The sequence below is a fragment of the Haematobia irritans genome, chromosome 1, assembly GCF_050003625.1.
Source record: "Haematobia irritans isolate KBUSLIRL chromosome 1, ASM5000362v1, whole genome shotgun sequence".
NCBI lineage: Eukaryota > Metazoa > Arthropoda > Insecta > Diptera > Muscidae > Haematobia > Haematobia irritans.
In genome coordinates, this window is record NC_134397.1 from 115,941,129 (window position 1) to 116,517,844 (window position 576,716).

General features: G+C 32.5%; 2 protein-coding genes and 1 long non-coding RNA gene across 5 annotated transcripts; 2 read left to right on the plus strand and 1 right to left on the minus strand.

The window, feature by feature from the left end:
* The first annotated feature begins 18,427 nt into the window (after positions 1-18,427).
* On the plus strand, positions 18,428-23,692 carry LOC142231190 (uncharacterized). The gene has a single exon (XM_075301812.1). It carries the CDS (start codon positions 18,428-18,430, stop codon positions 23,690-23,692), a length of 5,265 nt encoding a protein of 1,754 aa, XP_075157927.1.
* Positions 23,693-144,070: 120,378 nt separating this feature from the next.
* Ubx (Ultrabithorax) lies at positions 144,071-348,668 on the minus strand. Of its 3 annotated transcripts, XM_075291468.1 has the most exons (4): positions 345,519-348,668; positions 317,938-317,988; positions 272,979-273,029; positions 144,071-144,361 (listed from the first exon to the last, which is right to left on the minus strand). In XM_075291468.1, exons 1-4 carry the CDS (start codon positions 346,258-346,260, stop codon positions 144,072-144,074), a joined length of 1,134 nt encoding a protein of 377 aa, XP_075147583.1. In that variant the 5' UTR covers positions 346,261-348,668; the 3' UTR covers position 144,071. The 3 variants fall into 3 exon arrangements, with proteins under 3 accessions (XP_075147583.1, XP_075147584.1, XP_075147585.1); XM_075291469.1 differs by lacking the exon at positions 317,938-317,988; XM_075291470.1 differs by lacking the exons at positions 272,979-273,029; positions 317,938-317,988.
* Positions 348,669-349,596: 928 nt separating this feature from the next.
* Positions 349,597-381,726, plus strand: LOC142241550 (uncharacterized). The gene is made up of 2 exons (XR_012723684.1): positions 349,597-349,761; positions 381,408-381,726. It is a non-coding gene; the product is annotated as an uncharacterized LOC142241550 (long non-coding RNA).
* The last annotated feature ends 194,990 nt before the right edge of the window (positions 381,727-576,716 follow it).

A 576,716-nucleotide genomic window follows, 5' to 3' on the forward strand; every position in this document is an offset into this window, starting at 1 on the left:
GTAATTTTGTAAAAGTTATATAATTTGTAATTACTTACCTCTTTTAGATTCACTTAGAAACTTAATCCGCACTTAACAATTTCTTAAACTGAAATGACTTTTTAATCTCTTTCTTTGCCAAAAACAAACATGCCGGAACACCACCATAACAAATAAGCCGAAAAATATTCGTTATTATTTCGATACAACGAACGTTCGAAATTTTTCTATTAGCGAACTTTTCTCGATCAATGTGCGCGTTAATTTATTTCGACAAATTTTCGCTTTAGCGAACCTTCACCATTTCTCGGCACTTTGGTCGGGTGGGAAGCTATATGCCTCTAAAATTTGCTTACGCCTTACACAAAATGCAGGACGCTCACACAAGGGGGGTTTAAATGATTCCTTTTCCTCCGCATAATGACAGCTCATACAATAGTCATTATACTTCGCGCCGATAGTTTTTGCAAAATCGCTATCAAGCAGGAGTGACATCTGACGTCTTGAGAACACTAGCATATCTTGTGTCCGGTTTAAGTTTAAATAGGGCCATATTTGCTTGGTGTCGTTACAATCATAACAGCCTTCTCACCCAGTAAGAGCTTGCAGGTAGCCAGAGGCATACCAACAGATTCTAGTTCCCCTGGAATATGTAAGGTAGTCCCTAGCATTGCCAGCTCATCCGATTTGCAGTTCCCCGGTATGTTCCTATGGCCAGGCACCCATATTAGGTGAATATTGTGCTGCTCAGCCATCTCATTGAGAGATTTGCGGCAGTCGATGGCCGTTTTCGAGTGAAAGAACAGAGAGTCCAAGGATTTTATTGCAGGTTGACTGTTTGAGTATATAGTAATGCCCACATTTTTTGGAATATTACTTCTCAGCCAATTAGCCACCTCTCTTATTGCTAATATTTCAGCCTGAAAAACACTACAGTGATTAGGTAATCTTTGCGTTATTCGAAGTTCCAGATCATTAGAATATACTCCGAACCCCACTTGTCCATCCAATTTGGAGCCATCAGTGAAGAAATCTATATATACTTTATTCCGCGGGGCCTGTGTGCACTACGCCTCACTGCTGGGAATTAGAGTTTCAAACTTTTTGTCGAAAAGTGGTCTAGCCAAAGTGTAATCCACTACGTTAGGCGCTTCTGGCATTGTTTTGAGGACCGAACTGTGGCCGTACCCTTCTTTCGCCCACAGCGATAGCTCGCGCAACTCACAGCAGTTGTTGCAGCTGACTGTTTGGCCAAAATGTCTAAACGCAATAGATGCATCATGATATTAAGGGAATGTGTTCCCGTCTAACTGAATGCGCTTGAGATACACAAGCACGCCATACGCTGAACTTTGTTTAAACTTGTCGGCTGCTGAAGAGCCGGCCACCAGACTACAACACTATATAGCATTATAGGTCTAACCACTGCCGTGTATAGCCAATGCACAATTTTCGGTTTTAGTCCCAACTTTTTTCCTATTGCTTTTTGCACGAGTACAAAGCTACCGTGGATTGTCTCACCCTTTCTTCAATATTAAGCTTAAAGTTCAGCTTCCTTTCCAAAATAACGCCAAGGTATTTTGCACACTCACCAAAGGGGATTTCAATACCACCTAAGGATATGGGGTAAACCGTGGGAATTTTGCGATCTTTGCAGTACATGACTAGTTCTGTCTTTGCAGGATTTACCGCAAGACCATTCTCTTTCGCCCATTTCTCAGTCATCAGTCATCTGTATAATATCTCTCATTGTGGATGGTCTATCGATGACCAACTGACTTTTCTTGAGGAAAATATGGTTAAGCTTTACGATATAGCGGTGCCATTGAGGAGTAAGACTATATGCCCAAGAAATCGTCCTTGGTTTACGCATCAGGTTGCAAATGCCTTAAGAGTGAGGGATGTTGCCTACAGGAGGTGGAAGAGATATAGGACTCCTGAACTACGCGGTGAGTACTGTGATGCTAGGAGGAAGGCTCAGGATGAGATAAAGAAGGCTAAGTCTGAGTACTATATGTCCAAATTTGGTGATGCTGTTGGATCAAGGCGAATATGGGGTTTGGTACGCGAGCTTGATGTCGGTAGAAAGGATAGTTATGTGGATGATGAATCAATTGATGTTGACGATATTAACGCGAAGTTTTTGGACATTCCCATGCGGGACGCTGATTCCTCCTTCTATGATATGACAACCGTTGCTTTTGATGATCGTTTTGAGTTCATTGGAGTGGAGGAGATACATGTTCTGGAAAGTATCATGTCCATAAGATCGAACTCTATAGGTGCTGATGGTGTAGACCCTAGGTTTATCAGGATAATATTGCGTGAACTCCTCCCCTTTATTACCTTCATATTTAATAGAATAATAACCAATAGTTATTATCCAAGTAGGTGGAAGGTAGCACGGATAGTTCCTGTACCGAAGACAGGCGGAGATTACAGACCCGTAGCGATTCTGCCATTTCTATCAAAGGCACTTGAGCGTGTGTTGAGGGATCAAATGGATGAGTACTTGCGTACGAATGCCTTGTTAACGGACTCACAGTCTGGATTTCGACGGAAGAATAGTTGTATTACAGCCCTTGTTGACGTGTCGGAGGATATCAGGCGCTTTATGGATGAAAGGAAATATGTGTTGCTAGTGCTTTTAGATCATTCTAAAGCATTTGACACCGTAGACCACGATTTACTTTGTGCTAAATTACGCAATTTCTTTGGGTTTTCAAACACGTCGGCAAGATTAATTTCATCATACCTCTCGGATAGGTATCAATATGTCAGGATTGGGGACAGGCAATCACAGGTGCGGTTGGTAAACAGAGGTGTTCCGCAAGGTTCAATATTAGGACCCTTGCTCTTCTCCCTATACTCTAATGATCTACCTACGCAGGTGAGACATTGTCGGATGCGAATGTATGCTGATGATGTTCAGTTATATATAGGGTGCGAACCGTCATCAATTGGTAGTTGTGAGGCTCTATTGAATGAGGATCTTGGAAGGATATCAATGTGGGCACAGGCCAATGGTCTTACTATTAACCCAATGAAATCTAAGTGTTTGGTGATTAAAGGGCGAACAGTGAGGTCTAGAGTTAATGTTGACATAAGGATAGATAATCAGACGATTGGGATAGTGGAGCGTGCCAGAAATCTTGGGGTGATGTTCAACAGCACTCTGACGTGGTCTGACCATATTACCGCTATGTGTGGCCGTGTATATTCAATACTTCGGACATTATGGCAGTCACAACGTTGTACTCCGTTAAGAATAAGGGTTATCTTAGCCAAGTCATTCTTGATGTCCATTATGCTTTACGGATGTGAACTTTTTGCTAAGTGCGATGCCCTAAGTATGCAGAGAATGAATAGGACGTTCAATAGCATTACCCGCTACGTATATGGTATACGAAGATATGACAGTGTTTCGGCTTTCTCAGTATGCTTGTATGACATGACATTTCACAATCTACTTAAGTTAAGAGTCCTTATTTTCTTGCATAGGATTATTTATAGTGGTCACCCGGTGCATTTATTTCAACGCCTGCGTTTTTCAAGATTTAATAGAGGAAAAAGATTAATTTTGCTTCGTCATACCTGTTTGGTCTCTGAGTGACAATTTTTTATTAACTCCATCCGTCTGTGGAACTCACTTACTTATAATATCCAATGTATAAGTAATGCAGATGCCTTTAAGAAAAATGTTATCTCGTTTTTGAGTAATAATTAAACAAGATTCTTTATCATTTGTTTTATTTTACTCTAAACTGTTTGCTAGCTAGTTTTAATTCTTAAAATTTGTTTTCGTTTTCATGCAATATGTACCCTTATTTTTATGCAATATGTACTTTTATTTATAACTTTCTTTTATTTGTTATAAAATTTTCGTTCAATTTTTTGTTTTTGTTTCTCTTTTTCATATTTTCAATTTTAATATTCTTTATCCATTATCTGTAATTATAAATTTTATAAATCTTATTTTAATTGTTGTTATTTTTCTCCTCTTTTTACAATTGTCAAACTTAAATTCTAATAGTGTTTTTTTTTTCAGTCTGTAATCAGTTTTTCAATATAAAATATTAAGGTTATTTGCTTATAGATCTATTTTGATTAATTTTTTAAATTTAAAAAAAAAAAAATTTTTTTTTCATGAAACCTAATATTGTAATTATATTATATTTATTTAATTGTACATTATGATTTTAAACTTCTCATGCTGAAATATGAGACTCAAGTGGTCTTGTGCATGGGAAAGCAAATAAATAAAGAATAAAGAATAAAGAATAATGGGAATTTTCATTTGACTGCTAGCGCCACATCATCTGCGTATGTCACCACTTCTTTCCTTTCTTTTTCTAGGGAATCCAGAAGGTTGTTTATAGCAACATTCCAAAGAAGAGGTGATAGAACTCCTCCTTGGGGAGTGCCTTTGTTCACAAACCTTTGTATGTTTGCTTGCCCTAGTGTGGCTGAAATACGTCTCTTCATTAGAAGTTCGTTTAGCAGCCTAAGTATACTTGGATCAACATTCAGAGTTGCCAGTCCATTTAATATCGAGCTCGGATGGAAGTTATTGAATGCCCCTTCAATGTCTAGAAACGCCACGATCGTGTATTCATTGACAGATAGTGAGATGTGTGTCCAATAGTACTTCCAGCGTCTCCTCACTGGACGTTGTCCAATTGCCCTCCGATGTTTTAATGAAACCTGGAGCGGAGTTAGTGGATGCTAGTACCTTCCGTAGTCTGGAAGCCTCAGACGCATTCTCAATACTGCTGCAGTAATCATTCTAAGGGTTATGCTGAGCCTTTCTCAGTTCTCGCTTGTATCCTCTCAGATTCTTCTTGTACGTGTCCCAATCCTCAGGAACTCTGGTGGACTTTGCTTTGTTAAAGAGCTTCCTGCAGGATTTCTTCATATTACTTAATTTTTCCATCTAGGCTCCCTCTAGGGCATGCAGCTTTCACTGCGTGTTCGATATATTGCACAGTGCTCATATTTGTCTCTGGTATTTCCGGTATCATCATATTGAACGATTCCCTATACACTGAAAAAAACAGTGTATAGCAAAATGAACTAAACTGTTTTTTTTTTGTTTTTTTTTTTTGACAAACATTCTTTTCCTCTGTTGGTTAAGCTACACTTGTAGTTTAGTCAACGCATGGTTTTAAGATGAAATCAAAAAAACAACAACAATTATTAAAGAAAAAACCAACAATAACAAAACAAAACGTATGAAAAAAAGAGGAAGCACGTTCAAAATAAACCCAGCCAACTGCACTCAAATCGATGATTTGACGGTGGCAACGGAAAAGAGATATGTTTGTACGAATTTATTTCGGCATAAGCCGGCTATCATGTAAAACCTTTTTTCGGAAGGTTCAAGTGTGGTTTACTTTTGGGTTTAGTGAACTGCCTGAATTTATTCTGATATTATTATATTATTGGTTTATAGTTTTGCTGCAAGTAGCGGATGCTGATAAGGAATGTGGTAATTCCGAAACGTGCGTCCATCCAACCATCTTGCAGTCTATAGGGCTTTGCCCAAATAAATAAATTTGACGAATATTCTTTTCCTCTGTTGGTTAAACTACACTTGTAGTTTAGTCAACGCATGGTTTTAAGCTGAAATCAAAAAAAAAACAACAACAATTAACAACAATCACACTCAAAAAAATGTGAACTCTCTATTTCACTGAAGCCAATTTAACTTTATTTTAGTTAATGGAATAATTATGTTTGGAGAAATATTCCTTTACTCTACTAATTTTTACGTACGTTAGTTAAGTGAACGAAAAAACGGGGAAAAATTATACACACATGACGCATAAAGATATACTAAATTCATATTTCTAACAAAAAAGTTCAACACAAATGCATCCATCATGAACTTCGTATGTCACTAAAGACATTCTAGCAATTTTGACCTCCAATTTTTTCCTTCAAACTGCAAAATATTCTTTAACAAAGTGAAAAAAATATTAATGTCTAATAAACTTTCTTGAATTTGTCGAAAAATATTTACTTAATTTTGTGATATTGGCGTGATGCCAGCGTTTGTAATACTGCTTAGTTAAAATTTTCTAAAAATATTCAAATTTTCTAAAACCAACCAAAAGTTTTCTTCCTTATGTTTTTTCAGTGCAGGCTGAATCACAGTTTGCAACAGAAGTTCGGAACCATACAGTCGCTGCATACAAGACCTAGGGCGTGGCATAATTATGAAGTTTCATAATAAAAATTTGTTATAGTGTCATGTAATGTCGGAATCTTATGAACATTCTTGGAATATATGTAAAAAAAAAATTGGTGTTCGGTCGAAGCAGGAATTGAACCCACGACCCCTTGTATAAATTAATTTATTTTAAGTTATTTTTTATAAAAAAAAAATGTTTACTGGTGGCACATTAACGCTAATTATTTTTAAACCCGACGACAGTCAAAACCAAGACAAAACTAAACGCCAGCGTCAACAGTTTTGCATTATTCCCAAATTCCCAAGTTGGTGGGAATTGCAATATTAGGTGTTTCATTTTCCTGTTGACATGAATTAACTTATACAAGTCGGGCATGCTAACCACTGCTCCACGATGGACAACGAAATGTATGTTTCTCTTAAATAAAGTTTCTTTACATCGGCTCGTGGGCGTCCAAAACTATGCTATATAAATATAATTGCTTCACTTCGTCGCTTGTGCGTTGATGGCTATAGCCATAATGTCTGTTAATCAGAATAACAGCTACGTAGCCTAGTGCACGTGACATGAAATTGTCGTGAGTCACGCTGATAGCAACGGCGTGAGTGTGCGTGATTAACAAACCAAATGTCGTGCGTGAGCGTGAGTCACGAAAATAATATATTCGTGTGTGTGCGTGAGTAACGAATTTCGGAAAAATACGCTCACGCAAATAATTCCGTTCACGAACATGAATCGCTTACGAGGGGAATTCAGTTACAATTTTGGTGACACCTAGGATGTTAATAACGTTCTCAATTTTAATCACGTTCATGTTTTCAGACTCGTCCCTCATAAAATTATTCGTGAGTCACGACATTTTTCGTGAGTCACTGTAGTTTTTGTGAGTCTCGACATTTTCATGCGTACACTGAAAAAACAGTGAACCCACCAGGAAGAAAACTTTCGGTTAATTTTAGAAAATTTTGAATATTTATAGAAAATTTTAACTAAACAGTATTACAAACGTTTGCATCGCGCCGAGGTCATAAAAATAAGTAAATATTTTTCGACAAATTCAAGAAAATTTATTAGACATAACTAAGTTTTTTCACTTGTTAAAGAAAATTTTGTAGTTTGAAGGAAAAACTTGGTTTTCAAAATTGCAAGAATGTCTTTAGTGACATACGAAGTTCATGATGGATGCATTTTTGGTAAAATTTACAAATTTAAAGAAATTCTGAACTATTTTGTGGAAGGCACGAATTTAGTTAATCTTTATGCTTCATTTGAGTATATTTTTTTCCTCGGTTTTAGTTAATTTAACTAACGTACACAAAAAATTATTAGAGTAAAGGAAACTTTCTCAAACATAATAATTCCATGAACTAAAATAAAGTTAAATTGGCTTTAGTGAAATAGAGAGTTCACTTTTTTTTGAGTGTAAGTACAAATTTTGTTATCGTGAGCGTGCGTGAGCCCTACAAAACAATATCGTGCGTGAGAAGAATTTTTCCGCCGTGAGTGTGCGTAAGCGTGGGTAAAATAGTACTCACGTCCACACCTCTACCGTGTATAGTATATTGGATTACAAACTGTATGGTTAGCAGTTCGATTCTCCGTCCAGGACAAAGTTAAATTTAAAAAAAAAAATATATAAAATGGAATAATTTCTTCTACATTACAGAAAAAGGCGGTAAGAACTAAAAAACGTCGTATAAGTAAGAAAGATGTGTGGGAGGATGAAATTATCCAGTAACATCCTGTAAAATAATCAACGTTTATCACAAAAAGTATATACGTTTCTTCCAAACAAACTTTCTTCCAGCGAAAAACAAATGGAAAACGATATTTGTTTGTCTAAGAGATCACATAAAACAAATATATACATGCCTACACTCAAAAAAAATTGAACTCTCTATTTCACTAAAGCCAATTTAACTTTATTTTAGTTCATGAAGTTATTATGTTTGGAGAAAGTTTCCTTAAATTAACTAAAACCGAGAAAAAAAAACACAAATGAAGGATAAAGATTAACTAAATTCGCGCCTTCCACAAAATAGTTCAATATTTCTTTAAATTTGTAAATTTTACTACAAATGCGTCCATCATGAACTTCGTATATCACTAAAGACATTCTTGCAACTTTGAACTCCAATTTTTTCCTTCAAACTACAAAATTTTCTTTAACAAATGAAAAAACTTAATTATGCCTAATAAATTTTCTTGAATTTGTCGAAAAATATTTACTTATTTTTATGACATCGGAGTGATGCCAGCGTTTGTTATACTGTTTAGTTAAAATTTTCTAAAAATATTCAAAATTTTCTAAAATTAACCGAAATTTTTCTTCCTGGTGGGTTCACTGTTTTCAGTGTAAAAGCGCAGAACACTTAAAATAAAGTGACCCCTTCTTTAAGTTAAAATGAACTCATTGTGAAGAAAGTTGAACTTCGTATAGCGCCAAAAACTTTTTATTTATTTGAACGATGTAATTTTCGTAGACATTAGTTGGAACGCATTCCTTATATTAGTTAATATTTTCCTATATTTATGTACCACTATACTACAGAATGAAAAAAATTAACTGAATTGAATTCATATATGGAATGATTTTATTGAACTTTTTTCATTCATATGGACAAATCTTACATACACGCAGAGAAGAAACATGATTGTCACAATCATATTCGAAGAGCAAAATAATATGATAGGAGCTATTTTTGCGGCGACCATGTAATATTTTAACCTGCAACCATGTTGGCTCAGTGAACATGGTTCTAAGAAAAATATAATTGTCCTCATTTAAAATGTTATTATATTGATAAAAAGAATTTTGTTTGAATGAAAAAACAATGGTCACGATTTAAAATGTTATGGTATTCATTAAAAACGTTATTCTTCTAGTTAAAAGAACATGGTCACAACCTAAAATGTTTCTTTCTGATCTTTATGAAAAAACTTTTTTCATCGTCGAAAAAAGGACGCCACTTGAGAAAAGAAAACACAAAATTAACTTTATTTATTTGTTTTTATTTATTTATAAACTAATTCATTGTTTATTTGTATTTATAATGCCGTTCATGCAAACATCATATATTTTTACACACTCTGTTTTATTTCAATGTCAACAATAAGTAATTATTCCATATTTACATCGTGCCCATCAAATGTACAAACGCAGACTGTAACTGCAAATAAAAATAAATGATACCATATAGCAAAATGCAGAACAAAAAACAGGTACATTTTTTCATTTACACTTTCCTTTTTTGTGTTCACATAAACCCACGTGTCACTTCTGAATAAATAAATTAACACAAAACACAGTACATCCGTATTCTCCGTCCATTCCAAGAAACAATCAACACACGACTGACGCGCAAAATGAAAATCGTGTGTACCTGCTCAATGTTTTTATAAAATTCTTTTCACTGCAAAAAAATTAAAAAAGTAAATGGTCACGAAAACAATGTACATGGTCTTTATGGCCATGTAATGGTCCTAGACCTGTCTATACGTAACCTATACAAATACTTTTTTCCCTAAAAAAAAGTAAAAAAAAATTGAATGGTCAGGTACATGATTTTCCTGACCATGTAATGGTCTCAAATTCTATCATTTAAATGATAGAACATGTTTGCGGTATTTGAGAACCATTCAAATGCTTATTGCCACCATACTCATTGCCACCGCTCGAAAACTATTTTTACAAAGACAAAATACATGGTTTTCGCGACAATTACATGCTCTAGATAAGCATTAAATGAATGCGGCAACCATGTCCAAACATGGTTTTTCTGTGCGTGTATTTGTGGTAAACCTTTTACTTCAAAATTAGAACTGCTTACCTTCGTTTTTAAATACAGTTTTATTTATTTATATAGGCATTTTTTTTCTTCAATAAAAGACATGTTTTTTTAATATATTGAATAATTTATTAAGAATTAACATCATCGATTGGCCTTGAAATATTAGTTTATTATTCCACTATTTCCAATTTCCATGTAATGTTATCAACTTTAAACGCATTTTTCTTCTTCTTGTACCTTCCACTTTTAATAAGTTGCCGCCTAACTATTTTGTCCTCCTTTGACGATTTCAATACCTACAAATATACACTCAAAAAAAGTGAACTCTCTATTTCACTAAAGCCAATTTAACTTTATTATAGTTCATGTAATTATTATGTTTGGAGAAATTTTCCTTTACTCTAATAATTTTTTGTGTACGTTAGTTAAATTAACTAAAACCGAGGAAAAAAATATACTCAAATCAAACATAAAGATTATCTAAATTCGTGTCTTCCACAAAATAGTTCAGAATTTCTTTAAATTGGTAAATTTTACCAAAAATGCGTCCATTATGAACTTCGTATGTCACTAAAGACATTCTTGCAATTTTGAACTTCAAGTTTTTCCTTCAAACTACAAAATTTTCTTTAACAAGTGAAAAACTTAGTTATGTCTAATAAATTTTCTTGAATTTGTCGAAAAATATTTACTTATTTTTATGACATCGGCGTGATGCCAACGTTTGTAATAGTGTTTAGTTAAAATTTTCTAAAAATATTAAAAATTTTCTAAAAACAGTGATTCCTGGTGGGTTCACTGTTTTTTCAGTGTAAAAAATCATAAACTAATTTTTTCACAAAAGGTTAGCATAACTGAATGTTACCTGATAATTGAAGATTCCAAAATGAATACGAATGAGGGGATTGTTATTCTTCTGGTGTTTTCTTTCTTTATACACCATCACGAACATTCATGGACTTATTGTTTGTTGTTTATGTTTAATAATTTTCAAAAAAAAAAACGAAACATTTTCTCACTAATTTAATATAACAAATATCTTTTTTTCTCTTTTACTAAATTATTTTTTAACAATCTCTCCGTATACCATAACAACACGATTCCAACTAAAAAAACCCACGCGCAAACATATCGATTACAGGTAGATAAAAGAAAGTTTTGAAAGGATTGAATACTTCTTAGTACGAATGAACCAAAATATTTTTCTATGCCAAGTGTTATTCGTATGTATGATAAGCTTTCTATAATAAAGAAAGTCAGAATTATAAGAAATTTTACTACATTTGAGGAAACTTGGTTTTAGATCGGTTTTTGTTTATTTTTACGAATGCTTTGTTATCAGTGAATAAAATTTTCTTGTTCAGTAGTAAATTTTTATATCAAGCGAAGAAATAAAATTCCATGCCCTATTCTACCCAGCAAAAAAATTTGGAAGTTCGTCCAAAGGCACAACTTTAAAAGCACTTCCAGAAGATATATTCCCAATGATGTTCTTCATTTTAACAACAAGGAAGTTCTTTTAATTCAATTTCTTATAACATGTTTTTTTCATATTTTTAATGGGTAATTTTAATTTTTTTGTTTCAAATAGGTTAAAAACAGAGAAAGAATTCATAAAATGGTACAAATTATTAAAATTGTGTCGAAAAAATGCTAAGTCCAATCTTTGCAGACAAGCGTTAGAATCCATCAAAAATTATAAAAAAAAAATAAAAAAATATTTATTTGACCAAATATCACAGAATTTTTAAATTTACATCCAAAACATTGAATTCGGATCACACCTAAAGAAGTGATGCAAATTCAGTGCAACGGCTGTAGAAGTGGAGGATATCCGTCCTATGACAAGCCCATGTTAAATTCATCACTTCTGCGTCAATTTTGCACCACTTCCGGATCCAAAAAGAACATTTTCATTACTTTTTTGGCGACGCTTTTTTGCTGGGTAGTTAATGAACTATTCCTAACTGCTTTCAGTTTAGGATTTTTTTAATGAAACAAGTAAATTTTATTATTTCACACAAAAATTTAACTTAATCGAAATAAAATAGCTAAACTAAATTGATGAAAATTTTTTCCTTTAGTTTCGAAGGCACTTTTTTCTGGGTGTAGTGTATGAAGTGTTTAAAGAATTTTTTACTGAATCAAGTAATTTTATTTGGATCTTAATGGAAATAAAATGGGTACATTAAATTGGTGAAATTATTTCCCTTTAATTTCGAAGACATTTTTTATAGGTGTAGATCAGAAGCACAACTAGTTTATGTTATTATGATATTGAATGCAACTAAATGTTTTAAAATAATCGGTTAGGTACAAATACCTCGACACTTCTCCCTACATACCGATTGGAAGGAAGGATATCCGCTGAGTGACATATGGCTTCCCTCATTACTCTACATTTGAATCTTATACTCGCACAGGAATGCAAACGTTTGACTAATATGCCAGAGTATCTCTTACTAAGCTGAAATATTTAAATGCTTTCCTCTTCTTTGAGACTACAGAAAATACATAAATTAGTACGTTAAAGCAATCCATAGAAAGACTTCTATAAAGCAAAAGCCCAGGGTGTACCGGAATCATGATGCGAAGAGTGTAGATTTATTTTAGAATAGTTAACTTTTAGGCGCTCTAATTTAATTTTACCCTATATTTCACTAAAGCCGTTTTATTTCTATTTTAGTTCGTGGAATTATTACGTTTTAAGAAATGTTCCATGAATTTAATAATTGTTTGCGTACAATTTGCCTGAAATTGGAAATCTAGAGGTATTTTATGACCACAAAGAGGTGTGCCAAAAATGGTGAGTATCGGTCCATGTTTTGATATAGCCCCCATATAGACCAATCTCCCGATTATATTTCTAGGGCTTCTAGAATCGATAGTTTCTATCCAATTCGTCTAAGATTGAAAATCTAGAGGTATTTTTGCACCATAAAGAGGTGTGCCAAAAATGGTGACTATCGGTTGATGTTTAGGTATAGCCCCCATATAGACCGATTTCCCGATTTTACTTCTTGGGCTTCTAGAATCCGTAGTTATTATCCAACTTGAAATTTGAAATCTAGAGGTATTTTAGGACCATAAAGAGATTTGCTAAAAAAAGTGAGAATCGATCCAGGTTTTGGTATATCCCCCATATAGACCGATCTCCCGATATGGGGTCTTGGGCTTATAGAATCCGTAGTTTTTATCCAATTTGCCTGAAATTGGAAATCTAGAGGTATTTTAGAACAATAAAGAGGTGTGCCGAAAATGGTGAGTATCGGTCCATGTTTTGGTATAGCCCCCATATAGACCGATCTCCAGATATTATTCTTGGGCTTATAGAAACCGTAGTTTTTATCCAACTTGCCTCAAATTGGTAATCTAGAGGTATTTTAGGACTATAAAAAGGTACGCCGAAAATGGTGAGCATAGGTCCATGTTTTGATATAGCCATCAGATAGACCGAACTCCCGATATTACTTTTGGGCTTCTAGAAATCGTAATTGTTGTCCACTTTGCCTGAAATCGAAAATCTTTTTAGGAATATAAATAGGTGTACATGAAATGATTTTATGTTTTAGGCTTCTAGAATCCGTAGTTTTTATCTAATTTGCCTGAAATGAGAAATCTAGAGGTATTTTAGGACCTTAAATATGAGAGCCGAAAATGTTTTGGTTTATCTCCCAAATAGACCGATCTCCCGATTTTACTTCTTGGGCTTTTAGAAACCATAGTTTTTTTTTCAAATTTGCATGAATTTATCTTCAGGAAGTGTACTGGTTGAACTGATCTGCTTGTCATCAAATCCCCCTGAAATTTTCACAGGAAACTGTAATATTTGATTCATGGTGGTGAGTATTTAAGATTCGGCCCGGCCGAACTTACTGCTTTATATACTTGTTTTTTTTTTTCACTTGAAATTCATGATTGCAAGAATGTCTTAGTGCCATACGAATTTCAAAATGGGCGCATTTGTAGTAAAATTTACAAATTTGAAGAAATTATGTACTATTTTGTGAGATGTACGAATTTAATAAATCTTTGTGCTTGATTTGTTATAATTTGTTAGTTTATTTAACTAACCTACGTAAAAATTGTTAGAGTAAAGGGAACTCCAAATATTACAGTTCCTTGTACTAAAATAAAGTTAACTGGGCTTTAGTGAAGTGGAGGGTTCACTTTTTTTGAGTGTATCTTGTAGAACACCCGTCTTAGCAAGAGATAACATTTTTATTTAATTATAATATATTTTTTTATTTGGGTTATGGTATTTTACGGGAGCCACCGTGGTGCAATGGTTAGAATGCCCGCCTTGCATACACAAGGTCGTGGGTTCGATTCCTACTTCGACCGAACACCAAAAAGTTTTTCAGCGGTGGATTATCCCAGTAATGCTGGTGACATTTCTGAGTGTTTCAAAGTTTCTCTAAGTAGTTTCACTGCAATGTGGAACGCCGTTCGGACTCGGCTATAAAAAGGAGGTCCCTTGTCATTGAGCTTAACATGGAATCGGGTAGCACTCAGTGATAAGAGAGAAGTTCACCACTGTGGTATCACAATGGACTGAATAGTCTAAGTGAGCCTGATATATCGGGCTGCCACCTAACCTAACCTATGGTATTGTAAAGTTCTGTGTGTTTTGAAATGTTATATTTAATTTAATCTATTGAATTTAAATCGTAAAAGCAAGGCCAAATTATACTTCGATTTTTGAATATGGAAAATAATACCAAAAAGTATTACTAAATATATTAAACTAGCCGAGCCTGATCCTCTGCGTATTCCTATATTTTTTTTTAATGAGAGACTATTTCTTATAACATATCGCATTTTTATGGAACAATTTATATTAACTACACTGAAAAAAAAAGCATGTCCGATTCCAAAGATTTTGTCTTTACCTTAAAAATGTTGGTATTAATTCCGAGGCAAAGAAGCGGAGAATATAAGTAAGGATACTTTTAAGACACAATTCTCTTTTAAATTAGGGTTTTGTGTACTTGCTTCTAGGAAGTAAATTTTAATTTTTCGCTTTTTCACCTTTTTTTCTACATATGCTGTCAAAGCCCTTTAAAAACGAGTTAACGACAATTTTAGTTTCAAAATTAAGACTCGACTTCCAGTAGAAATTATGCTATGTTTCAAGTAAAAAACGTCTTTAAAATAAAGTGTTGAAAAACATGTCCTATATTTGAACGATTTTTTGCTTTGTAGTCAAGATGCAAAAAGACAAAAAATTTAAAGACAATTTCATTAAATTTAAAGAATTTTCTGAATTATTAAAGTCAAGTTGACCTTAGCACAAACATTCTTTCTTTAATGTTATGATACCCATTTTTAAGTGAAATCACTTAATTATAAGAATAATACGACTTCACTGAACAGTTTATCGACTTTTGGACAAGGAAACTAACTTTATATTTTAGAGACATAAAATCTTTGACCTCAAGACAATATTTTTTTCAATGTAAGCCAACCATGTTCATATATTTCGCAGGATAAGATAATAAATAATCTTTCTGAAAACATTGATAATTTCGAAATTCAAATGAATACAGATTTCAATTTATTGGTAAAATTGAGCACTGCTTGTTTAGGTTAAAGAAGAAGATAAACCCCTCGTAACATTGACGATCCCTTAGGATTTTGTTATTGATTCCGAGCCAAAGATGCGACTTATTTAAAATAAGTACATTTTTAGCGACATATCTGGCTTTAAATCAGCATCATTAAAATTAAAATTAGGATACAGATCTTATTTATTAAATTTTCATTCTCTACACACACAAAACAAAAAATATTTTTTGTCTTCAATTGGTTCAATAAATTTTTTAATTGAAATGTCTGCAATCACCGGGTTGATAGTATCAATTAAAAAATTAATCGTCAGTTAAAAAATTAATTGATACTATTAATTTTTGTGATTGGTTTTTGTTTCATTTAAAAATATGTTAAATTAATTAATTGAATATTTTTTAAAATTCAATTAATACTTTAATTGGAAACATTTTCGCGATTTTTTTCTGTGTATTTGAAGCGTTTTTATCTTAAGAAGATTCTTCAGCGAATTTAAGGGCGATTTTTTTAATCAAATATATGGTGTTTGCTTTAAGTAAAATTTGACTTAATTCAAAAACATGAGGCTTCAACGGTGGTACGCAAGTTTCCAAAATGTCTGTCCTAAATTTAACAAAATTAATTTTGAAGTGATGATTATAAATTTTATTTTGTTTAAAATTTCATCATTTTAAAGAAAGTTGTCCTTAATATTTTGTAGATTGCACATCCTAAAATTTAGTTCGCATATTTTTAATATTATGTAAATATTTTTTCAGTGTACAATGGTTCCGGCCGAACACAACATTTTTCATTGAGATGTGGCTTATTTCAACAACATTTGATAAACATTGTAATAAAATTTGATACAGTGTGAATTCTGAAATTTGAAGTATCATTGTTCCGACAATGCGTTACACAGTTTTTATCGCTGGATCACCTTCAATGAAAATTTCAAATATATTGACTCAAAAGATATTATTAACATGGAGTGTTTGTGTGCTCGCAGAGAAGAAACATGATTGTCACAATCATATTGGAAAAGCAAAATAATATGATAGGAGCTATTTTTGCGGCGACCATGTAACATTTTAACCTGCAACCATGTTGGCTCAGTGAACATGGATCTAAGAAAAATATAATTGTCCTCATCTAAAATGTTATTATATTGATAAAAAGAATTTTGTTTGAATGAAAAGACAATGGTCATGATTTGAAATGTTATGGTATTCATTAAAAATGTTTTTCTCCTACACTCAAGAAAAGTTTACTTGGATTCAAAGATTTTGACCTTCCCTTAAGGATTTTGGTATTGATTCCGAGCCAAAGATGCGGCTTCTTTAAAATAAAGAAACTTTTTAGCGACCTATCTGACTTTAAATCTAGGACCAATAAAATTAAAATTAGGATACAGATCTCATTTATCAAATTTTCATTCTCTTTTCGCGGTCTATTTATAAAGGTGCTCACGTACCAACAAATGCCAGTTTAAAAATCCAAATTATAACGGATACTTCAAAGTAAACAAATGTTTTCTTAATTCCCAAACAAAAAACTTTAAACCCAAGACGCTTAACATAAGTCTTAGCCTATATTTGAAGCGCTTTTATCTTAAATCTAAAGTTTCAATATTTCAGTTAATTTAAGGACAATTTCTTTAAATTAAAAATTGTGTTTTTTTACTTTAAGGAAAATTAGCCTTAGTTCAAAGACATGCGACTTTAACGGAGGGACGCAAATTTACAAAACTTGTGTTCTAAATTTAAAGAAAAAAATTTTGAAGCAAAGCTTATAAACTTTATTTTAATTAAAATTTTATTATTTTAAAGAAATTTGACCTTAACATTTTGTAAATTTCGCATACTAAAATGTAGGTTACGTAATCTTTAATATCATGTAAATATTTTTTTCAGTGTAGTTAAAAGAATATGGCCACAACCTAAAATGTTTTGATCATCATGAAAAAACTTTTTTCATTGTCGAAAAAAGGACGCCACTTGAGAAAAGAAAACACAAAATTAAATTCATTTGTTTGTTTTTATTTATTTATAAACTAATTCATTGTTTATTTGTATTTATAATGCCAATGAACTGCAAATAAAAATAAATGATCCATATAGCAAATGCAGAACAAAAAACAGGTACATTTTTTCAATTACACTTTCCTTTTTTGTGTTCACATAAAACCACGTGCCACTTCTGAATAAATAAATTAACACAAAACACAGTAAATCCGTATTCTCCGCCCATTTCAAGAAACAATCAACACACGACTGACGCGCAAAATGAAAATCGTGTGTACCTGCTCAATGTTTTTATAAAATTCTTTTCGCTGCAAAAAAGTTAAAACATTAAATGGTCACGAAAAAAATGTAAATGGTCTTTATGGCCATGTAATGGTTCTAGACATGTCTATACTTAAACTATAAAAATACTTGCTCCCTGTAAAAAAGTTAAAAAATTGAATGGTCAGGTACATGATTTTCCCGACCTTTTAATGGTCTCAAATTCTATCATTTAAATGATAGAAAATGTTTGCGGTATTTGAGAACCATTCAAATGCTTATTGCCACTGTTAATAATTGTTACTGGTGCATACCAGATTTTATATAAATCAAAATATCATTGAAATTTGTATAACTTTTCACATATTGTCAGTATACATAAAAATAATTTAATTGTTGAAAAACTTCTACCAAAAGATACCAAAATTTGAATAAACGGTTTCACAAGTTTAAATCAAGATTGGTTTTTTTCAACAATTATTTATTCAAATTTTGTTTTGAAAACGAGAATAGGATCTGTTTTTGTGAAGGATCACTGAAATAAAGATATTTGTTCATATTGGGAACAATCTGCTTCTAACGTAGAAGATTTATGAGAAAAAGTAGAAGACTACAGGGTCTTTCGCCAATAATGCCATTGACACGTTCACCATCCCGAGGGCTTCCGGAAAAGGATTCCCCTCATCAAGAACAAGTAAGTGGAAGACCAAACTCGCCAGCTAGAGAACACCAGGAAACAAATATCCCGTTGGTCGATTTACATCCTCCCTTACCATCGTCGTCACCTGCATCAATAACTTCGCCAAATATTGAATTGAACCAAGTAACTGCAATGTTTCAACAACAATTCGAGTCCATGAGGCTATTATTTTCGAGTCAAATATCATCTATTCAAGTCATGGTTGAAAACAACAATATTCAAATGCGGGAGTCACTAACCTCACTTCGCGCAGAAGTAAGAGATGAAATTTCTCGAGAACTAAATCAATCAGTAATTAGGGAACCAAACCAAAATGTAAGTACAATTTTATCTTTAAATAACCACGAACAAAATCAACAACCGCCAATGGCTCCCAACCGAACTGGACAGACAATTCAACCTGTCCTCGAATCGCAGCCTATTATACATCGAGCTAAGAAAATCTACCCCTTACCAAAGTTTTCCGGAATACCGGAAGACTGGCCTACCTTTAAAGAATCTTTCCTAACCACCACAGAAGAATTTCAATACTCTGACCTACACAATATAATGCGGTTAAGGGACTGCTTAGAAGGAAAAGCAAGAGAGACGGTAGAGTCATTACTAACATCTTCGAAAAATGTGAGCGACATAATAAAAACGCTGGAGGAGTCTTATGGCAGGCCAGAACAGCTAATAAGATCGCAGATAGAAAAAATACGATCTTTACCAAACGTGGAAGATTCGGACCTAGATGCCTTAATTGAATTCACCCACAAGGTGGGAACCATGACTGCATTCCTCAGCTCCGTAGGGGGATACCATCACCTTGCCAACCCATTACTGCTAAGTGAGCTGGTAGCAAAACTTCCGCCAAATAAAAGACTATCGTGGGCAGAAAAATCGCTTCAGCTTGGCCACATGCCTACTGTCAGAGAATTTGCAGAATGGTTATCAGAGCTCCGAAAAGTAATTAACATAGTCAAGGATTCTCTGCCTATGAACTCCAAGGAGGCTAAGAAAAAATTCGCTTGTGTTACAATTAACGACAGAAAATGTCCGATTTGTAAAGAAAATTGTAAGTCACTCTCTGTATGCCAAACATTTGCAAACCTTCCAGTTCAGGTTAAATGGAGAAAGGTAAAGAATTTGAAGCTATGCTTCTCGTGCTTAAAATTTGGACATCAGACAAAAAACTGTTTTTCAAAAAAACAGTGTGGAATCAATGGATGTTGTAGTATTCATAACGAAGTTTTACATAACAGCAAGGAGCAAGGTAAAACCGAAGTAGTTGAAACTCAAGCCCGAAGTTGTCTAGCAGAGGTAAACGCAAAATCAGTATTGTTTCAGATAATTCCGGTGCGTTTATATGGCTCAAACCGGACCGTTGAAATATATGCATTTATAGACGACGGAGCAAATGTTTCGATGATTGACGAGGAAGTAAAAAATCTGTTGGGATTGAAAGGTAGAAAAGACGTCTTAGAAATTCAATGGATTAATCGCCAGGTATCGCGGGAAAGTGTTGAAATCGTGGATATCACAATAAGTGGAAGAGGTCCAGATTGCGAGCGTTATAATATGAAAAATGTCTATTCTACAGATAAAATTGATTTGCCGCTGCAAAAATTTGATAACAAGATAACTAAAGTCGAATGTCCCTTTTCCAGCTATAATGACGTGAAGCCAAAGATGATTATCAGCCTTGCTCATGCCTTCCTAACCGTTCCGATTGAAACACCCAAGATGAGATCACCTTCTGAACCTATTGAAACTAAAACGAGACTTGGTTGGCTAGTATATGGACCAGTGGAAGAAAATATCAAGAAGGACTTTGTTTCTTGTCACTTACGGCCACTAAATACGTTCGACGAGCCTGATAAATTTGAAAAACTAGAAAGTCTAATGAAGGAATATTTTGGTATTGAAACTTTCGGTATACGCCATACAGAGCCGACTATATCCCCAAATGATAAAAGGGCTTTAGAGCTTCTTAGACAAACGGTAAAAAAAGAAGGGGATAGATTTGAGGCTGGACTCTTATGGAGAAATGAATTTGAAAGATTCCCAAACACGTATGCCATGGCCTTCAACCGCCTTAAACTCGTAGAAAAGAAAATGGGAAAAGACGCCCAATACGCTGAAGAATATAGGAACAAAATACAAGAATATATTGACAAAGGATACGCAAGAATTCTATCTGAAGAAGAAGCATCCACAAGAAACGGGAAATGTTTTTACTTGCCACATTTTGGCGTAAAAACTGAAACCAAAAAAAAGCTTCGACTTGTATTTGATGCCGCAGCAGAAGTAGACAAAATTTCATTGAATAAGGCTCTACTTCCAGGCCCTGATTTAAATCAGCCGTTGATTAAAGTATTATTTCAATTTCGACAAGCTCCAATTGCAGTGTGCGGCGATTTAAAAGAAATGTTCCATCAAGTGAAGATAGTAACCCCGGACCAAGATGCTCAGAGATTCCTGTGGAGAGACGGAGATCCTTCCAAGCCGCCAAAGACATACGTGATGCAGAGAATGATTTTTGGAGCTACATGCTCCCCATGTACTGCACAGTATGTTAAGAATACTAACGCGGCCGAGTTTTCTGAAATGTTCCCGCGAGCTTCGTATAGTGTTATAAATAATCACTATGTCGACGATTATGTTGACTGTTTTGAGACAAACGAAGAAGCCATTAGGGTTGTTCAAAATATAAAACATATTCACCAAGCGGGGGGGTTTACTATGCATAATCTCGTTACAAATTCGAAAACCGTAGCGCTAACCCTAGGTATATCAAACGATAACACTGTACATATTGGTAAAGATCACATTGAACGAATTCTGGGAATGAATTGGGACCCACGCTTGGACGTATTTCTTTTCAAACTTCAATTTCACAAAGTTCCAAAGGAAGTTTTAGAAATGAAAGTAATCCCTACAAAGAGACAACTTCTCAGTGCTTCAATGTCCGTTTTCGATCCCTTCGGATTTGTTGCCGATTATATGATATCGGTGAAAATTTTGATGCAACAGGCATGGCAATGTGGAGTCGAATGGGACGATAGTTTGCCTGAAGAAATAAATGAGAAATGGAAAAAATGGCTTCAAAATTTGGACAAAGTCGCTCAATATGCAATACCCAGGTATTATTTTTCAATTGACCCAGCAGTGAAAATCGAGCTACATATGTTCTGCGACGCAAGCGAAGACGCCATGGCAACTGTGGCCTATTGGAGAGTTCTTTACAAAGAAAAGACAGACGTCGTATTCGTAGCCGGGAAAACGAGTTGCGCTCCTATACGTTATCATTCGATACCGAAATTAGAGTTACAATCCGCTGTAATGGCAACAAGATTGAAGCAAACAATAACAACATGTCACGACCGTATAAAGGTTAACGAAGTTTTCTTTTGGAGTGATTCACACACAGTAATAAAGTGGATCAGATCAGACCATAGAAAGTATAAGCAGTATGTTGCAAATAGGGTTTCGGAAATCTTAGAGGATTCCGAAATCACAGACTGGCGTTGGTGCCCCACGGCCTTGAACCCAGCCGATACCGCTACAAGAGGATTTTCATACAATTACGAACCACAGGGACGTTGGAAAACTGGTCCAGACTTTCTAAAACAAGATGAAAAGCACTGGCCAAAAGACAATTTGATGTTGGACATAAAAGATAGAAGTGATGAATTCTTAAAGTCGAAATTTTCATTAATAATAATACAAAATGTCGAATTTGTTAATTCCATCATAAATCGGTCATCCAAATACACTAAAGTAATACGCGTCATGGGTTGGATTTTGAGATTCGCTTCTATTATAAGAAGAAATTCAACAAAAGGAAACGAATTGGATTCCGATGAAATACAACATGCAGAATTCTTTTTGGTAAGAGAGATTCAAAAAGAAAATTTCCAGGAGGAATATTCAAAGCTGCTAGAAGGAACGACAATTGATAAATCCAGTTCCATGGTGTCTCTTAGTCCATACATAGACGAGCAAAGACTAATAAGGGTCGGAGGAAGACTAGGTAATGCCGAAATACTGTCTGACTATGCTAAGAAACCTATTATTCTCCCGAAAGACCATAGATTTTCGTTTTTACTTGTTGAATACTATCACAAGAAAACATGCCATCAAAACACAGAGACTGTTATAGGAATGGTGAGACAAAAGTATTGGATACCTTCCCTTAGGGTATTAGTGAAAAGAATTGAAAATCAGTGCGTGCTTTGCAAAATAAGGAAGGCAAACGCAACTCAACCACAAATGGGGATACTACCAGCAGATAGGGTAACACCATTTATTCGTCCCTTTACATATGCAGGAGTAGATATATTTGGGCCATTTAATGTGTCTTTCCACCGCCGACACGAAAAACGATGGGTAGCATTACTTACGTGTCTCACAGTAAGGGCAATACACTTGGAAATTGTAACCGATTTGTCCACGGATGCCTTTCTAATTGCTTTAAGAAATTTTATAAACAGACGAGGTATTCCCACTCAAATAAGAAGCGATAATGGAAAAAATTTCGTTGGTATAAAAAAAGAGCTTCGAAATGAACTTGAATTTTTAGACTTTGACCAAATTAAAAGATCGTCATGTTTTTGGGGAATAAAATGGCTTTTCAATACGCCATTCGACCCAGCTTCAGGAGGAGCATGGGAACGACTAATACAGTCAGTTAAAAAAGCACTACATGTATTGATGAGAGATATGATCCCAAAATACGAAGTGTTTTACAGTCTCCTACTAGAAGCTGAAAATATAGTAAATTCAAGACCTCTTACGCATACTCCAGTAACTCCCCACGACCCGGAACCTTTAACACCAAACCACTTCCTGCTAGGAACTACAAACTCAAATCAAGTACCTGCAACTTACGATCCAAAACTCAATAGTTTGAGAAAACAATGGAGAGTGGCTCAAAACTTAAAAAATGGATTTTGGTCAAGATGGATAAGAGAATATCTCCCCGATCTCACTCGTCGCGTGAAATGGTGCCTACCAACTAAAGACATGAATGTGGGATGTTTGGTCCTCATATGTGATACGAACGCTCCTAGATCAAAATGGGGACTTGGTCGAATAGTCCATTTGTACAAAGGAAAAGACGGCATATCAAGATCAGCAGATGTTAGAACAAGTGTCGGCATCCTCAAACGACCTATATCTAAACTGGCCTTAATTGATGTCGAATCCACATAAATTTATGAAAATTTCCCAAGTCAATTTACGTGGGGGAGAATATGTTAATAATTGTTACTGGTGCATACCAGATTTTATATAAATCAAAATATCATTGAAATTTGTATAACTTTTCACATATTGTCAGTATACATAAAAATAATTTAATTGTTGAAAAACTTCTACCAAAAGATACCAAAATTTGAATAAACGGTTTCACAGCCACCATACATTTTTCTCCGCTCGAAAACTATTTTTACAAAGCCAAAATACATGGGTTTCGCCACAATTACATGCTCTAGATAAGCATTAAATGGATGCGGCAACCATGTCCAAACATGGGCTTTCTGTGCATGTGGCTAGAATTCCTGAAAAGAGTAGGGCCTGCTGAAGTCCCCTTGCTGGAACAAAAAACTACTGATATTAGGAAACAAATTCAAAAACTACTGATATTGGGAAACAAATTCAAATTTGTCGAATCACTTAACTATAAGGACAAAACGACTATGTTGAAATGATTATCGACTTTTGGACAAGGAAACAACTTTGTATCAAAGAAATGCGTCTTCTAAGAATACATTCGCATTCGTATTTTAAGGACATGATAAACATCCCAGCAAAAAAAAATTGGAAGTTCTTCCAAAGGCACAACTTTAAAAGCACCTCCAAAAGATGTACTCTCAAAGATGTTCTTTATTTTAACTACACAGGAAGATCTTTAAATTCAATTATTTATAATTGGCTTTTTTCTTATTTTTATTAGATAATTATTTTTTTTTTTTTTTCAAAAACAGAGTAAACATTAACCCCCATATGCAAAAAAGTTAAAGAAAACTTCAGGCCTACTTTTGCCATATAAATTCATTCGATAAACTGTCAATAAATTGTTTTGGATATAAAGGGTGATACGGTCAAAATTTGGTCAAGGGAAAACGCGTGTAAATCGGTGAAATCGTTTATTTAAAAAATCAAATTAAATTTATTTTTCAAATTCAATTAGTATAAAATTCAGGAAAAATATTCAGTTAGGCTTTCGCTTTTCCAAATCCGAATTGCCGGGCCTCACGCTTGACACCTGCCATCAGATTTTGTACAGCCACCTTGTCCACCTTCTTCGCCGCAGAAAGCCAGTTTGCCTTGAACTGCTGCTCGTCCTTAGCAGTTTTTTGGTCTTCTTTAGGTTCCGCTTGACAATAGCCCAGTATTTCTCAATTGGGCGGAGCTCTGGCGTGTTGGGAGGGTTCTTGTCCTTGGGAACCACCTGCACGTTGTTGGCGGCGTACCACTCCATGGTCTTTTTACCGTAATGGCAAGATGCCAAATCCGACCAAAACAGTACGGAACAACCGTGTTTCTTCAGGAAAGGCAGCAGACGTTTATTCAAACACTCTTTCACGTAAATTTCTTGGTTGACAGTCCCGGAAGCTATGAAAATGCTGCTTTTCAAGCCACAGGTAGAGATGGCTTGCCAAACCAGATATTTCTTTGCGAACTTTGACAGTTTTATGTGCTTGAAAATATCTGCTACCTTTCCCCTTCCTTTTGCCGTATAAAACTCCTGTCCCGGAAGCTGCTTGTAGTCGGCTTTGACGTAGGTTTCGTCGTCCATTACAACGCAGTCAAACTTCGTCAGCATCGTCGTGTACAGCCTCCGGGATCGCGCTTTGGCCGTCGTATTTTGTTTATCATCGCGATTTGGAGTCACTACCTTCTTGTAAGTCGATAGTCCGGCTCGTTTTTTGGTTCGATGCACGGTTGTAGACGATACACCCAGCTTATTTGCGGCATCTCGGAGAGAGAGGATAGGGTTTCGCTTGAAACTACCGGCAACTCTCTTTGTCGTCTCAGCGGCTTCCGATTTCCCCCCGATCCATACTTCCTGGCCGTCGACAAACGTTCCCCAAACACTTTAATTACATTTGTAACGGTTGATTTGGCAACCTTTAGCGGTATTGCCAGCTTTGCGTGCGAGTAGCTCGGATTTTCACGATGCGCGAGCAAAATTTTGATACGCTGCTCTTCTTGCTTTGACCGTATCACCCTTTAGGCATAAAAAATTGTGCAACTTATTGAAATTTTGTCGAAAAAAATCTAATTCCATTCAAGAAATATTTTGAATTTTTCAAAATATTTTAATTCAAACATTTCACACAAGCGTTAGAATGCATTAAAAATCATAAAAAATTATAAAAATTATTTATTTGTCAAAATATGACAAAACTTCCAAAACATTGAATTCGAACCACAGAGTAAAAAGTGATGCAAATTCAGAGCAACGGCCGTTAAATTCATCGCTTCTGCGCCAATTTTGAACTACTCCCGGATCCAAACAGAACATTTTCACTACTTTTTTGGCGACGCTTTTTTTACAAATTACATGGTCACTATGCAAAAATAACATCTTGAAACAAGTTTGAAGTGATCATATTCCTTACTTGTTAATATATACAAAACGAAAACTAAACATTCTATGAATGGGATATGTATCTTAATTTCGATTTTATAAATTTTTGAAGTTAGTTTGCTTCCTCAAAATATCTCCATTTTAATAAGATGCAATTAAAGTTTTTGAAGGTAATATTTTTTATAAAGATTAAATTTGTAACACCCCTAACCCTGTAGAAAGAAGTATAAAAATGAATAGATTGTGAGAGAATTGTTTGATTTCGGCTCCGCCTAGTGTACACCCGCAGAGGCAATGGCATTCACTCACATGCACTAACTCGTAAACAATTTCAAAATAATAATAAAAAATGTGTCAGTGATAAGAGATGTATTACCAAAAATCTCCTTTAACGTCCCTTTTGCCTGAGGACTTTTCCTTTTAATGCTCCACCACCCCTAAAGGAAGCATACACACACCAATGTCACTAAAGTGGTAGCTATGAACGGTAAGCGGAGAAGACAAAAGCAGTGATAAGACACCATGTGCCAGAGAAAGTGTTTTTTCTAATTTGGCCCAAATGTGAAAGATGGCCATTTATTACAGCCGAAAACAGGGAAAGACATTAAGGTGACTTTACGCGTGGTTGCTAAACCATGAATGGCTAAGGTTACAACTGGAGTAGGCGAACATCAACCATATCCCTTGATATACACAAAAACACATACAAATTCAATCGCATACAAACACCATCATAATACAAGAGCTATATTGGAAGTGGTATAAAATGGAGATGGATGGTTATCAACATAACCTTAGGATTTACAGGATGTGCTCTTAAGTGTACACACATGATCGCCCATGTGCTTGTGTGTGTGTGTGCTTCACCATGATTTCGTATAAGTATGTGAGAATGCTTTTGTTCTGTACTAAGAAATATTATGGCCGAAATAAAATAAAGGATAATAAGAGCATACTACTACCCTGTATCTTTTGTTGTGTCCTGTTTCATGCCTTTCTTTCAGAATCCACCCAAAAAACTCCTTTGTGTATTTTCTAAGACTGATGGATGTTCTTGCAGAAGTGGGCATATAAGATCTATGGATATGCTCGTATGTCAGTGAAAATGTGTTGGTGGAATACATCCATAAGTGTCATGTTCTTTTTGGCTTCGGCACAACAAACAATCCAATCTCTAAATAAACGCACGTATATTCGTTAAGTTTTCGGTTATTTGAGGCAACATTCAGTTATTCGTTTTTAGGGAATTTTTCGGCTTTTATAGTGAATAATGATATGGGTAAAAATCAACATTTTAGAGGCTTTCTAAATTAAAATCTATTTTTTCTTAAATATATTTTGACGAATCAAACTTGAAATCAAGGTTTTATAAAATTGAAGTTAGGATATACTTATCAAATTTTCCATTTTATTTTTGGGGATATAAGAATAAAGATATTAGTGAACATATAAATATCGGTTAAAATCCACATTCTAAGCGAGGACAGTTTTCGGTTTCAGTGTAAAGCTCTGGATAACTGTGCCTACACTGAAAGAAGTGATTTCTTTTCTGAGGGAAAAAATTTTAGACAAACTAAATCTTCATTAGACTTTAAAAATGTCCTTTAAAAGCTTATAAAAATATTAGAGATAATTATTTAAATAATAATAAATTTCATTATATCTGCTCTTAATGAAAATTTACTTTATAACAAAAGGGAATTTCTGAAGGAAAGTATTTAAAACTTTATGGGATGTATAAGCGTGAACAATTTCTCGCAAGAAAATAAATCATTCCTCCGGAATAAAATTTTATACCAGTGAAATTTTCCACATTCGTTTCCAACGAACTTTATTTGCCGGGAAGATGATTGTGATAAGTAATGGAAATATCATCAAATTTTAGAATCAATTTAAATTGGTTTACATAAAAAATATCTCCAAATTATTTCCAGGTCAAATTTTGATTGAATTTTCAAAAACAGCCAATTAACAACAACACATTTTTCTATGAAGAAAAAAATCACACAAAAAATATTAGTATCAATTAATTTTTAAATTAACTTTAGTAATTGATCAGAACTATCATTTCTGTGTTTGTAGATATTTGAATTAAAAATTAATTGAATCAGTTAATTTCGCAATTGAATCCAAAAATAGTTTTTTTCTGTGTTGACACAAATTATGGCCGACAAAACCATCATACGCTGCTCTCTTGAGATGATTAACACTTGGATATGTTTTAGTGCCAACCTTACAGGCTGTTTCTGTATGTTGATCGAGCTCTATCGATCGACTGAAATTTGGAATGGAGAAAACCAAATACGTTAGCTCGCCACTTTTGAGCAAGGAAATCAACTCCTCGGCTTATTCCAGTGAATCGGTGAGCTCTTGCCCTTTTTGGAACTGTAAAGGCTTTAGTCCAAGCACATTTTTATACCCTTCACCACTACTTTGGTACAGGGTATAATAAGTTTGTGAATTTGTATGTAACGCCAAAAAGGAGCAGTCTAAGACCCGTCGTTTAGTGTACCGATCGTCTTAGAACTAAATTTTGTGTTGATTTAGCAATGTCTGTCTGTCCGTCTGTTAACATATTCTGAAATTAGGCATGGACCCTCATCCTGGAATTTGGCATACAGGCTTAATTTTGCTCTAAGACCCTATCGATTTTGGAAAAAGTTGGTTCTGATTTAAATATAGCTGTCATTAAATTTATCACTGATCTGTTCATAATTGACGCATTTATGAACCGACCTCCTTCAAATTTCGTACGTTCTATGAGTTTTGAATGTTTTATAAGTTCCGTAAAACATGAAAATTTTCGTCTAAATTGCTTCAGATTTGAATATGCCCCCTGAGGCACAGTTTCATATTAATTTGCTTCAAATTTGGCAGATTACCTCCCATACATATCTTTCTTCCGATATGCACTTATATGGTAATAGAGGCCACAGTTTCACTTTTATTTGCTTCAAATTTTATACAAAGAAGGTATTTGATAGTGTTGTCAAGTGCAGGGCTGTGGAGTCGGAGCCGGAGTCTTGGAGTCGGAGTCCGAAGATTTTGCTGGAGTCGGAACCGGATTCGTAGAAATTTTGCTCGAATCCGACTCCGGCGAAACAAAATTTGAAAAATTCTTATATTTGTAACTAAAGAAATATTTGACAAATTAGATAGATTAGGGTTTTTATTCGAACAACGAAAAACGAAATGCTGGATTTCAGGCTATTCAAAGTGTATTTATATGCACGGATGAAAAAGGCTGTTTTTCATATGTTTGGCTATAAACATTATATGTTTGGAACACAAATTTTTAAACACAATATTTTTGAGTGCAAGCATATAATGTTCATAAACTAGCATAACATGTTTGGGACATATATGTTAATATGTTAGAACATATTATGTTTGGGACATAAAATGTTTGTAAATATAATATGCTTGGATGCAAACATATATTAATTTAGAAATAGCCTATAAACATCTATGTGTTTAGTAGCTTGGAGCGCTATTTAACAGGGAGCGATATTGAATTAAGTTGGCGGTTGTTGCTTGTTATTACAAAATTAACATTTTATTTTCCCTTGGGCAATTGATCAGCTACTTCTTTGATCCTTACAAACTGTGTGGTCCGCTGTTCGAATCCCCGTCCGGCAAAATGTAAAATTAAAATAAAAAAAATCATACAATTGAATAATTTCTTCTACAATGTTTAAATTACAGAAAAAGGTGCTAAGAACTAAAAAATCTCGTGGAAGTGAGAAAGATGTGGGGGAATATACAATTAGGCAGAAACAAAATTTTGAGCATTCAGGTCGAAAACCTATGTTCTTAGCACCTATATTACCTGTTTATTTTCATAATTCATTATTATTGTAAATATATAAATAAATAAATAAAATTTTGAGCACAATATTTTTTGGGAGAACTTTTTTTAAGCATATAATATTTTTGGGTGCAAAATGCTTCCAAACATATTATATGTTCACATAATAACATATTGTTTTTTGGAAGACAACATTATTGAATTTGGATGCAAAAATACAAAATGTTTGGAACTTAGACTACCCAAACATATATTGTTTAGACCAATATGCTTTCAAACATATTATATATTGGAAGAGATCAAACATATAAATGTTTGGGCAATAGCCAAAAATGTATATGCTTGAAGCAAAATATGTTTGGGAGTATATGTTACAGAAGCGATTTTTTGTGAGCGTGTGGATGAAATTTCACTGTGATATAAAAAGGTTTTACTAGAATGTGAACTGAATTGATCAATTGTATTGTCCATTTTTAACATATTAAAATGTCGATTTTTGACCCTATATGTACTCTTGATAAAGATACAATTTTAAGGCAATACAGCAGTAGAACCTAACGTTCTGATTTTTTGGCAGGCATGTTGAGTTCGAAGATGGGTCATAACGGACAATTTTGTGATATAGCACCTACATATAAACCTATCTTCCGATTTGTTTTAAGACATTTTTCCCAGTCTAAAATTTTCATTTGTCAGAAATTTTGAATTTAGAGAATTTTGAGATCCATAAATAAATACGGAAATTTACCGTCGGCCCAGATTTTGTGTATGGAGATAATTACTTGAGAAATATCCATATACACCCGATGTCCTTGGAGGCTGTAATTTTAAATTAAACCTCTGCCAACGTGCCATCTGAGCCGGTCTTTTGGAAGAAAGTTTGTTTATCAAAGCCACTCGAAATTCTTTACATTAAATTAATGGTATCTAATGTCCATAACTGGTGGACCATTTATAAATCGATGTTTCACCTTTTTACTTCTATATAAACAATATTCGTAACTGTCCACCTATTCCTGTCATTTGTTGTATGGTAGTGGTTATTTAAAATTCTACCCGTCCTATCTGATTAGCCCGGTATTTTGATTTTTGTGTATTTTTATTTTTTATATAGATTTATTTTTTATAAAATGCCTGTATAGATTAATACCAGGATTTTGCTTCTTAAACTTCTGGAAGCCTAATATTTTTTTTTTTTTAATTTTTTGTTTTTATAAGTACATATTCTGGAGATTGTTGTCATCCATATTTATGTTGTCTCTATATAGTCTTGTGTCGTACTTCTAATTTATTGGCCTGACATTAAAATGTAGAGTTCTTTACATCCCTAAAAGATTTGTCATCGAGTTGTATCAAAATTTAAAATTAGAGTTCTTTTGGACCAGAGAATGAAGCCGCTGAGTCGCGCCGCCGATTTTAGCCGTCGCCGACCCGTTTTTAGCAGTCGACGCCGCCGCCGAATATGTCGACTCATCTCGACTCAAATTTAGCCGCCAATTAATCTAAAATATTGATTTATATCAGAAAAATTTAATAATATTTGTTATAGTTTTTGCCAAAATTTTGAACTTTCCACTTACAATCAATTAGTATCAAGTTGCTATAATAGTTTTACAAAAATTTAGCTCAAAAAATTTGAATTAAATGTAAATTTGATTGTAAGATTGGTTGTACAACTAATCTCATTACAATTCGGAAAACTTCAAATTGATTTTATAATAGATAATTTTGCGCCGCCGAACAGACAATTTTTTATCGGCTTAGCCGTCAAGCCGCCGCCGCCGGAGGCCAAAATTTAGTGTTAGCCGCCGCCGACAAAAATGGGTCGGCTTCATTCTCTGTTTTGGACATATAAACACATACGGCAAAATAGAATATTTATATCGGTCTATTTTTGGAACACTATGTTACACCTTAAAATTACAATTGGAATACTGTTAAAATGATATTTAAGTATACCACTCGTAGTCGACTCCGGAGCAGAGAATGAAGCCGACCCATTTTTGTCGACGGCGGCTGACATTAAATTTTTGCATCCGGCGGCTTGACGGCTGAGCCGATATAAATAAGTCTCTTCGGCGGCGGACAATTATCCATTATAAAATCAATTTGAAGTTATTCGAATGGTAATGAGTTTAGTTGTACAACCAATCTTACAATCAAATTTTCTGAGGTAAATTTTTGCAAAATTATTATAACACTTTGAAATAGATTGATTGGGGGTGAAAGGGTCAACATTTTGACTAAAATTACTACAATTATTAATAAAGTTTTTTGATTTAAACTAATATTTTTGATTAATTGGCGGCTAAAATTGAGTCGAGATGAGCCGACATATTCGGCGGCGACTGGCAAAAAATGGCCGGCGGCGACTGAAATCGGCGGCGCGACTCGGCGGCTTCATTCTCTGCTCCGGAGTCGGAGTCAAGGCTAATAAGAAATGCTGGAGTCGGAGCCGGAGTCGAGCAAAATCTACTCGACTCTACAGCCCTGGTCAAGTGTGCCAAATTTGGTTGAAATCGGTTCAGATTTAGATATAACTCCCATGTATACCTTACGCCCAATTTAGATTCATATGACCACCGGAAGCCAAAGTTTCGTTCCGATGTACTTGCACTTAGGGTGTAATTAATATCTTTGCAATGTGTGCCATATTTGGTTCAATTTGGTTAAGAATAAGATATAGCTCCTATATATATATGTACATACTTACGATTTGGGCAAATATGGCCAGAATACCCAGATAATACACACAATTTCAATTAAGATTTACCCATATTGTTACCCATATTGTTGTTGTGTAGGAAATACATCGCGCTTGGCAAACATTTTAGTCTACAGAGTGGTGAATGATATAATATAGTCGGCCTCGACCGATTTTATACTTTCCTTACTTGTTAATTATGTGCTGCATCCGTTCTCGCATTATGTTCAGTGTGAAGTTCAAACAAATCTGGTCCCCCTTTTGCGGATAGTTTCTGGTGTTTTACGGTTTTTTTTTTCGTCCAATTTTGGACGCGATGCAACAATGTCAGTATCAGGGTAACGATACTGATTAGCAAAAGTTGTATTCACATTTAAATGCTGGGAGGTTCCAACGATAGCCACTTGTGGTTTTCCAGACATGTATAACGCAATCACACTCTCAGGGTAGGATTTAATCACGAAGAACTGTATTTCTGAATACAACAGGTCATAATGCTTTTGTAAGCGTGTAAACCAGAAAATAAACTTTCACTGGAATAAATCTGTCAAATGTCGTTTTAGAAATAAAAATAGCCTGAAGTTGGTTGCAATGCATATTAGCAATTTTGAGACTTGTTAGTCCTCCGTTCAATGGCATTTTCTTCCATGAAAAGATATCAATTTTAAAGGCGTATCAAGACCAAACCGCATTCATTGAAAAGTTTATCAACTTTCAAAGGGACAAAAATCTTTGTATCAGAAAAATCGTCTACGCTACAAAAAGATGATATTCGATTTTTGAGGGCATGAAAATAAAATTTCGGTAGTCAAAAATTTAGTTTCTGATTAAAAAATATTTTTTTATGTGTGTATAAGAGAGATTTATCCTAATCTCGGTTTTATAAAACTTAAATTTTAAGCTGGGTTACTTCGTTGAATAAATGTTTCCAACATCTTTGGCCAGTGAAACCAATACCAAAACTGTAGGTCAAAATCTTTGGATTTAAGAAATAGTTTTTTTTTTGTATGTACAAGCTTTTCTCGGCATATAACAATCACAGTTTTGAAGGCATCTTTGGAAGACTGCTAATAATATCTACCATTTTTTTTAACAAATACGAACCACTCTTGTGTTTAACGAAACATTTACATGAGTGGGTGTTTGGTCCTTACATATGATTGTTGTACAAGTATTAAATATATATACTCCTATACAATAAAATAAAACATACACATATACTCATATAAATACAACAACAAACTTGAAAACAAAAGGATCTCGGCGTATTTGTAATTCCTTTGGTGTGCGTGTGTGTGTGTTGGGGAAGTTTTGTACGTGTGAGTGAGTCAAATAAATTCCGCAGAGCTGGAAGCAAAAGATTTATTATCAAATTAAATTTCTGACAGAATTTATTGCTTTATCTCTCGCTGAGCATAGTTTTTCTCCATTTTTTTTGCAAGTATTTACTTACATATGATTGTAAGTGTGTGTGTTTGGGAAATGTAGTAACAAGCGAATGAGTATAGGAAATTCATTTTCCGCACTTCAACTCAAATTTGGAGAACATTTGTCTACATGTGTGAGTTTCTCACGTACGAGGTTGTTCGCGTTTTCATATCCGTTTTTTTAACATTTTTGTATTGGGTTTCAGATGTTTCTCTTGGTGGTTGATCATTGCTGTCATAGAAAAATAGAAATTCGCAAATTTAAACCTTGTCTCAGATCAACTTGCACTACTTTGACATATTCTGTTAGTTCTATATTCTCTTTGACAGGTTCTGAACAAAGCTCTTCATAATAACCATAACCCGAATTAAACCTGAATTAACGCCTTAAATTCTAACTCGACTTTATGCAGATTTTCACGGGGCTCGCGTAACATCCACATGCCAACATATATTTCTTTCGTCCCAAACGTAATTTTAGGCAAAATGGCAAACATTGTTTGCAATTATTTGCAAATATTAGCAACTCACCCACACAAAAATGCATTTTTCTCATATTTTTTCATATTAGCATGATTTGACATCGGCTTTGTTCACTCAATTGCTTATAACTTCTTTTTGGTAGTTTTTCTTCTAACTGGTCTTATTACTTACGTTAGATTATCATCTACACTCTTAGAAAAATATGTTTTTCATATGTTCCGATATAAACAAAATGTGTTTCGGGCACAATTTTAAAACACAATATATTTAAGTGCAAACATGTAATGTTCCTAAACTAACACTAAATGTTTGGGACATCTATGTTAATATGTTAGAATATATTATGTTTGGGGCATGAATGTTTCATAAAAATCATATGTGTGAATGCAAACATATATAAATTTACAAATTTCGACTAAACATACATATGTTGTGATATTTTATTCAAAGCGACAGAGAGAGTATAGAGAAAGAAATAGAGATGGAACCCGGGAGAGTTGACGAAAGATATCAACATAACACAGCGAAAGAATCAAAAAAGAACAATTTCTGTGAAACCGCTGGTATGTTGTTTCGGAAAACTGTTTTATGATAAGGCCAAAAATATGAGAATAGACATTTGAAAAAAGAGCATGTGTTTTCGCCTTGAGAGCAGCATTTTATGTATGTGTGGAGCCACCGTGGTGCAATGGTTAGCATGCCCGCCTTGCATACACAAGGTCGTGGGTTCGATTCCTGCTTCGACCGAACACCAAAAAGTTTTTCAGCGGTGGATTATCCCACCTCAGTAATGGTGGTGACATTCCTGAGGGCTTCAAAACTTCTCTAAGTGGTTTCACTGCAATGTGGATCGCCGTTCGGACTCGGCTATAAAAAGGAGGTCCCTTGTCATTGAGCTTAACATGGAATCGGGCAGCACTCAGTGATAAGAGAGAAGTTCACCAATGTGGTATCACAATGGACTGAATAGTCTAAGTGAGCCTGATACATCGGGCTGCCACCTAATCTAACCTAACCTAACCATGTATGTGTGGACATGTGTTTTGTTTATCATTTTGGCATTATGGGCACAATTTTTTTCTTGGTTCGTTAAAAGAAATCAGGGGTCTTCATAAAAATAACGAAAGGGCACTGTAATCTTTTTAGAGTTGGGACAGTAAAATGAAATAAGAAATAAGAGGAGTTGACGGACACCTTCAAATATAAAAGCGGGCATTAAGTTCAAGTTTTGCAGCTAAAACAATTTAAAAAGTTTATTGTCTTTAAAATGAATTATTAAAGAAAAATAAAAGGCATTTTAGAGCGATGGTGTTAAATGCTAGTAAAAAACTGTTCACGCCTAAATAAATTTATGTTTATATTATAAAATTATTTATGTATGTTTATACTCGACTCCACGTTCTTCTTTTGTTAGAGTTTTTGAATTCCTTCCAAATTTTAAAGTTTTGTACCAAAAACAGTTTTTTGTTACAAAATTGTTATTTTTGCAATAAAAATAAATAATATTTGATCCAAAAAAGAGTCAATTTCGTTTATATCAAGCACTGTTAATGACTATAAATCTTTAATAACCCACAATTCGAGTTTCATTATAAAAATTTAATATAGTATAAATATAAATGTGTAAATTAAAAAAAAGTGTTCGGTCGGAGCAGGGATTGAACCCACGACCCTTTGCATGCAAGGCAGACATGCTAACCACTGCTCCACGTGGCAAACAAATGTATGTTTCTGTATGTATGGTCCTCGGTTCGATACTCCGTGCAGGCGAAAGGTAAAATTTAAAAAATTTATAAAAGTGAATAATTTCTTCAACATTATTTGTATTACAGAAAAGGTGCCAAGAATTAAAATATTTCGTGGAAGTGAAAATACCGAGTATGTTAGGGAATGAGCACAATCGTCTTTGGGAAAAATTCTTCCAAGCATATAATATTTTTGGGCTCAAAATGCTTCCAAACATATAATATGTTCGCATAAAACAAACATATTAATGTTACGGCAGTATCCAATAATATATATGCTTCCTGCAAAATATGTTTGGAACATATTTTAAAGAAGTGATTTTTTTTTGAGGGTGTATACGATCTTAAGAGAAACCGGACGTTTTTTCAATGATTTTTACTTTTCCTGCGGAAAGGGTCACTGTAAAACAGATTTGTTTTTTTTTTTTTTTTGTTTTGAAAATTTGCTTTGTACATCGATATTTTTGTAACCACTTAACATCACAGATCCAATTATACACGATTATTCGTCATCTCAATACATTTCATTTAAGTATCAACAACGATATAATCGGACACTTCTAACTTGAGATATAATTTGTTTAGTGAAACAAGTATATACGGCCGTAAGTTCGGCCAGGCCGAAGCTTATGTACCCTCCATCATGGATTGCGTAGAAACTTCTTCTAAACACTGCCATCCACAATCGAATTACTTACGTTGCGGTAACGCTTGCCGATGGCAAGGTATCTTAAAACTTCCTAACACCATCTTCTAAAGAAAGAAAATTTTGACAAAAATTTCTACAGAAATAAAATTTTAACAAAATTTTCTCTAGAAATTACATTTTAACAAAATTTTCTATAGAAATAAAATTTTGGAAGATTATTTTTGGCTCTAGGGCAACCACACTGGTAGAAAAATGTTTCGTATTATTAACGAACGGGTTTCGTTGATTATTTTTCGTTAATATTACGAAATTTTTCGTTATAAGAACGAAAGTGATCGTTAATACAACGAAATCAATCGTTAAAAGATAATTTTGTGTTTTGGTTTTTCGTTATATTAATGAAACACGTTTCGTTAATATTACGAATATTAACTTTGTAATTTTTTCAAGAATTAGAATAAAAAAAATTTCCAAGATGAAATTATTATAATCATTTGCACATAGAGAGTAACTTTTGGAAACTTTTAAACTAAACAGTCGTTTTATATACTCTGAAACTGGAATTGAAAATTTCATTTATAAAACGAAATCGATCGTTAATATAATGATATGGCTCGTTAAAAAATAAATTTTAAATTGTTATATTTCGTCATATTAATGAAATATGTTCATTAATAATACGAATGGGAGTTTGAGTATTTCTGCCTCTCCTTACTCTCTCTCTCTCTCTCTAAAACGTCTCTTCATACTCTCTCTAGCGTGTATGTAATTGGTACATACACATCTTAGTATGGCAATAAGCACATGTGTGCGTGTGCGTCTTGAAAAACAAACGGTAAAAAGTTCAACAGAAAACTTGTCTGATGGGCAAACATTAACAACATTTACGTTCTTTTCGCTGAAGAGTGCACACGCTCATTACAGTTTCTTTGTGAATAATAAACATAGATGGCTGAGGTGAGTTAAATTGGTGTTTTTTGTATATTCGCAAGAAATTTAGTGTACATTTTTAATCTTTAGTGAAAATGCCCCGGGGAAGTGAACTTGGTTGCACAAAAATTGGATAAATGGACACGGTGATACGATTATCATTTTTTGATCTTAGAAATAAAAGACTTTTTTTCTTAAGTGAAAGTCACAATATATGTTTATTATATTACTTAATTTATCATTATATATTATTTCTTACTGTATATAAACCATATTTCAAAGATCTTAACAAAAAATAATACACTACCAATTACTACACTCAAATGCGCTAATTGGTTGGGTTTCATCAATATAACGTTTGTGTTCATTTATACAACGTTCGCCTTACATTCATACAATGAATAATTTTCATTCATACAACGTATAAGCTGCACCCATACAACGAATAAATTTCATTCATACAACGAATAATATTCGTTAATACAACGAAAACGCTACGTAATAGCAACGTAATTATTCGTTAATACTACGAAATGTATTCCATAAAGTGTTTCGTAAATATAACGTAAAATTACGTTGTTATAACGAAATGCTACGTTGGCTGACTTTTAATGAAGAATTTCGTTAATACAACGTAGAAATTCATCGTATTAACGAAACTTTTTCTACCAGTGCATGATTATGGATCGACATGGACCAATTTTTGTGTGATTGGACCAATTTTGGTATGGTTGTTAGCGACCATATACTAACACCACGTTCCTAATTTGAGCCGGATCGGATGAATTTTGCTCCTCCAAGAGGCTCCGGAGGTCAAATCTGGAGAACGTTTTATATGGGGGCTATATATAATTATGGACCGATATGGACCAATTTTTGCACGGTTGCTAGAGACCATATACCAATACCATGTACCAAATTTCAGCCGGATCGGATGAAATTTGCTTCTCTTAGAGGCTCCGCAACACAAGTCTGGGGATCGGTTTATATGTGCGCTATATATAATTATGGACCGATGTAGACCAATTTTTGCACGGTTGCTAGAGACCATATACCAATACCATGTACCAAATTTTAGCCCGATCGGATGCAATTTGCTTCTCTTTGAGGCTTCGCAAGCCAAATCTGGAGATCGGTTTATATGGGGGCTATATATAATTATGGACCGATGTGGACCAATTTTTGCATGATTGTTAGAGACCATATACCAACACCATGTACCAAATTTCAGCCGGATCGGGTGAAATATGCTTCTCTTAGAGGCTCCACAAGCCAAATCTGGGGATCGGTTTATATGGGGGCTATTTATAATTAAGGACCGATATGGACCAATTTTTGCATGGTTGTTAGAGACCATATACCAACACCATGTACCAAATTTCAGCCGGATCGGAGGAAATATGCTTCTCTTAGAGGCTCCACAAACCAAATCTGGGGATCGGTTTATATGGGGGCTATATATAATTATGGACCGATGTGGACCAATTTTTGCATGGTTGTTAGATACCATATACCAACATCATGTACCAAATTTCAGCCGGATCGGATGAAATTTGCTTCTCTTTGAGGCTCCGCAAGCCAAATCTGGGGATCGGTTTATATGGGGGCTATATATAATTATGGACCGATGTCGACCAATTTTTTCATGATTGTTAGAGACCATATACTAACACCATGTACCAAATTTCAGCCGGATCGGATTAAATATGCTTCTCTTAGAGGCTCCACAAGCCAAATCTGGGGATCGGTTTATATGGGGGCTATATATAATAATGAACCGATATGGACCAATTTTTGCATGGTTATTAGAGACCATATACCAACACCATGTACCAAATTTCAGCCGGATCGGATGAAATATGCTTCTGTTAGGGGCTCCACAAGCCAAATCTGAGGGTCCCTTTATATGGGGGCTATACGTAAAAGTGGACCGATATGGCGATGTAGGTCAATACCATCTGACCTACATCGATAACAACTACTTGTGCCAAGTTTCAAGTCGATAGCTTGTTTCGTTCGGAAGTTAGCGTGATTTCAACAGACGGACGGACGGACGGACGGACATGCTTAGATCGACTCAGAATTTCACCACGACCCAGAATATATATACTTTATGGGGTCTTAGAGCAATATTTCGATGTGTTACAAACGGAATGACAAAGTTAATATACCCCCATCCTATGATGGAGGGTATAAAAAGAGCGTAAAACTCTTCCATACAAATTTTTTTTTTTAATTTTTCGAATTCTACAGATCAAAATACATAAGAAAAGTTACATCTCATCAACATTCAGTGACGCTAACCTTTTGTGACAAAATTGGTTTATGATTTTTTATATTTGTAGGTATTGAAATTGTAAAAGGAGAATAAAATCGTTAGGCAGCAACCAATTAACTAAAAGGTACAAGAAGAAGAAAAATACGTTTTACAGTTGATAACCTTATATGGAAATTGGAAATAGAGGAATAATAAACTATTATTTCAAGGCCAGTCGATGATGTTAATTCTTAATAAATATATTTAATATATTAATAAAACATGTCTTTTATTGAAGAAAAATTGCCTATATAAATAAATAAAATCGTATTTAAAAACGATGGAAAGCAATTCTAATTTTGAAGTAATAGGTTTACCACAAATATGTAAGATTTGTCCAAATGAATGAAAAAAGTTCAAAAAATCATTCCATATAGTACAAGGGCGGTTCGGAGACTTCTTAGCATATCAATGAAAGAGAATAGTTAGTTTTTCAAAAAAAAATATTTCTCAATATAATCTCCTGAAACTTCAATACACTTAGTCCAACTCTTTTCTAGCAATTCTATCCCTTGATTAAAATAGTTTTCCTCAAGGTCTTCAAAATAGTGGTTTACAACTGTAATTGCATCCTCATTTGAGGCAAAACGCTTGCCAGCAAGGAATTTTTTTAGATTTGGGAACAAGTAAAAGTCACAAGGAGCTAAATCAGGAGAATAAGGTGGGTGGTCAAGCAACTCGTACGTTAATTCGTTGATTTTAGCCATTGTTAAAACACTCTTGTGCGCTGGTGCGTTGTCTTGATGAAAAATTATATTTTTTTTATGTTGTAAGCCAGGACGTTTTTCTCGAATTTGTACAGTTAATTGATCCAAAAGGTTGCAATAGTACTCTGAATTTATTGTTTCACCCTTTTGCAGATAGTCAATCAATAAAATACCTTTGAAGTCCCAAAAAACCGTTGTCATAACCTTACCAGCCGATTGAATTTTTTGGGGCACTTCCTCCAGCTTCAGTCCATTGTTTGGATTGTTCTTTTGTCTCTGGAGTATAGTGGTGGATCCGTGTCTCATCAACAGTTATGAAACGACGCTTAAAATCCATTTTATTTCGCTTAAAACGATCCAAACAAGCTTGAGAAATGTTCATTCTTATGCGTTTTTGATCGACTGTTAACAAATATGGCACCCATCTTGCAGAAAGCTTTTTCATTTGTAGTTATTCATGCAAAATTAAATGGACTCGATCATTTGAGATGCCCATGATATTAGCAATTTCACGCACTTTTATTCGTCGATCATTTAATACCATATCATGCACTTTGGCTACAATTTCTGTTGTTTTTGCTGTTTTTGGACGTCCCCTACGTGGTTCATCTTCAATGCTTGTACGACCACGTTTAAATTCAGCAACCCAATTTTTTTCAAAAAATCGCTTCTGTAAGATATACCCCAAACACATTTTGATTCAAGCATATATATATTTTCAGGATTGGTTCAAACAAAATATTGTTTGCATTGTTCACCTTAGGCATTTTTAAGGCGCCAATTGGTTACATCCATTCTTTTACTTGCAGCTTACTCGCTAGGTCTCTCTTTCTAAACACAAATATGTTTATAGGCTATTTCTAAATTATTATATACATGTATCCAAACATATTATATTTACAAAAATTGTATGTCCCAAACATAATATGTTCTAACATATTAACACACATGTCGCAAACATGTTATGCTAGTTTATGAACATTATATGCTTGAACTTAAAAATAATGTGTTAAAAAATTTGAGTTCCAAGCATATAATTTTTACACCCAAACATATGAAAAGCAGTTTTTTTCGTCCGTGTACGTTAAAAACACAGTAAAAACTAAAAAAGAGGTACAAATATTAATGTTTTGTAGAATAAAAAATGCAAAATTCCAGTGTTATATCTAGCGCCAGAATGTATTAAAAATCATAAAAATTATAATAATTATTTACTTGGTAAAATATCACAGATTTTTTAATTCACATCCAATACACTGAATTCACATCGCACCTTAAGAAGAGAGGCATATTCAGTGCAATGACTATTGAAATGGTGGACATCGCTTCTGTACCGATATTGCACCACTTTTTGTTGTAAAGTGGAATTTTATATCAGTTAATGGTGGATTTTTGTTTATAAAATTTGAAAAATATTTTATTTGAGTTTTCGTATTTTTTTATGCATAAAATTATCTGTTTTATTTTTATTAAATAAAATTAATGGCAAATCGAAGTAAAGAAGGATAATCTAGACTCTCGGCAATTAAGAGTATATGTGAATCTGTATATACATTGTTTGCCATATATATCAATTTGAAAATTTTACAAAATGCCATTTAATATCCTTACAAAATTTTTAGCTAGCTTTACTTTACGAAATTAGTCTAGTAAGTAGCATAAAAATGTAAAATAATATATAATATTAATTCAATGACCACATGCTGTTTGTACGAAGAGTCAGCCAGTTTGCCTGGGAATGCCATTTAGATGGATGTGCTGTTTTGTTTGATAGTACGTGTGATGGTATCTTTGGTGAGTATGGATAATTTCACATTAGCGCCGCCATAAAAATGCGAAGCTCCTTGCTGTGAGAGCCATAAAAATGATGCATTAACAAGTTTGAATTCATTTTTTATTACATTTATTTGCTACTTGTTGGATTTGATATTAATCACATGAATTGGGATGAATTGCGTGTGGGATGGTTTTGCGATGGATGATATGTAAGATATGCCATAAAACTACATATCCGTATTTTTCTATTCCACATCTATTATGTGACTTGGATAACAAATGAAAGAATATTTGTTTGTACATATGTAGAAATATACGCATAAATAAATAAGCAATTTTTCCTAGTATTTACCTTCCTGCAAGTTTTCAATTTTATGGAAACAAAAGTTACACCATTGGATAGGAGCATTGTGTTTGGCAATGATGAAAATAATTTTTTACTAGCTACTTGAGTAAATAAATAAATCAAAGCGGTAGGTTCTTTTTCAAAATAAATTAGGAAATTATATGAAAAATCTTAAACGACGTGAAAAAATGGGTTTCTTATTTTCTGACAGATAATAAACTTTAGTTTAGTTAATCGCTCTTTTTCCACTAAACAAATTATATATCGAGTTCGAAATGTCCGATTATATCGTTGTTGATACTAAAACGAAAGGTTTGAAATGACGAATAATCGTATGTAATTGGATCAGTGATTCAAATAATATCGATGAAAAAAGGCACATTTTCAAAAAAAAAAATCATGTTTTTAAAAATCATGGGTCACTGACCCATTGCCGCCGAAAAAGTACATAGATATAGATGATTCTCTAACGTAAGTCCAACTAGAAGAAAAACGACCGAAAAATGACAAAGTTATAAGCAATTGAGTAAACAAATCCGATGTCAAATCATCCAAATATGAGCAACTCACAGACACAAAAATGAAACTCGGCCACACAAAAATGTATTTTTGTGTGGGTGAGTTGCTCATATTTAGTATAAACTGTTTAGCTAAATAATGAAAACAGGGTGCTGATATGTAATGTAACCAAATAAAGTGCAATATTTTTAAATTTCGGAAATAATGTCAAATTTTGAAATCAGGTTAGATTTATTTTAATTGGCTACCTTTGGCATGAATTATGGCGGTATTTTTGTTAATTCACGGCGAAGCGTCGTCTTGATATGATCGACACTTTGGAATTTTTTAGTGACAACTTCACTCTCCAAAATTCTCCAGGAGCAAAAGTTCAATGAATGAAATTCGGAGATTTTGGTGGCCATTGTGCGGTAGAAATGAAGCGAGAAACCTCATCTATAATCATTTAATTGGAGCTGAACCTTGTTGGAATTTCCATGGCCTACGGTCGAAATGTTTGTCAACTCAGGGCTTTAATACTGTCTTTACGACTTCTTGTCGATAATATTCGACATTTATTTTGACCGCATAGTCGAAGAATACGAGCGGGAAATGGCCATACACGGACGAAAAAGACTGTTTTTCATATGTTTGGGTATAAACATTATATGTTTTGAACTCAAATTTTTAAACACAATATTTTTGAGTGCAAACATATAATGTTCATAAACTAGCATAGTATGTTTGGGACATATTGACATGTTAATATGTTAGAACATATTGTGTTTGGGACATAAAATGTTTGTAAATATAATATGCTTGGATGCAAACATATATTAATTTAGAAATAGCCCATAAACATATATGTGTTTACAAAGAGAGACAAAGTGTATGCTGGAAGTAAAATAATGAAAGTAACCAATTGGCGCATTACAAATATATATACACAAAGAAAATTTCATTAAATATAGGAAAAATACTATGTGTGAATATAAACAAGTATAAATTTACATATTATGAGTAAAAATATATATGTTGTGATATAAGACTTCGCCAAAAATTGTATATGCTTAAGTAAAATATTAAAATGAGTATTCGGAGAGAAAATTCATTCGCAACCAAGATAAAATATATTTGAAAAACATATGCACTAACTTATAATACCCTGTTCCACAGTGTGGCACAGGGTATAAAACGAGCATGAGTTTTGTTTATCATTTTCGCATTACGGGCACAGGGTATAAAACGAGCATGAGTTTTGTTTATCATTTTCGCATTACGGGCACAATTTTTTTGTTTCGTCAAAACAAATCGGAACGTAGGACGAGTAAGTCAAAATATTCAAACAAAGGTAATTAAAGGGACCTTCATAAAAACTAACGAAAGGGCACTATACCCTGAACAAAAAGCATGTCCGGTTCCAAAGATTGTGTCTCCACTTTAACAATTTTGATATTGGTTCCGAACCAAAGAAGCGGAGAATACAAGTAAGGATGCTTTTAAGACACAATTCTCTTTTAAATGGGGTTTTGTGTACTTGACTCTACGAATCACATTTCAATTTTTCGCTTTTTCAGCTTTTTTTCATATGCCATAAAATGTCCGTTAAAAACAAGACTTCCAGTAGAAATTATGCTATCTTTCAAGTAAAAAATGTCTTTAAAATAAAGTATTGAAAAACATATCCTATTTTTGAATGAATTTTGCCTTGTAGTCAAGATGCAAATATGCAACAAATTTAAAGAAAGTTTCATTAATTTTAAAGAATTTTTCTGAATTATTGAAGCCGAGTTGACCTTAGTCCAAAATTTGTTCTTTCATGTTATGATACCCATTTTTAAGTCAAATCACTTAATTATAACGACAACACGACTTCATTGAAAGTCTCGACCTTTGAAGATCTATAAAACAAAAATTAGTTCCTCTTTATTAATGAGTAGTCCAAGAGGAGTTGACGGATTTTTTCGAAAATAAAAGTGGGCATTGAGTTCGAGTTTTGCCGCTAAAATGATTTCTCAGTTTAGCGGCAAAACCAGAATAACATTACAACTCTTTCCGGTAAATTGTATTATAACATGGTGGGGAAAGATCCAAAGCAACAATTGAATAAGTTTATTTTCTTTAAAAGAAATTATTAAAGAAAAGTAAAAGGGTAAACATGGCCATTTTAACGTGATAATGCCAATTTATACCGGCCTTAAGAATTAAATTAAGTACAAAATTATTCGTTAATAAAAATTCATATTTATTTGTATTTCTAAATTAATGGTGTTACATGCTAGCAAACAATTGTTCACACCAAAATAAATTTATGTGCTGTTTTAAAATTACTGTTTAAAATTTAAATATAACGTTATCGTTAACCTTAGGATTCGATAGAAAAATATTTATATATACCCGACTTCACGTTCTTTTTTTGTAAGAGTTTTTGAATTTCTTCGAAAATTTTAAACTTGTATACAAAAACCTTTATTTGTTACACAATTTTTATTGTTGCAATAAAAAAATAATATTTGATTTGAACTCAGTCCATTTCGTTTATATCAAGCACTTTTCTTTTCTGACTTTAAGTCTTTTATAAAACACACTTTACAATTTCGTAGTAAAAATTTAATATAATAGTATGTAATGCTGAACATCTTTTCAGGAACTTCCGAACGTATCTGGAATATATGTTAAAAAATATATTTAAAAAAAAATGGTGTTGGTCGAAGCAGGGATCGAACCCAGGTCCCCTGCCACGCAAGGCGGACGACCAACCACTGCTCCACGCTGCCAACAAATGTATGTTTAACAATGTTATGTTGTTAAACAATGTTATGTTTGCATCGGCTCGTGGGCGCCGCAAGCTATGCTATATAAATATAACTTATAACGATAATTATCTCTTGATGACCATAACAGCTACGTAGGCCAGTGGTTAGTGTGCTGGCTTACAAACTGTGTGGTCCGCTGTTCGAATCCCCGTCCGGCAAAAGGTAAAATTAAAAAAAATATATAAAATATAATAATTTCTTCTAAAATGTTTGTATTACAGAAAAAGGTGCTAAACTCGTGGAAGTGAGAAAAATGTGAGGGAATATACAATTAGGCAGAAAAAAATTTGAGCACAATCTTCTTTGGGAGAAAATTCTTCTAAGCATATAATATTTTTGGGTTCAAAATGTTTCCAAACATATTACATGTTCACATAATAACATATAGTTTTTTGGAAGACAACATTATTGAATTTGGATGGAAATATACAAAATGTTTGGAACTTAGACTACCCAAACATATTATATTGTTTAGACCAATATGCTTTCAAACATATTATATATTGGAAGAAATCAAACATATAAATGTTTGGGCAATACCCAAAAATGTATATGCTTGAAGCAAAATATGTTTGGGAGTATATGTTACAGAAGTGATTTTTTGAGGGTGTAGGATGTTATATGTAAACGAAGCAACTCCTTGGCTTTTTCTAATCTGGCTTTTGTGCATCTGTGAAATCTTGGATTTAGTCCATCCTCATTTTGCAATATGTGTTGTAGCCATTCTCGGGATATGTTCAGCACACGAGCAAGTTTTCTACCACTGGCCTTCACTTTTCGAATCATTTCTGATGTTTTTACCTTTTTTCGTCCACTTTTTTCAAATAGTGTTGCAGTACATATCTCCCACGCTGTATCTCTATTCCGAGCAAAATCAAAAACTTTTAATTTATGTGTTTTACAGTCTTCTTCTCATCTTATGCAGTTTGATGAACTCTTTTGTCCTGTTTATGTGTTAAATGCTTTTACCAGTACTTAGAAAGTCGACGCAACTATTAATTAATTTTTTTAGTTTAAAGGGTGATACGGTCAAAATTTGGTCAAGGGAACACGCGTGTAAATCGGTGAATTCGTTTATTTAAAAAATCAAATTAAATTTCTTTTTCAAGTTCAATTAGTATAAAATTCAGGAAAAATATTCAGTTAGGCTTTCGCTTTTCCAAATCCGAATTGCCGCGCCTCACGCCTGACACCTGCCATCGGATTTTGTACAGCCACCTTGTCCACCTTCTTCGTCGCAGAAAGCCAGTTTGCCTTGAACTGCTGCTCGTCCTTAGCAGTTTTTTTTGTCTTCTTTAGGTTCCGCTTGACAATAGCCCAGTATTTCTCAATTGGGCGGAGCTCTGGCGTGTTGGGAGGGTTCTTGTCCTTGGGAACCACCCGCACGTTGTTGGCGGCGTACCACTCCATGGCCTCTTTACCGTAATGGCAAGGTGCCAAATCCGGCCAAAACAGTACGGAACAACCGTGTTTCTTCAGGAAAGGCAGCAGACGTTTATTCAAACACTCTTTCACGTAAATTTCTTGGTTTACAGTTCCGGAAGCTATGAAAATGCTGATTTTCAAGCCACAGGTACAGATGGCTTGCCAAACCAGATATTTCTTTGCGAACTTTGACAGTTTTATGTGCTTGAAAATATCTGCTACCTTTGCCCTTCCTTTTGCCGTATAAAACTCCTGTCCCGGAAGCTGCTTGTAGTCGGCTTTGACGTAGGTTTCGTCGTCCATTACCACGCAGTCAAACTTCGTCAGCGTCGTCGTGTACAGCCTCCGGGTCGCGCTTTGGCCGTCGTATTTTGTTTATCATCGCGATTTGGAGTCACTACCTTCTTGTAAGTCGATAGTCCGGCTCGTTTTTTGGCTCGATGCACGGTTGTAGACGATACACCCAGCTTATTTGCGGCATCTCGGAGAGAGAGGTTAGGGTTTCGCTTGAAACTACCGGCAACTCTCTTTGTCGTCTCAGCGGCTTCCTGTTTTCGATTTCCCCCCGATCCAGACTTCCTGGCTGTCGACAAACGTTCCCCAAACACTTTAATTACATTTGTAACCGTTGATTTGGCAACTTTTAGCGATTTTGCCAGCTTTGCGAGCGAGTAGCTCGGATTTTCGCGATGCGCGAGCAAAATTTTGATACGCTGCTCTTCTTGCTTGGACGGCATTTTGACAACTGAAGAGTGAATTCCAAAATCAAAATAGGAGCACCATTCTACACACACACACCTTCAAAATGAGGGGTGTTCAGGTTTTTTAAATGCAAAATGGAAAGAAATACGTCAAGTTTATATTGACCAAATTTTGACCGTATCACCCTTTAATTTAAATATGAGGTATAGTAAAAAATTCCACAGACTTGTCCAACATTTGAACCATTCGTTAAATAATAGTAAATTGTTCGTGCTCTTATCGGACAACCAACGTAGTTACGAGCTTGAAATGAAATAATGCATACGCATATTCTTTAGGACTTTCTTATGCACTCAGAGAAGAGTGAACCCATTAGCGAGTTATTTTTAACTAACCAGTGTTAATATTGAACTTCGTATGTCGCTAAAGAAGCATGTACCCAACATAAGTTCAACATTTTCCTATGGGTTAGTAATTTGTTTTAACTTTTGTCAAGTTCAAATTTAACTCTTCAGAAGTAAAAAATTAACTAAATAATACTTTTTTAAAAACGAAAAAAAATAATGTTGTGGATTTCCTAGACCACGTGGTGACTTGGAGCTAGGAGACCCCAAGGGGGAGGATTTGAGTTATTACATCCCCATTTCTACATGTCATATTATATTTAGTACAAACCACTTACTCTTCTGTAGTACAATTCCTTTAGAATCATTTATTCGATTTTATTTTTATCTTTTTATAAAATTTTACCCTTTGTACGGACGGAGGATCGAACAGCGTACCAACAGTTTTCTAACCAAACACACTATCCACTGGGCCACTTAGCTCTTATAATCATCAACAACCAAATGTGATTTTGTTTATTCTTTGGGAATTCTTAACCATTTTACTGGTAATGATCGTAAGTTAAATTTACTTCCAGTGAGTTCATTTTGTTCATCAATAGTTAAATTTAACTAACTGTGAATAAAATTTTGAACTACTCAATATTATGGAATTTACTTGTAGTTACGACGTTCACTTTTCTGAGTGTGGGTGTTTCCAATTATAATTGTAGTAGGACCTTCCTTTGAATTATCATAAAAACTATGAAACTATTATCTACTAACTAGACACTAAAAATAAATAAATAAAGGGTGATTTGTTAAGAGCTTGATAACTTTTTTTCAAAAAAAACGCATAAAATTTGCAAAATCTCATCGGTTCTTTATTTGAAACGTTAGATTGGTCCATGACATTTACTTTTTGAAGATAATTTCATTTAAATGTTGACCGCGGCTGCGTCTTAGGTGGTCCATTCGGAAAGTCCAATTTTGGGCAACTTTTTCGAGCATTTCGGCCGGAATAGCCCGAATTTCTTCGGAAATGTTGTCTTCCAAAGCTGGAATAGTTGCTGGCTTATTTCTGTAGACTTTAGACTTGACGTAGCCCCACAAAAAATAGTCTAAAGGCGTCAAATCGCATGATCTTGGTGGCCAACTTACCGGTCCATTTCTTGAGATGAATTGTTCTCCGAAGTTTTCCCTCAAAATGGTCATAGAATCGCGAGCTGTGTGGCATGTAGCGCCATCTTGTTGAAACCACATGTCAACCAAGTTCAGTTCTTCCATTTTTGGCAACAAAAAGTTTGTTAGCATCGAACGATAGCGATCGCCATTCACCGTAACGTTGCGTCCAACAGCATCTTTGAAAAAATACGGTCCAATGATTCCACCAGCGTACAAACCACACCAAACAGTGCATTTTTCGGGATGCATGGGCAGTTCTTGAACGGCTTCTGGTTGCTCTTCACTCCAAATGCGGCAATTTTGCTTATTTACGTAGCCATTCAACCAGAAATGAGCCTCATCGCTGAACAAAATTTGTCGATAAAAAAGCGGATTTTCTGCCAACTTTTCTAGGGCCCATTCACTGAAAATTCGACGTTGTGGCAGATCGTAAGTCTATTCATGATGAAATGTCAAAGCATACTGAGCATCTTTCTCTTTGACACCATGTCTGAAATCCCACGTGATCTGTCAAATACTAATGCATGAAAATCCTAACCTCAAAAGAATCACCCTTTATATAAATTTGTATGGTTATTACAATTTATGGATTCTTCTTCTTTCATAAAATCATGAGTCTTATTACATGAGAGTTATTTGACTTGGCAAAAGATTGATGTTCGTGTGTGTTACTTGCCAAACACTTTTCTCCCTCTTACTATAACGTAGTTGTGAACAGAGAACGACTCCGAACAATTTTCGTCGGCGGCGGCAAAATTTGTAAAATTTTTATAGCAGCTTGGTATTGGGTGGTAGGCAGCGTTACCGTTGAGAATTTTCAAAAAGTGGCACAAAAAGTGGCAAACGACGAAAAAAGGGGCACAATTGTTTTTGAAAAGTGGCACAAAAAGTGGCACATTCTTTTTATTAACTTATACAAAAAAAAACTTAAGAAATAAATACTGCTATGAGGTCAAGTTAAAATATATTTTGCGAATTCATACAAATTGGTGAACAAATCCTATTAAAAATAATTTTTTAAGCGTTATAAAATAATCAGGCCTTTCAATTATATCTTTAAATTTATTTACGATATCAAAATAATTTATATCATCATTGGTTTTTAAGTAATGCGGAACCCCCTTTTCTTCAGTTTTTTTCCATTTATGTCAATTCATGGTAAAATTTGTCCACAACTTTCGGATTGTGATGTCGTTTTGTGACCTATCTATATTGTTTTAATGTTTTTAATATACAAAGAATTTTTTAGTCGATATCTGCTAAATCACGTTTTTACAAAGTTTCTTACAAAATTTATGTATATTTGTAATAGAATATTTTTGTTAAATATAATTAATAAACAATTTAAGGTAAGCACTATGTTCGATTTTCGAGTTGAAATTTTCGCGGTTACTTTACTATATAACAGTTCAATATAAAGCAGATAAATTAACTCAATAACTCAATCATTTATAATTTTGATTATTTCAGGAAAAGTAATCGCGAAAATAAAGTGATTTTCAACTCGAAAACCGAACATAGTACTCACGTTTAGGAGGATTCGTTTCGGAATGTTTTGTTAACGGTATTCATACTTTTGATAATATAAACTAAAAATTTAAGATAAATCTTGGGAATTTGAAAGTGCATTTTGGATCTTTAACATATACTTTCTCTAATTTCTCAGGACACTTTTCTTCCAACTTTTCTCTAATGAGGTAATGCTTCAATACTGTCCACTGTTCCAGCATTCATTTTGAGGAATATAGTCGAATTGGAACAATCTGTCTCAAAGGGCGATTGCAATTTTTTCTAACTGGGTCCTTATGGGATCCATCATCAATTATTTCCTGCGGTCGCAATACAAACCTTAAACATTTTCATATTTATCCTGATATTTCATGTCACAATAAATTTGGCATATTCAAACAAAGTACGGTTTACCAAATAAGTTGAATTGTAACTGTTCACGTAATAAGAATTAATGAGCGAAGGGTGTTGGTGCACAATATTAAATTTTCTTAATAACACATCTATGGTGATAACTACCCATAATATTTAAACTTTTGAAAAAGTGGCACGAATTATTGGAAAAGTGGCACAAAATCGTAAAAAGTATCACATTTAGTGGCACAAACAAAAAGTGGCGCAAAAGTGGCACCGCCCAAGAAAAGTGGCAAATTTGCCACTAAAGTGGCACAACGGTAACGCTGGTGGTAGGTTCAACATTTTGGCAAAAAATAAAACATATATTAATACAATTTTCTGATTTAAATCAGTATTTTCGACAAATTGGCGGCTAAAATTGAGTCAAGATGAGTCGACATATTCGTTGGCGGCGTTGACTGGCAAGAACTGTTCGGCGGCGGTTGCCGTGAACCAGGTACACTCACGCGTGATAGGGCATTCTATTCACAATTCTGGCCACTACCTAGTAACGCCTCCTAACGAGCGCATTGTAAACCACTAATTCTATATACGGTTGTTGTCTGTGATAATTATTGTTGGGTGAACCCAGATAATCTACGGTTTAAGTAAGTTTGAGGTGAAACAGATTTCTCAACAAAATTGGGTTGCATAAAATCTGGCAAAAAGCTCCACGAGAATATAATTCTATTCTACCCAGAATCTTCAGCGAATTTATTAGAGGAAATGCACATTATGAGTAAATTAGTTGATAACAAGTAGCGACGCCATCTGACGGCGAACACAAGTTAATGTAACCCGTATATGGTGTTTGTCTTTGATAAATCATTGATTACTAAATAGGATAAATCATTCATTAATCGTGAGGTTTGTTTCAGTCAAGAGTGTTTGCAATGACTAATTTACGAACTCGTGGGGTACGGTCACACCGATATGAAGCAATTTTCGCACGGTAATTAGAAGGCCATATTCGACGCAACCGGAGAAAATTTGTTCCTCCTTACACTGAAAAAAAGCATACCCGGTTCCAAAGATTTTGTCTTTACTTTAAAAATTTTGGTATTGAATCCAAGCCAAAGAAGCGGAGAATACAAGTAAGGATACTTTTAAGACACAATTCTCTTTTAAATTCGGGTTTTGTGTACTTGCTTCTAGGAACAAATTTTAATTTTTCGCTTTTTCAGCTTTTTTTCTTCATATGCTATCAAAGTCCTTTAAAAACGAAATAACGACAACTTTATTTTCCAATTTCAGACTCGACTTCCATGCTATGTTTCAAGTAAAAAACGTCTTTAAAATAAAGTGTTGAAAAACATGTCCTATATTTGAACGATTTTTTGCTTTGTAGTCAATATGCAAAAAGACAACAAATTTAAAGACAATTTCATTAAATTTAAAGATTTTTTCTGAATTATTAAAGTCAAGTTGACCTTCGCCCAAACATTTTTTCTTTCATGTTATGATATCCATTTTTAAATCAAATCACTTTATTATAAAGACAATACGACTTCATTGAAAAGTTTATCGATTTTGGTCAAGGAAAAAAACTTTATACTAGAGAAATGCGTCTTCTATGCTAAGCAAAATTTGCACACTGAAAAAACAGTGAACCCACCAGGAAGAAAACTTACGGTTAATTTTAGAAAATTTTGAATATTTGTAGAAAATTTTAACTAAACAGTATTACAAACGTTGGCATCACGCCGATGTCATAAAAATAAGTAAATATTTTTCGACAAATTCAAGAAAATTTATTAGACATAACTAAGGTTTTTCACTTATTAAAGAAAATTTTGTAGTTTGAAGGAAAAACTTGGAGTTCAAAATTGCAAGAATGTCTTTAGTGATATACGAAGTTCATGATGGACGCATTTTTGGCAAAATTTACAAATTTAAAGAAATTTTGAACTATTTTGTGGAAGGTAAGAAGTTAGTTAATCATTATGCTTCATTTGAGTTCATTTTTTTCCTCGGTTTTAGTTAATTTAACTAACGTATACAAAAAATTATTAGAGTAAAGGAAACTTTCTCCAAAAATAATAATTCCATGAACTAAAATAAAGTTAAATTGGCTTTAGTGAAATAGAGAGTTCACTTTTTTTTGAGTGCATACGTATTTTAAAGACATGAAATCCTTGACCTCACGACAATATTTTTGTTCAGTGTAGGGGGTCATTTTATACTGCGGCTATATACAATTATGAACCAATATGGACCAACTTTTGCAATAATATTCAAAATTCAGTGGAAATTTGCGACTAATTTTTACATTGTTGTTAGAGGGCACATACAAACAGAGTAAACGAAATTCAACACTGGGGTTATATGGGGATTATATATAATTTTGGATCGATATGGAGCAATTTTTGTATAGTTGTTTGTAAATCACGCATTAAATTTTAGTCTTCCAAGTGGCTGCGGAGGCCAAATCCGGAGACAGTTCTTAGCGAGCATCTACTTACATCGCATGCCAAATTTCAACTGGATCGGATGGAATTTACTCCTCCAAGAGTCTCCCCAAACCAAATCTGAAGATTATATGGGGACTATATAATCCCCATATATCACAAATTCATGAATTGGTATACCAATTGCATATCCATTCTCCTTGCATATACATACGCCTTTCGAATGTTGGGACGAACTAAAAATCATGTGGATTTAGTTCCAGAGCCGCTGGTTACAAACAGATACGAGAAAAAAAATCAACCGGATGGGATGAAATTTGCTCCTCCGGGAGCCAAAAGAATTTAAATCTGGGGATTCATATAATCAAGAAACGATATGGATTAATTTTTGCATTGTTATTAGAAAACGATTACTAACAAAACGTGCCAAAATTGAATCTGATCGAATGAAATTTCCTCTTCAAGAAGCTCCGGGATTCAAATCATCCGACCTACGTCAATACTGAACCGATAGTTTTTTGGTTTAGAGCTTTGCGTAACGAAATCGCTATCTCGACTCAATATTTTAACGCGACTAAGAATAGATGTACTTTATGGTGTCTTAGACCAGTTAGTATACCCCCCATTCTGGTGGAGGGTATACAAATATCTTCATAATACACACAAAGAAAAACATCGTTGTATCGAAAACGTTGTTCATTTTTTTTTTGTTTTTTAATTTATACGAAAACTTCAAAAGTTGTATTTTTATGAAAGTGGCCAACTAATGGTATGTTTCTGTTAAATAAAGTTTCTTTACATCGGCTTGTGGACGGCCAAAATTATAAATATAACTGCTTGACTGGTTTGGTTGCTTGTCCGTTAATGGCTAAGCAACAATTGTCTGTTTATGACAAAAAGAGCTAGGTTAGGTTAGGTTAAAGTGGCAGCCCGATTAAGATTCAGGCTCACTTAGACTATTCAGTCCATTGTGATACCACATTAACTAAAAGTACCTATTACATATGGGCACTTCTAGTTTTAACCGCTGAACCTTCTTGATTATTTTTCTTTGTTGAACCAACCAGATTGTTCCAAAAACAGTAGCAGACTGCTTAAGTTAACGTTTTCCAGATCCGCCAGTAATCTGAAGCTATATGCTCCCAAAAGTCGCTTGCGCTTTACACAAAATGCAGGACACTCACACAAGAGGTGTTTAATTGATTCTTTTTCCTCCGCATCATGACAGCTCATACAATAGTCATTATACTTCGCGCCAATAGTTTTTGCAAAATCGCCTATCAGGCAGCGACCCGTTATAGCAGATATCAGGAGTGATATCTGACGTCTCGAGAACATTAGCATATCTAGTGTGCGGTTTAAGTTGAAATGGGGCCATATTTGCTTGGTGTCGTTACAACCCTTGCAATTCTCCCATCGAACATTTGCCATCATAACAGCCTTCCCACGCAGCATGAGCTTGCAGGTAGCTAGGGGCATACCAACAAATTCTAGTTCCCCTGGAATATGTAAGGTAGTCCCTAGCCTTGCCAACTCATCCGCTTCGCAGTTCCCCGGTATGTTCCTATGGCCAGGCACCCATATTAGGTGAATATTGTACTGCTCAGCCATCTCATTGAGAGATTTGCGGCAGTCGATGGCCGTTTTCGAGTTGAGGAACACAGAGTCCAAGGATTTTATTGCAGGTTGACTGTCTGAGTATATATTAATGCCCACATTTTTTGGAACATTACTTCTCAGCCAATTCGCCACCTCTCTTATTGCTAATATTTCAGCCTGAAAAACACTACAGTGATTAGGTAATCTTTTCGCTATTCGAAGTTCCAGATCATTAGAATATACTCCGAACCCCACTTGTCCATCCAATTTGGAGCCATCAGTGTAGAAATCTATATATTCTTTATTCCCCGGGGTCTGTGTGCACCACGCCTCACTGTTGGGGATTAGAGTCTCAAACTTTTTGTCGAAAAGTGGACTCGCCAAAGTGTAATCCACTACGTTAGGCACATCTGGCATTATTTTGAGGACAGAACTGTGACCGTAACCTTTTTCCGACCACAGCGATAGCTCGCGCAACCGCACAGCCGTTGTTGCAGCTGACTGTTTGGCCAAAATGTCTAAAGGCAATAGATGCAGCACGACATTAAGGGAATTTGTTCCTGTCTTGCTGAATGCGCCTGAAATACACAAACACGCCATACGCTGAACTTTATCTAAACAAGTCGGTTTCTGAAGTGCCGGCCACCAGACTACAACACCATATTTTTTTTTTTTTTTTTTTTTTTTTTATGTACTTTATTAATGCGATCTATCTTACATTGATATTTGACATTATTCGTGGTTTTTGCAAATTGTACTTCAATGGTGTCGACCCAGTGGTCAACCCATATTAAATATTAAATTTAAATTTTAAATTCATATGTGCGTCTACGCACACATATACCTATGTATAAATACATATATACATGTATGTATATTCACACATATATTATATAATGACTTAAACTAGTAAATCCTGCGGGGCTTTCCTTTTAAGTCTTTTAAACGTTTCTCGACTTGACATTAAGTTTGAAGCAAGCGGATTTGGGTGGTTGTCAATTCTTATTTTGTAGGATAAAAGTTGAGATACAATTTCTTCTTTTACTGTCTTTATATTCAATTCTTCATGGAGGCGTTGATTGGTTATGTATGTGGGAGCATTTGTTATTGTTCTCAATACTTTCGATTGAAACTGTTGTAGCACTTTTATATTTGTATTTGAAGCGGTTCCCCATAATTGAATGCCGTAAGTCCATACAGGTTTTATTATACATTTGTAGATAAGAATCTTATTTTCCAACGAAAGCTTAGATCGGTAACCAATTAGGTATTTCATTTTATTGAATTGGATATCAAGAGCTTTTCTTTTAGTCTCTATGTGTTTTCTCCATTTCAGTTTTTGGTCTAAGTATATTCCTAAATACAGTGCATCATTACGTTGAGGTATCTGTATTTGGTTCAGGTATACAGGTGGGCATATTTTGTGTTTCAAAGTAAATGTTACCTGGGTTGATTTAGATTCATTTGCTTTTATACGCCATTTGCTGAGCCATAAGGACAACGTATTTAAATAGTCCTGGAGAGTATTGCTTGCATTTATTTCATTTTTGTCCACAGCCAGTATCGCTGTGTCATCAGCAAATGTTCCAATAATAGCTTTCGAGGATTTCGGGAGGTCCGATGTGAATAAAAGATAGAGTAGGGGACCGAGTACACTGCCTTGAGGTACGCCGGCCCGAATATCTTTAATGGGACTCATTTCACCAGCTTCTTGAACATAAAAGTGTCGTTCTTGAATGTAGGATGATATAAACATATAATAATTTATTGGTAGTATTTTCTTGATCTTGTAAAGAAGACCTTCGTGCCAGACTTTATCAAATGCTTGGGATATGTCGAGGAAAGCAGCTGTACAAAAATTTTTAGACTCGAATGCATTGTTAATTGTCTCAACTAGTCTGTGAATTTGCTCAATTGTACCATGTTTCTTTCTAAATCCGAACTGATGGTTTGGAATTAGATTTAGTTGGGAGACGATTGGCATTAGTCGCTGTAGAAAGAGTATTTCGAGCACTTTAGAAAAAATTGGTAAAAGACTAATAGGACGGTACGATTTCACTTGGTCAGCGGGTTTACCAGGTTTCTGAATCATAGTTATTTGTGCAACTTTCCATTGCAAGGGTACAAAACAACGAGTTAAACAGGCATTGTAAATAAATGTTAAAAGATTTATTGCTTCTTTTGGAAGTTCTTTTAACACTTTTGGTGTGATTAAGTCATAGCCAGGTGCTTTATTTGTTTTAAGGTTACTGATGGCCTTGTTAACTTCAGTTTTTGTAAACTTTTTTATGGGTAGCTCGAGCTGATGTGGTTCACTGAGGAATTCATGAATATTTTCAGGTACAGTGTCGGTTGTATTTGGGGTAAAAACCTCACTCAAATAGTTTGCAAATGTGACTGCTTTTTCAAAATTATTTCTTGTCCAAGAGTTATTTGGTTTTCTAATAGGGTGATTTAGTTTAGGGTATCTTTGTAACGATTTTGTTACTTTCCAAAGAGAATAGTCCGTAGACTTATTTGGCCCCAAGTTCTGGATGTCTCTTTCAAAATTTTCATTTTGAATATTTTGTAAGAGGTTTCGAAGCTCTCTTGTTGCTTTATTTAATTTTTTCTTATCTTCAGGAGATTTCGTTCTATGCCATTCTTTTTTTGCTTTTCGTTTCTCTGCAAGCTTGATTTGAACTTTCCTAGGGGTGTTTGAATACATTTTGTAAACTATTTGAGGAGTTGCATTCCATGATGCCTCTTGTAAAAGCTTGACCAGATATTCCACTGCTTCCGATATTTCATTGTCTGTTTTCAATGAAATATTGGTGTTTATTTTATTACTTATGTAATAACGGAAGTAATGCCAATTTGTTTTCTTATTATGAAGTGAACACTTCTCTTCGCACACTTTATATTTTGAGTCCATTATCAAGAACACGGGTGAGTGGTCCGAAGAAAGTTCATTGCATGTTATACATCGAAGTGATTTTTCAGGTATACCCTTCGAGACACAAAAATCTATTAGGTCTGGGATTTTGTTTGAATCACTTGGCCAATATGTTGGGGTGCCAGAGGATATAACATTTAGGTTTAATTCTCTAATAGCATACAATAGTTGTCTTCCTTTGGGAGTTACGAGCCTAGATCCCCATAAAGGATGTTTAGCGTTGTAATCTCCACAAGCTATGAACTTTTGTCCAAGAGTGCTGAAGAAATTTACATATACTTCCTTTTTTATGTTATGCCTGGGAGGACAGTAAACAGAAGAAACCGTCAACGGCCCATGCCAATCCTCAACTATGATATTAGTAGCTTGAATTTCATGAGTACAATAAGGAATTCCTTGGAGATGTTTAATATTCTTCTTGATTAGTATAGCCGATCCACCTCTTGCTTTGCCGTCTGGGTGATTTACATGATATAAATCGTAATAAGGTATAGTAAAATATGTTTTCTGAGTGAAATGTGTTTCCGATACACATAGTATATCTACTTGATTTAATTTTAGAAATTGTGTCAGTTCTAAAGTATGTTTTGATAATCCATTTGCATTCCAGAAAACTATTTTTAATTGGCTCATTTTTGTAACTAGGAGAGTTGCGCAGTTATATTTAGAAGAAGGCTAGTCATTTGCTGCATTAGGACATTTAGGCTATTGAGCATGTCCTTGATGTTGGTGGTATTTTGTGTGGGGAAAGAAATTTGGCATGGTAATTGGGATGGGGGATGTTGGGGACGAGATTCGTTTTCGCTGGTCTGTGGTGGTTTTACAGCATTTTGGTTTTGAGAGTGGTGGCCGATCTTAGAGGTAGAAACAGCATTTGCATATGTGGTATTATTTCTGGAACTCATGGTAAGGGATCTTTGACTAGTGGAAGGTTGCTCTACATTTTGTTCGGTATCAATCGTTTCCTGTCTTTCGATATTAGTTCGCAAGGCGGGGTATTGTTTCTTGTACAGTTGCTTATAAATGTTGCAACCCTTATAGTTTGCTGGGTGATTTCCATTACATAGAGCGCATTTCACTTCATTAGCCCAATTTTTTCGAGGGCATGATTTAGAATGGTGATTTCCTGCACATTTTATACATATTGGTTTCTTCCGGCAATATGTTTTTGTGTGGCCGTATTGTTGACAGTTTGAGCATTGTGGTATTGTTTTCTTGGGACGAGGTGGCTCAAATTCAACAATACTACTCATTAGTTTATTTATGGTGTAAATATCCTTATTGTTTGTCTTAGTGGATAATACAATTTCGAACATTGGTAGAGGTTTCTTGGTAACACGATGTTTAATATTCCAAATATTAGTAACTTCATGTCCCATTTTAAATAGTTCATCCTTCAACTGTTCAATATCGACAGTTGGATGAATATTTTTGAGTATTACTTTAAACCCCCTTTCATTCTTGGGTTTATATGTATGGAATTCCGTATCCTTTTCTTTAAGTTCCTCGACGATTTTCTTGTAGGCATCATGATTTTTTGAGGTAATCTTTACTTGGTTGTTTCGAAGAGATCTTATTTCGTACTGATCTGGAACGCTTTGAGTCAAAAGCGACATTAATGGCTGAATATTTTCAACATTGTCCACAAAAATTGGTGGAGGCTTTGATCGTTCCTGTACAGTAATATTTTCTTCGGTAGTCTCGACATGGTTACTAAGTATTTCGAACTGATTTTCAGAAACCTGGTTTTCCTTGCTGAGCCAGTATTTGCTTGACGTTGCTTGTTTTTTAGCATCATTAACAGTTGTACGATTGGGACTTTCCCTATTCCTCTTGCCACCTTTTACCAATTGCCACTCCTCAGATGGATTTGGGGGTAAAGTACTGTTTTCATTTTGTGCCTGCATATCAAAACGGCCGACTTCATGGTGTAATTCCTCTTCGTCAGTTTCAAACGAATCAGAACGTTGGTGTTGATTTAATTGTAATTTAAGATTTTCTACATCCTGCTGAAGTTGATAGCACAGTCTTTCATACTTCTCATTTCTGGCTACACCATATAGCATTATAGGTCTAACCACTGCCGTGTATAGCCAATGCACAATTTTTGGTTTCAGTCCCCACTTTTTTCCTATTGCCTTTTTGCACGAGTACAAAGCTACAGTTGCCTTTCTCGCCCTTTCTTCAATATTAAGCTTAAAGTTCAGCTTCCTGTCCAAAATAACGCCAAGGTATTTTGCAAATTCACCAAAGGGAATTTCAATACCCCCTAAGGAAATAGGCCTAACCGTGGGAGTTTTGCGATCGTTGCAGTACATGACTAATTCTGTCTTTGCAGGATTTACCCCAAGACCATTGTCTTTCGCCCATTTCTCAGTCATCCGGAGGGCCCTCTGAATAATATCTCTGATTGTGGATGGGAATTTTCCCCTGACTGCCAGAGCCACATCATCTGCGTATGCCACCACTTTTATCCTTTCTTTTTCTAGAGTAACCAGAAGGCTATTTATAGCAACATTCCAAAGAAGAGGTGATAGGACTCCTCCTTGGGGAGTGCCTCTGTTCACATACCTTTGTATGTTTGCTTGTCCTAGTGTGGCTGAAATACGTCTCTTCATTAGCAGTTCGTCTAACAGCCTGAGTATACATGGATCAACATTCAGAGTTGTCAGTCCATTTAATATCGAGCTCGGATGGACATTATTGAACGCCCCTTCGATGTCTAGAAACGCCACGATTGTGTATTCTTTGACAGATAGTGAGCTTTCAATAAAGCTGACTAGTTCATGTAGTGCGGTCTCAGTAGACCTGCCCTTCGAGTATGCATGCTGTCCTTTCGAGAACAACCTTGAATCGATGCTAGTTCTAAGATAAATATCTATCATCCTCTCCAGAGTCTTAAGTAGGAATGAGGATAAGCTGATTGGTCGGAAATCCTTCGCCCTCGAGTGAGAGGCTTTTCCCGCTTTAGGTATGAAAACGACTTTTGTTTCCCTCCACTTTCCTGGGATATATGATAAGTTGATACATCCTTTATATATCACTGACAACCAGGGGATAATTTTGTCAGTTACAGCTTGTAACTCCGCCGGAGTAATTCCATCAGGTCCGGGGGATTTGAATGGTCCAAAGCTATTTAGCGCCCATCTTATTCTAGTTTCCGATACAATTTCCTCGACAGGAAACGACCGCTGAGCAACTGTGGCACCGCCAGTACATGGTTCAACCGTCTGATTTCCAGGAAAATGTGTGTCCAATAGTACCTCCAGCGTCTCCTCACTGGACGTTGTCCAATTTCCCTCCGATGTTTTAATGAAACCTGGAGCGGAGTTGGTGGATGCTAGAACCTTCCGTAGTCTGGAAGCCTCGGACGTATTCTCAATACTGCTGCAGTAGTCATTCCAAGAGTTATGCTGAGCCTTTCTCAGTTCTCGCTTGTATCCTCTCAGATTCCTCTTGTAAGCGTCCCAGTCCTCAGGGGCTCTGGTGGACTTTGCCTTGTTAAAGAGCTTCCTGCAGGATTTCCTCATATTACTTAATTCCGTAGACCACCATGGTGGTCGATGTTTCCCCCTTGGCTTTCCTCTAGGGCATGCAGCTTTCAGTGAGATGTTGAAGGCCTTAGTAATCCGCTCCACTGCGTGTTCGATATCTTGCACATTTCTCATATTTGTCTCTGTTATTTCCGGTATCATCATATTGAACGATTCCCTATACCTATTCCAGTCAGCTTTCCTAACATTTGGCGAAAATATGGTCTTGGTGATATGAACATCAAATTTGAAACTGATGTAGCGATGATCTGAGAAGCTGTGTTCACTTAAAACATGCCACTCAGATATCATTTCATTCAGTTCTTGCGAGGCCAAGGTGATGTCCAAAACCTCTTGCCTGTTTTTAGTGACAAAGGTTGGGGCATCTCCCTTGTTGCAAACTACCAGATTAGTACGCAAAATAAACTCTATTAGCGACTCTCCCCTTGCATTAGTATCACTACTTCCCCATATACTATGATGCGCATTCGCATCGCATCCCATAATGAGTTTCGTCTTTGTTTTCAGTGACTCCTCAACTAAGGTCTTAACGGCACATGGAGGCATCTCCCTGTCATGTCCCATATAGACCGAAGATACCCAATATTTGCATTTGGCTATTTCTAAATTGGCAACGACAGTGTCTGCATTGCACATTGAAGGAAGCAGAAACAAGTTAAGCTCGTTTTTAGCAATTATACAGGCTCGAATTACATCATTACCAGTATACTGCAATAGTTTGAACCCCGGAGTACTTAATTCACATATTTTGTTTCTATAAACATATGGTTCTTGAATAAGAACTATGTCTATGTCCCCTTTCATCAGGAGAACTTTTAAGGCAGCACATGCAGCCTTACAATGATGAAGATTTATCTGGAGGATCCGTAGGACCATCGAGATTTTCAACAACCGTCACATCAGCCGCTTCAATCGAGTCATCAAGAATGTCTTCTTCAGAGATATCGGTGACTCTCGCAATAACCATAGGTTCGACTTTGGTGAGTTCTGAGGCAATAGAAGCCTCCTCACGCATACGGTATCTATCCATGTCTTCAACTTTGGTATCTCCCTCGACTTCGCAAGAGGATCCGCTTACTTCTGATTCAGACAGAGGCTTGTCCATTTCTGAATCCTTTAGCTGATCGTTTTTATACACCTTCATTTGGATATAATGAAAGCCATAACATACACGGCCCTGGGACTTTGCCAGATGTGGCAAAGACTGAGTGTTCAATATAAACACTGCATGCCGTCTTGGTCCATCCACTTCATCCAAACGGCCAACCTTCCAATCAGCTGTTGGAAGATCTGGATTGCATCGTTTCAGTCTATTTAAAATAGATTCAGGGTCAGAAGGGTTTGCAGGTATCCAGGCATGTGCTCTAGGTCTAGCCGGTATGTCTTTCTTCTCGACTAACTCTAGAGCAGCTCCTTCCCAAACTTCACCAATTAGTATCAGAGCAGCTTTAAAACATTCTATAGACCTCTGGTCCTCAAATGCGACTAGCTTAAATCGTCCTTGATACCAACCAGCCTCTTGGTGTCGAGGATCTGGGCCGGGAAACTTTTCCAGCACCTGTGAGTAGACGACAGACAGAGCATTCTCAATTTCCCCCCATTTCTGCTTTGGAATCATACCGTCCAATGCTCCTTTATTAATGATAGCCATCACAAGGCTATCTTTAGCAACTGAGGCAAACGATCTTTGATCCCTTTTGGAGGATGGCAGCTCATCCGGCGATCGTTCCCTTTTTCCAGTCTCAAGAATTCCTTGAGCCCATTTTAAGGAATCGCTTTGTTTAGCCGACAGCGTGCTTGGGTCGACTGATCCTAACTTCTTTAGGATAAACAAAGCATTTCTGCGTTCCTTGAATCTCTTTCGTGAGGGATTACCTCCTTTTGATGTCGTTACCTTAGAAAAAGTTCGACTTGTCAGAGTGTCGCCACCTGTCGACCCGTCTACAGGTCGACTAATTGGGCCTAACTCTTGGTCATTGCCCAGATTTATAACTCCAGTCGATACCCGTCCACTGGGCCCTGAAGTTAGCAACCCAGTGGATGACTTGGAATTTCGCTGCATGGTGGCTTAATATCCCACCACACTTGAAATTCGTAGTAGGTACCTATTACGATGAGTTTATCCGCTATTGAAAAACACGTCCGTTCCGTTCGACGGTTGAATAGAAAAAGAGCTACGTAGCCCAGTGGATAGTGTGTCTTACATTGTTTGTATTACAGAAAAAGATGCTATAGGAAGTGAGAAATATGTGAGGGAAAACACAATTAGCCGGAAGATGCAAAAATAATATTTTTTGATTATTCTGAAATTTTCACATCCTCAAAAGAATCAACGTTTATCACAAATGTACATAATTTTCTTCCAAACAAAATTCCTTACAGCGAAAATCAAATGGGAAACGGTTTGTTTGTCAAAATTTTCGTTTGGAAAGAAAGAATTATTTTTTACGTGTGCCATCCAAACTATTGAACTTGCTGAACAGTAAATCCTTTAGTAGAAATCTATCAAGGGCAAGAAACTCGACATATTGCCTATATACTTATTTATAATCATTATTAATGTCACTGACCATTCCTTGAATGAATGATTTTGAACAATGGACCAAGACTAACCAGAATTTTTGGTTCACATATAAATATCCGGACATAATCAATTCAATTACACTCATACATGCAATAAACAAACGCACAACAATCTGTGTGTGTGTGAGTATTTGCTTATGAGTATATCGTCCTTGCTGAAGAAAAACAATATTTGCAAAAAAGGAGGCAGACGAGACATACGTATTCGTTCATTCGAAAAGGACCAAACGTACAATCATGGCCATAATTCTTAATATACGCATGGAAATGAACAGGAATTTCCCCAATAAAAGTTCAATGTCGTAAATTAACTTCAGGGCTGAAGGAAAAGAAAAATAACCACCGCAACGTATGTATCCAAGGATAAAAGATGAAAGTTAAATCCACCAACGAGTAACCAAGCCACAGGCAATAGCATCATCGACTAGCAGTTGGACTACTATTGGCTGTTTGGTGTATTCGGCATTTGCAGTTTGGTTTGGAAATTTTATTCAACAGCATCCGAAGATAGAAAAGATATTATTGAGCACATCCGGAGGAAGTTAGACGATCAGTTAATATGTTTCCGTTTTGTGTTGTTAATACATTTCCTGTTTACACACAAACGCACTTCTTTCCCCTTTCTGTTTCTCAACTGCCAACTTTTTTGGATGCAGATTTGTACGAGTATGGTGTATGGCCCCAGCATCATCTACATCATTGGTAGAATTTCTTCATTATGCTACGTAGTAGTATCGTAGGTCTGGCGAGTGCATGGAGTTCATTTTTATCGTTTACTGATGATGCCTAGAGGTGTGGGATAACCCCATGTTTGGTTTAATTGTAATAAATTGCCAACTTATTAAAGATACTTTCGTCAACTGCATTTTAAATTTGCATATAAAGTGTAAACTTAAAACATTAATCTCACATGTTGCATGATTGCACAACAAAAGATGGATGAAATGGTAGACCAGCATAATTTTTGGGAAGCAGAAACGGATTTTGATACGAATAGGGTTTACAATCACTTTGGAGCGCAAAATGAGTAAAACATCTTACAAGCATTAACGCTAAATTGAAAACATGAAAAATAAAAGTGTGGAAAACGGGGGGTAGCAAACGTTGTTCTTTTGTTACATCCTCCGAAAAGTTCAAACTTTTATTACCAAAAAATATATTTATTACAATTCATTTTCGTTTATAGCAAGCTCTGTTCTTTTCTGAAGAACGATTGGATTTAGACCGGAAAAATTATAATTCTTGATGTTTCTTGGTAAGAATTAATATAGTTCTATGTCATGTCCTAATCCTAAATTTACCTTTCGAACTTGTATGACAAGTTTTGAAATACTTATTTATTAAAAATTACATTATTTAAGTTGTTCAAGCCGAATATCGCTTACAAGAAATGGAGCATAAGAAGTTTGCAACCAATGATGTGTGTTTCCTTTAATCGAAGTTTCTGTAAATGCGCTTTGTTAGCGCACTTCGCACTTTTCTATTAATACATTTGCGATATTAGTATGTCGATGAGCTCATGGCCAAGTACACGCTCACAAAAAATCGCTTCTGTAACATATACTCCCAAACATATTTTGCTTCAAGGATATACATTTTTGGGTATTGCCCAAACATTTATATGTTTGATCTCTTCCAATATATAATATGTTTGAAAGCATATTAGTCTAAACAATATATGTTTGGGTAGTCTAAGTTTCAAACATTTTGTATATTTGCATCCAAATTCAATAATGTTGTCTTCCAAAAAACAATATGTTATTATGTGAACATATAATATGTTTGGAAGCATTTTGCACCCAAAAATATTATATGCTTAAAAAAATTCTCCCAAACAATATTGTGCTCAAAATTTTATTTATTTATTTATATATTTACAATCATAACGAATTATGAAAATAAACAGGTAATATAGGTGCTAACAACATAGGTTTTCGACCTGAATGCTCAAAATTTTGTTTCTGCCCAATTGTATATTCCCCAACATCTTTCTCACTTCCACGAGATTTTTTAGTTCTTAGCACCTTTTTCTGTAATACAAACATTGTAGAAGAAATTATTCAATTGTATGATTTTTTTTTAATTTTAATTTTACCTTTTGCCGGACGGGGATTCGAACAGCGGACCACACAGTTTGTAAGGATCAAAGAAGTAGCTGATCAATTGCCCAAGTAAAAATAAAATGTTAATTTTGTAATAACAAGCAACAACCACCAACTTAATTCAATATCGCTCCCTGTTAAATAGCGCTCCAAGCTGCTAAACACATATATGTTTATAGGCTATTTCTAAATTAATATATGTTTGCATCCAAACATTTTATATTTACAAACATTTTATGTCCCAAACATAATATGTTCTAACATATTAACATATATGTCCCAAACATGTTATGCTAGTTTATGAACATTATATGCTTGCACTCAAAAATATTGTGTTTAAAAATTTGTGTTCCAAACATATAATGTTTATAGCCAAACATATGAAAAACAGTCTTTTTCATCCGTGTAGATACCATAGAGCTCTGGCTTACACAGCGAAAGGTTTAAAATTAATTTATGAAACCTAATTTTTCTACTCTGAAAGAAGAACTGAGGAACGAAATTTTCGATAAACAAAGTTTTCTTTTGACGCTCAAAAATCGTCTTTTAATTCGAGTTTATTTGTTTTTAAAGAAACTATATTACAGCAGAGTGGATTTTTTGTTTCTGAAATTTCGTTGCGGGGGAAAGTATTTTTTCTTTGTATTTTCTATTTATCACAGAAGGGAAAGTGGCTAGATTTAAATCATTCATGGGGAAGTGAGAGATATGGAGAAAATAAAATTTAGCAGAATATTAAAAAATTGTTTGAGCAAGTACTTTTAATATAATTTTTCTTCCAACAATTTTTTCGAATGGCTATTTGTTATTAGCGAAATGTTTTGTATTAGACAGCAAATATACATTCCTTTCGACAATGAGAAAATAAGTAGCTCATATATGAATCTCATGTACTCCACCATGGATTGTGTACAAAGTTCTACTAAAGGCTGTCATCCATATTCGAATTATTTCTGTTGTGGTAACAGTAGAAGTGTGTGCGTGACTGAATTTTCATTCACACTCACGCACATTCACGAAGGAAAATGTTTATTCGCGCACACTCATGCACGATACGTGTGGTAGACAATCCCACTCACGCACATTCACGAAATGAAAACCAGTACTCACGCACGAGTTTCTTTAAAGACTCGCGTTCACGCACGATTCACGACAATTCACTCGATTCACGAGATTCACAATATTTTTTCCAAAAGGAAATCAGCAAAGGTAACAAAATTTAAAAATAGAATATAGTTCAAGAGCTAAATTAATTTCAGTTAACATACGAGTATGAAATAAATCTTGATTTTCTTCGTGAGCGTAATTTTGCATTCACGAACCGATTTCATTTGTCACGCACGACACATTTATTTTAGTCCCATTCACGCACATCCACGAGAGTTGCTTTGGATTTTGTTCACGACTCACGTGACTCACCTCTAGGTAACAGTTTCCGATGACAAGTTAGTCCATATGCCAATTTAGTTCTTGATTGATTTAGAGGAATCTATAAATTATAATGAACCGATATGAACAAATTTTAGGATGGTAATTTGAAGGTCACATTTCAACCGGATCGGATTAAATTTTCTCTTCCAAGAGGCTCCGGAAGTCAAATCTGGGGGTGGGTTTATATGGGTCTTACATCGCTCGACTTACATCTACAACAACGAATTTTGCCATGTTCCAAGTCGAAAGCTGGTTTCTTTCAAGGGGTATACGAACTTAGTTTGTAGCTGGAGAGACGGACGGACATCGCTAGATCGACGCAGGATATTATCCTTTATGGGATCTGAGAATATTTTTAAGTGTTACAAACGGAATGACAAAGTTAATATACCCCCATTATATGGTGCAGGGTACAAAAATGCTATATATTTTAACTAGCCGAACATGGTCCGCTTCGCTGCGCCTTCCTGATTTTTTAAAACTTAGAGACTTTCAAGGGGTATACGAACTTAGTTTGTAGCTGGAGAGACGGACGGACATCGCTAGATCGACGCAGGATATTATCCTTTATGGTATCTGAGAATATTTTTATGTGTTACAAACGGAATGACAAAGTTAATATACCCCCATCCGCTTCGCTGCGCCTTCCTGATTTTTTAAAACTTAGAGACTATTTGGTACAAATATCTCATCTTCACAGAATATTTCGAAGAAAATAAAAAATTCCAAGAGATTTGAAGTTTTTGTTTTTTAATTCACATAAATGAGGAGTTCAGTTGTTTGGTAGCTTGGCTTTTATAGGTTAAGGAATAAAATAAAGCCCGGGTAGCATCCGGGTGAACACAACATATTTCTTTCAGTTGTGATTTATTACTCTAGTATTCGTGTCACCCATGGCATTATTACTCGTTCAGCAGAATTGGCACTTAGTTTTAAGAGAGATTTCACTCATGGAAGAGTTTCAAGTATTGAGTATTTACATTTAATAATATTGATAACAATTTTAATAAAATTTGATAAAATGTAAATTCGAAATAAAATTGTTCCGACCCTCAATTTTGATTCTAACAGTAAAATAAATATAGAATTATTAACATTGATTGCTCGTCAAATTATCAAACCAAACAATAAACCGGAGAACTTTTAAGGAGTGGGGCTTGAGAACAACAAATGAAGTAAACCTTCTTCTTCCTCCTGTGTGGAATCCATGGGAAAGGGGAGATCTAACTCCCATTGCCACCGTGGTGCAATGGTTAGCATGCCCGCCTTGCATACACAAGGTCGTGGGTTCGATTCCTGCTTCGACCGAACACCAACAAGTTTTTCAGCGGTGGATTATCCCACCTCAGTAATGCTGGTGACATTTCTGAGGGTTTCAAAGCTTCTCTAAGTGGTTTCACTTCAATGTGGAACGCCGTTCGGACTCGGCTATCAAAAGGAGGTCCCTTGTAATTGAGCTTAACATGGAATCAGGCAGCACTCAGTGATAAGGGAGACGTTCACCAATGTGGTATCACAATGGACTGAATAATCTAAGTGAGCCTGATACATCGGGCTGCCACCTAACCTAACCTAACCTTCATTGAAAACAATCCTCATCCAGCCAAATAAATCATCCGCGAATAACAAATACACACACAAATCACTGAAAGAATAAAAACAACCCCACGCTCAGATATACACAACATACCCAGCACTCGCGACAATTTCTTATAATTGCATTCACTCTCAAACAAAATTTAAGTAACATTATCTTTACATTAATCACATTTCACTTTGCCAAGAAAGATCTCTGTACTACGCATTAGTACAATATTCGTAAAGGCACATCAGTTTAAGAACGATGAAAAGTTTAACAGAAAATTAACAAAACCTTCATGAAATGTTATCAACCCATTTTTGACAAAAATGCCTATAAATTTAATGTCATGTGAACTAAAAATATTACATTGAGAAATATTCTACCAACTGTTATTAACTATAGGAATTCCTAGTAAGAAATCTATCAGCTTTCAAGTTCATTTTTCGTAAAAAAATATTTTCTCATACCAAAAAATCTTATAGTAAATTGCACTTATTATTTAGAAAGTACTTTACATTTCACAAGTAGTTTTATAGTATGACAAAAGAATTTTAAACTACCAGCTAAGAAAATTTGTAAGGAAATTTCCATAGTATTTTGTAGGCCATGAACTAAACGAGAAGTTAATTTTCGTTGAAGGTACGAAAAATTAACTAAAAGTCTGGAAAATTCTTGTAATAAATTATTGTAAAAATCTTCTTAAATTTACGAGACATTTTTTTTCTGTGTAGCTCGGGAAATATAGAATAGTGAAAACAACACAACTCGCGAATTGTTTACGTTTATTTTTGACAATACAACATATCTCATCATATGTTGTAAAATAAAATCGAAATACTTGTATGATACTTTTGACAAAACAACATAAGTCCACATATGGCGTGTGTAATTGACCAATTTTTTTACAGAACATCATATTTCGAGTCATGGTGTTTTGTCGAAAAAAAAATAAACGCATATTTAACTTCAGTTGTGTTGTTTTTTAGTCAGAATATGATCACACTGAAAAAACAATGAACCCACCAGGAAGAATACTTTCGGTTAATTTTAGAAAATTTTGAATATTTGTAGAAAATTTTAACTAAACAGTATTACAAACATTGGCATCACGCCGATGTCATAACAATAAGTAAATATTTTTTGACAACTTCAAGAAAATTTATTAGACATAATTAAGTTTTTTCACTTGTTAAAGAAAATTTTGTAGTTTGAAGGAAAAAATTGGAGTTAAAAATTGCAAGAATGTCTTTATTGACATACGAAGTTCATGATGAACGCATTTGTAGTAAAATTTACAAATTTAAAGAACTATTGAACTATTTTGTAGAAGACATGAATTTAGTTAATCTTTATCCTTCATTTGTGCATATTTTTTTTCTCGGTTTTAGTTAATTTAACTAACGTACACAAAAAATTATTAGAGTAGAGGAAACTTTCTCCAAACATAATAATTCCATGAACTAAAATAAAGTTAAATTGGCTTTAGTGAAATAGAGAGTTCACTTTTTTTTGAGTGCAGGATTCAATGCGACAAAACCTTATAAATAGAGATTTGATGAATGACTACATGAATATTACAAAAAATTCAGCAAGTGTTTACGAATGCAAGTCCAAAGTCCATAAATTTATAAAAACGTTAAAATTTGGGTACAAATTCAAATTTTATTTTTTCATTTTTTTGGGATCGCTATAACATAGATATCTAGAACACTGAAAAAAAGCATACTCGGTTCCAAAGATTTGGTCTTTACTTTAAAAAATTTGGTATTGATTCCGAGCCAAAGAAGCGGAGAATACAAGTAAGGATACTTTTAAGACACAATTCTCTTTTAAATTTAACTTTTGTCTACTTGCTTCTAGGAAGCAAATTTTAATTTTTCGCTTTCTCAGCGTTTTTTCTTCATATGCTATCAAAGTCCTTTAAAAACGAGTTAACGGCAACTTTATTTTCCAAATTAGGATTCGACTTCCAGTATAAATTATGCTATGTTTGAAGTAAAAAACTTCTTTAAAATAAAGTTTTGAAAAACATGTCCTATATTTGAACGATTTTTTGCTTTGTAGTCAAGATACAAAAAGACAACAAATTTAAAGACAATTTCATTAAATTTAAAGAATTTTTCTGAATTATTAAAGTCAAGTTGACCTTAGCCTATAATTTTTTTCTTTCATGTTAAGATACCCATTTTAAGTTAAATCACTTAATTATAAGGACAATACGACTTCATTGAAAAGTTTATCGACTTTTGGACAAGGAAAATAACTTTATTTTAGATAAATGCGTCTTCAATGCTAAGCAAAATTTGTATTCGTATTTTAAAGACATGAAATCTTTGACCTCACGACAATATTTTTTTCAGTGTAGTACTTGTTCCAATATCCGTTCCATGATTCCGTAGAAAAATAAAAAGTCTCCAGTCACACTCTCTTTTATTTCATTGCAAATAGTTCGCTGGTATATCTATGTTTACTTTGGACAAGTGAAATTGCACAAAAGAGTATTTTATGCAAACAAAGTGTAACACTTTGATGTTTAGTTATAATTCTGAAATCTACCGCAATAGCATCCTTTGGCCCTCGGTGAATGCAACAACGCCTAGAGCTTTATTAAAACAACAGTTGGTGTCTTGCTTTTCCTTCATGTTCACGGTAATAGATTTATGACCAAAGTCCAGACAAAGTGTCTGTGGTGCAGACACTATTTTCTTACAGCAAACACCAACAAAGGATAAATGCATATTCAAACAACTCTCTTTTCGAAGAAATGCTGTATAATGCTAACCGCAACTTTTAACTTTCTTACTTAGCGAAAAGTTGGTGTGGTGGGTGCCAAAACTTTTTCAAATAAAGCATTTGTACGATAACATTTGATGGATTGAAAGTTTGAAAGTGGAGCAGGAACAGGGAATATAAGCAAATTAATTTTAAGTTGAAGCTTATTTAGTAGCTCTATTCCAGTGGGGTATACATAATTATTCCTTGAGCTTATGGAAGGCGATCTTTTATCCACTTTTCATGAAATGGGGGTTTAGTGTAGCTTAGTGTTATACTAACTTTGTCTTTGTATAAAACACATGTTTAGTGGTGTGGTTTTATCGGCGGCTATGGTTCAGAGTTGCTGATTCGATGATACGCCGTCGGTGAGGGCTTGGAGTGGACAATTGATTCGGATTCGTCGTTGAAAATTCGTTGATACGATTGTCGATGACGATTTGTTGATACGGTTGTCGCTGGCGATTCGATTTTATGGGGTCAGCGACTGTTCAGTGTTTTCATGACTCGGGATTGTCGCGGACGATTTGTTAATACGATTGAGAGTTTGTTTATTCGGGCCTACGATCAATGCCGAGGCTCATAGTAAAAAAACAATTGCTGTGAAAGCAAGCTAGTTGGCGAAGCTAATAGTGCGGAAGTAAGCTAAATACCGAGCTACACGCACAGAAAAACCATGTTTGGACATGGTTGCCGCATCCATTTAATGCTTATCTAGAGCATGTAATTGCCGCGAAAACCATGTATTTTGTCTTTGTAAAAATAGTTTTCGAGCGGAGAAAAATGTATGGTGGCAATAAGCATTTGAATGGTTATCAAATACCGCAAACATGTTCTATCATTTAAGTGATAGAATTTGAGACCATTAAATGATCGGGAAAATCATGTACCTGACCATTCAATTTTTTTACTTTTTTACAGGGAAAAAAGTATTTTTATAGGTTAAGTATAGATATGTCTAGAACCATTACATGACCATAAAGACCATTTACATTTTTTTCGTGACCATTTAATTTTTTAACTTTTTTGCAGCGAAAAGAATTTTATAAAAACATTTAGCAGGTACACACGATTTTCATTTTGCGCGTCAGTCGTGTGTTGATTGTTTCTTGGAATGGACGGAGAATACGGATTTACTGTGTTTTGTGTTAATTTATTTATTCAGAAGTGGCACGTGGTTTTATGTGAACACAAAAAAGGAAAGTGTAATTGAAAAAATGTACCTGTAAATATGGAATAATTACTTATTGTTGAAATTGAAAAAAAGGAATGTGTAAAAATATATGATGTTTGCTTGAACGGCATTATAAATACACATAAACAATGAATTAGTTTATAAATAAATAAAAACAAACAAATAAATGTAATTTTGTGTTTTCTTTTCTCAAGTGGCGTCCTTTTTTCGACGATGAAAAAGGGTTTTTCATAAAGATCAAAACATTCTAGGTTGTGACCATGTTCTTTTAACTAGAAGAAAAACATTTTGAATGAATACCATAACATTTTAAATCGTGACCATTGTCTTTTCATTCAAACAAAATTCTTTTTATCAATATAATAACATTTTAGATGAGGACAATTATATTTTTCTTAGAACCATGTTCACTGATCCAACATGGTTGCAGGTTAAAATGTTACATGGTCGCCGCAAAAATAGCTCCTATCATATTATTTTGCTCTTCGAATATGATTGTGACAATCATGTTTCTTCTCTGCGTGTAATTAGCGTGGAAGCAAGCTCGTTGCCCTTGGTACTAGTACGAAGCTAGCTATTTACCAATGTTTTAGGAACAATCTGTAAAGACCACACCGTTTGCGTTTGAAAACGAACAAAAATGTGCAACACTGATACAAAATCTAAATAAAAAACAAATGGTTTGTAAATAAAAGAAATTCGAGGAAATATTTTGATAGTTGCTAACAACTATTATTAAACACACGTTTGCTTTATTTTAGATATATTAATTTAGAATTTGTTGTTGTGGCACGAGTAATTGAAATGCATCTTCTTGGTAAATAAATCAGCTGTGGTAAAAAGCAACCACAATACAGGCGTCATACACTCTCTTTTGTATTTTCAACAACACTACTATTTAGGTCGAAGAATAAAAGCGTCTTCAATAGTTGTTTGAAAGTTTAACCATCTGCGCCGTAGACTAGCTACAGTGCAAAGTGGGTTAAGGAGTGAAGTATAATGATTACTGTATGAGCTGTCATGATGCGGAGGAAAAGGAATCGATTAAACACCTCTTGTGTGAGTGTCCTGCATTTAGATTACTGGCGGACCTAGAAAACGTTAAATTAAGCCGTCTAGTTCAGCCTTTTATTTCCATTAAGTTAAATTTTTGTGTGAAATAATACAATTTTCTTGTTTCAGTAAAAATATTCTAAACTGAAAGCAGTTAGGAATAGTTTATTAACTAGAGGCATAGAATTTTACTAATAGTGTTTTCTTCACTGAGTATAAGAATTTAGTTTTTCACTGATAACAAAGCTTTCGTAAAAATAAACACAACTTGAACCAAAATCAAGTTTCCTCAAATTCAGTAAAATTTCTTATAAAATGATAATTCTGACTTATATTATTATAGAAAGCTTATCATACATATAATAACACTTAGGCATAAAAAACAAGTAAGGAAAGTCTAAAGTCGGGCGGGACCGACTATATTATACCCTGCACCACTTTGTAGATCTAAATTTTCGTTACCATATCACATCCGTGTTGGGGGCTATATATAAAGGTTTGTCCCAAATACATACATTTAAATATCACTCGATCTGGACAGAATTTGATAGACTTCTACAAAATCTATAGACTCAAAATTTAAGTCGGCTAATGCACTAGGCTGGAACACAATGTTAGTAAAAACATATGGGAAACGTTTAAATCTGAAGCAATTTTAAGGAAACTTCAAAAAAGTTTATTTATGATTTATCGCTCGATATATACGTATTAGAAGTTTAGGAAAATTAGAGTAATTTGTACAACTTTTCGACTAAGCAGTGGCGATGTTACAAGGAAAATGTTGGTATTTTGACCATATTTGTCGAAATCAGAAAAACATATATATGGGGGCTATATCTAAATCTGAACCGATTTCAACCAAATTTGGCACGCATATCAACAATGCTAATTCTACTCCCTGTGCAAAATTTCAACGAAATCGGAGTTAAAAATTGGCCTCTGTGGTCATATGAGTGTAAATCGGGCGAAAGCTATATATGGGGGCTATATCTAAATCTGAACCGATTTCAACCAAATTTGGCACGCATAGCTACAATGCTAATTCTACTCCCTGTGCAAAATTTCAACTAAATCGGAGCAAAAAATTGGCCTCTGTGGTCTTATGAGTGTAAATCGGCCGAAAGATATATTTTGGAGCTATATCTAAATCTGAACCGATTTCAACCAAATTTGGCACGCATAGCTACAATGCTAATTCTACTTCCTGTGCAAAATTTCAACTAAATCGGAGCAAAAAATTGGCCTCTGTGGTCATATGAGTGTAAATCGGGCGAAAGCTATATATGGGAGCTATATCTAAATCTGAACCGATTTCAACCAAATTTGGCATGCATAGCTACAATGCTAATTCTACTCCCTGTGCAAAATTTCAACCAAATTGGGGTAAAACTCTGGCTTCTGGGACCGTATTAGTCCATATCTGGCGAAAGATATATATGGGAGCTATATCTAAATCTGAACCGATTTCAGTAAAATTTGGCACACTTGACTATAGTGCTAATTGTTCTTCTTGTGCAAAATTTTAGGCAAATTAGGGTAAAACTCTGGCTTCTGGGGCCATATAAGTCCATATCGGGCGAAATATATATGGGAGCTATATATAAATCTGAACCGATTCAAAATCAATAGGGATCTATTCTGAGCCAAAACACATACTTGTGCCAAATTTGAAGTCGATTGGACTAAAACTGCGACCTAGACTTTGATTACAAAAATGTGTTCACGGACAGACGGACATGGCTATATCGACTCAAGAGCCCACCCTGATCATTTTCGCCAAAGACACCATGTGTCTATCTCGTCTCCTTCACTCTTCAGTTGTCCAAATGCCGTCCAAGCAAGAAGAGCAGGGTATCAAAATTTTGCTCGCGCATCGCGAAAATCCGAGCTACTCGCACGCAATGCTGGCAAAATCGCTAAAAGTTGCCAAATCAACCGTTACAAATGTAATTAAAGTGTTTGGGGAACGTTTGTCGAAAGCCAGGAAGTCTGGATCGGGGGAAAATCGAAAACCGGAAGAAATATCTGGTTTGTCAAGCCATCTGTACCTGTGGCTTGAAAAGCAGCATTTTCATAGCTTCCGGGACTGTGAACCAAGAAATTTACGTGAAAGAGTGTTTGAATAAACGTTTACTGCCTTTCCTGAAGAAACACGGTTGTTCAGTACTGTTTTGGCCGGATTTGTCATCTTCCCATTACGGTAAAAAGGCCATGGATTGGTACGCCGCCAATAACGTGCAGGTGGTTCCCAAGGACAAGAACCCTGCCAACACGCCAGAGCTCCGCCCAATTGAGAAATACTGGGCTATTGTCAAGCGGAACCTAAAGAAGACCAAAAAAACTGCTAAGGACGAGCAGCAGTTCAAGGCAAACTGGCTTTCTGCGGCGAAGAAGATGGACAAGGTGGCTGTACAAAATCTGATGGCAGAGGTCAAGCGTGAGGCCCGGCAATTCGGATTTGGAAAAGCGAAAGCCTAACTGAATATTTTTCCTGAATTTTATACTAATTGAACTTGAAAAAGAAATTTAATTTGTTTTTTTTAAATAAACGATTTCACCGATTTACACGCGTTTTCCCTTGACCAAATTTTGACCGTATCACACTTTATTTCTTTTATCTGCCTGTCATCGGTGTAATCGATATGTTTGCGCGTGGGTTTTTTCTTTAGTTTGAATCGTGTTGTTATGGTATACGGAGAGATTGTTAAAAATTATACAGTAAAATAATATAAAAAATAACAAATAAAATGTATAAAATATTTGTTATTTTAAATTAGTGAGAACATTTTTCGTTTTTTTTTTTTTAAATTATTAAACATAAATAACAAACGATAAATCTATCAATGTTCGTGATGGTGTATAAAGAAAGAAAACACCATAACAGAATAACAACCCCTTCATTCGTCTTCATTTTGGAATCTTCAATTATCAGGTAATATTCAGTGACGCTATCCTTTTGTGAAAAAATTGGTTTATGTTTTTTTATATTTGTAGGTATTAAAATTGTAAAAGGAGGACAAAATCGTTACGCAGCATCTTATTAAAAGTGAAAGGAACAAGAAGAAGAAAAGCATTACGTTTTACAGTTGGTAACTTTACATGGAAATTGGAAATAGTAGAATAATAAACTGATATTTCAAGGCCAGTCGATGCTGTTAATCCTTAATAAATATATTTAATATATTAATAAAACATGCATTTTACTGAAGAAAAAATTGCCAATATAAATAAATAAAATTGTATTTAAAAACGTAGGTAAGCATTTCTAATTTTGAAGTGAAAGGATTACCACAAATATGTAAGATCGGTCCAAATGAATGAAAAAGTTCAATAAAATCATTCCATATATGAATTCAATTCAGTTCAATTTTTTCAGTCTGTAGTACAGTAGTTCATAAATATAGGAAAATGTTAACTAATATATGGAATGCATTCTACCTAATTTTTACGAAAATCACATCGTTCAAACAAATAAAAAAATGTCTTTGGCGCTATTCGAAGTTCAACTTTCTTCACAATGAGTTTATTTTAACTTAAAGAAGGGGTCACTTTTTTCTGTATGTATCACAAAATTTTTACTAGTAGTAAGTTTTTACGTAAACTGCAAAAGAGTTCAAAATAATTGGTCGGTCGTGTTTTTATTTCTATCCTACCAAGTGGTTTTAAATCAATTGTTTTTTCATATAACTAATCTTTATTATAGTGATTCAGAGTGTTAATTTAATCAAGTGAGTGATTACATCTTTGAATTGACTCGAGTTATTGTTTCCGATTGATTATTTTTGTGTGAATTATCGAGGGATTCCTTGGCGACTTGTTTGCAAAGAGTATAAATAAATAAAGAGGATCGAAATCAAAGACAATAAACTTTAAGAAGATAGGAAATTGGCTTGCGTCATAGAAAATGTTGCATTTACTATGTTAGTTCCACATATGTTTGTAATTTTTTTTTGTTGTTTTTCGTTATTTGTGTTTCGGTATTATTTATTTGAAAAACTTAATTTTCTTAAAGAAACAATGTTAAATTTTAGGCAACAACAAAAAAATTACATTTTCCCCTTTATGGAAATTTATTTCGTGCACTTAATTTCTTTTTATTTGCATTTTAATGTCGTATACGCGTTTGGTTCGATAAACGAATAGTATGAAACTAACACTGTAAATGGTTTGATCTCCTCAGTAGCCAATTTCCTATCTTCCTTTGTGTATTGTCTTTGGTCGAAATCGCTTACTTACGATATGCCTAACAGAGAACTGCAACCGGTGGCTTTTTTCGTATTGCAATCTTACCCATAAAATGTCGGTGTCAGTGAGTAAAACACCAATTACCATGCGATCTTTTACATTGATACAAATGCGAGAATAAAAACACCAATAGTATATAACAATGTTCGTATGCAGTGTCTTGCAATCTTAAACCAATTGACATCGTAACAACGCTTGGTAAACAAAAAAAAACGATTGTGGCACTAGAGTACTAAATAAGAGAAATACCAAACTGCTGAGATATGGGTAACCAACACTCATACTAACTAACACCGACAGTCGTCGGTTGCATTGAACAAAGATTATAAATTTGAGGAAGATGGGAGATGGGAGATTGGCTTGCGTCATACCAAATGTTGCATTTACCAGATTAGTTTAATACATGTTTGTAATCTTTTAGTTGTTTTTAGTTTTTATTTTTTAACCCTTCGTTGCATGATTTAATTTGAGCAAGGATAAAAATTATTTAGTATGTTAGAATTGTTGTATATGGAGTTATGATACCGTAAACCAATTTTCGTTCGATTCTGATCACTGAAGCAAAAGTTACGTAACATTGCATATATGCAATTTCATGCAGATAATCAATTTCTTTAGTCCACGTTGTTATATCTATATATCACAGGTAGAGGAGAAAAGTGATGAGATAAAAAATGTTTTAAGTGAAAAATTTTATTGCTGGATGGGGAAAATGGAACATTTTTACTAAAAAATAATTGTTTTCTCGCCAAACATAAAATGTTTACCAAAATCAGATAGCATGGTTGCGTCAAACATGTTACATGTTCCCCATCGAAAACTAACATTTTACTTCTGAAACATGTTTGAGGTGATCATATTCCTTCTCGGGGTGCAATATTAAAAGTCAAACTCTTGGGATTCTAAACAATTTCTGCCTTTTTTGATGCACAGAATTCCCCAGTTTTGCATTTAACACAAAGGGATGTGAACTTGGAGAACGCAATCCCATAGATGCGAGACCGTTTGCCGTTTACCATTGCACTGTTCCACGTAGAACAGTGCAATGGTCGGAGGGGCGACGAAAGTTGGAGCGTAACATGCTGAAAACTGTTTTTGGTATATACCAGCTTATATGATACACGGAAATCTGGACCTTCGTTTTTACTTAGGGTAGGTATAATGGCGACTTTTCAGTTAATTATGATACCACAATATTGACCTTCTGTTTATCACTGAGTGTAGTTCGATTCAATATTAAGCTCTATAGTTCCGAGTTCGAACGGCCTTCTACCATGAGGAAGCTTTTAAACACCTAAAATTGTCACCAACATATTGACAGGGGATAGACCACCGCAAAAAAGGTTGAACCCATTTAACCTATCTATCACGATGATATACGTGTAAGAATTACAACCCAGCAGCTTGTATGTTATATGATTCTCCAACGATGTAGGGCAAGGATCAACTCGAATCTTCTTCTACGACCTCGATTTATATCAAACTCGGTGTTTAAATCTCCATCATCAACAAACTACTCGTCTTTATATTCATATTCGTCGTTAAGTGTCCTAGTAGTAACAAAAATTGATTGAATGCATGACATTGCACATATGCAATTATATGGCATATATGCAATGACAGTTCATATCGGCTCAAACGCATGAAATTGCAGATATGATATCATTCATTGTAGAGCACTTGTAAATATAATTTGTATTATAAAACTATATACGTAGCGTTTAGAATAGATTAAACTTTTCATTTTATATTTACATTTAAAAAAATTTTAAGAAAGTTTCATAATATTAAAACAAATAAGTTAAATTTTTCGAGGTACTCAAAATGCTTATTTTAATTTCGCTTTATTTAAATGAAATTGTTACGATACTGGACAAAATCCGTATCAAATATAATCTACGGCTTCCAAAATGTGAATAACAAAAAAATTATGGTAAAATATGTAAAAGAATAGGAGCTAGACAGGCAAGAAACTAACATTGCATATATGCAATGTCATGCAACGAAGGGTTAAATGAAAAATGTAATTTTCTTAATGAAACAATGTTAAATTTTAGGCAACAACAAAAAAATTACATTTTCCCCTTTATAGAAATTTATTTCGTGCTCTTAATTTCTTTTTATTTGCATTTGAATGCTATGTCAATACTTGTCGTATACGCGTTTGGCTCGACTATTAAACTAATGTGGTAAATGGTTTGATGTGCTCAGTAGCCAATCTCCCTTCTTCCTCTTCTATAATCTTTGGCATTGGATATTGGTGGTTGAATTTTTTTACCAATTGGTGTTGTAAGATTGCAAATATTGGTGTTTACTAAATACACTAGTCGGTTGCGGTAGATCGCAGCAGTTCTCTGCAAAGATTATAGAAGAGGAAGATGAGAGATTGGCTACTGAGCACATCAAACCATTTACCACATTTGTTTAATTCTCGAACCAAACGCGTATACGACAAGTATTGGCATAGCATTAAAATGCAAATAAAAAGAAATTAAGAGCACGAAATAAATTTCTATAAAAGGGAAAATGTATTTTTTTTTTGTTGTTGCCTAAAATTTAACATTGTTTCATTAAGAAAATTAAATTTTTCATTTAAAAAATAAAAACTAAAAACTAAAAGATTACAAACATGTATTAAACTAATCTGGTAAATGCAACATTTGGTATGACGCAAGCCAATCTCCCATCTTAATGAAACAATGTTAAATTTTAGGCAACAACAAAACAAATAACATTTTCCCCTTTATGGAAATTTATTTCTTGCTCTTAATTTCTTTTTATTTGCATTTTAAAGCTATGTCAATTCTTGTCGAATACGCGTTTGGTTCGAGTATTAAACTAATGTGGTAAATGGTTTGATGTGCTCATTAGCCAATCTCCCATCTTCCTCTTCTATAAACTTTGGTAGTTAATTTCTTCGTTAAAAAAGAAAAATACAAAAAAGGACCAAAAAATACTTTTGTTTGCTAAATCTATGAATTCTATGTGCCAAAACATTCTTTTAGACAAATAATTAAAGATCGTTAAAAAAAAAATAAAATTTTATGACAGTATAACTTTTACATATTTACGGCCATTTTCATGTAGCTCCGTTAGGCTTTAACTGCCAGTTAACAGAAAGTAAATTGCAAATATTTTCTCTCCGATTAACTTTAACTGAAAAAATTTCGTCATTTAAGTTCCTACTGGCCTATGGAATATAAAGGCAAAATGACAGCTTCGTCTATAATACGGTTTAGAAGTTGGTTAGTTAACGGAACACTAACGGAGCTTTATGAAAATGGGGGTTAAGCAAGCATTTTTAAGGGCAACTGAATGGGTACATACATGAAATTTCGACTGGATACGAATACTAGGCCTAACGTAAAATACTCCAGAAAACTTTCACTTTCTCACTAGATTTTCGAGTGAAGTTGTTTTTAACATTTATAAAAATTATAAGAATTCACTTTTTATTATATATTAAAAAAAAATTTTGATTACAAAAAGAATAATTTGATTTTTAAAAATCGAATCGCAAGTCACCGAATCAAAACCATATGAAAAGCCGTAGATAACAAAAGGGAATACGAAGAAAATGTTGGTACCGTTCATAGATCTTATAATACATAGATGAGCCATGGGTGTCAAACTATGTTTAACAGTTCCGAAGATTAAGAATAAACGAAAAAAATAAGAGCACGCTTACAATCTCTTTCGTTTTCCTTTTTGTAGTTTGCCAATTTTACACAAAATTAGAACGTTTATGATGCAACAGAGGATTTATAAATAAATTAATATATTAAAAGTTCATATTTGAACAAAAAATTGTGACCAAAACCGCGAAAATACGAAATTTAATTTTGAGCAGCGTTGCTCTTTACGAGCAACACAAAAGCAAATTCGCGAAAATTAATCTTTGGGACTGACTCTTTACGAAAAAATCAAAACGAAATGTCAGAAAATTAATTTTTGGAACTGACACATTTTTTTTAAGAGAATAGCGGATCATCTATGTATTATAAGGTCTATGGTACCGTTTTGCAACATGTTCGACCCTAATCTATGGCATTTATACGATATTTAAAAAATGAGACATGTCCCTCTTTATACTGTTTGATATCGATCCTCTGTATTTATTTATACTCTTTGATTGCGGACTGCGTTCATTTTTCATATTGTAAACTTAGTAATTAATTGATTTTCCGGAGCATAGTTTTAGGCACTTGCTTAAAATAGAGCTGTGTTTTCTTGGCATTGTTTTGATTTATTTAGACATTCAGATTCCGAAGCATACTTCTAGGCGCAAGTGGAAATAATATCTGACATAGAGGTGTGAGCGTGACTTGAAATTGTCGTGACTCGTGTGATTCACGCGTGAATCACGAGAGTCGTGAATAAAATCTGAAGCAACTCTCGTGAATGGGACTAGACTAAATATGTCGTGCGTGAGTAATAAAATCGGTTCGTGAATATGCGTGAATAAAATTTCTGCTAAATCATGTCATGAGTTTCGTGAATTTGTCGTGAGTCGCGTGAATTGTCGTGAATCGTGCGTGAGCGTGAGTCTGTAAAAGTAGTTCGTGCGTGAGCGTGCGTGAATACTGCTTTTCATTTCGTGATTGTGCGTGAATTTGAGTGGCTACGACACTTATCGTGCGTGAATAAATATTTGGCTTCGTGAATGTGCGCGAGTGTCAGTGAAATTTCACTCACGGGCACACCTCTAATCTAAACCCTTAGTAGACTTCGTATGTTATATTATTTTTTATATTATTTTTTTACTGTCATTTTTTGTCTTCTCGAACATGGATTGTCTTTACGAGAAATGTGATGTCACAAATATTCATGTGCGCTCTATAACATGTTGGCTGTGTGAGGGTCACGCTGATTTAAAGTATGCTGGACTTAATGGTAGACATTTCGACAAGAGCGCTCAAATGGGCTCAGGTGGTCCTGTTTAAAGTGCAGACAATTGGTCATCGACTTTTATAAGTTTTTCATTGAGACCAAAAGAGGGTTTTCGGAATTTTGCAGTCTTTTGGAGAAATTTCGCAAATTTGAGCACATGTTTAAGAATTTTAAATTTGATAGTATCACATCTCCCAAACGTAAGAGACCTGCTCCCCAGAATATGGTCATAGCGGACAATGCACCTTTACTTAGTCTTCCTCCTACTCCGGACTTGAATGGTCTATTTACACCAATTGTTGAGGAATTGACGGTTCAGACTGAGGTGTTGAATCTCTCCCTGGATGGTGCTTTGTCAACTATGGTTGACTTGGCTCGCAAGGGACTGAATTGGCGCTTATGTAAAGCCTCTTTAGATCATAAATATATAGACTTGGAAAAATAGTTTTCCTTTTACTCTGCCATTTTAATTGATAAATTTGCCGCTCATTTCCTCCGTCGAATAAGTATCAAATTCTTTTATAGCTGATACGATGTTATTTTCAGGCTTCGTAGAAGTTTTATATTGTTCATCGAAGTGCTTCCAAAAGCACGGTATATTTCCTTCTGATTTCGAATTTGTTGCGCTGTCTTCGGTATAAGTGATTTTCATATCCATTTTTGGCAATCTAATGTGATAAATCTCAATTGCTTAATAGCCTTTTTGTAGGACACTTTTTGTATGAATGCCCTGCGTTTAAAACGCGGTTTCAATAAGGATCTTTAAGCATAATGGTCTTTTTTTCATCTTAACTATATTGGACTAGATCATTAGAAGAGAGTGTTGCCGAAATGGTTGGATCAGAAAATGCATACATCAGAAAACCAATACATAGATCCATACAGTCTTTAGATAAAAGGGTCTTAGAGTAGACAAAATCTCTTAGATTATGTCCCTTTCTTGATGGGTATTAATAAATCTGGTGGTGATAATGCGATGGTGTAATTATTACATATTTTCAGTTTCTGTAGCATCTCCTATATTTCAACAAGTTTCAACATCACACATCAATTTAAGGGATGTTTCCAAACCGGCTCTTTGGTTTTCATTTTTTAAGCACTTTAACTCGACACAATTTTCCAAACGTTATTAAAAATTGAATCAGTAGGTTTCAATGAGTATTTAACAACCAAATTTTAAATATGGGCCAAATATCAAATAAATCTCTGATATCCTGTACGTATTGGTGCGTTCATTTCATTTGTTAAAATGATTGCACTTAATCAACGTGCCGAATTCAATACAAATATCCTTAATACAAGGAGACATATTTCCTGAAGTGTGTTTTCTAAGCTGAGCTTTGTACTGATTTTCTTTCAACTTTTCCTCAACACACATAGGCGTAGGAAGGTGTCTGGGGAGGGGCTTAGACCCCCCCCCCCCTATTTACGATTTTCCATTGTTTTAATCAGGGCTGTGGAGTCGGAACCGGAGTCGGAGTCTGAAGATTTTGCTGGAGTCGGAGTTGGAGCCGGAGTCGTAGAAATTTTGCTCGACTCCGACTCCGGCGAAACAAAATTTGAAAAACACTTCATATGTTTGTAACTAAAGAAATATTACGACAAATTAGATTCGATTGGGGTTTTTAATCGAACAACGAAAAACGAAGTACTGGATTTCAGGCCATTCAAAGTGTATTTATATGGGTGAAATTTCACGGTGATACAAAAAGTAGGTTTTACTAGAATATGGGCTTAATTGATCTATTTTATTGTCAATTTTTAACATATTAAAATATAGATTTTTGACCCTGTATATACTTTTGATAAAGGTATAATTTTAAGGCAATATAGCAGTAGAACCTAAAATTCTTTTTTGGCAGGCATGTCGAGTTCGAAGATGGGTCATACCGGACAATTTTGTGATATAGCATCTACATATAAACCCAACTTCCGATTTGTTTTAAGAAATTTTTCCCAGTCTAAAATTTTCTTAAGATTTGTCAGAAATTTCGAATTTAGAGTTATTTGAGATCTATAAATAAATGCGGAAATTTTCCAGATTTTTGATAGCCCTGCATAATTACTTGAGAAATCTCCTTATACACCCGATGCCCTTGGAAGCTGTAATTTTAAATTAAATTGCCAACGTGCCATCTGAGCCGGTCTTTTGGGAGAAAGTTTGTTTCATCAAAGCCACTTGAAATTCTTTACATTAAATTAATGGCCTAATGCCCATAACCGATAGACCATTTATAAATCGATGTTTCACAATTTTACTTCTATAGAAACACTCGTAACTGTACAGCTATTGCTGTCATCAGTTGTATGGCAGTGGTTATTTGAAATTCCGCCCGTCCTAATTTTTGGCAGTCTAAATCTGTTTTATATATCCGACACGTTACATTTTTTAACATCCAAACATTCTATCTGATTAGCCCGACATTTTGATTATTGTGTATCTTTTTGTTAGTGTTTCTATTTTATACTAGCGTAACCCGGCCCGCTTCGCTGCGCCTTCCGAAGCGTATTTGGAGGAACATTTTGCGTTAACTTAGTCAACTATATCCTTCGTGCTGAAAACAAATTCGAAAAGATTTGAATTCTTTTAAACAAATCGGACTACTTGATTTTTCGTTTATAGGTACAAATACGGCGGGAGAGGGTGTACCTTCTTCTATATTTAAAGTGTGGTTTGTCAAGGAAAGGTATCCTTCTCCTCAACATATCTGAAAATTAAGCATTATATTATAATAACATACAAAGAATTACTGTTTCCCATCCAATAAATCGGAAAAGGCAAAAGTAGTAAAAAATTTTACCACATTAACATTTGCTAAAATCTTGGAAAATAATGCACCCTCTACGTTGGCTGCCAATTTCATGTAAATTTAAGTTATTTAAGAAGTCTAAAAAGAAGTTCTAAGTTCTAAAAAGAAGTCTGGCAGAAGCCTGTGCAAAAATCATAAAATTATGTACCGAGTTCCCATTTACGGACAACCCTCTACTTTAAATTTAAGAAAAAAAACGGACAAAAGGGAACCCTCCCCCCACCTTCGCTACACTCCGACCTGATATCGGACTATCACGTACCCTATATTAATTTCGCAACTACTCAATGGTCCCTATAAATTCTATCGAAGTAAATCGACAAAGTTTATTTCAATTTTCCCCTTCCCCAACCATATATCGAAAAATCATATATTAATTTAAAAATCATGTATAAATTTCATCACCTCCTCCCACGTTCCCTGTAAATTTCAAGTAGATCGGAGATGTTTAATTTTTGCTCTATTGTTTTAAAGGGACGTCACTTTCCCCGATACAATATCGACAAACACCGTAGTGAATAGCACCCCTAACCTTCCCTGAAAATTCTTGAAACTTTCCTTCAAGTGTGGGGCAATGAAGGTTGCTTCTTCATTTATAACCTTTTCCCCCGCTTCCTTTGTAAATTTCAAGAAAACTTAAATTTTTTATATTTCATGTTAGCCTGATACCGAAACAGGCAATTGACGTCCAAATGCATTATATCTAATTATACAATTATTTTTCGAGCTTTATGGACAGATATAGATTAAGGAACATGGTTAATAGAGCCATTTTTTTTGCAGTTTTAGAGGAGGACCTCCTCCCCGACCAAATGTCGAAAAGCGTATCTTTTGTAAACGTCCCAGAAAATGTCAAGCAAATTGTAAGCCTAAAGGGGCGGCCTCTCTTCCGTCCAAAAATCACAAAATCAGGTGTCAACTATTACGGTTGACAGAGGTTACGATCTCTCCCCAGTCCTCTGTAAATTTCAAGTAACTCGGTAAAGTTTAATTGTTTCTCTGTATGTACTTAAGAGAAGCGGATGTCTCCCTATGCCCTTTTATTTTTATTAAAAAATCAGGAACCTGATATAAATTTCATAACCTCACCCATTTTTCCGTGAAATTTCAGTCGGGGGAGTTTAGTTTTGTTTTCACTGTACTTTAAAAAAGTCTGGCAAAGGGGTGGCCCCCCCTCCCCGACCAAATATCGAAAAATAATGTAGCGGATTTTTGTCTAGATGCCAACCCCAACATTCAATGAAAATTTCATGCAAATTGCATAATTTTGTTCCAAGTTTCAAAAAGTATGGCAAGGGGGAGGTCCCCCTCCCCGACCGCATATGAAATCATCAGGTACCCCATATTAATTCCATAACCTCACCACATGTTCTCTTTAAATCTCAGATAATTTAGAGAATTTTAGTTTTTTCACTGTACTTTAAAAAAAGTCGAACAAAGGGGAGGTCCCCCTCCGCCACCAAATATCGAAATATAAAGTAGCGGATCTTTGTCTAGTTGCCAACCCCAACCTTCAATGAAAATTTCAAGCAAATCGGTCAACTTTGGCCCAATTTTCAAAAAGTCCGACAAAGGGGAGGTCCCCCTCCGCGACCAGGTGTCAAAAAATGAGGTACCCTATTTTCACCACATGAACGTCCCCTATGATCTCTGAAAGTTTCAAGTAAATCGGTTCAGCCGTTTCGGAGCCAACTCGGTTCATACAAACAAACAAACAAATAAACAAACATAGATTGAATTTTATATATATAGATAGATTTATTTTTTACAAAATGCCTACATAGACCAATACCAGGATTTTACTTCTTAAACTTCTGGAAGCATAATTATCTTTTGAAATTTTGTGGTATATGTTCTAGAGATTGTTGTTATACTCATATTTTGATGTGGTCTCTATATAGTCTTGTGTCGTATTTTAATTTATAGGCCTGAAATTAAAATGTAGAGTTCTTTCCCTAAAATGCTGAGGTTTGTCGTCGAAGCGTATCAAAATTTAAAATTAGAGTTCTTTTGGACTTATAAACACATATGGCAAAATATCTATTTTTGGAACACTACACCTTAAAATTACAATTGTAATACTGTTAAAGTGAGATTTAGGTATACCACCTGGAGTCGACTCCGGAGTCGGAGTCGAGGCTAATAAGAAATGCTGGAGTCGGAGTCGAGTAAAATTAACTCGACTCCACAGCCCCGGTTTTAATATAATATTAAACAAGTAACTAAAACCGCACAAAGTTCCGCTAAATACTTTCATGCACAATCGAATTATTTGGGTTGTGGTAGCAGTTGCCGATGGCAGTATATAGTTTTATTTCTTAATATTGTCTTCTAAATTGTTATTTAGTTTCTTTATAAAGGCCGGTACTCTGTTCGGTTTTCGCGTTGAAACTCCGTACAAAACCAAAACATGCGAAAAACTAGCGAAATTTTTTCCATTTGTGATACTTTGTTTTTTTTTTCGAGTTGAAAAACTGACGTAACTCGCGTAGTCAGTATTTTCATAACATGGCGCCATTTGCAATGTGAATTAAGAAATAATTTATTTATTAAACTGATTTTTGTGAATTTACAACACAAAAGTGGATCTGATTATTATTTAAAAATGTAATCTAATGATTGATAAAACAAAGTATAACATGGAGTTGTATTTCCATAATAAACTAGCAACAATATCTAGCCGCTCCCTACTATATGGTAGAATATAAATAATGTACATATATAACATGAAATTTAAACACAAATGTTAACAAAATAAAAGCTTTATTTGGTGAATTATATCGTTTCATTTGTACTGGGCATCGGGATAATAAACACAAAACATAATTTAAACAAAAGGAGGCACAGCCATAAATAACTAAGTAATAGATGACCCATCTGTGTCAAACGCAGTCTGACAGTTCCCAAAATGAGGAATAAACGAAGAAAATAGGGGGAATTACAAATTCTCTCTGAGATTCGTTTTTACAATTTTTCTATTTTATCCACAATTTGAACATGTTTGATACACCAGATGATTTATAATCAAGTTAAATATTCAAAAGTTCATATTTGAACAAAAAATTGCGACTAAAACCGCGAAAATACAAAATTTAATTTTTAGCAAATTTTCTCTTTACGAAAACACAAAACGAAATGTCAGAAAATTTATTTGGGCTGCTTCAACATTTTCTGGTCGGAGAGCGATGGGTCATCTATATTTTAAAGAGTCTATGGGCACAGCAATTGATGTTCCAAAACAAGCATTAGCACTTCAACCAACATGTATAGTACCGAGGTAGCAATGAATGGAATCACAAGAATTAATTGCTATGTTCCAAAAAATAAAATGCAGCACTGTAGAATTTATTTTTATAATTCCAAAGATATTTGTAAAATAACTTCTTTTCTTTCTTCTTCTTCTTTTTCAAATTATTTATTTTGTATGCGTGTGTGTGTAAATCGAGCCACTAGTTGCCTGTGTATATGTAATAATTTCGTGACATTTTGCGATGTTGTCAATACATTTCGATGAAATAAACGCGAAAAAGTTCCAAAATGGATGTTTTTTTCCTTCAAAATATATTGTCAACACTATCATTTTTCAACGCGAAACAATGATTGAATGGAACTTTTTTCGCACCAACAAACAGAGTACCGGCCTTAATAAGTGAATGTTTGAAGTCTGATATTTATGAAATAAAACTGTGGTTGAATTTATGATTTAATTTTCTATATTTATGTTTAGTCTAATTTTTTGTCGATTTAATTTTAAAAAAAGTAATTGATAATAAAACTATTCTTTCATAAATTAATATCTTAATAACTCGACTCCAAAAAAGTTGTGAAAATGTCCTTTTTGTGTCCGGAAGTGGTGACAAATTGGCGCAGAAACGATGAATTTAACATGGACATGTCATAGGACGGATGTACACCATACAGCCGTCGGACTGAATTTGCATAATTTCCTAAGCTGTGAATCGCATTCAGTGTTTTGAATATGAATTAAAAAAATTTGTGATATATTTCCAGATAAATAATTTTTAAATTTTTTTATGGTTTTCAATACTGTTACGTTTTTATATTTAGGCGTTTTTAATTACCCGACAATTAAAACACAGTTCTTTTAAATAACGACAATCTACAATTTATTTACTATGACTTCACACTTTACAATTCGTTCACACTGAAGTTATTCGTTTGACGCTTTAATTAAGACTGACTCGTTAGCAGCATGCGAGCGCTTTTATATATGACGGTGTGGCAATACGAGAACATTCTGGTAACACTACAATATTCTGGCAACGCCAGAATATTCTTAGACAATGCTAGAAGGATCTACGACCATTAAGTTATTCGTCTGGTGGCTGCCAAACACATACACACTCACATAGATATATGCTCGCATTACTACAACAACAATGACAATAGACAATGAGATGAAATGAGAATGCAGAATAACAAAGCAAAGGGGTTGCTATTCTATGAGAGAGTAAAATCTAACATTTCGGTAAGCAAACAAAAGAACATAAAAGAAATTCAGGAAAATACTAGAAAATGAATAGATGATTCCAACAAGTGATAGCGAAATTTTATCGTTACAATTTGAAATTTTAAATTAACGGAAACTAATTTAAATAAACTTATGTCTATAATTATCAAATTCGTAACACTGCCTCCCGCTTAAGCCTGTTCGTCCCGAACAGGCACAGAACCTGTTCCGTAAGGAGCCAATCGTTCCAGATGTACAACTTTCATCTTTGATCTAGGGCTGTCGTCCTTCTGAATCCGGTATACAACATCATTGATCTTCTTGATGACTTTGTATGGGCCTTCCCACTGTGTTTGCAGTTTAGGACACAATCCTTTCTTTCGTTGCGGGTTAAATAGCAGAACCAATTCTTCTTCTTGGAAGCCCTCAGTATTTACAGCACGATCATATCTCGCCTTCATTCTGTTGCTGACCATTTTTATTTTGTTGCGCACTGATTCGTGAACTTCACCGAAAGTGTTTGGGATGTCGTTTCTGTTTTCTTCCATGGCGAGCTCATTAGGTTTAGCGCCGAATATCAGATCTCCAGGCAACTTCAACTCAGTTCCGAATAGAACATTGGCCGGTGTTCGAGAGGTGGAACCATGAATGGCAGATCTATACGACAGCAAAAACTTTGGTATATGCTCGTCCCAGTCCCTCTGGCCGTTGTCCACTACTTTTCGAAGATGTTCCTCCAGAGTGCGATTAAACCTTTCTACCATGCCATCGGATTGTGGATGTAATGGCGTACTCCTCGTTTTCTTGATACCAAGGGATTCACACATCTCTTTGAATATGGCCGATTCAAAATTTCTTCCCTGGTCTGAATGAATCTCGGACGGCACACCGTAGCGACATATCCAGTTTTTGTTGACCACATCCACAATCGTTTTTGCCTCTTGGTTTGGAATTGCATACACCTCCGGCCATTTGCTGAAGTAGTCCATGACCACAAGGACATAACGGTTTCCAGAATCACTTACTGGGAAAGGGCCTGCCACGTCCATTGCTATTCTTTCAAACGGGGCTCCTGGTCTATATTCTTGCAGAGGACCTCGACTTTTCCTTGTTGGACCTTTCGCCTTCATGCACTTCTCGCAATTGGCTATCCATTCAGCAATTGATTTCTGGCATCCAACCCAGTAGAATCGTTGCTTCACTTTCTCGGCTGTTTTGGTTATTCCCAGATGACCTCCACTGGGACCATTATGGAACTCCGCCAAAACGTCTCTTATTTTGGAATCTGGAACGATGATCAAATTTCGGCTGCTCTTGCCATCTTCGCTTTCCCATTTACGTTGCAGGGATCCATTGACTAGAACTAAACTATCCCATTGAGCCCAGTACGCTTTCATAAGTGGACTTTCGGCTGCGATGTCTTTCTTGCTGGGTTTCTTATTTTCTTGTTTTGCCGAAATAATTTTTCTCAGAATGGGATCTTTACGTTGCTCTGTTGACCAGTCTGTGCCAGATTCGATGTGTAACTGCCTGACATTTACAACTGTCTCCTTTGGTTCAGCCTTCGAGTAGCGTCTGTTTTCTACATTGCAATGCCGTCGTGTCAAGGCTTGATCAATAACTTGTTTGCCACCTTTTCTATTATCCGCAAAATTTGAATCGCTTGGCTTTGTGGTCGCCTTCTTCTGATTATTGTTTAATGGAGATGGCGAGATTGACCCCGACGTTTTACGCCACGCTTTACATTCCCGGGAAAGATGTCCAGCCTTATCACAGTTATAGCATTTCATTCTAGATTTATTTGCTTGCTGCTTCATTTCTTGCATTATCTGCTTTAGAACCTCTTTTACCAATTCAATGACCGATTTCGATTCTTCACACTCGGTCTCTACTCTGCGTACTTTGTGAATTTGAGGCCGTGCCAGTACCCTCGCTGTCTCTTGTGTAAGGGCAAATGTTACAGTTTCCACAAATGTAGCTTTTTGTGACGCATATGTTGCACATTTTATGTCTGGGTCTCAATTTTGATGCGGTCCACAAGTGGGTGACTCTCTCCTGGGTATGCCAATAGCACCAACTGCTCAACTTCTGTTGCAAAATCTTGTAGAGTCTCATTTGATTTCTGGACTCTTCCTCTTAATTCCATTCTGAAGATGTCTTGCTTATGTTCTCCACCGTACTTGCGTTGTAGCGCAGCTATTACTTCCTTATAGTTATTTCTGGAAGAAGTTGGGATACTTTGTATTACATCGGCAGCATTACCCTTCAATGCCAACAGAAGTTCAATTGCTCTGTCGTTGTCATTCCACATGTTTCTGGATGCCACCGTCTCAAATTGGAATTTGAAAACATCAAATGAAGATGAGCCATCAAAAACAGGAGTTTTGATTTTTGGGCCCTCGATTACGCGCACTGGACCACCTTTCATTTCTAGTTCTGACATTTTTTTCTCAAGGTGTAGAAATTTTTCATCGTGAACCACAAATTTCTTATCCAATTCCACAATTTGACTTTCAATGTGGTCTACGCGTTTCTCCATACCTTCCGAAAGTTGTTGTAACTTTTCATTAAGAATTCTAGAATTTTCGTCAAATTTCTCCACCAAAAGAAGAGAATTTTCTTCTATCATTTTTCTAGAATATTCTTTCATTTTTAGAGCGTTTTCTTCCAGCAATTTTCTAGAATTTTCTTCCATTTTTAGAGAATTTGCTTCCAGTTTTCTAGAATTTTCTTCCATTTTTCTAGAATTCTCATCCATGATTTTTCTAGAGTTTTCCTCCATCATTTTACTCAAAACACTGAGCATTGATGTGTAATCTACAACACTCGAAGCCACAGACGGAGTTTCTACACTGCTGGTATTGACGAGTATTGATTCATCAATGTCTTCCTTATAATCAAACTCATGCGTCGCAATGTCCATATTACGCCGTTCAAACTCTTCCAGTAGACGCTTTTGAAGCTGGGCCTTATTGCCTGTTGTCGGCAGCTCCAGTTTGCTCAATTCCTTTTTTAAGTCTTCCACTCGAAGCTCATTAAACTTCATTGTAGATTTTTTTTTCGTTATTTCACTTCCGACACCAATTGTTACGTTTTTATATTTAGGCGTTTTTAATTACCCGACAATTAAAACACAGTTCTTTTAAATAACGACAATCTACAATTTATTTACTATGACTTCACACTTTACAATTCGTTCACACTGAAGTTATTCGTTTGACGCTTTAATTAAGACTGACTCGTTAGCAGCATGCGAGCGCTTTTATATATGACGGTGTGGCAATACGAGAACATTCTGGTAACACTACAATATTCTGGCAACGCCAGAACATTCTTAGACAATGCTAGAAGGATCTACGACCATTCAGTTATTCGTCTGGTGGCTGCCAAACACATACACACTCACATAGATATATGCTCGCATTACTACAACAACAATGACAATAGACAATGAGATGAAATGAGAATGCAGAATAACAAAGCAAAGGGGTTGCTATTCTATGAGAGAGTAAGAACTAACATTTCGGTAAGCAAACAAAAGAACATAAAAGAAATTCAGGAAAATACTAGAAAATGAATAGATGATTCCAACAAGTGATAGCGAAATTTTATCGTTACAATTTGAAATTTTAAATTAACGGAAACTAATTTAAATAAACTTATGTCTATAATTATCAAATTCGTAACAATACATTCTAGGTTAGGTTAGGTGGCAGCCCGATGTATCAGGCTCACTTAGACTATTCAGTCCATTGTGATACCACATTGGTGAACTTCTCTCTTATCACTGAGTGCTGCCCGATTCCATGTTAAGCTCAATGACAAGGGACCTCCTTTTTATAGCCGAGTCCGAACGGCGTTCCACATTGCAGTGAAACCACATAGAGAAGCTTTGAAACCCTCAGAAATGTCACCAGCATTACTGAGGTGGGATAATCCACCGCTGAAAAACTTTTTGGTGTTCGGTAGAAGCAGGAATCGAACCCACGACCTTGTGTATGCAAGGCGGGCATGCTAACCATTGCACCACGGTGGCTCCCTAATACATTCTAACGCTTTTTCCAAATATTTGACATCGAATATTTTCAAAAATTATGGATTTTTCTAGAATGGATTTAGCATTTTATTAATTCTTACTCTTTTTGACATATTTGAAAAACAAAAACAAATATTATCCATTAAAAATATGAAAAGTTCGAGTAAAAACCTTCGTGTGTAGTTAAAATAATTAACTTCTTTGTGAGGATATTTTTGGAAGTGCTTTTAAAGTTGTACCATTAGAACATCTCCCAAAGTTTTTTGCTGGGAAAAAGTGTGGAACTACTTTTAGTTGCTTCATTATAAATTAAGTGTCTATTTGGAGTCTGATTCATGTTTGTAAAATAAAACATTATTGAATCTATAACTTCAGTCTATTAATTTTTTGCTAGGGGGGCTATAGCCCCCCCCCCCCCCCTGGGAAAATTATCTAGCTACGCTAATGTCAACACAGTGTGTATATGTCAACGATTGCTTTTAATTTTAACTTTGAAAAAAGTCTTTGTACACCAAACAAAATTGTTTTACGGAAGCTTAATAAAAACACGTCCACTCACAACAGATTTTTTACCTACACTGAAAAAGCAGTGAACCCACCACGAAGAAAACGTTTGATTAATTTTAGAAAATTTTTAATAGTTTTAGAAATTTTTAATTAAACAGTATTACAAGCGCTGACATCACGCCGATATCACCAAAATAAGTAAATATTTTTCGACAAATTCAAGAAAATTTATTAGACATAAATAATTTTTTTCACTTTTTAAAGAAAATTTTGTAGTTTGAAGGAAAAAATTGGAGTTCAAAATTGCAAGAATGTCTTTAGTGACATACGAAGTTCATGATGGACGCTGTTGTAGTAAAATTTACAAATTTTAAGAAATAATGAACTATTTTGTGAGAAGTACGAATTTAGTATAACTTTTTACTTCATTTGCGTATAATTTTTTCCCGTCTTTTAGTTCATTTAACTAACGTACGCAAAAAATTATTAGAGTACATGAAACTTTCTCCAAATATAATAATTTCATGAACTAAAATATAGTTAAATTGGCTTTAGTGAAATAGTGAGTTCACTTTTTTTTGGGTGTATCATTAGTGATTTTTGAGAATATTGTGTTTAGTCTTTGCCATCTTCACATATGCTTTTGTACTTTTGGAAACCCAATTGGCTATAGCTCTAGTCCTCTGCAGTTCTTCCTCGTTGTCCAAGTCAATTATAGTAGAAGGTGGGTACTTTTCTGCTATTACTTCTTTAAGTGAATGTTTACTTAGGGATCAAACAAAGGTAAGAGAACTCTTGCAGTACTTGCATTTTGCATATTACGGAACGCTGGGGCGTGATTACAGACGGACATAGTTAGATACATACACTGCATGAGGTGTCTTGTGATGGATACCATTTATTGCTGCTAGGAATACTATATTCCCCCATCTCATTTGGAAGGTTAGAAAAAAGTCTCTAGCTATGATTGCCAATTAGATTTACTGACATTTGTCGCCACCCGCTCTCTAATATAACTTAACCTAACCTATGAGCCGATACAAACCACTTTCGGCACACCGATTAGCGGTCTTAAAATACCTCCAGATTTCAAGCAAATGGAACAAAAATTGCGGTGTCTAGATTTTATTATATGGGTTTATATAAATAAAGTCCATCTTAGAACTTTGCCAGCATGCCAACAAAAAAAGAATCTTAGCCAAATTTCAGAACGAAATTATTACGGAATGTTCTGGCGTGAGTACAAACGGACATTCTTAGATAAATACATTATTTTGGAAATCGATGTGTTGTAGAAAGATTGCTCCTAAAATGACATCCGTCAGAACTGAAGTCTATCATATCTCACTACCTATTGCGGGAAGAAAAGAATCTGCAACGTACCCATTGAAAAAGTTATTAGATAAAAATATAAACCAGGTCGACAATGCTGTGGCAAACTTTTAAAAATATTAAAATCCAAGGACATAAATGCACTTTCCGGTGGAATCCTCTGAGAATCTGGAAACAGTCAATTTAAAAATTGCGGATGATGCGATAAATATGTAAGTATTTTATAGTGATGTAAAATGTCATTTAGTCCTCTTTAAATGTTTCTTTTTTTCTATTTATTTACCATCATAGTGTTATCAATTAGAAATATCATATATATAATAATAATAATAATAATATCATACTGTATCGTCTATAACGTCAATATTTATAATAAAAACAATAAGTCATCCCGGTGGTCATATGTACCAGAATTTCGACAGTATGTTTACCAGAAATATGACCTACAATTACGATGGCATCAACAACAAAAGACCTTTTAAGGAGTTAAAGCATTAAATGGATATATGGTAATTTTTGTATTAGGTTGTATATTTAATGACTAAATTATTCTTTTATTTCAGATGCTGTCAAGAAGGAAGACTATACAGAGAAGGATTATCTAGCGAATATCAACCTAGCAAAAAATGGAGCACTATTTCAGCAGGATTGTAAGGGAGAGAGGCAGTACCAACTGCTTACGAAACAATCGAATCAGCGCTGATTTCTGTGGGCGATGTCCCGATTTAGAGCAGCTTGTACATACCGCTGATATAATTGCTCATTTTAATAGAAATATTGCTCAGAAGTGGTATATAATCTTGAGTATAGCATTGTTGGCGTAAAGGAAAACAGTACCACCTTTCATGCATCAATACTGCATGAATTGGTTGCAATACCGTGAACGAATGATCATAATCTAGTTTGATTACTCGTTTACGTTATTGCCACCGATTCATGCAGTGTGGATGCACTGCCTACTTTATTGTATACCAAAAAGCGCAACTAAACTCTTACTGCTGAAGTACTTTTTGCTGGGAAGGGTCCCCTTTTCCGCAAAGTTTGTTCAAATGTGGAGTGGTTGTCTCAAACAAAAAAATCGTTAGAATGTAATCGATTTGGCAATGTTTTCTGGGATAATATCTTTGAAATTAAAAACATTTTTTGTATAAAATTGAATGAAGTTCTATTTTATGTTGCGGTAAAAAAAAACTTTTCGCAAGAAATCCTTAGCCAAATACGAAATATATTCACAAACAAATACACCGGAGGGAAGACCACATTATTTTCAAACATGATGATGCTTCACTCTTATTTAAAGTGCAATGTGTGTACATTGCAAAACGGATACCGGAAATATTCCATCCACTATTCAATCTGGAATCCAAAAGATATGCAAACGGGTAAGGAACACATTGTACCAAACGAATGTAAGGACCAAGCAACACAATAAAGTGCTGAGAATAAGTTTTTTCTTTGCATCAACTGAACTAGCAAATAAAATGAAAAATAGAGTTTTTATTTAAATTTCGCCTCCAAGTGGAGAGGAAAAGAAAAGCAAACTCTAGGTATCCTTAAGCAAACACCATGAGAAATCTATTTCTGTAAACATCCTTTCGGTTGCTCTCCGCCACACCACCACCATAACATGAAGGAGAATATGTCGATGCGAAGAAAGTTTTTGTTGGCGAGCTTATTTTTCTTTCGAATTCTCACAGAAATGGTAATAAAGGCAGCAATATTTCGCATTGGCCAAATGCTGAATAGCGAATGAATAAATGCAACATTTCTCATCATGTTGTGTTACATACTGACTTGGTACTTCCGGCTGGAGGAAGATGAATGTTGTTATGCCGACACCATGATGACGCCAACAAATTCATAGAATCCCAGAAGTAAGGAGTGCATACTTACAGCAACTGCTCCGTAAGAAACTGTCCCGTCCTTAAAGTGTCTGTCTTTATGGAATTTTGTCAAATATTTTACAAATATTTGTTATTTTGACGGAAGCATTTTTTGCTGCATTTCTTGGGAAGGCATAAGCATTGCATGCCAGTTGGCATTATTGTATATGAGTAGTTATGCTCGTTTCTTTGATACTTCAATACTATTAACTCTTTTATAGTTAGACTTGCCAGATCCAATTTGTCAAAAAGCTTGACATTGACCAAAAAAAAACTTGATTTAGAAAAAAAGACATGACAAATTTTATTTTGTTTTTCATAAAAATTATTAGTATAAAAACAAATATATCATAAAAAGTAAACATAACAGAGACAATGTAAAAGAAACAAAAACAATATACTACACGCTGCACCACTTTGTAGATTCACATATCCGATACCATATCAAATCCGTCAAATGTGTTCCTGTACCGATTTGGGCAAAATATTTTAGACTTATTAGAAAATCTCTAGACTTCAAAAATAAATCGGCTAATGGCACAATGTTAGTAGAAAAGTATGGGAAATATTGAGATTTAAATCAATTTTATTCAATTTCGCAAAAGTATCTTTACGATTTATCGGTTGATAGATATTAGAGGTATAGGAAAATTTTACTCGTTTTTATTAATTTTAAATTTGGCATGCATAGTAAGAATGTTAATTCTACTCGCTGTGCAAAATTTTACGTAAGTCGGAGTAAAACTGTGGCCTCTGGGGTCATATAAATCGGGCGAAAGATATATATGGGAGCTATATCTAAATCTGAACCGATTTCTTCCAAAATCAATAGGGTTTTATTCTGACCCAAAACACATATTTATGCCAAACTTGCAGTCGATTGGACTAAAATTGCGACCTAGACTTTGATCACAAAAATGTGTTCACAGACAGATGGGTATGGCTTTATCGACTCAGGGACACACCCTGTGCAATATTGCCAAAGAAACCTTATGTCTATCTCGTCTCTTTCTGGGCGTTGCAAACATATACACTAACTTATAATACCTTGTTCCACAGCGTGGTGCAGAGTAAAACAATCAGTCTTTATATAGCATTTTCACTTCAAATGAAACCTTTTACATTTCAAATGAATCCTTTTTCAAATCAAATGAAACCTTCTTCAAATCAAATGAACCCTTTTTCGAATCAAATGAAACCTTTTTCAGTTCAATTGAAACGTTTTTCAAATCAAATAAATCTTTTTGTATTATTTTTACATTTTGAACCACTTTTTTAATCGAATTCATACTTTAAAACTGATTTAACATATGAACATTTGGAATACACAAACAATTGCTTATTTCGCCTCCAACGAAATTTAATATGCGATGCGATAATATGATATGCGATTTTCTTTTCGTCGTATTTTTTTAATAAAATTTAGAATTTTTAATTTTTTTGCGTGTGATGTGCGTACGATGTGTGATATCTATTTCTGCTAAAATAGAAAGTAAATGTAGGTGCATATACATCGCAATATTTTGACATATAATGCCCCAAACCCTTATTTTATAACTGACCTCAATGAAATTTGTTTTGTTTTTAAATTTCGGGAGAGAAAATACAATGGTTCAATAACCTATTGTGAGTTTCCAATTGGATGAAAGTTACTATAACAATATTAGACAATAATTTTTTTAATGATAGTGATATTAATTTAATTTAAGTTCCTAATAAATTTATGAATAACATTTAAGTATATTCAATTACAAAGAGGTTTTATTTAAGAAGAACTAAAACTTGTATAAGGCATAATTATGGCAGTGGTAAGCAATTAATGCATAACTGTTCAATGAAATTTTAAGCAAACATATATATGTTATATTTGCTTTTAGTAATATAGCAATTTATTCGAAAATAATTTTGTGGACTGATTAAAAATTCATTCATTGGAAAAAAAGTTTCATTTGATTTGAAAAAGGATTCACTTGATTTGGTAAAGGTTTCATTTGATTTGAAAAGGAATTAATTTGATTTGAAAAATGTTTCATTGAAGTGAAAATGCTATATTTTAAAGAAAACTTATTTTGCCACACATAATTAATTAATTCTCGACAATCGGGTGAAGAATTAATTATTGAATGCCTTTGCAATCCTTATTAAAATTTATTCTTACTAATAGTTCAACTTTTATTAGATCAGGTCATTTTATTCATATCTTATATAAATTATTTAGAACATTAAATGTTTTTCACAAAAACATAGAAAACACAAATGACATACATACCTAAAGATAACCATATTGTTAAATTATAGTCGTACAGGAAAAAAAATGTATCATATTAGTCCTTATAAATAAATTATATTTTTATTGATAGTACAAATATGCTCTTTTTATGTGTTTTGTTTTTAGAAATATAAACTTCCTTTTTTAAGTATTCTTACATATATAGCTAGAATAAATTAGAGAGACAAAATTAACTTACAAAAAACTTGACAAATCACTTTTTCACTTGATACTTGACACGCATCAAAAACCTTGACAATCAAGCCCGCCTGGCTAACCTATTTATAGTACATGCCAAATTAGGCAAAGACAAAGTTTTCAAAATTAAGTACTTTTATATGAAGAACAAAAATCTGTTAGATGGTGATCACATCAGTCGTTTATTCTGGAAGAAATTCTTCGTTAAACTGATGCCACATTTAATTTGTCTTTAAAAAAATGAATTGGATTTAGTTTAATTTTATGTTTGTTCGAAGTTTTCCAAAGGCTAATGCAATTTCCCTTATCCCAAATATGTCTTCAAAATTTTATGAACTTAACATAGGTATAAAATTCAATTACCGCACATGTAAATTCAATGTAAACTAAATCTGAAGGAAATTTTCGTAAGATTTCCAAAAATAGTAAGAATGGACTACAACGTGGTATATATGGTCATGATTTAGCGCCAATGATTTTTTCATCGCGTCTACGAGTATCTACTTGAACGTAGAGAAACGTCATGCATTTAAAAGACGATATGTGAGGAGCAAGCCTCATATAGCTTTAGATTACTGACGGACTTGGAAATGTTAATTTAAGCAGCCTGCAAATGTTAGGTTGGTTCAACAGAAGAAATTAATCGGGATCAATGGTAGAAGTGCCTATACGTTGTAGGTACTATTAGTTATCACAATGGACTAAATAGACTAAGTGAACCTGAAAAAATCGGGCTGCCACTTAAGCCTAATCAATCCGAGGGAGCCACCGTTGGGCAATGGTTAGCATGCCCGCCTTGCATACACAAGGTCGTGGGTTCGATTCCTGCTTCGTGGTTTCACTGCAATGTGGAACGCCGTTCGGACTCGGCTATAAAAAGGAGGTCCCTTGTCATTGAGCTTAACATGGAATCGGGCAGCACTCAGTGATAAGAGAGTAGTTCACCAATGTGGTATCTCAATGGACTGAATAGTCTAAGTGAGCCTGATACATCGGGCTGTCACCTAACCTAATCTATCCGAGACAGATCTGCCTATTTGATGTTTCTGGATTTTAGTTTATTTAAATTATTTTCCGTTATTTTGCATTGTAACGAAAACATTACATCATCATTCTATGTATTTTCTGGTATTTCCTGAATTTATTTTATGTTCGTTTTCTTTATCATTCTTTCACTGTAAACAAACCTGTGTTTTCTTGTCTTTGCTATCTGAACTCATCTTTTTGTAGTTGTGATTCGAGAATGTTGATATATATCTATGTAGTAGAGTATGCATTTAAGGGCTACAAAAATAATGCCTAGATTATCATTGAATCTTCGTGTGTTGCCAGCGACTAGTCCAGTTCGTCGCATTTTGAGGTATATAATTTGTAAATTTTATCAATCATGCGTCCATCTTAAACTTTGTATAGCACTAAAGACACTTTTTGGTATAGTCCCCATATAGACCAATATCCCGATTTGATTTCTTGGGCTTCTGGATACTGAATTTTGTTTATCCGATTTGCTTGAAATTGCAAATCTAGTGATATTTTAGGCTCATAAATAGGTATGAATGTGTATTTTGGTTCTGGTTTACAACATAAACTGCTTGCCGAAAACAGATACATAATTTTCGGTAAAACATTGTGGCAACAAACATGTTACATGCTCCGCATCCAAAAATAACATATTGCTTTTGAATCATGTTTGAAATTATCATATTTCTTCTCTAAAAATCTAAAGAACTTAGATTTCAAATTATCACAACGTTTATAATCCTTTAAAACTCTAACAACAATGGTTCTTATAAATATAAAATCTGATAGAGTCTCCATAATCGAAAGTCGCGACGACAAATGTTATCTTTTCAGTTATCATAAAAGTCGAAAGTCACCTTCTTCAAATATTAAAAACACTCGACTTTACCTAATTTTGAATAAGTCGAAATATTAAAACGAATACTTCGCCCGTTACTCTAAGCAAACTTAAACCTTGGTGTACGATTCTCTATGAACATACAAACTTTTTATTTTTATTTCAATCATGAAAATTATGGATTCAGTGATTTTTTTGATTACTTATCAATTTTTTGATCGAAAAACCAACACGATTTTCAATTAACCCATTAATTGAATCCGTTTCCAAATTTTATAAAGTGTTCAATTGGAAAAATTTCTTGCGTGTGATACTCCAAGGGACATTTTCTAATATCGAATTAAAGAAATCTTAATTAAAAATTTATCGGATTATCGTTATAATTAAAAATATATATATATATAGATATTTAGCTAAAAATGTAATTTTATATGACAACCGTAGTCAGCCTTTACTTGACCCTCAGATTACAAAATTTGAAAGAATACAAATGGTATGCCATGATCTTCTTTTTCTACATGACCACCATTCTATTCATAATGTTTCCCCCTTCCTTTGCCAATATGGACTTTTTTCAAATCATTGGTCACAACCATAACAACAAGTGTTACCAACAATTGAAGCATTGGCTACAACAAATGCAACAAAAAATCTAGCCTGACGGTGGTAAAGAAAAAACTGTAGAACCGGCAGGCTGGAACGCGTAAAATTAATAATTGCATAAATTTGCATGTGTGGCTTCATGAAATATAGCTCACAGAGCATAAATTGCAAATAATGTGTGCATTGGCCGTATGAATATTTATTGGTGCGATTGTAAATCATCAAACCATAAACGAACGCACTTTGTAACACACACCCTATGTTCTCTTACCCCACCAAAGGCTCACGGAACCATATGAACTACTCGCACTTTCACACTTGCATTGTTCATTGCAGAAAATTCTTGCCAATGAACGCGCATAAAATCACATTCGGGAGTCTATAAAACAAGTGAGCTCCATACCAGCAGGAGCATGAACTGTAATTTTGAAAGCTTCTGTTGCGTATTCAGTGACAAAAGTCATTACTTCACACATTCTTTTGCAGTCCCATCGTTCAATGGACTCTAAGGAAAAGGAGAAATGGAAACAAACTGATTGTAAGTAACCAAGCAAGTTGAATTTGGTTTATATCGACTAAATTGTTTGGTTACATTGATATCGATGGACGTATATACCAGTTTGTTGTAATATGTTGCTTGTTACGACCGGATGTACATGCCGAATCTTCGTTTGAATGTCAATAATAAAGTTCTTTCCTGTATTTCTTATGAGACCAAAACGTAAACAATCGATAACAACGGCTCACAAAATTTTCATAAATTTCTTGTGGCAAATTTCGTTAGAGGTATATGTGCCGGCCTTAACAATCGAAGCTGTGCGTTTTGTTAAGGGTAGCGGATATTCCGGTGGAGGTGAAGGCAACATCTTTTCAAATATTTTATATCTAACAAGCATCCTTAAAATATGCTCTAAACTTTATCGTTATATAGTGAGCCCCTCTAGGCACAGTTCATTCTTGCCTGTTACCATAGGTAAGAGTCGCGGCTAGAATCACTCTTTTGTATGAGCCTAAAAATATGCTACATAATTACTAGATTTGCACAATTCTGGCTTTGTAATTCATTCCTACCGGTTCACTTAAATCAAGTAAATAGTTTATATAAATATAAGACAGATATATCACTGTAGACATACAGTGGCATACGCAGATGATGTGGCTCCAGCGGTCAGAGGAAAATTCCCATCAACAATCAGAGATATTATTCAGAGGGCCCTCCGGATGACTGAGAAATGGGCGAAAGACAATGGTCTTGGGGTAAATCCTGAAAAGACAGAACTAGTCATGTACTGCAAAGATCGCAAAACTCCCACGGTTAGGCCCATTTCCTTAGGGGGTATTGAAGTTCCCTTTGGTGAGTGTGCAAAATACCTTGGCGTTATTTTGGACAGGAAGCTTAACTTTAAGCTTAATATTGAAGAAAGGGCGAGAAAAGCAACGGTAGCTTTGTACTCGTGCAAAAAGGCAATAGGAAAAACGTGGGGAATAAAACCAAAAATTGTGTATTGGCTATACACGGCAGTGGTTAGATCTATAAACCTAAAACCTAACCTAACCTTGTAGTCTGGTGGCCGGCACTTCACCAGCCAACAAGTTTAGACAAAGTTCAGCGTATGACGTGTTTGTGTATCTCAGGCGCATTCAGCAAGACGGGAACAAATTCCCTTAATGTCATGCTGCATCTATTGCCTTTAGACATTTTGGCCAAACAGTCAGCTGCAACAACGGCTGTGCGGTTGCGTGAGCTATCGCTGTGTTCGGAAAAAAGTTACGGTCACAAATCGGTCCTCAAAATAATGCCAGATGTGCCTAACGTAGTGGATTACACTTTGGCGAGTCCACTTTTCGACAAAAAGTTTGAGACAGTGAGGCGTGGTGCACACAGACCTCGGGGAATAAAGAATATATAGATTTCTACACCGATGACTTCAAATTGGATGGACAATTGGGTTTCGGAGTATATTCTAATGATCTGGGACTTCGAATAGCGAAAAGATTACCTAATCACTGTAGTGTTTTTCAGGCTGAAATATTAGCAATAAGAGAGGTGGAGAATTGGCTGAGAAGTAATGTTCCAAAAAATGTGGGCATTAATATATACTCAGACAGTCAACCTACAATAAAATCCTTGGACCCTGTGTTCTTCAACTCGAAAACGGCCATCGACTGTCGCAAATCTCTCAATGAGATGGCTGAGCAGTACAATATTCACCTAATGTGGGTGCCTGGAACATAGGAACGTACCTGGGAACTGCGAAGCGGATGAGTTGGCAAGGCTAGGGACTACCTTACATATTCCAGGGGTACTAGAATCTGTTGGTATGCCCCTGGCTACCTGCTGCGGGAGAAGGCTGTTATGATGGCAAATGTTCGATGGGAGAATTGCAAGGGTTGTAACGACACCAAGCAAATATGACCCCATTTAAACTTAAACCGCACACTAGATATGCTAGTGTTCTCGAGACGTCAGATAAAGGGTGATACGGTCAAAATTTGGTCAAGGGAAAACGCGTGTAAATCGGTGAAATCGTTTATTTAAAAAATCAAATTAAATTTCTTTTTCAAGTTCAATTAGTATAAAATTCAGGAAAAATATTCAGTTAGGCTTTCGCTTTTCCAAATCCGAATTGCCGGGCCTCACGCTTGACACCTGCTATCTGATTTTGTACAGCCACCTTGTCCACCTTCTTCGCCGCAGAAAGCCAGTTTGCCTTGAACTACTGCTCGTCCTTAGCAGTTTTTTTCTTTTGGTCTTCTTTAGGTTCCGCTTGACAATAGCCCAGTATTTCTCAATTGGGCGGAGCTCTGGCGTGTTGGGAGGGTTCTTGTCCTTGGGAACCACCTGCACGTTGTTGGCGGCGTACCACTCCATGGCCTTTTTACCGTAATGGCAAGATGCCAAATCCGGCCAAAACAGTACGGAACAACCGTGTTTCTTCAGGAAAGGTAGCAGACGTTTATTCAAACATTCACGTAAATTTCTTGGTTAACAGTCCCGGAAGCTATGAAAATGCTGCTTTTCAAGCCACAGGTACAGATGGCTTGCCAAACCAGATATTTCTTTGCGAACTTTGACAGTTTTATGTGCTTGAAAATATCTGCTACATTTCCCCTTCCTTTTGCCGTATAAAACTCCTGTCCCGGAAGCTGCTTGTAGTCGGCTTTGACGTAGGTTTCGTCGTCCATTATCACGCAGTCAAACTTCGTCAGCATCGTCGTGTACAGCCTCCGGGATCGCGCTTTGGCCGTCGTATTTTGTTTATCATCGCGATTTGGAGTCACTACCTTCTTGTAAATCGATAGTCCGGCTCGTTTTTTGGCTCGATGCACGGTTGTAGACGATACACCCAGCTTATTTGCGGCATCTCGGAGAGAGAGGTTAGGGTTTCGCTTGAAACTACCGGCAACTCTCTTTGTCGTCTCAGCGGCTTCCGGTTTTCGATTTCCCCCCGATCCAGACTTCCTGGCTGTTAGGTTAAGGTGGCAGCCTGATTAAGATTCAGGCTCACTTAGACTATTCAGTCCATTGTGTGGCTGTCGACAAACGTTCCCCAAACACTTTAATTACGGTTGATTTGGCAACTTTTAGCGATTTTGCCAGCTTTGCGTGCGAGTAGCTCGGATTTTCGCGATGCGGGAGCAAAATTTTGATACACTGCCCTTCTTGATTGGACGGCATTTTGACAACTGAAGAGTGAATTCCAAAATCAAAATAGCAGCAACATTCTACACATACACACCTTCAAAATGAGTGGTGTTCAATGCAAAATTGAAAGAAATACGTCAAGTTTATATTGACCAAATTTTGACCGTATCACCCTTTATCACTCCTGATATCTGCTATAACGGTCGCTGCCTGATAGACGATTTTGATAATGACTATTGTATGAGCTGTCATGATGCGTAGGAAAAGGAATCAATTAAACACCTCTTGTGTGAGTGTCCTGCATTTTGTGTAAAGCGCAAACAACTTTTTAGGAGCATATAGCCTCAGATTACTGGCGGATCTGGAAAACGTTAACTTAAGCAGTCTGCTAATGTTTTTGGAGCAATCTGGTTGGTTCAACAAAGAAAAATAATCAAGAAGGTTCAGCGGTTAAAATTAGAAGTGCCAATATGTAATAGGTACTTTTAGTTAAAGTGGTATCACAATGGACTAATAGTCTAAGTGAGCCTGAATCTTAATCGGGTTGCCACTTTAACCTAACCTGTCACTGTAGACGCTGGAGTCAAACCTGTAGAATAACTAATTCTCAAATAACCTGTTTCCACATGTGACTACCTTCCATTTAACCAGTTTATACAGCCGTAAGTTTGGCGGAGACTAATCTTAAATACCCACCACCATATAGAAGTTTTCTTGGTTTTTAAGAAATACTAACTCAAGATTGATTCACGTCAGATACTGGATTTATAAAAAACCTTAAATTTTAGAGGAATCTTAAACATTTCGTGTAAGCGATTGATTTGAAATCTAAATTCTGCAGAATTTCACCACAATTGTTCGAATGAGTACAAAAAGTTAATAGTGGAAATTGTATATTTAGTTTCTGGCAATTTGGATGAACAGTGGGACTTACATTCTCTCAAGAAGTGAAGTCGGGAGTCCGGTTTATAATGAGGCTTTACCCAAACATGGACCGATATAAACTAAATTCGACGCAGGTTTTTGTGGACCGAAAATACCTCTAGATTGCCAAATTCAAGCAAAACGGCTAAACATTGTGGTATATAGAAGCCCAAGAAGTCATATTGGGAAATCGGGCTATATGGAGTTTAAATATACCAAAACATGGACCGATATACACCATAGTGGGAACATCTACTTGTGGACCCAAAAACCTCGATATTCCAATTTCATGCTTATCGTATAAAAATTGAGGTTTCTACAAGCTTATACAGTTAAATCGGTAGATCGGGCTATAAGAGGGCTATACCAAAACATGGACGGATACACACCATATTAGGAACATCTACTTGTGGACCTAAATACCTTTAGATTTCCAATTTCGTGTCGGTCGAAGCAGGAATCGAACCCACGACTTTGCTAACCATTGCACCATGGCATGCTGACAATTGCACCACGGTGGCTCATCTTGCATATAATCGAATTTGTTGACTAGCTGACGTGACTGAAATCGTGTAAACCACATGCAATTAGCCAGATTAGCCTTATGTTAGGTATGGTCGTTTAGAGTCACGAAAATTATAAGAAATGTTTATTATTGATTAAAAAATTTAACCAATTTATCATTTAATTCAATTTAAATTAATTTTTTTAACTGAACCAATCACAAACCTAATTTTATTTTGTTAAAAAATTTAATAAATCAAAAAAAATCATATTGCAATATCTATTAATTGGCTTTTATTTTGGTTAAAAATCTAACAAATGAAATAATTTTTCACATTGTAATTTCTTTTTCTTTATTAACATTTTACCAAAACTAAAAAAAAATCTTTTTAAAGTTTTCCTTCTATTTCTAGAAAATGGAACTTTGTGCTTGCATGTACGATGAACTCTAGCGTATGTATGGTTTGCTTTTTAATTAAAAACAATAGGTTTTCTGTTATTATTTAATTTTATAACTTGTGTTCATTTCAGATTCAAACCATTTAATTTTCTTTGAGGGTGGGCTTGACATTTTGGTGTATATATCTAAAGTTAGTTTGAAGTTTTTTGTTTATTTGCTGGCAAAGTAATATGGAATTTACATATATGACAATCATGCAGATTGGGAACGAAGATGAGGGAATTCATAAATGGGACTCCAATGGAATTAGTTCACTTAAGGAACATTTTACTTGTTCATCGTGATTTTTTAAATCTACTAAATATATTTCCAATGAAGCTGCGCATACATTCTCTTAAAATACATTATCTTACCAAAAGATATATAACTTTCCTAAGCATTACCTGGATCAACTGTTTCTCTTATAATATTTCTGAATATTTGCTGCAACATCTTAGGACGTTTTCTAATATCGTCCTTAATTTTTTTGCAATCGGTTTTCAAATGCATATCCGGATCCCTCTGATGAATTGTGTCTTTTAGATGTAATAATCCGTGCACGTTATAAGAAACGCTATTGGGACCAAACAATGTAGGAAGCTTTTCTACAAAAATATTGTAAGTATGAATTCTTTTTTCCGGACAAGAAACCACCATAGAGAAAATTTGTTGATAGAAAAACTACACGCAAAAAAATAATTCTTTCCTCCCAAACGAAATTTTAGACAAACAAAGTTCGTTTCTCATTTGCTTTTCGCTGTAAGGAAGTGTATTTGGGAGAAAAGTATATACTTTTTGTGATAAACGTTTATTCTTTTCTAGGATGTAAAAACAATTTCATAAGGACAAAGTAAAAGAAAAAAAAAAAACATTGTTTTCTTGCTAATTACATTTTCCCTCACATCTTTCTCACATCCACGTTGTTTTTTTAGTTCTTAACACCTTTTCCTGTAATACCAACAATGTAGAAGAAATTATACGACTTTATAAATTTTTAAAATTGTTTTACCTTTCGCCTGGACGGAGAATCGAACCGCGGACCATGCACTTTGTAAGCCAACACACTAACCACTGAGCTATGTACCTGTTGTGGTCATCAATAGATAAATATCCATATAAGTTATATTTATATAGCATAGCTTGCGGCGCCCACGAACCGAATAAACGAAGTTTATTTAACAGAAACAAACATTTAGTTTGGCACGGTGGAGCAGTGGTTGCTACGTCCGACTTGCATGCCAAGGGTCGTGGGTTCGATCGCTGCTTCGACCAAAGTTTTTTTAGTTTTTTTTTACATATATTCCAGATATGTTCGGAAGATTCCGAAAAAATGTTCAACATTACATTGTAGTATATTAAATTTTGAACTGTAGAATGTGTCTTATTAAAGACCTAAAGTCAGAAAAGAACAGTGTTTGATATAAACGAAATGGATTGTGTTGTTGTTTCAAAAATAACTTTTTTTATTGAAAAAATAAAAATTTTGTAACAAACGAATTTTTTTGGTGATAAAAGTTTAAAATTTTCGAAGCAATTCAAAAAACTCTAACAAAAGAAAAACGTTTTCGATACACGTTATCCAAACGTGTTTTTTCTTTGCGTGTAGTTTCGAAAAATATATATTGGAAACCGTAGAAATAAACAGAATAAAAAAATAGAAAAAAAATTGTTCAATTTGACGAAAATGAAACTCTTCAAAATAAATTTGAAAAAACAATAATCTTGAAGAAAAGATTCAGTTTGAAAAGTAAATAAGCCCGGTGGCCAACATTTAGCTATATGAACGAAATGAGAGGCATAAAATAAAAATTGCCTAAATTCGGTAGCTTTCGAATTTGTTAACTAGTCTAAAGATCGTGGTTTTTAAACATATTTTTTAGGGAGAACAATCCCTATGTGGATTGTTATTCCTTTATCGTCAAATTCTATACCATATGCTCTGAAATAAATTATTGCAGAATTTAAGCAATGCTAGGCGGCTTTGTTTCACCGAGCAAAGTTTCCACTGGAAATACGAGATTGCCATGAATGTTATTAAACCGTGCAAGTATTGGCCATCATTTGGTCTTAGAACTTCTGAAAAGCGGTAAACCATTGATAACAATATCCATTTCTACACGCAAAGAAAAAACACGTTTGGAAAACGTGTACCGAAAACGTTTTTCTTTTGTTAGAGTTTTTTGAATTGCTTCGAAAATTTTAAACTTTTATCACCAAAAAAATTCGTTAGTTACAAAATTTTTATTTTTTCAATAAAAAAAAGTTATTTTTGAAACAACAACACAATCCATTTCGTTTATATCAAACACTGTTCTTTTCTGACTTTAGGTCTTTAATAAGACACATTTTACAGTTCAAAATTTAATATACTACAATGTAATGTTGAACATTTTTTCGGAATCTTCCGAACATATCTGGAATATATGTAAAAAAAAAAAAAAAATTTTGGTCGAAGCAGGGATCGAACCCACGACCCTTGGCATGCAAGTCGGACGTAGCAACCACTGCTCCACCGTGCCAAACTAAATGTTTGTTTCTGTTAAATAAACTTCGTTTATTCGGTTCGTGGGCGCCGCAAGCTATGCTATATAAATATAACTTATATGGATATTTATCTATTGATGACCACAACAGGTACATAGCTCAGTGGTTAGTGTGTTGGCTTACAAAGTGCATGGTCCGCGGTTCGATTCTCCGTCCAGGCGAAAGGTAAAAAAATTTTAAAAATTTATAAAATCGTATAATTTCTTCTACATTGTTGGTATTACAGGAATAAGTGTTAAGAACTAAAAAAACATCGTGGATGTGAGAAAGATGTGAGAGAAAATGTAATTATCAAGAAAACAATGTTTTTTTTTACTTTGTCCTTATGAAATTGTTTTTACATCATAGAAAAGAATAAACGTTTATCACAAAAAGTACACTGTTAGAAAAATATGTTTTTCATATGTTCCAATATAAACAAAATGTGTTTCGGGCACAATTTTTAAACACAATATATTTAAGTGCAAACATGTAATGTTCCTAAACTAACACTAAATGTTTGGGACATCTATGTTAATATGTTAGAATATATTATGTTTGTGGCATGAATGTTTCATAAAAATCATATGTGTGAATACAAACATATATAAATTTACAAATTTCGACTAAACATACATATGTTGTGATATTTTATTCAAAGCGACAGAGAGAGTATAGAGAGAAATAGAGATGGAAACCGGGAGAGTTGACGAAAGATATCAATATAACACAGCAAAAGAGTCAAAAGAGAACAATTTCTGTGAAACCGATTGTATGTTGTTTCGGAAAACTGTTTTATGATAAGGCCAAAAATTTGATATGTTTAAGTCTAAATATTATTTAATTTGAATAAAGAGAATAGACATTAGGAACCAAGAGAATAGACATTTGAAAAACAAACAGCATATGTTTTCGCCTTGAGAGCAGCATTTTATGTATGTGTGGACGTGCGTTGGGTTTATCATTTTGGCATTATGGGCACAATTTTTTTCTTGGTTCGTTAAAAGAAATCAGGGGTCTTCATAAAAATAACGAAAGGGCACTATACTCTTTTTAGAGTTGGGACAGTAAAATGACATAAGGAGGAAATAGTGAAAAATTACACAGTAAAATGTAAAAAAACCAACTTTAGTTCCTCTTTATTAAAAAGTAGTCCACGAGGAGTTGAAGGACACCATCAAATATAAAAGCGGGCATTAAGTTCGAGTTTTACAGCTAAAACAATTTAAAACGTTTATTTTCTTTAAAATGAATTATTAAAGAAAAATAAAAGGCATTTTAGAGCGATGGTGTTAAATGCTAGTAAAAAACTGTTCACTCCTAAATAAATTTATGTTTATATTATAAAATTATGTATGTATGTTTATACTCGACTCCACGTTCTTCTTTTGTTAGTTTTTGAAGTCCTTCCAAATTTTAAAGTTTTGTACAAAAACAGTTTTTTATTACAAGATTGTTATTTTTGCAATAAAAAATAATATTTTATCCAAAAATCAGTCAATTTCGTTTATATCAAGCACTGTTACTGACTATAAATCTTTAATAACCCACATTTCGAAGTTTCATTTAAAAAAAATTAATATAGTATAAATATAAATGTGTAAATTAAAAAAAAAAAAAAAAAAAAAAAAAAAAATGTTCGGTCGGAGCAGGGGTTGAACCCACGACCCTTTGTATGCAAGGCAGACATGCTAACCACTGATCCACGTGGCAAACAAATGTATGTTTCTGTTAAATAATGTTATGTTTGCATGGGCTCGTGGGCGCTGCAAACTATGCTATATAAATGTAACTTAAAACGATAATTATCTACTGGTGACTATAACAGCTACGTAGCCCAGTGGATAGTGTGTTGGCTTACAAACTGTATGGTCCTCGGTTCGATTCTCCGTGCAGGCGAAAGGTAAAATTTTAAAAATTTATAAAAGTGAATAATTTCTTCAACATTATTTGTATTACAGAAAAAGGTGCCAATAACTATAAAATTTCGTGGAAGTGAAAATTACGAGTATGTTAGGGAATGAGCACAATCGTGTTTGGGAAAAATTCTTCCAAGCATATAATATTTTTGGCTCAAAATGCTTCCAAACATATAATATGTTCACATAAAACAAACATATTAATGTTTCGGCAGTATGCAATAATATATGTGCTTCCTGCAAAATATGTTTGGAACATATGTTAAAGAAGCGATTTTTTTTGAGGGTGTATATACTTTTCTCCCAAATACACTTCCTTACAGCGAAAAGCAAATGAGAAACGAACTTTGTTTGTCTAAAATTTCGTTTGGGAGGAAAGAATTATTTTTTTGCGTGTATATTTTCAGGAAAAGCAACGCCTTTGGAAAGTTTTTTAATATTTTATTCCTATATGAATGTAATATCCACCAGCAACATCTTTAATGTTGTATTTCAAGTTTTTATTTTATTAATAATGGTACAGAAACTAGATTCCTAGTTTCAAGCACATCGGATAAAAACTACGGTTTCTACACGGATGAAAAAGACTGTTTTTCATATGTTTGGCTATAAACATTATATGTTTGGAACACAAATTTTTAAACACAATATTTTTGAGTGCAAGCATATAATGTTCATAAACTAGCATAACATGTTTGGGACATATATGTTAATATGTTAGAACATATTATGTTTGGGACATAAAATGTTTGTAAATATAATATGCTTGGATGCAAACATATATTCATTTAGAAATAGCCTATAAACATATATGTGTTTAGTAGCTTGGAGCGCTATTAAAAGGGAGCGATATTGAATTAAGTTGGTGGTTGTTGCTTGTTATTACAAAATTAACATTTTATTTTCCCTTGGGCAATTGATCAGCTACTTCTTTGATCCTTACAAACTGTGTGGTCCGCTGTTCGAATCCCCGTCCGGCAAAAGGTAAAATTAAAATAAAAAAAATCATACAATTGAATAATTTCTTCTACAATGTTTGTATTACAGAAAAAGGTGCTAAGAACTAAAAAATCTCGTGGAAGTGAGAAAGATGTGGGGGAATATACAATTGGGCAGAAACAAAATTTTGAGCATTCAGGTCAAAAACCTATGTTGTTAGCACCTATATTACCTATTTATTTTCATAATTCATTATGATTGTAAATATATAAATAAATAAATAAAATTTTGAGCACAATATTGTTTGGAAGAATTTTTTTTAAGAATATAATATGTTTGGGTGCAAAATGCTTCCAAACACATTATATGTTCACATAATAACATATTGTTTTTTGGAAGACAACATTATTGAATTTGGATGCAAAAATACAAAATGTTTGGAACTTAGACTACCCAAACATATATTGTTTAGACCAATATGCTTTCAAACATATTATATATTGGAAGAGATCAAACATATAAATGTTTGGACAATACCCAAAAATATATATGCTTGAAGCAAAATATGTTTGGGAGTATATGTTACAGAAGCGATTTTTTGTGAGCGTGTAGAAGACCAATACCCAAAATCGGGAGATCGGTCATTTAGGGGGGCTATACCAAAAGATGGGCTGATACACACCACATTCGGTCCTAAAATATATGTAGATTTCCAATTTAGGCAAGCTCGTTAAGTCAAATCGGAAGACCGGTTTATATGGGGGCTATACCAAAACATGGACCGATACACACCATATTGGACACACCTATTTGTGGATCTAAAACACCCTGAGATTTCGATGTATTACAAACGGAAAGGCAAACTTATTATACCCCACCATCATTCTATGGTGTGGGCATAAAAATAATTATCTTAAAACTTCAATAAACATATCCTCCAGAATGTTAGTGTCACAAAACTGACGAGATAATGAACACATTCATACAGAAATTGTTGATATGGATAAATGCATATCAAAAAAGTTTTTCCCAATTCTTTTGGTTGGACTTTGAAAGTTTTCTGGAAATTTTCTCTTGTCGATAAGTTACAATAATTTCTTCATCGGCCATTTTCTTAATGCTCCCAAGAATGTGGCATCGAAAGTTTTTAGTTTTCTGCATCTAGATATGAGTTTAGTGATATCCTTTGCATTTAATCTCAGTTTATTGCTACATTTTTGTATTTTTTTTTTTTCAATTGACCAGGAACTTCGTTGCACAAAGCTGTATTAAAAACACGTAATGCGTTGCATTTTGGCATATCTCCTAAAATATGCGTCCTAGAGCGGAAACGAATTTAATTCGTAACCATCCCCAAAAATCAAAATTCCTATGAAAATCCACGAAAAATTAAATTGTTGATATGAAAAGCTTATTTTTGGCATATCTCCTTAAATATGAGTCCAAGAGCGGAAAGGACGTTATTTCGTGACCATCTCCCAAAAAAAGAAAATCCTCGAAAAATTCACCAAAAGTCGACTTTTCCAAAAGCAAACGCATCATTTGAGATATAATTGAATTCAACCCAGTGTTAATGTTGCCTACATTTATCCTAAAAATATACATTGGAATTAATAGTTATTGACAACTAAGACCCAACAGATTAAACTGATCCCACATGAACATTCGGTGGGAGTCTGTACTACAACTAGTTTTTTCGCAGCCTTAAGATGTGCTAGAAATAATAATTTTTAGTCCGACAAGTACAGTATTATCGATTGTTCCTCAATCACAAATGCGCCTCTAGCGGGCATTTCGTTGACATTCCAATAATACTGTTTTAGCATATATTTATTAAACCCGATATTTTTTAGTGGATGGGGACAATATTTTTGAAATGGAGGCTTAATGCCCCAACATACGAAAAACAGTCTTTTTCGTCCGTGTACATACATTTGTATTTCTCAAACGAGTAAAAAATAAACCTTGCACATTGCAAGCACTAAACAATGCTCTGAAGTATGCGAATATAATCCTACTCCAATTCCATTCGTTTTATAATTTCCATTGCTATGTAGATGAAGTTATTTTGTTCTCTCAACTATAAGAGTATGCTACACACAAACACACTCCATTCCTACTTTGTTTGTTGTTGGCACATACAATAAAAAGCACAGACTCGCTCACAGCCTGCATTCACTGACTTCTGCCAATCAACTGATCGACGATTGTGTTTATTTTTCGGTTGATAGTTATTTTTCTTGTCGCATACGAAGTTTCGTATTCTGTCTTCACTAAAAATGTTTTGTTTTACACGTATCGTGACGATTACAACAGAACCAAAATATTGAAAAGAACTGTACAACGATTCCTTTTGAATGTGATGGCTCTGCAATGCTTGACACTGTAATCGCTTTACAGCGTTTCTGTTCTATTCATTAACCGAAGAATTCGAAGTATTCGTGGAGTGTATTGCCTTCACTAGAACATCGATTACTTCGAATAGGCTTGTGCAGGCCTTTGATATATACACGCAGAGAAGAAACATGATTGTCACAATCATATTCGAAGAGCAAAATAATATGATAGGAGCTATTTTTGCGGCGACCATGTAACATTTTAACCTGCAACCATGTTGGCTCAGTGAACATGGTTCTAAGAAAAATGTAATTGTCCTTATCTAAAATGTTATTATATTGATAAAAAGAATTTTGTTTGAATGAAAAGACAATGGTCACGATTTAAAATGTTATGGTATTCATTAAAAATTTTTTTCTCCTAGTTAAAAGAACATGGTCACAACCTAAAATGTTTTGATCTTTATGAAAAAACTTTTTTCATCGTCGAAAAAAGGACGCCACTTGAGAAAAGAAAACACAAAATTAACTTTATTTGTTTGTTTTTATTTATTTATAAACTAATTCATTGTTTATTTGTATTTATAATGCCGTTCAAGCAAACATCATATATTTTTACACACTCTATTTTATTTCAATTTCAACAATAAGTAATTATTCCATATTTACATCGTGCGCATCAAATGTACAAACGCAGACATCATGTAATTGCAAATAAAAATAAATGATACCATATAGCAAAATGCAGAACAAAAAACAGGTACATCTTATCAATTACACTTTCCTTTTTTGTGTTCACATAAAACCACGTGCCACTTCTGAATAAATAAATTAACACAAAACATAGTAAATCCGTATTCTCCGTCCATTCCAAGAAACAATCAACACACGACTGACGCGCAAAATGAAAATCGTGTGTACCTGCTCAATGTTTTTATAAAATTCTTTTCGCTGCAAACAAGTTAAAAAATGAAATGGTCACGAAAAAAATGCAAATGGTCTTTATGGCCATGTAATGGTTCTAGACATGTCTATACTTAACCTATAAAAATACTTTTTTCCCTGTAAAAAAGTAAAAAAATTGAATGGTCAGATACATGATTTTCCCGACCATTTAATGGTCTCAAATTCTATCATTTAAATGATAGAACATGTTTGCGGTATTTGAGAACCATTCAAATGCTTATTGCCACCATACATTTTTCTCCGCTCGAAAACTATTTTTACAAAGACAAAATACATGGTTTTCGCGGCAATTACATGCTCTAGATAATCATTAAATGGATGCGGCAACCATGTCCAAACATGGTTTTGCTGTGCGTGTATACAATACCAGCATATAATACGAGACAAAACACCAACCATAACGTTTTTGAAGGCAACACATGTCTTTACTGTGTTTGGTTTTTTTCAGTTCAGTTTGAGTCGCCGTCGAAACTCTAAGATTATTTATTGCTGCAAAAGGTTGACGACATAAAACAATTTTATTATTTTTTATGATAGCCTGATATCAATGCAGACTGGTTTAATGTCCATATCATTTAAACTACATATTACTACAATATTTATTCCAGGATATTGAACAATTAATTAACTGGAAGCGTATAAGTAATATTCAATATTACAAAATTATGTTCTTTACTAGAGGTCTGCACAATTCCATTAGTAAATGCAGAGTACACGTGTACTTGCTGCATGAGTACATCTATTTGAACACCAAAAGCCACGAGAAACTTCTTGTTGCTACTCTGATGTCTTAAGTACCAACAAACACATATTCCTCTTTCTCTCTTATTGAAGTGTACTCAGAGTGATCACGTCGAGTATGTTGCGAGAACAAAACTGCATAGAGTACTCCATGTACCATGTGCAGTTTCAGAAATACAAAAAAACAGTTACTCTCCATAATGTATGTTTTCGGTTTGTTATAAAGAACGGCAAACGTTAAGGTAAGTGTGTGGCATACATAAATATATGAAATATGTGACGTACATACATACACCCTCAAAAAAAATCGCTTCTTTAACATATGTTCCAAACATATTTTGCAGGAAGCACATATATTATTGGATACTGCCGAAACATTAATATGTTTGTTTTATGTGAACATATTATAGGTTTGGAAGCATTTTGAGCCCAAAAATATTATATGCTTGGAAGAATTTTTCCCAAAGAATATTGTGCTCATTTCCTAGCATATCCGTAATTTTCACTTCCACGAAATATTTTAGTTCTTGGCACCTTTTTCTGTAATACAAATAATGTTGAAGAAATTATTCACTTTTATACATTTTTTAAATTTTACCTTTCGCCTGCACGGAGAATCGAACAGAGGACCATACAGTTTGTAAGCCAACATACTATACACTGGGCTACGTAGCTGTTATAGTCACCAGTAGACAATTATCGTTATCAGTTACATTTATATAGCATAGTTTGCAGCGCCCACGAGCCCATGCAAACATAACATTATTTAACAGAAACATACATTTGTTTACCACGTGGAGCAGTGGTTATCATGTCTGCCTTGCATGCAAACGGTCGTGGGTTCAATCCCTGCTCCGACCGATCACTTTTTTTTTAATTTAACTTTAAAATTTGGAAGGAATTCAAAAACTCCAACAAAAGAAGAACGTGGAGTCGAGTATAAACATACATAAATAATTTTATAATATAAACATAAATTTATTTGAGCGTGAACAGTTTTTTACTTGCATTTAACACCATCGCTCTAAAATGCCTTTTATTTTTCTTTAATAATTCATTTTAAAGAAAATAAACTTTTTAAATTGTTTTAGCTGCAAAACTCGAACTTAGTGCTCGCTTTTATATTTGAAGGTGTCCGTCAACTCCTCGTGGACTACTTATTAATAAAGAGGAACTAAACTTTGTTTTTATACATTTTACTGCGTAATTTTTCACTATTTCCTCGTTATTTCATTTTACTGTCCCAACTCTAAAAAGAGTATAGTGCCCTTTCGTTATTTTTATGAAGACCCCTGATTTCGTTTAACGAACCAAGAAAAAATTGTGCCCATAATGCCAAAATGATAAACAAAACACATGTCCACACATACATAAAATGCTGCTCTCAAGGCGAAAACATATGCTATTTGTTTTTCAAATGCCTATTCTCTTGGTTCCGAATTATCCAAATTAAATAATATTTAGACTTAAGCATATGCAATTTTTGGCCTTATCATAAAACAGTTTTCCGAAATAACATACAAGCGGTTTCACAGAAATTGTTCTCTTTTGATACTTTCGCTGTGTTATGTTGATATCTCTCCCTGTCGCTTTGAATAAAATATCACAACATATGTATGTTTAGTCGAAATTTGTAAATTTATATATGTTTGCATTCACACATGTGATTTTTGTGAAACAGTCATGCCCCAAACATAATATATTCTAACATATTAACATAGATGTCCCAAACATTTAGTGTTAGTTTAGGAACAATACATGTTTGCACTTAAATATATTGTGTTTTAAAATTGTGTCCGAAAGACATTTTGTTTATATCGGAACATATGAAAAACATATTTTTCTAACAGTGTATCTATGATTAATAATAATGGAAAGTTTTGCTTCGCACATAACTGAACTTGTGGTACCACGTGAAGTGAAGAGAATCCATGTTGTACTTTTTCTCAAGTACTTACATTTTTATTTGTTCTTTTTTTTCGGATAAGTACTTGGTGTTATTTGACAAGCAAGTATTCTCTTCACTTCAGTACTTGCGCTCTGAGAGAAAGACAGGGTATGTACACTGGTAGAAAAATGGCGGTACGTGGCCATTACCGTGTGGTATTAACAAATTGATTCGCGTTACCTTTTAATTTTGATACCACATTGTATCAAATCATTTACATTCGGTATTATTATGGTATTAACAATCACATCGTCGTAAGATATGATAGGAAGTCTTTGCGACCAATTGTAATTGGTCGCATTGGTACTTTATTTTTTCATATGGGTTGTAAAGAACTATATTTTGGGATAACATGGCTACAGAAAAAAAATTTCTGTGAATATAGCGAAGTATAAGTAAGTATAATATTTTTTTAGCAATATTAATGTTTACTAATGCGAATGTTATTTAATTAGATGCGCAAGTGACATACCAAACCCATCCATATACCACAACAGACGACTTGTGGGATGCAGTGCTTGAGGTGTGACATGGAACTGAATTGGTAGAAAAACTTTGCATGGAGAAATGATAATGTGTATGTATGTATGTTATGTATTGTTATGTGATAGTTAATACCATAATAATACCGGATGTAAATGATTTTATAGAAAGTGGTATCAAAATTAGAAGGTAACGTGAACCAATCAATTAATACCAAACTGTAATGGCCACGTACCGCCTTTTTTCTACCAGTGTATTTGCATTAAAACCCAATATCGTTTTGGTATTATTTGGTAATACCGCACTGTTTATTGTTTATATTTATACCTCTACGGTAAAAATATTAATACCGCTTAGGTTTTGTGTTTAATACTTTTTTAATACCATATGGTACTTTCAAGTTTTGCGTACCGCCTGTAGCGTTTGGTATTGATATTGTACCATACGGGGTTGGCTCACTATCAATAACGTACCGTATCGATTTGAGCCCGTATGGTAATAATTTTTCTATGTGTGTACACATAGAACAGCGAATTGCATACATGTAGTGAAAAGTTATTCGAAGCAGACCCCTATTCTTTGCTTGCTGGACATTAATACGGTTTCAAATAAATTTCATACATTTTGACCAATTTTGTAGACATTAAGAATTAAGGGAAACCCCCAGAAGAAAAGTTACATTTAATGTTTAGGTTAGGTTAGGTGGCAGCCCGATGTATCAGGCTCACTTAGACTGTTCATCAGTCCATTGTGATACCACATTGGTGAACTTCTCTCTTATCACTGAGTGCTGTGCTGCCCGATTCCATGTTAAGCCCAATGACATTTAATGTATAACGTTTTAGTATATATTATGTAAAAGTACATATTTTCAATGTCGAAAAATATGTATACTTCATTTATAATATTAAAAATTTCATTAATATTATGTATACATTCGTAGTCAATGAAAACCTGTATTTATAAATTTATGATTTTTTCATACAATTTATGAATTCCGTGTTTGGAAAATTTTTTAACACTATTCATAAAATTAATGTATTATTTGTTTGTGTGTAGTCTTCATTGCTCTTGTTGTTATAGGATTCTTTAGTTTAGATCTTTTAATGTACATTTTTGATACTATGTAACTGTAATAACACTTCTCATGTCTACCGAAGCTATTTTTATGGATACACACACAACTTCTGCATTTGACCAAGGCAAAAAAGTACTTATAGCAAATTCAGCTAATAATATGGAAGGATTATAGCCTGAGGAGTCCTTGAACTCTACCACCTCTCACAAAATCATCATTATTAAACTAATTTAAAAAAATTATATTGTTTGACATTTACTGAAATTTAAGTTCGTCAATATTTGATAACCCAAAATGTTCCAATATATCAACAATGTATTTTTTGTACTAGTACATCGAGTTTTGTCAGCCGAAAACATTTTCTCCAATACTTAGCATTAATACGGCATTTGCAGTACGAAAGGCCTAATTTAAAATTTTCAGAGACATTTTTACACGTTTATTATTACGTTTTTGAAATTTTACTGATAGCACAAATGAAGTGGTAAATAATTTGTGTAATTGCTGCTTACAATCAGTGTCCAAAATCGAAACCCTTAATGTTAGCTTTTGAAAAGGGAAACTCAATATTTTTTATATATTATGAAATAGCAAAATTGAAATGAAAAATTGTTAGATTTCTAGCTAATAGCAATTATACACGTTTTCTTAACATAAATAATAGCTATGTTAAATCTAGCTATAAAATAGCTAAATTGACATCACTGCTTATCAGTGTTAATTCACCGAATTAATATATAGAATGATGAAGATGCTTCACTTGCATATTGATATTCCTACCAGTTTTACTAATTGAGTATTTATAAGTAAATTTATAAATACAGTTTGAGTTATTACTGACTTTCATAAAAACTTGTCAACAATGAATTGGGGATTTTTGTGAGGAATTTCAATTTGTAAGGAAGAAAGCCGGCTAATTTGGGATAAAAATCCAAAAATTACTGACTGTGTTTTCTTTAAGAAATACATGTGTTATTGACTGGCAAACGAAACTTCGTCTAGAGCTGTACCTAGGGCTCCATACTCATTTATCCGTCCAAATCGTGGCCAGAAGTGCATTTCCATACATCCTCTGCAGGAATTAATGTTCATTTTATTAGATCTGAATTGACAGACCTAGGGATTTTGTGCTGTAGTTTCCGCCCAATAATTTCATTTGGGTGTAAATAATAAAAATTTTTACAATGTATTACGGGAGAAAAATGTACAAAATTGATAGGAATATCTCACGGCATTAGAGAACGAAAATGAATAATTTCTTCTGGGTATCGAGGCCTATTATAAAGGGTATATTTAAACTCATACGAATTTCGGCAATAGATAATTAAGTGGGTATTTCTTCTATTAAATTTAATATAACCCAGCAATGCAATAATGAATAATGGTAACTCTATTCCTGTTTCATACATATTGTAACTATTGAGCGCTAGGTGGCGCAAGCATTACAAAAATTTATTCTGGCAATGCTGCCAGTGTTAAGGTTGGTGTATTCGCTAGTGGTTATGCGCATGCCTTAGAACACAATCCACAAACGTGTCCACTATCGTATTTGTGGATTGTGTTCACGCGGGAATTTGAGTGACATCTATTTTTCCCTCCTTTTAATATCTAAAATCAAAATTGATGCAATGCAAAAATTTAAAATGTTTATTTTCGGTGAAATGTATTTTTAAAGAAAAGTAACCGTGAAAAATGGCCAATTTAACGCGATAATGCCAACTTAATACTGGCCTTAATGTTTAAAAAAGCGTTAGAATATAAATAGATCTAACCATGTAATTCTGCATATACCAAGTCATAATAAAGCGGATGATAGTCGATTGGTCATCAGAGAGAAAATATCGAAAGGACCTGTTGTATATATGTGGATGCAAATCAAATGTGTTGTGTTGCTAGACTGAGGAAACCAAAGGCAATAGATTAAAGAAGATGGGAATTTGGCTCGCGTAATAGTTTTTAATTACAACTTTTTTGTCGAAAAACTCAAATTTTTAAATATAACAATATTGCATTTTAAAGAATAAGTAAAGAAATAAATTTTCCCGATTTTTCCATGCTGCCAATGGTATCAAGATCTCAGCTGCTTTCACACACTGCAAAAATAGTGAATCCACCAGGAAGAAAAATTTTGGTTAATTTTAGAAAATTTATATTATTTTTAGAAAATTTTAACTAAATAGTATTACAAACGCTGACATCAAGCCGATATCACAAAAATAAGTAAACCTTTTCCGACAAATTCATGAAAATTTATCAGACATAATTAATTTTTTTTTTTACTTGTTAAAGAAAATTTTGTAGTTTGAAGGAAAAAATTGGAGTTCAAAATTGCAAAAATGTCTTTAGTGCCATATGAAGTTGAAAATTGGCGCATTTGTAGTAAAATGTACAAATGTAAAGAAATAATGAATTATTTTTTGAGAAGTATGAATTTAGTAAATCTTTATGCTTGATTCCTGTATAGTTGTTTCCTTTGCTTGGTTAAATTAACTAACGTACGCAAAAAAGAAATATTAGAGTAAAGGAAACTTTCTCCAAACATAATAATTCCATGAACTGAGATAAAGTTAAATTGGCATTCGAGAAATATACGGCGCTCTTTATTTTGAGTGCATATTCTTCCTACTATTATCTTAGGATGAAACTACGAGAGGAGCCGATACACTCAAAAATAGTGAATACACCCTGAAGGTCAGTTTAGATTAATTTTAATTGAATTATATTACAAACGGCGACATCATAAATTTGAGAATGTTTATTAAGTTTTATTCATTTATTAAATAAAATTTTGTAGTTTAATGGAAATATTGTAGTTTAAAATTGCAAAAATGTCCTTAGGTTAGGTTAGGTGGCAGCCCGATACCACATTGGTGAACTTCTCTCTTATAACTGAGTGCTGCCCGATTCCATGTTAAGCTCAATGACAAGGGACCTCCTTTTTATAGCCGAGTCCGAACGGCGTTCCACATTGAAGTGCAACCACTTAGAGAAGCTTTGAAACCCTCAGAAATGTTACCGGCATTACTGAGGTGGGCATAAGCGTAGGAAGGCCTCTGGGGAGGGGGCTTAGACCCCTCCAGAAAAATTTTAGCCCCCCAGAATTTGAGAACCTATTTACGATTTTACATTTTTATAAAATTGAAACAAGTATATATTCGTACAACGCCCAAAGTTCCACTAAAGACTTTCGTGCGCAATCGAATTACTTGGGTTGTGGAAAAAAGAATTGAAAATGTTCTTTTTGGGTCTGGAAGTGGTACAAAATTGGCGGAGAAGCGATGAATGTAATATGAACTTGTCATAGAACGAATGTCCACGTTTCAACAACCGTTGCAATGAATTTGCATCACTTCTTAAGGTGTGATCCGAATTCAGTGTTTTGAATGTGAATTAAAAATTTTGTGATATTTTCCCAAATAAATAATTTTTATACTTTTTTATGATTTTTAATGCATTCTTGAAACGTTTTAACGCTTGTTTGAAACGTTTTTTCAAATTGTTGACAGCAAACAGGTCTAGCTAGCAATTTCCGCTGGACTTTGAATAAAGTAAGAAAAGTTTCGGCTTTAAAATTTATTGGCACAATTCGCACTTATATTAAAATTCCTACAAACAAGGTACGTTAAAATGACATACAATAAATAATTAAGGAGACAACATACTTTTTAGTGCAAAAACTGCTAACAATTCTTAAAATCTCGTGGTCTTCTAAAAACTGCACAATTAGGCAATTATATCTACTAAGCAAGGACTAAAAATGGCGCATTAAAAACCACGCTCTTTGACAAGATATACTGTTTCGTTAAAAATAGTTGACAATTAAAACAATCATTCTTTAAACATGCACAATTAATTTTTAACAAATAGAGATGCCAAAATAGACTAAATTCCTTATGGGGTCTCTGTATGTGGCGGCAACACAAATATTATCGATTTTTCTATAATGGATTTAGCATTTTTGTGGCAAAATTTGAACAATTTGTACCATTTTATTTATTCTTACTCTTTTTTTAAACTATTTAAAAAAGAAAACAATAAATTACGCATTAAAATATAAAAAAAAGTAAAAAACTTCCTGTGTAGTTAAAATAGTTAACTTCTTTGTGAAGACATTTTTGGAAGTGCTTTTAAAGTTGTGCCTTTAGAACAACTCCCAATTTTTTGCTGGGAAAACTGTGGAACTACCCTACGGGAAATGGATCAACCACAGAACTGGTACAGGACTAGTCCCTGGTGTGTATGGACCAGTCCCAGTTCTGATCAAAACGTATGGAAAGGACCGTCCACTTTAACATGGGTTTGTCATTGACGGAGTAAACTTACATTTTAGGACGCGTCTTGGACTCATCCCAAAGGACACGTCCTGGGACAATTTAGCAGGAGCAACCCATAAACAGGTCCTCAGGAACCAGTCTCGGATAAACTCTTAGAAATCTCTTTCAATTTGGGCTCCTAATCGAACCCGAAATGAAAACTTGAAATATGTCGAACAAAAGGTTATTCTGATAATTTTATTTCACTAAATGTGAAAATCGCACCTAACTGGAGCACAGGTACCAGTTCTGCGATAGGTCCGTCAGTGGCAATTTGCACCAATTTCCCGTAGGGTACTTTTAGTTGATTTATTATAAATTAATTCTCGAGCTATTTTGATGGCTATTTTTTTATTCAATTTTATGAAATAAAACATTAGTTGAACCTATAAGTTCAGTTTATAAAGTTTTAGCTAGGGGGGCTATAGCCCCCCTAGGAAAATTGTCTAGCTACGCTAATGGAGGTGGGATAATCCAACGCTGAAAAACTTTTTGGTGTTCGGTCGAAGCAGGAATCGAACCCACGACCTTGTGTATGCAAGGCGGGCATGCTAACCATTGCACCACCGTGGCTCCCGTGTCCTTAGGGCCTTACAAAGTTCAAAATACGCGCAAATGTTTTATAAATAATAAGAAATTTGAACTATGTGTGGAATATACGAATTTTGTAAAATGTGTCCCTTTTTTAATTCTATTAATTATATATATTGAAGAAATTATAATATCCATGAACCAGGGTGACTACACTGAAAAAAAAACATTTTCGTGAGGTCAAAGATTTCATGTCTTTAAAATACGAATGCAATTTTTTTTTGCATAGAAGACGCATTTCTCTAATATAAAGTTTTCTTCCTTGTCCAAAAGTCGATAAACTTTTCAATGAAGTCGTATTGTCCTTATAATTAAGTGATTTCACTTAAAAATGGGTATCATAACACGAAAGAAAAAATGTTTGGGCTAAGGTCGACTTGACTTTAAAATTCAGAAAAATTCTTTAAGTTTAATGAAATTGTCTTTAAATTTGTTGTCTTTTTGCATCTTGACTACAAAGCAAAAAATCGTTCAAATATAGGGCATGTTTTTCAACACTTTATTTTAAAGACTTTTTTACTTGAAACATAGCATAATTTCTACTGGAGGTCGAGTCTTAATTTGGAAAATAAAGTTGTCGTTAATTCGTTTTTAAAGGTCTTTGATAGCATATGAAAAAAAAATTAAAATTTGCTTCCTAGAAGCAAGTACACAAAACCCAAATTTAAAAGAGAATTGTGTCTTAAAAGTATCCTTACTTGTATTCTCCGCTTCTTTGGCTCGGAATCAATACTAAAATTTTTAAAGTAAAGACAAAATCTTTGGAACCGGGCATGCTTTTTTTCAGTGTAGGCTCGTTTTTAACAATTCAGCACATTATAATACTACATTAACCAAATGCACTTATACTTATAGAAATTTCCTTATCCATCATCAAAATTTGAAGATGAAAAAGTGTTTGATGTTCCAATTGAAATTATTTTAGAACATTTTGAAAAGTACAAATCGAAAGAAAATTTAAAACTTGGAAAATACCACCAAATAAAAAGATGATGGCACCTGGGTACGAAAAACCGAAGAGAAAGCAGAATTATTCGCAAATCACCTCTCAAACATATTCAAACCTTTGGATAGTAGATTTAACAATGAATATATTTGCCTAATAGAAAAAATAGACAATGTTACTATAAAACCAGCAACTCTTAAAGAACTAGAATACATTATTTCAAAGGATTTAAGTGCCAAAAAAGCTCCTGGATATGACCTGCTGACCGGAAAAAACTGCTTTATATAATGAAAATGCATTTTTTCGACTTATACACGTTCGACTCGAATTGAAAGTAGCTGAAATTGTTATCCACAATCCTGGCAAACTAGAAAATGAATTAACTTCCTATCGGCCGATATCCCTGCATCCAGTTATGTCAAAATTTTTTGAAAAACTTCTTCTAAAAAGACTGCGACCCATACTAAGCATTAACCTAAAGCATAACCTAACCATTAATTCCTGATCACCAATTTGGATTCAGAAACAATCACTCGACAATACAACAAGTACATCGCATAGTCGATGCAGCAGAAAGAGCTTTAGAAAATAAATGCATTTGTTCAGCCGCATTCCTGGATGTAGGGCAAGCATTTAATAAAGTTTGGCATCAAGGACTATTGGCTAAACTACAAAAAGATCTCCCAAAAGAATTTTATGAAATTCTGCAATCATATCTTCAAGACAGATTCTTCAGAGTAAAAATAGAAAGTAAATATTCAAAACTTTATCCAATAAAATCTGGTGTACCCCAAGGGAGTGTACTTGGCCTAGTATTGTATCTATTATACACAAGAGATATACCAAATGACCACGACGCACACTGTGTCCGCTGCGGCAATAAATCATTTTGGACCTGCTCTCCGATTTTGATGATTTTTGCACAGTTGGTTAAACTATATTACAAAGGTCATGTGTGTAAAATTTTATGCAAATATCTCCATTGGTTTTCTGTCCCGATCAGCGCAAAGTTGACATATGTGAACAAGTCTCAAATAGGTTAGTTTTCTATGTCATATTTAAAACATTGTTACTTATAAACTATACACCCAATGTACCTTTTCACTTTAAATAGGCATCAAGCATTATGTAAATTAAAAAAAAAAATAAAAATTGAAAAAACAAATTATTTTTTTTTATTTTGGGCCAAAAAAGATAAACATTTATGATTTTCCGTTAAACTTTTAGTTGTGTGCGAAGCAGTGCGAAACATGGAGTCCTATACCAAATTAAAGCTGAGGGTCTCAGCTAACAGATTCAAAAAAAAAAAAATTGTGCCCAAATTTGCCCGCGGCCAAAAAAACAATGGAAAACCAAAAAATTACAGTAAAAAATATGCGTTATGCGTTATTTTACGAGTGCATCAACAACTGCGCACACTTTCTTTCGTTACTGCTTGTTGTTGTTTTGCCTGTGTGCATGTCTATTACTATAAATAGTATATTTGTAAGATAATTGTGTATAAAGTGCTCGTACACTGAAATTCAAATCATATCAGTTATTATTTTTATACCCTCCACCATAGGATGGGGGTATATTAACTTTGTCATTCCGTTTGTAACACATCGAAATATTGCTCTAAGACCCCATAAAGTATATATATTCTGGGTCGTGGTGAAATTCTGAGTCGATCTAAGCATGTCCGTCCGTCTGTCCGTCTGTCCGTCTGTCCGGCTGTCCGTCCGTCTGTGGAAATCACGCTAACTTCCGAACGAAACTAGCTATCGACTTGAAACTTGGCACAAGTAGTTGTTATTGATGTAGGTCGGATGGTATTGAAAATGGGCCATATCGGCCCACGTTTACGTATAGCCCCATATAAACCGATCCCCAAATTTGGCTTGCGGAGCCTTCCGGAGCAGCAAAATTCATCCGATCCGGTTGAAATTTGGTACGTGGTCTAAGTATACGGTCTCCAACAACCATGCCAAAATTGGTCCATATCGGTTCATAATTATATATAGCCCCCATATAAACCGATCCCCAGATTTGACCTCCGGAGCCTCTTGGAGGGGCAAAATTCATCCGATCCGGTTGAAATTTGGTACCTGATGTTAGTATACGGTCTCTAACAACCATGCAAAAATTGGTCCATATCGGTCCATAAATATATATAGCTCCCATATAAACCGATCCCCAGATTTGACCTCCGGAGCCTCTTGGAGGAGCAAACTTCATTCTACCCGATTGAAATTTGGTACGTGGTGTTAGTATATGGTCTCTAACAACCATGCAAAAACTGGTCCATATCGGTCCATAATTATATATAGCTCCCATATAAACCGATCCCCAGATTTGACCTCCGGAGCCTCTTGGAGGGGTAAAATTCATCCGATCCGTTTGAAATTGGGTACCTGATGTTAGTATACGGTATCTAACAAGCATGCAAAAATTGGTCCATATCGGTCCGTAATTATATATAGCTCCCATATAAACCGATCCCCAGATTTGAACTCTGGAGCCTCTTGGATGAGCAAAATTCATCCGATCCAATTGAAATTTAGTACGTGGTGTTAGTATATGGTCTCTAACAACCATGCAAAAATTGGTCCATATCGGTCCATAATTATATATAGCTCCCATATAAACCGATCCCCAGATTTGACATCCGGAGCCTCTTGGAGGAGCAAAAGTTATCCGATGCGGTTGAAATTTGGTACATTTCGTTAGTATATGGCCTCTAACAGCCATGTAAAAATTGTCAAATTTTATTACTATAGAAAGTTTTGTCAAAATTTCATTTCTATAGAAAGTTTTGTAAAAAGTTTATTTCTATAGCAATGTTTGTCAACATTTTATTTCCATAGAAAATTTTGTCAAAATTTTATTTCTATAGAAAATTTTGTAAAAAATTTATTTCTGTAGAAAATTTTGTCAACATTTTATTTCTATAGACAATTTTGTCAACATTTTATTTCTATAGAACATTTTGTCAACATTTTATTTCTATAGAAAATTTTGGCAACATTTTATTTTTATAGAAAATTTTGTCAAAATTTTATTGCTATAGAAAATTTTGTCAACATTTTACTTCCATAGAAAATTTTGTCAACATTTTATTTCTATAGAAAATTTTGTCAAGTTTTTATTTCTATAGAAAATTTTGTCAAAATTTTATTTCTATAGAAAATTTTGTCAAACTGAATTATATACGTATTTAATCGGCCTTTTTTTTTGTTTAATATATACCCCTTATGGACTAACTTACAATTTAGAAGACAGTGTTAAAAAGTTTTATGATACCTTGCCATCGGCAAGTGTTATCGCAACCCAAGTAATTCTATTGTGGATGACAGCCTTTAGTAGAAGTTCCTACGCAATCCATGGTGGAGGGTACATAAGATTCGGCCTGGCCGAACTTACGGCCGTATATACTTGTTTTTAAATAAATTTTTACATACCATAATGAAAACTTGAGCATGAGTTGGGCTCGAACTCCAGATGTACGCACACCAGCCGCCAACTCTATCCACTGAGCTATTAAAGACGTTGGGATTGAATGAATAATAACGTCACTTATTATTACACGCAATGTGTAGAGTCTTTTAAAATTGTAGCAGTTCTTATAGTCATTCTAAAAATAGAACCTATGTTGATGTGCATTTTATTTTTGCAAAAAAATTTTAAATTTGGTATTTCACCTCTGCATGCGCGCATAAAATTTATGGAATGCATATTGCATATCGCTTACAATAAAAGCTTTGCAGCATGGCGAACAAATAAAGATACAAGACAAATTAAAGAAGAAGCCAAGGCCACAATTCAAAAAAACCTTAAATTAGTATTGGGAATAAATGTTGATGTGGTAAACAAGGAATGGGTTCCAGCAACGATGGGAATACAGCTCGACGATTTTTTGAAAACCCTGAAATTACAGCCGACATAACCGGAGTAAATGAACAACTGATTCATAGGTTAAAAATTATATTATCCACAATAAGTTTCAGTCAGGCAATAGACTCTGAGAAGTTCCATATATATTGTTTAGACACGGCAAAATTGTACATTGATTTGTATGGATGGTACTACATGCCTATCACAGTGCATAAAGTTTTGATACATGGTAGCAAAATTGTATCTGAGGCCATTCTACCTATAGGTAGGTTAAAGATACGATTTGTTTCATACATTTTGAATTAACATATGGTTTATTTTTCAAAGGAATGTTATCAGAAGAAGCGCAGGAAGCGCGGAATAAAGACTATAAACGTTATAGGCTATATAACTCGCGCAAGACTGGGCGCTGTTCTACTAACGAAGACGTAATGCATCATTTGTTGATATCCTCCGACCCATACATCAATTCATTAAGAACGAAATTGAAGCTTAAAAAATTAGATTATCACGAAGATGTGAAAATGTTGTTAATAAATTAAATAGAGTGAACTGTACAATTTTTTATGGGGGTTGTATGGGGGACGGGTGTTACAGTGGGCTGATTTTCTTCATATTTTCAAAACAGCATTTAATAGATGCTGTATGCATTTTTGCGAAAAATAAACATTGTAGTTATAAATTTACAGAAGATATGGCATTTTTGAAATATCATTTGTATGGGAGGTGGGCGATGGGCGTGGTCAATGTTGAAGAAATAATTTTTTTTTAAAAGGTGTTGCATAGATATGTTCTTCCAGCAATTTTCAGGAAATTTGTAGCAATAGTTAATTTTTAACAGCCAAAAATGATTTTAGTTTGTATGGGCGGTGGGCGATGGGCGTGGTCAATTTTGTCGATACTTTGAAATTTTCTTAATTCTATTATATTAGGAACTCGTGCCAAATTTCATTACTCTCGTACAACTTCTTCTATTTTTGGCCATCGAATGTATGGGAAGGACACACTGTGCGACGTAGTAATTGCAACATTTGCAGATGATACAACCGTAGTTACCACCACAGCAAATACAGAAGTAGAAGCTTCAAATAAGTTGCAAGTTATCCTAGAGTAAATCGGTGCATATGGTATTTACGAACAAGAAAATTACCCATACACCACTGTACTTAAACGGCACAGTAGTATACAGCAAAATATCTCGGTATGACTGTTGACACCAAATTAAAATGGAAAGAGCATGTAAAGAAAAAGAATAAGGAAATTAAAATAAAATACTCCGAGATCTATTGGATGTTAGTGGACCAAAGGGTATCTATCCACAATAAAATCTTGTTACATCAGATAATAAAACCAATATGGGCCTACGGAATCCAGCTCTGGGGCTGTGCTGCTAAAGAAGACTTAGAAAATATTCAAAAAACTCAAAACCAAATTCTCCGTACCATTACTCGTGCCCCTTGATACATACGAAACCAAGACCTTCACCGTGACCTGGGGATCCGAACTATTGGGGAAGAAATAACCCTCAACGCTCTAAATAAAACATGCATGATGTGCAACAATGTGGACTTAAATAATATTGTCCGAACTTATCAATCAAACAGAAGGTTGCAAAGGACAGTTCCCATAGACTTAGTTCTTTCAAATTTGAATTAAAATTCATAACTTGAGCTTAGTAATTGTACTGTACTCAAAAGTATTCTAGTAGATTACCACATATATGTTATCAAAAATTTACTAGATGAGTAACATAGGACTCAGTTGTAATAAATTCTAAAAAACAAAATGTGGGAAATATGAATTTATGAATCTCCATGCTTCAATTGTGTATAATTTTCCCCATTTGTAAGTTAACTTAACTAATGTACCCAAAAATAATTTTAAGAAAATTTACTCATATTTAAAAAATGTTAACTCAACCTTAATAATTTCTATGAACTAAAATAGAGTTAAATTGTCTTTAGTGGCCTCGAGGGTTCAATTTTTTAATCTAGTAGTCTTCCCTACATAGAAAAAAAATATAACAAATTATTTCCAATTAAAAAGTCGATTGAAGTTGAAAAAATGTTCAATTAATAAATTAATTGGTACAATTAACTTTTTAATCAAGATAGAAACATTAAGTTAATTATGTCAATGATTGAAAATTTTCAAATTTTTATAGATATAATTAACTTTTTAATAAAACTCGGAAGACCAATTTTTTAAATTTTAAATAATTTTTTTTTACAATCAATCAAATTAAAAACACAAAGTCAGTTAAGAGGATATTTGAAAATAGATACTTTTTTTAATGAATTGAGTTTTGCAAACAACATCACTTACATTTTTAATTGAATCAACTAAGAAATTAATTGAAACTTGCTAATGAAATCAATTAATTTTTACTCAAGTATTTTTTATGCCCAATTAAAACTGTGATTGATACTATCATTTTTGTTATTGAAGACATTTCAATTAAAAAATTAATCGGATCAATTAATTTCGTGATTGAATCTTTGTGTGTAAAGGTTCTAGTAAAAGCAGAACATAATTATATATTTTTGGCCCATTTTATTATAACTTGAAAGGGAAATGATCCCAAGTACCACTTTAAAATGTATATTTTCTGTAAAATGACATGTTAAGGAAAAGTAATTATGAAAAAAAATGTTCAATATTCACCCGATAATGCTAGCTAACGGCCTTAAATGGCAATTCCACTATTTGTAATATGATTTTAACAAAATGTTGATTACTTCTGGTTGATTACTTCATGATTACATGTTTGGACATGGTTGCCGCATCCATTTAATGCTTATCTAGAGTATGAAATTGTCGCGAAAACCATGTATTTTGTGTTCGTAAAAATAATTTTCGAGCGGAGAAAAATATATGTTGGCAATAAGCATTTAAATGGTTCTCAAATGCCAAAATGCAAACATGTTCTATTATTTAAATGATAGAATTTGAGACCATTACATGGTCGGGAAAATCATGTACCTGACCATCCAATTTTTTTTTACTTTTTTTCAGGGAAAAAGTATTTTTAAGGGTTACGTATAGACATGTCTAAAACCATTACATGGCCATAAAGACAATGTACATTTTTTTCGTGACCATTTAATTTTTTAACTTTTTTGCAGTGAAAATAATTTTATAAAAGCATTGACCAGGTACACACGATTTTCATTTTGCGCGTGAGTCGTGTCTTGATTGTTTCTTGGAATGGACGGAGAATACGGAATTACTGTGTTTTGTGTTAATTTATTTATTCAGGAGTGGTACGTGGTTTTATGTGAACACAAAAAAGTGAAGTGTAATTGAAAAAAATGTACCTGTTTTTAGTTCTGCTTTTTGATATATGGTATAATTTATTTTTATTTGCAGTTATACATGATGTCTGCGTTGGTACATTTGAGGGGCACCAAGTAAATATGGAATGATTACTTATTGTTGAAATTGAACCAAAATAGAGTGTTTAAAAAAATGTGATGTTTGCGTGCACGACATTATAAATACAAATAAATAATGAATTAGTTTATAAATAAATACAAACAAATAAATAAAGTTAATTTTGTGTTTTATTTTCTCAAGTGGCGTCCTTTTCTCAATGACGAAAAAAGTTTTTTCATAAAGATCAAAACATTTTAGGTTGTGACTATGTTCTTTTAACTGAAAGAAAAACATTTTTGACGAATACCATAACATTTTAGATCCTGACCATTGTCTTTTAATGAAAACAATTTTTTTTATCAATATAAAAACATTTTAGATGAGGACAATTTTATTTTTCTAAGAACCATGTTCACTGAGCCAACATGGTTGCAGGTGTTACATGGTCGCCGCTAAAATAGCTCCTATCATATTATTTTGCTCTTCGAATATGATTGTGACAACCATGTTTTTTCTCTGCGTGTATGCGATGCTATTATCAACCGATTTTTCTTAACAATTTTTTGAATTTATTATTTTGAATTCATTTATTAAACATATGAGCCAACTGGCCTTAAATTTTAGGTATAGACTTCGTTTAGACCGTTTAGTCAATGTTCAATTTGTGTCAAATGTTCAATCTAGAGCTCTTTTGCACACATAACTACGTAACTAATTTATATTGGTCCATTTTTAGTATCGTCCACCATAGAATTATAAATTAGTTTTATTAAATTTTTTCATGGGCAAAATCGGCTCGACTCCACTGCCCCATTCCATACTTACCTAAAATCCCTTACAACACTTAAAAATAAATTAATAAGAATTTGGATCGGTTTTATTTCATAAATTTTCCATTTATTTACCATTCAATTTTCTGCTTCGGGGTTTGTTGTTGTTTTGTTTTTTTTTTCTGCTTGAATATGGTATTTTGATCATATTGAAATTTATTTTTACGTGTACGTAATTGATTCCAATAATTCCATATAGGTAATATGTATAATTTACAACTTATGGTCTAAAGAAAAATTAAACTATTTATTGTTAGGAGTAGAGTTTTCATTTGTTTTAAATAAAGAAGATTTTTTTTTTTGGTTTTTTATTTTTTTTGTTAATTAGTTTTATAAATATGTTTAGGTTTCTTTGCAAGTTCTTTCTATTGTTATGCGGATCATTATTGGTTACTCTCTTGGGATAAAATTGATATTTTTTTTACATATACTGTAAATCAAAGGGCAAGATAGATAAAAGGGGGACAGATAAAGATAAAGTGAGCGAAAAGTAAAAAAATGTCTTATCGGTTTATATTTATGTAATAACATTTCGATTAAGAAATCTGAAAACTGTTAGAGGATGTAGTTAAAAATATGGGTTTTGTTTTTCTCTTAATTCTGAAATGTTGTTTATATTTTGTTCATCTAACTCTAGTTAAAAAGCCATAATTTACAGTAGTGGTAGTTGCTTTTCGTCTTGTGACACAACTAATAATTTGCAATAAATTACACTAAAAATAGCTTTCGTTTTTTTTGTATATATTAAAAATGTCAATTTTTCAATTAATTATAGTTTTACGTATATTTTTGTTGCATTTTCATCTCACAATAATTATTATTTCTCTGCTTTAGTTTTTTACTTTTACGTTAAATTTGGTTTTGGTTTATTTCTTAAACTTATAAAGTTTGTAAATATTTTACGTATGTATAGGTATTTCTTTATATTGAAATATTCTTTATTTAATTTTACTTTTAAAGTTTATCTTTTTGTATGTTTTTAATATAGAGTTTTTTTTTGTTTGTTTTTTAATAAAAATTTGTATTTTTATTGTTTTTGATTTGCCTTAAGCACTATTTACGTATACATTGTGTTTTATTATGCTTCCATTCTGTTTTTGTTAGAATTACTATTAACGTCTGGGGGTGTTTGTTCATAACTTTTGAAGACTTTCTAAAGTCTTTCTCTATACATAGGTTTTAATATACTAATTTACAAACAAGTACAGTAAATAATGGAAATTAATTTTGCTGAGATCAAACTAAAATATATGTTAATTAACTAAGATAGTGGCAATACACTGCAGTGATTTATTTGTCAATAAATTTAAGATAATTTGAAATTATATTTATGTATAAAGATGACATTTTTAATAGATAATAATCTAGTTTTTACGGCATTTTTATTTGTATCCATAACATAATAAACATATGAATAAGTCTATACATTACATATAAAGGGTGATTTTTTGGATATTATATTTTTGTCAACACTGTGTTAAACTGCTAAAAGCACGTTTTGTGTTATGGTCTAAAACATCTTCAGTTTGATTTATAATTTAACAACCATAAATCGTCTTACACACGATTCCAAATTATTCCAATTTATGGGGAATTTAAGCAGCTTCTCGGGCTATTGTGACTAAATTTCCCACCAAATTTACATTATTTGACATTAAAGTACCAATACCTTTACGAAATGCGAACTTAAGAATATAGCGCAGCTGTATCGGCCATTGAATAATTGAAGCCGAACGTCCTACCGCAACGTAGAATTTTTGGGTGAATGGGCTCTTGGAAAGTTGGCCTAAGATCCACTGTTTGTTATCGAAAATTGTGTTAAGAGCCCAATGGATGCGTAAATAGACATAATTGTCGACGTTGGAGTGAAGATCAGCCAGAAGCAAGCATCGTTACGTAACTCTAAATGGTGAGCGCTACCGTAAGATGATATCCAACTTTGTTTGTCCAAAATGCAAAAGCTTGACTTGGGTGCCACCGTGGTGCAATGGTTAGCATGTCCGCCTTGCATACACAAGGTCGTGGGTTCGATTCCTGCTTCGACCAAACACCAAAAAGTTTTTCAGCGGTGGATTATCCCACCTCAGTAATGCTGGTGACATTTCTGAGGGTTTCAAAGCTTCTCTAAGTGGTTTCACTGCAATGAGGAACGCCGTTCGGACTCGGCTATAAAAAGGAGGTCCCTTGTCATTGAGCTTAACATGGAATCGGGCAGCACTTAGTGATAAGAGAGAGGTTCACCAATGTGGTATCACAATGGAATGGATAGTCTAAGTGAGCCTGATACATCGGGCTGCCACCTAACCTAACCTAACTAACCTTGACTTGAACGACATGTAGTTTTAACAAGACGTTGCCATATGCCACACAACACGTGTAACAATGTAGTTATTATGAGACGTGTTAGGTGAACATTTTATTTTATGTTGAGGACCGGTTAATTGACCGCTTATATCTAGCGATTTAACGCCATTAGACTATTTTTGTGGGACTATATTAGAGTTCATGTCTATACAGAAAAACTCGCTTCAAACAATGAAATATTTATTGGAGAGATATCGGCCGAAATGTCACAAAGAGCATGATAAAATTGGACAAATCAGGTGGACCATTTGTGGCACAGTCGAGGTAAACAGTTGCATGCAATAATCTTCCAACGTTAAATTATATGGAGCAAATCATAGATTCAAATAAATATTTCACGCATTTTTCTGAAAAATTTTCTGATTTTTTTTTAATTTTTCCTACAGTTCATAAAATATGACCGTTTTAATTTTTGAAAACCGTTTACCTTCAAATTGCACGGCATAACTGCAAGCTATGGAAGTTATACAGTAACTGCAGTTCACAAAATTACATCCTCTCATAGAAGAAAAAAATAACTAAAAGTAAAAAAGAAAATCATTGGCGCCAAATCATGACCATTTTAACCATACAATTCTTACTATTTTTGAAAATCATACGAAAATCTTCTTTTGCTTTAGTCCATATTGAACTTATGTGTACGTTCATTGAACTTTAACGTGAGTATAGTTCATAAAATTTTTGAGACATACTTAAAAAAAGTAAGATTTCATTAAGCTGTGGAAAATGTCGATAATAATAATAAAATTTAACTACTAGCAAAAAAATTTTTTCCCATAAAAATACATTAAATTAGAGTTAGTTTAACTACGGAAATTTTTTTCTGTGTACACATTTTTTTCTTCTAAAATTCGTAGGGAATGCAGTTAAGAAGAAATATTACGGATCCATTCAAAAACGGAATTTCTAGGTTCAAAATATTAACTCCACTTTGTCAAAGTAATAAATTGTTGGACCGATATCTGCCGAACGGTAAAAGATAATTGCACACGTACGCGAACTTTTTTGTAGAACTTTACAAGTTTTATCTAGCAAAGAAAATCATCGAAATCGGTTCAAAATTGCGGTGTTAACAGTTTAAACAAAATTTCATACCCCCAAATTTCAACGCGTACAGGTCAGTCCGTGGACCCACAGGGGAAAAGACCTCATCTTTCACACAAAGAAAAAATTATGTTTATATACATATTTATCAATTCAAGAGTTGCAGAATTATTTCCAAAAAAAGCAATTTGGAACCACTGTGCACTTGGGCGTAAAATACTGGATTAAAAAATTAATTGATTTTATGAGCAAATTTCAATTAATTTGTTAATTGATTTAATTAAAAATGTTATTGACAAAACTCAATTTTTTAATTAAAAACATAACTATTTTCAATTTGTGTTTTTAGTTTTAGAGTTGTTCATTAATCATATCGTTTATGCAAGTTTTTAATTAAACGATCGTAGGATGACAGCATCAATGTGTTTTAATTATTAACGTTTTCCTCGGAAATATTTACATTCTTAATCAATTTGCGGCTACATTCTAATCGGTTGCAGCCGATGAAAACGGCGACTTCATTCTCTGATCGAAAGTTATTCAAGCTTGTTAAGCCCAATAATTAATAGACACGTTGTACAATTAATCTAAGATTTAGTTTGAACTTTAAAAAAAACATTTACGAGGTTTGTGCATAATTACAATTTGCCAGAAATTACGGCTACCTAAAAAGTGCTTTGTTCGTTTTCAATATATTCCCCATTAAAATCTATACAATTTTGTTGCATGCGTTTGAATAAATTATCGAAGCACTTTTGCCACTCTGAATATTTCCAAATACATATATATGTGAGAGCTCGCATTGTTGTAGTGAAGGGTGATCTGTTCGTTTGGTTTTCCCGATTTCTTGGAAGACAACTAGCACCAAATGGTTGTGTAGCACTCAGAATTGACTTACTGCATTGTTCTAGTGGTACGTTGCGAAATGTTCAGTTTTTGCGAAAAACAGCCGATCAACTTTTGTTATGTTTGGCTCATTTTGAAACACTTATACAGTCGACTGCTGCTTACTTTCGGACTCATACGCGCCTTTTTGTGCGTGATTGACAAATTGTGTGGAATCTAACGCGACGGTCAAACATTTTTTTAGTTCATGCAATACTTTTTAGTTCATGTATGCTGGTTTCACTATTGCCTAAGGTGGTCTCAATCTCACGATAGCTCACATGGCAATCTTCAATATTAGTTGGCGCACAGCTTCACTTATTTTCGGAACAACAACTGATTTTTGACAACCTTCACGTCTTGGAGTGAACTACCATCAATAAATACAGCTCTTTGAAGCTTCATCGCCAAAAATTGAATTAAGTTCATCGATGTACTGTTGTTAAGTTAATACACGACGAAAATTGTAAAAAATAATCGCACGCAAATGTTCATGATTTAATTTCATTTTGAAGGCGAGATGATTTTTTGAAGTTGCTGTAAAAATCACAAATAGCGATCGTATGTCAAAACGTCCTGAATACGTATAACCTCACAAATGTACAGCTCTACAATGGAGCTGTCAGTTGCAGATTGCAATTTTAGGGCAATAAAAGGCAACCCTTGATTTAAACGCGTTATCTTGGTTAGCTAGAGCCTTGGAATAAATCCCAGTTGCAAGCGAAGATCAAAAAGATTTTTCAGTGGTTGTTTATCCGCAGGGGTTATTACAGTATTATTGAGGAAATTAAGCAGCCTTGCAAATATATGAGAAACTACCTAAAACACATAACATATAGGTTAAGGAAAATAGCCGCAGCAGACATATCTTAATAGGTATGGTCGTCATATAAACCGAATTCCAGCCCAAACTACTTACAATAGTCTTTAGATAACAATAGGTCCAATATTCACGATCTTATCAATCCAAGTTCGGCAAGTGAAATCTTTGCCAACATCAATTACTTGAACCAAATAATATATTTTAATATAATCTCATAACTTTATATGTAATCGGCAATTGACTGATTGCAGTTACTTAAGAATGGAAAGGAGCATAAAATGAACCAATGTAAAATATGAAAGCAGTTTCCAGTACAGTGTCTTTGTCAAAACCAAACTTCGTTCAAATATCCCTATATATGTCGGATTAGATAGTTCCTGTTTAGGAGAAAAGTTTTAAGCATCATGTGTTTGTAAAACAAAACCATTCGGTGTGATTTTCCTCTAAACGAAGCCAACTCAATAAAATCATAAAAGAAATGTGTGCAAATAAAAAGTCATAATTTTTTAGGTTTTCAAATTTTTTTTTGTTTAAAAAAATTTTAATTTATTTAATTTAAACGATTCGTTTTTATGTGTTTGTGTTTTTTTTTTTTTTGTAATCTCAGCTTTTAATTAAAATTTATATACTAAAAATAATTAATTAATTATTTAAGTTTTTCATTAATTAGCGGCATTGTATTTATTTGTGTTTGTTTTTTGTTTGTTTGTATATTTAAAACTTACATACTAAAAGTATAGAAGACTCTAACTAAATAAAAGAAGAAGAAAAGAAAACAAAAAAGACAAAGAAAATGAAGTATAAAAAACACATTAAACAAGGATATCTTAACAAAATGATTTTCTTTTTTTTTGTTTTAAATTATAATAATAATAATTAAAACTAGAGAGGCGAGTAAGGTTTTTTTCTTTTGCTTGAGAAAGGAAAACAAAGGCAGAGAACAACATAGGGAGGGGGAGATTTGGGGGAAAAAACAATGTACAAAACTTAAAAATAGATTTAAATAATATAGCTTAATGTTTTGTATTCCTTTCACAAAATATTAATTTTATATATGTAATTTGTATTATTAATATTGTATATAATTAATTAAATTCTATTAAATATCAACAGTATACGCAAAGTATCATTTTGGGCGGGTAGGGCCTGTGTAAGTTTGGTTGAAAGGGGATAATTTGGCAAAGTTTATCGCCAAGGGGTTTTCGGGGGAAATTTAATTTAAAAAATTATTTATAACATTTATTAAAACGAAAAAAAAAATAATAATTCTTAAAATTAAACGAGAAAATAATAAAGTAAAAATAATTTGCACAGGGTTTTGTTTTTATGTTTATTATTATTCATAGTACTTTATTATATCAACTATTTATATGGGTTTATGTTGTTTATCTCATATATCGTTTTGTTGTTTTATACTTTTTGTAAAAAATAATAATAATAATAAATTAATTTAAAGCAAACAAAAATTGCAATGAAGATGGGTTTAGTTATAGTTGTTGTAATGTTTTTTTCTGTTTTTGTTTTTTTTTATAAACTTTCATTTTAAGTATACAATATATCATTTTGTTTCATTTTAAGATTAAACCTAAAGAGAAGATTTATTTGTATTTTATGTGTAGTTGTTTTTTTGTTTGCCTTCTTCGTTCTTTGTAAGATCAGTAGAAAAAATCAATGCATTGATGGTAGAATAGAAAAAGGTCCTTAGAACGAAAACAACAACAACATGAAATACTAATACAACAAAAGGAGGTCTCTCACGGGGGATCTCTAATTCAATTTAGGCTAGTCTTGGAAAGAAAATCATGATCATCAATATCATTTAGTTCAGTTTTTATGGCTGTTGTCGATGATGTTGCTGCTGCATAAGGATAATGTTGCATGGGATTAAATTGGATTGTGGCCGTGGTAGTTGTTGAAGGTGTAGAATTTGTTGAAGGACTGGATGAATTTGTAGCATCTCTCCAATCCTGATGATGTGGATGATGATGATAATTGAGGAAATGTTGACTACTATAGGGATGATAAGTATGCAAATGTTGATTACTTGGGGCTGGAAGATGGCAATGAGATTGCTGATGTGGAGGTTGCTGTTGCTGTTGTTGCTGATGATGATGGTAGAATGTATTATAGTTTATTGTTGGATTTGTATTATTATAAACATTATCATGATTTTCCAAAAAATTCGAGGCCCTTGGCATTAACCTTAATGGCGATGGAGTTCTGGTTGACCTTCTTGTTAATAATGCGGATGATGATGACTCCTTTAATTCCTCTGTTGTTTTTGTAGATGGATGATGTTGTTGCTTGGACATTCCTGTTGTTGTGACATCATTTGCATTGAGTTTAATGCAACCATTACTATTACATTTATTATCCTCTCTATTATTATTATCATTATCATGAGTACTATAATTATAATAATAATTTATAAATTTTTCCTAATTTTATTCGCCTAAATGTTGCGCTGCCACCGCCGCTGCTGCTGCCGCTTTTTGTGCTTGAGCCTGTTTCTCTTGTTCGTTGAGCTCTTTGATGGCTTGAATTTCTTTTTTCAATTTCATTCGACGATTCTGGAACCAGATTTTGATTTGTCGTTCTGTCAGGCAGAGGGCATGGGCCATTTCGATTCTTCGTCGGCGGGTTAGATAGTGATTGGTGTGGAATTCTTTCTCTAATTCAAGTGTTTGATAGCGGGTGTATGTTTGGCGACCACGTCTTCGGAGACCATTTGTACCTGGAAGAAAGCAAAAAAAAAAATTATTAAATTATTGAAATTTTATAAATAATTCCTATTAAAAGTCGAAAAAGGCAAATCCAAAGAACAAATCCATTGTATAAAAATTGTATATATATATTCGGCTTTCATATTATATTTATTTATATTAGACTGTTTTAAAAAATATATTTCTTTTAATATATTTTATAACTTTTGTATTGTGTATAATTTTTTTTTAATTTCTCCCATATTAACAACATTAATATTCAGAAAAATTAACAAGATTTTGCACATTTACGCATGTCAACATAAATTTCCCATTTAAATGTCATTATGCCAGGTGTAAAAGGAAAAACACAATGATTTTTTAAATCAAATATATGACCATAATATTTAACTTAACATTTGGTAATAGGAGATATGGATATGCCAAAAACTTTTATCAAACCTTACTTCAACAGTGTAGTAAATCAAAATTCATAGGATTGTGAAATAGGATGATTTTTTTATAACTGTTATTAAAGCCAAGCTTAAATTTCCTTAATTAGTTAATTTGCTAGTTAATATGTTAACCCTTTGTCCATCGATGTTTCCTCCAGAGTCCATTCAAAAACGACCCCAAACTCTAACACCCCACATAGTTATGATTTATATCTCTATGATGTTTTAAATTAGAGGATGTAATATAAATATTTTCCATATTGGTGCATTCCTGTGAATGCATTCTTATGAACTTCTTAAACAACTAACTAAAAATAGGCACTTTTGAGACAATTTTTTCGTGCTTTCTAGTAAATGGACATTGATACAAAAATGTCCATTTATTTATTTATTTATTTTTTTTTTTTGTATATTTTTGTCAAACTTCGACATATGTTATAAGCCAAATAGCGATTAGTTTCATAAGACCATTTGGTCACAATTCAAGAAAAAAAAATTTTCAGAACAAATTCATATAGCTTTTTAACCGATTGAGGCAGGTACTAAAAATTAGTCCAATTAAAAAAAACAGAAAAATTTAAGTTTGTGACATTAGGTTTAATTTGGTAGTGAAAGGTAAATCTCAAATGTTTAGTTATGTTCTTTGCAAAATAAATGAGTGATATAAAATTCCAAAAATTCCAAATGTCAGTTTACCTTGTTGACCATGTTATGTTTATTTCCTCTCGATATTTAAGAATATTTATGTTTTTATATGGCTATCTGAGTATTGTTTAAAATTTGTGAGGAGTTAAAAAGGATACAAAATATCATATAAATACATATATATAAAAATCCAAAAAAAAGAAATAAAAAAACCCAAATGCATTTTATATATCCTGATATCACACATATACAGATAAGTGTGTTGCTCTTTATGACTATAATATTTTTTGAAGGCAATGACGGTCGGTGAGATCGGGTAGTCAAATGCGGTTGATGCATGATTTTTACTTCCATTTACTCATATGCAAACATACTCGCACACACACGAAGAGAAATATTTCTACACATAACCCCCCAAACATTCATTTATGCACTGTGCATTGCTTTCCGAGTAGAACCGGAGACGGATATTGCATGTGTTATGGCCAATATTTTACGAGACGACATATGAATGTCGCAAACATTCACACTCACACATATACACACTGGTAAAACAGAGAAATATGTACATTACACATTTACATACACTTAGGGATATCTACTCTCATTCGTCCATTCACGAGGACTATACAAATGAGTTGTTAAGGTAAGTGTTATACTACATACAATGCATTGTGGGATTTTTCCATGAGAATGAGGCTGTGACAAAAAGAATGAAAGCGATAGGAAAATTTGCAAATATTTGAGTGTAATGGAAATTGTAATATAGAGAAATATCACTAAAATATTTTCAATTAAAAACTTAATTGAAATTTAAAACCTAATTAAGTTGAAAAATAAAGCCAGAAAATTAATGTCCTTTTATTAAAAATTAAAAATTAATTATCTCAATTAAGTTTTTAAATAATTTAAAATATATTTTTCAAATAAAAATTTAATTGAATTTTTTTTTCGAAAATAATTAGTTTAAAATTTTGGGTCAAATCCAAAAAATTTGATTATAAATCTCATCGGAAAATTCATAAAAACGCTAAATCGTATGAAAATTGCAAGGAAATTATTTCATCTTAATGTAAAATATTTTTTTTACTAAAATAATAGTACAATAAATAATTTATTGTCACATTAAAATAATAATAGAGTTTTAGCAGAAATTATTTAAAGTTTTTTGAACCAATAAAAAATTAATGGAAAGTGCCGAAAAAATCAATTAATTTTGTAATCAAGAATATTTTTAATTTCCAATTAATTCTGTGATTGCTACAACAATTTCAATTAAAAACTTAATTGCATCAACCATTACCATACCATGTTCGAAATTTTTGACATGGGACATGACTGGCCTCTGAAAAGTCCACACACAAAGAAAATTTCATTAAAATTGAGCCAACGAAAATTTTTCATTGATATAACGAAACATTTTCATTAAGACAATGAAAATGTTCGTTAATAGTACGAAACGTTTCGTTGAATAACATAAAATTCGTTATAATAACGAAAAATTTCGTTATATCAATGAATTTGTTTCATTGGCTCAATTTTAATGACACATTTCATTAATATAACGAAACTTTTTCTACCAGTGCAGTATGGGCACATGGATGTTTTTATAGAAATGTCGACTAGCACTTTCCCACATTCGTTATCACCTAATATACACTACTGATGTTGCATACATACTACTAGAGAGTGTGTGTGTGTGTCCATGCCACTTTTGTTTGTCTGTATGTGTTGGCATTATAAAATATGAGTTATTACACTTGAGGCAAATTAAACTTCATAAATATATTAAATCAGAGATTAACTGCCAAAGTGTTCACAAAAGATTTTATGAGCCATTAAAGTGTGAGATGTCATACATGCTCAAACTCAGGCAAATAACTATAAATTATAAAATCCATATATATCCTATAGAAATACAATAAACACATATAAAATTTAATTCACTCTATATATAATAATAATCATAATAATAAGAGTAGAAAACGCTGTATGGCAACATTAAATTTTTGCCACATAAAATATTTTGGCAATAATCTCAACACCTTAAGCTATGGTATTATTCAAAGAAAAGCTAAACAAATGGCCAAACAAACAGAGAGAGAGAGACGGACTACGGGACAAAATATAAGTTTAGATTAGTTAACCCATTTTTTTTTGCTTCTTGCTGGTGTTTGTTTTTTCTTTAAATGTTACATTTTCTTCTCTAACACCATTAATTTCCAACAACATTTTACACATTTGCCAAGATCTCTTACGAGTTTTACTGTTTGTTTGTTATAATGCCGGGTATTGTGATCAATTTAAAATAATGATCCTTGGTACTCTCGAAAATTTACCATCATCATCATCATCGTCAATGGCGGCAGCAGCATCACCACCACCACTACCATTCACATCATTTTAGCCTGAGCCTTCTTTGCTTTAGTTACTTAGCCATGATCGTTCGTTTAGACCAATACCTAACTTAAAAACAGCATTTATTTTGTTTGACCATAAAAATGAAATGTTTTGTTTGGTTTGTCTTGCTTTGATTTTTTTCTTCTTGATGATTCCTTCGTTTCTTTTTTGTGGCTTTCTTGAACATGTTTACTTAGTTTGTATATATGTACGATTTTTTGTTACTGTGATTTTATTTACCTGCTATTGTAACCATATACGAGAAGAGTCTTATCATCGTACAATTGCTAAACAGTTACAAGAGTCGCTGTTGGTGTTGTACCAGCACCGAAAAATTGCAACAACATGAGCTCCAATAACCGTCGTTTTTATGGTTGGGCATAAAAAGTATCAACAGCTTTTCGATCTTCCAAGATTTTTAAAACTTTCCGGACCGTAAGCAGGGAAATTATATACCAGTATATAAAATTGAAGAGCTAGTGTAAGGGCGGAACATTGATGGGAAAGTTGACCAAATTGACAGTTTCTTGGTAGTTACGATAATTGATAATTTCGACGACTGTGTTCATCAAGTACAAGGAATTGTGATGTTTTTTTTAGTTTCGAAAATATTGTTTTTATCAATTTAATTTTATTTGATTGCAAAATATATTTTCAGTATTATCTAGCATGTTAAAATACCTAAAAATATTGATGATACGTAGAAAATTTTCTCTGCACTTTCTGGTGCCCAAAAAAGATATTTTATCTCTTTTAATGGCTAGGCCAATTGGATACAATGCAAAATCTAATTGGATAAAATCTCAAGATTTTTTTCTGGCTCCCAACTCGCGTTCTAATACCCAAAAAATATTCCTATATTTTCTGGCGCCCAACGTTGTCATCTTATTATTATCTGTTAATTAAATGGTCTATTTTTGTATATAATTTCTTTGTACTGACTTATGAAATATATTTTTCCATTTTGGTGCTAGAATGCCTTCAAAACCATACATTTAATAGTGATATTTTATTGAACATCCCACAATGGGTTAATATTTCACCAGCCTACATACAAGTAAAGCTCATACTATTTTGCTTGATGTGCTGGTTCATGTTGCACCAAAGAGTGCGGTAACAAGACTTAACACACAAGAAAAAACTGATGATCATTTTAAGAAAAACGCTTATTTATGGCATTGCTTAAATTTACCACAACAACATAAGATCAGATCATGCTTGTATTTCCACAAACCAAAAAATCAAAAACATGCTTGATAAGGTTTCCTTTCAGAGAGTGTAGGTTGTTTTAGTTGGCCAACTATGTGAAAAGTGGATAGGGGAAAAATTCACGTACCCATGGAGTTTATAGTTTTTGTTTTATTAAGAATTATTTTCAATTTAAGTATAGAAATATTGTTTTCGTTTCTTTTTGTATTTAAAGAGAGACATAATTCATTATAGATTTTTTTCTTAAAAAATTTATGAGATCAAAATGGGAGGAGCAATAATGAAACTACAGCTTCCTTAAAATATAAGAATCTTTGGAAAATATCTTTAATCAAAATGTTTAAAATGTTGTTATCTTTGGAGGCTGAACTTGAGGTGACGATTGAAACCCTTGTGGGTTGCTTATAACATCTTGCCTCTTCATTTTCCAGAGAGTATTGTTCTTGGCCATTTACAGCGAATGACTAGAACGTGACTTTTATTTAAAAATTTAGATGCTAAAGATAAAAATTCTCCGTTTGTGACCATTTTGAAGAAAAAAGAACAATAAAACATAATATGATATAAAGAAAACTCCCTGCCAGAATGGTGAAATGAAAAACTTGTTTAAATCCACTAAATAATAAATTTTGAAGCAACCCCATGGAGGAAAAAATGAACAGGGCCTTGAATGCGGCAAGAGAGATACAGCCCAATACGGTGTCTGTTAAAACAAGTGGCACCCAATTAAGCTAAATTTATGCAACATGACATTCCTCAAGTTAATTGGCAAAAACGCCATTTTGTTATGTTTTTTCATCACTCATTGATGTTGTCTCTGTGTGGTGGTTCCCTATGTTTCAAATACAACAAATGACATTGAAGTCCATGAGAGGGGACCAGACCAAGTTTCATGACATATAACACCACCACAGCTAAAGAAAAGCTACCATTTTAAGCAAATCTAAAAAAGACCAACAGTTCCACATTAACAATTTAGTTATGCCTCTTTTTAATTCATTTGCTTTGTTGCTGGTCAATGTTGCTGGTTGGTGGTAATGTTCATTTGCTGCGACAAACATGACAATGTTGCTGTTAGGTATGCCGATTAGGATATAAATTGAAGAAAGGCTTTGAGAGGTATTCGGTATTGGTAGTGAGTAATTTGTGAAATTAGTTTTTTTTTTTAATTTATAATTCTGTCCAAATGAGATGCAAATGGATTCTTAATATTTTGGGGACATGTGGCAAATGTTCAAGTCCTGAAAGTAAATGTCAAAAGTGTTTGTTTACAAATACTTATCTAAACACATTTAAATTTTAGAATTGATTACAAAATTATAAATTTTAGAGAATTGTTTCCATTCCAACATAATTCTGTGAAAGATTGGTGAGTTGAAAATTTTTTAAAAATTTTTGTGTTAAATTTTGAGTTGAGGAGATATTTGAGAGCAAGACATATCTTCAAATTCGATGTCAACATAATTTAGTTGGTATTGCCCTTAATTCAAATCTATGTCGGCTTAAAATATTCTTCCGAAATTCGGGGACATGCATCGAAAGACATGTTCCCGAAGACTACGAGTATGTTTGTTTCACATATTTTCCGAACTTACGAAAATTTTTTGAAAATATGTATTTTTTTTTTTTCAATATTTCTCTAAAAAGATATAAAATTTATTATTCTTTCAAGGAAAATACAAAAATCCCCGAAGACATGTAGCAAAATGAATTATCCCCAAACTCTGTTGTTACGAATTATGTCCCCAAACATGGCCTCCCTAATTGTAGCGATAGTCAACCCCATCTTGTTGGTAGCAAACTTCATATAAAGACAGACTCAACAAATGCAGCTGGGAGAAAAAAAAACGTTTAAATATTTACGCAATAAAACAACCAGCTAACAGCTAAAAGAAACAAGTACCAACAACTAAGACAAACTACTTAGTTAACTGCAACAAAAAGTCACAAAGCAAAAAATTCTTCAAAACTTAACAACATCTACAAAACATCTGAGAAAAAATTTTAACAATCAGTTGTTGGTTCGTTTCGTTCATTTGGTGTTGTGTGTGTTTTTCAGTTGTTTCTTCTAAATACATCATTTTAACGTTTTTCTGGTATTTTCTGTTGGATTTTCCCCTTCTTTGTTTACTGGCTTGTTGATCTGTAAAGAGTTAAGAGTTGTTTTGTCGTTGTCATTGTTGGCGTTTTTTGTCATTTGGCAAATTTTATGCGAATTGAAATGTAAAAAATGTAAATTAATGCAAACATTTTTTGTATTCAATTTTTTCATTTTGGTTTGTTTGCATTTTGCCAATGTTTAGTTTGAGGGGAAAATATACCAGCCATCGAAAGGAGAAAAAAACTTTCAACCTTATTATTTATACAGTCAGTTTTTGAAAATGTCATTGAAATAAAGGAATCGCGACAAAAAACATACATACTTGAAAAACTACAATGACGATAAAAGGGGGATTTTATGACGTTTTATTTTCATTTAATTATGAATAAATACATATTTAATAAATAACCTCCATTGCAAAGAATTTTGTCTGACAGAATAAGGAAATTCATCATTTGCTGATGTTTAGAAAAAAAATGGCTTTCAAATAAAAATGGAGAATATTATTAAAAGAAACATGATATTAAGCACCACAGAGTAGTACTAGAAATGTATGTAAAGTATTATTTAATGCATTAAATTGTTAAAAATATATCAAAAAATATATATTGCTAGTACAGCGATTATTTATATATTAAATGTAAAAAACAAGTTTAATGAATGCCTTAAATTTTTGTATGTCCCCAAAATAAGTAAATATTAATTTTGGGACATATTTTATATAGAGATCGTTATTAAAGGAGAATAAATATATACAATGATTTTATTTCAAAAACAGAAATAAAAGGGAAAATTTGGGAACATATTGTACCTAAAGGTGGGTATTAAGTTCAAGTTTAGCCGCTAAAATCGTCATTTTTTCACGATTACATTTCTTTAATAATCCATTTTAAGGAATACAAACTTTGTGAAAATTTTCTTTGGGCTATTTCCTATCAAGTTATAATGAATTTTGCAACAAATATGTATAATGTTATGCCTTTATTACTGATTAAGTTTTCACCTTAGTGAAAAAATGACGATTTTAGCGACGAAACTCGAACTTAATACCCACCTTAAAGGAGAAATATTTGCATACAAAATTAAAAATGTACACTTAATACAAACAACAAAAATTAGAAAATGCCTTAATTTTTATATAAAGATGTTTTAGTGTTAAAAAGTGGTCGATTTCTCAGTATTTATTTGTGGAGGGAATGTCCCCAAACTTAAGCAATGTTAATTGAAATAAAATTTTTTGGTTTATAATATATTCTAATGCCAACAACAAAATTGATTTTTTTTGTTTTTTACTTCTATAGACATTCTTTTTTAATATTGATTTGTATGGATTTAGTTGAAGAAGAAATGTTCCCAAACTTAAGCATATTCGTTTATTGAAATAAGCATTTTAGTTTTCAATTATATTCGATTTAGCACAATATAATTAGTTTATCAATCTGTTTTTTATTCCTAAATAATACAGATTTAAGGATGTAGAAATTTATAAACGAAAAACCATGCTCTATTTTACGCTAAAAGTTTTCATTACAATTTATCAATTTATCTTACATTGCCCAAAAGTATGTTTTTTATTTCCACTTCATATTTGGTAGCACCCCAAAACTAAAACAAATGAACAAAATTCATCTAAAGCACGTACATCACGCTAAATTTACTTTTTGTCTTGTGTTGAATTATTTGTTCACCTTTTTAGATATGCTTACAAATTTAATTTTATTTATTTTACTTTAAATCCCCAGTACAATGGACAATGACATGGCGTTGTATTTATAGGAATTCTATTCCAAATATCTACTAGAGCCATAAAAACATTCAAAATTGTCTCCTACATTCCAAGTTTTCTAACAATGTACAAGTACGTGGAGTATTTTTCCTGATGCTGTTCAAGGATTTGATTTGATTCGTTGACTGCAGTAGTAGGGTGGTATTAGTCTATTTTTTTTGTTTCTTATGTCCTTAAATTGTAAATTTACCAATGGTATTTGTCACGCCCGTAGTTGGTTGGCGGTACTTCTGTATGCCAGATATTTTGGAGAAGAAAAACCAAAAGTAAAATAGACTAAGACCAAGAAGAATAATGATAAAAGTAACAACAATAGCTTGGCCGCCAAAAAGTTTAAGAAGATGAAGAAAATTATATCAGGCATGGTGTCGAGTTCTAATATACTGCCATAACTCCCTCTCTCTCTTCCCCACCACAACCCCCTCTTTATGCCCCTAGTAATATGCTACACTTTTTGTATGCAAAATACTTAGCTGTTTTCAGTTTTCTTTTTTCTTATCAAATGTGTGTGAGTGTGTCTCCTTTTTTCTGCTCTGTTTTATTTTATATCTCTCTGTATTACTTTACGTAGCAAAACTTAAAATTTATTAAGCGAAAAAGTGCGAAATTCATTTTGGCGCTTAAGCCTGGTTCATTGCTATCAAATATACTTTTTTTCGTTTGCTTAGACATTGTCTGTTGTTGGATGGTGATGTGTCTGCCTTGGTAGCTGGAATTGCTGCGTGCCTTCCAGCTAAAATGACACTACCCGATTTTTGTATAAATTTTCTTACGACTCACGGCTCCTGATTGTAGGTCTTTTTTTCCATGCAGCTCTGCTTTTGTACATTGCCGAATAAAAAGTACGAGTATATAATTTAAATTGTTGGAACAGGCCATAAACTTTAACATCCTCACAAAACGTACATACTTCTTACTCGTTGTCTTCTGCTTTTGCTTCGTTCAACCTGCTGGAGCCCGCTTCCAGCAAGGTTCAGCGGAATGCTTTGGTTGTTGTATGAGATTTTTGGCATTTTTTTCTTGTGTGTGATAATTTAAGGCAATAATGGAAGACAACATTAAAATAGGATTTTTCCTATTCTAACAAAGTTTAAAATATAGTTGAATATTGTAATATAGCAAACAAAAAAACTGTAAAAGAGGAATGGGGTCTGGGAAATATGTTCAAAAAGACACAGTGTTAAAGCTTAGTGAAATATAAGCAAATGATAAAAAAATAAACCAAAATTAGACAGAAGAAAACTTTTTAGTTTATTGATTGATAATTTTCACACAGGCTTGAAATGAAATAAAATATTATATTGACTTACTAAGTATTAAGAACAATTTATTTTAACCGATACTACTTTTTAGAATCTTGTAACGTCTCTGAAACTATAATTTTGAGAAGTTTTACAAAATGAAATTTTATTTATAGTTTGGGGACAAGTGGTATCTTCAAACTTACTTAATTAAATCTGTAATTGAGGATTCCAATAGCGCCATTAAAATTTGATTTAATGTTACTGTAAAATGACAATTGCAATGTTTTCAAAAGGTCTGAATGAAAAATTATATATCCAAGCAAAGTTTGGGGACAGTTGCAACATTTGAAAATGAATATTAATTTGAGTTACTTTGGGGACATGCGATGTTTAGTCGTACAGATATGGTATTTCTGCATAATGAAATGTTTAGATAATTCTTTGTAAGGTTTAAAGAGGTATTAATAAAACATTATATATCCAAGCACTGTTTGAGGACAATTGCAGTAGTATTGAAATTGAATATTAATTTGAAGACATGCGATGTTTAAACAGATTTGGTAGTAGAAAATATTGAAAATTAAAGTGGAATTTCAATTGATTTTTTAGCAAAGTCAATTTTTGTAATTACCGGTGAGAATATGATGTCGAGCTATGTTTGGGGACATGAATATTATTCGCATGCTGAATCATAGAGATGCTATACTACTATTACATCGGTATTCACAGTGTTAACATGTACAATTTGAAACACTGTGTATGCCTTGATTTTTCATACTCAAGTTTTTTTAATAGAGAGCGAAAAAAGTTTTTCCAAAATTTCCCACTTTCGTCGCAAGAGAATGTAGACGAAACACAGAAACCGAATATAAATAGTAAAAGTAGATTCAATGTGTTGGAGGATTTAAAAGCAAAATCGTACTTCTCTAACCTTAACTATATCAGAGACAGTTTTTTTGTGCGTTTGTAGTTAGATTCAGTCGTCTTCTTTGTTTTGTTTAGTTTATTAACACAGCTGTGACTTTTTTGATACTTCTGGGATTTCAAAGTTTTCCAAAGCATCAAATCGTTCACTTTGCTTGCTTTGTTGCATTTGTTGCTGGTGTAAGGGAGCGTGACACTTTAGTGGAATATAGAGTAGCTATCTAGGCAATCCTTGCCTTGGCTGTAGTATTGCCTTGTACTTTATGTTGGGGATTTTTGTTTTTTGTTTTTCACCCAGAATGTCTGTTTCGATTTGATGATAGAAAGTGGAAAAGTCTATCATTGATTGTTTATGCTGTAAATATGCCACCATATTACACACTATCTGTATTCCTATACATGTCTGTCCATCTAGCTGTATGACTGTCGGCCTCTCCGTCTGCCTGTCCTTACGTTATACATTTCCAAAGCCCTAACTAGGAAAATCTAAATATCACACCCTACTTTTAAAAGCAAATGTCGTCGGCGACAATGATAGCGTCATCGTCAGACCAAACAGCAACAATAAGAAGTGCATATTCCGTTTTCCATTTTTTTCCCTTTGTCATTTTATTTCTTGAATTGATACAATTTCATTGTAACATTTGTCTTTGGGCCCAATGCAATTGGAAATGGTAGGATGGTGAGGGGAGGAGGTGACTACCCTCTCTGATGGCTGGTTGGAAGGGAGGCAGCGTGCTTTGAGAACAACATTTACTACTGGTGGTGCCGTATGCGACATGGCTAATAAATCACAGGGCTTACACTATATTCATGTTGGTTTGGTATCATTCGTATGTTGTTCTTGTTGTTTCTACTGCTGCTGTGCTGCTATTCCTCATGTCGCATTGCTGATAAATCGAGTATTATATATAGACATATGTATGTATATGTATTTGTGTGTCCATATGTAAATGGATAGAAATGTTCTCTGTTACAACTAAAACAGTTTACTGATGTTATGCTATTATAATGTGATACATTTATACATGTACAACATCACCTATAAGTATGTAAATATGTTTTTATATACTATATAACGTGTTGAATGCATAGGTTAAAATGCAAAACATTAATAGTAAATAAATTCAAAAACTGTTAAAAATAAAAATTTAAAGGAAATAATATTGTAACAAACTTAAATAAAATCAAATAAAATTTTTTCATATTGATTTGACATGCTATCATATTTATTACAAAAGTCAGTTTGTTAATTTATTTTTATGTTTAGTATGTTTTTGTCCCATTATGTATTTTAGCTATTCACCATTTCTATATTTCTATGTGTTTGTAATCAGAGTTTTTACACTGAAAAAAATGCATGCCCGGTTACAAAGATTTTGTCTTTACTTTAAAAATTTTGGTATTGATTCCGAGCCAAAGAAACGGAGAATACAACTAAGGATACTTTTAAGACACAATTCTCTTTTAAATTTGAGTTTTGTGTACTTGATTCTAAGAAGCAAATTTTAATTATTCGTTTTTTTCAGCTTTTTTCTTCATGTGCCATCAAAGTCCTTTAAAAACGAGTTAACGACAATTTTATTTTCCAAATTCAGACTCGACTTCCAGTAGAATTTATGCTATGTTTCAAGTAAAAAACGTTTTTAAAATAAAGTGTTGAAAAACATGTCCTATTTTTTAATTTTTTTTTTTGGTTTGTAGTCAAGATGCAAAACGGCAACAAATTTAAAGACAATTTCATTAACTTTAAAGAATTTTTTTCTTAATTATTAAAGTCAAGTTGACCCAAAAAAAATTTTTCTTTCATATTTTGATACCCATTTTTAAGTCAAATCAATTATAAGTACAATACGACTTCATTGAAAAGTTTATCGACTTTTGAAGAAGGAAACAAACTTTATATTAGAAAAATGCGTCTTCAATGCTAAGCACGATAATATTTTTTCAGTGTAGTTTTATATGTATTTTTATTTTATTTCTATATTCAACATCTAAACTGATTTTATTTTCCATTTTTTTTTTACTTGCTAAGCCTATTGCTCGAATTGTCATGCTCATAAACCAATATTGCTTTGACTAAGGCCAATAATGTATGCGATTTACGAATTCATAGCTTTTTGATAGCGTTAAAAGTCATAGAGTGAGCTACAAAATTTATTGCAAAAACGATTGAAAAAGTAATAAAATAAAAGATTTCATAGCCTAATGTATGGAAATGCCTATAAATATATAAAGTATTTGGGAACATATAGATTTCTTTCGTTAACAGTTGCTGAATAGTTTGGAGAATATCTTATCAATGCAATTCTTTTATATATGGTTCTAATTATATCAAGTTTGGATTTTTTATTTACCAAAGTATGGGAACATATAATGAGTGATTCGATATAACAATGTTCATAGATTCAAATTCCCGAAATTTTCTGGGAACTTTTATTTCTAAGTTTTAGTTTGTATTTGAATTTTCTAGAAAGCTCAGCCTTAAAAATTTGTTTAGTTTAAAATTTGAAATCCGAACAAGTTTCCCGAAATTTAGGATGGGTTTGAATATTTTGAAATGTTTAACCTTAAAAATTACATATTTTTTAATTTATCTAAGGTTGGGGATATATAAATACAAATATCGCGATATTTCCAACAAATTTGGGCTTCAGAATCACATTATGAGCACAAGTCAACAGTTCCTGACATCAATATGTTTAATTGAAAATGTATAATAATTTCTCTCAATAGACCTATTATTTTCAAGCAAATCAAATGCAGGCATCTAAATTCAAGCATTTTTTTCTTTTTGCACATTTGGGGACATTTTGTAAGGATTTGGAATACGATTTTTGGGGACATATTCCTTTCTTAAAAGTTTTTGAAAACTTCTTTCGACATTTTTGTTCTTATACTGTTCCAATATATGGGAATCAATTTTGGAATTTGAGGATATTGTTTGCTTTTGTTTGGAGACATACAGCAATTAATTGCAATTGCAAATTTGCGAATTGCATTACTTAAAGGCTTGCTCAAGTTTGGGCACATATAGAAATTGATTACAAAACTATTTTTGGGACATAATTTAATTAAAAGTTCCTGAAATGTATCAATAAGATCTTTACAGCTAAAAGGTTTTGTCTAGATTTGACATTCTATGTGTGACGGTAATTTCTATTTTGCCTTTGTTGGGGAAGCATGTGACAGACTTTGAGGACATCTCAAGTTGTGTACATAATGTACAGCCAATTACAAATTCTACATATGTCATTCTAGATAATTATTTTCTTCATAAATTTCTATACACGAGAATTTTAAAACCGTTTTTAAAGCATGTGTTTTTTAAAATATTCATTAAACAATTACGAGTTAAGAAATTTTCTTAAAAATCTTTTCATTATCCCAAAACAAAACAAAAAAAAAAAAACAACCTGTTATAAAAGGCATCAAATCGATTTAAACTTTTTAAAAATTGCCAAAATCATATCATATTATTGCAAGCCATAAATCAAGATTATTGAAGTCAATTACTAATTGCATATAAATTTTATTATTTAAATTGTCCATTAAATGATTCTAATATTAAGGCTAAACTCTATTAGCATAACAGGTTGTTATTAAGTTAAATGCGAGAACAAAAATATCAACAAAATTCCGTATGGTATTATCGTTAGCCAATCGAAATGGTTTTTAAAATTGGAAATAACACCTTTTATGGTCTAGTGATCATAAAACATAAGTCCAACACATCGAGACTAAGTAGCAATTATATGCCATCAATAAAATCTACAAAAAAGAAGATGTTTCATTTGCGATGGAAGCGCAATTCATTTACAAAGCAATTGAGTAAACCTTTCATAAAATTAACCAAGAAAAAAAATTGCCATTGCAAATTGATTGAAAGCATCTCAATATACCAGTTTCCGAAACGTTCGAGGCTATATTGTGTTTCTTGTCATGTGACTTAATAATATGAGTTAACTTGTCCTTGCTGCAGCGGTATAGTTGCATTATAATTATCACGCAGACAACAAGAAGACAAAACATCATCCATATTAAAACCACAGAGGTAACAAAAATCTTGTTGGCCCCCATGGGTCAGTACGAAAGGAGCAAGATAGTCGTATTTTCCACTCCTCTCTGCATTTATGCCACAAGGCCTTGCAATTTGCCTTAGCCACATTCATATGCAGGCAACGTATCGGCCTATCGGTATAGAGAAGACTGGGTCCAGTCATTCAATGCGGTGTTGTTGAGTGAATGAGTGACTTGTTCTACATCTTGGAGATCTTTTCGTTTTGATGTCGTTGTAGGAATGTTGGTATAAAATGAAATCAAATTTTTAAGCTATAGGATGTTGCTACTCGCCTACTGCAGCTGGCCATAGGACTTGATCCCATTGTTGTTGTTGCTGTTGTTGGTAATGGTGCTCAGAATATGGCTTCTGTTTTCTGCTTTAATGCAATTTTGGTGTTCGTTCCCGTTTTGATTAAGAATATCGAAAAGTGTCTGGGTTTTAAGGGGGGAATAAATGCTTTTGTGTCTGTTTGCTTCTTTCATTCAAGGATAACATGCACGCCTTTAGACTTTACCGATATCTGCCATTGCTCCATACCATCGAAGAAAAAACCACACAAAAGTAATTAAAATGTGATTGCTTTCAGGGAAGACATCCGTGCATATATTGATGCCAAGCATACATTCACACATCTATGTTCAATCGTATGGAAGGGAAACACCTTATCTTGGCTTACAAAGGGTTCCAAAGTAAGGATCAAACAAAACTATGGTTGCGAAGAAAAGACGAAAATTTCTTTAGGAAAGACAAAATTTGATAATTTTGTTTCGAATTTTATTGAAATTTATTTGAAACCAATATCCATTAGATGTATTTTAGATTAAGCTAGTTACTTGCACTACTTTGGGGACATTTGTCTGAGTTGTTTATTTCGGGGACATTGTATGGAAGTGTTGTCGAATGTTTTGAATAGCCACGAAAAAGTGATTGAAGTGTCTATTTCAAGCATTTCTCTGAAGAGCATGTTATGAAAGTTAAACGATCACAAGTTTGGGGACATTAATACCACTTCTTAATTTCGGGGACAGTCAGAATAACTAAGAAAATGGATTGTAATCACTTTGACACACATTTCCCGAAAGTTTAACGATCACAAGTTTGGGGACATATGCTACATTATATTATATGCAAACGTTTATTTTTTCATTTGTAATATAACAAAAATTTACTCAAAAACTCTATAAGAGTCTAATAGGAAAGATTTGCATTTCATATGTAATAAATCCACCGATGGTTTTTTTGCATTTGGTGGGGACATTTGTGGTACATTGACTTTGGGGACATATCAGTTGTCAATTTATATTTTCGAGAAACCGAAGTCTAGTCAATTTAACTTATTAAAATGTTCTTATTTGATATTCTTCCATAAAACTCCAACCACTCACCTATGCTCCCTTACAAATTTTCTTTAATCATAGACTAAGAACATTAATCTAAACGTTACAATGGTAAACCAAATTGAAACTTTCTAGCTGAAATCTTTAATTTCAAACCAATCATACATTTACCACGAAGAGGAGGACTCCATACCAATTTAAAGACTTCCTAACGTATGCAACATCTACCGTATTTCCTTAATCCACCTCCTCGTCTCATTGCATATGTCCAGAAGTATGTGTAAATTACTCAATTTTTGCATTTCATGCTTCCAGCCCTATTTGTAAAGGAACATTTGTTACCAAGTTAGTTGGCTGGCAATCATTGGCAATTGTTAGCTTTGAAGTTGTTATGCCATAGAAAATCTGTGTGGATTATTGGCGTTACGAAGACATGAAGCGGTAGAAGAATCTGACTGGATAATACATAATTGGTGCCCGCATGTTTGATGTGGCTGAGAGTATTGGAATTATTTTTTCCTTTAGCTATGAATTCATTTGTAGCACGAGTTTATTACATTTGATTTTCCCATTTTTAACAATTGCGTTGGTTTGATTTGAACTATAAGGGGAGCAAGAAGCGGAGGATCTCAAAGCTGGCAACCATGCTGATGAAACGAACTAAAACCTGTGATTTAGTCTGCTTTCCATGCTGAGTTCTAAGAGCAAGAGATATAGGAAATGTAAACGCACTCCCTGCTGGCAATTTAATTGACAGATTTAGTGGTTTTCGATTGTCAGTGTTTTTCGTGTAAAAATTAGTTTACTTCAAGCAACCACCATGAGTAGAATTGCTTTCTGAGGCACTACCACCATCATCATTATTTTTCTCCAGCTCAGCTCTATCATGCGATGGTACTACCCAACCACTGCCGCCACCACCACCATTACAATAATCGCCACCTTTATTGCCATCGGTGTTTTTCCATTTGATTATAGGTATTGTTAAAAGTTTCAAGTGTTTCTAGAGATATTCCTTTACTTTGATGATTCGATTTTACTTAATTCCATTGGCAAACGACTGCCTGCCTTCTTGTTTTTCTCTATGGCTTCCAAACCCATGATGTAAAATTTCAACTAGGTATTGGCTATAACACAAAGTAATGTTACGCCTTTTTATCCACCCCATAAACTATGTGATACAATTGTAATTTAATTTGATTTTATTTCATTTTGAAATCTATTGCAAAACGTATTCTCATCTGAGAAATGAGGCTGTGTGTGAGAGATATTTGATTGCATTTGTTTGCACAGTTAATTATTTTGCAAGGACATTAAAAGATTTGAAATTTGAGAAGGAGCTGCGCAAAAACGGAAGATCATAAATCTTTCAAGAGAGAATAGGAATTTATTATCTTGGTTTGTTTTCTAAAGGGAGAGAAATAAAAACCACATTGATTTTAAACCCATTTTGACAAGATTTTAATATTAAAATTGCAAAATCAAATTTTTAAATCACATACTAAATAATTTATAAAGATATTTTACTTTAGAAAGCTACATAAGTTTAATAAATATAAAAAAGTATAGGATATCTTGAGGCGAAATACTTAATTTTGAGTGCATACTTTTAGGATATTTAGTGTGCTAAAACTAATTTAATTAATTCAATTATATTGTTTTTGTGTTTACTTGTACGCATTTCCAAAAATGAAACTAAATTATTTATTTTTAAACTGTAATTTTTTTCGTATAAAAGGAAACACTCTATTGGGAAGATTCCTCTTTTGAGATTTTTTTGTTTTGAAAATTGCTAGTTTGGGGACATGTTCGATTAACATACTCAATTGATTTACAGTTGTGTCAAATATTCTAAAATAATTCTCTAAAGGAAACATTCTTTTCGGATTACATATATAACTATACATTTAAGATTATATATAGAATACTTTTTATTTTTCCAAAGTACTAGTTTGGGGAAATGTTCGATTAACAACTTTGTGGACATTCACACTGGATGTAGAGTTGTGTCAAATATTCAAAAATTTTTCATATAATAATTAGTTTTTCTTTGATTTTCGTCGACGTTTTTGTACAATAATAAATTAATGTTTTTCAAGCAAGACAACGAGCTTGAAAAAACATAAATTATATTTTATTTTTGTTTTTATCGCTGTAAATATCATCACTTCTACCCACCACTGACATAATCTCTTTCTGAAGATTTTCTGTCAAACTTATGATTGTTATCAATTGATTGATGGAAGCCATAAACACTCCCAGCAAAAACTAGGTAACCACATCTCATTACAATTGACATTACCAGGAGTAAAGCTGTCATTACACGTTGCATTACATTGCGGCGAGTTATAATGACTAACTTGTAATGACAAAAATAAATACTTCTCGGTAATTTTCGAATTGTTATTCTCAAATTTTTAGGCAGTTGTAGTTAACATAAGTATTCACATAATCGAGCACAAAAGAATATGTAATGTAACGGTAATTCTGAAGATTTTTCCATTAAGATTTTTTTATCACAAATATTTCATAATACTTGTGTTTAATGACATTATCATATTATGTTTTAAATAAATGCTTTCTTATACCTCATTGACATTACACTTCCAAAATGCGCTTAAACTAAATTTCAAATGCCATTTGCCTTATAAAAAACAGACTTAAAATCCACTTTTAGTAGATTTCGAACCTTATGTGAATTGGCTATTGGATATATTATAACGTAATTCACGAATCCAACTCTCTTAAACAACCTACATTTATTTCTATTTTAAGTGTGACATTAAATTGAGTGTAATCGTATTTAGATTATTTATTAGATTTTTTGTTTATTTATACAATATTCTATTTCTATTCAAGTAGTTCTCCTATTACAGCACCACTCGCCATATTTTGATCCATTGTAATCGGCGATAGAAATCAATATTTTCGAGATTTGGTTGCCTGAGACAATAAGTGGCTATTTTGCAAGCTTTGGTGTATCTACGAATAAGTCATTACACATTAGGCGATTATATGCTTTAAATGCACTACTTATTTTGTGGCCGAAAGTATGCCTGGGGAGAAGTACTTTCCTCCTAGGACATGCGTATGTAAATGTAATCCGAAGCGATGCTAATTAATAAGTGGTTATTAATTTTTAAATAGGCTTATCTACAAGATTACCGGGTAATGAGAGTTTTTGCTGGGCTATAATACAACCCTAAAATTATGTTAAGAAAAAACATCAATGATAATGTCAATAAAATACAACATCTACTACGAAGCATTCTGCATTTCCAACCAATGACCATCTGGTGGTTTTCAGTATACGTAGAAAAGATATTAAGGAAATTGTTTTTGATTAGTTTAAAAATATATATTTTGAAAATTACACAAAGAGGTAATAACAAAATAGCTCATTAAGAAACGGTTACTGTTCCACATGCTTTAATTTATTTGTATAAAACTGTTTGGTCTTAAATATTTTGGCTACGGCAAATAGTTTTGCCTATTTTAAGGATTAGAGTCAAGTTTTTTTTTTTTAATGTCATCACTTCCTCCAAACACTAATATAATCATTTTCAAATGACTTCCTGTCAAACTTATGATCGTTATCAATTGATTTATATTAAAGGAAGCTATACAAAGTGTTACACAACCCTAAAAGTATGCTAGGAAATATGTAGAAATAAGTTTAATCGAAAACATTGATGATAAAGCCAATATGATAGGGCATTCAATGCTATGCATTTTGTATCCATCCAATGAATATCCTTTGGTTTTGTACTAGACAAAGACCAGATACTTATAAAAGATTTTTTTGCTTAGCTTGTTGACCATTAAATGAGCTTTGAAATTGAGAAATTATTATGAAAAGCCAAAAATCAGTTTGGGGAAATTTAAAAAAAAGCAACAGCAACCGGTCTTTTTTTTATTGTAAATAATTTAGATGTTTACTACAGAAATTGTTGTTATTGCCCAGGCTGTTGATGCTACGCTTCTACTACAACTGTCCGATGATAATGATGTCTATGTTGTGTCATTGTCAAGATAATCTTTGCCATCATGACTTAGCAAGCGCCATACCAAAGTCAGACATCATCATACACACTCGAACGGAAGGAAGGGGCCAGTCGAAATCATACAGACGCCATCATTATCGAAATTAAATGAAACGTAACGTTTGAATATAACTTTATTTTTAGTTTGTTTTTCGTCGTTTCTTTTCTATTCGCATTTGAAATGCAAACAAATGGGTATGGTCATATCAATGTTTTGCCCGAGGTGATGGGTAATGATGGTGCCTTTTGGTGGCATCACATGGGAATAGAGACATTGATTATCATAATGATGCAGAGGCGTTTCTATTTTGTGTTTTTTTTTCTGGTATTCATTTCCCCACATAAACTACTGGCGAATGTTCTTTTCTTGCTCTCTCCCTCCCTCTCTTGACCCCTTTCTATAGTCTACAAAACTAAGACAAACGATCGCGTGCTGTATGGAAATTAAAAACAAAAAAACCAAAACTAGAAGAAACCATATGCATAGAAAGACTCAGAAATACCACAATTATATTTATGGTGCTGGCTATGATGATGTTATTTTGCTTAATTCCCTGTATAAGGTTATAAATTGAAACAACAGAATTGGGTTCCCCGTCTATTATGAAGAACAAAAAAGGAGGTGCTAAGGGGGTTTGTCCACAAACAGGTCAAAAGATTTATTTTAGAAGAGGGCATAATTATAAACGATGTTTGATTAGAAGAACACTTTTTTGTGGTTCGCAGTGTGAATGACGGATGAGTAATGACGACGACGATGATGATGTCATTAAAATAAATTTATATTCAAATACATTTAATTTTGCTTGTATTTCCCTATACCCTCAAGACTTCATTTAGATGATACACGAGTTTATTAATTTAGAATATTTATTGCAAGTTATTTTTTTGTAGAAGCCACTGCCTGTGGATGTGTGAGATTAGCCTTTACGATTAATAAACCAAAAAAAGCATTATTTTAACTTATGGACCATTGTGGCCAATCATTATGCTACTGTTCCTTTTATGCGTTATAGTTTGTAGAAATTCTCAACAAAAAGCTATACTACATGGTTGTAAGTTCTTTGCCGGTAGAGTTTTTTTTGTTTTACCGACAGACAGAGAAGGCAACATGATGAGAAATATGGAGAAAAATAATAAAAAAATACAGACTATAAAACCTGTCTGACCCTACATTTGGGCCGATAGGAACAATTAATCATTAAAATCAGTGAAGTTAAATTGATCATATAAGAAGATAACTTAGTTATAATATAAAACATATGAGTATTTATAATAAATTCAAATCGTTCTTCAAATAATACTTCTAGACTTAATGTCATATACACGATTTATAGGATTATTTAGGTATTATGTATCTATAGAACTTCCCAAAACATATAAAAATTTCAAACAAAATTTTTGGGATGTTTAACAAAACTACTGTTTATTTCAGACATCAGTAATAGAATAAATTTTTATTTTATTTTTTCAAAATACATACACAAAATTAAATGATCTTCAAATGTGTATTGCTATTGATTGAGTTTTCCTCAAAAAATCCTCGGATGCCTAAAAATATGCCACATTTTTAAAAAATCTAAAACCAGAGTGGTTGCACCCAGAGAAGGAATATGATCATCTCAAATATGTTTCAAGGGCAAAATGTTATTTTTGAATGATGAATATATAACATGTTTGTCACAACCAAGTAATTTTCTCAAATATTATGTATCTGAGTTCGAAAACACATTTTTGCGGCAAAAATATTGCATGTTGCCCATTCAAAAATACAAATATTTGAGGTGACCATATTCTTTCTCTGAATATGTAAAAGGAATATTTATGCGTTCCTATTAAGGAGTTTACTAATACCAGTTGTTGAGCCAGTTTTTGTTTTGGGTTTTTAGTAAATTAATTTCAAAATATAAAATCGTCTACAAACAATACGTTGGAAGTTTTCCATCCAAGTTATGATTAGATTTTAGAAAAAAAAACAAAATTACCGTCTTCATGTATATTTTTGCACTTTTAGAGTTGTAGCCTTTAGAAGAACATTTTGCATTGATAATTGTCTTCTATCACCATATAGTTGAGGTAGGGTGTCCTGGAGCTGTGTCTTATGGTCTCAAGCAACTCGAGGGATTCTGCATGGAAAATGAAAAACTTCGAAAAACTATCAAGTGATTGTTAAAGTTCTCATTTTAAGTTGCTTCGTTAAATCCAGAATAGTCATGTTGATGTTTATGCAACAACCAGTTTATCTGCCTACTTTTTCTGGACATAAGACATAGTTGTTGCTGTTGTTGCTGTTATTGCCATTGTCGTTGTCATCGTCATCATCATCAGCATGGTTGTTGCCATCGATGTTGTTGTCCCAGCACAGCATCCTACCTCATCCAAGGCATATCTGCCTTTTAGGCTTCTATTTTTTGTTTGCTTTTTTTTGCCTCAATTCCAGCTTAGTATAGTGTCTGGTCTGGTTTCAACCTACCTTCCTACATAACAGCCATTCACCAACCTACCTGTTACCTGCTGTTGCAAAATGCGTTTTTTCATCAATAACATTATGCGAGTTATACAGTTCGTTTTTCTTTTTGGTCGCAATGCGTCTTCATGGTTGCACAAGCCTTTATCATATGGCCCATAATGAATTATCCTGATGACTGTTTTCGTTTACTTTTCGGAGTTATACGCATAGCAAAAACCGAACCAGCAACCAACCAGACTTGGTCATACCATAATCTAGACTTATTGTGTACATTCTTATAAACATATTGAAGAATTTATGTTCATCGTTTTATGATAATACACACACACACGATCATGCCCCTGTCGTTGATGATGATCAGATGAGGAATTGGAGGGTGAAAAACATTAAAGCCGTCATCTTCGTCACAGTGAGAAAGAAAATAAAGCATTTATATAAGACGATCTTCCTGTTTCTGTGTTTTTTTGTAAAATTTCCTGGCTTGCACTAAAGTTTAACCGCCTTAGCCATCACCAGGTTGCCATTTTTTTTGGAAAGCGGAGAAAACAAGTCCTAAGGGCTCTGTTTTATGATAATTTTATTGCTCTGGGTTAAGGCGATGTCAGATCATCAACTAAACCTTCAATCATGTGCCAGGTCATAACCAAAGGTCCCTTAAGGTTTAAGGAAGAAAGTTATATATAACTTTTTTTTTTTTTGGCAGAAAAGGTTATTGATCTTAGGCATGAGGAGCAAAAATTCAAAGTGAAATGCCTATTAAGACAATTATTCTATGTCTCAATCTAAGGTCAGTGGCCATTGTTTGGCATTTTTCTTTTGTGTTTGCTTTTTCCCAAAAGAAGAGAATCTCAAACCTGTTGGGAAAATGGACTGTATTGCAAATGCCAATAGCTAGAATGATTGAACTAGATTTGATCGTAGAAACAGTTTTTGTCTGGGAATTTCGCTAAATGTTTAATGCTCAAAAATGTCTTTTTGCCGGGAATCATAGAGTTTGTATGAAGGATTCTTCGTACACACAAAAAAAAAATTTCTGATTCAAGCACGAAATTAATTGATCCAATTAATTTTTAATTGAAATGTCTTCAATCACAGAAATGATAGTATCAATTAAAATATTAATTGAAGGTCAAATAAAAAGTTAATTGATCCAATTAAAAAATTAATTGATACTATTATTTTTGTGATTGATTTTTGTTTCAATTAAAAAAATTGTTGAATCAATTAAAATTTTAATTAGAAAAATTTTACGGATTTTTTTTTGTGTAAGGAGCATTAAGGTATTATTCTAAATCCTGTAGATCAAATAAGATCGAGAAAAAAATCTTAATATTATTGAACAGAGATATTGAGAATTCAACAAAAAATGTTTAAAGTTATGTTAGTTTAAATATAGGCTAGGCAGATTCCATTAACAATACTTTTTCTTATTTAAGAAAAGAAACAAGTATATACGGCCGTAAGTTCGGCCAGGCCGAAGCTTATGTACCCTCCATCATGGATTGCGTAGAAACTTCTTCTAAACACTGCCACCCACAATCGAATTACTTAAGTTGCGGTAACGCTTGCCGATGGCAAGGTATCTTAAAACCTCCTAACACCATCTTCTAAATTGTATGTAAGTTCATACGTGGTATATATTAAATCAAAAAAGATCGATCCAATACGTGTATAATTCAGTTTGACAAAGTAGACATAAAATTTTGACAAAATTTTCTACAGAAATAAAATTTTAACAAAATTTTCTATAGAAATAAAATTTTCACAAAATTTTCTATAGAAAGAAAATTTTGACAAAAATGTCTACAGAAATAAAATTTTAACAAAATTTTCTATAGAAATAAACTTTTGACAAAATTTGTTATAGAAATAAAATCTTGGTAGATTATTTTTGGCTCGATTTCTATAAAAGAAAATTTTGACAAAAATGTCTACAGAAATAAAATTTTAAAAACATTTTCTATAGAAATAAACTTTTGAACAAAATTTTCTATAGAAATAAAATTTTGACAATGATGAAAATTTTATTATGAACCGAATAAAATTTTAACAAAATTTTCTATAGAAATACAATTTTGACAAAATTTTCTATAGAAATAAAATTTTGGTAGATTATTTTTGGCTCTAGTGGCAACCATGATTATGAACCGATATGGACCAATTTTTGTGTGATTGGACCAATTTTGGTATGGTTGTTAGCGACCATATACTAACACCACGTTCCTAATTTGAACCGGATCGGATGAATTTTGCTCCTCCAAGAGGCTCCGGAGGTCAAATCTGGAGAACATTTTATATGGGGGCTATATATAATTATGGACCGATATGGACCAATTTTTGAACGGTTGCTAGAGACCATATACCAATACCATGTACCAAATTTCAGCCGGATCAGATGCAATTTGCTTCTCTTTGAGGCTTCGCAAGCCAAATCTGGAGATCGGTTTATATGGGGGCTATATATAATTATGGACCGATGTCGACCAATTTTTGCATGATTGTTAGAGACCATATACTAACACCATGTACCAAATTTCAGCCCGATCGGATTAAATATGCTTCTCTTAGAGGCTCCACAAGCCAAATCTGGGGATCGGTTTATATGGGGGCTATATATAATTATGGACCGATATGGACCAATTTTTGCATGGTTGTTAGAGACCATATACCAACACCATGTACCAAATTTAAGCCGGATCGGATGAAATATGCTTCTGTTAGAGGCTCCACAAGCCAAATCTGAGGGTCCCTTTATATGGGGGCTATACGTAAAAGTGGACCGATATGGCCCATTTTCAATACCATCCGACCTACATCGATAACAACTACTTGTGCCAAGTTTCAAGTCGATAGCGTGTTTCGTTCGGAAGTTAGCGTGATTTCAACAGACGGACGGACGGACGGACGGACATGCTTAGATCGACTCAGAATTTCACCACGACCCAGAATATATATACTTTATGGGGTCTTAGAGCAATATTTCGATGTGTTACAAACGGAATGACAAAGTTAATATACCCCCATCCTATGATGGAGGGTATAAAAATAATAGTGGTTAAGCTTAAAAAGAAATCCATTCCAAATCTAAATTTGCAAGAAATTTAAATATTTGCAGGTTTTATATTTAAATTCTTTAAGGTTCAGACATTAGAAGAATGAGATAACAAAACCTAAGTCAGATCGAAAATCTTCATTGTTAGTATTTTATCTGTATTTATATTCATAATTTATTATGATTTTAAATAAAGTACCACATAAATAAGAATTTCTTGTTGAAATTTCAATGCATCATTTACGAAAAAAGACTCAATAAATATAATTACAATAAAAATCCTCAAAATATGCAACGTTTTATTAAATATATAAATGTAATCTAACCTGAAAGCAGTTTTAGGAATAATAAATATATTTCTATTTTTCAGAATTGTTATTTAGATTGAGTTCTTAAAGTATGTTACATCTCGAACTACCTACATTTACTTTTAATTTAAGCTTAATATTTTATCCTTAAAGTAGGCAATCTTTTTTTCCAAATAAAAACCCTTGGCATAAATGCCATTTCTCTTATCGCCAATTAAATATATTACAATTATGACTATTATAGTTGTATGTTTTCAGGCAATTAAAATTATTTATTATCCTCCTCATTTTAAATATGGGGTAAAGATCCACAAGGACAAATATGACAAAAACTCTAGACATTTTGGAAGGAGAGGTAAAGAAAAGTTTTAATGTCATGAACCCACCATCATATAGACTTGTCTAATATAAAATAATCTACTATAAACAAATCATGAAAAGTATAAAAATTATGTCCTTTTATCTCTGGGAGAACATTCATGACAAATAAAAGCCATAAAATATAATTACTTTACATATTTTTCATAAGCTTAAATTCTAGGCAGCATCCGAGGGCTTCTTAAAGTTTGGTGCCGGGGGATAAGAAGAACTACAACAATTATGTTTCGCGCATGACTTAATACCGCACTTATAATTAACTTAAGATTTATGATGGAATTTTCTTACAGAAAAAAATTAGCAGAGCAAAATGAAAAATGAGGGAGAATATGCCATGATTTTTCTCACTCCCACTCCCTAATGTTGGCCGAAGACTCCGTTTATATAGAAAAGGCAAGCAAGTATGGAATATGCCTGCTTTATGTGAAAGTTTGTTAACTTACTGCTTCTAAGAATCCTTATTTGTATAGGCTAAAATACCAACACCAATGACGAGGGCAAGGACAATCTAAATGTAGACTAAACTTGCCCTTCCTGCTTTTTTTGGCAACAATGACTTCTCAAACAAAATAAGGCTAATTTATCAGTTAAGGTAACACACAGACAAGCCCAGCAGCCAGCATTATTGTAAAGGAGAACGCGTGGCTGTATTTTCATGCAAAGCGGAAGGCAGGCAGGCGGATCTGCTTTTGGGCATCAAACACCTAACGTTTCAAAAGTGTAGCAGCAGAGAAGATATTAAATGTTACTCAAGGGATACATTACGATGAAATATTTCTTAAAAAGTGTCTACCACATTTTTTGGAACAGAAAATGTGCGTGCAACATCTTTGGGTGCCACGTTCCATGGTGTTTTTGTTATTGTTTTGCTTTGCCTGGAGTTTCTTGGTTTTGTTCTTTTGGCGGAAAAAGGAAAAACTTTCTCTTTGAGCAAAACGTTTGTGTACGGGCAAAAGCGTTGGCGTTTTTTCAACAAAAACAAAAAATCTTTAAAAAACGAAAACCGAGCACATCGAGAAGTAGAAGTTTGAAAATTCGTTACACCAAGTACTCACAATGATGGTGGGCAGGAAGGAGAACATAAAACCACCCTTCATCATTGAAAACGACAAAGTAAACCAACATGTGCTGGCAAGCCTTAAGGCAGCAGGGTGTTACTGTTCGGAAATGTTCAGGGCTACAACTGCTGTAAATACCGTAGCAGTATCAGAAGCAGCGGCAGCAGCATCTCTTGTATGTTTTCCGAAGAATTATTACAAGCCAAATAAGCAATATATCTCGAGGGATGAATGTGCTTTGGTGCGTGTTTTATTTTATTTCGTTGAATTACAACATGGTATTTGGATGGTGTAAAATGTTGCCATTACCATTGCCAATACCACTGATGCTGCCTGTTCTGCCATAGCTACTGCCTCAGGCAATACAACAGCTCCTGTTTCGTTATAAGTTCATGCTACATTATTAGGGGGCGACTGTCTTTATGCAGTAAGCTCATATTTCACAAAGGCGACTGAGTGGGATTGTATTTGTATGTGTCTGTGTCTGTGTGCATGTAAGTGTATTGGTGTGCAAAGGCCTGTAAGGATGCCAATACCCATGTTTAGAAATACAAAACTCACACTTCCTTACTTACACCCTCACATACTTACAATACGGAAAATGTCGAATGTTAAATTAAGAAGAACACAAAAAAAACATGGCCGTAGAAAATATCAAAATACCTAACACAAAACAGTTCAAACAAATGGCACTTGGTAATACAGCACATCTTTGGTCATAAATCAAGGCCAAAAAGCCAAAAGGTTTAGAAACAAATAATGCGTAAGCTTTGTATCTCATATTTATTTGTTTGGCTAAAGTACGAGTACGAGTAACAGGAAACGGAAATAGTAATAAATATAATTACAGGTGTAAAGCAATAAATTTCATTTGTTCTCTTTCTTTCTCTCTCTCTCTTTTGCATCACTTGTTCTATTCATATACAAATTTATTGAAGGTCTACAAATAAAGTTGGCACAGGATTTTTAAACTTTTGTCATGGTTTGAGATGTGAGTATTTTATATGCCACATCATTAAAAGTTTATAAAGTTTATAGTCTATAATGGAGGAAAAAGAGGAAAAATAGTTTTCAAAGAATTAAAGAAAGAATTTTGGGTTATTTTAAATTTGAATGAATTTCCAAGTATTTCAAATCTGTAAACTACTATTGTTTGTAATAAATAACAAAAAACCATGACATTAAAATAGGCAATATTATTTTACAAGATATTCTTCGGGATAAAAAAGATTTTCCATTTTTTCGAGATTGTGTGGTATGAAGATTAGTCTTTTAAGTTTTTAAACAATTGTTTACTCCAAATTAGAAAATTACGGCAAGTGTCCAAATATATGATATATCTGCAGGACCAATTTTACACTTTATTAAATTTACCCTTAGCGATGCTAATGGTTTTAGAGGCAAAATACCTATATTCCATATTTTTTACCATTTCGTTGTATGATTTTTTTGCTGCACAAGACATAGTTTGTTTACGCAATATTTCTTTTGTATGTCTATCACATGCCTAAGTACACACAAAAAAATTTTCTGATTCAATCACGAAATTAATTGATCGAATTAAATTTTTAATTGAAACGTCTTCAATCACGAAAATAATAGTATCAATCACAGTTTTAATTGGGCATAGAAAAAATTCTTGATTAAAAAATTAATGGAATTCATTAGCAAATTTCAATTAATTTTTTAATTGATTCAATTAAAAATTTAATTGATGTTGATTGCAAAACTCAATTAATTTTTTAATTACAAAAGGTCAATATTTTCAATTACTTTCTGAACTGGCTTAGAGTTTTTATTTGGAATATGTTAACAAATGATTGTTTGAAATACATGTTTCATTATAAAATAAAAAAAAATGTTCATAACTTTTTTTAACTGACTTAGTCTTTCGAATTTGATTAAAAAGTTAATTGTATCAATTATTTTTTAATTAAACATTTTAAAATTTTCAATCATTTACTTAATTAACTTAATGTTTCTACCTTGATTGAAAAGTTAATTGTATCAATTAATTTATTAATTGAAAACATTTTCAACTTCAATTAACTTTTTAATTGGAAATATTTTGGTGATATTTTTTTCTGTGTATATGCAAGATTTCCTTGAAATAACTTCATTAATTAAATTTCAATTAAAAATGAAAACAATAAAAAAACAAATTATTTCTATACATTTTTCCATTCGGATTTTATCGTATAACGAATTCATTTAAAAAAGAAATTTAAAATTTTTAATAATATTAATTTTAAAAACTATTAAATAAAATTGAAATGGTATTAAAATATTTTAATATATATTTTTATACCAAATTAAAATGCCTATAAATAAATAATAAAGGTATGCAAAATTCTACGGTTTTATTGCATAATATTTTTTTTTAGAAAACAGCAAAAGTATAGTTTTTTTTTTATTTTTATATTCTATGTTATTTGGTCAGATAGACAAACAAATTAAATCTAAATAAAAATGTGTGGGTCGATTTTGGTCTTGCGTGTATGATACATTTTTAATTTAATAATCCTAAAAACTTTCATAAGTGACATGTTCTCGAAAAATTATTTCTATGTGACCTAAAAGTAGGCAATAATAAAACTTCAACAGAATTGACTGTGCTCTTATATTTTAATATTTTTTTTGCAAGAAATTAAAATGTTTGAATTTGTAATCGTCATAAATATCTAACGCATTGGGATATCCAATAGATCTGAAATTACTTTTATCGTTTGTAGTTATCCACTTGAACGGAAGAATAATATCTTCCAGTCCACGTTTTCTCATATTAATCGATACTATACTTCATACCAACAAAAAGAATTATATTAGAATAATTCAACCTTAAAATGAGAAAATCTGCATAAGGTTACTAGCATCTTAAGGAATCTACCATCTTTTACCTTAAAAAAACGATGCTGTATAATTTTTAAACGGAGGTGTCAAAGTTGCATATGAAGAGAACCTGCGATAGGTAAATAAGGATAGCATAGTTATGAAATCTTATATGCAATGTTTTAATGGGAAACTTAAAACATCCCTACTGCCATACACCATCCAGGATATGGATGACAATGAGTAAGCCAACAGAAACGTTAGGTTATCCCAAGTCAATGTGTTTCAAAGGCAAAATATATATTTTATCAGATACTAAAGAAGCAATACAAAGTATACCAGTAGCTGTTAAAGTATCATCATCAATAGTGGGTGTATGTGTACGAAGCCACTGTGAGCACGCGTGTGTATGTGTGGCACAAGCTAACAATGAAGCGTGTAATTACAATCTTTTGTGGCCCAAAGTTTGTAATTCATATACATCTACACACTCTTTCACTAGACACTCTCACATTCAGTTGGCAAGACACTGTGAAATGTTAAGAAATCCTTAAGCTTGAATTTCTCTAGAGGACCAACACAAGGTTATTATATATGAACGGGTAGATTTTAGAAAAAATTTGTGTGGAAATTGAAATGGGGTCTAAAATAAAAAGTTGGGTGTTCGTGGCAATTTGGGATTTCCCGCTAGATCTGGCCTTTTTAGAATCCTTTAGAGGAGAAAAATTCTTTTCATGATCTAACTCCTTCTACCAAAATAAGGGTTTCCACATATATCAAAGTTCAATTCAAATGTTAGCAATAATTTCCGATGTGAATTTTGGTACAAAAAATATTTAGAATTTGTCTGGCCTTATATAGTTTTTTTTTTTTTTTTGTCAATAAAGAGAGAAGATGTCTCCTAAAGAAATTTGCCTATCTTTAGGCTTCATATAAATTAAAGTTGTATGTTTTCGATTATTATATAGAAAAGATCATTAAAATTAAAGCATTCCTAAATTATCTTGTAGAAAGATAAGAATATCTCACCACCCTGTAGATTGAGATTAACCTCACCCAAAAAAATATATATTTAATTATTTAGCTTACATGGTGAATTTTCACAAATATGATATTATTAAAATTAATTTTCGTAATATTTATGAAATTCAACGCTTTCTCCCACTCTGCAATTTCTCTTCAGATAACCCTTTATTTAGCCTCTTACGAAAGAGCCTTATTGAAGAACTACCACGCCATTTTCTTTTCGTTGTCTTTGAGAATAAAGTGAAACATGTTGCCATTTGTCTAAGAGTTCAAAAGAAAGGAAAGACCTTAGAAATCCAAGCATTGGCTATGCTCTGCATTTCTACAGGCATTCAACATTCTCGCCTTCATAAAGCAGCACCAAATAAAACACCAAAAAAAGATATATAAGATTTCCCAAAAGCAAGAAGACAAACGGAAGGACGGACATACAACAAATACCTACTCATATAAACAAAGACAAACATAGATATTTTATATGCAACATACAATACATTTTTCTATAAATTATAACCAATGCCTCCGTTGCGTATGTATGGGTGTGTGTTTCTGTGTCGGTACGTGTGTATTGTGCTTGCCCATATAGATGTGGGTTTATTAAGGATAACAAAGCTTATGCCAAAGGGAGCGTGAGTGTGAAAGCGTGTGTGTAACATCAACAATTACACGTTTCATTCAACACATAAGCTTAAGAACCGAAAAAGGGTTATGTTGCCTCTTTGTCGCCCTGTAAAGATCCTTAGACGGCATATGCGTTCGTTCAAATCTTTGCAATGTTAGCAAGAAGTAATTTTTTTCCATGGGATGTTGGGTTAACAAGATACAAAATAACCCAAAAGAGACATTCGCTATCGGGCAAATATCTTCTAGAGATATTCGTAGTAGTAGAAGTAGTGGTAGTCAGTGCATAATTACTTTACAAGTTCATTATAAGGTAACATAAATCTATGGCATAAAGGAAAACAATACGACCCGCATACCGCATCTTCCTCAATGTAAAATGAGTCTATTGTGAAGTTTACCTTCATTAAGGTATTGTATAGGTTCATGTTTACGATATTTTCTTTTGTCGGTGTGTGTTGGCATTTTCTGCCAAAAAGTCAAGATATAATAGCAAGGAATTGTTTATCGTGGGAGGTATGATAGAAAAGGAGAGAGAATGTAGATGAAAAACTTTAGCAGAAGCAAACAAAAAAAATCAAACGGAAGTATGGTTATAAACTTTAACACTTGCTTCTTTTATATGCCCTCTCAAATGCTCTCTTGGCTCTCTTATACTCGCATTTCCGGTAAAACCAACACTTCTGTTGATAAAAGGAAACTCGAAAGTGGGAGAGGGACGATTTTGAAATGTTTCTTCTTAGAGGTTGCTTAGGATCAAATATACAAAAGATGAGATTTTTAAAGAATGGTTTCTAAGGTGGAAAGTAGAGAAATTTATAAATGTATTAAGAATGCGTTAAGAAAAAGCTTTATTTTAATGGTTTATCAAAATTTAAGAAAATTCGAAAGTATAGGAATTACATACGAAAATAAGTTTTTATACTTTAGATTTTATTAAACATATAAAGAAAATAGAACCAACGCATAGGATTTTATTCAATTACAAAATTAATTGATAAATTATTTTTTTTTTTAACTAACGCTTATAATCGACTACTCCAATTAATACATTAATTTGTTCAATATAAAATTTAATTAATTCAAATTTTTTCAGGTGGTTGATATTTGTTTTAGTTAAAATAACTAATTTTTTAAATGAAAACTTTTTCTCACTTAATCAAGACTTTAATTGTAAAAATATTGGATATACTTTTCTGTGCTTCTCAGATTGTGGATGCTACTCAGGAGATGTTGCCAATTAATTAAAACAAAATAAATAAAAAAATTCTTTGAAAAATAATCTCATTCTCACCGCTCGCTAACATTCAAGTTCATTGAGTGTTAAAATTTACACAAATTTATATTTCTCCTGAACATTTAACAATTATTATATTTTAAGTTGTTGATTTTTATTCGTGAGTATAATATTTTTGTGAGCTTGAATTAATTTAACGTAAATCGCTTTAATGTTATGTAAAAAATATTTAGCCTTTAAACAACGCCTTAGACAAAATAAAAAAATTAAAGTAAACGTTGAAACGATTTCCTCCAATCACATTATCCCAATTTCTAGAGGCGAAACTAAACTTTTCACAATTCTTAGATATTTATGAAACACAATCTCAAAATTAGTTATTAGCAAATAGTTTTCAAACTTCAATAAACAGAATTTATGAAGATAAAATGAGATGAGAAAATATGAAATCTACTAAACACTTTGGATGAAATTTTTATTTTTCCATGACATAAAAATAGACATGGGCTTTGGAAGGTTAATAAATAAACCTATTCATTGCATATATGAAGGGTTCGTACACCTACAAAATATATAACAAAAACAAACAATCAATTCCGCTAGTCGCTTGTCTTTAGTCATGACCAAACATTTTCCGATTTTTATGCTTTCTAAAAAAATTAATATTTTTTTATCTAAAACCATGTGTGTTGTCTTTTTTTGTAATTTATGAAAAATGGTCGAATTATATTCGGGAGCGCCAGAAGTGAAGACATAATAATATTTATGTTTTAATATAACTCAACACTTAGACCAACATTTTAACACCAGAGCATTTTTTGAACACCATATGGTGCATAAAAAATATATAAATTGTCTCAAAACGAGAAAACATGTGAATTTTTGTCGCAGTCCAGCAAACGAATTGGATGAGAAATAAAACCTCAATGCTACACACAACAAGAATAAAAAAAATACCATCATGATATTGAATATAGCTGGGCTGTTGTCTTCTTTCTCGGGTTTTTTGTTTTTTATGACTTTGGGATTTGATTTAAATTCGTTTGGTTAAGGCTTAAAAGGATATAAAACAGGATGTTGCCTCTGACTCTCTCTCTCTCTCCCCCTCTGCCAAGACGAACACACAATTTTTTATTTTGAGAATTTATTGAATTTAATTTCTTTATAATTTAAAAACGAAACGAACCATCCAAAAACAACTGTTGTTTGCTCATAATTTTATTAAGCTCTACCAAAGAAAAGGACTCCTTTGTCAGGCAAAAACAAAATAACACCATCGTAGTGTAAAACTGGAAGCAATCGAATATTGTTGTTTGCGTATGTTTGGAACAACAGCTGTTGCTCAGAGCAAAAAAATAATAACAAAATATATCTAACGGGTTAACAGAATTGCTATTCAATTTCAAATTGCCAAATTAAGTAGTAGGAGAGAGAGATGGAAATGGAAAGGACAAAACAAGTAACTACAATGGCCAAAAAAATACTTGTGCCTTTACCAAAATCTCTATTTGATGGCTTGCCAAGGGGTTTGTTGGGGAGGTGGCATATACTTCTTTATTTGGTGCAGAAAGCATGGCTACCCTGTAGCTAAAATGGAAGAAATATCTGTCCTTAATCCTTTTATTTATGGCCACGCATTTGAGACTTCATTTTCTTTTCTTTGGATTTTTCTTGTTCTTTTTTGCTAAGGCTAGAAGTTGGTGTTTCTGTGGCTTTTCTTTTGCTTTGCCTATTCTTGGCGAGACGAATGTCCTTTGGGATGTCTAGTATTTTGTAATATTATGTTTCTTAATCAAATCATTAGAGTTAAATTGAAAAATGAGAAAAACCAATAGAGTATAGAAAAATGTCGCCTTGATCAATTAAACTTTTAATTGAAATGAATGATGATACCAGTGTTCAGTTCTCTTATTTGATTTAAATTATATCGAGTTAAAATAATAATGAGGTCCGATTGTATAATCATCTTAATGACAAGAGCCAACTTTTTACTGCAGATCCCCGGCACCGTAATGTCTAATGGAAAGCTCCCTCTAAAAGTATGCAATTAAATCATATCATCATATTGATGGATTTCAAATATGTTAGAAAGGCATACACTTTTTTAACATATCTTTCACTTAACCATTGGTTACCCTTTATCGATTTCCATAGTAATTTTCCTCTTCAAGCCTTGGCAATTAACAATTTTAATTGCCTCTAAGAATTGAAAGGCAATTCTGTTGTTGTTTAAGGGCTTTCCGTAAAAAGGAAAACTCTTCCCGCCAAATGCTGCACGAAACATTTTGGTAAATGCGCCTTACTTTTCAAGTTAAGTTAGACAATCGCATAGACAACAACACCAAACTCTCAGTTTTCTGATGGTAGAAGCCAATTAAAATCATGACAATAAATCCTATTTGTATTTTTTGTATTGGGTGTTTCCGCCTTAAGGCCCACATTCCATTGTCAATGTATAAAAATAAAAAACTCCAATTTAAAGCAACCAACAAAAAAGCGTCTATGTCTCGAAAACACAACCAGCTGGGATTTACCTACAACAAATCTTTGGAGCAACAACAAAAAAAAAAACTAAAGACAACAATTGACTTTAAATTGTAAATTTTCAGAGTTTTCGAACGTTTTACGCTCGTCTCGAACTCGACAAAAAGCAATTAAAAACGCATTGCATAAAAAGATTTTTTACAGGCGATAACTAAAACGGAGGTTTACAGGCATTTGAGGTAAGTAAGCCTGCTGATGTTGCTGCACCACATGCCTCAGAGAGATAAAGAGAGCGAAAGGCAGTTGGAAGATATCAGCCAGAAGTAACAAAAACCTTAAATAAATGCACGTACTTACTTTCAAGTTGGAAATAAAATAATTGTGTGTACGTTAAAAAATACCAACAAGGCTACAGCATCCGTAAGACAAAAAAATGTTTTCCTCTATTTGTTCCTTGCCTCAAAAGAATGAGGAAAAAACGTAAAGAAAAACGGGCAAAAAAATTGCTTGCCATGAATGACAACAACACTGAGATTGTGGGCCTCTTTTGTCGAGTTACTTTAGACAACCAACAAAATAAAGAATAGTCATGGCGTTAAATGAGTAGGCGTGACGAATCCGTGCTTAAATAATTTATAACAATCTCAGAAACTGGTTATAGGTAGTGACTTTGCCTCCACCACCATTAACTTTTGCTTCTCTATGGCCAGTGAAATTGTAGTATTTTTTTTGTATGGTTTTCTTTCTTAGCTTCTGGAATCTTGCTGCAGTAATCCATGCTGTTACTACACCTCTTCTCAGTGTCGTATATTTAATTAATGCCATTAATTGGTTGAAAAGTATTTAGAATTTGAAATTTTCACGATAATATCTGAAGGAGTGATGCATGAACAATAGGCGTAATGGTAATAAATTTCAACTAACAGAAGCGTTTTGTAATGTAATTAAAGGAAACTTGAGAAATATGAGGTTTTCATCCAAATGTTTTGACCATGGTTGGTCAAAACAAGGAGAAACGTCATTTTAGCAAAAAATACACAAAAACATTAGTGGCATACTTAATTAAATTAAAGTATAAAATAAAATAAAATGACATGAAATAAAATTTAATTTAATTTAATTTTATATAACATTATAATATTAAATTAATTTTATTTTATTTTATATGCTACCTTATGCAAATTTCAGTTGTATAAAAGATTTTAATTTTCCGCCAGATAACCACAACTAAAAAAATTGTAGCTCAGTGTCCATGAATATTGCCAACACCATAAATCTGATGTTACCACTTTTAGATTGCTTTGAAAAAGAATTTTGTGCGATTATATAAAAGGCCGCAGGCTATTTTCTAAAGGACATAGGGTCTTACTCTATTTTGGCAGTATTAGATTTTGATATTTACGACCTTTGTCGAGTACTTTACTTCTTCTCTCCACTGCTTGTCTCCTCCTTACTCAACTGCCTGCATATTTTGTTTGGAAAATGCATATATCACATGATGATAGTGCCCGGTTTTGTATTACATTCGCATGTGAATGAGTGCGTGTACCTCAATCCCAGACTAAAATTCTGCCACCTCCATCTCCTTCAATTGCTTGTTTGGAGTACTATCTATGCCGCCGCCATCTATCCCCCCACACCACCCCATATAGGAACACAACTAACGAAAAATGAATTTGCTATTCTTTACTGAAGTACCCTCTATAGTCTATGGTAGTGGTATAAATGCTAGCTAAAGGTTAGTAGTACTAGTGTATGCTCCCCAAATAGTATACATGTGTCTGTGTGTGCCTACATCGTCCATGTGAATGTATTGCATATTAAGTTATTGTATATTAGGTGTTAAATCAGATAAATTTTCGCATAATACCGCATGCAGCACTTGGATTTTACAAAGATTAACAATGTGCAGCAGCAATATTCATTGGAGTTTGCCGACTCTTTTGCTTGCTTTTGTGTTGCTTGCTCTTATAAATGATCGTTTTGCCCGTTGTTGTTGATGTCGATGTTGTTGCAGTTGCCGGGTATTGCAATGTAACAAAAAAAAAAAGAATTGTCTGTCCGCCTTTCGGCATTGGATACCATCACCACCACTACTAGCAGCAATAGTAGTACACACTCTATGCTACAATGCAATGAATGTGCTCTCATACATTTTAGTCATAGAGAAGAGTACCACGTTAAACCATTCAACCAAAGGCACACAAACACACACTCGATCACACACAAGGGGGGATGTTACTGCTACACAATTTCATATGCCTCCCTTTTGGTCCATTTACATGCATGTTTAGAGTATTTGCTTTATATTCATCTATGTTCGTCGTATGCACTTGGTTGGATAGAGGTATGTTGTCTATAGATTGCTTGGCTTTTGTGCATGCTTGTTGGTCTACTCAAATCGACCAATATGGACTAACTCGAACTTGGCGCTGGTTTTCCTTTAGTTGTTGTTGGTATTTTAGAACCCTGAAGCTATAGTCGATGTTTGAATATTCAGCTGTAATGAAGTAGAAAAAGCTTCATTTTGGAGGGCATATTCGGAAAGGGATAATTTTTTGGGCGCACACACTTCATTTTTCAGATTCTTTCGCGCCTTTTTTGTTAGCCCTGGGTGATGGTATTTAACCTTTGTGTGGGCTCAGTGAGAATATTATGTGGTTTAGATAATTAAAGTATATATATGCAACAGTGCAAGTTTACGAAAATGGGATATACATTTTTTTTTTAACGATTATTAAAAAAAAATTAATATTTTTATTTATTTTTAATATATATATATATATATTTTTTTGTTTGAGAAATGGGAACTTTGTTTATTAATGAATGTATATTTCAAACTAAATCTGATTCAATTTTATTATTATTATTATTACTATTTTTTTATTGAAACAAGTCAAGTGAAATAAACACTATTTTATAAACAAAAGCACAAAAATTACTGAATATTAAGGAAATGTACAACTTAATAATTTTAGATTAAAGAAACTTTAGGGAGGATATAAAGTTGCAAAAATTAAATTACGCTCATGAGAGAACATTTCACAAGAATTTATCCTTCATTTGATCATGGTCTTTTCTCACGGAAAATTCATTTCACAGGAAGATATCTTTTTGTTTTGGTGTACATGTCCTTATATCATTGTTTCATAATAACCCACCTTTATGTCTGAGGGTTAACATGTCTCTTATCATCTTTATGCACACACTTTGTCCGAAACCTTACCTCATCTATGAATTTGTCTAGGCACGTTGGGCAATTTATGATTTAATGTTTAATACCCAGGAATATTCATTTCATTTGAAAGCTATAGTCCATATTGTAGAGGGCGATAGAACAAAACACAGGACTACTATCAAATAATTATGGATATCATGCTGTTCTATGAACCAGATACATTGAATGAGAATATTCAATGGAATTTGCAATACCAAAAATCAAAATATCAACAACGAATGAGAGGACAAAAAACAACAAACACATTCAGGGACTTTATAAAGGCTTTAGGTGGTATTAATTTCTACCGATTTATTGAAAACTGATAATTTATAGGACATTTACACAATGAATGCAAACTAAATGAAATTTTGAATAAATAGTGCAAAATTAAATACGAGTCATTTGTGTAGGCCAGGAAATTGCATTTTAATACATTTTACCAAACAAAAGCATAATGGTGATATATCATTGGAGATTTTAATCTTGGTCACTTCATTAAAATAAAATATTATATTGATGTAATTTTTTTGGGTTTGGAATTTTCCATTTTTTTTGTTTATTTGTCTTTCTCCATTTATTGTTGCATTAAATCGAAGTCATAAATTTACATAAATTTTCCTATTATTATATAAATATATATACACTGATTGTGTTCATATTATATATAAACAAAAGGCTGACTTTATGAAAACAACAACAACAAAAACTCATAAAAAGCAAAAAATGATATGGTATTGTTTGTTGTACAATGTATGCTGCACTATATATTCTCTGGGATACGTTAGTTGGATTTGTAGTTGTGTTTTTTCTTTTTTGGTCTGTAGGTCCATTTGATATTTATGGTAAAAAATAAGCTTATAAATGCTGACCATCGTTGGTAAAATTTATTATGACAAGTTGCTCTGGCACTTTTATCTACATGAACACAAATTCATTGTGTATAGTTTGTTTTTTTTGTTTGTTTGTTTGTTGTTGCCTCAAACAAACACCGTTTGCCGCCAACTCATAAAGTGAGATGGGGAAATGGAAAGTTCAGTGCGAAAAATGCCGAAAAAGTGTTAATTTGTTTGTGTGTGTAGACCTTATTTGTCGTTCATTGATATGAATGCAATATCCATTCATAGATTTTTCGTTTTTTTTTTTTTTGTTGCTTTACTATAAAGTAATACAATGTGAATTATAGTTTTAATAGACATCTAAACAATAGGATAAAATGTTGAGTTTTTCTTCGTAGAAAAAATATCATAATGACCGTAGTAAGCGGAAATTATTTTCAATACTAAAATCTAAACAATAGATAGAACTTTACTTAAGGGAATCCTAAACAATAGCTGACGCTTTCAAGCTTAAATTGAGGGGAATTAAATACTATGGAGATAGATTATTAAAAATCAGTTAATAACAAAATGAAATTTTAATTGGATTTCTATGCAATTAATGAATAAGGGTTGAAAATCAATAAAATTCCGGAACGGTTTACTACCAGAGATGCTATATAATTATAATTTTAGAATTATTTTATTTTTAATTTAATTATACTTGTTTGCTTTGCCTAGAACATTTTCTGGAGAATATAAATAGCCCCATTAATTTGACATTTAATAAATTGGATGTATATTAGGATGAATTAGACAAACCATCTGTGAATCAGGAGTCGATGTATTTCCGGTTAGGAATCCATTAGCATTTTGAAACAATGCGTCACTTAGAAACCAATCCTTACACTGAGAGTTTCATTTTAAATAGACATATTTTCTTTAAACTCTAAAGAATATATAAAAGTAAATAAAAAAATTAGAGCCAATCGTTACAAAACTTATTACAAATTCAGGGTTATTTGCTCTTGAAGAAAATTAAAGAAAGGAGAATTTTTCAGCTCAAGATAAAGAACCGCTTGTCTGTAATGTATTTTTGGAAAAAGAAGATTACTTGCTCATTTTTTTCTATTATTTTTGCTATGATCACATACACTCGCTTTCTTCATACGTTGTTGTGAAGCATTCAATCCGCCCACATAAGATTTTAACCTATATGTGTTTTCACTTCCCAAAATTTGTCAATAGCGTTTTTAAATACTTTTACAAAACAACGTTCAGTTATAAGGAAATTGAATTTCTGGTTTCAATTGACGAAAATCTGAATTTTCAGCAATTGTTTTTAGTAAGACTAAAAACTCATAAGGGAAAAACTATTTAAGCCTCAAGACATGCTTGATGCACTTTAATTTCTATTGGTTAGCATTAAATAATTTTGGATTAGAAAATTATCAGTAGGGAAATGTAAAACGCCATGTACTAATCTTCTGTAATTAATCTGAGCTGTTTAGCTCAGTAAACCCCTTTTTTAATTCCAGTACTATTTTTAAAATTCTTTGGCTAATCAAATATACCTGTAACTTTATTATAGGGTATGTTAAATAAAGGCTTAACAATAAACGATGATACTCTTCATGAGGTATGTTAACCCTTTCACTACCGATGTCCACCTGGGAGGACATGACTTTGAGCGTCGATTGTAAATTATCCTTGTATGCTTTATTTAAAATTTATGTTAGAGTATGTTAATTTACCAGTTTTATGGATGGTTACATATCAGATTGTGTATGATAATCACGCCTAAAGATATGGGGCTCAAGTATATGCTGAATAACATAGCAGAAAACATAAAATGTTTATTAAAATTAAAATTTGGGAAACATGGATAAAACTGGGTAAGCACTAGTGATTCTTTCAGTAATACCGGTAATCAAAAAGTTACTACTTGGAGTATTACCTGGGATTTAAAAATAATAACTTATCTGTGTAGGCAAAAAGTGATTCTTTCTATTAATACCGTTAGTCAAAATCATATCGTGAGGTCCGTGTGGGCACCGTTGATAGTAGCGATAAGTAATGCCAAATTACATTTCAGAAAAAAAAATTTGCCAATCAAATATACCTTTGTTTTCTAAAGTTGTAACATATAGTACATAATTTATATTACAAAATAACATCATTGAATAGATCCATGTCGTGGAGCGTGGTATAGTGTGTTGGCTTACAAAACAACAGGGGTGAGTACGCACTTTTTGGGTATCTTTATGGTAAAGATATTATTATTGGAGAGCTGGTATGCTTGCGAAGAAGTACTTATTTTTCGACTGCTGGTAGGCTTGCACGGAAGTACTTTCCTCCAATGTCATGCCCGTATAAAAGTATTACTACTGATATATGTACGAAGAAGTTGTTACCAATTTGGCGCAGACATACTTGTACTCATACCTGGTAATAGGAGTTTTTGCTGGGACCTAGGAGAACATTTTGCTATATCCATGTTTACATAATTTGCTCTTCCAAAAATTGTTGCCTTGTACTCTATGTCACTAGAATAAACTAGTTCTAAAGAAAAAATAATTTTCCAATGGCTACTTTTAATTCGGTAGTGAAAGGGTTAATATGTAAAACTACATTCACTATATGGGCAGGGTGTAACATAACCGGCAACAGCAGCAACAACAAAATATTAAAATATAAACGACGACAACAAATATTATACTCGAACTATAATTTGCTATTCTTGTTTTTTGTTGTAAAGTTGCTCTTGCTATTATTGCTGTTGTTAAGATTATTCGCATGTTGCATGCAATACAGCATATTCTTCGAAGAAAAAGAAAAAAATGAAAACAATGCACATGTTTTGATTTTTGCTCTTAGCACTCTTCTGTTCTGTTCATTCCTTGGATTTTCACCTTCTACAAATTTTCCCCTTAAGAGAACAACAATAATCAAGACTAGCCATTGACGTGAAGGAAGGCAGCCCCAATATTGGCGGGAGAAGAAGGTGTTTTGGCGTGTAGCAGACGAAAAGGAAAACTTGCCATCGTTTGTTGTATGCTTTACATGTATGTGGTATGTATAAATAAATTACTTTTGATTCGCCAATTTTGTCGGCGCTGTTAGGCCCTTCCGCTCTTAGCACTTGAGTTTACGCAGCAGCCCCAGTAATTCTAGGGGAAAAGCTTTATGTTTTTCAACATATTCTCATAATTTTATTTCTACCCTGGATTTATATGAAAGAAGAGTAAGTAAAGTTATCAGAGTTACCAATTTTCATTTAAATTCTAAGAAGAAATTTGCCCACACAAAAATGGCTTTAACAAGAAAAATGAACTTCTTTGATAGCGATTGACTAAACTAAAAAAAGATCATCACATAAAAGCATGTCCAATTTTTTCACACGTAGAAGGATGCACGTCGAAAATGAATATGATCACCTCAGACATGCTTCAAGAGCACAATGACATTTTTGAATGGGGACATGTTTGTTGTAACCATTTTATTATCTCGGAAATTATACCTACGAAGATTGCCCAAAACTAACATTGTGATTGTGAAACATGGTTGAGGTGATCATATACCTTCTCTGTGTGTGACTACTGTGATTTATTTTCAGTTTCCTTTTATATTTAGAATTTAAAAAAAAATATTCAAAGCACTTTAATTTTATATTACTTAACAGAAATAGTAAGTCGCTAAATTAAGCTAAGTATTGTGCAGAAATGTATCCCCAATGTCCCTGTTATAATTTTCACAATCTGGCAACCCTACGACCACCAATATGAGCCTAGTGAAAAATTGCTACAAAACTCCCCGTTTATATTGCCAAAGTAATGCGAATGCGCGCACACTTAAATTGTGGGTTATTAAGTAAATTGATTTTAAGTATGTTTTAAACTTATATCCTCCCTGCTAGTTTTGCTACACTTAATTCGTTTCTCCTTTTTTCTTTCGTTCTGCAAAGCCACTTCAACCGAAACAAAGGCGTCGTTAAAAAAAAAAACAACGCTCTTTTACACGAAAAGGTAAACAGTTTTGCCTCCATACAAACACGACAAACACAAACTCATACGACCACAACCAACACTCCTTGAAGTAAATTACAAACTTGTCGTTCTCCTTGCATTGGGATTACCTACAAAACAAGTGTGGTTAGTGTTTATTGTGTTTGTCAGAATATCGAATATGGTATGGCTTGTTAGGTGGTTTTGTGTTGCCGGAATAGCATGAATGTTTGTGTGGCCATTACGGGTAGATTGTAGTTATTCATAGTGGTGTTTTGGGTTAAATGTTATTTGCAATTTTCGTGTTTTATTATAAATTGCGAGTATTTGTTAAAACAAAAATAAAAAAGCTTTCAATCTAACCAGCCACCCAGTCGGTGAGACAAGCAACAGCTATCATTTTGAAAATAAGGTTGAAAGTTAATTGCCCTACAATCACTATGGCCATCGTGGAGAATCGAGAATTCACTTCCTATACATTTTGTAAAAAAAATAATTGAACAAGTATTTTTTTAAATATAAAAGAAATTCACCAGTATGAAGAACACTGAAAAATATATAAAAAAAAAAAAAAAATAATTATATGAGTAGAATTGTTCGCTTTTAAAATATAAATTTGAACAAAAAAATATCTTTAACAACAATATTTTTAAATCACAATAATTCGAAATTATTGTTCATATTTTCTATCCGCTCAAATTGAACAAATTATTCCTGTATAATAAAACGAAAATAACTTAAAATATATATCCTCCAAATTTCCGAACTTGGCCATAAAAAATAAATGGCGGGTAGAAACCACACAAAATAAATACAAATATGTTAAAACTATTGTGAATGAAAATAAAATTATATAATTTGTTTCTAAAATATTTATTTTCATTTACTTGAGTAAAATAATTTCACAATAATTTTAAATCATAATAACTCGGAATTATTACGAATGAAAATATTAATTGCCCTTTTGCGAAACACAAACTCGGCAGGATATGACGATTCATTCGTCTAGAATAAAATGAAACTAATTTAAAATATATTTGCTCCGAAATTCCGAACTTGGCCATAAAAAATAAATGGCGGGTATGTTTCTATTGCAAATCTAAATGAGACCAGTTTGTATAATGTGCTGTAAGGTGGGTACTACGTTCAGTTTTCGTATTGAAACCCTCTTTATTTTCGGCATTACTTGAAATAATCAACATTATAAATGAAATCAAACATATTCCTATAAAGTTTTTCCGAAATATAGGGAAACAAGAAACTGCTCACCATTTAAGTTAATTTACCTGTTTTATATTGAACTGTTTTAATAAAAGACCAGCGAAAATTTCAACGCGAAAAGCGAACATTGTACAGACCTTTAGACATGAAAAACAACTAGGAATTATAAAAATTTTTGGAATAGTTTTTTAGCTTTAGTTTATATAAATCTATTTTATTATTTTTATAAAAATATATGTATTTTTTTGCTATACAAAATAAAAATAAGGGCATAGATATACTCATTATCAATGTATTGGGAAAAACTTAAAATAATTTTCTATTGTGCATCTAACGAAGTCAGTTTACAAAATTCATTATATTAACTTCTGTATTGAAACATTTGTAGTATTAATTTTAATATTTTTATATTTATTATCATTTGGATTTTTAAATTTGTTTTCATATGTTTTTTTTTTTTGTTTGTTTAATTTTGTAACATTTTTTGTTGACTGTTTATATAGCAATAAATAACAAATTTAATTTGAGAACACACAAAATAATTTGTATGGTCACAGCCATTTCACATTCGAATGTATACACATAAATATATGCATAATTAATTGTATTCATTCAAAATATGATAGTTTAAAGCTATTTCATTTAATATGGCTCTATGATTATCCATACACAACACAGATGCAAAATTTGAAATTATACACAAACATTGTTTTTTTCCACACATTAACATAAAATTTAAATCTTCTTTTTCACATTGCAGTTGCCTTCTTCTGGTGTATGTAGAAAAGTTTGGGTATCTTAAGCGTAGTAATTAACAGTGGTGAAGGGCAACAACAAAACGCAAAAACCGGACCTCATTAAAGGGTGGAGACCACCCAAGATGTGATCCGATTTCTTTAACCAATGGTAGTTGATGATTTAAATATCTGTTATGTGTTTTAGTTAAAGCACCTCAATGATATGCATGTTTTGGAGTTGTTATAAACGTAACGATAATAATAAGATGATTTAGCAAAAAACAAACCAGATTCTTATGTGAAATGTGGCAATGCAACCATTAACCCTTGAGTTGAATGCATGTTATTCGCTATTCTCAAGCCCTGTGTTAATGTCTACAATTAGAGAGTATTAAGTGAAGTTCAACCATCTCTTGATGGCTAATTGAATGTAATTACGAACATTGAGAGCAGGCCAAGTGGTCAAATTGAAAATAAATGTGTTTTGCAAACAATTTTATTTATTGAAACAAAGATGGAAATATTAATAACAATACGAAAAAGATAAAATAAGCAAAAATAATAAAAAAAAAGAAAACTTGCCTATATGAAATTCACCTTTGATTCCTGGTTTGAATGGATAAAGTATATCCGTCATTTAAAGGAGGAAGAGGATTTCAAACAGAGGAAAGTATTTTGTATCGAATGTTAGCATAAATCCACTTTTTACTTTCGATTAAATTGAGGTCATTTTAATTAAAGTAAATTAATATGAATTTAATTAATTTTTTTATAAATTCCATTAATGTATTCTTGTATTGGTTTTTAAATGCATTATACATGAACTGAAGCATTTCACACCTCATATTCTATAGTCATATGATTATTGACAAAATAATAGTTTTAAACTTTAATTTAATCCCAGATTTTCTATAAAAAAAATATTAATATTTTTCCCACAAAATATATTTAATAATATTTTAACATTCCAATCCAGGACAATACAAAAGCACAATATTCCATTGCAATAACTTAGATAGTAGAGTTCTGTGATAATGGTTTTTATGTGTGATTTTACACGTTTTACATTAGATTATTGATTTATTTATATTTTAATTGTCGTGAAATAAGTGAAATAATTGGGATGTAAAGAACAAAAAATTGTAAGTCAAACTTAAAAAAAATTCAGAAAAAATTAAATTAAATATTTAAAGTTATTACTCCTTCAATAGATTTATCAATAAAAATCCTGTTGAAAAAGTCGGAAAAAAGCCGACGAAACGTCCAGGAAATGATGAAATAAAATTGTTTTATTTGCATCTTCAAACAAATTGAACGAAAATAGCCCATCACAAATAATTAAAAACTTAAATATTACATTAGTCATTAAAGAACAATAATTCTAATTAAGTTTGTATATTATTCACAAAAAAATGTTTTCCATTAATAAAAAAATATTTTTCACATAAATGCTGGTATAATTATGCTAACAACAACAACGTTCCTTCGCACAGATGCTTGTAATAAAGAGATTCGTTCAACAATATGATGTGGTAACAAGTCAAACTCCCCAGTTCCCATATACATACCCTTAAATAAGGCTCCGAAAAGAGATGTTTATCATCGCTTGGATTTGAAACGCACGCATTATAAACACTTTACCCAAGGCAAGTCCAGTTTGGCATTTTAACAAAATAATACCATTATATTTATTCAAAAATCCCCCTTTTGCTAAACACTTTTCACATGATACTCCTCCCCCAAAAAAATATGTAAGTTGAAGTATTTCTTAGTTCTGGTTGTTAGTTTCATATTCATTTTTTAGTTTATTACTTAATTTCTTCACATAATGATAAATTAATTTTTAATGCCACTTAATATAATCCTCACTGATGAGTGGAGTATATGTGCTAGGGGGAAATAAGAAAAAACAAAAACGAAATCCCCAAAGCAGCAAATACCCATACACATTGGCATTGTTGTTATAGTTGAGTTCTTGGCTTATCCATTCATCCATCCATCCGTGCGTGCGCTTATTCACAGACTCGGCGCGCATGCGTTTACCAAAAACAAACTGTAACCGGTTCAAAATAAAAGTAGCAGAAGTCAAGCTGCCATAATGTCTTATCTTAATGGAATGAAAATGATGGCAGGCAACCAAAACCTAAGAGAACCACCACCGCCATCGTCACTATCTATAACAACAACAACATCACAATTGAAAAGAGCAAAGCAAAAAAAACAAATCTGTATGGGTGTATGAGCCACAGTGCGTACGTGTGTGTGGATATGTTTGGATGTAGAGGAATGATGAATATGATGAGATGGTGGTGGTGGTGGTGGTGACTTTAATGGCTTCCGAAATGATCATAGTTTAAATTTTAATGGCAGTCTCTGGGCCACACGCACATACACCAACAAACACACTCATGTATTCCCCTTGATTTACCGAAAAATATTAGGGTGGAATTTATTTTGTTTGGAAAATTTAGCAAAATTGTTTTTAATTTAGCATTATTTGTTAAGATAATATGTTAAGATAATTTCAAGATAATTTGTTAAGATAATTTCAATGCAATTTTATTTATTATAATTAATCCTACACTGATAGCAAATATATAATCAACGAAATTTGTCATTAAAATTGAGTCAAGAAATTTTTTTATTATTATAGCGAAATTTCTGATAAACAGGGACACGTTTCGTAATATTAATGAAAAATTTCATTATTTTAACGAAAATGTTTCGTTGAATCAATTGCTCCATTTTAAAAAATTATTCTTTGTGTTCAATAACTGAGTTTTTATGAAGTTTAATTTAGAATAAATTAAAATAACTTTTATTTAGTTATTTATTATATTATAATTCATATAACAATAATGTATTTATTTTAATAAAAGTCTTTTACATTTCCTAACGTAGCCTAAACTACAGATAACTAAATTCCTTTAGTTTAATTTAATTTTATTGAAATAATTATAATAAATAATAAAAAAGCATAGGTTGTTTTAAATTAGTTTGCTTAATTTTTTTTGTTCAATAAATTTCTTCTAGTTTAAGTAAATTTAATTAAATTTGATTTAGTTTGATTAAATACAATTTATTATGATATACTTTTTATTCATTTGTTATTTTAACTTTTCATAATTTTATTAATAATATTTATTTGTATTTATAAAATTAAGTTTATAAATATAATAAAAAAAGTAGAGTATGCTTTTTAATATTTTTCTAAACTTAATTAAATTAAATTCAGATTAAATAATTTTAAATGAATTTAACAATCGAGTAAAAATTTAAGTTCACTTAACCCTGGAAAGTCATCCTTATTTTTAGCACACTAACGTCATCCTTCGTCATTTTGACTACGTCATATTTCAAGACGCTTTAATTTGCATCGTGAACAAAAATGAGAACTAAAATTGAGTTTATTTCCTTATTCAATTTGTTTTTAATTAGTATAAGGCAAAAATTCGTAAATTGGTTGTATTGGTATAACTTAAATTTGTCATTTCCCAATCGACCAAAATGCATTTTAAATCAAAAATGAAATTACGCGTCGTCATTTTGACGAAGGATGACTGTCCAGGGTTAATTTAATTTAATGTACTTTTAATTTATTTATTTTTATATAATTTAATTTACTGTAATTCTTTTTATTTCTTCTATATTCAATTATTTAAATTAAAATCATATTAATTTTAATTAATTTTTTTTAACTAAAATAAATGAATTTTTTTTATTAACCCACAAGAAACAATTTAAACCCACTTAATTTAATTTTTTATTGTTTTAGTGAGTTTAATATAATTTATTTTCATTTATTGTAATTCATCTCCGCATAAATTAAAATAATTTTGTTTAATGCCATTTAATTGCAAATAGCGTTACTTAGTATTATAAATAATTATTAACCTAATTTTAATTCAGTGTACTTTAATTTAATTTTATATTGTTTAACTTAATTTAGTTTAGTTCAATTTATTCATTTATTTATTTTAATGAAATTACTCTAATCAATTTAATTTTATTTATATATTTTACGTTAATTAAAATTATTATTTGGCAAAATCAAAAGTGTGTACAATCCATATTCACTACCAAATATCATCACATTCTCATTGCATTTTGTTTGCCCTTTGTTCCTCCAGCTTTGATTTTATTCTCTTTCACTAACATGTAATTTTCCATAACTAAAACAAAAATTATATTATTTTCATATTATATAAAACAAAAGGGAAATAATACATCACATATTTTTGCCTCAATAGCAAAACCATTAATCAAAGTAAAATGATTGGATAACAGAGTATCCGAAGAAAAATGAAAATATTGAAGTAAGGTTTAAAAAATTTGACCTTAAGAATATGCCTTAATAATGGTGCATCATTAGCCATATTTTTTTATTTTCGTGTTCTATTGATTGCTTTTCGATTTTCCCTTGTATGGCAAAATATCCAACAGTCTCTTGTGTTTGGTAATCTGGTCTTTGACCAGCCGCTTCAATGCACCAGGTTCAAGTGATGGTCCAATGCGTTTCATAGGAGACGGTTTGCGTCCATCCACAAAATTTGCCAGTTTTCGTTTTGTTTTCATACACCCAAGTAATTGAAAATACCCTTTAGGGGTTAGTATCAAAATCAAATGCTTAGTAGATTACTAGCAATTTGGTTTTTGCATTACAACAAAAATTGCTATAATTTTTAAACTTATAATTTCATATTCAAACATATAATTTTTTTTCAGGATACAATTTTTTTCATTTCCCCGACAATAAGAGTAAAAGGTACATTTTAATTTGCTGTTGCCATTATAATGTTATTTTATAATGTTAATTATTTTTTAAATAAAAATTTGTAGATATGATTTTTATGAAGTATATAAAAAAGTATAGAATAAATTTATATAATTTATTAATAATAGCTATAATAACATTTATTTTGCCAATTTTAGGGGGAAAATTAATAATTTCTGTGTGTGAGAAATAGCCTGGAAATTATTTGAATTAAATTAAATATTCTATTATTCATATAAAATATAGTATTTTTCATAATAATTGACGTATATTAAATATGGAGAACATGGAAACAATATTCTCATTGCTAGCACGTATGATTTTTGGACGAAATTTTATATTTTTCAGAAAAATTTAGGATTTTCTTAAAAGCGTTATTTCTGAGTGAACATCAACAAAGAGACAATATAAGAAGAGTCCCTACAATTGTTTTTTATAATAATCTAGTAAAGAATGACAAAATAATTTATCTTTTCAAATGTTCATTTTTAATATTGAAAATTTCTTTTGTTTGCTTTTATGTTTGCTTTTGACCTCACACCCGATATAAATCACTATAATCTCCTGAAGACATGTTTAAAGCCCATGTAGCTCGCTATATATCATCAATGTGTACGTATGTTCTTAACCAAAAGGTGTATGTTGAAATTTAATAATTTTTCTTCATTTTATATTATATTTTATTTTATGAGAGACATGGCATTTCATTGGTGGCTTTTAACCGCAATCCACCTAGATATATCTACGATTAAGAACATATAAAGCTTTTGTTGTTTACCATCAAATAATAAATTAAATTATTTACGCGTATAAATATTTCATGGCATACATCGTTGTCCTGCAAATATTTGCAAAAGAGGAGAAAGCTGGAACAAAAGTGAGGAAAACAGACTTAAGAGAAATGTGACTGCAGAAAAAGAAATTTCTTTCATACGCTGAGAGAAAAAACGAAATAATAGAATGTTTAAAACAAAATTATTTTAAACATGAACTGAGATCGATTTATGGACATTATCTAGCAAGCAGAGAACCTCTGATTAGAATATGTAATTTCGAAAACTATATTATTTTCAGTTAATCAGTTACTTTTTCTTTGTTAAAATAATATTTTTATTAAATAATAATATTTTGGTTGGAAGCATTTCATGTTTGGCGTTAAAATTGTTTCATGAGTTTTTGTGAAAACGTTGCATTTTTTCATATCAATCAATTATATTTATTTTGGAAATTCAATTTAAAACTCGTTGATTTAATTTATTATAACTTAGTTTGGCTAATATTAATTGAATTCACTGAAATTCACTTTAATCTTATTATGTTAGGTTAGGTTAGGTTAGGTTAGGTTATGTGGCAGCCCGATGTATCAGGCTCACTTAGACTATTCAGTCCATTGTGATATCACATTGGTGAACTTCTCTCTTAACACTGAGTACTGCCCGATTCCATGTTAAGCTCAAAGACAAGGGACCTCCTTTTTATAGCCGAGTCCGAACGGCGTTCCACATTGCAGTGAAACCACTTAGAAAAGCTTTGAAACCCTCAGAAACGTCACCAGCATCCCACCTCAGTGGATAATCCACCGCTGAAAAACTTTTTGGTGTTCGGTCGAAGCAGGAATCGAACCCACGACCTTGAGTATGCAAGGCGGGCATGCTAACCATTGGACCACGGTGGCTCCCATATCTTATTAACTTTGTTTAATCCAATTTGATTTGATTAAATTTAGTAAAATTAATTTAATGTAATTAGATTTTATTGAATTTAATTTTATTTATTTAATGGAAATTAATTTATAAAACCAAAATATATTTATTAAATTATAAATCTGATTTTGTCCATTTTTATTTTTTTAATTTTTCTCTAAGTCTACTATTTATATAGAACACAAACAGAAATGACATTTTTCATGAAAATGCTATTTTCATGGTATTTTATGTTTCTGATGTATGGGAAAATGGCACTCTCGAAGCCAGAAAACTTTGCCCCTTATGAACTCTTGTCTCTGCCACCCAGCTAGTGCCTTTATCCTGTCATTGCGCCCAAAGCCTGCTACTGTATGACGACACTGGTGATGCACCAGAGTTGATCTTATAACTGAAAAAGCATTAAAAATATTTCTCTTCTGTTTTCCTACTCGTTTTGAGAAATGTTCTTCGTTTATTTTTTCCCTATATATATCTGCTATATTTTATAAATATGATTCATGTATTTTTTATATACGCATACGTATAGGATATACTACATTCTGTGACTTTCTTTCATTTTATTTTCGATGGTTTTTCATTTTGTTGGCCATAAAATCGCAATAAAACACATTGGTCACGTAATTCCGTTTGTCTGTGGGATTTTATGGTCTGGTATATCTTTGTTGGTTGGTTGGGTGTAGATGTGCTCCATATATAGTATATATTGGGAATAAAATGAATACTTCTTCTGTTTGTTCGCTTTTCCTTGTGATCCTTATGCGCTTGATTTTCAATAGGCTTTTTTTTGGATTTTGGGGGGAGATTTTTTATGATGACATTGCGGTTGTTATGCATCATTTTTATGTGATTTCCTTTGAATGGTTTTATTGATTTACGAGGTGGAAAATTACTACTGCGGAAATATTTACTACTTGGTGTTTACATCAACTTAAAAGGCCATTAAGGATTAACCAATAAGCCTGGCATGTATAATTATGTCAGTAAGAATTTGGCGGGGTATAAAGCAGCCGAAGTCAATGGAGCCAAATAAATTTAATATTAAAATAAAATTTTATTTCTCAAGGAAACACAGTGGATGTACTGTGGATTAAATATCACCACAAAATAAAAATACAGTGCCTTACTTATATTGGTTTTATTTAATTTACTAACATTTATATGCAATTCAATTTAATTTATTTTTGATTGATTAATCTCAATTTAAATTAATATCATTTTATTTGTTTTAGTTTAGTTTAATTAAATTTAATTGCATTAATTGTGAATTATGTAGTATGTAAATTAGACTAAATTAATATTTTATAATTTAATTTAATTTACTAAATTGTGTTGAATGTAAATTAGGCTAAATTAATATTTTATAATTTTAGATTCAATTAATTTAGTTTGTCATATTGACAAAGGCTTAACTAAATTAAATGGAATTTAATACAATAAATATTACAAATTATTATATTATACTTTCGATGTAAATAATTTAGTTTCCTAGCATTAGTTTCCTGGCATTGTCTCTTTGTCGTTTTGAAACCCTCATCAATTATTACATTCTTGTCAAAATCATAATTTCTATTGCCCAAATAACCCGAGGTTTTGGTTTCCTAGCTAAATTATAAGAACATTAATTTACTTACTTCACAAGCAAACACATGTATTATGACAGCCAAAAAAGATATGCTAAACATGCAATGGCTGGGGAACCTTTTGATAGTCATTGGTATAAGGACTATGGCAACACACATATACAAAAGGGTAATTGGAGAGTGGTAATATGCAAATAAAAAGGTAATAAGTGGGTGTTTAAAGACCTAAAACAAGTGGATGATGCCAGCAATCAAACATTGACTATAGCCGACTAAGCACTAAGAGTAATGGGAACAGATTCCAAACATCAAATGTTCATAAATCGTCAACATTTGTAGGTGAGGTATAAAAGGTATGAGAAATCCCCAAAAGCTAACCCATAAAAAATAAGCAGCCACGTAGAGATTTAAGCAAAACAAAAAATATTGCCAACTTTATGTACAGAAGTGTAGTTAAATTGTATTCTATGCGATTTTCCAGTCGTTTAGGCCAAAAATGTACACTAACACATACATTCATAAACTCACAGGCGATCTCAGAATATGGTCTTAAAAAAGAAGGATGTTTAATTTGCGTGGCATTTGCAGCTGCCTGTGGCAAAAAAGATAACGATGCCACTGTTACTCTACTAACGACACAAACGGAAAAAAGAAACAGTACAAAATTTCACCACAGCAACACCAACAATATGACAAAAGTCAAACGAAAATATTCAGGGAAAGGAGCAGTATGAGATGCTATTACCTTGCTGTGACCATTTTTTGGCACACGTAATATTTTCTGTTTTTTTTTTTTTCGAGGGGTGCGCATTGTAGAGAAGGAAGTTTCTTTATGAAATATGGTCTTGGCTGTAGTTGATAATATTTATTTGTTAATAATTATGGATTTGTAAATAGAAGCTGAAGAATAAAGTGTATTTTAAATCGCATTAAGCTTTTGTAGAAGGCGGAAGGATATTTTACACAGCATTACAAAAATATTATGGCTATCAAGAAGATATCTATTAGAAGACAATGAAAGGCTCCAAGGGCTAGAATTAAATGAAAGTAGTTAAAGTCATACAGTTGACTTAGCGATTTTAATGTTATGGAAATTGAATTTCAAACATTTTCTGATTTCGTTATGGCGATTAACTTAGCAGTCCATTCTACACGCAGAGAAGGAATATGATCATCTTAAACATGTTTCAAGAGCAAAATGTTATTTTTGTATGGTGACCATGTAACATATTTGTCACTAAAATGTTATTTTCTCGTCAAATACATGGTTGCGAAAACCATGTTACATGGTCACTACCCAAAAATAACATTTTGCTCTTAAAACATGTTTGAGGTGATTATATTCCTTCTCTGGGTGTAACTTAAAAGTTTTATTTTAAAATAATGAAAAAAAAAAGATATTATAGAGGTGGTGCTTTACTAGGATAATAAAAGTTTGAAGGCATAATAAAACAATGATATGTCGATCCAACATGTATGCAAAATCTGAAATCGGGGGTTTAGAAACTTTTTGTTGGTTTCAAAATCATTTAATCGATTTTTTATAATTTTGGGAAATTTTTACTTCACTTTAAAAATCTGCAAATTCAACTAATCGATTTTTAACGATTTTACTAGATTTTGTTGTTTTCTTAACAATTGTCTAACATTATTGATTCATGACTATTGCCGCCGGCAAAAATTAAAAGTCTTCAAAGTGCAAAGGACTCTTTTCTTGATTCTGTAGGCATCTTGAATTTGGCATTACTAGAATAGCTAATAACTGAACATAAAAAATCCGGAAATTCCAAAAATCGATTTGACAAAAAAAAAATACAAAAATTCAAATTTAAAAATTGGAGTTTGACGCCAGAAAAATCGAAAAGTCTACTTTGATGTACAAAGTGTTTTCTCTCATGTTGAAGAAATTCGAATTTATATAAATCTTCAGAAATACACATTTAAGCATCGAACAATTTGATTTAAGATTTAAAAAATAATGAAAGAAATTGGCAAATCAAATTCATAGAATATTGAAAGCCTACTTTTTATTTTACATCTTACAAAACTAGCACAAAATAAACAATATATTGCAAAGGGATTTTATATTCTCCTAACGAGTTAATGTCACGGTCATAGTCAAGTTTATTAATTTAGCTAGCATACACAATTATGGGCCTCAAAGCAAATAACCACATGTCAGTAGAAATTTATATTTTCAAGACTACCATAATTGAAATCCCTTGAAACACTACCTCACATGAGCTAAATACAGTGGATCCCCTTTTTAACGGATACTTTCAGTAATAGAGGCGACAATGAAAAGTTAACTTAACTTGAATCTCTCAGGTGTACTCAACTTTTAAAAATGTAAATGCCTCAAAAGTGGACAATGGAATGCCATTTTATGAGAGGCTTTACTGTTCATATACAAACAAATGCTTAACTACATTTTTCAAAACTGATAATAAAACAATTGCTGAAGCAATAACACCAACAATAACAAAACTATCAACTAACTGTCAACTGGCACTAAATAAATTAAATTTTACTCGTATTTACACAATTATCATGCTCATCAACACCACCATCATCATTCTGAGTAGGAGACAATAGTATGATTGCTAAGGGAGAGAGCAGTTGAAAGTATTGCCTACTATTTGGTGTGTGCGATATGGTGTGGCTCAAAAGAAAACTAATTACAAAAGTTTAGCATACGCACTAAGAGTTTGTTGTTACACACACACACACCCACATACATGGACTAACATTTAAATGGGATATGGAGTATTGTCTAAAATGCTGTATGATGTTGATGATGATTATTTGGGCTAGTAAACTCTCCCACATCTATAACTTTCTAGCTCACCCACACTCTATCATTCTCATTCATTCTCTTTCTCAGTGGCTAAATGCAAAGAGCAAGGGAACATAGACTAGACAACAGGCATATTTGTTTTACCGCAATAGGCAAATATACCTATGAACTCTCAAGATAAACGAATACTTTACAGTTAGTTTGGATGTATGTGCTATGTTAATATGGCCGTCTACTCTAATGCTCTTATGTATGTGTGTAAAATGATTGTGTACGATTTTCCACCAGAATTAATTGCAAAATGCCTGACAATCAGAGGGGCGTGTGTTAATATTTATGTGAATTTTCACCATGGCCTCTTAGGGGATGTGGTTTGGTGTGATACAGCAAACAGGGGGTGGCCATAGTTTGTAGCCCCATCATCATAAGTTTGCAAATGTTTAGTGGTACTAGGTACGAGATTATATATTTCATACGTAGTGGTAATGTGGTGAAAACTGCAAGATTAAAAACCCCAACATCACGTGCTACACACTTGTATTCTATGTCAAAGGAGAGAAAAAATTAATGAAATTTATTATCTATAAAATGGATGTATAATTAATTTCATATTTATAGGCACACAAGCTACCATAGATATGAACATGTGTTCAAGTCCTGCGTATATAGCATTTATTTCATGACAACCTTAGCATATTAATTGCATACAAATATTTCTCCAATCCCCTAGTATTTTGTATTTTGGGGACGTTTTAAAATATTTTACCATAGACTAAAAATTGAATAAAGTTCATTTCATTTTTGTTCCTTTGAAAATAAAACAATTTCAATGGTGCTGTTCGGGTTTTGTATGTTTTTCATTTGCTATTGCCCCATAGCTGAAAACATATTTCCAACAAAAGAATAACAAACTATTTTTTGGCCTGACCAAAACTATGTGAACCTTAATTAGTGCAAAACTATTTTTTGCCGGCAAATGCTTTGTTGTTGTATTTGTACGTAACTAGGTATAGTTCCATTGGACACCACTTTTGTCTTTACTGGCAGCTGGATTAGAATGTCTATTGGAATTTTCCCAATTGTGGTACTACTACTATTCTGGAGTTCATGCCGAAATGCTCATAAAATTTCGCTACGCTAACAATTTATCAACGATTTTGCTATGGTGAATTGTTTAATTACTTTTTTCGGACTATTGTGGGAGATTAGAGCGTATATATTCCAGTGTAAGGGGAATGAGAGTTAGTATATAAAAAAATCAATAAAACTGAATGAATTTCTAGTATAAGAAGATGAAGAGCCAAATTATCAAAAGTTGTGTATTAATTCTTAATTCAATTCAATTAATGAAACTTTAATTTTATCTCCATATACACACAAAAACTTTTTTTTCTGATTCAATCACCAAATTAATTGATCCAATTAATTTTTTAATTGAAATGTCTTCAATTACGAAAATGATAGTATCAATCACAGTTTTAATTGGGCATAGAAAAAATTCTTGATTAAAAAATTAATTGATTTTTTCAGCAAATTTCAATTAATTTTTAATTTAATTGATGTTGGTTGCAAAACTCAATTAATTTATTAATTAAAAAAGCTAACTATTTTTAATTACTTTCTGAATTGGCTTAGAGTTTTTATTTGGATTAACAAATGATTGTTTGAAATACATTTTTAATTAAAAATTTTTAAACTGAATTAGTCTTCCGAATTTGATTAAAAAGTTAATTGTATCAATTAATTTTTTAATTAAAAATTTTAAAATTTTCAATCATTGACTTAATTAACTTAATTAACTTAATGTTTCTATCATGATTAAAAGTTAATTGTATCAATTAATTTATTAATTGAAACAATTTTCAATTTCAATTAACTTTTTAATTGGAAATATTTTGGTGATATTTTTTTCTGTGTGAAATATTTATTTATTTATTTTATTCAAAAAATAAAATCTAAAAACTAAATTACGTTAAAAAATAAAAGTGAGGAATTTTACGCAACTAAATATTATAGAATTAAATTTAATACAATTAAATTAATTAAATTACATTAAATTTAATTTAATATAATTTTAATCAAATTAAATTATATTTCATTTTATAAAATTAGCTGTAATTAAATAAATTTCATTCAAATTAATTTTAATTGGGACATTTAAATTAACTGTAACTGTATTGTAATAAACTGTTTTAGTTTCAGCTTTTCTGTATTGTTTTCAAATATTTTCTTTTTTAACTTTAATATCTTATAGTATGGACTAGTTATTTTACAGTTTATTATCAACATATAAAACTTAAAAACATATTTGATTGGCAAATGTTACTTAAGATAGCGTTACAACAATTCTTCTGTTTCTTTTTAATTTTTTGTTTAACATTCCCAAATTGTTAAAAAAAAGTGTATATCTCTCCCTCAATGGATTGGAATAGAACACACACACCCTTATAATGATTACGTAATGGTCATGAATTCAAACATTTTTTCCAGCACATCAGTGTAACTAATTAAGCAATTAATAATGTTCAAAGTCAGCAAAAGATGGCCCAGCAACATAAAAAGTAAATTAGTTTAAAATACGCCATATACAAAAATATAAACCAAAATGGTTGGATCGACCAATGGATGGATGAATGGTGGTATCCCTTGATAATAAATGACCACGAACCACCGAAAATTAACTCAGACTTTATGTTCATTTGAAAATAAAAAAAAACGACTAAACCAAATAAGGATAACGATAATCACATTAATGTCTTTAAAACTGGACAGAAATGGTGTTGGTAATTGTAATGCTGCTACGGAGGCTGTATACGAATCCTTTACAAAATAAATTTGTTTACGCCCTAATTTGTGATGATAGGGATGGTGGAAATATTTAACAAAAAACACAAACCTACATAAAACGTTCAAATCATATACAAAGTAAAAACAAGTTTTATCTTCTTTGTGTGTAAGAGAACAAGCAATTTAACATATTTTTAATTATAATGGTGATGCATGGCCAAAATAACCTTGTCCATTACCTTTATAAAGCCATTGAGTTTGTGTGTTTTTTTTTTGTAATTGGTGTAAAATTAATAAGACTTTTTATTGAGGTGTTTTTTTATTTTTGAAACAGCTCTCTCCTTTATAAAGTATTTAAACATTTTTATAGCATCGAAAACACCACAATCTATCCTTATATGTGTTAATATTCGTTTTTTTTTTTGAATGAAGAAACAAAATTTAATGCTGTATTTAAACCCATATGTTTTTTTGGGGAATAAGGCCTGAAATTTTAGATGATTTTTATGGCTATTTTGCCTATGGCAAAATTATGTTTAAATATGGGCAAATTATCAAAATAAACTGATTTGATAGACTGATAACAAATTTATGAGCTCTATATATAAGTTTAGTAATAAATACGTAGTAAATTTTTTAACAAAAGAAAAACACCTAAAACATGTCTTTCATATGAAAAAATTCGCGTTTTATGCGTTTATACCGTTTTTTAAGAATTTTAAAATTCTATGTTGAAATTATATCTATATTATCTTTACAATAATTGTATTACCCTATCATTGAAAACCACTGCTTGAAATTCACAGTTCTTGGGTTTAATCATACTATAAAGAATTTTCTTAGCATATTTTCAGGCGATACTCATATCCACTTGCGAAGAGATTGATATTGAGATCCAAAATTGAAAAAAAAAGGAATTAATTAAAAACGACAAATTATGACAAAAGAAGTGACACAAAAGTGTGAACAGTGGCATAAAATTGTCATCGTTTGAAAAAAGTAGCAAATTTACGAATTACGTAGAACAACGGTAACATTGACTAGAAACTTCTTCTAAATTTTTTTACTTTTAAGAAATCCAGACATTGGAGTCATTATGTACAAATAGTTATGGGTTCACATTCTGAACATCGCGAACACACGAATATGTTTTAGCAATGGTCAATTTCCCCAGTAATGATGGCGTATGTTTAAATTCCTCAGTTCTTGTTTCTACATAAGAGGTGTCTAACATTTTGCACCAAACTCAAAATTCTAAATAATGATGAAACTTTTGCATTTGCTTTTCAATATGATATAATTTCCTTAATGTCCTGGTTTTTGTCGAGTGTATATTTTACCAAAATGTCTCTTCATAATAATTTCGGTTTTTGGATAGCTGCCTTAAAGTGTGGTTGGCATAAGATATTTATCGCAAATTGTATTTGTTTTTTGTTCAAACTTTTTTGTGTTTGGTTTTCTTCTTTATTTCTCTCACCACATTTCCTTAGATCTTTCAAAAAAAAAAAAAAGAAAAACGCGAGACTATTATTATGACAAATTTTTGGCAAAGTTACTTCTTTGCAGCAATAATTTTTTGAAATACCACTCTAACTGCATAGAACTTTGAATATACATTCCACTATACAGAGAATATATATTTACTCGATTCGGAAGAAGAGTGGCATTCATGTATATGTGAAGTGGTTATGGTATGTGAAAATACTTCATTTGAAATTTCCTTTTATCCTTGTTGTCTGTGCCCGTTTGTGTCATCATCAAGTGAATGACGTGGCATCAAGTGTTGGTTTTTAGGCAAAATTACCCTCCATAATTCAATTTTAATAGATCCTTTTAAACTTTATCATCTTTGTATTAGTTTTTTATTAGATGCAAACCATAATCATGATAATAAAAGCAAAGAAGACTTTTGCACACACAATATTCAACTTGAAGTTTTTTGTTTGTAGATAAAAATAAAATTTTAAAGATATCGTATAAAGGTAAAGACAGGAAATCTCCTTTTTTAGGTCCTCTTTGTGTTTTCTCTTCTTGGCCTTCTGTTTGACTGGTTTGTAATTGATTAGTCTCTTGAATTTGAATTGTTAATGTTATGCCAACGATATTGATTGGCAAAAGGGCCATAAAAACCCATTAGCCCTAGCCTATCTGTTAAAACTATTGAATAATTTTATATGTAAATATATTGTGGGGTCTGCCGTTTTTCCTTGTGGTTTGGTAACATTGGATCGAAGTGATGTTTTGTAACCATCCTTCAGCATCATTCCGTCTTTGGTGAAACATAGTAAATTTTGTGGATTTCCCCCTTCTTTTTCAATGTGAAAGGAAATCAATAGGAAAAAGAGAAGATACTTGAAATGGAAGGTGAAATGGAATTTTGAAAGAGCTACCTTCGGAATTCTTCTATATAGAAGAGTGTGGGTGATTTAATGGCCTAATGTTTTTCAAAGTTCAGAATAGGTGCCTTTTGCCTTCTGTGTTAATTCCAAACTGGGATGGAACCAATGACCCATTGTATAAAAGGAGTTTGGGGTAAAGATTGAACAATGGTTGCCCCCCTTAAAACTAGATCCTCTTTCATTTCTGGGATTTAAAGAACTCTTTTCTATTCTTAAAAGTATACTCAAAAGTTGAGAAATAAATTTAAATATTAGGTTTTACCACATATAAGATAAATTCAAAAAGAACACTAGTCAAAATATTGCCATTGCCTTTATTTCGTTTATAGATTTTTGTCTGTATTGAAAATAATTTACTTACAGTTTCTACAAGTAATTTTTCAGAAAGGTAGGTTTAAATATTTAGTAAAACGAAATATTTGTTACAAAATACCCATATAAACTGTAAATACCATCCAAAAATATTTTCTCTGCTGCCACATGTGATGTTTGAAGGGAGTCACAGAACTTTGCAAACAAAGCATGGATAGGGGAAGTTTGGAAAAAAATTGTGAATGTTTATCTCAATGATATGCAGCTTAACAGATCCTGAAGCCATGACAGACCAAACCAATAGCATAACGAAAGGGAAAATGGCAAATGTACTTTTTCCCGTTCTAGTATTTTATACAAACTCCTCCTTCCTATAAAATCAATAGATGCTGGGGGAGGCTTTCCAGCATTACATTAGCAAATAAATTACATTTACATTATTGAACTTGATGGCATGATATTGATAGCGAATGAAAAAAATGAACATTGGTGGGAATCGATGATTTGCCATAGCTTCTTGAATTTCAAGGAAATCATATTATCAATGCTAGGAAAAAGGGGGAGGAGAATTTGGTATGGGGCATACATCTCAGAAGGGGATACTTTTATTGATTGGTTACAGCTCATTCTTCTTATGTGAACATGATAGATGCCAATTGTTCTTCTTTTCTGAGTCAGTTGTTAATTTGTTTAATTTCACTGCATGAGAAAATTAATTCCAAGGAAGGCGTCAATTTTTTGTGTCTCTACTTATCTGTGATTCTAATTTATTTGTAATTAATGTATGTTTATCTTATATCGATTTACATTAGCTATGGTTGGTGGTTGCCACTTTTTGCCTATCGATAGACTGTAAACACTTTATTCTAAGCCCATGAATATATTATTTTGCAAATATTTTTTACTCTTGCTGTTAGGTACTTACTATGGAATTTGATTTATTACCTCAACGATGTTAGGGATTTGCCGGTTTTGCGATTTGTTTTTATAATTTTGCTATTTGGATTTGCATTTTTTCAATTTTTTATGGATTGTTGATACTTTCAGCAAAGTATGATTGATAATTACACTTACCTGTAGGAAAAGATAAAGAGAAGAGAAAAGAGAAATTATGAGTTAATTTTAAATTTAATAAAAAAGGAATGATATATAAATATTTAAGGATTAAATACAAGACAATTGGTATATATTTACATATAAATGTAGATTCAAAGCGAATAAGATGCAGCCATATTTTACAACATTAATAATGATTTTTTGTTTATTATTTTTAGTAATAAAATAACACACACAAATATACAAATTTTTATTGCTAACATCATAAGCCATCCTCTCATATTTTTATGAAAATGTGTTCAAAAAACAGCCTGCAGACTAATTATATTTTATGACTGACTTTGTTTATTGACATCAGGTAGTTAGAACTGCTACTGAAAATCATAAAGGTGACAAGTCACCTTTATAACCTTCAAAAATGAATAAGATTTGGAAATTTTCTTAGATATAACTATGAACAGTAAGGTCAAATGCATTTTTGAACTACCCAGCAAAAAAAGCGTCGGCAAAAAAGTAATGAAAATGTTCTTTCCGGAAGTGGTGCAAAATAGACGCAGTAGCGATGAATTTAACATGGGTTTGTCATAGGACGGAAGTCCTTCATTTCAACAGCCGTTGCACTGAATTTGCATCACTTCTTTAGGTGTGATCCCAATTCAATGTTTTGGATGTAAATTAAAAAATTCTGTGATATTTTGTCAAATAAATAATTTTTATAATTTTTAATGGATTCTAACGCTTGTCGGAAACGTTTGACTTCAAATATTTTCAAAAATTCACAATATTTTCTGATTGGATTTAGCATTTGTTTTTTCGACAAAATTTAAATGATTTGTACCATTTTATGAATTCTTGCTCTGGTTGCAACCTTTGAAACAAAAAAAGTTAAAATTACCCATTAAAAGTATGAAAAAAACATGTTATAAAAAATGAATTAAAAGAACTTCCTGGGAAGTTAAAATAAAGAACATCATTGGGAGTGCATCTTCTGGAAATGCTTTTGAAGTTGTGCCTTTGGAAGAACTTCCAAATTTTTTTTGCTGGGTAATGATTATTTAGCATGTAGTAACCAACACAAATTTAGTGTAAATATTAGGAAAAAATTGTGATATTTTGACGGTGTAAGTTGATTAAAATAATTTCATTTTATATTAATAATTTGTAAAAAAACTAAATTTATACAAACATACTTAAAAATGGTAGAAATGAAAAATCTCTAACTCATTTAAAGTTTATTTATTTTAATCATTAATTTCCACTAAAATAATTTTAATGTTTTAAATTTTATTTTTATATTAATTTCAATTCTTTTAACATACATAGATTTATTGTTACTGAATTAGATGTTACCTATTTTATTTTTATCGAATTAAACTTAAATAAATTGATTTAATTTAAGAATTTGAATACTAATTTAAAAGTAATTTTTATTATAAAATTAATTTTTATATGAGTAATAAATTAAAGTTAATTTAAATTTATTTTTATGCTCAGTTATTTTTCATTTTAAGCCTAGTAAATTTTTTCCCCCTGCTTTATTTTTTATTCAGTTATTTTTAATTTTAATATTAAATCTATTTTAACTGGAATTTTAATTTGACTTGTACTACATTTAACCCTAGAAAGCTTAACCTACTGAAAGTCCCGGATAAGGTAAACATACATCTGAGGGACGTATTATAGTTTGTCATCATGTGGACAAAATTTGTGGATTTTTGTTTTAATTTTTTTTACTCACACCGATTCTATATACAAATCCTTATCATTTAAACACGTTTTTGGCTAAACTTTTATTTAATTTGTAACAAAAAAATCACGTTTTCGTTAATCATTTTCATGAGGGAGAGCGAAAAACTTAAAAAACGCATAAGTCTCTCAGACGTAGATAGGCTGTCTAGGGTTAAATTTGATTCTGATTGTAATTTATAAGTTTAATTTCATTTTAAAAATTTATATACATTTTATTGCAATAACATTTTTATTGTTTTTTATTTTGATTTAATTTCAATATAGTTTTTATTAACTTTTAATTTTAATTAAAAAAAAACATTTTTTCTAATTAAAATTTAATATAAATTTTATTGTGGTTTTTGTTTAAGTATAATTTTAGTTTAATTTAAGTTGATATAAGTTCCGTTTGAATAAAATTTTAATTGTTTTTTATTTCGATTTAATTTTTAATTTAATTGTAATTGTAATTTGTAATTTAAGTTATATAAAATTGTATATGCTTTTTATTTGTTTTTTTTTTCTTTAATTGTAAATTTACTTTTTATTTAAGTTCAACAAGATTTTTAAAACTATTTTCATTAAAATTTAATTTAAAAATTATTTTGGTTTTTGAATATAATTTTAATTTAAAAATTTATATAAATTATTTTATTTTAATTGTTTTTTTTTATTTTTAAATTAATTTTTATTTAAATTCAATAATGTTTATTAATTTTTACTTATAATTTGTTACTTTTAATTTTAAATTAATAATGAACTTATTACAAGTTCGAAGCCTTTATTATAAAAAAGTAGAAAGTTTTATTTTATTCATTTTTAAATTTAATACATTCTTATTTTAATTTTATCTAACACGTTGTATTAATTCGATGCATCAAAGTAACTAATTCGATCATAACCCCTCATTTGTGAATACATGAGGTAAACATTCATATTCTACAGTAAATTGATGTGACTTTTTTGTTATTGCTTTTTTAACCGTGTAATACTTACAGAATTTGGTAATTTAAAAAAAAAAATACTAATTTAATTTATTAATTACAAACAGATAGTTTGTCTCATAACTCAAAATTTCTCGTTAACAAATCGAACCTTCCAAATGCACTAATATCACCTAAAAACACATTTTAAGAATCTCCGTTTCTCACAATTCGATCAAAACTTTCTTTTTTGTGACAAAGGATGAACCAAAAAAGAGAAACTATGTTACACATATTGGGATAAAGTGATAAATCATATTTCATACTTTATTATCTTTATATCCAGCTGTTTGAGCCTATGCTTATCTAAGCGAAAATTGTAAAGGTTGCAGAAAATTTCAAAATAGATTTTTTTCGCAACAGCTGCAGCAGGTCAAGAAACCGCAAAAAATATTTTTTGTTGATAATATTTTTTGCTGCACACGCTAAGCAGTGACTGTGAATTTATGAAATTTCATAATTTCATTGTTTAGTACAGGTATTACGGGGAATTTCAGTAGGGTCACTCTGTTAGGGATATGGCAGTGTGTCTGCCTGCTTAGCAGTCTTCCTGTTTACCCACGGGCGATAGCATTTGATTACGTAACTTCCAGTAGTAGTAGTAGTGCAACGAATTGCCTAAGATTAGGCAACAATAGAATGCCAAGAGAAAGTTGGCAAAACAAGAAAAGACCATAGCTCAAAAATTGTGACACATTTGCATGTGGCCTTTTTTAGTCAAATAAAACAAGGCAACCAAGAGTCCATTGTTGGTAACATCTCGTGTGTCCTCAATAGGGGACTAAAATGGGAAAAATAACAAAATTTCTTGGCTTCCAGATTTAACAAAGTGGACGACAGGTTCCTGTGTCTTTTTTTCTTTCGTTGCGGAAAAACTGTAACAAATTTATGTTTGTTTACAATGTCATATAGTCATAAATTATGCAAAAATTAAAACAAAAAGATTTATAACCTCTCTCTTCTCTGCCTTGAGCTGGGGCTACTGTAATAAAAATAGGAATGTCATTTTGTTATAGTTTTAGAATAAAAATATTTTGCCTATCACATTGGTTACGGCTACTGTGGGCTCTGACAAATTCTTTCAAACAGAAAAGACAATTTTCTTTAATTCGCCTGTTTATATTAAAACTGTTATGGTTTACAATTATCAAAGGCGGCTTTTCTTAAGGCCTAAAATAAAAATTTCATTGTGGTTTTTAGGATGGGGAAAAATACCCCTAGAGAGCAAAAGAAAATTGTTGCTTTTTAAATAAAACCATGTTGTTCCTTATTTCAAAATTGAATTGAATTTATTTGAAATTCCCTAAAGAATTTCAACATGAGAGCAAAAACAAAAAACCATCTACAATACCAACAAGGAAACTAAAATTGGTCCACCAAGACGTTCTTTTGAAGTCAAGTCAACCAGTCAACCAGCCAGTCGGCCAACGAAGACAAATTTCTTTTAACAAGCCCTGACAATTTTCTGAGTGCTTTGCGGCTTTTGATAGCCCGCCATTCGCCATTCTAACAAGCGAAGGAAACCATTAAAGCATTTTATTTGGCGGCTGTCAATTGGTTTAAATTGGTCAGTGGACAAGAACAACACCGCAACCACAATCCAACAACAATAATGGCCAGGCGGCAATAACGAAACCAGTCTGGGCCCATAAGAACTTAACCATTTTATCCTCGCAAAAGGCAAGACACCAACTCCCATAAAGTAGAGAGTCCCCGAATAACAAAACTCACACACATATCATGTGACCCAACAGCAATATAACATCACAAAAAAAAACGAAAAAAAAAAACATTTTTATGTAAAATCCCCATTAAAAGCTTTATCCTTTGAGAATGCTGTGTGCTTGCTTAAGTCCAACCATGGTCAAGTCAAGTCATTTCAACCTTCAAAAAAGGAAATGTTTGAATTTCACTGCCGTTGTCATAATTCCCCTTTTCCTCATCCGCCATGTTTAAATGCTTAAAATTGAAGTTATGTTTTGTAGCACAAAACACATCATTAAGTATAAAAATTCTTAAAATGGAATTTTAAATCATTAAAAAGCTTTATTGTACTGCTCACAAATGCATACGGTGTTGTTGTTTTGTTTGGTTTTTTTTCACCACTTGCTCTCTATGGAGTCTCTCGCACCAATACATTCACTCTAGGTGGACTCTAGCATAAGCCGCATTTTTCTAAAGCAAAAAAAAACATACTCCGCAATCTGTTCCTTCTTTAGCGAAAATGTTTAGCGTTTTTTGCGTTGTTGCTTGGTTTGCTGGTCCATCGTTTATTTTCAATTCTCCTCCATACAAGGCAGAATGCCGAATGAATGCCATAAAAGAAGAAGAATTTCCAATGCATTTGCTTTATTTGGTATGTAACTGTAGGATTTTTCCTTTATTTAGTATTCCACGCAGCAGAAAAATGCGTGACTCCAAAAATTCCCAAATAAAATTGCCGTGGTGTACAAATTAAATAAACGTTTATTGGTAACACAAAAAAAAAAAAAAAAAAACATTTGAAAACTTCAAACACAGAAAATAATTTTTCAACCAAAAATGCAAAGATTGCTATGACTAAAAAATTAACAATATAACAAAGTATTTGAATTGAAGAGTACTAAATTACAACAATCGCCCCCTCAAGTCAAATGCTTTCCAAAAAAAAAACTACATATCAATATTTAAAAGTTTACAATTATGGAGGTGAAGTTGCTTGCCCAATATTTTAGTGAAGATATCAGCTGCGTTTTCGTTAGTAGGAATATATTTGATATCAATTTTATGGTCATCATATTTTTCACGTACGTAATGATATCGAATGTCTATATGTTTGCTTTTCTTCTGAACAGTTGGATTCTTGACTAAAAATTGAGCGCCCTGGTTATCGCAAAGAATTGTAGTTGGATCTTCCAAATAGATCTTGAAACCAAGCTCATTAATTAACTCTCGATGGAAACAAACTTCTTTTGTGGCTTGGCAAAGGGCAATATATTCAGCTTCCATCGTGCTTAAGGCTACCACTGATTGCTTACGTGATTCCCAAGCGACGGGACCATTCCCCATAAATAAAACAAAACCTGAGTAGGACCTTCGATCATTCAAGTCAGATCCCCAATCAGCGTCTGCAAAGCAATTTAGACATCCAGAATTTGCTTTAAATGTTATTCTTCCATCTGGGTACTTTTTCAAATATCTTAGGACATGTTTTGCTACTTGGAAATGCTCCTTGTGTGGATGAGAATTAAATTGACATAGTCTTGAAACAACATGCATAAGATCAGGTCTTGAAATTATTGCCAAATACATTAAAGCACCAGTCAGACTTTGGTGTGTATGGGAATCTAAATCTTCGCATTTCTTATCACATTTTACCAAAACTGCACCACTAGGCCATGGGGTACTTGCTGGATTACACTCTTCCATTCCCCAACGTTTCAGTATCTCTTTACAGTATTTTTTCTGGTGAATTGTTATATCACCTTTTTGACCATCGCGTTCTACTTCCATGCCTAAATAAAATTTCACAGGACCACGATCAATAGCCTTGACGTACTTGTTCAAATTCGTCACGATTTCATACATTTCCGTCTCGTATGAACATGCTATTAACATATCGTCGACATACAATGCGATTAAAGTAATCTTACTTTTTTCTCTTTTGACATACACGCATGTATCTGATTTGCATCTTTTGAAATTCATCTTCAACAAAATATCATTGACCTTTTTATTCCACTCTCGACCTGCTTGTTTCAAGCCATATAAGGATTTTTTTAATTTACATACCTGGCTTGTATTATTATCAAACATAGGAGGCTGCAACATGTATACTTCTTCATGCAAATCTCCATTTAAATATGCCGCTTCTATATCGATGTGATTAACCAACAATCTGTGTTGAGCTGCTAAAGATAAGAATAATCTTATCACAGAATGTCTAACAACGGGAGCAAAAGTTTCTTTATAATCCACGTTATACTTCTGGGAGCACCCATGCGCCACAAGCCTGGCCTTGTACTTTTCAACAGAACAATCAGGATTGCGTTTCAAGGCAAATACCCATTTGCACCCAATCACATTCTTTCCTTTAGGCCGATCCACGAGAGTCCATGTTTGGTTTTTGATCAAAGATTCGTATTCCTTTATCATTGCCTCATTCCATTTGCTGGAATTCTCGGAATTCAGAGCTTCTGCAATAGTTTGGGGATTCTCTATTATTGAATTTAACATTTCCACATTTTCGACTAATCTTGGTCTCAGAACTCGATCGGATTTTTGTATTTTATATTTGTGTTTCCTCTTATTATCAACCACGATCGTTTCATCCAATTCGGAACCATCATCTACTTCTATCTGGTCTGTAGAATCTACATTTTCTTCCATTGAAACATCATTAGAAGAGGATAAATCAGGTGGAAATGCTTCTACCTGAGCGTTATTACTTTCTTGATTTTCTTCAAAATTTGACTGCTTCAAAATTTCTGTACAAAACAATTCAGATTTATCTGACTCACCAGATATATTTTCAAAGGACTCTTCATAAAACAATACATCCTTAGCAATTTGAATCTTTCTTGATTCGGTATCCCAAAAGCGATATCCTTTTGTTGTAGTAGAATAACCAACAAACTTCATCTTGATTCCTTTAGGCATAAATTTTCTTCCCTTAGATTTGGGACCCTTACGTAAAACAATAGCATCGCAGCCAAATGTTTTGAAATGGGACACTGACGGTTTTCTTCCATTCCATTTCTCATATGGTGTACACTCACCTAAAACTTTCGTCGGAGCTCTATTTCTTATATAAGCGGCTGTATTTATTGCCTCACCCCAGAAAGTTTGTGGTAAACCAGACGATTCCAACATGCACCTAGCCATTTCCACTAGCGTTCTATTCGCCCTTTCGGCCACTCCATTTTGTTGAGGAGTATAACAAACAGTTGTCTGGTGAACTATACCTTTCTTTGCAAAGAAATGTTGAAAATTCGCATTAACAAATTCCTTGCCGTTGTCGCTCCGAACAACCTTTATCTGACGGCCTGTCTGCTTCTCCGCGGTCGCAGTAAAATTTTCGAAGGCTTCAAAAGCTTCAGATTTTTTTCTTAAGAAATATACAGATGTAAAACGAGAAAAATCATCTATGATGGTCATGAAGTAAAAAGACCCACCAATCGAACGAACATCCATAGGCCCGCATATGTCCATATGCAACAATTCGAGTATATCGTTGGTTTGTATACTGCGTTTAGTTTTACAGGGTTTTGCAGAAATTTTGCAAATTCCACATGTTACACAATCTATACTATCTGGAACCTTCAAGTCTAATCCCGAAACCATGTTCTTTGACGCTAATTTGCCCATGTCATTCACATTTATGTGACCGAATCTCTTATGCCATTTTTGAGCTATTGCTGTATTATTAGCCACATTTACAGTCTGGACCACATCCATTTTTAATTCAGCAATAAACATGTCGTCCATCAATTTTGCCTTCAAAATTGCAAAACCATTCGCACTTTTCATTTCAGCTCCATTTCCGTTAAAAATCACGGAATGGCCAGCATTGATAATCTTTGTAATTGATAAGAAATTGGAATGAAGTTTTGGTACATACCATACATTTCGCAATGTTAATGTTGTTGTAGAAGTCTGCAATTTTATATCTCCAATTCCTTCAGCAAATATGTTCTCCCCTGATGCCAATATGATTTGCTGTCTTGATTCTGTCAATGATAAGAAAAACTCTTTATTCCGACACATATGCGATGTTGCCCCACTATCCAGAATCCACGATGTAGCAATATTTGACCGATTATTAAATAATGAGCACGCAAAGTCATTCTTTTTCTTTTCAACGTCTCCACTCTTACACTGAGATCTTATGTGTCCCAGTTTACCACACCGGAAACATTTCATATTTGCTAAAGATGATTTTTTCTCATTGGAATTATTTCTTGACTGCCATCCGCTTTTTTGATTATTCCCATGGTTTGAATCCTTGTAATGATTTGATTTACCTTTCTTGAAGTTTGCGGCGAAAACGGTCTCTCCATTGTGTATATTTTTATCATCTTGACGGTTCTCTTCTTCCAAAATTTTCGAAATTAAATTATCATATGTGGGCAACTTGTCTCTGCTTTCAATAGCAATTACAAAACCTTCCATTTCATCAGGAAGACTGCAGAGCAACAGAATGGTCAATAGATCATCATTTAGTGTAATGCCAATCTCCTTAAGTTCATCAATAGTGGAACAAAACTCATTTATTTGCACTGAAAATTTCTCACCATGCCTGAACTTGAACCGAACCAATTTCTTGAATAGCTTTACCTTTCTAGATGCTGTGTCTGCCTTGTATAACGAATTAAGGATATCCCATGCTTCTTTGCCAGTCGCACAATTCTTGATGTGAATTAATTCGCTCGCCTTTACTGAAAGAGTTATCGTCGCTAATGCCTTTTTGTCATTGTTTGTCCAAATTGCCCTTGCAGCAACATCCACGGGACATTCGGTTTCAATTGTATTCCATAAATCCAGCGTTATCAATAAGCTTTTTACCTGGATACACCACGTTCCATAATTTTCACCATTAAGTTTCTCTATACCAGCCATAGAATTAGCCATTTTGATTCTTTTTCACAGATTTCCAATCTCCAGATACTCCAAAACAATATTTAAGAACTGGGAAAATCTGGGCCCATAACCTTTGTATGATTTTTCCTTTATTTAGTATTCCACGCAGCAGAAAAATGCGTGACTCCAAAAATTCCCAAATAAAATTGCCGTGGTGTACAAATTAAATAAACGTTTATTGGTAACACAAAAAAAAAAAAAAAAAAACATTTGAAAACTTCAAACACAGAAAATAATTTTTCAACCAAAAATGCAAAGATTGCTATGACTAAAAAATTAACAATATAACAAAGTATTTGAATTGAAGAGTACTAAATTACAACAGTAACAATCACAAGAACGACGTTTCGCAAAACAAGAAAAAAAAAACAGGCAAAATTATACAACAACATCAGCAATATCGGGTAGAAAAATGAAGAAAATACTCTAAATAAAAGATGCAACGAAAAATGTTGCAAGTTAGCTTAACGAACATTTGAAAGCGAATATAGCAAAAAAAAAAAAAACAAAAAACAACAACAGAGGAGCATATTCACATGAACGAGTAACGACATCAGCGAGGAGATATGGAAACACTGTGGAGCGAGAGAAAATTTTTGTAGAAATGAGAAATTCAATGTTTATTTTCCAAGGAAGGAGGCGATAAATATATTCATCGCTATAGCAAAGATATGTGACTCCCATAGCTACACACTCTCTCTTTGCACAACATTTAAGAAATTTATCACTAAACTGAAGCTAACGGTATGTGTGACTCCCATATCTTTTAAATTGAAACTAACAATATACAGCCGTATTCATAAAAAGTTAATTGACGTTTATAAACGATTGATAAACTATTTCGTGAAAAATAGCATTCATAAACGATTAATAGCTTACCAAACCTTTAGCAAGTCTTTGGTAAATTGTAAAAATTTATTGTAGGATGTATCCTTCTTTAACTCTTTGATAAAATTGCAAAATATATTTTTTTGGGCAATACCTATTAATTTATCGCTGTTTTATGCTATTTTGTATATCATTATATGCCAATGCGTATAAAATGGGCGATATTTTCTTATAAAAACCCTATTTTGATGCCATTTTTCAAAATACTAATTCAAATAAGAGAACTCCAGAAATAGACGTACAAAATTCATACCTACCAATATTATGTAAATTTAACGTCGTCTTAAACTTCCTTTTGTTACTTTAGTGAAAAATGCGTCGAAAATTAGCTCGAGAAATTAAATAGATGAATTCCATTAGATTAGTGATGTGTTTTTAGTAACAATAGACTTTATATTCGAATACAATCCAGTTCGATTAATACTAATATTGATACTAACATATTGACTAATTACAAAATGATTGTATATTGTGAGTAATGCATTCTGTATAAATTAATTTTGCCTGGAAAATTATGTTTCGCCACAAAATCATTAAAATGTTGAGACTTTATTTTTATTAAGATCAACCGGTTATAATTCGATCTTCATCACTACGATGAAAATGACAAGATGTAACGACATGTGTTGCCACCTGATCACTAAAAACGCATGATAACTATAATAGTGTTATTAATGATTAATGAATACCTATTTTTATATAAGGCTTATAGAATAAAAAGAACGTAATAGCTATCACTGGTTTAGAGTGCACGTTAATGATTTTTTATGAATAAGGCCGATAATGTACAAATGAATGATAGAATGAACATCCCTTGAAATAAGTTTGAAAATAAAGAAACTATTTTTCACATAATTTTAAAATGTTTGTAAGAACTTTAAATATTTAATAACTGGCTTTCTTCAAAGCCAAAATTATGTGCGATTTCTAAAAACAAACGCAAATCAATAAAAGCTATAGTAGAAAATTGACAACCATTAGGATTGGAAACTTGAAATTCAATACACTTGAAGTCAACTTGTAAATGATATGAATTCATGTAATACAATGAAACTATAATTAAAAATTTGAAAAATATTTAGAAAATATTCTATATTTGTTTTATTATTATGCTTTAATTTATTTAAACGAATTTGAGTTACAATTGAAATCCTTTGGAATCCCTTTTTATCTCCACAATATCTCAAATTATCTTCTAACGCTACACTGTCCAACAGCCATAGCTACGAAGGAGGCACCATTTACCAGCTCACTTTAAGTAAAAGATCTGTAGTGTTACTTTTTTTCATCTTCAACTTGAAAATGCTTCCTTTTTCGGTACCTCCTGATAGAGGCACTCTCCAGAGGTAGCCGCAAATGTTCACGCAAGTTGGAAAAATGCAACAACAACAAACGTCAACAAAAAACAACATCATCACATTGCGGAGGAGAGGGAAGTGTAGAAATAAGGAAGACTTTAACTCGATTGCATTTGCTACAATGAAACATTAGCAACAAACGGCAGCAATAGTGACTACGGGTTTGCTGCGATAGCAAATGTATGAAAACCATCAAAGACACCCAAGCCAGCAGGAATATAAGGAATACGGAATATACTTAAGAAACAAACAAAAAAAGAAAGGAATTCAGAACTCCATTTCACGTTGTTGTTATTGGTGAAGTTATATACTTTATACAGCATGTTGCACGTTGCACGAAATGCATGTTACGTTAGCCGTTCGTTCTATTCCTGTTGTCGTTGCCTGGTTGTGTTTTTTTTCTTGTATTTAAAATTTTTTTTCAGGCATGTTTTTATTCGCTGTTTTTGTTGCTGTTGCTGTTAGCTTTCTTGAAAAGCAACGAGAAAAAGTAAATAAAAAACGCAGCTCTTATATCTTCGCAAGTACTTTTGGAGCTCGTTAAACATTTTTGTGTGAATATTTTCGTTTGTTGTTTTTTTCCCTTCAGCTCTCTCATGTTTGCCTAGCTGTATGGAAGAGCTGCATTGCAAGCTGTCCTGATACTGCTTGATATTCCTTATGGTGGTATTTAGAGTTGAAAGTTGTTGTGGTTGTTTGGTGCGGCTGCTGATGCCGGTCTCCGCTGTACGAATCCTCTTTTATGCATTTCAAGAAAAGTGGTTCCGTTTCGTTTATCTTTCGTTATGCTTTTACATTCTGCCCAAATGCCTTTGGTGGATGTATCAAATGCGATTTATTTCTTGGTGTTGTTGTTGAGAATTTAGAAATTAAATAAATTAAGTGATTGTATATTAAATTTATTTTCCTAATAGACGTCGTAGTAGTAGTATTCGCTGTTAAATGTAGATCAACAATTTGAGGAACATGATCTTGGATGAAATGGTAACCGTACATGCAATCAATTTCGGATTCTTGTATACAATTTAGAATAACATGTCTAAGGTCATTATTTTGGTAGGTTGGGTTATAAGCTATATGCTAGAAGAGTTGCTTCGTTGTAGAAATAGGGAAGGGTGCTTAAATTAAAAAAAATAAGAAAACTAAATTAAACTACGACAGTTAAATTGGACAGTTAATGGCAGTTGCAAAAGTATAATGAAAATTTTCATTATTTTAATGAAGTTGATATTAGTTAAGAAAACAATTCTTACTACTAATGGCAAACATTCACTATATTAATAAACATATTGTTTAAAAAAATAACTTGTTCAATTTCTATGAATATTTTTGGGTGAACTTTTCAATTAAATTTGCAGACAACATATACTGAAAATGATTCCCTATATATCAAAGAATTGCAAAGCTGGCTAAACGTTGATGATTTTTTCTTTAATTGAAGTTGAATATTTGAGTTGCGGACAACAAATATTTGTAGAGATTTAATTGGTCTAGAGAAATTCAAATTCATTCAAAGTCAAGCTTAGAGAATTTTTTGTTTTATTTTATTTTTATTTTCTATTTATTTTTTTTTTGAATGGGGTTTCATACCTAATATGAATTTTTTTTTCAATTTCCACTTCTCATTAAAGAAGTTCAGCAAAACAGCGTTCATAAAAAAATTATGGACATTTTCTTTTTGAATCTGAAAGAGATGCAAAATTGACCCGGAAACAATGACGTTTACATGGGCTGGTTATAGGGCTAAAGTTATCGTTAAAGCATCGGCAGCATTGATTTTGTATTAGTTCCTCAGACGTGATGCTATTTCACTATTGAATTTGATTTTAAAAATAAGCAAACACTTTTTAACTTAACTTATTTGACTACATAAAGACAATTTGAATAATATTAGCAAATTTTTTATTCCAAATTCCACGTCAGCCGAGAAATATATCGGTACAATTTTGAAATTTATTGGGAAAACTGCATAAAACAAAGGATTTTCATATATGACCTCAAAAGAATATTCAAAATTTTTGTTGGGTAATACTTTATTGCCAAATATGTTTTAAGTTTAAAAGTATCGCCTAACGAAAAAAAAATCAAAATTGCAAAAAAGACTTCGCAACAGTATTCAATAATTCGAAATAATGATTTGCACAAATTTAATATTGTAATTAATATCTCTCTCTCTGAAAGCTGTGGGGATCTAGAAGAAAATGTACTTATCAATAATAAGTACGAAAATTTATAACGCTAATGAATCAGCTAGAATCACAGAAAACAAGAGAATAATCTTTTAATTTTAATAAATTTTTGTGAGTGTTATTCACAACTAATCACTCACAAAAATTCAATATAACAAAATTCGCCTTCGAAACATGGACGAGATTTGCGCAGATAAGATGTTTTGTATATAACCCTAATACTACACCCTCAAAAAAATCGCTTCTGTAACATAAACCCCAAACACATTTTGCTTCAAGCATATATATTTTCAGGATTGGTCCAAACAAAACATTGTTTGTATTGTTCAAACATATTCTGTTTTACCTTAGGGCCTACACTGGTAGTAAAAAATTTTAATGAAATTTTCATTGTGTGGATATATTTTTAAGGCACCAATTGGTTACTTCCATTATTTTACTTGCAGCATACTCTCTAGGTCTCTCTTTCTAAACACATATATGTTTATAGGCTATTTCGAAATTAATACATGTTTGCATCTAAGCACATTATTTTTACAAACATTTTATGTCCCAAACATAATATATTCTAACATATTAACATATATGTCCCAAACATGTTATGCTAGTTTATGAACATTATGTGCTTGCACTTAAAAATATTGTGTTAAAAATTTTGAGTTCCAAACATATAATTTTTACACCCAAACATATGAAAAACAGTCTTTTTCGTCCGTGTACAGAACTTAGGTCAGCTCATGTTGCTATTCAGTACTAAAAAGCTCAGACCCAATTTGGAACATTTGGAAAATGTATCCAATATGAAAAATTCCTCCTCAAAATGTTCTATACATTATTCATGAAATTCTCCCAAAGTTGTTGTCTGAGCCTATTTAATTCTACTATTTTTATTTTGACTTAAAAAAAGCATTTCTTTAGCCTGCTTAAAAATATTGATATATATCTTTCAAAACCAAAATGCTGTCTTAAAAAACTGGTTTCCCGCAATACAAATATAACCAATTCCTCAAGGAATATCCCTAAGAAATTTTAAACAATTGAAAAGTTTTTTTTACGATTTTTTCTTCAGTTTTGGTTTATTTGTTTTACGGCTTGGCACACTTGGCCAAAGCGAATGGACTGAGAGGACAATGCCTTTGGAAATAAGATGAAGGAAGATCCTTTGTTGAAGATATGAACACACAATGAATTTAACATTCGGTATATATTTCTGTTTGGGTTGTTTTTTTTTTTTTGCTAAAAAAGGCCTAGTGAGGCCTGGAGGATCCATGAGGTTAAGTTATTTTCGCGTATTGGATTGTTTAGCGAATACTTTATAGAGTGTTTAAGGAAACATTTAATCAACTAGGGGAACAATTTATTTACTTAGGAATCACATAAAAATTGGATTGGAAATCAAAGTAAATATTTAATTGTAGATGAAAAATTTAAAACAAATACGTACAGTTATATATTAAGAAATTAAATATAAAAGAATTAGTCAATATTAAATTTACCGCTATTACAATTTAATAGGTTTTTAATATCTACAAAAAAATATCTTTTATTGTGGCAATGTCTTACTAGTTATCGATTCAAATAATTTTTTTCCCCGATCTAAATATTTATTAAATACCCCTAACCAATTTATTTTAATAAATTATGTTTTATATGTTAAGATTTTTGGCGTTTTGTTTGTATGCGATTTTATCTTTAAATGCCGCACTTCTTTTAATGCCAGGGGTGGTCTCTAAAAAGACCATAACCAACACCAGAAAATAGTTTTAAACTTCAAGTAGTTTTATTACTTTAAAAAGTTTAAAAACGGCCAATTGCAAATAGTGTGACCTCTACTTGATGCCCTCTGTGTTTTCCCTTTCTCTCTCTCTCTCTCTCTCATTTTCTATTCGAGCATAACTTGTACCGGCAAGTTGTTGCTGGCTATTCGATCTATGTCTATGTAAAGTTGCAATTTTGTGCCCCATTGTTTTAAGAGGGGCTAGTTTCTTCCCACCCCGGCTAGTAGTAGTTGTCTTTGGCGCTGCTGCATGGTTTATGGCATTGCATGTTATTGTTTAGGAATTGAAATTTACAAAAAGACCGCTACTAAGGCTTTTTTTTTTGTTTAGTTCAAAATCCAGACTTTACTAAAACCTAGGGGCAATATCTGACAAAACCATAAAAGCATGCCAGCTTAACACACAAACAACCTTTTCACCAAGAAATATGGTACAAAAAAATTGTATTTCTTTAGATTTACTATTGTTAGCAGATACTAAAACTGGAAATAAAAGAAAAAATTGTATTGGAAAAAAATTTAATGGTTTTTGTATGGCGGTCATATGAATGATATATGATTAGAGGGCTATCGATAAGAGATATTAAGTGCTAAATATGGAATAAAAGAGAACAATAAACCCCCAATCAAAACTGCTAGAGAAGATTGGTACATAAATTAACTTGATGACGATAGATTGGTGAAACAAAATTTCAATTAAAATTTACTTTAATTCTCTTTAAATTAAAATACAAATAAATTAAAATAAAACTAAATTTAATTCAAATAAAATTAAAATTAATACTAAAATTAAATAAAATTAATACTAAAATTATTTTTAAAATTAAAATCAAAACTAAAATCAAATTTTAGTTCAAAATGAAATTATCAGTAATCAGTAAAAATTAATTTATTTTACATAAATTTTAATTAAAATAAAATTTAAAACTAAAATTGAAATAAAAAATTACATTTAAATAAAATTAATACTAAAATTAAAATTTGTTTAAGTTAAATTCAATAAATATTAATCACTTTAATAACTAATTAAATTAATTTGATTTTATTTAATTAGATTATAACTTTTGTTAGTTTGTTTTACTTTACGTTATTTTTTAATTTTAGTTTACATGGTCTAATTTTTATTTTATTTTGTTATTTTTTGATTTTGGTTTTGTATGTTCAAATTTAATACTTTTAACTATTGTGTCTCTTTAGTTGAAGAAAATGGAAACAAATTGTTGAGCAACCTTCAGTCCCTCTATAAATATCGCCAAAACTAAAATATCCAAATTATTTTTAGAAGTATAGCAATCTTGGAATGTTGATATTCGTAAAATAGAAAAATTATTGAATATTGCAAATAAAATAGGATATTTATTCTTATAATTATAGCCATGCTACTTGACTAGTAAAAACAATGTTGCAATTTTCAACAGAGAATGTAGCATCTTCAACCAATTCATGTCGCTTTTTTGCAATTTCCTGCTACTTTTAATTCATTTGCAAAAATTGTGGTATTTTTGGCCTTTGGATTTTGGTATTCTATATATAAGTTTTTTTTTTGTTTTTAATTTTTTTGGGGATATTTTGAAATGCTGCTGGTGTAATATTGGCATGTTGACATGTGTTGCAATACTGTTGATGATAATAATGTTTGCCATTCATAAATATGCCAACACATCATTTTAATGGCTAAAATGTATATAAATGGTTTTCGCGCTTAATATTTTCCATGCATATATGTGAATGTGTGTGTGTGTGTGTTTGCATTTGTGTTTTGCGAAGACTTCCCTTCCCAACTACTAATGAAATGAATAAACTGTGGCAAATTTTTATTAATAACACATTTTTTGCTTATTTTGGCAATATCTTATTTTTACTGAGTTGCTTTGCTCGCTTAATATTTATGAGATTTTAAATTGTGAAAAAATACGGTTTTTCTTCGAAGTCATTGTATGTCCTATTTCGGTTAAGTTTTGTTATTTTCTGTGCTCTTCTATTCAGAAAAGACAAACTACCTTTATACCATATTTATAGACATCCTTTTGCCATAGATATATGACTGTTCATGTTTAATCCTAGCAAGTGGGGTTATACCTTTTTCTTGATATGTTTGTGTTTTCATTTTCTGCTAAACATGACCAAAGGACTTGATTGCTTATTCTACTATCATTATGGAACACTTGTATGTAGTGGGAGAAAGAGAGAGAGAGAGAGTGAGACGGAGAGTAATAGATCCAAATAAAAATGCATTCACATGCTTGCGAATTTTTTTTTTTTTGGCTGCTACATGAAACTGGTAGACTTCAAATGTATTCAATATCCCAGTGAACATTTTGATTAGAATGATCCCCTAAATATTTTTCGGGGGAGAAATGAAACAATTTTTAATATATAAATATTGGGAAATATTTCGATTAAAATAATAAGAATTTCTATACAAAGAACTACATTTAGAATTCGAAATATGAGAAGATTTTAAGGAATTTTTAAAGCAATTAAATTATTTACATTCTGGATTGATATACAGGATAAAATATGTAACTTTAAAAGGTGATTACTTGAGTGATTGAAATATATCACTTTGGAACTGGGATAAAATTAAAAGAGTTTTACTTGGAAGACATTAAATTTTTTTTTTAATTTTCTTCGCATTTTTTATTTATTTTTTATGCAGTATTTCCCGGGTCTTTGTTGATAAACTTTAAGGACATTTATTTAGAGAGAAAGAGTTTTACTTTACAGTGGTTGGGTGTGTGTGTGTGCCCAATGCAGCTTAAGTGAAATAAATTTCCTCAATGTCTAAAAGGATGTGCAATTTCTCAAAAGCACAACGAAACGAAACAAAAACAAATAAAGTTTTCACTTTTTCTTCCTTTACCTCTTTCCTTGTAGAAAACCAACTATGAATGGTGGCCCGAACAATGAATAGAGTTTCTATAGATAAAGTATATATTAGGAGTATGAGCATTAAGTCTTCTTTATGCATCTTGAAGTCGGCTGAGGAGAAGTATTTGCCGACAATAACAACAACAACAAAAACAATGACATTCTTTTAAATTTGCCTTGTTAATGAAAATTCAAATGAAGCTTTCATTTCATTTCTTTCTTTAGTTTTTCTCTATTTCTTGTATGGTTGATGGTTTGACATTTCAAAGCAATATAATTCAGCACAAAGTATGGTGTTGATAATATTGGTTGAGTTTTATTAATAATTTGAAAAAAAGTTTTATAAATTCATTGCCTACTTTTAGTTGATTAAAGTTAAAATAAGAAATTTTGAAAAAAGATTTTAAATTATTTTACAATATTGTTATGAAACTTTAAATCAATAATGAATGTAAGTATTGCCATAAATATTAATATAAACATAGCTTATTACAAATAAAATAATAAATAATTTTATTATTGTTATTATTTTAAATATTACAATCTTATTATTTTATGAAATCAATAAAAATATCTATATTCTTTTAATTTATATGAAATTATTTATTTATTTATTCCTATATAAATAAAATTTCAGTTCTACATTGTAAATTCATTTATATGGATTATTCTCTAAATCATGGCATTTAACTGAAATTATAAAGAATTAATAATTTAAAATATTATGGTACATACATCCGTTTCTCCAAACAAGATTCTAGATGAGCTTATGTTTGAATATTTTCAATAGTAATTTGAATATTACGAAAACATATTGCATACTTTTAATATTACGAGAAAATTACGCAAAAATGTTGAAAACTTTTGATGGTACTGGGTATATTGGAATTCCCAACATTTTTTTGTTTACCTATTCGGATGTTTATGACTAAATTTTCGTTGGAATTTTTACATAATTCAAAACTTATTCGTTTGTAATATTTCAGAGTTTTAAGAATATTTGAAAAAGTCTTCAAACATCTATATTGGATCAATGCAAAATTATTAAAAATTAATAAATCTCTAATGATACAAACTTTTCATGTATGCATGTTTAGTTACAGATTTATGCGCCTGAAACTATAAACCAATATTTCCAATTTTTTAATCTAGTTTTATTATTTTAATTCGAGTTAGCTCCAAAAGAATGGTATTGGTTTTATATAAAAGACTCTGTTTGATATTCGAGTTCCATAGATTTTGTACAAGCTCTTATTACAAATCTCGCCAGAGAGCAGGCAAAGGTGTTTTAATATAAAATACTTATATTTGCCCATAAAATAGCCAGGTATATCAGAAAATAAACTAAACGAAATAAACTAAAAACGAAAACCCTTTGGACTAATTGGCTTTGATCAAATTTTAATTAATCTGAAGACTGCTTACAAACCAATTAAGAAATATAAATCTCAGCGCCTATTTATATGCACCATCTTTTAAGATGAAGAAAAAAATAAACTAAGAAAGATTACAAAGTTTTAACTCTTTAACACATTACTTCAACAGAACAAAAATACTAATGCACGAAACTTCGAGACTATCATGCGCCTCTTTGATGGTTTTTATAAAACACATCTATTTTCCCAAAGATGTTCTTTTGTCTAGCCAGTCGTATTTGATATCTTTTTAAAATTTCCCCCGTAAAAAGGCTTATGTATAATAAATGTTATATTTTTGGAAAACATGATTTTTTTTTTGCTATGAAAATTTTCTCTTTTTTTGTGTTTCTTTTGTGGCATGTATTTGTTTTATTGTTTTGTATTCTTATTTTATATCACATACAACCAGTCTATGGAGAGTCAAATACTCAAATTAAGTCAGTCCATTTGCCTGTCTCGTGTTCATGCTGGCCTCCTACAATTTTTCCTTTATTTAAAAAGACGATTTATATTTGCGGTTTTCTTAACATGAGTGTATTCATTAAAAAGATATGCATACAAGTATTGGCTTATAAACAAGGATATCTTTTGTTTATTCTCGGGAGAAAAGTTGTGGGCTGGTTGGAGAGAGAGAGAGAGAGACATTGGGGAAGAGTGAAATCCATTTATGGTATTCCATGAACTACGTAGAAGGGGAGAACGAGAGTATATTACCCATCTTAAATAGCTTTTATACTTATATATGTATATTTTTCTTTAACATTATGTGGTTTTTGAGGTTTGGTTTTGTTTAATCTAAAGCTTCAAGTTGATATGTTGATGGGAACAAAAATAAAATTTAGCTAGCATGTTAGGATTAAAGCAAAAGATTTTAACCAAAGGTGGTAGACATGCTTTGGAATCTTTATGAGAAGTTGGAAAATAATCACAACTAACCCCTGAAATCAAGATAAATGTTTAATAAAAAAACCTGGACGTAATAAAAAACAGAATATTGGAAAAATTAGTAATTTCAAATTATTAAAAAAAAAACTATGAACTGAAAAATATTTGAAATATTTGCCAACTTTTATTACAAGTTTCTCTTTATGTGGGAGCCACCGTGGTGCAATGGTTAGCATGCCCGCCTTGCATACACAAGGTCGTGAGTTAGATTCCTGCTTCGACCGAACACCAAAAGTTTTTCAGCGCTGGATTATCCCACCGCAGTAATGCTGGTGACATTTCTGAGGGTTTCAAAGCTTCTCTAAGTGGTTTCACTGCAATGTGGAACACCTTTCGGACTCGGCTATAAAAAGGAGGTCCATTGTCATTGAGCTTAACATGGAATCGGGCAGCACTCAGTGATAAAAGTGAAGTTCACCAATGTGGTATTACAATGGACTGAATAGTCTAAGTGAGCCTGATACATCGGGCTGCCACCTAACCTAACCTAACTAACATGGACTTGACTGACATGTAGTTTTAACAAGACGTTGCCATATGCCACACAACACGTGTAACAATGTAGTTATTATGAGACGTGTTACATCGGGCTGCCACCTAACCTAACCTTCTCTTTATGTGAAGAGAATACAATTTAATGATCCGTCCTCTATTTCTTGCTTAAAATCTGTTAAAATCTATGGCAAACACTTTCTCTATCCACCTAATCATCCACTTTTGTTTCATGTTTCGTTATTATTTACGATGTCACAACTTCATGTATGTACAAAACGGTCGTGATTTATATCTAGCATAGACCACGTCATTTTTAAATAAGGGGTTTTCATGTAATTAAACCATTACAATATAATTCATTTATAATTTCATTCCAAGTAGTAGTCCGATTGTTTTCACATTTTCGGTAGGCCATCTTGCCTACCTTACGGCATAGGCGATTGGTTGAAGTTGAAGCTAAAACATATACACATATGGCTAGAAATTTCGGAACATATGGCGTAAACAACTGATGGGATAGGGGTGGTTTCCACCTAATTTTATGGATTACTGATAACCTATAGTATTGGGTGGTTTATTGAAGCATCTATACCAAAGGGAAATGAATAATTGTTGTAAGAGATTTATCTCTTTTCTAGTTAAGCAGAAATCCTGAAAGTATGCAATAATTCTTAATATATGTGTGTGTCTCTGATATCTGTCATATAAAATGTTTATGTAATATAAATAGGAAATATTAATGTATATATCTAGAATCTTTTCGTGATAAGCTACTATCAAATCTTAAGTAAAATTTACATTTCAAAATCTTTTATATATTACAGACAACTAAATAAAATCTCTGTGATAATGTGTTAGAGAAAGGCATGTGTATTTTTGAAGAATTTTGAAAAGCATTGTTGTTGTTTTTTTATTTCAGCTTAAAACCATACATTGACTAAACTATAAGTGTAGCTTTATCAACAAAGGATAAGAATGTTTGTTAAATTTATTTGCTACTATACTACTATAAAACTATAAAAAATAACCTTATATTTGTACAATTTGAAAAAATTCGTTTTTTATCAGAAAAAAAATTGTCTCTATACATATTGTATATAATATATTATTTAGCCCCAAAAATTTCATATTGTTTCTTCAACAATTTATCCACTGAACCTTCCTAAACATTTTTTTATTTTTTGGGTGGTTTCCTATTTTTAACCGGATCAGTTTTCTTTTAATGAAGATCTTCTCTAAAGCCACTGTTCAAAGCACTAGAAAAATTGTTAAATAAAATATATGTTAAATTAACGTATCCTATAAATTTCGTATACAATAAAAAACTATTAAATATTTTAAAATTATTTTCTTTAAGAATTTTTCATACATTTTCCTACATAATAAAGTATAACATAAAAATTCCAAAAAATTAAATTTATCACCAAATATAGGCTATACAATTAATATACAATAATATTTCTTATTTATACTTTAAAATTAGTTGCCTAAAAAAAAATTATAAATTTTCCCACATATTAAAATATAAGGATAAACAGTCAAAAAATTTAAATGTATTCCCCCATGTATTCTTTAAGCTTCATACACGATAAAAGCTATTATATATACTTTGAAATTATTTTGTTTTAAACATTTTCATACATTTTGCAACATAATAAAATAAATGGATACAAATTCCAGAAATTTAAAATAGGTGTCTGGCATTTTCTTTTTAACCCTTTCACTACCGATGTCCACTTAGAAGGACATTCGAAAAAGACACCAAATTCTATTTTTCCACTTAGTTTCGATTTATTTCTCGATGTTATTTTAAAGTAGAGGCCTCAATCTAAATAAGCTATAAATATTTTTCATATTGGTGAGCACTACAATACATTTTTATAAACTTCTTAAAAAATAAACGAAAAATACGAAAATTTGAGACAATTTTGCTACTGTATGTTTCTAGTAAATGGACATTAATACAAAAACTATAGCTGATACTTTTACGGGATCTTTTTTGTATTTTTTTTGTATTTTTTCCCACACTGTGAAAGATATTATAGGCCAAAAAGCGCTTATTTTCGTAATGCCATTTTGTCACAATTCAAGCATCAAGTTTTCAGCACAAGCTCATATAGCTCTTGAAGTAATTCAGGTGGGTTCTCAAAATGTCAATTTTTGTTCTACACGCTGTTAGTACAAGTAAAACCAGAAGAAGAATTAAAGTTTTTATATTAGGTTTATTTCGGTAGTGAAAGGGTTAATATACCCGAATAAATATTGTATATTACATGAATCTGCTGAAAAGCCTTTTCTAATATATCACAATCTTGAAGTCCTCACTTATTGAGCAATTTAGGGATAAAATCTGATGTCTAATAAAATCATCCCTAAACGTATGCTTTAAATGTCACATATAAGCCAATATGTATGTTTTAATTTATATATATTTGCATTGAACTCCGTTCCCCAACTTTTTTGTTTTTTATTAATTATTGAATATTTTGAATATCTACATTATTGAATATTTTGAATTTAACGTAAATAATTGAATTGCCAATACTAAATATGAATTATTGTTATCGATACTTGAATTCAATCTTTATGCGATAACCCTAAAGCTTTTACTCAAAATGAATTTAATTATTGTAACTTCTAAACCACAATGTCTGACTGACACTTCGTTTGTTGTAAAACTTCACTTGTGCTTCGTCATTGCCCTTGGTAAGCTGCCGTCATCCTGAATAAAGACATACTTTGAATTCTAAAACTTATAACTTGCCTTTTGCTTCTTCTCTTTTGGTTACAAAAATCTTTACATTTCCGAGAGTTAATCTTTATATACAGTCCACTAAAGGAAACACCTCACGGATTTGTACATGGTCCTTCGAACCGGATCTGAACCAGTGACCTATGGATTTGGATATATTTGCATTCAATATAAATTAATAAATTCAAAAGTATAATATCTGATTTTTCCAAATTTGATTCTATGTACTATCTTTCACCTTTTGATTAACACAATTTCATTTCGCACATTCCAATATCTCTTATAGCTGATTTGTGATTTTTTCTTGGTATTATTTCCGTTATCATAAGCAAATATGTAAATACGAGTTTTATTACATTTTTGTCGTATTCACAAGTAAGTTATATTTTAAAGTATACGATAAGACCTTTTTATTTTAGATTGTTTTAGTTTTGCATAGAAAAAATGTGATATAAGTGAAATGAAAAAAAAAAGAAACTGTCAACACTTTACACAACTATCATGTCATGAATGTTTAAAATATACAATGATAACCCGCAACGAATGAAATATCTTTCATATGGATATATAGAAGAATGAAACATGTTTATTTCCTTTTTGTCATGTATGCCATGATATATTCAAGCTTATACAGACATATTTCTCTAGTATATGTAATGTCAGCATTTCTTTGTTGCCGTATAGAAAATAAAACACTTTTTCTTTTGCAATCAGTCTTCAAAAAGTTTACAATTTTATTATTGTTGTACAAAGGATTATATCTCCATGTATATATACGTCTGGGTTTTTTGTAATCCTTTGATGAATTTATAGGAATGTCGCGACATTTTGCAGACAATAGCTGTTTAAAAATGTATAAAAAGTGAACAAAGCTTCCTTTGAAATAGACTTTAATTACCATTTTTAATGACAGCCCAAAAGTATGCTTTGCAAACATGACATTAATTAGGACAGACATTAATGTAGTGGGAATTTCCATGTGGTGTAGGGTTGCCTTAAATTCTTTAAGGTATGCTTTAATATTTTAATATCCCATTAGCCTTAACATATGCAAACATATTTAATTTCTATCTTTCGTATACCAACTCATAAAATATTTTGTTTATTTCTTTTAGTTGAAATATTCAACCAAATTTAATATTGTTATTTATGGCCAGCATCATTTCTAAGTTTTTGTTGGCTTGTGTTTCATCTTAGAGTGTTATGTGGATATTTCCTTTGATAGTTAAGTTTAGTTTAGTTTCATTCGTTCTCTCTCAGTCTTTTGGCCTGTAAATTACCGAATGTTAAGCCAGACATATGCATAAAAGTTCACTAAAGGTCATTAAATTTATTGCCGAAGCTATATGCAAATATGCCAAATATTTAAGGGGTTTATTACATTTTGGCCCCACAAACTTTATGAACTACTATGACTACAATACAATACAAGTGCACAGACATCATTTTGCAGCTACTGCATAAGCATAGAGAGTATTGCAAAAATGCCGAAATAGAAATTTCACCCAAGGGCCAAAAACTGGAGAAAGATGTTGAACAAAACAAAATTCACATAAATTGTTTAAAGTCTGGCCAGTTGAAAATTAAAAGGAAGAGAGTAAAAAGTGCACGTGTGTGTGTGTGTGCATTATGCCTTAGTTTATGATAAGCCTAGAAGTAGGCACTTTTATCATTGCCAAAATATTCATAATGTCCTGCATGATTAGGCTATAATCTAAGATCTAAATAAGACAATTTTTTAGCCGTTGTTGTTTGTGTTGGTTTTTTTATTTTTGCTGAATTCCATAAATATGCTTTTAAAGCTTAATTAGCCTTTAATTTTTGGGTTTAACAACTAAACAGGATTGTCCATAAGTTTGCTTTTATTTTTTTTGCTGTTTAGGATTTTTGGGAAATGTAAGCATGCTGGCTTGCTGTCAGGGTAATAAATGTTTGAAATAAACAACAAACGGACATAATTATCGGGTTATCGAGCTTACAGGAAAATAGTGAACAAAAAACAAAAAAAAGAAAACAAGGACATCACATATGAACATGATATCACAGCTATAGATGGTCAATCAAAAAGGTTATTAAAAGAGAGCTATGATATATACAACGAAAGGAAAACGACAGTGGAATATGAGGATTGTCTCATTTCAGAAACACTAATCTTTTTCGCAAAGCCTTTTTTAGAAGCATGATTTTTATTAGCTTCGAAATACATTCCAATAGTCCGGTTTTTCGGTCTTAGTTGAATATTGATTTCAGCCTGTATTTTGTTTTTTGTTTTACATGAAATCTCTTTTGATAACCCTGCTTTTCCTATTCATATTTGATCGTGGTATTGTTCTTGTTTTTGTATTTGCCCCTATAAATTGCTTTCGCGCCTAAACCTATGCTTTACACTGTTATTTTGCTAAGGCATGTTTTTTGTTTTTGGTGTGTGGGTTTGTTGCTTGGTTGGTGCATACAGATTGCTTTGGTCCTTCTCTGCTTCATTTCCTCCACAAATAACAATCGAAAACCAATCGATGTTGTTTCTATTCTTGTTCAAAGTTGCTGGCGGTGTTGTATTGCTGATGTTGCTGATCCCCTCTTCCGTGCCAGTTTGCCTGCTTTCTACGGCTTCCTTTGGCCTAGCGAAGGATATGTGTGTACCATATATTGTTCTTGGGATAACCCGCAACGAATATTTGGCCATGATATTTATGAGCGTATGGATTTTATTGTATAGTTGCTGTTGCTCATGTGGAGTGGCAAAATATTCATATGAATTGCTGACCCAATCCAATGCAGTTATATGGCATGAAAAAAGCCATGGATTGCCATGTCCGGCATGATGATGCTGCCTCTGCTGGTGCTTTTGCTGTTAGAGTTTTTCATACTTATATGGCGCAAAGGCCAAATGACCAATAGCCCATTCATTTCATATCTTTCATAGGGTATGTAAATTTTCCTACTCTACACTTTCGTTTGTATAGACTGCTATGAGGGTACAAACATCAAATACTGACGATGACCAAGGGTCTATGGGGTCTGCAATATTGAGAATGGGGGATATCTGTTTAAAGGCCAAAGATCTACGGCTTGTTGAGCAAGATAAACCAAACCAACCAGCCAGCCAAACACCATCACATCAAACATTGTGCAAATATTTGCACATATTTAGACATGTGCGTGTGTGTGTTGGTTTTAGTGTTAGTGTGTATGGGGAGTAGAATTCTAGTAGCAGCCAGCATTTGCCGCCACTAGCATTTGTCTGCTGCTGTGATAGCAGGAACTTATAGTCCAATGTTTATTTCGTTTGTAATTGAAGGGATTTTCTAATATCAGGCCTCTAAAACGAAAATTCGTAATATAAGATTTAGCCTAGTAGTAGGCAATGGAAAATTTTATGAACATCCTAAAGATATGCTGTAGGATTTTTTTTAAGACTTCAGAGGTAATATCATAATTCTAGGGAAATTGAAAATAATTTCAAATTTCATTTACACTAGATATGCTGGGAAAAGTTATGTATTGACAAAAACACGTTCCTGTATTAAAATCTTCGTTTTTTCCTCAGACTACTCTGAATCCTATTAGACAATCATAAATGCTAGAATTATGCCAGGAAAATTTACATATCCTAAATATCTGCAGAAGGAGTTGTATAAAGGCTTTCGGTTTTCTGCCTACGAGTACAAACTTAACATTTCCTATCTGTCTTTGAGTCACCATACATTTTTCACCAAAAAGGCCTCATTGTAGATCTATTACGCCTTAATGTTCTTCATACTTAACACTCTCACATTTGAACACTTGAAAAGTTTTGTGAAAAAACTAAGGAAGGAAGTTCACGACAAATATGTATAGGAACGAAGAACCACCATCCACCGTCATAGTCTTCATCACCATCATCATCATAGTCTATGTCTAGGAATGTTTACTACTATGCTCCAGTTGATGGTGTTAGAGTTGAATTGCTAGGTCTTACAAAAAAAAGTTTTCCTCATAGGTTTAGCCGACTGATCATTTTTTTTTGCTTTGTCTATTTGCTTTTTTGCTCAATTGTACGAGGACTTTTTGACAGTCAAACAAAAAGCAATAAAAAATGTTGGTGTTTTGTTTATTTTTTGCAATGAAATGTTGCCAATCACTGAAACTTTCTTATAGGACATATATACGCTTCGTACATGTGTATGTGTTGTTTTTTATACACGTATATGTGTCACATTGATGTAGCATCATAGTAAAACTATACCAACGGAAATCGAACCAAATGAGTTTTGTTTTCCTGTCTTCTGCTCCCGCTACACAATCATACATCTGCATGTGTAGCATATGTTGAGGCTTAAACATGTGTCGTCGCAAAACGTTGCCTATCCAAAAGGGGCTGGCACAGAAGAATACAAAAATAACGCGATTTTTTTTTGTTTTGTGGGACAATATTGTTGCTGTTGTGTATTGTACTGTATTGGTTAGCTACTTCACTGGTTGACTTGGTTTACCATGTTCCATGCGTTTTTTATTTTCCGAAAATTATGGTTTAGCAATAGATTGAAAATTTCGATAAAAAGTCATAAACAAAAAGCCTGGTTACCAGGGACGACAACAACGGCAACGGCAACAATAACAAGCCAATTATCAACACATTCAACAGCAGGTTTAAGTGCACTTGTTTCGCTGTTCTACAACACCATCAACAAGATCATAGCCATCGACATCATCGTCGTCATCATCATCACCATCATCTCCGTTGCCCAGGTCCTCCTCATCATTGAGTTGCATCTCGTTGGCCATGTGAATATTACCAAGGGAATATTCAATAAAAATTGGGCGTTTACATAAGTGAAAATGCGTTGCAATTTTATAGCTCCATTATATTTTAATATTACAACAAATATAGCAAAAAAAAAAAGAGAAGACCAAGCAACCTTTTTTCACAGATAACAAATGCAAAAACAAAAATCTCAACTTTCTTTTTCCTGGCAATCTTGTTTTTGGAATTTTGTATTTTTATTAAAACGGGAACGTTTTGCTGCTGCTTGCTGTATTGTTTCAGTATCGCCAGCATCATCATCATCATCGTCATCAATGAATGGTTACAATATTGTGACAACAACAATAGCCGATATTCTTTATGAGCTGCATACATAAAGCCCCAACCAGTAACCCCTCAAAACAAAAGCATGGAAAAAATCTTGCTTGGACAAAAGGCATAATACTGGCTTTTTCCCCATTTGTTGTTTCTTTTTTTTTGTGTAAAATGAAGTAGACCTTTGGGAGTTAATAATCTCTGACTTTTTGCCACGCTCGTGATGATGATGGTCGCTCAGTGCATGACACTGACTATAAGCACTGCACTGCATTGCGTTGCAATGTCTGTCAGTGTATTAAATTATGCTTTTGTTTTGTGATTTCAATACATGCATATACACAGCACACACACACACACACACACATGGAAGTAGTCTAGATGCACTTACTAGTACCGTTATATATGTAGGATGTGTATATAATGTTGCCATTCCAATCTCAATAAATCAGAAACAAAGCAAAAGTTATTAACAATATGGCATAAAATATGTGATGAATGGGTTTAATTGAGTGTTCATGGACCAACAACACTCGTGGTGTCAAAGTATGATGGCATTTTTTTGGTATGGTGGTAGCTTAATTAAAGGACGCAGGCATATGCATGAAAATTGACTATATGATGTATAAAAACGAATTACAAAAAAATTCTGACTTTATTAAAGCTCAAATAATTTCCAGAAAATTAAACATTTTTATACCCTGGGCCACACTGTGGAACAGGGTATTATAAGTTAGTGCATATGAAGGAGACGAGATAGACATATGGTGTCTTTGGGAATATTGCTTAGGATCGGTCCCTGAGTCGATATAGCGATGTCCGTCTGTCTGTGAACACATTTTTGTGATCAAAGTCTAGGTCGCAGTTTTAGTCCAATCGACTTCACATTTGGCACAAGTATTGATTTTGGTAGAAATCGGTTTAGTTTTAGATATAGCTCCCATTTATATCTTTCGGCCGATATATACTACTATGGCCCCAGAAGCCAAAATTTCAGCCTGGTTTACTTTAAATGTTGCACAAGGAGTACAACTGATAGTTTCGTAAAGTGTGCCGAATTTGGTTGAAATCGGTTCTGATTTAGTTATAGCTCCCATATATATATCTTTCGCCCGATATGCACTTATATGGCCCCAGAAGCCAGAGTTGTACCCTAATTTGCTTAAAATTTTGCACAAGAAGAACAATTAGTACTATAGTCAAGTGTGCTAAATTTTATTGATATCGGTTCAGATTTAGATATAGCTCCCATATATATCTTTCGCCCGATATGATCTAATATGGTCCCAGAAGCCAGAGTTTTACCCCAATTAGGTTGAAATTTTGCACTAGGAATACAATGAGTAGTGTAGTCAAGCGTGCCAAAATTTATTGAAATCGGTTCAGATTTAGATATAACTCCCATATATATCGTTCGCCCTATTTACACTCATATGACCACAGTGGCCAAAATTTTACTCCAATTTACTTGAAATTTTGCACAGGGAGTAGAATTAGCATTTTAGCTATGCGTGCCAAATTTAGTTAAAATCCGTTCAGATTTAGATATAGCTCCCATATATAGCTTTCGGTCGATTTACACTCATATGACTACAGAGGCCAATTTTTTGCTCCGATTTAGTTGAAATTGTGCACAGGGAGTAGAATTAGCATTGTAGCTGTGCGTGCCAAATTTGGTTGAAATCGGTTCAGATTTAGATATATCTCCCATATATAGCTATCGCCCGATTTACACTCATATGACCACAGTGGCCAATTTTTAACTCCGATTTAGTTGACATTTTGCACATGGAGTAGAATTAGCATTGTTGCTATGCGTGCCAAATTTGGTTGAAATCGGTTGAGATTTAGATATAGCTCCCATATATATGTTTTTCTGATTTCGAAAAAAATGGTCAAAATACCAACATTTTCCTTGTAAAATCGCCACTGTTTAGTCGAAAAGTTGTAAAAATGACTCCAACTTTCCTAAAATTCTAATACATATATATCGAGCGATAAATCATAAATAAACTTTTTCGAAGTTTCCTTAAAATTGCTTCAGATTTAAACGTTTCCCATATTTTTTTACTAACATTGTGTTCCACCCTAGTGCATTAGCCGACTTAAATTTTGAGTCTATAGATATTGTAGAAGTCTATCAAATTCTGTTCACATCGAGTGATATTTAAATGTATTTATTTGGGACAAACCTATAAAGGTTAGCACCCAACACATTTGACGGATGTGATATGGTATCGAAAATTTAGATCTACAAAGTGGTGCAGGGTATATTATAGTCGGCCTCGCCCGACTTTAGACTTTCCTTACTTGTTAAATATAATTTAGGTTTAAACACACTATTATTGCATATATTTAGGCTCTGTATTTAAAGTATCTTAAATTCTCAAAATTAAAAAAAAATATATATTATTAAGTTCAAAACAATAAAAAAGCATACATTTAGGCTCATCTATTATATTTGTAGTTAAATAAAACTGTCTCATTTTGTTTTTGTAATTGTATTTATTTTATTACACTATACTAATTACCTTATTATGCTATTTAAATTTGGTTAGCTTTATTAAAGCTTAAGTGAATTGAGGCTAATGGTTTATAATTTTTCCCTTAATAATTTTTTAAAAATACAATATTATACAATGAAAATTTGGTTAACTGTATTATAGTATAAGTAAATACAATACAATTTAAAAAATATGTGATTTATGTTAAAAATAAAAGAAAACAATTTTTAAGGCACACTTTTAGGCTCATAGTTTATACAAAAAGTGACTTAAAAATTTAACTAAAAATATATTTATTTTCTACCTACTAATATTTAGACGAAAGAACGATTTATTAATGTAATGAAACATTTTTATTTAATAAAAAAATTGTTTTAAAAAACCCAAATTCTTTATATTTATTGTAATATAGATTCTATCACTATCACAAGGAATAATCTCGTACCAAACTTTAAAATTATTTGTCTTTTATGAGTAATAGTGTTGAATTCATGAGGCACATAATTATATAAAAATATGTAAATATTTCATTAAAAATGTTTCGAGTTTTATGTTGACAAAAAATTGAATATCTTCACAAAATAGAAACAAAAAACATTTTTAAAGCCTGCCTTTGCTGATAGTTTATAGAATAGTGAATAGTGAACTTAAAATATAAATATTAATAATATATATAATTTTCAATGAAAAACTTGACTCTCTTTCTACCTACTAATCTAATTAGCCGAAGAAACTGTTCATTAATATAATAAATCATTTTTAATTTATCATAAAAATTGCCAAGAAATTATTTAAATTTAAAATTATATAGCTGATTTTCAGCATAATTAGAATGAATAAATAATGGATCCTTAAATATATCCGAGCATATATTTAGGCTCTGAATTTGCATGTGCCTAATAAAGCATATATGTAGGGAGATATTGAGATACTTAAATAGAGATTTTGATCATCATTATATATGACTATATTTTTATTTTTGTTTATATAAACTTTGCCTTTATTTTTTTTAGGTTTTCCCCCATTGTCTTATGAGCAAACATTCTATATGTTGTTTATGGTATTTAAGATTGTTAAAAATAATCACTGGCTTTTTTGTAATGATAATAGCCTTGCCATCTCAAAAAATAATAATAATAATAACAATAAGTAGATGTTTGTTAAAAATAACTTGACAATGATGGTGATGACAAGGATTGAAATTGTCGATGCTGTAAAAAATACTTTGCTCCATAATTATTTTGCCTTTTAGTGGTACATGGCTATTTATAAAATAACATCAACAACAACAACAACAACAAAAAATTGCTACCGTTGATTTAACAAACTAGCTGCTGTAGATTTAAGTTTTACCTTATATGTAGGTACACGCTCACAAAAAATCGCTTCTGTAACATATACTCCCAAACATATTTTGCTTCAAGCATATACATTTTTGGGTATTGCCCAAACATTTATATGTTTGATCTCTTCCAATATATAATATGTTTGAAAGCATATTGGTCTAAACAATATATGTTTGGGTAGTCTAAGTTCCAAACATTTTGTATTTTTGCATCCAAATTCAATAATGTTGTCTTCCAAAAAACAATATGTTATTATGTGACCATATAATATGTTTGGAAGCATTTTGCACCCAAAAATATTATATGCTTAAAAAAAATTTCCAAAACAATATTGTGCTCAAAATTTTATTTATTTATTTATATATTTACAATCATAATGAATTATGAAAATAAACAGGTAATATAGGTGCTAACAACATAGGTTTTCGACCTGAATGCTCAAAATTTTGTTTCTGCCCAATTGTATATTCCCCGACATCTTTCTCACTTCCACGAGATTTTTTAGTTCTTAGCACCTTTTTCTGTAATACAAACATTGTAGAAGAAATTATTCAATTTTATGATTTTTTTTTATTTTAATTTTACCTTTTGCCGGACGGGGACTCGAACAGCGGACCACACAGTTTGTAAGGATCAAAGAAGTAGCTGATCAATTGCCCAAGGAAAAATAAAATGTTAATTTTGTAATAACATGCAACAACCACCAACTTAATTCAATATCGCTCCCTGTTAAATAGCGCTCCAAGCTACTAAACACATATATGTTAATAGGCTATTTCTAAATTAATATATGTTTGCATTCAAGCATATTATATTTACAAACATTTTATGTCCCAAACATAATATGTTCTAACATATTAACATATATGTCCCAAACATGTTATGCTAGTTTATGAACATTATATGCTTGCACTCAAAAATATTGTGTTTAAAAATTTGTGTTCCAAACATATAATGTTTATAGCCAAACATATGAAAAACAGTCTTTTTCAACCGTGTAGGTAGGTAAGTAAAAAAAAAACATTTCTATAAAGAAACATTTATGACCAAAGTATGTTATTGTAGTTAGTCTGTTTCAGTTTTTTTTTCTTTGCTCAGTCCTCTCTCACTCGTTTTATTCGTTTTCAGTTAAATAGTTTTTATCTCTGAACTATGCTTTTTATTTCCATTAAAACGAGCTGCAAATGTGCAATTAAAGAAACAGGTTACATGATCGTAAATCTTGAAATTGTACATTGTGTGATGGCGATTGCGGGCCAATGTTTTTTTTTTTTTGGTTTTTTGCTGTTGATTTTGCTCGTTGTTTGGTTTGTCGTCAATGCTGTTTTGAAAACATGAAAAACGTAGAGCAGTTTAAATAAAAAAAAAACAGCGACAGCAGCAATCCAAATCATGCAACCGGCAAAAGCAAACATTTCAATTTGAACACAGAGAGAAAAGAACCGCTAAGATCTTTTGGAATTCACAGAATTTTATGGAAATATGGAAGGGGATCTACATGTGATATATAACATAAATTTAACAATGGATCTGACTTCTTCCTTGTGTTCTGATTTTTATACACAAGTTATAAGGGGAATACATAGGGGGTAACAAAGTTTCCCTAGAATACATATATGATTCGAATTTGCAAAATAATTTTTTTGGTAGTTACGCTAGACATGGACTGGGTTCTAAATCAGTGCATTCTGCATTGATTTTGAACTGGGTCCATAACTAGCATCGCTTAGTAATTTAAGAACTAGTTGTAAGAATAACATATTTGAGGCATGCTCTCATAATATGGAAGTGTCGGCAGCAAACACGAAAGCACATATGATAATAACACTATGAACATTTAAAAATTAAAAGACTCAATAAATACAAATTAAAAAAATTACAAAATTTATTTACTATAATTATATGGCATATTTTAAGGCGCATAAAAGTTGGCCATTTTGAAAAGAATGACATTTAGTGTTATAAAGGGTGATTTGTTAAGAGCTTGATAACTTTTTTTTTAAAAAAACGCATAAAATTTGCATAATCTCATCGGTTCTTTATTTGAAACGTTAGATTGGTCCATGACATTTACTTTTTGAAGATAATTTCATTTAAATGTTGACCGCGGCTGCGTCTTAGGTGGTCCATTCGGAAAGTCCAATTTTGGGCAACTTTTTCGAGCATTTCGGCCGGAATAGCCCGAATTTCTTCGGAAATGTTGTCTTCCAAAGCTGGAATAGTTGCTGGCTTATTTCTGTAGACTTTAGACTTGACGTAGCCCCACAAAAAATAGTCTAAAGGCGTCAAATCGCATGATCTTGGTGGCCAACTTACCGGTCCATTTCTTGAGATGAATTGTTCTCCGAAGTTTTCCCTCAAAATGGCCATAGAATCGCGAGCTGTGTGGCATGTAGCGCCATCTTGTTGAAACCACATGTCAACCAAGTTCAGTTCTTCCATTTTTGGCAACAAAAAGTTTGTTAGCATCGAACGATAGCGATCGCCATTCACCGTAACGTTGCGTCCAACAGCATCTTTGAAAAAATACGGTCCAATGATTCCACCAGCGTACAAACCACACCAAACAGTGCATTTTTCGGGATGCATGGGCAGTTCTTGAACGGCTTCTGGTTGCTCTTCACTCCAAATGCGGCAATTTTGCTTATTTACGTAGCCATTCAACCAGAAATGAGCCTCATCGCTGAACAAAATTTGTCGATAAAAAAGCGGATTTTCTGCCAACTTTTCTAGGGCCCATTCACTGAAAATTCGACGTTGTGGCAGATCGTTCGGCTATTCATGATGAAATGTCAAAGCATACTGAGCATCTTTCTCTTTGACACCATGTCTGAAATCCCACGTGATCTGTCAAATACTAATGCATGAAAATCCTAACCTCATAAGAATCACCCTTTAAAAGTGTAATCACAAAAAGTGGGAAGGATATGTTTGTAACCATGACTGATTCTGAATTCCGTTGGGAATTACAAGGCTTATAAACTCAGACAAAGATGCTTAAGTTCTTCCGACAAGTTTAGTGTCTGGAACTAAAATTTTTTGGTGTCTAGGTTTGAAGCCATTAGGCGCTCTATGCCATTAAAAATTCTAGGTAATGTTTCACGGGGCAATGTTTTAGTAGTTGTGTCTAGAAGTATGCAAATATTTCATCGCATGGGGCCTACCATGAAATAAGGTAGGACCCATCCAAAGGGGAAAAAACCATAGATAAATATGTAGAATATAAATGTTTCTCTTGTAGCGCCTAGAAGTATGCAAATATTTCGTTGTACTTTTACAATCGTTGTACTTTCATAGCACCTCAACTTGAAAACTTAATTTTTTGAAATGTTAAAGTTATTTGTGACCATTTTCTTCCGTGTAGCCATACTATAAAGCAAACCAAAGTATATGAAAAGTCATCACAAAAAAACAACGCATTCACTCAAGCAGCAACCATTTGAGCGGCGACGGCAAAAAGACACTGTTCTTTTTTCTTAATATATTTTCTTCTCATTTTTTTGCCTTTTTATTTCTTACACAAAACATATTCACATGTCAGCATTTTTGTGATTGCTTGATTTATTGCCAACAAATCGTTGACTAATAAATAACGTTTTCAGACGCGCGAATGCAGCAGCAGCAGCAGCGTCATTTAAAACAAAACTGTCTTGAGAAATGTGATTGTAAAGTTTTCAGTTGGTGATCTTTTGTGAGTATTTTGCACTTTTTCTGTTGATTTTGTTTTTCCTTACAAAATTGCCGACTTTAACGACGCTTTTAATGTTGGTCTCTCTCGTGGTTGACTTGGTTGGGTGTCTTTAGTCACAGACAGTTGTTCTGGTGTTTTAACTCAAAACAAGCGGTTAAGTGATTTGATGTAAGCCATTAAACGAGCTGACAATACCAATCAGAAATGCATCATTATCAGGTAGTTGTGGAGTGATTCATTATATGTATGGCCAATTGAATTGAATCGAACGTATAATATTGATTTTTCCTCAAGATACAACATTAATTAGAGGAAGCCCGTCCCCCCCAAAACAAAAAGAAGCATCTATGTTAGATACTTTAGCAGTTATTTTTAAACGATAATACTTTCTGTCTTATCTCGTGCCTCCTCCTCCTCATCCTTGTCGTCCTCTCATCCAACTTCTTGCTATGCAAAAACCAAAAAATTTCATTATTCCTAGCTTGTCTGATTGCTTGTCTGTGGGGAGATTTTTTGTTTGTCTAACAAACTAATTAAAATTCAAAATCCATAAACAGATTTTGCCAATAAAACTTTTCACGCGCATAATAACACAAAAGCCAACAAGAAACTAATTCAGACCAAATGAAAGTATGTTGCGGTAGTAAATACAAACATACAAATATATATTCTGGAAAAATATTTAACTGAGTGAAAATACAAATCATAGTGGCTTGCAAGGATAACTAAGCTATGTTCTGTATTCGTAAAAGTCTTTGTAGTTGTTAGGGTAAAAGTTATATATATTTTTGTTTTGTTAATTTAAGATTTTCAAGAGAAAAATAGAGGGAGATTTCAGAAACCAATTCTGAAATAGGAAAAATAAATGTGGTTTTGAAGTTATGTGAGATTTTAATGAATTGAAGAATTATTCTTGGAAATAAATGTTATGAAAATTTTTAAAGTTGTTTCTTATATGTCTAGGTCGATATTTTACGAAAGACCGTTAATAGAAATGATATTACTACGCAAATATAATATTTTCAAATTTCTGCTCAATTACCCCTAACTGACAAGGAATATTACACGAGAGGCTTCATCGATAATAAGACTAAAAATAGAGAATATATTTTTTTGATATACTAATAAGGCATGGAATATGGTAGCAAAAGGGATAATTTGTCTTCAACTACTACAAAGAGTTGTAGCACAAGAAATATATAATATCGATTAGGATTAAAGAAGCATTAGCATGTTAACATTAGCTATAAATATTATAGCATATTTTCAGGAGCGTAAAATATTTTTTTAGAAAGATCAAGCCGAATATATTCACCAAAAATACATGTTAATATTCCCAGTTATTATCGCATATTGGTTGGTGTTTAAAAGAATTTTTGCAAAGATCATATGACCTGCACAAATACATCTTAAAATTCATAAACATTTATGAAGCATTTACCTAGCAAACATTATAGTCTTAAGAATTTCCTACTAACATTTGATTGTATAATTTACGCAAAGAAAAGACTAAATCAACATAATTACAAATTACAAAATTAATTAAAAAAAAAAAAAAAACTAAACATATTTTCGAGATAAAATACAAATCATTTTGAAGTGTAGTTTAGGTGGGAATTTAATCACGTTGAAATATACAGACAACGAACCTCCTTTTTATAGACAAATTTAGAGGGATACGCTTTGAAACCTGAACTTTACTGAGAGGGTATAGACCTCCGCTGAACAATTTTTTGGAGTCCGGTCCAGTTAGGATTGAATCCAAAACCTATATATACAATTCTTCCAGTTTTACGGTATAAAATATTTTTGGTCTAGCGACGTTCGTCTGTCTGTCATTTGTAATCGTGACACAGAGAATTTTGAAATGATCTCCCCAATTAAAATCACCTATGTTACAAGGCAAAATTAAAAAAAAATGAGACAAAGATGGTTCATATCGATTTGCCAAAATATTGACTGACTTCCCTATTTGGCTTTTTAAATGTTTATGGCAATTATTTTTTTCTATGGCTTTAGAAATGGGGATTATAAAAATAAAATTGCACACTTTTAGGGATAACTTTAATAATTTCATTTGGAGCTTTGAGCTATTGCACACTATTTGCAATTTGTTATTGATTTTTATTTTAAAAAATCAATTAATTGACAATTTTCTTTATATAATTTACAAGCCTCCATGGTTTAGATTTATATATTCATCATTCATTATTTTAAAAGAAAAACTTTCCCAATCAAAGTAAACTTAGCCTTAATCCTTTTTAGCTTTTCGATTTTTTTTTTAATTTGCCTAAAATTCTTCCCCTCTGAACTGGCAACTTATACAGCTTACTAAAGAACGTGCCTTTTCTATATTCGTGATTCCGTTTTTTCTTCATCCATAAGAAGTTAAGCTTCTACACATAGTTTAGTTTCAGTTATTTAACATATTATGAGTATTCATGAATACGTTTTATTTTCTTCATCCAAAAATGCCTTTCGTCCCTCCTACCACAACCAACAGACTTACTTTTTCTTATGGCAATCATGCGTTTAACATACTCCATTCCTTCTTTTTCTATTTTGAATTTTTTTTCAGTTACTTTTCTTGACTGGTGTCGTTGATATTTAGTCTAAAAATGTGGGTGGTGGTGGTGGTGTGTGAAGAGTCGAAGGTGCATGGGTTAGGGGGACATGACTAGAGGATTTTCCTGGTAGATTTGTGCTGCTACTGTGATAAAATGAAAATTGCACATGAGCCATAAATAAGGATCTCTCTCAAGAATAATTTATAAAAGTTTTCTTCCACTTCTTCTTTTTACCGTATATGCTTTATTTTCCTTGAATACTTTTTTGCCCTGCCACCTAATGCCAACAATTTTAACTTGGTTAAATGCATTCACCCCCTGTATATATATATAAGTCCTATGTTCTAGGAAATATATGAATGTTTAAGGTCTTTAGAGGAATGAAATATTTACCAAAGTTGGGGATTTAAAACCAGAACGCCCAGACATCTCAGAGAGAGAGCTTAAGATGAAACATTATTGCTTTCTCATTTTAATTGGGATACTTCTTTCAAAAAAAAATTTTCTCCTTATTTTGGTATAATTTTTTTATTTTCAGAATTTTTTTAAAATTTTACTTATAGATGTTTTTTTTCTTGTAAATATTTTCCCTAATTAATTTAGAAAAAACGGTTTTGGTAACCAACATCTTGGAAAATATTCTTGTCTCATTTATAAACTCTTAACAAGCAAGCAACACCAACTTGCATCGTAGATTCAAGGAAATGCAATTTTTGTCCACAAGGATTTCATGGCGATTTCATGTTCTCTGTGTTTGCTGTCCCTGTTGTCATTTTCTAACATCTAACCTGGGTTAGGATGCAACATGTTGCTCGTTTGTTCATTAGAGAAGCCACGTTGTTACAGGCCAGACAACAACAACAACAGCAACAGCAGCAACATCATCGTCATCAGCATTAGAAGACCTTCTTCGATTAAGAGACTTTTGTGGAACTCCACTTTGGCTTCCTGTATGACTATGGATGCTTGGCTGGATGCTTGACTATGGGTGATGGGTTTGTATGATTTCGTGTGATTTTCGGGTCTTTCTTTTCTATTCTATGGAGTTTTTTCGTCCTCCTACAGCTTTGGTTGACTTTAGTCTCTTAGTTTTGCTTGCGTTTTTTTATTCTGTTGCCATCGAAAACGAAGCAAATAAATAAAAGATCGAATCATGACAAGGTTTTCGTGCACTCCCAAATGAGATACGTACATAAAGGCACGATAATTTTGTAGATTTTCAACAGGAAAATGCTATAAATTCTCTAAAAGGCACGACGCTTACCGTTGTTGTGTTATTTGACTTCACTGGGGTTTCTTACCATTTTTTTTTTGGCTGGATTCCCGAGAAACAAAAAGACAAGCACACACAAAAAACAAACAAACATGAATTCATGTTAGACTAGTGAGATGACTAGCGAGTTTAATCCTAGACACTGATGCTGGCATTTGAGAGTCCATAGACAATTATGAGAGTTGTTTTTTATGGTTACCATATGGTTTTAAGGATATTCAAGGATCTTCATTTCAATCTTACCCATTAAAAAATGCACACACATGTCATCGATCAAAGAGGGTATTTTTTTTTTTGGGAAATAGTCAAGGTTACTAGGCTGTGTGTGTGTGTTTTTTAAGCACTTAAACATTTATGAAAATTTAATAATTTATAAATAATTCAAGGATAATTCCTTATACGTTTGACAAATATATTCAAGGTCAAAAATATCCGTAAAAAATTAATATTCCATTCAAGGATATTTGTATGATGAATATATGGAAATCTTTTAAAGGGTATACCATTACTACATAGCATAAGTACAATATTATATAGCAACATTAGATAGATCGAGCGAAGAATGTCAAAGCAGCCACATTTATATCAACACAAAATTTCCTTGTAAAACATGTGTATTTTCGTGGAGAATTTTTGAAAGCAAACTGTTTTAATAAACTATGAGCAAACTGTTCAATAAACTAAAGTGAACAGAAATCGACGAAATGAAGCGAAATTGATTGTTAATTAAGCCAATTATTTTTTTATGTAATAAAATTCATACAAAATTTTAAAGTTTTGTTTTTATGATTTTTACAATATTGCAGCAGAAATATATTTTCTTATAAATAGCACTTTTTTCAAATAGATTTTAGTTTTAATTAGGAATGACACTTTTTATTATGCTTTTTGAAAATTGGCCCAGCTAATTCTAGACTCACGAGCCTCAAGACTCTTAAGTCTAGGACTTGCATACTTTTAGGTGACTATTTTTAACAAAATCATAGTTCTTTAGAATTTAATTGTTTTCTTCTATAATGCAACGTTTCTGTCATGGTTTCTCATATCAATGTACACCAAAGAAAAAAAGCTAAATATTATATAATAAAAATTAATTAATGGATTTTCTAAGTCAAATCGTAAAAGACTGACATGCCAAGCAACGGTTTGTTGAAACTTCCTACATTTTTCTAGAAATTTTAGTTTGCGTTTATTTTGTATTTCAATACTTTTGCAAGATATATGACTTGTGTGGTGGTTTAAGTCCATTCGGGCCCCATGAATGTTTGTTTTATGGCCCATTAAAGATTAAATCAGTCATATAGACAGACATAGACATAGTGCTATACCAACCATCATGGATCAGGACTCACAGCTTAAAGAAAAAATGACACAAAAGTGACAGTCACCCTCCTCCTCTAATGGCATAGAACCAAAACAACAAGAAAAAAGACTCTGTTTTTCAACTTAGTTTAGAATGCAAGGAAATTTTTGAGACTAAAAACTCTAAGAGTGGACTTTTGTTTGTATTTCATTGTCATAAAAATGGCTAAAACCGTTAAAACAGACTTATTATGCAAACATTTTGAAATGAAATAAAGGAACCGACCAATGGCAGGCTATAAGAGGCCAGCTATCAGTGGTCACTACAGGTATGGAAATAAAAAAAGCAAGAACAAAGAACGGTAAGAAAGGGTCTGTTTTTTTACCCAGATATGTATGGATATGTGTGGCATGTCCCTGGTTCGTGTTGTGTGAGTTTTTTTCTTTTCTCTGCTTAAAATCTAGATTTTGTTTTGTTTTTGCTAGTTCAGTTTGGTGTTTCTTTTTTTCTTTCTGTGCAAGTTGGTTTTTTGCGCCGTTTTTCAATTCCCCTCCTTTATTCAAACATATGCCAATGTTAGCCTCATTTAGCCAACATTTGTTATGCAATGCCAGCTTACAATTGTAAGGAAAATATTAAACTTTTAACCTAAGCGTTTTGCAATTGAGGGTAGTAAGATGATGATGGGGAAACATGGGGAAATTATGAAAATTAACTCCTAAAAGTATGCAATAGTTTCACCAGAAATAATTTACAGGGAGTAAGAGTTGATGAGTTGAAGAAGAAGTAATTACAACGTGCCATATAAAATGTGACAAATCGATTTTTGAAAAAGACATCAATTTATTGGGCTAAAATATTTCCAATATTTTTACAAAATAAGTTTGCATTAACATGACATGCATTTTTCCTTGAAATCGCTAAAGGTTACTCTTTGTAAATGATTCTTAGGTAAATATTTGCATACATTTAGGGGGTCAATTTGTGTTTTAAAAGTTTACAGTTAGGTGTTCATAAATTTATTACTGTCTGTTATTAACTGTAAGGACTACTCTTTATGGATGTCGTGGTTTGAATTTTTAGAGAATATAGTACCCCGATAATGGATTATTAGAATAGTGTTGCAAATGGGCTTAAAAAGCAACACAAATTGTATTTGGTAGCCTATAAATTTCCTGGCGTGAAAAAAGGTGGCAAATTTTGTCACTACAGTGGTCTTTATCTAGCCTATCGGTTCGTTATTACAATACAAATTATAACAAAAATTTGGAAATAAAAATGTGGATTTGGAAATAGCAACCAAGAGAGCTATTTATATTCAATCGATATTAAATGATCTCAAGGTTTTTTTTTCCTTTTTCAAGGTCTTCACCAACATTTTCATACCACTTGTGAGCAAATGAGAATGAATATTGGTTGAATACTTTTTGCTGACTGTTTCTTAACTCTAACCATGCCATAGCTCAAACAAAAGGTAAAAGGAATTGTTACAAACTGAAAGATAGCAAAAAATAAACCTACAACTGAAAACCTCATGGTGCCATTTTCAACTGTTTGCATTTAAAATGCAATGATTTCCTTTCTGAACGATGGTTTCGTTTTTTCTGCTACTCTCTCGTCTGCTAACCGTTTCTTTTTTCGTAAGCGTTTTTTTATGAAGTTTTTCCTATGAATTTCATACGTATGATGTTTACTGATGTCGTCTAATATTGTTGTATGGCCAAAGCGGAAAGGAAAGGTAGCTAGCGTATAAACGACATCACCTTTTCTTGGTGTTTAAACAAAAGGCCCAAATCTACAAATGTTGGTTTAAATGTCCGTCTGTCTGTCTGTCTGTCAGTCGGTATGGTATAGTATGTCTGTCTGTCCGTCCGTCCATCTGTCTGTCTGGTTTCATGTGACAAGTTAAGTATTGTTTGTTAAGGACTTCGTGATTTCGAAAAAATGATTGTCCACACACACACACTCTCATATACACGGCAATCAAGACACGAAACTAACGAAACAACGTTAGTTTAGAAGCAGGCAAAAAAGAAAAACGAATTGGAAAAATTTACCAAATAGTTGTCTCGTCTAAGGCTGGTTAGATAGATGGCTGAAAATGATGATGACTTTGGTTTGTTTTTGGGGAAAATCTCTAGCCTGGTTTGCTGGCGCTGGTAGATGTCAACCAGAGTTTACTTAAAAATTCTGCTTAGTTAAGCTTTTGGCCAGCTTTTAGGAGAGGAATGGCAAGATTTTCCCTCTAAACCTCAAATCTCCAACTACTTCTAGCTAAATTTCCCTTTAAATGGTTAATAATGTTGGGCGTTTAAAAAAAACTACATTAACATCATGGAGCCAGGTCTTAGCTAGCTCTGTTTTTTATATCATTTAACCAAAAAGGTTAACTAAGCAAAAACCACAAACTTGTTTAAATAAAACAAAAAAAAAACTAGAGAAAGAAGCAGTTACCCTTTTTTAGCTACAGTAATTTCGTGACAAATCTAGCATAATGTATCTTCCATATGGATTTAGAATAGAAATATTTACTTTGAAATTTCAATTTATCTAAAACACTAAATCATTTCGTTAACAAACCCGCATTTGTAAGTTTTGCCTATAGTTAAGATTAGGCCATGTGCCGCGTTGAAGATTTATTAGAGCTAAAGCCGTGTATGTGACCCGCATCTGGTTGGCTGATGGTTTATTTGGAGATTTTGTTATTTTTTTTGGTGTTTTCTTAGCTTCTCTCTATAACTTTATTAAGCGTCTTTGAACTTTTACCATAGCTGATGATTTTGTATAAGAAAGATAAAAAAATAATGTTTTTACGAGGAAGATAACACAACATTTTTTTTAAGATGAGAACTATGACATTTGAAGGAGTTTTACATATGAAATAATGATATTTATTCTAAATGATTTATATGGGTAGAGTATCAAAGGGTGCCTTGTAAAATTGTTTGATAGAGATTTTTAGGAAAATTGGATTACAAATAGAAGGCGAAAATATTAGATAGGCGGACAGAGAGGGAGAACATCCAAATTTCTTTCTGGCGATGCAAGCATATTTTTCTCAGTAATTTTATAAAATCTTAAATATTTTACATTAACTTTAAAACTGCCTTTGAATACGCTCAATGATATTATTTGATGATTGCTACAGGTATTTCTCGAAAATCATATTATGAATTCTTCTAATCTTTGTACTTCTATAAAGTATAATTCTTGACTTTTACATTAACGTTAAAGAGGTTTTTAAAATCTAGTTTTTATGTCTTCTGTAGGTAATGATGTATTTTTGTTAAAAATTATGAATTTCAATTAATATTGACAACATTTGTTTCTATTTTAATATGATTTTGTACACAAAAAAACTATAAAAGCTATGGAAACTAAACAGAAAATAATTAAACTGTTTTATGGGAATGTGAATCTACCTCGTGCGAAAATTGATTTTTTTGAGATTCCCTTAATGCGTTGTTAAATTGAAGAAATTTTATTGACATATTTGGAATTTTGAGTACCATGTACGAAATTAAAAAATTAACTAAAAATCAAGAAAAAATATTGGCGCCAAATTATTACCATTTTACCCACACTTTAGTCCATTCTTACTATGATTGAGAAGCATACAAAAAACTTTAGTTAGCATTGAAATGTATACCCACTTTTAGTTCGCAATATTTTTAAGACATAATAAAAAATCTTAAAAAATTTTAAAAATAAACACAAACAACATATATATTTTTTGCAATAAACATAAGTTAATTGTAGCATTAGCATAATAACGGACTTCTTTCTGTGTAGAATACGTTCCTTGATATGCTGAAATTTAAAACAATTTATTTACCATCGTATAGTTCTTAGAACAAGTTTTGAATAATTTTTATATAGCTACACTTTCGTCTAATAAGTTTTGTTTTTCAATAAGTTAGACTCAATTATAATTTTATTCGAAAACTTCAACAGTAACCTAAATGATCGTTAGCCTTTGAAAAAATATTTAAAATAATCACAGTCTATTGCCTTATATTTAATTCCAAAACATTAATAATTAATTCTCCAATCGATTGAAATATTAATCAATTTTCAAAAAGTGACAGGCAGACAGACAGATGGTCAAAGGCAACACGACTGTGCTGCTCCCCAGAGAATGTCGAATACTCTAGCAAATTATCCCCCGGCTGAAAATAAATCTTAAATTAAGAAATAAAACAGAAATGAACAACAGCTCTACTCTCTTATTGATATATGCAGATATAGATATTCCCCCACAAAAAATGTATTAAAAAAAAAAAAACTTGTTCGAAAAACAGCCATTAATAAACATAACAACACCACGACTTCATTAAGAAATGGACAAAACAACAACAACAGCAATATATGACGAAAAAGCATATCACAAAAAGGTTGAGGAGACAACAAGACCCAGTAAAAAAATACAAATATTTTTAGCTAATAAACCAATAAATCAAGGCAAAGAATTTCAAAGGAAATTTTTTCTTTACTATTTATAAAAAAAAAAAATGAAAACAAATAATTAAGTAGAGAAAAAACTACATATGTTTTCACATATAATTTTATGTATGGCGTTTCAAAGGTATAAAATACGACAATAATGAATGAGATGTTCCTATATAAATTGAAACAGATATAAAATTTAAATTAAATTTTAATTTAAAATTTGTTTTAATTTTATACTAAACATCTAAAGTTTGTATAAAAGGAACATCAATATATTGAGCTATATAAATAAATAAATTCAATAAATAATATAATTTAATTAAATTTCATTTTATTTAATTGAGATTTATTTAATTTTTAATTGATTTAATTTTTAATATGGGGTTATATTTAATTATTTAAGATTATATTTAATTTAGTTTAAACCAATTTATATTAATATCAAAATATAAGCTTAACTCAACAAATGTGTCCTTACACTCATATCAATTCATAAAAATTTGTGAATGACTGCCTTGGAAGTGGTGGTCTCTTTACTACAAATATAGATATACAATTATGGGTAGCGATTATTATTTTGACAAATCTATCACCATAGTTTGAGACAACATCTCTTTAAATTGGGGTTTGAACTGTATCTCAATCATATTAAAATTACGTCAAGAAAGTAATCCTATACAAGAACTTATACACTGAAAGAAGAGAAAAGTATTGTCTTTGGGTGTAGATTTAGAACTTTATATTTTTTTTAATTCGTTAATAGAAAAAAGATCAAAAAATAAATTTTCGTTGCAATAATAACGACGGCATAATCACAAATTCATCCCAAATAAACTGTTGAAACTCCAGGTGTAAATAAACTAAAAGATATTTGCCTACAAGAGCCTTTGACTACTCAACACATATTCTTAGCAACGTATATCATTTAGTAAAAACATTCTTATGGTCCCAATCGAAAAGAAAAAAACACTCTCGAACTTCTTTACTAGAGCAAAGAGTCTAAGGAAAAAGGCACGGATGATGATGATGACAACAACAGCAAAAGGCGACGGTAAAAGTCTCATGCACTATGCGCAAATATTGTGTGCCAACGATAAACACTTCAGAGCGGCCATTAAAATCAAAGAAAAGTCAAATATACGTTATGGTGGCAAAAATGTGAGAGCATAAATAACCAGAAGCAGCTCCATTGTGGCCAACAACACAAAATGCAACATACAAGTCTCACTCTTCACTCGTTACCCATTCACAACCCAAACCTATGGCAAGCATACTCTTCTGTTATTATAATAAAGAGTAGCCATTAATTCAAAAGAGAGTCTACAACGAAAGAGAGGGAGAGAGAGCAAGAACCCACTATGGTGATTGTTGTTGTATTTTGCTTATAAGTTAAAGAGTAAATAAATTTTGTGCGAACCGGCTTATGGCCGAATGAATAATGGCGGTAGCAGTAAGACAAATAACCCAACCTCCTTATTGTGTGTTCTGTATTAATATTGTTGTTGTGTTATGGTAGTTGTTGTTGCTGTTATTTTACCGTTTATTGCTTGCTCATTTTTAGTTTGACCGTCTTTGATAGTACTCTTTGTTGTTTGGTATGCTTTATTGTTGTTGCTCCTATTTGTTTTAGTTGGCTCCCAAGTAGTTTGAGCTATGGCCTATTGTTGTTGTTTGTTTTTGAGTGAGTGGAAGTGTGTGTGTGTACTTTATAAGCCTTCGTTGCTTTTGTTATTTATCTATCCCTTTTTAACTTATGTGTCTGTTTATGGGTTTGATTTCACATGGCACCATCATTATTGTTATCATCATTGCCGTAGTCGTCGTCGTCATCCATTCATTTTCTCAAGGCAAGCAAAGAAGCACAAAACCCATGATGATTTATTTTGCAGTGGCAGCGACGGCAACTGAATCAAAAATTTAGGAATTGGCCAAAAAACAAGTGATTTGCGAAAATACAACAAACTGTGCAAAAGACAAAAAAGCAAATAAAACCAAGTAAACATATACAGCAAGAGAATGATTTGAGAGATATTTAAGGAGTTAGTTTTTTCTGTATATGGGCCACACATTTTATGCAACATAAAAATTCCTATACAGTCGGTTTTAGAAAATGGATGCGATATGTGATCCAATATCTTAAAAGATTTAAAAATAATGGAAATATATTCTTCGCACGAACGAAGAGTTGTATAGATCGATTTAATTATCGATGAGTCCTACACTAACACCGACGGGATTCTCTTGGTAAAAAGGACGAAATATGTCATTGATTTTGTTTAATCAAAATTGCAAAAATTTTAATTGCATTTAATTAATGAAGAATGTTTCGAAAAACTAAGGAAGATAATAAATTACCAGAATTTATGTTAGTTGAAATTAATTTAATTTATTGATTTTTTATTTCATTTAAATAATTTTATTTTAATATAATTTTGTTTGTCATTTACGTAATTAATTTATTAACTTATTTTCATAGCAACCAATGCTTTCTTAGTTTCTATATCGTTGTCTTGTGTTAAAAAATAAATAATTAAATAGTAATAAATATATAAATTATTATTATTTTTTAAGTCGGATTTTCTCCGTCCTAAAAAATAGACTTTTTAAAGACTTCGGACTGTGTAAATGACCGGCATTACCGAGTCTTCCCAAAAATCTTTAAGCCTTTTTTAAAAAATGATCAAAAAACATAATTCAACAATTTTTTTAAATTGGAAGCGTCCTTATTGCAGCTTATTTATATACTAGGATCTAATTGTCTGGACATGACACTAAATTGTCAATTTTAGATTGAAAGAAAAAAAGGAATCCGGGTATTCAGGCGTTGCAAAAAAAAACTCTTGTTTATGTCCATTGAAAACGGGGTCTACAATAGAACCGATAATAGGTGCAAAACGATAAACCTGTCCAACGGTTTTGATAACTTTATTTTCTAAAGACTTTAATTAAAACATCTGTCGCCACGAAAACAAGAAATTTTTCATTATTCATTAGAAACAAAATATTCCAAACTCCTTGAAATCCGTTACCGCTTTTCTATAAATGTTGCATTTGATACCTAATAAACATGTTGCTTGATTTTATAACGATTTGCAACATTTCCCATCAACATTGTCAACACACTCAAATATTGCATACTGCTGGCATTGAGTTATGTTGCTACGCACACACAAAATTTATACGATGAGTTTTTCGTTTCAAAGAGCAAAAGATTTATTACGGCAACATTTCATGTGAGTACTGCGGCGACGATGGCATATGGCCTTTGCTTGTGTATGAATGTGTATGTGTCGCATGAGGGGGCTATACCATACGAGTGTATATGCATGGGAAATGGAAGCAGAATGGAAGATGAATTACTCGTGGTATTCACGGCGAATTTATTTACGACGGCCATATTTGTTAGAGCACGGCACACATTGTGTTGTTGTTGTTATTTGTATGGTTGGTTTATTTCATACTGACTCATTCGGGCTGGCACACACAATAAAGCCCAAAGACATTTTTCACATTTCAATAGCAATAAAAAAACAACGGCGAATTGTTTTGTGCGAATTGCAATAAAGCAAACACGTCGGGACAGACGGAGAAATAAACGAGACAAGTGATAATATTATTAATAATACTAATAATAATAATAAAAATATATTAAGTATTCCTCCCCTAAGGTGGAATAATGACAAGAGATGTATAAAATATCAATAACCATGGAATAAGTAATAACTTTAGAAGAATTTATGAATATCAATGGGAATATATTTTTGCTGTATTTAGAGCAATTTAAAAATTATTGAGTGTAAATATATTCGTTGATGAAGTGTAGCAAAAAAACCTAAAGTTGAATTATTTTACCGTCGGTTATTATAAAATTTAAATAAAAATAAATTAACCACTTATAATGACCTGTGAATGTCTATTATGATTTATTTAAACGAGATTTGTGTGTATCTTTAAAATGGAAAATGTGTCAGTCAGCTGTTTTCTGTAACATCAAGTGTCAAATATACCAAAATTGATTTAAATCATTTCAATAAAGTTTATTATTGCAAATTATTCCTTCATTCGATTAGCAACATTTATTATGTTTTATTAGAGTTTTTATTATTATTATTTGATATTTATTTTATTACAAATTTCTCACATCAATTTGCGCATGTTCTTGGGGTCAGAGAAGGGAAATTCCAAACAAATAGTTTTGTGGGCCATAAAAACAGCCTGTTTTCTCTTTGTTTATCCCCGAACTCATTCTCTTGACTTGGCTTTCCTTGCTGGTCTATGTGCGCGTAGATTTTAATGCTTTATGACTTTTAGCAGGGTTGTTAAATTTATAACATTTGCCAACAAATTTTCTTCCATGAGGCCATAAATTCCATAAAACACCAGGACGAAAATTGGAAAGAAAGAAGAAGATAACAAAAACAAAAAACGAATACAGGCAAAAATACATGAATCAATGAATGAACACATGGACTAAACTACCACCATGGCAGTTTTAAGGCGAGGAAAAATTATCCCAAATTCTGGAAGCAAGTGTTAAAGGCCAAGCAAAATTTCTTATTGTTTTAGAAAAAAAGACATTGATGGCTTATTAAAATTAAGAAAAAATTGTTTTTTTTTTTATTTAAGATAATCTGTTTCCAATTTGTAATGCAAAATTGATCGAAAAGTTTCTAGTTGAAATTTGTTTAATGAGATATCGATTTTCGATAACTAATATGACAAATTTTAATAAATTAAACTGCAATTGTTTTTATTGTATTCGAGCCGTGTTTGTGGACTATTTTTGTTGTTTCAGAGCCTTTCAATGAAAAGACCAAATATTGAATAAATACAAAATATAGACCTCTATATCATTTTTATCAACAATTTTAAATTGGGAAAATTATGTCTTCCATATATACATCAATTTCTTTCCTATTAGTCTATCTCTTTCACGAGTATTCTGTTTCTTTTTTCTTGGCTTAAATTTAACCATTTTTTAGGAATGTACTTTAGCTACTTTGGATTTTTGACCTTGATATTAAAGCATTCGATTTAAAATCGATATTTCGCCTTACATATCGATTTTCGATAACCGAGATATCTGGATTATAATATGTGAACATTTAATTTAAATATATTAAAATCGACTTTTTCATTTGCTACAAATAGAGTCGACATACTTTATAACAATAGTATCATCATTTTCAATTAAGGTGACTGAAATTTTTTAATTTAATTTTAATTATTTTAATTTAAAGTTCGCCTTTTAGTTTTAGAAATTAAACAAATTTCGGATAAAAATGGATAGTAATATCGAACTTTTCAACCGCATACGATTTGTTTACACGATTTTTGATTTAAATTTAATAAAAAAAATTGAAATAAATTTTCTATAACTATGAAATATAAAAAATTCAAGAAAATTTGAATTCACCTTTAAATGTATTTCCCGTCTGATAGTAATGAAATTTTTATTTTTTTAATAAAAAAAAATACAATCGAAATTAATATTCAATTTTTAACCCCTACAACATCAAATTCTAAGCAAAATTTTAACATGTATGCAATTTGTACTTTTTATAATCTGTATACACACCACGATATTGATGGTGGGGGCATTAAAGTTTTTGTTCTACATATACATAAACAATTTCCAACGCTATCAAGAAGCCCATAAAACACCCATTTATTGTCTGTCTATCCCATCGTTCACCACCACCACCCTATTTTACAGGAAAACCTTTACACAAATATATGGCTATATTTTTGGGTCCTTGTTTGGCTGTGGAATAGCACAAATAGACCTTCTTAAATGTTAAACGAATGTGGGTCATTCCATTGGGAATTGTATTTGGGAGACGACAAGGTTATATACCAAGCAACCAATACATCTACATCTACAAGGGTGACACAGAATCCTTTGGAGAACAGTGAACTTTAGTTCAACATTGAATTTATAAGAATGGAAAAGCAAAAGAGAATGAACGTTAAGGCATTTATGTTTGTTCAACGATTTCTTTTATATATTTAATCATTTAATGACCTTTTTTGTTTTTTTTTCTTAAGCTTTCCTCTTCATTTTTTCTTTGGTTATCTGTAAAAGTAATTATTTACATTGATTGGCTAATGATCACAATTAAAATAATGTCAAGACGATTGAACAATTATTATTGCTGTATAACACCTCATAAAAATTGTACAAATCGTCACAATAAACTTTACATGCGGCTGAACATGTTATGAATTTTAAATTTCAATTTATTTAAAAATCTTAAGTTTTGAGTCTTTGAGAAACTAAAAGAAGACAATATAAATCCTTAAAATAAAAACAAACCATAGCAAATGCAAAATGTATATATCTATACATATACGTGAGACTCAAAGTAATACATGCCTTTGAAAACGAGGAAAGAAGACATAGCCAAAGTTATGTTGGAGGCCCCAAAGAAACGCTTAATAGACGTGAAGAAAAAAAATATACAAATTTCAATGTCAATTCATGTGTTTGACAGGCCTCTGTGAATGGTTGAGGGGGTATGGTTTATAAGTTTACTGGCCACTAAAACAGTCATCGTACGTATGGCATATGAAGCCGGTCCAACATTGTTACCTCATAATGTTTTGTGTTTGGTTTGTGAGAATTTATTTAATTTTTTTTTTTTTCGAAGCGCAATCCTCACAAGTTTTAAAAAATACCTTGATGGAGATTTTTTATTATGATTTCGTGTTTTTTTCGAAATATTAAAATAAAGACATTTACTTGTATCTTTGTTTGTATCTTCTACATAAGTTTTTCAACTAAAGATTGAATGATAAAAAACATAAATTATAAGAAGATGATTGAGAACTTATGAAGATATTAATTTGCATAGAGGATTTATATATATGGAGTGACCTTTTTTTGAAGATTAATATATTAAAAAACTAAGGATAAAATATTTGAAATAAAAAATGAAATACAAATATTGGGTTATATTTGTTTATATTATAATAATATATATTATATATATTATATAAAATATAAGCATAGGATATTGTTTAGATTAATAGTGAAAATATTTAAAAATAAATTACACACAAAAAAATAATACATTTATTTTATGAATAGTGTTCACAAAAATTTTCCAAACACGGGATTCATAAATTATATGAAAACAATTCATAAAATAAAAATACAGGTTTTCATTGACTACGAATGTATACATAATATGAATGGAATTTTTAATATTATAAATGAAGTATACATATTTTTGTCATTGAAAAATATGAACTTTGACATAATATATAATAAAAACGTCATGCATTACATGTAACTTTGCACTTAGATTTCTGATTCTTAATGCCTGCATAATTCGTCAAAATGTATGAACCCATTTATTAAAACCCGCATTAAAGTCCAGCCAGCAAAGAACATAATTATATAATTAATAATTATAATATTTTATATTATTTATAAACATAAGCACCAACGCTTCCAGTTAATATTGTTTTTTCGTCAATTTTTTTTACAGCTGAAAAACACACGTGTTGCCTTCAAAACGTTATGTTTCGATTTTTTTTGTCTCGTATTATATGCTTGTATTGTATACACATGAGAGTAACTCTATGTTGTGGCTCTCTCACGCTAAGAGAAAACCAGTATTTTTGATATATTAAGTAAAGTTTCATTAATTTTTTGAAACCGTGCCTATATATTATTAAAAAATTCATAATTTCATAAAAAGTATTTACGAAAACAATATATTATGTAGGAGTACATATTTTTTTATGAAAAAGTCCATATATTTATAAAAATGTACAAATTTATGTAAAAAATTCATATTTTATTTTTTGTGTGTAGTGAAAATATAAAAAAATTTTATTTTGATTGAGATTTTAATTTTGCGATTACCTTTTGAAAATAATTAATTTTTAAAAACTGTGTTGCAGGAATACATTTTCATTTAGATTATTAATTAGTCTATTTTTATATTATTTAGTACTGGCCTTAAGCGAAAATATTGTTAATACCCTTATACATATACAGAGGATATTTTATTTACTTCTCCTCAAAAGTTTCCTTTTTGTATTTTCTTTATCTTTTTCCCACTCAAAGCTTTTGTTAGATCTTTAACAAAAGCTTTTCGTTGGGATTTATTTTCCTACAATTTCAAAGAGATGGCGTTAGGTGAATAACACGATCTTTATCTGTTGTTAGACCTTTATTTTCGTGGCCTAATAAAAGAAGACACACACAGAAAAGGGCTCAAACCCAAACAAAGCAAATATTTAATACTCCATAAAAACAGAAACAAATTCACATTTGAAAAAAAGCTTGTTTTTATATATGTATATGAGAGAGTGACAACACTAAAAGAAATTTAAGAAAACAATATTTTATAAATAATAAATGGTCTCATTGTGACTACCTCAAGGACAGCAAAGATCATACTTTTCGTTTCAGAACTTTCTGAGAAGGGAGTATGTCCGTCCACATATCATGATTGTGAGTTTGCATGATATCATGTAAATATAAATATGTTGATTGAGTTAAATTAAATACGATATAAAATATGTTAAATTAATTAATGAAGCTAAACTAAATACAATGAATATTAAATTAAAATGTGTCTGCTCAAACTACATTAAAATATACTGATTCAACTTAATCTTTGTTAAATTAAGTTAATTGTACCAATTTTAAAATAAATTAAATTTAACTGCAATAAAATATTTATTTTATTTCTAAAAAAATCCGATTTGATGGTATTTTTATCGACCAAAAGTATTTTTTTCTTCGGGACCAATTTCAGATCAAAAGTTTTTCTTTGTTTAATACCAAAGAAAAAGTTTTGGAATTAATATCTATTTTTTTAGGTATATATGATTCCTATTTTTAGTTAGTCGTTATCCGGATAAGAAAATTGTATTTATTTTTTTTTTAAATAAAAATCACTTAATTTTCAAGAAATGAAAGAGCGTACTTAATGATTTAATGATTACTTTATCACAAATACTGGATGGGTTATTGTGTGGTAGTAGGTTTGTCCGTTTATACACGGACGAAAAAGGCTGTTTTTCATATGTTTGGGTGTATATGTTTGGAACTCAAATTTTTTAACAAAATATTTTTAAGTGCATGCATATAATGTTCATAAACTAGCATAACATGTTTGGGACATATATGTTAGAACATATTATGTTTGGGGCATAAAATGTTTATAAATATAATATGCTTAGTAGATGCAAACATATATTAATTTAGAAATAGCCTATAAACATATATGTGTTTAGAAATAGAGACCTAGAGCGTATGCTGCAAGTAAAATAATGGAAGTAACCAATTGGCGCCTTAAAATATATCCACACAAAGCAAATTTCATACATTTTTTTTACCAGTGTATGTCCTAAGGAGAAACATAATATGTTTGAATAATACAAACAATATTTTGTTTGGACTAATCCTGAAAATATTTGTGCTTGGAGCAAAATGTGTTTGGGGTATGTGTTACAGAAGCGATTTTTTTGAGCGTGTATATTTGACACCATAAGTATTTATGTTGGTTGGTATATTTTCATATTGGATACAAAGGTATGTTTGTTGGCCCCCCTCCCCACATACACATATATACATCTCTATGTTTTTCGATATATGGGTTGAATTTGGTTGGATTGTTTGTGAAGTTTGGGGGGAGGAATATAACAATGTGTTTTAATGGGATTTTATGGGAATAAATGCGTGTGTTTACGACTGGATTCCTATGATAAATGTTTGAGATTGTATTTTTGGTTCTCTTTTCTCTTTTTGTTGTTGCTTTCACTCTCACTAACAATGCTGGTATAGAATCTTTGTAGTTGAATGAGTTATAATCGGGCAAAAGTAAAGAGTAAGACCCCTACCTACATAGAACTCTGCACAAATTTCTTATCATCAGTGTGGCCTAGGTGTGGGTGAAAGGGGAGAAAAGCTTTAAGATATTGTTCGAATCTTTTTTCTTGGATGTTGTATGAGCATTTTTCTGAATTGTTGTTGTTGTTTGTTTTTTTTTTTGGTACTCAAGCCCAGAAATATCGAAATTCCATTTAAGGAAGTTAAGCGTAAACACTTTGTTCAGCTATAAAGATGTAAAACAGTAAAATGATCGCTAACGAAGCCATAAATTTGTGAGGAATAAAACTCTTATCAACGAAACCCACCGAAGATGAATCCCCCATCCACACCAAAAGAAGAATTACAATGAAAAAACCAAAGAAGACCAAACACACCGAAGCAAAATCGAAAAATAACAAAAAAGAAAATAAATTAGAAACTGATAAGCAAATTATGATTTGTTATTTTCGGTATTAAGTAAGTATGTAGTCAAATCGTGGCTATAAAAAACAGCTCATTTTCAATGACCTTTCAATTTTTTTCGCTGTCTCTCTCTCTCTTTCTTTTATCGAATAAAAAAAATACCATTAATACTTTTTGTAGGTTAAGGCGTTTGTTTTGTTCTGTGTTTTTTACCATTTCGTTTTGTAGGATTTTTATTTTGCTCTTAGGTTCTAAGGATTTTCCTTGTATATGTTGGTGTATGTGTTTTTTCCTACAGCTTGGGCGAATGTCCTTTTCTGTGTTCCTTCTGAAAATGTGTATTGGTGTGTGAATTTAGCGTATTTATAAATACGAACAGGAGTGTGTGAAACGGCATTTTCGGGCATATATTTTTTTTGCGTGTAATAAATTATTCTTTTTACGTATTTTGTTTCTTTTTGTTGTTGTTTTCTTCACACAGAGTGTTCAGCAAAAATCAGGGCAGAGGTTTTATTTTTTTGTAGCAGTAGTAGTAGTCGTAGTTAATAAAATATATAAGAATGAAATAAATGTGCGAAAAAGTAGTTTTATGGAATAGCATAAGAAAAAAATACAAATTATTCGAACTATAGTGGCTAGCAAAAGTGAAGGCAAAACTTTAGTTAAGGAAAATATACCACACATAAGGAAAAAGGGATACATTTGGGAGGGATCATTTATAATATAAACTACGTGAATATGTCAGATGAATTACACCAGTATTGAACTATTCAATTATACAAAAGTATTACAAGGAAATATTTTCTTTAAAATTAAGGAATAATCCTTGATTGTTGAGCATATAGGATTTTTTTTATCCAATCAAACGGTGCATATTTTGGAGCTATATCTAAATTGAAATATGAACGCCAAAAATCATCTCCAATAAAAAACCAGGGATATTTCTTGATTGTGTTTATATCTAACTTCCAAATGGGTATATTTTAGGAAAATCACATAATCCACTTTGCTCTCATTATAAAGAAGATCCCTTGCTTGCTAAGACCAAGATGGAATAGCCCGATACATTTCGTGGAAACTACACTCAGCAAAATGGGACACTAAAGTCAATATTATTTTGGTTTATGGAAATCATTAATTTTAAATTCAAGTTTTTTGTTAAATACAAAATTTTCTTTAAGAATAAAAATAGATAATATATTTTTTTTTTAAATAATTGCTTTTGATCGTCGTTTCTTGTATAGTTTTGTTAAAATTTAAATTAGGTTGATTATCTTTTCAGTGTAGTTTATAAAGAAAGACGGGCAAACGGACAACTAGAAAAAATGGCAAAAATTAAGTTAATACCTGTTTAATTAAAACTAAATCAATTTAATTCAGTTAGTTTAATTAAATTATTTTAAGTATTTTTTATTTTATTTTATTTCGCTTGATTGATTTTGATTAGTTTTACCTCTAATCTTATTTTTTATTATTTATTTTATTTAGCTTAATATAATTAAATTTAATTTAATTTAATTCACTTTACTTTAATTTTATTATTAATTTTAATTTAATTATGTAGAAAGACGGAAGGACTAATATTAACAAAATAGCACAAATTGAATTAAATTTAGTTTAAATAAACTTAATTCAATCTAGCTAATTAATTTTAAGTTTTTCTTTTTTGGGTTCTTTAAATTGATTTTCTTTAGCTTCATTTTTTACAATTTAATTTGATTCACTTTAATTTTATTGTTGTTTTTAAATTTAGTTTATTTTTTTTTCAAGTTTACTTTATATTTAATTGAAATATTATTTTATAATTTTATTTAGCTTAATTTAATATAATTTAATTGTTTAAATAATTTTAATTTAAATATATGGAAAGACGGACTGACAGACGGATGGACACCTACACACAAAAAAAAATTTTCTAAATCAATCACCAAATTAATTGATCCAATTAATATTTTAATTGAAATGTCTTCAATCACGAAAATGATAGTATCAATCACACTTTTAATTGGGCATAGAAAAAATTCTTGATTAAAAAATTAATTGATTTTTTCAGCAAATTTCAATTAATTTTTTAATTGATTCAATTAAAAATTTAATTGATGTTGATTGCAAAACTCAATTAATTTATTAATTAAACAAATGTAACTATTTTTTCTTTCTGGATTGGCTTAGAGTTTTTATTTGGATTAAAAAATGATTGTTTGAAATACATTTTTAATTAGTCTTCCGAATTAGATTAAAAAGTTAATTGTATCAATTAATTTTTTAATTACAAATTTTAAAATTTTCAATCATTGACTTAATTAACTTAATGTTTCTATCATGATTAAAAAGTTAATTGTATCAATTAATTTATTAATTGAAAAAATTTTCAACTTCAATTAACTTTTTAATTGGAAATATTTTGGTGATATTTTTTTCTGTGTATAGAAAAAAAGCATGAACTGAGTTAAATTTAATGTTAATTTTAAATTTAATGTTACCTTTAGGTTGTTTTTACTTTTAGTTTTTTATATTTAATTGAATTCTAAATTTAATTCTAATGTAAATGAAAATATTTATTTTAATGCAATTTAGTTTAATTTAACGTACAATAACTATGCAGATTATCTTGTATTCATTTATAACTTCCCTCTCTCCCTTTTATTCTCCTTTATCATCACTTTTACACATCACTGTAATTATCCAAATGTAAACGTTCAAGCATTTATTCATTCATTGAAGCTTTCTCTTATTCATTCATTTACACCCATAGTAGATTACTCGTATATACAAAGGTATATATAATGGGGCTTTAGTCAAAGGTCGGGCTACTTCCTAACATTTCGTAAATTGCCATATATCATGAGTGAAAGAGAAATCTATACAAATGTAAATATATATGTGGGATATTTGTAAATATGTGCGGGTGTGTGAATTGTTTTAGCAGAGAAAAGCCATAAATCAAATAAAATTTATACGCTTTCAGTTGCTGAATTTGCAAAAAATCCCGTTTATGTAAATCTTTGCAAAGCCCCGAAAAAGTCCTTGCTCTAGCACAAACAATATCTCAAACATACCCACAGGAATGGATCTCTTTGTATGATGGTGTTGGAAACCTGCTCTCTTCCTCCCCCCCGATAAAGCAAAACGGGGTTGGTTGTAAGGGCTAACCGGTTGGATTGTTGAATGAATGCTCTAGTGGGTAAATGGTTACAAATGCCTTTACTTCGATATTTTGGTAACTGGGTAATTGTGCTATTTTGGTATATCTGTATGTATATGGGGTATATTTTTGTAAAGAAATGGCCAACAACAGGAAAATCAATAACAGGGCTGTTAAATGCTAGCCCTTGTCCCCTTTTGCTTTTAGCCAGAAACAAACCAGAAATATCCTCCTCCTCGCGTTAGCTAATATATAAAAGGCCATAACAAATGATATATGGTAGTATTCTTTCAGGGCCGTAAGAACTTTCACAAAAGAAAAAAGAGGGAAAAATTAAGTGATAACGGAGGTCATAATGATTTAAGGACACCATTTTCATTTTGGCCCCCAGTAGAAGTGGTGAAAGTTTTCAAATGATTTTCTTGGTCTTGTTTTTGCTTTTTAATTGGTACCAGGTGTGTGTGTGTGTAGATGAACCTACATCGACAATGACTTCAAGCAGTGGTTGTTGGCGCCCATAAGAACTTTTTTGGGGGTATATAAAAGTGTTAATTGTAGTAGGCTACAATGGCCTCACTTCAATTGTATGTATGTCCTATTTGCCAGTGTTAGTGTTAATTGCTTTGTTTCCTTTGGTATAATTTGTTTGGTCTATGGTAGTTTTTCCAAAAAGAAAAAAAAAATACAATTGGTTTGGAAACTTTAGGTAAAGTCATTAACACCAAACACCAAGGATCCTAAGAAGAAACGGAGATAGTGATTTAACATTAAAATCATTAGACTAATATAATTTGCATTTTTTGTTTGTTTATTGCTTCAAGAAAATCTTCTATACCAACACTTAAGAAATTGCCTGATTTAATAAATTAGTTTTATTTTTTTTTGTTTGGATTTTACCCTTAAACAAAAACACAAAATGTGAAACTGAAACCTTCAGGAAACAACCCCTTATAATGATGGAATAAAATTTCTCTTGAAATGCAAGCAATAAATTGATTAAATTTTATTTGCTAAAATTGTTATGGACCACCATACCAAATCAATAATTTAAGAGTTCGACAGACAAATAGCAACCCTGAGAAACCACAATTCTTAAATCGTTGTTCTTGCCTCTCTCCCAAACAAAAGGGAAATTTTCGTTTTAGGTTTTCATTTTAAGGCAAGAAATTATTAATTTTCTAATGGATCTAAAGAGCTCCACCGAAAACCCAATTGAATCTAAAGGACTATAACAAGTATGTGTAAATGATTGGTTAGGTGTTTATCCAACAACCACTTATATGGATTTTGGGTTTTCCCCCCCTCTCTCTCTCACCATAAAGCTATTGCTTTGAAATGTAAATGTGATTTTTATAAACGTTTGCTAAGCAATTTCTTAACAAAATACAAATGGAAGATTTAATGAAATTTGTGCGATTTTCTTTTATCAACAATTTTTTTTTGGCGAAGGAAAAGATCTTGTGCTGTTTTTCTTTCGGTATTATTTATGAGTTTTGTAATAAATGTCTTCGTTTTACCAGGATATTCATTCGTATGTGGCATTTATTGTCATTGGTAATAAGTATAAAATCATAATAAATTTTTTTTAGGGAAACCCAAAAGCATCAGCAAAACCAATAAAGTGAACTTTATAAATTATTAATATTGTATGGATGAAGACAGTTTTATAGATTTGTGTAGTAGACATTATGATTTATGATTAAATATAGAATTTTGTAATTATAAATCTAGACCAGAAAATATTAGAAATTAGAATTACTGCCGTTTCTTTTTAAAACAGAAATAACAGTTTTGGGAAGGCAAATTTGTTATTTCAGATTTATTTTTTTTTATGTTAGCAAGACTTTAAAACTTAGATTTGTTTACTAATACTAATACACATTAGGCTGAAGACAAATTTTAAATAAAGTTAAAGACCCGTGTAAAAATTGAGAGATCTAATCATGTTTAATAATATCAAAGTATATATAATTATATCTGCTCAGATATGGTTGAAGATATAAATAGATCTACGGAGATATGTTATGTATAGTGTTATATATGATTAGATCCGATTCAAGATCTCATTATATATGTTGTTATATCTATTTATATCAGTCATATCTGGCAAGATCTAATTGTTTATCTTCATATATGATATATACTATATATAGCTCCATATCTAATTATATATATCGCATTAAATCATGAACCAGTTCTGTAACACGGATAAACAAATATTTGTATATGTTTGTGTTTGAAAATAGTGTGTTTGTTACGAGAATATTATCTTGATATACTTGATTACAAACACGTATGTTTGGTCGCACATCAAAACAAGTGGTGAATATTTTCTCTTTTTTAGGAGGATGAAGTTGTGGTAGTCCAGGAAAAGATTAAAAGGAGACAGTGAAGCAACGTAAAGATTTGTGACCAGGCCATATCCGAAGTTGCGATAGAAAGAAGTATTATCCAATATCAAAAAGAATAAAAATTTGGAGATGATTTGCATTGTGAACCGGATACATTCCCGTGCAATTATTCATAGTATGGTATTTGGGGCTTCGCGCAAACCATTCAATATAGCGTTGGGTTAAATTTTTGGGTACTAGATGCAAATGTTGGTAAGTATATGTATTATTTGCAAATATATCTTTAAATAAACTGATAATTCTTCTATACATTTTTCAGAGTTTTCATTCCGAGCAGCCAAATGAAGGAATTGCGAGACTCATTTAAGGAACTGTTTGCAGAGAGCAATGTACTAATGCCTTGGGAAATTTAAATGCCAGAGCCCTTGGTGGCTATGTATATATATTTTGTTTTTGTTGTTGTTTTTTGTTTCTTAGACTTTTATACCTAGACATATATAATGTACATATGTTTGATACAACTTATAATATTAAATATTCTTTTCATTATAAAACCATAAAATAAATATTTTTTATTAATTACTGTAATTTCACTAATTTTGGAAATTTGTAGATAAAATTTATATATAATTAGATATATTAACATCTAATTATATCTGGTCAGATCTAATTCTAAAGATATTACCATTTTTCGGATCTGTCCAGATCTGTCTACATATACTACCATATCTAATCAGATATGGCAGGAGATCTCATAATATCTGGCTAGATTCACCAATTTTTACACGGGGATTTCAAATATGGTGTTTGAATATGATATAAAATTTTGTAATTTTAAATCTATACAAAAAATAATAGAAATTACTATTATTGCCATTTTTCAATAAAAATAAAACAAATTATATTTGATTTAAATGCCATTTCAAAATTTTTAAGACTTTTTTTGTACATTTATAGTAGAAAGTCTGTTTAAACGGCCGACGGTTTCAGCTGGTTTATCTTTGACTTAGAATCTCAAGAACCAACAATAGTCTTTGCTACATTACAGTCCTCTAGTATGTCTAAATGCGATAAGCATTTTTTTGTTGCATTGCCTTAATTTAAGAAAAACTCCGATTTTTTTAAATATGGATTTTTCTGGTTACAATATTTCAGTCAATTTCCCAGCGGGTTTTGCAATTTTTTTTAAGCTTTTTCTGCTAACAAATTTCTTTGTGTGTATACACACATCAGTCAGAATTGGTAGAAAGAACATTGTATATTATTGTGTTTTGTTATTTGATTTGTTTATGATTGATATCCATAAAAAAGAATTTATGATTTCACATGCGAATGTGCGAATGTTTTCCGGCGGAAGTATGAAGCATTTTCACTCATAATTTATCGATTGTTTACCAAAAATAATTTTTGTCTAATTAGGGGTAATAAAGAGCAACACAAATAAGACATTTTGGAAATATTAAAAATGATTTTTATAGGCTCAACTAAGCCAACAACTGATGTCTTATTTATAAAAGAAGCTATATGGTTAAAAAGAAGTAAAACATACTTAAGGCTATAAATGTTTCTGTTGGCGTATTTAAAAATTGTTACTCGATATGTTAAAGTTTAAAAATTCGAATAACTTATGTTTTAAGTTCACATTTATATTTCTAATTAAAATTTCATGTAATGGTTCAATTACTTTTTTATTTATTTAATAATTTAATAATTAATTTGTTATTTGACTTCGGCCATTGAATTTATCATTCCAATGATTAAAACAACTTTAATTAATCAATCAATCAATAATCTATAGATTTCGTTATTGAACCCGAAATATTTTGTAAACTTGCTTTAAACAAACTCTAACATTAAAATATATACAAGAAATAGAAATTTTCAAAAATATATGGTAAACTTTTTTTATTTGCAAATTTCTTAAATTCTAATTTCATTTCCTTAAAACACAAACAAATCTTGTTTTTCCTTTCATAACATTTGTCTGTTATTATTTCGCTTCAATTATTTTACTTATTCAATTGCATTTGATGGTATCATAAAGATTTACAATGTGTGAACATTTATTGTAGGAAGAATTGTATAAAAGCTGCAATTTACAATTGTACACCTCTAATGAATGTTAATTGTATATTGTATATAATGGTATAAGCTTTTCAGTCAATTAGATAGATATCCTTGGGATGAGTTTTGCTATGAAGCATGTGAAAAACATGCGTGTTTTTAGAAAATTGTAACACTAAAACAGAATAAAAAACAACACAAGAAGAAGAAACTATTAAATACACACACTTTGTTAGGCAGTTATGAATGATATTTGTTTTTATAAGAGTTGCGTGTCAATGAAACATATATGCATGAATATGTGTTTTTGTGTGGGTGTGTACGTGTGTTTCTATTTAATTCGGCTAATTAAAATATTTGCTTACAAAAAAAAAAAAAAAAATTGAGGAGAGTACTATTTGTTCTTTATAAATTACATAGAAGATAATTTTTTTGGGAGTATGTTTTCATTGACATTTCTGAAACATGCACATGCTTTAATTGTACTTTTAATTTCTTTAATATATATATCTTTTTGGGACTAATTTATTTGTTTAATAATAGAGATAATTTTTATGACTTGTATATTTTCTCTATATAGATATTATAATAATACAAGAAGGAAACATCTATCACAACATAAACATTCATTTACATTCTCGTTACCTCCAATGACCTTGATAAGCCTTTTTCAGTTCCCCCTTAACCCAAGGGTCTTGACTTAATTTTTTAGGGGGTTTCTTTTGTCTTTCATCTAATGTCTGAGACTTGATTTTCATAATAAATTATAAAGTAATTATAAAATATTGATTTGCAAAAAGCAAAAACAAAAATCTTTAGGATATTCAATATTAGGGTGGAATTGAAGGGGGTGTAAAACAAAAATCCAAAAAAGCTTTCATAAAAATGGAATCATTTCATCATGAAACAAAAATCAAACATTGAGACAAGGAGTATTTTGATAGTTATAAAATATTCAAAATGAATATGATCGTGAAGAAAGGAATATTATCAGAGTAAGTGAGAATACCATAAATGATCACTTCAAGACGGACAGACCTATGGACTGTAGACCCAAAAAGAAAAAGACAACAAAATGGCCGATATTTGTATAATTAAAATAAACTGCCAAAATGCAAATCACTTAAGAGCAGAAGATATTTAATAAAATCGCAGAAGAAATAGCACGAAAAATATATAAGGCACATTACTTTTCTCAACGTTAGAAGCCAAAACTATCCCCATTCAAGAGGATAATTTTCCTCACTTTATTATTCATAAAAGAATTAACATTTTTTATTTGGCCTGTGGGTCTTTCTATTTGAATCTATACTGTGATTATATTCCTTCTCCATATATTGGGTATATTTTTTTCAAAATTTTTTCATAGGACTAGGATTAGGGTTTCTTTTTGTGTTGTAAAAAATATGACTTGCAACTTATTCAAAAATGTGATTAAAAACTCACAAAAATATATGGAAAAAATAAACAAAAGTCTTAAAAGAAAATAATTGCATAAAATTTTTAAAAATAAAGAAAACAAAATAAAAGTTTGGTACTTACCTAGCCAATCTGGTAGCAAAGAGCCCGCAAGAGATTCTGAGTATCTCTTACCTGAAAAACAATAGAAAAATAAACAAAGTTAATCATATTTCGTATAAAATAAATAAAAATCTATTAAAAATACAAATAAATCCTAAAGAAGACATTACACCATTCTTAAAAAAAATTGAAATATTTTATCCTGAATTTTTAACCTAGTTTTTGTACTTTTCGCCCTATTTGTTCATCCTATTTGCTTTATTTTTTTTAAGTTTTTTTTTTTAACCTAGTTTTTGTACTTTTCACCCTATTTGTTCATCCTATTTGCTTTATTATTTTTTAAGTGTAAGTGTTTTTGTGAAATTTAATTTTTTTTTGGAGTACTTACTGGGATCAATTATTGAGCTGTGTTTGTCATTTAGTCCATTTGTACTGCCGTGAGATTGTCCATGCTTTCCTGTAATTAAAATACAGGTCTGATCTATCAAATGAATTTTGATAATGAACATAGCAACCCTACGAGTTTACTTAATAAACTCAAATTTATATGGGCAAGTATAACTGAACCAAACAAAAATCATGCGGTGCAATAAGAAAAATTGAAAATTTTCCAATTATAAATTAAAAAAGAAATTTAGGAATTTTGAAATAAAAACAAATTGAACTAATTTAAAAATTGAATTTTATGTTAAAAAGTTTCTAGAAAATTATAAAAAGAACTAAATTATTTTTTAAAATTTACTGAAGTCTTGCTAATGCAGTACTATATCTTCACAAAAACTAAAATTCCTATCTTAGAAAAACGCAAGTGAAATTAAAACTTCAAAGCTACTCTGTATTCTCTTGACGCAAAAAAATCGATACAAAAGAAAACTGATAATAATGAAAAGTAATAAAAAAAATGAAAAAATAATTTCTTGTTGCCTATCTACTACTATTGAATATTTCCTCAAACTATATTTCTTATTATATAGAATGATTAGCTCAAATTTGAATGGAGTAATTGATCTGGAAAAAAAAATTTGGCTTATATACACTCTAGGAATTTAATTTAAACGAAGAAATGGTGTAATGTTTCAAATATACATACTAGTAGGTTAAATAATAAAAATTAATATAAAATAAAAATATATATATTAAAAGAAAATATTATGGCAACCAATTAATAAACGACTTCATCTATCATATTTAGACAATGTTCAATGAGGAAGATCATTGATTCTCTTTTTAATTGGACATATTTGATAATAAATCTTATAACAGTTAAAATTTCATGAAAGGGTTGTAGTCTGTTATATATGTCTCAAGAAACCATGCCTAGAAAGAAGCACAAAATTAGTTTTTTATTCATTACCTTTTTCAGAAAAATTTATAAAAAATAAATAATAAAAAATAATATCAATTAAATATAAATTAAACAAATAAATTTCAAATAATTTGATTGCCATAAATTTTGAAATAATAATAAATAATGTTAGTAAATTTTAGAACAAAAGAAACCCAAATAAAAACTAATTTTTGTTTAATGCAAACAAATTAAAAGTTTATTTTTAATTTAATATTTAAGTTTAAAACTACAAAAAACTCAATGCAGAAATTATGAAGAAATTTTCCACTTTTGTAAAAAATAAAAATTTCTTAAAGTCAAAATTCTTCTGTTTATATGAAATCATCTCCTAGTAATTTTAGAGAAATTGTGATTATTATACTTGTATGTTAATAGCTGTAAATAACAAAATATATTTAGGTTCGAAAATAAATACATCTGAAATGGAAAAAATTCGGATCATATCGACGGATCTTTTTATATCATATTTTGAGACCCTTAGACTCACAAAAATAACTCAGGTTGCTGTGTAAAAAAAATTAAAATTATACTGATCTTTATGATCCCAAGCGAGGATATTTGTTTACCATATTTAATTTACATTTAATGTTCTCTCAAAGAATAAAGCGTTATTTTTTTGATATTTGTAGAGTAGTGCCATTAGTATATTTGTTTCCCAATACCCTTCCTTGAATTTTTTAAATTCTATGTTTACATGTTTTTATTTTCAGGAATTTATAAGCTTTAGAATTTTGCTTTTTTTTTTGGTTGTGCTGTTTGATTCGTTTTTGAATGCGCTCTCCATTTGTATGCAAATAAATCTTTATTGTGCGACCATAAGTCGCACGATTTAAGCATAGGCCTACATATATAAATAAAAATATATATGCATACGTATGCCTTCATATCTATGTACATACATATTTTTGGCCCGAATGTTGGGCTTATAACCAAATACACCAGAAAATTGCCAGAATGGCAAAAACAAAATCATGGAAGCTCATGCAGTCTCATATATTAAGGCTTTCATACTATTTGTCATGAGATGATTTTTTTTTTGGAAAGCTATATTTTTCCGGCCTGATGCAAAATGATGCAGTAGCATAAGCGTTATTTTTTTGTAAATTTATTTTAAAAAATTCCACTTTTTTTGTATACTAATTGTGAAAATTGGAGAAGCAAGTGTATGTAAACACTGTGCGTAATATGAATGTGTGTATGAGAGTGTGTGAATTGTTGGTTGGCGGCGACGGCTATGGCATGTCATCCATATTGCTGCCGTGTGATATTTTATAATGAAAATCCCTTTTTGTTGTATCCCTGCACTGCGGTACAAAATTCGCATATATCTTCTCCACAATATCTATCCGCACACACACACACATGTAGGCATGTTTAAAGTCTGACATATAAATGTTCATCCATTTAATTTTATCAGCGTGAAAGGCATGCTGTGAAAATGCACAATTTTCACATTTTAACTAAATTTATAACCTGTATATTGTAGGTTGAGCATACATACTCCAATATTGGAGAGAAAGAGAAATAGGGAGAGAGATAGTGTATGTGTCACGGTATAAGAGTGTTGATGAGTGTAAGTGTATGTGCATAAATTTGCCAATGATAGGCCAATAAATAAATTAAAGTAATACCCAAGCATGAGGCTATGAAAACAACAACATCAACCATGAGGTATTGAAAACTAAAAACCTTATAGTGATATCGCACAACAAACAGAAATTAAATACCACAAAAAAAACTTTAAAGTACTAAAAGGGTGAAAAGTCTCCCCTTTCGAAGCAAAAAAAAAAGGGTTGAGTTTTAAAGCTAATCCGTAATGAAACAAGTGTTTCTTTTTGTATAAAAACAGTTAAGCCCCCATGTCTTTGAATTTATTATATATCTAAAGAAATTTATATCTATCGTTAGATTAACGTATCTTCTATTCTCCCCCCTCCCTTTTCCTATTTTAATGGTAATTGATAACTACCATATCCCATTTAGTCAATGATGTTAAGAATCAACTGGGATAAGAGTTAAAAAAATGAAACAAAAAAAAACAAACATTAAATAAATAAAATAAAATAAATGTATTTAAACATTTTATTTATATGTATGCGATGGTTTTCATGTTCAAAGGCTTTGATATGCATTGGAAAATCCCCATTCGACTGATGTATGTCTTCTGCATAGATAACAGTAGAAAGCAACTGTGTTCTTTTTTGTCGAAAGGATAACGATACGCAAGAATATGTCATTGTGTTGGTATGAGTTGGTTATACACATATACCCATAAAAACATATGCTGTATACTTGCATTTGTCATTTGGTGTTGAGTTGAGCTTTTGTTCACATAAATGCACAGCAAACAGTTGTAAGGGATTTATAAAGAATATTAAAAAAAATCAAAGTCCTTTAAAAGAATTGACTTTGTATGAAATAAAAATTATACACACAAAGAAAATTTCATTAAAATTGAGCTAACGAAAATTTTTTATTGAATAACGAAACGTTTTCATTAAAGCAAGGCAAAAATTCGTTAATAATACGAAACGTTTAGTCGATTGAATAGAAAATTCATTATAATAACGAAAATTTTCGTTATATCAACGAATTTGTTTCATTGGCTCAATTTTAATGACACACTTCATTGTATAACGAAGTTTTTCTACCAGTATACTAAGGATTTTTTTAAAAAAATTTTAATTTATATTGAATTTAAGGTATATTAACGTTATTGTAGTAACATAAGTAATGCTAAAATGTAAGTTTAATAATTAATTGGAATTAAGCTTAACTACACACAAAGAAAATTTCATTAAAATTGAGCCAACGAAACTATTTCATTGATATAATGAAACATTTTCATTGCGACAATGAAAATATTTGTTAATAGTACGAAACGTTTCATTGAGTAACAGAAAATTCATTATAATAACGAAAAATGTCGTTATATCATCGAATTTGTTTCATTGGCTCAATTTCAATGACACATTTCGTTAATATAACGAAGTGTTTTCTATCAGTGTAAATTAAATTAAACTAAATACATTATAATCAAAATTAAATTACATTAAAGTTATTAAAATCATATAAATCAAAAGTAAAATAAAATTGGAATTAATTAAACTAAAATAATTTTATTTTAATTAAATTTATTTTAAACAAAAAACTAACTGAATTACGCTAAATTAAACTAAATTATTTTTTTTTTATTAATTTTGAACTTAAATTAATAACATTGATCTTAAGATGTTAGACTTTACAAAAATAAATATAACACCATTTTAATAAAATTATTTAAAAAAATTAAATAATTAACTAGTAAGTAGTTTTTTAATTGAATTATTTGTTTAATTCATGCAAAATAAATATGATTAATTATTCTATTAAATCCAATATATATTAAAAATAAACTATATTAGTTAATTTCAAGTTAAGTTAATTTAGCTTAATTTATGGTCTATTTTTATTGAACTACGAAAACAATAATAATTAAACAAATTTATTAAAGAAATTTTTTTGAATTACTTTTTTAGAAAATTACTTAACGTAGACGGTGGCTTTGGTCACAATATAAGTTTATCCCAGTCTCTTCTAAATTTTATTCAATTTCCTAATAACCACTTTGTTAACTGGGTTATCTATAATAAGTTTACATGTTATATGTTTTGTGTGTATGTATCATTTGTTTATAAGTTGAACCATGTTGCAAATTTTATTGTTTCCCCCTTTTGTTGACACCCCTTCCCACACTCTTTAGTATTCCTTCATCAATGTAATATATGTTACTGTTCATCTATGTTTGAGTGCATGCTTCAATGCTTGAATTGTCCATTCGCCTATATCTGTGTGCAAGTGTGAGTATTGTGTAAATATGTTTACATTTACGAGCCGCAGAATCACTTAAGTGTGTAATTGTATATTTATCTGTTTTCATTTGACAAAATATCAACAATAACAATCACTCTTAATGTCACGTATTTTATACAATAGTTCAGTAAAATATATAAATGTATATATGCTGTATATAATACATATGATAGTATGTGTGTGTGAGAGAGATGCGATATGTAAGTATGAGAGAAAATACAACATATGTTTTTCCACGATTTATTAGTGTATGTTCAATTCAAAGAGGCAATTAGAGTATGGTGACTGTGAAAGAGCATCAACCTTACTACCCCTTCTTGATTTATTGAATTCTCTTCACTTTTGTTTTATCAATACTAACAGATGTTTTAGTTTTTTTCCCAAAATATATTTTTATTGGAAATAGGCAAAGTCAGTTTCCTAAAAACCAAAACGCAAGGCAATTAATCAGTTAAGGGTACAAGTGTATTATGATAGGGTCAAGTATTTGAAATATGTGTCTATGTTCATTTTCCTATTGTCTTATAATGAGGTACTCCATGTTATACAAAGTACATTTGCCGTAGCTTAGTATTTGCAATGATATTATTATTTTTTTCATAATACCTCATCAGTTCCCTCTATTGGCCCATCTCCTCATTCGAATTATTGGCCAATATTGGCAAAGTCAATCTTTTACGGTTGAGAACGAGCTTCAAAACTAAATATAGGTCAATTGACTGAGAAATAATAAATAAAAAATGTTAAGAAAGATCAATTTTTTCCGCTCTCCACATGATATGAAAAAAAAACTAATTTTTCATTTAATATAATAAGAAATAATATCTTAATTTATCAAAATCTATATATTCTGTTAAATGTTTTGATTTCATGCCCATTACTTCTCCATGTTCCTTGATCGCCTTTAAAAAAATGTCTCTTTAATAAATCTTCCTTAAAACATTTATCACAAGACCATCATCAGCAGTAACAATATCACCGTCAAAGAACATTCTGTTTTTAGTTGAAATTTATGTAAATTTTGCATGTTTTACTTAAGACAACGTAAATCCCCCAACTCAAAAAAAAAGGAAACAAAACGAAAAAAAGAGAGTCCCAAAGTAACAAGGAATTTGCCAATGTTCTAACTATGTGTGTAGCAAAACGGGAGGATTCTAATAAAAACTTTCTTTGGAGAATCCATTTGGGACAGAGTGTGAGAAAATAAGGGAAGACACAAATAAAGCATATTATTTAAAACTTTATAAAATGTGCACACCTGACGCATATTCACATTGTTATTGTTGTTGTTCTGTTTCTCCTTGCTATTTTTCTAGATGATGCACCAAGAAGATCCCTGGAAGTATAATATATCATCCTTGGTATGTCTACTGGGGTATATGCTGATGAAGGTGATGGTTTTACTTTAAGTGGAGGAGCATTAGCAAAGAATTAGCTTCGGTTGATCAAGGGCCTTTACATCAAAATAAAGGCCTTCGAATTGTGCAATGGATTAAATTGGGTAAGGAGTTGTGCCTTTGGGTTATGACATCTGTGGTAAAACCTTATGCCAATAATTAACCCTTATACTACGTTGGGGTCATTTAATGACCCATATCGTATTTTTCAACACCGCATATCTTACTGATCGAATATAATTTACAATTTCTATCACTCAGTCCATTAATTGGTAACATATGCTCAATTCATGCTGAGTAGTAAAAACTTTTAATTATAATCCAGAAGAAGAAAGTCGGTGATGAAAAATACGACCTAATACCCAACGTAGTATAAGGGTTAAAATAATTCATAGAAATTTTGGTGAAGAATTTGGTATAGAAAGAAGAATTTGCATATGGATGACATCGAAAAGGGGAGATGATCACTATTTAAGAGCCTTTAGTCATGGTTAAAGGTTGGAATAAAAGCTAATACAAGACAGACATTATCAGATTTAAGGAAGGTGGTGCGTGACTGAAGAAATTTGTTAGATGTGGAATTAGGAAAAATCAGTTGAAATCTTTGAGTAACCTTTTTAAACAAAAATATTTTTTTTTTATTTTACAATTATTATTCGAGCTTTTTTGGACAAATTAGATTAAGGAACCTAATTAATAGTCATTGAAAAGAAAACGCCAGGTACAAATCTATACACGCCTAGACTGTACATATTTCGGTTTGGGCGAATGAACCTTTCAACAGCCTTTAGTATAGATCTGGCTGGGATAGATAACTAAATTTTGGACCCTTTATGCTAACTCCTTATGGAGAAAACATCTAGGAATTTTCCTCTTACAAATTGAATCATCTTTACTCCCACTGTACATCATCTTTTCATATAACTACAAGTCCCTTAATCTTATTTTTATTTCGTTTTGTTACTGCTGTAATGCATCAACACGAAATTTAGTTTTAGAAGCTATTTGTTGAATTCACCTAAATGGTGAACAATCGAACAAGGCTTGATTTTTTATTAGTAGCGAACTTCCTAATTTCATTTATTGCGTCCCCATAGGGGCCCCTTTGTTTATGATTCCTTAAAAATTACATCCATTGATCATCTTTACGGATTCTTCAACTTCTATTTCATTGCTGCTGTTGTCTGTTATTTACCATTACTCCGACTCATCTTCCAACAACGGGTGCGGTTTAAACGTCCCTCGTTGATTTCTTGAATATGTTTTAGCATGTATAGCGTTTAAGGCGAATAAATTCTCTGACATTTTAAAAGTTATTAGATTAGCATTATACATATTTAGTGTAGGTGTTGGGGTGTGTGTTTAGGAATTGAGGGATGTAGGTGTATGTAAAATTTTATAGAATTTACACCCAAATACAACGTTTTTCATATATATATTCTATAAAATCATGTTGATCCTTTAGATTACAAGTGATTTTTTTTTGAGTGTAAATTCTTCCCTCTACTTTTATCATAGTGGGTTGTAATTGACTTTAAGCGGTTTATTCGTCTTGTCTGCTATGTTTTGGATTTTGGCTAAGAAATTTCAAAGACAACATATGTTGCACTTTTCTTACTATGATTTATTGCTTAGAAAATTTACATAAATTTGATAAATTTCCATAATATTGGAACAAGTCGCTGACGACAATTAAAGAGGTGGGAGAATATTGCTGAGATATGGTCTTAGAAATTTAAAGAATTTTTAAAAGATCAATAAAATATCTAAGGCTATGATTAGAGCAAGGAAACGTGATATATTTGGACTTTAATAAACACTCATCTAAAATTTATACTGAATAAATTGGGTTTGTTCGAATGTAAACTATTTTATTTAAATTATTATTTTTTTTTTCTCAATTCAGTTTGGTATAAGCAAGTAAAGAATTTAATTTAGATTAATTTAATACGAAAAAACTTAAGTTAATAATTTATTCAATTTTTTCCTTATTTACTCGTATTCTTTTCATATTTTCCTATATAAATCAATAACTAATCAAACTCGAGGTCAAGCTTTCTTACTGATTTACATTGGACAATTAACCTTTAACTGGGTACGTGGTGGTAAAATTTACCACCTCGAACACTCGTTTACATATATTTTAAAAAAGACGTGTGAAATAAAGTATATGTTAATCATTGAAAGAACATATAATATTTCGAAATATTGTTTTATTTTCGTTAAATACAATGTTTACTAATCAACAAATATAATAATGATACAAAAAAACCATTTTTTTACAGAAAAAATATTAATGTAAAAGAGGGGGTAAAATTTACCACACGTCGCAAATTACGCAAAAAAATTTCACCTCACCGGTTAAAGGTTAAAAAGGTCTGATAAAAAAAATTAAATCAATTTATTAAGTATTTTATTTGGTTTAAATTAATAATTATTTGTTCAATAATGCTTTATGGAACAAAAATATTAGTATTATTTTATTTAAAACTATATTTGTATTCTAATTTATAGTTTATTCAATTTAATTTGATATAAATAAATACTAAATAAAGTTCTTCTTTCATTTATACAGTCCATTTTATTTAGTTAGTTATTTATTTTTCGTATATTTAACACATATTTTTATAAGGCAAATTATATTTCAATTTCTTTATAGACGGGGAGCCACCGTGGTGCAATGGTTAGCATGCCCGCCTTGCATACACAAGGTCGTGGGTTCGATTCCTGCTACGACCGAACACCAAGAAATTTTTCAGCGGTGGATTATCCCACCTCAGTAATGCTGGTGACATTTCTGAGGGTTTCAAAGCTTCTCTAAGTGGTTTCACTGGAATGTGGAACGCCGTTCGGTCTCGGCTATAAAAAGGAGGTCCCTTGTCATTGAGCTTAACATGGAATCGGGCAGCACTCAGTGATAAGAGAGAAGTTCACCACTGTGGTATCACAATGGACAGAATAGTCTAAGTGAGCCTGATACATCGGGCTGCCACATAACCTAACCTAACCTTATAGGAAAATATATACTAGTTTCCTCCCGATGATTTCCCCTCCGATGATAAAGGATATTTGGTCTATAAACTCTGTAACGCGTAAAATGTGAACTCATTTTGGCTATTTGGTATTTGTGCAGTATGCCATTGTTTACTTTTTGACCTTAACGGTACTATCTAGATAACACAAAGTGACACAAACAAACATACAGACAAACACATGCATATGGTATGTGTGACTCTGTGCACTCTTGTTGTCTAGGCAGACACACACACATACACACTGCCATGCTTGCAAATATCATTGTATCTATGTTCGAAAACCAACTCAAATGTACATAAATACATAGAAAACTCTACACATTGACAGTTAATTTTGCAATTGTATTTCAATAACAATAAATTTCTAGCATTCGACATAAAATACGAGGGCTACGTACAAACAAACAAATGCTGTCCACATACAGCATGCAGAGTCATACACAAGAGTACGTAAACATACAAACGTAGTACACTGCAGTATTGGCAATGGTTACGTAGTATCCTCATTTTTTTGTTTGTTGGTTGGTTGGTTGGTTGGAAGAAAGGAGGTAGTGTGGTATGTGGTATTTGGATGCAATGCGGTGCGGCTTGAATGTAAAAGAAAGAGTCCATATTTAGATATATTAGGGAGAAAATTGTAAAGAGGATCCAAAAAACAAAAGAGTAAATAAACTTGGAATTATCAGGTTAGAGAATATGACCCTTTAAGGTGATCGAAAGGATTTATAGAGAACCTAGATCGTAATATGTAGATTTTAAAATCAACCTTACGAGTTTGCATATATACAATGCAGTGCACTCGCTGTAACGTGAACTAATTAAAACTAAGAAAGTTCACATTAGCGAACTTCAGCGAATTTCAAAACGAAACAAAGCCATATTCGGGAGTTTTACACGTTCTAGCTTTATAGTATTTTATTTTTGTTATTAGTAAAATTAAAAACTTAATTTGATTTCATGAAAAAATTAAAAAAAGAGATCGGAAAACTATCAGTATAAAGCAATTTAAATTAATAATTAAAATTCACGAAAAAGGCCAAAATAAAATTATTAAAAAATTTCGTAAGTGTATATGAAATTGTATTTTACGTTACGGAATATTTAGTGTAAAAAGGCGTGTTCACGTTACTGCGAGTGCACTGTAGTTGAAATTTAAATAAAAAAAGACCCAAAAGATTCCTCACAAAATGTGTTTTTTTATCCTAGCTTTTGACCTCTTAACCGTGTTTACTTCATTACAATTTACGAATGAATAAAAACATTCATTCTCTACTTTTGAGAGTAGGGTAACCCATACAGCGTCTATATTTTGCTATAAAAGAAAAGTAATGAGCTTGTGAATGGTTAGAATAAACTTTAAACCCTACATGGATATATGCAATTATATATGTATGTTTGTATATGTATGTTTATTTGTTGTATACAACTACATGTCTGTCTAGTCAAGGGAAAACGAACATTTGAGTGGCTAGGGAATAGAGGTGTCAAATATGAAATTGTTTTTGTACAACTATTTTGTATAATAATTAACAAATTAATTAAGTTAAAGAAAATTCAAGTATATAAGCAAAATAAAATTAAACTATATTATTTTATATTAATTTATTATATTATTTAATTAAATTAAAATAAATTAGTGGAAATTTTAAACTATTGTAACTATATTCATTTGAATTAAATTAAGATTAATTCTGTATGCTTTCATATGGTAACTATAAAGTCTCATAGTCTGATGCAAGAGCAATTCAATTTAGTGTGCTATATTCTCGGAATGCGGGTATTGCAAATATTTCACTTTTATTATGCCGAAAAATATAAGACGAATGCCATAAACTACAACAATTCAATCAAATAAAAGTAAATTATTTTAAATACCTCTAAACTAAATAAAATTACAGCAATAAATCAACTTATCAAAATTATCAACTTTAATTAGTAAAATAATACAAACAAATAAAACACAATAAAATAAAATAAACTAACTTATATTAAATTGATATATATCTAATTATGTAAAGTAAAATTAAAAAAATTTATGGAAAATTATATTTCATAAAATGAAATTAAAAACAAGTAGAGAAAGTCTAAAATCGGGCGTGGCCGACTGCACTATACCCTGCACCATTTTGTAGATCCACATATTGGGTTAGGTTAGGTTAGGTGGCAGCCCGATGTATCAGGCTCACTTAGACTATTCAGTCCATTGTGATACCACATTGGTGAACTTCTCTCTTATCACTGAGTGCTGCCCGATTCCATGTTAAGCTCAATGACAAGGGACCTCCTTTTTATAGCCGAGTCCGAACGGCGTTCCACATTGCAGTGAAACCACTTAGAGAAGCTTTGAAAACCCTCAGAAATGTCACCAGCATTACTGAGGTGGGATAATCCACCGCTGAAAAACTTTTTGGTGTTCGGTCGAAGCAGGAATCGAACCCACGACCTTGTGTATGCAAGGCGGGCATGCTAACCATTGCTCCACGGTGGCTCCCTCCACATATTGATACCATATATTTAAATCTGGCCCGATCTGGACAAAATTTGTTAGAGTTCTGTGAAATTTATTGACCTTAACTTTAAGTCGGCTAATGCCCTGGGATGGGACACAATGTTAGTAAATATAAAAATATGGGAAATATTTAAATTTGAACCAACTTAGAGTCAAGTTCGTAAATGTGTATTTATGATTTATCGGTCGATAGATTTGTATTAGAAGTATAGAAAACTTGAAGTCAATTTACAAGTTTTCGACTTAGCAGTGGCAATTTTCTAAGGAAAATGTGGATATATATGGAAGCTATATGTAAATCTTAAGCGATTTCAACCAAATGGTATGAGTAGTGACAATGTCATTCCTACTCCCTGTGCAAAATTTCGGGGTAAATCAGATTATAACTATCAGGTAAATCAGATTACAACTATTAGAAGCCTCCGTGGTGCAATGGTTAGCATGCCCGCCTTGCATACACAAGGTCGTGGGTTCGATTCCTGCTTCGACCGAACACCAAAAAGTTTTTCAGCGGTGGATTATCCCACCTCAGTAATACTGGTGACATTTCTGAGGGTTTCAAAACTTCTCTAAGTGGTTTCACTGCAATGTGGAACGCCGTTCGGACTCTGCTATAAAAAGGAGATCCCTTGTCATTGAGCTTAACATGGAATCGGGCAGCACTCAGTGATAAGAAAGAAGTTCACCAATGTTGTATCAAAATGGACTGAATAGTCTAAGTGAGCCTGATACATCGGGCTGCCACCTAACCTAACCATGACCTCTGTGGTCATATGAGTGAAAATCGGGGGAAAGGTATATATGGAAGCTATATATAAATCTGAACCGATGTCAACCAAACTTGGCATACATAGCTACAATATAAATTCTACTCCCTTTGCAAAATTTGAAGTAAATTAGGGCAACATTCTGGCTTCTGGGGCCATATGAGTGCATATCGGGCGAAAGATATATATGGGAGCTGTATCTAAATCTGAACCGATTTCAACCAAATTCGGCACACTTTACGACACTACCAATTGCACTCCTTGTGCAAAATTTAAAGTAATTCAGGCTGCAATTCTGGTTTCTGGGGCCAAATTAGTATATATCGGGCGAAAGATATATATGAGAGATATATCTAAAACTGAACCGATTTCTTCCAAAATCAATAAGGTTGTATTCTGACCCAAAATACATAATTGCGCCAAATTTGAAGTCGATTGGACTAAAATTGGACTAGACTTTGATTACAAAAATGTGTTCACAGACAAACTAACATGGCTAGATCGACTTAGGGGCCGACCCTGAGCATTATTGCCAAAGACACCATATGTCTATCTCGTCTCCTTCTGGGTGTTGCAAACATATGCACTAACCTATAATACCCTGTTCCACAGTGTGGTGCAGTGTATAATCACACCCAAGTAAATTAACTAAAATAAAAATAAAATAAAATCTAGCTGTATGCAAATGAATATCAAATATTCCATCCTATTTTATACGAAACAAAATAAAATTATTTAAATTTAATTGAATTAATTTAATTTAAATATTTAATAGAAGTTCAATTAAATTAATTTTAATAAATTAGCATTTTATTTAATATTCAATTTATAAAATTTTATTCAAGTAATTTTAAATTGCATTTATATTAATTTAGATTTCGAATTCAATTAAAAATCTCGAATTGGCATCCCTATATTATTGCATATATGCCTAACGAAGTCTGTGAGCTATCTCCTTATGCTTTAAAATATATTGCATCGAGTATCTTTCGTGTATGGTGATGACCCAAAAGGGGGAGAAGAAGCTTCTGTGGGTATTGTGCAAATGTGGTAAAAGGCAAAAGTGCAATTGTACTCTAAAACTCGAGTTAAAGTACGTAAATATAAATATTGAACATAAACATTCTTACTTACACTCTACATTATCTTAAAACATACGTTTAGCAATACATATACAGAAACATACATATGTAGTCCTTGGATTGAAACTGCATAGAGTGAATTGTGTGTAGATATGTGGATACGAGTATGTGTGTGTGGTGTGAGTTTGTATTTGAAAACCATATGTATGTTAAGTAAATTGTAATTAAATTTCAGCATTGGCTTTTAAATAAACATTTGTTTATTTGCCTTTCTCTCCCCCATGTTGGTGGTCAAAAAATCGCATTTGTTATCGACGGTATTACACAGTGTCTCCTCCGCATCCCAAGATTACCAAAATTCATTTACCCCTTTCACTGAAAGGATATATGAGAATGAATGCTCGGTATAATGGATAAGATAGAACTGGAAATTGGGGTTTCATTTTGAATGGAGTTTTGTAGACTTTATAATACACCATGTTGTGTAAATACATTGATCAATTAACAAGCAATATTTTCATTTGTCATTGGTCTTTAATTTAGAAACCAAATAAATTTTTGTCATGCTATAAATTTTTGCTTTAGGGTATGATTAAGATAATTTGATAAATCAAAATTTTATTACATGCCGACGGCTATTGATTATGGTGTTTACTAAAATCATAAATTCACACACACACACACACACATATAATACATATGTGATTAATGTGGCAATGAAGCGACTAAGAAAAACGATTTGAGTCTGACCAGCCATCATCATTAGTTAAATTTGCCAATCACAAATCTTTGATGGAATGTATGGAGAATGAGAGATTTCAGATATGGCTGACAGGTGCAGCCATAATGTTTCGGCCATTATTTACCAAAAAAAAGAAGGCAATTTGAAACATCAACAACAACAAAAACATGTATCTACAAAAAAGTTCAACATTTTAGGGGATGATGACGATGGTGTTAAATGTGTCCAACCCCTTGCCAGAGGCCTTTCGCATGATTTTTCCTTAAAGGGGGTGAGTTGGAAATTTGTCAATGTGCGTGAGTGTATGAGATTGCATGTGGCAAATCCTTTTGAAATGCTCCGTATGTGTATAGAGGAGAGTGAGAACATATGGGCTAGGCTGGTAGCAGAAACCAAGAGGAGGATAGAGTTTATTTGAAATGCAACCCATGAATGCTGAATAATTTCCTAAAGCACAAATAATAATACAAATAATACACTGGGAGAAACGAAATTTTTGATTTCTTTTTATCAAGAGTTTTAAGTTCTTAAAAAGCAATCAAAACAAATAAATTTCCATAAAATTGACCAAACATCGGAAGATAGCATAGGAAAATCATTTTTAAGAGGCAGTCTTACAGCTGTGCTTTAGTGGCAATTCTGTCCTTGTCAGAATGTCCTTGCATTTCTGGCCCTGTCAGAATGTCCTTGCATGAGTCTATCATCCTCAAATCGGTAGACTTACCTAGCTAACTATGATAACTTTTTTGCTTTGAATTGCATTCGCTAAATTGAACAAAACTGTGTCATATGGAAATATGTTGATATGTTTTCTTTGTTATTAAAAAACGCCTACACTGAAAAAAAGCATACTCGGTTCCAAAGATTTTGTCTTTACTTTAAAAAATTTGGTATTGATTCCGAGCCAAAGAAGCGGAGAATACAAGTAAGGATACTTTTAAGACACAATTTTAATTTTTCGCTTTCACAGCTTTTTTTCTTCATATGCTATCAAAGTCCTTTAAAAAAGAGTTAACGGCAACTTTATTTTCCAAGTTAGGACTCGACTTCCAGTAGAAATTATGCTATGTTTGAAGTAAAAAACTTCTTTAAAATAAAGTTTTGAAAAACATGTCCTATATTTGAACGATTTTTTGCTTTGTAGTCAAGATGCAAAAAGACAACAACTTTAAAGACAATTTCATTAAATTTAAAGAATTTTTCTGAATTATTAAAGTCAAGTTGACCTTAGCCTATAAATTTTTTCTTTCATGTTAAGATACCCATTTTTATGTAAAATCACTTAATTATAAGGACAATACGACTTCATTGAAAAGTTTATCGACTTTTGGACAAGGAAAATAACTTTATTTTAGAGAAATGCGTCTTCTATGCTAAGAAAAATTTGTATTCGTATTTTAAAGACATGAAATCTTTGACCTCACGACAATATGTTTTTCAGTGTACAAGAACACAAAGCATTTGTTCCTGCTCCAACAGAGTAATGGTCCACCATTTTTGACTTGTGTTCCTTTTTCTTTTCCACACATTTTCTTCAAGTGCTTTCACATGAAAAGAACTCTCTAACTGCCTTTGACTTTCGAAAACTTCTAATGAACTCTTACTACAACAACGTTATGGCCTTAACAGGAATCTGGCGGAGACAAAAGAAGTCATTTGGAAAAGTTCAAAGTCAAAGGACACTGCGTACTGCATTTTGCTACATATGAAAACCAAACCAGGCCAATTAATTGTGCGTACGCACAGAATATTCACTTAAATGTACATTAAACACCTCATTATCGGGTTTTTGAGAATGAACAAAAAAAAAAAAGCAACAGGACTACATGGGCCATAATAATAAATAGACCAAGGAATGATATTTTCCCCTCAATTTCACTTCCTTTTTAGGGGAAAACACCCTCACTTGAATATCATTTTAATCTGTAGTTAATGACAAAGTAATGACTTGCAAACAAAAAATGAATCCATATGCAAATAATCAAACCAACCAAACCCTCAACCAATGACCAAAATTGCATATCGTCAACCACAAAATATCATCAACACAGAAAGAGTCAACCAAGCGACGCATGTGGCAGAAGTAGCTTAATTGTTGGCAACATGTTTTAACATTGACTGAACTTCAATGTCATTCAATGTATGATTCTTTTTTTTCCTCTTTTCCTCGAATGATGACCATCATTAACCTCATGGTTGTGATCATCATCATCATCGTCATCGTCATTCAATTTTAATTTACTTTACATGCAGCATCAACATTATCATCATTATGCAACAGCAACAATCTTTATCATTATATGATGATGTTTGGCCAGCAGTAGTAGTAGTTGTAGTTGTCCGTACGTTGTCATCATTGCAACCGGAGTTTTTATTTGTAATGCAACAACTTGTAGGCGTTGCACGTTCCATTGCTGCAGCAGCTGTTGTTGCTGTTGCTAGCTGGATGGCTGGATGGCTGGAGGACTGACTGACACATTTAACCCATAATATGATGCATATTCAGTTGTTGTGATTGTGCCTGGTAAAGCATGTTGTTCATGATACTTCTCTGGTGATAGTAGGGTTGCTGATGATACACTTGATGATGTCCAATAAAGTGCCACGTAAATATCATAAATGTTTGGAACATTAATGCATTTACTGGGAAGTTGATGAAGTTTGAAATTTATATTCAAAAATTAAATTAGGTCAAAATAGAAAAAATTAAATATTTGGGAAATTTTTTAAAACTTCAACAGGTTATATTAAGTAAAACTGAAGTATACACGAATATGTCCGGTAAAATGACACTTAAGATTTTTAAGTAAATTTAGTTTAGTTCAAATTGCCAGGTTTTAATCAATGTCTAAATTAAATTAACAAACGTAAATTTAAAATAAATTATTTTTTAATTTAATTTGAAATATTTTATTTTAATTTATGTTAAAAAATGTAAGTTCAACAAGGTAAGATCATTGATTTAATTTCCTTAATTTTATATTATTTAACTTTATTAACCTAGTTGAATAAAATATATATTGATGTTCATATTAATTAATTTAAGCAAAATGAATGTTATATATATTTTGATTTTTTGAGCTCAGTTAAATTAAATTAAAATTAAATCGTTTAATTTGACTTAAAATATTTTGATTTTACAAAATTAATTAAAAATAAAATTATTTACTATATACTAAATAAAGTTTTGATTTAATATTGTTAAATTTAGTTAAACTTAATTTACTTTACTTTAATTAACATAAGTGTTTTGTTTTTTAATTTAATTTTCCTCATTTTATTTTAGTTCTATAAAGGTTTTATCCTAATTTTTCCCTTTGAATATATATATAGATATATATAGATTAAACATATTGTTAATATCTCTGATGAAAAATCTAATTTGTAGCAATATCCAAAAGATAACATCTCATCTAAACATTGTAATTATAATAACAAATGAAGACTAATAAAGACGAATTAAAAAATTGAAAAAAATTGCACTTAAAATCTTTTGAATTTAACTTAATTTTCATTAGTTAATTTTAATATAGTCTACATGGAATTATTCAAATTTAATTGTATTTAATTTATTACATTTCCTGGGCTTTGGCTTGAAGTCTTAATGGAACAACAACAACGGAATTAAGTAAACATCAACAGGCTGATTTTATTTATTTATATTCAATTTAAATTTGATGTAATTTAATGTAGCTTTATCTAATAAAATTAATTTATCCTATATCAATTTAATTTAGTTAAATTATTTTATTTCTTAAGCTAACTATTTTAACTGAAATTCTTTTCATTTACTTCAGTTAGTTTTTTTGCTTTCATTTATTTTGATAAACCGTTTCTATTTGCAAATGCTAGAACTTAAACCTTCACTTTTCTTCTACTCTAGACTGGTTCTAGTCCCTTCATTTTCTATGAGATCTCACAAACAATAGAGCCAGCACATCACGACATATAATAGAAACGACAGCTGTCAATATTTTGCCCGTGACAACATACAAGAAATGACATTTGGTGCATAGTTGTTGACATAAAAAGCGGATTTTGCAATAGACTTTTAAGAGTCACTGTAGGAACTTTATTGGGCCATAACATTAAAATGACATAAACTGTCACTTGTTTTGATCGCACAAGCAGTACGGACATAGCTAAAACCTGAACACTGAACTACGGCGGCAAACAACGACACCAATATCACACACACACACACACACAGTCATATGCAAGAACTTCAATGGCATAGCAAATCTTAAACAATGAAATCATTAAGCAAACAAACAAAAAAACGTAAAGGAAAATGTGAAAAAGAATAAAATATTTTTTAATATGCATAGGCATTACATCGCCGGCGCGGCATGCAGGCATGACCACCACCAGACTGTCGTAGATACTTGCTGAAATCCATCTATGCCTATGAACATTTGGTAGATATTTTCTCCTGTTTGAAAAATTTCTATGAAACCTGGCTAAATTTAAAGGGAAAAAAATACTAGAGCTGGTGTTTGCGATTTTATTGTTTTGTTTTTCGCTTACCTTAATTTTTTCTCTACTCGATTTTTTTACCTGTGTAATGCTTTCTTGAAAGATACAAAGTACGCGCGCGCGCGCAAAAGAGTCCCGAAATTAAAATAAAAAAGAACAACCATCACATTCGTGTAAAGTAAATAAGACATTTGTTGTTTTTATGCTTTATTTTATCATGCAACGCACGTCAAAATGTTAAACGCCTCTATTCGTTAAAGATAACTTCATAATATATCACGTTAAGTAGGCGCTAGTTCAAAAATTGCTTAGTTTTGCTTGGCACAGTCAGAGGAGCTCTGCAAATTGTGTGTGTCCATAGTATGGCCAGAGCCGCTGCCGCTGCTTCTGCTGTTGCCACTAATGCAGCCGTTGTAAAACAGTCTGCATGCATGCGAAATTCGAATTGACTTTGTGGCGATTACAATTCCTTGGCTATGGCTTGAAGTCTTAATGGAACAACAACAACAACAACGGAATTAAGTAAACATCAACAGTCTGATGCGATAATACTTGAAAGTTTTTTGTTGCTTTGTTTTTTAATATTTATTAAATTGTGACTGATTTCGATAATATTGCTATAAGCTACCTGTTGTTATTGTGGAGTTTTAAACGAAGGCGATTGTATTTTAAGATATTGAAATGGCCAGAATACTAAGTGATAAAATTATGATTGGTATATTCAACACCCTATCCATAAGATAGGATTATTAAAAAATTTAAAGTAAGTTTATAGAGAGAATAACGAAATGCTTCTGATTGTTGTCATAAGAATAATATGACGGGTTACTCCTTAACCCTTTGACTAACGATTTCCACTACAGAGGACATTCGAAAACTACGCCAAACTCCCCATTTAGTTTCGATTTATATCTCGATGTTATTTTACAGTAAAAGTGAAAACTCTCAAACTTGGACACTCTGAAAGGCGAACACCTCCCAAATGTGGACAAAATTAAAATGGTCATGGGAGTCAAACTTTGGGAGGTTTCACTGTTAATGTTTTCCATATTGGTGGGCATTAAAATGTATTGTCATGAACTTTTTTTTTAATTATTATTTTTCAATTAAAATTATTCAATTTAAGCTGAAATTATAACATCAATTTAACTTCACATATTGTAATAAAATTTTATAATTCAATTTAACGAAATCCAATTTAATTATTGTAATCCAATTTTAATGTATAGTCTATATTTAATTGCATTAAAATATTTTAATTTATTAAATTATACTAAGAAGATTAAAATAATTTAACTTAATTTGTTATAAAAAATTTGTAATTCAATTTAATTTAGTGTTTTGTACGAGACAATTCAATTAAATTTAAAAGTTAAATTAAATTAAATTAAAACATTGTTTATAGTAAATTAAGTTCAATTAATATAATCTTCTACGTATAAATTTTATTTGATTTTATATTAATTTTAAAAATTTTATGTATTCCATTTTTATTAATCGTACAAAAATAATAAGACACAAATGAAACATTAGCTGCTTTGGATATCAGCTAAATTTATTATAATTTAATATAAATACTTATTTCAATTTGTAAATATTATTAAAATTTTACTTATTTTATTTGCTAATTTGCTATGAAAGTGACACACAATTCTTCCCAAATTGAAGCATTCCCACCTTCATGGTGTACCATATTTTCATACAACTACAATTTCTAAATCTTATTTTTTGATTTCTTACTACAAATAGAAATTTTTACCACAAATAGAAATCGTTTATTGTTTTCCATTATTACAACTTTATTTAATTTTAATGGAAATTTATTTATATTAATTAAAAATTTTAAATTAATTAAAAAGAATTTAATTGTAATCAAATTATTTCATTAGATATATTTATATATATTATATATTAAAATAAATTTAATTTTAATTAAATTATATTAGTTTTAATTAAATTAAATTTATTTCAGCTTTGTTATATTTTGTATACTCTCACCAAATATTGCCAAGTATTTGGGTTATAACAAAATTAGAAAAATTGGATAAGTAAATCAGGTAATCAAATATTTCCTAAACAAATTATATTCTACATTTTTCAAATTGGAAACTATTTAGTTCTCTAAGATAAATAAATTTCTTTATAATTTTAATTTCTTTCTCCGATATTGTTTCAGGTTTCTGATTTCCAAACCATTATCATTTTAAAATCTTTTTTTTTTTTATTTTCTATTTTTTTTTTTCAAACGAAAAAGTGCCCTTCGATTCTATCAGAAATTACTTATAACGTGACTACTTTTGTTACATTGACACTCTTTCTTGCTTTCGTAGCAGCTATCATACGTTGTCCCAAGGCCTTGGGCCACCATCACCATCATCTACAATAACAATTGAAAGCAATCCATGATGACACTACGCACACACTCCATTATTACTTATAGGATTTGTGCATGTATGGGATAGTAATAAATCTTATTTTAACATGCCACCATGGCCATAAACTACTAAAGACTGTCATCCAGCTAGCCAGCTAGGAAAATTCACATATGCTACCCGTTTGTCTGAATGAATGCTGAGATGATTGAGGAAAAAGAAGAAAAAAAAAACGAAACAACAACAACGACACTAGCCACCAACACCATCTTTTGTGATGGAGTAATGGTGATGCAAAAGGGCGACAATACATGGATGGCCTTTCAAGCCAATGAAGACGATGATCACGATGATATAGGGAGAGTAAAAGTAACCCCCGTAAACCTATCATAAGTCTAAAACAAGTGCGTATTGTTTCTCCCGGAAACAGCCAACAAATTCGAGCCTCACTTAGTTTAAAATAGGGATGACATATGGGAAAGGAAATGACGCGAGAGTGAAAGAAGGTTTATTTTTTTTCTTAAATTTTTGGAAGATTTCAGGTTAGTTTTTAAAATTTTGCATATGAATTGTTGATATTTTTATAATACTTTTATATAGAACTAAACTTATATATCCAATATTTCATTCCTTTCTTTGAGACGCTTCATCAGTGTTTACCTTTAGTATTGTATCAGTTCTATACTAAATTAAAATTAAGTGTATGTTTTGTTTTAAAGATTTAAATAAATTCCACAAAGAAAAAGTGATTTTTTTTAGTTTTTAATTTAAGAATTGAATTAATTTAATTTTTAATTTATTTTGATTATTAATTAATCATCTCCTGGTGAAGCAATCTTATGTCAATTCTAAAATATTAAATATTGGAAGAATAAATGAAATATTAGGATATTAAAATTGAAAAAAAATGCATTTTTATTTATAATATTATATATAATAATATTTGTAAAAAACAAACAAAGTTCTCTAACCCATGTTATTCCCATATTTCGTCGACAATAAAAAAACAGCATCTTTAAACCAAAAGTTTAAAAATTTTTAGATTTTTAATTATAGTCAAAAGATCAAATAAAACAAAAAAATTACAAATAAAAATAATGTAATTTATTTTTGCATAAAAATAATAAACTTTTATTACTAACATCCCGTCGATAATAAAAACAGTGTCTTTCACCCACAACGAATACTTTATGATATAAAACTTGAAAAAATATTTAAATTTTTATTTATAAAAAAAATATATATATAAACAGGATTTATTTTTGTAAAAATAACCACATTTCATTATTGGCATCCCTAGTTTTCAAATGACTCAGCCAATGTTATTCCTACATTTTGTCGACAATGAAAAAAACCAGTGTCTTTCATAAAAAAGCACTTTCTGTGCCATGATAGTTTTTTTGTTTTGTCTCCCTAAGATTATTCCCAGAGGAAAGTGTGAAATTTTCCAAATACCAAAGTGACAATGATATGAATGAGTGCAGCAATGAAAAATTCATTGGTTTCATTGGAAATCAAGAGATAATAAATCTTACAAAACGAAAATGTCCTTTCGTAGACTATATCCTCGTCAATTCCATGTAAAGTGATAAGAATATAAATCATTTGGTTAGGGCATAAAATTGATCAGAAAAAAAATCTCAAAAAAAACCACAAAACCTGTTTATTATTTACCAAAAAACAACAACAAAACACAAATGACGACACTTCTCAAATGTTATCTATCAGTTCAATTTTTTTTTGTTCTTTTGCCTCTCTCTTTTTGTTTTTGTTGTTTTGGTCTTGGACACTTAAATATTTTGGGCGTGTTTCATTGATGTGGATTTCAAATATTGTTTGTTTCCTTGTTGCTTTGTTGCGTCTGTCTGATTTAATTTCAGAGCATGGCTGAATGGCTAGCAGATTTTGCTGGGCAAATACCCCCAAAGTGAGTTGGAGACAATTCAACAAGACATTTGTTTATAAATCTTCGTAACATGACACTTTTGGCAATGAAATAAAAAATTATGTTCAAATCTTATGAATATGTCTCAGCGGTCAAACACACACAAAAAATAAAATTTGAAGAATGTATTTTGAATTTGAATTAAGATTTTTTTCCAAAGTTTTGAGTTACTCTTTATCTTAGTTTTTTTTTCTACGTTTATTTAATAAAAAAAATGTACAAAATTTTTAATTTTAAAGCCATATGCTTGTCAAAAATATGTCATACCATTATACCTGACAGCATGCGACAGCCTTGGTTAGCTTGGTGTATTACTCTCCAACATTAGGATTCACTTGGACACTCATCGTTGCATTTTGGGAAGATATCCCCCAGAGGCGTAAGCAATCGCAGATTGTATTCGTTTTTGTGCCACAAATGACGCTACTTGCATTGGACATGTTTTTTTTCGAGCAGCAAAAAAAAGCGCGCCAAACGTATGAAATGCAGAAATTTAGCAACAACAAAAAATGATCTTAAGTGACATGCATGCTGTAAGCAACAATAATAAAGAATAAAGAAATACTTATGAAAGTAACGAGCTAAGTTAACCGGTAAAGGACCTTAATGGCTTAAGTCTAAATAGTAAAAATACTAATTTTTATAAAAGAAAGCTACCCTGTAATCGATTTTAAGCGAAAGAAATCAATAAAAATTCGAAATTTCTATTTTGAATGCTAGGAATATTTTCGGCAAAGTCGAAGAATGGGAATTTTTTAGTAAAGTCGGATAGTTGACTTGTTTAGCAATCGATTTTTGTTACAGATGTCAAATATTCGACTGAATTTTGGACGGCCGCAATAAGGGAAAGTAGATTTCGATTTTTTTATATTTATATATATATAAAAAAAAAAAAAAAAAAAACAATTTATAAAAATCACAATAAATAAAAATTCAACAATAGCAACTACAGCTATCGGCTTAATTTTTTTTAAGTTATGATGAGCTTAGTTGAGACATTGAGATTCTAAAATCGGTTATTCCTTGTTCGTATTATTAATTGATTGATTTGAAATTTTTTAAAAAGAAATATTTTTCGTTTTTAAAACACAATATACCGGCTTTTTCAAAAGTTTGAAATTTTAATCCAGTTTTATACATATTGAAAAAATCTCCTTCTGTTCTTTGGATATGGAAATTTATCGATGTTAGTACTTTAAAGTGAATTTTTCGATTTTATGGTGTTGAAAATCGATCAGCCCAATTTACCAATGGCAAAGGTTTACTCACTAAATATCGATTGGTTGTCCTAAATCGATTTTGCAAATCAATAAAAATCGATAAGTTGAGTTTAAAGACAACAACAAATCGATTAGTTGAATTTGGCTAATACTAAGCACTATTTAGTCCACTTGACTGACCGATTGAATTGCTCCAGCAATACTTTTTCGTTGATACAATGAAACATTTTCATTAACACTGTATCAGTTTCCGTTTTCGAAATTAATACAATGTGTAATTTCGTTGATATAACGATTTTTTTTCTACCAGTGTACGATTTAAATTGTTGGACACTGATAGAAAAATCATCGTACCGAATATTAATTAAATTTGTCATTAAAATTGAGACAACGAAACAATTTCAGTAATTCTATGCAACTTTTCATACTATTAAAGAACAGTATCATTGTCCTAATGAACATTTACATAAATGAAAAATTTGCTTTGGCTCAAATTTTATAAAATTTTCTTTGTGTGTAATACAAGTGATGTCCGAATTTTATACGTAACCTAACAGATACATAGAGTGAGAGCAAATGAGAGAGCCACACAATATTTGTTTTAGAGTTATATGGATCTGCCCAAAAATATAATTATAAGTAATTTCCCTTTTTTTAAATCGTTTATCTTTTTTTTTTTTTTTGATTTAGTCCTTTTTTCCCTTACTTCATAATCATTTAGAAGCTTGCTGTCTCTTCTTGTTGAACATAGCAAAGTGACACCCTTTTCAGTTACTTAAGAGCTAGCGTTGTTGTGGCTTTTGTTGTACTGCTTGCGTTATGTGACTCTTGCCCTCCTCAAAGCTTTTGGCTGTGATGACGATATCATAGCTATATTCTGGTGTTTGGACTTAAAGAAAAAAACCAACAACAGCAACAACAATAATAATAAGCATATTAACAACAAGCACACAGCATATGGACATGGATGACCAAAAGAACATTTTGTTTAAGGAATTCTTGTGCGTGGTTAAATCTCTGTTAAAAATCTGCATAAACGCATATAAAACTGTTAACTAACTCAATTTTGTTGCTGTCACTTTTTGTTTAGCTGGATTTTGGTGGTGATGGTGTGGTATAGTGCTCTGTGGTATTTTTCCTATAGCATGGAATCTCGCGTCCTTTCGTTTTGGCCTCCATAAGGCGCGGAGGAGCACATCCAAATTATCCCGTGTGGAACGTTGGAATATGTCAGTCAGTGGCATTTTTCTGTATCTCGACACTGGTCGTTGTTTGGGGTGACCACATGAAAGATTCCAAATGTATTTTTGGCTAAAGTGTGCGTTTTTTTTTTCTTTTAGATTTAATTTTTTATGATTTTCTTAGACTTCTTCCCGGTCATCATCATATGGCTGTAGTACTGTTTTTGTTTTTTTGTATCTTCTCACTTAATACCCAGAGTTTGTTGGGTATTGTTGTGGTTTACTTGTCAGAATGTTTTGTTGCAGATCTTTTTGTAATATGATCAAGGCCTCAAGACTCTGGTCACATGGAAAGCAAATATGAATGGTTTGATAACGAGTCACCAGCAGAAAGCCGGTGAGTTTATTTTTTTTTTAGACTATTAGAAGAAAGATTTTTGGAATATGGAAGAATGGCAAAGGGGGGGCGGCGACATACTTGGTATCATGTCTCTGTTTGGGGGATTTCTGTGAAGTGGAGTTGAGTGCCAGACAGAGTTCATGTAAAGGTTAATGAGACTTTATAATATGGTTGATGATTTATTTCATTTCTTATGAAAATATCCGTTGAAGAGGGGGGAATCTGGGGAAGAGGAATTCAATATGATGTAATGGATCTTCAAAACATGGTAGCATATCATGTAAGTGTAATTATTCATTTAATACCTTATGGTCTCTATCAATTCTTTGGGGTATTAAAATTTTAAATGTCGTAATTAGAAATTTTGCTACTAATTTAAAATCCAAGTCTTAATTATCATATAAGACTGACTACTTTTTGATAGTAGATAGTAGATAGAACCACCAGACAATGAATTTTATAATATTTTATTTATGAATATATTTATTTGGAAAAAATGTCCCCAGAGACCAGATAAATAAGATGAACATTATATCTTAGCTTAGTTTACAAGCCTTCCTTACTTTATGGAATATAATACAAATATATTCAATATCATGTAATGGATCCTCAAAACATGGTTGCAAATCTTGTAAGTGTACACAGAAAAAAATTTCTGAATTTAACTTATTTTTATTGGAAAAAAATTATTTGCTAATAGTTAAATTTTATTATTTTTTCGAAATTTTCTACAGCTTAATGAAATCTTACTTTTTTTAAGTATGTCTCAAATATTTTATGAACTAAACGTGGGTATAAAGTTCAATGACCGTACACATAAGTTCAATATGAACTAAAGCAAACGAAGATTTTCGTAGTAAGAATGAACTACTGTATGGTATGTATGGTAATGATTTGGCGCCAATGATTTTCTTCTTTACTTTTAGTTAATTTTTTCTTCTATGAGAGGATGTAATTTCGTGAACTGCAGTTAAAAAGTACAACAGGACATTAAAATTTGGAACCATCAGAAAATTAATGGTATAATATTTTATTCTATTATAGTTGTTCAAACTGGGCTTATTGGTCAGTTAGTTTTTGTATGAATTAAATAAAACTAATTTATTCATATTTTACTCAACGCTTCGTTGGTCCTTTCCAACAACATAAGGAGTGTTTTATTGAAAACCTTAGGGACAAAGATCTCGTTATACACGTCATAGAACTATGTAAAAAATGTGAAATTTTGTCTCTAGGATTTTCAATAAAACACTCTTGATGAAGTTGGAAAGAACCAAAGAATGGTTGAGTAAAATACGAAATAAATTAATTTTATTTAATTCATACAAAAACTAACTGATATAATATTTTATTTATGAACCCCAAATTCAACCTCAGTGACCAGATAGATAAGATGTAATGTTCAACAGAAATCCCATCCTAGTGTTAAAGCTTCCTTAACATTAGTACAAATATTTAAAGCATTAGTTCGTTTAAACATCATGAGTAGTTTGCTTTACATTATTCAAATTCCACCCTGATATTCACTTTTTTCTATAATTGCCAATTCTCAGTAATTAGTCTATTAAGTATCTAATGTATGCAAACTAGACAACGATTATATTTCACCTTATTTAATTCTAATTGGAATAATAATTTTGTAATTAATTTCACCTTGATTTTGCCTGGCCAGATTATTAATTCTTATATGAATAAAAATTTCATAATTCCTTTAAGATTTTCTCCCTAAAAGGTCTTAAAGAAATTTAAAAATTAGTTATGAAATCTTACTGTGAAAATTAGAATCGAGTTAGAATTATGAGATAATTTTAATATCGTATACGATATACAGGTGAGGGCTCATACTCAAACTCACCTCAAAGGTTTCCTACAGACTTATGTTGGTATTAGTTTTTAAAAAACAAAATACACACAGAGAGAGTATCTTAACTAAAATTACTGAAGGTGAGAATTTAATTTGAGTGTGTGTTGTGTGAGAGAGAGAGCGAGTAACTGAGTCATTAACCCAACACTTGAGTTCTTCATATATTTTTTGGGGGTTTGTTTCATGTCATACAGGTAGACCTGATGTTATGGCAATTTTTCAAAACTTAAACAACTGTCATGTCAATGTGAGGCCATGAAAAATATTACGTTATGGTAGTCTTTTTTTTTGTTGTTGGTCGATGCTTGTGTTACCTGTCAAAATATAATTCAAAATGGGAATACTCACAGATAATATAAGAAACACTCAAATTTATGGAAGCACTGAGGTTAAACATCATAAACCTACTATAAATTGCTCAGTCAATATCCTCTCTACATTATTAATTGGTCACAGAAAGAGTTGAGATCAAACTACAAAATCAGCTGTTTTTTGTTTTCATTATCTTCCTCTTTCTCTATCCCTCTTTAGATGGTGAACGATCATAATAATGGCTGCTTTAAGCATGTAATTAATCATTTTTATTGTGTGTTATAAAATTGCAAAAACAAAAAGCAAACTCAACCAAAAAAAAAAAGAAGTTGCCAGAAAATCCCTTGGATCAAGATAAAAACATGTCTGGGCAATCATAAGTTATTGTATAGCTGCGATAACCTATATTTGGATGAATGTTAGCGCCACAGTGAGAAAAAGCAGCGGATATCATAAAACCAAGAAAAACGAAAATTTTCAAATTTATGTGAATTTCCTTTGCTTTGATTTTAGATTACTTGTAGAGTTGAAACGAAACACGGAAGCGGATATGTTAAAAGCACTGAAGGAGAAACAATCAACAACAATAAAGAACATTTGGCTACAAAACCAACAAGACAATGGCAAGACGATATTATTATTAAAAAAAATTATATTAAAAATATTTATATTGTTTTAGTTAAAAAAAAAGAATTTCAATTATAAAAAAAGATCAACAGTTGTTTTTTGAAAGTTGATCAAAAATTAAGTTTGATCATATATAAATGTGTATGCTCTTTATGATCTACGTAATGCTTGCGCTTCTGTTTTGCCGATGCAAGAACTCATTTTTACCGGCGGCATTTTAATAAAAAAAAACAACTTTGCCACACATTGCATTAACGACGGCATATTGCAGCAGTGTGGTCAGTTTAAGAACTTCAAAAAAGGGGTTCCCCACTCTTCTCCGTTAAGACGTTGATTTTGAAAACTGATGCAAAGCGTAGAAGAAGAAATTTTAGGAGTCTAAGGTATACACTCGTTACGTATGTGGGAATACAAAAGTGTCTGTATATTTTTTTGATTTGGGTTATGGTTGATAGTTCTTTTTTTCATTAATGAAAAATGAAACGACAACGACAACACCAGAAACAGCAAGAGCATCACCATCATCATCGTCGTCAACAGCAACAACAACAACAATAACAATGTCGGCAACAACTGTTGGTGAACAACATATTTTTGGCAGTTAATAAATTTTCAAATAAATTGACTAATTGCATACCTACAGCATAGCCGAGGAAGATTAAAACAAATATACACTGTAAGAAAAATGATAAAGGGAAAAGTAGCAAGTGACAGAAAGCAAGAATGAAATATAGAAATAAATTGAATTTAAAAAATAGAGATAAATAAATAAAATTGTATAGAAATATAATTTAAGTGATCAAAAATTAAAAAATATATATATAATTGAGATGAAAATAAATCGGAATACACTAATAGTTGTGAGAGAATTTTATCTTTGACTTAAATTAAATCAAACAAAATTCCACTGATTTGCATTAAAATAAACTACATTAAATTTAGCTAAATTGTTATATTAAATCAAATTGTATTAAATTAAAGAAATTTAATTCTAATTAAGTTAAAACACTTTATACGAAATTGAATTTAATTTAAATAATTTAAGTTATTTTAAATTATATTAAATTCAATTTAAACATATTGAATTAAATTAAAATCGAATAAAATTTTAATTCAGTTCTATAGATCTTAGTTATTTAAGTATAATTTAAACGAATTCCGTTTTTGTTAATTGTATTAATTCAATTAAAACTATTATAATACAAATAATAAAAAAAATATTAAAATTTAATAAAGAAAAAATAAATAATTTTTAGTAAATAAAACTAAATTTCACGACTTTAGTGTAAGTTTTAATACATTTGAATTCGAAAAAAATTAATGAATAAAATTTAAATAATCAAATAGTAAATTATTTTGTATAACAAAGCTAAATTTTATTTAAATTTAAACCAAATAAACTTATTTTAAATAAGGCTTAATTAATTTTAAAAATATTAATTAAAGTATTCAACGCAAATAAAATAATCGACTTCAGTTTGAATATAATTTCATCGGTTACCTGAATGACATATTGTTACTTCTACTTTTATTTTTATTTAAAAAAAATAAGAAAAAATATTTTCATCGATTACCTTATTAAATTTACTTTTCTTTTCATAAAAAACATTAAAGAATATATTTTCATCGATTATCTGACTGACATATTGCTACTTCTACTTTTATTTACAAAAAATAAGAAAAACTATTTTCCTCGATTACCTTGTTACATTTACTTTTCATAAAAAAAAAAAACATTAAAGAATATATTTTCTATTACCTTATTTTCCCCTTTTTACATTGGTTTGTTTTACAACAACTGTTATTAGTAAGTTTATAATATTTTCGTATAGTCGCGTATAGAATCAACAAGCATGGTGCATACAAATATTCGCACATATTCATTTTTGGTATATGTGTGGTATGTAAGTGGTGCATTTCATGTTAGACGACAATCAAATTGCTCGATAAACATCAGCACTGTTGCATTGTGGGTTATTAGTCTTGAAAAATTAAAATTTATGATTTACTAAATGTTAAAATCAATTAGTGCTATGTGCACTCTGGTTTACTGTAAACTCTTTTATAGTTCGAATATTGTTTTTTGTTTTGTATTTTGCTTTCATAAACATGGAAAGACATAACGAGGATAGCATGAAAATTGGTTGTATTAAGATTTATATTTAAAGATGTGCGGGATTCAAAATTGAAAAGAATATTTATTTAAGAAAGAAATTTACTGAAATAAAGTGCTAAAAATAATTATAACAGGAAGAAAGTGGAGGAAGCTTTTGTTATATTAATTGATATTTTATAAAATATATTGCACACATGATTATATCGAACACTTTAGTAGTCTTTAGGCCTTGGTGATTCATAAATTATGACCCTATTTCTCATATTAATTCAAATGAAATCATAGGAACTATGGAAGTCATACTTGATGGTAAAAGCTTAACTTGCGTTTTATGTTTATTCATTGATATGCTAAATATTTTTTGGAAATCATGAGTATTCTCAGAATTTACTGGGAAACTGTCTAACTGTTTTTTTATTTCATTTATAATAAATTAACTAATTTAATAATTGATTCTGACCACAAACATGCCTAATTTACATTTTCTCTTTTTCTTTTCTTTTCACTTGTAGACAACTACCACCACCCACTGGTAACTTCCGACCTTAACACACTTGCATACGCATGTATCTACAAATATGGAGGTCATCTTTTGTAACTATTACTGGTTCTTGTCAACTCAAACCACCACCGTATAGACATAAGCATCAAAAACATTGGCTATGAATGACCCTAACTAAGAAAAACAAAAATGTGACCAAACTGAAGGGGAGTTAAAGGATATATTACAGAAGGTTTGAAGAAAACCCAAATAACAAAAAAAAGAAGAAGATACCATATGAATAAAATTCTAACCAAAACTCCATAAAGTCTGCGTATGAATATGATGATGTCCTGTGAAATGTACACGTTCAGAAGCTCATGCACTTGTATACATATTGATGCGGTCGAAAGGACGGCTGGTCGGACAGACATATGGCTATATGAGTACGTGGCAACAATATTGCCTCATATATGTATATATGAACATTTTATGAGCTGTTAAGACCACTTAAAATACAAAATGCTCCCCAGTTAACCATTGTGAAGTGTGTAAAATCAAATATGTGTCCGGTTTATTGCTGTTGTTTTGGTAGTTGGTAGTATAACTGCTGCCACTTTTTTCGTACATTAGTTCCTCTGTCTGGTGGAGCTCTTTTGGCGCTGATGATGACGATGATCATGATTCTCTTGCTGCTCTGGGAGGGTTAAAGTAAGCTTATACTTTACTTTAACTGTGGCATTGATGGAAGAAAGTATGCTTTTATTGTGTATTATTAGTAAGTGTTGTCGCAATCGTTTGCTACTTTTGTCTTGGTGTTTAATTTTTTCGGGTAATATAAGCTCAAGGTTTTATTTTTGGCAAAAAGTTATGATACCATTTAAAGAGACAGAAAACAGGTGGTCATTACATGAACATGATTATAAATCTTTGTCCTCCACATACATTATTAATTAATTAAGGGTGTTCTGGGGAATTCATAGTTAGTGCAAATATTCATTTTGGTTTTCTCATTTTTTTTTGTGAAGAATATATAGATGTTTTTTTTTGTATTATTTTGGATAGTGGTTAATAAACAAAGCTATGTCAAATCTTTTGGTAGAGATATGACCTAGTAAAAAGAAATTAAGGAAATCGTTTAAATTTTGTATAAACTCAAGACAATTTTAAGTACAGTATTCTCTCTTTCTGGTTATTATGAATAATTATCCAAAAATAATAACTGATATAGAAAATTAGCTACCTAATAGCCTTACGAAAATGAATTAAAACTTAATGTGTGCAGATGATTCGTACTAATTTTTGATTAATAATCAGCATTAAAGAGAAGGTTTGTTATTTTTTACAATTTGTGAAGAAGAAAAAATTGATAAAGAAACAGTTTAGTAACTTCGAACATTATATACAATTAAAAGTTCTTAAACAATAAGCTGTTAATATGTGTGCGTTTTATTACTTAGTTGTGAAATATGTTATTACAAAAAAAATTATTATTATTCATAATTATTTAATAAAGTTTTAATTAAATAGTTTAATTTAAATTTGAACTCCTGTACACGAAGTATACAGGAATTTTGTAGTTTTAATTACTGAAACAAAGGTTGTGGCAGGAAATCAAAACTGCCACGGAAATTTCAAAAATATCACCTAAATCTTTGTGTTTTATTAAATTGTTATCGTAAACTTGGTACTGGTGACAAATTTAGTTAAGAAGTCCGAATAATTTATCACGAATTGATATATGTGAAAATTTGGTAGGCGAACATTAGTATATATTTTGCCATCCATATAGACCAAAACATATTCTTGTGTGCTTATTCTTTTATATTATTTTTTTCACCAGTCATTTATTCTGGGTTTTGAATTGATAGAGGCAATTTGACCATACCATGTTATCAATATTCCTTCCGTCTTGGTACACACAAAAAAAAATTTCTGATTCAATCACGAAGTTAATTGATCCAATTAATTTTTTAATTGAAATGTCTTCAATCACAGAAATGATAGTATCAATTAAACAATTAATTGAAGGTCAATTAAAAAATTAATTGATCCAATTAAAAAATTAATTGATACTATTAATGTTTGTGATTGGTTTTTGTTTCAATTAAAAAATTTGTTGAATCAATTAAATTTTTAATTAAATATTTTTTAAAACTCAATTAAAATTTTAATTGGAAAAATTTTCGCGAAATTTTTTTCTGTGTAGCTTAACTTGTGTACATCGAGAATTTTATTTGAAATTCAGATTTGCTTGCATCAAAAAAAAAATCGTACATTGACGTTTATTTTTTGTTAACCGTATTCACTAAACTATTTACGAAATTAATTTGGGTATAACTACTTATGAGGAAGAGAAACATCTACCGTCTATTCAGAATAATGAATTGATATAGACAAATTGACTTAAAGGATATTTCATTATATCTCTTGTGTTATAGACAGTCTAGAAAATCTTCATGTGTGCACTTGATTTTGGATCATATGGGGACATACCAAGAGATATCTGTTTTGGTATAGAATGTTTTCTTTCTTAGAGAATTTTTGATATAAATAAAATTTGATCTACTATTTGTAAATGAATATACCTTGTTTCAATTATTTAAAGTTTGAGAGATTTTGTTGACTTCCTAAATATAGTTTTCTGAATGAATTGATATAAAAAATCTTTTAACAGTTGGAAACTCCACTGAGGTTATCTGATTTTGAAGTGTTCCACAAATCTTTGTGTGCATTCTCTGCTGCTGCATGAAAATTTTCCAAAATTTTAGGCCTGCTATCCTTTAAAATTCTCGGTATCAGTTTTTGATCCTCACTCAATGATAATATGAACATTCAATGATAATAAAAGTATTTGCCTACATTTGCTTAACACAGAAATGTAATTTGATTTTAGGCAACCCCTGTAAGTTTATTCATCTATTTTAATTTTCTTTTATAAAATTCCTCTTTTCAATAAAAGATTTATTTGCATTTAATTTACCCAAAAGCGTGCAGAGTGTTCCCTCCTCAATTAAAAACAATCCACCGTATTTTGTCGCATTTATAGAGCTACACCTTGTTGTTTTATTTCATCAAGTTTTGTTTTTGTCCCTTTTTGGTTTTTGAACTTGTTAGCATAGAAAATTTTGTCGTATTGCAGGTGCTTTCTGTTGTTTGTCTTGTCGTTTCTATTTTTTTTTTGTTTTGGTCACATTTATCTGTAAATGCTTTTTTGTGTTTGCATGCCCCTTTATGTCCATGTCTGTCCATTCGGTCATCCACATGTCTCTAGGAAGACCAGACCTTTATATGTCCTTTTTCCAAAACATAGAGTGTAGTGCATTGTAGTCTTTTCGGGTGGAAAGTAACCACAAATATAACTGCAGAACCCTTCTCTACAATTGAAGGTCTGTTAGGTTTCAGTATTTTTTGTGAGTTCGGAATAAACCACGTGTGTTCATATGAATATGAATTATGGATATTATGGACGGAAACAACACTTACAAAATGTATTATAACAACAAATTCCATTTTTTATATTCGCCAGAGTCTGTATATATTTGTTCATACCTTTTGGGTGATTGTATATTTTTTGTCAACCACCTTCCTCTCTGGTGGATATTTGTGAAATATGCTGAGAAAAAAAAAATGCCATTCGAAAAAAATCCCAATATATTCGAGGCAATTTTCATAGACTCCAGAGTGAAGGGTTCTGCTATTCGAGTTATATTGTGTTTAATAAAAGGCGGTTTATTAATGGTGGGTTTTTCGGTTTTTCTAAAGCAAATCATAAGCACCATTATAATCATCGCCAACATAAGGGTCATTGCCGTTGTGTCGGACAAAAAGGGTTTGCTTTTCCTATTTCGTAGATAGTTAAGGGGGTGAATACTCGTATGCTTGCTTTACAGCTTAAGAATCATTAAAAAATCGTTTATTTATTTTGTTATTGTCCATTGAGTCGAGGGTACTTCGTGTGTGGCAAATTATACCACTGACCTGATTTCAAAAATCATGGAGTAAAATTAATGTGGGAATTTGTTTACGAGTGTCAAAAATTATATTTGCAATGATTTATGACTATGTTGAGTAATTTTGTAATACACTAATGCATGTGGGAGGTATATCTATAGGATATCAAATAATCTCTGAAATTACAAACTAGAAGCGTAAGCTTTTTGAGAGAATGAGGAATGAAAAACCCTTTGATCGCTGATCGCAAATTTATAATGTTTTGCTTGACTAAAATATGATAACTTTTGGAAAATATTTTATCCGAGAAACGAATTGATTGGGATAACCATAAAAGAATTCAGATATTGCTCGTTTCATCAAAAAACGAACAGATACTGCAACATCGGATTACAAATTTCTTTGCTTCTTTAATGGTTTTGGATTTCTTTCTAGAGTTTAATCCCGATATCTATGTTAAAATTAAATTTAACATTGATAACGGGTTTATAACCAGCAACTCTGGTATAAGGGACTATTTAAACGCGATTTCATTTAAACTTTAATTTTTTCAATATCTATTTTACATATCAAAACTACAGTTTCTAGTTGGTATTCTAACATTAACAAATGTGATTTTCAATAAAAACATCTTGCTTAATTTTAGATAAAGTCGTCACCCACATTTATATTTATTCTAGCTTTAACTATGCGGTTCTACTGCAATATCTACTAAGGTGTTTGTCATAATTACACCCTGAAGCCATCACATTTGATCCACCCCTTTCATTCTTTTATGGCAAACAATTCTGCTAACTGCTGTCAGCACAACATTAAAAAGTGAGCTTTACATGTACACTTAATTAGCAATGTAAGCAAAGTATGAGTATTGACAGTAGCGATTTTTTGTGATAATTTGTTATCTGAATGGCAAATAAAAATATTTAATTAACAAGTTGAAGGTGAATATTTAAGGCAAACTTGAATAATTATCAATATTTTCAGTCGAGAAAAAGAAAAGAGAACACTTTACTAGAGAACATTTTACTTATTTTAATATTTTTATTCATTTTCATGACATTTTATTTTATTTAATGTAGTCAAATTTAAATAGAAATTTAATTGTATTGAATTGAATTTAATCTTAATTTATTTATATAAATTTAATTTTTAAAAATTTGGTTTTGTTGACTTCTAAAATGGTTTCATTTACCGTCAATAGATCTCTCACTCTTACGTTTATGAAAACAAAAGGCAGGTGTTATACGAATTGCCATCTAAGCGCCTGTCAGTCTACGAAAAAGCTGTCCAAAGGAAATTTGAAATATATTTTATTGAAAATTATTACAAAGTTTATTATTGAATAGTGTGACTTCTATAGCGTTTTACACACTATGTTGCCAAAACGTTAATGGTTTGAATTGTAGCCTCTTGCATGCTAACGTTATCCCTATTATAAGTGACATAATGTCAGAAGTTCATGTATTGAATAAAACAGTTTTTTTTACAAATGCAGCATGTTAAGTTTTACGATCAAAACATGGAATTTATTAACACGCACAAGAACGGAAGCTACTTGCCAACCAAACAACTAATACTTTCATTTTACTCATAATAATCCAATATTAAAGGATAAACAGAGTTATAATTATGAGGGTTTTTTTCAAAAATCAACACGAAAAAGAAACATTTCCCCCAAAAAAAAAATCAATTATAGATTTTATTAAAAACTCTTTAAACACTGAAGATTCGAAAGTAAGCCAGACGGTCAGTAGTCACCGTCATCATCATCATCGTCACCTGGTAGATTGTCATGTTTAATGTCATCAACATGTTATCATGTTTAACTACAACTACGTAATGCTACTGTATGCACTTCCAATTTCATTTTGCCTTAGCTTGACTTGAACGTTGTAATAGTTTTGTTAAGCTCTCTCTCTCTCTCTCACACTCTCTTAACGTTTATTAAATTGCTTTTTATATGACCAAGATATGGTCATACAGATTTGCTTGGCAATTAAAACTTTAGTTTATTATTAATGCACCAGCAAAAGCATAGTGAACTGGGCACAGTGATTCCTTGTTGTGTTGTTTTTGTTTTTTCTTCTTCTGTTTTTATCAATATATTGATGCTAGGTGGCCAAACCGATCTGTCTGTCTGTCTGCCCGTCTGTATTATAGTCTGTCGCCCATGGCTCATATACGAATATGTGTGCGTTAGCCTTAACCCATTGACTTGGTTTTAGAGGTTTTGTAGTTTCTTCTTGCAAACGTTACTGCATGTAGACTTCTGTGAACTGGGAATCCACAAAAGATCAGGTGTCGATTTTTATTGAAGATTGCCTAAAGTATAGTTAAAATATGATGCGGAAATTTGGATATTTCGTTTTCTTTTGATTCTAGAGTATTTTAGTAATTATTCGTAGATTGAACCAACATATTGGTTAGGTAAGTGGTTAAAGCAAAGGCATCCGCTCTAGTTTCCGTCAATGAATTTTTTGATCGGAATATCATGATCTACAAATTGATTTTAATTACGACTTTAAATTGTCAAAGAAGAAATTATCGCTTCTTCTATATTAAAATTTAGATCTAGTTCATAACTTTAGTAAGGACAAATTCAGAGAATTTTGTTTCAAAACTGTGTACATAAAAGGATGTGAATTGAAAATTGAGTACCTCTCTAGTAGAGCATTTTTGACTTAGGCTAAAAAGGTTAAATACTTCAATGGCAATTTTTTATATTATTTATTTTGTTGATATTAAATTAAATTTAAAAAAAATTCAAATTTTATTAATTTCATTTAATTCATATACGGGTTTCTATATAAATAGGTGTAGTAAAAATAAAATCGATATTTTTCCAATAAATGACATTGTTTATTTGTATATCACGTTGTATAAATCCGATCGGGATAGCTTTAGAAATAGGGTTTTGTATTTATTTAATTAAATAAGCTAATTTTAAAGTTTTTATTTTTAATGTATGTCAACTGGATTTAAATTAAATTAAATTAAATAAAGTTAGTCAGATCTCATTTTAATTAAAAATGTTACTATCCTTATTATTTTCTGAAATTAATTGAAGCTTAAAATTTTGTGAAATTTACTAATTTTATATTAAACTATAATATGTTATATTAAATTTAATGTAGCTTTATTAAGACTTCTTACTTAAAATAAGTAAAGTGAAATAAAATAATAATTAATTGTATAAAATTAATTTATATTACATTGACGAAAAATTGAAATGAAATTTAAATTAAAGTGTGTGAAAAAATCAATAAGTAAGAAAGAGATGCAGGGCCATATTTAATTGCTTCAATTGGCGTAAGCTCACTGTGAGATAGAATGAGAGAGAGAGAGAGAGATGAATAGAGAGAAAACACTCAATGGCGCATTATGGGCTTAACATTGGAAATTTATCGAAATACATGACAGTTGAGGAGAATTAGAAATTGGATTCAGGGGGAGTCATTTTAATTCGTCTTTTCTTTCATATATGGTGGGTACTTTGGTATTGTAGAAAAAAATTTTAAAACAAAAAGGAATACGAATGTTACGTTATACACGAATATGCACACCCAGAAAAAAGTGCCTTCGAAACTAAAGGAAAAAATTTTCATCAATATAGTTTATCCATTTTATTTCCATTAAGGTACATTTTTGTGAAAAATAATAAAATTTACTCGTTTCAGTAAAAAAATCCTAAACTGTAAGCAGTTAGGAATAGTTCATTAACTAGAATAAGGCATGGAATTTTACTCATACTATTTTCTTCGCTGGGTATAAGAATTTACTACTGAAAAAGAAAATTTTATTCACCGATAACAAAGCATTCGTAAAAATAAACAAAAACCGAACTAAAACCAAGTTTCTTCAAAATTAGTAAAATTTCTTATAAAATGATAATTGCGACTTCCTTTATAATAGAAAGTTTTTCATACATACGAACAACACTTGGCATAGCAAAATATTTTAGTTCATTCGTACTAAGAAGTATGCAATCCTTTCAAAACTTAAGGAAACACACTTGTTAGAATATAGGAAATTTTCCTAAATTTCTATTGTCTACCTGTAATCGATACCTGTTATCGTAATCGATGTGTTTGCGCGTGGGTGCAATCGATATATTTGCGCGTCCGTTTTTTTTTTTAGTTGGAATCGCGTTGTTTTGGTATACGTTTTGGTAATAATATAATAAATAACAAATAAAATATATAAAATATTTGTTATTTTAAATTAGTGAGAAAAATTTTCGTTTTTTTAAATAAATCTATCAATGTTCGTGATAGTGTATAAAGAAAGAAAACAGCAGCAGAATAACAACCCTCTCATTTGTCTTCATTTTGGAATCTTCAATTATCAGGTAATATTCCGTGACGCTAACCTTTTGCAACAAAAATGTTTTATGATTTTTTATATTTGTAGGTATTGAAATTGTAAAAGGAGGACAAAATCGTTAGGCAGCAACTTATTAAAAGTGAAAAGTACAAGAAGAAGAAAAAGTGCGTTTTACAGTTGATAATATCACACGGAAATTGGAAATAGTGGATTAATAAACTAATATTTCAAAGAGATTCGATGCTGTTGATTCTTAATAAATATATTCAATATATTAATAAAACATGTCTTTTATTGAAGATAAAATTGCTTATAGAAATAAATAAAATTGTATTTAAAAACGAAGGTAAGCAGTTCTAATTATGAAGTAAAAGTTTTACCACAAATGTGTAAGATTTGTCGAAATGAATGAAAAAATTTCAATAAAATCATTCCATATATGAATTCAAATTAGTTAAATTTTTTCATTCTGTAGTATAGTGGTATATAAATATAGGAAAATGTTAACTAATATATGGAATGCATTATTCCTAATTTCTACGAAAATCACATCGTTCAAACAAATAAAAATGTCTTTGGCGCTATACGAAGTTCAACTTTCTTCACAATGAGTTCATTTTAACTTAAAGAAGGGGTCACTTTTTTCTGGGTGCAGTGTCACCCACATCGCCTCCTAGATATAAAGGCATGATTTAAACTAATCATTTTAAAATGACAAACCCCATGTTTAGACTTATTTTTGAAATATTTATTTATTTATGTATTTGAATATTTTGAGTTTATTTGAATACATCTTTGTGTCTGAATTATTGTTAAAAAGTGATACGGTCAAAATTTGGTCAATATAAATTTGACGTATTTCTTTCAATTTTGCATCGAGCCAAAAAACGAGCCGGACTATCGACTTACAAGAAGGTAGTGACTCCAAATCGCGATGATAAACAAAATACGACGGCCAAAGCGCGATCCCGGAGTCTGTACACGACGATGCTGACGAAGTTTGACTGCGTGGTAATGGACGACGAAACCTACGTCAAAGCCGACTACAAGCAGCTTCGGGGACAGGAGTTTTATACGGCAAAAGGAAGGGGAAAGGTAGCAGATATTTTCAAGCACATGAAATTGTCAAAGTTCGCAAAGAAATATCTGGTTTGGCAAGCCATCTGTACCTGTGGCTTGAAATGCAGCATTTTCATAGCTTCCGGGACTGTCAACCAAGAAATTTACGTGAAAGAGTGTTTGAATAAACGTCTGCTGCCTTTCCTGAAGAAACACGGTTGTTCCGTACTGTTTTGGCCGGATTTGGCATCTTGTCATTACGGTAAAAAGGTCATGGAGTGGTACGCCGCCAACAACGTGCAGGTGGTTCCCAAGGACAAGAACCCTCCCAACACACCAGATCTCCGCCCAATTGAGAAATACTGGGCTATTGTCAAGCGGAACCTAAAGAAGACCAAAAAAACTGCTAAGGACGAGCAGCAGTTCAAGGCAAACTGGCTTTCTGCGGCGAAGAAGGTGGACAAGGTGGCTGTACAAAATCTGATGGCAGGTGTCAAGCGTGAGGCCCGGCAATTCGGATTTGGAAAAGCGAAAGCCTAACTGAATATTTTTCCTGAATTTAATACTAATTGATCTTGAAAAAGAAATTTAATTTGATTTTTTAAATAAACGATTTCACCGATTTACACGCGCTTTCCCTTGGCCAAATTTTGACCGTATCACCCTTTATTGGTAATGTATCACATAAATAGTTTTAAAACCATTGCGAAAATTCATCAACATTACTTATTACTGTGAAATGCACTATTGTAAATTGGCAATTTTAAGAGTATCTCTCTACGATATATTTACTGATCTTGGTTAGTAAAAAGATGAGTGAGATAATAAACGTAGTCATAAAATTTATAAAGAATTCTGCATTGTCCATATAAAACCTCTAGAAGTATGCCAAAATTTCGAAGGCTGCAAAATATTATGTTGTATATCAATCTATTATTTTCAAACACAAACTAATTAACACACCTTACTGATTGATGAAAGTACGATCAACTATTTGGAGGATTTAAATTTAATAAGATGTCAAATGCATTTTTTTAGAAACATTTTACACCAACTTTTTTAGTAAAAAAACTACTTCGACTAAGCCTAGGACATCTGGTTTGCTTTGCAAACTTTTAACACATACCCTTTCGTACCTAACTCATAACAAACAACTTATATAGTATAATCAGTTTTGCGTCATTTGCATAAGCAACAATGTGTAAATTTTTTTATTTGCAAACAAATTGTGAAATTAATTCATTCTCATTTATTTATAATAATTTATTCCAAACACACAACTACACATATCACAATGATTGATAACCCAAGAATGACGTGGCGGCAAAGTCATCACAAAAGCCGGGCTCATATAATATTTTATTAATCGTTTTCAATTATAAGGCGCTTAGTGAAAACACACACACAGTAGAGAATTAAAAAAATATATATAAAATTTCTATTTCTATTTTTCATAAAATGCCTATCTGGTCACCTTAATAAGGTATGTTATCAGTAAAACTTATAAACACACTTTAAATCACTTTTTAAATAATACTCCTAATCAGAGCCTAGAATCTATTCTAAAGAAGTAGTGTGCATAACATACTCATACACACAAACACACACACACAGAAACATTCATACCCATATGGAGAGAGCAATATAACAGAGAAGAAACAAATAAAACAAACATAAATGCTATCTCAGCAAAAACGGCAGCTGGCGGCTTAGTTCTAAAGCATCAACTCTGTCTGTCGGTTTGAGGAAGCTTTGGCGAGGAAAAAAATCAATCATTTCCACACTTACATGGATGTAGACAAAATGCATGTGCCGCCTATCTGTGGTAGGTTGTTTTCGCTTTTATTTTTTGTATTTTCTTTTATTTCTAGCTCACACCAGATGCTAGTAGCCACCAAGATAAATGGCAATAACAAGGCTTAAATTGTAATAAATGCTTCTAGTACACGGCATAACGTTAAAGACGTTAGCGCAAACGCATCCTCATTGCCTTTTTGTGGCCAAAGCTAAAGGGTGATTCTTTTGAGGTTAGGATTTTCATGCATTAGTATTTGACAGATCACGTGGGATTTCAGACATGGTGTCAAAGAGAAAGATGCTCAGTATGCTTTGACATTTCATCATGAATAGACTTACTAACGAGCCACAACGTCGAATTTTCAGTGAATGGGCCCTAGAAAACTTGGCAGAAAATCCGCTTTTTTATCGACAAATTTTGTTCAGCGATGAGGCTCATTTCTGGTTGAATGGCTACGTAAATAAGCAAAATTGCCGCATTTGGAGTGAAGAGCAACCAGAAGCCGTTCAAGAACTGCCCATGCATCCCGAAAAATGCACTGTTTGGTGTGGTTTGTACGCTGGTGGAATCATTGGACCGTATTTTTTCAAAGATGCTGTTGGACGCAACGTTACGGTGAATGGCGATCGCTATCGTTCGATGCTAACAAACTTTTTGTTGCCAAAAATGGAAGAACTGAACTTGGTTGACATGTGGTTTCAACAAGATGGCGCTACATGCCACACAGCTCGCGATTCTATGGCCATTTTGAGGGAAAACTTCGGAGAACAATTCATCTCAAGAAATGGACCGGTAAGTTGGCCACCAAGATCATGCGATTTGACGCCTTTAGACTATTTTTTGTGGGGCTACGTCAAGTCTAAAGTCTACAGAAATAAGCCAGCAACTATTCCAGCTTTGGAAGACAACATTTCCGAAGAAATTCGGGCTATTCCGGCCGAAATGCTCGAAAAAGTTGCCCAAAATTGGACTTTCCGAATGGACCACCTAAGACGCAGCCGCGGTCAACATTTAAATGAAATTATCTTCAAAAAGTAAATGTCATGGACCAATCTAACGTTTCAAATAAAGAACCGATGAGATTTTGCAAATTTTATGCGTTTTTTAAAAAAAAAAAGTTATCAAGCTCTTAACAAATCACCCTTTAGAATCTTTTATCGCTTTTGTTTTTTGTGCAAGCATAATTTTACGATGTGCTGGTATTTTAACGCGTTATTGAGCTTACAATGTCTGAGCTGTTAATATTGGATACTAATATAGGTCTATAAAGGCTGGCAGATTTGGTAAACATTATCACGGTGATTAGGTTAAGATACCACCCTAGTACACTGAAGAAAAAAATATTGATATGAAAGATTAGGTAACCTAAAATTTAGGACACGAAAATATTACTTTTGGTAAGGGGCAAATATATTTTTGGATTTTTAAAATGTATGCATATCCTTGTTAATAGAGAAAATACAAAATAAAAATTAATAGGATGTGCGACAATTTTAATTTTATACAGCTTAGATTTGAATTTAAATAGCTTCCTTATAACTATTTTTATTTTTAAGAAGGCGGCTGTTAGATTCGAAATCAATACCAAAATCCTTAAAGGAAGATCCAAATCTTTACATACAAATAAAACTTTTATTTTGAGTGTAAACTAATTGGAGCGAGGGATTTCCAAAGAACAATAATATTTAGGCGATATTGTTATGTTTATTATTAATATTCTTACCCCCATTTTCATAAAGCTCCGTTAGTGTTCCGTTAACTAACCAACCTTTAAACCGTATTATAGACGAAGCTGTCATCCTGCCTTTATATTCCATAGACTAGTTAAGAACTTAACTGACGAAAAATGTTCAGTTAAAGTTAACCGGAGAGAAGATATTTGCAATTTACTTTCTGTTAACTGGCAGTTAAAGCCTAACGGAGCTACATGAAAATGGCCGTTACATGATAAACTTGGTCTTTTATTTTTTGGTAATTTCTAATTTTTATTTATTAATCCTGCTTTTTATTGGGGTTTCTTTTCAAAATATCATTGCTAACTAATATATAGTGGGGATTAGTTTGTTACTACTCTTAATTTAAAATTTGGAAAAAACAAAAAAATGTGGAAAATTTCTTACCCATGTCTGGTGATATGCCGCCGTATTGTGTTAAGTCAGATCTTATCTTACCTAAAAAAAAGAACAAAAATTTTATTAAGAAAGTTATATATATATAAAGAATTTAATTCTGTACAAATAAAAAAAATTGTAACACTTATTTTTTTTTTCTTAATTCTAAAAAAATATTCATAATGTATTAGTGGGAGCAAATCTTTTGCTCTCATCTGTACTGATGATTTTTTTTTTCTATATACACATGGTACTGGCAATATCTGAAGACGATGACCACAAATATTTTCGGTGCTTTGACAGTTAGATATGGAATTCTTGTTAATTAAACTTGGTCTTTAGAGTAACCATCTCTGCAAATGCTAAAGTCTCTAAATCATAGCCCTAGAAAATGCAATATGGTTATTTACTAATTGAAGCGGAGCAATATTTATTACCATATCAGCAATGGTTGGCTATATTTAATGATTAATGATTGTCAAATATAAATTTATTTGAAAATGTAAATTAATTCTATATAAATATTGGGATTTTTATTGTTTATGTTGCTTTAACAACCGGTTCATAATATGTGAATTTTCTATAAACCTACAAGGGGACTGAACACTGCAAAATTTGAATTTTATTTTCTATTGAAATAACAGAGAAATAGAGAAGAGTAATATGATTCATTTAGTTTAAATTACATTGAAATAAATAAAAGTAAATAAAAAATAAATTTAATACAAATAAAAAAAATAACTAATAACAATATACGAAATAAGATTAACATTAAAATTAGTCCAACAATAAAATCTATTTCAAATACACGAAATTAATTCAATATTAAAATTAGTCCATTAGATCAAATTGTTTGTAAAATTTTTAATTTTGTAATTAAATAATATTAATTTATTAAAATTAATTAAATTAAATGTAAATTAAATAATATAATTATAATTCGAATTAATGAGATGTAATGATATGATTTGATATGCCATAATCAATAATGAAAGAAGCTTAATTTTTTAATTTTTGAATATAATTTTTAAAATTAAGTAATAGAAATTAAAATTAATTTATTTACAGAAGTGTAAATTAGGTTAAATTAAACTACATTTAATGGATAAGATAAATAAAAAGAACTAAGTTAATTTAAATTGGGTTCAATTAAATTAATGGAATTAAATCTTGTTAAAATAAACTAAACCTCATAAAATCAATTAAATATATTGAATTTTTATTTTATTTTGTTTTATAAATTTACAAAATTAAATTAAAATAATATGTGTTTTATTAATTATATAGAAATTGTAATTAGTTTATTTACAGAAGTGTAAATTAGGTTAAATTAAACTAAATTTATTGGATGAGATAAATAAAAAGAACTAAGTTAATTTGGATTGGGTTCAATTCAATTAATGGAATTAAATTTTGTTAAAATAAACTAAACCTCAGAAAATCAATATACTGAATTTTTATTTTATTTTGTTTTATAAATTTACAAAATTAAATTAAAATAATATGTAATTTATTAATTTTAGTTTGTTTTTTATACAAAAAGTATGTATATAAAGTTGGTATATAAATATGTATTTTTTTTTATTTTCCAACTTTAAATTATTGTCATAACTTAGTTTATTACAATTATATTTATTTAATTTATTTAGCGAATTTTAATATATTTATACAATTTATACAATTTTTTAAATTTTTATTACGAAATTTAATTTAATCTAATTAAAATGCATATATTTTTGTTCTATTTTATTTAACACAACGCAGTAAACTTGTTTAGAAATTCAGATCTATGTCTTCTAACTTCTACATAGTCTAAATACATGATTTGCATTTAATTTTGGGATATCAATTAAGATCATTATCTAAGCATTTACACCAAACGTATTTATTTATCTTTCTCATCACAGTCAGCTGGTGGCAGCCATAAACCAACAACAAGCCACTCATCTTTAAAGAGCATAAGAAATATTTTGCCTATTTTTATTGCTCAAATTCTCCCCCACCACACACGATGAAACAACAAAACAAACAACAACAATTTTTATAGTTATTTTATGGTTGTAAAGATTCCGGAAATAATATTTGATTATAAACTTAAATCTCATCATTATTGTTTAGAGCACACAACAGCCCATCATCTTCTCAGAAGGGACACTGTGAAAGGGAAACGAGGGGTGGGGTGAAGAATGCCACTGGAGTGATGATGAGATTCGCACAAATCAAATGGGGTAGTCTTAACCAGATTATTACAAACCACAGAAAAAAACTATAAACTTAATGATAATTTTATTCATACTGCAACGAGTACGCTCGCTGTTAGCGATGGGAAGAAAATTTATTTAATATCTAATAAATATGGAGCTGTTTAATGGTGGTAACTTCAACGAGTTGCTTCTATTGCCCCTTTGCTAAATGCTGGTGGGGCAAAAAAAAAACAAAAGCGCCAATTGTTTACCTTAATATGTTTTTTGTTAGCATAATAAATTTATATTTTTTTAATACTTATAATTTTTTTCTACTATCTCTTCAAGATGGTTGTCAGAAAAAATGTGTAACAAAATCCAGATATAGCTTCAAAATACACTAGACTACAGAAGTGTGGATATATTTTTGTTAAAGTTTATTTCAATTAATAAAAATATAAATAAATAGTTTTGATAATCGAATTTATTGATAAATATAACTGACTCATCCACATAGGAGCGGATTGGAAATACACATTTAAAAAAATATTTTCCTCCGCAATGAAATTTTAGACAGACGAAATGTTTCTTTGTTGGAAAATATTTTCTTTAACACCAAACAAGTACGAATTTATGACATGCGGTGTAACGATTGCTTAAAATCTTTTTTGTTTATTACCTTTTAAAGAAAATTCCTTAACGGTAAAAGAAAACTTTGTTTGTCTACAATTTCATTCCTCAGAAAAGAAATCTATTGTTTCAGTGTAGTAGTCGGAACTACTCAGCAAAGAAATATGAAACTTGTGACTGGCCGTGCTGGCAGTAACTGGAAATGGAAGACTTCTCTATCCGGAAGATAAAGAAGGACTATGGTAATAGGAACGTATACGGAAAAATATCTACTGGCGAAAATTTCGTTTCCTTGGATATTCAATATTTTAGTTTAATATTTTCTAAAAAAATATTTTCTTTTTGTAAACTAGTTTATTTCTACCTCAAAAATAAACAACAAGTATTCATCGCTTAACAAGTGTTCAGTGAGAGGTGATAGTACCGATGCTGGTGTGTGTTCAGTGTTTACCATCAAAAATTACGTTTGTTCAGGCGCCAGACTCAGGCGGGTTCGCATATTTAAATACACACGTGGTTTATCGCTAACATTAAATCATATTTTTATATGATGTTGCTGCTGCACTCCTTTTTGTGCTTGATTCTCGACTTTCATTTCGAGAAACATTTGCTGTTCAGAGCATTTCCTATCATATGCCTGGCATCGGAGTCTTTTTGTTTTGTTTTCTCTCTCTCACGTTCTCTATAGCCTGTTTGCACTTTTTTAGTTTTTTTTTTGTTTCCTTTTTGTTTTTTTTTTATTATTTTTGGTTAAAGGTACTCTATTAATTTCTTTGTGTTTGTTGTTTTTTTTTGTCGTTTTGACGATATGGCTCTTGTTTGGCGAGTGTGCCTTATTTGTTACCGGTGTTATTTTGATTGTTTACATTTTGCGGATTTTTTCCCTCCATCCACTTCACACCATACTTTCCGCCACTAGAGTTTTGTTCTTCTTATTATTAATAAACAAACACTCAAAGTGAAAAACAAATCTGAAGTGGTATAAAAGCTGGCGGCAAAGAATATTAATAAAATGTAAAGAAGCAACAACAACTACAGAAAAAGTAAATTGGCATTAACAAATTAAAATAAACAAATTGTGATTACGTAGAACTCTTAGCCTTTTTGAGAGAAACACTCTGGTGGCATCCAACAAGCCCAAATTATTGAAAAGAAAACATAATGAAAATAAAAAAAATAATAAAGAAAGACTAATGTTATACAATTAAAAATAAATATAGCAGAAGGAAAACAAATAATAATAATTTTCATATATTTTTAATGTTAAAGAGATAATAATAAAATATGAAGGGGTTGGAGCTTCAAATTCAGAGGAAAGAAATGAAGAATTTTTGCATCCCATCCTTTGTATGGTAAGACATATTTAGACGCTCTTGATATAATATTGCATGTAATGCTCTTAAGTTTTATTTAAGCATATTATGATAGAATTTTTAAGACCTTAGTTGTCATAGCTTTTTATACCCTTCACCACTACTGTGGTACAGGGTATAATAAGTTTGTGCATTTGTATGTAACGCCAAGAAGGAAAGTCTGAGACCCATCGTTTAGTATACCGATCGTCTTAGAATTAAATTCTGAGTCGATTTAGCGATGTCTGTCTGTCTGTCTGTCTGTCTGTCCGTCTGTCTGTCTGTGTGTTGATGTATTTTTGTGTGCAAAGTACAGCTCGCAGTTTTAGTCCGATTGTCCTAAAATTTGGTATAGGGTCCTGTTTCGGCTCAAAGACGATCCCTATTGATTTTGGAAAAAATCGGTTCAGATTTAGATATAGCTGCCATATATATTTTTCACCGATCTGGTCATAATTGGCGTGTATATCAACCGATCTTCCTCAAATTCCGTACATCCGAATATTTTATGACTCTCGATAAACTTGCAAAATATCAGCCAAATCGGTTCAGATTTAGATATATCTCCCATATATAGCTTTCGCCCGATTTACACTCATATGACCACAGAGGCCAATTTTTTGCTCCGATTTAGTTGAAATTTTGCACAGGGAGTAGAATTAGCATTGTTGCTATGCGTGCCAAATTTGGTTGAAATCGGTTCAGATTTAGATATAGCCCCCATATATATGTTTTTCTGATTTCGACAAAAATGGTCAAAATACCATCATTTTCCTTGTAACATCGCCACTGCTTAGTCGAAAAGTTGTACAAATTACTCTAATTTTCCTAAACTTCTAATACATATATATCGAGCGATAAATCATAAATAAACTTTTGCAAAGTTTCCTTAAAATTGCTTCAGATTTAAATGTTTCCCATATTTTTTTACTAACATTGTGTTCCACCCTAGTGCATTAGCCGACTTAAATTTTGAGTCTATAGATTTTGTAGAAGTCTATCAAATTCTTCCAGATCGAGTGATATTTAAATGTATGTATTTGTGACAAACCTTTATATATAGCCCCAAACACATTTGACGGATGTGATATGGTATCGAAAATTTAGATCTACAAAGTGGTGCAGGGTATAATATAGTCGGCCCCGCCCGACTTTAGACTTTCCTTACTGGTTTAAGTTATCAGTTTTAATTGTAAATTAATAATGAATAAATAAAGCCGATTTCTTCAAACATAGGTCTCATATTTGTTGAGTTGGCATCCTTCCATTAAAGTCACACGTCTTTTCTTAACATGTAAGAATCCAACCTTCTATAGAATAACATTAACTTTGACATTAAGCTTTCACTCTACCAAAGAAATCCCATCATTCAAACTCCCTTTCCTTTAGTCGCCTTAAATCGTAAGGACCATAACCCTTTCGCGAACCATGTGTCATCAAACCGCCTCCATGTCTGAGTTTTCAATTAAATTTAATAAGAAAAAATTTTAAAATTTGCATACAAGCCAGGTTCTCTACACACTCACTCATTTCTCCATCATCTTCTGATGGTAGTTTTACCCTTCGCTGGTCTTTTTTTCAGACTGCATTTAATTTACCCACTGACCAAATGGCTCAAGAATACAAAAAAAGTAAAATAAAAATATTCTTTCCTTATTGCATACAGTGGGCAGATGCTCATACCCAAATGGAAAATATGCAACCAAATCGAAATTGTTTGGTCTGACAGACAGAGGAGTACAAAACGTTACTGAAAATTATTAAAAAACAAAAATAAAACAAACAGGTCGTTGTCTTCGTTAACGGTGTTGCTTGCTGGCTTACATGAATATGCAACAAGAGTGACCGCCAAACTCATACGTCATATTTCGTGAGTCCTATGATGTACAATTAAAGTCTACCATGCAACAATGTTGCATAGATTTGAGTCACGTTGATTTTGGTTAAATTGATTGCTATCAATTAGTGGGACAAGGAAGAAGCTAACATATTGTCCATATATTAGTAGGTATTTATCTAAATTGATTAATACTTTACAGTAAACCTGTAGTACTAATTAGGGTTGTCGTCTGCTTAGCTGCACTTCAAGAATCGAAAAGGAGAGCATTTCCAAGAAGGGAGCCTGGGGGATCTCTTTTTATGTCTGGCTCGTTTTGTAAAACGGTTACATAGTCTCTTAATGACATATTACATTTATTGCTTTCAAATATATTGGTCAAAAATATTCCCTGAAAGTGAGCTGCTGAATATGCAACAAACTCTTGTCAAATATCGCTTCGATCATTCCATACAGAGGTTCATGAGTTCGCGCTGAAATCCTTCAAAACGATTTTTAATTGACAACTGCAAATGATATTACCGCTTCCGTGATTTATAAATTAAATTCGTGATTGAAAAAATATTGTTTTGCTGTGGGCTCAATTTTAATTAAAATTTATTTGTGTATATTACCAAAATAAAATCTTAATTGAAAACAAAAAATATTAATAATTAATTTAAAATAAATTTTATTTGAAATATTTAGTTGAATCAATTAATTTTTGATTTCCAAAAAATTGTCCAAAAATATTGCTTCTGTGTAGTCTTTATCTTTGTAGACATAAATCTTTGGATTTAAGTAAACTTTGTTTTCGTGTACATACACGCAAAGAAAAAAACGTTTGGAAAACGTGTACCGAAAACGTTTTTCTTTTGTTTTTTGAATTGCTACGAAAATTTTAAACTTTTATCACCAAAAAAATTCGTTTGTTACAAAATTTTTATTTTTTCAATAAAAAAGTTATTTTTGAAACAACAACACAGTCCATTTCGTTTAATAAGACACATTTTACAGTTGAAAATTTAATATACTACAATGGAATGTTGAACATTTTTTCGGAATCTTCCTAACATATCTGGAATATATGTAAAAAAACAAAAAAACTTTGGTCGAAGCAGGGAACGAACCCACGACCCTTGGCATGCAAGTCAGACGTAGCAACCACTGCTCCATGGTGCCCAACTAAATGTATTTTTCTGTGAAATAAACATTGTTTAATCGGCTCGTGGGTGCCGCAAGCTATGCTATATAAATATAACTTATATGGGTAATTGTCTATTGATGACAATAATGGCTACATAGCTCAGTGGATAGTGTGTTGGCTTACAAATTGCATGGTCCGCGGTTCGATTCTCCGTCCAGGCGAAAGGTAAAAAAATTTTAAAAATTTATAAAATCGTATAATTTCTCCTACATTGTTTGTATAACAGAAAAAGGTGCTAAGAACTAAAAAACTTCGTGGAAGTGAGAAAGATGTGAGGAAAAATGCAATTAGCCAGAAAAAAATTTTTATGAGTTAGTCTTTATGAAATTGTTTTTACATCCTGGAAAAGAATAAACGTTTATCACAAAAAGTATATACTTTTCTTCCAAACACACTTCCTTTTAACGAAATCAAATGAGAAACGAACTTTGTTTGTCTAAAATTTCGTTTGGGAGGAAAGAATTATTTTTTTGCGTGTATACACCGAAAAAAAGTGAACTGTTTTATAGGAAGAATGAACTACCTCGCACGAAAATTGAACTAAATTTTACTCCACATTTTGAGATTTCCACAAAGCGTTGTTAAAACCGGGAAAATTTAATGCCTTCTTGTACTTTTTAACTGCAGTTCACGAAATTACATCCTCTCATAGAAGAAAAAATTACCCAAAACTAAAGAAGAAAATCATTGGCGCCAAATCATGACGCCGTTCGGACTCGGCTATAAAAAGGAGGTCCCTTGTCATTGGGCTTAACATGGAATCGGGCAGCACTCAGTGATAAGAGAGAAGTTCATCAATGTGGTATCACAATGGACTGAATAGTCTAAGTGAGCCTGATACATTGGGCAGTCACCTTACCTAACCATGACCATTTTAACAATACAGTAGTTCATTCTTACTATTTTTGGGAATCGTAGGAAAATCTGTGTTCGGTCATTGAACTTTATACCCACGTTGAGTTCATAAAATTTTTGAGACATACTTAAAAAAAAGTAAGATTTCATTATGCTGTGGAAAATTTCGATAAAAATTTAACTACTAGCAAATAAATTGTTTCCAATAAAAACAAATTAAATTTAGAGTTAGTTTAACTACGGAAATTTTTTTCTGTGTAGACTATGGAAAATATTTTATTCTAATTTTTCATTCTTCTTTTGAACAATTTATTATTGATGAAGTTACGGATTTAAAAAAACAAATCGCAAAAAAACTAAACAAAAAAAAACTTGGTCCCTCAATGATACTCCCATGCTTCTTCCCTCTCTAGTATATCCTCTTGGTCAAGGTCATTTGGGTCTTTGGCATAAATTTTGTAACAAAAATTCTCTAGCCCTCATCGTATAATTGTTGTTCCGCTTCAATTAGCTGCAAACGTGATGAACCATACAAATCATATTTTTTCATATGCAATTCTTCAACGTAATATTCGATTTTTGGTTTATGCAGAATTTCCGTTTTTGGTTAAACAAAAGAAATCCCACTCATCATTATGATGATGATCATCATTAGTTTGACTTCACAACAGGTTTCTTCTAAATGGAACAGAGCCAGGGCAATGAATAGTCAGGCTGACACAATGGCAGACATACGGATGGATGGACGACAAACCGACAGACAGACAGATTGTGGTGGACTATCACAAACCATTCTCTCTTTCCCTCTCTCGCTTGCTCATTCTGCATATCCCATCTTTGCGGATAATAGCAATACAGATTGGTGTTTGGTCATAAATTTTAAAAATACAAATTTTACCTAAAAATTGAATCTACCACCAGCAGCACCTCACAGATATTCATACATATGGTCTCTCGTATGTATTCTTACCATATCTATAACCAGATCAACCTTAGCAGCCGCATTAGTGACGCAACCATTAGTCAACCCTGCCATTCTGTTAGTCGGTCAGTCAGTATGGCAAGTCAAGAAGAACAAAAGATATACACAAGTAAAAGTCATTAATACAGACGAACATTGGCACTCTCACACACTCGCACTCATTTCCCTTTAACCATTATGTGTGTATGTGTAAGAGAGTCTTTTTAGTTCAAAAGAAATTCGTAATGAAAATTATGAATATTATTTTTAGTACGTGCAAAGTGTTTAGAAAAAAGGCAATGAAAATTGTTTTCAAGGTCACACGTTTTGTAAAAAAAAATCACGTTAATGACCTGGATATTTAACACTTGGGGTTCTTTTCTCTCATTTTTGAATCTATGATGCATATATATATTTTGCACATTAAAATACACATATTTTTCTGTTTGAAATCTTCTCAATTTGTTTGTTTTTTTATTAGTCAAATTGTCATGCCACCAAAGCAAATATTTTGGGAATTTATGTTGAAATTTAACGATAATGACTTAAAAGCCTTTAGGACATGATTTAAGATCCCAAACGAAACAAAAAATTAACAAATTTAGGCATGGCAAAGTCAAAGCCTTATCACTGAAAATACAATAAACCTACAAGCATGCAAAGATTATGCCTCCAAACCAAATCCGTGTGGAGTATAAAGCGTAAGAGAACAGTGGTAAGAAAGTAGAAGAACAAAATGAATCTTAGAAGTATATTGAGGGTCTTAAAAATTGTCAAAATAGAAAAATCCTTTTATTTCTGTTTTATTTTATTATAATTTATTTTTTGTATTTATTTTATTTAGTTACACACAAAAAAATTTTTTCTCTGATTCAAACACGAAATTAATTGATCCAATTAATTTTTTAATTGAAATGTCTTCAATCACAGAAATGATAGTATCAATTAAAAAAATAATTGACAGTCAATTAAAAAATATTAAATGATACAATTAAAAAATAAATTGATCCAAATAAAAATTTAATTGATACTATTAATTTGTGTGGCTGATATTTATTTCAATTAAAAAAAACCGTTGATTCAATTAAACTTTTAATTGAATATTTTTTAAAACTCAATTAAGATTTTAATTCGAAAAGTTTTCGTGAAATTTTTTCTGTGTATTATATGGAAATTTGTATATTATTAACGTGTAATTGATTTCCAATTATAATAATTAATATTGATTGTTTCTGTTTTTAACAAATTGATTCCAATAATATAAAAAAATAAATTTTAAATTTAATTGGTTTGCTTTTAATTAATTTAAGATAGGTGTACTGATCAAGAAATATTAATGTGACTTTTATTTATAGTTAGATTTAAGATTAGAAAGTATTATTAAAATGAAAAAAAAAAAACAATATTATTAATTATTATAAAGGGGAATAGATTGCACTTCAATAATCTAGAACAAAATAAGCTCATCTCATTTTTGTAAAAATAAACCAAATTATTGAAATATAAATCACATGACTATAAAATAGAAATAAAAAATATTTATATTTTTTAGGGATTCAATTTTTAAGACTCTTCAATGTATTAAAACAAAACAAAGCTAAATTACAAAACTAAAAGAATTAATAATTTAAACAAAAATTTTAAAATAAATTTTGCTTAGAACTAAGTTGATGTTTTAAATATTCGAGTTCATCGAGATTTCTCTACGAATCTATTATTATTATATAAACACAGGTCAAATTTGTAAATAAACGTTTTTTTGCAAAAGATTATTAAATTTGGAATGAAAAAATCAAATTTGATGTAGCACCCTAATATTAATATTTGTAAGGTAATTTTTGAAAAAGCTTTATTTAACATAAAATAAATTTAAATTATCTTACATTTGATTTACAAAAATTTAATTGAAATATGTATTATTTGAAATTAAAATAACCTATGTTTATTTTGTTTAGATTATATTGCAAATTTAATTTAACGTTGGATATATTATTTAATTTAGTTTATTAATTTAGTGTATGCATTTTAGGTAATGTTTAATAAAATATTTTTTTATATGATTTTAGTGAAATTCAGTCTAATAATATATAATTTAATTGATTTTTTTTTAAATAATTTTAGTTAAATACAACTTAGTTTAAGATTTCTAATTATTAAAGAAAAGAGTTTATATAAATTCAAAACAATTTAATTGATGCCAATTTAATTTTACTTTATTAATATAATTTATTTGAATTTCATTATTTTTTTTTAGTTTATGTTAATTTTTGGAATTTCTAGCTTGACCACTGTTCCACAATATGGGAGGTCATCGTATACAATAATATACGAAAAAAAAAAACAAAATTTCATTCAAGTTGCCAACCAAAATGTCAAATTCATGATCAATGTGGTGTTTGTAGAGAAATCACACATTCTTTAAGACACGCCAAACCATTGTGGGCATATGCATGCAATGTAATACTTTTAAGTTTAATAAAAAATTCAATTTTTGTTCTTCTTTTCGTAAATTTGAAGAAAAAAATATCAATCCTCAAAATCCCATAGAATATACAAAAATTATTTAACCATTTCAAAATAAAGAAGTAGAAGAAGAAGGCCGACATATCTCTAAACAAGCCAACAAGAAGACAACGAACGCAGCAACAGCGGTGGCCGTAACAGCAGTATTGTTGATATTAATCTGAAAACAAAATCAAAGTATCGGTGAAACTAATAAATTTTAAAATTCTCACATTAATAACACTATCCAAGTGGATGTTGGCCGTTGTTGTATTGTTGGATGTGCGACTGGCTGGCTGCCGGCCTGGCAAAATGTAGACTCACACATATAATTCTTTGGTTTTTTCGAAGCCATTCAAAAAAAAAACATACTATGCGTATGGTTATTAAACCGGCTTACAGAAAAACATAAAGAATTTTTTGAAAATATGAAAAACATAAGTTGAAAAATAATAATTTTTTCGCCCTTGTTTAACTTCTAAAAATGTAATTTGGATGCAATTTCATTTTATAAAATTTAATTTAATATATTTTATTTTATTCTCTAAATATAATAATTGACAATATTGACTCTAACAATTGACAATATTTAAATTTACTTTTGTTAAATTAAATAAAAACATTTTCCTGGCATTTAACTTTATTTGTTTTAATTTAAATAATTTATTTCAATATTTATTTAATTATCGGTCGTTTTTTATTTACTTATATCTTACTTAAATGTATTATAGTTATATTTTTTATTTAAAAATAATAAAATTTATTTGTTGGTATCTCTTAAGTAAGTGGCTAATCTGTTGACCACTTTAAGCCAGGCTAATGTATTGTAAAGAGACCTATGTTTTTATACCCACCACCATAGAATGGTGATGGGGGTATAATAAGTTTGTCATTCCGTTTGTAACACATCGAAATATCGATTTCCGACTATATAAAGTATATATATTCTTGATCAGGGAGAAATTCTAAGACGATATAACGATGTCCGTCTGTCCGTCTGTCTGTCTGTCTGTCTGTCTGTTGTAATCACGCTACAGTCTTCAATAATGAAGCAATCGTGCTGAAATTTTGCACAAACTCGTCTTTTGTCTGCAGGCAGGTCAAGTTCGAAGATGGGCTATATCGGTCCAGGTTTTGATATAGTCCCCATATAAACCGACCTTCCGATTTGGGGTCTTGGGCTTATAGAAATCGTAGTTTTTATCCAATTTGCCTGAAATTTGAAATCTAGAGGTATTTTATGACCATAAAGAGGTGTGCCAAAAATGCTGAGTATCGGTCCATGTTTTGGTATAGCCCCCATATAGACCGATCTCCCGATTTTACTTCTTGGGCTTATAGAAACCGCAGTTTTTATTCAATTTACTTGAAATTGGAAATCTAGAGGTAGTGTAGGACCACAAATACGTGTGCCAAAAATTGTGAGTATCGGTCCATGTTTTGGTATGGTTCCCATATAAAACGACCTCCCGATTTGAGGTCTTGGGCTTATAGAAATCGTAGTTTTTTTCCAATTTGCCTGAAATTTGCAATCTAGAGGTATTTTATGACCATAAAGAGGTGTGCCAAAAATGGTTAGTATCGGTCCATGTTTTGGTATAGCCCCCATATAGACCGATCTCCCGATTTTACTTCTTGGGCTTATAGAAACCGCAGTTTTTATTCAATTTACTTGAAATTGGAAATCTAGAGGTATTGTAGGACCACAAATACGTGTGCCAAAAATGGTGAGTATCGGTCCATGTTTTGGTATGGTCCCCATATAAAACGACCTCCCGATTTGGGGTCTTGGGCTTATAGAAATCGTAGTTTTTATCCAATTTGCCTGAAATTTGAAATCTAGAGGTATTTTATGACCATAAAGAGGTGTGCCAAAAATTGTGAGTATCGGTCCATATTTTGGTATAACCCCCATATACACCGATTTCCCGATTTTACTTCTTGACCTTCTAGAATCCGAAGTTTTTATCCTATTTTCCTGAAATTGGAAATCTAGAGGTATTTTCGGGTCATAAAGAGGTGTGCCGAAAACGGTGAGTATCGGTCCATATTTTAGTATAGCCCCCATAAGAACGATCTCCCGATTTATCTCCTTGGGTTTCTAGAAACCGTAGTTTTTATCTGATTTGCCTGAATTTGTAAATATTCTGATATTTTAGGCTCACAAAAACGTGTATCGGATTAAGTTTTTATCGGTCCATTTGATAATGCCTCCATATAGACAGACTTCACTTCTTGACGGTGTAGAAGGCGCACTGATCATGAAAATTGCTTGAAACTCAATGTAAAATTTTTAGATTTTACTTCCACAGATTTAAGATTTCAAATTAAAGGTAAGTACTATGTTCGCTTTTCGCGTTGAAATTTTCGTGGTTACTTTATTAAAACAGTTCAATATAAAGCAGACAAATTAACTCAATTGACGCGTAGTTTCTTGTTCCACTAGTTTTCGGCAAGACTTTACAGGAATAAGTTTGTTTTCATTTATAATTTTGATTATTTAAGGAAAAGTAATCGAGAAAATAAAGTGGTTTTCAACTCGAAAACCGAACATAGTACCTACCCTAAGACGTTATTTTATAATTTTCTTGCACACTTACAAGAGATGTTAATGATTCCTCTACAACTCAAACAAAAATGGTTCTTATAAATCCAGAATCTGATATAGTCCTCATAGGTGAAATCTTTAAATTTATCTTCGGAAAGTGTCCTCAAGTCCTCAAGCCCTCCTGAAATTTCAAAGGAAACCCTAATATTTGGTTCATGGTGGTGGGTATTTAAAATTCGGCCCGGCCGAACTTAGTGCTGTATATACTTGTTATTGTTGTGAAATGCCTTACCAGCCGCCAAAGATTAGTAAGGGAGCCTAACGAAAATGTTTTTGTTTTATGTTATGGGCTAGAGAACGGGTATTTTTAGGCAGTAGCCGTAGCATTAACAACTAAGAAAAATGTGAAATTATTAGAAACAAAAATAAAAAATTAAAAGAGAAATGAAAAATATAATCAAATATAAATCAAATGTTTTCATTTAAGAGTTATGCATAATGATTAGGGCCTAAATAAAAGAGGAAATGGATTCTACTGTTGACTAATAATGACATAGAGATTATGAAATACAACAAATAAAATTAAAACAAAATCAACATTTTCTATCCACTTAATTTTAGGGTTGTTTTAAGATTACATTTGAGTTTTTTTTTCATAGCTTTGTCTAAAGTGATTAATGGTTCAAAGGGTTGATTTATGACCAGCAATATAACTTTTTTCTCTTTTGAGAGAAAAATAAAAATAATTTTTTTTATTTAAAATGAAATAATTCAGATTTGGCAAGAGTTTCCATGGTGAAAATTAACAAATATAATATTTTTACCGAAACTAGGTCTATAAGACTCTTATAATTTTTATAATGATCAATTCAATTACTTTCTGAGCTGCAAATAAGCTGCCGATCCAAGCTATGGATCTTAAAAAGAAACACTTTTATTTTGTTTTTGGCAAATATTTTTTGAATAAGCAAATATACACCGAAAAAAAGTGAACTGTTTTATAGGAAAAATGAACTACCACACACGAAAATTTAACTAAATTGTATTCCACATTTTGAGATTTCCACAAAGCGTTGTTAAAACCAGGAAATTTTAATGTCCTGTTGTACTTTTTAGCTGCAGTTCACAAAATTACATCATCTCATAGAAGAAAAAATTAACTAAAAGTAAAGAAGAAAATCATTGGCGCCAAGTTATGACCATTTTAACCATACAGTAGTTCATTCTTACTATTTTTGGGAATCGTAGGAAAATCTTCTTTTGCTTTCGTTCATATTGAACTTATATGTACGGTCATTGAACTTTATATACCCACATTGAGTTCATAACATTTTTGAGACATACTTAAAGAAAGCAAGATTTCATTAAGCTGTGGAAAATTTCGATAAAAATAATAAAATTTAACTACAAGCAAATAAATTTTTTCCAATAAAAATAAGTTAAATTTAGCGTTAGTTTAACTACGGAAATTTTTTTCTGTGTATACCTACATGTCACTATAGCTGCCAAGCTACTTGTATTAAAAATGTAGTACATTCCAGAGGCTTAATTATCTGCTCTTCCGTACGGCCGTATACCTATTTCTTTTTTTTTACAAGATGGAAGTCCCAATTTTTGGTTGATCAATTTAGACTCGTGTTTCTTTTGAATGTTTAAAATTTAAAAAAAAAATCATTTTCATTTGTCATAAATCACCAAATTTAAAGCATTTTATATTTTTTGTGATTGTTGGTTTTGTGTTTAGTTGTTAGGAAACGCCAATTAGTAAAATCCCATCAAATTACTAATCAATTCTCCTATTTTGCATAAAATTTCTATGAGTCAAAGATATTGGGTGTCTTCAAAAAACCAAATTAAACTGACTTTCGAAAGGTGTCAAGTTGTTGGGTTCCCTAAATGGTATGTCGTGACCTAGGTATTTAGTTGTTCTAGCATAATATTAAGTTTTTTACTTCATTATTTTTTTGTTTTTGTAAATTGATTAAAAATACACGGACTGGAATTGAGATGCTTCCACAGTAAATAAATATTAAATATTGTAAATAAAAAATAAATAACCCAAATTGCAAATAATAATAAAAAAATTAATTTCTTTCTAATCTTGTAGTAGGAAAATATAACAAAATTTCGATTGGATCATTTAATAACTTATAAAAATTGTATAAAAAAGACAATGGAGATACCTCTAGTGTAAAGATTAGATTATTAAAGACAATTTAAATTAACTAAAAAGAAGAAAAAATTTTACACAAATTGAGCAAATTCGTATTTTCCACAAAAAAATTCTAATGTACAAAATAGTTCTAATTTCTTCTAATATATAAATTTTACAAAAAATACGTCCAATATGAAATTCGTATGGCGCTGAAGACATGTTTGCAATTTCTAACCCAAAATTTTTCCTTCCATTAATTCACAAGTTCAAGTAACCTACATTTTCTTTCCTGGTGGGTTCACTTTAATGAATACTGAAAATTTTTTAAAAGTGTTAACAAATATAAGAGTATTCATATTTTTAATCTATACCAAAGTTTGTCTGAAACTTCAAATATAGCTACTTCGATTTCGAATTTAAAATCTAATATTTTTTTTAAAATTAAATTGGATTTGTAAGTACTGTTCACTGTTACTTATTTCTCATTCATGGATTTGTTGTAAAAGGTATACAACAGAAATTATCTAATATCAAATATCTAACGATCTATATATAATTCCGTAACCGTCGCATACATTTGATCCAACGCAGAACAAAAAATCTTGTGTTTTCTAGAAAAAATAAATAGTGTAAATTAAAAATATAATATTTTTATACAAAATAATACTTCCCAATTCCAAAATTTGGTGTACAGCGTCAATATTTGTATCGCAACTGAATAAACGCAAATCTTTTGATCTCCGACATTTATGAAATAACTCAAAACCAAAATTTTTCTCACTTTAGATAAATCTCACCTTAATTTCTTTCTCTAGATAAATTTCAGATATATATTGGTGGTGAAACCGTCGATATTACGATATTTTTACAGGTAGGTATAATGATAGGTAAGAAAGTGAATCCTATCTTAAGAAGTCAATCTCGTAAGAATTTCTTAAAGCCCTCTTGCGGTAAACGTAAGAAACAACAGGTAAGAAAATTAAAAATTATGACAATCATTCATAATTGTGAGGAAATATGAAAATTCTTATTGGAGTACCAGACACCGGAAGTTATTATAAGATTGATATCTAAACACCTTTCTTAAGGTGAAAAAATAAAAAAATCCAATTAGAAAAATGGAAACAATTAAAAAATAGTTTTAATAAAATATGGAACTTGAAATTGCAATTAAAATAAATAAAATTGTATATTTTTTTATTAAAAATAAACAAATATATAAATAAAAAATATTTATTTGATTAGTAAAAAAGGAAACCACATTGAAAAAAAGCATGTCCGGTTCCAAAGATTTTGTCTTTACTTTAACAATTTTGGTATTGATTCCGAGTCAAAGAAGCGGAGAATACAAGTAAGGATACCTTTAAGACAAGATTTTCTTTTAAACTTAGGTTTTGCGTACTTCTAGGAAGCAAATTTTAATTTTTCTATTTTTTCAGCTTTTTTATTCTTATGCTATCAAAGCCCTTTAAGAACGAGGTAACGACAACATTATTTTCCAAATTCAGACTCGACATCCAGTAGAAATTATGGTACGTTTCAAGTAAAAAACGTCTTTAAAATAATGAGTGTTGAAAAACATGTCCTATATTTGAACGAGTTTTTGCTTTGTAGTCAAGATGCAAAAAGACAACAATTTTAAAGACAATTTCATTACATTTAAAGAATTTTTCTTAATTATTAAAGGCAAGTTGACCTTACCCCAAAACATTTTTCTTTCGTGTTATGATACCCATTTTTAAGTCAAATCACTTAATTATAAGGACAATATGACTTTATCGACTTTTGGACAAGGAAAAAACTTAATAGTAGAGAAATGCGTTTTCTATGCTAAGCTAAATTTGAATTCGTATTTTAAAGACATGAAATCTTTGGCCTCACGACAACATTTTTTTCGGTGCAGTAAAAAAATAATTTTACTAAAATATGCAACTTAAGAACTTTAAACCGGAATTTACAAACTACAAGGTCAGGTCAGGTCAGGTTAGGTGGCAGCCCCATGTATCAGGCTCACTTCGACTATTCAGTCCATTGTGATACCACATTGGTGAACTTCTCTCTTATCACTGAGTGCTACCCGATTCCATGTTAAGCTCAATGACAAGGGACCTCCTTTTTATAGCCGAGTCCGAACGGCGTTCCACATTGCAGTGGAACCACTTAGAGAAGTTTTGAAACCCTCAGAAATGTCACCAGCATTACTGAGGTGGGATAATCCACCGCTGAAAAACTTTTTGGTGTTTGGTCGAAGCAGGAATCGAACCCACGACCTTGTGTATGCAAGGCGGGCATGCTAACCATTATACCACGGTGGCTCCCAAGAACTAGAAAGGACAAATTTCTTTAAAATAATGAAATTTTATTTAAAATAAAGTTTATAATCTTTGATTAATTTTATTTTTATTCAATTCTGGAAAAAAATTTTGGAAATGTGCGTCCTTCCGTGATAGTCGATGTCTTTGAACTAAGGACAATTTCCTTTATGCAAAGAAAGACATTTGTGATTTAAAGAAATCGTTCTTAAATTAACAGAAATATTGAATCTTTAGATTTGCGATAAAAAAAACGCTTCAAAAGTAGGCTAAGACTTATTTTGAGGATTTGGAATTTTTGGTTTGCTTTGAAGTATCCGTTATAATTTGGATTTATTAATATACCGCCGAAAATATAATATAAATTTGAGATCTGTTCTTAATTTTATTGATCCTAGATTTAAGGCCAAATAGGTCGCAAAAAATGTCTTCATTTTAAGGAAGTCGCATCTTAGGCTCGACATCAATACCAAAATCCTTAAGGGAAGGTCGACATCTTTGGATCCAAGTAAACTTTTTTTGAGTTTATATTAAATTTAAAATATATTTTTTAATTAGAAAAAATGAATACAATTAAAAAATAATAGTTTCACTAAAATATGCAACTTAAAATAAAAATGAATAAACTTTTAGTTTTCTTTTTTTTTTGTTAAAATAAAATTATATTTTTAGTTTTTTCTTAAATATTTTTGTTTTTAAAAATAGTCATTGAGCGTTGGTGTTTAGCCAATTATTCAAACGTGTATGGTGTTTTTTTTTCGGTTGTTTTGAAATGTGGCGAAAACACCGTCAAACACAATGGGTGGAAGCGATATGCATGGACAAAGAAGAAAAAAAGTGATCATAAATTAATGAACATGTCTTATTTTACCAGAGGCATAAGAACACAAGAAAAATTGTGATTATGATGACAGCATGTTTTCCTTAAATTTTAGAGTATTTACTTAAAAATAAATAAAATATATAATTTTTGAAAGAATAAAAAATGTAAACATTAGTACAATAATAAACAAAACGAATTTTCAATTAGATTAATTAATTTTGTACATAAAGCTAATAAAATAGTTTTTTATGCTGGGTATATTTAAATGGTGCACTGAAAACAAAGCATGCCCGGTTCCAAAGATTTTGTCTTTACACTAATAATTTTGGTATTGATTCCGAGCCAAAGAAGCGGAGAATTGAAGTAAGGATACTTTTAAGACAGAATTGTCTTTTAATTTTAAGTTTTGTGTACTTGATTCAAGGCAGTAAATTTTAATTTATTCGTTTTTTCTTCACGTGCAATTAAAGTCCTTTAAAAAGTGTTAATGACAACTTAAATTTTCAAATTCAGGCTCGACTTCAAGTAGAAATTATACTATGTTTCAAGTAAAAATCGTCTTTAAAATAAAGTCTTGAAAAACGTCTCCTATTTTTAAACGCTTTTAGCTTTGTTGTCAAGATGCAAAAAGACAACCAACTTAAAGACAATTTCTTTAATTTTGACCTTAGTCAAAGAAAATTTTCTTTCATTTTAAGATACCCATTTTTAATTTGAATAACTTAATTATAAGGAAAAAACGACTTTATAGAGAAGTTCATCGTCTTTCGGACGAGAAAAAAAAACTTTATATTAGAGAAATGGGTCTTCTATGCTAAGGAAAAAAAATGCATTCGTATTTTGAGGACATGAAATCTTTGGTCTCACGACAATATTTGTTTTCAGTGTGGATATCGTTTTATGTCAAACCCATGTAAGATTCTTAGTTTACGAATTTGCATAGCATCGACCATTTTTTAAACTACAGTTTAACCACTAATTATATTGTAATGGTAGTAAACTTAAAAAATAAACTAATATATTTAATAATAATAGCCATGTCCATTTTCATATACGAATTTATATTCTTAAATTCAGAATATCATGGGAGTAATCAACTTACCATAAATTATTTCATTTAGAGAACTATGAAAACGAAAGGCTATTAATTATCAATAGATTATAAATCACCATTTAATTTTGTTTGGTTTTTTTTTAATATAAAATATATTTTAGAAAATTCGAAGGGGTTCTGATGTTCAGAAAGCAAAAGCATTTTCTTTAAACAAAGCCATAGTATTGTCCATGTCTTTTGAGAGTGTAATCTTATTTAAAGAAAATCGAAAAATCTTGGTTGTGCTACCAAAATATAGCTGTGTATAAATAAATCTTAAAATTATCAACATAATTTTTGATCTTTAAGGGTCACGAAGCTGACAAAGACAAAAACATCTTAGCAATGATTGGGACAATATTGAATGGAATTTTAAGTGATCAAATGCAACAAAGAAAATATGTATTTTTAAATAGAACATTTTTCTTAAAAATGTCTGCATTTGATGCGAGTGCAAAATGGCGTATTGAAATCATGAAACGATTTGTTTTTTTTTTGGTTTTCATATGAAAAAAAGACACCATTTCAAAAAATATGTGTGACATATTTTTTGTCAGGAGATGCAAGGAGACATGTATTGTTTTCTTTTAAGTAAATATCTAAGGAATTTGATTTCACAATTATAGCGTTGAGTGGTTTTAAGAGTTTCTCATCTTTTTTGGTTTGTCATTTCTTATGTCCAGCCATTTGTAACGCCTTATGAGTTCATTTCACTTGGCCACATGGTGAGTTAGGATTTAATTCTTCAAAGAGTTCAAAAATTATTTCACCCCACAGTTAACAGCAACCAGTGAGGAAGAGTTATACTTTTACTTCGCCATGCTTTTTTTCTTTTTGGCCTTTGCTTTCCATTTTGCGCTTATTTTAACTCTTGCTGGGCGATTTTTCACGAGGTTAGAGCATAGAGTTTAGTGCGACAATTGTTAGGATTTGTTGTAAATGTAATAATTACATAATTACAAAGAGTCAAGTACGGGTAGAGTATTTAATGAAAGAATACTGTGCGCCAAAACACATGTGGCGTTGGCGGTGTCATAGTAAACGAAGTGAACTCTAGCTCGAATTAACTCTACCAGCCAGGGGACAAAATAGCATCTCACGTTATAGCAAAAGGGCTAGACTGCTGCGAACAGATGATGCTGCTGCTGATGACGATGATGTCGGGTGATGCAGTTTTTATCCAAGAACAAAAAAAAAATATGCTTTATGACCCAAAACACGAATAGTATAGGTAGGTGGTATTGCCTTGGTGTGTTGCTATTCCACCTTTATAGAGCTATAGAAAAAATGGCTTTTAAACGGTTTGCTGATATTCTCAAATTAAAAGGATTGTTTCACACCGTTTTTACATGGCATTGCTGAGCTCTAGTGCCTTGTGTTTTGGTTCAACAATTTCTCCTTGCAAAAAGGTTTTCATTTACACTTCCTACAGTTTTTCCACACCATGGAAATGGCAAAGCCACCCATACAGGATTTGCTAGCCGAGTACTTGACTACAATATTTCTGCGCTATATATGATGCTAAAAGTCATAATTTTAGAGGGGTTTCTTTTTCTTTTTTTGGTTGCTGTTATTTTGCTGTTTGGGTGAAAACTCCAAAGGTGACAAATTATGAGACAAATTGTACAATTAACATTCATAGTCACAGTTATGAATTTGTTACTTTTTAGTTGGCGGGGGATCGTGAAGTTTAATTTGCCTTCTGAAATGAACATTTGAAGCATAGTTTAGAGAGTTAAAAATTGTGAAACTAACGTAAGGAAATTGTAATATTTTGGACTGAAGATATTGGGATTGCTATACATTTTCCTGTCTCAAGTATTGAATTTTGTTCTGCACAGAAAAAAAGTATTTTTTGACTTAAATCATGAAATTAATTGTTCCAATTATTTTTTAATTTAAACTACTTAAATCACGAAATGATAATATATAATAAAAACATCAATTACAAAATTAATTGGTCCAATTTATTTCCGATTTTTTATTTGTTGCTTGATTAATAAATTAATTGAACCAATTAAATTTTTAATTGAATATTTTTAAGTTTCTTTTGAAATATTAATTGAAAAGTTCTAGTGATATTTTTTCTGATTGGTTTCTTTTTTTTTGGGTATTTTTCACAGAAATTATTTGGATTGTTAAACATTTTCTTGCAGCTATATTTTAGTCATTCTAAGTCGATATATTCATTGACGACATCACATCGACCTAAGACGAAAGTCAATCTTTGCACTTGGCTTATATAGAGGCTATATAAGATTCTGGTATCGTTGGTAATTTACGGCCCAGGAAATTTTAAAAGAAATCGGATTTAAAATTCGCCGTATGGGAGGTTAAGTTCTTATGGCCCTTCGATTGTTTTGGAACCAGATGCCAAATTTCCCTTTCGATTCGGATGGAAACCACAATTAAATGTTGTGTTGTATGTCCCATTTTTTTTTGCGAAAACGTTAGTATGTATACAACAGACGGACGGACATGACTAGATAGACTCTGAATACTATAATGATAAAGTATTCCAATGTTCCGATATTCGTATTTGCAAATTTCCTTTTCGGCCATATTTTTTAAACCCTATACTAATAGAAAAAGTTTCGTTATATTAACGAAATGTGTCGTTAAAAGTCAGCCAATGAAACAAATTCGTTAATACAACGAAATTTTTCGTTATTATAACGAATTTTCTGTAAATCAACGTAACGTTTCGTACTATTAACGAATATTTTCATTCTATTAATGAAATTGTTTCGTTATATCAATGAAAATTTTTCGTTGGCTGAATTTTAATGAAATTTTCTTTGTGTGTACAATACTTACATTTAAATGTTGCAAACTTAGTTCTCTTTAATAATAAGTTCAAATACAAAATGGATTTAAGTCCGATAGTGTTTAATTTTTTTGCTTTTAAAGAAGAATTCAATTTTTGTGATTCCAAATATCGGAACCTGGGGGTGTATATTTTATCGGGTCTCAGTACAATATTTCGATGCATTGCAAAGTTCTATAGCTCCAGAAATAAGATAACCGTCGGATAAATTGTAAACAAATTACATGTTAAATTTTTCGAATTTTTGTAACAGTGACTTATGCAGCGTTCAGGTTTCAAGATTATTTGTACCTGAACTACTTGGAAATTAATTTCAAACAATGATTAGCCTTATGGGCAAGTCAAATCAGTATTGCCCGTATGTTCATTAAATTCGCTAAAAAGTTGTGAAAATAAGTTTTCAATCTGAACGCCACGTTAGTTCGATCTGAGTCTGAAATTTAAAGTTAAGGTCGAAGAATTTTCTACATCCAAAGAAAAAATACTTTCCTCCGGAACAAAAGAAAATTCTTATGCTGTAAAATATTTTCTTAAGAAGCTAATAAATCCGATGTTATGACAAATGTCATATCCGAAAATTGCTATTATCTTCTTAAAATGGAAGATAATTGGATCTCTGAAATATTTAAATATTCTTCACTTCATAGAATGTGTCAATGTATAAATAAACAATTAAAAATTATATTTAAAACCATGTTTATTGTTTCTTTATATTGTATGACAATTTTTACATAAAATTAAGACAAGTTCCTTATTATTATCAAATATACTTAAAATTATTTTCCAATTGTTTGCAAAGTATAACATTCAATTTTTATTTGTTCTTACACTTAATCTTCTTTGAGCGATATGTATACAACTTCCAGCTACTAACAATTCAAAAAAGTTTCCTGCCTCTTACTCGTTTTATACTTCATCTCGTCGCAATCCAAAGTAAGAAACTTGTGCAATGGAAATATGAGAAAATAATTAATTTAAATTTGATTGTATGACGATTGATTCTGTATCATTCACTACTCCTCGAATGATTGTACCTTGTGTCTGGTTTCTTCAATTACTTTGAGTTCCAACTCTCTGAAACTCTGGTTAAAGAAAAACTGAAATTCTAAAGAAAGAAAAAGATACCAGACAAGATAATAATGATATGTTTGGTTAGGGTCATTATATCATTGGATATTGCTATAAGGCAGCATAAGTAAGAAATCAACCAGAATTGTAAACTTGACCAAGATTCAGGCAAATGAACATAATACGTCATAGTGATGTGATAAACAGTCACATATTATTAACTAAGAATACAGTAAGACATTGGTTTTGGCTATTGAACTTTTGTATAGAATTAAAATGATATAATACTGATGGACCATCAAAACGAAGAAAATGTATAATGGTTTAAAAAAGATTGATAATATTCGTATTACCAATAATATTAAGTTCTTAGCGCCTATATGGAAGTTTATTTTGTGTCGCTATAATATTGAAAAAATTTACGTAAATATTATAATTTGTTGGAGTATATATAGATCACCGGTCATGGAAATATATTATATAGGAATGAAAATATATTTTTAAGTTTTGATAATATAAAAAATATATTTAAATTTATTTAAAATTTGTTTATATTTTAATTGTTTATGCCTCCACCAAAGTTATTGAGTTCGGTTCTTTATAAATTTTATCTTTGGAAGCATTCATTCCTATGTAAAAATAATTTTATATCGAATGTCATGCAAATCAGATAAAAATTGCGAAAAAATAGACTGACAGACAGACAGACAATCAGGTTTGGATCAAATAATTACATGATTCTGGTTCATTGTCAACCTATGTTTATTGTGAAAATGATGCAGATTTAGATCATTATTCTTAAATGACATATTTTTATATGACATAATATGATTCATATAGCTCCATAAATTGAGATACGATTTCCGATTTTTTTTAGTATTTTTCATAAAACCCGTCGGTAAAATAAAATAAACTAAAATTATCCAAAATGATCTATAATATACACATATTTACAATCTTTTTTACCATTTTATGGGTATGGTGAAAATCGAATTATGTGACCAGAAGTTCACGTAATCTAGTGTAACGAGTTGGTGTCTTCAGAAACAAATTTCGTTGGTATTGTATGGACTTTTGTTCCCATTTCGAATGAAAAGGTTATACAACTAAAATTTTAAAACACGCAATTTACACTCAATTAAGGAAACATTTCCTTAAAATAATAACATATTAATCAAAAGTTTATAATTTTTATTTCAAAAAATATTTTCATTTAGGACACGTCTTGAAAACTTCCCGCCGTAAAACAAATTTTAATTAAATAAATCGAATATTTAAATAACCACGTTTAAATTTATATCACTTTTAAAAAAATCTTTAAATTAAAGAATATTTGAATCTTTATATATATTTATTTTGAGGATTTTCTATGATCTTAAGTTTTTTTTTTGGAATTTATAAAACAGTTTGCACTTTGAATTATCTGTTATAATTTTGGTATTTAAACTGGCATTTCTTTGTATGTGAATCGCTTCATTAATGTATCGAAAAAAATAGAAAGAAAATTCATTAAATGAGATTTGTATCTCTTTTTAATTTTATTATTAATCCTAGATTTATGGTAAAGCTAGATATATCCCTAAAAATGTTTTTTTATTTTATTTTAGAAAAGCCGCAGCTTTAGCTCGGAATCAATACCAAAATCGATAAGGGAAGATAAAAGTCTTTGGATCCAAGTAAACTTTTTTGAGTGTCAATAATTATAAGTATTAAGCACTAATATCGCTATACTTTCTAAATAAATAATTTCTAGACTGTCCAACGAAAAGGAAATATAATTACTATTATATAATAATATTTTCGTATTACTTTTTTTCTAATTTTTTAAGCAGTTAGAAGTCTTTACAAAGTCGATTTATTGAATCACAATGAAGCACTATATTTTTATTAGAAATATTAACTACTTCGTGGGACAATTTGTTATATTAATTGGACATATTTTTAAATCAAATTTTCATTGATCTTAAAAATTTTAAATTTAATAAGAAAAATACTCTCTCAAAAGAAAAAATACTAACAATATGTATCGATATCGTATGTGCCGAAATTTTAGATTTAACTTGACTTCAGTGGTAACGATTTTTTTACTTAATTACAGCTCACTTATTTTACTGTAAACACTTGATGTCAAAAAATGTATTTATAGTGAGGCTGATTTCCAAGATATAAATATATAAACATATCAAATTTATTTTCATGAAAAACAAAATTACTTTGATCTCTTATATGGTCTTGTATTGGTCTTTTTATATGGAAAGTTTAAAACAGTTGATTCAATTAAACGATGTTGAACAAAATCACATATATTTTTCACCATAAAAATTTATATTTTTTATTTTGTTCTAGCAGTTATTAAAACTATCGCAACTATGCAATTATATTTTGTTCTATACAATAAATAATATATAATTTATTGGGGAAAATTTAAGTTGAAGGATTTTTTTATGTTAAAATCGCGTTTTAAAACGCGGTAGGGTTTGTGGTAAAACTGTGTGGTTTCAAATATTATCTCTGATAGAATATCTTCTGTATTTTTTTACTAAAAAGCTCTGCAGAATATTTGACTTTGATATATTTTAAAATTTTATAAACTTTTAATTGCTTTTTTTAGTTTCGAAACTCACTACCTGAACTTGCTGTCATTGCGGGATGAATCACTTTTTCTTATTGGCATCCTAGAACTTCTACACTCAAAAAAAAAAAAGTGAACTCACTATTTCACTAAAGCCAATTTGACTATATTTTAGTTCATAATTTTTTTATATATTTGGAGAAAGTTTCATTTACTCTAATATTTTTTTGCGAACCTTAGTTAATTGAACTAAAAAATTATATGAACGGACAAAAATTATACATAAATTAAGCATAGAGATTTACTAAATTCGTATTTCCCATAAAATAGTTCATTATTTCTCAAAATTTGTAAATTTTACTACAAAAGCGTGCATCATGAACTTCGTATGTCAATAAAGATATTCTTGCAATTTTGAACTCCAATTTTTTCCTTCAAACTACAAAATTTTCTTTAAAAAGTGAAATTATTTTTGTCTAATAAATTGTCTTGAATTTGTCGAAAAATATTTACTTATTTTTGTGATATCGGTGTGATGCCAGCGCTTGTAATACTGTTTAGTTAAACATTTCTAAAACTATTCAAAATTTTCTAAAATTAATCAAAAGATTTCTTCCTGGTGGGTTCACTGTTTTTTCAGTGTACTTAATTTATCTGCAGACACTAATATTTGAAATGCAACTCACCTGCGATAGCCATCCAGGGATAGAATGTGTGATTGCTGGCCTGGTGTAAACTACTTGCTGTTTGTGCGGCTGCAGCTCCTGAAATTGTACAATTCGCATTCCAGGCCGTTGCCCCACCGCCCACACCGCCAGCACCACCCACATTACCGCTTTGGCCACTCTGACCCACACCGGCACCACCGCCACCCACAACACCGGCACTACCGCCCCTATGGCTAACCGGACTACCGCCCGATGTATCTAAATAACCACCAACTCGTGAATCTGGTGTGCACGCTGAAGGTCTGACAGGCATACCGCCACCTCCGGCCGCATTTTGTCCACCACCATTGGCTGTATTATTTGCTGCTGTATTTGCGGAACCTGCTGAACCGCCACCACCTCCACCAGTACCGCCGCCACCACCAGCCCCTCCACCATTCGCAGTAGTATTCCAGATATCTTTATAGCCATTTATTGTATCCGATTTGATATTTAGGCAATCCTGTTTGTAGGCATTACCATCACCATAGATTTTATTGCAGGCTGCTGTAATGCTGGCATCATAGGGTGAGTCTTGGGTGGTACGTTGCAAATGATGATTGGTATAGGGTGTCATGCCCAATGATAGGGGGAAACCCCGATAGGCAGCTGCTGCGGCTGTGGCTGATTGATCATGATGGCCAGCGGTACCCATGGACATACCGGTGGCCTGATGTGGATGGCCATAAAAGCCCGAAGCTTGTTCAAAATATGAATTCATACTGTTGGCGGTAAGAATTTTGGCGGTTTTTTGTATTTGAGGGGAATATCGAAAATGAGTTTGTGATGGGGGAACTGTTGTTCTTGTTGTGTGTGATGAGTTCTCTAATTTTTTGCAGAAAGTTTTTTTTTTTTAATTTATTTTTTTTTTAGTTTGTGACAAAGTTATATTTTTATGTCATTTTTTCCAATTGTAATAAAATATTGCACTTGTTTTATTTTTTTTTATTTAATTATTTATTTTGATATTTCAAAATTGTCTGAGATATATTTGTTTAATATTTAAATATATTTTGATTTTTTAAACTTTTTTTGCAAAAAATCGTATACTTGGTTTCCAGTTTAAATTTGCACTTTTTTAATATTTATTAACTTATGCTTTGTTAATTTATTTTTTCCATTTAATTTCTCCACGTTTTTAAAAATATTTTTGTTAATTTTTTTTTTCTGTGTCACTTTGCCACAAAGGCTTAAACCATAACCATACAAATAATTATAATAAAAATAATAGGTTGTTGTTGCAATTATTTTATTTAGTTGTTGTTGTTGCTACACTGCACTTGTCTTATAGTTGCTGTTGTTGTAATAACAATAATAATAATAATTATTATTTTTTTATTATAGATTTTTACGATTATTATTTGTTTTTAGTGTTTTATTTTTGGGGGTTACCGTTAGTGAGGTTTCTTATGATAGCAAGTGGTAGCAGTAGTAGTAGTAGTGGTAGTACACAAAGATCGAATTGTTGTTGTTATTATTATTGGTGCTATGATGATGATGGCTGTTTAAGTGATGTATTCTCATAACGACCGTCGTAGACAAACTGACTGAATGTCCGAAATAATCATAAAGATTTTTCGTTCAAGTGCGTTTCTTGCATTTAGCCTGACTACACTGCTTGCTACAGATGAGGATAGCGGTGCGCGGCGCCTCCCCACCCGAATAAAAAGCCCAACGAAGTTGATGATGATGACGACGGCGACGACGTCTACGAAACGCAGCAGCAAATCGTTCTACCACCAAAAACTACGAATGTATGTCCGTTACACACGGAGAAAAAGACGTTAAGTTATTTTTGGGAGGAAAAGCCGGAAAACACACACGCTCACATACACTGTTCAAAACACACTGAGACCAAAGACCAGAGAACACTCCACGGCACAAGTGAGCAAAACCACTAGTTGTTTGTTTTTTATTTTTCCTTTTATTACGATTGATTTGTTTTTAATTTTTTGTTTTGTTTTTGGTTAATACGACGGCAAAGATTGGTTATTTTTCACTGGACGTTAACGGGTTCTTAACACTTTTCATTTGTTTGGGAAACGTAGCTGTGATAATGGTTGCTATTATTATTATTATTACTATTGTGAGTACTGAACGGGCAAAAGAGCGAGAGAGAGTGAGAGCGCGAATTATTATCATTCGAGTGCTAGGCGCCCCAGTATTGTTCAAATAACAATAAAATAATTGGCGATAAAATTTTGTAATAAAAGAAAGCGCGCGCCTGTTAACCAAACCGTTGCCATCGAACGAATAATCCAACGTTTCACTGTTGGTTGTGTTATGACTGAAGAATGTGTTGTTGGTTGTTGTAGATGGATGGTGTACGACGACGGATGGCTAGCTAGCTGGCTGGCTGGCTTGCTTGCTGGATGGATGGCTTTTGTGTGTTGTGCTCTGCTCAGAGCGGTGCGCGGCGTTTGTTCTGTCTGTCTATCCCAATCTCAATGAGAGTTTGTTGGTTTGTGTTGGGTTCTCTCGTTGATACTCGCTCAGATGTAAGGTTGTTTGTTTGATGACGATGATGATGACGAAGACGACGAGGAGTTTTAACAGTAGTCAGTATATCAGCAGTAAGCAAAATCAGCGCTAGAGCTCTGTGTTTTACCACCCCTCATGCAATGGTTACAAAACAGAGCTCCCTCTTTTAGACCAAAAACCCACGTTGGCTTAAAACACAACACCACCGGCAAAAAAGAGCAAGGAATTGAAAATAAAGAGCATAGAGGAGCTTATATGGGCCACAATAAAAAGTTTTTTTTTCTTTAGTTTAAAACAAATTTGCAACTGAGAACGAGTTAAGAACCAATTGGAGTCTCAAAAATCCTCGAAACGAGAGTCAAAACACAAGCACTCACTTTGTATGAGGGTCCACAATAGCTCTTCACAAACACTTAAGTAGATAATAACTAAATTTATAACAATTCTTCGTTTTTTAATAAAATTTAAATTTCTATTTAGCGACGGCACTTTGAATATTTTCAATTCACAAATCTCTCCTTCTTTTGTATACAAATGGACGGATTGTTTGTTTATGGAATTAATGTGAGTTTCCCTTTTTGTTTGTTTTTTTTTCTTTTCTCTAAAGAAAAAAATTTATTTAGTAATTTTACGATAAATAAAAATGATTTAAATGTGGCACGTTATAGACGAGCACTAAAGTGAACAACATAAAAATCATACACCATAAGGCCCCCATGAGAACATTTGGGGAGAGCAAGAGAACACTCAAAGTGGAGCTAAAGAGCATTGCATTTTCCCCACAAACAAATGCAAAACTAAGAACCTATCGAACCTTCCCCAGCCCCCACCAAAAGAAAACACCAAACACACTCAAAACACTCGCCACCAAAAAAACGTGAACCGCAAAGCCAACAAAACAGAGAATAATTTTGAGATCAAACTTAGGCAATGTCATATCGTCAAACATGTTTGATTCCACTGCTCTCTACGAGACCAACCAACTACATATAAGACAAAATTACTCAATGTAGTAATACATCATCATTTGCACTCCAACACAATTCATTTTATTATACTCTCAATTCCACTCAAATTGAAAAACACAAGAGAGAGAGTAAAAGTAGCATTGGCTAAAGTGTAGGCAGAATTGTATAGTGTGTTGTGCCATAATGGTGGTGGTGGTATTGCTATGATTATTCTTGTTGTTGTTTTTGTTATTTGAGTTGTGTGTTGCTATATTTCCATTTCATTTCAAATGAGGAAAATTCATCATGGAGGTAGTAGTAGGGCGGCGAAATTTTCTTATAGGCCAAATGCAAGCTAACAGCTCTCTGCCTTGCATGCGAATGTATTATGGATCTATGTGTTTGTGTGTATGTGAGTGTGGGAGAGTATGCAAGAGATTCTTCATACAATATTTCGCTTAAATGGGTGGTTTGGGTGTTACTTTTGGCCAGTATTGCTTATTTGTGTTTGTTTGTTGGTTTGTTTTTTGCGAACCTATCATCTCTCATTTTAATGTGAATTTTTACAAAAACCAAATCACATTCGTTTATATCTACTCAATTGTCTTGGTACGCTCGGTTGTCTGCAGTTTGCGGAATATTTCTCTGTTTATTTTGTGTCCATTGTAGATACAATTGAATGTTCTTTGTGTTTTTTAGTTTCTTATTATTATTATTAGACAATAAAGATTGTGATTTTCTTTCTTTTTTGTGCCTAGTAAGGTACTTTACGGTTTGTTTTCCATTTTCCAAATGTGCGTGAGTTACGGTAGTTGCTTATTCTACAGTATTTTTTTGGTTTATATGTTTTATATTTTTGGATTTCTTTTGCGAACATTTTTGAAAATTTTGTAAGGGCAATAGCCCTTGTGATAATTGTTAAAAATATAAATTTTTATGATTTTTTATTTTATGAATCGATTGTTATACTGAAGCGGGAGAGAATTATGCGATCAAAATATTTAAAACGTCTAACATATTGCAGGAGACACCAATAATGTTTCCATGGTATTGACTGTGAAAATGGTTGAAATCTATAATACATTTTTAAAACAATTTTAATTCATTTCCCAATATTTTTCATCAATAAAAAACACTTTCAGAATTTTTGATATTTTGTTTAGAAATTAAAGCTGCTACTTTACTTCTAAATTACTAGATGAGTAAAACTCAATCGTAATACAATCAAAATAAAAAACTGCTGCTTTAAAGTAATTTCATATATTATAAAACAAAAAATCGATGAGGTCAACTAAGAAACAGCTGAAGTCCGGCGGAACCGACTATATAATATTCAAACCATTTCTACTAAGCTGCGATGTCACCACATTTGGCGGTTGTAATTAATAAGAAGAAGTATAAATACACTGAAAACAAAGACCAGTTCCAAAGATTTTGTCTTTAAACTAATAATTGTGGTATTGATTCCGAGCCGAGAAGCAGAGAATTGAAGTAAACATTTATAAGGCAAAAAGACAAGAAATTACAACAAAATTATTAATTTTGAAGAATTCTTTAAATTTATTTGAGACAAGTTGACCTTATACCATAATTATTTTTTTTTTTTTTTTCATTTGAAGACACCCATTGTTAAGTCGAAACACTTAATTATAAGGATAAAACGACTTTCTAGAAAAGTTTATCGCCTTTTGGACAAGGAGAAAAACTTTATATATGAGAAATACGTCTTATATGCTAAACAAAATACGTATTTGTATTTTAAGGACATGAAATATCCTGCCTTACGACAATATTATTTCAATGTAGTAAGCCACGCATAGGAGCTATATGAAATACTCTCCCGATTGGGCTGATATTTCGCACGTTCAAAAATAAAAGAAAAATGTTAAAGCCTACACAAAAAAAAAAAGAAAAGATTCAATCACGAAATTAATTGATCCAATCAATTATTTAACTGAAATGTCTTCATTCACGAAAATGATAGTATTAAGGACAAAATTCTTTAAATTAATGAAATTTAGTAAAAAAAATGTATAAACTTTGCTTTAAAATTTGTTTAAATAAATTTAAATAAAATTTGTTAAATTAAATATTTTACACGAATCGTGGAAATTTGTTAAAGTCGTATATTTTTGAAGTGAAGCGAAATTTCCTCAAAGTAAAGAAAAACATTTTTGATTTAAAGAAAAAAACTTTAAGAGACCTTCAAGCCTATTTATACCCTAAACCACATAGTAGTCAGGGTATAATAGCTTTGATCTGCCAAAAAATGTGCCTACCAGAAATATTGATTTTAGACCCCATAAAATATACTCGTATACCGATCGACTCAGACTCCTGAGTCGATCTAGCCCTTGGTGTCCGTCCGTCCATGGTACAGGGTGTTTTTTGAGTACAAGGACGAACGCTATTGAATTTGGAAGAAATCGGATCAAATTTAGATATAGCTCCCATATATATGTATCGCCCGATTTAGACAAATGGGGTTACGTTGCGCTTGTTTACTAACCGCTTGAAATCGGTTCAGATTAAGATATAGCTCCCATATATATGTATCGCCCGATTTTTCCAAATTTGGCCACAAAACCCTTATTTATTACCCGATCTTACTCAAATTTAGCAAAACGTAATTTTCTGTGATATCAACCAAACCTGCTAAATATCATCCAAATCGGTTCCGATTTAGATATAGCTCCCATATATATGTATCGCCCGATTTTCACAAATCTGGCCATAAAACCATTATTTATTACCCGATCTTACTCAAATTTAGCAAAAGGTAACCTTCCGTAGTATCAACCATACCTGTTAAATATCATCTAAATCGGTTCAGATTTAGATATAGCTCCCATATATATGTATCGCCCGATTTTCAAAAATTTTGCCCTAATAACCATATTTTTTTTTTACCAAAATAGCCTTATTTATTACCCGATCTTACTAAAATTTGGCACAAGATAAGCTACTATTGCATCAATCAAACCTGCCAAATATTAGCAAAATCGGATCAGATTTAGATATAGCTCCCACATATATGTATTACACGATTTTGAAAAATTTGCCCCTACACTGAAAAAAGCATGCCCGGTTCCAAAGATTTTGTCTTTACTTTAAAAATTTTGCCAAGATGCAAAAAGACAACAAATTTAAAGACAATTTCATTAAATTTAAAGAATTTTTCTGAATTATTAAAGTCAAGTCGACCTTAGCCCAAACATTTTTTCTTTAATGTTATGATACCCATTTTTAAGTCAAATCAGTTAATTATAAGGACAATACGACTGCATTGAAAAGTGTATCGACTTTTAGACAAGGAAAAAAAACTTTATATTAGAGAAATGTGTCTTCTATGCTAAGCAAAATTTGCATTCGTATTTTAAAGACATGAAATATTTGACCTCACGACAATATTTTTTTCAGTGTAATAACCATATTTTTGACCATAGAGGCATCATTTATTATCTGATCTTACTCAAATTTAGCTCAAGGTAACCTTCTGTGGTATCAATCAAACTTGCCATATATTATACAAATTGGTTTAGATTTAGATATAGCTCCCATATATATGCATCGCTCCTTTGTCCCAAAGTTTGCCAAAATACTCTTATTTATTAACCAACGTTACTTAAATTTCAAATTTTGATGTATTCGACGATCTATTTAGCCATACATGTAGCTTGTACATAAATATATTGGCCGATGTGCTCAAATTTGGATTTATTACCCAAACTAATTGAGCGATTTCCTTTTTTTAATAATGGATGCAATATTAGTGGCATACAAACTCAATAGGTTCAGAATCAACTATAGCTCCTAATATCAGACGTTTCTGTTCAGATTGTGATAAAACTCCCATAACTATGTACCCCTTAATGTTCTTACATATGGAAATGCCGGTTATCTCCCAATTATATACCACTCATACCCCACAAGCAATGTTTACTAATTCAGTAGGGGTGGTTCAGGGTATGATATAGTCGGCCCCGCTCAACTTTCTACTTTACTCACTTGTTTTAATAATGGACTCAATATTAGTTGTATACTCACTGTGTAACCTACACAAATCAACTATACACTGAAAAAAATATTGTCGTGAGGTCAAAGATTTCATGTCTTTAAAATACGAATGCAAATTTTGCTTAGCACGGAAGACGCAATTTTCTACTAAAAAGTTTTTTTCTTTGTCCAAAAGTCGATAAACTTTTCAATGAAGTCGTATTATCCTTATAATTAAGTGATTTCACTTAAAAATGGGTATCATAACAGGAAAGAAAAAATATTTGGGGTAAGGTCAACTCGACTTTAATAACTCAGAAAAATTCTTTATATTTAATGAAATTGTCTTTAAATTTGTTGCCTTTTTGCATCTTGACTACAAAGCAAAAACTCATTCAAATATAGGACATATTTTTCAACACTTCATTTTAAAGACGTTAATTACTTGAAACATATCATAATTTCTACTGGAAGTCAAGTCTTAATTTGGAAAACAAATTTGTCGTTAACTCGTTTTTAAAGGACTTTGATAGCATATGAAGAAAAAAAGCTGAAAAAGCGAAAAATTAAAATTTGCTTCCTAGAAGCAAGTACACAAAACCCAAATTTAAAAGAGAATTGTGTCTTAAAAGTATCCTTACTTGTATTCTCCGCTTCTTTGGCTCGGAATCAATACCAATATTTTTAAAGTAAAGACAAAATCTTTGGAACCGGGCATGCTTTTTTTCAGTGTAGGTACCACTATATAATATCAGACATTTTTGCTTAGATTGTGACAAATCTCCCATAAAAATTTACCCCTTAATGTTTTTAAATATGGAAATGTGGTTTATGTCTCAAACCTATACCAATATTACCCCACAAAAAGGCTTATGTTTACTAATTCAGTAGGGGTGGTTTAGGGTATCATATAGTCGGCCCCGTCCGACTTTCCACTTTACTTACTTGTTTTACCATAGAAATTCCTTCGGTAAACTGTCAATAAATTGTTTTGTCTTTAAATCAACCGATATATTGAAACTTTAGATATATTAGAGAAACGCTTCAAACATAGGCTAATTCATATTTTTAGGTTTATGCATCTTAGGTTTAAAGTTTTTTCTGTTTTTGAATTAAGAAAACATTTTTTTATTTTGAAGTATTTGTTACAAATTTTATAATGTTAATTTTAACTGTATTTTGTTTGTATGTCGATAGCTTTATTAAAAGAAAACAAGTATATACAGTAATAAGTTCGGCCGGGCCGAATCTTAAATACCCACCACCATGAATCAAATATAATAGTTTCCTTCGAAAATTGCAGGGGGGTTTGATGACAGATATTTTCCCAAGCAGATCAGTTCAACCAGTACGCTTCCCACAAGATTAGATCAGATTCTGAATTTATAAGAACCATTTTTTGTTTGAGTTTTAGAGGAATCATAAACATCTCTTGTAAGTGTGCAAGAAAATTATGAAATAATTTTCATTTCATTTATTTATTTTTGGGTTCCTAATACACAATATATATATCTTATAATGAGTATTAGAATCAATAATGTTATAATAAATATAATAAGTAGATATTTTACGATATTTTAAGAAGTATAATAATAATAATTATGAATAGGAATTACATATAATATGGTTATGAATTAGATATTAATAATTTTTTTTAAATTTTTTTTTTATTTTTTTTATTTTTTTATTTTTTTTTTTGTTATTTAATCGCCCTGAATTAGATATTTTGTTAGCTTCGTCTTGAACTGCACTGTGTTGTATATACGTTGAAGTTGATTGGGTAACTGATTCCAGAGACGAGTCGCATATATATAAAACTGCCGCTCAGATAACTGACTTCTATGTCGAGTCTGTATCAAATTGTTACCACGGTTGGATCTAGCGAATGTTAATCGTTCGTAGAGGTATGATGGTTCCTTTGTGTGTATAATTTTTTGGAGGAATAACAGAGTTCTGAGTTGAACGTATTTGTCAAACGTGATACCAAAAATTTTGTTCGCAAAAAGTGTCACACTATCATAACGTTTCAATCCGAAGACATAGCGGGCAATATTGTTGAACGTGGTTGTTAGTCTTTTTAAGTCGGTGGTGTTACATCCAGAGAAAATTTCACAATAATACAACAAAGTAGGGAGGACATAGGATTTGGCCAACAGCAGTCTTATACGAAAAGGTGTAAACGCTTGAGTGTACCAAAGATTACGCAACATACCGTATATTTTACCACAGTTAGCATTAAAATGATCAGACCAAGTCAAATTCTCATTAAAAGTTACTCCAAGATTCTTCACTTTCTTCACAAGTTCTATTTGGCAGTTACCCAGAAATATGTTAACATTGCCCAGACTTGTGGATTTCTTATGAATCAAAATTGCCTTCGATTTATTGGGGTTCAGAGCTAGGCCATTTCCATTCGCCCAATCCAGGATCTTGTTGAGATCATTGTTAACATTCATTACGCACCTATCGATTGCATCAGTAGTGGTAGATGTATATAACTGGACATCATCAGCATACATTCTTATGTTCGTATGTTCTAGCTGGTTCGGTAAATCATTCGAGTACATGGTATATAGCAAGGGTCCAAGTATGGACCCCTGAGGAACGCCCCTTTTTGTTGTCATCTGTGACGATGCATTGTTACCAGAAACGGTCAGTTACTTTCTGTCTTCCAAGTAGCTAGACATTAATCGTACAGTAGATTCAGAGAATGAAAACAAGTGGTTGAGTTTATAATACAAAGTCGGATAGTGGACAGTGTCAAAAGCTTTCGAATGATCTAATAGTACCAAAATAGAGACTTCAGTTTTGTCAAGATTGTTACGTATCGATTCTACAACGTCAACTAAGGCAGTGAGACAGCTATGCCTCGGTCTGAATCCAGATTGACGGTCAGTTATAATCTTATGTTCAGTTAAGTAAGTTCAGTGCCTTGATTTGAAATCTAAAATCTGTAGATTTTCATCTCAATTATTTAAATGAATACGAGAAGTAAAATCTTGAAATTTTCCCATCAGTTTCAAGCAATTTTGATGATCAGTGCGCCTTCTATACCCTCAATAAGTGAAATCGGTCTATATGGAGGCCTTACCAAAGTAGACCGATAAAACTAGAAGCTTAAGAAGTAAAATCGTGAGATCGGTCTATATGGGGGCTATATCAAACCATCGACCGGTACTCACCATTTTCGACACAAGACCCCAAATTGGGAGATCGGTTTATATGGGGACTATATCTAAACTTGGACCGATATAGCCCATCTTCGAACTTGACCTGCCTACAAACAAAAGACGAATCTGTGCAAAATTTCAGGATGATAGCGCCATTATTGTAGGCTGTAGCGTGATTACAACAGGCAGACGGACAGACGGACATGGTTATATCGTCTTAGAATTTCTCCCTGATCAAGAATATATATACTTTATGTAGTCGGAAATCGATATTTCGATGTGTTACAAACGGAATGACAAACTTATTATACCCCTTCACCATTCTATGGTGGTGGGTATAAATAGAGATAGAGATCGTAAACTTCAGTTAAAAAGTACAACAGGGCATTAAACTTTTCTGGTTTTAACAACGCTCTCTGGAAATGTAAAAATGTGGACTACAATTTAGTTCATTTTCGAACGATTTAGTTTATTCTTCCAAGAAAAGAGTTTACTTTTTTCGGTGTATTTATACCCTGCGCCACACTGTGGAACAGGGTATTATAAGTTAGTGCATATGTTTGTAACACCCAGAAGGAGACGAGGTAGACATATGGTGTCTTTGGCAATAATGCTCAGGGTGGTTCCCTGAGTCGATATAACCATGTCCGTCTGTCTGTGAACACATTTTTGTGATCAAAGTCTAGGTCGTAGTATAAGTCCAATCGCCTTCAAATTTGGCACGTGTTCCTTTCTTGGGTCAGAATTGAACCCTGTTGACTTTGGAAGAAATCGGTTCAGATTTAGATATAGCTCCCATATATACCTTTCGCCCGATATGCACTTATATGGACCCAGAAGCCAGAGTTTTATCCCGATTAGCTTGAAATTTTGCACAAGGAGTACAATTGGTAGTATAGTCATGTGTGCCAAATTTGATTGAAATCGGTTCAGATTTAGATATAGCTTCCATATATATTTTTCGACCGATATGGACTTATATGGCCCCAGAAGCCAGAGGTTTGCCCCAATTTGGTTGAAATTTTGCACTAGGAGTACAATTAGTAATATAGTCATGTGTGCCAAATTTGATTGAAATCGGTTCAGATTTAGATATAGCTCCCATATATATTTCGCCCGATATGGACTAATATGGTCCTAGAAGCCAGAGTTTTGGTCCAATTTGGTTCAAATTTTGCACAAGGAGTACAATTCGTAGTATAGTCATGTGTGCCAAATTTGATTGAAATCGCTTCAGATTTAGATATAGCTCCCATATATAACTTTCGCTCGATATGGACTAATATGGTCCTAGAAGCCAGAGTTTTGGACCAATTTGGTTGAAATTTTGCACTAGGAGTACAATTAGTAGTGTAATCAAGTGTACTACATTTTAGTGAAATCGGTTCAAATTTAGATATAGCTCCCATATATATCTTTCGCCTGGTATAAACTTATATGGCCCCAGAAGCCAGAATTTTGGGCCAATTTGGTTGAAATTTTGCACTAAGAGTACAACTAGTAGTATAGTCAAGTGTACCAAGTTTGATTGAAATCATTTCAGATTTAGATATAGCTCCCATATATATCGTTCGCCCGATTTACACTCAAATGACAAAAGTGACCAATTTTTTAAACCGATTTACTTGAAATTTTGCACAGGAAGTAGAATTAACATTCCAACTGTCTGTACCAAATTTTGTTGCAAATACCAACGTTTTCCTTGTAAAATCACCTAAATTTTTTTTTTAATTTATTGGTATAATTAAAAACCCTACACCCCAAATTATTTTTTAACGAATTTGGCTTATTACCACACTAATTGGACGATCTCCTATTCTATTTCTTCTAATGTCAATCTTAACTTTGTGCTATTCCACGGAAGTATCATAGAATATGAATTTTACACAAAAATCATTCAAGCCACAAACAACTATCTTTAAAATCCATGTGATATTCTATATATGTATAAACAGGCGGTGTTAGGCTTACGTCCGTGATTCGAGGCAAAAGTTAACGGTACAAAATTAAATTGTGGAATGAATATGATGTTTGCTTTTGCATTGTTTGTATTGCAATTGGCTTGCAAATTTGATTTTGAGTTAGTTTTGTAAAAAATACTGTAAAATCAGTCCACGTTCACCACAAAATTGGAAATTTTCAAACAAAATATTTTGGAGCAATAAGAAAATTTCAAACAATGCTCGCTCGAATCTAAAATTTCGTTTGGGAGAAAATAATTATGTTTTAAAGTGTAATACATCATATGTGCCCTTCATTTGTCAATGTGAACTTAATGTTTATAAAAGTCTTTTCACACTTTGGTATCCTTCTTATGCAAACAGTAATATAATAATATATAGGTTAGGTTATGTTAGGTGAGGTGGCAGCCCGATGTATCAGGCTCACTTATAAACAAAATTTTTTCTGATTCAATCACCAAATTAATTGATCCAATTAATTTTTTAATTGAAATGTCTTCAATCACGAAAATGATAGTATCAATCACAGTTTTAATTGGGCATAGAAAAAATTCTTGATTAAAAAATTAATTGATTTTTTCAGCAAAGTTCAATTAATTTTTTAATTGATTCAATTAAAAATTTAATTGATGTTGATTGCAAAACTCGATTAATTTATTAATTAAAAAAGGTAACTATTTTTAATTACTTTCTGAATTGGCTTAGAGTTTTTATTTGGATTAACAAATGATTGTTTGAAATACAATTTAATTAGTCTTCCGAATTAGATTAAAAAGTTAATTGTATCAATTAATTTTTTAATTACAAATTTTAAAATTTTCAATCATTGACTTAATTAACTTAATGTTTCTATCATGATTAAAAAGTTAATTGTATCAATTAATTTATTAATTGAAAAAATTTTCAACTTCAATTAACTTTTTAATTGGAAATATTTTGGTGATATTTTTTTCTGTGTATTCAGTCCATTGTGATACCACATTGGTGAACTTTTCTCTTATCACTGAGTGCTGCCCGATTCCATGTTAAGCTCAATGACAAGGGACCTACTTTTTATAGCCGAGTCCGAACGGCGTTCCACATTGCAGTGAAACCACTTACAGAAGTTTTGAAACACTCAGAAATGTCACCAGCATTACTTAGGTGAGATAATCCACCGCTGAAAAACTTTTTGGTGTTAGGTCGAAGCAGGAATCGAACCCACGACCTAGTATATGCAAGGCGGGCATGCTAACCATTGCACCACGGTGGCTCCCAATATATATAATATAATAATATGTAAGAACACTATAGAGGAAATCTTATATAACACCATCCGTGAACCAATCCGAATAGAAATAATAACTAATAACTGCAATTATTTTCTAGGACATATATTTTAGTCCTTTGGAAAGGAGAATAAAGAAGAACTAACAAATTAGTGGTGGTTGCAATTGTATAGAAAAAAATCTATTAGCATCATAAAAAAATGGGCCCAATTCATTTTTGTTTTAACTGCGAAAGCTATATCAGCTTCAAATAAAAAATTAATTAAGTTGTCGTGAAACTAGGATTAACTGTTCAACATGAATAGAAAAACAACTACATTTGGTTTTAAATATTGTCTTGCATCTCACCAGAAAGAAAATTTTTGGTTAATTTTGGAAAATATTTGCTAAACTTAATAAAACTAAATAAGAAAAACAATTCAAGAAAATTTATGAGTCATGATTATTGTTTTACTTGTTTAAGAAAAGTTGACAACATTTTCTATAGAAATAAAATTTTAACAAAAATTTGTATAGAAATAAAATTTTGACAAAATTTTTCTATAGAAATAAAATTTTGACAAAGTTTTCTATAGAAATAAAATATTAACAAACTTTTCTATAGAAATAAAATTTGGAAAAAGTTTCTATAGAAATAAAATGTTGACAAAATTTTTTATAGAAATAAAATTTGGGCAAATGTTGACCAAATATTCTATAGAAATAAATTTAGACAAAATTTTCCATAAAAATAAAATTTGGAAAATTTTCTATAGAAATAAAATATTGACAAAATTTCTATAGAAATTTCTGTAGAAATAAAATGTTGACAAAATTTTCTATAGAACTAAAATTTTCAAAATAAGATTTTTTTCAAGTACCAACAATGTTCAGAAGTCAAATGTGAGGGTTGGTTTATAATGGGGATTTATCTAATTGTGCACCGATACGGACTCATTTTGCATTATTATTGGAGAGCATATACTGACATCACCTACCAAATTTCAACCAGATCCGAGGAATTTTGCTTCTCCAGTAGTCCCCGGAAGGCAAATGTGGGAATCGGTTTATATGATGACTATATATAATACACAAATGTGCTCTTCCAGCTGGCTCCAGAAATTAAATCTGGAAATTGTTATATATTTAAAATTGGTCCGATATGGCCCATTTTCAATACAATCCGATTAACGGCAATAACATCTATTTGTCACCCAGATACGACGTGTATTTTTAGGCGGTTGTTTCACAAGGTTATACTCATGAAAACATGATGTTTCGCAACGAATACATTTATTGACAGTGAGTCTTTAGTCCCTAGCTGAATGAATTGTTGGGGGTAATGGGCCAAGAGCTTTTGGTAATGAATTTTTAACTTCAACTATTTACTACGATTTTCTTGGGTAAGAATTAACTACATTTAATAAATATCTTAGAACCGTTGTAACTATTCAGTCAATACATTTCCTTTGGCTTGCAAAAAGGACACCCAATATATAGCCACGATATTACCAACCCTCTCACCTTCTTCGAATAAAGACATCACTTGTCCTACAAAGGGTCCTCAAGAATCAAAATCAACATCATGAACAAACTCTATAAAGAACATAAAATATACACTTGTAGAAAAATACACTTTGGAGCTACTGCTATTCGTAACCACCATACACAAACAAACAAACAATCCAGTCAGCCAGTCATCCTGCCTTGGCTTGCCACTTTACTATGTTGGCAGCTAAAGTGACTGCCAATATGACATGGCTTGAACAATGAATGGGGGTGGGGGGTTTATCGGCAGTGGCAGTCAGTCGACGACTGGTAACGTGCATCGGGGCGTTTCAGTGGCGACAGACAGAATAGCATCATAACCATTTAGAGTCATTCGAAAGCGCATAAAAGGATCACAACAATCGCCGAAATGGCCCATAATGAGCTCGTAAAAATTTTGCTACCTAATATACTTTGCAATCTTATATTAAAACTTTTGATTTCATGATTCAACCACAGTCTCTAAGTGTGGAGGGGTTCTTTATGTGTGCGTACGAATGTATGTGTCTGTGTATATGCATTTGCCTGGCTGTCTGTATGTTCTCATTGATGCTGATGCTATTCTGGTATTGGTGGTGTTGCTGGTGGATATTTAAGTATTTTTTTTTGACACAATGGGTTACAGAGGACAAAATGTTACGTTGTTAATTTGCGGTGAATACGAATATATTTATAGAGTGAGATATACAGTGTGACTAATTTGTAATGCAACAAACTTCAGGTTGTTTTCAATTAGGTTAGGTTAGGTATAGTGGCAGCCAGGGCTGTGGAGTCGGAGCCGGAGTCTTGGAGTCGGAGTGTTGGAGTCGGAGTCTGAAGATTTTGCTGGAGTCGGAGCCGGAGTCGTAGAAATTTTGCTCGACTCCGACTCTGGAGAAACAAAATTTGAAAAACACTTCATATCTTTGTAACTAAAGAAATATTTCGACAACAAATTTTTTAATCGAACAACGAAAAACGAAGTACTCGTACTGGATTTCAGGCCATTCAAAGTGTATTTATATGGGTGATATTTCACGGTGATATAAAAAGTAGGTTTTACTAGAATATGGGCTTAATTGATCAATTGTATTGTCCATTTTTAACATATTAAAATATAGGTTTTTGACCCAGTACTCTTGATAAAGGAATAACTTTAAGGCAATATAGCAGTAGAACGTAAAGTTCTGAATTTTTGGCAGGCATGTCGAGTTTGTAGATGGGTCGTACTGGAAAATTTTGTGATATAGCACCTACATATAAACCCAACTTCCGATTTGTTTTAAGAATTTTTTCCCAGACTAAAATTTTCATAAGATTTGTCAGAAATTTCGAATTTAGAGTTATTTGAGATCCATGAATAAATGCGGAAATTTCCCAGATTTTAAGATAGCCCTACATAATTACTTGAGAAATCTCCTTATACACCCGATGTCCCTGAAGCTGTAATTTTAAATTAAACCTCTGCCAACGTGCCATCTGAACCGGTCTTGAAAGATACTTGAAATTCTTTACATTAAATTAATGGCCTCTAATATCCATAACTGATGATTAACGTCGTCTAATCAGGCTCAAATTTTGGCTATCCCAATATCTGGAAAGGGGATTCGTTTTGTGGGGTTAAGGCGAATGCTCCTAGTGGCACCAGGTCGCTTTTTCGAAGCTAAAGGCTGGCGTAACTCGGTTTGACTCAGAGTTACAACAATTTTGTTCATAACATAAATTTTTAAGGACAAAATAAGCTATCGTTTGTGATGTCGTGCGTGTTTTTATTATTTACCGTTCTCGAGTTATGGCTCAATACGTCAACTTTTTGGCCAAAACATTCGTTTTTATCAATTTTTGAGCGACGAGAGGCACGTGTTAACGTCGTTTAATCGGGCACAAATCTTGGCTATCCCAATATCTGGAAAGGGGATTCGTTTTGTGGGGTTAAGGCGAACAAGATTCCGACATTTTTTTTATCCCATATAAGTTGCGGTCACCCTAGTACTTATATCGGTATATTTATGGAACACTACACTTTAAAATTACAATTGGAATACACAGAAAAAAATTTCACGAACATTTTTCCAATTAAAATTTTTATTGAGTTTTAAAAAATATGCAATTAAAAATTTAATTGAATCAACAAATTTTTTAATTGAAATAAAAATCAATCACAAAAATTAATAGTATCAATTAATTTTTTAATTGGATCAATTAATTTTTTAATTGACCTTCAATTAATTTTTTAATTGATACTATCATTTCTGTGATTGAAGACATTTCAATTAAAAAATTAATTGGATCAATTAATGATTGAATGAGAAAAAATTTTTTTGTGTGTACTGTTAAAATGAGATTTAGGTACACCACCTGGAGTCGACTCCTGAGTCGGAGTCGAGGCTAATACGAAATGCTGGAGACGGAGCCGGAGTCGAGCAAATTTGACTCGACTCCACAGCCCTTGTGGCAGCCCAATATTTCAGACTCACTTAGACTATTCAGCCCATTGTGATACCATAGTGGCGAACTTCTCTCTTAACACTGAGTGCTGCCCGATTCTATGTTAAGCTCAATGACAAGGGACCTCCTTTTTATAGCCGAGTCCGCACGGCGTTCCACGTTGCAGTGAAATCACTTTAGAAGCTTTGAAACACTCAGATGTCACCAGCATTACTGGTCTTAATCCGTTGGGCTTTTGCGCCTGTCCCTCCCTTAATTTCTACCGAAAAATGGCCACCAAAATCTCCTGGTCTTAATCCGTTGGAAGTTTGCGCCTAAGGAATTTCGAAGAATAAGGTTACCACTAAAAAATACCAAAGTGTCGATCATATCAATACGACACTTCACCAGGAGTGGGCCAAAATACCGTAGAACCTCTTTCGTGCATCGTGTGGTGGCATTTTCGCCTTTCGAAGGCCACAATTAGTGGTAAAGCTAGCCACTTTGAACAAATTAAACTTAAGTTTGGCCGGGCCGAATCTTAGATACCCACAACCATGAATCAAATACAATAGTTTCCTTTGCAGCGGGTTGCTGGAAATGTATAGAATTTTTGGGGGATTTGATGACAGATACTCTCCCAAGTAGATCGATTCAAATGACACTTAATTTGAATGATCGATTCGGCTTCTATACCGTCACGAAGATAAATCGGGAAATGTATATGAGGATAATATAAAATCCTTTCCTCTTGATTTCCAATTTCATTAAACTCGGACAAAAATTGCTGTTTACAAAATCCCAAGAAATCAAATTGTCATATGAGGGGTATACCAAAAGATAGACCGATACACACCACATTCAACACACGTTCAACAAACAAACGTTCGAATAAAAACTGGGATGTATAGACGTTCAAGAAGTCGAATCGGGAGATCAGTCTATACTTCTATTTGTGGATCTAAAATGCGTCTCGATTTCCAATTTCAGGCAAATCGAATAAAGATTACGGTGTATACACTGAAAAAATATTGTCGTGAGGCCAACGATTTCATGTACTTAAAATACGAATGCGTTTCTGCTTAGCATTGAAGTCACATTTCCCTGATATAAAGTTTTTTTCTTTGTCCGAAAGACAAAAAGCGAATTGTGCCTTAAAAGTCTCCTTACTTCAATTCTCCGCTTCTTTGGCTCGGAATCAATACCAAAATCATTTTCAGCGTAGATGACCAAGAAGACAAATCTGGAGATCGGTCCATATATGAGCAATATCAAAACATCCCAGCAAAAATAATTTGGAAGTTCTTCTAAAGGCACAACTTTAAATGAACTTCCAAAAATCTTCTTCCACAGATGTTCCTTATCTTAACCCAGCAAAAAAAGCGTCGCGAAGAAAGTACTGAAAATGTTCTTTTTGGATCCGGAAGTGGTGCAAAATTGACGCAGAAGCGATGAATTTAACATGGGCTTGTCATAGGACGGAAGTCCTCCATTTCAACAGCCGTTGCACTGAATTTGCATCACTTCTTTAGGTGTTATCCGAATTCAATGTTATTGATGTAAATTAAAAAATTCTGTGATATGTTGTCAAATAAACAATTTTTATATTTTTTATAATTTTTAATGGATTCGAACGCAAAGAATTCGCATTTTTTTCAGATTGGATTTATCATTTTTTTTTCGACAAAATTTAAATGATTTGTACCATTTTATGAATTCTTACTCTGTTTTTAACCTATTTGAAACAAAAAAGTTAAAATTACCCATTAAAAGTATGAAAAAGCAAAGTTATAAAAAATTGATTTAAAAGAACTTCCTGGGGAGTTAAAATAAAGAACATCATTGGGAATGCATCTTCCCGAAGTGCTTTTAAAGTTGTGCCTTTGGAAGAACTTCCAAATTTTTTTGCTGGGAAATTTTGTCGAAAAAATTGCTAAATCCATTCTAGAAAAATTGAGCATTTTTGAAAATCTTTTAGGGCAAGCGTTTTAGATAAGCGTTAAAATGCATTAAAAATAATAAAAACATTTAAAAAGTATTTATTTATCAAAATTTCACAAAATTTTTCAAATCACATCCAAAACATTGAGTTCGTATCACACGTGAAGAAGCGATGAATATTCAGTGCAACGGCTGTTGCAATGGTGGACATCCATCCTATGACAAGCCCATATTAAATTCATCGCTTCTGCGCCAATTTTGCATCACTTCCGGATCCAAAAAGAACATTTTCAGTACTTCTTTGGTGACGCTTTTTTGCTGGAATGGACCGATATAACCTATCTTCGAACTTGACCTGTGAGCAGTAAAAAAACGAATCTGTGCAAAACAGCTTCATTATTGAAAGTTGTATCGCGATTACAACAGAGAGGCAGATGGCCATCGTTGTATCGTATTGGAATTTTCCCATGATCAGGAATATATATACTCTATATAGTCGAAAATGGATTTTTCGATGTAGTACAACCGGAATAAAATAACTAGCAATGTATGGTGGGTGGAATAAAATTGAAAACATATGGGGCTTAATTTGTTGCATTACATATCAGCTTTCCTGTATACAGAATTAGATGCAACCGTAGCGTAATACCTTGTGTCTTTGGATCGGAATCAATGCCAAGACCATTAATGTAAGGTCAAACGTAAAATGACTGGTAAATTTTGAAAAGTCCCGCAAAATCCTACTAAAATCCACAATTACGTCATAATGGAAGCTTTTCGGTATTCATTTACTCTTTTTTTATGTACTACCACATTTGTTTAAATTATTTGATTATACTAACCCAATGTGCAACACAACGATGGCGGTGGTCTTCATCGCTCTTTTTTTCTATCATCATTTGAAAAGTTGAAGTTGTTCTTTGGTTTTTGTTTTTTTTTTTTCAAATGTGGTTCGGAGTTTTCGGTGATTCGATAATAAGTTTATGGCAAAATATGTTGGTTGCATTGACTGAGAGTTGAACTCTGGTAAACATTGGCATGAATAGTACACACAACAATATTGGGAGATATGTGTGCATTGGTCGGACATTGCAACATAGAAAATTATTGTTAGTTGACACTAATGAAAATTGTTGTGTTTATTAAGACTTCAGTGTATTTTACAAGAAGTGAATTTTTTCGTAAGTGCTATTTTGTAAACAACTTGAAAAGAACGAGTAAATAATTAGTTGAAAGCATTTATTTAATGAACTATTCTTGTGTAACTTGGCTGGATAAACACAAGGATAAAGGTGATAGTACAAAGTAATAGGAATGAATGAAGATTGTATATATCGTATATAGTGATATTACTATTTTAGAAAGAAAGGTTTTGCTTAGTATGATTTCAGAGGTAGTATTTACATTTGGATTATATTCTGTTTCCGTTAATATATGTTTGCATGTTGAAAAAGAGGCATGATTGTCACAAGCTATTCGGAGAGTAAATTAGTCTCATTTAACAGATTTCCATAAGAAGCCTATACCATTTTTTAGTGCAGTCCTGTTCAGCTTAGCGATATAATTAAAATAATACGAAGAAACCAACTAAACGTATGCTTCTCATAACTTCAACCAGAAAATGTATGATTTAACACAGTATTGATTTCTGGTGAACATCAATGGGAAGAAATGCAAAATGACAATAGTGCAAAGAGCCAAACTGAGTTGTTATTTCGTTATAAATACCAGACAAGAATTATAAAAGTAAAAGTCAGGACTGAGGCGTGCAAGACTGCGAGATTAAGGAAACGAGAGATAGAGAGAGAGAGAGAGAGCACGATCAACCACTAGAGGGTATTGCGGTTAACAGTTGGAGATGTTACAGTACCGGATATGCTTAGAAACCCTACGCGTCGAGTGGAATCCCTTCACACATTATATATGGTATTTTTTTTGCTGCAGGGCCATATAGAATCCAAGCTTTAACGAATAAATCTCAGGACCCTGCCTGATATGGATAAACCCTAAGCCCTGTACGGGAATAGTCTCTGGTGTGTACTGACCTGTCCTAGAACGTATCGAAGGGTCCGATATAATTAACATGGTTTGTTGTTAACTGGGTAATTTTACACATTAGGACACGATTTTGATTCATTCGAAATGATATGCCCCACAGTGGTTCCAAATTGCTTTTTTGGATAGCAAAATCAACATAATTTAGCTTTGTGTGAAAGCGGAGGTGTTTTCGGTGAACCCACTAGGTCGGTCGGTGGACCCTAACGTATGCAGCAACTTACAATTTAGAAGACGATGTTACGAAATTTTAAAATAACTTGCCGTCGGTAAGTATTACCACAACCCAAGTAATTCGATTGTGGATGACAGTCGTTGGTAGATCTCCGTGGTGGAGGGTACATAAGATTCGGCCTGACTGAACTTACCGCCGTATATACTTGTTTATTTTAGAAAATTATCAAATGGCACAGCACAGAAAAGGTTCCAACATCCAACCGGTAAACAGAAGAGAAATGTGAAAATTAAAAAAATCATGAACATCGGTTCATACTTGCGGATTTGGTACCTTCTTCCCTCACATCTTTTTTCACTTCCACGCGGTGTATGTAGTTCTCAGTTCTTTTTCTGTAGAGCAAACAGTGTAAAGGGTGATACGGTCAAAATTTGGTCAAGGGAAAACGCTACACGCGTCGGTGAAATCGTTTATTTAAAAAATCAAATTAAATTTCGTTTTCAAGTTCAATTAGTATAAAATTCAGGAAAAATATTCAGTTAGGCTTTCGCTTTTCCAAATCCGAATTGCCGGGCCTCACGCTTGACACCTGCCATCAGATTTTAGACAGCCACCTTGTCCATCTTCTTCGCCGCAGAAAGCCAGTTTGCCTAAAACTGCTGCTCGTCCTTAGCAGTTTTTTTGGTATTCTTTAGGTTCCGCTTGACAATAGCCCAGTATTTCTCAATTGGGCGGAGCTCTGGCGTTTTGGGAGGGTTCTTGTCCTTGGGAAGCACCTGCACGTTGTTGGCGGCGTACCACTCCATGGCCTTTTTACCGTAATGGCAAGATGCCAAATCCGGCCAAAACAGTACGGAACAGTACGGAACAACCGTGTTTCTTCAGGAAAGGCAGTAGACGTTTATTCAAACACTCTTCACGTAAATCTCTTGGTTGACAGTCCCGGAAGCTATGAAAATGCTGCTTTTCAAGCCACAGGTACAGATGGCTTGCCAAACCAGATATTTCTTTGCGAACTTTGACAGTTTTATGTGCTTGAAAATATTTGCTAACTTTCCCCTTCCTTTTGCCGTATAAAACTCATGTCCCGGAAGCTGCTTGTAGTCGGCTTGACGTAGGTTTCGTCGTCCATTACCACGCAGTCAAACTTCGTCAGCATCGTCGTGTACAGCCTCCGGGATCGCGCTTTGGCCGTCGTATTTTGTTTATCATCGCGATTTGGAGTCACTACCTTCTTGTAAGTCGATAGTCCGGCTCGTTTTTTGGCTCGATGCACGGTTGTAGACGATACACCCAGCTTATTTGCGGCATCTCGGAGAGAGAGGTTAGGGTTTTGCTTGAAACTACCGGCAACTCTCTTTGTCGTCTCAGCGGCTTCCGGTTTTCGATTTCCCCCCGATCCAGACTTCCTGGCTGTCGACAAACGTTACCCAAACACTTTAATTATATTTGTAACGGTTGATTTGGCAACTTTTAGCGATTTTGCCAGCTTTGCGTGCGTGTAGCTCGGATTTTCGCGATGCGCGAGCAAAATTTTGATACGCTGCTCTTCTTGCTTGGACGGCATTTTGACAACTGAAGAGTGAATTCCAAAATCAAAATAGGAGCAACATTCTACACACACACCTTCAAAATGAGGGATGTTCAGGTTTTTTAAATGCAAAATTGAAAGAAATACGTCAAGTTTATATTGACTAAATTTTGACCGTATCATTCTTTAGAAGAAAATACTACCGATTGGGCCATGTAGTTCTTATTGTCAACAACACACACATTTTCTGATTCAATCACGAAATTAATTGATCCAATTAATTTTTTAATTGAAATGTCTTCAATCACGAAAATAATAGTATCAATCAAAGTTTTAATTGGGCATAGAAAAAACATAATTGATTTCATTAGCAAATTTCAATTAATTTTTTAATTGATTCAATTAAAAATTTAAATGATGTTGATTGCAAAACTCAATTAATTTTTTAATTAAAAAGGTCAATATTTTCAATTACTTTCTGAACTGCCTTAGAGTTTTTATTTTGAATAACAAATAATGATATGAAATACATTTTTAATTATAAAATAAAAAAATGTTCATCACTTTTTTTAACTGACCTAGTCTTTCGAATTTGATTAAAAAGTTAATTGTATCAATTAATTTTTTAATTAATAATTTTAAAATTTTCAATCATTTACTTAATTAACTTAATCTTTCTACCTTGATTAAAAAGTTAATTGTATCAATTAATTTTTTAATTAAACATTTTAAAATTTTCAATCATTTACTTAATTAACTTAATGTTTCTACCTTGATTAAAAAGTTAATTGTATCAATTAATTAATTAATTGAAAACATTTTCAACTTCAATAAACTTTTTAATTGGAAATATATTTTTTTTGTGAACAGACAATTATCGCTATAGCCATCAATGCACAAGCAACGCATATAGTCACGTCGTTGTATTTATAGATCACATTATAGGGTATACACAGGACAATGTTTGAAGAAAACTCCTAGGGTGGAACACAATTTTAGTAAAAAATAATACCCTGTTCCACAGTGTGGCGCAGGGTATAAGTATGGGAAACATTTAAATCTGAAGCAATTTTAAGGAAGCTTCGCAAAAGTTTATTTATGATTTATCGCTCAACATATATGTATTAGAAGTTTAGGAAAATTAGAGTCATTTTTACAACTTTTCGACTAAGCAGTGGCGACTTAACAAGGAAAATGTTGGTATTTGGACCATTTTTGTCGAAATCAGAAAAACATATATATGGGAGCTAAAGATATATATGTGAGCTATATCTAAATCTGAACCGATTTCAATCAAATTTTGCAGACTTGACTATACGACTAAGTGTTATGTTTGTACAAAATTTCAAGCAAATCGGTATAAAACTCTGGCTGCTGGGTCCATATTAGTGCATATCGGGCGAAAGATATACATGGGAGCTATATCTAAATCTGAACCGATTTCTTCCAAAGACAATAGGGTTCTATACTGACCCAAGTTAGGAACATGTGCCAAATTTGAAGGCGATTGGACTAAAATTGCGACCAAGACTTTGATCACAAAAATGTGTTCACAGACAGACGGACGGACAGACGGACATGGTTATATCAACTCAGGGACCCACGCTGAGCATTATTGCCAAAGACACCATGTGTCTATCTCGTCTCCTTCTGGGTGTTACAAACATATGCACTAACTTATAATACCCTGTTCCACAGTGTGGCGCAGGGTATAAAAAGGTAACTTTTTTTAATTACTTTCTGAATTGGCTTAGAGTTTTTATTTGGATTAACAAATGATTGTTTGAAATACATTTTTAATTAAAAATTAAAAAAATCAGCTCTTTTTTAACTGAATTAGTCTTCCGAATTTGATTAAAAAGTTAATTGTATCAATTAATTTATTAATTGAAAAAATTTTCAACTTCAATTAACTTTTTAATCGGAATTATTTTGGTGATATTTTTTTCTGTGTGCGAGCAATAAATACATGGACAGACGGACGGACACCAAAACTAGATCGACTCAGGGGGTGATTCTGAGTCGATCGGTATATATTTTATGGGGTCTAAAATCAATATTTCTGTTAGGCACATTTTTTGGCAAATCAAAGTTATTATACCCTGACCACTATGTGGTTTGGGGCAGGGCTGTGGAGTCGAGTCAATTTTACTCGACTCCGGCTCCGACTCCGACTCCAGCATTTCGTAATAGCCTCGACTCTGACTCCGGAGTCGACTCCAAGTGGTGTACCTAAATCTCATTTTAACAGTATTCCAATTGTATTTTTAAGGTTCCAAAAATATACCGATATAAGTATTCTATTTTGCCATATGTGTTTATATGCCCAATATAACTCTAATTTTAAATGTTGATATGACTCGACGACAAACCTCAGCATTTTCGGGATGTAAAGAAATCTACATTTTAATTTCAGGTCAATAAATTAGAATACCACACAAGACTATATAGAGACCACATCAAAATATGGGTAGATAACAACAATCTCCAGAATATGTATTTATAAAAACACAAAATTTCAGACTTCCAGAAGTTTTAGAAGTAATATCCTAGTATTGATCTATGTTATATAGGCATTTTATAAAAAATAAATTTACATAAAAAAGAAAAATAATAATAAAATCAAAATGTCGGACTAATCAGATAGAATGTTTAGATGACAGGAATAGCTGGACTGTTACGAATATTGTTTCTATAGAAATAAAATGGTGAAACATCGATTTATAAATGGTCTATCAGTTATGGACATTACAGGCCATTAATTTAATGTAACGAATTTCGAGTGGCTTTGATGAAACAAACTTTCTCCCAAAAGACCGGCAGTGGTTTAATTTAGAATTGCAGCCTCCAAGGTTCTACTGTTATATTGCCTTAAAATTGTACCATGAGTATGTTATATATAGGATTAAAAATCAATATTTTAATATGTTAAAAATGGACAATGCAATTGACCAATTCCGTCCATATTCTAGTCAAACCTAATTTTTACATCACCGTGAAATTTCACCCGTATAAATACACTTTGAATGGCCTGAAATCCAGTACCTCGTTTTAGGTTGTTCGATTGAAAACCCTAATGGAATCTAATTTGTCGAAATATTTCTTTAGTTAGAAAGATATGAAGTGTTTTTCAAATTTTGTTTCGCCGGAGTCGAGCAAAATTTCTACGACTCCGGCTCCGACTCCAGCAAAATCTTCAGACTCCGACTCCGACTCCACAGCCCTGGTTTAGGATATAAAAAGTTTTAAATAGGCAGTGATAATATCCAAGTCTACATAAGAATATTTTTAATTTTAATCCACAGATTCAATGATTATTTCTTTAAACCAAATTTTATTTTTTTAAATTAAAAAAAATTTTCCTTATTATAAAAAATGCGACTTCAACGGAGGCTTCCAAAATTTCAAAATTACTGGAACAAAATAATTTCTTTTACGTATAATAAAGTTAAATTGGCTTTAGTGTAGTCTATTAACGGTCAATTATTTTTAAGAATCAATAACCCTTGAAAGGTTTTAGCTGAAAAAAAAAATCATAATTAAAAACATTTACACATTACTTCAATGGAAGTCTTGTTATACCCTACCATCTATTCATATGTTCATCTTTCTAGCTATTATGCTTAAATATGCTTTCAGTTAAAACCGAAATTTCAATAAAATTGTAATAACAGCCAAATGTAAATGTATACCTTTGAAACCATTTGAATTTCCTTTCCATTAGAATGGTTTCAGAAAGAACATTGTACGATGGGCCATTTTAAGCTGTATTATTTTCATTTTACAACGTTTAAATGCATTTAATAATTCAATTACCAAATTTATACGCCAGAACTGAGCAATTCATTCGACAATTAACAATTATCATTATCTCAAAAGGAGAGCATCATCAGCACCGGACATAAACGAAACAAACCCACACGCACACACTCTTTGCCTGTGTAACACTCCATTTACACGTATAGGATAGTGTAAATTACAGGACTCGCAAATATATGCTCATATACACATGTGTGCGCGTGTGTCTCTCTCTCTTTTACTGTTACATGGAGTGTAATGTAAATATGCCTGAAATTTACAATACACTCACTCGTTGTGAAGGTGTAAACGTTCAATTTAGCTCCTGCATAACTGGAACTATGGCAACAATCACTGGAATTAAATTGAAAAAGTACCAACTGAATGTGGACATGAGATCAGCATACCACTGGGTCGATTAGTTCACAAGTACACTACAATAGGTTAAGTGGACATAAGTTTCCAAATATCCCTTAAGTAAGGCCTCTAAGTTTGATACGATGGAATGAACAGAGAAGAAAATACTTAGTTGGTCGAATACATTTGCGGTTCTAAGGCTATGGTTACACTAGGCAAATATTTGACCAAAATGAGTGTCAAACATTTTTCCAGAACAGTTTTCCAAATATCTGGATACGGGTTTTTCGAAAATACCCATACCATGATAGTACATATCCAATATGAGATCAAAATGTTTGCTGGTTTGGCTGTGTCGACGGATTCTTTTTCGAATTCTGTCCAATATTTGCCCAGTGTGACCATAGCATAAGAAATTTTGAAATTTTTAACTCAAATAATTGAAATGAGATATAGATGGCGTCATTAATATTTTTTAATGTACTTATTTAAACAAAGAAATCATTAAAAACAATCACCATTTTCGCCAGATACTGCGGTATTGATTATATTTATCAATTCCACTGTTTTTGAATTTTGTTAGCAGTTTTTTCATTACTTCCGCTGTTGGTGAAATTTGAAATGAGCTGAATTTAGAAAATTTTTCAGTCTGCATGATACATGTCTATACAATATATTTCAGTCCCTTAGGCGCTTAACATCTCAATGGTTAAATTTGATAGTCGTATCTTCCCCGACCTAATTGATGGCTATAGTGATAATTATCTGTTGATGAAAACAAAAACTTCGTATCCCAGTGGTTAGTGTGTTGACTTACAAACTGTATGGTCCACGATACGTTTCTCCGCCCAGGCGAAAGGTTAAATTAAAATAATAATACTAATAATAATAATAAAATCGAAAAGTTCCTTCTACATAATTTATATTACACAAACAGATTCTAAGAACTAAATACATTTCGTGGAAGTGATAAAGATATGTAGGAAGATGTAGGATTAGCTGGAAAAAATGAGTTAGTCTTTATGAAATTGTTTTTACACCCTACACAAGAAAAAACGTTTATCACAAAAAGTGTATTACTTTCTTCCAAACTAACTTCCTTACAGCGAAAAGCAAATAGGAAACGAGGGTTGTTTGTTTAAAATTTCCTTTAGGAAGAAAGAATTAATTTTTTGCTTGTATTATCTCCAACGTCTTTGAAGTTTTGGTCCTCGTTTACTCGCTTATTCCGAGATGAAAATTCATTATTCTCACGTTACACTTATTGGTAACCACCAAATCGTATCACAATATGCAGTTTATTTAGTTCACCGTAGTGTTCAGTATCTAACAGATCCTCTAGTCCAATCCTAAGGACGATTTGTGCGTTTTTGTGAAAAAGTGTTGCTCTGGTGTTACATAAATTTCGCCCACACTATGGTGCAATTGTAAAGTCATTGCCAGTTCATTGTATTGCGAAGTGTTCTAAATCAAATAGCTTTCCAGCAAAAAATTTGGAAGTTGTTCTAAAGGCACAACTTTAAAAAAACTTCCAAAAATGTTCTCCCAAAAGACGTTCTTTATTTTTACTACACAGGAAGTTCTTTTGATTTAATTTTTTGAAACACACTTTTCTCATATTTTTAATGGGAAATATTATCTTTTTTGTTTCAAATAGGTTAGAAAAGAGTAGGAATTATTAAACTATACAAATTATTTAAACTTTGTCGAAAAATGCTAAATCCATTCTAGAAAAGTTGCGAATTTAAATAAATATCTGAGGTCAAACGTTTTAGACAAGCGTTAGAATGCATAAAAAATTATAAAACTTATTTATTTAGCAAAATATCACAAATTTTTTAATTAACATCCAAAACACTGAGTTTGGATCACACCTTAAAAAGTGACGCAAATTCAATGCAACGGCTGTTGAAAAAGCGTCGCCAAAAAAAAATAATGAAAGTGTCCTTTTTGGACCCGGAAGTGGTGCAAAATTGATGCAGAAGCGATGAATTTAACATAGGCTTGTCATATGACGGAAGTCCTCCATTTCAACAGACGATGCACTGGATTTGCATCACTTCTTTAGGTGTGATCCGAATTCAATGTTTTGGGTATAAATTAAAAAGTTCTGTGATATTTGTCAAATAAATAATTTTTAAAAGTTTTTATAATTTTTAATGGATTCTAACGCTTGTCTGAGACGTTTGGCCTCAAATATTTTCAAAAATGCAAAATTTTTTCAGATTGGATTTAGCATTTTTTCGACAAAATTTAAATAATTTGTACCATTTTATGAATTCTTAAACTCATTAAAAATGTGAAAAACGCATGTTTTAAAACATTTTATGAAAAGAACTTCCTGTGTAGTTAAAATAAAGAACATAATTGGGAGTACATCTTCTGAAAGTGCTTTTAAAGTTGTGATTTTGGAAGAACTTCCAAATTTGTTTGCTTGGTTATGTTAAATTCATTGCTTCTGCGCCAATCTTGTACCACTTCCGGATCCAAAAATAAAATTTACTTTTTTGGGGACTGAGTTTGACAATGCCATTTTTTGCAGACAATTTCGAAAATGTTGCACTGTTTACTAAATCTGAAATCGGCATTTGTGTCTCTGTAACTACTGATAACAACCTATGAACCACTACACCAATCGAACATAGTGAATGAGGAACTAAAACCGGTTATCAAATAATCGTAGCAATCTAAAGTCACCATCCTACGGCGACAGGAATGTGTGAACCACTGATATTGACCAAGAGTCCAACACTCATAGTTCTGGTGGTCTGCGTTTTGCCCTGCCTGCAGTTATTGTGACAAAACCTAGAGGTCAAATAAATGAATGAATTTTCCTGAACTTTTTTCCGCGAGTAAATAAACTATTCGTGTGTGAGTATATTTGTGAATACACATATATATAAAAGTATAAACATATAATTCGCTCAAAAGTACATTGAGAAGAAATATGATTATGAGAAGGATACCATGAGAGACGTTGGGTCTCTTCGGGATGTTGTGTGCAAACCAAGATGATATGGGACGAGAGGAACAGCAAGAATTGCGAAATTCTGATGGCGATGAACAGACAGGAGTTGACACCTTTAATTAATTTAATTGGAAGTATAATCGGACATAACAGATTCGGGAAATTCTTTCCCTCAAAGAAGATGACATTTACAGATGGTGTCTGGACCCGGAAGTTACGGAAGATTCCTTTGGAAAAAAACAACATACAGGAATCCTTTTTCGTTCAGGCTTTCACCGAACTCCGGGAGTGTAGCTTAAGAAACATCTGGACCTCTGTTTGGATGTTTTAAAGAAGACCAATAGATGGAAGATCTTCAGCGACTTGGAAGGAGAACACTTAAATAAGAATAATTTGAGGAAATTACCCTTACCCCTGCATAACAATAGTTCTTAGGAAAACTGTGAGTTGTGACTGTGAGTTGCGACAATAATGATTGAAATTATTATTGTCGATTAGGCGATGCAATTTGAATTTGTGTTTCCGTTTGGTTTTCATCGGATTCTTCATCAGGACTAGATTAATCTTTGGTGAACGTTGGGAGCCACCGTGGTGCAATGGTTAGCATGCCCGCCTTGCATACACAAGGTCGTGGGTTCGATTCCTGCTACGACTGAACACCAAAAAGTTTTTCAGCGGTGGATTATCCCACCTCAGTAATGCTGGTGACATTTCTGAGGGTTTCAAAACTTCTCTAAGTGGTTTCACTGCAAGGTGGAACGCCGTTCGGACTCGGCTATAAAAAGGAGGTCCCTTGTCATTGAGCTTAATATGGAATCGGGCAGCACTCAGTGATAAGAGAGAAGTTCACCACTGTGGTATCACAATGGACTGAATAGTCTAAGTGAGCCTGATACATCGGGCTGCCACATAACCTAACCTAACCTAACCTTGGTGAACGTTGTTTGTTGTAGCTTCAATTAAAATACCATCAAAATCTTCTTGACCAACTCTCGGTTTATTTATAGCACTTTATTTTGTTGGCATTTGTGTAAATAAATTTGTAAACATTTTTGAAGGTTTTTGCATAAGAAAAGGTTTCATAAGTTTCACGTTCAAGGAAATCATTAACATAAATATTTCTTGGTTTTCTATTTTCTTTTGTCTTTGCTTTTGCTTCCATCAATTTATTTTTCTCTATATTTAAATGAAGTGTGACCACTAATGGTTGCTTGGAATGATTGACGTTTCTCTGCTTTAAAGCAATATGCCTCTTCCATTTTATCTTCAGATATAATAATCCCAGTTGCCTCTGAAAGTTCAATAATGGCAGACATAGCACGTTTCCCATCACTTGGGTCTATACCAGATATAATACAGTCAGTCAGTTTTAACAAGTTGGTCATTTAACATCTTCAAAGAGTCTTTAAAATGTTTTATTGCTCCTTTGAGTTTCACATTTTGTTTTTCAACACATTTCTATTTTCTTTCAATAAGCGGTTCTATCACTCATGATCTCATTGAATTTAGTTACGATAAAATTCATTGACTCGTTCAGCTGATCAAGTTTAATTAATTCTCATCCATTCTTTCCAGTCGTTCTAAAACTCTAATGTCATTATTTACATTATTTGCATTGCAAGCAGAGATGGTCTGTATCAAACTTTTTTAGGTTTGCGACTGTCGCAAAGTTGTAAACGTCACATATGCGTCGTAAATGTAGAAAAAGTAACAAAAGTCGCAAACTCAAAATACTTTAGTGGCGTCAGCTAGGCAGCGAATTCGATGATATCCAAGACGATGGTATGTGCGAAGAAGTTTCAATTCCTAGGAATGTTCACAATTTTCGGTTTCAGTCCCCACATTTTCCCTATTGCCTTTTGCACGAGTACAGGATAACCGTGGATTTTCTCGTCCTTTCTTAGCTTTAAGTTCAGTCTCCTGTCCAATATAATCCCAAGGTATTTTGCACACTCACCAACGGGAATATCGATACCACCTAAGAAAATAGGCTTAACCATGGGAAAACTTTCACAAATTTCTACAGAAACTCACAGCGAATGCTGTCAAACTAAATTAAAAAATGTTCAGGATTTCTTCTATTCAAAATTAGGTTTTCTACAGTAGGTTTACGACTTTTGCGACATACGTATTATACCGTCGCAAATGTATGTCGCAAAAGTCACAGTTTGTGACAGGCCAACCCTGATTGCAAGCACATCCAATGTAATCATCTTTTGCTTCTTTCACTTCCACATTGCATTGAGCACACAATATTTTCTTCTGCTTCACGTTTACTGGTGGCATATTATGGCATATATTTTTGATTAGTGTTAGTATTGTTTATTACACTAGGTCACAAATAACACAATTTTCTCTGTTATTTGTTTCTAGCATACTTTTTCCCATTGATTTTGACCTACTAAACACGAAAATGAGTTTTAAAAAATTTTCTGTCGATTGGTTTTCGAGATACAAATTTTTGAACTTTTTTTTTAATTTGTGGAGGTACACTTACAATTTTGAGCATATCTTTCGTCTTCTTTGACCTATTTGATCCTAGTGCTACTCAAATTAAAGAAAATTGAGCCGTCTACAACTCATATGGGCACTTCTAGTTTTAACCGTTGAACCTTCTCGATTATTTTCTTCTGTTGAACCAACTAGATTGTTCCAAAAACATTAGCAGACTGCTTAAGTTAACGTGTTCCAGGTCCGCCAGTAATCTGAAGCTATATGCCCCTAAAATTTGCTTACGCCTTACACAAAATGCAGGACACTCACGCAAGTGGTGTTTTATTGATTCCTTTTCCTCCGCATCATGACAGCTCATACAATAGTCATTATACTTCGCACCAATAGTTTTTGCAAAATCGCCTTCCAGGCAGCGACCCGTTATAGCAGATATCAGGAGTGATATCTGGCGTCTCGAGAACACTAGCATATCTAGTGTGCGGTTTAAGTTTAAATGGGGCCATATTTGCTTGGTGTCGTTACAACCCTTACAATTCTCCCATCGAACATTTGCCATCATGACAGCCTTCTCACGCAGTAAGAAGTAAGTAGTTCCCCTGGAATATGTAAGGTAGTTCCTAGCCCTGCTAGCTCATCTGCTTCGCAGTTCCCCGGTATGTTCCTATGGCCAGGCACCCATATTAGGTGAATATTGTGCTGCTCAGCCATCTCATTGAGAGATTTGCGGCAGTCGATGGCCGTTTTCGAGTTGAGGAACACAGAGTCCAAGGATTTTATTGCAGGTTGACTGTCTGAGTATATACTAATGCCAATATTGCTTGGAGTATTACTTCTCAGCCAATTCACCACTTCTCTTATTGCTAATATTTCAGCCTGAAAAACACTACAGTGATCAGGTAATCTTTTATACTCCGAAACCCACTTGGCCATCCAATTTGGAGCCATCAGTGTAGAAATCTATATATCCTTTATTCCCCGGGGTCCGTGTACACCACGTCTCACTGTTGGGAATTAGAGTCTCAAACTTTTTGTCGAAAAGTGGACTCGCCAAAGTGTAATCCACTACGTTAGGCATATCTGGCATTATTTTGAGGACCGAACTGTGACCGTAACTTTTTTCCGACCACAGCGATAGCTCACGCAACCGCACAGCCGTTGTTGCAGCTAACTGTTTGGCCAAAAAGTCTAAAGGCAATAGATGCAGTATGACATTAGGGGAGTTTGTTCCTGTCTTGCTGAATGCACCTGAGATACACAAGCACGCCATACGCTGAACTTTGTCTAAACTTGTCGGCTGGTGAAGTGTCGGCCACCAGACTACAACAACACATAGCATTATAGCTCTAACCACTGCCGTATATAGCCAATGTACAATTTTTGGTTTTAGTCCCCACTTTTTCCCTATTGCCTTTTTGCACGAATATAAAGCTACCGTTGCTTTCCTCGCCCTTTCTTCAATATTAAGCTTAAAGTTCAGCTTCCTGTCCAAAATAACGCCAAGGTATTTTGTACACTCCCTAAAGGGAATTTCAATACCCCCTAAGGAATTTGGTCTAACCGTGGGAGTTTTGCGATCTTTGCAGTACATGACTATTTCTGTCTTTGCAGGATTTACCCCAAGAACATTATCTTTCGCCCATTTCTCAGTCATCTGGAGGGCTCGCTGTATAATATCTCTAACTGTTGATGGGAATTTTCCCCTGACTGATAGCGCCACATCATCTGCGTATGCCACCACTTGTATCCTTTCTTTTTCTAGGGAAACCAGAAGGTCGTTTATAGCAACATTCCAAAGAAGAGGTGAAAGAACTCCTCCTTGAGGAGTGCCTCTGTTCACATACCTTTGTATGTTTGCTTGGCCTAGTGTGGCTGAAATGCGTCTCTTCCTTAGAAGTTCGTCTAACAGCCTAAGTATACCTGGATCAACATTCAGAGTTGTCAGTTCATTTAATATCGAGCTCGGGTGGACGTTATTGAACGCCCCTTCGATGTCTAGAAACGCCACGATTGTGTATTCTTTGACAGATAGTGAGCTTTCAATAAAGCTGACTAGTTCATGTAATGCGGTCTATGTCTAAATCTAAACCTATTTTTACCAAATTTTACATGCATAGTTAGAATAATAATTCTGGTATCTCTGCAAAATTACACGTAAATGGAAGTATAACTTTGGCCTTTGTATCATACCAGTAAATCGGGCGAAAGATGTATAGGGGAGCTATATCTATATGTGAACCGATTTCAACCAAATTTGGCACACTTAATGATACTATTAGAATCAGAATTTAATTCTAAGACGATCGGTTATACTAAACGATGGGTCTCAGACTTTTCCTTCTTGGCGTTAGATACAAATGCACAAACTTATTATATCTTGTACCACAGTAGTGGTGAAGGGTATAAAAATATATAAAATATAATAGAACAAAAACATTAATTTATTCATTTAATTTTTTAATTAAATAAAAAAATCAAAAAATTTTAAATTTAACATTTAATTTGATAATTTTTTTACATCAAAATGACACAAATAAACAAGTAATTGAAATTTTCAAAAGAATTTCAATTAATTTTTTAGTCAAATATTTCCTTTTTATTTTCACCGTGGATCAATTAATTTCAGAACAAGAAATCATCATATTTCTCTCAATGTATATAACCATGAGAATATTGGGCTCTGAGTTGCCCGCTATATGTATGTGATTGTCACTGTGTGTAGTGACCATTATACCTAGTTATTTTTTCATAAAATATATATAAATATTTCAGAGATTTCTGATCGTTATACGCGCACGCATGGATTAACTTATTAAAATGCAATTTTAATTTTCAGTCTCGTGCAATTTTATTACAAAATTGGTTTTATGGAATATTATGACACAATGGATGACAACCTACCGACCTTCCGACCGGCCAGCCTGCGTGAATGCGAATTGTCCTGATAAGGAAAAGAGGGAAGAGCATAATAAAATGCGAATGAAAAAAGAATATGGAAAAGGCACAATGCACACCATACGGATAGAATTGAAAACGTAATTTGAAATACAGGGGGAAATTGTTTTACGAATATGAAATTATTTAATTTGAAGTGAATGTTTTTCGTTTTTATCATCATGTTAATAAATAAAAAATATGCTCTTATATACAAATGACATTGATTGATACATTCAAATAATAAAAAAAAAATTTAAAAATTTACTCTATTAAGCGTAGAGTTAATTTAATACGCCTTGTTGTAATATTCATTGCACTTATTATAATAGCAAAAAAAGAAAAAAAACAAGTATGTACGGCCGTAAGTTCGGCCAGGCCGAAGCTTATGTACCCTCCACCATGGATTGCGTAGAAACTTCTTCTAAACACTGCCATCCACAATCGAATTACTTAAGTTGAGGTAACGCTTGTCGATGGCAAGGTATCTTAAAACCTCCCAACACCGTCTTCTAAATAGTATGTAAGTCCATACGTGGTTATATTAAATTAAAAAAGATCGATCAAATACGTATATAATTCAGTTTGACAAAATTTTCGATAGACATAAAATTTTGACAAAATTTTCTATAGAAATAAAATTTTAACAAAATTTTCTATGGAAATAAAATTTTCACAAAATTTTGACGAAATTTTCTACAGAAATAAAATTTTAACAAACTTTTCTATAGAAATAAAATTTTAACAAAATTTTCTATAGAAAAAAAAGTTTGACTAAATTTTCTATAGAGATAAAATTTTGACAAGATTTTCTATAGAAATAAAGTTTTAACAAAAATTTTCTATAGAAATAAAATTTTGACAACATTTTCTATAGAAGTAAAATTTGGAAAAAAAATCTATAGAAATGAAATTTAGAAAAAATTTTCTATAGTAATAAAATTTTGACAAAATTTTCTATAGAAATAAAATTTTGACAAAATTTTCTATAGAAATAAAATTTTGAGTAAATTTTCTATAAAAATAAAATTTTGACAAGATTGTCTATAGAAATAAAATTTTAACAAAATTTTCTATAGAAATAAAATTTTGGTAGATTATTTTTGGCTCGAGTGGCAACCATGAATATGAACCGATATCATATGCTGACACCACGTACCAAATTTCAACGGGATCGGAAGAATTTTGCTCCTCTAAGAGGCTCCGGAGGTCAAATCTGGGGATCGGTTTATATGGGGGCTATATATAATTATGGGCCGATGTGGACCAATTTTTGCATGGTCATTAGAGAACATATACCAACACCATGTAGCAAATTTCAGCCGGATCGGATGAAATTTGCTTCTCTTAGAGGCTCCGCAAGCCAAATCGGGGGATCGGTTTATATGGAGGCTATATATAATTATGGACCGATGTGGACCAATTTTTGCATGGTTGTTAGCGACCATATACTAACACCATGTACCAAATTTCAGCCTGATCGGATGAAATTTGGTTTTTTTAGAGGCTACGCAAGCCAAATCGGGGGATCGGTTTATATGGGGGCTATATGTAATTATGGACCGATATGGACCAATTTCTGCACGGTTGTTAGAGACCATATACTAGCACCATGCACCAAATTTCAGCCGGATCGGATGAAATTTGCTTCTCTTAGAGCAATCGCAAGCCAAATTTGGGGGTCCGTTTATAAGGGGGCAATACGTAAAAGTGGACCGATATGGACCAATTTTTGCATGGTTGTTAGAGACCATATACTAACACCATGTACCAAATTTCAACCGGATCGGATGAAATTTGGTTTTCTTAGAGGCTACGCAAGCCAAATCGGGGGATCGGTTTATATGGGGGCTATATGTAATTATGGACCGATATGGACCAATTTCTGCACGGTTGTTAGAGACTATATACTAGCACCATGTACCAAATTTCAGCAGGATCGGATGAAATTTGCTTCTCTTAGAGCAATCGCAAGCCAAATTTGGGGGTCCGTTTTATGGGGGCAATACGTAAAAGTGGACCGATATGGCCCATTTGCAATACCATCCGACCTACATCAATAACAACTACTTGTGCCAAGTTTCAAGTCAATAGCTTGTTTGGTTCGGAAGTTAGCGTGATTTCAACAGACGGACGGACGGACATGCTCAGATCAACTCAGAATTTCACCACGACCCAGAATATATATACTTTATGGGGTCTTAGAGCAATATTTCGATGTGTTACAAACGGAATGACAAAGTTAATATACCCCCATCCTATGGTGGAGGGTATATAAAGCAGATATCTGTGGTTTTCTAAAGAAATCATCTATGTCACAAAGTCACATTTTTTAAGTAGAGCTTACAGTTCTTATTTTTTTCGAATTTTAGAAATGTTTTCCTTTGTAATGTTTTTCGTTATAATGCTATTTATTATTTCCATGAGTTTTAATAAATTTTTTTCAGGTTCATTCCTTGTGCGATGGTGCTAAATCTTATTAGAGTGTCCTTGGTTTTTGATATTCCTTGGTTGATGATATTCAGCACGGTCGATGAATACGAGTGGGGAGCGATCATTGGCCATTATGGCAGCCCACAACATTACTATCGCCTTAGTTCTGGTGGACAGCGTTACCTTTGGGAATTTTGAAGAAGTCGCATTTTCAAAACAAAAGTTGCACAAAAAGTCTCATAAAGGTAAAAACGTCGCTTATATTTGTGCAGTCGTTTTAAAGTATTTTTATTACATAAAACATGACACAAAATAAAACAAAAAACTAAAATTTCATTATCATTTATGGAGTTTATTACTTTTTACAAAAAACTTAAGATTAAAGTGATTTAAAAGGTATGAGCAATAAAACGACAGAACAACTTAAAGTACAGCGTAGTTTAGGTTAGGGTAGGATTAGTGGCAGCCCGTTATTTTAGGCATTCACGCAGTGTTGCCAGTATTGGGGATTTTTCCCAAATCAGGGAAAATATGTTTTCAATATGTTCCAATATAAACAAAATGTATTTCGGCACAATTTTGAAACACAATATATACACCGATAGAAAAAGTTTCGTTATATTAACGAAATGTTTCATTAAAAGTGAGCCAATGAAACAAATTCGTTAATACAATGAAATTTTTCGTTATTATAACGAATTTTCTGTTAATCAACGTAACGTTTCGTACTATTAACGATTTATTTCATTGTATTAATGAAAATTTTTCGTTATATCAATGAAAATTTTTCGTTGGCTCAGTTTTAATGAAATTTTCTTTGTGTGTATATATATGTAACATGTAATCTTCCTAAACTAACACTAAACGTTTGGGACACATATGTTAATATGTTTTGTTTGCGGCATGAATGTTTCATAAAAATAATATGTGTGAATGTAAACATATATAAATTTACAAATTTCGAGTAAACATGTATATGTTGTGATATTTTATTCAGAGAGGGACAGAGAGAGAGAGAGAGAGTATAGAGAAAGAAATAGAGATGGAGACCGGGAGGGTTGACGAAAGATATCAACATACACACAAAGAAAATTTCATTAAAAGTCAGCCAACGAAAATTTTTCATTGATATAACGAAGCATTTTCATTAATACAATGAAAATATTCGTTACTAGAACGAAACGTTACATTGATTTGCAGAAAATTCGTTATATTAACGAAAATTTTCGTTGTATTAACGAATTTGTTTCATTGGTTGACTTTTAACGACACATTTCGTTAATATAACGAAACTTTTTCTATTAGTGTAACACAGCGAGAGAATAAAAAGAAAGCAATTTCTGTGAAACCGCTTGTATGTTGTTTCGGAAAACTGTTTTATGATAAGGACAAAAATTTAATATGCTTAAGTCTAAATATTATTTAACTTGAATATTAGAATGAGTATCGGAGTAAAAATAATAGACATTCGGAACCAAGAGAATGGACATTTGAACAAAAAAACAACAGCATGTGTTTTCGCCTTTAGAGCAGCATTTTATGTATGTGTGGACATGTGTTTTGTTTATGATTTTGGCATTATGGGCGCAATTTTTTCTTGGTTCGTTAAAAGAAATTGGAACGTACGAGGAGTAAGTCAAAATATTCAGACGAAGGAAATTAAAAAGGAAACGGTAGAAAATATACAAAAATTACAAAGGGATCTTCATAAAAATAACGAAATGGAACGTACGAGGAGTAAGTCAAAATATTCAGACGAAGGAAATTAAAAAGAAAACGGTAGAAAATATACGAAAATTACAAAGGGATCTTCATAAAAATAACGAAAGGGCACTATACTCTTTTTAGAGTTAGAACAGTAAAAAAAAGGAGGAAACAGTGAAAAATTAAACACTAAACTATATAAAAACAAAGTCTAGTTCCCATTTATTAATAAGTAGTCCAAGAGGAGTTGATGGACACCTTCAAATATAAAAACGGGCATTAAGTTCGAGTTTTGCAACTAAAACAATTGAAAAAGTTTATTTTTTTTAAAATGAATTATTAAAGAAAAGTAAAAGGCAAACACCGGCCTTAAAGGTAAAAATGAAAATAAGAACAAAACACAATAAATTTTAAATGCATTTAAAATGGTGTTAAATGCTAGTAAAAAACTGTTCACGCCTAAATAAATTTATGTGTATATTATAAAATTATTTATGTATGTTTATACTCGACTCCACGTTCTTTTTTTGTTAGAATTTTTGAATTCCTTCCAAAATTTCAAACTTTTATACCAAAAACTGTTTATTTATTACAAAATTGTTATTTTTGCAATAAAAAAATAATATTTTATCCAAAAGCTCAGTCCATTTCGTTTATATCAAGCACTTTTCTGACTGTAAATCTTTAATAACCCACATTTCGAAGTTTCATTATAAAAAACTAATATAGTATAAATATAAATGTGTAAATTAAGAAAAACAAGTATATATGACCGTAAGTTCGGCCAGGCCCAATCTTATGTACCCTCCACCATGGATTGCGTGGAAACTTCTACGCAAAGACTGTCATCCACAATCGAATTACTTGGGTTGTGGTATTTTAATCGTTTTGTGAGTTAGTCCTTACGTGGTATATATTAGACAAAAGAGGTATGTGTAGGTAAGTCTACAAATAATTACGAATCGATATGGATTTTTGTACGGTACGTAGGGAGCCAGAATTGAAATATGGGGGTCGCTTATATGGGGGCTATATACAATTATGAACTAGATATGGACCAATTTTTGTGTGATTGGGGATCGATTTATCTGAGGGCTATATATAGCTATAGACCGATATGGACCTAGTTAGGCATGGTTGTTAACGGCCATATACTAGCACAATGTACCAAATTTCAACTGACTCGGATGAAATTTGCTCCTCCAAGAGGTTCCAAACCCAAATCTCGGGATCGGTTTATATGGGGGCTATATATGATTATGAGCTGATATGGACCACTTTTGGCATGGTTGTTAAATATCATATAGTAAAACCACGTACCAAATTTCAACCAGATCGGATGAATTTTGATTCTCCAAAAGGCAGCGGAGGTCAAATCTGGGGATCGGTTTATATGGGAGCCATATATAATTATGGATTGATATGAACCAATTCATGCATGGCTGTTTGATACCATATACTAACATCACGTACCAAATTTCAACCGAATCGGATGAATTTTGCTCTTCCAAGGGGCTCCGGAGGTCAAATCTGGGGATCGGTTTATATGGGGGCTATATATAATTATGGACCGATTTCCACCAATTTTTGCATGGGTGTTTGAGACCATATATTAACACAACGTACCAAATATCAACTGAATCAAATGAAGTTTGGTCTTCCAAGAGGCTCCGGAGGTAAAATTTGGTGATCGGTTCATATGGGGCTATATAAAATTATGGACCGATATGGACCAATTTTCGTATGGTTGTTAAAGACTATATACTAACACCATGTACCAAACTTCAGCCGGATTGGATGAAATTTGCTTCTCTTAGAGGCTCCGAAAGCCAAATCGGGGGATCGGTTTATATGGGGGCTATATATAATTATGGACCGATGTGGACCAATTTTTGCATGGTTGTTAGAGACCATATACTAACACCATGTACCAAATTTCAGCCGGATCGGATGAAATTTGCTTCTCTTAGAGGGTCTGCAAGCCAAATTTGGGGGTCAGTTTATATGGGGGCTAAACGCAAAAGTGGACCGATATGGCCCATTTGCAATACCATCCGACCTACATCAATAACAACTATTTGTGCCAAGTTTCAAGTCGATAGCTTGTTTCGTTCGGAAGTTAGTGTGATTTCTACAGACGGACGAAAGTGGACCGATATGGCCCATTTGCAATACCATCCGACCTACATCAATAACAACTATTTGTGCCAAGTTTCAAGTCGATAGCTTGTTTCGTTCGGAAGTTAGTGTGATTTCTACAGACGGACGGACGGACATGCTCAGATCGACTCAGAATTTCACCACGACCCAGAATATATACTTTATGGGGTCTTAGAGCAATATTTTGATGTGTTACAAACGGAATGAAAAAAAAGTTAATATACCCCATTCTATGGTGGAGGGTATAAAAATGGTGTTCTGTCGGAGCAGGGATTGAACACACGACCCTTTGCATGCAAGGCAGATATGCTCACCATTGCTCCAACGTGGCAAACAAATGTATGTTTCTGTTAAATAATGTTTTTTTTGCATCGGCTCGTGGGCGCCGCAGACTATGCTACATAAATATAACTTATAACTATCATTTCTATTGATGACTATAACAGCTATATAGCCCAGTGGATAGTGTGTTGGCTTACAAACTGTATGGTCCTCGGTTCGATTCTCCGTCCAGGCGAAAGGTAAAATGTGAAAAAATTATAAAATTGAATAATTTCTTCAACATTGTTTGTATTACAGAAAAAGGTGCCAAGAACTAAAAAAATCGTAGAGGTGAAAATTATGTGAGGGAATGAGCACAATCTTCTTTGGGGAAAATTCTTCCAAGCATATAATATTTTTGGGCTCAAAATGCTTGTAAACATATAATATGTTCACATAAAACAAACATATTAATGTTTCGGCAGTATCCAATAATATATGTGCTTCCTGCAAAATATGTTTTTAACATATATTAGAGGAGCGATTTTTTTTGTGGGTGTGGGAACGAACTTTTTGAGTTGAGGACTTGGGGTTTTCGAAATCTGTTCATTATAATACATAAAGTTTAGAGTTATGGTTTCATACAATCTATATTCTTTCAATCTATATTTCAACATGCGTAAAAAAAGGCTTGAAGAAGTACAGAGAATCTTCAAAAAAATCCTTTTCTTTATTCCACGGCATTTATAATTTTTTGTTTCCTACGAAATTTTTCTCTATTGTGAAATTATTTCGTAAGGACCTAGACCGAAGCGCATCTGCGTTCATCGCTGATTTTGAAAATATATCCCATACATATAGAATATAGTTCATATAGGCGAAACAACGCCTTTTGATCGATCAACCAGTTTTATTTCTTGACTACACCCTCAAAAAAAATCGCTTCTGTAACATATTCCCCAAACACATTTTGCTTCAAGCATATATATTTTCACGATTAGTCCAAACAAAATATTGTTTGTATTGTGCAACATATAATGTTTCACCCTAGGGCATACACTGGTAGAAAAAAATTTTAATGGAATTTTCTTTGTGTGGATATATTTTTAAGCGCCAATTGGTTACTTCCATTCCTTTACTTGCAGCACATATATGTTTATAGGCTATTTCTAAATTAATATATGTTTGCATCTACTAAGCACATTATATATGTTTATAGGCTATTTCTAAATTAATATATGTTTGCATCTACTAAGCACATTATATTTACAAATATTTTATGTCCCAAACATAATATGCTGTAACATATTAACATATATGTCCCAAACATGTTATGCTAGTTTATGAGCATTATATGCTTGCACTTAAAAATATTGTGTTAAAACTTTTGAGTTCCAAACATATAATTTTTACACCGAAACATATGAAAAACAGTCTTTTTCGTCCATGTATTTAGAACTAATACACGGACGAGCATTTAGAAGGCGATTTGCATAAGATAAAACTTCAATGACTCTTTATAACCATAATTAATTCTGATGAGGGCTTGTATCAGATGATTGATAACTAGATGAATTAGTTTGCAAAGACTGATAATGAGCAAAAATTATTTTTTATACCCTAAACCACATAGTGGTTTGGCTATAATAAGTTTGATCGGCCAAAAAATGTGCCTACCAGAAATATTGATTTTAGACCCCATAAAATATATATACAGAATCACCTCCTGAGTCGATCTAGCGCTTGGTGTCCGTCCGTCCGTCCGTCTGTCCATGTATTTGTTGTTCACAAGATTCCGGTCGCAATTATTAACCGATTTTGATGAAATTTGGTACAGGCAGTTTTTTTGGGCACAAGGACGAACGCTATTGAATTTGGAAGAAATCGGATCAAATTTAGATATAGCTCCCATATATATGAATCGCCTGATTTCGACAAATGGGGTCACGTTGCGCGTTTTTGCAAACGCAAACAAATTTGGCAAAAGGTAATCTTTTCCATCGCCCTTCAAGTCTGCAAAATTTTATCCAAATCGGTTCAGATTTAGATATAGCTCCCATATATATGTATCGGCCGATTTTCCCAAATTTGGCCACAAAACCCTTATTTATCAACCGATCTGACCCAAATTTGGCTAAATGTAGTCTTCTATAGCACTTACTATATGTGCAAAAAATCATCGAAATCGGTTCAGATTTAGATATAGCTCCCATATATATGTACCGCCCGATTTTTCTAAATTTGGCCATAAAACCCTTATTTATCAACCGATCTGACCCAAATTTGGCTAAATGTAGTCTTCTATAGCACTTACTATATGTGCAAAAAATCATCGAAATCGGTTCAGATTTAGATATAGCTCCCATATATAGGTATAGCCCGATTTTCCCAAATTTGGCCATAGAACCCTTATTTATTAGCCGATCTTACTAAAAGTTTGCTAGATCCAGTCCTCTATAGTACTAACTATATGTGCAAAATTTCATCGAAATCGATTCAGATGTAGATATAGCTCCCATATATGTATCACCCGATTTTGAAAAATTCGCCCCTAATAACCTAATGTTTGACCATACGGGCCTCATTTCTTAACTGATCTTACTCAAATCTTGCACAAGGTAACCTTTTGTGGTATTAATCAAACCCGAAAAATATTATGCAATTTGGTTCAGATTTAGATATAGCTTCCATATATATGCATCGCTCTATTTTCCCAAATTTGGCCATAATACTCTTATTTATTAACCAATGTTACTCAAATTTCAAATTTTGATGTACTAGCCGATCGTATTTATACGTACTTGTAGCTTTTACATAAGAATATTGCTCGATTTTTACAAATTTTGATTTATTACCCACACTAATTTAACGATTTTCTCTTTTTATTTAATAATGGGCTCAATATTAGTGGCATACTAACTCCGTAGGTGCAATATCAACACAGCCAGTGTTGCTAGAAGTAGGGGCAATTCTAATATTTTTCTAATATTTAGCGTCTTGTAGGGACGTAGGGCCACAATGTAGGACATTTTCACTCAACATAATTTGTAATAATTTTTACATTTTGGTGGCTCTAGAGGAGGAAATTAGAAACCGACAAGCTTGGTCTTTAATAATGTGTGGTAAACTTTATTCCTGTAGAAAATTTTGTCAACATTTTATTTCTACAGAACATTTTGTCAAAATTGTATTTCTATAGAATTTTTTTTTTAAAATATTATTTCTATAAAAAAAATTTCTCAAAATTTTATTTCTGTGGAATTTTTTCTCAAAACGTTATTTCTATAGAATTTATTGTCAAAATTTTATTTCTATAGAAAAATTTCTCACAAAAAAGGTTACTAATTTGGGTAGAATTCTACCAACTGTGGCAACCGTGGTGGTAATACAAATTTGTATTCTAAGTTATATACGTTGCATATTCATGTTTTAAGATAATAAAATACTTAGAACCATTTTTGTTTTGTAAAATTTTTTAAATTTAACGAAAAATATAGTAGGGAAAATTGTTTGGGAATGTATGGGAAAGTAGGGAACTTTTTTTGTCCTTGTAGGGTAAACCGAACATTTTCCCTGGCAACATTGACTATGAGCTACAGTCAGATTGACACAAAGCACCCATAGACATGTACCCCTTAATTTTCTTAAATATGTAACTGCGGTTTATCTCCCAGACCTATATGTTACCCCACAAATGCTTATGATTACTAATTCTGTAATGGTGGTTTAGGGTATGATATAGTCGGCCCCGCCCGACTTTCTACTTTACTTACTTGTTTTTAATTTCATTTTGTTGTTAGTTTGCTGCTAATTATTAGGTATGGTGTAAACAAAGAAATGCCACTCAGAGACTACAGAGTCTTCGATATCGAATTGGAACAATTTTTTTCTACTCCTGGTGGATTCTTATATAAATACCGTGGTTGACCCGAGTTGATTATTTTGTGAATGAATACAAGTGATCTAATATTAATCATATCATCAAATTTGGGATAAATATCAAGGATCTATATTGTGAAATACGATATATATATGATGCTAAAAGACGCGTCGCGCTTCGAGAGAAATTAAAAAGGTATCCCAATTTGAGACATAAAAGTCGTGATCAACTGTGTCAAAAGCCTTTGAGTGATCAAGTAATAACAGCATAGATACCTTCCCACTATCTTGTTCCTTTCTCAAATCCTCGCTGACATCGCCCGATCACACCACTATGAAATCCACATTGGCTGACGACATTAATAGACATATATTCTGTTATTTGTCTCTGTACAAATCTCTCAAAAACCTTGGATTAAAAAATTCAATAAAGAAATGGCCCGAAATTCTGAATTTCCCTTCGGAATTGGGATTACCTTAGCATGTCGCCAAACTCTAGGAAAGTAACTTAATGTCAAAATGGAATTAAAAATATACGTCACATAAGGTAATATTGCAGGAAGTAGAATTTTAATAAATCTCAGATCAATATTGGTATCCTATCGAGTTTGATTTCACCTCACAGTAAAAGCGAAACACGCCATTCTCCGTCACACAACTAAATTCAAAATCAGTATCTCCTTCCAACTGCGGTAAATTCCTGCCGAAATCGTAGTACTCAGTATTTACTTGGGGCCGTAAATCCTCTAAATTGGTCATTCAGAATATTGGCATCCTGATTGCATCTCCTCTTAGTAGAATTCACGACTCCAATCTCTCTTATGGTCTTCCATGTATTTTTCGTTCCCAATGCTGTGTGAAATCTACGATTATAATAAGAAATCTTGGCTCTTTTAAACACAGAATTAGCATGTTTCCCAGCCGTTCTAATACAATGTATGATTTTCATTCATACAACGTATAAGCTGCAATTCATACAATTAATTAATAAAAGGCTACGTAATGGCAATGTAATTATTCGTTAATACTACGAAATGTATTCCATAAAGGTTTCGTAAATATAATGTAAAATTACGTTGTTATAACGAAATGCTACGTTGGCTGACTTTTAATGAAGAATTTCGTTAATACAACGTAGAAATTCATCGTATTAACGAAACTTTTTCAACCAGTATAGAAACATAATATTGTCCTGGAACAGAGAAACCTCATCGTCTACATTGTTCGACAGAAAAATATCCTCCCATTTAAGTGAAATGCGAAGATTCTCCAGTTCTTTGATTCCGAGCCAAAGGTGCGGCTTCTTTAAAATAAATAAATTTTTATTAGCGACCTATTTGGCTTTAAATCTAGGACCAATAAAATTAAAATTAGGATACAGATCTCATTTATCGAATTTTCATTCTCTTTTCGCGGTATATTAACAAAGCTATTCACGTACCTGCAAATGTCAATTTAAAAATCAAAATTATAACGGATACTTCAAAGGTTTTCTTAATTCCGAAAAAGAACTTTAAACCAAAGATGCAGAATGTTTCGTAAAATATTCATAAAGTCGTAAGAACTTCTTCACAAAGGTTAGGTTAGGTTAGGTTAAAGTGGCAGCCCGATTAAGATTCAGGCTCACTTAGACTATTCAGTCCATTGTGATACCACATTAACTAAAAGTACCTATTACATATGGGCACTTCTAGTTTTAACCGCTGAACCTTCTTGATTATTTTCTTTGTTGAACCAACCAGATTGTTCCAAAAATATTAGCAGACTGCTTAAGTTAACGTTTTCCAGATCCGCCAGTAATCTGAAGCTATATGCTCCTAAAAGTTGCTTGCGCTTTACACAAAATGCAGGACACTCACACAAGAGGTGTTTAATTGATTCTTTTTCCTCCGCATCATGACAGCTCATACAATAGTCATTATACTTCGCGCCAATAGTTTTTGCAAAATCTCCTATCAGGCAGCGACCCGTTATAGCAGATATCAGGAGTGATATCTGACGTCTCGAGAACATTAGCATATCTAGTGTGCGGTTTAAGTTGAAATGGGGCCATATTTGCTTGGTGTCGTTACAACCCTTGCAATTCTCCCATCGAACATTTGCCATCATAACAGCCTTCTCACGCAGCATGAACTTGCAGGTAGCTAGGGGCATACCAACAAATTCTAGTTCCCCTGGAATATGTAAGGTAGTCCCTAGCCTTGCCAACTCATCCGCTTCGCAGTTCCCCGGTATGTTCCTATGGCCAGGCACCCATATTAGGTGAATATTGTACTGCTCAGCCATCTCATTGAGAGATTTGCGGCAATCGATGGCCGTTTTCGAGTTGAGGAACACAGAGTCCAAGGATTTTATTGCAGGTTGACTGTCTGAGTATATATTAATGCCCACATTTTTTGGAACATTACTTCTCAGCCAATTCGCCACCTCTCTTATTGCTAATATTTGAGCCTGAAAAACACTACAGTGATCAGGTAATCTTTTCGCTATTCGAAGTTCCAGATCTTTAGAATATACTCCGAAACCCACTTGGCCATCCAATTTGGAGCCATCAGTGTAGAAATCTATATATCTTTTATTCCCCGGGGTCCGTGTACACCACGCCTCACTGTTGGGAATTAGAGTCTCAAACTTTTTGTCGAAAAGTGGACTCGCCAAAGTGTAATCCACTACGTTAGGCACATCTGGCATTATTTTGAGGACCGAACTGTGACCGTAACTTTTTTCCGACCACAGCGATAGCTCGCGCAACCGCTCAGCCGTTGTTGCAGCTGACTGTTTGGCCAAAATGTCTAAAGGCAATAGATGCAGTATGACATTAAGGGAGTTTGTTCCTGTCTTGCTGAATGCACCTGAGATACACAAGCACGCCATACGCTGAACTTTATCTAAACCTGTCGGTTGCTGAAGTGCCGGCCACCAGACTACAACACCATATAGCATTATAGGTCTAACCACTGCCGTGTATAGCCAATGTACAATTTTTGGTTTAAGTCCCCACTTTTTCCCTATTGCCTTTTTGCACGAGTATAAAGCTACCGTTGCTTTCCTCGCCCTTTCTTCAATATTAAGCTTAAAGTTCAGCTTCCTGTCCAAAATAACGCCAAGGTATTTTGCACACTCCCTAAAGGGAATTTCAATACCCCCTAAGGAAATGGGCCTAACTGTGGGAGTTTTGCAATCTTTGCAGTACATGACTATTTCTGTCTTTGCAGGATTTACCCCAAGACCATTATCTTTCGCCCATTTCTCAGTCATCCGGAGGGCTCTCTGTATAATATCTCTAATTGTTGATGGGAATTTTCCCCTGACTGCTAGCGCCACATCATCTGCGTATGCCACCACTTGTATCCTTTCTTTTTCTAGGGAAACCAGAAGGTCGTTTATAGCAACATTCCAAAGAAGAGGTGATAGAACTCCTCCTTGAGGAGTGCCTCTGTTCACATACTTTTGTATGTTTGCTTGTCCTAGTGTGGCTGAAATACGTCTCTTCATTAGCAGTTCGTCTAACAGCCTGAGTATACATGGATCAACATTCAGAGTTGTCAGTCCATTTAATATCGAGCTCGGATGGACATTATTGAACGCCCCTTCGATGTCTAGAAACGCCACGATTGTGTATTCTTTGACAGATAGTGAGCTTTCAATAAAGCTGACTAGTTCATGTAGTGCGGTCTCAGTAGACCTGCCCTTCGAGTATGCATGCTGTCGTTTCGAGAACAAACTTGAATCGATGCTAGTTCTAAGATAAATATCTATCATCCTCTCCAGAGTCTTAAGTAGGAATGAGGATAAGCTGATTGGTCGGAAATCCTTCGCCCTCGAGTGAGAGGCTTTTCCCGCTTTAGGTATGAAAACGACTTTTGTTTCCCTCCACTTTCCTGGGATATATGATAAGTTGATACATCCTTTATATATCACCGACAACCAGGGGATAATTTTGTCAGTTACAGCTTGTAACTCCGCCGGAGTAATTCCTTCAGGTCCAGGGGATTTGAATGGTCCAAAGCTATTTAGCGCCCATCTTATTCTAGTTTCCGATACAATTTCCTCGACAGGAAACGACCGCTGAGCAAAAGTCTTGAAAATTGAAGAAACCTTCGTTAAAAGTACGAACTTTTTACGAAAGGTAGGTAATGTAGAATATTTCGTAGACGTAGAAATTTTACGAAAGTGAATGAAAATTTTGTTATTTTAATGAAGAATTCACGAAGAACCATTAATGAAGAATTCTTCGTAAAGTTAAGGAAGAGAATTCTTTGGGGTTTTCTTTACTTGCATGTCAGCCGCCCTGTATATCTATCCCATTACAAAGCGATTCAACTTGCTGATATATGATAGATAGATGCATTCTTTCATTAACTTTTTCTATAGTGCTGAGGAAGGTTCTTAGAGGAAGTTACTTCCATCTAATATTGTGAGGTCACATGTATCAAGAAGCTGAACAATTCATGCTCTATATGATTCGGCATTAATCAATTCCAATAAAACTCTGTGTCACATGACTTTTGGTATTGTAATTTACCACTGGATGTAAGTGTTCTCGTAATACAGCAACTTCACTGGTATTACTCTATTCCTAGAGGAGAAGCCAGCTCAGATGTGGCGTACATACACATCGATGTATGTACTCCACATTGGATCTGGATGGAAATATGAGAAATGAAATGCAAATGTACACACAAGCCAATGGATTAAAAGTTCTTTATTAACACTTAATAAATCATATTTGCATGCATATCCATGCATAGACATACATGTGCACACATACACACTCTTGCGTTTGTCCATTCATCCATCCATCCGTTTGTGTGTTTGTGAAAATGTGAAGAAACATAGACGGAGTCATGGCTATTCATTCGATGCGATTTAGAAGTCTATGCAAATGTGCATTCTCACAAATCCATATACTTTGTGTATGCAATGGTGTTTATAAAAATGTAAGTGTGTGTGTGTATGCATTAGAGTATATGTAGGATAGTAAGAATGCAATAAAAACCCCTTTGGTGATATTTAAAAACATTATGTTTGTAGAGTCACAAAATCGCATAAATAGTCCCTTTAGTATTACATACCCCCCCATCACACATAAACTAAACTCATCGCATATTTAGAGGGTGATGGTAATTTGGCATGATTAGTGGTCAGGTGCACATAATTTATTTAGGGCAAAATATATTGGAATATATAATAAAATGAGAATATTTGTGGGCATACAATTTTTGGACGTTGACCATGTAACATGTTTATATGCAATAGAAGCGATATTTCAATGTATATACTAGAAATGAGTATGTTAGTGAAATTTTCCTCACAGTCAGGCACGTTCACGAGGGAAAATTTTTACTCACGCAAGAAAAACTTTGACTTGTTGACCTTTGGGATTTTTTAAAATTTGGAAATATTGTCTCTTCGAGTTTTCAAACTATTAGAAATTTGGAATATAGGGTTTTTCGAACTTTTGACTTAAACTGATTTTAAAAATGACTTTACATTTTTCGCTGATAATACACTACGTTCCCCTTTCAATTCAAATTCGAATTTTCGAATTCTTCGTTAAATGTCGATAAATCGATTTTGGCCACGATTATGATCAATATCAATTAATATTGAAGAGTTTGAATTTTTGGTTTAAAGTTGGCTCACCCAGAGAAGGAGTGAGCAAAATGTCATTTTTGGACGGTAAACACCTAACATGTTTGTCGCAATCATGTTTTGTTCTCGAAAATTATGCAACATCCAAAAATAACATTTTGCTCCTGAAACGTATTTGGGGTGAAAATATTCCTTCTCTGCACTCAAAAAAAAATTTTGTAGCGACCTATCTGTCTTTAAATTTAAATCTAGGACCAATAAAATTAAAATTACCAATAAAATTAACATTTATCAAATTTTCATTCTCTTTTCGCGATTTATTAATAAAGGTGCTCACGTACAAACAAATGCCAGTTTAAAAATCCAAATTATAACGGATAGTTCAAAGTAAAAAATGTTTTCTTAATTCCAAAAAAAAACTTTAAACCAACGACCCTAAATCCTCAAAATAAGTTATAGCCTATATTTGAAGCGTTTTTATTTGAAATCTAAAGTTTCTATATTTCTGTTAATTTAAGGACAATTTCTATAAATCAAAAATGCGTTTCTTTACTTTAAGGAAAATTAGCCTTAGTTCAAAGACATGAGACTTTAACGGAGAGACGAAAATTTGTGTCCTAAATTTAATAAAAAAATTAAAGCAAAGATTATAAATTTCATTATTTTAAAGAAATTTAGGTTGCGTAATCTTTAATATCACGTAAATATTTTTTTTCAGTGTGCGTACTTTTTACAAAATCCTTTTTTGAGTGTATGTAACAATTTACGATCTTTAGGTGGATGCAGTTCGTTGAACCAGATTAAGTTTTTTGCTTTTTTCTGTACTGCCACCCTCACTTCGACTCAATAACCACCCACACACTCAAAACAAATTTATTTGGATCCTTCTTTTAAGGATTTTGGTATTGATTCCGATACATGTGGTGAACTTCTCTCTCATCAAGTACTGCTGCCTGATTCTACACGCAGAAAACGAATATGATCACTCCAAATATGTTTTAAGATGAAAATGTTATTTTTGGATCATGGACCATTTTTACTGCGAAAATGTTGTTTTCTCGGCAAACATGTATATGTTTGCTACAAAATCATAACATAACATTTTGCTCTCGCAACATGTTTGGGGTGATCATATTCCTTCTCTGGTTGTATGTTAAGCTCATTAACAATGTCACCATTACTACTGAGGGGGGATAATCCACCCCACGACCCTGCTAGGCGGGCAGGATAACCGATGCACCACGGTGGCCCCATTGACCAAAGATGGAAAATCCTCGAAATAAGTCTATATTCTATATTTGTCTATATTTGTCTATATTTGAAACTTTTTTGTTTTTAATTTAATAATCAAAGAATCAATACTTCAGTTAATGTAAAGATTATCTTTTTATAGAAAAAATGTATTTCTTTGGTTAAAGGAAAATGTCCTTACTTCAAAGAGATACGACTAAAATTAAGGTTGTACAATGTTTCATATTAGGTCAATATTTTTGCGTGCAGTAAAGGAAATTCGAAGTTTTTTCAGGAATATTTCTTTGTATGCACCACACAGGGTCAATTTTGTTCCACTTATGATGAAGTTCTTTTGGCCAAGTCTTACGGTACGGTCACATTGGGCAAATATTTGACAGAAATCAAAAATTCGTTGCCAAACCAGCAAACATTTGCAGCTCATATTGCATATACTCGTATTACATCACGATAAGAGTATTTTCCAAAAACGGTATCGAGATATTTGGAAAGTGCTCCTGAAAAAAAGTTTGACACTCATTTTGAGTAAATATTTGAATATTGTGACCAGTGTTGCCAATATTGTGCATTTTTGCCCAAATCGGGGATATTTTTTTGTGGATGGGGACAAAATTTTTGAGTTGGGGACTTGGGGATTTCGTGAGGAATTTCCACAAATTTAGGGATTTTGTGAGGAATTTTCGAAATCTGTTCAGTAAATTAATCAGAGTAAGAACTATGGTTTACAGAGATTCTCCAAAATATAAAAAAACTTTCCTCCTGTTTATTCCACGGCGTTTATTTGGGTGGCCCAAGAGCTTCTTTACAATTTACTCTTTTTCCTAAGCAGTTTTTTACTATTGTAAAATTATTTCGTAAAGACTACTCTGCGTACATCACTGATTTTGAAAATATATCCCATATTCCATACATATAGAATAGAGTTCATATCGGGACATTAACGCGTTTTGATAGATAAGCCAATTTTATTTCTTGACTATATGTTGACCGAACTGCCATTTTTATTTCCCGAGCGTTTAGAAGATGATTTGCATAAGATGACTCTTCATACCAATAATTAACTCTGATGCACGCAAAAAAATAATTCTTTCCTCCCAAACGAAATTTTAGACAAACAAAGTTCGTTTATCATTTGCTTTTCGCTGTAAGGAAGTGTATTTGGAAGAAAAGTATATACTTTTTGTGATAAACGTTTATTCTTTTCCAGGATGTAAAAACAATTCCATAAAGACAAACTCAGAAAAACATTGTTTTCATGCTAATTGCATTTTCCCTCACATCTTTCTCACATCCACGAGGTTTTTTAGTTCTTAACACCTTTTCCTGTAATACCAACAATGTAGAAGAAATTATACGATTTTATAAATTTTTAAATTTTTTTCCCTTTCGCCTGGACGGAGAATCGAACCGCGCACCATGCACTTTGTAAGCCAACACACTAACCACTGAGCTATGTACCTGCTATGGTCATCAATAGATAAATATCCATATAAGTTATATTTATATAGCATAGCTTGCGGCGCCCACGAACCGAATAAACAAAGTTTATTTAACAGCCTGCTCACTTCTGTTGTCCTATCTGACAGGAAGATCACAAGTGGTTCTGGCCAGTGATAGATATTCGCGGCCCATGAGTTTAGACAGAGGAGTTCCACAGGAATCTGTATTAGGTCCCTTGCTCTTCTCCATTTACATTAATGATATAGTGGATGTTTGTGAGGGTTGCGACGTACATATTTATGCGGACGATGTTCAATTGTGTTTTTCGAGTGATACTTCGAACATCCTGAGCTGTGTAGACAGAATAAATGACAATTTGAGGAAGGTTAGTCGATGGGCTATAGACAATGGATTAAGGCTTAACCCCGGGAAGACGAAGTGCTTAGTTTTGTCGCGTAGAACTTTTGACCCAGGTACATTACCTGTGATCTCTATTGACGGCTGTCAAATTGAATATGCCACAAATGCAAAGAACTTGGGAGTGACATTTGATACGAAACTGTCCTGGAATCGCCATATAGACATAACCATAGGAACTGTGTATGGTATGCTTCGGAATCTCTGGAACTTACAATATTTTATTCCTACGCACATTCGTCTACTGATTGCTAAATCATATTTACTCTCTAGGCTTACATATTGCTGCGAAATTTTTTGCGAGATGTGATTATATCCATATGAGGAAAATGCAAATTTTGTTTAACGATATAACCAGATTTGTTTATGGTGTAAGGCGTTATGAAAGTATTTCTAATCATTCTACTCTACTCTGCAAAATGACTTTTATGAATCTACTGAATTTTAGATGCCTAATATTTCTACACAAAATAATTTATTCGGGTGAACCGAAATATCTTTTTCAAAGATTATGTTTTTCTCGATCGTCTAGGATAAGATCAATCATTCCAATTAGGTCTCACTATTTGGTATCTGATAGACAATTTCTGATATCTACTACTCGGCTGTGGAACAATCTACCATCGCATTTGAGAACTATAAATAATCATCAACAATTTAAGAACAGACTGCAAAATCATTTTTCTTTGATGACATAAGTTAATATATTATAAAGGGTGATTTGTTAAGAGCTTGATAACTTTTTTTAAAAAAAAACGCATAAAATTTGCAAAATCTCATCGGTTCTTTATTTGAAACGTTAGATTGGTCCATGACATTTACTTTTTGAAGATAATTTCATTTAAATGTTGACCGCGGCTGCGTCTTAGGTGGTCCATTCGGAAAGTCCAATTTTGGGCAACTTTTTCGAGCATTTCGGCCGGAATAGCCCGAATTTCTTCGGAAATGTTGTCTTCCAAAGCTGGAATAGTTGCTGGCTTATTTCTGTAGACTTTAGACTTGACGTAGCCTCACAAAAAATAGTCTAAAGGCGTCAAATCGCATGATCTTGGTGGCCAACTTACCGGCCCATTTCTTGAGATGAATTGTTCTCCGAAGTTTTCCCTCAAAATGGCCATAGAATCGCGAGCTGTGTGGCATGTAGCGCCATCTTGTTGAAACCACATGTCAACCAAGTTCAGTTCTTCCATTTTTGGCAACAAAAAGTTTGTTAGCATCGAACGATAGCGATCGCCATTCACCGTAACGTTACGTCCAACAGCATCTTTGAAAAAATACGGTCCAATGATTCCACCAGCGTACAAACCACACCAAACAGTGCATTTTTCGGGATGCATGGGCAGTTCTTGAACGGCTTCTGGTTGCTCTTCACTCCAAATGCGGCAATTTTGCTTATTTACGTAGCCATTCAACCAGAAATGAGCCTCATCGCTGAACAAAATTTGTCGATAAAAAAGCGGATTTTCTGCCAACTTTTCTAGGGCCCATTCACTGAAAATTCGACGTTGTGGCTCGTTAGTAAGTCTATTCATGATGAAATGTCAAAGCATACTGAGCATCTTTCTCTTTGACACCATGTCTGAAATCCCACGTGATCTGTCAAATACTAATGCATGAAAATCCTAACCTCAAAAGAATCACCCTTTATTTACGTATGTATACAATTAATTTGACTCGCCAAATATATACATGTTTTGAGGGAATTAGATTAAGATTTAATAGATTAATATTTAATTTTAATTTTATATGTTTACTATTATTATTAATATTTTTGTTAAAAATTCTTATTAATTCAACTATTGTTACTTTTAATATTTTCATTATTGTGACACATTTTATTTTTAACTATCTTTTGTATACAGTACTATTTATAAGTTCATACTTTTTGTACTGATATGAATCAATAAAGAAAGAAAGAAAGAAAGAAACAAACAAACATTTAGTTTGGCACGGTGGAGCAGTGGTTGCTACGTCCGACTTGCATGCTAAGGGTCATGGGTTCGATCCCTCCTTCGACCAAAGTTTTTTTTGTTTTTTTTTTTTTTTACATATATTCCAGATATGTTCGGAAGATTCCGAAAAAATGTTCAATATTACATTGTAGTATATTAAATTTTGAACTGTAAAATGTGTCTTATTAAAGACCTAAAGTCACAAAAGAACAGTGTTTGATATAAAGGAAATGGACTGTGTTGTTGTTTCAAAAATAACTTTTTTTATTGAAAAAATAAAATTTTTGTAACAAACGAATTTTTTTGGTGATAAAAGTTTAAAATTTTCGAAGCAATTCAAAAAACTCTAACAAAAGAAAAACGTTTTCGGTACACGTTTTCCAAACGTTTTTTTTCTTTGTGTGTGGGGGCTGGTACCGGATGATATTTTGAGCACCCGTCTCCTGGTTTTGTGTTTTGAAACCTTCATCTTTTTGTAACTCACAAACTGGTATAACAAAAATTGCACATTTTTATTTTATTTTATATATTTTTTATAATTTTTTACGGATTTTATACAGCAGAGTATATATATTCGTTTACTTTTTTTCAAAAAAAACCAAAAAATTTATTGGGGGTTTTTATGGGGAATTTTAAATTAAATTGGGAATTTTTGGGAATAAAAGCGTTCCATTTTGGGGACAAGAGCCCGGAAAATACTGGCAACACTGATTGTGACGATACCTTTAGACCCAGAGAAGGAATATTATCATCTCAAATATGTTTATGTTTGGCGAGAAAACAACACTTTTGGGGCTGCCAATATAACAATTATTGATATTGTCATTTCTAGTATCAATATGGAACAAACAACGATTGGTGTCAACCAGGGCTGTGAAGTCGGATTTTGCTGAAGTCGGAGTTGTTAAAATTTTGCTCGACTCCGACTCCGGCTAAACTAAATTTTTTAAAACACTTCACATTTTTGTAACTAAACAAGTTTTTACGCAAATTAGTTTCCATTGCGTTATTCATTCGATCAATGTACCGTATTACTGTAAATGAAAAGCAACTTTCAATTAAGGAGATCATTTTATGTTCCCAAGAATGATAGACTCGCAGATCGGCTGAATCGATCCATTTTAATGCCCAATTTATTTGAAATATTTCGAACAATCGATTTTGTTTTTTTTTTTTAATTTTATTTTAAAACCATAAACCAATATACATATGTTGAATATTGGCAGAAAATTCTTTCAAAAAACAAGTAAGGAAAGTCTAAAGTCGGGCGGGCCGACTATGTTATACCCTGCACAACTTTGTAGATCTAAATTTTCGATACCATATCATATCCGTCAAATGTGTTGGGGGCTATATATAAAGGTTTGTCCCAAATACATACATTTAAATATCACTCGATCTGGACAGAATTTGATAGACTTCTACAAAATCTATAGAGTAAAAATTAATGCACTAGGGTGGAACACAATGTTAGTAAAAAATATGGGAAACATTTAAATCTGAAGCAATTTTAAGGAAACTTCGCAAAAGTTTATTTATGATTTATCGCTCGATATATATGTATTAGAAGTTTAGGAAAATTAGAGTCATTTTTACAACTTTTCGACTAAGCAGTGGCGAAAAACATATATGGTAGCTATATCTAAATCTGAACCGATTTCAACCAAATTTGGCACGCATAGCTACAATGCTAATTCTACTCCCTGTGTAAAATATCAATTAAATCGAAGTAAAAGATTGGCCACTGTGGTCATATGAGTGTGCAAAATTTCAACTAAATCGGAGTTAAAAATTGGCCTCTGTGGTCATATGAGTGTAAATCGGGCGAAAGCTATATATGGGAGCTATATCTAAATCTGTACCCATTTCAACCAAATTTGGCACGCATAGCTACAATGCTTACAGTACAGTATTACAAACGTTGGCATCACGCCGATGTCATAAAAATAAGTAAATATTTTTCGACAAATACAAGAAAATTTATTAGACATAACTAAGTTTTTTCACTCGTTAAAGAAAATTTTGTAGTTTGAAGAAAAAACTTGGAGTTCAAAATTGCAAGAATGTCTTTAGTGACATACGAAGTTCACGATGGACGCATTTTTGGTAAAATTTACAAATTTAAAGAAATTCTGAACTATTTTGTGGAAGACACGAATTTAGTTAATCTTTATGCTTCATTTGAGTATATCTTTTTCCTCAGGCTTAGTTAATTTAACTAACGTACACAAAAAAGTATTAGAGTAAAGAAAACTTTCTCCAAACATAATATTTCTATGAACTAAAATAAAGTTAAATTGGCTTTAGTGAAATAGAGAGTTCACTTTTTTTTGAGTGTGTGCAAAATTTCAATTAAATCGGAGTAAAAGATTGGCCACTGTGGTCATATGAGTGTAAATCGGGCGAACGATATATATGGGAGCTATATCTGAATCTGAACCGATTTCAATAAAATTTGGTACACTTGACTACACTACTAATTGTACTCCTAGTGCAAAATTTCAACCAAATTGGGGTAAAACTCTGGCTTCTGGGACCGTATTATTTCATATCGGGCGAAAGATATATATGAGAGCTATATCTAAATCTGAACCGTTTTCTTCCAAAATCAATAGGGTTCTATTCTGAGCCAAACCACATACTTGTGCCAAAAAACCCATCCAACTGCACTGAAATCGATGATTTGACAGAGGCATAGGAAAAGAGATATGTTTGTTTCGAATTTATTTCGGCATAAGCCGGCTATCATGCAAAACCTTTTTTCGGAAGGTTCAAGTGTGGTTCATTGTTGGGTTTAATGAACTGCCTGAATTTATTCTGATAATTGGTTGATAGTTTTGCTGCAAGTAGAGGATGCTGATGAGGAATGTGGTAATTCCGAAACGTGCGTCCATCCAACCAACTTGCAGTCTATAGGGCTTTGCCCAAATAAATTTGACAAACATTCTTTTCCTCTGTTGGTTAAGCTACACTTGTAGTTTAGTCAATGTATGGTTTTAAGCTAAAAAAAAACAACAACAACATTTTATTTCTGTAGAAAATTTTGTCAGCATTTTATTTCTATAAAAAATGTTGTCCAAATATTTTTTCTATAGAAAATTTTGTCCAAATTTTATTTCTATAGAAAATTTTTCAAAATTCTATTTCTATAAAAAATTTTATCTAAATTTTATTTCTATAAAAAATTTAGTCAAGATTTTATTTCTATAGAAAATTTTGTCAAAATTTCATCTCTAAAGAATATTTTGCAAAATTTTATTTCTATAGAAAATTTTGTCAAAATTTTATTTACTATATAAAATTTTTTTATAATTTTTTTCTATTGATAATTTTTTCAAAAATGTATTTCTATAGAAAATTTTGTCGAAATTTTGTTTCTGAAAAAATGCTGTCAAGATTTTATTGCTATAAAAATTTTTGTCAAAATTTTATTTCTATAGATATTTTGATCAAAATTTTATTTCTATAGAAAATTTTGTCAAAACTTTATTTCTTGCTGATGCTCACTGATACTCACTGCTAAGACGAAAACTTGTAAAAATGACTCAAATTTTCATAAATGCATTTTTCCGAAATTGCTTAAAAAATTATAAATATTTCCCATATTTATATCCTGTGCCTAAGGCATTAGCTGTGCCCAAGATTTGGTAAAAGTCTGACAAAATATTGTCCAAATCAGGTCAGTTTTAAATATTGGTTAATGGGAACATAAACCATAAATCTAAATACAAAGTTGTGCAGAGAATATTATAGACGGCCCGACCGATTTCAGGCTTTTCTTATTTGGTTTTTACTAAAACTGTGTTTCGTCCCACAACGTTAGGTTTAAATTTTAAGTACATAGATTTTGTGGAAGTGTATACAATTTTGTCTAAATCTGTTCAGGTTCAAATTCATGCATATGGGAATATAAACCTTTATATAGCTCGAAACAAATTTAAAGGATTTGAGATGGTATCAATAATTTTGGTCCACAATGTTTTGAAAAGCCCCGTCCGACTTTGAACTTTCTATAAATACATATACTGAATATTCTTTATATCTGCTCAAGTTGTGATGGATATTTATATCATTATTTCATTTACTAAACATACACGCTCAAACAAAAAGCGCTTCTGTAACATATACCCCAAACACATTTTGTTTAAGCATATATATTTTAAGAATTGGTCCAAACAAAATATTGTTTGTATTGTTCACACATATTATGTTTCACCTTAGGCATTGGTAGAAAAAATTTTAATGAAATTTTCTTTGTGTATATATATATTTTTAAGGCGCCAATTGGTTACTTCCATTCCGTTACTTGCAGCATACTCTCTAGGTCTCTCTTTCTAAACACATATATGTTTATAGGCTATTTCTAAATTAATATATATGTTTGGACCCAAGCATATTATATTTACAAACACTTTATGTCCCAAACATAATATGTTCTAACATATTAACATATATGTACCAAACATGTTATGCTAGTTTATGAACATAATATTCTTGGACTTAAAAATATTGTGTTAAAAAAATTGGAGTTCCAAACATATAATTTTTACATCCAAACATATGAAAAACAGTCTTTTTCGTCCGTGTAGGACCGACATTGCCTTAAATAACATATATAGAGTTCAATTGGCATCAAATATGAAATTGAGATCTCTTTTGCACACATAAATATATACGATTATGTATATCGATCCATTTACGGTATCCCCCACAGTAGAACTACAAATTAGTGGTATTAAAATGAGATTTAGTTATATTACCCGGAGTCGAGGCTGATGAAAATGCTGGAGTCGGAGTCGATCAAAATTGGCTCAACTTCACAGCACTGGTGTCAACTACCCTGTAGCATGACCCAATTCAAGTTCATCTCCCACAAAAATCCAAAATTGTGAGACCCTTTTAGAGCTTCGTTCATACATAGTTTGCGGTATTAAGTCTAGTCACAAATGTTGATATTAGTCAAAGCCATAAACAATCCATGCCACCACTCTGTGACAGTGTCAAACATAAATCCACACAATAATTCAAAGCATTGATCATCATCGTCGGGCCATGGAAGTTGTGAACGGAGGATATGATTGGCTTGGGCACTACGGACCAAAATGATATCGGCATGAAGTGCCACCGATAGTTCGGCATACAGGCCAACAGCAGCTTGCAACTAAACGGCGATTCATTTTGCATTTTTATTTCGTTTTGATTTTTGTTTTCCTTTTTTGTTATTTCTAAAATTTATATGACAAATAGTTTGGCGCTTAATTTAGATAGGAAGACCTCGTGTCATATAACTGGCGTATGGTTTTGTTTTTGTTCTGTGTAAAATTGCGGACGATTACAGTGTTAGTTTTGTTTTAGGAAGTGCTGTGTCAACAATAGTTTCTTTGGCTATGGTCAGGGTTTCATGGCATGGAACGATGTATGGTTCTGCTGGTGTGGTCCCCACTCACAACAACAACAACTGCAAGAACTCGTACAAAACTATGAATGAATGAAGTTGTGGCAAAAGTACTTCCCATCATTATATTTTTGTTTGTTGCTTTACTTACAATTAGTTCGCCCGGCATTGTTGTTGTATTGGAAGGCGCCACCACTTTTGGGTCATTAGCCAGTCAGCCAGCCAGCCAGCTAACCATTGTATTCGTTTACATTTGGCGCACTGTACTTGAGCCTTATATGAATGTCTGCTTATTTCTATAGAAAATTTTTCCAGAAATATATATGAGCCAGAGCGAATAGTGAGCTGATGATTAAAGTTTTTCCCTGAAAATTTCTTGCAACCATAGAGTTGGTGCGCATTCGCTCGTAGTGTCATAAAATATTCGTTAAAAATATATTTCTCTGGACTTATCTTTGGCTCAACACTGTGTCCAATGAAAAGTATAAATGTGAAATTTTGCCATTTTAGTGAAATAGGGAATATAATTTTGAAATTTTGACTGTTGAGATTTGGAAAAAAAATTGAAAATCTTTGATAGTTTTTCTGTAAAGAAGTATTTGAATTTGAATAAAGCAGTCAATTCTTTGACCTGGTGACAACATCGATTTTCTGATTGTTTATAAGGGTATGTGCACTGAAAAAAATATTGTCGTGAGGTCAAAGATTTCATGTCTTTAAAATACGAATACAAATTTTGCTTAGCATAGAAGACGCATTTCTCTAAAAAAAAGTTATTTTCCTTGTCCAAAAGTCGATAAACTTTTCAATGAAGTCGTATTGTCCTTATAATTAAGTGATTTGACTTAAAAATGGGTATCTTAACATGGAAGAAAAAATGTATAGGTTAAGGTCAACTTGACTTTAATAATTCAGAAAATTTCTTTAAATTTAATGAAATTGTCTTTAAATTTGTTGTCTTTTTGCATCTTGACTACAAAGCAAAAAATCGTTCAAATATAGGACATGTTTTTCAAAACTTTATTTTAAAGAAGTTTTTTACTTCAAACATAGCATAATTTCTACTGGAAGTCGAGTCCTAATTTGGAAAACAAAGTTGCCGTTAACTCGTTTTTAAAGGATTTTGATAGCATATGAAGAAAAAAAGCTGAGGAAGCGAAAAATTAAAATTTGCTTCCCAGAAGCAAGTACACAAAACCTACATTTAAAAGAGAATGGTGTCTTAAAAGTATCCTTACTTGTATTCTCCTCCTCTTTGGCTCGGAATCAATACCAATTTTTTTAAAGTAAAGACAAAATCTTTGGAACCGAGTATGCTTTTTTTCAGTGTGGGTGAAAATATTTGCTCTTGTTTGTGTATTAAAAAATATTTCGATTTCGTGGAACTTCACACAATATCTGGAAAATGGACAAAAAAAAACTAACGTTAAAATTTAATTACAATTAAATCATTTAATTGTAATTAAATTTTATTATTTTTTCGAAACATTTTATTAAACTTTATTTGGTATTATGTTTAATGACTGTACACATAAGTTCAATATGAATTAAGGCAAAAGCAAGTTTTCGTACGATTCCCACAAACAGTACGAATGAACTATTGAAAGGTTAAAATGGTCATGATTTGGCGCCGATGATTTTCTTCTTAATGGGAGTATGTTATTTCGTGAATTGCAATTAAAAAGTAAACAGGGCATTATATTTTCCTGCTTTTATCGAAATTTGGAGTATAATTTAGTTCAATTTTCGTACGAGTTAGTTCAGTATTCCTATAAAACAGTTTTCTGTGTACGACCGAACAGACCTAATCTTATGTACCCTCCACCATAGATTCAGTACAAAGTTCTATTAAAAACTGTTATTCACAATCAGTGGTTCCAAATCGCTTTTTTTATACCCTCCATCATAGGATGGGGGTATATTAACTTTGTCATTCCGTTTGTAACACATCGAAATATTGTTCTAAGACCCCATAAAGTATATATATTCTGGGTCGTGGTGAAATTCTGAGTCGATCTAAGCATGTCCGTCCGTCCGTCCGTCTGTTGAAATCACGCTAACTTCCGAACGAAACAAGCTATCGACTTGAAACTTGGCACAAGTAGTTGTTATCGATGTAGGTCGGATGGTATTGAAAATGGGCCATATCGGTCCACTTTTACGTATAGCCCCCATATAAAGGGACCCTCAGATTTGGCTTGTGGAGCCTCTAACAGAAGCATATTTCATCCGATCCGGCCTCTAACAACCATGCAAAAATTGGTCCACATCGGTCCATAATTATATATAGCCCCCATATAAACCGATCCCCAGATTTGGCTTGCGAAGTCTCCAAGAGAAGCAAATTTCATCCATTCCGGTTGTAATTTGGAACATGGTGTTAGTATATGATCTTTAACAGCCGTGCCAGAATTGGTCCATATCGGTCCATAATTATATATAGCCCCCATATAAAACATTCTCCAGATTTGACCTCCGGAGCCTCTTGGAGGAGCAAAATTCACCCGATCCGGTTCAAATTAAGCACGTGGTGTTAGTATATGGTCGCTAACAACCATACCAAAATTGGTCCAATCACACAAAAATTGGTCCATATCGGTTCATAATCATGGTTGCCACTAGAGCCAAAAATAATCTACCAAAATTTTATTTCTATAGAAAATTATGTCAAAATTTTATTTCTATAGAAAATTTTGTCAAAATTTTATTTCTAGAGAAAATTTTGTTAAAATTTTATTCGGTTCATAATAAAATTTTCATCATTGTCATAATTTTAATTCTATAGAAAATTTTGTCAAAATTTTTATTTCTATAGAAAATTTTGTGAAAATATTATTTCTATAGAAAATTATGTTAAAATTTTATTTCTGTAGAAAATTTTGTCAAAATTTTATGTCTACTTTGTCAAACTGAATTATATACGTATTGGATCGATCTTTTTTGATTTAATATATACCACGTATGGACTTACATACAATTTAGAAGATGGTGTTAGGAGGTTTTAAGATACCTTGCCATCGGCAAGCGTTACCGCAACTTAAGTAATTCGATTGTGGATGGCAGTGTTTAGATGAAGTTTTTACGCAATCCATGATGGAGGGTACATAAGCTTCGGCCTGGCCGAACTTACGGCCGTATATACTTATTTTTCAATAATTCTGCAACTTTTGAACGGATACATTCAGTGTGTGAAAGCTGAAGTGTTTTCCTCTAAGTTTGCAAATTTGTGGTCTCTAGTGGGTTCACGGGCTGACCTGTAGGCGTTGAAATTTTGGTTTAGCTGTCAACTCCGCAAATTTTGTTTTAGCTGTCCACTCCGCAATATTGAACCGATTTCGATGATTTTTTTTCTTTGCTGGGTAGAACTTGAACTACAAAAATATCTTTTACTGCTCGCAAGATATGGGCCTAACAATTTATTTTTTTACAAAATTTTGACAAAGTGGGGTCAGTATTTTGAACCTAGAAGTTCCGTTTCTACAAATTCTGGAAAAAATGGGTACCCATGTGCTTTAGATCAAAAGTTGTAAAGTCCACCAATTAGAATTCCAAAAATATATGGAATTTTAACCATTTTTTTTTTGGAAAAAGGCACATATATTCTTTCTGTCCTAACATTTTTTTTAAATAGATTTCTCCCAATCTTTTTTTCTTGTTTCTTATAGAACACCAAATAAGGATACATTTTAAGTTTTTATTGGTCATTTTGGTCAAGTAGTATATGAGTTCTTCTCCTCCCAAAATCGACAATTTTTCAAAAATAAAAAATTTTGTTTTCACTCAGAGGGAAACACCTCAGATTTCACAAACAGAAAAAATATGCTCATATCTTTATCAATTAAAAAGTTGCAGAATTATTTCCAAAAGAAGCGATTTGGAACCACTGTGCGACTTTGGTTGTGGAAACAGTTATCGATGGCAAGGTATAGTTAACCTTCATAATATTGTCTTCTAAATTAAATGTTTGTGCACGGACGAAAAAGACCGTTTTTCACATGTTTGGGTGTAAAAATTATATGTTTGGAACTCAAACTTTTTAACACAATATTTTTAAGTGCAAGCATATAATGTTCATAAACTAGCATAATATGTTTGGGACATATAGTAAATATGTTAGAACATATTATGTTTGGGACATAAAATATTTCTAAATATAATATGCTTAGATGCAAACATATATTAATTTAGAAATAGCCTATAAACATATATGTGTTTAGAAAGAGAGACGTAGAGAGTATGCTGCAAGTAAAATAATTGATGGACACAAAAAAATTTCATTAAAATTTTTTTCTACCAATGTATACCCTAAGGTGAAACATAATATGTTTGAACAATACAAAAAATATTTTGTGTGGACCAATCCTGAAAATATATATGCTTGAAGCAAAATGTGTTTGGGGTATATGTTACAGAAGCGGTTTTTTTGAAGGTGTGCATATAGTTATAGTTTATGTTACATAAAAAAAGCCAGAATAAATACCTTCTTAGTTGTTGGTCGTTTTATACAGAGGAGTCTAGAATTAATTATGAACCGATATGAATCAGTTCATGAGGCTTTCGAAATTAAATATTGCTGGGTCGTTTTATATGGGGGATATATATAATTATGGACTGACATGGACCCATTTTGAATGGTTTTAAGAGGGCATATACTAACATCACGTACCAAATTTCAACGATCGGATGAAATGTGCTCCTCCTGGAGGCTCGGATGGTATGATATTGGTTTTCCCCAGGGATCCGGAGCGGAGCGTGGAGCGGAGCGGAGCAAGCCCTTTTTTTGCCGGAGCGGGAGCGGAGCGGGAGCGGAGCGGGAGCGGTATTTCTAAAATCCGGAGCGGAGCGGGAGCGGAGCGGGAGCGGAGCGGTTTCCAAATGAAAAACCGCTCCGCTCCGAATAAAATATTACTTGAATGAAATGTGTAACTTTGAAATTACACTGTGTAAAGGGTGATACGGTCAAAATTTGGTCAATATAAACATGACGTATTTCTTTCAATTTTGCATTTAAAAAACCTGGACACCCCTCATTTTGAAGGTGTGTGTGTGTAGAATGTTGCTCCTGTTTTGATTTTGGAATTCACTCTTCAGTTGTCAAAATACCGTCCAAGCAAGAAGAGCAGCGTATCAAAATTTTGCTCGCGCATCTCGAAAATCCGAGCTACTCGCACGCAAAGCTGGCAAAATCGCTAAAAGTTGCCATATCAACCGTTACAAATGTAATTAAAGTGTTTGGGGAACGTTTGTCGACAGCCAGGAAGTCTGGATCGGGGGGAAATCGAAAACCGGAAGCCGCCGAGACGACAAAGAGAGTTGCAGGTAGTTTGAAGCGAAACCCTAACCTCTCTCTCCGAGATGCCGCAAATAAGCTGGGTGTATCGTCTACAACCGTGCATCGAGCCAAAAAACGAGCTGGACTATCGACTTACAAGAAGGTAGTGACTCCAAATCGCGATGATAAACAAAATACGACGGCCAAAGCGCGATCCCGGAGGCTGTACACGACGATGCTGACGAAGATTGACTGCGTGGTAATGGACGACGAAACCTACGTCAAAGCCGACTACAAGCAGCTTCCGGGACAGGAGTTTTATACGGCAAAAGGAAGGGGAAAGGTAGCAGATATTTTCAAGCACATAAAACTGTCAAAGTTCGCAAAGAAATATCTGGTTTGGCGAGCCATCTGTACCTGTGGCTTGAAAAGCAGCATTTTCATAGCTTCCGGGACTGTCAACCAAGAAATTTACGTGAAAGAGTGTTTGAATAAACGTCTGCTGCCTTTCCTGAAGAAACACGGTTGTTCCGTACTGTTTTGGCCGGATTTGGCATCTTGCCATTACGGTAAAAAGGCCATGGAGTGGTACGCCGCCAACAACGTGCAGGTGGTTCCCAAGGACAAGAACCCCCCAACACGCCAGAGCTCCGCCCAATTGTGAAATACTGGGCTATTGTCAAGCGGAACCTAAAGAAGACCAAAAAAACTGCTAAGGACGAGCAGCAGTTCAAGGCAAACTGGCTTTCTGCGGCGAAGAAGGTGGACAAGGTGGCTGTACAAAATCTGATGGCAGGTGTCAAGCGTGAGGCCCGGCAATTCGGATTTGGAAAAGCGAAAGCCTAACTGAATATTTTTCCTGAATTTTATAATAATTGAACTTGAAAAAGAAATTTAATTTGATTTTTTAAATAAACGATTTCACCGATTTACACGCGTTTTCCCTTGACCAAATTTTGACCGTATCACCCTTTAGGTAATTTCAAATTTAGCTAGTACCCAGCGTAGTGTGAGTAAACGTTTAAAATGTACGATATGTATTTTTGTACGTACGTACATTGGGGAAAACACAACGTGTTTTTTAGTAATTGTTTTCAAAAACGGCAAATGTCAAAATATATATCTAGTATGTGTTGTAAAAGTAACAACAGTACTTTCGATCAATTTGATCCCGTATTACTACAAAGATGTTTGTAATGAACGTCAAATAAATGCAATTAAACGATCTTATTTATATTTAATTTTTTAGTTTTCTACACTGAAAAAAATATTGTCGTGAAGTCAAAGATTCCATGTCCTTAGAATAAGAATGCAAATTTTGCTTAACATGGAAGACGCATTTCTCTAAAATAAAGTTTTTTTTCTTGTCCAAAAAACAATAAACTTTTGAATGAAGTTGTAATGTCCTTATAATTAAGTGATTTTACTTAAAAATGTGTATCATAACATGAAAGATAAAATTTTTGAAGTAAGGTCAACGTGACTTTAATAATTAAGAAAATTTCTTTAAAATTAATAAAATTGTCTTTAAATTTGTTTCCTTTTTGCATCTTGCCTACAAAGCAAAAAATCGTTAAAAAATAAGACATGTTTTTCAACACTTTATTTTAAAGACGCTTTTTACTTGAAACGTAGCATAATTTCTACTGGAAGTCGAGTCTTAATATGGAAAAAAAAAAATAACTCGTTAACTCGTTTTTAAAGGATTTTGATAACAACTGGCGAAAAAAATCTAAAAAAATGAAAAATTAACATTTGCTTCCTAGAAGCAAGTACATAACCCCCAAATTTAAAAGAGAATTACGTCTTTAAAGTATCCTTACTTGTATTCTCCGCTTCTTTGGCTCGGAATTAATACCCAAACTGTTAAAGTAAAGACAAAATCTTTGGAACCGGGCATGCTTTTTTCATTCACATTTGCTTTACTATTGTACTATATCCTAGCATTCACTTATTTCTGATATTAGTTCTCGAATATTTAATTAAAATTATGGATAGTTTCAATTTTGGTTGAAAAATGTGCGCATATACATTTATTATACAATAAAGGGGAAAAAAGCGAAATTAGGTAACACTAGATCTGAGTAAGAATATTCGTAGGTATACCACGGACTGATGTCGATGGAGGTTGTTGCAAACATAAACATACACACACACATTACAAATATAACAAAACCTCTTCTCTACGTCTGTTGCAAAACAAAAAAAAAAAAACTTTCGGAGAGTAGTTACTTCTACTCTGTGTATAGACTTTCAATTCCAATCAGCGTTGCCGTTTTGGTCCGATCGTACCAAAATTGGTCCAAAAGATTTCATATTTTTATACCCCCCATCATAGGATGGGGGTATATTAACTTTGTCATTCCGTTTGTAACACATCGAAATACTGCTTTAAGACCCCATAAAGTATATATATTCTGGTTCGTGGTGAAATTCTGAGTCGATCTAAGCATGTCCGTCCGTCCGTCCGTCCGTCCGTCCGTCCGTCTGTTGAAATCACGCTAACTTCCGAACGAAACAAGCTATCGACTTGAAACTTGGCACAAGTAGTTGTTATCGATGTAGGTCGGATGGTATTGAAAATGGGCCATATCGGTCCACTTTTACGTATAGCCCCCATATAAAGGGACCCTCAGATTTGGCTTGTGGAGCCTCTAACAGAAGCATATTTCATCCGATCCGGCTGAAATTTGGTATATGGTGTTTGTATATGGTCTCTAACAACCATGCAAAAATTGGTCCACATCGGTCCATAATTATATATAGCCCCCATATAAACCGATCCCCAGATTTGGCTTGCGGAGCCTAAAAGAGAAGCAAATTTCATCCGATCTGGCTGAAATTTGGTACATGGTGTTGGTATATGGTCTCTAACAATCATACAAAAATTGGTCCACATCGGTCCATAATTATATATAGCCCCCATGTAAACCGATCCCCAGATTTGGCTTGCGGAGCCTCAAAAGCAGCAAATTTCATCCGATCCGGCTGAAATTTGGTACATGGTATTGGTATATGGTCTCTAACAACCGTGCAAAAATTGGTCCACATCGGTCCATAATTATATATAGCGCCCATATAAACCGATCCCCAGATTTGGGTTGCGGTGCCTGAAAGAGAAACAAATTTCATCCGATCCGCCTGAAAGTTGGTACATGTTGTTGGTATATGGTCTCTAACAACCATGCAAAAATTGGTCCACATCCGTCCATAATTATATATAGCCCCCATATAAACCGATCCCCAGATTTGGCTTGCGAAGTCTCCAAGAGAAGCAAATTTCATCCAATCTGGTTGTAATTTGGAACATGGTGTTAGTATATGATCTTTAACAACCGTGCCACAATTGGTCCATATCGGTCCATAATTATATGTAGCCCCCATATAAAATGTTCTCCAAATTTGACCTCCGGAGCCTCTTGGAGGAGCAAAATTCATCCGATCCGGTTAAAATTAGGAACGTGGTGTTAGTATATGGTCGCTAACAACCATACCAAAATTGGTTCAACCACACAAAAATTGGTCCATATCGGTTCATAATCATAGTTGCCACTAGAGCCAAAAATAGTCTACCAAAATTTTATTTCTATAGAAAATTTTGTCAAAATTTTATTTCTATAGAAAATTTTGTCAAAATTTTATTTCTAGAAAAAATTTTGTTAAAATTTTATTCGGTTCATAATAAAATTTTCATCATTGTCAAAATTTTATTTCTATAGAAAATTTTGTCAAAATTTTATTTCTATAGAAAATTTTGTTCAAATTTTATTCGGTTCATAATCATGGTTGCCACTCGAGCCAAAAATAATCTACCAAGATTTTATTTCTATAGAAAATTTTGTCAAAAGTTTATTTCTATAGAAAATTTTGTTAAAATTTTATTTCTGTAGAAATTTTTGTCAAAATTTTTTTCTATAAAAAATTTTGTCAAAATTTTTATTTCTATAGAAAATTTTGTGAAAATTTTATTTCTATAGAAAATTTTGTTAAAATTTTATTTCTGTAGAAAATTTTGTCAAAATTTTATGTCTACTTTGTCAAACTGAATTATATACGTATTGGATCTATCTTTTTTGATTTAATATATACCACGTATGGACTTACATACAATTTAGAAGATGGTGTTAGGGGGTTTTAAGATACCTTGCCATCGGCAAGCATTACCGCAACTTAAGTAATTCGATTGTGGATGGCAGTGTTTAGAATAAGTTTCTACGCAATCCATGATGGAGGGTACATAAGCTTCGGCCTGGCCGAACTTACGGCCGTATATACTTGTTAAATTTGGTCCGATGGTCAGACAAAACAGAATTTTGGTCCATTTTCATAAATTTGGTTTCTATCACATATTAAATAGTAGATGATGCACCGCAAAGAATATTGTCGGGAGGCCCAATATTTCACATGCTTAAAATACGAATATGAATTTTGCTTAGAATAGAAGACGTATTTCTCTGAAAAAAAGTCTAAAAGTCTTGTCTAAAAGTCTCTAAACTTTTCAATGAAGTCTGTTTGTCCTTATAGCTAAGTGATTCGACATAAAAATGTGTATCCTAACATGAATGCAAATTTCGTTTTAATGAAGTCAAAATGGATTTAATATTTCTGAAAAAATCTTCCAAATTAATAAAATATTTCAACACATTGTTTTAAAGTCATTATACCCTAAACCACATAGTGGTTAGGGTATAATAAGTTTGATCTGCCAAAAAATTTGCCTACAAGAAATATTGATTTTAGACCCCATAAAATATATACCGATCGACTCAGAATCACCTCCTGAGTCGATCTAGCGCTTGGCGTCCGTCCGTCCATCCGTCCGTCTGTCCATGTATTTGTTGTTCACAGGATTTCGGTCGCAGTTATTAACCGATTTTGATGAAATTTGGTACAGGGAGGTTTTTTGGGCACAAGGACGACGTTATTGAATTTGGAAGAAATCGGATCAAATTTAGATATAGCTCCCATGTATATGTATTGCCCGATTTCGACAAATGGGTTCACGTTGCACTTTTTTTACTAACCGATCGTCGTCAAATTTAGCACAAAATAATCTTCTGTATCACCCTTTAAGTCTGAAAATAATACAATGTTTGTACTATAATTTTCTCGAAGAGGAGCGGAGCGAGGAGCGGAGCGGTTTTTTTCTCCGGAGCGGGAGCGGAGCGGAGCGAAAAAAATGGACCGCTCCGGATCCCTGGTTTTCCCTACATCAACCTTCATCAAAAATAACCATTTGTGCCAAAATTAAGGGTGATAGATTGTTTCGTTCGGAAGTTAGTGTGACTTTCCAAGACGGACGGACATTGCTGGGTCGACTCAGAATTTCACCACGACCTGCAGAATTTTCAGCAGCTTTGTAAGAAATGTCAAAGTCAATCGGCGCTTACATCAGACCTATATCAAAAATAACCATTTGTGCCAAAATTAAAAGCGATAGCTTGATTCGTTCGGAAGTTAGTATGAATTTCACAGACGGACGGACATTGTTAGGTCGACTCAGAATTTCACCACGACCTGCAGAATTTTCAGCAGCTTTGTAAGGGAAGTCAAAGTCAATCAGCGCTTACTTCTGGGTAGAATTCACTGACGATTTTATAAGATAATGCTCCACTTGAATGTGCTTCTTCTCTTTACGAATTTCAGCGTTTTCAGAAGCAGTAAATTTACATAAAAATGCTCATAATATTTTCAAATATTGGAACCATAATAGCGCTAAATTACTGCCCCATAGTTGTAAATAACGACTTTAAAATTTATTACAAAACAAGGGAACACAATATGCGTTGAATCGTCCCAAAAACACGTCTTCACCTTTAATATCAACTAATTTATTTTTACTAATATCTCTTCCCACAAAATCGTTCGTTCGTAAGAGGTCGTGATAAAAACACAAAACGCCCTTGCTTACAGAATTGCAATTTAAGTGCTTTCAATATATACTTTATGGGATCTGAAACCACTATTACGATGTGTTACAAAGGGAATTTAACCACCCTTTTCAATGAAGTCGTTTTGTATGGATATTTTTATGTGAAAGAAACAATTGTTTTACTAAGGCAAATAATTCTGAAAAACTCTTCAAAATTAGTGAAATAGTGTTTATATTTGATGATTTTTTGTATGTTGACAGAGCTAATAAGAATTTGAATACTTGAAGTCAAGTCTGAATTGAAAATTTGTCATTAACACGGGTTTAAAGGGATTTCATAGCACATGAAGAAAAAGACGTTCTGACCCATTTTAGATTTTCTCAATTTAATGATTTTTTTATCTTTCTATTGAAAATGGTGTAAATAATTGTCCCTACATATATTTTTGTTTTGGGTTGAAAATAGTTTTTTTATCTCCTATTTTATTTAATGCAGCTTGTTTTATTTGTTTGTACGATTGTATACACAACGCTGTGATAAGCCAAAAAGTCATAACTTTTGTTGTCCGTTAATAAATTACGACTTGCTTCGTATTAAAATCATATTTATATTCGTTCATGGATATTCTATCCCAGGCAACTTGCACGCGAATGCAATCCATTATTTTCGTTTTGTTTAATGCACATTTCTTTTTTTTTTGTTTTTTTGCGATTAAAACAATAAAATGGTCATGACTATGATATGGCAATTTAATTGGATATATACAGCATGTACGATATATTGGCATCGAATTTAATTGCATTTAAATAGTCTAAAATTTTTTTATTGTTTATTTTTTTTTAAATATTAATTAAAATTCTGGTGAATTTATAAATTTTATTAATTTAAATTATTGATTTAGCTAAATGTATGAAATAAGATTGTTAGTTTAAGACTTACTTCAAAAGGGTAGAATTACCGTTCTTAATCTATAGAAAATTAATATTAATTTGTAAGCAAGTGTAAAGGGCATTTAACTACTCAGTCCAAATAGGTACAGGTTCATATATTACAAATATTTTTTTCAACAAAAATCCTAATAGAAATTACAAAAATAGGCAATTAAAAATTTAATTGAAAGGGGGTGCTATACAGAAAAAATGTCAAAAATATTTTCTAAAACTAAAATGTTAATAAAGGGTGATTCTTTTGAGGTTAGGATTTTCATGCATTAGTATTTGACAGATCACGTGGGATTTCAGACATGGTGTCAAAGAGAAAGATGCTCAGTATGCTTTGACATTTCATCATGAATAGACTTACTAACGAGCAACGCTTGCAAATCATTGAATTTTATTACCAAAATCAGTGGCAGAAAATCCGCTTTTTTATCGACAAATTTTGTTCAGCGATGAGGCTAATTTCTGGTTGAATGGCTACGTAAATAAGCAAAATTGCCGCATTTGGAGTGAAGAGCAACCAGAAGCCGTTCAAGAACTGCCCATGCATCCCGAAAAATGCACTGTTTGGTGTGGTTTGTACGCTGGTGGAATCATTGGACCGTATTTTTTCAAAGATGCTGTTGGACGCAACGTTACGGTGAATGGCGATCGCTATCGTTCGATGCTAACAAACTTTTTGTTGCCAAAAATGGAAGAACTGAACTTGGTTGACATGTGGTTTCAACAAGATGGCGCTACATGCCACACAGCTCGCGATTCTATGGCCATTTTGAGGGAAAACTTCGGAGAACAATTCATCTCAAGAAATGGACCGGTAAGTTGGCCACCAAGATCATGCGATTTGACGCCTTTAGACTATTTTTTGTGGGGCTACGTCAAGTCTAAAGTCTACAGAAATAAGCCAGCAACTATTCCAGCTTTGGAAGACAACATTTCCGAAGAAATTCGGGCTATTCCGGCCGAAATGCTCGAAAAAGTTGCCCAAAATTGGACTTTCCGAATGGACCACCTAAGACGCAGCCGCGGTCAACATTTAAATGAAATTATCTTCAAAAAGTAAATGTCATGGACCAATCTAACGTTTCAAATAAAGAACCGATGAGATTTTGCAAATTTTATGCGTTTTTTTTTTTAAAAAAAGTTATCAAGCTCTTAACAAATCACCCTTTATATGAAATTTAAATAATAAATTATGCACTTAAATTCTTAAACAAACTAAAAATTATAAATTAATTGAATCAGTTAACTTTATAAATAAATCAATAATTTCTTTTATAACATCAAATAAAGTGTATAATTTCCAAATACTTTCCATTAAACATTTGATTGAAATTCAAGACGCAATCAATTAAAAAAATAAGTGATTATTTAATTAAAAAAAAAGTCACTTAAAAAACAGATTTTTATGGTATTAATTAACATATTAATTATCTCCATTCAAATTTTAATTAAATTAAAGAAATATTTCCAAATAGAAACAATTGAATATGTTGGTGTGGAAATAATTAGTTTTGATAGGACCCTTAAATTTTGGCTTCAAATCTAAAGAAAAATCCAACTATAATTATTATATGAAAATTCGTAAAAATGTTAAATCGTATTAAAATTAAAAGAAAATTATTTATTATCATAAATAATAAACGTTTTTTTTCGGGAGGTTCAAGTGTAGTTCACGTTGGGTTCAAGTCTAGTTCACGTTGGGTTCAAGTGTAGTTCACGTTGGGTTGAGTGAATTACCCGAATTTATTCTGATAATTGGTTGATAGTTTTGCTGCAAGTAGAGGATGCTGATGAGGAATGTGGTAATTCCGAAACAGCTGTACATCCAACCATCTTGCAGTCTATAGGGCTTTGCCCAAATAAATTTGACAAGCATACTTTTCCTCTGTTGGTTAAGCTACACTTGTAGTTTAGTCAATGCATGGCTTTAAGCTGAGATCAAAAAAACAACAATAACGATTGAAGAGAAGCCAACAATAACAAACAAAACGAATGAAAAATATTTTCTAAAACTAAACTGTTAATATATGAAATTTAAATAATAATTTATGCACTTAAATTTTTAATCAAACTAATTAATTGAATCAGTTAACTTTATAAATAAATCAATAATTTTTTTTATGACAAATAATGTGTATAAATGTCCATTGTGATACCACATTGGTGAACTTCTCTCTTATCACTGAGTGCTGCCCGATTCCATGTTAAACTCAATGACAAGGGACCTCCTTTTTATAGCCGAGTCCGAACGGCGTTCCACATTGCAGTGAAACCACTTAGAGAAGTTTTGAAACCCTCAGAAATGTCACCAGCATTACTGAGGTGGGATAGTCCACCGCTGAAAAACTTTTTGGTGTTCGGTCGAAGCAGGAATCGAACCCACGACCTTGTGTATGCTAGGCGGGCATGCTGACCATTGCACCACGGTGGCTCCAAAAAAAAACACTTATATTTTAAATTAAACCAATTAAACAATCAATTTAAAGTGCCGAAGAAATAAATTAATTTTTTTCACTTTTTTTATAAAAAATACTTTTAATTTCCTATGCATTCTGTGATTGATATTATCATTTTCGTGATTGAGAAAATTTAAACTAAAAAAATATTGGATCTATTAATTTCGTGATTGATACACAGAAAATGTTTCGTGTACCTTTATCCATGGACTTTATGACTTAGTGCCCATTAGAAAATCATCAATGGTGGATACTGAATTTTAAAATCTAATAAAGTCGGTTTTTGGGTGGAAATAAAAATGCGAGATCGGCTTATCCAAAGGGTAAGATAAAAACCGACGTATGACTCTACACGAACTCAAGATCCTATTTCGTTTTTCAAATCATATAACTACTTCAGCTTCTACACAGAAAAAAATTTCCGCAGTTAAACTAACACTAAATTTAACTTATTTTTATTGGAAATAAATTATTTGCTAGTAGTTAAATTTTATTATTTTTTTTTCGAAATTTTCCACAGCTTAGTGAAATTTTACTTTTTTTAAGTATGTCTCAAAAATTTTATGAACTAAACGTGGGTATAAAGTTCAATGGCCGTACACATGGTTAGGTTAGGTTAGGTTAAAGTGACAGCCCGATTAAATTTCAGGCTCACTTAGACTATTCAGTCCATTGTGATACCACATTTAACTAAAAGTACCTATTACATATGGGCACTTCTAGTCTTAACCACTGAACCTGCTCTATTATTTGCTTTTGTGGAACCAACCAGATTGCTCCAAAAACATTAACAAACTGCTTAAGTTAACGTTTTCCAGGTCAGCCAGTAATCTAAAGCTATATGCTCCTAAAATTCGCTTACGCCTTACACAAAAAGCAGGACACTCACACAAGAGGTGTTTAATTGATTCCTTTTCCTCCACATCATGACAGCTTATACAATAGTCATTATACTATAGTATAGTCATTATACTATACTATAGTTTTTGAAAATTCGCCTATCAAGCAGCGACCCGTTATAGCAGATATCAGAAGTGCTATCTGACGCCTTGAGAACACTAGCATATCTAGTGTGCGGTTTAAGTTTAAATGGGGCCATGTTTGCTTGGTGTCGTTACAACCCTTGCAATTTTCCCATCGAATATTGGCCGTACACATAAGTTCAATATGAACTAAAGCAAAAGAAGATTTTCGTACGATTCCCAAAAATAGTAAGAATGAACTACTGTATGGTTAAAATCGTCATGGTTTGGCGCCAATGATTATCTTCTTTACTTTTAGTAAATATTTTCTTCTATGAGAGGATGTAATTTCGTGAACTCCAGTTAAAAAGTACAACAGTGCATTAAATTTTCCCGGTTTTAACAACGCTTTGTGGAAATTTCAAAATGTGGAGTAAAGTTTAGTACAATTTTCGTGCGAGGTAGTTCATTCTTCTTATAAAACAGTTTACTTTTATTTCGGTGTAAATGTTGAAAATAAAGTTCAGTGATTGGTCTATACTGATTCCAGTTTTGTTCGAGTTTTAGAAGAATCTTAAATATTCTATGGATTTTTACACCCATTACTCCAATGAGCACGAGAAGTAAAATCGGGAAGTTTAACTTCTAGTTTCGTGGAATGTAGTGTGGCCATCACCATTTATTGTAATTACATATATATTGAATACCGAATATTGCCAACATACATTTGCTTTGGTTCTTCCGCGTATATTTTGTTCTGTTTTGTTGCGCGGATCAGTGACATAATATTATGACCAAATTCTTGATCGTCATTTGATTCCCTTTAAATATTTCAATAAATTCGAGTGACATTGTTGCATCGCATCCATCGCAAACGTGTGCTGACAAACAATTGTAAATGTAGTATTTAGATTATTAGTGGTAAGTTATGAAGTGGACTCTAGGTCCAAGTCATATCGTAGGTTCAGAAATGTTGTATAAAAACCCAAAGAATAGAATAAAGATCAATCAGTGTTCAACACAAGTTCTGGGTGTATATTCATTTTAGCATTGGCGCTTTTGAGTGCCGCGAATCTCTAAACTATTGGCAAGGCACTTCTGTAGTGCCGCCAGGTTATTTGTGCGCCGGCACACCCTGATAGGCAGGCTCCTACATTTCTGAGTATTGATCCTGAGAATCCCTACATCGTCTTCTATTTATTCAAGTATTAAATGAGGGGATCGGTATGTATTAGAATTATATAGAAACCTTACCGATATAAACCAAATCTGACGTATCTCTTTATGGATCTAATATACTTCTAGATTTATGATTTCAGGACGATCGGATAAAAATGAGATCGGCCTATATGGGCTATAGACCGGATAGCGCTGATCTACAGAATTAAAAAGATGGCTGGAAAACTTAAATTAAAAAGTTCAGAGTAATAAAACCTATAACTATTAGGAGCTTCTTGCTTTAGAGAACTACAGAGATCGCAACGAAATATGAGGAAACATTGACGGAAATATGACGCATATCCTTTCGAAATCTCTTGTAACATGGTATAAAATCAAATGCTTGCATATAAAGGGTGATTCTTTTGAGGTTAGGATTTTCATGCATTAGTATTTGACAGATCACGTGGGATTTCAGACATGGTGTCAAAGAGAAAGATGCTCAGTATGCTTTGACATTTCATCATGAATAGACTTACTAACGAGCAACGCTTGCAAATCATTGAATTTTATTACCAAAATCAGTGGCAGAAAATCCGCTTTTTTATCGACAAATTTTGTTCAGCGATGAGGCTAATTTCTGGTTGAATGGCTACGTAAATAAGCAAAATTGCCGCATTTGGAGTGAAGAGCAACCAGAAGCCGTTCAAGAACTGCCCATGCATCCCGAAAAATGCACTGTTTGGTGTGGTTTGTACGCTGGTGGAATCATTGGACCGTATTTTTTCAAAGATGCTGTTGGACGCAACGTTACGGTGAATGGCGATCGCTATCGTTCGATGCTAACAAACTTTTTGTTGCCAAAAATGGAAGAACTGAACTTGGTTGACATGTGGTTTCAACAAGATGGCGCTACATGCCACACAGCTCGCGATTCTATGGCCATTTTGAGGGAAAACTTCGGAGAACAATTCATCTCAAGAAATGGACCGGTAAGTTGGCCACCAAGATCATGCGATTTGACGCCTTTAGACTATTTTTTGTGGGGCTACGTCAAGTCTAAAGTCTACAGAAATAAGCCAGCAACTATTCCAGCTTTGGAAGACAACATTTCCGAAGAAATTCGGGCTATTCCGGCCGAAATGCTCGAAAAAGTTGCCCAAAATTGGACTTTCCGAATGGACCACCTAAGACGCAGCCGCGGTCAACATTTAAATGAAATTATCTTCAAAAAGTAAATGTCATGGACCAATCTAACGTTTCAAATAAAGAACCGATGAGATTTTGCAAATTTTATGCGTTTTTTTTTAAAAAAAAGTTATCAAGCTCTTAACAAATCACCCTTTATATTGTTTGTATTACAGACTAGAAAGTGGTGAGAACTAAGTGAACCACATGGAGCTAAAGAAGAGTTATCGAAAAAATTAAATTTGCCAAACAACTAAAAAAAATATTCTGTGTGCATATCCAGTAAACGATGTCATCATACACTCAAAAAAGGTTACATAGGACCAAATAATAAAAAAATCCCAAAAGCGAAGGTCAAAATATTTGATATTGATTCCCTGCCAAAGATGCGAATTCTTTATCTTTGCTTCAATTTTAAGATTTAAAGAAGTCATCCTTAATTTAACTGAAATATTGAATTCAAAGATTAATGGATCAATATTTCGGTTAAATTAAGGATGACTTCTTTAAATCAAAAATGTGTTTCTTTACTTTAAAGAAAATTTACCTTAGTTCAAAGACGTACGGCTTTAGCAGAGGTGCGCAAAACCCCAAAAAAATGTGTCCTAAATTTATAAAAAATTGAAGCAAAGATTATAAATTTTATTTAAATTAAAATTTCATTGTTTTAAAGAAATTTGTCCTTAGCGCATCCTAAAATTTTGGTTGCGTAATTTTTAATATCACGTAAATTTTTCAGTTTACATACAAAGAAAAAAAAAACGTTTGGAAAACGTGTACCGAAAACATTTTTCTTTTGTTAGAGTTTTTGGAATTGCTTCGAAAATTTTAAACTTTTATCACCAAAAAAATTCGTTTGTTACAAAATTTTTATTTTTTCAATAAAAAAAGTTTTTTTTGAAACAACAACACAGTCCATTTCGTTTATATCAAACACTGTTCTTTTCTGACTTTAGGTCTTTAATAAGATACATTTTACAGTTCAAAATTTAATATACTACAATGTAATGTTGAACATTTTTTCGGAATCTTCCGAACATATCTGGAATATATGTAAAAAAAACTTTGGTCGAAGCAGGGATCGAACCCATCCTTGGCATGCAAGTCAGACGTAGCAACCACTGCTCCACGGTGCCAAACTAAATGTTGGTTTCTGTTAAATAAACTTTGTTTATTCGGTTCGTGGGCGCCGCAAGCTATGCTATATAAATATAACTTATATGGATATTTATCTATTGATGACCATAACAGGTACATAGCTCAGTGGTTAGTGTGTTGGCTTACAAAGTGCATGGTCCGCGGTTCGATTCTCCGTCCAGGCAAAAGGTAAAAAAAGTTAAAAATTTACAGGAAAGGTGTTAAGAACTAAACAACCTCGTGGATGTGAGAAAGATGTGAGGGAAAATGCAATTAGCAAGAAAACAATGTGTTTTTTTTACTTTTTTTGTTGAGTTAGTCTTTATGAAATTGTTTTTACATCCTGGAAAAGAATAAACGTTTATCACAAAAAGTATATACTTTTCTTCCAAATACACTTCCTTACAGCGAAAAGCAAATGAGAAACGAACTTTGTTTGTCTAAAATTTCGTTGAGGAGGAAAGAATTATTTTTTTGCGTGTATGTCTCGAAAAATTCATTACATGCAATGGATTTCAAAAATTCCTTAGATAAGAATCAGATGATAGATTATTCTCGTCTCAATTTATATTGCCCAACATCATTAACAAACAATGTGAATTTTTTCCTCAATTGACTATAAAACCATCAACACCGTTTTGCGGCTTATCAAACGATTTACTTTCAGTATGTCCGTCTATGCATATCTCTCTATTTGTGTCTGCCGGATTGTGATGTTAATAATAAATCTTGAAGAGTGTTGAAGGAAGCGCCCTTCAAAATATTTTGTGCTTCTAGAATTATTCATTTTATCTAAAAAGAAATTCAAACAAAAATAGCTTCCGATTGTTTTGAATGCCATCGAATAATAGCGCACGTAATCAAAACAACACCAACAGGTGCCGAATGCTGTTTTATTGCCCATTCAAATCGAATTAAAGCGCCACTGCACTCAAATTTTTAATAGAATAAATAAACATAATGTGATGGGCTGGGCTGGGTGATGTGCTATATTGTGAATCTTCCTAGCGCCAGTGATGGCAGCAAATTTTGATCGTCCGACCTAGTCCAATTACCTCAATACATTCACCCCATTATGCATGTACTAAATTAGGGAAAAGTCAGCAATATCGTAAGATGTTCCTCAACTGAATAGAAGAACATGAATTTAGCTATTTTCATTGTTTTGTAGTTTTTCAAAACATTGAAGACCCCAACGGAAACTCTTTGATGTTTTTCAACAAATTTCATTGAAACATTTAGATGTTTGAATTGAGAGATGTAGAATTAATTATGGATGTTTTATTAGCTTAAAATTGTTGGTGTTCACTTCTTATTGTCATTAGCGTAGCTAGACAATTTTCCTAGGGGGGGCTATAGCCCCCCTAGCTAAAAATTTATAGACTGAACTTATAGGTTCAATTAATGTTTTATTTCATAAAATTGAATAAAAAATTAGACATCAAAATAACTTGACAATTAATTTATAATAAAGCAACTAAAAGTAGTTCCACACTTTACCCAGCAAAAAAATTGTGAGTTGTTCTAAAGGCACAACTTTAAAAGTACTTCCAAAAATGTCCTCAATTATTTTAACTACGCAGGAAGTTTTTTTACTTTCATATTTTAATGTGTAATTTTTTTTTCAAATAGTTTAAAAAAAGAGTAAGAATAAATAAATTGGTACAAATTATTCAAATTTTGCCACAAAACTGATAAATCCATTATATCGAGGAAAAACGTTTCAAACAAGCTTCAGAATGCATTAAAAATCATAAAAACAATATAAAAATTATTTATTTGGAAAAATATCACAAAAATTTTTAATTCACATTCAAAACACTGAATACGGATCTCACCTTAAGAAGTGATGCAAATGCATTGCAACGGCTGATGAAACAGTGGACATTTGTCCAATGACAAGCTGATATTACAATCATTGCTTTTCCGCCAATTTTGCACCACTTCTAGACCCAAAAAGAACATTTTCACTACTTTTTTTGAGACGCTTTTTCACAGCATTATTAAGATATTAATTTATGAAAGAATAGTTTTAATATCAATTACTATTTTTTTAATTAAATTGACTAAACTAAATCAATCATAAGTTCAACCACAGCTTTATTTCATAAATATCTGACTTCAAACATTGCCATCGGCAACTGCTATCACAACCCAAGTAATTCGATTGTTCATGAAAGTCTTTAGCGGAACTTTGTGCGATTCTATATACACGTTTAATTTTTATAAAAATTTAAAAAACTATTGACATTTATTGAAAAATGGAAAATCATAAATATAGTTTCAAATTCTGGGGGGAGGGCTAAAATTTTTCTGGGGGGTCTAAGCCCCCTCCCCGGAGGCCTTCCTACGCTTATGCTTATTGTTTCATAAAAAGCCGATGTAGAAAGTATTGTGGAAAATTTGCATCTCAAACAAATCTAGAACGGAGCTGAGTTAGATAATTCGAAATTAATATTGCATTATTATTGTGCTCTGCTGTAAAAGCGCTACATTAATTAAACAATTATGATCCCACATGTGGCAGTACTTATGTGGATTTCGTTATATGCTGTAAAAGTTGAAATTGGAAGAGAGGTACATAATAAACCCTCAAAAAAATCGCTTCTGTAACATATACCACAAACACATTTTGCTTCAAGCATATTTATTTTCAGGATTGGTCCAAACAAAATATTGTTTGTATTGTTCTAACATATTATGTTTCACCTTAGAGCATACACTGGTAGAAAAAAATTTTAATGAAATTTTCTTTTACTTCTAAACACATATATATTTATAGGCTATTTCTAAACTAATATATGTTTGCATCTAAGCATATTATATTTACAAACATTGTATGTCCCAAACATAACATGTTCTAACATATTAAAATATATGTCTCAAACATGTTAGGCTAGTTTATGAACATTATTTATATGCTTGCACTTAAAAATATTGTGTTAAAAAATTCGAGTTCCACACATATAATTTTTACATCCAAACTTATGAAAAACAGTATTTTTCGTCCGCGTGCACACATAGAAAAAATCATGACGGCGTGCACGTTTTAAAACGATCCGTTCATGAAAGTGAATCAAAACATATGTGTTTTTCCATTAGTGTACATAAATAAAAATACGTTCGTCCCAAACAAAATTTTAATTTAGTTGGAAGTATATTTGTAAACTTTCTGACTAATTAGCTCCTTCAAAAGTCTTCCAGAAAAAAGCGTACCGAAAAAAACAATGAAAATGTTCCGTTGAAACCGGTAAGTGACGCAAAATTGGCTCAAAAGCACTAAATTTTAAATGGGTTTCCCATAAGGCGGAGGTCATATTTATTTAAAAAATAAGCACAATAAATTTTTTCTTAACTTTTGCGGCACTAAGTCTATGTCTGCTGGGAAATTGAAAGGTACACTTTTCAAGCATTTGTGGGAAATTTTCATTATTTTAGTTTCCCCTGCTGTATTTTATACACAGTAAAAATTAAATTAAATGCAAAAACTGCGTAAAACATCACCTTAAAGGAACTTCTTGTGAAGTGAAATTTTAGTCCATCTCTGGAAGAGCAGTTTATGTGATGCAAATTGAGCTTCCTAAAAAAGATGAAGCAAAATATATTTGTCTACTCCTACACTGAAAATATTTATGTGGTATTAAAGAGTACGCAGCCCAAAATTTAGGATGCGAAATTTACACAATAAAATTTTAACTAAATGAAAGTTAATAATCTTTGCTTCAAATTTTGTTATTAAATCCTGGACATAAATTTTAGCAATTAAAGTTGCCAAAAATTTCGTATGTCCTTGAACTAAGGCAAATTTTCCTTAAAGTAAGGAAAAATATTTTTGATTTAAAGAAATTACTTTATATTAATTGAAATATTGAATCATTTGATGTAAGATAAAAAACATTTCAAATATAGGATAAGACTTATTTTGATAATTTTTTATCTTTGGTTTAAAGTTTTTGTTTGCAATTAAGAAAATATTTTTCATTGCTAAAAACTGTCTTTCCTTTCAAAATTGTTCGATCCAAGTAAACTGTTTTTTGTGTAGACAAAAAAACTAAAATGGATAACCCAATGGAAAAGGCCTCGATATTCAGATGGAGTTTCTTATTGGATGACTTGCAATACTACACACAAAATATAATACTAAACTAAATCGAGTTTTAAATTTTTTATTGTAGCCCAGAATTGTACTTTTATACTATTTTGTATTCTTGTCAAGTTGGAAAAGGATTACTAATGAAATCCAGTCAAGGAGAAAATGAGAAATTAAATAAGAAAAAATAATTCAATGAATAAATGTATTAATTCACATTAATTTTAAATAATCGGTTTAAAACCACAAAAATCAACAACAGTAAAATTCAGTGGTATACTTGGTATACCAGTATGAAGTGAGCGTCAAGATACAAATGTCTCGATAGGGAATAGTTTTTTCATCGTGTTAAAAATGTCGATTTTTTTTACCAGAAAGTGATGGTTTTTACCAGAAAGTTAATTTTTTGTTTTCACTTGAAGAAAAATGTTGCAAAGTCGCATCGTGAGCTTGTCGATGCATATGGTGATCATGCTCTATCAGAAGCAAAATGCAAAATATGGCTTCACCGGTTCAAAAACTAATGATTTTAATGTGAGAAATGAAGAACGTGGAAGACGACCAAAAAAGTTTGTAGACGACGAATTACAAACGATATTGGATGGAGATGACACTTTTAGTCAAAAGCACATGGCAGCAATGTTACATGGTGCACAACAAACAATTTCGGACCGTTTAAAAGCTATGGGAAAGATCCAAAAGTTTTATATTCATTCAAAATGTTTAAATGTTCTCCATTTGCAGTGTATGATTTGTTGGAAGTAAATAATTTACTGTGGTGCAATGATTAGCATGCCCGTCTTGCATACACAAGGTCGTGGGTTCGATTCCTGCTTCGACCGAGCACCAAAAAGTTTCCCAACTGGGTAATGCTGGTGACATTTCTGAGTGTTTCAAAGCTTCTCTAAGTTGATTCACTGCAATGTGGAACGCCGTTCGGACTCGGCTATAAAAACGAGGTCCCTTGTCATTGAGCTTAACATGGAATTGGGCAGCACTCAGTGATAGAAGAGAGAAGAGAGTTTACCAATGTGGTATCACAATGGACTGAATAGTCTAAGAGAGCCTGATATATCGGGCTGCCACCTAACCTAAACCTAAACCTAATTCAAAATACTAAAATGTCTATACTTAAAGTGATAATTTTTTTCTTGGTTTTATAAAAGCGAGGCACCGCAACACCTTGAATTAAAAAATCTTTACTTATTGTTTCGTTGCGTGTACAATTAAAATACTAGAACAAATATTGAGAAAATTATAAGGGGCAACCCAAAGGAAGAAATAGTACGCCAATTACAAAACTACAAATGAAGAATCTGAACTTAGTCAAATGCTCTAGCAACATGTCTGATAGAAAACTTTCGGTAACTTTTACAAGCACGGTTGCAACTCAAGCCAAAAATAATATACCAAAATTTAAAGAAAATTTTACCTAGATGCTACCAAACAACAACAAAATCTTATTTTGCAAAATTTTACTTCTATAGAAAAATTTGTATTTTTTTTAAGTTTTGAAAAGTTTGTGAGCATATAGAAAAATTATAGCATTTTTTGTCAAAATTTTATACATGGACAAAATTTATGATGTACCTCTAATAAGAGATTTTGCAAAATAGTTTTAGTTTTTTTTTTCATTTCTATAATCTTTAAGTTCTCAGGTACATGCACTTGCACACGAATGTAATAAACACTAATTTGCCCTCAGTGAACGTGCGCTCTGAAGTTAGGGATCCGTTTACATTTCGTGATTTTTGTTTGTTATTGTACTTGCCGCCTTCGATTGTGTTTCAGAGTATGCAAGTACAGAGCGAGACCGAATTAATGCCAGCTACTAATAAAACAGTGGGTGTGGTAATTAAATAAAGCTTTTGTAGGCATTTAATGCGATTCATGGGTTTAAAATGCAAATAAGAATTAAGGAGTGCTACAAGTGTTCATTCGATCTCATAGTGAGGAATTTGTTCCACTTTATTATTACCGCATTCTAGAAGATTGATAATCTAGCAATTGAATTTTCGTACTTTTTTGCGGGAAATAGAGAGAGAGAGAGTAGAACATTGTTAAACATTTGAAAAAATTAATTAAGTAAAGAATTCAATAAAGCAAATCAAATATATTCGAATGTTTAAAATGTACACATTTAATTTCGCAACATGGAGGTATAAAAAAAATTGTATAGCATCTACTACAAAAATCGTCTAAGCATACTCTTAAAGTTGCCCTAATTAACAACATCTTGGACTCATACTGGAGATGATCCGTAGGCGTCTTTCAATGACAATCTGTCGCGGTGTTCTGGTTCCTCTGCAGGTTCGGCTGAGCGATACTACAAGTGGTGAGTGCTACACGATTCCATTTCCTGATCAATGAGAAGAGTCCTTCATTTCATGGTGACACCGAACAGCGTTATGAATTGCGGTGAAACCACTTAGAAACACGCTCAGAAATGTCACCTGCATTACTAAAGGGTGATACGGTCAAAATTTGGTCAAGGGAAAACGCGTGTAAATCGGTGAAATCGTTTATTTAAAAAATCAAATTAAATTTCTTTTTCAAGTTCAATTAGTATAAAATTCAGTAAAAATATTCAGTTAGGCTTTCGCTTTTCCAAATCCGAATTGCCGGGCCTCACGCTTGAAACCTGCCATCAGATTTTGTATAGCCACCTTGTCCACCTTCTTCGCCGCAGAAAGCCAGTTTGCCTTGAACTGCTGCTCGTTCTTAGCAGTTTGTTTGGTCTTCTTTAGGTTCCGCTTGACAATAGCCCAGTATTTCTCAATTGGGCGGAGCTCTGGCGTGTTGGGAGGGTTCTTGTCCTTGGGAACCACCTGCACGTTGTTGGCGGCGTACCACTCCATGGCCTCTTTACCGTAATGGCAAGATGCCAAAACAGTACGGAACAACCGTGTTTCTTCAGGAAAGGTAGCAGACGTTTATTCAAACACTCTTTCACGTAAATTTCTTGGTTGACAGTCCCGGAAGCTATGAAAATGCTGCTTTTCAAGCCACAGGTACAGATGGCTTGCCAAACCAGATATTTCTTTGCGAACTTTGACAGTTTTATGTGCTTGAAAATATCTGCTACCTTTCCCCTTCCTTTTGCCGTATAAAACTCCTGTCCCGGAAGCTGCTTGTAGTCGGCTTTGACGTAGGTTTCGTCGTCCATTACCACGCAGTCAAACTTCATCAGCATCGTCGTGTACAGCCTCCGGGATCGCGCTTTGGCCGTCGTATTTTGTTTATCATCGCGATTTGGAGTCACTACCTTCTTGTAAGTCGATAGTCCGGCTCGTTTTTTTGCTCGATGCACGGTTGTAGACGATACACCCATCTTATTTGCGGCATCTCGGAGAGAGAGGTTAGGGTTTCGCTTGAAAATACCGGCAACTCTCTTTGTCGTCTCAGTGGCTTCCGGTTTTCGATTTCCCCCCAATCCAGACTTCCTGGCTGTCGACAAACGTTCCCCAAACACTTTAATTACATTTGTAACGGTTGATTTGGCAACTTTTAGCGATTTTGCCAGCTTTGCGTGCGAGTAGCTCGGATTTTCGCGATGCGCGAGCAAAATTTTGATACGCTGCTCTTCTTGCTTGGACGGCATTTTGACAACTGAAGAGTGAATTCCAAAATCAAAATAGGAGCAACATTCTACACACACACACCTTCAAAATGAAGGGTGTTCAGGTTTTTTAAATGCAAAATTGAAAGAAATACGTCAAGTTTATATTGACCAAATTTTGACCGTATCATCCTTTAAGAAAGAAAACTCAAAAACTTTTTGGAGTTTAGTTGAAACAGGTATTGAACCTACAACCCTTTGTATTGCAAAGCAAAGGGCAGTGGACATAAACTGTTCAAAAATGTGGATACGTCTATGTTCACCTCTTATTTTCACGATGTTAAAAAAATCGGCCAGGTATTTGGGCGAAAAAAACTCTCGGTGCTCTAGGAAAACCGCTTATCGTAAAATAGAAGACCAGAACAACCAACTTTAAAGAATTTGAACATCTATACTGATGGATCGAAAGTGGCCGAGGGCACAGGCAGAGGTATATATTGCAAAGAGTTGCGAATTGCAGATTGTTTTAAGTGGGAAGACGAATGCAGCGTGTTTCAGCCGGAGATATTCGCAATTGCAAAGGTTGTAGAACTTTCAACGAAAAGGCCGCTATTTAGATGCGATATCCACGGATTGGTATAAGCCTAAATAACGTAACCTAACTGCTTATTTAATCATCAAGATCCCTGACGCTACGACCTGGGATAAATAGTTCGGAAGGTGCTACGGAAAATTATCGACTATATTGATAATGGGGGACAGAAGAGCAATAGGTCGATATGACGCACCATACCTACTCCCACTATTTTCAGTATCGGTACGACAGAGTGAGTGTTTTTGGACCAAATACTTTACCTCAGTTGCCAATGTGCTTCTGTCATTTGGCAGATTGCGGTTGTATCCGCTTTGTTCTCACAACACCATTTTTAACGCAGCCAAAAAATACAAATTTGGAAGCACTAAAATATGGTGTCCATTCTGTAGGCACTACTTTGCTGCACAAAATTGTCAGAACAGATTTTAGTGTTTTTTTCTGTACAGAATTTAAGGTTTTAAGGTCTTCGCAAGCCTGATAAAACTATGTTGATAATGGTGATGATGAAATTAGCGCATTTGATTTGCACTAGGGTAAGCGGGTGTTTCGTCTCTCGCTTAAAGAAGAGTTATTCGTGTTTAACACGACTTCTTAGAACTATGTAGCAAACTACTATTTCATCTTCTTCACATCTATATTTTCTGCTTCTGAAAGCGTTGAAATTCATACATAGAAGAAGCGCATCAAAGTGGGACATTTCGCAAATTCAGCAATTTGCGTGAATGAAATTTCACTCACACTCACGCACATTCACGAAGCAAAATGTTTATTCACGCACGCTCACTCACGATACGTTTGGTAGCCAATCCCACTCACGCACATTCACGAAATGAAAACTAGTACTCACGCACGAACTACTTTTAAAGACTCACGGTCACGCACGATTCATGACAATTCACGTGATTCACGACAAATTCACGAGACTCACGACATTTTCCAAACGGAAATCAACAACGGTATCAAAATTCAAAAATAGAATATAGTTCGAAAGCTAAATTTGTTTCAGTCAACATACGAGTATGAATTAAATCTTGATTTTTTTCGTAAGCGTGATTTTGCAGAAATTTTATTCACGCTCATTCACGAACCGATTTTATTTCTCACGCACGATATATTTATTTTAGACCCATTCACGCACATTCACATGAGTTGCTTTGGATTTTGTTCACGACTCACGAGATTCACTGATTCACGCGTGAATTTCAGGAGAATTACGTATCACGCGCACACCTCTTATTCATTCTGAATGACAAATATTGTTTTAAAAATGTTTTCTTTAGTTTTTGGATTATCGTCTGTGAGATGTGCGACACTCCGTTAAAGTCTTATGTCTTTAAAGTAACGCAAATTTTTATAACATAAGAAAATATTTTGATTATAAGAAATAATCTTTAAATTTAGTATTGAATATTTGATTAAATATAAAAAAGCTCTAAATCTTGGCTGATATTTATTATTAGTAATTTGCATTCCGATTTACAGTGAAATGTCTATTATACTTTGGATTTTATAATTATCCCAAAAAAGGAGCCTCGACTTGAATCACAGTTAATACCAAAATCTTTAAGTAACATAATGTGCAGGACATCTTTGGATTCCGGGAATCTTTTTTTTTGAGCGTAATATTCACATGGATAAATCTCATCATTTGAAATGTGGAGTTGCGGAGATATATGACAATAATCAAATATCCCTCATCTCTTCCATCTACAGTTTTTGAGATATTTTTATGGACTTTTAAAATGGCTGATTTCTTTCCATATAACCGAATATATCTCATTATAGTTATTGCATAACGTAGAGGAACAAAAATCTAAATAAATTTACAATTCAAAGAATGTCTTCGTCTCCTGCATACCGGTTGACTGATTACATTTCTCAGATAAATTTGAAACCCCCAAGGAGTGCCTGGCTCAATTGCATTGTTCTAGGATCGACCTATCGATCGAACCAAGATATCACACTCTATTTGAATTATTTCTTTTAAATGACAAACATTTGTTTTATCATTTTCTGTGCGGAAAAAGATGGATGTATGGCCGATCGCATAGAAATTTCATGTGTGCGGTTCGCTCGGTGGTTAGTGGTTAGTTTCAGTGGTAGAAGTCTAAACATGTTTCTAATGATAATTTTATGCAACATCAAATGTTTGAATTGTTCATAAGAAAACCAATTAAGCGACTATCAACGACTTCTGTAAATGACAAATAAATCGTGAGTTGGTCGTTTGTTAAAAGCTCTGTCCAAAGTTTGCAAATGTTCCTCTAACAAACCACAATTGCAGACAGACAGACAGACGGACAGGGAGCCAGTTAGCCAAACAGCCAGTAGCCAGACAGTCATCGTTCAAAAGGCATTATGCAGCATGGAGCTATAGCGACTACTGGAGCTATGCAATTGTTTTGCGAATACTTGGTTTTCTTTTTGTAGCTGGTTTGTTTGGGTCTTTTTTTTAGTTTTGACGAATTGATGAATAACTTGACGTTGCACGGATTGTCAATAAACGTGCAACATTGGGGTGTGCATTAGTTTAATATAAACCAACTAATGGAGGGGACATTGAGTAGAGTTGGCACACAAAATGCACAATGGGACGGTTTGCAGACTTGCCAATAAAAATTTTTAAATAATTTACTAAACCGACTATCAAATAAAAACAAAATATTCGACTGAAGGTACCTAATTGCACAATGAGATATACTAAAGTTCTAATTGTGGACCTGCAGATAGATCGACAGACTGCGGCACATCGTTTGACAAGTTGGGCTTTATCTTAGCCAACGACATCAAAAGTTGGTAGAAAAAAGAATTTATCTTTCAAATGGGGGAGGATTGGAAACCAATTTGGTTCAAAGATCTTTTCCCTCTGTTGCCAATGGCAGTTTTGCAACAAGGGAGCGAAATTTTCATATCTACAGGAAAATTCCTAGCCTAACTCTCGGCTCTAAGATACTGCTTGAAACCAATAGCATTTCCGGAACACATGTTAATAGATAGGCTTAAAGCCCCCTTTAATGCGAATCAATGAAGGAACGGAACTTATTTGTGGCAGTGGTCCTAAGGCCGGGTGATTTAAGGCTTTCATGATTTGCCCATGAAGATCTACAAAAGCGATCCGTCTAAGGATTCTGAAGGAAACGTTTGTTATTGAGCCATACATAGAATCAGGCAACACTAATTGCTAAGAGGGAAGTCCACCCCTTACAATAGCCTTCACAATAGCCTGAATAGTCTTGTTATTTGGACGTAGTAGTAGCGCACTATCTTCTAGTGGTCCCACATAGGAACCATCACCCCCTGGGACCGCTCTAGCATTTCTTTGGGGTTCATTTCTGTATCCGTCAGAAACACTTTCATTTATACTCTCGTAACAGATTAGAGATTCACCATTTGTAATTTTTTAAATTTCACCCTTTGAATTGTTTCTATGGCAATAAAGTTCTTGGTTCAGTTTTCTTCAGCACTTGAAATACGATTCACAATTTCGAGAAATCTTTCGTGGAACCATGACGTAAAGATTTCTCGATTAATGAATCTTTGCGCACAGGTCACTTTCCTACGTTGTGGAAGAATTCATTTATCATTCCGCTATTTAAAAATTGAAGCAAGTCAGATATTACGAATTATAGAGGCATTGCAAAATTAAGTGCTATTCCAAAACTGTTGGAGAAAATTATTTCTGATATTTTGAATCATCAAGCCTCCTCTCTTCTGTCGCCTAAACAACACGGCTTCCGTAAATCTTGTTCGACCATAACAAATATCTTGGTATTGACTACAATGGTTAATGAAGGCTTTAGAGATCGTTTACAGACTGATGTCATTTATACTGATTTTAGTAAGGCGTTTGACAAAGTAAACCATTCACTTTTACTGTACAAACTGCATCGCATGGGCTTCAGTGAATTAATGGTATCCTGGTTTGAAAGTTATCTAAAGAATCGTACACAATTTGTAGTATTTGATAACATTATTTCGAAATCAATGCATGTGCCTTCTGGTGTTCCACAAGGCAGTCATCTTGGCCCTCTATTGTTCTGCTTATTTATAAATGACCTTCCATCAGCCATTTAATATAGTTACACTCTCATGTATGCTGACGATGTTAAAATTATAAAGGTTATTCGGAATAGTGATGACCAATCCTTACTCCAATCTGATCTGAATAGCATGTACAGATGGTGCTCATCAAATATGATGGAACTGAACATAAGGAAATGCAAGCATATCTCTTTTTATATATTAAATTATATCGACACGAATTATAACTTGAATGGCACAACGCTTGAAACTGTTGAATCCTTTAAAGATCTTGGAATACTTTTGGATCGCAGGCTAAATTTTAGATCTCACATTTCTATGACTGTAAATAAGGCCTATGGATCATTTGGATTTGTCAAGCGCTGGAGTAAGGAATTTTCTGACCCATTTGTTACAAGAAACTTATATACTTCACTTGTGCGTCCTATCCTGGAATATGGATCTGTAATTTGGGACCCACAGTACCAAATTCATTGCAATCGTATTGAATCTGTTCAGAAACAATTTTTACTGTTTTGTTTACGTCGGAATAACTGGACACCTCAAACCTTGCCGTCTTACAAAGAAAGACTATCGCTCATCAAATTACCTACACTGAAAAGTAGACGTACCATGCTGAATATCTGTTTTATGGTTGATTTAATTAACGGAAGATTTAAATCTGACTTCCTTATTAACAGCATATCATTCAATGTACCCTTTAGACCTACCCGCAACTTTGAACTGCTCCACATTGAATACTTTCGAACGAACTTTGAAAACAACGATCCACTTCGCCGTCTTTGTAATGAATTCAATAAATTTTATTATTATCTTGATTTGTCAGAAGAGAAATACAATGTAAAGAAAAAGATAACATTATTATTAAATACTTGATATATTAACAAACGATATGTATATAATGTAATATATTACTGTTAGTCTGTAAGGGTTTAATCCATAGATGAAAATAATAAAAAAAAAAATCATTCTTCTCTTCCATCGCATCTCGACAGTGTGTGTTTCACGTCATCTTCCTCAATCTTTCAGAAGCCAAAGATGTCTCTCCTTCGTATCGTCAATAGAGATAGTTACAAAAATGTTCACCTCCCCATGAGGTCTATTAACCAGCTCCTTACATTCGGTGTAAGTTGGTAGGTCTATCCATCTTTGTCATCTGTGTCCTACCTCCTTTGCCATTTTTCAGTAATCTTTCGCGAGTTTCCCATTTTGTGCGTCTTTTTATGTTGGTGGTTGAGCAATAGTGTTGACCACCGATGATTATTCATTAAATATCTCAGACCTTTCCGCTATAAGCACAGGACCTTTGATGCCAATGCCGTGATTGTCTAGCAATTACCTAGGGCACTTTGTCTAGCAATTTCCTGAGGCCAGCACTATTCTCTACCGCGTAAGTACGCTATATTTCGCAATAGTTTTCAGATTGTTTTGTTTGTTAAATCAATTAAATTGTAATTGTATATCTTATTAAAATTTTAATTGGAACTATTTGCGTGATACCTTTTCGGTTATGAACAACTTTAGAAATTCCAGGGAAACTAAAATTTGTTGGTATGCCCCTGACTATGTGCAAGCTATGAGCTTACGGGAAAAGGGCGTTATGATGGATGACAGAATTGGAAGGGTTGCAACGACACCAAGGAAATATCGCCTTATCTACACTTAAACCCCATACAAAATATTCTAGTATTTTCAACGCGTCAGATATCACTCCTGATATCTGTAACAACGGGTCGCTGCTTGATAGACGGGCTTGAAAAACAGTGGCGTGAAGTTTTATAACTAATGCATGTAATTCATGATGCGGAGGAAAAGGTCTCAAATTATACACCTCTTGTGTGAAACGTATATGTAGCCGTCTGATTTCTCCATTGCATCTAGCTGACCCTTGTTGTTAGTAGCAATTTTCTTTGATTCGTGACATTTTTCTCTTAATTGAAGAATCTATTCAGTCCACCAGAATGTTTGCTTTCTACGTTTTTCGTATATTTTATTTTTCGGAATAGACGCATCGCACATTTCTGCAAAATGAAAAATTCGTCTTCTATGCTTCGCAAAATTATATTGGTATTACAAGGATACGACATCATTGATTCCAAGAAATTGTTTTTCAGTGTGTGTATGCAAAAAAATGTACCACTGTGCAATAACCAGTCAACCATATGCATTCACATGGCCCTGCATTTTGTCCGTCCATCTTTCCATAAAAGTCGCAACTAATGGGGGGCTTACGGTTTGTGCCACCAACAGCGACACGATTCGTCAGTAGCGAATTCAATGTAAAACTTTTCCGTTCATATGCATGGTCACTTGCATTGGCATATGGTATGAAGGGGTTCTTATGTGGACAATGCATATATTCATACAACTCAAACGAGCTTCTTTTTCAAATCACAATGAAGGAGAACTAATCCAAGCATTGAATAAGGAAACCAGAAATCAGGGGTATATGTGAGTAAAAGCCCCCATACTCGTGTTGGAATAAACTAAAATCGGAAAATATTTTAAATGCAGTTAGTCGTTGTCGCCATTGTCTTCATATGACGCGAAATCACTTAAAAATAATTGCCTCAACGAGGTCGGAGATTGGAGTTTCACTACTGAATGAAGCCGACCCATTTTTGTCGGCGGCGGCTGACACTAATTTTTTAACTTCGGTTGCGGCGGCTTGAGGACTAAGCCGATATAAATTTGTCCATTCGGAGGCGGACAATTATCCATTATAAAATCAATTTGAAGTTGTTCGAATGGTAATGAGATTAGTTGTACAATCAATCATACAATCAAATTTACATTTCATTCAAACTTTCTTTTTAACCCTTTCGACCCTAAAGTTGCCTGTGGGCAACTTTTTGTGTTGTGAGACTCACTGTCAGCGTTGTTTTTGTTTTTGTTCATAAAACTGCAACGGTATCAAAAGCTACAAGTGTTTTCTTCAAGTTGAATGAAAAAACAGCTAATTTGGTTGTCAATTAGCAAAAAAAATTTTCATTAATACCCACGTACCTCAAGAAAAAAATATTTGCGAATTTAAAAAGAGGTTTTTATACATGTGACTTTTTTCAAAAATTACAACTAAAATGTTGAAAGTTTTTATTAAATCTATTGTGGTACATGTCAAATAAAATATTTCTGGAAGTCAAATCTTAGATTTGCAAAAAAACAACAGATGAGAAATTTTTAAAATTGAAAAGTTGCCTGTGGGCAACTTTGGGCAATTGTGGTAGTAAAATTACATATTTTTGAACATAAGGCCTGGAGAAAAAAGGTTTGAAAAACAATGATTTTGAAAAAAAATACTTTGGTTTTTTACACCGCCAGTTAAATTGACATGGGTTAAAAACAAAAAAAAAAAAAACAAACATTTTCGTGAGTCACGCGTGATTCACGCGAAGCCGTGAATGAAATTTAAACGAAATCTCGTGAATATGCGTGAACGGGATTAAAGAAAAATGTGTGGCGCGTGAGTAAAAATCAAATTGTGTTCGTGATTGTGAGCAGCGTTGTCCAAAAAACTAGCCAAAAAAAGCTAAAAAATTTTAAAAAATAGCTAGAAAAAAAGCTAAAATTTTTTGTATCAAAAGTCACATTTTTGATTGAAATTTAACAAACTTGAAGGCTTTATTTCACTTAAAATGCATATTATTTTAATTGTATTCATTTTAATTCAATTTCTGTGAGACTATAAGAAAATTTAAGTCATATTAGCTCTGTTTGCGTACTCGATACATTTTGATTACTATCACAAATTTTTACTGGAAGTCCTTCGTTTATATTTCCTAGTAAAAACATTTTTCACACTTGCAATTGTCAGCTGGTTAATCATCAACAAGCCCAATGTGTGATATATTGCATAATGTCACATAGAACTGCATTAGAAAATATCAATATATTTCGTTTTAACTGAATTAATGATAAATTCGTGAACGTGTACACTTCTCCTAATTTTACCCAAGAGAATAAAACCCATTCTAACTGTCTTGCAAGTTTATATTGAATAACTTTTATTCGAAAATTTCCCATACAAACCTATTGTTGTCCAATTTTCGTAAATGTAAATCCATTCCATTAATATATAGCATTTTTTTTTTTTTGATACTATCACTACGAGTTTTTTCATTTCATTTTTTGATGTTAAAAAAATAATACCACATTCAAAACTTTATTTCCTTAATTATTTCTATGTTCGGTTCCAAAGATTTTGTACACTAATGATTTTGGTATTGATTCCGAGTCAAATTTGAATTTATTCGTTTTTTTCGGCTTTTTCTTCATGAGCTATAACAGTGTTTTAAAAACATGCTAACGACAACTTAAATTTCCAAATTCAGACTCGACTTTAAGTAGAAATTATTCTATGTATACGTTTTTAAAATAAAATGTTGAAAAACCTCTTGTATTTTTGAACGCTATTTTGGTTTGTGGTCAAGATACAAAAACTCCACAAATTTAAAGACTGTTTCATTAATTTTAAGAATTTTTTAGAATTGACCCTAGCCGTCTGGGGGAAATTGAGAACGCGATGTCTGGTGTCTACTCAGAGGTGCGAAAAAAGTTTCCCGGACCAAGTCCTCGACGGCAAGATGCTGGATGGTATCAAGGACGATATAAGTTAATAGCTTTTGCAGACCAGAGGTCTATGGATTGCTTTAAAGCTGCATTGATGCTAATTGGTGAAGTTTGGGAAGGAGCCGCTTTGGAGTTAGTCGATAAAAAAGACATACCGGCTAAACCTAGAGCACATGCATGGATACCGGCAAACCCTCCTGATCCTGAGTCAATACTAGAGAGACTAAAAGAATGTAACCCAGATCTTCCAACCGCCGATTGGAAGGTTGGTCGTTTGGATGAGGTGGATGGACCAAGACGACATGCGGTGTTTATATTAAACATAGAGTCGCTGCAACATCTAGCCCAGACCCAAGGACGCGTAAGTTATGGCTTTCATGATATCCATATGAAGGTATACAAAAGCGATCAGCCAAAGGATACCGAAACGGACAAGCCTCCGGTAGAGTCAGCAGTGAAAAAGTCTCCTAGCGAAGCCGAAGGAGACATAAAACCTGCAGACTATGGCGAAAATCATATGCGGGAAGTTTCTACAGGCTCAAGCCTCACCAAAGCTGAACCGCGGATTGTTGCGAGAGTCACCGAGATCTGTGAAGAGGAAGCCCTTGATGACTCAATTGAAGCGGCTGATGTGACGGTGGTTGAAAATTTGGATGGTTCTACGGTTCCTCCAGATAAATCTTCACCATTGTAAGGCCGCTTGTGCTGCCTTAAAAGTTCTCCTGATGAAAGGAGACATAGATATAGTTCTTATTCAAGAACCATACATATATAAGAACAAGATCTGTGAATTAAGCACTCCGGGTTTCAAACTTTTGCATAATACCGGTAACGATATAAATCGAGCATGTATAATTGCTAAAAACTAACTAAACTTGTTTCTGCTTCCTTCATTGAGCAATGCAGACACTGTCGTAGCCAGTCTAGAGATATCCACATGCAAATATTGGGTATCTTCGGTCTACATGGGACATGATAGGGATATGCCACCCTGTGCCGTTAAGACCTTAGTTGATGAGTCACTAAAAACAAAGACAAAACTCATTATGGGATGCGATGCAAATGCACATCATAGTATTTGGGGAAGTAGTGATACTAATGCAAGGGGAGAGTCGCTAATAGAGTTTATTTTGCGTACTAACCTGGTAGTTTGCAATAAGGGAGATGCACCAACCTTCGTCACCAGGAACAGACAAGAGGTTTTGGACGTAACGTTGACCTCTCCGGAACTGAATGATAAGATATCTGAGTGGCAAGGTTTGAGGGAACATAGCTTCTCAGATCATCGCTACATCAGTTTCAGATTGGCTGTTCGTACTTCAAAGACCATGTTTCCGCCAAATGTTAGGAAAGCTGATTGGAATAGGTATAGGGAATCGTTCAATTTGATGATACCGGAAGTGCCGGATACAAATATGAGCACTGTGCAAGATATCGAACACGCAGTGGAGCGGATTACTAAGGCCTTCAACATTTCACTGAAAGCTGCATGCCCTAGAGGAAAGCCAAGGGGAAAAAATCGGCCGCCATGGTGGACTACGGAGTTAAGTAATATGAGGAAATCCTGCAGGAAGCTCTTTAACAAAGCAAAGTCCACAAGAGCTCCGGAGGATTGGGACACTTACAAGATGAATCTGAGAGAATATAAACGAGAACTGAGAAGGTCTCAACAAAACTCTTGGGATGATTACTGTAGCAGTATTGAGAATACGTCAGAGGCTTCCAGACTACGGAAGGTACTAGCGTCCACTAACACCGCTCCAGGTTTCATTAAAACATCGGAGGGAAATTGGACAACGTCCAGTGAGGAGACGTTGGAGGTACTTTTGGACACACACTTCCCTGGAAATCAGACGGTTGAACCATGTTCCGGCGGTGTAACAGAGGCTCAGCGATCATTTCCTATCGAGGAAATTGTGTCGGAATCTAGAATAAAATGGGCTTTAAATAGCTTTGGACCATTCAAATCCCCCGGACCTGATGGAATTACTCCGGCGGAGTTACAGGCAGTGGCTGAAAGAATTATCCCCTGGTTGACGGTGATCTATAAACAATGTGTAAACTTAGCATATATTCCAGAAAAGTGGAGGGAAACAAAAGTCGTCTTCATACCTAAAGCAGGAAAAGCCTCTCACTCGAGTGCGAAGGATTTCCGACCAATCAGCTTATCCTCATTCCTACTTAAGACCCTGGAGAGGATGATAGACATGTATCTTAGAACTAGCGTGGATTCAGGTTTGCTCTCGAAACGACAGCATGCATACTCGAAGGGCAGGTCTACTGAGACCGCATTGCATGAACTGGTCAGCTTTATTGAAAGCTCACTATCTGTCAAAGAATACACAATCGTGGCGTTTCTAGACATCGAAGGGGCGTTCAATAATGTCCATCCGAGCTCGATATTAAATGGACTGAAAACTCTGAATGTTGATCCAGGTATACTTAGGCTGTTAGACGAACTTCTAATGAAGAGACGTATTTCAGCCACACTAGGGCAAGCAAACATACAAAGGTATGTGAACAGAGGCACACCCCAAGGAGGAGTTCTATCACCTCTTCTTTGGAATGTTGCTATAAACAACCTTTTGTTTTCTCTAGAAAAAGAAAGGATAAAAGTAGTGGCATACGCAGATGATGTGGCGCTAGCAGTCAGGGGAAAATTCCCATCCACAATCAGAGATATTATACAGAGAGCTCTCCGGATGACTGAGAAATGGGCGAAAGATAATGGTCTTGGTGTAAATCCAGCAAAGACAGAAATAGTCATGTACTGCAAAGATCGCAAAACTCCCACGGTTAGGCCCATTTCCTTAGGGGGTACTGAAATTTCCTTTGGTGAGTGTGCAAAATACCTTGGCGTTATTTTGGACAGGAAGCTGAATTTTAGGCTTAATATTGAAGAGAGGGCGAGAAAAGCCACGGTAGCTTTGTACTCGTGCAAAAAGGCAATAGGGAAAAAGTGGGGACTAAGACCAAAAATTGTGCATTGGCTATACACGGCAGTGGTTAGACCTATAATGCTATATGGTGTTGTAGTCTGGTGGCCGGCGCTTCAGAAACCGACTTGTTTAGATAAAGTTCAGCGTATGGCGAGCTTATGTATCTCAGGCGCATTTAGTAAGACAGGAACAGACTCCCTTAATGTCATGCTACATCTATTGCCTTTAGACATTTTGGCCAAACAGTCATCTGCAACAACGGCTGTGCGGTTGCGCGAGCTATCGCTATGGTCGGAAAAAATGTACGGTCATAGTTCGGTCCTCAAAGTAATGCCAGATGTGCCTAACGTAGTGGATTACACCCTGGCAAAACCACTTTTCGACAAAAAGTTTGAAAATCTAATTCCCAACAGTGAGGCGTGGTGTACACAGACCCCGGGGAATAAAAGATATATAGATTTCTATACTGATGGCTCCAAATTGAATGGACAAGTGGGGTTCGGAGTATATTCTAAAGATCTGGAAATTCGAATAGCGAAAAGATTACCTAATCACTGTAGTGTTTTTCAGGCTGAAATATTGGCAATAAGAGAGGTGGTGAATTGGCTGAGAAGTAATGTTCCAACAAATATTGGCATTAATATATACTCAGACAGTCAACCTGCAATAAAATCCTTGGACTCTGTGTTCCTTAACTCAAAAACGGCCATAGACTGCCGCAAATCTCTCAACGAGATGGCTGAGCAGTACAATATTCACCTAATATGGGTGCCTGGTCATAGGAACATACCGGGGAACTGTGAAGCAGATGTGTTAGCAAGGCTAGGAACTACCTTACATATTCCAGGGGAACTAGAATCTGTTGGTATGCCTCTGGCCACCTGCAAGCTCTTACTGCGTGAGAAGGCTGTTATGATGGCCAATATTCGATGGGAAAATTGCAAGGGTTGTAACGACACCAAGCAAATATGGCCCCATTTAAACTTAAACCGCACACTAGATATGCTAGTGTTCTCAAGGCGTCAGATAGCACTCCTAATATCTGCTATAACGGGTCGCTGCCTGATAGGCGAATTTGCAAAAACTATAGGTGCGAAGTATAATGACTATTGTATAAGCTGTCATGACGTGGAGGAAAAGGAATCAATTAAACACCTCTTGTGTGAGTGTCCTGCTTTTTGTGTAAGGCGTAAGCGAATTTTAGGAGCATATAGCTTTAGATTACTGGCTGACATGGAAAACGTTAACTTAAGCAGTTTGTTAATGTTTTTGGAGCAATCTGGTTGGTTCCACAAAAGTAAATAATAGAGAAGGTTCAGTGGTTAAGACTAGAAGTGCCCATATGTAATAGGTACTTTTAGTTAAATGTGGTATCACAATGGACTGAATAGTCTAAGTGAGCCTGAAATTTAATCGGGCTGCCACTTTAACCTAACCTAACCTAACCTAGCCGTCTTTCATGAAAAGATACCCATTTTTAAGTTGAATCACTTAACTATAAGGACAAAAAGAATTTATCGGCTATTGGACAAGGAAAACAGTTTATATAAGAGAAATTCACAAATGCTATTATAACAAAAATTCGCGTTCGTATTTTAAGGAAATGAAATCTTTGGCCTCACCACAATATTTTTTCAATGTATAAAGCAATTCACATCTACTATTTTAATTTAGTAATATCATAATAACTTTAGAATATTATAATAACAGAAAAAGGATAAACGAGTCAAATGCTAATATTCCTAAAAATTTACTGACAGTTTATATAAGGAATTGAAATATGTGGAAAACCTTATTCTGGCAGCAAGGCTTAGATAACAACGAAGTTTTATCCATATTTCAATAGGAACATGTCGAAAATAAAAAAAAGCCAAAAATAGCTAAAGGGGTCATGAAAAAAAGCCAGAAAAAAGCTAAAAGCTAAATACATTTTTTTCCCCGCTAAACGTCTTCAAAAAAAGCCAAATCTAGCGGGAAAAAAGCTAAATTGGCAACGCTGATTGTGAGTGAGTAAACTTTCTCCGAAATCACGCTCCCGATAAAAATTTTCTTTCACGATCCAACCCACCCTCACGATCCAACTTATGCTCAAGATAAAATTCACGTTAACGATAAAATTCATGTTCACGATAAAATTCACACTCACGGTAAAAAAGCCACAATCACGAACAAATTCACGTTCACGATTAAATTCAAGCTCACCGATTTTAATCACCCTTACTTATTTAATCACGCTTAAGATTTCAATAGCGTGAGTCACGAGAAATTTCGTTAATTACCAGAATTTTATTGAGCCACGAAAATTGTCGTGTTCCTACCCACATGGCGTGCGTGAGTACAAATATTTCTTCGTGAATGTGTTTGAGCGTGATTGAAATTCCACTCACGCGCGCATCTAAGTATATATTTACTGTAAAATAACAAAAAACTAACAAAAATCCAATAAAACGTAATACGTCTATCATTACAAAACAAACTATTTTGTAGTCACAATTGCCCAAAGTTGCCCACAGGCAACATTCTCTACCGCCTAAACGAATGGGCGTGGCGACCCGAAAATTGGCTAGACGCTTCTTAAATGACTTCAACATGATTAAAAGTAAAAAAAATTTAGCGATACCCATAAAAATTCGGGGTCGAAAGGGTTAAAAAGTCATTATAGCAGCTTGAAAATGTTTGATTGTGAATAGAAGGTTAAACGTTTTGGAAAGAATGCTACAATTATAAATACATTTTTCTGATTTAAATCGATATTTTTGATTAATTGGCGGCTAAATTTGAGTCGACATATTCGGCGGCGGCGTCGACTGGCAAAAAATGGTCGATGGCGACTGAAATCGGCGGCGCGACTTTTCATTATGCCTATTCAAGATGGTTTTATACACTGGTAAGATCATCATCTGCTTGGAATCTATATAAGGATTCATTAAGTGTAGATATTGGAAACGAAAAATTCCGAGTCGAGTATTAAGATTATATGGAGAATCAAATAATGTAAGGAGTGCATACACCCAGAGAAGGAATATGATCACCTCAAACATGTTTTAAGAGCAAAATGTTTTTTTTTGGGTGGTGACCATGTAACATGGTTTTCACAACCCTGTTATTTTCTCGGAAATCATGTATCTGATTTCGGCAAGCAGGTTATATTTGACGAGAAAATAACATTTTAGTGACAAACATGTTACATGGTCACCATACAAAAATAACATTTTGCTCTTGGAACATGTTTGAGGTGATCATATTTCTTCTCCGCGCGTAACGATGAATCAAACTTCATAACTAAACGACCGCGTTTGTAGTCATAGTTATACCGTTAGTGCAACGCAACCAATATATTTAAGGCAAACATGTTTAATTACTTCGCTATCACCTGAAAGTCTTTGTTTCTTTGATTTATTATTGAATGTTGTTTTTTTTTTTAACTATATAAATGTAATTAGTCAATTTCACTGCTGATTTATTTATTTAATTTTATATATTTTTATAATCGTTATAGTAAACCTATAGATTAATTGTTAACTTCATTCTTAGTGTCGGTTAGGTTAGGTTAAAGTGGCAGCCCGATTAAGTTTCTGGGTCACTTAGACTACTCAGTCCATTGGGATACCACATTAACAAAAAGTACCTATTACATATGGGCACTTCTAGTTTTAACCGATGAACGTTCTCGATTATTTTCTTCTGTTGAACCAATTAGATTGTTTCAAATCCTTAGTGTAACTTTATTGCCTATAACTTCGTGATTATGTTATCATTATTTTTTCTAATTACTTTTAAGTTTCATTTTATGTAATTATGTAAACATTGGATAAACTTCCCTGTACTGTAAATTTAAGAATATATTATTCTTGTTGTACAAGTTTTTGAAATAAATCAAAATAAAATGCAGTTCAGCTGGAAGCTCATTAACTATTACACTTCTATATGGGCTCGGGAGGAGCTCAACGAATACAAAAATGATCGAAGGGTATATACCGAAGACTGAGGAGAACTCAACACTACTTACACTGAAAGAAGAGTTTTCTTTTCTGAGGAACGAAATTTTAGAAGTTTTCTTTTGACAGAAATGTATTTTCTTTACACCCTCAAAAACAAAATCGCTTCTGTAACATATACCCCAAACACATTTTGTTTAAGCATATATATTTTAAGAATTGGTCCAAACATAATTTTGTTTGTATTGTTCACACATATTATGTTTCACCTTAGGCATTGGTAGAAAGAATTTTAATGAAATTTTCTTTGTGTATATATATTTTTAAGGCGCCAATTGGTTACTTCCATTCCTTTACTTGCAGCATACTCTCTAGGTCTTTCTTTCTAAACACATATATGTTTATAGGCTATTTCTAACTTAACATATGTTTGCATCCAAGCATATTATGTTTACAAATAGTTTATGTCCCAAACATAATATGTTCTAACATATTAATATATATGACCCAAAAATGTTACGCTGGTTTATGAACATTGTATGCTTGCACTTAATAATATTGTGTTAAAAAATTTGGGTTGCAAACATATAATTTTTACACCCAAACATATGAAAAACAGTCTTTTTCGTCCTTGTAGAAGCAAATCAAAAATATTAGAGACAATCGTTGCATCGCTTGTCATAAATTCGGGTTTATGTGAAAAGAAAATACTTTATTCCTCATGGAGAATTTTGTTTTTGTAAAATTTTGTTATGGAGGAAAGTATTTTTTCTTTGGCTATATGCATACTTAATTTTGTATAAGTCACTTTTGAGACTTCGGTTCTAAGGAACGTATTTAAATCGTCATACTCTACTCAGTATACTAAATATGAAATACGCTAAGAAAAAAAAACACAAAAGTATGGAAAACAGTCGCAAACGATGTTTGTATATATGAAGGGAGTATCATACGTTTGGAAATAGAGTGGTTTATTTCATTTAAACGAAGTTTCCTTAAATACGCTTACACACTATAAGTAAACATACACGCCTGTATGCTTTATATATCAGATAGCTACCAAAATCAACACTTCCTTCCAAATCTAAATTTTTAGTTTTGTTCATATCTCCTAAATTAATTCGCGATTATCTCTAAAAAATTTGAAAATTGTATGAAACGGATGGTCCTAGGTTCGATTAAGTATAAAATTTAACATATATAAATAAAATATTATAATTAGTTTCATATTCTTTGTAACAGGTTGGCTGATAAGTCCCCGGTCTGACACATAGATGGCGTCGCTAGTATTAAATGCATATTATTTTTATATAGTACCAGCCTTGCAAAGTAATGGCCTCTGTTTTTTGGGATGCGCATGGAATAATTTTTATCGAATATCTTGAGAAGGGAAAAACCATCAACAGTGACTATTATATGGCGTTATTGGAGCGTTTGAAGGTCGAAATCGCGACAAAACGGCCTCATATGACGAAGAAGAAAGTGTTGTTCCACCAAGACAACGCACCGTGCCACAAGTCATTGAGAACGATGGCAAAAAATCATGAATTGGGCTTCGAATTGCTTCCCCACCCACCGTATTCTCCAGATTTGGCCCAGTGACTTTTTCTGGTTCTCAGACCTCAAAAGGATGCTCTCAGGGAAAAAATTTGGCTGCAATGAAGAGGTGATCGCCGAAACTGAGGCCTATTTTGAGGCTAAACCGAAGGAGTACTACCAAAATGGTATCAAAAAATTGGAAGTTCATTATAATCGTTGTATCGCTCTTGAAATTCATCTGATTCCGTTGAAATTTGGTACGTGGTGTTAATATATGGCCTCAAACTCCCATGCAAAAATTGGTCGAAATCGGTCCATAATTATATATAGGCCCCATATAAACCGATCCCCAGATTTGACCTCCAGAGCCCCTTGGAAGAGCAAAATTCTTCCCATTCGGTTGAAATTTGGTTCGTGATCTTAGTATATGGTATCCAACAACCATGCAGGAATTGGTTCCTATCAGCCCATAATTATATATAGCTCCCATATAAACCGATCCCCATATTTGACCTCCGGTGCCTTTTGGAGAAGCAAAATTCATCCGATCTGCTTGAAATTTGGTACGTGGTGATTGTATATGATATTTAACAACCATGCCAAAAGTGGTCCATATCAGTCCATAATCATATATAGCCCCTATATAAACTGATCCCGAAATTTGGTTTTAAAGCCCCTTGGAGGAGCAAATTTCATCCGAGTGAGTTGAAATTTGGTACATTGTGCTAGTATATGGTTGTTAACAACCATGCCTAACTAGGTCCATATCGGTCTATAGTTATATATATCCCTCAGATAAATCGATTTCCAATCACACAAAAATTGCTCCACATCAATCACAATTTAGAAAACGATGTTAAGAAGTTTTAGGATACCACAACCCAAGTATTTCGATTGTGGATGACAGTCTTTCGTAGAAGTTTCTACGCAATCCATGGTGGAGGGTACATAAGATTCGGCCTGGCCGAACCTACGGCCTTATATACTTGTTTTTTTATTGCAAAAATAACAAGCTTGTAACAAAAAACTGCTTTTGGTATAAAAGCTTGAAGTTTTGGAAGGAATTCAAAAACTCTAACAAAAGAAGAACGTGGGGTCGAGTATAAACATACATAAATAATTTTATAATATAATTATAATTTTATTTAGGCGTGAACAGTTTTTTAATAGCATTAAACACCAAACATTTAGTGTTAGTTTAGGAACATCACATGTTTGCACTTAAATATATTGTGTTTAAAAATTGTGCCCGAAACATATTTTGTTTATATCGGAACAGGGAGCCACCGTGGTGCAATGGTTAGCATGCCCGCCTTGCATACACAAGGTCGTGGGTTCGATTCCTGCTTCGACCGAACACCAAAAAGTTTTTCAGCGGTGGATTATCCCACCTCAGTAATGCTGGTGACATTTCTGAGGGTTTCAAAACTTCTCTAAGTGGTTTCACTGCAATGTGGAACGCCGTTCGGAATCGGCTATAAAAAGGAGGTCCCTTGTCATTGATAAGATAGAAGTTCACCAATGTGGTATCACAATGGACTGAATAGTCTAAGTGAGCCCATCCGGCCGCCTTATATCAGAACATATGAAAAACATATTTTTCTAACAGTGTATAAAAAAAATATAATAATGATAATAGTTTGGTGGGTTATATTAAAATGCTCAAATTCTTCATATCTAATGTTTCATATATATATATATATATATATATATATATATATCTAAATACAATAATATGTTGTATTTGTTGCTGTTGTTGTTTTCGTTTTTTTTTTTTGTTTAAACCATTTAAAATATTCCTTAAAGATTATATTTGAAGATATTTATGCATGAGGCGGCTACCAGTCAACACGGTCATATCACATCATAGTAATGCATAAACTCGATATCCAAACGCCAACCAACGGTTGTTTGGCCAGTTGGTCGCCTCAAGTAACAACCAGGCAATTCGCGAACCATCCATCTACTTAGGTAAGAAAGGATATTAGACTGGTTCAATGTGATAAATTGAAGTTGCGTTGCCACTATCGGGGTTTCTACACTCAAAAAGTTTTCTTGGGTCCAAAGATTTTGACCTTCCCTTAAGGATTTTGGTATTGATTCCGAGCCAAAGATGCGGCTTCTGTAAAATAAAGAAATTTTTTAGCGACCCATCTGGCTTTAAATCTAGGATCAATAAAATTAAAATTAGGATATAGATCTCATTAATCAATTTTCATTCTCTTCTCGCGGTTTATTAATAAAGGTACTTACGTACAAACAAATGCCAGTTTACAAATCCAAATTATAATGGATACTTCAAAGTAAAAAATGTTTTCTTAATTCAAAAAATCTTTAAACCAAAGACACTAAATCCTCAAAATAAGTCTTAGCCTATATTTGAAACGTTTTTATCTTAAATCCAAAGTTTCAATATTTCAGTTAATTTAAGGAAAATTTCTTTAAATCAAAAATGCATTTCTTTACTTTAAGGAAAATTAGCCTTAGTTCAAAGACATGGGACTTTAACGGAGGGACGAAAATGTACAAAATTTGTGTCCTAAATTTAATGAAAAAAAATTTGGAGCAAAGATTATAAACTTTATTTTAATTAGAATTTCATTATTTGAAGGAAATTTGTCCGTAATATTTTGTAAATTTCGCATTCTAAAATTTAGGTTGCGTAATCTATAATATCACGTAACTATTTTTCGGTGTTTAAAATTTCCTAAATTCATTGTACATGGATGTTATTGGAGAAGGACAAAATGTATTTTATACCCTTCACCACTACTGTGGTACAGGGTATAATAAGTTTGTGCATTTGTATGTAACGCAAAGAAGGAAAAGTCGGAGACCCATGGTTTAGTATACCTATCGTCTTAGAATTAAATTCTGAGTCGAGTTAGCGATGTCCGTCTGCCTGTATATGTAATTTTGTGTGCAATGTACAGCTCGCAGTATAAGTCCGATCGTTTTCAAATTTTACACAGAGTTTTACTTTGGCTCAATGATAATCGCTATTGATATGGCCTCAAAAGCCAGAGTTTTGCCCTGATTTGCTTCAAATGTGGCACATTTGAAGCAAACATCATTAAGTGTGCCAAATTTGGTTAAAATCGGTTCCGATTTAGATATAGCTCCCATATATATCTTTCGTCCGATTTGGACTTATATGGCCTCAAAATCCAGAGTTTTGCCCTGACTTCCTTCAAATTTTGCACAAGGAGTACGTTTAATAGTATCGTTAATTGTGCCAAATTTAGTTGAAATCGGTTTCAGATTTGGTCAAAATAGGTTCAGATTTAGATATAGCTCCGATATATGCACGCCGGAGCTGGGGAATTATGGTATAATGTTTCATATTTTAGACCCATTTTCAATGGGAGTTTTACCAATTAACTCAACACTTTCCACAGAGAATATATTTAATATACTATTTAAGTGTGTCAAGCTTGATCTAATTTGGTTCAAATTTAAATAAAGCCTCCATATATTTGTTCTTCCGGTGTATACAAATATGGCCAAAATACCCACATTTTACACAAAATTCTGTGATGATTCCCCATATCGTTGTCATATCCTACACACTACTTTCCACAGAACGGTCGAGTTTTAAATAAAGCTCGCCCGACTTGGTCAAATAATATATCACAACCCACAATTGACCAAATATCTTGGCGAAATCTAACCAATATCCTTGTAAAATCGCCACTGCTAAGTAGCAAAAATTGTAAATACTACTCAAATTGTCCTTTATCTCCAATACATATTTTTGTACAATTGCATTAAAATTGCTCTAGCTTTATATTTCCCATATTTTTTACTAATATTGTGTTTCATATCAGGGCGTTTATATTTAAATTTAGATTGCAATTTTAAATCTAGAGATATTGTAGAAGTGCAAAAAATTGTCTCCAAATCGATTAAGATAAAATATTTTTATGGGAATATAAACCTTCATAATAACTTCCAACAAATTTGAAGGTGTTGCGATTGTAACACAAATTTTGGTTTACATAGTGGTAAAGGGTATAATATAGTCGGCCCGCCAGACTTTAGACTTTACTTACTTGTTTTTTACTAACATTGTGTTCCACCCCAGGGTGTTAGCGGACTTAAATTTGAAGTCTATAGATTTTGTAGAAGTCTAACAAATTCTGTCCAGATCGGGTCAGATTTAAATATATGTATAACACCCAACACATTTGACGGATTTGATATGGTATCGCAAATGTTGATTTACAAAGTGCTGCAGGGTATAATATAGTCGGCCCGGCCCGACTTTAGACTTTCCTTACTTGTTTTAATTGGAAATATTTTTTATTTAAATAATATGTTAATTGGGATAATTAATTTTTTTAAAAATGTAAAAATTTTCAATAATTTTCTTAATTGACATTATTTTTTTAATTGATTACGCTTTCGACTTTAATAAACTTTTCAATTGGAAATGCAGTCAAAGAAAAATTACAAATTATATAGGAATACAAGAAAGTGAGAAGGAAAAAACAGTGTTTTTTGAAAATTGTTTGTTATAAAGAGAGCTACATTGTATAGAAGTTCACTGTAGAGAAGTTTGACTGTAGTTTTGTGATATTTTTCTTTGTAGTCATCATTGTGTAGATTGGAATCTGGATTTTTCATTTCAATAACGCAATAATATCAATGAATATGCAATTGTAAGCATGTTCGGTAACATGTACATAGAGTCAGGGTTCAATCCCAGTTTGAACAAACACCAAAAGGTTTTTCACCTATCAGTAAGGCCCGTGACATTTTTGAGAGTGTAAAAGCTTCTTTAAATGGTTTCACCGCTATGCGAAATGCCGTTCGGACTCTGCTTTAAAAAGGAGGCCCCTTGTTTTTTATTTAGTATTTCTTTATTAGTAAAATTATTTTGAAATTGTAAAAAGGGAAATTAATTTTGATTTATTTTATTGTTGTTAAGTCTCATGTAATTTATGTTATTTTATATTGAAATATTTTTAGACTATTAAATTAAATTTAATTGGAAAATATGTATTGATAATTTAATCATAATAGTTTTTATTATTATTTTTTTTTAATTATATTCCAAACTAAATTTAATTACATGAAATAAAATTTAACTAAATTAAATAATATTAACAGGTTTTTTATTAACTTAATCCATTTATTTTAGTTTAGTTATAATAACATCTATATTATTTCTTCTTATTATTTACAAGATAATTTTTATGATTTTAAAATTATAAAAATTAATAAATCTTATTTTAATATAAATTATTTTAATTTAGTAACTTTTTTATAATCAAATTAATTTTCATTTATTTCAATTTAGTTAAGTTTCATTTATTTTGAGTTACTTTAAATTGAAATAAATTTTATTAATATAAATTAAATTTAATTGGTAACATTTCAACGCAATTTAATTACATGAAATAAAATTTAAGTAAAATAGATTAAATTACATGGTAATAGTTTGTATTAAATTAATTTTATTTAGTTATCATTTGTTTATTTCTTGAAATTATTCTCTTTTATAATTTTTAAATAACTGAAAGTGTTTTTAAATTAATTTTTTAAAAAATCAAGTATTTCAATGAAGTATAGGAGCTGCTATTAGGAATATATAACTTTATATATCTCTTACAGCCGTCTGTACTGCACACATCACTTTCCGGTTCCGGTCTAAGGTCTGAGTTATTCCGTCAAATAGATTTGCCGGTTCGCTATCAACAATTGTTGAATAGCATTTTCCATTGCCATTTCTGCATTTGTTACTTCTGGTCTTTTATTTCGCGTTGACTAGGTGGCTAACTTAAATTGAATTGTTGCTGTTGTTGTAGCTTTCGTCGTCATCGTCATCATGATGGTTGTCGTGGATTTTTTTCTCCTCATTTTAGCCATTGTTTAGCTGCTCCTGTTACTTCATTTGCACACAAAGTGGCAATTTACTTTGACGAAGTGAGCTGCAAAAAACATTGCATCAAGATATATAAACACACACATATACAAATAGTAAATATAGTATAAATAAATGGGTTTCTTATACCCATTAGGAGAATATATGCGGGTAACTTCTGAAATAATCGTTCTAAAGGCCTTAAATGAGAGTGAATGAATTTCGTCATTGGAATGGAAATTTAAAGCATGTCTCAAAATCATTTCTTTATAACAAAAATGTTTGTCTTTACTTTAAGAAAACTATGCCTTACTTCAAAGACATATGACATTATTAGAGGGAAACAAATTTCAAAGATTCTTGCCCTAAAGGTGGGTATTAAGTTCGAGTTTAGCCGCTAAAATCGTCATTTTTCACGATTACTTTTCTTTAATAATCCATTTTATGGAATACAAACTTTGTGAAATTTTGTTTTGGGCAATTCCCCATCAAGTTATAATAAAATATGTAACAAATATGTATAATTGTATGCCTCTTTTTTTTCTTAATATGTTTTCACTTTAGCGATTTTAGCGACTAAATTCGAAGTTATTACCCACCTTAAATTGTGAGACTACTGTTGATGTTCAACAGCTCCAGAGCTATGTCCATGCGACGTTGCTTTGGCACAGAATTTAGCAATTTTGGAACAATCTTCGCTGCCTCGTGTTCCATACCTATAACACCCATAAAAATCGTGTGGCATTGTCGAACGAAGTGCGAATTTTTCTGATAGTGATTTGATTATTATTCAAAATGAAACTCACGAAATTTGAAAATGCTAGACAATGTATTGATGCCCGTCTGTCTGTTGTGATCACTCTACAGCCTAGAATAATGAAACTATCGAGCTGAAATTTTGCATAAAAACTTGACTTTTGTCTGCAGGCATGTCATGTTCGAAGGGTTATATCGACCTAGGTTTCGATATAACACCCAGTTCACCACTGTGGTATCACAATGGACTGGATAGTCTAAGTGAACCTGATACATCGGGCCGCCACCTAACCTAATTTAACACCCATATAAACAGATCCACCGATTCGACTTCTTGAACAACTTAAAAAAAAATATTCATATAATCTCATGTGTAGAAAATTTTATTTATGCATAGGTATGTATACAATATTTTTACAATATTAAATTGAGCCGACGGGCTTTTTGGGCAGCAAATAAATCAACGACTTCTTCAGTCGGCACATTTATTCGGCGATGAACCGACATTAATGCCATTGAGTCTACTCTCGCTAGTCGAATTTCTAAGATACGTCTTTAATCTCTTCATTGTTGAAAATGAAAGTTCGGATGAGTACGTAGTAACTGCAGGGATGGAAAATGCAGTACTATAGTACTTTTTTCAATACTTTTTCACCCCGGTCAGTACCGTAGTACCCCCGCGAATGATTTAGTACCTTTTGTATAGACATTTTTGAGTCGATATCAGATTTATGGTACAATATCTTTGACAAAATATTTTAATATTTTGAGAAAGTATTAATCAACCTTATTTGATAATAGTCTTTTACAAATATGGCAAAACAGACATGTTCATGTGGGAAGAAAATCTCGATTTTGTAAAAGACATAGTCAAAAACAGGATTTTATTGATCTTCAAGAATGTTTTAGTCGAAAAAATAATGCGATTCTATATTATCGATTTTTTATTTCGGTAGAAAATGTTGTCAAAATTTTATTTCTATAGGAAATTTTTGCAAAATTTTATTTCTATAGAAAAAATTTTGCAAATTTTTTTTTTCTACAGAATTTTTTTTGCAAAATTTTATTTCTATGGAAAATTTTTGCAAAATTTTATTTATATCGAAAATTTTGTCAAAATTTTATTTATATAGAAAATTTTGTCAAAATTTTATTTTCTTTAAAATGTAGTCTCTTGACAATAATTTTCCAGTAAAATTTTTGTAAAAAGTACCTTTCCGCTCAAAAAATACCTTTTTTGTACATTCTTAAAAATTGTATTTTCCATCCCTGAGTAACTGGCAAATTGACCAAAATTTTTAAAAGAATATGCACGTTTGGAAATATCTCTTTATTGCATTCTCCAAGTGCTTCAATCGCTGAATTAGGCAGGTTCTTTTCGCAGGTTTTGCGCCATTTCATTTACACATGTGTGTTTGGCTATTTCGTTGTTGTTCCTATGGCTAAACAAAGCGAGTCATGTTCACAAAAAGAACAACAAACACAAATAAAAACAGAAAGACATCTTCCAAATATGAAATTTGTGGTGCGAGAACAAAAACAATTTGTTTTTTCGGCCGTCGCACTGTGGGGTTTTTGATGTCAAAAGCGGGAATTAATTCGAAGTAGCTTTCCCTGTTTATAGTTTTAACTTTTTTCGGCCAAATTCACTAAAAGACATAAAACCAATCAAATTTTAAATATTTTTTAGTCCACATTTTATTTGTTTTCCATTATTTAATTTGCAAGAAAAAAAAAAAAGAGAATGAATATCTGCTTTTTGATCTGATTCTTAACAATTATTATCATCATCATCACAATCATCACGTCAGTAAAATTACTATATGGATCATTATCATCAACACTGGCATTTTGATCACCATCAAGATTTGACTCAAATATCAACATTTGAATTGCTTCCATAGGCAAATTGTGGGGTTTCTTCTCTTTTAATTTCTCATTTCTGATATAACTGGATCCGAAGTATGTTAATTAACAGTCTTTTAAATATCTCTTCATTTGATTTTTCCATAGAACATTTTCGCAAAAAATGCTCTCTAAAATTTTTAAAATCTTTGTTTCGAGCTTCTTGCGCTTCTTCCGACAACTGTCCAATTGGAAGTAAAGCGTGCTTAATTATTTCTGCTCCAAGTAATAAATATTTGTGCACGGTTGGGGACATATAGTACCAGGGGTTGAAAAATGTATTTCCATTTAATTTCAAGATGTGCAAAAAAGTGCAGACAACTTTTGCATCTATGCTTTCAAAAGAGTTTATTGTTTTAGAAAACATAAACTTTTTTACTTAATTTGGCTTTATTCACAATTATTTGTCGACATATTTCTCGAAATCCTCTAATTTAAAGACTTACGAGCGAAACTAAATTTCAAATAATAACACAAGTCACATATAAAAACAAAAAACACAAAAATAATCTTATTAACCTGAGGATGAAGGTTCCACTATTATTTTTTTAATTATCGCTTTAGAAAACACTCAAAACTAATTTTTAAGACACCAATAATTTACATTTATATCGCACGCAAGGAAAACGTAAAATAACTCCAACTTCAAACATATATAGTGACACAACGGTACTTGTCAAAGACACAATTTTTGCACTAGTGATGTGGAATTTTGTGTACTTTTACCGACTATAAAAATTTTTTCGGTTCTCCTAAATTTCATTTTTCAATTAATTCCCATTTTTGGTATCAAAAACCCCAATGTGCGTCGTTTGACGGACTTTTCAACTAGTATTCTATGATTTGTGCAATTTTTATAGCGTTTTTCAAAATAAAACCTCCAGCTTTTCTTCAACATCTTCGATAAGATTTTTCTATGCAGCTAAAAATATATACAGTCGAAGCTCGGTTTAACGAACGATATATTGTCAGGCTCTTTCGTTATTTAGAAAAATTCGTTAAATCGAACGGGAATATTAAATGTTAACTTTTATTGAAAATCGTAGTTTTTTACCAGATGAGTAAAAATTCATAATCATTTGAAAAAAATAAAGCACAGAGACACTTAAAAAATAATACTTAAAATAATCCTGATGAACTTGATATATCTAGGTTAGGTTAGATTGAAAAGAGGATCCAAGATTCGTTGTCGTATGGGGGCCTATATACACCAATGTCATAATTTGTGTGCTCTTAACTTCTTAGACGAATTGCCTAATTTGTTTCCAGTCCCCGGTTTCAAGATAGGCCAGGCATAGGTAGTGTTCATAGTAACATCTTCCTAAAACGCCCTACATACACCATTACTCTGCTGCTCCTGTCGGCATAGATGTACTCTCAACGCTAGATTGCCGTTTCGACCGAGCACCAAAAAAGTTTTTCAGCGGTAGTTTATCCCTCTCACTAATGATGTTGACATACCTGTGTATTTTATAGTTTCTCTTCAGCTATAAGACGGAGGTTCCTTGTTATTGAGCTAAATATAGAATCGGGTAGCACTCATTATTAAGAGAAAAATTCACCACTTGTTCAACTGGCAATCCTACGAAATATTGCCACTAACGAACCTATCACAGGGCTAGTACCAGTGCTCGAGTTTGTCGTAGTTTTTAAATTTTCATATATTTTATTGATTTCTATACTCTCTTTATTTTAAAATTTTATTTGATCTAGACATTTACCTATGGGCCAACATAGTCCAAAAGTTTTTCTTTCTGGTGCAGTTTGGATGATCAAAATAATACCGGTACCTAAGGGTTTGTCCCAGATTGGTTCATGAGGACCTGTCTAGTCCTACTAAGTTCTCCCAGGTTATGTAGTTTGGAATGAGTCCAATCCGTGGCCTGCAGTGTAAATTTATCCCCGTCAATGACAAACCCGTGTTGAAGTGACCGGTCCCTTCCATACGTTTCGGCCAGAACTGGGACTGGTCTATTCACACCAGGGAGTAGTCCTGTGGCTCTGTTGTAGATCCATTTCCCGTAGCGAAGCTGCGCCACTCTATCTAACCTAACTTTACCAGTTACCCGGCCATTGAATATGTGTTTTCAAACATTTTAATGGAATCTAAATATCTTGGGAATGCCGTACTTTGTGGACATTTCCTAAGGACTTAAGCCATTCTCACAATCGTCAAATAGTGCTGATTTTTTGTTGTTTATTTTCTTAAGATTAAAAGCCTTTTCGTTAAATCGAACGTAAATTTTGTTCAATTGTTCGTTATTTAGAATACTCAATGTTAAGAATTTTGACGTTCGTTAAATTGGATTTTCGCTAAATGGGATATTCGTTAAACAGAGCTTCGACTGTATTTATTTATATAAAAATATTCATTCATTTCGGGGGGGTTTGATCCCCCTCATCCCCCCCCCCCTGAATACGGCCTTGGTTGTGATATTTTATTCAAAGCGAAAGAGAGAGTATAGAGAAAGAAATAGAGATGGAAACCGGGAGATTTGACGAAAGATATCAATATAACACAGCGAAATAATCAAAAGAGAACAATTTCTGTGAAACCGCTTGTATGTTGTTTCGGAAAATGTTTTATAATAAGGCCAAACATTTGATATGCTTAAGTCTAAATATTATTTAATTTGAATAAAGAGAATAAACATTCGGAACCAAGAGAATAGACATTTGAAAAACAAACAGCATATGTGTTTTGTTTATCATTTTGGCATTATGGGCACAATATTTTTCTTGGTTCGTTAAACGAAATCAGGGGTCTTCATAAAAATAACGAAAGGGCACTATACTCTTTTTAGAGTTGGGACAGTAAAATGAAATAAGGAGGAAATAGTGAAAAATTACACAGTAAAATGTATAAAAACAAAGTTTAGTTCCTCTTTATTAATAAGTAGTCCACGAGGAGTTAACGGACACCTTCAAATATAAAAGCGGGCATTAAGTAAATGTATGTTTATATTATAAAATTATATATGTATGTTTATACTCGACTCCACGTTCTTATTTTGTTAGAGTTTTTGAATTCCTTCCAAATTTTAAAGTTTTGTACCACAAAAAAGTTTTGTACAACAGCCGACTGAAAGGCATTAGTAGTCCTATCTACACCTCTAAAGGCCTTTCAATATCGCAATCCCTGTTCCTACGCATCCCTCACTGGCATTTCTTACTATTCTATTTAACTAATACCTCTAAACTTTTCTGTGCTTGGGGCGTATCTGACTAATGTCTAAAAGCCTAAACATTAGCTGGTATCCAAGTTGCCACCACTGATCTTTCAGCATGGGCACACGCTTGTTACTGCCAGCGGTGGAATATGGCCCTCATTCGTCAGTCAGTTTACTCATACCCGAAGCATTCTTCTTCATGGTGCTGAAGTTTTCGATGGTCGGGTGGAGGCATTGTTGGATGGATGACTGTTTGAGTAGGTAAATGCATGCATTTAAAAATGCATCATAACGCCCTCTACCGTATGGCGATATGAATCGCTTCAAAACAATGCCATAATTTAATGGCTGAGAATGAGAGAACCTACCTGTATTTCAGTTGTCAGCATTGGTGGGCTTAACTGTAAATATTTGGAGTGAATGCCACACCAAAGTATTTGCAGAAATCACAGGATCTTCCAGCTGTCATTGAAACTCAAATCAATGCCAATTTATCAATCAATTGATTGCAGAATCAATAATATCAAGATTCAATGGTTTCCCAAAGTGCAAGAGAGTAGAAACTGAAACTGACGCTAACAAACTGAAATTGAAATTGTTTTAACAAACCTTAGTACATAGTTAACTCTGCTGAAGATTGTCCTTAATTGCTGTTTATAAGAACTTGTATCTCTATTAGCTTCTAGCCTTATTAGTTGTACGCAATTTCTCGACCGACGTGGAATATTAGATGAAGTATTTGCTAGTATTATTCAAAACGTCTTATGTAGAGATAAAGGTCGAAAAAGTCAAGAAATAGTTTATTTTTAAAGTTTTTCTTATTTTTTAAATGAAATCCGAAATACTGAAATAGCATTACATCTCGCGTTGCCAGATGATGGTTGCCGAAATTCGGTACATTGTGCCGTACATTCCGGGATTTGTTGGGACAACCAAAAACACAGTCACATTTTTTGAAAATATTTGCCAATATTTTACGACTTGGTAAAGTTGCATAAACGCCATGGCGTAGTCGTTATTGTCTGCAAGCTTTGAAATTCCTAAATATGTTGAAGCCTCTGAAACTCTCTCCCATGTTGACTTCGATGATTTTATATCAAACGTAAACATTTTTGGTCAAATTTGTTTTTAAAAACGGAAACCTAAACTCCTATTTACTGGCATATTACTATCGGTTTTGGCAAACAAACTTAAGGTCTGAGATGACAATCGCTGCTTCTTTTGTAGTAGTGACTTTCGATACTGGGAGTTTTGATATTTGCTCAAGTGACAGCTGATGATTCGAAAGACAGTGATTTGATTTGTTTCTCAAAGTGATGAGCTTGAATGAAATGGTACAAATCTGTCAGACAAATGTACATTTAAAACATACGCCTTGAGTAATTGAAATTCCGGGCTTGCCAGGCGGCCGGGTTTCGGCCTAATTACATCCCAGCAGAAGAAAAATTGTATCTTTGGAAGCAATAAAATTATAGTGTCCATACTGTAGACACTACTTTTCTGCAAAAAAAAATGTCAGTACCGAATTCAGCGCTTTTTATACCCACCATCATAGAATGGTGATATAATAAGTTTGTCATTCCGTTTGTAACTCATCGAAATATCGACTTCGACTATATAATGTATATATATTTTGGGATCTTGGGCTTTTGGAAACCGTATTTTTTATCCGAGTTGGCTGAAATCGGAAATCTAAAGGTATTTTAAGCCAGCAAATAGGTGTCCCGAGTATGGTGTGTATCCGTCCAAGTTTTGATATAGCCCCATTTATAGACCGATCTCCCGATTTGACTTCTTGGGCTTCTAGAAATCTTAGACTTTATCCAATTTGCTTGAAATTATAATTATGTATGTATCGGTTCTTCAGATTTGACCTCTTGGGCTTCTAGAAACCGTAGATTTTTCCGATTTGCTTGAACGTGGAAGTCGAAAGGTATTTCAGGCCAACAAATGGGTGTGCCGAATATGATGTGTGTCGGTCCATGTTTTGGTATAGCCTCCATGTAGACCGATCTTCCGATTTGGCTTCTACCGCACTTTTCCACAACTTGTCCGAAATTGGAAATCTAGAGTCTTTTAAGCCCACAATGACCTGTGTCGAATTTGGTTAATATCGCTTCATATTTTGGTAAAGCCCCCATTTAGACCGATCATCCATTTTGAATTTGTGGATATCTAGGCACCGCAATTTTTATCCGATTATCCTAAGTATCTTGGAACTATAAAGTTTCAATTTCGATCTATATCGGTAAGATATAGACTGGTCTCTCGAGTTAACCTCTTGAGGGGATCAAATGCGCACTGATAATCGAAATTACAGGAAACTAAAATCAAATCTTCCCGTTTGTACACAGATAAAAATAAGTTTAAGAACCAATACTTTTGTTGGAAAAACTACGCCAATTTTTTTATTCATTATCCGGTACAAATTAATTTGTACTTTTAACAACCACTCAGCAAAAAAATTGGAAGTTAGGTTAGGTTAGGTTAGGTTAGGTGGCAGCCCGACGTATCAGGCTCACTTAGACTATTCAGTCCATTGTGATACCACATTGGTGAACTTCTCTCTTATCACTGAGTGCTGTCCGATTCCATGTTAAGCTCAATGACAAGGGACCCCTTTTTTATAGCCGAGTCCGAACGACGTTCCACATTGCAGTGAAACCACTTAGAGAAGCTTTGAAACCCTCAGAAATGTCACCAGCATTACTGAGGAGGGATAATCCACCGCTGAAAAACTTTTTGGTGTTCGGTCGAAGCAGGAATCGAACCCACGACCTTGTGTATGCAAGGCGGGCATGCTAACCATTGCACCACGGCGGAATCCCCCATCAATTTTTTCCCACTTCAGATGTAGTCCTTTTGGACAAGTCCCCAAACATTTCTTTTAAAGGGCATCTCGAGATCCCCTATCGGGTTTTATTCCACCTCCGAGGTAGTCCTTTTTTTAAGTGAAAATTTAAGTTTTGGAGAAATAAATTTCGCAAAAAAAAATTCCATGGATGTTCTTTTGGGAAAGTTTTATAAATTATGATAATTTTTAATTTTTTGTTTATTTTTAATGGAAAAATGTATTTATACAAAAATATATGCAAAAAAATTAAAAATATGTAATAAAAAGAACAGCCGCTGTTGAGATTTGAACCACAGTTCTTAATTTTTTCTTTCATAATAATAAAGAACACCTCAGGAAGTGATTAGAATGTCATGCCGTGGTGTCATATTAGATTCATATCACAAACATTTGAGACGTTTTGATGCATCCAGGTTCAACCCCCGATGGAAACGAAGAAGTTTTTCAATTTATAAAAATTAGATAATAAGAAAATGAAAGTGTAACAAAAAGTACTGATAAAAACAAAAAGTGAAATTGGAAACAATTTTATTTTAGTTTTTTAAATTTCTTCATTCAAATGGACTTCCAAGGCACGATTTCTAAAGTAATTGAGAGAATCCATGTAAAATTCATTGGAGATGATCCACGTTTGCACTACTTCTGGATCACAAACTTGGGATCCAAACTACTTTTTTGGAAGCTCTGTTTTTGCTGGTCATTAGTACAAATAAGTTTTTACCAAGACTTACTATCAAAAGAGAACAAATAATTTGTGCTCTCAACAACATAATTTGTAAATAATTTGAACGTCTATTAATAATCGCTAACAAATTTATTGACGTATTACAAAAAAAAATAGTTGCGTTTATTAATATCCAAGAAAAAAATTGGAAGTTCTTCCAAAGACACAACTTTAAAAGCACTTCCAAAAATGTCCTTCCAAAGATGTTCTTTATTTTAACTACACAGGAAGTTCTTTTAATATAATTTTTTTTAAACTCGACTTTTTCATATTTTTAATGGGTAATTTTAAACTTTTTTGTTTCAATAGATTAAAAACAGAGTAAGAATTAATAAAATGGAACAAATTATTCCAATTTTGTTGATAAAAATCCTAAATCCAATCCAGAAAAATTACGAATTTTTGAAAATATTTGAGGTCAAACGTTTCAGACAATCGTTAGAATGCACTAAAAATCATAAAAAAAATTATGAAAATTATTTAGTTGGCAAAATATTACAAAATTTTATAACTCACATCCAAAATACTGAATTCAGATCACACCCTAAAAAGTGATTCATATTCAGTGCAAAGGCTGCTGAAATAGTGGACATTCCTCCTATGACAAGTCCGTGTTAAATTCATCGCTTCTGCGCAAATTTTGCACCACTTCCGGATCCAAAAAGAACATTTGCAATACTTTTTTGCTGGGATTATACTGACACGAAGTATACTTCTCGTGTTCATTTGGATAATGTACATGAAAGTACACAGAAATTAGATTTCAGATCATATGCAAGGCGTTATTTCATAAGATTTTCTTGCCCGCCAAGGCAAAATGCTTGAGATTCCTCTAAAACTTAAACAAAAATGCTCCTTATAAATGCAAAATCTGTTGTTGTCTCCATATGTAGAAAGTTTATAGGTAACTTCAGGTATCGTACCAAAAGATCTCATTGGATTAGTATCCGTCATCAAATCCACCTGAAATTTTATATACATTCAAGTAAACCACCACAACAAAGAGTTCTCAAAGGAAATTTTTGTATTTGATTCATGGTGGTGAATATTTATGCTTGGGCCCTGCCGAACTTAACGCCGTATATACTTGTTCTGTTTTTGTACGTTACTTAAATAAACTAAAAAAGGGGGAAATTATAAACACATAAGGCAGAAGGTTTAATAAATTCGTGTCTCCCATGAAATAAAATTTGTTAAAATTTATAAATTTTACCACTAATGCGCCTATTATGAACCTTGTATGGAACTCAAGATATTTTTGCAATTTTGAACTCAATTTTTTTTTCCTTCAATCTTCGAAATTTTCTTTAACAAGTGAAAAAAGTTGAAAAATATTTTCTCGTTTTGTGAAATCGGCGTGACATATGCGTTTGTAATACAGTTCAGATAAAATTTTCTAGAATTAATTTAAATTTTCTAAAATTAACCAAAATTTTCCTTTTTACTGGGCTCACTGGTTTTTAGTGTAGCCATTTGTTTGAAAGTTGTCTTCCAAGACTTCAGGAAAAGCAACAAAAGACAACTGCATTTTTGAGCACTCAATACATTGACATGATGGGTCATCCGCCTTAGCAATATTGACTTGGCACCGAATGACTTCTTTATATTCCGCTTCGTAAAAAATAAAATGAGATCTCAACATTTTTCTATTCCTGAAAATAACATTTTATTATTGTACTGTAAGTCAAACTAAAATTTTCTTTTTGTGTAACACTTACAAATACTAAGTTCGAATTAAGTTATTTTCATAAAATATCTCAATTAAGTCCTTACAAATGCAATTAACCTTTCTCATGAACTTTGGTCATAATTATTAAGAGTTTATACATAAGTAATAGTTGAGTGAAGTAATATTGCAAGCAAGACCAAGTATTTTATTTGTAGAGATTTATTGAACAGGAATAACAAGACTTGACTTGACTTGAAAAACAAAAAAATTTTGCAGACTATGGCACGCTACTGCATTTCAACACAAATGGAATACAGGCAATGAAATATGTACCATAGCCAAGTGCATTTTTCCATTTGGATGTCTTTGTAATAAAATGGTGTGCAAACGACTCATTTAAGCAACGATTTACTTTGGGGCTTGAACCTTTTTCTCAAATTTTAATTCGTTTATTCACACCCACTTTGCACGTTTTTTTTCTAGACAATACGCTTTGTATTTTTGCTAACCGTGCTTTAAATTTTGTGGAGTAATTTATTCGTGGTTTAACAAGGGACTGCTTAAGACAAGTTGAGTATTCTTATATTAGAAAAATAAAGTGGGAAATATTTTGTTTAATAGTAACACAATCCCATCTTGAGAAAAATCACGTTAAGACATGAACATTTGGTAACCTAAGTCGCCACTACACTGAAAAAAATTTTAACCCGTTCTTAATGGCATTTTAAATATCCCAGCTTCCAAATAGCTTCCAAAAAAGTAGTTAGGATATCCAATTTGTGATCCGGAAGTACCCAGCAAAAAAATTTGGAAGTTCTTCCAAAGGTACAACTTTAAAATCACTTCCAGAAGATGCACTCCCTATCATGTTCTTTATTTTAACTACCCAGGTATTCTTTTAATTCAATTTATACTTGGTTTTTTCATACTTTTAATGGGTAATTTTAACTGTTTTTGTTTCAAATAGGTTAAAAACAGAGTAAGAATTCATAAAATGGTACAAATCATTTAAATTTTGTCAAAAAAAATGCTAAATCCAATCTGCAAAAATTGTGAATTTTTGAAAATATTTGAGGTCAAACGTTTCCGACAAGCGTTAGATTCCATTAAAAATTATAAAAAATTATAAAAATTATATATTTGACAAAATATCACAAAGTTTTTTAATTTACATCCAAAACTTTGAATTAGTATCACACCTAAAGAAGTGATGCAATTTCAGTGTAACGGCTGATGAAATGGAGGACTTGCGTCCTATGACAAGCCCGTGTTAAATTCATCGCTTCTGCGTCAATTTTGCACCACTTCCGGTTCCAAAAAGAAAATTTTCATTACTTTTTTGGCGACGCTTTTTTTGTTGGGTAGTTTATCATCTCCATGGGCTTATCATAAGATGAAGACATTTAAAAAACTTAAAATCAATTTTTGCCCTAATTTCACTTTTTATTTTTATCGGTATTTTTTGTTAAACTTTTATTTTCTTATTAAATTGAAATTTTTTTTCGCTTTTCCCTGGGGTTGAACCTGGAGCTGTTGGCATCATAACAGAACGCCTTAGCACATGGAGCACGATGCATTAAAACGTCGTATCACACCACGGCATGACATTCTAACTACTTCCTGAGATGTTCTTTATTATTATGAATGAAAAAAATAAAGAACTCTGGTTAAAATTTTACCAGCGAAAATTTTTTATTAAATATTTTTGTAAAAAATTATTCTTTTATGTTATACATCGTTTTTATTAAAAAAAAAGATCGTAATTTGTAAAACCTTCTCAAAAGGACTTCCATGAAAAAGTCAAATAGCACAGGTTCGAATCCCAGCGGAGATGATTTTTTTATTTTTTTATTTTTTTGTTGTTTTTTTATTCGTTTTTACGAAACTTAATTGTTCAAAACTTAAATTTTCACTTAAAACGAACTAATTCCGCACTTTCTAAAACTTGTCTAGAAGGATGCAATCTGTAGTGGAAAAAAATCGATGAAAAGGAAAATTTTGTAGACTTGTCCAACAGCATTGTATCGGAAGCGGAAAAAATTGTTGGGGGATTCCGGGATGCGCTTTAAAAGAAATGTTTGTGGAACAACTTCCAATTTTTCTTCGCTGGGTCATTAAAGTACTAAGTAGGTAAAATAATTAAAATGAGGAAAATTTACTCACATTTGGCTAAATTGAACAAAAATCAAAAAATTTTTATAATCTAAAATAGAGTAAATTTCGTTGACTTTTTCTGGAGGCTTTGCAAAAAAGGACCCATAAAGTCTAAATTCGACACAGGTCTTTCTTGGCTACGGTGGTGTCATGGTTAGCATTCTCGCCGTGCACACAAAGGGTCATGGCTTCAATCCAAGTTTCCACAAAAAAGTTTTTTTTTTTTAGCGACGGATTATCTCCTCTTAGTAATGCTAGTGACATTTCTGAGTGTTTTAAATCTCCTCTATGTGTTTTCGCCGGCAATACGAAACGCCGTTCGGAAAAGGAGGTCCCTTGCCATTGCTCTAAGCATAGCATCGGGCCTTATTAAGTGAAGTCCGCCTAAAGGCGGGCTTGGGCATTAGAGGGTTAAAAGCAATGAAGAGTCACACATAATTGTAATATCAAATATTTGTTACTATTATTATTAACATTTAGAAATTGCCATTATACCTAACTTAACCTTCTAGGCCTAAATGTCTGTAGATTTCCAAGTTCAGGAGTATCCGATAAAAAATGGGATATCTAAAAGACCACGAAGTCAAATCGGGAGATCGGTCCGATACACATCGTATTCGGCACAGCTATTTTTGTACTTAAAATTCCTCTAGGTTTCGCTTTCAGGCAACCCGGACAAAAGATTCGGTTTCTAGAAGCCCAAGAAGTCAAATCGGGAGATCCGTCTATATGGGAGCTTTAACAAAACATCAACCACATTATTATCAACAAAGCTCTCTCGATTACCAATTTCAAGGCGAATCGGATAGAAACAACGGTTTCTAGAAGCCCAAAAACTTTGCATCGTTGATTTAAAGTTATTTTTGGAAACAAGACAAGACTTTTTATTTTGAATTGATTTGAAAAAAAATTATTTTCATTTGTTTATACAAGAATAACTTCATTATTTTACTGGAAAAAGAGAAATTCTATAAATGAGATCTGTATTCTAATTTGAATTTTATTGGCCCTATATTTAAAGCTAGGCAGATACTCAAAAAATTTCTTTATTCTAAATAATCCACATCTTTGCCTCTGAATCCTTAAAGCAAAGTCTAAATCTTTGGATCTAAGTAAAATTTTTTTACTGTATGTCCGTTTTCTTCTAGTAGTGGATGTAATATAAGCTGTTGTCATGTTAAATTTTCTTCGATTCGCAATAGCTATTTGTTGTGAAAATTTTGGCCAAAAAAATGAAATTAACCCTCTAATGCCCCAATTTTTTGCCAGCTGATTAAATTGTCAATGTTAACGACTCTTGAATAGTTTCAAATAAGTTTTCTTTTTATTTTGCCCATTTTTGTTGTCTTAAGGTGTATTTTACTAAAAGCTGCCTTATTAACTGAAGTCCGCCTAAAGGCTTGCTTGGGCATTAGAGGGTTAAAAGCAATGAAGAGTCACAAATAATTGTAATATCAAATATTTGTTACTATTATTATTAACATTTAGAAATTCACTCATTTTCTTCATACTTAAGCACTGATAACAATGTTCACAATAATGTATATGTTCTGGATAAATGAGTAATGCAATGTTAGTCGCTATGAACTTAGTTACCCAGATCCAAAAGAAAACAAGTCTATTTTCAAATTATAACCTAAATAAAAACTGTTTACCATTAACGATTGGAATATTTTAATTTACTTTAGCCTTTAGCTTATACATTGCTTATTGGTAATAAGTCACAAGTATCGAAAATTACCCAATTACTTCAAGTCTCAAAGTAAATATTATCCGATAACCTTTTCTCAGGTAAAAGTAATAAAGCCAGCCTGTTGATCAATAAACAAACAAAGAAATCGTGCCTAGTAACGTGACTAACTCGCTATTGCTCTACGACCATGGCATGCAGCAGGTCACCGAAGTGTTGATCTTTTCTCACAGCCAGTGTTCTTCAAGGAAATTTAACTATGCTCATAATATCGTTATTGATTTGGCAGCACCCATTAAGGCGTTTAACCAAACACACCTTTCGTTTACAAATATTTGGTTAATTTAGTGATTGACTTGTGGTTTGACTTACCGCAAATTTAAAACTAAATCACTTCTATTTTCATCATAAGAGGTTTCACAGTCCCTCTCTATTCATGGCCAAGCAAAACTAGAGCAACTCAACAATGGATTTTAATCCATTTTTGCCTGGTTCACAACTCGCACACCACAACTGCTCACACCAAAACTCGTACCATGAAGCCTTCACTTTAGGTAAAAGAAAATTAGAGCAAATAATCCACTGCCACAAATGACAGAGGACATGCAAATTCAATTCCGCACGGAGAAGCAATTGTTTGATGAATTGTGGTTGAGCAACGGCTTATGGACACTTAAGTTAAGGAGGCGTAATTGCTTTATTTACTTAAGGTTAAGATAGCATCGCATTTGAAGGATAATCCAAAGTAGAGGAACGTGGGAAAAACGGTAGTAATGCTTCAATTACCAGATTTTAGATGGATTATGGTAGATTTGAGGTATTAAAATAATGGAAGTTATCACCATGAAAGGGATACAATTGGCAGTGATTGAGTTTAAATGGCTTCAAATCATATCGGATGTTAGATAGGATGTATGACAACTTTACTATGGATAGGTAAGAAACATACTCGTAAGAAATGACTAGATTACACGTACGGAAAATTGGATGTTTGGTATAAGGTTCTTTGATAGTCATTATAATGTTAGAATGTTCTGCACTGACAAATATATTGACATGGTATTAATTAATTAACTAAATTAAGAAAACATTTTTTACTTGGACGTATCTGTTATAATTTGGATTTTTAAACTGGCATTTGTTTGTACATACGTGAATAGCTTTATTAATATATCGCAAAAATAGATTAAAAGTTCAATAAAAGAGATTTGTATAGTAATTTTAATTTTATTGATCCTAGAATTACAGCTACATAGGTACCTTTATTTTAAAGAAGCTCGGAATCAATATCAAAATCCTTAAGGACAGTTCACGATTTTTAGATTCAAGTAAAGTTCTTGTGAGTGTGGTTACCCTGGGCCTCGCGTGTAAGAATATTTTAAATCAGTTTTTTTTACTTTTTTACATACGACTTTAACGGAGGGACGTAAATATAATAAAAAACAAGCAAGGAAAGTCTAAAGTCGGGCGGAGCCGACTATATTATACCCTGCACCACTTTGTAGATCTAAATTTTCGATACCGTATCACATCCGCCAAATGTGTTGGGTGCTATATATAAAGGTTTGTCCTAAATACATACATTTAAATATCACTCGATTTGGACAGAATTTGATAAACTTTCACAAAATCTATAGACTCAAAATTTAAGTTGGCTAATGCACTAGGGTTGAATACAATTTTAGTAAAAAAATATGGAAAACATTTAAATCTGAAGCAATTTTAAAGAAACTTCACAAAAGTTTATTTATGATTTATCGCTCGATATATATGTATTAGAAGTTTAGGAAAATTAGAGTAAAATTAGAGTGGCGATTTAACAAGGAAAATGTTGGTATTTTGACCATTTTTGTCGAAATCAGAAAAACATATATATGGGAGCTATATCTAAATCTGAACCGATTTCAATCAAATTTGGCACACATAACTATATTACTAATTATACTCCTAGTGCAAAATTTCAACCAAATTGGACCAAAACTCTGGCGTCTGGTGCCATATAAGCCCATATCGGGCGAAACATATATATGGAAGCTATATCTAAATCTGAACCGATTTCAATCAAATTGGGCACACATGACTATACTACCAATTTACTCCTTGTGCAAAATTTTAAGCTAATCGGGGTAAAACTCTGGCTTCTGGGTCCATATAAGTGCACATCGGGCGAAACATATATATGGGAGCTATATCTAAATCTGAATCGATTTGCACCAAATTTGGCACGCATAGCTACAATGCTATATCTACTCCCTGTGCAAAAATTCAACCAAATTGGGCCAAAACTCTGGCTTTTAGGACCATATTAGTCCATATCGGGCGAAAGATATATATGGGAGCTATATCTAAATCTGAACCGATTTCAATCAAATTTTGCACACTTGACTATACCACTAATTGTACTCCTAGTGCAAACTTTCAACCAAATTCGGCTAAAAATCTGGCTTCTGAGGCCATATAAGTCCATATCGGGCAAAAGATATATATGTGAGCTATATCTAAATCTGAACCGATTTCAATAAAATTTTGCACACTTGGCTATACGACTAAGTGTTATGTTTGTACAAAATTTCAAGCAAATCGGTATAAAACTCTGGCTGCTGGGTCCATATTAATGCATATCGGGCGAAAGATATATATGGGAGCTATATCTAAATCTGAACCGATTTCTTCCAAAATCAATAGGGTTCTATTCTGACCCAAATTAATAACTTGTGCCAAATTTGAAGGCGATTGGACTTAAATTGCGACCTAGACTTTGATCACAAAAATGTGTTCACAGACAGACGGACGGACGGACAAACGGACATGGTTATATCGACTCAGGGACCCACCCTGAGCATTATTGCCAAAGACACCATGTGTCTATCTCGTCTCCTTCTGGGTGTTACAAACATATGCACTAACTTATAATACCCTGTTCCACAGTGTGGCGCAGGGTATAAAAATTCAAGCCGAGATTATAGACTTTTCTAATAAAATTTCATTATTTTAAAGAAGTTTGTCCTCAATATTGTGTAAATCCTGAATTTTAGGTTGCATAATCATTCATATTAGGTCAATATTTTTTTTTTCACTGAAAGACATAATGACTTCACTGAATAGTTAATCGATTTTTGGACAAGAAAAAATCTTTACATTAGATAAATGCGTCTCCTTAAGGACGAGATATCCTTGGCCTCACAACAATATGCTTTCAGTGTGGACTCAAAAAAGTTTATATACCATATTTTATAGATCTATCTAGTTTTAAATGTAGGATCAATATAATAAATACAGATCACATTTATCGAATTTCCATGCTCTATATGCGATATGTTATTAAAGCTGTTCAAGTACAAACAAATGCCAGTTTAAAGAGCGAAATTATAGCAAATACTTCAAAATAAAAATGTTTTCTTAATTTCAAAAAACTAAACCAAACATTCAAAATCCTCAAAATAAGTATTAGCCTATATTTGAAGTTTTTTATCTTAAATCTAAAGATATCTTTAAATCAAATATTTTTTACTGAGATACACGACTATAACGGATGTAAACAAATTTCCAAGATTCGTGTCCTAAATTTATTGAAAAAAAAAAAAAAATTTGAAAAATGTTTGTTTCTAGTTAAATTTTATTATTTCGAAATTTTCCACAGCCCAATGAAATTTTACTTTTTTATGAACTAAACGTGGGTATAAAATTCAATGACCGTACATATATTTTAAATATGAACTAAAGCCGAAGAAAATTTTCCCATAAATAGTAAAAATGAACCACTGTGGTCATGTCAATGACCTGTTTATTTTTGGGGTACCACAATGGACTAAGTAGTGTAAGTGAGCCTGAAAATAAATCGGTCTGCTACTTTAACCTAACCTAACCTAAGTATATGCCCTCTAACAACCAAAAAAATGATCAATATTGGTCCATTATTATGTATAGCCCCATATAAACCTATGGCCACGTTTGAAACCCGGAGCCTCTTGAAGAAGCACATTTCATGAAAATTGGCTCTCTACCATGGACCACTTATCATGGAAAAAAACTGGTTCAAATCCTCTAAGTAAACCGATCAACTATAGTGTCTTATATAGGTATATAATTTGCCTTTTATCTAACATAGACTCCATATGGGCTAACTTACAATTTAGAATAATGTTAAGAAGTTTTAAGATACCTTGTTGTTGGCCACTGTTACCACAACGCAGGTAATTCGATTGTGGATGAACTTTGAATGCAATCCATTGTGGAGGGTACATAAGATTCGACCTGGGCGAATATACTCGTTTTCGTCTTTTTTTGGGCGCGAAAAATCAAAATGCTTTTGTAAGCTTGCAAACAATAAAATAAACTGTCTTTGGTATAAATCTGTTGGCTGGTAAATGAGCTGTTTAGAAATTATTGCAGTCCAAATGAAGTCACTGAACTTTTGACCCATATTTGTCTCTGAAAAACTATCTTCAATCTGAAAAAAGTCAAGACTTTTCTGTATATGTCGATGTCATTACATAATCCATAACGATTTCATTGAAATTCCACAAAACCAGCTTCGGCCTTAACACTAATTAAATTTTAAAACTGACAAAATACCATTTAAAGACAAACAAAACGTTCTTAATGTAAAACGTGGCAACAAAACGGCAGCGATGGACGATATATCGTCCGACACAAATTAATGTCAATCACATAAAATTCTAAAAATAATGACAGCAAATACTCAACCAGACAGACAGACGGACATCTTTGATTTCGTTTTTTCAATAGCAACTCAGTTTTTTTTTATATGAACGGTAAGAATATTAATTTTTGATTACCAAACACAAACAAAGCCAATGGACCAGAAACGTGGAGAGAGCGTCTGGCGGTGACAAAAGCGAATGGAGCGATGACGACCTCAAACGAATTAAAAATCAATAAAAAGGCAAAATTGACAGTTGATTGAATATAAAATCAATACAAATAATAGTTTTAATGGGCGACATTTACACTCTCGCTTTTAATGATAATCGCGTAAAATAATCGTTATATTTGACTTTTATTAAGCAAATCGTCGTCGAATGGCGGCAATAATGACAACAGCGAACAGTAACTGTCACAATGACAGTCAAACAAAGCCAACTGTATTGTAAACAAGGCAAACAAACTTGGATTTGTTCGACAACTGTGAATTAAAAAAAAAATAATCGTAACCAATTGAAAAACTGAGGACAAAGGAAGTCAAGGGGGTGAGGCACTTGGTTTAGGTTCCATTCCATACAGCAGCAGCCTGGTGTTTACCTCTTCGATCCCATGGAGATTGTATGTGGTCTGGATAGTCTCAACTTGTAGTGAGGAGAACCTGCTTTCAAAATGAAGTGAAAACATCGGCATTTGCTCTGCTGCACGTCAAGCCACTGTCAAAACTCATAATATTTGAAGTTTATGATTTTAGCCGAGCTAGTCGTTATAGTAGGCCGCCCCTTCTTTGCCACAATGGAGAGATTAAACGGTAAACCTGAATTTTGATAGTTTAATGAGTTGACCGTTTTGTGAAACGTTTTGTTTCACTTTCTGTCCTCATTAATGATGTCAAGTGTATTCAACTTCTAAAGTTTTGTGTTTGAAAAGTGCGAAACAACATTTTGAGTGAGAAATAAAATTCAAATTTTTATTATTTCTGTAGAATGAAGATCTGATTCCATTGCCATTAGTGCTTGGTAACAGGTTCACTACAAAAAAAGAGAAAATAATTTATTTGTTGATTTTTTCCCGTGTAGTTGAAACCATTGGCATAGTAGTTTGTGAGATTTCAAGAAATTTCTTAAATTCTAACAGAGCTAAGGTCTAAGGTGAAGACGTACCAAACCCAAAGAAGAGTTTGACATCAAATATTTTCAAAAATTCGCAATTTTTCTAGAATGTATTTGACATTTTTTTCGGCAAAATTTAAAGAATTTTTATCATTTTATTAATTCTTAATTTTTTGTACCCTATTTGAAAGAAAAATTTTAAATTTTCCATTAAAAATATGAATAAAGGGAGTAATAAAAAAATTGACTCAAATGAACTTCCTGTGCAGCTAAAATTAAGAACTTCTTTGGGAAGTTTCTCCTCATGTATTATAAAATAGGGTGAAATTCTAAAACAATTTGAAACCAATTATCTATCAGACTATTTTCTATAGTTAAATATATTCGTAAAATTATGTTTTATATTGCAATCAAATTTAATCACGATTTAACTAAACGTATTTAGAAATAGACACTTTAAATAATTTATTGATATCTTCAGCACTTTTTATTAAATTTTTTAATTTAACCCTATTATTGAATTGATAGCAAAATCTCCCTCTATTTCACTAAAGGCAATTTAAGTTTATTTTATTTGATTTCATGGAATTAGTATGTTGGGAGAAAGTTTCCTTTACTCTAATCAGTTGTTTGCGTACGCTAGTTAAATGAACTAAAAAACTGGAATAAATTATATACAATATGTCTAATAAATTTTATTGAATTTGGCGAAAAATATTTACTTATTTTTGTGATATCAGCGTCTGTAGCGCTGTTTAGTTAAAGTTTTCTAAAAATAATCTAAATTTTATTAAAATAACTAAAATTTTCTGCCTGGTCACTATGTTTTGAGGTTATTTGAAAAAAAGTTAAAATTACCCATTAAAAATACAAAAAAAAATCGTGTTATAAAAAATTGAATTATAAGAACTTCCTGTGTAGTTAAAATAAAGAACATCTTTGGGAGGACATTTTTGGAAGTACTAGAACAATTTTCCAATTTTTTTGCTGGGATCTGTTGCAACGGCTATCTAAGGAAGCCTTATTTGTCCTTAAAACCCAAAAAAAAATATCGATTCATAATTAATAAATATTTTTCGACAAATTCAACAAAAGTTATCAGACATAATTATTTATTTATTTGCATATTTATTATAAGAAGATTTAAGCACTAGCAACGAAAGCTATCGGCTTATTATTTTTTTCACTTGTTAAAGAAAATTTCGAAGTTTGAAAAAAAATGAAGTTCAAAATTTACAAAAATGCCTTTATTTAAAAATTCTAAACCATTTTGTGAGAGACACGAATTTAATAAACTTTGATGCTTCATTTGTGTATATTTTTTCCCTTTTTTAGTTCATTTAACTACCAGACACAAAAAATTAGAAAAGTCAAGAAAATTTTCTCAAAACTTAATAATTCCATCAACTAAAATAAAATTTAATTGGCTTTAGTGCTATATAGGGTTCACTTTGCTTTATGTGTAATAATAATCTCAATAATAAAAATAAAAAAACTTGATTTGTTTACACTTCTTTCATTTATTATTTTTTGGGGGTAAAATTGTCTATAAAATGTTTCTGAAAAAAAAACAAAATTTTTATGGTCGATATAAAATATAGTATCGTAAAAAATTTTACGATCAATCGAAAGACCTGTTTATGATGATTTTTATCTAATCCACCTAATAATCAGTTCATAAAAATGAATCAGATTTGAAATTCACTTATAGTGAATGAATGAAAATAAATAAATAAAAAAAAAACAACGCTTTCACGCTTCATTTGCTCGTATTGCTGTTCCGCTGTATATCCATACATCTATTAAAAAGTCGTAAAATCTTTGGAAACAAAAGAGCAATCACCTAAAGAAGGACGGTAATTAAATGTCACCGGAGAATGTGTTGCAAACCATCAAAATGACAGTAAATGAACAGTGTTTAATTTGTGTGGTTAAGAAGATTTTTATTGTCTTTTTATTATTTAGCGACACACAATTTTATATAGCCTATTTGTGTTCGTTCATCTTGCCTTTTGGATTAAGGAGGGTCAAGATATAGAAAATTTCATTGGGGTAATTCAAATTGCATGAGCATCTCTAACAGGGCCCACAATTGATTCCGTACATTTGCAAAAAGGTTGTTTGGTGACTTTTAATTTTCCAAGTTTTGAAAACGTCAAAAAAGTTGCCTTTTTTATTGGGATTGCCTGCTCACTACTTTTTCGTATAATACTTAATTAGCGTGCACTAGAATTCCTTTAGTAAGACTCTAAATTTCACATTCTCCCTTGTTGCGAATTTTTTATAATTTTTAATGCATACTAACGCTTGTCTGAAATGTTTGACCTCAAATATTTTCAAAAATTCTCAATTTCTCTAGATTGTATTCACCATTTTTTTCGATAAAATTTTACTAATTTGTACCATTTGATTTATTCTTACTCTGTTTTTAATCCATTTGAAGTTAAAACTACTCATTAAAAATAGGAAAACAAATCGAGTTATACAAAATTGAATTAGAAGAACTTCCTGTGTCAAGTTATACACTGATAAAAATGTTGTCATGAGGCCAATGGTTTCATGGCCTTAAAATGCGACTTTTGCTTACATTAGAAATCGCATTTCTTTCTTCTATTTCCTTGTCCAAAAGTTGAGAAACTTTTTAATGAAGTCTTATCTTTATAGTTAGGTGATTCAACTTAAAAAAGGATATTTTGACATGAAAGAAAAATTAACCCATTCACTACCGATGTCCACTTAGAAGGACATTCGAAAAGCACACCAAATTCTATTTTGCCACTTAGTTTCGATTTATTTTTCGATGGTATTTTAAAGTAGAGGCTTTAATCTAAATAAGCTGTAAATATTTTCCATATTGGTGAACACTAAAGTACATTTTTATAAACATCTTTAACAATAAACGAAAAATACGAAAATTTGAGACAATTTTTCTACTGTATGTTTCTAGTAAATGCACATTTATTCAAAAACTATAGCTGATACTTTTACGTGTTCTTTTTTGTATCTTTTCTCATACTGTGAAAGATATTATAGGCCAAATAGCGCTTATTTTCGTAAGGCCATTTGGTCACAATTCAAAAATCAAGTTTTCAGAACAAGCTCATATAACTCTTGAAGTAATTGAGGTAGGTTCTCAAAATGACAATTTTTGTTCTACTCGTTGTTAACGCAAGTAAAAACAGAAGAAACATTAAAGGTCTTAATATTAGGTTTATTTCGGTAGTGAAAGGGTTAATAAATTCAAATTTCTTTCCTGGAATCAAGTACGCAAAAGTCAAATTTAAAGGAGAATTATGTCTTAAAGGTATCCTTACCTAAATTCCCCGCTTCTTTGGCTCGGAATCAATACCAAAATCATTAGTGTAAAAAAATCTTTGTAACCTGGTATGCTTTTTTTCAGTATATGGAGAAGTAAAATTTTAATAGAAATTGTCTTACATAGCAGTTGGCCCTACTACACCCGCCGTATAGCCTAGACATGGCTTTTTCAAAATATAAGTATTTTTTGTACAGAACCATTTATGTCTTACTTGATTTGAGAATGCCTTTTCCTTATAAAAATTAATAAGGAAATATAGACTTACTAGTGCCAGTTGCATTTCACATAGTCGTATTAAAATCGGAGTTATTAATAAATTTCAATCTGCGTGGTTGCTATTTTGCATGCCTACATGTTGTACTTAAATCCAACTTTTGCCACAACAATTTTCTCAGTTTTAGTAATTTGAAAACGCGTTGCAAAATTGCTTTTGAGTAAAATTTTCAACATATTACAAAAAAAATCTAAAATACTTGAATGTGCTGATTTCATGACCTAGGGTATTAAAGGACCTTTTTATACCCTAACCCACTTAGAGTACGGATGAAAAAGACTGTTTTTCATATGATTGGCTATAAACATTATATGTTTGGAACACAAATTTTTAAACACAATATTTTTGAGTGCAAGCATATAATGTTTATAAACTAGCATAACATGTTTGGGACATATATGTTAATATGTTAGAACATATTATGTTTGGGACATAAAATGTTTGTAAATATAATATGCTTGGATGCAAACATATATTAATTTAGAAATAGCCTATAAACATATATGTGTTTAGTAGCTTGGAGCGCTATTTAACAGGGAGCGATATTGAATTAAATTGGTGGTTGTTGCTTGTTATTACAAAATTAACATTTTATTTTTCCTTGGGCTATTGATCAGCTACTTCTTTGATCCTTACAAACTGTGTGGTCCGCTGTTCGAATCCCCGTCCGGCAAAAGGTAAAATTAAAATAAAAAAAATCATACAATTGAATAATTTCTTCTACAATGTTTGTATTACAGAAAAAGGTGCTAAGAACTAAAAAATCTCGTGGAAGTGAGAAAGATGTCGGGGAATATACAATTGGGCAGAAACAAAATGTTGAGCATTCAGGTCGAAAACCTATGTTGTTAGAACCTATATTACCTATTTATTTTCATAATTCATTATGATTGTAAATATATAAATAAATAAATAAAATTTTGAGCACAATATTGTTTGGGAGAATTTTTTTAAGCATATAATATTTTTGGGTGCAAAAGCTTCCAAACATATTATATGGTCACATAATAACATATTGTTTTTTGGAAGACAACATTAGTGAATTTGGATGCAAAAATACAAAATGTTTGGAACTTAGACTACCCAAACATATATTGTTTAGACCAATATGCTTTCAAACATATTATATATTGGTAGAGATCAAACATATAAATGTTTGGGCAATACCCAAAAATGTATATGCTTGAAGCAAAATATGTTTGGGAGTATATGTTACAGAAGCGATTTTTTGTGAGGGTGTGGTCAGGGTATAACAAGTTTGATCAGCCAAAACATGTGCCTACCAGAAATATTGATTTTAGACCCCATAAAATATATACCGATCGACTCAGAATCACCTTCTGAGTCGATCTAGCGCTTGGTGTCCGTCCGTCCGTCCTTCTGTCCATGTATTTGTTGTTCACAGGATTCCGGTCGCAATTATTAACCGATTTGGATGAAATTTGGTACAGGGTGTTTTTTGGGACGAACGCTATTGAATTTGGAAGAAATCGGATCAAATTTAGAAATAGCTCCCATACATATGTACCGCCCGATTTCGACAAATGAAGTCACGTTGCGCTTTTTTACAAACCGATCGTCATAAAATTTTGGACATAGTAAACTATTTCATCACCCTTTAAGTCTGCAAAATTTCATCGAAATCGGTTCAGATTTAGATATAGTTCCCATGTATGTATGTATCGCCCGATTTTCCCAAATTTGGCCATAAAAACCTTATTTATTAAGCGATCTTACTCAAACTTGGCTTACTCTAATCTTTTATGGTATTGACAATATGTGCCAAAAATAATCAAAATCGGTTCAGATTTAGATATAGCTCCCATATATATGTATCACCCGATTTTGCCAAATTTGGCCGAAAAACCCTTATTTATCAACCGATCGTACTCAAAGTTGGCTAAATGTAATCTTCTATAGCTCTAACTGTATGTGTGAAATTTCATCGAAATCGGTTCAGATTTAGATATAGCTCCCATATATATGCATCGCCCGATTTTGCCAAATTTGGCCGTAAAACCTTTATTTATCAACCGATCGTAACCAAGGTTGGCTAAATGTAATCTTCTATAGCACTAACTGTATGTGCAAAATTTCATCGAGATCGGTTCAAATTTAGATATAGCTCCCATATATATGTATCGCCAGATTTTGAAAAATTTGCCCCTAATAACCTTATTTTTGACCATAGGGACCTCATTTATTAACTGATCGTACCCAAATTTTACACAAAGTGACCCTCTGCGGTATCAATCATACCTGCAAAATATTATACAAATTGGTTCAGATTTAGATATAGGTCCCATATATATGCATCGCTCGATTTTGTCATATTTGGCCATAAAACTCTTATTTATTAACCTATGTTAATCAAATTTCAAATTTTGATGTACTAGCTGATCGTATTTAGACTTACATGTAGCTCTTACATAAATCTATTGCCCTATTTGCAGAAATTTGGATTTATTACCCACAACTAATTGCCCGATTTCCTCTTTTTTAATAATGGACTCAATATTAGTGGCATACTAACTCTTTTGGTGCAAAATAAACTATAGCTCCTAATATTAGACATTTCTGCTCAGATTGTGACAAGACACCCATAAACATGTACCCCCCTTTATGTTCACTATGCTTATGTTTACTAATTCAGTAGGGTTGGTTTAGGGTATGATATAGTCGGCCCCGCCCGACTTTCTACTTTACTCACTTGTTTTTTAATCAAATCTAAGAATCCTGACAAAAATATGTCATTTACCACGTTTTTTACGTTTTATATGACGTTTTCGACGTTTATAACTTTTTGACAGTAGAAAACCCAAAAAATTGCTACTCGGACCATCTCTGTGCTCCACTTGTTCTAATCGATGGTCTATAACCTGGCTGAACGGGTCGATTCGCGGATTGAGTCAAAAGAGTCGTTGAGTTTGTTGGTCGCGTCATCGTGGTGAAATTTTGTTTTCCGACCACAGCGATAGCTCGCGCAACCACACAGTTGTTGTTGCAACTGTTAATTAAATTAGGGGAATCTGTTCCCGTCTTACTGAATGCGCCTAAGATACACAAGCACGCCATACGCTGAAATTTATCTTAACTTGTCGGCTGCTGAGGTGCCGGCCACCAGACCACAACACCATATAGCATTATAGGTCTAGGTTAGGTTAGGTGGCAGCCCGATGTATCAGGCTCACTTAGACTATTCAGTCCATTGTGATACCACATTGGTGAACTTCTCTCTTATCACTGAGTGCTGCCCGATTCCATGTTAAGCTCAATGACAAGGGACCACCTTTTTTATAGCCGAGTCCGAACGGCATTCCACATTGCAGTGAAACCACATAGAGAAGTTTTGAAACCCTCAGAAATGTCACCAGCATTATTGAGGTGGGATAATCCACCGCTGAAAAACTTTTTGGTGTTCGGTCGAAGCAGGAATCGAACCCACGACCTTGTGTATGCAAGGCGGGCATGCTAACCATTGCACCACGGTGGCTCCCAATAGGTCTAACCACTGCACTAGAAAGATGTTTATAGCAACATTCCAAAGAAGAGGCGATAGAACTCCTCCTTCGGGAGTTCCTCTGTTCTTATATCTTTGTATGTTTGATTGTCGTAGTGTGGCTGAAATACGTCTCTTCGTTAGAAGTTCGTCTAACAGCCTAAGTATTTGTATATATCCTAGTATTCTATTGTACACAAGCTTATAATAATTATCAATAAATAAAAATATAGTTAATATTTTCATTTTGATAAAGCCTCCATATTTTCTGATAAAAGTTATCCATTTCGGCCAATAACCATTCACTGCATAAATCTACTAAATTTAGATCTGAAATCATATGAAAGAAACTTTTCATTCGAGTTTCTAAAACGCTTAGACAGAAATTTAAGACTCCCTATAGGAATTAAACAACAAATTTTCCTGCAAATCTTAAAACTTATGTTATAAATTGCAAATTTAACTTAAGAAATCGTACCATTTGAACCGGGGTCTGTTCCATCAAATTCATTTGAAATTCTTTATGTTAAATATGAATAACAAAGTCTATAAGTACCTATAATTTACTACAGACCCAATATAACCCAAGTTTGCACCATTTGTTATACGCATCAGAAGTCATGATGTTATTTATTTACTCTGTAAGACAATTCAGTACGAGTAGATATTTTCAAAGAAAATTATTGTATGAGTTCCATGGTGGTGGGTATTTAAGATTTAGCCCGGCCGAACTATTAGACGTATATGCTTGTTTTTTTTAATAGGATGAATTTTCCAAAAATTTTCTTGAAACATAATTGCCTGTCTAGTGTTATACATACATAAATGTCATTATCGTGGCTCTCCAGTTTTGCCCAAAAAATATCACTAAATGTCACTAGTTTAACTTGTAATTGGACAATACTTGCTGAATTTCCCAAGAACTGTTCACTGTAGTGGAGTTTGCTGAATGGAGTGCGTGGGTGAGCCAATATTTGTGAATTACTTAAAGTGCTCATCGTCAAAAAATCACCATAAAATAAAAATTGCACTGGAATAAACTGATGTCCACAAATACCACGAAAAACTAAACCCAATCACCTGTTGTGCTCTTCATTGATTTCTGTCGATAAATAAGAACTCGATTGCACGTAGATAACAGCTGTTGTAAACATCTTTTTATCGAATGGTACAACTAATGCCTAATAATATGCTATCAAATATTGATCTAAAAAGCAAATTACAAACAAGCGTTATTTTGAAATTTAAATGAATAATAAACGATTACTACAATCAATATCGCCCGATCAAGTTGAAAACTCCAGTAAAAAACATATACCTGGAAAAACTATGAGTGAAACAAACAACCATGATCTATTCTCCTGGAACAAGCTATGCCAGATTTTAGATGAGAAACTTAAAGATGTGGCAAAAAAGGAGGATGTAACAAATATTAAAACAGAGATCGATGAACTAAAAAAAGAGAATGCAAAACTGAAAGAGGATATTGCAAATCTTAACAATCGCCTAGAAAACATAGACCGGAAGACTCGTTCGAACAATTTGGTTGTGAGTGGCCTGGGATGTTCTACTACAATGGATGCAAAAAATAAATTCTCTAGGATGTGCAAGAAAGAACTAGCGCTTGATATTATTATAACACAATCAAGGATGATAGCCAGAGGAAAATCATTTGTATTCACTTTGGAATCACATAGTCAATTCCAAGATATTTTAGCAGCCAAAAGAAACTTTAGTAGCTATAATATATACATACAAAAAGATTACACAGAACTTGAACAAAATACAAGGTATAATCTTAGAAAACTTAGTAGATCTATTACAAAAGCTAAAAAAGATTTAAAGGTCCGTCTAGGAGAATTCTGTATTTTTGTAAACGATAAACGGTTCGCGTGGTTTAATGAAAAAATTTTAGCTCAAAACGAGAATGATATGATATTTTTAAAAGATATTTTATCTGAAACAGATTGTAATATTGAGATAATAACTACAAAACGTAATGAAAATACCAACGTAACAAATAGCAATATGAAAGATCAATAACAATTCGATTCGTGCCGTATAATATCTTATAATATAGCTAATCTTCAAAGCTCATTGAATTTTGGAAATTTTATAACTTTTCTGAACAATTATGATATATTCTTTCTCTTTGAAACACATGTAGTTCCTAATAAAAGAACATCATTTACATCCTTTTTTCAAAATTATTGTATAAACTGGACTGATGCGCAAAAAACTCAAAGTGCGGGTCGAGCTAGTGGTGGTTGCTTATTTGGCTTCAGAAAAAATCTCCAAAAAATGTTTGGTCTTAAATTTAAAACATTTGACAACAGCACTGTATGCTAATGGCCCGGTTCAACGAAAATATTGTTTATATGATACCCGTATACCTAAACTGTACAAACTGGAGAAGCGATATATCTAAGTTTGAGTGTATGTTAAGGAAAATACAACCATCTACTTTCCTCATAATGGGCGATTTTAACGCAAGAATGGGTGCTGAACAGATATTGGATAGGGATACTTTAAGGGAATGTCCGCATATTTCAAGCCGTAGGCGGTCTAGGGATCTAATTTTTAACACACAAGGAAGACAGCTACTGAATATTATTGAGGACGTCGGTGGCATCATCCTCAATGGTAGAACTGCAGGTGATATGGACGGGGAATACAGTTTTTGCGGAGCAGTAGGAAGCTCTGTTATTGATTATTTTATTTGCTCATGGGACTTAACACAATATATTGAAGGGCTTCAGATTCCTCCGAAACCGTATTCTGACCACATGCCTCTGTGTCTCACTCTAAGCATTCCTAGCGTTAGTACTCATAGAACTGGAGTAAACAATTGGCCAAAAATCTATTGGGATAATAGAAAGATTTTGGGATATAAGGCGAAACTTGGCGAATTAGTACAAGACGGACATCACCGTACTAGTAATAGCTTAGAGGAGAAGATTATGTCTCTGACGTCGATGATAAGACAAGCTTGTCCTAATCGCTCGAAGGGAGTATTTGAACCCAAACAAAAGTGGTTCGATTGGGAATGTTATAAACAAAGGAAACTTATGCACAGGAATCTTAAGAAATATAGGAAAGACCATAACTCGACTAATAGGAACCGCTATTACACTTCAAGATCTAGACTGAAGGAAATATGCGCGAGGAAGAAGCTTGAATACTATAACAACACCCTTAAGAGTTTAGACACTATAAATAACTCCAGGGATTGGTGGAAGCTTTCTAATTCATTGCGGAAATATCCACATACTCCAAAGGGAAACCTTACAGCGGATGAATTCCTTGCACACTTCCGCACTGCCTTCAAGAATCGAATCTATTCAAATGCGATATTGTGGTGTCTGCCCTGTTTTATTGACCCTGTCTTGGACTCACCTTTTGAATATTGTGAACTCATCTCAGTTTTGAAGAGTTTAAGAGATAATAAATCCCCAGGGGCTGATGGAATCCCCTATGAGTTTTACAAATATGCACCCCCTTGCTTCCAAAGAGAGTTGTGGAATATTCTCAACGTCATCTTCTTGACGGAGAAAATCCCTCCTTCTTTTAAAACTTCCATTTTACTACCTATATATAAAAAGGGAGATTCAAATATACCGTCAAATTACAGAGGCATATCACTTATGAATACCATGAGCAAGATTTTCAGCAACATTTTATTGAATCGTATTACGACATGGCTTACGCAAAATGAAATCTTAAATGAATTCCAGGCAGGATTTAGAAGGGATTATTCGACAATAGATAACGTCTTTAACCTCGTGAATACTGTTCATCTTAACTGGCTGAACAAAAAGTCTACATATGCATTTTTTGTTGACTTTTCAACTGCGTTCGATACAATTCCTAGAAATAATTTATTTTTTAAATTATCCCGTGCTGGCCTATCATCAAAGATTGTTAGAATTCTACAGGGGCTGTATGAGGGAACCGAAGGTAACATCTGGGACGGAGGAAATATGTCTGAAGGATTTGAAATGGAGACGGGTGTAAAACAGGGATGTATACTTAGTCCGGTACTCTTCTCCCTTTACCTGAATGATTTACCCGAAATTTTACCTGGTGGAGTAACCGTTGCAGGAACGAACGTTAGAATTTTATTATATGCTGACGACATAGTCCTGTTGGCCGATAGCCCTCATGAACTACAACATATGATTGATACTCTGCAAGACTACTGTTTTACATGGGGACTAACGGTCAACTTGACAAAGTCAAAAATCCTAGTGTTCCGTAAAGGACCTAGAATTTCAGCAGGCTTGAACTGGACATTTAACGGACAACATATAGAAGTGGTTAACAGTTACCCATACCTAGGAGTTGAGATTACATACAATCTGTTTTTCAGAAAACACTTAAGGAGTAAACTCGCCTCTTCCAAAATGGCAGTCGCCTCGACTTGGTCCCGATACATCAATAACTGGAGAATATCAAAAGCCAATAAACTTAAAATTTTTGACTCTTGCTGTAGATCTGTAATGTTTTATGCAGCACAAGTCTGGGGATATGCCAAGTACGATGATGTAGAAAAATTACTACGATTCTTTGTTAAGAAAATGTTGTGCCTACCGGAAAATACACCCAACTACATGTTACACCTTGAGACTGGTCTGAGCTCGTTGTTTGTATCAACGCTGAGAATGCATTTTGGTTACATCCAGAAGGTACTAACACTTACCCCTGATAGGCTGCCGCGTAGACTTGCCGAAGAAGTAATAGTACTGCGAACGTACTGGGCAGGAGAATGGAATAATTTGTGCGACTATCTTCGATATAACCCTCCAACTAACAATCAACCGGTATGCATGTTCTCGAGGGAGGTTATTGAGAGGCTTACAATAAAAGAGAATCATGATTTTACAGATAATGCTTTAAGCTCTCAGTTCCACGATATGTACCCAACATTAAATTATGAACAGACACCATTACTGACGACAAATCTTTCCACTCATGCTATCGGTTTAATTATAAGAGCTAGAGGCGGTCTGCTAGATCTATACGCGAGGAGTTTTAGGAATAACAGTGATGGTATTTGTACGGTATGTAATCTAGATGAACCGGAAAACACATTACACTTTATTGGTGTCTGTCCTATGTATCGAGATTTAAGAATAATATACTTTGGAAAAAGCATATTAAATGAATTTGAAGTACGGCAAATATTAAACGGCACGAATTACATAAGTCTATATTGGTATTTAAAATCATCTATTAAATATAGAAGGATAATCGTAAATGAATTTAGTTAAACAGCTAGCCATATTTACATTTGTATTAAATATATGAATTATAAAAATGTATGTAATAATAAACATTCAAAGAAATTGGTCACAGCATTTTTCTGCTACACCAACTATAGATTACAAATAGTGTATATTGAAAAATTTTGTAACAACACTTGAAAAATCTATTAATAAATAATAATAATAATAATTATTTCATAGTGTTAACGAACATGAATTAGTAAATACAACGATTGATAATATTCGAGAATATCATCAACGATGTATGTCGTTATATGAAAGTAAATTTTCATTGTATTAACGAATGTAAGTCAACAAATATTACGATTGCTTTCTCATTTAGTGTAGACCTTAATAAAATTCATTCACTAAAATTGGCTTTGGAGAGCATCTTTGACCTTTGGGAGCAAAGAATATATTTATTTTTTTAATATTCGCTTTGGTAATATGAACATACTTTTTCGGATAACATATCCATTAATACTGTAATCACCCCCTTCGCAGGTACAAAATGCGTATACATTTCGCTGCCATGAAAAATGTACCACTAAGTACTAATTGGAAAAGTGCCTGCTGGCAAAACCACCCTGTAGTTTAATAATAAAGTGTATTTGAGTAGAGAACTGTAACGCCATTGTGCAATAGAAGAGAACATAATTATGACGATCGTCCTATGCTCAAGCCCATTATGCAACTGTATGCAACATGAGTACGTCCTTCAAACAAGTTAATTAAGGATTTGTATATTCGAACATTCAACACAATGGACATGTTGTATGTTGTTTACAAAATTGATCCTGTTTGAGTTAATTATTGCACTGCTGCTTGACACATTTTTAGCTCAAGTCTGATGAAATGTGAGTTATCCTAGAGGAGTTGTGAGAGTATTTTGCCCTCTTCACTCGCTCGCTCTATCTCCCTGTCTCCTCCATCATCCTAACTTTATTAGTATTTTATGCTCTTTTGTTGGCCCTATGTTCTTTGCCACTAAATGCTATTGACTTTGACATGATGACATCCCATAAAAAAGATATAAAAACATACATTTTGTTTGATTGTCCCAACAATTCAATGATATTTTGTCTATCCTGTAATGTCTCTGCCCTTGTACCTAATGAAGTTCCGTGACACATTCAATAATTATGGATTTTATTTTTATTTATATGTGGTTCGTCTCTGGTTGGTTGAATGGCATCACTCATAGATTTTACGAGGTGTTACAGAGCTATACAACAATTGCTGCTGCATTTTCTTGCGATGAATGGAGAATGAGGTGTAATAATGAAGATGTTTATATCATCATGTTTTATGTGATGGCACTGGTGCTGCTGGTGTTGCACATTGGGATAGAGTTATATGAAGTGTATACTAGAAACAGAAATCTGAAATTGGCGTATGTGGGATCTGCATCAAAGCTCTCATTTAAAGCTTCAAGAAAGCCAAAGGGAAATTGAGTCGTCCAGATGTTGAAGAAGTATGATCTGTAAAGAAACTATAAAGGGCTAATCAGATTATGAGTATATATGAACCAATTTTATAAACTACTCGACAATGTGGTATGAAAACTTCGACCTCACATAAACGTACTGATTGATATACCTACTTACTGAGTTGGTCTAGCCCTCCATCCAGAGAAAAACGTTTTCTCCAGAACCAACATTTAGACTAACGAAATTTTGCTTTGTAATAAAGTACTTTCTTTAAGAGCACATAAACCCGAATTTATAACCAGCGTTGTGGCGATTATTTCTTTTATATTGTATTTGGTCTTAAGTCATTTTTTTCTCAGAAAACAACTCTTCTTCAGAATAGCGTTCTCCAATTGGTCGGTCGCATGCTAAAAGCGACTAGTTTTACAAACGATCGTGGAAATGATCTGGATAAGATCGAATCAAATTTTTCTTCTCAAACTTCATGGAGTGCACGAAATATTCGTGCAAATCAGATAAAAATTGCCACTTCCTGATGTTCGAAAAATAATTTCAGATCGACTTTTAAGGGTGCTGTAACAAATTACAGAACTCTATGAAAATGTTATGTATTCTATATGACAATGAATAGTCTTAGTGAGCCTGAAATAAGAAGCTGTCACTATTCCTGACATATGCTTCATTTAAATATACTGATCGATGAAGAATCGCCTACTAAGTCGACCCCAAGCTGTCCGTCCATTCCCCTATTTATTGGTCGAACGTTAGAGGTCGGCAGCGCTGGACGGACAGCTATGATCGACTCAGATTTTACTCTTTTTTATGGGGAGCGTAAAAGACTTCAAAGAAATCAGATGGGATTTGTACCTAGTTCACGAAGCAAGAGTGCTGTATGCAATTATGGGTCTCTAGGAAAATTGTTATACCCTACAAGGCTATGTTGGTAGAGCGAAGGAATCACGACTAACAAAATCGAAAATTCCATCCAAATACTGAAAAAAAAAGTTATATGAAAAACAGTTTTTACTCATATCTCTGTAGCTTGGTACGAATAGGGTTAACGAAGCATTGAAGCACGAAAACGAGGTTAACTTGTGACCACTCCCACTAAATCGAAAATTCCATTTAAATTTTGAAAAGCTTCTTCTGCTCATATCTCCAAAACGAAGCATCGTAGAGCGAAAAAGGAATTATTTCGTGACCATCCCCAATATAATCGATATAAATTTTTATATAGTAAATACTCCACGTTCTTTCTATTATAATGGTCTCCTTAAGCGTCCAAGCCCTGGCCGTTTTTCCGTCCATCTGTCATTCTGTTACAGTATTGACTCCGTCTCTTATTCTCGAAATCCTGGGGATGCTTTTGCATACGATTAGGTTTCCATTGGATATGTAAAAAATGACCAATTTTTGTATATCCTACAAGGCTATGTAGTCAGAGTAAATACTTCATTTTCTTTACATAAATCGATGCAGAATTTCTTTAGGCAATTAAGTCATGGATGCCTATCGTCCGTCTGTTAATCTGTTGCAGTATAGAGGTCGTCTGTTAACAACAGATATGGATGGACAGCCTGGATTGGATTGGCACATATTTATTCTCCAACATCCTGAAGATACATTTTAATCCGAATCTGCTTAAATTAGAAGGATTTAAAATTATTAGCTAAATACTATTATTAGTTTAATAGTAATGAAGAATTTATTATTAAACCATCCCATTGTGCATCACTACCTTATTTTATAAGAAAGAGGGAGTGATGTTATTTCTTTTATTGTTCACTGAAATGATAGTAAAATTATATGTTTCTGGTTGTTTTCTGTGGTTGCTTCTATGTCTGTCATTGTTGCCGGCGGTGGTATTCCATCGCCACCATCATTCATTCATTCATTCATTCATTTCATTGGTGAAGTACTTGATTCTCTCTTGTTTTTATGGATTTTTAATGATTTGTTTTGACGTGTTTCACACAGAAGCATTTCATGGATGGGAGAATGGCGAATACATAAGGAAGTCATAATGATTGGCTCCGTTTGGATTCATACCATTTGACATATGATTAGAAGAGAAGTGTGCCAATGTTCATTGATGAGTTGCAATGGTCTCCCATATCCGATAAAATAAATGAAAATGAAAGTGAATACATAATCACATAAATTTACATATCGTATTTCAATGTGTACATACTCTTATGGAAAGGAAAATGCACAGAGAAATGTTCTTAATTATATTAAAGTGTATTGGTATATTGAATTATTTCTCGTAAAATGGAGATGTCATTTAAGCAAACGTATGCCTAACGTTCATTGATGGCTTTTTCATATCCGTTTCCTCAATGGATTCATTTGCGAATATTTATTGAAAATGGTTTCCATCGCCTTTATTGGTTTTAAAATTCAGTTATGGCCTCATTATATCCGTTTCCTAAAATATTATGTTACCTTATATGCGTTAGAGTTTTGCATAAAATATGGAGTTATAGAGCAATACAATAGAGATATATGGGCATGATTACATATATATAGCGCTCATCATTCACAATTACATTACAATTCGCATTATTTTTGAAGAAGTACCAGCTCATAAACCAAACGTACCAAACTGTGAATTTTTTTGGTTGCATTGGTAGCGTTTGCAATGTTTCTGGCTAATCTTCATCCCAAAATCGAAAAATCAACTTATTTACGTACTCATTGCTCAAGAAATGGGTTTCGTCGTTGAACACAATTTTTCGATCAAAAAATTGGATCATCGGTCAAATTTCCGAGAGCCCCTTCATTAAAAAATTCTGCTTTGCGGTAGATCTTCGCATCTAAATCCTTCGCACTCTACGTAAACGTGTTGGGGGTTTATGATTAAATGTTTAATTCAAGCGTGATAGTGTGAAATGATCCGAAAAGTGCAAGCCATATTTGATCGAAATCTACGAAAAGAAAACTTGCTCGTAAATGAACATATCATGGAAATTGACTTGGATTAAAGCCACTGAAGTTCGAAAAAGGGCTCACCGATGCACAAAACAAGTAAAACTGGAAAGAGCCAAGAGATTTCTTCGGGAAGCCATTCCAAATTGAGCAGTTTGTGCACGATCAAAATCATCGGATTTACTTACCAAAGAGGTCAGCCGAAAATTTATCCAGTTCGGCCAAAATAACTCAGGTGCCGTCCATGGTAATGGTGTGGGCCTTACAATATTCATTGACATTGAATAAATGTCGAAAGGCAAACATTTCGGCCATAGAAATTTTAAAAGGACTCAGAGACGAATCAACCAAGAATGGCTTAAAAAGAGTTTGCTCTCCAAAATCTCAGGATCTCAATCCGATGGACTTTTAAGCCTGGGGCATTTTAAAGAGTAAGGTTGGTACACGGTTCCAAAGATTTTGTCTTTACTTTAAAAAATTTGGTATTGATTCTCCGAAGCGGAGAATACAAGTAAGGATACTTTTAAGACACAATTCTCTTTTAAATGTAGGTTTTGTGTACTTGCTTCTTGGAAGCAAATTTTAATTTTTCGCTTTCTCAGCTTTTTTTCTTCATATGCTAACAAAGTCCTTTAAAAACGAGTTAACGGCAACTTTATTTTCCAAATTAGGACTCGAATTCCAGTAGAAATTTTGCTATGTTTGAAGTAAAAAACTTCTTTAAAATAAAGTTTTGAAAAACATGTCCTATATTTGAACGATTTTTTGCTTTGTAGTCAAGATGCAAAAAGACAACAAATTTAAAGACAATTTTATTAAATTTAAAGAATTTTTCTGAATTATTAAAGTCAAGTTGACCTTAGCCTATAAATTTTTTCTTTCATGTTAAGAAACCCATTTTTAAATCAAATCACTTAATTATAAGGACAATACGACTTCATTGAAAAGTTTATCGACTTTTGGACAAGGAAAATAACTTTATTTTAGAGAAATGCGTCTTCTATGCTAAGCAAAATTTGTATTCGTATTTTAAAGACATGAAATCTTTGACATCACGACAATATTTTTTTCAGTGTACTCAATACGGTGCTTCGGCGGGACTGAAGCATTTGGTGGCCTTTTCGACCCTTTGAAGGTCATAATTCGTGCCAAAGATAGCCAATTCGAACAAATTTAAACTGATTGTAAAATTTGTAATGCATCAATACGTTGTTGAATTATATATATCAGCCAGCTTGTATCTTGATATCGATTCCTCCCTGTAAAAGCAAGAAATTTTACTAAACCTAATCACTTTTTATAGGTTTTGCGTACTTGATCCTAGGAATAAAATTGTATTTTTTGTCCTTTCGTCCTTTTTACGACATGCAATCACGGTTTCCACAGTTGGTAGAATTCTACAAAAATTGGTAGATTTTTTTTACCGTTTGGTAGAGTTCTTGATGTTTTGGTATATTTTGTAAAATATTCCTCTCCACCTAAGAGATATTTCAAAAATTTTCTATAGAATTTCTTTTTTCTCTAGGCATAAAATTTTGAAAAAAAAATCTTTAGGAACAAAATTTGCTATATGAATAAAATTTTTGCATTTTCTATAGAAAAAATTTGACAAAATTTTCTATAGAAATAAAATTTTGACAAAATTTTCTATAGAAGTAAAAATTTTACAAAATTTTCTATAAAAATAAAATTTTGACAAAATTTTCTATAGAAATAAAATTTTGACAAAATTTTCTATAGAAATAAAATTTTCCATTTGTTTTGTTTTGTTATTGTTGGTTTTGTTCTTTAAGCATTGTTGTTGTTTTTTTATTTCAGCTTAATACCATACATTGACTAAATTTTGAAAAAAAATTCCTATGGAAATGAAATATTGGCAAATTTTTCTAAAAAAATAAAATGATCTCAACGTTTTAAACAATTTGAATTCTCGTTTAGGTTATACTATTAAAGGAAAAGTTCTCCCGTTTGCAAGAGTAGTAATGTTAGAAAATTACTACTCTTGCAAAAATATTTTAAACATAGACACATTTATAATTTAAAATATAAAAAGTTCTGTAAAATAATAGCTGACAGATGTCTCTTATTTGTGAACGCTTTTTAGCTTAAAGAATTTTTGAAAATTATTAAGAACAAATTGTCTTAAATTCAAGGGTATTTCATTTTATCTCTTCGAAACTGAAAAACTAAGAAGACTGAATTCTAATTTACGGAAATATACTGAAAAGTTTTGAAAATTATTTGAGCAAACCACAAAGTAAATGTGGGCTTAGGTGTATATCTTGCGATACGAGATGGAGAAAATTTGATTCCTCTTTTCCGTCCAAGCTAATCGAAAAGAAGAATGGATAACATCTTCAACCTATTGAACCCTGGGCGAATTAAAGTTGGCGGACCAAAGTAACGAAAGACCTATACTCTCCACATTCCTCTAGCTAAGTCGTATCCCATTAGGAGGCTGGTTTGTTATCTTACCAGTTTCTCTAATATTGTGCAAATTATCACAGACCCTTCGGCCTGTTTATATCCTCAATACCAGTTGCAGTTCAATTAAAAGATGTAACATAGCTCTAACAATGGCTTTCAACAAAGTTTTTATTTTAGTTTTGACTGCTAACATTTGTTACACCTATTTTATTATGATTTTCCCGGACTTCCTTCAACTGAACAATGGGGTTTTATTATTGCCACCAGAAATTAGAAATTGTGCCAAGCGCCAGACAGAAGGAAAAATTGCATATTTTTCTGATTAACAATAGCTCATAGACTATAGACTACAGGAACAGTATGAATAGTCTTGTTAGAAAAACAAAAACAACAACAACAACAGCAGCACCAGAAATATGATTAAGGGATATGGTCATAAATCATATTTTTTGTGTGGCATATTGCAATATGACAGCTAACCTATAACAAAAACAACTACAATGGCTGTGTGTTCGTTTGGCAAAAAAGGGCTTGATCTCAGGCATGCAAAAGAGAAAGTTTTTGCCATTCGATAAACTAAAGTGCCAACAAGAAAAACGCTCTCTCTCTCTTAGCCAGAAGTTGAATAGACAGACAGACGGACATGGAAACATAAGAGTCAAGGAACGTATACATCATTTCTTCATTGGTGGTTTCTTGTTATCGCAAATCATGAGGGCGCGATCACTTTACAGAGTCCAATAGCAAACCACCCCAAATAAAAACATAGGGCCTACATGTAAGCCAGGTTTACACAAACTCTCACACCAGTTTCTTGGTGAGCTGCGATAATTGCTGGTAACACTTTACCCGTGAAATGCAGTTTTATTTGGGTTTGGCCAATTTGGCTATAACACCGTATAACGATGACCAAAAAAAATTGTTTATATTCTGTTTTAAATGATATGAGCATAATGCACAGTGGTTCAATATTTAGCATTATAAAGTTAGAGAGGAAAAATATTTTGACCTTCGCTTAAGGATTTTAGTATTGATGCTGCTTCTTTAAGATAAAGACATTTTTAGGGAGCTATCTAGCTTTAAATCTAGCCTGTATAAAATTAAAATAAAATCTCGTTATATATTAAAATAGCTGCTAAAATATTATAAGTGCTTCTTCAAAGTAAAAACTGTTTTATGAATTTCATAAAAATTTTAAACTTCAAAGGCATATGTCTTTAACGGTGGGACGCACCTTCATGTCCTTAATTTAAAAAAATACAATTTTGGAAGCAAATATTTTTAACTTTCGTTTAATTAAAAATTATTTATTTCAAAGAAATTTGTTGCATAATCTTTCATATTAGATCAATATTTTTGTGCAATGAAAGATGCGTCTTTATAAAATAAACACATTTTTTAGGAAGCTATTTATCTTTAACCAGAGAAAAACAAAACACTTTCCTCCAGAACAAAATTTCAGACCAACGAAATTCCCCGCTGTTATAAAATATTATCTGAAAGAGCAAATTAACCCGAAATTATTATAAGGTTTCCAACAATTGTCTCTATTAGTTTTTTTTCTTCTTTTTAGCGTTAAAAGAAAAAATAATTTGTCTACACCCAGAAAAAGGGGCTCCAATTCCAACTGAACTTTGTTTTAGTTCATGAAGATTATTTGATTTTATTTAAATTTTGCACAATATGAGTACATGTTCCTTATTTGAATAATTTTTAGCTAACTTTAATGACGTGAACTAAAAATAAGAAAACAAGTTGTATACAAATATAGTGCACAATTTTACTAAAAAATAAAATAGTTCATATATTCCTAAAATGGCAGAAGTTTGTTTAAATTGAGTTCATAAGACTCTCAAATGAGTAAATTTTACTAAAATTGTACCTGTCATGAACTTCGTATAGCGCTAAAGACATTTTAACAATTTTTAAATCCAATATTTTCTTTCAACATATGAAATTTTCTTAAACAATAGAAAAAAATTAATTATTTTTAAAAAATTTTCTTCAATTCGACAAAAAGTATTAACTTATTTGTAACATGTTGCAATTAGAAAATTATTTTAGTTAAAATTTTCTAAAATAAACCTAAATTTTCTTCCGCGGTGGGTTCACTTTTTTCTGGGTGTAAAATTTCGTTACTTCCAAAAGAAGAATTTCTTTCAGTGTAGCCTCCGTACCATTAAAATTAGATTACTCATTCTATTTACCGAATTTTCATTATCTTTTCGCGATATGTTCACAAAGTTGTTAACATAGAAATCATTGGTCTATATCGGTAGCTATTTGATCTCTAATCCAAAATTACTGCTTGTTTGTTTAAATTAATAAAACAATTTCTTTCGTTTTTAAGAAAATTTTGTCTCACTTCAAAGTTATGTGACTTTAGCGGAGATACGCAGATTTCGAAGTTTCGTAAGATATATATATTTTTTAAATTAAAGTAAAGATTATGAGCTCTCCATTAATTTGTAATCCCTTGATTATCTCACAGGTAATAAAAGGATGAAAAACAAGGATTGCTAGGAAAGTTCATAATAGCATTATTTACGATTAAGCCGCCAAGTCATTAAGGCGTAAGCCATTTTTCGCATTCGTACCCACATACGTACCCCTTTTGAAAGTCGTAAAAATCAGGTATGATAGGAGAATTTTCAAATTACATCACTTCGTCTACATATATTCTCAGAGTTACCATAAAAATATTTAAATAAAATTTCCCTTTCAATCCAATGTCGACTTTTAATTTTTCTTCACGAAAAAATCTTATTCAGATACAAAAGACGAAAATAGATTTTTAGTCAATTTTAGTAGATGGACTTTTAATGTTACAAATATTAAATCGATAAAAAATCAATGATGCCAAAATTTAAATAAAACAAGTAAGTAAAGTCTAAAGTCGGGCGGGCCGACTATATTATACCCTTCACCCCTATGTAGGCCAAAATTTGTATTACCATCTCAACTACTTCACATTTGCTGGAAGCTATATAAAAGAGACAATTTTTTTACTTCTACAAAATCTCTAGAATTAAAATTTAAATCGGCTAACACTATCCAGTTAATTGGAGGAAACTTCCATTGAAAATGGGTCTAAAATGTGTAACAGTCTACCATATTTCCCCAACTCTGGTGTACGTATATATGGGAGCTATATATAATCTGAATTTTTACTAAATTTGACATGTTTAGTTAGAGTAATAATTCTGCTATCGATGCGAAATTTCACGTAAATGGGAGTATAACTTTAGCCCCCCTGGTCATATGAGTGCAAATCGGACGGAAGATATATATGGGAGCCATATATAATTTTGAACCGATTTCAACTAAATTTGGTACAATTACCGATACTACTAAACGTACTCCCTGTGCGAAATTTGAAGCAAATCACGCAAAACCCTGGATTTTGAGGCCATATAAGTTCAAATCGGACGAAAGATACATATGGGAGCTATATCTAAATCTGAATCGATTTTGACCATACTTGGCACATACAATAGTATCGTTAAAAGTACCGCTTGTGCAAAATTTGAAGTAAGTCAGGGCAAAACTCTGGCTTTTGAAACCATATAAGTCCAAATCCGGCGAAAGATATATATGTGAGCTAAATCTAAATCTGAACCGTTTTTAACAAAATTTGACACACTTAACGATACTATTAAACGTACCCCTTATGCAAAATTTGAAGCAAATCACGGCAAAACTCTGGCTTTTGTGGTCATATAAGTTCAAATCGGACGAAAGATATATATGGGAGCTATATCTAAATTTGAACCGATTTCAATAAAATTTACCAAGCATTGGTAGAATGTCAATTCTACCCTCTGTGCAAAATTTCACGAAGATCGGTAGTAAACTTTGGCCTCTGTGGTCATAAGAGTCTAAATCAGACGAAAGATATATATGGGAGCTATATCTGAATCTGAACCGATTTGGCTGATATTTTTCAAGATTTTCGAGATTCATAAAATATTTGGATGTACGCTATTTTAAGAAAATCGGTTGATAAACACGCTAACTATGACCAAATCGGGGATAAATATATATGGCAGCTATATCTAAATCTGAACGATTTTTTCCAAAACCAATAGCGATTGTCTCTGTCCCAAGAAACGGCCCTATGTCAAATTTGAGGACGATCGGACTTAAATTGCGAGCTGTACTTTGTGCACAAAATTACATATACAGACTGACGGACGGACAGACAGACAGACAGACGGACATCGCAAAATCGACTCAGAATTTAATACTACGCCGATCGGTATACTAAAAGATGGGTATATGACCACTATTTCTTGGCGTTACATACAAATGCACAAACTTATTATACCCTGTACCAGGGATCCGGAGCGGTCCATTTTTTTCGCTCCGCTCCGCTCCCGCTCCGGAGAAAAAAAAACCGCTCCGCTCCTCGCTCCGCTCCGAGAAAAAAAAAATCGCTCCGCTCCGCTCCACGCTCCGCTCCGCTCCTCTTCGAGAAAATTATAGTACAAACATTGTATTATTTGCTCAATTGAGTTTTATTTTATTTAGAAAAATCGGGCGGTACATATATGGGAGCTATAGCTAAATCTGAACCGATTTCGATGATTTTTTGCACATATAGTTAGTGCTATAGAAGATTACATTTCGCCAACTTTGAGTAAGATCGGTTGATAAATAAGGGTTTTATGACATAATTTGACAAAATCGGGCGATACATATATATGGGACCTATATGTAAATCTGAACCGATTTCGATGAAATGTTCAGACTTAAAGGGTGATACAGAAGATTATTTTGTGCTAAATTTGACGACGATCGGTTAGTAAAAAAGTGCAACGTGAACCCATTTGTCGAAATCGGGCAATACATATATATGGGAGCTATATCTAAATTTGATCCGATTTCTTCCAAATTCAATAACGTTCGTCCTTGTGCCCAAAAAAACTCCCTGTACCAAATTTCATCAAAATCGGTTAATAATTGCGACCGAAATCCTGTGAACAACAAATACATGGACAGACGGACGGATGGACGGACGGACGCCAAGCGCTAGATCGACTCAGGAGGTGATTCTGAGTCGATCGGTATATATTTTATGGGGTCTAAAATCAATATTTCTTGTAGGCACATTTTTTGGCAGATCAAACTTATTATACCCTAACCACTATGTGGTTTAGGGTATAATGACTTTAAAACAATGTGTTGAAATATTTTATTTATTTTGAAGATTTTTTCAGAAATATTAAATCCATTTTGACTTCATTAAAACGAAATTGGCATTCATGTTAGGATACACATTTTTATGTCGAATCACTGAGCTATAAGGACAAACAGACTTTATTGAAAAGTTTAGAGACTTTTAGACAAGGAAAAACTTTTTTTCAGAGAAATACGTCTTCTATTCTAAGCAAAATTCGTATTTTAAGCAGGTGAAATATTTGGCCTCCCGACAATATTCTTTGCGGTGCACCATCTACTATTTAATATGTGATAGAAACCAAATTTATGAAAATGGACCAAAATGGACCAAATTCTGTTTGGTCTGACCATCGGACCAAATTTAAAAATTAGAAATCTTTTGGACCAATTTTGGTCCGATCGGACCAAAACGACAACGCTGATTGGAATTGAAAGTCTATACACAGAGTAGAAGTAACTACCAGGGATGGAAAATGCAGTACTATAGTACTTTTTTCAATACTTTTTCACCCTGGTCAGTACCGTAGTACCCCGCGAATGATTTAGTACCTTTTGTATAGACATTTTTGAGCCTATTTCAGATTTATTGTACAAATACAAGTTTTGACAAAATTTTTTAAGATTTTGAGAATTTTTTTAACATACTTATTTGCTAATAGTATTTTAAAAATTTGGCCAAACAGACAAGTTCATGGGGGATTCTTCCCGATTTTGTAAAAGAACACTTTCGAGATGAGAAGTTATCGATCGCTTGTTAAAATAATGCGAACCAAATAATATTATTTTGCAAAAATGTATTTCTTCAGAAAGTTTTGTCAAACTTTTATTTGTACAGAAAATTTTGCCAAAATTTTATTTTATTTTTTGGCAACATGTTATTTCTATAGAAAATTTTGTCAAAATTTTAATATAGAAAATTTTTTAAAAATTTTATTTTATAGAAAATTTTGTCAAAATGTTATATCTACAGAAAATTTTGTCAAAATTTTATATCTATAGAAAATTTTGCCAAAATTTTATTTCGGTAGAAAATTTTGTCAAAATTTTAATATAGAAAATTTTTTAAAAAATTTATATTTATAGAAAATTTTGTCAAAATGTTATATCTGCAGAAAATTTTGTCAACATTTTATTTCTATAGAAAATTTTGTCAAAATTTTATTTCTATAGAAAATTTTGTCAAAATATTATTTCTATAGAAAATTTTATTTCTATAGGAAATTTTGTCAAAATTTTATTTCTATAGAAGATTTTGTCAAAATTTTATTTTTATAGATTTTTTTTTCAAAATTTAATTTTTATAGAAAATTTTGACAAAATTGTATTTTTATAGAAAACTTTTCCAAAAGTTTATTTCTATAGAAAATTGTGTCAAAATATATGAAGTACAACTGAGGCAACCGTGATTACAATACTACGATAGTCTTTGTAAGCGGATATAAAACTAAAAAAATATTTAAAATTGAGGAGATGACAAGCAAAATTTTATTTTCTTTAAAATTCAGTTTAAAGGAGCTCGTGACAATAATCTTCCAATGGAATTTTTGTTGAAATTTGGTGGAAAGTACTTTTTCGTTCAAAAAAATACCTTTTTTGTACTTTCTTAAAAATTTTATTTTCCATCCCTGGTAACTACTCTCCGAAAGTTTTTTTTTGTTTTGCAACAGACGTAGAGAAGAGGTTTTGTTATATTTGTAATGTGTGTGTGTATGTTTATGTTTGCAACAACCTCCATCGACATCAGTCCGTGGTATACCTACGAATATTCTTACTCAGATCTAGTGTTACCTAATTTCGCTTTTTTCCCCTTTATTGTAAAGGGTGATTTGTTAAGAGCTTGATAACTTTTTTTTTTAAAAAAACGCATAAAATTTGCAAAATCTCATCGGTTCTTTATTTGAAACGTTAGATTGGTCCATGACATTTACTTTTTGAAGATAATTTCATTTAAATGTTGACCGCGGCTGCGTCTTAGGTGGTCCATTCGGAAAGTCCAATTTTGGGCAACTTTTTCGAGCATTTCGGCCGGAATAGCCCGAATTTCTGCGGAAATCTTGTCTTCCAAAGCTGGAATAGTTGCTGGCTTATTTCTGTAGACTTTAGACTTGACGTATCCCCACAAAAAATAGTCTAAAGGCGTCAAATCGCATGATCTTGGTGGCCAACTTACCGGTCCATTTCTTGAGATGAATTGTTCTCCGAAGTTTTCCCTCAAAATGGCCATAAAATCGCGAGCTGTGTGGCATGTAGCGCCATCTTGTTGAAACCACATGTCAACCAAGTTCAGTTCTTCCATTTTTGGCAACAAAAAGTTTGTTAGCATCGAACGATAGCGATCGCCATTCACCGTAACGTTGCGTCCAACAGCATCTTTGAAAAAATACGGTCCAATGATTCCACCAGCGTACAAACCACACCAAACAGTGCATTTTTCGGGATGCATGGGCAGTTCTTGAACGGCTTCTGGTTGCTCTTCACTCCAAATGCGGCAATTTTGCTTATTTACGTAGCCATTCAACCAGAAATTAGCCTCATCGCTGAACAAAATTTGTCGATAAAAAAGCGGATTTTCTGCCAACTTTTCTAGGGCCCATTCACTGAAAATTCGACGTTGTGGCAGATCGTTCGTCTATTCATGATGAAATGTCAAAGCATACTGAGCATCTTTCTCTTTGACACCATGTCTGAAATCCCACGTGATCTGTCAAATACTAATGCATGAAAATCCTAACCTCAAAAGAATCACCCTTTATAATAAATGTATATGCGCACATTTTTCAACGAAAATTGAAACTATCCATAATATTGATTAAATTTTCGAGAACTAATATCAGAAATAAGAGAATGCTAGGATATAGTACAATAGTAAAGCAAATGTGAATGAAAAAAAGCATGCCCGGTTCCAAAGATTTTGTCTTTACTTTAACAGTTTGGGTATTAATTCCGAGCCAAAGAAGCGGAGAATACAAGTAAGGATACTTTAAAGACGTAATTCTCTTTTAAATTTGGGGGTTATGTACTTGTTTCTAGGAAGCAAATGTTAATTTTTAATTTTTTTAGATTTTTTTTTCGTCAGTTGTTATCAAAATCCTTTAAAAACGAGTTAACGAGTTATTTTTTTTCCATATTAAGACTCGACTTCCAGTAGACAATTATGCTATGTTCCAAGTAAAAAGCGTCTTTAAAATAAAGTGTTGAAAAACATGTCTTATTTTTTAACGATTTTTTGCTTTGTAGGCAAGATGCAAAAAGGAAACAAATTTAAAGACAATTTTATTAATTTTAAAGAATTTTTCTTAATTATTAAAGTCACGTTGACCTTACCTCAAAAATTTTATCTTTCATGTTATGATACACATTTTTAAGTAAAATCACTTAATTATAAGGACATTACAACTTCATTCAAAAGTTTATTGACTTTTGGACGAGGAAAAAACTTTATTTTAGAGAAATGCGTCTTCCATGTTAAGCAAATTTGCATTCTTATTCTAAGGACATGGAATCTTTGACTTCACGACAATATTTTTTTCAGTGTAGAAAACTAAAAAATTAAATATAAATAAGATCGTTTAATTGCATTTATTCGACGTTCATTACAAACATCTTTGTAGTAATACGGGATGAAATTGATCGAAAGTAGTGTTGTTACTTTTACAACACACACTAGATATATATTTTGACATTTGCCGTTTTTGAAAACAATTACTAAAAAACACGTTGTGTTTTCCCCAATGTACGTACGTACAAAAATACATATCGTACATTTTAAACGTTTACTCACACTACGCTAAGTACTAGCTAAATTTGAAATTACCTACACAGTGTAATTTCAAAGTTACACATTTCATTCAAGTAATATTTTATTCGGAGCGGAGCGGTTTTTCATTTGGAAACCGCTCCGCTCCCGCTCCGCTCCGGGTTTTAGAAATACCGCTCCCGCTCCGGCAAAAAAAGGGCTTGCTCCGCTCCGCTCCGCTCCGGATCCCTGCCCTGTACCACAGTAGTGGTGAAGGGTATAAAAACGAATGGAATAAAATTTTTGATAAATATTCAATAGACATTTTTTTTAAAATAAGACTTGTGACTATATTTTTGTTTATAATATTCAGTATAAAAATGTTTGTGAAAAATTCGATTAACATCAAATTTATGATAAAGATTAAATCTATACTCTCTAATGTTTTTACAATGGGGAAATTTTACCAATTGTGAGTTTATAAATATGCTTTTAAAACGCAGTTGTCTTTTCTAAACATCAGCATTTTGGAATATTTGGAATAACAAAGTTCTTCGTCAATGCGTTAAAATTCTCCAATCATACATACGACTCCAATCATTTAAAAAATCTTAAAATCTAATGGACTGGAATAGAATCGACTATTCAGTTCACTGTAATGCGGCAGCGGGTCTCCTAATATTGCGCCAGGTTGCACGGTTGCCACAGTTGGTGGAATTCTACCTAAAGGTAAGTACTAAGTTCGAGTTTAGCCGCTTAAGTGAAAACTAAAGCAGTAAAAAAGCATAAAATTATACATATTTGTTGCAAATTGTATTATAACTTGATGGAGAATAGCCCAAAGCAAATGTTCACAAAGTTTGTATTCCTTAAAACAGATTATTAAAGAAAAGTAATCGTGCAAAAATTACGATTTTAGCGGCTAAACTCAAACTTATTACCCACCTTAAAATGACAGATTTTAATTGTTTGGTACATTTTACATGTTGGTAGATTTTTGAATATATTCTGCACCAACTTCATTTAGTCTACTCTGTCATAAAATTTTTACAAATTTAAGTATATATAAATTTTAATAATATAGATTATTCTTCTTGTAAATTCCGATTTCACAAAACGCAAAGTTTTTCACCCCGATCAAAAATCAAGGTAAAGGGATTTCAATTTTGAAATTTTAAGAAGTTATTCCGATGAGCAAGAAATTCAATTAGAAACTATATATAAAAAAAGTGTTTTTCATTAACATAAAATTTTGCGTTTTACGAAATCATCGCAAACCAGAAGAGTCTATACCCCCATATTCCGACATTCGGAATCGCAAATAGCAAAATTTTTATTTGGCATTCTTTCATAACTCCAATATTTTTTACCTCAAAACTTTACAATAGAGCTCTCTTTAACCCAGATATGCCGACCGTACTACATGTAGTACACCTGTTATGTTCTTGTTTCTGCGTTTACAGTGCTTTACATTTTCTAATCTACTTGTTGTTGTGCTACAGAATATAACGGCCCGTCGGCATATCTGGGTTAATTAGAATTTCAAATTGAAAATTGATGAGAAGTGATTGTCCGGTAGTATTTCGATTTTATTATAATAAAAATAAAATCTTGGGATTTGCGATTTCGAATATCGGAACAAGGCAGATAATCCTAATATATATATTAAGAAGGCAAAATTCATTTTTTTTTTTTAATTTCATATGATCTAAGAAAATACGTATTTGAATGAAAAGCATTTTTCCCGTACCATTCTCGAAAATTGGATAAAAATCATACTTTTTTATTGGATAGATTTTTGGTGTAATTTTAAGAAATTTTAAGAAAAACCGCATCAGTAATTGAATGATAAGAAATCTATTGGTCGCACGCAATTGGATATTTCCAACTTTTTTTATTAAAATATCTGCATATTTGTGGTCCACTGTGAGGCGAATGAACTAACAGCCGGACGGACAGACAAAACAGACAGGCGGATCCTTTACGATTTTGTTATGGTGCATTTACACACTATGGCATAAACAAAAAAAATCACATTTTTATGATTTATTACCTCTCTACCGCTGTAATAATCGAAGGTAGGCCGAATACCTGGCCATATTCCTACAGTGATTGCGTAACAGCCATGTAAACCAGTCAAGGCAAATAGTGCATTAGCAGCTCAAAAAATTCATCAACGCTTGCTAAAGATAATAGGCAGATAACAAGCCTACAGACACAATACGAAAAAAAAATAAACACAAAAAAGTCAAAACAATCTCTCCTTCGAAGGATGTTTTATTACGTCCATACAGTTATAATAGGACCATCTAAGAAGCAGTGAAAATACCACTCTCATGCCTATAATTCGTGGATTTTTGTTCGAAGCTATGTTCGATTTCTTGTCGTTTACAAATTGGGACAATTTTTTAGTGTAGGTAAAAATGTCCTTGTCCTACCTTTTTCCGCTACGAAAAAATCATATCGAGCTGTTAATAATTTTTTATGACAACGCGCTGTGTTTTTATGATTTATGAATTATTTTGGTTTTTAGAAAAACAAAAATACAGCAAAAGACGACATTTTATTGTCTCATTGTCAATATACGTATGGTTGTTGGTATTTTTCTATTCCATGTTTTATGACTTTTGACCTTAACGAATATAGTGTGTCGTGAGTTTTTTGTTTGTTTCAATTTGACATAATTTGAACATTTTTTGTTCTTTTTGTAGGTTTTTTTGTAATTAGCATTTTCCTGCATTTAGTGTTGCGATGATAATTAGCCTGTTTCTCAAAAAATGAGACCATTTGTCTTCACCTCACCCAAATGTGTGGGATAGTTCGAACCATATTTAGTCTTAATACTTGTGTGATTTCTTATGCAATACCATCGACATTTTTCTGTTAATAATTTCCTGGTATCTGACGCTGTGACATTATGTAGATTATGCTTTTGCTTATGCATTTTTTAATGTCCTTGGGTTTTTCTTTTTCACATGACCTTGTACGAGTATACCAACATATATTTTTTAGTTTACTGTATTTTTTGCGTTACGATTTTATGGTCTTTTTAAAAGACCACAAATTTGGACCATCTGCTATATTTGCCTAAGTTCAAAATAAAGATACAAAAGATGAAAATCGACTAGTTGACTTTTTGTCAAAAAAAAAAAAAAAAAAAAAAAAAAAATTGAGTCGATTTTTTATCCGGATCCGTAAGGCAACTCTGGGCATCGCTTTTATTGAAACCATAAAATGAATGAATTCGGAAGTTAGTGTAACAGCCGAGCTAGATCGCCTCAGAATTCCACCACAATCCAGAATATGTATACTTTATGGGGTCTGAGACCAATATTACGACGGTTAAAAAGTGATACGGCCAAAATTTGGTCAATATAAACTTGACGTATTTCTTTCAATTTTGCATTTAAAAAACCTGAACACCCCTCATTTTGAAGGTGTGTGTGTGTAGAATGTTGCTCCTATTTCGATTTTGGAATTCACTCTTCAGTTGTCAAAATGCCGTCCAAGCAAGAAGAGCAGCGTATCAAAATTTTGCTCGCGCATCGCGAAAATCCGAGCTACTCGCACGCAAAGCTGGCAAAATCGCTAAAAGTTGCCAAATCAACCGTTACAAATATAATTAAAGTGTTTGGGGAACGTTTGTCGACAGCCAGGAAGTCTGGATCGGGGGGAAATCGAAAACCGGAAGCCGCTGAGACGACAAAGAGAGTTGCCGGTAGTTTCAAGCGAAACCCTAACCTCTCTCTCCGAGATGCCGCAAATAAGCTGGGTGTATGGTCTACAACCGTGCATCGAGCCAAAAAACGAGCCGGACTATCGACTTACAAGAAGGTAGTGACTCCAAATAGCGATGATAAACAAAATACGACGGCCAAAGCGCGATCCCGGAGGCTGTACACGACGATGCTGACGAAGCTTGACTGCGTGGTAATGGACGACGAAACCTACGTCAAAGCCGACTACAAGCAGCTTCCGGGACAGGAGTTTTATACGGCAAAAGGAAGGGGAAAGGTAGCAGATATTTTCAAGCACATAAAACTGTCAAAGTTTGCAAAGAAATATCTGGTTTGGCAAGCCATCTGTACCTGTGGCTTGAAAAGCAGCATTTTCATAGCTTCCGGGACTGTCAACCAAGAAGTTTACGTGAAAGTGTGTTTGAATAAACGTCTGCTGCCTTTCCTGAAGAAACACGGTTGTTCCGTACTGTTTTGGCCGGATTTGGCATCTTGCCATTACGGTAAAAAGGCCATGGAGTGGTACGCCGCCAACAACGTGCAGGTGGTTCCCAAGGACAAGAACCCTCCCAACACGCCAGAGCTCCGCCCAATTGAGAAATACTGGGCTATTGTCAAGCGTCAAGAAGACCAAAAAAACAAAATGCTAAGGACGAGCAGCAGTTCAAGGCAAACTGGCTTTCTGCGGCGAAGAAGGTGGACACGGTGGCTGTACAAAATCTGATGGCAGGTGTCAAGCGTGAGGCCCGGCAATTCGGATTTGGAAAAACGAAAGCCTAACTGAATATTTTTCCTGCATTTTATACAAATTGAACTTGAAAAAGAAATTTAATTTGATTTTTAAAATAAACGATTTCACCGATTTACACGTTTTCCCTTGACTAAATTTTGACCGTATCGCCCTTTATCAAAAATATAACAACTTCGTACGAAAATGGTACTAATTGTTTAAAATATGAAAACTTAGTGACATATTTGGATTATCATGAAAGTTTGGAGATATACAGTTTGAATAAGATATATTTCATTGGCCTGTGGATTCTTTGTAATTATAAAACAAGTGAGTAAAGTAGAAAGTCAGGCGGGGCCGACTATATCATACCCTAAACCAACCCTGCTGAATTAGTAAATATAAGCATTTGTGGGGTATCATTTGTATAGGTTTTAGGGTATCATTGGTATAGGTTTTGTAGATTTCCATATTTAAGAACATAAAGGGCGGTATATGTTTATGGGAGTCTTGTCACAATCTGAGCAGAAATGTCTGATATTAGGAGCTATAGTTTATTTTGCACCTAATGAGTTAGTATGCCACTAATATTGAGTCCATTATTAAACAAGTAAGGAAAGTCTAAAGTCGGGCGGTGCCGACTATATTATACCCTGCACCACTTTGTAGATCTAAATTTTCGATATCATATCACATCCGTCAAATGTGTTGGGGGCTATATATATAAAGGTTTGTCCCAAATACATACATTTAAATATCACTCGATCTGGACAGAATTTGATAGACTTCTACAAAATCTATAGACTCAAAATTTAAGTCGGCTAATGCACTAGGGTGGAACACAATGTTAGTAAAAAAATATGGGAAACGTTTAAATCTGAAGCAATTTTAAGGAATCTTTGAAAAAGTTTATTTATAATTTATCGCTCGATATATATGTATTAGAAGTTTAGGAAAATTAGAGTCATTTTTACAACTTTTCGACTAAGCAGTGGCGATTTTACAAGGAAAATGTTGATATTTTGACCATTTTTGTCGAAATCAGAAAAACATATATATGGGAGCTATATCTAAATCTGAGCCGATTTCAACCAAATTTGGCACGCATAGCAACAATGCTAATTCTACTCCCTGTGCAAAATTTCAACCAAATTGGGCCAAAACTCTGGCTTCTGAGACCATATAAGTCCATATCGGGCGAAAAATATATATGGAAGCTATATCTAAATCTGAACCGATTTCAATAAAATTTGGCATACTTGACTATAGTACTAATTGTTCTTCTTGTGCAAAATTTTAAGCAAATTAGTGTAAAACTCTGGCTTCTGGGGCCATATAAGTCCATATCGGGCGAAATATATATATGGGAGCTATATCTAAATCTTAACCGATTTCTTCCAAAATCAATAGGGATCTATTCTGAGCCAAAACACATACTTGTGCTAAATTTGAAGTCGGTTGGACTAAAACTGCGACCTAGACTTTGATTACAAAAATGTGTTCACGGACAGACGGACAGACGGACATCGCTATATCGACTCAGGAGCCCACCCTGAGCATTTTTGCCAAAGACACCATGTGTCTATCTCGTCTCCTTCTGGGTGTTGCAAACATATGCACAAACTTATAATACCCTGTTCCACAGTGTGGAGCAGGGTATAAAAAGAGGAAATCGGTCAATTAGTTGTGGGTAATAAATCCAAATTTGTAAAAATTGGGCATTATTATTATGTAAGAGCTACATGTAAGTCTAAATACGATCAGCTAGTATATCAAAATTTCAAATTTGAATAACATTGGTTAATAAATAAGCTTGTCATTATGGGCAAATATGCCAAAATCGAGCGATGCATATATATGTGACCTATATCTAAATCTGAATCAATTTGTATAAAATTTTGCAGGTATGATTCATACCACAGAAGGTTACCTTGTATAAAATTTGAGTACGATCAGTTAATAAATGACGCCCCTATGGTCAAAAACAAGGTTATTAGGGGCAAAATTTTCAAAATCGGGCGATACATATATATGGGAGCTATATCTAAATTTGAACCGATTTCGATGAAATTTTGCACATACAGTTAGTGCTATAGAAGATTACATTTAGCCAACTTTGGGTACGATCGGTTGATAAATAAGGGGTTTACGGCCAAATTTGGCAAAATCGGGCGATACATATAACATATATGGGAGCTATATCTAAATCTGAACCGATTTCGATGATTTTTAGCAAATATTGTCAGTACCATAAAAGATTAGAGTAAGCCATGTTTGAGTAAGATAGCTTGATAAATAAGGGTTTTATGGCCAAATTTGGGAAAATCGAGCGATACATATATATGGGAGCTATATCTTAACCGATTTCGATGAAATTTTGCAGACTTAAAGGGTGATGAAAAAGTTTACTATGTGCAAAATTTCATGACGATCGGTTTGTAAAAAAGCGCAACGTGAGTCCATTTGTCGAAATCGGGCGATACATATATATGGGAGCTATATCTAAATTTGATCCGATTTCTTCCAAATTCAATAGCGTTCGTCCGTGCCTAAAAAATACCTTGCACCAAATTTCATCCAAATCGGTTAATAATTGCGACCGGAATAACAAATACATGGACGGACGGACGGACACCAAGCGCTAGATCGACTCAGGAGGTGATTCTGAGTCGATCGGTATATATTTTATGGGGTCTAAAATCAATATTTCTGGTAGGCACATTTATTGGCAGATCAAAGTTATTATACCCTGACCACTATGTGGTTTAGGCTATAATGAACTATAGTGAAACGAATTTTTGCAGTAAAAATAAGTTAATTTTAGTATGAGTTTAATCATGGATGCGTAGAAAAATTCCACCCAGCAAAAAAAGCGTCGCCAAAAAAGTTGTGAAAATGTTCTTCTTGGATCCGGAAGTGGTGCAAAATTGGCACATAAGCGATGAATTTAACATGGGCTTGTCATAGGACGGATTACCACCATTTCAACATCCGTTGCACTGAATTTGCATCACTTCTTACGGTGTAATTGGACTTCAGTGTTTTGGATGTGAATTAAATTTTTCAAATATTTTGCCAAATAAATCATTTTTATAATTTTTTTATGATTTTTAATGCATTCTATTGCTCGACTGCAACGTTCGACCTCAAATATTTTCAAAAATTCATAATTTTTCCAGAGTGGATATAGCATTTTTTTTTTTGATAAAATTTAAATAATTTGTACCATTTTATTAATTCAAAGTTTGTTTATAACCTATTTGAAAAAAAGTTAAAATTACCCATTAAAATATGCAAAAAACGAGTTATAAAAAATAAGTTAAAATAACTTATTGTGTAGTTAAAATAAAGAACATCTTTGGGAGCACCCAGAGAAGGAATATGATCACCTCAAACATGTTTTAAGAGCAAAATGTTATTTTTGGGTGGTGACCATGTAACATGGTTTTCGCAACCATGTTATTTTCTGGGAAATCATGTATCTGATTTCGGCAAGCAGGTTATATTTGACGATAAAATAACATTTTAGTGAAAAACATGTTACATGGTCACCCTACAAAAATAACATTTTGCTCTTGAAACATATTTGAGGTGATCATATTCCTTCTCTTCGTGAGGACATTTTTGTAGTGCCTTTAAAAGAACTTCCATTTTTTGCTGGGTGAGATATATAATATAGATCGTTGATTCCTTTTTTATTTCTGGAAGATAAATTGCAAAAAAAAAATCGAAATGAGTATAGATGATCGGTTGCATCATATTCTGCAGAACGAACGTGTTCTGAAGAATGCGATCACTAACTTACCAGCCGAAAAGGTAGTTTTTAAACTCACAAGATGATGGATCACATAGCAGTTGAGTAACACGATCACAGAACTGTAGGATCCAGTTGGAGAACAAATAACTGGAAGCAAGTGAAGTTAAAAAATTCGCCACATCGGCCCAGATTTCGATATAACCCTTATTATTGGTCTATATTTTGGTAAAGCTTCCATTTAAACTGATCTCTCTATCTGATATCTACAACGTTCATCCCATTTGCCTGAAATTTTAAAGAGATTATTGACGCTAAGATTTGAATTGAAGTTTAAAACAAGCTATATTACAAATTCATGTTTGCCATATTCTTTAAAAGATCTTTAGATATTCTTAGAGCTTCCATAGAAATATTTGTCTACATCCTCCTTAATCCAAAGTCCGCTTTTCGACTTTTTTTAATTTATTAGTCGATTTTGCCCAAAAGCCAATTAGTCGATTTGAGTCGGCGTTAGCGATACGCTTAACCTACAACCAAAACAAACATTTTCGAAAATTAGCAATTTTGTTTTTCAACAGAGTCTCCTTTTAACTTGATTCACGTTGCCTAGGAATGTTCCAACGTTGCAGCCGTTCTTGTAGGAGAAGACTTCGCCAAAAAAAAAATAGAAAAAAAACGAGGTAGATAACGCCAATCGGCGATTAAAATTCTCCATTGCCAGGGAAACGGCTCTGCCAAATTGCACACAGTTTCGTTCTCCTTTGGGGTATTATGGATGGTTTCCCATCGTCCTCGATTTTATTCCAATACGAGTAATACGAAACTATCGAAAATATTCCAAAAGAGACGATACCAAAATTTTTTGTAATTGCAAGGAAAAAATTGCGCTATTCAATTCCAAAATATATAATATAAGAGTATCGATAATACCCCGAAGGAGGCGATACTCAACTGAGTGCAAGGAAAAAATCGTGCAAATTTAGTAATCTATTTTAAAGAATATAAACTTTGCGAATATTTGCTTTGGGCTATCAAGTGAAATCTGCAATAAATATGTATAATTTTATGCCTTTTTTACTGATTTAGTTTTCACTTTAGTGAAAAAATGACGATTTTAGCGGCTAAACTCGAATTTAATACTCACCTTCACGTATTTCTCAAATCTGAAGTTTTAGATATCACTTATCAATCAATGAATTTTTTATTTAGCTTCTACAGGGTTTCCAAATTAATCCGCTCTTGAATGAATTTGATGTTTGTTTATGTTCGTACATTTATTCAGGAACATAAAGAAGAAGAAAATATGTCGTATTTCATGGGTTTTGAAACTTTAACGGCTGAATACAATTGTGAACTGACCAGTTTATTCATTATATAGCCATCACTTAATAGACTGTTCAGTATTTCAAACAGTAAAAATATTGTTATTTTCGATCAATTGTATATTTTATGTAAAATGAAATAACGCCCCAAAATATGTTTTTGCAATATTATTTCATTTTTTATTTTGCGGTGCTACTTCATTATGAACTAAAATCCCAATCTTAAAAATGAAACAAAGCCACAAAAAATTAAATAAAGTCCCCAAAAAAAATTGTTATCTGTATAAACATTTGGGGTATTATTTCATTTTCTCTTTGGGGTGTTATTTCGTAGAGCCCAGGAAACGTATTTTGTAAAACTATTATACTTTAGTTCTTCATTCTAGTTGGATTTATATTCTTTAAATCCGACCATTTGGATAACTCCTATAATTACTCGCAATAATCCAACGCTCTGTATATGAGCAATTGTACCATTTGACGAAACTTCCAGCCGTTATAGGCTGCAGCATAAACTTATCAACTGACACCAATGAAAAGGGTTTCACTTCCAAGTATATATTCCTCTAGTCGTATTAACTTCATCATTTATCATAGAAACTAATCCATCGCACAATGAAAGTCTGTTGTTTTCTTTTTTCTTCTTATCTTGAGGGTATTTTCTAAATTTGCCTGGAAAAATTTTCTTCAACAACCATGAAACACACAAGAATTTCAGGAAATTCATAAGAACCCCGAAAATCCAGACGAAAGTTGGCGGCAATCTCCAAAAAATGTCTGTCTCGTCGGAATTAAGTCATAAACTATTCGATTTTTGGAAATGCTTGAACGGAACGAACAGCTCGAATGGAAATCGACATTTCAATTGGAAATGTGTCTTAAATCTTAGCGGATGCCCACGTAAATCATGGTGAACAACTGCTTCTAAACAACATCATCATCAGCATCATCACGATTACTTGTGGGCATCATTTATGTGGCGGTTTCTATAGAGAAATATTTCATTTTCTTCTGCTTCATCTTTAGGTTCGGTTTCCTTGAGAGGTTGTAACCGTTCGCCCTTTCAGGCAGCCAGGCATGTGTTCTTCAAAGCCTGCAAGTACTACTAAATTCATGTTCCATTTACACATTAGGAGTGGTGGAATATTAATGCTAAGACATCTATTTAGAGAACATGTGACATTGAAATTTCTCGTTATTGTTGTTGTTCCAGTCTCTTGTGTAATTGATCAGTTCGAGTGGTTTTCCGAGATGGAATCCATCTTCTAAAGGACATGGATTAAAAAACGAAATATATATGTCTGAGTTGTTCTTGTATATATCAGATATGAATACATGTACGTCAAAGTATTTGTATGTCCTTTAGAACAAAAACAAAAAACTATGGATAGACATGAATAAGGGGTGTTAAAGCGAATATGTAAGTGTGTATGTGTGACTGTGAATGCACTAATAAAGTAAAAAAAAAATGTAACATATGCGTTACGGCAACTCATTTTTGCGCTTCGCCTGCATTTATGAATGATTTTGGATTTACTTTGATTTGAATGAAAGAAAAGGATGAAAGTACAGCCAGCAATTGAAATTTATACAATTTTCGTTATACAAAATTTAATTTTCTTGAAAAAATTTCAACAGGATAGATATATTTGTTCTTTTATAAGTTTATCTGAATATACTATTTCCTTGGGACAATTTAATTCGCACAATTTCTCTTCTCTGAAAAAAAAACAATGATCAGGATTAAGCGAGTGAATTCTGATCCATTGCGGAATAGATTACTTTCAGTAGTGAATCCCGATTTAAAGAACTACTTGGGTTTTGATCATAAAAGGAATCGTTATGGAAGCATCATCCCATGGGAAGTACTGCCACAATTTTGTAAATTCCTTAATGCATTCCCATTTTGGAACAGTTTTTGTGGGGCAACCAAATGGCCCGTTATACACCGAATCGATACTCCTACATATTATTTGTTATACCCACCACCATGGAATGGTGATGGGTTTGTCATTCCATTTCTAACATATCAATTTCCGACTATATACCATATATTATTGATCAGGGAGAAATTTGAAGACGATATCGATATCTCCATTCCAAAGTACGCTAAGTCTAACAAGTATATACGGCCGTAAGTTCGGCCAGGCCGAAGCTTATGTACCCTCCATCATGGATTGCGTAGAAACTTCATCTAAGCACTGCCATCCACAATCGAATTACTTAAGTTGCGGTAACGCTTGCCGATGGCAAGGTATCTTAAAACCTCCTAACACCATCTTCTAAATTGTATGTAAGTCCATACGTGGTATATATTAAATCAAAAAAGATCTATCCAATACGTATATAATTCAGTTTGACAAAGTAGACATACAATTTTGACAAAATTTTCTACAGAAATACAATTTTAACAAAATTTTCTATAGAAATAAAATTTTCACAAAACTTTCTATAGAAATAAAAATTTTGACAAAATTTTCTATAGAAAGAAAATTTTGACAAGTATTTCTACAGAAATAAAATTTGACACAAAATTTTCTATAGAAATAAAATATTGACAATGATGAAAATTTTATTATGAACCGAATAAAATTTTAACAAAATTTTCTCTAGAAATAAAATTTTGACAAAATTTTCTATAGAAATAAAATTTTGGTAGATTATTTTTGGCTCTAGTGGCAACCATGATTATGAACCGATATGGACCAATTTTTGTGTGATTGTACCAATTTTGGTATGGTTGTTAGCGACCATATACTAACACCACGTTCCTAATTTGAACCGGATCGGATGAATTTTGATCCTCCAAGAGGCTCCGGAGGTCAAATCTGGAGAACGTTTTATATGGGGGCTATATATAATTATGGACCGATATGAACCAATTCTGGCACGGTTGTTAAATATCATATACTAACACCATGTTCCAAATTACAACCGGATTGGATGAAATTTGCTTCTCTTGGAGACTTCGCAAGCCAAATCTGGGGATCGGTTTATATGGGGGCTATACATAATTATGAACCGATGAGGACCAATTTTTGCATGGTTGTTAGAGACCATATACCAATATCATGTACCAAATTTCAGCCGGATCGGATGCAATTTGCTTCTCTTGGGGCTCCGCAAGCCAAATCTGGGGATCGGTTTATATGGGGGCTATATATAATTATGGACCGATGTGAACCAATTTTTTCACGGTTGTTAGAGACCATATACCAACATCATGTACCGAATTTCAGCCGGATCGGATGAAATTTGCTTCTCTTTTAGGCTCCGCAAGCCAAATCTGGGGATCGGTTTATATGGGGGCTATATATAATTATGGACCGATGTGGACCAATTTTTGCGTGGTTGTTAGAAACCAAATACCAGCACCATATACCAAATTTCAGCCGGATCGGATGAAATATGCTTCTGTTAGAGGCTCCACAAGCCAAATCTGAGGGTCCCTCTATATGGGGGCTATACGTAAAAGTGGACCGATATGGCCCATTTTCAATACCAACTGACCTACATCGATAACAACTACTTGTGCCAAGTTTCAAGTCGATAGCTTGCTTCGTTCGGAAGTTAGCGTGATTTCAACAGACGGACGGACGGACGGACATGCTTAGATCGACTCAGAATTTCACCACGACCCAGAATATATATACTTTATGGGGTCTTAGAGCAATATTTCGATGTGTTACAAACGGAATGACAAAGTTAATATACCCCCATCCTATGATGGAGGGTATAAAAACTGAATTTTACAGGAAGCAAGTTCAATTTTTATACCCTAAACCACATAGTGGTCAGGGTATAATAAGTTTGATCGGCCAAAAAATGTGCCTACCAGAAATATTGATTTTAGACCCCATAAAATATATACCGATCGACTCAGAATCACCTCCTGAGTCGATCTAGCGCTTGGTGTCCGTCCGTCCGTCTGTCCATGTATTTGTTGTTCACAGGATTCCGGTCGCAATTATTAACCGATTTTGATGAAATTTGGTACAGGGAGTTTTTTGGGAACATGGACAAACGCTATTGAATTTGGAAGAAATCGGATCAAATTTAGATATAGCTCCCATATATATGTATCGCCCGATTTCGACAAATGGGGTCACGTTGCGTTTGTTTTCAAACGGATCGTCACCAAATTTGGCAAAATGTAATCTTTTTCATCGTTCTTTAAGTATGCAAAATTTCATCTAAATCGGTTCAGATTTAGATATAGCTCCCATATATATGTATCGCCCGATTTCTCAAATTTGGCCATAAAACCCTTATATATTAAGCGATCTTACTCAAACTTGGCTTACTCTAATCTTTTATGGTACTGACAATATGTGCCAAAAATAATCGAAATCGGTTCAGATTTAGATATAGCTCCCATATATATGTATCGCCCGATTTTGACAAATTTTGGCCGTAAAACACTTATTTATCGACCGATAGTGCTCAAAGTTGGCTAAATATAATCTTCTATACCTCTAACTGTATGTGCGCAATTTCATCGAAATCGGTTCAGATTCAGATATAGCTCCCATATATATATGTATCGCCCGATTTTGAAAATTTTTCCCCTAATAACCTTATTTTTGATCATAGGGGCCTCATTTATTAACTGATCGTACTCAAATTTTACACAAAGTGACCTTCTGTGGTATCAATCATACCTGCAAAATATTATACAAATTGGTTCAGATTTAGATATAAGTCCCATATATATGCATCGCTCGATTTTGTCATATTTGGGCATAATACTCTTATTTATTAACCTTTGATTTTGAAAAATGTTCCCCTAATAACCTTATTTTTGATCATAGGGGCCTCATTTATTAACTGATCGTACTCAAATTTTACACAAAGTGACCTTCTGTGGTATCAATCATACCTGCAAAATATTATACAAATTGGTTCAGATTTAGATATAAGTCCCATATATATGCATCGCTCGATTTTGTCATATTTGGGCATAATACTCTTATTTATTAACCTATGTATGTTATTCAAATTTTGATGTACTAGCTGATCGTATTAAGACTTACATGTAGCTCTTACATAAATCTATTGCCCTATTTGCAGAAATTTGGATTTATTACCCACAACTAATTGACCGATTTCCTCTTTTTTAATAATGGCCTCAATATTAGTGGCATACTAACTCTTTTGGTGCAAAATAAACTATAGCTCCTAATATAAGACATTTCTGCTCAGATTGTGACAAGACACCCATAAACATGTACCCCCCTTTATGTTCTCTAAAACCTATACCAATGATACCCCACAAAGGCTTATATTTACTAGTTCAGTAGGGGTGGTTTAGGGTATGATATAGTCGGCCTCGCCCGACTTTCTACTTTACTCACTTGTTTTTTTTTTTAATTTTTCAAAACCCGTATAAGATATAAATTCACTTTTTCGGTCTTAAAATCATGTTTATTATAGATTTTTTTAGTATGTAAGAATTCAAAATGCACGTAGTGATAATAGTACATGGCTAAAAATGACTTAGACCACTATAGACGGAACAAAGCTTTTTGTCCTTTTTGGATTGGAAATTTTAAAAACTTTATTTACAGGCTACGTACAATATTAACCATAACTTTTGATATAAGTGTCCAATAAATTCGAACTTTTGAAAGGATGCACTTCACATCAATCCGAATAAAAAACAACGAACTCCATCAACTATTAGCGTACTCTGGAATGAGGGCATCGATATAACCATGTCTTTCTCTTGTAATCACGCTACAGACTTCAATAATGGCTCTATCGTTCTGATATTTGGCAAAGATTCGTTTTTTGTTTGCAGGCAGGTCAAGTTCGAAGATGGGCCATATAGGTCCAGGATTTGATATAGTCCCCATATAAACCGACTTCTGGATTGGAAGCGTTGGGCTTCTAGAATCCGTCCAATTAAAATAGAAATCAAGTGGTATTTTAGGACCACAAATAGGTGAGCCGAATATGGTGTGTATTGGCCCATGTTTTGGTATAGACCGATATCCCGATATTACTTCTTAGGCTTATGGAAACCGTAGTTTTAATCCGATTTGCCTGAAATTGGTAGTGTGGAGGTATTTAAGAACCACAATTCGGTGTGCTGAATATGATGTGTATCGGTCCATGATTTGGCATAGCCCCCATATTAACCGATATCCCGATCCCTTGGGTTTCTAGAAACCATAGTTTTTATTCGATTTGTTCGAAATTGTAAATATATTCTCAAAAATCTGTAACGGATTTAATTTGTATCAGTCGATTTGCTAAGGCCTCCATAAAGACCGATTTCACTTCATGAGGGTATAGCAGGCGGACCGATCATCAAAATTGCTTGAAACTGAAAGCAAAATTTCCAGAATTACTTCTGGTCATCATACAAAATTGGTTCTTATAAATCTAGAATCTGATCTAGCCATCATAGGTAGAATCTTTAAATTTTTGTTCGGGAAGCGTACTGGTTGAACTGACCTGCTTGGAAGAATAGCTGAAATTCTATATATTTTCAAGTAACCCGCTACGACGAAGAGTTTTCAAAGGAAACTATTATTACATTCGATTCATGGTGATGGGTATTTGAGATTCGGCCTCGCCGAACGTACTGCTGTTTCGGCTCTTAAATGGATATTATTTCATTAGTAAAAAATCTGCTAAACTATCATCCACATCGAAGTCCTTGAGTTGTGGTAACACTAACAAGGTATCTTAAAACTTCTTAACACTGTCATATAAATTGTAAGTTAGCCTATATGAAGTCTATGTTGGTGTCTATATAAACCACACAACAACAAAATTTGGAAGTTGTTCCAAATACACAACTTTAAAAGCACTTCCCAAAATGTCCTCCTAAATATGTTATTTATTTTAACACAGGTAGTTCTTTCATTCAAAATTTTATAACTCGTTTTTTTTATATATTTCTAATGAGTAATATTAACTTTTTTGGTTCAAATAGTTTAAGAACAGAGTAAAAGTTAATAAAGTGGTACAAATTATAAAAATTTTGTCGAAAAAATGCTAAATTCATTCTAGAAAATTTGCGAGTTTTTGAAAATATTTGAGATCATACGTTTCAGACAAGCGTTAGGATGCACAAAATTATAAAAATTATTTATTTGGCAAAATGTAATTGTTTAATTAACATCCAAAACACTGAATTCGGATCACATCTTAAGAAGTCATGCAAATTCAGTGCAACCGCTGTTGAAAAAGTGGTCATTTGTCCTACAACAAGTCCATGTTAAATTCATCACTTCTGCGCCAATTTTGCACAACTTTGGGATCCAAGAAGAACGACGCTTTTTGGTTGCTGGGAAATTCAGTTCGTGGTCGGTTTATTTAGAGAGTCTATAAATATTTTCAATTTCAATTGTTTATTGTATTCATAGTAATACATAAATTTCTTACATCTGATATTCTAACTTAAAGTGCTTAAGGATATTTCCTTTTTCTGCTAAAATATTACAAGATGCGATGAAAGATTATTTAATTATTAATATTTACAATGGAAGGTAAAAATTTTCCAAAAACCTATTTGAACTTTGTCTATAAATATTGTTACGAAATTTTAAATTCAAGTTTTCGTTAACAGAATTTTTCACCAATAGAATTGACAATTGTCGCGATTTTGGCATAATAATTGCAGGTAGTGTAATCATATGTTCTTATAAAACGATATAGCATCGAGGCGATATTGCTGCTGAATCCATCGATTCTCGATACTACGAGAACCATGCTGTTCCACATAATTTCCTATCAATTAGTTAAATAGTGTAGCTTTAATCAATTCTGAGCAATTTCAAGATTTATTTTTATTTGTGTAATCTATAATCTTTATAAGAAAGTAAAAATTATTATCAGTACGCAAATAGCAAAATTATAATCCTTTTGAGGAATTATTTTCTTGCATTGGCAAGAAATATATTATCAAATCTGTGGATCGGTTGATATGGAGGCTATATATAACTATGGTCCGATATGGACTAATTTTTTCATAGTTGCTAGAGACTATATACTTACACCACGTACCAAGTTTCAACCGGATCGGATGAAATTTGCTTCTCCAAAAGGCTCCGGAGATCAAATCTGGGTATCGGACTATATGGAGACTCTATATAATTATGGATCAATATGGATAAATTTTTGCATGGTTGTTAGAGATCATATCAACTCAGAATTTCACCACGACCCAGAATATATATACTTTATGGGGTCTTAGACCAATATTTCGATGTGTTACAAACGGAATGACAAAGTTAATATACCCCTCCTATGGTGGAGTATATTCAAATTGTTCCTCCATTCATAAAATCAAAACATATTAAATCGACGTAGTTGAAATATTCTTGACGTATTGAGAGTGGAGCTATTTGGGACAAAATTTGTTGTTTTATTGCTCAATTACTCTTTCGGGTTTTGGTATTTTGCTCATTTTTTTCTATTTTCACACAATTAGAACTTCACTCATGACTTGCCGTTGAACGATCCTCATGGAGCTGCTGTAAAAAAGGTAAAAAACATATGTACCCAGGTAAAATCATAGACCAAGAAAATATAGAGACATACCTTGATAATTCACGATGGTTTTGTTCATTTGCAGTGCGCAGTCATTCCACTCAATTGCGCAGTCAAGTGACTCAATTTCTTTTTGGAAAGCGAGAATTACCGTACAAATCAGTCAATTTGCATTACAAAAAAGATGTGGATGTATAGAATTTTACATGTTTTTCCAATATTTGGTGTTTCATCATAAGAACAAACGAAAGAAAACAAATTAAAGCCAAATTTAAAAATCACTCAATTGCAGACGAAAAAGAGCCATCTACGGTGCGCAGACAAACTACAGCGCTGTGAATTCACTTTCGTTGTCTATACCTTCCTTGGTCCATGGTAAAATCTACTAATATACACTTTTTTGTCAACAATTTAGTGTTTATATTTTATTAAGTTAAAAGTCAATCTAAGGTGTTTAAATAAAAGCTTTTCATTTTTTTTTTTTTTAATTTTGATTGGATTTATCTCAAATATATATTTAAAGTCGAAATTATTTCTTTCACAATTATACAATAGTTAGAATTTTCATTTGAAGTCCACTTCTATTCAATCAAATATTACACATATTTTTTATTTTATTTATAATATTAAATCATTAAATTTGTCTATATTTAGTTTATAATTTCGATTTATCTAAAACGTTGGTTTACTGTATGAATTTATAAGATGTTTTCCTAAGCATTTTACAATAAAGGGAATGCAATTTGAATTTCATATTGAAATGTAAATAACTGCCTAATTTATTATTGTAGGTGAAGGTAATCTGAATTCAGGATGTATTATTTGCCATAGGAGTACAACTTTTGTTGTGATTGGACGGGGAACAAGTGCACCCGGAGAGTGAACATCTACTCTTCATATGTGAGAGTAGATGTTCAGTGAACATCTACTCTTCATGGTGGACAAATAGCTCTTTAAAGGCACTATGTAATTGTGGCATGTATATTTTCTGTGATTGCACGTATCAATCGGGGTACAGAACAATGCCTTAAGGACTTATCTCGTCAGAATACCTTTGACATGCCGAGGTACCTGTGTTTGATACGTAACGTGCAACAATGCATGAAGCGATATAAACCAATTTTCGACGGTAATTAGAAAGCTACATTTCAATAAATTTTATATGAGCTTGTCATAGGACGGAATTACTCCATTTTTGGATCCTTTGCATTGCCTTAGAAGTTGGGCCTTGGAAGTTCATTTGAATGAAGTAATTAAAAAAAACCAAAAAACAAATTTTTTTCAACAATTCCATTTTTTATTCTTATTAATATTTTTTATTACACATTTTTTTTTCTTATTATCTAATTTTCACAATTTGAAAAACATGCAAATTTAATTGCCAAATATTTTTTCAAAAGATTGTTTTTTATGTTGTACATTGTTTTTATTTTGTTATTTTCGGCATATATTTTCGAAGGAATATATTTTTAATTATACAATTATTTTTCGAGCTTTATAGACAGATATAGATTAAGGAACATGGTTAATAAAGCCATTGAAAAGAAAACGCCAGATACAAATCTATACACGCCTGGACTGTACATGTTTCGGTTCGGGCGAATGAACCTTTCCACAGCCTTTAGTATAGATCTGGCTGGGAGAGATAACTCAATTTTGGGCCCTTTATGCTAACTCCTTATGGAGAAAACATTTGGGAAATTTCCTCTTACAAATTGAATCATCTTTTCTCCCACTATACATCATCTTTTCATATAACTTATTTCGTTTTGTTACATAGTAATGCAACAACACGAAATTTATTTTTTCCAATAAAAAAATTGAAAATTCGAGTAATATACAAAACATTCCCAAAAGAACATCCATGGAAATGAAAAAAACCAACAGCCTCGGATTCAATTCACCGCGGCGGTGGAATGTTTAATTTTATTTCTTATTACTTGTTTCTTGATTTTCTTATCTTTTTGGGTCATTTAATTGTCCAAAATTTAAATTTTGACTTTAAGACTGGTTCAAAAGAAATTCATCGGAAGTGGAGAAAAATTGGTGGAGGATCCCGGTATGCTCTTCAATGAAATGTTTCTGGAGCAACTTCCAATATTTTTTGTTAGGAAATTATGGACCGATGTGGACCAATTTTTGCACAGCTGTTAGATGGTATATACATACATCACGTAATAAATTGCAACCGGATCGGATGAAATTTAGTCCTTCAAGAGGTTCGAGAAGTAAAAACTGGGGATCAGATTATAAGAGGGCTATTCATAAAAGTGATCCGATATGGCTCATTTACAAAATCTTCCGAACTATATCAATAACAACTACTTGTGCCAATTTTCAAGTCGATAGCTTGATTTGTTCGGAAGTTACCATGATTTCAACAGATGCACGGACGAACGAACATCGCTAGATAGACTCGGAATTTCACTTTCATTTTATAACTTTATAGGGTATGAGGCCAATATTTTGATGTTTTGCAAAAAGGATGACAAAGTTAGTATTTATCTGAGGGCTATATATAACTATAGACCGATATGGACCTAGTTAGGCATGGTTGTTAACGGCCATATACTAGCACAATGTACCAAATTTCAACTGACTCGGATGAAATTTGCTCCTCCAAGTGGCTCCAAAACCAAATCTCGGGATCGGTTTATATGGGGGCTATACACGGATGAAAAAGACTGTTTTTCATATGTTTGGCTATAAACATTATATGTTTGGAATACAAATTTTTAAACACAATATGTTTGAGTGCAAGCATATAATGTTCATAAACTAGCATAACATGTTTGGGACATATATGTTAATATGTTAGAACATATTATGTTTGGGACATAAACTGTTTGTAAATATAATATGCTTGGATGCAAACATATATTAATTTAGAAATAGCCTATAAACATATATGTGTTTAGTAGCTTGGAGCGCTATTTAACAGGGAGCGATATTGAATTAAATTGGTGGTTGTTGCTTGTTATTACAAAATTAACATTTTATTTTTCCTTGGGCAATTGATCAGCTACTTCTTTGATCCTTACAAACTGTGTGGTCCGCTGTTCGAATCCCCGTCCGGCAAAATGTAAAATTAAAATAAAAAAAAAATCATAAAATTGAATAATTTCTTCTACAATGTTTGTATTACAGAAAAAGGTGCTAAGAAATAAAAAATGTCGTGGAAGTGAGAAAGATGTGGGGGAATATACAATTAGGCAGAAACAAAATTTTGAGCATTCAGGTCGAAAACCTATGTTGTTAGCACCTATATTACCTGTTTATTTTCATAATTCATTATGATTGTAAATATATAAATAAATAAATAAAATTTTGAGCACAATATTGTTTGGGAGAATTTTTTAAGCATATAATATTTTTGGGTGCAAAATGCTTCCAAACCTATTATATGTTCACAAAATAACATATTGTTTTTTGGAAGACAACATTATTGAATTTGGATGCAAAAATACAAAATGTTTGGAACTTAGACTACCCAAACATATATTGTTTAGACCAATATGCTTTCAAACATATTATATATTGGAAGAGATCAAACATATAAATGTTTGGGCAATAGCCAAAAACGTATATGCTTGAAGCAAAATATGTTTGGGAGTATATGTTACAGAAGCGATTTTTTGTGAGCGTGTATATGATTATGGACTAATATGGACCACTTTTGGCATGGTTGTTAAATATCATGTACTAACATCACGTACCAAATTTCAACCGAATCGGATGAATTTTGCTCTTCCAAGGGGCTCCGGAGGTCAAATCTGGGGATCGGTTTATATGGGGGCTATATATAATTATGGACAGATTTCGACCAATTTTTGCATGGGAGTTTGAGGCCATATATTAACACCACATACCAAATTTCAACCGAATCGGTTGAATTTTGCTCTTCCAGGAGGCTCCGGAGGTCAAATCTGGGGATCGGTTTATATGGGGGCTTTATATAATTATTGACCGATGTGGACCAATTTTTGCATGATTGTTAAAGACCATATACCAACACCATGTACCAAATTTCGTACATGGATCGGATGAAATTTGCTTCTCTTAGAGGATCGGCAAGCCAAATTTGGGGGTCCGTTTATATGGGGGCTATACGTAAAAGTGGACCGATATGGCCCATTTGCAATACCATCCGACCTACATCAATAACAACTACTTGCGCCAAGTTTCAAGTCGATAGCTTGTTTCGTTCGGAAGTTAGCGTGATTTCAACAGACGGACGGACGGACATGCTCAGATCGACTCAGAATTTCACCACGACCCGGAATATATATACTTTATGGGGTCTTAGAATATTTCGATGTGTAACAAACAGAATGACAAAGTTAATATACCCCCATCCTATGGTGGAGGGTATAAAAATCATTGGCGCCAAATTATGACCATTTTAACCATAGGTTAGGCGTCAGTTCGATATTTCAGGCTCACCTAGACTATTCAGTCCATTGTGATACCACAGTGGTGAACTATTTTAGCCATACAGTAGTTCATTCTTACTATTTTTGGGAATCGTTCTTTTGCTTTAGTTCATATTGAACTTATGTGTACGGTCATTATACTTTATATCCGCGTTTAGTTCATAAAATGTTTGAGACATACTTAAAAAAAGGAAAATTTCACCGGTCTTTGGGAAATTTCGAAAATATAATAAAATTTTACTACAAACAAATAATTTTTTTGCAATAAAAATAAGGTTAATTTAGCTTTAATTTAATTTTTTTGGGTGTATATATGTAAGAGTTACAGTGGCGGGCAGAAATGAGTATAAAGTTAATTTTTTACAACATTTCTGCACGCAAAGGGATATCTATATCTTTGGATTAAAGGTACAAAATCTTCAAATAGAGGCTAAGATGTTAACCATTTGTTTCCAATGGCCATTCTTCCAACTCTGACTTCATGGCCTATAACGACTACATGTTCTCTACTCAATTCTTTCTCCATTTCGCTTTATTCCAACGGCAATATGTATTAACCAAATTCTATATTTTTATATTTTTCTTCCAAATTACCATTTTTAACTTTTATTGCCTAAAACCACTATCAAAACAGATGGACTAAAGTGAATGTCCAACTCGAGAAATTATGATTATAAATTTCATTTAAATGCATGTGTTCACAAAAAATCAAAACGGAATGTTCACGATTTCGTCCACGGGCGTTCACGATTTCATGAATTTTTCTTTGGCAATGAAAAGTCGTAAAATAATCGTTACGCTGTTAGGGCTACTCCTCCGACGCGTATGGTGCAGACAACACAGGTTCAAGCCACGGTAGCGTAAATTATTTTTTGTTGTTGATAAATTCGTAACCATTACGTTTTCAGATCATAAACGCGGGTTGTTGTTTTGACAACGCATGGTGTCATTTTTACGTTGTCAGATTGACCCCGCCTATTCCCAGTTTGACAACACATGTGTTTTGATTCAATTTTATGAACGAAACGTTTTGAAATGACCACGCCGTTCATGATTTTTTCAATGGGTGTATTCAATAACTAAATAATACCAGTTTCCTTCATCTTCTTGTCCAATAAGCTGGTATAAAAATTATAATAATATTGAGAAAAATTGCATTATGTTGTTATGAACTTATGATTGAATTTTTAATTGAACTAAATATGATGTATAAACTACAATAAAGATATACCCGAGTCTGTGTACCCATAGTTGTGTTCTTTATTGCTTCCTTTTCTTATTGATAATAATAATTTATTAGCTGCATCAATCGTGTTTATTTCACTCTAAATAAAGTCAATCAACTAAACAATCAAATTATTCTTAAGTTGAACAAGATGATCAAATTATGATTATGTCCATCAATATTTCATCTTGGATTTCTTTCTCTCTCCCTCTCTCTCTCTCTTTGCATCGGCATTAGGTTATCGTAACGTTTACACAAAATAATCAAAACTCAATGAATTTCAAAATAATTATGCTGCCAATGGTATGTAACAAGTGCATTATTCCATAATCATGGTTCTTGGCCAAACATCGAGGAAGGTGGAATTCCAATGCCGGTACTCACATCAACCAAATGTACGAGTACAGTACCAACGTAGAAATTGTGGGCTTGTGTGTGTTCCCGGGATACCTTAATATGGCGTGTCAAACATACCTTGTACTTGAATCCAAGTGCACCTTTTGCAGTTTGCAGGCCAACAGGAAAGTTAAACGAGCAACTGGTTTTGTATGCTCATTCGCATGTTCTTGAATCTTGTGAATGTTTTCATTTTGGCAACCAACATTCCTTGCAATTACTCCCCAATCAATGACTACGTCTAAGATTGCCTGATGAAAACATGCGTGTGGATGTGTTCGGTAATGAAAGAGTACATCTCAGTTGCACATTGGGGAGGAATCAATATTTCGGTGTAATGTGGATAATAATGAGAATCAAACAGTCGACGTTTACTCTGTCGAAGTTTCGAGATTTTGACTTAATAAAAACTTGGTCGATTATTTTGCCTTTTTTACGAGTTGTTAGCGTTGTTCTCATTTCAATTCAAAGTGTCCTCTTCGTAGGCAGAGAAGAAGCATCGTCATGATCATTTTCCAAAAATAAAAATAATATTATTTAGATTTTTGGTGAGGACCATATAACATTTTCATGGCAACCATTTTCATCCAGTGAACATAGATAGAATTCTGTTCTTGGAAGGAATATGACCATTATTCGTTAAGTTATGGTCTTGAACAAAAAAGTTTTTTTCCAGTTAAAAGAATATGGTCACAATCTAAAACTTTATGATTATGATAAAAAAAGACGTAATTTAAGATAAACAATAGTCAAGAAGTGCTTTCCCAATTTTGTGTTTTTGATTCCGTCTATAGTTTTGTTCAAACAAACATAAACTATTTTTATACACTCTATAGTGTGGCTGATATGTGTTGCAATCAACTTCAGGTTGCTGTTATTTCTAAACCTCTCGCCTGCACGGATGAAAAAGACTATTTTTCATTTGTTTGGCTATAAACATTATATGTTTGGAACACAAATTTTTAAACACAATATTTTTGAGTGCAAGCATATAATGTTCATAAACTAGCATAACATGTTTGGGACATATATGTTAATATGTTAGAACATATTATGTTTGGGACATAAAATGTTTGTAAATATAATATGCTTGGATGCAAACATATATTAATTTAGAAATAGCCTATAAACATATATGGGTTTAGTAGCTTGGAGCGCTATTTAACAGGGAGCGATATTGAATTAAGTTGGTGGTTGTTGCTTGTTATTACAAAATTAACATTTTATTTTTCCTTGGGCAATTGATCAGCTACTTCTTTGATCCTTACAAACTGTGTGGTCCGCTGTTCGAATCCCCGTCCGGCAAAAGGTAAAATTAAAATAAAAAAATCATACAATTGAATAATTTCTTCTACAATGTTTGTATTACAGAAAAAGGTGCTAAGAACTAAAAAATCTCGTGGAAGTGAGAAAGATATGGGGGAATATACAATTGGGCAGAAACAAAATTTGGAGCATTCAGGTCGAAAACCTATGTTGTTAGCACCTATATTACCTGTTTATTTTCATAATTCATTATGATTGTAAATATATAAATACATAAATAACATTTTGAGCACAATATTGTTTGGGAGAATTTTTTTTAAGCATATAATATTTTTGGGTGCAAAATGCTTCCAAACATATTATATGTTCACATAATAACATATTGTTTTTTGGAAGACAACATTATTGAATTTGGATGCAAATATACAAAATGTTTGGAACTTAGACTACCCAAACATATATTGTTTAGACCAATATGCTTTCAAACATATTATATATTGGAAGAGATCAAACATATAAATGTTTGGGCAATACCCAAAAATGTATATGCTTGAAGCAAAATATGTTTGGGAGTATATGTTACAGAAGCGATTTTTTGTGAGCGTGTGACAACTTTATTCCAGCGATAATTCATTCTATTGTTTACTAACTTGATCTTTTGGATTCAGAGATAATGTTATTCCCCAGCAAAAATTTGGAATAATTTTGGGGAATAACTCGGTGTTTTCATATTCTTAATGGATAATTGTAACTTTTTTGTTTCAAATAAGTTAAAAACAGAGTAAGAATTAGTAAAACGAAACACATTATTTAAATTTTGCGAAAAAAACAAATGCGAAATGTATTGTTTCAGACAAGCGTTAGAATGCATTAAAAATCATAAAAATTATAACAATTATTTATTTGTCAAAATATCACAATTCAGTGAAACGACTGTTGAAATGGTGGACATCCATCATCCTATGACAAGCATGACATGTTAAATTCATCGCTTCGAAGTCAATTTTACACTACTACCGGACCCAAAAAGAACATTTTTACTACTTTTTGGCTTCGCTTACGATGCACCCAGAAAAGTAGTATGATCACCACCAAGAACAAAAAGTTAAAGTGCCAAGGAGGTTCGTCGCTGGTACGAAAGTGCCTGTTACCGAATTTGGTTTCCTCCGATGCACCCAGAAAAGTAGTATGATCACCACCAAGAACAAAAAGTTAAAGTGCCAAGGAGGTTCGTCGCTGGTACGAAAGTGCCTGTTACCGAATTTGGTTTCCTCCGATAAGAAGCCATTCCAAATTGAGTGGTTTGTGAACAAACAAAAAATAATCGAGTTTACTTGCCAAAGAGATCAGCTGAAAATTTGACCCTTTGATTGACCACCAGAACTAAATCGCTGCCGATGGAAATGGCGTGGGCCATCGTAACAGCCATATCAGTCACCCTATACTTAGGTTAGGTTCGGCTAGGTATAGTGGCAGCCCACAGTGGTGAAGTTATCTCTTATCACTGAGTGCTGCCCGATTCTAAGCTCAATGACAAGGGACAGTGAAAGTGGCAGTGAAACCACTTAGAGAATCTTTGAAATACTCAGAAATGTCACCAGCATTACTGAGGTGGGATAATTCACCGCTGAAAAACCTTTTGGTGTTTGGTCGAATCTGGGTTTGAACCCTCGACCTTCACCACTGTGATATCACAATGGGCTGAATAGTTTAAGTGAGCCTGCCACCTAACCTATGTCCTTAAAATACTATTACGAATTTAGCTTAACATAGAAGACGCATTTCTCTGATATAAAGTTGTTTTCCTTATTCCAAAGCCGATTAACTTTATAGTTAAGTGATTCGTCTTAACTATGGTTAACTTGACTTAAAATTTTTTAAAAATTATTGAAATTGTCTTCAAAATTGTTAACGTTTTGTACCTTGACAAAAAACCAAAAAATGAAAGGAAATCTTTAAAATTAAAATGTGTTTCGTAGAATCAAGTACGCAAAACTCAAATTTAAAACAGAATGTATTCTTACACCAAAAAAATACCACCAAAATATTTCTAATTAAAAAGTTAATTGAAGCAGAAAAATTTTCAGTTAAAAAAATAATTGATACAATTAACTTTTTAATCAAACTATAAACATTAAGTCAATTAGGTCAATGATTGAAAAATTTTAAATGTTTAATTAAAAAATTAATTGATACAATTAACTTTTTAATGAAGCTCGGAATACTAAGTCAGTTAAAACAATTATTATTTTTTTTTAATTTTTATAAAAAAAGTTATTTGATGCAATGAATGTTTTCATCAAAGTAAAAACACAAAATTTATTAACAAAGTGATTGCAAATAATTCTGACTTGTATTAGAACATTAACAAATATATACATTTGTTTAATCAAACTAAGAACACAAAATTAGTTAAGAAAATGAATGAAAATTGTCGTGGTTTTTATTAACAATTTAATTAAAAAATTAATCGATGTCGTTTGCAAAACTCAATTGTTTAACTGATTTAATTAAAAAGTTTAACCAAATAATTTATTCAATCAATTAAAACACTGAGATTTACAATCGACATCAATTAAGTATTTGATTGAATCAAGCGGAAGCGGTGCAAAATTAGCGCAGAAGCAATGAATCTAACATGGGCTTGTCATAGGACGGATGTCCTCCACTGAATATGCATCACTTCTTAAGGTATGATCCGATTTCAGTCTTTTGAATATGAATTAAAAAATTCTGTGATATTTTGATAAATAAATAATTTTTAATCTTTTTTTAACTAACGCTTAACGATTGACCTTAAATATTTTCAAAAATTCGCAATTTTTCAAGAAGGGATTTGACAATTTTTTATACAAAATTTAAATAATTTGCACTATTTTATTAATCCTTACTCTGTTTTTAAACTATTTGAAACAAAACAAGTATAAATGGATGTAAGTTCGGTCTGGCCGTGTACCCTCCTTGTGTACCCTCCACCATGGATTGCGTAGAAACTTCTACTAAAGACGGTCATCCACAATTAAATTACTTGGATTGCGGCTGATGGCAAGGCATCTTAAAACATCTTAACATCATCTTCTAAATTGTAAGTTAGTCCATGCGGGATATAAAGTAGACAAAAGAAAGGTCGATTGAATACGTATATATTCAGTTCTTGACCGGTATATATAGGGAAGAAATAATTACGAACCGATATGAACTTTTGTGCGGTAATTATAGATACAGAATTCAAATATCGGGGTCGCTTTATATGGGGGCTATATACAATTATGAACACGAGTCTACCAAAAATGGCAGTTTTTTTACTTTTTGGTAGATTGGTAGAATTCTTGATGTTTTGGAGGATTTTGCAAAATATTCCTCTCGAACTATGAAATGCTTTATAAATTTTCTATAGAAATAACATTTTAACAAAATTTTCTACAGAAATAAAATTCTAACAAAACTTTCTATAGATATAAAATTTTGACAAAATTTTGTATAGAAATTATATTTTGACAAAATTTTCTAAAGACATAAAATGTTCTATAGAAATAAAATGCTGACAAAATTTTCTATAGAAATATAAAATTTTGACAAAATTTTCTATAGAAATAAAATGTTGGTAGATTTTTTTTGGCTCGAGTGGCAATCGTGATTTTTCTGTGATTGGGGATCGGTTTATTTGGGGGCTATATATAATATAGATCGATACGGACCAATTCTGGCATGGTTGTTATCGGCTATACACTAGCGAAATGTACCAAATTTCAACCGGATCGGATGAATTTTGTTCTTTCAAGAGGGTCCGGAGGTCAAATCTGGGGATCGGTTTATATGGTGGCTATATAAAATTATGAACCGATATGGACCAATTTTTGCATGGTTGTTAGAGACTATATACCAACACCATGTTTCAGCTTTCAGCCGGATCGGATGAAATTTGCTTCTCTTAGAGGCTCCGCAAGCCAAATCTGGGGATCGATTTATGTGGAAGCTATATATAATTATGAACCGATGTGGACCGATTTTTGCATGATTGTTAGAGACTATATACCAACACCATGTTCCAGCTTTCAGCCGGATCGGATGAAATTTGCTTCTCTTAGAGGCTCCGCAAGCCAAATCTGGGGATCGATTTATGTGGAAGCTATATATAATTATGAACCGATGTGGACCGATTTTTGCATGATTGTTAGAGACTATATACCAACACCATGTTCCAGCTTTCAGTCGGATCGGATGATATTTGCTTCTCTTTGAGGGTCTGCAAATCAAATCTGAGGATCGGTTTATATGGCGGCTATATTTATATAATTATGGACGGATGTGGACCAATTTTTGCATGGTTGTTAGAGACCATATACCAACACCATGTACCAAGTTTGAGCCATATCGGATGAAATATGCTTCTCTTAGAGGCTCCGCAAGCCAAATCTGGGGATCGATTTATGTGGGGCCTATATATAATTATACACCGATGTGGACCGATTTTGAATGGTTGTTAGAGACTATATACACGCAAAGAAAAAAAACGTTTGGAAAACGTGTACCGAAAACGTTTTTCTTTTGTTAGAGTTTTTTGAATTGCTTCGAAAATTTTAAACTTTTATCACCAAAAAAATTTGTTTGTTACAAAATTTTTATTTTTTCAATAAAAAAAGTTATTTTTGAAATAACAACACAGTCCATATCGTTTATGTCAAACACTGTTCTTTTCTGACTTTAGGTCTTTAATAAGACACATTTTACAGTTCAAAATTTAATATAGTACAATGTAATGTTGAAAATTTTTTCGGGATCTTCCGAATATATCTGGAATATATGTAAAAAAAAAAACAAAAGCAAAAAAAAAAACTTTGGCCGAAGCAGGGATCGAACCCACGACCCTTGGCATGAGAGTCGGACGTAGCTACCACTGCTCCACGGTGCCAAACTAAATGTTTGTTTCTGTTAAATAAACTTTGTTTATTCGGTTCGTGGGCGACTTAAAATTTTTTAAAAATTATTGAAATTGTCTTCAAAATTGTTAACGTTTTGTACCTTGACAAAAAACCAAAAAATGAAAGGAAATCTTTAAAATTAAAATGTGTTTCGTAGAATCAAGTACGCAAAACTCAAATTTAAAACAGAATGTATTCTTACACCAAAAAAATACCACCAAAATATTTCTAATTAAAAAGTTAATTGAAGCAGAAAAATTTTCAGTTAAAAAAATAATAAACACTGTTCTTTTCTGACTTTAGGTCTTTAATAAGACACATTTTACAGTTCAAAATTTAATATAGTACAATGTAATGTTGAAAATTTTTTCGGGATCTTCCGAATATATCTGGAATATATGTAAAAAAAAAAAACAAAAGCAAAAAAAAAAACTTTGGCCGAAGCAGGGATCGAACCCACGACCCTTGGCATGAGAGTCGGTCGTAGCTACCACTGCTCCACGGTGCCAAACTAAATGTTTGTTTCTGTTAAATAAACTTTGTTTATTCGGTTCGTGGGCGCCGCAAGCTATGCTATATAAAAATAACTTATATGGATATTTATCTATTGATGACCATAACAGGTACATAGCTCAGTGGTTAGTGTGTTGGCTTACAAAGTGCATGGTCCGCGGTTCGATTCTCCGTCCAGGCGAAAGGTAAAAAAATTTTAAAAATTTATAAAATCGTATAATTTCTTCTACATTGTTGGTATTACAGGAAAAGGTGTTAAGAACTAAAAAAAACTCGTCGATGTGAGAAAGAGGTGAGGGAAAATGCAATTAGCAAGAAAACAATGTTATTTTTTTTTTGAGTTTGTCTTTATGAAATTGTTTTTACATCCTGGAAAAGAATAAACGTTTATCACAAAAAGTATATACTTTTCTTCCAAATACACTTCCTTACAGCGAAAAGCAAATGAGAAACGAACTTTGTTTGTCTAAAATTTCGTTTGGGAGGAAAGAATTATTTTTTTGCGTGTACCAATACCATGTTCGGATGAAATATGCTTCTCTTAGAGGCTCCGCAAGCCAAATCTGGGGGTTCTTTTATAAGGAGGTTACACCCAGAGAAGGAATATGATCACCTCAAACATGTTTTAAGAGCAAAATGTTATTTTTGGGTGGTGACCATGTAACATGGTTTTCGCCACCATGTTATTTTCTCGGAAATCATGTATCTGATTTCGGCAAACAGGTTATATTTGACGAGAAAATAACATTTTAGTGACAAACATGTTACATGATCACCATACAAAAATAATATTTTGCTCTTAAAACATGTTTGAGGTGATCATATTCCTTCTCTGCGTGTATACGTAAAAGCGAACCGATATGACCCATGTGCAATACCATCCAACCTACATCAATAACAACTATGTTACTTGTGCCAAGTTTCAAGCCGATAGCTTGTTTCGTTCGGAAGTTAGCGTGATTTCAACAGACGAACGGACGGGCATGCTTACACCCAAAGAAATAATACTTTCCTCCGGAACGAAATTTTAGACAAACGAAATTCACCCTTCTTATACAACATTTTCTTTTAGAGCAAATAAACGCGCATTTATCTTTAGAGATTCAACGATTATCTCTAAACTTTTTTATTTGCTTTTAAAGAAATTTTCTTAGTGTCAAAAGAAAACTTTGCTTGGCTAAAATTTCGTTCCTCGGAAAAGAAATTTTTTGTTTCAGTGTTGATTCACTCAGAATTTCACCACGACCCAGACTATATATACTTTATGGGGTCTTAATACTTTATGGGGTCTTAGAGCAATATTTCGATGTGTTACAAACGGAATGACACAGTTAATATATGTAGAACCTTTAAATTTAACTTCGGAAAATGTACCATTGCACGCAGAGAAGGAATATGATCACCTCAAACATGTTTCAAGAGCAAAATGTTATTTTTGTATGGTGACCATGTAACATGTTTGTCACTAAAATGTTATTTTCTCGTCAAATATGACCTGCTTGCCGAAATCAGATACATGATTTCCGAGGAAATAACATGCTTGCGAAAACCATATTACATGGTCACCACCCAAAAATAACATTTTGCTCTTAAAACATGTTTGAGGTGATCATATTCCTTCTCTGGGTGTGGAACCAATCTTCTTAAAGAATGGGTTTTCACAAGGAAATAGTTTCCATTATGGCGGGTATTTAAAAATTGTGCCGGCTGAACTACGGATCTACACTGAAAAAAAAAGCATACTCGGTTCCAAAGATTTTGTCTTTACGTTAAACAATTTGGTATTGATTCTGAGCCAAAGAAGCGGAGAATATAAGTAAGGATACTTTTAAGACACAATTCACTTTTAAATTTAGGTTCTGTGTACTTGCTTCTAGGAAGCAAATTTTAATTTTTCGCTTTCTCAGCTTTTTTTCTTCATATGCTATCAAAGTCCTTTAAAAACGAGTTAACGGCAACTTTATTTTCCAAATTAGGACTCGACTTCCAGTAGAAATTATGCTATATTTGAAGTAAAAAACTTCTTTAAAATAAAGTTTTGAAAAACATGTCCTATATTTGAACGATTTTTTGCTTTGTAGTCACGATGCAAAAAGACAACAAATTTAAAGACAATTTTATTAAATTTAAAGAATTTTTATGAATTATTAAAGTCAAGTTGACCTTAGCTTATAAATTTTTTCTTTCACGTTAAGATACCCATTTTTAAGTCAAATCACTTAATTATAAGGACAATACGACTTCATTGAAAAGTTTATCGACTTTTGGACAAGGAATGCGTCTTCTATGCTAAGCAAAATTTGTATTCGTATTTTAAAGACATGAAATCTTTGACCTCACGACAATATATTTTTCAGTGTATATATGAGCTAATGCCTATATTGAAAATTGCCAAACCTATTGGACACTTAAGATAATTCCGTTATAATTCGATTAATCTCGAGTTTGAACAATAACAAAAGTCAATTTTCAGTCGTCGCACTAGGTATTTATTTTACTTTTTGGTTTTATTTATTTAATTTACTTATAATACATTTATAAGGTTTTGGTATAACAAGGCTAAAAATAAAATGTTCAATTAGCGACAGCTACACAGTCTTACACAAATTTACATACCCCTGAGTTTTTTTACCACTTAACTAAACGTGTTTCTTGTTGTTGTTTATAAACCACACAAAAAAATCTTCCTGAAAATTAACAAATACTGTGTTCTTCAAATTAATTTACTAAAACTAAAGCATATAGCATAGTTTATTATATTTAATCATTTAAAGAAAATACAAATTCTTGAACCGTATTTAAACTTGTGTAAGACTGTGTTCAATTATAATTTCTGTTCAATTATTCAAAGAGTTCATGTCTATACCACCTTCACTAAATTCATTCCAATTTTAACCCACTGTGTAGAGCTCAATATGCTTTTGACTGCCCCAACAATATTTCTAAACCTTTTCATTCTCTGTTTTCGCTGCTGCATGAATTTCTTGCGATAGTAGCGACCAAAGTGGTGGCAATAGTGATGGGTGATCCCAGCCAGCAGCAACTGATTCTACACCGATACAATTCAGTAAATTACACTTTTGATTTTAGTGGCCGTAAAATAATCGTAAATGTCGCAGTTATTGCGACCAAAAGTGTCGATTTAGTTTGGTTTCCCTCAACGTTTTTCCCTCAGTGTTTATATGTGAGAGAATCAGTGTGCTGATTACGATGACTGAGGCAGGGCCATGCTGCACGTTTTCCGTTTAGAATTTTGAATTGAAAATGTTCCTGTTCATTGTTCTTTTGGTAAGTTCCGAGGTCTCCTTCAGTCTCTATGTTTAAGTTAAAGATTGCGTCTTTGTCTTCTGTATCCTCATGGGCTAAAGATACTGACTGCATTTTGTTCTCGTAGAATATCCGGGTGGTTGTCTGAAGCGATGGATGGATGGAATGCTTGGTTAGAGTTGTTGAGGACCCTTCCTGCACTTGTTGTTGTTAATAAGTTTTCTTCGATAATGGTGTTGTTGGTATTCTTTGCCGGGTTTTATTTTAGTTTCATTTTTTTTTTGTCTTGGCGCTTTAAGTTGATGGGTTAACAATGCTAAAGTTGTTAGTCTTTCTCCATCATGATTTTGTTATTTTGGGAGCCTTCATCCTTTTCACATTGGCTTCATTAAATTCAACACAAAATAAATGCTGAAGTTATTCTTTCTTTCGTTTGACTTTTTCATGTTCATGTTTTTTTGTTGTTGCAATCTTTTTTGGTTGGCTGGAATATACCTTGGCCACATTACTGCACCTATATCATTTTCCTTTTGTCTCTATGCATAAGTTAAGGTAAAGATTTTCGAAGGTTTTTTCGTTGTAGTTGCTAAAACGAAAATAATGCAATTGCAAAGTAAATAATGGAGACGGTTGTAGTCGAATCCGCCAATGTACCGTGGTTCCAAAAGAATTAAAATCAATGGATTTGAACATATGAATTCCATAAGTAAAAATCTTTGGCTCCAAGTTATTTCCCCATTAAGCACGCTGTAATACATTCTTACTATTTTTGAGACATTTTTTTAATTGTTCTGCTTAAAGGCCGGTATTAAGTTGGCATTAAATTGGCAACTTTTTCGTGATTACTTTTCTATAATAATTCAGTTCACAGAAAATAAACATATTCGATTGTTGCATTGGATCATTCTCCAACATGTTATTATAAAATTTGCAACAAGAAGATATATCTTTATTCTGTTTTTTTCAGATTTATTTTTGATTTTAGCGGCTAAACTCGAACTTAGTGCTCACCTTTAGTTAGCATTGAAGTTATTTGTATTTTCTCATTGTGATTAAAATGTATACCTACAACCTCAAACAAAAAAATCGCTTCTGTAACATATAGCAGATTGGCTGATAAGTCCCTGGTCTAACAAAGAAAAACACATTTTTTTGTCAAAATTCGTTTTTATTATTCAACATAGTTCCCTTCAAGAGCGATACAACGATTATAACTACCTTCCAACTTTTTGATACCATTTTGGTAGTGCTCCTTCGGTTTTGCCTCAATAGGCCTCAGTTCGGCGATCTCCTCTTCATTGCAGCCAATTTTTTTCCTGCGAGCATCCTTTTGAGGTCTGAGAACAAGAAAAAGTCGCTGGGAGCCAGATCTGGAGAATACGGTGGGTGGGGAAGCAATTCGAAGCCCAATTCATGAATTTTTGCCATCGTTCTGACTTGTGGCACGGTGCGTTGTCTTGGTGGAACAACACTTTTTTCTCCTACATATGGGGCCGTTTTGCAGCGATTTCGACCTTCAAACGCTCCAATAACGCCATATAATAGTCACCGTTGATGGTTTTTCCCTTCTCAAGATAATCGATAAAAATTAATCCATGCGCATCCCAAAAAACAGAGGCCATTACTTTGCCAGCGGACTTTCAACGCTTCGGAGACGGTTCACCGGTCGCTATCCACTCAGCCGACTGTCGATTGGTCACAGGAGTGTAGTGATGGAGCCATGTTTCATCCATTATCATATATCGACGGAAAAACTCGGATGTATTACGAGTTAACAGCTGCAAACACCGCTCAGAATCATCAACACGTTGTTGTTTTTGGTCAAATGTGAGCTCGCGCGACACCCATTTTGCACAGAGCTTCCGCATATCCAAATATTGATGAATGATATGACCAACACGTTCCTTTGATATATTTAAGGCCTCTGCTATCTCGATCAACTTCATTTTACGGTCATTCAAAATCATTTTGTGGATTTTTTGATGTTTTCGTCGGTAACCACCTCTTTCGGGCGTCCACTGCGTTCACCGTCCTCCGCGCTCATTTCACCACGCTTGAATTTTGCATACCAATCAATTATTGTTGATTTCCCTGGGGCAGAGTCCGGAAACTCATTATCAAGCCAAGTTTTTGCTTCCACCGTATTTTTTCCCTTCAGAAAACAGTATTTTATCAAAACATGAAATTCCTTTTTTTCCATTTTTTCACAATAACAAAAGTTGCTTCACAAAAGATGCTCTATCTCACAAACTAATTGACTTACAGACGTCAAATTTTGACACGAATCATTCGAAGGTTGGTACTATATCAAAATAATATCCATTTAATACTAGCGACGCCATCTATGTGTCAGACCGGGGACTTATCAGCCAACCTGTTACTCCGAACACATTCTGCTTCAAGCATATATATTTTCAGGATTGGTCTAAACAAAATATTGTTTGTATTGTTCAAACATATTATGTTTCACCTTAGGCATATACTGGTAGAAAAAAATGTTAATGAAATTTTCTTTGTGTGTATATATTTTTAAGGCGCCAATTGGTTAAATCCATTCTTTTACTATTAGTTTAAGTTGTTGCCGTGATGATCGAAAGATTATTTATTACACGTTCAATTCAATTGTTGTCTCTTCGTGCTTTACTTTAATAAGTTTGTTTAATAAGTGCCCCACGGGAAATTGGTACACATTGCCACTGACGGACCTATCACAGGACTGGTACCGGTGATCCAGTTTGTCGCAGTTTTTAAATAGTGATAATTTAATGATTTCCATACTCGCTTAATATAAAAATCTTATTGGATCTACACCTTTAGTGAAGTAGAATTACCAGAGTAACCTATTGTTCAACATTTTTCAAAATTTGTTCATTTCTGGTGTGATTCGGATAACCAATTTGAAACAGATTTCTAAGAGTTTGTCCGAGACTGGTTCATGAGGACCTGTCTATGGAATGCTACTACTAAAATGCGCCAGGACATGTCCTTAGGAACGAGTCCAAGGCGTGTCCTAAAGTGTAAATTTACCCCGTCAATGACAAACCCATGTTAAAGAGACCGGTCCCTTCCTTACGTCTTGACCCGAACTAGGACTGGTCCATGCACACCAGGGACTAGTCCTGTACCAGCCCTGTGTTTGATCCATTTCCCGTAGGGTGAGTTCATAAATTTTGACCTACTTAAGTGTTAAGAAAATATAAGAAAAAGACAAAAAACAACAAAACAAGGATCAACTGCTACTGACCATGGTTAGGTTAGGTGGCAGCCCGATGTATCAGGCTCACTTAGACTATTCAGTCCATTGTGATACCACATTGGTGAACTTCTCTCTTATCACTGAGTGCTGCCCGATTCCATGTTAAGCTCAATGACAAGGGAGTCCGAACGGCGTTCCACATTGCAGTGAAACCACTTAGAGAAGCTTTGAAACCCTCAGAAATGTCACCAGCATTACTGAGGTGGGATAATCCACCGCGGAAAAACTTTTTGATGTTCGGTCGAAGCAGGAATCGAACCCACGACATTGTGTATGCAAGACGGGCATGCTAGCCATTGCACCACGGTGGTGCAATGGTCATGTTAATTTTCAAGCCTCTCAGGAGGAGTGTGAATAATTTTTTTTGGAAGGAAGTACTATAGACCTATTTTCCTCTCCTTTTCTCAAATACTTCAAGTTGACTTTAATTAGCATTATTTCTATTTCTATCATATTGTCCAAATTTGTATCTTATTGTCCCCTGAGAAGAACAAATTTAAGTATTCAGTACATATTCGATTTATTCGTAGGAACAAGAGAAGTTTTCTAAATCTCACTGAGACGAAACATCCACTGTGCACAGATGAAGTTTCATCTCGATGACGACAATAATGCCAATGACTGGCGATTGTTTTGGGTTTCCTTAAACTTTCTTATTAAGTATGACGATGTGTTCATTGCGCTATGTTGAGTTTCTTCCATCCTAAACCAATACGACAATCAACTCGTATAGTGCCATCAACAATAGCATCCAGAATGCACACACACACACACAACTAGGTACCCATCAGCAGCATCTACTCTATCCGACCAAGATTTTCAGTCCTCAATACCCCAGTGCTTGAATGACTGTTTCCATAATGTGGTGCATGTTGTTTCTATTGCAACTCCATGTGATTGCACCCAAGTGTGTAGCACCACTATCCCATTTGTGTATGCGTAGATTATACTTGGAGAGGCTGTGGGGCTCTGTCCGCCATTTAGATGGGGGTCTTTGAATGGGATATTACTCTCTGGATGCAACTGGTTGGTATTTCGATTCTGTTTGCTTTTGTGGTGATTTTTATTTCGTTAATTCTCAAAATGTTCACATTTATGACGGAGTTCAATTGTTTTCCTACCGTTACGTGGCAATTGAGATTATTATCCCACAATTGCTATGAGGTGTAGAATTTATTTATTTTTATTTAGTTTTCTTTCATTCGTTTATGACATGGTTGAATAGAATAATCTGTTTTAGTAGCTGGTGCTGGGGAACAAAAGTTCAACAGTTTGTTGAATTGATTATTCATTGTCAAATGTAATCGATAGAGATTAAAGTGAAGTGTCCAACAGATCAATTTTAACAAAATAGCTCAGTTTGAAATTACCCACAGTACAATATCATGTGGTGGTGCTCAGTAGATCACCTTAAATAAACACTAATAATAAATGTATGTTAATTTAATTTAATTTATTTTGAATTACTTTTTCTTAAATAAAATTGCACTAAGAAGTATGTATTTGCAAATAAATGTGAAAATTTGTGGACATTTTCATAAGGTACATCCCTCAGGATATGATTAAAACAGGGATAGGACGTAAGCTTGAAAATATAATTAATTTATGAAAACTATAATTTTCCACTTTTCCCATTTTGTCTTCCACTTATGCTTTGATATTGATTCAAAGTCAAAGAAACGAAGAATGACACCAAAGATGCATTTAAGAAGTAATTCTCTTGCGTACTTGGTAGTGGGAAACAAATATGAATTCATGCCTTTTTCGGCATTTTTCATCAGAAGATAACAAACTACTTCATAAACGTGTTAACCACAACCTGAACTTCAAATTAGAATTAAAGAGACATTCAAGTAAACAGCGGCTTTAAAATAAAGACGAGTGAGATATGTCTTACATTAATAAAACAAAATTTACTTGAATTCAAAGATTTTGATCTTCCCATAAGGAATTTGGTATTGATTCCCAGTCATAGATGGCGCCTTCTTCAAATAAAGATATTTTTTAGGGAGGTATTAAATTTTAAATCTAGGTTCTATCCATTCAAAACGAGAATACATATCTTATTTTTACAATTTTTGTTCTATTTTGGTCATATATAAATAAAGGTATAAATGTACAAATAACTTGAAACCACGAAAAAATAATAATTTCAAAATCAACATTAAACCAAGGATGGAAAATCCTCAAAATAAGTATTAGCCTATTTTGGAAGCTTTTTTAATCTTTAATTCAAAGATTCAATATATCAGTTAATTTAAAGATGTTTTCTTTAAATTTTCCATACTTCAAAGACATACAAATTTAACGGAGGCACTCAAAATTCACAGATTCGTGTCCAAAATTTAAAGAAAATAATTTTCAAAGCAAATATTATGAACTTTCTCTCAATTAAAATGTCCTTATATTAAAGAAATTCGTCCTTAATATTGTGTAAATTGCGTATCCTTAAACTTGTATTGCATCAATGTTCGTTTCAGGGTTTCCTTGTACACAGAAAAAATACTTCTTGTCTTCAATCAAAGAATTGATAGTATTAAAAATGTAATTGATACTATATATTTTTTTCAATTCAAAAATTTGTTGCACCAATAGAATTTTTATTGAAAATTTTTTAGAATTCCATTAAAATTTTAATTGGAAAAAGTTTGGTGATAGTTTTGTTGTGTGTATGCTTTTTGACGATTTCGTTTCACAAAAACAAAAAAAAATATTTTTGCCCCAATGGTAGTGTTTCCCAGGTTATTGTTATTCATAATAATGTGAGAGATACAGGACAGATCAGTTATGACAATGTCCTTCATATTTTGCGATCAATTCCGAGAATGATGCACCTTTTATTCCAATCGAAATCACAATGAAAAAAATAGTGTCGTGAGACCAAAGGTTTCATGTCCTTAAAATACGAATGCGAATTTTGCTGAGTATACACAAACAAAATTAATTCATCCAATTAATTGTTTTATTGAAATTTCTTCAATCACAAAAATGATAGTATCAATCACAGTTTTAATTGGGCATAAACAAATATTTGATTGAAAAATTAATTGGTTTGTTTTGAATTTTTTTTTTTTTAATAATTCTGTTTATTTGCAATCTATTTTTCTAAAAAACATTAAGCAAATTTTTTGTTACATATCTTAAACTGAATTGTTTAGGCTCCATTGAACCTAACAATATATTCTTTAAAATATCTAATATTTACATGACATTGATAGTTAAGCTTTACTTAAATAAAAGGGAGATCAAGAACATGTCGCCTTTTCAGTCTTCTTACTTCATCGGTATCATCTAACAAATTAATTGCTAATACATTAGAGTGATAAATTAATCTATTCAGATAATTACTACTAAACTTTTTAATTTCGTCTTTAACAAGAGGAATGTTGAGATCTTTGTGAATGTTGTTGTTGTTGACAAACCAGGGAGAGCCAGTAATAAGCCTCAATTAATTTTTGAATTGATTCAGTTTAAAATTTAATTTATATTGATTGCAAAAAACAATTTATTTTTTAATTGATTAAATTAAAAATTAAATTGGTGATTGAAGCAAAAATTTGTTTGGAAAACTCAATCAGTTTTTTAGTTGATTGAATTAATTATTTAATTAAATTTCAATGCAATTTTCAATTAATGTTTTAATTAAATCAGTTAAACAGTTAATTGAGTTTTGCAGTTTTGAACATTGGAACAATTAATTGTTTAATAAATATAGCGAAAATTTTTAATCATTTTCTTAACTAAATTTGTGTTCTTAGTTTGATTAAAAAACGATTAAATCAATTATTTTTTTACTAAAGACGTAACTATTTTCCATCACTTTCTTAATTGACTTTCTGTGTTTAAAAAATTGATTGTATCAATTATTTTTTTTATTACAAATTTCAAAAAGTCTATAATTTTTTAATTGACTTAGTATTTCGAGTTTGATTTAAAAATTAATTGTATAAATTAAAATTTAAAAATTCATTTTCAATTATTGACCTAATTGACATTCTAGTGTTTCTAGTTTAACTAGAAAGTTAATTGTATTGATAAATTTTTAATTTCAGAAGCAATTAACTTTTTAATTGGAAAAAACGAATAAATTAAAATTTGTTTCCTAGAATATAGTACGCAAAACTAAAATTTAAAACTCAAATTTACTTCAATTCGACGCTTCTTTGGCTCGGAATTAATGCTACAATCATTAGTGTAGACAAAATATTTGGGACCGCACATGCTGTTTTGCAGTGTTCCATAACATTTCTACGTAGTATTTGTTTTTTTATTTATTAAGTTCTGGAAGAATAATCTCTTATAAACCATTAGGAAATTTTTCATTCTGTAACGGACATAGAATATTCGATTTGTTTTTCATATAAGAATCCAATTAGAATAACGAGGCATTTCTCTAACATTCCCTATTACCAATAACATAAGCAAGACATTTTGCCAACATTCAACATTATCCGCATACATTTAACATAACATTGAAGTCATATCGTACACTACGTAACAGAGGCAACATAACGATATAACATAACTAACGCAACTTGCATGTTATGCAACATAGTGCAGACACAAACCACATCAACGCATTAGAGATAACTTGGTAGCATTGCATACTTCCGGCGGAAGTGAGGAAAAGGGAGCCATCTAACTTCCAATGAGTGAAGTACCAAAGCAAAAAGGAATTGCAAGAAATGTGTATTTCTAGTATACAACCCGAATTCCAAAAATTACGTCATAATGAACCAAAGAAAATATGACACACTCCATCCAGTCCAGTTGAGCAAAATGATGACACAATCAACAATAAAATGGATAATTTTATTGCAATCGATTGTCTCAGTTGGTCAAAACGAAAACAAAGACCAGTGGTCTAACGAGTTGTTTCTCCGATTTGTCACGTGTCACATAAGTTATAGACAATAAAATTGACAATTTTATAGTGTTTAATGTTGTGCACAGCAATAACGACAATGACAACAAAAATTTTGAAAATACACACAACGACGACGTCAAGTGGAATAATTTTGCAAAACTGGCTTTCTTTTCCGTATTGACTGACCGAGGAGATAAGATTCCTCAAATTTTTAGTTGAAAAAAACTGATTTTAGGTTTTGTATATGCGATAAACCGTTGCTCTTGACTGACTAACTTTTTCAGTTGGATGCTTCTTTCAATGACGTCTGCGCTCTTTTAATGTTGAACTCGTAATGACGGCAATGTGGCGGTGGCGGCAACTATGGTGGCCAGCCCAAAAAACCAAAAAAGAATTGGATTATTATGGGTGGATGAATGGTTGGAAGGGAAATGAAATCCAAACTGAGTTTATTTGAGCTCAAATGCTTGCTCACATACGAATGTACACACACTCACACACACACACACCCATGAACATTTATATATCAGTCTTATATCGAGGCAAGAGTATGGAAATCATTGTTGGGCCTTATAAAAACACCGCAATGAGCGATGAACGACATCGTCGCCAGCCAACATTTAATCATGATGATGGCCGATGAACATCATCATGACTGTCGTCGTCACCACCATCATGGTGTATGCCACAATCAAACAATGGGGTGTTGTTCACCATTTTAGAGTGAGAGCATTCTGTTGGATATCCTCATCATCATCATCATCGTGTCGGAGCTGCCATTATTGTTGGTATTGTTGTTCCTTTGTATTTTGCTTTTCTTTCTGCTTTTGTTAGGGCTACATGGACCAACCACCACCATTTCGGTTTGATAACAGCCGCTCCTGAGGTATTTATCAATTTCCTAACCGAAATAAAGGCAGTTCGCTACAAGTCTGCACTCATTTCTCTGGGCTCTTTTAATTTTGGAATGTTTGTTGCAATTTTTACTCCAGGAAATATTATTTCCCTTTTTGGCTTTGTGTTCTCTTAGAGGGTTTTGGTCACAAATTCAACGTTTTCTTTTTCGTTTCTTTAATTTGAAATATTTTGTTCATAATACATCAACATCATTTAGAGGTATTAAAGAAATTCGGATGAAATTTGTGGCTTCTACAAATTTTTATCAGAAAAATAAAAAAAGGGGGGAGTTGGAAAAATAGTTTAGGAGAGATGAGCAACAAAATTTTTTTATACGAAAATTTTTGATTTTCTCTGGATTTTAATGAATTTTTATTTTTTTTTTTTAATTTTTATACCCTGCTCCACACTGTGGAACAGGGTATTATAAGTTAGTGCATATGTTTGCAACACCCAGAAGGAGACGAGATAGACACATGGTGTCTTTGGCAAAAATGCTCAGGGTGGGTCCCTGAGTCGATATAGCCATGTCCGTCTGTCCGTCTGTCCGTCAACACATTTTTGTAATCAAAGTCTAGGTCGCAGTTTTAGTCCAATCGACTTCAAATTTGGCACAAGTATGTGTTTTGGCTCAGAATAGATCCCTATTGATTTTGGAGAAATCGGTTCAGATTTAGATATAGCTCCCATATATATATATTTCGCCCGATATGGACTAATACGGTCCCAGAGGCCAGAGTTTTAGCCTAATTTGCTTAAAATTTTGCACAAGAAGAACAATTAGTACTATAGTCAAGTGTGCCAAATTTTATTGAAATCGGTTCAGATTTAGATATAGCTCCCATATATATCTTTCGCCCGATATGGACTAATACGGTCCCAGAAGCCAGAGTTTTACCCCAATTTGGTTGAAATTTTGCACAGGGAGTAAAATTAGCATTATAGCTATGCGTGCCAAATTTGGTTGAAATCGGTTCAGATTTAGATATAGCTCCCATATATAGCTTTCGCCCGATTTACACTCATATGACCACAGAGGCCAATTTTTAACTCCGATTTAGTTGAAAATTTGCACAGGGAGTAGAATTAGCATTGTTGCTATGCGTGCCAAATTTGGTTGAAATCGGTTCAGATTTAGATATATCTCCCATATATAGCTTTTGCCCGATTTACACTCATATGACCGTAGAGGCCAATTTTTAACTCCGATTTAGTTGAAATTTTACACAGGGAGTAGAATTAGCATTGTAGCTATGCGTGCCAAATTTGCTTGAAATCGGTTCAGATTTAGATATATCTCCCATATATAGCTTTCGCCCGATTTACACTCATATGACCACAGAGGCCAATTTTTAACTCCGATTTAGTTGAAAATTTGCACAGGGAGTAGAATTAGCATTGTTGCTATGCGTGCCAAATTTGGTTGAAATCGGTTCAGATTTAGATATATCTCCCATATATAGCTTTTGCCCGATTTACACTCATATGACCGTAGAGGCCAATTTTTAACTCCGATTTAGTTGAAATTTTACACAGGGAGTAGAATTAGCATTGTAGCTATGCGTGCCAAATTTGGTTGAAATCGGTTCAGATTTAGATATAGCTCCCATATATATGTTTTTCTGATTTCGACAAAAATGGTCAAAATACCAACATTTTCCTTGTAAAATCGCCACTGCTTAGTCGAAAAGTTGTAAAAATGACTCCAATTTTCCTAAACTTCTAATGCATATATATCGAGCGATAAATCATAAATAAACTTTTGCGAAGTTTTCTTAAAATTACTCCAGATTTAAATGTTTCCCATATTTTTTTACTAACATTGTGTTCCACCCTAGTGCATTAGCCGACTTTAATTTTGAGTCTATAGATTTTGTAGAAGTCTATCAAATTCTGTCCAGATCGAGTGATATTTAAATGTATATATTTGGGACAAACCTTTATATATAGCCCCAACACATTTGACGGATGTGATATGGTATCGAAAATTTAGATCTACAAAGTGGTGCAGGGTATAATATAGTCGGCCCCGCCCGACTTTAGACTTTCCTTACTTGTTAATAATAATTTTGACATTTTTAATAGTGAACACAAACAAAGCTGCACGTAGAAGGAATATCATCGCCTCCTACAACAAAATTTTATTTGTAGATGAGGAACATGGAACATTTTTGCCGCAAAAATATTGTTTTCTCGCCAAACATAAAATGGTTGTCGAAATAAGATACTTAATGTCCGAGAAAATAACATGGTTGCGACATAAATGCTACATGGTCACCGTCCAAAAATAACATTTTGCTCTAAGTGGTGATTATATTCCTTCTCTGGGTGTGCTCTTCTCTCTACAGCCCGGATGCTACAGTTGGTAGAAATCTACCAAGATTGGTAGATTTGTTACTGTTTCGAAGATTGGTGGAATTTTTGATGTTTTGGATAATTTGAAAATATTCGCTTCAACTAAGATCTACTTCACAAATTTTCATTAGAAGTAGAATTTTGAGAAAATTTTCTATAGAAATAAAATTTTTATATTATATACACGCAAAGAAAAAAAACGTTTGGAAAACGTGTACCGCAAACGTTTTTCTTTTATTAGAGTTTTTTGAATTGCTTCGAAAATTTTAAATTTTTATCACCAAAAAAATTCGTTTGTTACAAAATTTTTATTTTTTCAATAAAAAAAGTTATTTTTGTAACAACAACACAGTCCATTTCGTTTATATCAAACATTGTTCTTTTCTGACTTTAGGTCTTTAATAAGACACATTTTACAGTTCAAAATTTAATATAGTACAATATAATGTTGAACATTTTTTCGGAATCTTCCGAATATATCTGGAATATATGTAAAAAAAAACAAAAAAACAAACTTTGGTCGAAGCAGGGATTGAACCCAGGACCCTTGGCATGCAAGTCGGACGTAGCAACCACTGCTTCACGGTGCCAAACTAAATGTTTGTTTCTGTTAAATAAACTTTGTTTATTCGGTTCGTGGGCGCCGCAAGCTATGCTATATAAATATAACTTATATGGATAATTATCTATTGATGAGCATAACAGGTACATAGCTTAGTGGTTAGTGTGTTGGCTTACAAAGTGCATGGTCCGCGGTTCGATTCTCCGTCCATGCGAAAGGTAAAAAAAATTAAAAATTTATAAAATCGTATAATTTCTTCTACATTGTTGGTATTACAGGAAAAGGTGTTAAGAACTAAAAAACCTCGTGGATGTGAGAAAGATGTGAGGGAAAATGCAATTAGCAAGAAAACAATGTTTTTTTGAGTTAGTCTTTATGAAATTGTTTTTACATCCTGGAAAAGAATAAACGTTTATCACAAAAAGTATATACTTTTCTTCTAAATACACTTCCTTACAGCGAAAAGCAAATGAGAAACGAACTTTGTTTGTCTAAAATTTCGTTTGGGAGGAAAGAATTATTTTTTTGCGTGTAGGAATAAAATGTTGACAAAACTTCAACTGACGAACTTTCCTGTAGAAATAAAATTTTGGATTATAATATACTCTTTGTTTGGTAGTTTTTTGGTAAAATTTTCGACAAATTTTAGTAGATTATTTTTGAAAATTTTATTTTAGGGCATTCGCATAAAAATTGCGGTGTATAGATAGCGAATAATTCAATATGGGTGGGTGTACCAATATATGAACCCACCCAAAAAAATGTGAACCCATCATGAAAGAAAATGTAGTATTATTTTAGAAAATTTTAACTAAATTAGTTTTTTAATTGCAACACCTAACAAATTAGTTAATATTTTTCTCAAATTGAAGACAATTTATTAAAAATAATAATTTTTTTTCTGTTGTTTAAGAAAATTTTGTTGAAGGAAAAATTTGGATTTAAAATTGTTAAAACGTCTTTAAAATTTTTCTTTTGTTAGAGTTTTTTGAATTTCTTCCAAAATTTTAAACTTTTATCACAAAAAAAAAAATTCAAAATTTTTATTTTTTCAATAAAAAAAATATGTTTGAACCAACAACACAGTCCATTTCGTTTATATCAAACACTGTTCTTTCCTGAATTTAAGTTTTTAATAAAACATATTTTACAGTTTCATAGTAAACATTTAATACAGTAGTATGTAATGTTAAACATATTTTTGGAATCTTCCGAACATATCTGTAATATATGTAAAAAAAAAAATCAAAAAAAAACTTATTAGGTGTTTGGTCAAACAGGGATCGAACCCAGGACCCTTGACATGCAAGGCGGACGTACCAACCACTGCTCCACGGTGCCCAACTAAATGTATGTTTCTGTTAAATAAAATTTGTTTAATCGGCTCCTGAGCGCCGCAAACCATGCTATATAAATATAACTTATAACGATAATTGTCTATTGATGACAATAACAGCTTCGTAGCCCAGTGGAAAGTGTGTTGGTTCACAAATTGCATGGTCCGCGGTTCGATTCTCCATCCAGACGAAAGCTAAAACTTAAAAAATTTTTAAAATCGAATGCAATTAGTCAGAAAAGATTGTTTTTTTTTGAATTAGTCTTTATAAATATGTTTTTCCATCCTGGAAAAAATAACGTTTATCATAAAAAGTATAAAGAGTGATACGGTCAAAATTGGTCAATATAAACTTGACGTATTTCTTTCAATTTTGCATTTAAAAAACCTGAACACCCATCATTTTGAAGGTGTGTGTGTGTAGAATGTTGCTCCTGTTTTGATTTTGGAATTCACTTTTCAGTTGTCAAAATGCCGTCCAAGCAAAACAAGCAGCGTATCAAAATTTTGCTCGCGCATTGCGAAAATCCGAGCTACTCGCACGCAAAGCTGGCAAAATCGCTAAAAGTTGCCAAATCAACCGTTACAAATGTAATTAAAGTGTTAAGGGAACATTTGTCGACAGCCAGGAAGTCTGGATCGGGGGGAAATCGAAAACCGGAGGCCGCTGAGACAACAAAGAGAGTTGCCGGTAGTTTCAAGCGAAACCCTAACCTCTCTCTCCGAGATGCCGCAAATAAGCTGGGTGTATCGTCTACAACCGTGCATCGAGCCAAAAAACGAGCCGGACTATCGACTTACAAGAAGGTAGTGACTTCAAATCGCGATGATAAACAAAATACGAGGGCCAAAGCGCGATCCCGGAGGCTGTACACGACGATGCTGACGAAGTTTGACTGCGTGGTAATGGACGACGAAACCTACGTCAAAGCCGACTACAAGCAGCTTCCGGGACAGGAGTTTTATACGGCAAAAGGAAGGGGAAAGGTAGCAGATATTTTCAAGCACATAAATCTGTCAAAGTTCGCAAAGAAATATCTGGTTTGGCAAGCCATCTGTACCTGTGGCTTGAAAAGCAGCATTTTCATAGCTTCCGGGACTGTCAACCAAGAAATTTACGTGAAAGAGTGTTTGAATAAACGGCTGCTGCCTTTCCTGAAGAAACACGGCTGTTCCGTACTGTTTTGGTCGGATTTGGCATCTTGCCATTACGGTAAAAAGGCCATGGAGTGGTACGCCGCCAACAACGTGCAGGTGGTTCCCAAGGACAAGAACCCTCCCAACACGTCAGAGCTCCGCCCAATTGAGAAATACTGGGCTATTGCCAAGCGGAACCTAAAGAAGACCAAAAAAACTGCTAAGGACGAGCAGCAGTTCAAGGCAAACTGGATTTCTGCGGCGAAGAAGGTGGACATGGTGGCTGTACAAAATCTGATGGCAGGTGTCAAGCGTGAGGCCCGGAAATTCGGATTTGGAAAAGCGAAAGTCTAACTGAATATTTTTCCTGAATTTTATACTAATTGAACTTGAAAAAGAGATTTAATTTGATTTTTTAAATAAACGATTTCACCGATTTACACGCGTTTTCCCTTGACTAAATTTTGACCGTATCACCCTTTATACTTTTCTTCCAAATAAACTTCCTTACAGCGGAAAGCAAATGAGAGACGATCTTTCTTTGTTAAGATTTCGTTTGGGAGGAAAGAATTTTTTTTGCGTGTATGAACCCATTTTCGCATAATAGTTAGAGGCTATACCTAAAAGTAGCTTGTTTTGTTCGGAAGTTAGCGGACATCACTAGATCGACTCAGAAATTAGATAATAATAAAATTTAAGTGTAACGAGAAAGAAATTAGAATTTTAAAACTTTAACTTGGTAAAAAATATCTATTTTCAGATTTGAAAATTTCTTTATTCAAATTAACTTGCAACGGATCCGAAAATGATCCTTTGACTTTTTGGATATGATCCAAATTTGCACTACTTCCAGATTACACACAAAGAAAATTTAATTAAAACTCAGCCAACGAAAAATTTTCATTGATATAACGAAACATTTTCATTAATACAATGAAAATATTCGTTAATAGTACGAAATGTTACGTTAATAAAATTCGTTATAATAACGAAAAATTTCGTTGTATTAACCAATTTGTTTCGGTGACTGACATTTCGTTAATATAACGAAACTTTTTCTATTATTGTACAAGTTGGGGGATGGGAAATAATTAAAGTTGTTTTTTGTACTTACTCTGAAAAAAAAAAGAATTTTCTTTTCTGATGCACGAAATTTAAGAAAAGCAAAGTTTTATTTTGATGCTAAAAAAAATCTTTAAAAGCAAATAAAATAGTTTAGAGATCGCTCATAATAAATTAGGGTTGATTTGATCTAAAAGAAAATACTTTTACGGAGGAAAATATTTTTTCGTTGGATGTAATTATTATTTTTAATAGGTTTGGGAGAGTTTTTATTGTGTATTAATATTTAACACAATATTTTATTTAAATTAATGATGAATGCTGACGAAAAAGTCTCTTGACTAAGCCTTGGGGAAATTTATACCCAAATTTTGACATCTTAAGATTTGTTTTTCAATCAAAACCCAACCCAATAAATATTTCCATCTACACCGGTAACCGGTTCACAGGCCTATTCATAGGGAATTTTTACGTCATTTGTTGTTGTTGTTTTTTTTTTTTGCAAACGTATAAATTTCTATATTTTACTATACTATCTACCTAGGCTCTCTTATTTATAGACCAAATAGACATTCATCCATTTTAAATACAAATTATCTGGCAAAGGCGGGGAGCATAGATAGACGCAAAAGTGCGGCATTTTGCCATCACGAACGAAATGGTTCATTAGTATGGGCCATCTTGTCACCGCCATAAGTTTTTCTTGTCGCTTTCAGCAAAATTTATGTTTGTTAGATGGGTTTATGTGGAGAATGTTTAGCTTATGAAATTTATATCGAAAAATACTAAATATTTGTGTGTATGTGTGCTTATCATCCGAATACATTTGCATACCAACCTGGGTCATGGTTTAGGCAACAACAACGCATTATTTGACTTACTTTATTATCTATAACTAATTTTGATTTATTTGCTCTTTAAACGGAGTGTTAAAAAATAATTTGATTTTATATAGAAAAATAGTTCGTTAAACATTTTCTTAAAACTATATGAGAATTATGACTCATATCAAGTCGTATATGACTTATATCTTGCCTAAAAGAAATGCTAAATAAATTATCAATGTTAAAATAATTTGGGATACTTTTAATTTTTTAATTTAGGTTCTTGGGATCTTTATACACGGAAACGAATTTTAAATTATTCGTTGTTTGTTTCCATAATGTACTATAAAATCTCGCAAAAAAGTTTGGACGTATAAAATTCCCAATTTACAATGACACTTCAAATATAAATTACCCCATGGTTTTGAAAAATATTTTATCTTTATAGCCAAATTACAGAAGCCAAGTTGAACTGAGTTCATAATTATTTTCTTTTATATAAAAATAATTGGGCATCTCTCTAACTCTACGAAGAAAATGCGTCCAATAAAAAGTTTATCGACTTTTGTAAAGTTAAAGGAATAACTTTTTGTATCAGAGAAATGCGTCATCTACCCATAAATCGCATTAATATTTTCAAAAAATAAATAACGACTAACGGAAGTATTAGCACGCCAAAGTTCGAGATGTATTAAGACATCGGTGGGCCATTCGAAAAATTGGGATGACTGAACCATATACACTAATAGAAAAAAGTACATTCCAAAATCGTGAACGGACGGTAACAAAATGAAATGGGAACGTTAACGAAAAATCATAAAGGAATGTTCATGGTTACGTCCACGGGCATTCACAATTTTATGGACGGCTTTCGTTTTTCTTTGGCCATGAAAAGTGTTGAAATAATCGTTAGACGGTATTGTAATGTACTAGGGCGACTGTTAACGCGTACTGATCAGACAATCAAGGTTCGGGTCATCGTAGCGGATATTTGTTTTTAAATTCGTAACCATTACGCTTTCAGATTATGAACGCTTGTTGTTGTTTTGACAACGCATGGTGTCATTTTATGTTTGTCGTATTGACACCGTCTGTTCCCCGTTTAACACCACTGGCAAGAAAGCCTTAATTCCAAAAACAATAACGTTAAACTTTAAAGATGCTAAATCTTCAAAATGAGTCTTAGCCTATATTTGAGGCGTTTTTATCTTAAACCTAAAGATTCAATATTTCGATTAATTTATGGACGATTTCTTTAAATAAAAAATGTATTTCTTTATTTTATGGAAAATTTGCCTTTGTTCAAAACATGCGACTTTAAATATAATGAAAAACATTTTTGAAGCAAATATTATAAACTTTATTTCAATTTAAATTTCATTATTTTAAAGAAATTTGTCCTTACTATTTGTAAATTGCTTTATATACGGCTGCAAAAGCGCCCAGAAAAAAATTTGGAAGTTCTTCCAAAGGCACAACTTTAAAAGCACTTCCAGAAGATGCACTCCCAATGATGTTCTTTATTTTAACTACCCAGGAAGTTCTTTTAATTCGATTTTTTATAACTTGGTTGTTTCATACTTTTAATGGGTAATTTTAATTTTTTTTTTGCTTCAAATATAACCTATAGGTTAAAAACAGAGTAAGAATTCATAAAATGGTACAAATCATTTAAATTTTGTCGAAAAAAAAATGCTAAGTCCAATTTGAAAAAAATTTAAATTTTTGGAAATAGTTGATGTCAAACGTTTCCGACAAGCGTTAGAATCCATTAAAAATTATAAAATATTATAAAAATTATTGATTTGAAAAAATATCACAGAATTTTTTAATTTACATCCAAAACATTGAATTCGGATCACACCTAAAGAAGTGATGCAAATTCAGTGCATCGGCTGTTGAAATGGACGACTTCCGTCCCATGTTAAATACATCCCTTCTGCGTTAATTTTGCACCACTTCCGGATCCAAAAAGAACATTTTCATTACTTTTTTGGCGACGCTTTTTTTGCTGGGCGCAAGTGGCTATCGTTAGAGCCCATCGGCATTTCTTCGATTTCGAACATATTAAATAAATCGTATGTTATACCGTGATATTGGCAGAGTTACATCGCTTCCAAAAATAAAAAGGATGAAAACCCGGTCGCGACATTAGAAATTATCCGAAAAGTGAAAACCAGATTTGATCAAAATCGAAGCCGCAGTGGTAAAAAAAACTTTCTCGCGAACTAAAATATCGCTAGAACGGATACAAGACATACCCCCACGTTCCGATATTCGGAATCGCAAGAATTTAGTTTTCTTATAAAGAAAAAAATGCGTTACTATCGGACTTAAATTCAATTTGTATTTGAACTTCTTATCAAAGAGAACTATGTTGTACAAATTTGAAATTGTATGTTTTAGGGTTAAGAACATAACGGAACGTACCCCATATTGAAAAATAAGCTGGGGCTATACATAACTAATCCACCCATTTAGGGGTTTGACTTAACACAATGGTATAATAGAGTGGGTTCGAAAGTAAAAACTTTATTTATTTTATGCAGTTTTTCAATCAATTAATTGTTCATGACAGCCAGATGTACAAGGACATTGATAGCGTTTTGGCCTAAAGTTAGAAGAGCAGGCTTAAAAAAGGTATTGTTATTCAAGACAATTTGTTCTAAAAAATCGGACAAAACTGCAATATTATTAAATTTCGATAATTCGGTGAAATAAGATTTTTTGAGCTTTTAAAAGGCGTTTTATTTTAAAGAGGAAGCATTGACTGAAGCCGATCCGTTTGAAAAGGATTTCGATTTTTTTTTGTAAATTTAAAAGAGAATTGCATCCTTAAAACATCCTTATTGCTAGTCCCACTGTTTTGACTTAAGCTTGCACACAAACGATCATGGGTTCAATCCTAGTTTCGAGCGAACACCAGAAAAGTTTTTCAGCGGTGGTTTATTCCACTCATTAAAGTTGGCGACATTCTAAACTTCTCTAAGTTTGATTCCGAGCACAAGAAGCGGTCAATTGAAATAAGGACACATTTAAGACACAATTTTCTTTTAAGATTCTCTTTTAAGATTCTAACGGCCATTTTCATGTATCTCCGTTAGACTTTAACTCCCAGTTAACAGAAAGTAAAATCGAAATATCTTCTCTCCGGTTAACTTTAACTGAAAATTTTTTAGCAGTTAAGTTCCTAACTGGCATATGGAATATATAGACAAGATGACAGACATGTCCATAGTACGGTTTAAAAGTTCGTTAGCTAACGTAGCAATAACGGAGCTTCCTGAAAATGGGGGTAAGAAACAAATTTTAATTTTTTTTTCAGTTTTTTCCCCATTTGCTACAGCGAAAAAAAGTAAACTGTTTTATAGTAAGAATGAACAACCTCGTGCGAAAATTGAACTAAATTGTATTCCACATTTTGAAATTTCCACAAAGAGTTGTTAAAATCAGGAAAATTTAATGCCCCGTTGTACTTTTTAACTGCCCTTCACGAAATTGCATCCTCGCATAGAAGAAAACATGAACTAAAAGTAAAGTAGAAAATCATTGGCGCCACACCATGACCATTTTAACCATACAGTATTTCATTCGTACTATTTTTGGGAATCGTACGAAAATATTCGTTTGTTTTAGTTCATATTGAACTTATGTGTATGGTCATCGAACTTTATACCCAAGTCTAGTTTATAAAATGATTGAGACATACTTAAAAAATGGAAAATTTCATTGGGCTGTGGAAAATTTCCAAAAAGTAATAAAATTTAACTATTAGCAAATAATTTTTTTACAATAAAAAAAAGTTAAATTTAGTGTTAGTTTAACTACGGAATATGTTTTCTGTGTACAAATTCAATTAAAAACGTGTGACTTCATAAATTTCCAAATGCAGACTCGACTAGACCCTCTGTAGCCCGGTTTGAATTTGGTATTGATTCCTAGCAAAAGAAACGGTGAATTGAAATAAGGACACATTTAAGACATACTAAATAAGCATAAAATGTATGCAATTTCGATATATATGTTGCATTTATTTTTTTACAAAAAAAATCTACATTATTGTGTACGACATTACCTGCACATTTTATGAATTCGTGCTTAATGAGTTTTTTAATAAATTCGCAAATATATCTGAATTTATGGGTTTCTTATTTTTCGCTCATAGTTGCGTCGATGGCTAACATTAGTAAAATGAATGTGGTAAAATCTTAGCCGCGTCGGACAAAAACAAAAAATTTGTTATCGAAAAACAAATGGGTATACCACATTTGCTGCACTTACCTTATGTCAGAGAAATGCGTCTTCTATGCTAAGGAAAATTTGCATTCGTATTTTAAGGGCATTTATCCTCACGATAATATTTTTGTCCGTGTGAAACGTCGTTCATTGAGCTAAAACATGGAATAGAGCATAACTCATTGATAAGAGAGAGATACATAAGCGTAGGAAGGCCTCTGGGGAGGGGGCTTAGACCCCCCAGAAAAATTTTAGCCCCCCCCCCAGAATTTGAAACTCTATTTATGATTTTCCATTTTTCTATAAATGTCAATAGTTTTTTTTTATTTTTTTTTTAACAATTAAACAAGTATGTACAATCGCACAATGTTCCGCTAAAGACTTTCATGAACAATCGAATTACTTGGGTTGTGGTAGCAGTTACCGATGGCAATGTTTGAAGTCAGATATTTATGAAATAAAGCTGTGGTTGACTTTTGATTGATTTAGTTTAGTAAATTTAATTAAAAAAATAGTAATTGATATTAAAACTATTCTTTCATAAATTAATATCTTAATAATGCTGCGAAAAAGCGTCGCCAAAAAAGTAGTGAAATGTCTAGAAGTGGTGTAAAATTGGCGGAGAAGCAATGAATGTAATATGAGCTTGTCATAGGTCAAATGTCCACCGTTTCAACAGCCGTTTCTATGAATTTGCATCACTTCTTTAGGTGAGATCCGAATTCAGTGTTTTGAATGTGAATTAAAACATTTTGTGATATTTTCCCAAATAAATAATTTTTTTATTGTTTTTATGATTTTTAATGCATTTTGGCGCTTGTTTGAAACGTTTTCCTCGAATACTTTCCAAAATTATCGATTTTTCTATAATGGATTTAGCAGTTTTATGGCAAAATTTGAATGATTTGTACCAATTTATTTATTCTTACTCTTTTTTTCAACTATTTAAAAAAAAAGAAAACAAAAAATTACACATTAAAATATGAAAAAAATGAAGTAAAAAAACTTCCTGTGTAGTTAAAATAGTTGAGGACATTTTGGGAAGTGCTTTTTAAGTTGTGCCTTTAGAACAACTCACAATTTTTTTGCTGGGAAAGTGTGGAACTACTTTTAGTTGCTTTATTATAAATTAATTGTCGAGTTATTTTGATGAATAATTTTTTATTCAATTTTATGAAATAAAACATTAATTGAACCTATAAGTTCAGTCTATAAATTTTTAGCTAGGGGGGCTATAGCCCCCCCTAGGAAAATTGCCTAGCTACGCTAATGGAGAGATATGATAGAAGTTCCCCACTGGTGATATCACAATGGATGGAATAGTTTAAGTGATCCTAAATTAGCAAGCTGCTACTATACCCAACCTAATATTACACTGAAAAAACAGTGAACCCACCAGGAAGAAAACTTTTGATTAATTTTAGAAAATTTTGAATATTTTTAGAAAATTTTAAGTAAACAGTATTACAAGCGCTGGCATCACGCCGATATCACAAAAATAAGTAAATATTTTTCGACAAAAAATTAGACATAAATAATTTTTTTCTCTTTTTAAAGAAAATTTTATAGTTTGAAGGAAAATATTTGAGTTCAAAATTGCAAGAATGTCTTTAGTGACATACGAAGTTCACGATGGACGCTGTTGTAGTAAAATTTACAAATTTTAAGAAATAATGAACTATTTTGTGAGAAGTACGAATTTAGTAAAACTTTTTACTTCATTTGTGTATAATTTTTTCCCGTCTTTTAGTTCATTTAACTAACGTACGCAAAAAATTATTTGAGTAAATGAAACTTTCTCCAAATATAATAATTTCATGAACTAAAATATAGTTAAATTGGCTTTAGTGAAATAGTGAGTTCACTTTTTTTTTTGATTGTACCTAAACTAACCTTCCACCACCCTATGAAGAAGGGTAAATTAAATAAAACACACTGAAAGCACAATAAAACAGCTGAAATAAAATGGCTTATTGTGCAATTGACCTGACCTGTATTTGAAATTACCTGTTACCGCAAAAAAAATCCCTCATAAAATCTCACCTTCAAAAATCGTTTAAAAGAAACCCCAAACACAAGTACATAGTTATTTTTTGCTTCGCTTATGTTAAGTGGCACATGTAAAAATACTTGAAAATAAAAAAGGAACTAATTACATGCATATGAATTGCACATAAACTCAACAATTAAGATCAATAAAAACTCACATAAAACACATTTAGCTGATAGGAATGGAGAGAGGCATTATCATTAAATAAATTGAACCTCCGAAGTTAATGACGAGACAAGTCACTTAAACGGCATGAAATGATGGGTCGTTCGACCGCTCTGGCGGTCATGTCAATAACCTCCAACGAAACGTCTGTGTACAAATGGAAAAATGTTTCAACTTTAACTAAAAAACAAACGAAGAACAAGCCAGAAACCCAAACCAAGAAGAACATCCTAAAAAGTCAAGAGGTTGTTTTTTTTTTTCATTCGACTACGAATAAAAAACAACAACAAAAACTCCAAAACAAAAAGAAGAAATTGTATAACGAAAATAAACATGAAAACGCTCATACATGAAAGATGAGCACAACAAGAACAACAACAATAATAATAATGAAGAAACATAGCGTCTTGTTAAAAACGAATATTTATTGGTTTTTAGTAGCTCCCTCCCTCCTTATACATAGAAATGTGTAGGCATTTCGACTCCTATATACTTTCAGCCAATGCAGCTGATAAGACTTCTTTGACTAACGATAACCCAGCTGAGGCAAAAATCAAAAATCATCTACCTACGATTGTTACGAGGGTAGTTGTGGATGGGCGATGCTATATCCGAATGAAAGGAATATGTTGTCAATATCACAAAAACGATTTTCGTTGGATTCAATCAATAAATTAATTAATTCAATCAATAATTTTGCAATAAACATCAATTAAATATCTAATTGAATTAAATTTAAAAAAATTAAAATTAATTGAAATTAAAAAATAAAAAAAAATTAATTGAAATTTGCTAATAAATCAATTAATTGTTAATCAAGTATTTTATTAGGTCCACACGGATGAAAAAGACTGTTTTTCATATGTTTGGCTATAAACATTATATGTTTGGAACACAAATTTTTAAACACAATATTTTTAAGTGCAAGCATATAATGTTCATAAACTAGCATAACATGTTTGGGACATATATGTTAATATGTTAGAACATATTATGTTTGGGACATAAAATGTTTGTAAATATAATATGCTTGGATGCAAACATATATTAATTTAGAAATAGCCTATAAACATATATGTGTTTAGTAGCTTGGAGCGCTATTTAACGGAGCGATATTGAATTAAGTTGGTGGTTGTTTCTTGTTATTACAAAATTAACATTTTATTTTTCCTTGGGCAATTGATCAGCTACTTCTTTGATCCTTACAAACTGTGTGGTCCGCTGTTCGAATCCCCGTCCGGCAAAAGGTAAAATTAAAATAAAAAAAAAATCATACAATTGAATAATTTCTTCTACAATGTTTGTATTACAGAAAAAGGTGCTAAGAACTAAAAAATCTCGTGGAAGTGAGAAGGTTAGGTTAGGTTAGTGAGAAAGATGTGGGGGAATATACAATTGGGCAGAAACAAAATTTTGAGCATTCAGGTCGAAAACCTATGTTGTTAGCACCTATATTATTACCTCTTTATTTTCATAATTCATTATGATTGTAAATATATAAATAAATAAATAAAATTTTGAGCACAATATTGTTTGGGAGAATTTTTTTTAAGCATATAATATTTTTGGGTGCAAAATGCTTCCAAACATATTATATGTTCACATAATAACATATTGTTTTTTGGAAGACAACATTATTGAATTTGGATGCAAAAATACAAAATGTTTGGAACTTAGACTACCCAAACATATATTGTTTAGACCAATATGCTTTCAAACATATTATATATTGGAAGAGATCAAACATATAAATGTTTGGGCAATACCCAAAAATGTATATGCTTGAAGCAAAATATGTTTGGGAGTATATGTTACAGAAGCGATTTTTTGTGAGCGTGCAATCACAGTTTGATTGATACTTTCATTTTTGTGGTATAGTCGAAACTAAAAAAAAATATTGCATAAAAGTAAAATAAAAGGGACAACGCAATCATTCAGAAATTTAACCTTTATATGAAATAATTTTCTTTTAATTGTTAAAAGTTTATACTTTCTTATTAGTTTTCCAATTGTAATAAAAGTTGGAGGTTTGTTTGGATTTGAGTCAAAATTTAATACATCAATGTATATATAAACTATTTTTTTCGGACGAAATTTCAATTATATTTTCAATAAGACTTAGTTTTTTTTTATTTAAAAAATATTTTGATAATAGATTACAACAATTTTTTTCTACCACTGAAAAACAGAATCCCCCATATAAACCGACAATCAGATCCATTATCCAAATATACAATTTTGGTACCTTTCCCTCCCTCGTTTATTTAGATCGCTTAGCAAATTGAAAGTTGAATCGAAGAAGTAATTTTAAATTTTGTTAGCAAACACCTAAAAAATGTTTCCATGTTCGTCTAAATGAAATTTATAGTTATCGAAATAGAAAAACAGCCAACGACGATTCAACGCCATTGACAAAAAGAAAAAAGATGAGGAAAAAACAAAAACAAGAATTTAATTATTAAGACATATGGTATGCAAGAAATACTATGTGGTGGATTTTGGATTTCGATACGGACGTGAACATGAGTGAGAGAACGAGCATGAATTCATATGAGGAGCATTCATTCTTCGTCATACACACGTCATTCATACACTCAAAATTATTATTATTATTATTAGTTTATTTAAAATCATAATAAATTATGAAAATAAATACAAAAAAATGAAGGTACTAACAACTAAGGTTTTCGACCTACCTCAAAATAAAAATATTTATTCAGAGACAACGTGGAAAATTCAATTCAGTAAAATTCAATCAGCTCCGACAAAAATAAATTTTAATAAAATTTAATTTTCTTATCAGAAGATTGGTCCTAATTTTGTTTTACAGCCATTTCAATTCAGATTTAGATATATAATATCTCACATGTAGAACCATTGCCCAAATTTCATTTATAATTGAAATTTTCGAATGTCTTCTCTTAAATTTGGAATTTTTGCTGTTTTATGATGTTTTTTTGTTGAACTAATCGACATTTTATTTGAATTACAAAACAAACAAAAAATGCTATATACCGATCTCATTATTTAACTTACTGAGGTATGTTGTAGATGGTGTCCATGGAACCATTTTTTCTTATAGTGTCAGAGCCAAAACTTTCAATCGATTTTATGAAGCCTTTAGGCTCAAACGGCATGGCCGAATCTTAAATACCCACCATAATAAATCACACCTAAAAATATGCCATTTTTTTTAATTCTTACATTTTTGCGGCGAAATTTTAAATGTTGGTTATGTAAATTGGATAAGAGAATATTGTTAACCACAACTAATAAAATAGTTTTGAAGAACCTGAAAAGGCTACACTCAAAAACAAGTGAACTCTCTATTTCACTAAAGCCAATTTAACTTTGTTTTAGTTCATGGAATTATTATATATGGAGAAAGTTTCGTTTACACTAATAATTTTTTGCGTACGTTAGTTAAATGAACTAAAAATCGGGAAAAAATTATATACAAATGAACTTCTCACCAAATAGATCATTATTTCTTTAAATTTGTAAATTTTACTACGAATTCGTCCATCATGAACTTCGTATGTCACTAAAGACATTCTTGCAATTTTGAACTCCAATTTTTTCTTTCAGACTACATAATTTTCTTTAACAAGTGGAAAAAAATAATTATGTCTAATAAATTTTCTTGAATTTGTCGAAAAATATTTACTTATTTTTGTGATATCGGCGTGATGTCAGCGTTTTTAATACTGTTTAGTTACAATTTTCTAAAAATATTAAACATTTTCTAAAAATATTAAAAATTTTCTAAATGTTGTCTTCCTGGTGGGTTCACTGTTTTTTCAGTGTGGGTAAAAGTTATTAAAAAAATTCTACATATAGGTTATTTGTAAGTTATGTAAAATGTAGTGGTAATAAAATAGCCTTTGCGCCCAAAAACCATATATAAAAATTTCTATTAAACAATCCATGTAATAAAAACTGTCTTAAAAAAATGTGGGAACAAATAATATTCATTTATTCAATCTCAGTTATTAGAGGCTGTACTAACCCTACGAGAAATGGATCAAACACAGGGCTGGTACAGGACTAGTCCCTGTTGTGCATGGACAAGTCCTAGTTCTGGTCAAGATGTATGGAAGAGACCGGTCACTTTAACATGGGTTTGTCATTGACGGGGTAAATTTACACTTTAGGACACGCCTTGGACTCGTTCCTAAGGCCACGTCCTGGGGCATTTTAGTATTAGCACTCCATAGACAGGTTCTCATGAACCAGACTCGGAGAAACTCTTAGAAATCTGTTTCAGTTTGGTTATCCGAATCGCACCAGAAATGAGAAACTTTTGAAAAATGTTGAACAATAGGTTATTCTGGTAATTCTACTTCACTAAATGTATAGATCCAATAAGATTTTTATATTAAGCGAGTATGGAAATCTTTAAATTATCACTATTTAAAAACTGCGACAAACTGGATCACCGCTACCAGTCCTGTGATAGGTCCGTCAGTGGCAATTTGCACCAATTTCCCGTATGGAAATTACAGGTCGGACGAAACATACGCCCTGAAGAAGATTGGGTCCAATGGTATGGTTCTCAAAGTCAAATTTAAAATTTGACTAAGTTTATATTGGGGTTATATCAAAATAAATATATTTTATATATCTATAACTGCGGATTTATGCTGACTAAAGGTTAGGTTAGGTTAGGATATGTGGTAGCCCGACGTATCAGGCTCACTTAGACAATTCAGTCCATTGTGATACCACAGTGGTGAACTTCCCTCTTATCACTGAGTGCTGCCCGATTCCATGTTAAGCTCAATGACAAGTGACCTCCTTTTTATAGCCGAGTCATAACGACGTTCCGCATTGTATTGAAACCACGTAGAGAAGCTTTGAAACACTCAGAAATGTCACCAACATTACTGAGGTGGGATAATCCAACGCTGAAAAACTTTTTGGAAGCAGGAATCGAACCCACGACCTTGTGTATGCAAGGCGGGCATGCTAACCATTGCACCACGGTGGCTGACTAAAAGACAACACATCTGACGTTAAATATGTTTTGTTCTTTTATCCGTTAATCGAAAAAATGTCATGGCTCGAGATATGTTGTTTCGTAAAAAAAAATTGCTCAATTACAGGAACCTTATGTGGACTTATGTTGTTTTGTCCAAAATATCATACAGTTTTTCGAATGTATTTTACAACATATCTCATCATATGATTAAGAACTTTGTTATAATTTATTTATTACTTTTTTATTTAACTGTGCTTATATTAACTACCCAGCCAAAAATTTGGAAGTTCTTCTAAAGGCACAGCTTTAAAAGCACTTCCAAAAATGTCCTCCCAAAGATGTTCTTTATTGTAACTGCACAGGAAGTTCGTTTGAGTTAATTTTTTTATAGCTCGCTTTTTTCGTATTTTTAAAGCGAAATTTAAAATTTTATTGTTTCAAATAGGTTAAAAACAGATTAAGAAATAAAAAAATTGTGCAAATTATTTAAATTTTGCCGAAAAAATGCTAGACAAATTGCGAATTTTTGAAAATATTTATTCGTCAAAATATGCAAAACACTGGATTCGCATCACACTTTAAAAAGTGATGCAAATTCAGTGCAACGGCTATTGAAATGGTGGACATCAGTCCTATGACAAGTCCATGTTAAATTCATCGCTTCTGCGTCAATTTTGCATCACTTCCGGATCCAAAAAGAACATTTTCACTACTTTTTTTGCTGGGTACAACAAGTCTCTTTTATTTTGTCAAAATGACCCCGCGGTCGTTGAATACGAGCGGGTGGCGACCATGGCTTCTCATCGGGGAAAACACTCAAAACAGTTAAGGCACCACGAAGGAACATTTTGGCTAATTTTAGAATATTTAAATTAATTTTAGAAAATTTTAACTAAACTCTATAACAAACGCCGATTTTACAGAAATAAGTAAATATTTTCGACATATATAATAATTTGTTTTAAATGTTAAAGAAAATTTCGTAGTTTGAAGAAAAAAATTGGAGTTCAAAATTGCAAAAATGCCTTCAGTGCCAACGAAGTTCACGATGGGCGCATTATAGGCAAAATTTACAAATTTTTTGAAATTCTGACTTATTTTCTTTATTAAAGACAAAGAAACTTTTTGAAAACACAATTCCATGAATGAAAAAAGAGCTAAATTGGCTTTAGTGCCATAGAGAGTTCACTTTTTTCTAGTGAACTGGGCACATTCGTGCAAACAAATGAACTACATGACTCATTCCAACACTGAAAAAACAGTGAACCCACCAGGAAGAAAACTTTTGATTAATTTTAGAAAATTTTGAATAGTTTTAGAAATGTTTAACTAAACAGTATTACAAGCGCTGGCATCACGCCGATGTCACAAAACTAAGTAAATATTTTTCGACAAATTCAAGAAAATTTATTAGACATAAATAATTTTCTTCACTTTTTAAAGAAAATTTTGTAGTTTGAAGGAAAAAATTGGAGTTCAAAATTGCAAGAATGTCTTTAGTGACATACGAAGTTCATGATGGACGCTGTTGTAGTGAAATTTACAAATTTAAAGAAATAATGAACTATTTTGTGAGAAGTACGAATTTAGTAAAACTTTTTACTTCTTTTGTGTATAATTTTTTCCCGTCTTTTAGTTCATTTAACTAACGTGCGTAAAAAATTATTAGAATAAATGAAACTTTCTCCAAATATAATAATTTCATGAACTAAAATATAGTTAAATTGGCTTTAGTGAAATAGTGAGTTCACTTTTTTTTGAGTGAAGGTAATTTTTTTTAGATATCGGCGAGCTCTTGCACTTTTTGGAACTTTATTGGCTTTTTTTACCACTTTTTGGAGCAATCGAATTATCATTCTTGAATTCCATGACGAATAACTTTATTTCCGAATGCAATAGATCAAAATTATTTTTTAAGATTGTAAACAATAAACTTACTGGAAGCAATACTGGAATAAATCTGTAAGCTGTTTAGAAATTATGTCAATCTGAAGTTGGTTGCAATACATACAGACAGACTGTATATTTTTCAGTATATACGGAAAATATGTGGAACTACAATAATTTGGTTATTGAATACGGAGCGAAAAAATCCTTTAGTTTCCTTTTATGCTAAATACAGACCATTATCTTCGAGTGTACTTTTTTCAAAAGACATCATCAACAAACGGATGGGAGGATAGGCGGACGGACAAACATGAAGAGTACATAGATATTGTCATGCATGGATATTTGATGGCATTGAATGAATTCAGAGGTTTGCATGATGATTATGTGAGTGCTCGTACACGTATGAATGCGTGTGTGTGCATGTGTGTATGCAAGTTGTATGTCTGGTTAGATGTTGCCATGTTTTCGTTAGTTTGCATAGACATCAGCGGCAACCTCAACGACAACTTTGAATAACAACTTAATTAAATTTATCGAAAACAACGCCCGAGGGAAACATTTTGTCAATGTCTTAAGATCTTCCTCGTAGAGTCTCACGTTCCTAATGTGTATGTACATAGATTTCGGTATACGCCCATCTGTGTGGTATGTGCTCGCGTAGTAGTAAAACGCAAATGTTACTCCATTCTAGCTTGATTTGCTCGATGCTGTCTTTTGTTCAGGCAGCGGTAGCATTATGCGTTACTCACAAAACAAAAGCCATTCACTACATCGTTTGATGGGAATTTAATTCAAATTGGTTTCTTTCTAATTTTATGCCATACAATATATTTTAATGTCTGCTACCATCTTCTATTGAAGTATAGCTCAACGAAAAAAGGTATTCCAAAAAATGTATGTAAGAGAAACTTACAAGAGATATTTTCCAAAAAAAAAAAACTTTAAACCAAAGATGCTAAATCCTCAAAATAAATCTGAGCCTATATTTGAAACGTTTTTATCTTAAATCCAAAGATTCAATATTTCAGCTAATTTAAGGACAATTTCTTTAAATCAAAAATGTGTTTCTTTACTTTAAGGAAAATTTGCCTTAATTTACAAAATTTGTGCCCTAAATTTAATGGAAACAATTTTTGAAGTAAAGATTCTAAACTTTATTTTAATTGAAATTTTATTATTTTAAAGAAATTTGTCCTTAATATTTTGTAAATTGCGCATCCTAAAATTTAGGTTGCGTAATCTTTAATGTCACGTAAATATTTTTTTCAGTGTGCTTACAAAATTAAGTAAGAATCGACTGAATCACAAATTAAAGAGTATTTTCACTTAATTTGAGAAAATTGGTGGTGTAACATTGGCGCAGAGCGATGAATTTAAAAAAAGTTATTCACATACAAATAAATGTTTGTTTAATTATAAAACATACTTCAAAGTAAAAGACATTTTCTCAATTTCAAAAAAAAAAAAAATTAACCAAATATGCAAAATCCTCACAAAAAGTGTTAGCCTATATTTGAAATTTTTTCATCCTTAATCCACAGATTCAAAATCTCCGTTAAATGCAAAATTCTCACAAAAACTGTTAGCCTATATTTGAATTTTTTTCATCCTTAATCCACAGATTCAATATCTCCGTTAAATTAAGGATTTTTTCTTTAAATAAAAATTGGGGTTCTTTACTTTAAGAAACATTTGCCTTACTCCAAAAACATACGACTTTATCGAAAGGACTCAAATTTAAAAAAAATATTGTTCTTAACTTAATGAAAAACGCAAAGATCTTTTAATGAAAATTGGTTAATGCAAAACGCCGTGAAATACAAATTTAGTCGTGGTGAATTTCTGAATGTACGTAGGCTTGTCCGCCAAATCTATCTTTATGCAGTAGGTGTTTGCGTGTTCGGGCATATAGCGTCAGATGTAGGTGTAACTTTTTCATAAATATATCCTAAGATATAGTTCTGGAGTGGATGGCACAATTTTCAATCTTTTGTCTTTTTTGCTCCTCGAATATATTCACAATAGTCATGATTATAGGCATTTACAAAAATTTAGGGGAGTTAAATTTCAAAACCATTTTTCGATTCTCTGCAAAATGTTGTAGCCTTATGTAATTAAGGAATTGAAATGTTCTTATTGCTATTCGGGACTATGAATAACTAAATTTATATACAATGAATTCATTTTTGCATTTTAATTTGATAGGCCTGTTGAAGAATTCGTTACGCCACTCAACAAAACCAATTTGATAGTTGCACATAATATGTCCATGGAACATAGAATACATCTATACATCCTGCCATTCATCCATTGAAGCTATGCTATGTAGACATTTATTTGAAAATGGTTAAAACAAATTGAAACAAGTTCTCATAGTAAGCGTGTGTACTACGGCACAATGGTAAAGACAGCGGCATTACAGACCGTAGTTGATGGCAACTAGAATAGAGAAGGACCGGGAAGATGAAGTCATCATTGGCGAATCAAATAATGATCCATGCCACAATTTAATTTCACGCTAATGTGAAAAACAACATTTGGTCATTACGCTCTTACTACTGCACACTTGGGTAGAACATAAATTAATTTTGTCCTTAAGGGTAGAATCAAAAAGTAAGCAGACACATCAAGGAGATAAGAGTTGCTAAGGCTTGAAGCATCTCCATCTCTATTTTTTTCCTTGTTTCTTTGTCGAATGGCGTCAGGTATGACAGATGATTGTTCCAAAGAGAAAAAGAGGTGTTCTCGTGAAACAATTCAAGTAGTGAAAAAAAACTATGAGCGAGTTGTGTTTTTACAATCCTTCAGATTTTCAGGTAGACACATACACTGAAAAAAAAGCATACTCGGTTCCAAAGATTTTGTCTTTACTTTAAAAAATTTGGTATTGATTCCGAGCCAAAGAAGCGGAGAATACAAGTAAGGATACTTTTAAGATACAATTCTCTTTTAAATTTAGGTTTTGTGTACTTGCTTCTAGGAAGCAAATTTTAATTTTTCGCTTTCTCAGCTTTTTTTCTTCATATGCTATCAAAGTCCTTTAAAAACGAGTTAACGACAACTTTATTTTCCAAATTAGGACTCGACTTCCAGTAGAAATTATGCTATGTTTGAAGTAAAAAAACTTCTTTAAAATAAATTTTTGAAAAACATGTCCTATATTTGAACGATTTTTTGCTTTGTAGTGAAGATGCAAAAAGACAACAAATTTAAAGACAATTTCATTAAATTTAAAGAATTTTTCTGAATTATTAAAGTCAAGTTGACCTTAGCCTATAAATTTTTTCTTTCATGTTAAGATACCCATTTTTAAGTCAAATCACTTAATTATAAGGACAATACGACTTCATTGAAAAGTTAATCGACTTTTGGACAAGGAAAATAACTTTATTTTTCACTTAAGGAATATCACTTAAGGATTCGGTATTGATCTGGACTAAAAACCAGCTCTCTCTTTAAATCTAAATACATTATTCATAAACAACTCAGCTTTTATTCTAGGTTCTATATTGTTACTATTATTAACAGAAAGTTTCGTTTTGATATACAGTGCCACACATAAGTATTGGCACAGCACCCTAAACCACATAGTATATGCAAAAAACTGTGCCTACCAAAAATATTTATTTTAAGCTCCATAAAATATATAGCGATCGACTCAGAACCACCTCCTGAGTCGGTTTAGCCCTTGGTGTCCGTCCACCTGACCATGTATTTGTCGTTTTCAGGCCACTATTATTAACAGTATTCAGACCACTATTATTAACCGATTTTGATGAAATTTGGTACAGTGTTGATGGAAGAATGGGGGAATATAGGTACTAATAAAACAAAAAATTAGTTCATTCATTGTCTAGACTGTTTGATGCTGTTATCAAGTACTAAATGTACCAAAAAACTAATATAGAACTACCTGTGCCAATACTTTTGTTCCTCAAAAAAGTGCCCTCTTTAATTTTTTATAATTTAAATATGGAAAGAACAAAATTTTTTCTAAAATGATCTAGATTCTTAATGCAGCTATAATCCAAATTAAAATATTGTTTAATTTAAAATAGCTTCATATCACTTTTAACATGTGGTTTTTAATCAAAATTCTTTGGTGTGCCAATATATATGTGCGTCACTGTATATTTACCAAGTTATTCAACCTGAACAAGTTTTGTACCAAATTTGGCACATCCCGTTACAAACCTAAATTACGTCCAGATTTCACATTTCAAGCATATCGGATGAAGATTAGTGCTACGTACCCTCAAGAAATCAAATCAAGGGATCGGTATATATGGAGACTATATCGAAACACGGACCGATATATACCAAATGGGCCGAACCAAACATTAAAAGATGGTTTTAGTAGGGAACTTTAATTAAAATATAAAAGTGGTAACTTAATACGTTAATGTGTTAAATAAAGTTAAATGACATTTATTGAACATAAGTAATTCTTCAGGAAAATTTCGCTGCGACTTGCGAAACATATTTTTCCCGTTAACTTAGTCAACAATATCCCGCACAGAATACTTCGGACAATCGGACAACTTACCTTTTCGTTTATATACTCGGTGAATATGCTGGTATAAAATGGTCTTAACAAAACGTCAGGGAGAGGGTGGTCCATTTCCACAACTTGTTTTAAATCATGTACTGCATTCAAGTCGTTGGACTGTCCTCAAAATTTCTTGAGAATTTAAAAACAATGAATCTATGTTTGCCGCCCAAAAAATCGGAAAAATTAAATGTTCTTAAAAATATTAGAATAATACATTTTGTTAAATATGGGCACAGAGAACTTTTCCTGAACATATACTGGAATATGAAGCACCATAACTTTAAGTTTTTTACTTAGCAAAGCCTGGCAAGAAGCTTGTGTTAAAATAATAAAATTTTGTACAGAGTTCCCACTTAGGGACAACCCTTTCTTGAGAATGTGAAGAATATTGAAAAACTAAATCACGTTCCCAGAAAATCGACAATGTTTACATTTTTCACTATTCTCCTTCTCCGACCAGATACCAAAAAATCATGTACCCTTTATTAATTTAAACACCTTGTCCCTCGCTATCTGTAAATTTCAAGTAAAACTAAGAAATTTAGATTTTGGTCTACTTTTTAAAAAGGGACCTCCCATTCTCCGATCAAATATCGAAAAATAATAAAGTGGATACACTGAAGGAATAGTTTTCTTTTCTGAGGAACGAAAGTTTAGACAATCAAAGTTTTCTTGTGTTGCTAAAATCTATTCCATGGGTGTACCATCCTCCAGCTTCTCTGAAAATTTTAAGCAAATCGGGGAATTTTTCTTCAAATTTGGGTGAAGGAGGAGGTCCCTTCCCCATCCAAATATCCCAAATGTTGATTTCATAACCACTCCACGTCCTTTGTATATTTTAAGTAAATCGAATATGTCCACCTCCCCGACCATATATCAAAAACTTAAGACGCACCTTCAACCTTCCCTTAACATTTCAAGAAAATCAGAGAACATAATCCCAATTTGCAACAAGTATAGCAAGGAGGAGGTCCCCATTCATATATTAAAAAAGAAGATATCCCATATTATCTGAATAACCGCCCTTGTCCTCTATAAATGTCAAGTAACTCGGATAAGTTTACTTTTTTCGATGTCCTTAAAAAAAAGTCGAACAAAGGGGAGGTCCCCACTCCAACCAAATATCATACAAATGTGGTGGGTCTTTCTTTAGATGTCATCTGTAACCTTCCCTGAGAATTTCAAGGAAATCAGAGAACGTTGGTTCTCTGATTAAATTTATTAAAAAGTTTTTTAAAACATTTATAAAAATTATCTTAATTAAAATTTTTGCAAAAGAATTTTGTCCATAATACTATACTGGGTACCTTGGGAATTTTAAAATTGAGGATATATAATCATTCTTATTAATTCATTTTATTTTAGATCCCCCTCGTCCTCTACAAACGTCAAGTAACTCGGTTAAGTTTATTCTTTTCAATTTACGTGAAAAAGTCGAGCAAAGGAGAGGTCCCCCTCTCCGACCAAATATCGAAACATTTTTTGTTATGATGCCACCCGTAACCTTTCCTCAAAATTTCAACCAAATCAGAGAACGTTTTCAGAAAGTAATTGGTTCGATTTTCAGAAAGTGTGATATCCCCGACCAGATAGCAAAAAATGAGGTC

Coding starts and splice junctions, on each gene's coding strand:
- Ubx (XM_075291468.1), bottom strand. CDS start 346,260: ATGAATTCATATTTTGAACAAGCTTCGGGCTTTTATGGCCATCCACAT. Junction 317,989..345,518: donor TCCCTGGATGGCTATCGCAG/GTGAGTTGCATT, acceptor TCTTTTTTTTAG/GTAAGATAAGATCTGACTTA. Junction 144,362..272,978: donor TTTGCTACCAGATTGGCTAG/GTAAGTACCAAA, acceptor GCTTTCTTCCAG/GTACAAATGGTCTCCGAAGA.
- LOC142231190 (XM_075301812.1), top strand. CDS start 18,428: ATGCCATTGACACGTTCACCATCCCGAGGGCTTCCGGAAAAGGATTCC.